Genomic DNA, 473789 nt, shown 5'->3' on the forward strand with positions numbered 1-473789 from the left:
AGTTGTTTCCAGTTTGACATAAAATAAATACTGGAACAAAAACAAACATAGTGCCTAAAGCATTTTCGTTCTTGTGTGTGCATTTATGCATTGTGTGTGTATTTTTGTCCGCGTAATTTTTCTGATAGAGAAAAGAATAACACTTATATATTAAGTTAACCCAAACATCAGTTCGGTATCAATAATCAAATGATAAAATGCAGAGGGGTTGCATCAGGAAGGGCATCCGGCGTAAAACTGTGCCAAACAAATATCCGTTCATCTGAGATGACATGCTCTGGCGACTCCTTACGGGACAAGCCGAAAGGAAAAGAACAACAATGTTAAAGATTGCTGCTTGGTGCGTAACATTTTAACGATAATCATACAACATTGTGTACAGTATTTTCATCCTATTCTGAAAGACAAAAGTACCACTTCTTGTAGCGGAAGGTGCTAACTAAGTGAGGCTAATATGCCTAATTTTAACTAATAAGCAAGTAAAACACGAATAATACATTGTGATGCTAAGGGTGTTGGTGTGTGCGGTGTGTTTCATTTCATTGCAAAATCAGACAACTTGGGGGGGGGGGGGGAAATAAAAATCCATCCACTATCCATCATCTACCGCTATTCCGTGTTGGGTCACAGGGGAAGCAGCTTCAGCAGGGATACCCAGATTTCCCTTTCCCCAGCGTCTTCCGGAGGGATCCCGAGGCGTTCCCAAGCCAGCCAAGAGGCATAGTCTCTCCAGCGTGTCCTGGGTTGTCCTCGGGGTCTCTTTCCGGTGGGACATGCCAGGAACACCTGACCAGGAAGGCGTCAGGGAGGCATCCGAATCAGACGCCCCAGCCACCTCATCTGGCTCCTCTCAATGCGGAGGAGCAGCGGCTCAACACTGAGCCCCTCCCTGATTAGCGAGCTTCTCACCCTATCTCTAAGGGAGAGCCCGGACACCCTGCGGAGGAAACTCATTTCGGCCGCTTGTATCTGGGATCTTGTTCTTTCGGTCACGACCCAGAGCTCATGCCCATAGGTGAGGGTAGGAACGTAGATCGACTGGTAAATTGAGAACTCCGCCTTTCGACTTAGCTCCCTCTTCTTTTCGCCAGTCAGTCAAAGGGTAGATAGACACCATCACTGAGCGGGAATCGATCTCACGGTCCCCGCACCAAAGGCAGGCGTGTGTACCATTACACCATCAGTGACTCGCATCCCAAAATAATCACTGTAAAATAACTTCTAAAAAAAAAAAAAAAAAACTGCACTCTCTTGAATTAATCCATCCATCCATTTTCTTTGCCGCCTATCCTCACGAGGGTCGCGGGGAGTGCTGGAACCTATCCCAGATGTCAATGGGCAGAAGGTGGGGTACACCCCGAACTGGTTGCCAGCCAATCGCAGGGCATAGAGACAAAAAGCCTTGAATTCAAATCACCCCTTAATGTTAAACTTTTGAAGGGAGAAACAAATTCAAACTCTACTTGCAAAGAGTTGATGAAAACTCTTGGGCGCAGCAGACATGCTTGTGGTACTTTTACATGATGATGTAAATAAGACGACGTGAGCCGCAATAAAATGCATACGCCGCATACCGGCCGGCCTCTGGACGAAAACCTTTTTTTTTTTAAAGGACTTTGGAGTTGTTTAATTTTACAGTCTTAGGAAATACAACAAACGGCACATGGTAGGCAGTCTGTTCGTAGGACTGGCTCCATTTCTCTCCAAATGTTGCTTGTCAGCTTTGGACTTGACCGTGTCAAATTATCCACTTCATAGAAATGACTTAGGGATCGAAAGAATTAATCCAAACACCAAGAAAGATTTATGACTTTTCTGCTTAGTTTGCACGGCCTCACTTTAGTTTAAATGAACTCTTTTAGGAGAACATTTATGACACTTTTACAAAGGTTAGTAGTAATTACTTAAACGGGTCATGCTTTCACAGCTGCCTCCGGTTGCCACGAACAACAGCATTCAACTGTGGTCCTAATGGCCCTCACATATCTTTGCGTGCGACAACACAAAAAATATGCCGAATTGTTTCACACTTATCCATCCGTCCAGTTTCTTTGCCGCTTATCCCCCACGAGGAGCAGTGGAGCCTATCCCAGCTGTCAATGTGCAGGAGGCGGGGTCCACCCTGAACTGGTTACCAGCCAACGTCGAGACAATCACAACTAGGGGCAATTTGGAGTGTCCAATTAATGTTGCATGTTTTTGGGATGTGGAAGGAAACCGGAGTGTCCGGAGCAAACCCACGCAGGCATGTGGAGAACGTGCAAACTCCACACAGGCGGGCCAGGATCAAACCGAGATCCTCAGAACTATGAGGCCAACGCTTTCGAGCTGATCTATCGTGAGTCACACTTAGTCAAGTGCTATTTAATTTGAAAGAAACTGACCTGCGTCTCGAAATATTGCCAATCCCCTCCGCTCCTCTCCAAATTCCCTTTTATCGCGCCGCATCTGAATGACCTGCGCCGAGGCCAGTTCCGCCTTTTCTTCTCTCCCGTCGGCCTGTGGGAAATCTCTGTTAATGTCGTCCCGTAATTAACGAAAACAACGCCGGTGTTCACAATTCATGACTCTCCTGATTAATATAAGAATCAGAGGACGCCAGACAGATTTCCATCAGAAACTGAAAACTAATTTAGATGAATCTGTGTCGATATGACTGTTTCAATGGCTGTCAAGGATGGAATTGGGAAGTTGAAGTAAAAAAAAAAAAAAAAAAAATGCCACATGGGAAAAAAAAAAAACTCATTTAGTTTATAGACTTTAAAGTCTTTTTCATTTATGATTCATCAAGGGTCTGCATGTAGAGCCTCAACTTTATAACACAAGTATGTGCCTAATCTAATCTTGAGTGGCCAGGATTTATAAATTAATTATTGAACTATTTACACTTGCACGACCTAAAGTTTTATAAGCCTTGCCATACACTCAAGGCTACTCTTTTGTTGCAATTCATCTGATGTAAATTTATTTTTTTTTTTTTAAATGTAATTTTACTGCTCAGATCACATGATTTTTGTACTTGGAGAGTTGATGTTCTGTAATTTGTTCCTTGAGCAAGGTTTAAGTCAGTTTCTTCCGCAATACTGTACTGTATTTCAAGGTGCATTGTCAAATGTCAGCAGCGCGGACGCAGACCCAAATGCAGGACTCCGAGGCAAGGGCATGATATTAAGAGTATTTATTCCATAAGGTGGAAGCACGAAAACGCTAGACAACAGGCAAGATCCAAAAATATGCACAAGGTTAGATGACTATGAGGCTAACTAAGAAACATGGACAAGATGTGGTCAAACTAAAGTGGCACAGGCTCGCTGCGACAAAGGATTGCGCTACACTAAATTTACGAAACTTAGGCACAGTCACGGAGTATCCCAGTAAAGCAAATGCAACGGACTGGCAAATACTGGTGAAACATTCACCACTGAAAGCCCCAGTGTCATCCATATAAACATTCTAAAATAGATATTGGAATGAAAAATACATGTAACATTATTCACTTCAATGTCTATACGAAAAAAATATGAGCGGAGAGCGCGTCATCCATGCGCAAACTTGCGGAAGTCTCATTCAACGTCCATGTGGTTGCCATATTGGCTGCATCTTCTGTCCGTGACGACACACTGCGACATTCGCACATGCTACGGGAGACGAACACGCCTCTTCTGACACGGAAGCTCTTTTTGAAGAAGAGAACATCTCACAACCGAATGAAGTGACCGGGGCAATATTACCCTATCGTTTCGAGCCATATTTAGATGATATGCAGATCACGGCCAAACCGCATGCGGCCAAGCAGTGATAAAAACAACGCCGCCCGTGAGCGGCGACACTGCCGTGGCCAAAGTGCCTCACTGTCCGTTTCTACTCCACGCGGCCGTGATAAAAACAACGCCGCCTGCAAGCGACAAAGATGCCGTGGCCAAACCGCCTCCCTGTCCTATCCACCACCGCGGCAGAGAAGAGCCACTGCGGCCCTGTGCTGCGACAAGTCACCCCGGCCGAAGCTGTGTTGACGAGGCCATGCGGCGATCCACAAGGCCTGCGGAGATGTCCTTCCGCGACTGCTCCGCGGAACCTGTCCGACGCGCACAGACACATTTAAGACCCCTGACTTATGTATGCAGATCTTTTGTTAAGTTGTGAGAGGATTACGCCCCCCCCAACTATTTTTTTTTCCCGTAGCTGTATACACAGCTACCTGTCATTTGGAACCCACGGAGCTCTCGTCCTTTGCACCTGTGCAATCCATATTTCATGACAAACCGGATCTTTTGGTAAAGTATGGAGAGCAAAACTATCCTCCCGCGTGTTCAAGCAATATCCAGGAATAAAACGAGCCGGCATTTTGGCTAATACGAAGTAACAACGAGCTACCTTCCCGGAGGTAAAACTAGTATAAAGAGACGAGACCGTTTGAGTGCGCTACTGTCCTGTACGTCACTTCCTGCTTCTTCTCGAAAACAAAATCCCTTGAGATGATTTTCATGGCGGGAGTTACAAAAAGCCATATGCGTCAAAATCATGTTTTGTGGTGGGGAAAAAAAAAGATGGGTGCATAGCGGCTGCTGTTTTTTCACTGATAACATACTAAAAAAAAACAAACAAACAAACAAACATGCATTTCATGACAGTGTCCCTTTAAATGCTTGGCCAATTAGTGTCGCAAATGTAACAGCGCTGCGACAGCTGTCAGAGGTGGTACCGCCCAGGGCAGTGGTTTGGCCCTGCCTCTAACAGGAAGCACCGCCCACGGCAGTGGCTCGCCAATGCCCCTGACAGTGCATGAAGATTTGCATCACAGATGTTGGAAAAGAGTCACAGTACTATTTGTTAATTCAGTACTACATTAACTGGTTTAATTTGTCTCATGAAAAATATTGTACCTCCAATTGCTCATGTAGTACATTAAATAACTGTAGATTGGAGGTGCTCAAGGCGACGATTGAGATCAGCCGGAGACAAATTCGGCATAAAGTTCAATGAATCTCTTATCAAATTGCTGAAAGAACCCGATAAAAGGATGGGTGAGTTAAACATGGGTCGGTCTACTTGCCACTTGCATTTAAGGGATGTTTTGGCTATTAAAAGTAGCAGGTAGGATCCTCACGAACGTGCACGCTCATCCTTAAACCAGCAAATCAAATCAACACGATGCTGTACGCTTTTTCATTGCTTTGAATATTTTAGCTGATCGCAAAATGAACAAAAGACGAGATCTGAATATTAGCTCTGTTGCATTAAATTGTCATGTTTGAATTTTGTATATGAAATAGAAACACGGGCTACATTACCAAATGTCTTAAACAGGCCACTGGCTGCATCCAAAGCCGATTTAAAACGCTTCCCACTCCCGTGTGCCATCTGTTGCCATAACATTTTGGCACCCGGCTTACAGTTGTAATGCGGTGATCAGAGGCTGAAATAATTGAAGAGACGCCGTCAGAATCTCGGTGACCTTAATAAGAATTTATGTATTTCTCCACCTGTGCTTTTGTGAGCCAGCTTTTGTTGAAGATAAGTGCATTGTCAGAGCCACTCATATTTTTTGTCCCCAGTCCAAACATGGTCAGAGATGTAAAAGTAAAAGCCCCCGCGCACCAATTAGTGTCAGAATTGCCGTTTGGACAGCTTCATTTGACAGTCAATCACTGCGGTTTCATCCTTGAATGGATGCACTATAGAATAATAATTTGTTTGTCTGTCAAACTGTAATGGCTGTTCTTGAGGGAAAAAAAAAATACACTCAACATGGGTAATTGTAGTCCCTATAAAGCATTATGAAGTGTCACAAAGTGCAATTTTTTTTTTATCATTCCCAGTTGCATGATTGAACATATAAGAACAAACGTGATCGATCAAAGTTTTCTTATCTGAATTTTTTTTTAAAGCAGGGATCCAAGAACAAGCCCTGAAATAAAATGCTTTGGTGCTGGTCCATGTCAAAAAGGAGGTTCTTCTTAAACATGGGAACTTTTATAGATATATAATAATGGTAAAACATTTTGATGAATAAAAAGTAAACTTTCATAAAGAATCATACGATAGAAAGCTTTGATCAGTCTTTTAAAAAAAAAAAAAAAAGGGGGCAAATGTCACAAACCTTCAGAGCGGGCATGGACCCAAATGCAGGATTCCAAGGCGAGGACATGATGATCAGTGGGTTTTATTCTCAACTGAAAAGATGCACAAATACACAGTCCAAGAAAGCAGGATCCAAAAACAAGAAACAGGGTTCAATGACTGTAAAGCCAAGTAGCAGAGTAAACCAGGATGCGGCGCCGCACACTCACAAACTCAGGTAACAACAAACACAATAAACTGGCAAATGCCAGTGACCAAAACTCCAACTTAAATACACCATCTAATTACAGTCCCAATGTGCAACAGCTGTGAGCAGTGACAAGGCATTGGCCATGCCCCTCTTGGCCGTGGTCCAGCCTGGCTCACGACAGGAAAAGACAAACTTTTCCTCATTCCCAGTTACACACCACAAACACCAAAAATGCCAGACAATGTAAATGCAAGACTGAGGTAATTCACATAAAAAAAAGAACTATGGAAATCCAAAATATACGGAGCCCCTAAAGGGACATTGGAAAAAAAAAAAAAAATCTTGTTTCTCATTGTAACGAGTAAGTTTCTCATTGTAATGAGAAACTAGTCCATTGCATGTGTGCATGTATAAAAGACCCTTATTCATTTCAGTGTGCATTTCTACGCAACAATGACAATGCAGGAATTAGTTCGGTTCTATTTTTATCTCGGACTTTATTATAAAGACATTGCTGCTTTACTAGCAAGTCATCACCATTATGTTGTGTCTGAGAGACATTTTAAAATAATTTGGAAGTCTTTAATGCCAATCGTTTTAGACTAGCAAGCGGAAAGGAAGCATATACTCCCATATTCGTGTCATAAATGTTTACAGTTATACTCGCCTTATCTTCTTTGAGTTGATCGAAAACTCCGTCAGGTATATTCCTTGTTTTGAGGAAAGAGACCAAGTCCTCTTCTGGTGCCTTTCTCTCAGCTGACATGCGCAGAGCAAGTTGTACTTTACGGCTACCTGAACGCAGGAAGCTACGAAGCAGGAAGCTACCGCTAGCTAGGAGGTAAATAAGCTACAACCCATAGGTAGACATTTCTCTACACTTACTCATTACAATGAAAAACTTACTCATTGCAATGAGAAATTTACTCATGACAATGAGAAACAAGTTATTTTTTTCTAAGTGTCCCTTTAGGGGCTTCGTAGAAATATTTTCTTTGCTCATAAATAAAGATGAACTTAATTCTCTTCAAAGATGACTTCTGGCAAGTACACAAGTGTGATTTAGTTTTTTACAAGACTACAATAACAATACTAAAATAAATAAATACAAAGTTTTCATTTTGCAATATATTTATGATTTTAGCTCGTAGCATTAGTAATAATGAAAAGTCATAATCAGAAAGGAGTTGCTGATGGTGAAGTGGTACACACAAATGCCTTTGTTGCAGGCAGCGTTGGATCGATTCCCACTCAGCAATGGTGTCGATATCTGCCCTGCGACTGACTGGCAACCAATTCAGGATGTAGTCCGCCTTTTGCCCGAAGCTAGCTGGAATAGGCTCCAGCTTTCCCGCAACCCTTGTGAGGATAAGCAACTTGGATAATGACATGACATAATCAGAGAAAACAGCTAGTTTTTTTTTTAACTTACTAAAGTAATTATAAGAAAAAAATTAGAATTTCTAATATAACGTAATAATGGAATATATAGTATGATAAATAACATATAGCAATGATAAAAGTATCAGAAAAAAGATACATCTGAATGTTGTATGACGAAAAAGTCAAATTATGCGGAAAACTTATACTTGGAACAATGCAATATTAAGGGCAGCAGCGCAGATATCAATTTTCATTAACTGAATTGGCAATTTGTTCCGAGGAGCATGCACTTTGTAACGTCCAAATGTCTCCCGAAACGGGCTCCGTTTCAAAGAGTCCGCCAACCTTCATTTCCAATGTGTCGCTTCTAATTTCCGGTCCCGTGTCACATGGCAGCCTGATATTTTGGAGAGCTTACAGAATTGAGCAAAGCTGATAAGTGGCGTCCGGAGCGCCAGACAAATGACGAGCAGTTAATACCAGAGAAAGACTAATGAGTTTGATCCTGTCCAATTAGAGAATGGACCCAAAGCTTATCATTACAATTCATATGTTCCAAATGCTGGAAAATCACAATTCTTGGTGAGAATTGCATAAATTAACCCATGTGATGTGTGATTTGAGCGGCAGACAAGCCAAACATTCAGGAATTTGGAGGTCATCGGTAAAGCGTCCCAACTGATTTTGGTCGAGAGGCGTTGCACCATCGTGCTGGCATGAGCAAAAGAGAAATGTTCAAATAGTTTCACGCTTCCGTCAGGTGTCAGTCGCCTACCGTAATTTCTGGACTATAATAATGATGCGGCTAATTTATGCATTTTTTCTAACGGCCGCCGGGGGGTGCTCGAGCATAAAAGGTAAGAGTGAGACAGGTGGAATATATGTGTCAAGGAAGAGGCAGTTTTAATATAACTTTGCACTTTGTGCATAAAATTAGCATGATCAGACCCTCACCATGGAAAATGCAAGAAGAAATGCATATAACGCAGTTTTCAAGTTAAAAGCAATCGATCTGGCCGATAAAGAAGGAAACAGAGCTGCTGCACGTAAACGTGGCATAAATGAATCGATGGTTAGACGCTGGAAACGGCAGCGGGTAGAACTGGAGCAATGTAAAAAGACGAAAAAAGCTTTCAAAGTTAATAAAAGCAGGTGGCCTGAACCGTGCAGTATCACAGCCGCGTCTCACTGACTTTTACCGGGATGTTTTATTTTTACCCAGCCCTGTTAGCGCTATATTACTACTGTATTGCTGCTGTTACTACTTCGTCACAGCCACCGTTTGGATAGAAAAGCTAAGGTGTATTATTTGTCAAGTCAACTAACAGGAAGAGCACCTGTCCCCCTCCAGACCTGCAAGGGGGAAGAAAAACCTCAGTCACACAACTCTTCAAACTTCCTGTCAGAGGCTAGGGGCGGCCATATTGCTCACAGACAGCATGTGAGCTTGTGCTAACTTCTGAATTAATCTCAATTATTGATGGAGACAACCTGGATGCTTTTGTTTGTCTTATTCGATCATTTATGGTGCTTATTTACTTTGTTACTTTTGAATACTTAAATGTATGTCATTAATTGACTTAAAATGTGATTAGTAAGGTTAAAGTAATGTTTTGATGGCCTATTTACTTAAACAAAAAATAATGCAATGTGTTCAATGTGCTTCTTTGGTCAAGGTTTTCAACGTAATCAACCTCTAATTACCCTCCAACCACACTCTAACCACCTAAACCAATAAACTGTGAAAAGAGGAAGATTTGAGTTGTTCTTGTGTTTGAAGACCAAGGCCCTTTTCACGTTGGGGCAAAGAACTGAGGGAGTTAAAGACAACTTGACATTATTAAAACTTTTAAATCTGTGTACCGTCTTTCTTTGTAAAAATCTCATGTTTCAATGTGGGCACATGCGGTTTATGTTTGTACAAAATAGTTTTTCCTTTAAAAATGTACTGCGTGCGGCTAATAATCAGGTGCGGCTTATAGTCCAGAAATGACACTTATTTCCCGTTAATTCCATTTTTTTGGCTCAGCGTAACTGGAAAAGGTGCGTTCTTACTCTCTCAACCTTAAAACTTCAATCCCGTTTGTAGATTAAAGATGAGATTTGGTGCGCCCGCGCCCCACCCTGAGGGGCGTTCATCTGGGTGGAGAGGCTCCTCAGAGAATTTGCTTAATCAAACCAATGCGTTAAGGTCCTGATTGGAAAAGCTTGTGGCTGAGACACTTTCACCCTGATTAAAAATAGGAGAAAAAAAAAAGACATTTTCTATTTGCTATACAGCTCTTCCTGGGGACGTGGGAGCAGCGGAAGACAGAAGTTGAGTAGATGGGGAAAAAAAGAGAGGGCGATTGATGTGTAACAGAAAGAAAAAGAGGGTTGTTATGTCCGTGGATGATCATTTGCTGCATTGATTCGAACCCCAACCACCAATGTATGATGTATGATTACTGAAGCAATAAAGGGCCCAAAACAAACATTTTGTGGTCAAGAATGTCGAGCAAAGGGCTAAAATGTCTCCAGATATAATACTTTATCTGACAAAAACTGTAAGTATTGCACAATTTTACAATAACACATGCAGACTACTATTTAGGATTACTTGGACTAGAAGTTGGTAGGTGCGGAACTCAACGATGCCGGCCCTAATTTGAGATTGATTTTTCACCAGTCACGTCTCTTGGCAACAACGCAGACGCCACGCTGATAACAACGGGCCGTGGGTTTGTGCACAAACAGCGGCGCCCCAAGCGTGCGGCGGTATTTTAATAAACATGAGACCAGCGGAGCAGTCACTTGCAAAATGTACAAGTCTGTCGTCGAATATAAGAAAAGCACGTGTGCTACGCGCACACATCAGAAAAGGCAAAAGTAATATTACAACAAATGAGTCACAACTGCAATGACAAGAATAAAGTTGTGAGTCTGTTGGTTAACAGTAGAACTGATTTTGTAACGGAGTGACACATGGTCCAATAAAGTAACCATGATATTTTATTGTAGATTGAATAAAGGTGTGGATAAAGAAATGCAATGAATCCAGGTCCATCGGGGCAGTGACCCATCAGATGTAATTGTAGTGACGTTACTGCCATCCACAGCACTGGAGTGGAACAGCATCACATAGAGCAAAAAAACATTTATCCTGGATCAGACTACAAGGCAAATCTCGGTCAGACAGTGGCAACGCTACACTCGATTCCGTATCACGCAACACCATATCTCCTCTTTTACGATCAGTGGCTTATTTTTTTCATCGTTTTAAAATGAAATGCTGACCAGAAAACCTCACCTTTCACAGCAGTGGGACTTGACCGTGACCATGGCAACGTCAAATTGTACTGAATGGATCACGATGGTAACGGGGGAAAAAAAGAACAGGAAGGCAGGAAACAGATGTGTACGGTGTGACTGGGTGCTCCGGAGATGTTTTGGACTACCCATTCAAGGATTGCTTGAGGTACGTTCAAGTACTTTTAATACAATGTGGATCGCAATCAGGCAACGAAATGTTGTGTAGCCGAGCCGCCTAGTGCTAGCACTAACATTTGTACATAAAAATGCGTTTCTTCTGTAGAATCATGCTCTAAACCAGGGGTGTCAAACTCATTTTTGTCGCAGGCCACATTGTACTTACGATTTCCTTCAGAGGGCCGTTATGGTGAAACCATAGAAATCCTGAATCGCCTCATCATATTCATACATGAAATTTATGAACTAGTTCTTGAATCAGAAATCAAGTGTAATGGGGTTTTCTATCATTCCTCATGTTTGGAAACAAAAATGATTTATCCATCCATTTTCTTTGCCGCTTATCCTCACGAGGGTCGCGGGGAGTACTGGAGGCTATCCCAGCTGTCAACGGGCAGGAGGCGGGGTACACCTTGAATTGGTTGCCAGCCAATCGGAGGCTACATAGAGACAAGGAGCCACACTCACAATCACACTTCGGGGCAAGTCAGAGTGTCCAATGAATGTTGCATGTTTTTGGGATGTGGGAGGAAACCGGAGTGCCCGGAGAAAACCCACACAGGCACGGGGAGAACATGAAGAGTTTGTTTTCAAAACGAGACATAGGCATTTTTTTCAGATTTACGAAACTCGCGCCAAAATTATCCATTCGGAGCTGGATAATTTTGGCGCGAGTTTTGGAAATCTGAAAAAAAAAAATGCCTATGTCTTGTTTTGAAAACAAACTCTTCACATGCAAACTCAACACATCCGGGATTGAAACCAGGACCTCAGAACTGTGAGGCCAACGCTTTACCAGCTGATCCACCTTGCCGCCCATTTATGATATATGACATTTGAAATGTTAGGACATATTTTCAAAAGAATCACAGATTTTGGCAAACTTTGTCCTTCATCCTAGCAGAGACTCTTCTGTCACATCGCACACCAGACACCTTCCGCCAACTGTTCCAACCTGCTTGGACCCGTTTCTTCACTTCACTCACCATTGCTCTGGATTCTTGACCCTAAGATATCCAAAACCTCAAAAATGCTAGACTTTTCTTTTTGGCTTTGTTGGGCTATGGTTGGATAAAATCATAGGTTGTGTATTGTCACACTTTAGAAAGTTTTGTAGTTCCCAACAAAATATGTTGGACCGGATGTGGGAACTCACTCACGATAGCTAATTGGACCAGTATCGAGGCTAAAATCCTAAAGTCCACTCCAACCAATAGGATTCTTTGGCCTTGGTGGAGTCAGTTGCTATCTTTGAAAAGGCGTATTATTATTTTTTTTTTCTTGTATTGTATCCACAACAAATGAGATATTGCTATCGCAAAAAGAGTCATTTCAAAATATCTCGCCAAGTCCAATAATAAAGGGGCGCCTCAGGAGTGAAATGAAATCAGACTGTGATGGTGAACTCCACTGTCACATTGCTAAGTGAAGCCACCCTGGAGACTTTTGTATTCACTGGCGTTGCCATTAGCAAAAGGTCAACACATTTTGTTTTGTGTGTCCTCAAGGAATCTTTCAACGCGTTGCTCTAAAGCTGTTTGAATCATTATTATGGAGATGATCTTTTTTTTTTAGTGCTTTTACTTCTAACATTCTTAAATGAGTTATACAGAATGTAAGTATTTGAACACCCTGCTATATTGCAAGTTCTCCCACTTAGAAATTATGTGGGGGGGGGGGGGAGGTCATCGTAGGTGCATGTCCACTGTGATAATCTTAAAAGAGATACCCAGAAATCACAATGTATGATTTTTTTAATTATTTATTTGTGTGGTACAGCTGCAAATGAGTATTTGAACACCTGAGAAAACCAATGTTAATATTTGGTACAGTAGCCTTTGTTTGCAATTACAGAGGTCAAACATTTCCTGTAGTTGTTCACCAGGTTTGGACACACTGCCGGAGGGATTTTGGCCCACTCCTCCACACAGATCTTCCCTAGATCAGACAGGTTTCTGGGCTGTCGCTGAGAAACACGAAGTTTCAGCTCCCCCCAAAGATTTTCTATTGGGTTTAGATCTGGAGACTGGCTCGGCCACGCCAGAACCTTGAAATGCTTCTTACGGAGCACTCCTTGGTTTTCCTGGCGGTGTCCTTCGGGTCATTGTCATGTTGAAAGACCCAGCCACGACCCATCTTCAATGCTCTGACCAAGGGAAAGAGGTTGTTCCCCAAAATAAATATCTTAGTTTTTAAATAAATATTTTTCTTCTTGTGTTGAATTTTGAAATTGCCCTGAGAATAAATTGTAATCTTAATGCCACTTCATAATCAGTTTACAAACGTGAAGACGTATGCCGAAAAACAAATCTTGCAAAAATATTCACCTTTTTGAAAATAGGGGTGATAATGTCACACCCAAAAGGTCATAATTTTGTGAAAATAGTCACATTTTCTCTTGTAAGTGTCTTTTGTTTCCCTCTTAAACTGACATCTCAATTTTTCTTTGCAGCAGACCACCCCACGTGTGACAAATAATGCTATTCCATTTATGTTCGATATTATCGCATTCTTCACTCAGTCTTGCAACTTCTCCTTTCATTTCAACGCAACCCAAACCCTCCTTGCTACTTCAGCACCTGAATTATACATTTCCGATTGAGCGAGCATCTGAAGCCTTTTATCTTGGCCGTTTGGTCACGCTGCAGACGCAAGCGTCTCCGATGAGTAAATATGTCAACATGTCAATAAGTGGGCATGAAGTCTAGTGATAAGGGCTTGTCTATTCAACCTTTGGCCCAGTTTTTCCCTTTCTATTGTCCCCGGTGACATATTTGGCCTTTGAGAGATGTCTCGTCTCCACATCAGATCTGAGTATTCCAGGCAGAAACACCTCAGGGAGCTTTGAGCTCTTGAGGGAGCAAAGAGGCTGCCTGGTACAGTATTTATCCTCCCTATCTCTTTGTAACATCTTTTAGCTGATCTTTTTGAATCCATAAATAAATCTATATCAACACTCACTAAAGATATGAATGGTATGAGATCGCAGTGAACTCAGATCGCTTCACAACAAGCAGCAGTCCGGCAGACAGTGGAAAACACTTCTTTATTGCTACGGCCTGTCGAACTGTACTCTGACACAGCGGGTAATGATTACCCAATCTTGCTAGCCGATCTGGTTCTACTGGGTAGCTAATCTGTCGGCCAATCACGTTTTAATAGCCAAAGTCAGCAACGCCTCCATATTGTTGATGAGCTAATTAGAACTATCTTCCGTGCGAGACACGAGAATGCTACCTCATGAATCCACTTGACTTCACGTCCACGACTGGAATTTCAAGTTTGTCTGTCCCTGTTGGCCATCTGCCCGGAACTTCTGATTTCAACCTACAACCGAGAATTCTGTTAGATTAAGGTTGCTTCTTTCTGTGGCTGCTCGAAGAGCCTTGCATTTACAATATGACCCCTACGGGTCTGTTTCCCGTTCCCGTTCTGCTCTCTGAATTGTCGATTAAGGCAACAATGAGATTTGAGCATTTTTTTTCTTTTCCTCAGGTCCTGTTCGTCTATGTCATGCAAAAATGAGGAGCGCTATCCCTTTTTTTTTTTTTTTTTTTTTTTTTTTACGCTTGCGTATTCTTTACTGTGTCACAGTACATTTATTAAGCTACCACTGTGGTCCTTTGTATTCTTTTTATTGAAAACAGAACAATGTTTTAAAGGGGGTGAAAGGGAAGAAAAGACAGAAAAGACAGGATATTAGGTGTAATAAAGATGAGGAAATTGGATTAGATGGATTCTTGTGATGTTTGGGGCAGTAGTGCCACAACCTGAGAATTAAGGACAGGACTGGACAGGAGGGGAAGTGTAAAGGACAGAAGTAGTGGAGCTGCCCGTACCAATGAATTCTGATGGAAGTGGCCATGTAGATTCCAAACATCTTTAGAAATAGAGTCCAAGTGAGGGAATACCTGGAAAATTTGCATAGTTCTGAGTTATTGTAATGATTCAGTATCACCAAACCAACCGAATAAGTCACAGTACACATGCACAATAACCTTCAGAAGGGACCTGTAATTACAGAGGAAACCAAGAGGCGAAGTCAGGTCCAGGAGCAGCCCAGTGGGCGGGACACTGCACACACTGTGGTTTAAGCATTCCTGACCTGCGATCTGTGGATTAAGAGGGCTTGCATCACTTTGGCCAGTCTTCAAAGCCTGATCCTCGCGACTGTGAAGTGTGAAGTTGACTTTCTTGCGCCAAGGCTTTGAAGTGATCTGTTACAGTTGATCTTCAATCGTTTATCGTAGTGGTCTTCAAACCTGTGCTGCATTTGGGTCCCGAGTCCCACTGGCCTCATGTCATTTTCAAACTTATTTGACCCGCCCACATAGCTTTGCCTTTGAAAGTATTTGTATCTTATTCCTAAACAATTCAGAGCACCATAATATCATCAGTGTTGTGGTGTTGTACCCCTCAAGCAACGTAGATGGATAATAAAACCTCACTCGCAAGCACATATTTTTTATCCTCTGCAAAGAATGACTAATATTACTGCTGAGTAGTTGTAATGTCTCACCCAGTTCCATTTTTAGCCATATGTGTGTCTGATAGTGCCAGAGGTCGCCATGATGTGCACACCTGAAGGAGCAGCACTATTTCCAATAAATTGAAGCAAAAAATGTGGCAAAAATCATTTTTTTCCATATATTGTATTTAATTGCCATTTGTTAGTTTTCATAAAGTACAACAAAGAAAGCCAATTCTCTCATAAAAATACATAGCATTTTAAAAATTATTTTTGAGGGAGGGCTGGAATGGGTTCATAAAATTTACATTCATTGCCATGGGAAAAGACGATTTGATATGAGTGTTTTGAGTTACATCCATGGTCACGAAACAACAGGAAAACTGTACATTGTTTTATTCTCTTTTTTTAATGTCAGTCTTCAGTAAATTTGAACAAGGAGAACTGTTAGAAAGTCTGAGAACAGGTCATAAGAAACATTCGTTTTTAATTAGTTTACAGTAGGTCAGTATACAAAAAAAAAAAAAAAACATTTCTAAAGTATTTCCTATCACAAAGTTTCCCGTAAAAGTCTGCGACGTGTCCCTCACAATAAACAGGGGTTCAGTGTAGATAACAAATTACCCAGTGAGATCAGACAGCTGGTATCGCTTATAATTCAAGAGGATGCAAGTTGACAACTAATTTCAGTTTCACATAAATTCAGTAACGCATATACAAAGAACAGGATGTGGGACAATGAAGAGAGGGCAAACAAGACTACGGCTATAGGATATTCATGACATGATTAAAACAAAACATACAAAAAAAAAAAAAAAAAAGCTCCATGAAAAGGATGGTGACAATTCAAAGGAATTGCAGCTTCTTTTACATGTCATCAGCGTTTGGGGGGAGTCTGGTGGAGTGTTTTGGATCCAATGTCACCGTGGCTATGTGGCCAGTGACCGGGTCCACGTGGAAATGCCCCCCGAGGCTTTCCCCGTGACTGCGGTTCGGAGACATTGCGTCCAGTTCTTGGTTCAGCTTCATGTTCCCCATCAGGGTGGTGATTTGCATTCCCGAATCTCCCGGGAAATGCCGGTGCAAAGGCTTCGGTTCGTCTTGGGTCTGCAACGGGGGATCGATGATGTGAAGCATGCGGGAGCCCTCCACGTCCTGCAGGGACCGTGACTGGACTGTAAGAAAATAAAATGAGCCAACATGAAACAGTTTTGCGGTTTATGGGTTGAGGTTATCTTAAGCAAGCATCCTTGCATAATTAATACACGCAGGATTAATAAACAAGTCCACAGGCAAGGATGAGCTGAGCCCATCCTGGGTGGTACTGAGCGAGAGGAGGGGTAGAACCTGATCTCGTCCCCAGCCAGTCACATGGCACATATTCCATGAAGAAACCATTTCCTCCACATTCATAAACAAATTTCAAGCTTAAATTAACCCAGTGGTTTTCAAACTGGGGTGCACATCCCCAAGGGGGGGAAGTGGTGTTATGACAGGGGGGGGGGGGGGTCTACCGTGAACACTTTTCATTAAGTTACACCCAGCAGATGGAGCTAGTTTTACAACCCAGCACACGAGCCCACACCAATCACTGACTGCAGGAATTCAAGATGTTAAAGTGCCACTGTCATGAATTGCACGATTTTTAGTACATTATTAATGAAAAAACGGCAGCCGGCATGGACCAGTGCATTTTTTTCCCACCACAAAACATAATTTTGGCGTATACAGCTTTTTGTAACTCCCGCCATGAAAATCCTCTCGAGGGATTTATTTTCGAGAAGAAGCAGGAAGTGATGTACGTGGCAGTGAGTGGACTCGTTTGTTTCTATTTGTTTTACCTCCGGAAGGTAGCTCGTTCCTTCGTGTTAGCCAAACTGCTGACTTGTTGCATTGCTGGACATTGCTTGAACACTCGGGAGGATGGAATTACCCTTCATAAGTTTGCAAGAGACCCGGTTCGTCGTGAAAAATGAATTGCACGGGTGCAAAGGACGAGAGCTTCGTGGGTTCCAAATGACAGGTAGGTGTGTATACAGCTATTTAAAAAAACAACAGTGTGTGTGTGGGGGGGGGGTGTCGTAATCCATATATCTGGGTTGCTAAATGTGTCGATGTGCGCATCAGGGGGATTCCATGCAGCAGCCGCTGAAGGACGGCCTCCGCAGGCCTTGTCGGCCGGGGTGACTCGTCACTGCGGTGGCTCATGTCCGCTGCGGAAGTGGGGCACAGGGGAGGTGGTTTGGCCGTGATCCTTATATCATCTTAATCTGGCTCGAAACGATAATGTAATATTGCCCTGGACACTTCACTCGATTGTGAGATGTTCTCTTCTTCAAAAAGAGCTTCCGTGTCAGAGAAGCCTGTTGTACTCCCATAGTAGGGGCCACAGCGTGTTTTCAATGGCGAATGTCCGAGGTGACGTCACGGACAGTAAATGCAGCCAATATGGCCACCACTTGGATGTTGAATGAGACTTCGGCAACTTTGCGCATGGATGACGTTGAAGTGAATAATCTTATCTGTATTTTTTGTTTCAATACCTATTTTAGAATGTTTATAGGTATGACACTGGACCTTTAAATTTTAGCAGAAAAATAAAGGTTGGATTTTTGTTTATTCTTGTTGGCTTGATAAAGTTGAGTGTAAATTTTCACCTGTAAAAGAGACCAGTGAAGTGATTATTGAGTATTGCAAGCTAAGCCCGTGCGTATTTGTATAAAAACTGTGTATTTAGCGTGGCTTGTCAGACCTGTTAGGGAATTTTACGCCTTTTTGATAGCTTGAACAAAAATCAGTCCAGTACTACATTTAAATTTAAGGCAATCAAACTAGATGCTATTGAATTGCTCTCCAGCAGACCACACATCCCCTTTACCGGTCAACTCAGGGAGATGTGGTGTTGGGTTTGTGGCTGTCAGTCACTCACAGGGGACTTGTCTGTCACGTTGGCGCTCATAGGGAGCTATTTACCACTCCAGGTTACTCACTTCTGACTGGGCTGTAGTCTCCTTGGCTGACTTTGGTGTCAGCGTAGGGCTTGAGGTTCGGTAAGAGGATTAGGGAGAAGGACAACAAGAGCACCTAAGGCGAGGATAAAAAAGTTAAAACCAGAGCACAAGGGGGACAGAGCGTTAAAGTACACTGCTTGCATATTTTTCACAGAATTCATTCTGAGTTAATGACTGGAAACACCCATCATCCATTTTCCAACAGGGCAACACCCTGAACTGGATGCCCCAATTTGTACCCCAGAGTCACCTTTGGCTGGAAAAACACAATTGTGTCGAAATGCTTTGCTATTGGAGAGGGGAGGAATGTTTCATATGAATCTGTGCCTGAACCCAATTATTGAATACTAGATATACTAAATCTGGTAAGATGGCATTTGTTTATTTCGGTAATCAGGTATTCTGTTGAGGTGTGCACGGTGGCTGACTGTTCTGAGCAGGGTGGGGTAGGACAATAAAGTCCGCTGACTAGTAATTTATGTACGGTATGTATTCCCCCGAGGCATGGATTTTACATTTATTCTGAACAACTGTAATTATTTTGGTGAGGCGTATGGAGTACAGTCGGGTTTATGATATGCAGTGTGTACAGTATATATAGTGTCACTTTTCTCACTTCATCGAGGCTGGTCTAAATAGACACAGAGAGGGCGGGGTTATCAACATTTTTACTCATGTATAACTACACTTCCTTAAATATATTTCATTTTAAACACATGGTTAGATGGTTGGTGTCTATCGTTCACTCTGCTACGCTATTTATGTCAATTGATTCATCAGTGATGGCAATTTCACAATTGAGTACTATGATAGAAATTGATATTTATGTAAAATGGCAATACTAATTGGTCTATTGCCATTTCTCAATGGAGTGCCATCGCAAGACCTATGTAGGGGGAGGCCTCCCAAAATGATTTGGTTGTGTGTGGTCAGGTACAATTTTTAGTGTCTTAGCCACACTAAACCAATGTTAAGCCACCATAAATGATATAGTAGTTCCCCAAAATTGCCCCCCTCCTACCCCCAAGTGAACAGAATGTACCAGCCACACAATATAATGCAAAGTTTGCTGGCCACACAATGCCATTTTTTCACAGCTGGAAAATATCAATCAGCGTACAGCACAGAAACATTACCCAGTGTTATTTTAGTTCATGAATACATTTTGTATGACATTCCATGAACTTTATATTTAATATAGTTTCGATTTAGTCATTTATTTATTTAATTGATAAAATAATGGATGACCCTCATAATCAACAGCAACCACCCTGTTATTTTGTGTACTCTTTTGACTCTTCCCCAGTTGATGTGATCATGAATTCAGCGACTGGGTTCTAACACACACTCATATTCATTAAAGCTCAAATTTCAAATATTCCTGCTGCCGCATAGCCTTGGGGCAGTGCACGCTGTGCTATGGCACTGATCAAAGGCCGAACATGGCTTCCATTCAAAAAAAGGATCTTTTATACTTGGAGGGGCTTTTTTTTTGGTATGTTTTGGTCTTTTGAGGTGTCTTGTCAAGATCGGCCTTTATATACTCATTCACATTTTAGCTTGTTGTCATGGTGTTTTTTTTTTTTTTTTTTTTTAAATGCAGCATCTTGGCACATAAATTCATACCAGCACGCATGTCCCAGTCTGGGCTGGCTTGTTGGATGTATTCATGACGAGAACTTGGAGCCGGCGCAACTGCTCTATTAGAGAACTGTAGAGACACATTCATGAAAAAATAATAAGAAAAGGGACAAGACTTAAAAAAAAAAAAAGGTTGAATGGAGCCTGGAGAGCAAGAGAGGAAAAAAAACCTCCTTTGGGGTTATTCCACAAGTGCTCACACAGGGATAGCGAGAGAGGAGTCATATTTAAAAATATCTTACATGTTACATTTCTCCAGCTGAGAAACTTTTCGCTGCAGCTCCTGGTTATGAGCGCTGCATGCAGCCATCCTGAAAACACACAGAAATGGTGGAAGTCTAAGCTTGGAGCACCCCCACGGTACATGTAGTGTGCAGAAAAAGCGGAGGCTATGGCATTTGACTATATATTCAGTAGACAATCAATACATGTTCCAGTTCAATTATAATTGGTGTTAAAATGGTCCACTTCCTCTAGTTGATCACATTTTGACATTATGAGACCAAGGTGACACCTAACAATTCATCAACAGTACCTCCCCAGGGTATCGACCGCATCACCAAACACAGAGGCAATCTGTAAAGATGAACTTTTTGAAGAACTCACTTGTTTCTTTGATCACTTTGAGGCTCGTAGGCCCACAACGGAATCATTACCAAGCAGCCCACATCTCTTCAACAAGGGATCATAGCCAGAAAAAAAAATTTGTGCGGTGGACAAATAACTGTGCCAAAAAAATATGAGCGTTCATCTGAGATGTCATGCTGTGGCGACCCCTAACGGGACAAGCGGAAATAAACTTACTTTTACAAAATCAATTGTTGAGTGCTATGGATGGTTAACTTTAGGAAATCGACTGGCCCAAAATGGAGTAGCTGGGGCTGACCAACTCACTGGTTTCTTAACGAGAATCGTCAACCTGTCCCTCTTGCGTGCCATCGTCCATCCACGTTCTCCATTGTATATCCCCATCACCAAAAAGAAAACAGTGGTCAGCTTCAAAGACTAAAGACCAATGGACCTTTCCGACTTGTCAATCACTCGTACAATAATAGCCAATCAGATAGCCGGATTGTCTTAACCCCTGGCTTGACACGCCCCTCTTGCCGTATTGTCCCACAAGCAATGCTGGTTGTCAGTAGCGTGTGCTTGGAAAAGTAACTGTTAAGAAGAAAATGGTCTTCAGATTCGCTTGGGGAACATGAAATTCTGATGAAAGATATCCTGCTAGCTTACAAGGGGCCCGCTTGATTCATTTTCCAAAGCCTAAAACACAGTCGACGAAGTGTCTACGATGGATTAAGGCCTGCAGAAGAGCGCACGTACAACTAAATGTGAACAATATCAACAAACACAAGGCTGTATGTTCGAACGTAAGTGAGGGAGAAGTATCTTCTCTGAGTTTGATTGAATTATTATCAGTGCTTTATACATTGCAGGAGAACAACTTTCACTTTGTTAGTGTATCACTGACCTGCTGAATTAAGTGTGTCATGTTTCACGCCGAAGAGTCGGGATAGTGACATGTAAATGCCCCATTTCATGCAAGGAAATGTCTACTTGCCCATTTGTATCACATCCGACTTTTAAGACAGACCACTGGGTTCGTTTACGAGTCAAGTCAAATAAATACACCCACTCACTTATAAAGACTACTGTGATATTACTCGTGATCTTTTCAAGTAAAAAGTACTCACCATGCTTTACATGCACAGTACGATTCCACTATTTGATCCTGTTGGATTTCAATATGAAGTTTGTGAGGAGTCAAACTTTTTGCATTGATCGCCAACGTTTCGCTGTAACTCTGACATTGCATCCTCCTCCCTCCAAAATCTTAATTCCGTGTACATATCCTTGCGTGAAACAGGTGAGACTTTTCTGTAGAACTCTCTTGGACAAATCTGACGCATTTGACAAAAAACATACCCCAATATTATCTGGAATACGCGACAGAGAATCGACTTCAAACATATTGTGTTCAATCGCCATTTTGGAAGCTTGTAGGACATGGCTAAGGGGGTGCGGCTTAAGATAACCATAGGAAAGGTCCATTACACAAACGTGGGGGGGCATGAAATACTTTCAGAGACAAGTCTCTCTCAAAAAAAAAAAAAAAAAAAAAAAGAAAAGAAAAGGGAAAAAAAAAACGCCGAGCTGCCACTAAATGAAGGACTTTTTGACAATCCACCCACAATTGATCAGACTTGGGCCCAATTTCTTCCCAGCTTTAACAGCACTGGCTTCCTACAAGATTGTGGACTGGACCCCCCGCTGATGACACCACGGTGGTCTGGACTCAACTCGAATGAAGATGAGTCATCGCAAAGAGATCAGATAAGGAGGCTTTAAAATAAACAACCTTACACTGAACACCACGAAAACAAGTTTATTTTGGACTTCAGGTAAAGTGGAGCGTTCCAATTGTTTTGTGTACCACAATGGCAAATATAAGCTATTTCTATTATTTTATTCTATTTTCCATCAATCCAGGTTAAAAAAAAAAAAAAGAAACTACGGAAATAAATGTTTTATAAAGAAATGCAACTGGACTGCTCAGATGCTCACGACCAACAACAGAAAACGTGACAAGTGCGGGAATGTTACCTGCTCTCCAATCCATCAATGTACTCTTTCTTCTTTTTACGGCTCTCCTGGGCTGACTGCTTATTGCGAATCTTTCTGCGTATTTTCTTCAGGATCCTTTCTTCATACTGATTACAAAATAGGATGAATGAGAGAGGGAGGCTCGCCAGTAGTTTGAATTGTTTACCCGTCATTACGAGCCTTGGTGAGCGGCAATTGGCTTGGCAGTGTCACACCCTCCTTGGCGAGTAGTTTCTTCTCATCTTCGTTGAGTATCAGTTCTTGAACGGACTGCAGGAATGGCTGCGGAGGCTGGCGGTGAGAGGGGAATGCAAATATGTGAATCAGCAGCGCCGCCGTTTGATTACATTTCTTTACTTTAACTCAGTCTCCAAAGGAGCAGACGCTCACAGAAGAGCTAAATTAGCAGGCAGCCCGCTGCCGTAGTCCTCATTTCACCGCTGACCCCGAAGAAATTTGATGGTGACAAGCGAGGCTAAATTCCACCGCGCCGTTTAATCAACTGGGCTGCAAAGCTCAGATCAATACTTGACGTTTTGCGACGATTCTTGCATCTGAATAATGAAGATAAAAGAACTGAAAGAATTCCAATATTTAAGCAAGAACGCTGGCTGGTATTGACAGATAAGCAGTACACTTGCTTGTCTATGACTTAATCTTACTCGAGGAAAACCGCATTGGAATGATGGGAAGAAGCCACATTTCGCTTTTAACCAACGTTTATGAAAATAGTTGGCGCTGTATCCTGTGTAGTTTAAACGTCTTGAGTCTGAGTCAATGTTGTGGTGCAAGCTGTAAATGACAAAGTTGATCCAACATGAAAGAATAATGCAAAACGACCATTTGGTAAGACTGATTGTGTCAAAAAGAAGTTAATGTTACACATAAACATTACACAAATGTTTTACAAAGCGCCATGGGGGTGTGGGGGTGGGGGTCATTGGCAAAAACAAGGCTCAGTTTCAGCCTTTGCCTCACTTGATCTGACAACATTGAATATTTATTCCGATAGCAAAACGTGACTGTTGTTGTTCAATCGTGGTTAAAGCATGCAAAACCAGAGTGCCATCCATCCATCCATTTTCGTTGCCGCTTATTCTCACGAGGGTCGCGGGGAGTGCTGGAGCCTATCCCAGCTGTCAACGGGCAGGAGGCGGGGTAAACCCTAAACTGGTTGATAGCCAATCGCAGGGCACATCGAGACAAACAGCCACACTCACAATCACACCTAGGGGCAATTTAGCATGTCCAATTATTGCTGCATGTTTTTGGGATGTGGGAGGAAACCGGAGTGTCTGGAGAAAACCCACACAGGCAGGGGGAGAACATGCAAAGTCCACGCAGGCGGGGCCAGGATCGAACCCGGGTCCTCAGAACTCTGAGGCCAACGCTTTACCAGCTGTGTACTCGAGTGCCAATGATTCTTTCATCTTTGCAGGGTACTTCCTGTTATGATGATCCAAGTGCTGTGATGTATCACATCCACCGCATATAAACTTGACACAGGCAATTATTGCATAAACAGTGACTAAGCAGCTGCTCGGCGATGATCTCCACTCTCAGATGGTTTTAAAATCCCATCTGGATTTTTTATGAAAAAGTAGACATGCACTAATTAAAGTTACGATATTTAGGATTAACGTGTAATTTGGCAAACGGCTACGAGAACTGAAAAGACAGGCAACGACATTTAAATTTCAAAATGTAGACTCACGCTAAAAAAACTGTATGATATTAATGATTAACATGTAACCTGGCCAATGGCACGATCAATGACAGAGAAGCCTCTTGGGGATTTCCTGCAGTCTCTCCTTGCTCGTACACAAAGAAAGTGGAGTGCTGAGTTTACACGTTCCGTAAACAAGAGCTGACAAAGTAGATTTCCATTTGTGCTGGGGTGCCGGAACCCATCTTGAAGCCGTGTGTGCTTGCTTTATTTGTCAACATGCTCAAATGTCAACTGGCTATGAGTCAGAGCAGCACATTATTGCCCATGACGCTCTCGTGTGATGCTATTCTGTCTGACTTACGGGTTCGGCCGTGCCGCTCAGCAGCAGATCCTTAACAGTCAGACTGGAGCCAGAACACAGCGGCGCTCTGTTTACATCCGAAGAATATTGAGGAAATCTTGTCCTGTCGGCGGGGAGCTCGACCTTCCAAACGTCTTTACAAACGCACACACAGGAGAGATAAAAAATATGATAATGCACACACAGACAGTGTAATACACTTAATACCACCGCCAAAACCAAGTAAAAACCACCAATTCTATCCAAATGAAATAAACATAACACAAACAACAATCCATTTTCTGAGCCGCTTATCTTCACGAGGGTTGTGCGAGTGCTGGAGCCTATCCCAGCTGTCAACGGGCAGTGGGCAGGGTTGACCCTGAACTGGTTGCCAGCCAATTGCAGGGTACAACAGTCGCACTCACAATCACACCTCGGGCCAATTTAGAGTGTCCAATTAATGTTGTGTCACGTCCAAGCGGTGCGGGGGCGGACCCAAATGCAGGACTCCCAGGCAAAGGCATAATGCTCAGTGGGTTTTATTCTTAACTAAAGATTACACCGTCCAAGAGAGCAGGTTCCAAAAAATGAGAAACAGAGTTCGATGACTATGAATCTAAGTAGCGGAGTACTTACTAACACAAAGCAACGAACTGGCAAATGCCAGTGACAAAACTCCAACTTTAATACTTGGTCTAATCACAGTTCCTCATGTGAAACAGCTGTGACGGGTGACAGGTGTGAGAGATGACAACGCCCAGAGCAGCGGCCCGGCCACACCCCTCGTGGTAGTACCCCAAGGCTTGCTCATGTTTGCTTGCATGTTTTGGGGATGTTGGAGGAAACCGGAGTGCCCGGAGAAAACCCACGCAGGCACAGGGAGAACATGCAAACTCCAATAATTGCCAATAGAAAAAAATAATCAGGGAATTGGGAATCAGGAAAGGGACTTACTGGGTTTCATGGGCACTTGGGCCTCCAACGCTGCCTTGCCCTGCGCCCTCAGAGGACAATGAAAATCGCAGGGAGGGCTCTCGGGTCGTTGGGGGCTATCCATCTGGTCCGAGGGCGGGTCCTCGCTGATACCGCTGTCGCTCGGCGCGGGGGACCAGAGAGGCGAGTCCGACGCTGATTCACCTCCACTCAGGAGAGCGTGGATGAAGTCGGCGTCGGCCTGTTCAGCCAGCTGGAGCATCTGCTGCGGTGCAAGTTGGTGTTATTTTATTTTATTTTTTTTTTTTTACACTCGACAACAAACGATGGTCCTTCTAGAAAGATAAGTGCTCTTTGCAGATGATTGACAGGCTTACTCACATTTGGTTCCTGATCGGGCCAGCGGTGATGCTGGTTGTCACAATGTCCCTCTTCCTCGTTCCGCAGGATTCCGTCGTTTTGATCAAACAGCCAATCGAGCAGCTCCATGCCGTCGTACGCCTGCTGTCGTTGTGACATTTACATATAATTTGTCTCCTTCGTGCTTATTACGACCCACACAAAGGCATTACATTAGGTCACCTTGCTTTACAAGTTATCGTGAGCCTCCCTGAACACAGTGTAGGGTACAATATGTTCCCTGCTCATGAGCAAGATCTGCTCGACATGAGAAAACACACCTTTGTTATTATTTTGATCCATTTAAAGATGCGCGATAGCAAGTAAGGATGAAGGAGGTGAAGACTTCCCACCTCTGCATATTCGCATGAAATGTTTTGCCAATGATACCAATGGTGTCATGACATCACAAGAATCGATTCAAGAGCTGGAGGATATATTTATTTTTATTTTAGAGAATGTTTATACATCCATCCATCCATTTTCTTTGACGCCTATCCTCACGTGGGTCCCGGGGAGTCCTTGATCCTATCCCAGTTGTCAACGGGCAGGAGGCGGGGTACACCCTGAACTGGTTGCCAGCCAATCGCAGAGCACATCGAGAGAAACAGCCCCACTCACAATCACACCTCGGGGCAATTTAGCGTGTCCAATTAATGTTGCATGTTTTGGAGATGTGGAATGAAACCGGGGTAGCCGGGGAAAACCCACGCACGCACGGGGAGAACATGCAAACTCCACACAGCCGGGGCCGGGATTGAACCCGGGTCCTCAGAACTGTGAGGCCAACGCTTTACCAGCTGATCCACCGTGCCGCCTAAAGAGAATGTTTATTGCAGGTAATTCATAATCTGCCAACGAATCCAAGAGTGCTATGATATCAGATGCTCCAATATAAGCGTTATGTAAAAAAAATTGTCTGATTTAAAACTGTCAAAGAGACATTCATGAGACAACTATATTTTTATCTTCCTGGTTTCCTCCCAAAAACATGCAACATTAATTGGACACTCTAAATTGGCCCAAGGTGTGATTGTGAGTGCGACTGTTGTCTGTCTCTATGTGCCCTGCGATTGGCTGGCAACCAGTTCAGGGTGTACCCCGCCTCCTGCCGGTTGACAGCTGGGATAGGCTCCAGCACTCCCCGCGACCCTCGTGAGGATAAGCGGCAAAGAAAATGGATGGATAGACACAATAGAACATAATCCAATAAAAATGCTTTACTTCAAATTCTTGCTTTACGTAGATAATAACGCACAGTTTTGATTGACACGCCCATGAAGAGATGTCATAAAAAATGTTTTTATTGCAACTGTGGCCATGTAGTTGTATTCGCACAGCAATATTACCTCACAATTTTGTCGACCGTACCAATTTCATAACGGTAGCCCAACATTTTGAGCTCTTTCAGCAATCGCATTATGAGAACCAGCACAAATCGTCTCGTGGACTAGAAATTCAGTTATTGATGCTCAAGTTTGACTGACGCTGTCAAAAGAGGTAATATTCCAACGAAATGTTTATCGTGCTTGCTTTTTAACTCATCGGGAAAATCATAATTGGTTATCATGACGTTTTGCCAACGGTACCATGAACATTATGCAATCAAAAGATCTACTCCAAGAGCTGTGCTGGAATTTCACATTGATCTGTTATCAGAGAGGTCATCATTCAATGTGACGCACTAGATTTTATTATGTTATTACAATGTTTTGCCCGTGAATCACAAAATTTACTGCAAAAGCTGTATTATATCAATTCAAATAATAATGTTCAGTCATCTACACTGTTAGATTCAAAGAAAAGTGTAACACATGATGTATTATTACTGCAATATTTTGATACCAGTCGAATCACAAAGTGAGACGATCAGGGAAAAAATTATGAAAAAAAAATATCTGTACATACGTAACACTCAAAAGTATATATTACACAACAGTAATCAGGTTCTAAGTAATTAATTTGAATCTATACCAAAAAACCTAATCCAATAATATTAGTTTTTCCACAAATTTCTGGTATTTACAAAGTAATAAACATGTCATTAGTTACTTTCAAATTTGATTGTCTACTTAAACCAAAGATCAAAATGGTAATCAATGTTCCACATTTTTTTTTTTATACCCTTTTGTATATTTTACGGTATACTTGTAGCACACAACAATAAATCATAATTTCGCTGTTTCATATCGTTCTCATCCCTATAAGTTAAGATATTTAAGATATAGACTTTGCTCTTTCTTACTCAACGATCTTAATCGTTGAAGAGAACCCAAAAAGTACCATTATATTAACTGTATCTTTTTTTGGTTGAATATATAATATATATTTACCTGATCCGGGTAGTGCTCCATAGCGTCCCTGCTCGGTTAACAAAACCAAGGAGGCCCCCCAACACGAGAAATCCCAGTCAAAATATCCCGTTTTTGGACAAGCCTTGTCACCGAAGACTTTCTATTGAATCACTCAGCTGCTCCTGTCGGGTCCAAAGTTGAAACTCCAACGCAGCGCACCCAGCTCGCCACACAGCTTGGCTCCCATTGGCTCAAGCTAGATGGGACCTGACTGCTAGCGTTAGCGCACAACTACACTATGATACATCTTGAGTGTCTCGCTACTTGAAGACGTATGGCACATCGCAGATGACAACGTTACTGTAACTTCTTCTATTTCGGTGTCTTATTTACATACAGTCTTTTGAATTTTGCCATATATTTTGAAGCAAAAAAAAAAAAAATAAATAATGCGATGGCTCTCGTAGGCAGTGAACAGCAGCACTTTTTAAAAGTAGAAGATATCAAATCGTTACAACTTGTGTTATTAGCGATTCATAAAGACACTCTGTGGGGATACCAGATTGTGATTGGAATTGTGCTTTGGTGAAGCTTGTGGGAACAGAACAAAGTGTCGTTTGATGGCGGTAATCAGTGTTGAGGGGGGGCTTACGAGCCAGCTAGAGTGCAAAGAAGTAGATAAACATAATCAATGTTTTCGGACTTTAGAAGAAGAAAAATGTTGCTTTGTCTTGTCGCAGCATTTTTTTTGAAAAAAAAAAAAAAAAAAAAAAAAAAAAAACCTAAACATTTGCTGGTTCTTTTACAGAGGACATGCAATATTTTCGTAGATCATGTTTTTCTAGTATTTGGGATGCAATATTGTCTTTTATGATGCTTCCGTGAGCATGTGAAATATGCATAAAATCGCACATAGGTTCCTGATTTTACAGATATGTCAGACGAATCGGTTGCATTTCTCAATCTTATTTACGTCACTAGGCCAGAACTCCGCCTTCCCTTCGCAGTCCCCATCCACCGGCGTCAACGTGAACGTGTGCTCTCACAAGTGTGTCAAGCAATCAGAGAAAAGTGGGCGGTCTTAGACAAATATGGACAAAGCAGATGCAGGGAGTCCTCGGGTTAAGACGGTCTCGACCGAAAAAGTTTCAACTTTACAACCCTCGTCCCTGTCCGCCATTTTGTCTGGCTAATGTTAGTCCATGTTTGTACGCCGGGAGTATCTTTGCATTTTTTGCCCTCCTTTTTAAACATTATCGCCCAAAAAATGAAAGCTGTGTCTTTTAGCAGTGCTTCTGAAGCCATATGAAAATTCATGACCATGGAAACAAAGCTCAAGATCATTAAAAGATTGGAGAAAGAACAGACAACAACACCAACGAGGCTTCAGTCGGTCGACTGTGGTGACAATCATTAAAGACAAAGCCCGTATTTTAGTGCATGTGATGAAGCGTTCCGTTCCTCTGTCGGATACAATGATCGCAAAACCAGGTTCTCTGATACTAGTCGAGATGGAGAGGATTGAGGACCGGGTTCCTTGGCAATAGCTAAGCACAGCCTCCCCTTCTTCTTCCCCATCCACCTCTCAGCAGTGATGCTAAGTACATCATCTTGTTTATTTCAATGTATTTGTTTTTTATACAAAGTATTTTGATGTAAATTCTGACTTTCATGGTGGAATCCGACATAAGTCTAAATTTGAGTTAAGTCGCTACTCTAGGAACGGATCTCAGTCGTAGACCAAGGACTCCCTGTACTTTACTGAGTCAAACAGAGTGGCATTTTATGGACACTCCTATGACAAAAGCAAGGTGATTTTTATTTATTTATTTTTTTAATGAAAACTTCGATTTTGTAGTCCACTTGAAGACTCGAAATTGCCTGTCGGTGTGTGTGGGAACGTATTGTGTGTGTGTTCAGTAATTACGCTTCATTTCCTACTTCAGCATCTCTGTCTAATTGTAAGAAAACCTAGGTCGGGGGGGGGGTGTTAACCATGTGCACAAAGTACAAAGTGGCTAACTACCTTTTTATTTGTAATCCTGCCAAATGACAAATGACGAGCAGATGAATCAACAGCCTGATAAAACAGTGGCGCGGGAAAAACAACCTCCTTTGCAGAGGTAAAATTTAGACAGCGCAAATGCGGGTTTCCACATTTAACTTGAGAGCGTTGCCAGAACGTGTGGGAGGAGGCGGCAGAAAAGTGTCACCAGATGATATGAACATGGAAGTCATAGAACAGGCCCGCAAATAGGTAAAAACACGGGAAAAAGCAGGAAGCGAGTATTCACGGTGTCATGCCATGACTAGTCGAGCCATAAAAAAAAAAAAACATTATGTAATTGCTTAATTATCTCCTAGACGAAGGTTCCAAAGGGCTTTGTAACAATTGCTTGAGCCAGAAACGAAAGCAGTACTTTGAAATAAAACCCCCAATTCAATCACACGTGCGCTTTCTAGCACTAAAACACGAAACGAAATTATTCTCCCAAAACATCGTAATGCTCAATCTTATGTTTTTGTGTTTCCTCTTTGAGGTCAGTGCACATGGAAGTAAATTAGTGCACCAGGATTTGAATTTGAAATGTGACGTGATCAGGGCGGCACGGTGGCTCAGCTGGTAAAGCGTTGGCCTCACAGTTCTGAGGTTCAATCCCGGAGCCGCCTGTGTGGAGTTTGCATGTTCTCCCCGTTGCCTGTGTGGGTTTCCTCCGGGTACTCCGGTTTCCTTCCACATCCCCAAAACATGCAACATTAATCGGACACTCGAAATTGCCCCTCGGTGTGATTGTGAGTGTGACTGTTTGTCTCGATGTGCCCTGCGATTGGCTGGCAACCAGTTAAGGGTGTACCCCACCACCTGCCTGTTGACAGCTAGGATAGGCTCCAGCACTCCCCGCGACCCTTGTGAGGATAAGCGGTGTTGAAAATGGATGGATGGATGGATGGGTGCCAAGTGATCACATTTTCAATAGTTGCTACAATTCGCTGTCTAAAATTCACCGTCTGTGCCACCAGGCAAGGTTACTTCAGGTCAGCAAATCGCAGTTCTGCTTTCTTAGTCACGAGACTAAAAAGGCGTAACTGGATTGGCTGGCTGTTTGGTTCTGACCTGAAGTAACCCTGCCCGGTGGCACAGACGCTAAATTTTAGACAGAGAATTGTAGCAGGTTGAATTTCAGACAGCGAATTGAAGCAACTATTGAAAATGTGATCACTTTACATTTCAAATTCAAATCCTCTTTTCTGTGGCATTTCAAATTCAAATCCTGATGGCACTAATTTACTTCCATAAGTGCATCGCTTTAGCTAAAACAGGGGTTTTCAAACTCGGGGTTGAGGTGGTGGTGGATTGTTTCAGTGCATTGGATTCTGCATTGGCTCAAGGAAAAGTTGGAAAAATGCTGTCTCGGATGACGAACAATTTAAACTTTGCTTCTTCTCTCCCCCCTCCCCAACTCAAATACCAAATACATTCCGTCATAAGTGTCAAACTCAAGGCCCGGGGGCCAGATCCGGCCCGCCACATGATTTTAGGTGGCCCGCGAAGGCAAATCATCAGTGTCGAAATCCGTGATTCTTGTGAAAATATATCCCAACATTTCAAATTGTCATATGTCATAAATGATAATGTTGAGATATTATAAGGCGTTTTTGTGTTACCAAACATGAACAATGGTTGGAAAAACCCATTCCGCTTGATTTCTCATTCCAAAACTAGTTCCTAAATTTCATGTGGATTTCTGTGGTTTCACCGTAACGGCCCTCTGAGGGAAATCGTAACTATAATGTGGCCTGTGACAAAAATGACTTTGACACCTATGCAATTAGGTGATTGTTTGGGCTTCCTAATCAAGCTCCAATCAGTGCAGCATTATCACGGACCGAGCGCGCGAGGCTGGTTTCCCGCACAGCATTTTGCAGCGCATCCTGCGTGCTTGAATGCCCACGAGACGGCTTTCCTTCCAAATGTGAGGTCAGGTGGTTGACCTCAAAACATGTGAAATATTCATTGAAAGATGTCTAGGAGGAAGCAGTCGAGCGGTTTTACTCGCTACGACATGATTTACTGTATGGGAGATGAGGGATTCCTGATGGTGGCTAAAGGACGAGGGGAAATCATGCATAATGACTCCATTGTTAGCTCGGCTGTGGCTGATGACTTGATGTGACATTTGACAGCGAGCTCCCAATTCGCCATCAGAGCATCACTCCCCGTGTCGTTTCATCGTAGATATGTAAAACGAAGGTCAAAACGGCGACAGCCTCCTAATTAGAAGTTGGGGTACAAATATGCTAACGAGCCTTTTGGAGCCTCTGGAAAACAACACCGCACCGAGATGTAGCGATGTCGGGACGCAAATGCCATTTATTACCCGAAATGCCAGTCTGACAACTCTGCCGTGCCAGTAAGACCTCTCAGGTACGTTACTTCGATGGGAGGGTTCCCAGACGGTCATTCGGAATTGCATCTGGATTTACTGCAGTACACGTTTTAATCAACTTTATGAACAATGTACAGTATGTACTATTGGCACATCTGAATCACCGTTAAATGTTCCTGGATACCAATCTCACCTCAGCTGTGTGGAGTTTGTATGTTGTTGAGGGTTTGGATCCGGGCTCCGGCTTCCTGCTTTGAGCTTGCATGTTCTCCCAATTTGCACGATTTTTTCAGTGTACTGCTGTGTCCTCCCACATCCCCCAAACTTGGAAAAGTTAATTGAAGACTTCTAATTGTCCAGTCTTCGGTTTCCTCCCACATCCCAAAAACATGCAGCAGTAAATTGGACACTAAGAATTGCCCCTAGGTATGATTGTGCTTGTCTCGGTATGCCCTGCGATTGCCTGGCAACCAGTTCAAGCGGTACCCCACCTCCTGCCAGTCGACAGCTGGGATAGGCTCCAGCACTCCCTGCGACGCTTGTGAGGATAAGTAGCTGAGAAAATGGATGGATGGATATATATATAGCCCTTATCACAAAAGAGTCTCAAATGACTTCATAAACCCACAATTACTTGCCCCAAAATTTAACACTATGCCACCTGGTTTAGACCTCCCATCTAATTAATGAAAAACTCATTTGGGGGCAGGGGAACCCTTGATGGTGGATGATCAGGATGCCAAGTGGGCAACATTTATCACATGATATGACGTTGTATAATGTTAATCTGAACAGCGTGAGTCCATCTGATGAAATGAAGTACTGCAGGGAAGTGGTCATCAGGACCAGTCAGGACCAGGTCAGTGGAGAATCCTCACAGCAACAGCCTCGATTTTACTCATTACCACATGGCACCTTTTCGGAAGTGAGGAAGGAAAAGAAACAGCAGTAAAACGGCTTGAAATCCGCATGTCAAGAGTTGAAGTAAAGTTCCGTAATTTCTGGCTATAAACCGCGACTTTTTTCACACGCTTTCATGCGGTGATGCGGCTAATTTGTGCATTTTTTTCCTAACAGCCGCAAGGGGGAACTCGAGAGGAAAAGGTAAGAGCGAGATCGAATATAGGTACCGAGGAAGTGACTTTTACCTGGTCCGGCCCTGTTAGCGCTGCGCTAGCGTGTTACTGCCGTGTCTGAGTGGTTTTTACCAGTATGTTTTTTTAAAACTGGCCCTGTTAGCGCGGTGTTAGCGTTAATGTCTGGGCATTAGTGCATGCGGCAGCGCTAGCGTTAGCACGCACGGCGGCGCTAGTGTTAAACTCTCTTTGTACCATATTTCTTTAATAGCTTGTGTTTCAATGTGGGTTTCAGTGTGGGCACTTGCGGCTTTTACACGGCTGCGGCCTATGTATGTACCAAATGGTATTTCCTTGACAAATTTACAGGGTGAGACTTATAACCAGGTGCGCTCTGTAGGCCGGGAATTACGGGAGTTATGAGTCAACTTGAATACAGTACAATTACATGACATGTCAAAAACAGTGTTTTATTATTTGAAATTATCTTGAAAATACAGATCTTTTCTCCCCAAAATTGCCTCACTTTTAACTAATGCACAGTACTTTCTGGATTTCTGCACATAAACACACCTTACATGCAATGAGGAAACATAAATAATGTCTAAAAACCATTATTCCATGTAAGATTGATTACCATTACATTTATCAACACCTTCCAATAATTCTTGTAAGCCCCATGGTTCTATTTCTGAAAAATTGTATTGCATCAATGTCGACCCAAAAAAAAACACACATACACACAAAATCTAAAAATCCCGTACGCCACCGCGACGGTGTAGCGGGAGGATCAGCGCAGCCGGTCGATGGGCTCATTTGCATCAAGTCTCTCATGTGAGTTGGCCTCAACTTCAAGGCTGAGCAAATTCTCTGATACGTGTGATGTCACATGCGGTAAGAGACTCCATGTTCCTGCTCAAAGCAGTCCTCCACTCGTACTGTCAGAAAGTCAAAAAGTTTCCGGAAAAAAATAAGTTACAGGGGTTCCTGAAGAGGTGGAACGGTGGATTTGAGTGGTGACTCACATTCCTGAGGTAGGGGGTTTGAATCTAGATTGAAGTAAATAGTGCTGTAAATGTTTACCTTACATCATTAAATTAAGGAAAATATGTTCACATTTATTATTAGATCAGCAAAAGTAATACCCTCTGCTGGTTATGTAGTGGCAAATCACACACAAAAAAGAAATGTTTTTATGAGACCATTTCACACTTATTATTTATGCCATTTCCTCCAAAACAGAACCTTATTCTGATAACGTACTGTACCGGTTCCCGAAAAGAACAAAAACTTTATTTTTGAAAAAAAAAAAAAAAAAATCCTGTATCAGCAAATAAAAATACAACTGTATTCTTGTAATATTTTGCAGTTTTCCCTAATTAATTTTTTTATTTTGATTATGATTTTCTTTCTCCAAAAAATTTTTTTTTCAGAAATACAACTTTATTTTTGTAACATATATATATTTGTTTCGTTTTATTGCCTGCACCCAAGTCAGGCGAGTGTAGCAGTACATAAAATAATTCAACTTGTTTTGTGTTGTTTGTAAATTTATGCCTTCTTGAAAAAAAAAAGACTTATTTCATTCATTCATGTGGTCATCTTCCATTCTGCTTATCCTCAATAGAGTCGTGCAAGGATCCTATCCAAGGTGCCGTCGGGTGACTGGCGGGATCCACCGTGAACAGGTCACCAGCCAATTGCAAGGAAAAATGACTAATTTACTTGAGGAAATACATCCATCCATTCAGCCATTATCCAACCCGCTTATCCTCACAAGGGTCACAAGTGAGGAAATACAATGGCCTCAAAATTAAGATTTATTTTCCGTCCAGAATCTTTTTTCCATCAATTTTTATCAGTTTTACTCTTGAATAAAAACTTAATTCAAATAGGAAAGTTATAACTTTATTCCAGTAATATATCAGTTATCCGGATGCATGCTCTGTTTCTAGCAATATCCCTCACTGCTGTTTCAGATTATTGATTTGTCTATAAAAACTTTCAAGCGGTGACCTCACGTGGTCACATTATCATAATGGTAACGCTAATATCGAACATAGTTGCGCAAATTTGCAACACACAAACGCAACGGGAGAGGCTTTGCTTTGCTTTTAAGACAAGACAAGCACATCCCTGCTGTGTATTGACCTGCTTTGCTGCATTGATTTGGGCCACAGCAGCCATGTTGTTGATGTCGCCCTCCTCCATTGACTGTCTCCTTTCATTCGGCAACGGTCTACAAAATAAATAAAACAATGCGATTGAAAAAAAAAAAGTTAATATATTTTCAGAACTATTCACAAATTTCCAGCATGGTCAAATTATGTCCACCAGTCCAAATTGTCACATCCCTCATTTGTGTTTGCACGTGCAACATTGTTAGCCATGAGAGTAACCTAGCAACCTAAGTCACATATTGTTATGCTTCTTTGTGTGTTTTTTTGTGGATAATTTGAGCTGGGTCATTGCTGTGCAAAAAAAAAAAAAAAGAAAAGAAAAAAAAGTGATTTTCTTTACGTTTTTTTACACAAAACGTCATCAGGAAACGTTTGGGAAACCATATCTCGTGTTTTCAATCACTTCAGGAAACTGCACCTCATGATTTGTCATATTTTTGGGGTGGGGGCAATAATTGTATTCACTTGGTGAGAACACATTTGTTGAAAAAGTAATGAAATCAACTCATTTTTAGTTTTCATCACAGTGCCACCCACCAGTTCAGGTGGGGCGCTGTACCTTTACTCCAATGTCGCTCCAAAAAGTTTTCTTTTAATATAAGCTATAGTAGTATTTCTATTCCACAACATTGCTGGAGCAAATACACACATTAAAAAATAGAACTTAAATATAAAATCCCGGTTTTCACTATCCCAGTGCTCCCTCTCATATCACCGTTCAGGTATTACAGATTTAAAAAACAAAAAACAAAAATCATATTCATATTGCTGATGATTCTACATTATTTTATAATTGTCTTGGCGAAATAAGAAAAACGAATTACAATGAATTGAAACAGATTACACGGAATAAAACAGATTTACAGTACATAAAACCTCAGGTATGATGAGTGCTGATAATTCCGAGTGTCTCTGAACCCATCGCTACTCGGTGCCCGTGGGCTAGTCAAAAGTTTGTGGGCCGTGCACGTTTCACGGTAACCGTATTTCGTCACGTTATCGATAAATATGAGGTAAATAGACCGACGTCTTGCTTTTTATCATTAGAAGACGTTACACTACTTCACGTTAAGCCCTAAAATGCCGTCCAAACAAGGCATCTGCTGGCTGGCAATTAGCCGCGGGCCAAGATGCTAGCAAGTAGCGGCTAACTTACAGTAAAGGTGGAAATTTTCGACCTGTTGAATAAAAGCCAGATCGGCACAAAGTTTTTAAATTAATAAAGAAGGACGAAAATGTGCAATGCGTTTGCCGCATTTACAATCACCATCAACTTTCATGGTGAGTACCTGTATTTCAAATATTGATAATGTTATGTATGTTTAAGAATATAAAATTGTTTAAGGGTAAAGGAAATGTTTATGACTACAGTAGGGTTTAATAAGTAATGGAAAGATTAATAAGTGCATTACTTGGGGGTATTCTTACAAATGAAAAAGTGTAAAAAAAAAAAAAGGCAGATGTAAAAGTGACCCTCCCACCCACCAAAAATTTCTTTTTTTTTGTTTTATTTTTAAAATGATGAGTACCCCTGTGTCCATTCCATACTATTTTGACACACACAACTGATGGATAGGTAGTAGTAGTCTTTCTAGCAATAGCATTTTTGTTAGTGTTCCCCTTTTCCAGTGTATCTGGGGGAAAAAAAAATACATGGTTTGCAGCACTTTTATTATGTCTTAGTGGTTCAGACAATACACGCATCAACATTAACAAAATGTTAAATTCCCAATAATCCTGTAAACTTTTTTGTGTCAGTACTTCCTATTGCACCTGGTTGCGCACTGCCCCAGTTTACCCACAAAATGTGCTTTAAAAAAACAAACAAACAGAAGAAACTGTTAGCCATCCTTCTGTTCAATATGATGCGATTTTGAAGTTTTTCGAGATGCAAGCTGTTCCTTGGACACTTTTGAAATTTTGACGTACAAGCAAAAAAAAAAAAAAATTTAGATAGGAAACCATCGTGTCTGCAACATTTGCGAAGCATAACATGCAGAACTCTCAGTCACAAGTTACCACGCAGGTTCTGGTTATGAGGAGGTATGCTGACGTGTCAATTGAAGCAACGGTAAGTAAGTAAATGTCAGAAACCTTAAAAATGTCATAGTCTTACAACACTAGTTTTTCGGACATTGGAGACCAGTGACTGTGATCTATACGTCACTTAAAAGTGGTGGATTTTCACCCACCTTAGCTGCCAATTAATGGGCAGGGAGGTTTATTGTGATGGTGGTAACTATGTCAACATATGAATTGAATTCCAAAGCATCCCTCCACAGACCCATTTTCAGATGAATAGGGGGGCATACAACAAAAGACTTCTCTGGTTGTGTTATTTCAGATGCACTCAAATTATGTTTAGAAGCAACCAAAAATGATTTTTTTTTTTTTTTCGTAATCAGTCCCCATTAAAACATGATTAATTTCAGACACAGCTTGCACGTTTATCTTTGTTCATCTGGAATGGCTGAATAAATGCCATTTTTTTTTTTTGTCAGCGTCCAAACCTATGGATCAGGTAGGGCACTGCCCCCAAATAACAGACAGATATTATGGCTTGTTGTCATTCACTTCTGGATAAATCTGAATATTCACTTAATACCCTCTCTCCACTGCATTTTTGTGGGCCCCATTTTTTTTTTTTCCCCCTAAAAAAATTTTCATGAATAGGACTGTTGCCAAGATATGCTTCCGCCATAGAGGAATAGCTTTATGGCCTGTAATTGGCTTCTGTCAGTCGAGCGCTTGTGCTGCGGCTCCACATCGCCGCATTTCAAAGGGAAGTCAACTTGATGACACTTTCATCTGCTGCACCCAATTTCCTTGCTCTACCAGTGAATTCCCGATCGACCTTTTTCCCCGCCGCTATCACAGTTGAGGAGGAACTTCTAAAGGTTGATACAGTGGCTGTGCATACAGTGGCGTTTCTTGCCTGCGCGAACCTCCCCCTGCACAATTATTTTTTGAGGTATGTGTTTCGGCTGAAGTTCATACATCTATTGTGTAACCGCAGTCAAGTTAACCATGAAATGAAAAGAAGAAAGATGAGAAGTGGAACAGAGGTATAGCATTCACTTGAATTGTAGTATATTTTGACTCTTGAAACTTCATTTCGATTAGTTCATCGGACTTTTGCCAATGTGTATAATCTTTATACTGTAATTTCCAGCCTATAAGGTGCGACTTTTTTCACATGCTTTCAACCCTGCGGTTTATTTGGTGATCCGGCGTATTTGCGCATTTTCTCTAACGGCCACAAGGGGGCACTCGAGCGGAAAAGGTAAGTGTGAGACCGGTGGAATATATGTGCTGAGGAAGTGACTTTTACCGGTTCGGGCATGTTAGTGCTGCGCTAACGTGTTACTGCAGTGTCTCAGTGATTTTTAACAGTATGTTTTTTTTTTTTTTTTTTTTTTTTAACTGGCCCTGTTAGCGCGGCGTGAGCGTTATGATTAGCGTTAAAGCAGCGATGCTAGCAATAGCATTAGCTTGGCAGTCCTAGCATTTTACTGCCGTGTCTCAGTGATTTTTACCAGTATCATTTTTTTTTTTTTTTTTTTTTACTGGGCGTTAACACGGTGCTAGCATTACCGTTAGCGCAGCGGTGCTCGTGTTAAAATCTCTGTTTACCCTCTTTCTTTGTAAATATCTCATGTTTCAATGTGGGCACCTGCGGCTTTTACACAGCTGTGACGTATGTACCAAATGGTATTTCCTTGACAAATGTACTGGGTGAGGCTTATAACCAGTTGCACTCTGTAGGCCAGGAATCACGATATATGTATATCTGTATATTTCTCAACTATATGTTTGATCTGTGTGTGTATATGTGTGTATCTATACTGTATCTATGTGCATAGATATGTATTCAATGCAAACTGCCACTGTTTACAATGGAAGTAAACAAAAACTGGAGAAAAAAAAAACATGATTCAAGAGTGAGTACACCCTTAAAGCAGAAGTTTGGAAATTTATGGACATTCTATGGTAGTATTTATGCCAGTAATGCCAAGTGTGTCCATTTAGTTTATTGGTACCGTGTCTAAGAGGCAAGTGACGCCGCCACCTACTGGCCTGGCATGCACATTGCAGTGCTTTTGCAAGTATTTGTTAGAGGGATCTTTTGAAATCTTTTACATTCCACATTTTTTTTCCTAGGTTGTGCTTCCTCCCACACATCTTTCTTCAACATCACTGGCGTACACGTACCCACGCACATATCGACACACGTTTTCACCAGCTCTATTTGCACCCGAATGCATGCATCGATACCCAAGTCCAAACACAATTAGACTAATTACACAAATGCCACAGACTATTTATCTTGATTTTCTTTCTTTTTTTTTTTAAGGGGGACTGTGACGTGAATGCATTAGCATTTAGCTGTTGGTAAAAGATTTAACAAACCCAGCGGGGCGCTTCTGGAATAAACACAATGACATCTCACGCTGTGACAAATCTCACCGAGTGAGTGACAACAGCACAACTGGGTGGATTACCGCCAGTGATGGCTGCCAAACAAAATCACTCGCTTTTCCAGTTTTGTGCCTGCTTGTTTGGTCTCTTTGATGCAGCTGGTCCTCCCCCACATGAACGTAATCCACTGGCAACTTGACGACAGGCTTGGACAAAACTGTTGCAAATAGTAGAATCACACAGGAACAGTTATTTCACTAATCTGTTTTTTTCCCCTCTTTAATTTACGGACATGTAACTATGATCTACCGGCATCCTTTCATTGGATCCCCCCCCCTCCCCCATGCATTGGACCCTGAACTGGTTGCCAGCCAATCCCAGAGCACATGGAAACAAACAACCATTTGCACTCACAACCACACCTAGGGGTAATTTAGAGTGTCCAATTAATGTTTCATGTTTTTGGGATGTGGGAGGAAACCGGAGTGCCCGGAGAAAACCCACGCAGGCACGGAGAGAACATACAAACTCCACACAGGCAGGGCCAGGATTTGAACCCCAGACTTCAGAATTGTGAGGCAGACACTGTAACCAGTTGCACCACCGTCCCGGCAAAATATACATTTTGATAAATAAAATAAAGACTGAGGCGACACGGTCGCTCGGCTGGAAAGCGTTGGCCTCAGAGTTCTGAGGTCCCTGGTTCAATCCCGGCCCCGTCTGTTGTCCCCGTGCCTGCATGGGTTTTCTCCAGGCACTCCGGTTTCCTCCCACATCCCAAAAACATGCAACATTAATTGGACACTGTAAATTGCCCCTAGGTGTGATTGTGAGTGCGGATGTTTGTTTCTGTGTGCCCTGAGATTGGCTGGCAACCAGTTCAGGGTGTACCCCGCCTCCTGCCCGTTGACAGCTGAGATAGGCTACAGCACTCCCTGCGATCCTCATGAGGATAAGCGGTGAAGAAAATGGATGGATGGAAAATAAAGACTGGCAGCCAGTTCAGGGTGTACGCTGCCTCCTGCCTAAAGTTACCTGGAATAGGCTCCAGTACTCCCATGACCATTGTGAGGATTAACGGCTCAGAAAATAGATGGATATATACACATAATTTGAAAAATCCCTTTTTTTTATATAACAGGTGAAAATAATAATTTTGTAAATCCTATAAAATTGTTCCCCATTGGCAACATTTTCATACTTGATAAAATATAGTATCCAAATCAATTCTCAAACTTCAATAAAACGAATAAATTAAAATCAACCAAATAAATTTGATATAATCCCTGTAATGGGTAAAATGCAAATTTTTGCTCAAAGCAATGAGAAACTACAAAATTACCAAGGAGATTTTTTTTAAATATGTTAATAACCAAAATGTCTTCACATGGGCAACCATTTAGCACTTAAATCAGAGAGATGATGAAACCGCTAATATATCAGAAATGATGTAACTCGAGTTGTGGACCCAGGATGAAGAAATGGTGCATTGCTGCTCTCTGGTGCTTTGAGACTGTAAGTAACCGCTGAAGTTTGAATATATAGGACAATTTTTGCTTCTCAATATTGGCAGAATACTGTACATTGTTAGATGAGACAAATCAGAAGAGAGAAAATAATGGTGAGATCTTACAATACAAACATTTACTTCACAACAGTACAACATTCTCCATATTAGTTTGCAGAATTATTTATGTGAGCATTGTATGGATGTTTCCTTATTTCAATTTTCCAGCAATGTACGTATAATTGACATCAGAAACAGAAAACAAGCATACATCTGCAGGTGTTCTCCCGGATTAAGCTCACGTAAATGTCACATGAACAGCAGCAGTCCAGTGTGACATTTGTGGGAAATTTTTTTTTGGGGGGGGAGACGACACAAACCTCAGAACAGTAACGTGGAGAAAATGACAACAATAAACCGCCCGCCGGAGGTTTATCTCAAGGATAACAAAGCAACAGTCACAGTTGGTGATAGGATTTGTTTTGAAGGATTTGGATGAGAAAATTAAGATCCCGGATGGCGAAATTGCTTTGCTAGATCTTGTTGCTCTGCCTATGTAAGCTACGCAGCATTTTTTAAAATGTGCAAGGTCATACCCAAAGTAGAGAGTGGTCCATCAGGATTAGATCGGCGCCCTTGGTTTTCATCTGTCTCGAGTGGTCTTCTTTGCCACCCGACTGAAAAAGTACAGAGGGAGGCAGCAGGAGCAAAGTCAGGTCGATGCGCAGCAGACCAAGGAAATTACTAGCAAAAAACAGTTGCATTAATGAGTTTATTTGTTTTGTCATCAAATTAATTACATTTAAAATGCTTACTAAAAAAAAAAGGTTGCGGTCTGCCGCATAATTCAGTGTGTTACGAGGCCAAGCAAACGCTTCCACCAATGTTCCCTCTGATTTATTTTTTACCTGTCTGAGCAAACACACTAAGGCCGTAAGCGCTCGTTTTGACCACTGTGAGCAACATCAGACGTACGCAGTGTGGTCAATCAGTGTCATCCATTGAAGTTACATGGCTCATTAAAAGGTTCAGATTGCATTCCCATTAGAACCTTTTTAAGAACAATTTTGTGTTTTTGCAAATTTACACTGAAAATGTCAACAAACAAACAAAACATTACAATACAAATTTATACCAAGCCAACTATTAACTATAAATTTGAAATGTTTTTTTTTTTTGTTTTAACCCACAATGATATGCCCGGCTTTTTTTCTTGGTGTAAAACCGAATTATTCCTTGCAGAATATTTTTCGCAATGCATTTTGAAAGCTGAATGATGCTGCCAAACAGTTTTAGGGTTAATTCTATATTGCCTCCTATATTTAAAATACAGAATGAGCTTTTTGGGCAATCTATCGTCTGTGCTTTCATCCTCAATCAGGCTGTGCCGAGGTGGAATTTTACCATTATACACCATCTCAACCTGTACTTTCTACTTCGGCTTCAGAACAGACTTTTTTTCTTTCAAAAAATAGAAAATCTGGTCCAGTTTCACTGCCTTTTTCTTCTGTTATTCACATACCCCAGTGTTTATAATTATGAGTGTACCCCTTTAAGAGCAGAGATGGGCGGTGTCAGGTAAGCCAAGAAGTAGAGTGTGTGGCCCGGTGTGGCCATGCTGCAGCTCTTTGTAAGAGGCAGTGTGCTGAAGATGTCAGGCTGTAGTTCACTGCGCTGCATTTGTTTTTATCTGCGCTGAGAGTGTGCGACTAGTGCGCAAATGTGCAGTTGGGCAGCATAGCGGGAACTTTGGGTTCCACTTTAGTTGAACACTATTAACTGAAACATTATGAAGCAAGCAAGCATCAACAATCCACATAAAGAACTGCTGACTCGTGCATGGTCACCTTTATATGCTTGCTTTTCGATTTGAATTCTTGTAATTCTGCTATCAAACCTGCAAAATCACAAAACGTGTTGGGAAAGTCCATTTTCTATACATATTCCATGGCCTGCCTTTGAAATTCAAAACAAATGAAGGAAAAATTGTAAATGGAATTAACTCGCTTCACCAAAATTAATCATTGGGGTGATGAGGCGGGCTTAACCCCGGACTGGTCGCAACTAAATGACAATTCAAACGTGGATAGTTTAGGAATTGCAATGTACGTTTTCTGTTTTTGGAACATGGGGGAAGTTGAAGTGACTGAAGAAAACCGATGCAAGCACGGGGAGAACATCTGCACAAGAGGGGGATGAGAGTCAAACCTAGAATTGTGAGGCAGATCGCTCTGAAAACAAATCACTGTTCTGCCAAAGTTCCAAGAAAGGTGGAAGCTTATTTTTATTAAGGCATTCAGGCATGTGTGGTTCATAGAAAACTGAATTACAGGAAAGGCGTCAGATCTGGCCAGACTTTTTTTTTTTTTATTTTTTTTTTTTTTGGGGTAGTCCACTAAAGCTGATACACAGTGCTTTTGCGAGAGATTTTTTTTTTTTTTCTGTTCGTTTTCGCAGAAAATTTCTTCTTAACATTCATTAAACGATAGATGTGGGCGCTCAAAGTGTTTTATAGATATTTGGTTGTCCCTCTCATCTATGACTTCTGAATTCAAATTGAACTCAAATACCAGGAGCAATTGTAAATCTTTCATAACGTCTTGTCGTTAAACATCTAAATTATTTTCACAGTCAAAACCAGAAGCAGGGGAACAATTTAGGGAAGGGGTCACTGTGCTCAAAAGGCATTTCCAACAAAGAAGGCAACCACACTCAAAAATTTAAATAAAACACAGGCTGTTGTACTTGGTGAGAAAATTAGACTATCCTCAAAAGATTTGTGTATAAAAGCTACATGTGCTGTATTCTACAGTAATTATTTAGACATCTTTTTTCCTTTTCTAAAATTGTCTTTTTTTTTTAAATGCAATTGTTCGTATTACTCTGATAGGCCACTACGTGTAATTATTCTAATGAGTGATGATGGAGCCGCGCCATCACAGCATAGTTGGTGGTACTCTTTGTAAATGGGTAGTTCTAAAAGAAGCTAAATATTGCTCTTTACTTAGATTCATTCCCGTTTTGCATGAGAAGTTAGTTAACTGTCGGGCAATGTTCATTTGTGTTTCATTGTACGAATCCCTGACTGCGGGGTGTGTGGTAAACGTTGAGCGTCTTGTCATGTTAGTTGTTGATGAGAATTATTTGGCACATTACTAGCTGTGTAAACTAGCATGCGTCTTCTACTTATCACTCATTAAAGCCTCTTTGTCGACCCAAAACAGCCTCCATTTTTCATGTGCGACACAACAGCGCCACGATATGTTCAGATAGGTGTTTCCCCAGTGGAAGAAATACGCTGTTGAAAACCTGTGAGCAAAGGGGTCCATCAAAGGGAGGTCAAAAAGTGGGGGGCATACTTATTTTGGTTATACCAGCCCTCTGAGGGAAACCATAACGGCAATTTGGCCCCCAGATGAATATGGTTTGACACCTCTTCTCTACATTGTCCATCGGTGTGAATACGAATAATTGTCTTCCCCAACAGGGCTGTGTATAGATGGACATTTGTCATATTGCAGCTCATTTCTCATCTACAGTTCATATATTTTCTTCTTCTTTTGACAACTGTTATGACATTTGCAAATGTCTATAAAGGGGAGTTCCTGGTATTGATTGTAATCTTGAATAATTTGACAAATGAGCCGCCCTGTGTAAGTGTGTCCATAACAACACATGGCCACACACACACATGCAGACAATGTAAAAAAAAAAAAAAAAAAAAAAATCCCCCCCCCCATCCCCAGGAAAGACTGCCTTCTCCCAACGGGGGTCTTGAAGACTTCCTGGACTTAAGAGATCGACCCAGGCTTTCTTCCACTGACCGTCCAAGCCGGTTAACAAGCAAGCGGAATAAAACAGCAGCTGCTGAAATTGTATGTAACTATTTTTTTTTTCGTTGGCTCGCTCTAATAGTGTGACCTTTATTGATTTCTTGTCTCCACCTCGGGCCCGACAAAGCACTAATGACATTGGTCAATAAAAACCATGAAGTGGAAGTTCTCTCCCAACCCGCGCCGCCGACCACCTCCCTAAAAATAGGCTGGGAGAGGGAGCGGCCAGTTGACGGCTCTCGGGGCTCTCATTCAACCGGGGGTGGGGGGGGGGGGGGCCTCAGCTCGCTCTCCACGCGTGCAAAGCGGGCCAACACGCTGAGCCGTCCGCTTAAGCGCATTTCACTTTCATCCCCCGACCCAGCCAGATTCCATTCAGAAAAGTGTCTGACACTTCCGCGCGAGTACCCTGCCTCTTTAAATCAATACGTTCGGAACACGGTGGACCGGGCGCCGAATAAAGCCAGCGAATTGTACGGCCTCTGCGTCGAGTGTGCCGCTCTCCGGAAATGTGCTGCTTTAAGGAATTCCCATTTAAACATACTTTACAATTAAACTGCCCTCCCACCCCAACTAAGACTACCACTGGTTTAATTGAATGTAGTCTCAATGGCCGCCTGCTGGTGTTTTTCTACAGCTATGCAGTCTATTCCAAGGAACTCAAAAACACGTTTCATTCATCAAACTTACTCCGGTTACTCTGGTTTCCACCCACATCCCCCCAAAAAACATCCAACATTAATTGGACACTCTAAATTGCCCCTAGGCGTGATTGTGAGTGGAACAGTTTGTATGTGCCCTGCGATTGGCTGGCGACTAGTTCAGGGTGTACCGCGCCTCCTGCCTGTTGGCAGCTGGGATGGGGTCAAGCACTCCACGTGACCCTCGTGAGGATAAGCGGCAAAGAAAATGGATGGATGGGTTACACGCTACAACTTAGGTGTCAAACTCAAGGCCCGTGGGCAAGATGTGGCCCACCACCTGATTTTTTTGTGGCCCGCAAAGCCAAATCTAGAGTGTCAATTTCCATGATTCTTGTAAAAATCTGTTCTAAAATTTCAAATTGTCATGTATCATAAGTGATAAAGTTGAGATATTACAAGCATTTTTGTGTTACCAAATGTGAATAGTTGAAAAACACATTACCCTTGATTTCTGATTCCAAAACTAGAATAAATTGATGTAAATATAATGAGATGATTAAATATTCTTGTTCCACTGTCATAACAGCCCTCTGAGGGAAACCGGAACAAAAATGTGGCCCGCGAGAAAAATGAATTTGACACCCCGGCACTACAAGATGTGTGCAGGACGATGTAAATGGAAAGACATTCGAGATCCAGTTCGAGGTCCGTGTAGTGGTGTGCTCAATTTCCTAACTAGTCCTCCTGTCTTCTACTCCTCCTGAGATGTGACCTCTGCCAAACACCCAACCCTCCCCCCAAAAAAGAGAGGAAAAAACACTCTTTTGGGGGATGAAATGATAAACGTTGTCTCTACTATACCTGATTAGTACTAAGTTGTAATAGGAACATCCGCCACTAGATGGCAGACAGTAAGGCTTTCACTGGGTCTTGTCCAGGAATATCGTCAAGAATCGGAAGCTGTTCAAATGCTCAATCCACTTAGACAAGGCTATGTACTTAGGGTGCTCACAAATGTCAAAACAGATTGTATGTACCAGTAAGAGAATACCCGCTTCTTACCTCACATGGTTACACTTTGCTCAGTTTATCTCGTCGTACAAAAGAATCGCCCAGGACAGGTGTGTCGTTGCTATATTGTACACAACACACAGTCAGGGTTTCATGTAAACAAACTACGACATTAATGTTATCGGACAGTTAATTAATATGCACATTCATCAAACTACGGGTAACTTAAACAAATTTGAACACTAATAATTGTCCTTTTTGCCACAAAAGTGCGATGAATGACACAATGCATGAAGTCAATGTGCATACACAACGGTGGTTTTTTTTTTTTTTTTTTTTTGACAGTGAAAGTGCATGGAGAAGTATTAAAATTTGACCTCCAAACAGGTGGACATATTTATTGCCATTAATAGTGTTGTAAATGTGACTTAAAAAGCAGAGTGAACTGCCCTATACTTGAATGACTTACATATACAAGTATATTCATGTGTTGTTGTTGTCCTACTGGTGAGGACAAATAGCGTACCAACAAGATAATTTAATGCACTACTAGAAAGCCCTGAACACGCAAATATAAAAGCTTGGGTGCTAGTCATATTTTCCCATGACTCCCTTTCACTAGTGCACACTATTCGGATAACTACATGTTATAAGCGAGTTGTTGACATCTGTGCACTACTAGTGACCACCGAGATGTTATCTATCTATCTATCTATCTATCTATCTATCTATCTATCTATCTATCTATCTATCTATCTATCTATCTATCTATCTATCTATCTATCTATCTATCTATATCTATCTATCTATCTATCTATCTATCTATCTATCTATCTATCTATCTATCTATCTATCTATCTATCTATCTATCTATATATATATATATATATATACATGGTCCAGTTTTCTAGTAAACTGCACTGTGGCGCAGCTGTCCTCACAGTTCTGAGGACTGGGGTTCAAATCCTGGGCACCCCTCCTCTGTGGAGTTCGCATGTTCTCCCTGTGCCTTTGTGGGTTTTCTCCGGGCGCTCCGGTTTCCTCCCACATCCCCAAAAACATGCAACATTAATTGGACACTCTAAATTTCCCCTAGGTGTGATTGTGAGTGTGATTGTCTCGATGTGCCCTGCGATTGGCTGGCAACCTGTTCAGGGTGTACCCTGCCTCCTGCCCGACGGTAGCTGAGATAGGCTCCAGCACTCCCCACGACGCTTGTGAGGATAAGAGGCTGAGAAAAAAAATAAATATTGCAACTGAAAGTGGAAATAAAAAGGACTGCACAGACAGATTTTTTGTATCTTCATGCAACAAAAACATTGACGTACAAAACATTGTGGCGTGACCACATCAGTCTCAAAACCAGATGTCGTTGTCATCTTTAATATTTTCTATGAAACTTGTAATATGCAGTAACACTTAAAGTCATCTGTGTTACTGCGCATTTTGGCGTGCGACCGTTGTCTGTCTCCATGTGCCCCCGCGATTGGCTGGCAACCAGTCCAGGGTGTACCCCGCCTCCTGCCCGATGACACCTGGGAGATAGACTCCAGCATTCCTGTAACCCTAATGAGGATGAGCATTCCAGAAAATGGATGGACAGATGCGCTTCCTCAGCTGTAGTAAACACAATGGCCACTGAGTGTCGCTCCAGAGCGTCTAATACCGTTGAAGCGCGTATCTCTTCCACTATTCCGCTTCGATCTGCCTACTTCCATGCCTGTGTGTGCACGCGCGTGCATCGGTGCGCGATAAGAAAGTCAGCCTGGTTTCCAGCTGAGTGCCTGCTCTCTCTCACAGTGCGTGCGCGCGTGTGCACGAGTCCCTGTGTGTGTGTGTGTGTGTGTGTGTGTGTGTGTTGTCATTATTATCCACTCTGCTCCCAGCTCGAGAATGGCCAGATTCACTCAGACTGAAACAAGAAGGCAGCATCCTCCTCCTCCTCCTCCTCCTCCTCCTCTTCCTCCTCCTCCTCCTCCTCCTCCTCCTCCTCCTCCTCCTCCTCCTCCTCCTCTCCTCCTCCTCCTGCTCCTCAGCAGCATCCCGCTCCGCACTCCTCCAGCCTGCTCCTCAGCGGACCGAGCCCGGCACCACCGCTCCTGATCCCGCACCGCCAGTTCCAGCACCAGCACCAGCAGCACGCCCAGATCCCGCTGCCCAAACCCATGAACGGCTCGGAACCCATTTCACTTCATCCGGAGAGCGGCGCCATGAAGGACCAGGATGCCATTAAGCTGTTTATTGGGCAGATTCCGCGCAACTTGGAGGAGAAGGACCTGAAGCCCCTCTTTGAACAGTTTGGGAAGATCCACGAACTGACAGTTCTCAAGGACCGCTACACGGGCATGCACAAAGGTACCGTGCGCATTTTGCCCTTTTAGTGTCTTTGTAAAAACCAAATTGTAATCACTTTTCCGCGAGATATCTCCGTTCCTTCACGTCACGCCGCTCGTTACGCACTCCGCTCGTGCAATTTTACGCACGCGCTCTTCCCGCTTCGGTGATGATTTCACATCTTTTGTATCCTTTTGAGAGCGGCGAGTGAGTGGCGTCACTTTATTGCCGCCCCCTTAACCCCGGTTCGAACGTGCTCTTAAGTGGGGCAGAGGCGCTCTGAAATGATTCATTTTTAAAGGGCTTGTGGTATCTTTTCATAATTTATTCATCCGTTTGCGTTCTTGAACATCATCGAGCCCACCATATAGCGACGGGGAGAGGTGCGAAAATCAGTTCAAAGGCGGTTTGACGGCTACGGGAGTCCGAGGTGGCCCCCGCCACCACCACCCTTCAAAGAATGACATGACTGATGTCTCTACAGAGAATGCCCCCAGCGTTGCCCCCCCCCCCCCCGCCTCCCATGTTGCTGATGCCGAAGTGGGAGGCTGCACGGGTGTAAATCCACGCGGCTCTGCACTGTACGCACTTGACAACTTCCACCTTCCGTAATGAAGTTGGTTACCAAGGGTAGGCCTCGGTGTGTAAATCACCAGACGGGACTTTGGGGGTGGGGTGAGGGTTTCTTTTTAAGGCTTCACCCCCATTTGTAGTCCATCACGGAATTGTGGCTGTCATTGCCATTGGGATCGTCAGTTTCAGTTAATGTGCAGAATATTCATAGCTGCAAATAATGTCTTTTCTTTGTATATCACAACTGGCGGTACGGTGGAGAAAACTGGTTAGAGCGTTGGTCTCACAGTTCTGAGGACTGGGGTTCAAATCCCAGCTCTGTCTGTATGGAGTTTGCATGTTCTCCCTGTGTGGGATTTCTTTGGGCACTCTACATCCCAAAAACATGCAACATTTGTTCCCGACTCTAAATTGCTCGTAGGTGTGTTTGTGAGTGAGATTGTTGTCTGTCTCCATGTGCCCTGCGATTGGCTGGCAACCAGTCCAGGGTGTACTCCACCTCCTGCTCCGACGATAGCTGGGATAGGTTCCGCAACCCTTGTGAGGATAAGCGCCCCAGAAAAAAAAAGAATATTACAATTGAAAGTGAAAATAAAAAGGACTGCACAGATATCAGTTGTGTAGCTTCATGGAACAAAAATATGGATGCACAAAACATTGTGGTGTGACTACATCAGACGCTCAAAACTAGATGTCGTTGTCATCTTTAATACTTTCTATGAAACTTACAGTATGCAGTAACATTTTGAATTATCTGTGCTATTGCACGTTTTTGTATGTGCTGCTGCTGCTGCTTTGGTTAGCAAATAAGCAGTTAATGTTCAAATCTCTGGGTCTGAAGCATCCGTGAAGTGATATTTTTTATTTTATTTTATTTTTTAATTTCTCGTTTCTTTTTTGGTAGGAGAGTTTATATTGGATTACTTGTCTTGAAGGTGCAGGTTGCCCCCCCCCAAAAAAAAAAATCCTTTTTTGTGATATTTATTAAGCCAGCCATTATGACTTGAGAGTAGTACATTCTAAATATGATCTTTTTATGGGGGAAAAAAAATCATCTTTCTCTGGCCATTTTATGTCTCTAATTTGATGTGCAGTACAAGAAACCACTGTGCCACAAGAAAAATAACCAATCAGAGACTTACAAGTTGTCAATTTCCCACAGCCTTGGAGGAAAAAAAACAACTTTATATTTATAACAGTGTTATAGAGAGAGGTGCTTTTCTGGGGGTAACAAAGAACAAGGACAGCACCAGGCTGCGAACGAGAGCGTGTCAGTGACTACACAACTGATTCACACCTCCCAAGTCACACTTTGTCTCTGATTGGCTGTTTTTTCTTCAGCCTAGGCACTTTCTTCCATATCAAATTAGACATACGAGGTATCCATCCATTTTATTTGCCGCTTATCCTCACGAGGGTCGCGGGGAGTGCTGGAGCCTAGCCCAGCTGTCAACGGGCAGGAGGCAGGGTACACCCTGAACTGGTTGCCAGCCAATCGCAGGGCACATGAAGACAGACAACAGTCGCACTAACCATCACACCTCGGGGCAGTTTAGAATGTCCAATTAATGTTGCGTGTTTTTTGGGATGTGAGAGGAAAGCGGAGTGCCCGTAGAAGATAAAGCCAGAAGTTATTTTTCTTCAAATTTGTAATATTAATCACATGCGACTGCCAAGTGTTGTTGACTCCTTACACAAATATTACAAAAATGATTTTCTTAAAAATGGCAAACCCCCCGATAACTCGTTATTGCAGTGAGATGGTGACGAGTTGAGGAAATCCAGAAAAAAAATGTGATTGTCTCGGTTTTCATAGCCAGCAGTATTAAACGTTGGGTCAGCAAGCGCTTGGGCTTCGGTTTGCTTCCTAATTGGCTCATCTTCTGTTTCACATCACGATAACAATCGTACGCTGTATATTGAAGATGTTTCACATTTTGGAAAGTTGGTGCTGACCATTTCCTGAGCAGAGATGGATGAAGGGGCGAAAAGAGGGAGGGGGGAGGGGGGGGGGAAATACTCCCAACTCCACGTCAGGAATCATTCAGAGATATCTGATAATGGAGCCTTTGTCGACTTTTATTTGAAAGAGAGGATAAACACTCAAACCAGACCACGTCGGTATGTGCCTACCCTGCTTAACCGCTTTAAAAGTGAGACCGCTTACTTTGCATAACTTGCCGTGTCTATTGTTCTTCTCTTCTCACGATCTCATTGAGACCGGGAGGGGAATAAAAGCCGCTATAATCCAAAGCAAAAGCAAAACGGGGCCTCGTATCTCGTGAAGTTCTTCGACGACGCGAGGCCCCCCCCCCCCCTTCGTTCCGCATTTGCTATTCTACGCACACGCGCTCTCGCACTTTTCATTTATTCATTCATCGGCGTGTGATTGCGCGCCGGCGTGTGTGCAAACACGTACAGAAGTGTCATTGCCCCGCGTTGCGTAATGATTGCACTATTTAGCTGTCGAGTGATTGTGGGGCCCCGTCGCCAGCGAACTTCAGCTCCTTAAGTGTGATTGGATGGAGAGGAAATTGAGCTTTGAAAGGCGAACCGCTACATTTTGGACAATATGTCTGATATAGCCATATTTTGTGTTGTTTACTACTTCTAACATCACATATCGTCACCATTATAATGATGTATTTATCTTTAGACTTGGTACCCTTAGTAGTTGAATTTGTATTTGGAAACAATTGTATGCTTGGGAGGCAGCACAGTTGCTCAGCTCGTAAAGTATTGGCCTCACAGTTCTGAGGACCTGGGTTCGATCCCCGGCCCCGCCTGTGTGGCGTTTGCATGTTCTCCCCGTGCCTGTGTGGGTTTTCTCCAGGCACTCCAGTTTCCTCCTACATCCCAAAAAACGTGCAACATTAATTGGACACACACTTCGTTGCGTTGTGTTAGTGACTATGCTTCACCGCGTCCCGGGTTACTCCGCTACTTTAGATTCATAGTCATCGAACCCTGTTTCTCGTTTTTGTTTGGATCCTGGTTTCTTGGACTGTGTAGTCGTGCATCTCTTTAGTTAAGAATAAAACCCACTGAACACTATGCCTTTGCCTGGGAGTCCTCCATTTGGGTCTGCCTCCGCACCGCTGGGATGTGACACAACATTAATTGGACATTCTAAATTGCCCCTGGGTGTGATTGTGAGGGCGGCTGTCTGTCTCGATGTGCCATCCGATTGGCTGACAACCAGTTCAGGGTGTACACTGCCTCCTACTCGTTGACAGCTGGGATAGGCTCCAGCACTCCCCGCGACCCTTGTGATGATAAGCGGCAAAGAAAATGCATGGATGGATGTATGCTTGGGATGATTTTTTTTTTTTTTTTTTTTTTTTTTTAAGAAGTGGGTAAGCAGCTGCTTTGTCGGTCAGGACATCTTTTATTTCCAATTCAATGTGTCTCCTCTCGGTATGATTCCTCTTCTCATCCAAGGTTGTTACAAGTAATTGTGAACAATTGCACATTTGTCATCACTTGGTATCCCAAATTCGAGTAGAATTGGGAGATCAGCTGCGTTCTTAACCAGAAGAACCTTGATACGGTCTTCCGTATTTGTCTGTTCTGTGCAATTTCTCTTGTTCCAAGGACAGGTGGGTAGTAGCCAGCGACATTTAGTCTTTCATGTTAACTTGAGTTACTATTTGGATAATTTGTACTTGTTAGATTATTGTTAATACAACTACTTTTTTGCTTAGACTTGAGTAATTTTGTGGAGAACAAATGCGACCTTTGCACCTTTACATTGAGCTTCATTCTGCTTACTTTAATGATTTGTCTATTTATATTTACTTGTACAATATACGTCAGGGGTGTCAAACTCATTTTTCTCGCAGGCCACATTTTTGTTCCGGTTTCCCTCAGAGGGCCGTTAAGACTGTGGAACAAAAATATTTAATTATCTCATCATATTTACATCATCAATTTATGAACTAGTTTTGGAACGAGAAATCAAGGGTAATGTATTCACGTTTAGTAACACAAAAATGCTTGCAATATCTCAACTTTATCATTTATGACATGACAATTTGAAATTTTGGAGGAGTTTTACAAGAATCATGGAAATTGACACTCTAGATTTGGCTTCGTGAGTCACATAAAATCATGTGGTGGGCCAGATCTTGCCCAGGGGCCTTGAGTTTGACACCTAAGCTCTACGTACTTGTTTTGGTTTGTCACACAGACTTCTTCTTTAGGAAAATTAATGTTGTATCTCCACCATTCAGTGCTATGTGGTTCTTAGAAACAAATCAGTGAATTCACATAAAGGTGATGTTTGCTGTTTTTAGGACCTGATAGCAGAATATTATTCAGACGATATTTTGAAAAATCCTTGCTCTCTAGCTTCTTGTTATGCGTTTAATTTAACATTGATTGTTCTTTTCTATCTTGGCCTGCCATGACAGGAGACAGAGGCTGTGACCTGATAGTGTGTCACTCATTTGCCGTGCAAGCAGCCTCACACAGAGTGCACCGCGCAGCCTCATACAGACTTATTTGGTTGGGTTCTTTACATCCAGTTAGAAAGCAACGAACTTGACAGCTCTCGGGACAAAACAAGGATAAACACTTGTACAATGCATCTTCACATAAGTGAGAGTTGCGGGTTTGGTCAGTGTGGGGGGAAGTGAGGCTATATTCCAATTTTGCTAACAGTTGAAAAACTGCAAACAGGGTCTTTAGGATTTTTTTTTTTTAGCCACCTGCAACTAACAGATGTGATCTACAGTCTGCTATCTACAGTCTATCAATCCACAGAGCAGTATCGCTGCTCCCGAGACACCATTTTCCTTCAAGTGATGTATACTCAGATCTCGCCTCCCAAAAGGCCATTAAGCGTGGATCTCAACTTTATCATAAAGCAATTGGAAAAAAAAAATAATTTGAGTTTTGAAACACCTTGTTATAGACTTGAGATGACTCGTAGCTTTTTGAAATTGTTTCCTTATGTTATTCTTTTTTTTTATGGTAGGCTATGTTCTGTTTGAATAGAATAATTGCCAGCACAATGGGTAATCGGTCCAATTGAAGTTAATCCCACTCAAAAAAGGTTCTTCTAAATGCAAATCAACGTGACTTTGTATTCTTTTACAGGCTAATTAGGTTTGTCTAAGCAACTTAGCGACTGACAATTCTTGACGTAATTAACGATACACAATCAATCTTTCACGTCGCTGTCCATCTCTGACATTGTGGTTTTTGTGCCGCAAATGACGGTATTACGCAAAATGGATTACACTGTATGGATACTGATGGAAATAATGGTTATGACTCTCAGAGCGCGCGTGCGCTTGGGCATCAGCAATTTGCAGCAGTTCTGCACTTGTGATTGCAATTTGGTCCAACTTGTCCTTTTGTCTGTGATTTCCCTGCATGTTTTTTTTTTTTTTTTTTTTTGCCCGCGGTAATCCGCAAGGGAGAACATGGAATTAGTTTGTAAAGCGCGATAATAATGCATGGCCATAATAAGTTGACTCGGGAGGATTAGCAAATGTGCATTGTCTGAAGCGGCGCTCCCTTGGGTGTTCAGCCGGTTGCCTCCCTAAACAGTGGCTGCCTCTGCCAATTAAATATTCCGTCTAGTCTGCCTCCTCCTCCTCCTCCTCCTCCGATGATTAATTCTGCCCACGACGTCCGTGGCCTGCCAATTATTGTTGCCCAATTGGTATTAATAGGTAAAGGGTTTCCTCATGTAGAATACATCACAGACAGGGGGGACCTCTCCCTTCGGCTCCAATTATAATTGGCAGAGTGTAGTGGATGTGCACATGCTAAATGCAGGAGATTAATTAGGATAAACATCCATATATACAAATCTTGGGAACATATAATACACATGTGCAGACAGGCAGGCAAGAGCGTGGGCCGACATCTACAGGAGGGATAGGCTTGCGTGAAGCACGTGGAGTTGGACGTATGCTGGCAGGCATGAAGATGGACAGAAAGGCAAACCGACAGGCAGGGAGGTAGTATGGGAGGCAGGACTATATATAGGCTGGCAGACAAGTAGAACGGCAGATAGACAGGCCCGCAGAGAAATAGATAAGCGGTAAGACAGACAGACAGGAATGAAGCCAGGCATGGAGCTAGATAGTGAGACCCAGAGACAGACAGGCGTTGAGAAAGACAGAAGAACCTGCTCGAAGATCGAAAGAGAGTTAGGCAGCCAGACAGCAAAAATAGGTTCGAGTTTGAGTTGGACAGACACACTGACAGATGTACGGATAAACAGTAAAGTGAAAAGAAGACTGGTAAAGGAACAGACACGTAGAAAGACGGGAATCAAGCGTCTATGTTTCTTTCAGTTTTAATTGTTTTTATCTCTGTAAAGCACTTTATGATGCACCCCCCCCCCCACCTTGACTTGCGAGCAAAAAGCAGTGAACTCAACGTGAATCATTCTAAAGCAAATAGCAGTTTAGCAGATTTATTTATTTTTTTTTCAGAAATGGACCAAGATGTTTATTGCCAATCCCAGTAGAAGTTTACAGACAAATAAAACAACCATAATTAGTAATTGTGTACTTAAAATACAGCTTTAACCCATTCACGGTCAGGGTGGCAATTTTTTGCCCTATTGAGATCAAAGTCTCCTAACAGGCCACAATCAAGGAAGTAACACTTCTTTTTTGTTTATGGTTAAATTATATGATAACTTTAGGAATGTATAATCTCGTCCCAAAAATGGGACGCTGCCCGCACGAGGTAATTGTTTTTTTTTTTTTTAAGTAGATAGTCTCAAAAACCAGAATCAGAATCCAGTTAAAACACTTAAATATTTTGATATACTGAAGGACATAATGCGTGAAAATCATGATGGCACTGCCCACGAATGGGAATAGGTCCGTTTAGCTTAATGCTAACAACAATGCAAAACACCTCAGCATTGAATTGGTGTCACTGTGCTGTAACACTTTAAGCAACAAACATTTGAACACCAACAGTATGGCAACACATGTAGAGATACTCACAGGAATAGCTTCTTCATCCTCTGCAAAAAAAATACTAATATTACTCCAGTTTACTGAAGAACTGGAACCGTCCATGTAAAGTACATATCTGTATGTGTGAATAACGTCCATTGAATTAATACCTGTACATGCTAATCATTACTGTACATTTTTGTATAAAACAGTTCTATAGCGTGCTCTATTCTTTGTTATGAAATAATTGTAACAGTTGTTTTTGTTTGATTGGTTGGCACGGATTAATGGCCTATTTATTAATTTCAATTGCAAAAGATGAGTTGGTATATAAGGGTTTTGTGTTACGAGCGTGGACAGGGACAAAGCCAAACATGCATCCCAAGGCACAACTCAATGGGAAAACGTCCGAAAAACAGCGAGTGAGGTAGATGACAGACAGACAGACAGTTAGACAGCACGGATGCAAAGGGCCAAGTGACAATGACGCGGTATAAGTTTAAGGATGCGTCGGCCGAGGCTGTTTTAATGCATTAGGAAACGTCAGCACGGCTATTGCCTTAGATTGCAGCCAAGATGGAGCATATAAAATCATAGAATAATCTCATAAAATATTTACTTGAGTTTTTATTTCATCCCCCTTCTGAGCCAGTCCGATGGATAGCAGCATCTCTGTGGGCTGCCACGCCCGATAAAAAAAAATAATAATAACAAAGGCGGAGATGAATGGGATTTTTGGAAATACTTTCGTGCATGCCTGTACTATCAATCATGTTGATGGTAAATTGAATTTCATGTGTAAAACCATCTCTGATATGGCAATGCAATAGTTGAGTCCATGCATATACACACAACCAATAGCGATCTTATATATTTATATCTTAGTCTTATCAATTATGTCACAGATGAGACCATACTATATCATTGAATGGAGGAGGTTGAGCCGGGATGAAAATTCAATATCGCTTATAAAATTAAAGTGACGATAATTATTTCCTTGACTTCCGTGCAGATCTCCAAGGTTAAATAATAATCCCAAACAGACAGACGCCAGCAAAAAGTTCCCCGTTCACTTTGGGAGAAGCTCACAGGTTTTCGTCATTGTTTTGCGTCGTCAGGCCATGCATAACACAGTACAAAGTCAAACAAGTAGCGACTGTGGGAAAACCGCCGCTTAGGATTTCAGTGCTTTTAATTATCATACATACAAAAATCTAATTTAGCAAAACTACAGTGGTACACTTCAACCCGACTTACGAAATTTTCAAGATATGATGTGACGCTCAACTGACCTTTTTTGCTTTGACTTGTGGGCAAAAACGAGATACCAGCGCTAGATGGTGACTGCGAGCTTCACAGCAAGCAGCATTTTGGCCTTCAGTAATCAATCCTTCAAAAGAGAGGACCAAGCACTCTTAATCTAGTTTTGTCTTCGAAAGCCAAGCAAAACACCACAGACAGGCTAACGAATAGCATTGATGTTAGTGTTGTAACCCTTTACGCAACACATAGTATTTAAACACAAACAATACTGCAACTCGTCGACATAAAAAAAAAGCATTTTGTATATGGACAAGCTGCACTTGATTAAAAGCCGCATGTGCTCACATTGAAACGTGAGATATTTGCAAAGAAAGACGGGACACAGAGAGAGTTTTCAAAGTTTTAATAATATACCTTAGCTTTTCTTTTCAAACAGTGCCTGTGACGCAGCAGTAACACAGCAGCAACACGCTAGCACAGCGCTAACAGGGCTGGTTAAAAAAAACATACCGGTAAAAATCACGGAGACACGGCAATAACACAGCAGCAACATGCTAGCACAGCGCTAACAGGGCTGGTTGAGGGGGAAAAAAAACATTCCGGTAAAAGTCACTTCTTCGGCACATATATTCCACTGGTCTCACGCTTACCTTTTCAGCTCGAGTGCCCCTTTGTGGCCGATAGAACAAATGCACAAATTAGCCGCGTCACAGCATAATCCGCAAATGTGAAAGCGTGTGGAAAAAAAGTTGCGACTTATAGTCCGGAAATTACAGTAATACTCCAGGCATTTTTTTTTAACCCTCTGCGTCAAACGACTAATTTTACTGCATCTTACAAGAACACTTTTGCGATCGTCTTCTTTGTGTGTTCGTTTGTCTACATATGTTGAAATGTAACTAATTGTATTGCTTATTTTGACTTCACGCGCCCACTCTTCCCTGTATTGCAGTAAATTCTATTTTTCTTTCTGTGCTCACGATTTGGTGACGTTACACGTGATCATGCTTTAAACCACTGATTTGCAACCTTTTTAGAGCCAAGGCACATATTTTACAATTGAAAAATACCACGGCGCACCAACAAAAGTAAACGTCACCAAAAATGATCGATTAATTCATGTACAGTATGTACTTCCTCCCATCTAATGAAGAGGATTTTTTTGTTCTGTCTCACTGGCATAAATAGATGAATAAAGATACATTATTTCTTGGAAATAAATGTTTTTTTTAGCAATTACATAAAATTGAATAACTTCCCACGGCACACCTAAAGAGCGCTCACGGCACACTAATTGTACCTCGGCACACTGTTTGGGAATCAGTGCTTTAAACTGATGTGGCATATTTTTCCAGTGCATTTTGTTTCATCTGCAAATTGTGGGGCGTGTGATATTGGGAAAATTAAAACGTAATCTTTTAACATTTGCAAACAACTTGCCAGTTGATATTTGGCAATGGCAATATGCTCAATAATTAATTTTCTGCGGCTCATTCATCACTCATGTCACTCGGACTCATCTATGCGGATGCACCCCACAGCCTACCCCCCCCCGTTTTTTTCTTTTTTAAATCAAGCCAGCTTGATGTATTTTTTAATGCAACAATCCCATACAAAACAGGAGAGTAGGCCTCCGAGCAGTTAGTCTGATTTCCCTACTCGTGCATTTTTGTCATTTGCAGTGCAGTAAGCAGCGCATGAAAAATAACCTTCTGCAACGTGTTCAGCGTGTCTTACTAAAGGACAGCAAATTAATTCTGCCATAGAGGATGCCGGGTTGTCTTATTTTTGGCGGTTCACTTATCTCAACCGAAGATGGACTTGGCAGAAGCGCGCTTGCATTCTCATTCACGCTCAAAGGTCACCGCTGTTTTCTTTCGTCGACACAGAAGGGAAGCCTGTCTGTTTTGCATGGTTGGCCAATCAGAGAGGCCCATTTCCTTCAGAGCGTGAGTCGGGGGTGGGGGGCTTTTCCCCTTAGAACAGCTTGAGCTCTTTAATGTCATGTTGGAGTCTGGCTTGATTCATTTCAGGAGATGAAGCAACAAGAGAGATTGGGGGATGCTTTTAAATGCAATGTTTGGTATCATAATTTTAAGTCATGAAAATTGCCTTCCCCTCTGAGGGTTCACTAACCCTCTTTTTTGGGGGAGTGGCCCGAACAAGAAAACCATCAATCTTGGAACTGGCGTATTGGAAGCATGGTGGATGGGTGCTTAACGTCTTCCTCAAAGTTTTGAGTTTTACCGTCCAATTTCCATCTCAGACCCTCCTTGTGTTGCGTTTCCATGTTCTCCTTGTTCTAAGGCAGGAGTGTCAAACTCATTTTTGTCACGGGCCACGTTGTCGTTACGATTTCCCTCAGAGGGCTGTTATGGTGAAACCATAGAAATCCTGAATTACCACATCATATTTACATATGAAATTTATGAACCAGTTTTGGAATTAGAAATCAAGCGTAATGCACCCAAAATACCTTATAATATCTCAACATTATCATTTATGACATGTGACAATTTGAAATGTTGGGATATATTTTCACAAAAATCACAGATTTTTGACACCAATGATTTGCCTTCGCGGGCCAACTAAAATCATGTGGCGGGCTGAATTTTGCCCCCGGGCCTTGAGTTTGACACCCCTGTTCTATGCTTTCATTTTGTCTTTTTTTCAGGTTCCTCCCATATTAAAAAAACATTTTTATTAGGTTAATTTAAGATTCTAAATTGTGTGAAGGTTCACTTATATATATGGGCCCTACAATTGGGTGGCAACCAGTCCAGGGTCAGCTAAAATAGACTTCAGGTCATTTGTTACCCCAATACCCCAAGTTCTTCATTGCCCAGTTAAGGTTTCTTGTCAAATAAACATAAAACAAAGACAATTACCACATAGATTTGATTTAAGAAATTCCAGTTATCCATCCATCCATTTTCTTTTGCCGCTTATCCTCATGAGGGGAGTGCTGGAGCCTATCCCAGCTGTCAACGGGCAGGAGGTTGGGTACACCCTGAAGTGGATGCCAGCCAATCGCAGGGCACATAGAAACAGCCACACTCATAATCACACCTAGGAGCAATTTAGAGTGTCCAATTAATGTTGCATGATTTTGGGATGTGGAAGGAAACCGGAGTGCCTGGAGAAAACCCACGGAGGCACGAGGAGAACATGCAAACTCCACAGGGCTTACAGTTATCTCGGTGCTAATACTGTAAATTGGAAACCATCATAGGCTAATGAAGAGCTTCAGGGTCTCTGTGTTATAATAATTAACAAAAAAAAGATATTTCAACACAAATGGTGAAGCAACATATGTAAACAGATAATTTAATACTCGCTGTAGTATTCTTTATTCCTTGTAAATAATGACGCATGTTAGCAGACAGTCAGTGGTGACACACTTTTTGTGTCTTATTATATATTAGACTGTGCCCAGGTGGTCAAGGTACACACCAGAAGGAGCAACGCTGGCAATTGAATTGAAGCAAAAAATGTCGCTTTACTTTTATTTTCAAATGGTTTTATTTTTGTAGTTGGAATGCTTTTAATCATATAAAGCACGTTGCGTTACCTTGTGTAAGAAATGCGTTATGAAAATAGATTTGCTCTTGCTTTATATTGTATTTAATTACCTCATTACTGTGCATGTACTGACCCCCCCCCCCCCGCGCCAATTACAGGCTGGGAATCTCAATGACCTTTCCATTTAATTGGGATATGAAAAAAACGGTATGCTGTTGTTACCAACCAAAACTCTAATAGAAGGCCCAGTTGCTATCAAAGGCGCCTAGCGAGCTTAGCTAGAGAAGCTAATAAGCTCTTGGTTTGCATACTTTTTACTTTTTTTTCAGTACTGTGGTGAGTTCCCAAAGTGGACCGGTAGACCTGTTTTGGTTTTTTTTGGTTTTGTTTTGATAAACCTTAAACAAACCTAGATAAATTTGGGAGTTGGAGAAAACCTTTGCTGTCGCCTGGCTTTTTGTGCTCCAAATTAAGCCTTGCACTTTTTTTTTAAAATCAGAAATAAATCAATAAAAATGACATAAAAAAGCGGCATCCTGGTGTTATCAACCAAAAATATTAACACGAGGGCACAGTTACTATCTGAAGCACATTTGAAGCTTAGCAGCTAAGCTAACAAGGTTAGCTACGTTTCCCTTATTGCTCTTGAATGAATGTAAATTGGCAGTAATGCTGACAGTGGAAGCCCCGTTTTGGTTCTTCATGTGGTAAAGACTTAGCAACAGTAAACTAGGCATTCACAATTTGGGATGAGCGTCAGCTCTCCGTGAAGCTTCATGCTACGCGGCACAGTTATAAATAGAAATTGTCCGGTATTTCCAAAAAATGGGTTAAGCTGCCGTCCCTGCACTGCTGGCGTGACATCACTGATTGGCTTCCAGCATTCCCCAAAACACTCTCTCTCTAACTCCATCCATCCATCCATCCATCCATGCAAGCTAGTAATTGGTGGATCTGTGTTTATTTTAAGATCTTTTTTTCGTTTGTTTAAATGTGAAATATACGTCAACGCAATTAACACCCTGAATTCTGCTTGTTGGAGCGAGCAATTGTGTTAATTAGTACCGCTCTCCAGTTCAATGATGACATGAGATATATATAGATATATATATATATAAAAGAATTTCTTTAAGCGATACAGTCAGGAGGATTAGTGGCTTTCCCCCTCCTCCTCATCACAAGTCTTATTACCCCCCCCCCCCCCAATGTCTAAGTAATCTTTGAAGCATTGTCTTTAAAAGGTGGCTTTCAATTTGGGGAATCAAAGCACCTGAGCGCCTGAGCCAATTGTTAGCAGACAGCTTGACGCCCGCCGGTCATCCGCAATCGCACCTCCTTTGCTCTGATCAATCGATCCTTCCCCGGAGGTTTAAACGGCTCAAAGGCAGCGGGCATCGACAGGAGCGTCACATCTAATAAACTTTACGTGGGACTGAATACACTGTTGGCTTACCGCTTATGTTCCACAGTTTGTTTTTCACCGTCTCTGCTGTGTTAATAATTTTACTTGTTTATAACTCATGAGGATTAGAAGAGATTTGAAAGAATAATTGCACTGATTGCAACGCGCGAGGTCTTCTAACTAATATGGCAGCTGCTGTCACATATTTTTGAAGCTGAATTGTCGGTGCAGTATAGAGCTCGTGCATGTGACGTCACCATTTTCACGGCGCCGTATTGCCGGTCAAAGATATCATTGTATGGAATACCAGCTGAAAAGACCAGAAAATATCGATGGATTTCGTCAATTAAACGTGATTGATGGTGCACAAACAAATACACACGCCACACGCCTGTGTAGAGATCACTTTATTTCATGTAGGAATTATTCTTCTCAATCTCAAATGATCAAGAAGTATTTATAATGCCAAGTTGGCTCATTTGAGAACGATGCGTATTAAAAACAGTCGCAGAGGTTTACGGAGGTTAAGTATGGCCACAATCGCTTCAGTGTACGTTCTGCGAAGACAATTCCATCCTCTTTTTTTTTTTTGTGTTCCCAATCATAGTTAATGAATGCGAGTTTGTGTAAAACCAGGGGTCATATATTTAAATATTGGTATTTGTGTTGAATACTAGCTGAAAAGATCGATGGATTCCGTCAAAGGTTAACGTGTGGCTGAACACGCTTCCTCGTTCACGAGCCGTCAAAAACGTCACTATGTGGGATTTATTCCTGATTGAGAACAGATTTAGCAACTAAGTATTTGTATGCGTCCAGACTTTTATATGCATTCAAACTTTTCCGTGTAAATCTCGACGACTTACTCGCCAGATATGTGTAGATCCAGTTGTCCAAGACAAGCGGAAGCGGGTAAGCAGTCCACTTTCTTATCGGCGAAAACATCGACTTCAGCATTAAAGACCCGTATTTATCGATGTCGAGTTTATCTAATTTTTCCACGTACCTTTGTTTATTTTCACCTTCTAAATGTCTAACGATATCAGACAATACTCTGGGTGTCATGCTACAAGACATATTTCCGTGTCGTCTCCAACCGACTTAGCATTGAACAATGCTTTGCTTGACTGGCAATATGGCCAGTCACATGATTTCGGTGAGATAGCTCCACGGGATCTCTATGGAACGCCACTTTGAGAGCGGCATCATCATTTTGACGAATATAAATCCAGTTGCAGATTATCGAGTGTACTGGTAATGTTTTTGTAATTTTATAAAGTATTCAGAATCCATCCATCCATCAATTATCTAACGCTGTTCCGGGTCGGGTCGCAGCGGAAGTAGCTTCAGCAGGGATACCCAGACTTTGCTTTCCCCAGCCACTTCTTCCAGCTCTTCCGGAGGGATCCCGAGGTGTTCCCAAGCCAGCCGAGAAACATAGTCTTCTCCAGCGTGTCCTGGGTTGTCCTCGGGGTCTCTTTCCGGTGGGACATGCCCGGAACACCTCAGCAGGGAGGCGTCTGGGAGGCATCCGAATCAGATGCCCCAGCCACCTCATCTAGCTCCTCTCAATGCGGAGGAGCAGAGGCTCTACACAGAGCTCCGCCTGGATGATCGAGCTTCTCACCCTAACTCCAAGGGAGAGCCTGGACGCCCAGCGGAGGAAACTTCGATCTTGTTCTTTCGGTCACGACAGTATTCAGAATCATTCTGGCTATTTCTGTTGTGAACAGACTGTGGATTGATTTGTGTCTGTTTACATCTTCTTGTTTTCCTTTCGGCATGTCCCGTTAGGGGTCGCCACGGCGTGTCATCTTTTTCCATCTAAACCTATCTTGTGCATCTTCCTCTCTAACACCCAAAGTCCTCATTTCCTCCCTCACCACATCCATCAACCTTTTCTTTGTGTGTTTATACATATTTATACTTTTTTTTTTTTTTTAAAAAAAAGCTTATTTGCAGGAAGGGAGTGTGACATCAGGGTTGTGGACTTGGCAGGTTTACTCTCTTTGAGCTCCCAGAAGTAAAACGCCAGGAGGCGCTAAGTGGCAACCTCCACATTATTTACAGCTCCGTGAAAGTCCATCCATTAACGGTGTCAATTAGCTTTCTCATCCGGGATGCGGGTGGCTGGATGTATTTATAGTTCCGGTGCTGCTTTTAATCGCAAAAGCAGAATAGAGCACCGGGAGAGTCTGAGGAAAAAGAAAAAGCACAGAATTCACGTTTCCAACTGGCGCGAAGGCCAACAAAGTCACCTATTGAAAGAATTCTGGCCCGCTTGGGGATGAATGCCCACTCGAATCTGTCATGTCGCCTCCCAAAGAGGCTCCAATCCCCCGGCAACTTTATTAGGAGCCTGTTGGAAATGGAATTCGGCTGTCCCATAATGTTGTTATCCCCGCAACGGAAAGTCTTAAGTATTGGGAGAATTACTCCCTGACTTGCTGTGTCAGTTCATCCCTCATTTTTTTTTTTTTTATGACTGCTCCTTTACCCCGATATTGATCCCCCTTGGAGTGGACGCAGAGCATCTCAAAAAGAATTTATTTCCTTTGTCAGCCTTATTAGGCTGCGCACGCTTCACCCGAACACGTGTATGGCGTGTAAGTACACGACACGGGCGCTCCTTCGGGATGCGCCGCCTATGGATCTGCTTGACTGTTCGTCAGATGCGAGTAGAGTCCATGAGAGCCAGTAGCAACAAATCAATGATCCGGATCTCCTACTCTGGGGGTCAGAGAGGATACCAGGGAGGGTCCGAGGTTCGAGGTCAGAAACGCAGTACAGAACAGATTTTATTTTCCTGCGGAGGTGCCTTTTAAAGGATGGCCTTTATTTTTACAAATGGGTTTTTAATCATGGTAAGACTATGGAAGAAACCCAATATTGCCCCTATGGGAAGATGGTTAATAAAATATTTCTTTGCCCTGTTCCTTCCGCTATTACCTTTCATTCATTCATCTTCTGCTCCGCACCTGTACAGTATATTCTAAAGATAGTCCTGCTATAGTGCTACATTATTGAACTTGATGTATGGCTCTTGCTTGGGTGGCGCCCTATTCATACACAGCACTTTTGGTCAAGATGAGCTTGTGAAAGTGACTTATGGGAGTCCGGCGTGGATCAAAGTAACCCACACGGCACACGCTATTATGCCAACTTTTTTTTCTTTTTTACAATCAAGTGTTCCCTGATTTTGTAATATCAAGGGTTCAAATTTGATGGTGGTTGGGTTAATTCCTGAGGTGGCGTTTGTTCAAGTATGATGACAATATTTGGTGCGTAATTTGGGTCCAAAGTCTAATAGGAAAACAGTAATTTTCAAGAAAGTATTCTACAGGATACGTCATGTTTGAGAGAAGAGCTTTGTATTTAAGTGAGCAGATAAGTTTAGCCTGGGTTGTTAGTAGTAAGTAAATTATGGACTCTTTACAGCATATACAGTATACTGTATGTACAAACTTCACTGAATCTCGTCATGATTGTCAAAAATCTACAAGTAATTCACACCCCCTGAAATATTCTCTAAATCTCACAAAATGGTATCAAAGAACCACTTTTGTCTAAATGAAACTCTTCAACCCACTTCAACAAATATGCGCCAAGATGGCGGCAAAGCCTTTTGTCTAAATGAAGTACGGTAATTTCCGGCCTATAGAGCTCACCTGGTTCTAAGCCTCACCCAGTACATTTGTAAAGGAAATACCATTTGGTACATACATAGGCTGCAGCCATGTAAAAATGTTCACATTGAAACCGACATTAAAACACGTGATATTTACAAAGATGGTACACAAAGAGTCTAAACCTAGCACCACCACGCTAACAGTAATGCTAGAGCCGCTGCACTAAACATAACGCTAGCGCTACCACGCTAACAGGGATGGTTAAAACATACTGGTAAACATCACTGAGACATGGCAGTAACATGCTAGCGCAGCGCTAACAGGGCCTGACCGGTAAAAGTCACTTCCTCGGCACATACTGTATATTCGGTCTCACTCTTACCTTTTCAACTCGAGTGCCCCCTTGTGGCTGTTAGGAAAAAATGCACGAATTAGCATCAACCGCAGGGTTGAAAACGTGCGAAAAAAGTCACGGCTTACAGACCGGAAATTACAGTACCTCAATTTACATCATCATGTTTAATTTTGAAACAAATTTGAAATGATGTTGAGGTGTTTTGAGATCATAGTTTCTGGATATCGTTTTTTTTTTTTGCACATCTTTTTGCGATGCGTTCGATGCTGCTTGGCTTTCACAGTTTCCCACTGCACTATTTGAAAGAGAGCTGTGAAGACGGTACTCTGCACTTGAAAAGTGACAAAAGTAACAGTCTGTTTTTTTTTTTTTTTTCCCCCTTCTTGGCATGTATTTTTGTCTATCCGAGCGCAAATCCAGTATTCCACTTTGAGCATCCCGTACCTGTCAACCCCCGCTACTCGCATTCCTGAATTCCGTCCGCGGCTCGAAATGAGGGGCGGAGAACGGAGAAATGGAGGAGGATTGTGTTGGTGACTGAGCAGCCCGGCTCCCATCCACCTCCGTTGGAGGTGGCTGTCTGACCTAATTAATGTTCCAGGTTACACTAGGCTACCGCTTATATTACGCCAGTCATTACAAAGCCATTAGGCCCCGGCGGAGAAAATATTGTTGTCAGAACAATGATGAGTCAAAGCATTTTATTACACCTCCTCCTTCTCCGAGCGTCTGAATGACGTTCTTGCAGAGCAGATTGGGAATCTTTTATTTTTTTCCAGCGTAAAGGGGTGCTTATAAGAGCTTCTCAGAGACCCCACTGATTCCACCCCTCATGGTCAATTTGTGCCTCAGTGCCCCCCCTGCAACCAATGATTCAGATCATAATCATGTTGTATCTGTGCTGATGTTGTCTGTTTCGGTTTCACCCCGCCCCTCCCCGCTCATATCCCTCTGGCCTCTATCCTCCCCAGGGCACCCTCCAAACCCCCACATGAAGAATGTCAGGGTGGGAGTAAATGAAGTAAGCAAGTAATCTAGCACCACTGATAGCGTTCAAAAATGATGTGTGAGGGTAACTTTTTCTCCTGCCTTTACACTTTCCCCAGCCAGGAAATGGTGTGAGCGAGCCAGTTCGCACTTTTTTCATTACTTGGTTGTCAGGAGGGGCGAAGTAAATGGAGAAGGAAACGGTCAAAGGACTGAGTGAAATCAGTTCAAAGAACTCAAGTGTGTCTAATTGGTGTCCCCGCCTTCATATTGATCCTCTGCGGTTGACGTTAACCACTAGTTGCCAAAAGTGGAAGGTTCAGAATAATCAATTTTTCATGCACATTCAATGAAAATAGCAGTAAAAGTAGAAGAGGAGAGTTGTTCGCAAATTCACATCCACTGTTGTAGCTCAACTGTGGGGTGACGGAATTTTCGTCACTCGGTTTATTTCGCCTTGCAATTCCCAGAAATGATCTAAGTGACAAATGCACTTTGGACCTCCACAGCTATTCCAACTGAACTGTTTGCATGCCACGTTTTCGTTTGTTTTGGGCTTTGAAATAGATTCTGATCCAAATACAAGGCTTCGTGTAAACCAGTCTAAAATTAATTTGACAAACCAGATACGTAAACATTCCATAAAAAAGGTCAAAATTACAATGATGAGCGTTTTCAAATGTCACAGTTTCTTTTTGCAACCAAGCGTGAGATTATTCCAAACCACCACAAAATGGTGCTTTTATCCATCCATCCAGCCATTTTCTTTGCTGCTTATCCTCACGAGGGTCGCGGGGAGTGCTGGATCCTAGCCCAGTTGTCAACAGGCAGGAGGCAGGATACGCCCTGGACTGGTCGCTACCCAATCGCAGGGCACATGGAGACAAACAGCTCACAATCACACCTAGGGGCAATTTAGAGTGTCCAATTAATGTTGCATGTTTTTGGAATGTGGGAGGAAACGGGAGTGCCCGGAGATAACCCAAGCAGGCACGGGGAGAACACGCAAACTCCACAGAGAAGGGGCCGGGATTTGAACCCCAGTCTTCAGAACTGTGAGGCCAACGCTTTTACCAACTGATCCACCCGTGCCGCTGGTGCTTTTATATAATTGGAAAAATATGTAATGCTTGAGAACCAATCACAAGTGTGCTTTAGGAGTAGAAAGTGAGCTTTTGTCGTCAGCAACTGGATTTTAATTGCGCATTTTTTTTCCAAGAATTCTAATGGATTACAATTACAGTCATTAAATTAAATCTTGTTCCATGTAGCTCTCTTGTTTCGTGATAAGAACACCGGGGCGAGCAATTTTTCACTTGTAGCGAGTTAGTGCAAGGGTCAGTCGGCCGTTGTGCGGGTTCGAGTCGCAGACTGCAATTTGTCTGCGATTGTCCAGTCTTGTTCTGCCTGCGTTGTTCGGTGCGCAGAGGGGATGAAAAGACACGCGACCTCAAATTGATGACAAACTCTATTCTTGTGCCTTTCCTCAAATATTGAAGGGCGAGGATATGGAATTTACGGAATATCCCGCACGAAGAGCGAGGTGACGCCAAGCCTGTGCGCCATCCTCAGCTGCTCCCTTCCGCCTCATTCGCTTATTCACTTTTTAATTACATGGCAATTCAACACAGTGGAGATGAAGAGACCAGGCCCTATTTCCCAGTGCACGCACGGCGCGCACTCGAAAATATATCATTAGGAAATGGGAGCCAGGACGGCTCGGAAAAAGAAGAGAACAAGATAGATTTGGCAGCCGCAGAGAGAAAGCAGAGGAGGTATTTCTTTCTCTTTGGAGGTGAAATCAATGTGGCAGATAAGGCTGCTTAAAGGTTGCTATCAGATGATGCACAGGATCATCTCCTCACAATAGGAAGGCCTCCCCCATTGCTTTGTCAGCAGGCTGCCGTTGCCGTGGCTTTTTTCTTCTTTTTCAGGGAGGAGGGGTTTCAAACTATTTCATCATTTTCCCCTTTCGCACAATTGGTATGCAGCGCAGCGCTGGCAATTTACGCCTGTTTGGGTTCTCAATTATGGAGTCGTTAAAGCACTTTCACCCGTGGCCCGCAAATTCTTATCGAGCCATTGGAAATCATTACATTAGGGTTGCAATGGCACGATGGAGGCCCTCTTTTATAAGCAGCCGCCTCTAAGGTTCTGACCCACAAATAATCGGGGGAGGGGGCCGCAGCCCTGAAGTCGTTTTGACTTGTGAATCTGATTTCACAAAAAAATATGAGCCCAAGGAAAATCAACCAATCAGAGACAGAAGTTGTAATTTAGGAGGTGTCAGTCACTTATTAGCAATGGCGCGTGCATTTATTGCGTGCACACCCCCATTCTCTTGCCAAAAGTAAAATTTCATTTACATTACATTACATTTACTGTAAGTTTCTGGTGTAAGAAACTACCAGATCAGTGCAAGGCTGGCACAGATCATATTAATCGTATTGAGTAGCACTGCCAAGTGATCTTCTTTTTCTTTGGCTTGTCCCGTTAGGGGTCGCCACGGCGTGTCATCTTTTTCCATCTAAGCTTATCTCGTGCATCTTCCTCTCTAACACTCACTGTCCTCATGTCCTCCCTCACAACATCCATCAACCTTTTCTTTGGTCTTCTTCTTGTTCTTTTGCCTCTAATGAGCTCATTTCTAATCCTATCCAACCTGCTCACTCCAAGCGAGAACCTCAAAATTTTCATTTCTGCTAGTTCCAGTTCTGCTTCCTGTTGTCTCTTCAGTGCCACCGTCTCTAATCCGTACATCTTGGCCGGCCTCACCACTGTTTTGTAAACTTTGCCCTTCATCCTAGCAGAGACTCTTCTGACACATAGAACACCAGACACCTTCCGCCAACTGTTCTGCCCCGCTTGGAGCCGTTTCTTCACTTCCTTACCACCCTCACCATTGCTCTGTATTGTTGACCCCAAGTATTTGAAGTCGTCCACCCTTGCTATCGCTTCTCCCTGTAGCCTCGCTCTTCCCCCACTGCCCCTCTCATTCACGCACATATATTCTGTTTTACTTCAGCTACTCTTCATTCCTCTCCTTTCTAGTGCGTACCTCCACCATTCTAATTGTTCCTCCGCCTGCTCCCTGCTTTCACTGCAGATCACAATATCATTTGCAAACATCACGGTCCAAGGGGATTCCAGTCTAACCTCATCTGTCAGCCTATCCATTCCTACCGCAAACAGGAAGGGGCTCAATGCGGAACTCTGATGCAGTCCCACCTCCACCTTAAATTCTTCTGACACACCTACGGCACATCTCACCGCCGTTCTGCTGCCCTCATACATGTCCTGTACTATTCTAGCATATTTTTCTGCCACACCAGACTTGCGCATGCAGTACCACAGTTCCTCTCTTCGTACTCTGTCTTAGGCTTTCTCTAGGTCTACAAAGACACAATGAATCTCCTTCTGACCTTCTCTGTACATTTCTACGAGCATCCTCAAGGCAAATAATCCATCCGTGGTACTCTTTCTAGGCATGAAACCATACTGTTACTCGCAGACACTGTCCTGAGTCTAGCCTCCACTACTCTTTCCCATAACTTCATTGTGTGGCTTATCATCTTTCTTCGTCTGTAGTTTCCACAGTTATGAACGTCGCTTTTGTTCTTAAAAATTGGGACTAGAACACTTTTCCTCCATTCTACTGCCAAGTGATAATGACTGTATTTGTTTTAACAACTAAACAGAAAGCATTTTTATCTTTAGATCCCAACTTTGGATCTGTGGGCTTTAAAGTGCTCCTTAAATACTTCTATGTTAGTGTCAACCAAATTTATCCATTATTATATTTCTAGGGATAGAAAGTTCACAGCGGTCCTTGTATTGCATCTCATTAGATTTAAAGCTGTGATGTGGTTTCCTGTCTCTTAATGGATCAATGCGTGACAACCTGGATCAGGTCACAGGGGTCAAAGTTGACAGGGCCACCGAGGTGACACACGAGCTGTCTAGTCTATTCCGTCCAAGTCTGAGATGGAATATGCAGTTACAATATTATCTGCGCAACAACACGACTCAACAATAAATCACTGGGCCGCTTTGAATAGATTTGGATGTTGAAATGAGATCTAAAATGCACTAAATCGCCGCTGGAGCGTCAGGAAATATGATGCAGCGTAACCCGTGTGAACCCCATTAATAGAACACAAGCAGATCTATTTATTCAGACAGTCGGGGGGGAAAATGATTGCCTCAATACTCCATCTGCTTTCTCTTCATCCCTCGTCTCTCTTCTGACAGATGTAGTGTGGATGTGCACGCCCTGCACCCGAGCGCGGCGGCCATTAGTGGATACACACACACACACATTTTTTTTTACATTGCCTATCTTGCCGTGTGCTCAATATGCTCTCTTTTTTTGATTGTTGATTTGATTGATTTTGTTTTCTGTCGTGTTCCTTCTGAGTCCATTCCTGTCTTGAACATTTCTATATTACTCTACTTAACACTGGGAAATAGCAAGAGTAGTCTTTTAGTCTTTTATACATACAGAAAGAGTAGATGTTGCACAAAAGGTACAAAAATGAATCTTCTGAACACCTGGCGAACATAAACATACAGTTGTTTACTTTGAACAGGACGTCCAAAGACATGACTATCTGATCACATATTGGAGTCTGTTCTGGTCATTTATTAACTGGAGACACAAATAATTCCAGATTCTACCAGAATAATCTTTAGCTAACACATGTATGTATTTCTTACCCATAGTGTAATGCAACATATTTCAACAAAACTGTGTCAAAGGGTCCAAGCTGTATGCCATCATCAGCTGCTCCCTCCTTTCTCATTCATCCATCCATTTTCTTTCCCACTTATCCTCACTAGGGTCGCGGGGAGTGCTGGAGGCTATCCCAGCTGTCAACGGGCAGGAGGCGGGGGACACCCTGAACTGGTTGCCAACCAATCGCAGGGCACATAGAGACAAAGTGCCGCACTCACGATCACACTTGGGGGCAATTTGGAGTGTCCAATTAATGTTGCAAGTTTTTGGGATGTGGGAGGAATTCACTTGTTATAAATTGTTAAATTATGATGCCGGTTAAACAGTATAAGTCAAGACTTTTGTTGACGAGAGACATGGAAAAAAAATGTTAGTATTCACTCTATTCTTCTCCAATTTTTAATGGAGATTACTGACAGTTGAAGTAACTTGTTAATGTCTGTTTTACTACTTTAATGTTCCCTTTGTCCAGAGAATAACATTTAAAAATAGAATTTCTTATCAAGCAAATCTTATTTCCTTATTTCACTGATGGTGTAGTGGAACACACCTGCTTATGGTGCGGGCAGCGTGGGATCTATTCCCACTGAGCGATGGTGCCGAAATCTCCCCTCCGACTGATTGGCAACGATTTCAGTATGTAGTCCGCCTTACACCTGAAGCTAGCTGGGATAGGCTCCAGCATTCCTGTGACCTTTGTGAGGATAAGCGTCTTGGATCATGGTTGGATGAATCATCTCAATTATTTGAGTTGATTAAAAAAACATTAACATTAGGTTGCCCAAGGAAAAAAATACCTTTTTCATTGAGACAATAAGCTTCTCCCCCCCCACCCTCAACCTCCCATGTACAACTTGATGGGACTGACAAATTCGCACTTACTGCACCCACCTCTGTGATTCATATGAGCAGGATTCATATATGCAAATTAAAAAATTTCATTCACCTAATAGTGGAACTTTTTATTATTTTTGTCAACAAGCAAAAGCTGCCTTGATGAGTGAATGACTGAAATTAATTAGAAAACAATTTCGCACCTGCACATTACGACTGCATCTGTAAGTGAAAAATCACGTCATCAATTATGCTATTAAGCTAACAATTTTCACAAAGGAGAAGTTTTGCTCGAATTTAGAGGCCATGCTTTAGTTGAATTCCGAATTGTGCAACTTTAGGGACATTCAGGCATTACTCCCACTATTTTTCACAAACCTTATGGCCTCGGTGTCTTTACTGAGAGCTCTTGTGTGAACCCTTGTTGGGTGTCGGCTTTTATTCCTAATGTTGTGTGCCTATTTTTATTTATTTTTTTTTTTTTTTTACAGGTTGTGCGTTCCTCACCTACTGCGCCCGAGAGTCTGCCATCAAAGCCCAGAACGCCCTCCACGAACAGAAAACACTGCCAGGGGTAAGTGCTGCAGTCTACGTGGCGTCTCGCTCCTCGTAAAAAAATATGTGGGATGATGGAAAAACACGGGAAAGCAATTCAATCAGTGGCTTCGCCCTCTGAAGGCTCAATTTTATTGTCTTGCTCACCACATTGATATTACATAGGGTGCTTTATACTTAGGCCCTATCAATATTTCTCACATTCGGCCATTGTTTTCAGACAAAAGGCGGCCCCACGCTGTGTTAAATGTACCCCGACAAAAGATAATTAAAAAAAAAAAATCACCTCCGCTGAGTTTGAATCTGAATTATTTTTTTCAAATGTTTGTTTTTTTTCATGGCGACGCAAACGCCCTAAAAACTCGCATTGCAAATTACAAGTGTGCTGCTCTGGCATATGAGCATGCTTGCGAGCTTTGTTTTGGTGTCAATCTGTGTAAAAATCTTTAAACGTGTCTGTCACATGGAGGAGGGAAAGCCTATTCATCTTAAAAAGTCAATTTCTATTACTGTGTGTCCACTGCATGTTGTTGTCCTTGAGCACAGGTGTGAAACTCAAGGCCCGGGGGCCAGATTTGGCCCGCCACATGATTTTAGGTGGCCCGTGAAGGCAAATCATCTGTGTCAAAATCTGTGATTCTTGTGAAAATATATCCCAACATTTCAAATTGTCATAAATGATAATGTTGAGATATTATAAGCCATTTTTGGTTTACCAAACATGAACAATGGTTGAAAAACCCGCTACAATTTCTGATTCCGAAACTAGTTCATAAATTTCACGTGTGTCAGGATTTCTGTGGTGAGGGAAATCGTACTTGCAATGTGGCCCGTAACAAAATGGAGTTTGACACCCCTGTTCTAGAGTGGAGGAATAGAATCTAGAGTGTGAGGCACCAAGATCGTCAAATGTTGTTGTGGGGGGAACTTTATTGGCAAGGGTCATGACCATTTTGGGGCCCCCTTCTACCCCTTTTTCCGCATAATCCCGGCACAGTTATTGGGCTAATTCTTAATTTATGTCTCGTTAGTGACTGGGATCTTCTAAAAGGTTTGAGTGATCACTTGCTTTCTAAATTGTGGTAAAAAGATCACTTTCAATATCCCATTACATGGGAAGCACAGTGTATGCTCTAATGAACAAACATAAAAATGAAAAAAAAAAAAAAGAAAACTTTTTTGTTGGAATGTATATGAAATACTCTCCGATCAATAAAAAGGTGAAATTATTTAAATTTCACTACATTTTTAGGAGTTGAAGCACTTGGTTGATTTAAAAAAAAAAGCACTATTTCCAACAAATCATATTTATGTATTTTTATTTATGGCTTATGTCAAGATTTGTTAAAAACTGTTCAATAAAACCAACTCAGATTTTACTGAGATTTATTTTATTTGACTGATTGATTTAATTAAGATTGTGACAAAATGTTTAAAATATGTTCTCTTAACTCAATATTTGCTGTAATATTTACATATTTACAGTATGTGACAGTTCTTCTTGGATTCTAACCTATTTATTAATTGAATTTGAATTGAATTGGTTGAGGATAAGTGGCTTGAAAAATGGATGGACTTTATACCATATGAGCAATTTCCTGTCATAGTGCAGAAAAATAGTCCACCCATTGTAATAAATTAGTTTTAATTTGTGTTCCTGTAAAAATTGATGTCGCGGTGGCTTATAACTCCAGTTATTTTTGGAATATTAAGATTTTTTTTCTTTCCCCCCTTCTTTTAAATAATGATTGCATTTAATTTGATCACTCTGTAATGCATTTGGTAAGTAGTGCACTGGAGAGTCCCCTGACAAACTCTCCTGCTGTTAATACATTTTTCATGGCGTGATATTTTATTCGTAACGTCACCGCGATGACATTTTTGGGTCGGCATGTTTTCAAACATATTGTCGCATGTTGCTTACACACCCGTCACTTCTGGCGGACGCAGCGCTCCTTCATGCAGTTTGAACGCGCGAACCACTTGAGTGAGTAATAAAACCGTTTTCTTGTACCCTTTCAATCCAGCTTCATCACCTCGCGCGCTGACTTCCCCTCAACCTCGGTCTCTCCCCTGACTCACCCCCCCCCCCCCAATTCACCAGCTCTTGCTGAGCTAGTGCGCGTCATAGAAATAGAACAAGCAGACGTTGATGGCTGTTGGCCTCAAGTACGAGGGTGGCGTTATGTCCCCTTCGGCTTCATTTGCGCGCGAGGTCCAGAGGTCCGAGGAGACGTGAGGCCATCTGGGTTTTCAGTGGTTCACTTGTATAAACACAAGGTCTAATTTCGAGGTCTTTAGAGTAGGTGAAGCAGCATGTGGCTCATTGCCCAAGGCTTTGTGTGTATGCCCTCTTCTCGTGTTAAACGGAAGACCTTGAATACTGCATTCTCTGTTTGCTCTATGGCATCCATCCATCCATCCATCCATCCATCCATCCATCCATCCATCCATTTTCTACCGCTTCTCCAGGTCTTTTTCTAACCAAGTGTAAGATTTACAAAACACACCACAAAATTGTGCTTTTATCCATCCATCCATCCATCCAAACATTTTCTACCACTTCTCTGGGTCTTTTTGTAACCAAGTGTAAGATTTAGAAAAACCACCACAAAAAGGTGCCTTAATCCATCCATCCATCCATCCATCCATCCATCCATCCATCCATCCATCATCCATCCATCCATCCATCCATCCATCCATCCATCCATGTTGTACCGCTTCTCCTGGTCTTTTTGTAAACAAGTGTAAGATTTACAAAAACCACCACAAAATGGTGCTTTTATCCATCCATCCATTCATCCATTTTCTTCGCCGCTTATCTTCATGAGGGTCTCGGGGAGTGCTGGAGCCTATCCCAGCTGTCGACGGGCAGGAGGCAGCTAGGCTACACCCCGAACTGGTTGCCAGCCAATCGTAGGACACATCGAGACAAACAGCCACAATAACAATCACACCTCGGGGCAATTTAGAGTGTCCAATTAATGTTGCATGTTTTTGGGATGTGGGAGGAAAGCGGAGTGCCCGGAGGAAACCCACGCAGGCTGGGATTGGACCCGGGTCCACAGAACTGTGAGGCCAACGCTTTCTAGTTCCCCCACCGTGCTGCCTGCTCTATCCCAGTAGTTGTCAATGTTTGGTACGAGCTACGCAAAATGTTACAATGGCATGAACCTTTTTTTTTTTTTTTTTTTTTTTAATTTAAATCCATTGCAGAACATTCATTAATGGCAACTCAGTTGTATGTAACATTTAATAGAAATATATTTTTGCATTTTGTCTTTAAGAGCTGTTTTCATTGATGCAATTTTGCAATTTTTATTTAACTTTCCTGTCGAATCATTTTACGTGAAACATGAAAAAGACAGTCAGTTTTTGCATTTTCCCGAATTGAAGCACAATTTTAATGTTGAAACTCTGCATCGCGTTAGTGGTTTACAATAATATGAAATCAACATTTCAGCATTGTTTGCTGTTGAACACGTGGGCCCGCTACACTACTGTATATTAATGTTGGTCATAATTGTTGTACTTGAGAATCAAGAATTTATTTTTAACGTGCGTAAAAAGTTTCCAAAGCACTGCTCTATGCAGTCTCTAAAAGGGGAAAGTAATCAAAAACATCATTCCGATTGGCAAAGTTTATGAGCATGCAGAGCGCACAAATGAAAGCCCAATAAACTGATGCATTTGTGTGTTTTCTTCTTATTAAAATAATATACATAAACAATGGCAAATGTGTAGTTTTGAAGGATACTCAAGTGGAGGCTTAAAAAAAATACACACACACACACACATATATATATATATATATATATAAATTGAATAGGCTTTAAACCTGAAAATGAGTAATAATAAAAAGAGAGACATTTCTGGATTAATATTACAGGTAGTCTATATATTAATAAGGCCTTGTTGACCTAAATATCCGGATTTATCATGGCTATGTGTAACGGTTATGGTTTGCGGTTTTCCTGAGAGCTGTTTTCCAGAACAAACAGAATGCAGCATGACTAACACAGTGGCTGCTGTCCCACATGCCTCGTGCATTCGAGTGTTAACAGCTATTTTAAACAGAGTGCAAAAATACCATTTCATAATGAGCCTCGTGCTGCTTTCAGACTGTCGAAAGAAACATGCATTATGTGATCACGTGTAGCGGGCTTTTGGTAAAAAAATGGCTCGCCTCCTGCGTGTCACGTAGAGCCGCGCTAGTATGAGCTAACAACGCCGGTGGTCACGTCTCGCACTCAGACTCGTTGTCGGATGGTGTATTTGCTGTATACCTGCTCGGTAGACTCCATATGGAAAACAGGAGGGACAGATGGTTTGATGGCTCGGTTCAAAACACGGCGAGGCCAACCGTGCTTTGCTGACAGGCGAGCGAGTACTCCGAATCCATGCTTGGACCCTGCTGGGAGTTCTTATTTATCTTACTTTAATCTCGTCGCGGATTGGCCGCCGACGGGAGCAGTGGACTGGAATGTAGCGGCGATGTCGTGCGGAACCTCAGGGATGCGAGACGCACCGTTTGGCCGCCAAAAGTGGCAGGCGCTGTCGTCCAGCCGGGTGTGTGCCAATTGTCGATAACTGGCAGCGGTTAACAAAAAATAAAAATAAAACAGAAACATGCACGTGGCTGCCGGTTGTGAGTCACACCTTCCATCGCTTGTGATGCGTTAAATAATTTATGATGAGACAGTTACAAGTCGGCGGCACGGTGGCTCAGCTGGTAAAGCGTTGGCCTCACAGTTCTGAGGGGTTCAATCCTGGCCCTGCCTGTGTGGAGTTTGAATATTCTCCCCGTGCCTGCGTGGGTTTTCTCCGGGCACTCGGGTTTCCTCACACATCCCAAAAAACATGCAACATTAATTGGACACTCTAAATTGCCCCTAGGTGTGATTGTCAGTGTGGCTGTTTGTCTCTATGTGCCCTGCGATTGGCTGGCAACCAGTTCAGGGTGTACCCCGCCTCCTCCCCCTTGACATCTGGGATATGCTCCAGCACCCCCCACGACCCTGGTGAGGATAAGCGGCAAAAGGAAATGGATGTATGGACAGTTACAAGTCATCAGATGTCTTTATCATTGGTGCAATGTCTTTAGTTAAAATATTTGTATATTTAATAAGCTAAATATGTTTGTTAGAAAGTTTAAAATGTTTATTTCATGATGCGATATGTCAAAATGTTTTAAAAGAGAAAGCGTCAGAGTGACACCTCTTGACTTGTGAGGATCATTCCTTTTCTATGCGAGTGCTCTGTACGCTAATAGAGGATCTTTGACGCAGCTCTGGTGAAAATATGAGCATGGGGAACATTAAGTCTGAGAACAACTCATAACTACGCTGAATGTGTTCTAAATGTTTGAACTTTGGGAAACTTTCGTCTTTGTAAGTGTTGTATGTTCACAGACATTGGTTGAGGTCACAATTATATTTTATTTGAAAGCTGATGTAAACGAGTGATCCTTGTTACAGCTACTGTTGTGTTTAGCATAAATAAGATAGCTACCTGTACTTTGCACAATGTACTGTATATTTTTCTGTCTTTCAGTTACATTTATTGATTCATTTACCACAAAAGCTAGAAAAGAACGCTTTGTGTACGTTTTCTTTATAAGTTCGCTGGCTGTCTAGCTTCACATAGTAACATGTCGTGAGGACAGCACAGTGTAACATATTGGTCAAGCGGCATCTGGCACATTAAAAAGTTATTTTCGGACACCATTGCAAGTAACTGTCAACAAGAAAATTTTTGCGATCAGAAGTTGACTCATCTTTAGTAGGGATTAGAAAAGTTGCATAGAGCAAAGTGTGGTATGAGTAGAACTACCTCTACGGTATATAAAAGAATCCCTGAAACTGATTCCCTGTCGTGAATCTTACTAAATTGAAAAGAGCTCATTAAACAGTTTGTCTGCAATTATTTGGGCTTATCTCATTGCTGTCAGGCAGAAAGCCCAAAATGTCCAAAAAATGGTCAATTTCATATCTTTCACGTACCGCAATTCCCGGCCCACAGAGCGCACCTGGTTACAAGCCTCACCGAGTACATTTGTAAAGGAAATACTATGTGGTACATACATATGCCGCAGCCGTGGAAAAGCCGCAAGTGCCCACATTGAAACACGAGATATTTACAAAGAGAGACCATACACAGAAAGAGTTCAACGCTAGCGCAGCGCTAATGCTAGTGCTAATGCTAGCGCCGCGCTAGCACTAACACTAACAGGGCAGGTTAAAATGAAACTTACCGGTAAATATCACTGAGACACACTAGTAACAGCAACAACACGCTAGCACAGCACTAACAGAGCCGGTAAAAGTCACTTCCTCGGCTCATATATTCCACTGGTCTCATTTTTTTATCTATTCCGCGCAAGTGTCCCCTTGCGGCCATTATAAAAAATGCACAAATAAGTCGCATCACCGCATAAACCGCAGGATTGAAAGGGTGTGAAAAAAGTGGCAGCTTGTAGGCCAGGAATTACGGTACTCATACCATTGGTCTCTCCTCATACCATCTGTTATTTTTACATATCATGAATCAAAACAAATCTATTACCTTTAAACACTGGAAGTGTCATCAAACTCTGCCTGTTCCTCGCTCCGTTGGAGCCATGTGGTGTTGTTTCGACTCAAGATTGAAAGTGTGAATTTTTTAGACCATGATGAGGGGAAAATGTGAGGCACTTTTGAGTAAGCCTATTTAAAAATAATAATAATAATAATTAGTATCTATAATACTTTGGTGCAGATAGAAACTTGATAGCCTCAAAGGTAAGTGCATAATGATTCATTTCCCCCTTTTTTGAACTTTTGAGTCAGATCAGTGTTTTATTTATTTCACTTAAGGCACTCAAGTCATGGTTCAAAGACCCTTGAAAATGAGTTTGTGAGGATGACATCACTGTCATTTGTTTTTGTGAGGTGCTAAAGGTTTTCTCTGGTCCAATATGGACAGCTAGAACTGGCGACATGTCCTTTTAATCAGTAACATTGCAATAAGATTATTTTTGTGTATTAAATTAGCAATTGAAAATGATTTTGGGGTGGTATTATGTTGCCGTTGGTGGGCAACAGTATATGTTAGCGTTATAAATGATAATCCCTACATAAATGATGCGGCGTTTGGTACTTCAAGCAAGATATTTTTGTTTTTTTTGGGGGTTTATTTTTGTTTTATTTCATATCGTGGTTTTACAGATGTGAGGATTCTGTCCAAACAGCAACTGTTTTAGGTACCATTGCAACAACCTCTGGCCTTGAGTTTTCCCGGTCCTGAGACACCAGTTCGACTCGTTTATTGGATTACACTACGCGGCAATGTTATTAGATCACCATATTTACATTTTGACATCACAAGGTGGAGCGCTTGTCAAAAATGAGGCTTATCTCACCCGCAGGTCCCCTACTTTCCCTCGCCGCCCCTCCCGCAAATCCTGGCAATCAAACACCGACGTAATCTCGCTGCGGCACGCCCGTGCCTCATTGCCGTGAGCATCGTGGTTAACGGTTTTGCTCTTTATATTTAGTATCACCCGGTCTGTACTTGACCTGGGGTGTGAGGGTGCAAGTGTGAGAGGGATGCAGTGATGTGGGAGGCAGGTTTATGGAACTAGGAAATAACAGCCACATTAAAATCCCAATGAGGGCAGCGAGGGGATTATGTTCCGAGACGCATTCACAGTCACACCCGTGGACTCCTGCAATGTCAACACTTGAAGCAGATCCCCTTCCTCTCAGTTGCCTTCTCAATTTCAGCCGTTCCCCATTCTTGTTTTTCTTGCTCGTGTGTGCACATTTTGGTGGTACTATGTGCGTAATAGTCAGAGTAGACACTCTTCAGGTACAAGATAGATACAAAAATACCACAGAAATAAAGTGCTGAATTAATTTGTTTTCTCAGTAAAAGTAAAAAGATACAGCTACATCAGTAAAAACAAAAAATCGATTTTGACTATAAATTATTCAGCAAATTTCCTCATATTGAAAGTTAGCCATTTCCATATTACTGTTCAGAGAAGGTGTTTGTAAATTGAATTCATTGATGCTGTTTTTTTTTCTTACTTGTGCTGTTTTTTCCCCCCTTAATGTAGATATATGTACAATTCAATTGTGCCTCGGGTCTCGAACACCATCTGTTGCAAACGGCCGGTTGAAAACCGAAACATTTGAAAACCAAAGCGGGTTTTCCCATTACAATGAATGGAAAATGAAATAATGTGTTCTGAGCCTAAAAATGTTTTTTTTAAAGTAGTTTTTTTTTTTTAGCTTTTCCTGATAATACACTGCATAGTAGAAATACATGTATAGTTTAAATACTTTATATAATTAAAACATTTAAGGAATATATTTCTTTTTTGCTTAAAATGTACGCTTTAGTAGTGGAGTACGCTAGGCATTGCCCTATCTGTAGCGACTCGGCCCCCCAGCCTTGTAAACTTTTTTTTTTTATTAATAAAAGTGCAGAATAACTTTAAACAAGCAATAATGACGGGGAAAAAAATGTTTTTTTATTTGCACAGAAAATACGTGACATGTACAAATTTTTTTTATTTTGCTTCTCACACCTGGTCCATACTCGCCCCGTAATGGGAGGTGGGAGGAGCAAATGAAGGCGAGTGAGGCCGGCCGACCTCGCGGACACTGATCTGCTACAAAAGGCTGAATAATTCAATGTTATTCAATGTGTGAAGGTTGGACAAGGTAGTACGTTTCGATTGTGTGTTTGTGTTGTGTTGAGTGGGGGTGGAAATAGAGTGGACTGGTCAGCGTGAAGCCAATTGGTGCTGGCAGGATGTCGAGGCCTTGTAGCTAGAGAGAGAACTGGTTAGAATTTAGCCTTTGGGAAGCCCGAGTGTGTGTGTTTTTTGTCTGTGCGGGTTCCTAATCAGTAAAATGATTGTGGAGAAGGGAAACCAGGCTTTTTCTTTGAAATATTTATCCTCTGAATAGCAGAGGTACATGTGTTTGGAATATAACATTGCTTTTTAAACCACAAAGCCCATTTTTAGTGCCTTAACATTTTCATTTTTCATAACCGCTACAGTGACGTCACTCGTTTCTTCATTTAAATATTTCATCCTTTTACAAGCAGCTTTTAAACTGAGGAATAGTTTTTTTTTGGGGGGGGGGGAGAAACATGAACTAAAATGCAATGACAAAAAAATAAAAAAATTGCGGGTGAGCTTGAGGCATATTTGTCTGTTTGTGTCTTGCAGCTGTCGACCAGTCTAGGGTTTATCTATCCTATCGCCCAAAGTCAGCTATGACAGGCCCCAAAAATACCCGCAACCCCAGTGAGGACAAGCAGCGTAGAAAATAGTTGTTTTCCTGTTTTAAAATGAGAATAACTTAGAAGTCAACCAGCACCGTGGAACGAATAGGGTTCCATTTTAGAGGTTGGGCTGTATTGCAAATAAAGTTCTGCTGCGTTGTTGTAACCTGACCTACATCCAACTTTCTTAGCCAGAGGGACACGATGTTAGGGAGGAATCTGTAAGTTATGAGGGGGGAGTGAGGGAGCCGCCGCTATATTTCCTCGGTTCTGTGTGATGCATGCGCCCTTTAGGCGGCTCTGCCGTTGCACTGTATGACAATGTGGCGACAGTGACAACGTGTAAACACGACTATTCTTCTCTTGTGTCCATGTTTGGCATGATGGGTTTTGCGGTGTGTTGATGTAATGTGCTGCTGCTGCACTTCTTGGAAAACTCGCTCTCGCTTCCTCTCACGAACCCCCCCAAGAGCAAAGAAACGGCTAGAAATAGACTATAACAGTTGTCTATATGTTGAATCGTTGGTGCCGTCACAAGGTTGCAATATTTTCTCTCTGGTTCGCCAAGACGCCTTCTGCTGCTTTATTGGTCCACACAAACACACTCGAGTACACACACAGCCATACATAGGAGAAAAGGCACGTATTTAGAGAAGCCCTCCCTTGAGGTGCTGGTGTTTTTTGAGGGGGGGAAAATGGCAACCATTTGTGCTCAATTTCTGCTTTTGGAGAATAAACCACCTAGTGTGATATTAGACTAATAATACATGAACCAGACATGATTGTCTTTCATTCCTTATAGCTATATATATATATATATATATATATATATATATATAGTCAAAATCAAGGCCCGTGGACAAGATCTGGCCCACCACATGATTTTATGTAGCCTGCGAAGCCAAATCTAGAGTGTGAATTTCCATGATTCTTGTAAAAATCTGTTCCAAAATTTCAAATTGTCATTTCATAAATGGTAAAGTTGAGCTATTACAAGCATTTTTGTGTTACCAAACTTGAATAGTTGAAAAACACATTACCCTTCATTTCTGATTCCAAAACTAGATCATAAATTGATTATGTGAATTTGACAAGATGATTTAAATATTTTCTTTTCACAGACATAACGGCAGTCTGAGGGGAACCGGAACAACGTGGCCCATGAGGAAAAACGAGTTTGACAGCCCTGCTTTATAGTAAAGCAAAGTGCATTGCATGGATCAATACAAATGTACCGTAATTCCCGGCCTACAGAGCGCACCTGGTTATAAGCCTCACCCAGTACATTTGGAAAGGAAATACAATTTGGTACATAGATACATACATACATATGTACCCACATTGAAAACCGAGATATTTACAAAGAAAGATGGGACACAGAGTTTAACGCTAGCGCCGCCGCGCTAACAGGGCTGGACCGGTAAAACTCACTTCCTTGGCACATATATTCCACCGGTCTCACTCTGAGCTTTTCTGCTCAAGTGCCCCCTTGCGCCCGTTAGGAAAAAAAATGCACAAATTAGCCGCATCACCACATAAACCGCAGGGTTGAAAGCGTGTGAAAAAAGTTGCGGCAAATGGGGTGGAAATTATGGTAACTCGAATAACAATTTGTAGGTTCTGCCAGGGCAAAACCATGTTAAACATAACCATCAGTGCCGCGGGTGGCATGTTACAAAGTACCCGTCGACTGTCACGCACGCGATACCCTGATCAGGTGGGTCACTGCCCTGTTTGGTTGCATTGTGAGAAGAGTGTATCATAGTGTGTGTGTGTGAGAGAGAGAGAGACTGAGACTCAGGTGGGGGCTCTTATTATGTAAATTACCTCCAATGCTTCTCACTGGCATATTTTTAGAAAACACAGTTCACAAAACTTTTACTTGCTTGTGTAATTTCACACTTGATGGGTGGGCAGTCACTCCAGAGACCTAATTATTTGTATAAAAGCAGTTGAAAAGTAAATTTTCCATACTAATTACCGTTTAAACTAAGATGCTCTACATTTGGAGAGAAACTTAGTTATCCTCCACACCCCCCCAAAAACTTATTCCCTCCACACCCTCCACGCGCATGAAGCCACTTCACAGCGAGAAGTGTGCTATTTTTTGCGAGGTACAGGTTAGCAAAAGGGCTGAATTATTAATGTTTTCTGGTATTTTTAGCCCATTTAACCTATTTCTGGTTGTGGCTGGAGACCGCTCGCCCATCTGTCTGCGAGATTCCATCATGTGACACCGCCCGCGATCTGGGTTAGAGAGTGGAACAGGCGCAGCGTGGGCTTTTTGGATGCGCACCTGGTACCTGTAGCGCCGCACAGTCCTGTGCAGGTCAGAGCGGCCGATGTGATCATGAGCGATGGACTTGTAGAGTCCAGTTTTTGTTGCAGGGCCCCGTTGCAGGCAGGTAGCTCCGTCAGCGGGTCCCTGCACGGGGCTTGCACAGGTGTGCCACAGCCCAGGGGCACAAAGAGAAAAAAACAAAAAAAAAAAAAAAGAGAATGATGAGGATTATGGACATACTTGATAAACTCTGGCCTTGAATGGCAGCTTGCGCAGGTCTCTCTCTTCGGCGGGCGTGTTTGTCCTTGTGTGCAGAAGGGAAGAGAAATGATTAGCCTACAAAACACACACACACACGCAAACAGACAAGCCAGCAGATTAGCTGGCAGGCAAGCATAACTGAGGAACAAGCAGCTTCACGCAATAATGAAGGAAAAACATGTGCACTTACAATCCAGTGTCACCGAATCCGACTAATCAGAACTGACATCTGACCTTGAGAGAGGGGGTGGGGGGGGGTAGGAGGAAGGGGCCGCGTGGTCATGTTGACAGCTTGGAGTCATATACCTTCAGCGCCAAAATAGCCGAGAGCCGCGAGCGCAGCGTGCGTCGTCTATCTGAGGTTGACTGAAATGGCACACTTACTGCGGAACCAGAGGGGGCTCATTTGTAAGGCAGATGCCGGCGCCTTTGGTGGGGGCGCCTGTCGAGGATTTGAGGCGTGTGCGTGCACGCGTGTGCACGCGCTTGCACAGCACGACAGCCAGTGATTGTCAGCAAAAATCAAGACTAATGAAATACGGTACACACGGCTCGGGGGCACGAAAGGAGTGTGACTGACAGGAGGCGTGAGTGGAAAGAGCCCGAGGAAAAGCTTCCAATCTTGAAGTTGCAGCCCTCCTTCCCAGTCCGGATAAGGGAAGCAGCATGAGGCATAGGGTGGAGGAGAGGGACAGTGTGTGTGTGTGTGTGTGAGGGTCCCCGGGGGATATGACACAGAATACAAGTGCATGGGGAGTGCTACTGATGGGCCTGTTCATGTGGAAGTGGATATTATCATTGCAGAGGAGGGCTGTCAGCAGCGTTCGCTCAGGGAGTCAGTGTCAGGGCCGTCGCTCGCGGTGAAGGCTTCTGTCGTCTGCCCCGCAGGAGACTGCGATGCGGGCTTTTGCTGCGCGTCATCCACATTCAACATTTCCTTCATTGGCACACAAAAACTTTTTTCCATTCCATATTTTCAGGAAACATATTTTTTCTTCCCTGTTCCTCATAACCCCTACCCTTTCAACTTTCCAAATATTTAAAAAGTACATTTTACCATTTTTTGCTAACTTTGCCATTCACAAAATCACATTCTGATTTTCAAAGAATGTATTAGCAAATTATTAAGTATTTGGTCAATAATGAATCTCAATTTGTTATATTTACTTTGTTGGTAATGATAGAGGTCAATCGTTTTCTGTAATTCTTCACAAAGTGTCACACAGACTGTTGCTGGTATTTTGGCGCATTCCTCCACAAAGATCTCCTCCAGAGCAGTGATGTTTTGGGGATGTCGTTGGGCGACACAGACTTTCAACTCGCTCCAAAGATTTTCCATGGGGTTGAGATCTGGAGACTGGCCAGGCCACTCCTGGACCTCCTACAAAGCCACTATTTTGTTGCCCGGGTGGTGTGTTTGGGATCATTATCATGCCAAAAGACCCAGCTATATTTCATCTTCACTGCCTTTGGTGATGAAAGGTGGTTTTCACTCACAATGTCACAAAACATGGCTCCATTTATTCTTTCCTATACACGGATCAGTCGTCTTGTTCCCTTTGCAGAAAAAACAGCCCTCAAGCATGTTTCCACCCCAAAACTTCACAGTAGGTACCCTGGTTTGTGGATGCAACTAAGGATTCTTTCTCCTCCAAACACAGCAAGTTTTTTTTTTTTCCAAACCAAAAGTTTCTATTTTGGTTTCATCTGACCAAATGACATTGTCCCATCCTCTTGTGGATCATCCAAATACTCTCTAGCAAACTACAGACAGGCCTGGACATGTACTGGGTTAAGCAGAGGGACACATCTGACACTGTAGGATCTGATTCCCTGGTGGGGTGGTGTGTTACTGATGCTAGCCTTTGTTACTTTGGTCCGATCTCTCTGCAGGTCATTCACTAGGTCCCCCTGTGTGGTTCTGGGATTTTTGCTCAGCATTCTTATGATCATTCGGTTCCACAGTGGGAGATCTTGCGTGGAGCCCCAGATCGAGGGAGATTATTCATGGTCTTTTACGTCTTGCATTTTCTAATAATTGCTCCCACAATTTATTTCTTCACACCAAGCTGCTTTCCTATTGCAGAGTTAGTCTTTCCAGTCTGGTGCAGGTCTGTAATTTTGTTTCTGGTGTTCTTTGATCGCTCTTTGTTCTTTCCCACTGTAGAGTTTGGAGTTTCCCAAGTTTGATCTTGTGGACATGTTTCTTTCATACTGATAACGATTTCAAGCAGTGCCATTAAAACAAGTAACGCGTAGAGGAAGAAGTTACATGTCTGTGAGAGCCAGAAATCCTGCTTGTTTGTGGTTGACCTAGTACTTATTTTCACCATCATTTTCTTATAAATTCTTTAAAATCAGAATGTGATTTTCCTGGATTTTTTTCCACTCATTTTGTCTCTCACAGGTGAGGTATGGCCATGATGAAAATTACAGAGCTCTGTCATCTTTATGAATGGAAGAACTTGCACAATTGGTGGCTGATGAAGTATTTTTTTATTTATTCCCCCCCCCCCCCCCACTGTAACAGGGTGTAACGCAACTTGGTGGCAGTCCCTAATTTGAAGCCCGCATATTTTTCTCCCAGCATCTCACATTTGGTTCATACAAATCTCCTAAAGTGAAGCCATCAATTTCATTTACCTATGCCCGGTGTTGCAAACTCTTCCTTTGTGTCTTTGCATGCACCAGAGCGAGCGCTGTGAGTGAGCAAGATTGTGTTTGCTCAGATTTTTGTTTGGCTAACAGGCTTCTTCTTATGTTTTAGTACAGATGATGTTTTAGTGAATTAAATCATCAAACAAAACTAATAATCAAGCATTTAATGAGCAGCATTATACATGTGGCCCCCAATGCTGACGCCAACTCTGGAGCCGTGCAGTCAGCTGGATTCAACTCTACAGGGCCAACAAACTCGCTCCACTGCTGCCTGGCGTCCATGTTTCATCCATGCTAAGCCTTGACAGAATCTGAGAAACCTGAGGGATCCCATCAGGAAATGGCATACAGGAGACAACAGTGGAATTTTGGTAAACTGAATGACCGTTGTTGAGGATAAGTGGCTTGGAAAATGGTAGGATGAATGAGCGCAGTAACATAGTGCGCCTTCAGGATTTAGCAGCCCCGTCCCAACACGACTCATCACGGGTTTTGTGATCGGCCGTAAGAGAACTAGCAAGACTTAAAGACAGAGAAAAATGGGCCAAAATCCCACAGCACATTACATTTTGGCCAAAGGGCTGTGTGCCCACTGGGAACATAGTAAATATGTACCATTAATGGCGCTTCATTGGCACTCAGGAAGCAATCCATTGCCTCTCCCAAAAACCAGCCTTAGAATTGTCATCACTTTCCCATCCCCAACTTCCACATAGCCTAATGGATCAAAATATGTTATGTACAATGGATGGTGTTCCTCCTGACTAGAATGGAAAATCAAGTCAAAGTGAATAGCACATTATGGTATATCATAGAAAGGAGTCAAGCCTGGAGGTCCGCAACATTATTTGGGTCAGTCACGTTAACCCCCCAGCAAAAAAAAGTCACCTTAACCATGAGGTTAAACACATCTGATATGGTTGAAAAGCTCACAATGTGTAGTTTTTTTTTGGAGCTTTCCAATAAGAGAGCAGGAAAACAAGACTTATGCCAACAGCTACAGCCTGGGGGCCTTCAAACAATTCTCGTCTGGGCTGCATTGAAAAGCCGCTGTCAATAATTCACTCTAAAACAACATTCTTGTAGGCATCAGTCTAACATTTGGGTAAAGCACAACACTGACAAACTATTGTGTTCTTGATGCTTATTGGCCTCGTGTGGATACAACGTCAGGGGACCAGCTCATACAGAATTTTACCTTTACAAGAATGATAATGCACGGTTTGTGAATGACGTCGCTCAGGAGGCATTAGCATGACAGTATAATTATTTAGAGGGTACGTATGTCTTGTCAGTTTTGAACACATAAAATTGATGGAAGTTCCATCCATCCATCCATCCATCCATCCATCCATCCATCCATCCATCCATCTATTATCTACCGGTTTTCCGGGTGGGGTCGCTGGGGAAGTAGCTTCAGCAGGGATACCCAGACGTCCCTTTTCCCAGCCACTTCTTCCAGCTCTTCCGGAGGGATCCCGAGACGTTCACAAGCCAGCTGAGAGACATAGTCTCTCCAGCATGTCCGAGGCCGTTCTCGGGTTCTCTTTCAGGTGGGACATGCCCGGAAAAACTCACCAGGGATGTGTCCGGGAGGCATCCGAATCAGATGCCCCAGCCGCCTCATCTGGCTCCTCTCAATGCGAAGGAGCAGCGGCTCGACACTGACCTCCCACTGGATGACGGAGCTTCTCACCCTATCTCTAAGGGAGAGCCTGGACACCCTATGGAAGAAACTCAGTTCGGCCGGTTTTATCCGGGATCATGTTCTTTCAGTCACGACCCAGAGCTCATGCTCATAGGTGAGGGTAGGAACGTAGATCGACTGGTAAATTGAGAGCTTCACCTTTCAACTTAGCTCCACAATGGACCGGTACAAAGACCACAACACTGCAGACGCTGCACCGATCCGTCTGTCGATCTCCCGCTCCATTCTACCCTCATTCGTGAACAAGACTCCAAAATACTTGAACTCCTCCACTTAGGGCAGGATCTCATCCCCGACTTGTAGATGGCACGCCACCCTTTTCTGACTGAGGACCATAGTCTCGGATTTGGAGGTGCCGATTCTTATCCCGGCCGCATCACACTCTGTTGCGATGCGATGCTGAGGCCACCAGATCAGACACCCTCTATGCTTCGGCTGCATCTGGAAATTCTGTCCATAAAAGTTATGAACAAAATCGGTGACAAAGGGCAGCCTTGGCGGAGTCCAATTCAATTCTTAAAAATCTTAAAAATTCCTTGAACTATTGTTCAACATGAATGATGAATGCGCCATGTACATTTTTCCAAAAATGACCTGCGCAGCTGTGGCACTCTTGTATATGTGCAGATTGGGTTTTGGGTCATGCCACCCTAGGTTTTTGTGCTACCTCAAACAGAATGTCAGATTGGATGAAGGGGCAACATGAAAACTAGGGAAGCTGTGGATTAGAGGAAGGGGGTAGGAGAAGAGATATGCGCAAGTAGATAGGAAATATATTTGAATCAGTGAGTTGTGAAGATTAAAAAATGCGATGGAGACAAAGGGAAATTGAGAGTGGGAAGTATTGATGGAGGGCCTCACCGCTCCATTGGGGCCGTTTTTTTTCCTCCTCATCTCAATCTCTTCAATATGAATCAAGAGGAAAGTAGCACAGCTGTGGCCTGTCTTTCGTAGAATCCCATGGTGAAGTCCAAAGGCATCCCAGAGGTAATCATTATGTTGACAGTGTGACGCTCACTAGCTGAATAGCATTTGTCGGAGGCAAGCTGGGAAAAAAAAAAGGATTAAAATCAAACGGGGAGAATCAAAAGGAACAAAAGATTTGAGAAGAAAAGCAATCATGGAGCTTTTATCTCTGCATGTCCCGGATAACACGTTTTTTTTCCTTCTTCCCCATAAAGAACCGCATCTGTTTTGTCAATATATTAATGCAAAGTTTTGACAAAAGACTCTGTAGTCTTTGAAAGAGTCAAAATAAAGCACATAATTCTTTACCTCTCTACATCTTTAACCCTGTGTATTTCTGTATAAGGCAACTCATGTGCCTATAACTATCGTACACGCTTAGTAACACACACACACACGTTACATAATACTATGTGTTGCCTTTTTGTGTCACTTTTGTATCTGTAATCCTTAATAGGTAGAAATTCAGTGATATTGTCAAGCAAGACCTCTTCTTTTTCTTTCGACTTGTCCCGTAACTATCATAGACTGACAGTCTCGTTCAGTGTTTGCAGGCAGACTGAATACAAAAACGGTGGAACAACACAAGTTGACATCCATACATATTTTTTATTCTCTCCAACAAAAGACGAATATTACCACAACTTATCTGTATGCCTCCATTTTGATGTTTTTGATGTTTCTAAATGTTCAAGGCGAGAAGGAGCGGCACAATCTCCATTAAATTGAAGGAAAAAAAAATGTCAAAAAATTATATATATATAATTTTTTCTTTTTCTATTTAGTTATGCCATTTTTATAAGTACAGTTTTATAGAGTGCTATTTTTATTGTTAAAAATATTTTTGGGGGGTGGGATGCTGGAGTCTAGTAACATAGAATGATGATTTGAGATAGAAGTGTCTTGAGTTATGAGCTTTGGTCTCGGAATAAATTCAGCTCTCATTGCAAGAGACTTCTTTCTCATGCTCGTGCGCTCTTTTGGGTTGATAAATTGTTTCATAGCCGAATTCTTATTGCAATTGCTACAGGTTCCACATTAATGCATATTCCCCACTGAAAACTATCAGGAGGAAATATGATATTTAATCTGTTGTTCCCCCCAACCTCCCTTGATGTATGATTAATACACCTATCAATCTGACAACATAAATCCTGTAGTTTATCTTGTCCTGTCAAATATCAACTTTCAAATGTATATCATATTAATTAGAGGGACTCCTCTTACACAGGCATGCTTTTATTGATATATTCCTGAAAGCGTACACTTCAGTGCCCCACCCCCCCCAACTCCGGTCTGTCCGGCCTCCTGCTCTAACAACCTCTCTTATCCTGCCAACTCCTTCCAAATTCTTCACCACTCTGACCATTTGACAGGCTTAAAGGTACCCTGCGGACATGCGGGTAACGAGTGGAGAGGTCTGTAAACCAAAATGGTCTGATCAGTGGACTCTATATTGCCTGGACGACGTGTTCTGACACTGCGCGCACTAAACCATGAGCGGTTGTGCTCAAAATAGGACACGGCGGTGGGGGAGAAGGTGCCGGTTCCGGTGTTGCAAAGTGCACATTTATTGGGCCGTAAGGATGCACAAAGCGTGTTTGCGGAAAAACGTTGTTTAAACAAAACCATGATTGTTGGCAGTTTCAAACCCTACCGGGAGCCATTAGCTGACTTTAGCAAAAGATGAATAGGAAGTCATCAGTGGGCCACTGGACGTCAGTCATGTCCTTTGACACATCTAAAAGCACTTGGGCTGAGTTTGCTGGACGACCGGAATCTAGTAATGTCAGATTTATGACGATGTCCGTGTGTAGCATGGAGGAGCCCCCGGGGGGTGCACGGCGCCCGGCTGCAGTATAGTTTCACTCCCTTCAGTTGATTTGATATGGGGCAAAAGAAGAGAAAATAAAAGCTCTTTTCTTTTGCTCTCTTGCCCTTTCCCTGACACCGCCGCTGTCTTTTGCAACCCAGCGTCTTCTCGAGCCCATTCATAATGAAGCGGCTATAGCTTGCAGAAATGGGACATGGTGTACCGTAAAGAAACAAAGGATAAGCATGGAAAACCCGAGACGACAGTACAGTGAAAACAGGCTCAGTTTTCCATGGACGTATACTGTAAAGTGAAGGATGCTGGGATATGCAATCGTTTTTCATCGGAAATAGAAAAACAACTTCCATACAACGGTAATCATTTGATGATGTCGTGGTAACTATGTGCCGTATTTTCCGCACTATAAGGCGCACCGCAATATAAGGCACACCTTCAATGCATGGCCCACATTAAAACTTTTTTCATAAATAAGGCGCACCGCGATATAAGGCGCATAGAATAGACGTGACGGTAGAGGCTGGGGTTACGTTATGCCTCCATTAGATGGAGCTGCACTAAAGGCTCAATATAGATCCACATATAAGGCGCACTGGATTATAAGGCATACCTTTGGCTTTTGAGAAAATGAAAGGCTTTTAGGTGCGCCTTATAGTGCGGGGAATACGGTACGTATGTGAAATATATTCCCAATTCACAAGTGGAGGAAAATGTGATGTCATGATTGGTCAAAAATATACTTGTAGGTGGGCAGGGCAGCGTTTTAAAGTGTCAGTGTGAGCATGATAAGATAAAAATGATGAAACTAATTTAAATGTTGGAGCTATAATAAAAATATGATTTAAGTCACGCATCTCACATTTTAGGATCCTCGTGTGTCACACAAATTTGAAAAGAAGTTAATTGCAGAATGTCAAAAATACTACAACCTCACATTTATTGTGGTAGAAAGTGGCAGTGCACTTTATCCTTACGTCACATATTTTCTAAGCTAGTCGTGTCTTTATGGGATGAATGTCTAAAAATCGAATGTCTAAAAGGCGGACACATAACGGAGGAAGTTGTTAAATATTTACTTTTGCATCTGCTTCTTCAATTTAATTATTATTATTATTGCTATTGAATTCATTGCATTACTCATTTCATACTGAGTAGCCATGGCTTTTTTTGTAGCAACAAGTCCATTTTACGTTCTTTGGTTGTCATAACACTTCCCTTCGCTGCAGAAAAGCAAAAGAGAAGCCATCTATCCATCCATTTTCTACCCTTTCTCCGAGTCGAGTCGCGGGGGAAGTAGCATGGATACCCTGACTTCCCTTTCCCCAGCCACTTCTTCCAGCTCTTCGGGAGGGATCCCGTGGCGTTCCCAAGTCAACCGAGAGACATAGTCTCTCCAGCGTGTCCTGGGTCGTCCCCCAGTTTTTTTTTCTGGTGGGACATGCCCTGAACACCTGCCCAGGGAGGCGTCCGGGATGCACCCGGATCAGATGGCCCAGCCACCTCATCTGGCTCCTCTCACCGCAGAGGAGCAGCGGCTCGACACTGAGCCCCTCCCTGATGACCGAGCTTCTCACCCTATCTCTAAGGGAGAACCCAGACACCCTGCGGAGGAAACTCATTTCGGCCGCTTGTATCTGGGATCTTGTTCTTATGTTCATGACCCACTACTCTTGCCCATAAGTGAGGGTAGGAACGTAGATGGTAAATTGAGAGCTTCGCCTTTCGATTTAGCTCCCTCTTCACCACAACGGACTGATACAAAGTCCGTAGAGAAGAAAAGCCATTGAAAAATAAAAGTGTTCTTGGAGAGATGTCTGACTCAAGGTCCGCGGGGGCCAGGTCCGGTCCATTGCATCATTTATTTGTGGCCTACTAAAGCGAATAAAGTATTTCTAACTGATTTCTAAATCACAGAAATGCGGAGGAAATTGTGTACATGTAATAACATGACGAGGTGAATATACATTTATATGATTTTCATAACCGGCCCTCTGAGGGGAAACGATAACTTGGGCGGCCTGAAATGGAAATAAGGTTTGACACCGCTGAGCCAAAGTCTCCCAACATTTGCTGATTTGATGCTTTGAACTGCGGCTGCGGTAGACTACATGCTGCTAAACAGGCAATAAACGGGGACAATGACATATTGCGTGGCGGTTGCGCGTTGATCTGTCAGGCCGATAGAGTGATATCTTGCCATGTCAGTTAAGACTCCGCACGCAGCAGGTCAGCACATTTCACAAGAAATCACTCGGAAGCAAGCCAGCTACTGCAGCACAACACGTCTTGAATAACATTCTTTTTCTAAACCCCCACCCGTCCCACACCCCCACACAGCTTTCGCATCCCAAACTCTTGGCCGTGTGATTTCAGTGGCAGCGCCCAGCGCTTGTAAGACAAATCCTTTCTAATAGGACGCCCGGAGGAGCGTCAGAGTGGTGTGGTCGATACGAAGGGCTTTTGAAGCTGGCCTATCTTTTTGTCTGAGTCCAACTAAAAAGACGAGCGAGGGGTCCCGCGGGGGACAAGCGTCGGGCTAAGTTTCTATTAACACTATCTACAAAGCACCTAACATATCCCTGCGTTTGATGTGACAGCATCCAGATTACGGGGAACAGCACAGCCCCCGGGGGCGTGCGGTCCGGCTCGCAGAGTCTTTGACTTTAAAAAAAAACATTCAACCACGCCAATTTAACGATTTGAATAGAACTATGTTTACGTGCTTTGTTCCAACTGTCAACAGCATTTTAGTCCTCGGTGGTTTCCCCCCCCCCCCCATTCTACTCGCATGTTATTCACTATGACCCATAGAGTAGATTGTTTGCACAATTTCCAAGACAGACAGGCGGCATTCTCCGACTCCATTTGAATCCATCACACTGTTGTGAAACAGATGATGTGCCGCATGTGTGCTTGACATCCTAAGTGCCGGCGTTTGGGTTCGACTAATGCATTTGCTCTGACAGCGCGTTTGATTGGATCGCTTAGTGTCACCATGTGAATTGCAAACGGAACAATGAACAAATGCACCCCCCCGCCCCCCTTGCCACCCCCCACCGGTCAAACCAGTGCCCTCAAAGTGAGTGCTTTTCTCTCCATAGTACGCTCAACGGTGGGCGGACATGCATAAATGCACGTTATTTTTTATTTGTATGCATTGAAATTATGTCTTAGCTTGACATGTTATCCCAATGATGCTCAAAACAAAAATGTTTTGGAGATGATTCCCAACAGAGAAATAATTTCTTAAATTAAGTCATTATATTTCTTCATAACACTTTGGTACAGCTATTAAAAGTTTTAAAACGTAGCCCAAAAATACACTAAAACAACAAAACAAAGCCATAACTCTGACAAGACTACATAAATCAAAATAAAGTGCATACAATCCACATCCAGGCATCTAATGGGACTGACCAATGGGAGAAATGTAAATAACAAGTGCCTAAATCTCTTAATGGCAACATGCTTCCAATTTAACCTTTTAAAGGGGAATTTACAGTTTTTTAATACTGTGAGCAAGATTAGCCTTTTTGAGATGTGGCATAGGTGTTTCAGAAGAATTTAAGGTGGAGGTGGGACTGCATCAGATCCGCGCTGAGCCCCTTCCTGTTTGCGGTAGTAATGGATAGGCTGACAGACGAGGTTGGACTGGAATCCCCTTGGACCATGATGTTCGCAGATGATATTGTGATGTGCAGTGCAAGCAGCGAGCAGGTGGAGGAATGATTAGAAAGATGGAGGAACGCACTGGAAATGAGAGGAATGAAGATTACCTGAAGTAAAACAGAATATATGTGCGTGAATGAGAGGGGTGAAGGAGGCGGAGTGAAGCTCCAGGGAGAAGAGATAGGGAGGGTGGACGACTTCAAATACTTGGGGTCAACAATAGAGAGCAATGGGGAGTGTGGTCAGGAAGTGAAGAAACGGGTCCAAGGAGGGTGAAACAGCTGGCGGAAGGTGTCTGGTGTTCTATGTGACAGAAGAGTCTCTGCTAGGATGAAGGGCAAAGTTTATAAAACAGTGGTGAGGCCGGCCATGATGTACGGATTGGAGATGGTGGCACTGAGGAAACAACAGGAAGCAGAACTGGAGGTAGCAGAAATTAACATGCTGCGGTTCTCGCTTGGAGTGAACAGGTAGGATAGGATTAGAAATGAGCTCATCAGAGGGATAGCCAAAGTTGAATGTTTTGGAGACAAGGTTTGAGAGAGCAGACTTTGATGGTTTGGACATGCCCAGAGGCAAGAGAGTGAGTATATTGGCAGAAGGGTGCTGAGGATGGAGCTGCCAGGCAAAAGAGCGAGAGGAAGACCAAAGAAAAGGTTGATGGATGTTGTGAGGAAGGACATGAGGACAGTGGGTGTTATTAGAGGAAGATGCAGGAGATGGGCTTAGATGGAAAAAGATGACGTGCTGTGGCGACACCGAACGGGACAAGCGGAAAGGAAAAAGAACCAAGATTAGCCTTTCTTCACTGCACTGCAAGCAAGCGGATGCTAGCTACTGTTCACTTTACCGATCAAGCTGAAAGGTTGCTAATTCCATATCTGTTCTGAATCCTCTCGGCCCTTCCACCCCTGAAAGGCTCCTCTTATGTTCACCCTCATTTTTGTCTCAGGATATGTTCACTTATTTTTAACTTTTGTTCCTAACCAAAGGTGAATAGTCTTTTAAAGTTTCAGTACAGCTCCTGAAGCCTAATGCAATAGGTAACAGTGTCTGTTTTACCCGTGTGTGCACGAGAGTGATCGACAATCGCCACTCATGCCTTATGTATCTGATTGGGAGTTTTTCCTCAGGCATGGTGGTTTCTTAAAAATGTAATTCCAGGTACAAAATAAGGTACAGAGAAGGCTGTTTTTTTAAAGGATAATTTTAAAAGTACTCGTGTTAGCTCAAACAGATGGTTTTAAGAAAAATAAAACTGATAGATTAAATCTTCACCTTTAAATAGTAAATATCCACATTTCAGCCTTAAAAATGCTGTCGAAAAAAATATTCATATTTTTGCCCACTTCAAATTTTTGTTGTCGGAAAGCAATGTGAAATGAAAACGATCCCATAAATTAAAAATACCAGCTACCTAAAACTTGCTGTAAAATGTTACAACTTAATATTTTTTCCACCTTCGAGTTTAAAACCACTTCAGCGTGAAATATTCAAATAAGACTCAAATGAAAATATCCACAATAAATATGATTTATCGTTTGGGTATGTGAACCCGGTACTATTGAGTGAGTATATCACACGCTTTTAAGAGAAAACTGGAGAGAAAACATGCATGCAGGGATCCACACATTCATTTTACAAATACTCACTTATCCAAGATTAATAGTGACACATTTATCATTTTAGGAGGAAACAGTGAAAGGTGTGACATTTTGCCGCATTCTTTGAAATCGGGGGTAAAAAGTAGTGCCAGTAATTACTTCTACTCATTCATTATTTTCTTGAAAGGTTTGACAGTGACATAAATGACCAATCTATAATATTGTCCTTGTCCAGCAACCGTGAACCGACGGAGCGGCAAAACTGGACCCCGCGTGTCCCGGGTCTCTCAACGCGGCAGAGTTGTCTCTCGGGGGGGGCCTTTTGTCCATCACGTGTGATCAAATTAAAGATCCCGGCCTCCGATGAAATGTCTTAGTTGGACCGCAGAACACAGTGGGAGCGTTATTTCCGATTTCCGTTACAAGACCAAGGCGGGTTGAGCCTCCTGTTGAGAGAGTGTAGAAATGGCTTTTTCCCCACGAGTGGAATCCAATGCCGTCGCCTCTCAGCTTTTGATGTTGACTATAAATATGAATGGAGCAGTGGCTGCAGTTATTATTTTATAGATTTTTTTTTTTTCTCCCTCTTTGTGGGAGGTGTTTTTGTCAGTGTTTATTGAGAGAAACACTAACGTTGGCGTAATGGATGTTAGACTCAAATTTCCTTTTGTTTTGCTTCCGCTAAGCCGTGTTTGTCACTGCGATTGGGAAGTTTGAGTTCCCGTTTTGTTTTCTCTACCCGTTGGTTCGATCGGACTCTCAGCTGGAGTCCGTATCGACCAGCATTTTGTGAACAAAGGACTTTGATTCGGATCCTCTGTGACTGTTGTCGTTCAGCTGAGTCCTGTGTGTTAGCACAGTGTGCTCAGATTGCTTGGTTAGCTTCTTACACTGACTGCAAACTAACTGTTAGTTGAGTCGTTTTTCATTTTTCAACATATTAGTAGGCGTCACAGTGGATCAGATGGAAAGCGTTGACCTCACAGATTCTGAGGACCTGGGTTCAATCCCGGACCCACCTGTGAATACCAATGGTTGATGGTTTTTACGTGCCCGCGATTGGGTGGTGACGAGTTCAGGGTGTACCCCACCTATTGCCCGAGAATACCTGGGATAGGCTCCAGCATGCCTGTGACCCTAGTGAGGATAAGCGTTACAGAAAATGGATGTTGAGAAGTCTTCTTTCAGTAATTTGAGTATTACTAATTGGCATTTTAGGTTCTATGGTAGGGTTTCAAAGTTATTTTTGCCACGGGCCACATTGTAGTTACAGAGGGCCATGATGACTGTGAATTCATAAAAAAGACTTTAATCACCTAATCATATTTACACACGAAATTTATGAACTAGTTTTGGAATCGGAAACCAAGGGAAATTAGTTTTTTATAAAATTATTCGTTTTTAGTCACACATAAATACTTGTAATAGCGCTACAGTTTCATGTATATGACAATGTGAAATTTTGTTACAGATTTTCACAAGACTCACAGAAGTTGACACACGATTTGCCTTCACGGGCTACATAAAATCATGTGGCGGGCCGGATTTGGCCCCCGGGCCTTGACTTTGAAAACTGTGTTCTATGGTTATCATCGTTTTTCTCTAAGCCTTTCGGTGGTGATATCATGAATACAAAACAAAAAAGCTAAACTCCCAGTTTTTGCATAACACTGTTAATGACCTTCAAATTGTACCCAAGGTGTTCCACTGTACTTTTTCCCATATGCAGTACAACTTCGGTTCTCGACCACAATCCATTCCAAAAGGCGGTTTGAGAACCGATTTGTTCGAAAACCGAATCGATATTTCCCACGTCTGCGTACAGAAGTACCCCGCCTCCTGCCCGTCGACAGCTGGGATAGGGTCCTGCACTCCCCGTGACCCTTGTGAGGATAGGCGGCCAAGAAATGGATGGATGAAAGTCATTAGTATTGCACTACTTGTCCCACTATGCCTTTAAATTGTGTAACATTTTGTTGCGTTTACCCCATTTTACTAGAGCCGATTAGGTAGTATGGCGTTCATTAACGCTGCATCTAGGACCAGAACCAGAAAAAGTAAAAAACAAACAAACCAAAAACTATTGAACGCTAGTGTAAATAGGAAACACAAGCAAGCTCATACAAAGACATCCTGGATTCTATTGTTCCTCTCCGGTGACCTTACTTGGTTACCCAGCCACTAAATGGTGGCACATGTGGGTCTGTGAAGTTCTGAGAAGATTCAAAATTGCTGAGTGTAATTTTTTCATGTTTGCCTATACGTGCCATACGATTTCCTGGCGACCCGTCCAGGGTGTCTCACGCTTCTCACCCAAAGTCATCTTGGGTAAGATCCAGCATACAACCCAAATGCGTCAAATTTAGGAGGCTTCCACTGTACTGTTTAGGATATGCTTTCACAAAGGTTTCATTAGGAATGTCTTGGTAGTCTTTTTGAAAATGAATGAAATCAATAATTTTCCTCGGATTCCTGGCAGTACACGAAGAGGTAGTAAAGCAGGCTACGTGTTGTGGGAATGTGCGAAGCAATCCAGGCGAGGGGTAACATGATGAGAGACGCGGCTGTCTTAGCACGGCGAAGCGGCGCGTCTTGAGCTTCTCAGCAGCCCACGCGCTCCCACGTCAAGGCCGTATATTTAGCAAGCTTTATTTCTTCTTCCGTGCGCCGCGGTGCGAGAGGTGCACGGGGGTTCTGAAATGTTTGTCTTTGTTCTCCTTGGCAGAGTGTTCTGTATGTGTGGGCGTTCACAGTTTCTAGGAGCACCTCGGGAATACATCTCGACAGATGGAGGCTTTAACTGGAGTTGCAAACACGGGCGTGTACGTGCTTTTGCGGCGTGCTATTTTAATTTGTTTGTTGGTTTGCTTAAGTTTGCAAATAAGATGTTGCTTTTTAAGCTTCTTGCTCAAATATCCGTGACATCCCTAACTCTGAAAATGTGATCGTTTGTGATTTTACGCCTCATTCACTCCAGTCTGGCGCTTTAACAAAACAAATTCCGCTCTCCGTGTTAGCCTTGCCGTCGCTGTCCACGGTGCTGAAACAGCCAGCAGCCATTTGTGTGACTGTCGGCGGTCCAATGACCGTCAAGTCGGGGCAAATATTTGGTGGAAAAAGGCCCCGAAATTGGCTAAAATTCCAGATTTGGAATTTGCCGTCTCACGACATCAGCAAATGGTTCAATGAGCATCATAGGATTATTCCAAAAGTCCAAACAACCTCAACAAAGTAAGGGAATGCGCAAATAGTAGAATATCCATACATCCATTTTCAGAGCCGATTATCCTCACGATGGTCGCGGGGAGTGCCGGAGCCTATCCCAGCGATCATAGTTTTCCAGTGGTAAACGGTACTTTCAATCTGATTGTGTTCACTGTACGAATTTGCCTTCTTATTTAGCAGCTGGCTTTGTGTCATAATGACAAGTGTGAGAAAGTGGACCTGTGCAACAGAAGAGCACTGGCCCCAGAATTTAGTACTTGCGACTCCGCGTGATGAAAAATGCACGCGAAAGAAATACGTTTTTATTTTTGCAAGGTAAAACAATTCACACCACCTCAGGGCCAATTCTGCCGCGTGTGATGACAACCATCCAGTCGCTCGCTTTTCCGTCTTTTGTCTCCAAACACATTTATTATGTGCTTTGACAGCCCCAGAAAAAGAGTAATTGCTTTTCTGACCTGTAATTTTAGCTCAGCAAAATGCATACCTTTTTGATTTATGCTTCGCCTTGCTTCAGATTACCTCACGGGTTTGGCTTTAACACGCTCTCGCGTGTCAACAGATGCGCTTTTAGGTGGCTTAATGAGTGTTATGATGATAAAACATCATGCAACCTCCCCATAGGACTGTAAAAGCAAAGGATAGGCTGTTGGCACTCTGAAGAAAGAGTCACATTTTCTCCCCAAACATTTCTCCTTTCTTCTTTTCTACATCCTCCCATCACTCCCCTTGTAAGCCATTTTTCCCCTCCGTCAGCAGCGGTGGCACTCCTCTCGGGACGATGGGTGCTCGAGCGCCGTTGGCTTCCCTGGAGCCAGAACGTAGCCTACAAACACTCGCTCTTCAACCGCACAGGACACCTTTGTATTAAGCCCGCTGAAAGAAAGTACAGCCGCGCGCGAGTGGGATTCGTAGTCCCTAGCTTGTTCTCAAATGATCTCTTCCTCATTTAAGGCTTTTTTTTTTTTTTTTAACCAGTTATGAACATCTCACACTTGATTTATAGCGGGCAATTTTAATACAGTGAATACTCGGTTCTCGAACGTCTCTGTTCTTGAACAAATTGGTTTTCGAATGAAAATGTCAAGATTTTTTTTTTTTTACAAAAATCGGTATTTGAACAGCTGCGACAAAACTCAGAAATAATATAATCAACGGGGCCCAAACCAGCCGACCCACGACGCGATTTGTTGTGAATTCACACGCCGCCGAAAAACCTGGAAATAACATAATGCGTGGCCCGACCAGCTGATCCCTGACACGTGTTGTTACTGTGTATAATGCAGGTTCTGTACGCAGATGTGGGAAATATCGATTCAGTTTTCGAACAAATCAGTTCTTGATCCGCCTTCTGGAACGGATTGTGGTTGAGAACCGAGGTTGTATTGCAGGGCTCAGTAACCTTTTTGAGGCTGAGGGCTACTTCGTGAGCACCGATCGTATGAAGGGCTACGTGACCCGTTTGCGGCAAATTTCAGACTCAGTTAATTACACGTACATTTTTTGTAGTAAATGACATGACAGGTATTTTAAAAGTTTAATTCACGAAAGGAAGTCAGATTCAGAATTTAAAGCACAAATAATAGTAACAATTTCTGGCCTATGGTAGTTTTAGAACATACCTCGCGAGTGCCTTATATGGTCCTTGCGGGCTCGGCGTTGATGACCCCTGTTGTACTGTATATGCGAAAAAGTACAGTGGGACCACCTGGAGTACAATTTGATGGTCATGTACATGGTTATGCAAGCTTGTTTAGCTTTTTTTTTTTGTATTTATGACATCACCATCGAAAGGCTTTTTACTTGCTTTTATGTGGCCCGTGAAGGCAAATCGTGTGTCAAGTTCCGGGAGTCTTGTGAAATCCTGTACCAAAATTTCACATTGTCATATAAATGAAACCATTGAGCTATTCCAAGTATTTTTGTGTTACCAAACATGAACAATTCTATAAAAAACAATTTCCCTTGATTTCTGATTCCAAAACTAGTTCATAAATTTCGTGTGTAAATATGATTAGGTGATTAACATTATTTTTTTATGGATTCCCAGTCTTAACGGGCCTCTGCGGAAATCTACAATGTGGCCCGCGGCAAAAAATGATTTGAACACCCCTACCATAGAACCTAAAATGCCAATTCGTAATACTCAAATTACTGAAAGGAGATTTCCCAACACCCATTTTCTGTAACACTTATCCTCACTCGGGTCACGAGCATGCTGGAACCTATTCCAGGTATCTCCGGGCAATAGGTGTAGCCACCCAATCGAGGGGAACATAGAAACCATCAACCATTTTGTATTCACGTTCATAGTCACGTGCAATTTCGAGTCTTCAGTCAACCTAGCACGCATGTTTTCGGGACGTGAGAGCAAAGCGGCGTAGCCAGAGAAAACCCATGCAGGCGGGGTTGGGATTTGAACACGTGTCCTCAGAACTGTGAAGCAGATGTGCTAACCACTTTACATATAAAAAGACATTCCCAGATGTCTGTGCAATGCTTTTGTCAAAATACCCTTTTTTTTTGCGTCACTAAAATTAGCCTGTTTAGATGGAGAGGTCCCGTCTCAGTCAAATGAGCCCCGCCCACTCCACTTAGGAACCATTCTCAAGTACAGCTTTTGTTAGTCGCCATGACAACTGGGGGGTGGGGGTTGCATGCTGAGCCAGGAATCTAACAAAGTGAGCGGGCTCGCTCAAAGACAACATGGATTGTATTTTCCCTCATGGTGGCAGCACTTTGTCACCATCATGCTGGATTATAACTGATAGAGGATTTTTGTCAAGATTTGTATGCGCCGCATGCAGCAGAGACGTCAATAAACTTAAATACCCCAATACCGTGTTGTACCACCACGGTTCAAAAAGGGGAAAAATACAACGGAGCCCAAAGACACCGGTGGCATTTCAGACGAAACAATTTTTAATCAAGCAATTAAAAAGTCAATAATGTTTTCCTTTGAATAAAGGTTGAAGTTTACACTTTCTACACAATTCTAGAGCGCGCGTTGGTGGAAATGTTTGTCCTTTCATCCAGAAAATTGCTGCTGCAGACTTAATATTCAGAGAGGGGGAACACAAATCAAGGAAAAGGTGTTTCCTGATGTTTTTGTCCGTTTGAAGCGCAGCTGTGCTCACGAGCCGAACAAATGGGTCACTGTTATGGTAATGTGCTAAAAATAGTTGCGTATGAGTAGATGTGTGTGTGCGTGTCAGTCAGCGATGTTGCGTCTAATTTTAGGCTCTCGAGAGAGTGCCTGGGTTCCTCCTGATTCTGCTTTAGCGTTTTTTTGCAATAACTTTTCAGTCGTGTAGCTGGGCCGTCCCAAGCATTCAATGGAAGGCTGGGTTTCAGCCTTTATTGGGCAGAAAATGGACAGTAAACGATGATCAAAATGTACACGGTAGCGTGCGCTTGAAGTATTTTCTGAAAAGAATGTATGCAGACAGGATGGATAATTTATTAATGCACTTTTGTTAACCCATTTTCCATCATCCCTGCGCATTATTTCGTGATGGGCTCATTAAAGCCGACATTTGCATAAATAGAACTGTTTGAAAAATAGACGCGTTTGGGATTTGAAATATTCGCCGTGGTTTCCAATGTGCCATATAACTATCCAAAATGGGTGCTTTATTTAATATTTGTCCAGTAGCATTTTTTTCTTTTTTTTACCCTCCCTGCTCGCACATGGAAGCCTCCCGTATTCTGGGCTACTGGGTTCTGATGCAGATAGACAGCGCTGTCCTTTTCAGTCCCGCCGTGGCGCTGACACACAGCCCCCCCCCCCCGCCCATCCCCCGTGCTCTACACAGCCAGTTGCTTTGCGCACAAACTTTACGCTCCATAAATGCCAGTTTTCCTTTAGCGAAGTCACGCCTTCTGTCAAAGATTAGACCGTGCTAGAAATGGGCTCGCTTTGATAACTTTTGTTGCCCAGAAAGTACTCTGAATGAATGTAGGTCAGAAAAGACGAGACAACTTTTGCTACTGTACGCGTTTGAAGGCCCAAGTAGCTCCTAAAAAAAGATCAAATAAAATGCTTTGTAGTTGATGAATGATTAACTTTTCTCGCAGTATATTCTGTATAGCTGTGATAAATAAAATACAAGGGGGAAAAAACAAGTGTCTTTTTCGTCGCTTTGTTGTTCTGCAAGGCAAAATACAATTCATAAAACCAGTTTTGTTGAGCATGCAATTGTTTAGCGCAGGGGTGCCCTTTTTTACCCTAAGATCTATTTTTCAATTAGCCAGCCTATCGGGGGTGGGAGGTGGTGTTGTGGGGGGGGGGGTTTTGATTGTTTTTTATATTTACTTATTTCTTTTTAGAATGACCAATGATGAAATAGAATGACCAAGTCACAAAGATTTAACCACTACAAAAATACAAAACACATTTATTTTCAAGTATATTGAGGATTCTTTATTTAAATGTATGTTTGTGTGCCTTGCATAACCGCATGAGCCAATGTTGCACAACATAATTAACTATAAACATTTTTTTCAACTATCTGAGTTCACGTTGAGGATCACTAAACACCATATGAGTGAAAATGCACGCCTGGGCTTTGTCACTCCAGTCAGCGTTTTCGTCCAATTGCAGTGAGAAACACTCACAATCTGAAATCTCCTTCCCCACATAAGCCATGGCTTCACAGCGCTTTTACAGCTGCAGAGATTTTATTGAAGATAATATTTCTGCCTTATTTTTAAAAGATCGAACGAGTTTTACCATACCTCCGTCTTGGAAGGACTTCTTGTTATTAACGATGATGTCACAAACCCGGAAACGATGCTTCGGTGGCAGCTTTCGCTGTTGAACTATATTGCGTGAAAAGTGACTGCTGTGCGGCCAATTGGGATTTTAGTTCGTTCACTTTTCTCATTCTCAGCTCGCTTTTCGACGAAATGTCGGTGTCGCATTTTCCATAAACGGTTCGAAAATGCCCGACACATTTCATTTCAAATAACTGCAAACAATTGTGTTTGTAATCACAAGGCTGCTTTTTATTACGATGCGGTTTCTCTGCTTTCCGCCACACTTTTGCTTCTGGAAAACTCTGCTAATAGTTGTGTGTAATTTCCGTTTGCCCATCTATGGCATTTCTCATTAGATGTTAGCAATAAACGGTGATTCATGAGTCAAAATGATATGATTTGGTGATAAATTAAGAGCGCAACTTGCCTACCTTTGGACAAATGTGCGATCAAGGGTAATTTGTCCGTTTAAAAGGTGTGGTAGAGATAAAACTATCAAGATAAAATTGTATATGGTCTCTTTATATCACAAATTTTGGCAGGCGGGCCTGGAACGTAATCCCTCACAATAAACGACTGTCTGGTCTTTCTGTCAGGAAATGGAAGAAATAAACCAAAAATAAAACTCTTGGTGTTTCCCCAGTATTTATTACATCGATATTGCCACAGTACAAATGTGCAAGAAGGTAAAACAGGCACAAATGATATTTTCCATTACTCAGTGCCCATCGACGTACAGTTGACTTTATTCCTCATCTTTAAGACAGCCTGCGTTGTCAGCATCAAACACTGCTTCAGCGCAAAACTCTGACCGAGCACGCATTAAGCTTCATCATCCTGTGGCGCTCGTTCATGTTTCTCCACAGACAACGTGAATAAAACCGCAAGGCTGCGCTCTTTGCCGGCAGAAGTCATTCCTCTCTTGACCCAGTGGGCAGATTTTTTTCTTTTCCCCAAATACCTGTTCAGCTACCTTGTTTTTGCTGAAGAAAAGAAGAACCGGACCATTTGTATTCTATCACATGCTGGTAATGCGGCCATTGCTGGAAGATGAAAAGGAAAAGTACATTACTGTCATCGTGACGGCTTTGAAAAGCAGCGGCGCTACTGAGACGAGGAAAATGGATAAGCAATGACGGGGGAGGAAGGTGGGCTTTATGAAAGGGAGCAGGGCCGGAAAAGCCAAAATGGAGATGCCAGACCGTCATAAATTCCACACAGAGTCCTGTCAAAAATGATACTATTACTCGGTCATGGTCTCCTCGAAGGTGCTATGGAGAACATCAATGCAGAGAAGACGTTTGTTGGTACAGGGGAGATGGTTGAAATTTGCGGAGCTACTTGAAAGCGGCACGGCCTTCCTAATCCAAACTCTTGTAAAAGTAAAAATAATTCCTTTCCATCATTACTTGGAAATTGGGCTGAAAATGAATCGATCATCCATAAGGAATCAAGAGATATTCTTAATTTGTAAATTAAATGGCTTGTATCATCACACACGCTACATTGTGGCCGTTTGACATTTATTTTTCCCTTTAGAAAATTGTAATAGAATAAACACATTTTAGCATTTGGCATTTTGCATTCTTTGTTAGCTTGGAGGGCGGCATGGTTGGCCTCACAGTTCTGAGGACCCGGGTTCAATCCCGGCTCCGCCTGTGTGGAGTTTGCATGTTTTAAAAACCCTGTGAGGGTTTTTTCCGGGGACTCCGGTTTCCTCCCACATCCCAAAAACTTGCAACATTAATTGGAGGCTCCAAATTGCCCCTAGGTGTGATTGTGAGTGTGGCTGTTTGTCTCGATGTGCCTTGCGATTGGCTGGCAACCAGTTCAGGGTGCTTGTTGACAGCTGGGATAGGCTCCAGCACTCCCCGCGACCCTAGTGAGGATAAGCGGCAAGAGAAAATGGATGGATGGATGTTAGCATGGAGCTATAGGGCAGCACTGTTTTTGTTTTGCTGTGAATGGCAATGAACAAGATCGTGAAGACTTTTTTTTTTTTTTAATGTTTTAAATTTATTTGTTGTTCACTATCTGCCAGACTGTTGCTTGTTGCGAGTTGATTTGAGTTTACTGCCAACTTTCGGCATTTCTATCTGCATTTTTTTTTCCCCCCTAAAAGCCAAAGCAGATCATTTGACCAACGACATTTCACAACTTCAAGAACATGAGTTGGATAAGGCGAATCTCAAGGCACCACATAAAAAAAAAAAAAAACTCTCTTGAAAAAATGGAAGTTCTAATGACTCACCCAGATTGATTGAAGTCACACATTTTGAAACGGGTCGGTTCCGGTTGGACTGTATTTTATGTTTGCATTTAATTATTGAGTTTTTTAAAAATGACTCCCACACCAGTCTCAGACATCTCCATCATCTATTGACAAGTGCGTTTTCCCATTATCCTTTGCTTAGACAATAAGCCTCTCGGCCTTCTCGCCGCTGATTGATTCTTATTAAGTCTCCTCTGATTGGCTTTTACCTCCATCCCCGCTCCTCTTTTTTAATTACCGGCAAAGGTGGCTTTAAATAATATACTCCTTCACTCTTCACGGTATGTCATCTCATTACACTGCATGTCGCCACAGCGTGCCAATGTACAGCAGGACATGTCGCTTTTAACGACCTTTGAGGGTTAATGCAGCCTTCGCGGCCCGGCGTGTCACCAGCGTGTTCTCACCTCTCCACACTTCTAAAATAGATCTCCGTGCTTCTCTTATTGTATCACGCGCGGCGATGATTTGTTGTGTGCGTTTACTTCCTCAGCGAAGTTGATGTCTTTTGATAATGCAGGCTGGCTGATGTGTATTTCAGAATTAACTGCAATTTTTATGAACAGACATGCTCTTCAAAGAGCTGCTTTGTTACAATGAATTAATGAATTATAGGAAGTTCTGAATGGTTTTATTCCTATTTTTATATACTTTACTCGGCTGTGCATGCAATTTTTAAGTTACATTTTAAGATTCTAAACTGTTGAGTTGAGAATGTCACATACATTCCTCCAAATTGTGAAAAAAAGAAAAAAAAAGAAGACAGTTAACAACTATTCAATGAAACTAAATGATCTTCTCCTTTTGATGTACAACACAGGTGAAACATTGAGATCACAGGTGTCAAACTCGAGGCCCGGGGGGCCAGATCCAGCCCGCCGCATGATGTTATGTGGCCCGCGGTGGCAAATCACGTATATCAACTTCCATGATTTTTGTTCAAATCTGTCCCAAAATTTCAAATTATGTTCATAAATAATGTTGAGCTATTATAAGCATTTTTTGTGTTACCAAACAACAATAGTTGGTAAAACCATTACCCTTGATTTCTAATTCCAAAACTAATTCATAAATTTTATCTTTAAATATGCTGAGGCAGTTAAAGATTTTTATGGTTTCACGGTCATAATGGCCCTTTGAGGGGAAACCCTAAGTAAAACGTGGCCCGTGACAAAAATGAGTTTGATATCCCTGATTTAGATGATTGAAAAAAAAATGCCAATAAAAACACATTTTTCAATAATAAAACTTGAAACAGTTTTTAGAGGAATAGTTTTTCTTTCCCCTTCAGTGGAGGTGCCAAACTCTAAAGTTTGGCATGCGGTGGAGTTTTAGCCGAGCCCAAAAAAACAGGGAAACTCAAATGGTGAAAAACAGTTCAATAAATCTTCACAGTTGAGCACGCTACAGTTTTCACTCTTTGCCCATTTTCAGCAATAATTCTCATCTTTCAGAGTACATAGAGCATGATCAGACAAAGACAAAAGTGAGTTTCTTCTCCTGTGCACTAACATGCCCCACGTGCATCCGAATGCAACATTTTCACAAAAACCCGCCCCTCCACCCTTCCGGCATGCCCCTACCCCATCGCATTCCCATCACTCCCTGCCTTCCATTCTCACTTTTGCCTGACTGGCAAAGTGAGCTTTATTTCCCCGGTGGAAATATTGGACTGCCACTCAGATCAATTGCCAGTGTCCAGGGCACTTCACGGTTCCTTTAATTATAAAGCCTGCCCGGCTGGCGTGGGCCCACGTAGCTGTGGGGCGGCCATTGTAATAGAGGCATCACTGGGAAAGAGTGGATCGAGTGAGGCGTGGGCCAAAGCCTCGCAGTCATTGCTTGCGTCGATGGAGAGGCTTTACTCCAGCAGTCGGAGCAGGGGCCAGGATGTCTTATCTGGCTTCTCCATGCGGCTCATTGTAAGCTCGGGGAGTGTATTACCATTTTCTCTGCCCCTGCTTTCCTCTTCCTCCGCACAACCGAGTGAGGAACCCAGTTATTCGGCCATGATTGCACAAGGAGACTGCTTGTGCCTTCTTCTGCTACTGCTTCATCAGAACAGCAAAATGCAATCTGACTTTTTCTTTTTTTTTTTTTTTTTTTTTACTACAAGGTGGCAAGCATGACTTACTTTAAGCCATTGTAATAAGTGTCCATTGGTTTTTCCAATGCTTATAATAATAATTTTAATAGCCAACCCCCCCAAAAGAAATCATGACCCCCGCCCCCAAAATGTGAAAATATTATAAACTTTGGAGAGAAGACTCAACATATTTAGTTTGAAGTCCGTCCATCCATTTTCCCAGACACTTGTCCTCACAAAGGTCACAGAAGTGCCGGGGCCACTTCCGGCTAAATTATCTGCAATGTTTCCTTAAGAAAAACAAGCAGGTGACTTACTGTAATTCCCGGCCTACATAGCGCACCTCACCGAGTACATTTCTAAAGGAAATACCATTTGGGGCATGCATACGCCGCAGCTGTGTAAAAGCCGCAAGTGCCTACAATGAAACCCACATTTAAACACTAGATATTTACATAGAAAGACAGTACACAGAAACAGTTTTACGCTAGCGCTGCGCTAATGCTAGCACCGTGCCAGTGCTAACGCTAACAGGGCCAGTTAAAATAAAACTTACTGGTAAATATCACTGAGACACCCAATAACACAGCAGCAACACGCTAGCACAGCACTAACACTGGCGCAGCGCTAACAGGGCCGGTAAAACTCACTTCCTCGGCACATATATTCCACCGGTCACATTCTTACCTATTCCGCTCGAGTGCCCCCTTGCGGCCGTTAGAAAAAAAATGCACAAATTAGCCGCGTCACAGCGTAAACCGCAGTGTTGAAAGCGTGTGAAAAAAGTCGCAGCTTGCAGGCCGGAAATTACGGTACTCTCCTTCTCAAAGCATGTCATGAGAAGAAAAAGATTAATGTAACTTTGCAAACCTGTCAGAAAAATGTTTTTAAGCAAACTATTCAGAATTCAGCCCTAGTGTAACACAGTAGAGCTACTTCTAATAAGACTTCAAATAATACCCCCTCACCTAACGTGACAGCTACCGGGGCAAATATTTGGTTTCTTCTTCTCTGTAACTGCCAGACCACACAGAAACCACAATTATTCAAAGGCAAAAGCAGAGCTGCCATTTTGCTTGGATGCCCAGCTTTGCGTTAGCCAACTGCATTATTAGACGCACATAGGAGACGTCGTCAGTGCTCCGTAGATTTGTTTGCTCATTATAGCAACAAAGCTCGAGGTAGGCTAAGACGTTATACACTTGCTTAACAATAATTTCTAATTGTTCAGTGTAAAATAGACATGGTGTGACTAGTTTAGTGTAAAACAAAGCTGACAAGCGCAGCACTCGCACTGATACATCGGTGGGAGGTGGTGCAACTAATATAACTTATAATAATATAAGGCACAGGTGTCAAACGCGAGGCCCGGGGGCCAGAACCAGGCCGCGACTTGATGTGATGTGGTCCACGAAGGCAAATCATCTGCCAACTAGCGTGATTCTTGTGAAAATCTGCACTACAATTTTTTAATTGTCATATATATATATATATATGGTAACATTGAAATATTTTGAGGATTTTTGCGTAACCAAACTTGAAAAATGGTTGAAAAACCCTTTACCCTTGATTTGTGATTCTAAAAGTAGTTCATAAATTTCATGTGTAACACGATGAGGCGATTAAAGATTTTTACGGTTTCGCAATCGTTGCGGCCCTTCGAGGGAAACCATAACTACAACGTGGCCCGCAGGGGAAAAAATGAGTTTGACACCCCCGATATAAGGCTTCAAAGTGGGTGATCCAGGGGTACTCTGTCAATGAAGGAGGAGTCTGTTATTACAAGCTATTTTAAAATACTGCAAGGGCTGCAAGAGCCACCTTGTTTAAAGATGCAAATTTGCCTCTGAGCAATTTGTATTTATTTTTTATAGTATTTATTTTGCCAAACAACAAATGAAAGCACCCCCCCCCTTCGCCCAGAAACGCATCAGTGCTCTAATAGTCTCAAACAATTGTGTAAGCAAACGCTTCACCACTTCCTGCAGCCGCCACCCGATACCCATCTTATAAATGCTGAAAGAGGTGTGAGATGGAGAGAATGCAAGGGGAAAGCCCGGGGAAAAAAAAGAGAGAGAACGTGTGACATGAAGGAGTAGAGATAAACAAGAGAAAACAAATACGAGACTGGAAATAAATGCACACATGTACGCGTGTGTGTTGAAGGCGTGAAAAGATGAGGTGAAAACAAAGAAAAAGACGCTGAAAGGAGAGAAAGAGGGAGCGCGGACCGACAAACAGGGACAAATGCGGCGTGGATACGTCACGTGGGAACAGCTGACACGGGGAGCTCTGAAAGGAAAACGGCAAACACAAAGGAATTGGGAATACCTGCAGCAAAGTAGCGGCCCGGCTACACAAACCGAGTTATTATGCAATCACATGTTGCTGCCAGGGAACTGCGGGGAGGCTCTCTGTCAACAGAAGGGAGCCAGCCGAGATGGGCTGAAGGAGGGAGGAGATGGATATGCTCAAAGAAGCAAGGAAGCAATTACAAGGAGGGGCGGGGGGGGGGGGTTACGTGTAACACTGGCGATATTTTAAAAGGGACATATCGAGGAAAATGGACTGACTTATTCCAAAAGCATATCGTTGACAACTTGTAACAGGCCATTTTTAGGAAGTTTCAAGAAATGATAATGAAATGTTCATCCTCGCAGCTGTGGTCAATATACAGGTACTGTATATCTAATCCTGCAATAAGATTTTGTGCTAAAAGTAACAGTAGATAACTTTGGTGGCTACAAATTTGAGCTAAATACTAACTAATAAGAAGAAATACTACTACTCCAGTTATTAAATGTCAATTTCAGTTAAAAAGTGTACACTGCAACCGTCACTGTGATTTGACGGGCACGTATGCGCCCGCGTGCCATCGCACTCGCAGATCTGCACAGTCGAGCACGAAAAATCACGCGTGTAAAATTTGTTATGAGTAGGAATACATAGAAAGACGTCACTTATTTTGTGTAGTCTCGACCAGTGTTCCCTCAATTGCGCACATGTCGCACACTTTCGGCACACATGAAAACCAATCCAGCGCAGTGAACCACAGCGTGACATCTTTATCTTTTATTTATTTTCAAAAACGTAAGCACACGGTCTCTAACAATGAGCTGCTGCTCAGCGTACTTCTACTTCCTAGTTTACCCGACACCGCCCCCCTCCGATCTTAAAGGGGTACACTCATAATTACAAAAAAAAGACAGCTTTTTCCCCCAGAGCCATCAACTCCTTGAATTCAAACCACTGAAATAACAGTACTGTAATGGAATATTATGCAACAGTACTTTGGTGCGTTTGTTTATTCATTTATTTATTTTAGCAATAACTGTGCCTTGTTTTATCAGTTTTTTACCCAAGATTTTCTTCGATTTTTATTCTATTTTATTGCACCTTGCGGAGAAGCACTCATCATTTCGTTGTGTGCACATCATATAATAATGACATTAAAGGCTTTTGATTGATTGAATTGACAAACACCCGCAACTTTATATCTGCGGGCAGGACTGACCACACGCGTACACTTTTCAAATGTGAGTGACTGCTGCAAAGTGGAAATATTTGCAATTTGGAGTGTTGAAATTGATAGCAAGTTCTGAACGTCACGGTTCTCACGTGTGGTTCTCTCCAGCGTGTCCAGGGTCGTTTGGAATATTTCGGGTTTGTGCAATCAATTTGAAATGAAAAAAAATAAATAGAAGGAACATACTCTCTTCTGTTTGTTAGTCTTATGTCCAGAAGGTGGCAAATGAGGGATGGGTTTTTGTTTTTTCCAGCAAAGGTATTGAACCCTAAAGTAACAAAGTCGTGAGGATGTGGGGGTGTGCCCGGCATATGTTTGACACCTTGTCAGTCATACCTTATTCCGCTCTCAGTTGGTTGTTTTATATCACGTAGCATACAAAATGTTTTTGCGTAATTCATTTTACTTTCCGGACTACTGTCAGTACTCATGCCTGAGTAGCATCTGCACCACTTGCACAATCGCCTGACAAGTGTCTGCAACATTTGACAAATCGACGTTGGCCTAGATTATCGCACAACTGGTCACTTTCAACTGCATTCATTTTTTGAAGTCTTGACACCCTTTGCACAATGGGCATTGCACTAGACCACGGGTGTCAAACTCCTTTCTCTCACGGGCCACGTTGTAGTTCGGGTTTCCCTCGGCAGGCCGTTTTGACTGTGCAACAATAAAAATGTTTAATCATCTCATCATGTTTACGTCATCAATTTATGAACCCGAATCCGTGTTTTTCAACTATTCACGTTTGGTAACACAAAAATGCTTGTAATGTCTCAACTTGATCATTTATGATATATGACAATTATAAACTTTGGTACAGATTTTCACAAGAATCATAGTAATGGAAACTCTAGATTTGGCTTCACGGGCCACATCAAATCATGTGGCGGGCCGGGTCTGGCCCCCGGGCCTTGAGTTTGAGACCTGTGCACTAGACTATCGTGCTAATGGGCTTGCTAACTGCTAGAAGACTCTGCATCCTTTGCATAAATGTGAGTTTAAAACAAGTGTTCTCCGTCAAGTCACTCTCTATCTGCTGTCGAATTCAACATGAATGTCATACTAAGGCGACTCCAACTACTGGAGACAAACTCTTTGTGTGTTGACATACTTGGCCAACAAAGATGATTCCGACTGACAGTTTTGCCAAACACAACAAAAAAGTAATCTTTTTGAAACTTTCTAACACCCCTTTATTTTCTGGGCGTGCGACTACACTGTGCATTGCCTTGTGGCACGCAGTATTGTTTATGTACACTTATGAATGTGTGTGTGTGTGTGTGTGTGTGTGTGTGTGTGCTTTGGCCGCGAACAAGCTGCTGTGGCTGCTGCTGCTGAGGGGAGGATTTAAGCTGCATGGTTTGACAAACCAAATAGACCATGAAAGGAGAAAAATAACAAAATCTGCCTCTCCACCCCCACCCCATCTTTACCCTAAGTCCCCTCTATCCGCCTACGCTGAAATTCCTTGTGGATCACATATAGCGGCACCCAGCTTTTACTTTGGATTTCAGACCGCCGTTTTGTTCTTTTATTCATTAGCGCCCGATTCGCTTCCATTCTCCTCCGACCTGCACTTCATCTTCTATCTAGCCTTTTTTTGTAGGTGTGTCACAGCTCACTCGCTCACCATCCTGACCGTTTACAGCATTCCTCAAAAACTGGGAATTGGAAATTTCAGCCAACCGATGAGGAGCAAGTGCATTGGAACAGTGCGCTCAGTTGGGAAAAATCGATGTACCACCCGGTTTTGTCAAGACGCTGCAGTCTGATGTAATAAAACAATGGTGGCGCGCACAGAAATGTGTTTTAAACTCTTTACCGACGACTTATACATAATCACAACTGAACACATCCAGTTCAGTCTATTGATGTGTAGAGAAATTGCCGTAGAAACTGGGTAAAATGTGAACGTATTCAAGTGCATTTTTCCCATTTGAAACCTGAGAAAGTAGTCTCAGCTCAGTTAGTTATGCCTTCTGATTCCTATAGTTATCTGCAATCTTCATTGATTAAAAATGAAATAAAGCTTGTCTGTGCAAAGCACAAGTGACAACAAAGAAAAAAAAAACATTGTCGTTTTTAACTATGACCAGTGTGAGCTTGAATCCTGTAAAAGATAGTTAGGGCCTTAATAATCCTAATAAATGGACATTTAAAATGAATTCACGCTAGTTTATTCCACCTGTATTTGTACAGTCAGTATACCGTAATTTCCGGCCTATAAGCCGTGACTTTTTTCACACATTTTCAACCCTGCGATTTATGCGGTGATCCAGCTAATTTGTGCATTTTTTTTTAACGGCCGCAAGAGGGCACTCGAGCAGTAAGAGTGAGACCGGTGGAATATATGTGCCGAGTAAGTGACTTTTACAGGTCCGCCCCTGTTAGAGCTGCACTAGCGCGTGACTGCTGTGTCTCAGTGATTTTTACCAATGTGTTTTTTTTTTTTAACTGGCCCTGTTAGCATGATGCTAGTGTTAGCGTTAGCACGGTGGTGCTAGCATTAGCGTTAGTGCGACAGCTCTACCGTTAAACTCTCTGTGTACCGTCTTTCTTTGTAAATATCTCATGTTTCCATGTGGGTTTCAATGTGGGCACTTGCGGCTTTAACACAGCTGCGGCGTATGGATGTACCAAATGGTATTTCCTTTACAAATGCACTGGGTGAGGGTTATAACCAGTTCTTCCTCTCTTATTGATGAAAACCTTACACAATAGAAATCAACACAGACTGGAACAAATCTGTAGTCTAAGAAAAAAATGCAGAGGCCCCACTGTCACACGGTCACATGCACGTCTGATGAACATGTCATGATTCATGGGATTGCTGCGCTTACTCCATATTCATGATAACTTCACAATAAAAATAACAAATAATCCAGGGAAAAAGTCCGTGACACACACTGCCACAAGCAGGAATGTGTACTTAGTCAATGTACTTTATTACTTAAATGATTTTTGTGATAGGTCTGCTCAACCTGTATTCTGATAGCCACCTTCTTGCACATTAGAAATAAACACAAAAAACACAAAAAATATGTTGGCAAAAAAAAAAAAAACAACAAAAAAAACAAACACAAAAAACCAAAACCAAATTAATGGTCACTGGACTGTCATACACGGTCACAGGCAAGTTTTCAATATTCATGACAAGGTTAATTTAATGTCTCCTCTTGTGGGTATTTTTTGATAACCACCACCTTGCACAATATAGGTAAAATAAATAAATATATATATAAAACTACTAGAAACAGCCCACAGTGGGAAAAAGTCCATGGCAGACTCAGTCACAGGCGCGCACATGTAGCGAATGTACTTGTGAGCTTAATGTGGTTGTTCCGCTCAGCAGTTTCTAATTGAAACGACCACCTAGCACAACACGAATAAACTTCACGAAAGTTAAAGCGATGCAGCGTTGTATAATGAAGTAAGAGTGCGCTTAAATGGGCCTAAAGCCTTTCGCTTTCCAGCGTGCAGTTCATCTGTTTAATGTGGAATCGTGGTCGCTGCGGCGGAGGGAAAGTGAAAAGTGTAAAGAACAGTCAAAAGTGCGAGATGGTAAAGCTGCCTATAGAAGCCTCAACCGTCGTTTCTCGCGGTGTGAGAGGCGTATAATCACTCAGCCTTAGCGCAGTAATGACACCATCTGGGCCCCGGGAAGACGGCGGCTTCAGCTGAAAAATGGATCGCATAGATCAGGGCGATTAGAGCATCCGCAGTACACTCAGTCTAGCCGCACTCCCAATGAATCTTTGTAGTTAATAACCGCAGAAAGTACTGGTTGGGAAACTTATTTCTATAAATAGATTTAGCCGATTGGATTTCCTGCACTATTCAATTTACCTTTTTGAATATGTACAAGCATAAGGTGGTTGTATGTCTTTACACTCTGTGGTGCGTTTGGATGTTGTTTGCCGTAATCTCTTTAAGCTTTGACGTTGTTAGGAAACGTGTCATCTTGTGTGCTTTGTGGTCTCTGTGTTTGTTTACCTCCGTTAAGGATCTTATAAAATAATTGCAATTTGTTTGTTAGCAACCAGGATTACACAAAGAAAATAAAACTTTGTGGCTGGCAAACTGCTGCGAATCTTGTTGTTTTTCCACCTTTGTTATGGAAATTTTGGTTGTTGTTTATCACAATAAATCAATTAATTCATCACAGTTTGTTAGCCATCAGAACTCTACCAAGACTACTTAATCTATTTGTACAAAACGTATTCGATTCTAACTTCGCATTGTTTACCTTCTTAGGGATTTTCACCATGTTCATCTGCAGAAAAATGACATCAAAGGAATGTATTGTAGATAATGTAATTTGCAAAGTGCAACCCACCCATCTCTTTCGAAAAAAGTGCCAATCAATGATCCGTTCTGAATTTTGGCAAACCAGTGCCGACAATTTACATAGAGTACTTCACCAAGGCACTATTTCCAGCTCTGACTCGGTTGCGCGGGAGGTTGAAGAACTGTCATTTTCAAACGATTGCAGAACTATGCAGAACCATTATCATGTCAAAAAAAAAAATGTTTGACCTAATAGCATTTTTGCATTATCTGATTAATTAGATTTGGTGAAAAGGAATGTAGACCTAGAGAACGCCTATGACAGATTACCAAGAGAGGAACTGTGGTACTGCATGCGCAAGTCTGGTGTGGCGGAGAAATATGTTAGAATAGTACAGGAAATGTATGAGGGCAGCAGAACAGCCGTGAGATGTGCTACTGGTGTGTCAGAAGAATTTAAGGTGGAGGTGGGACTGCATCAGGGTTCCGCCCTGAGCCCCTTCCTGTTTGCTGTAGTAATGGATAGGCAGACGAGGTTAGAGTGGATTCCCGTTGGACTATGATGTTTGCAGATAATATTGTGATCTGTAGTGAAAGCAGCGAGCGGGCGGAGGAACAGTTAGAAAGATGGAGGTACGCACTGGAAAGGAGAGGAATGAAGATGTGCCGAAGTAAAACAGAATATATGTGCATGAATGAGAGGGGCGGAGGAGGAAGAGTGAAGCTAGAGCGATAGCGAAGGTGGACAACTTCAAATACTTGGGGTCAACAATACAGAGCAATGGAGAATGTGGTAAGAAAGTGAAGAAACGGGTCCAAGCATGGTGGAACACTTGGCAGAAGGTGTCTGGTGTTCTATGTGAGAGAAGAGTATCTGTCAGGATGATGGGCAAAGTTTATAAAACAGTGGTGAGGCTGGCCATGATCTGCGAATTAGAGATGGTGGCACTGAAGAAACAACAGGAAGCAGAACTGGTGGTGGGAGAATTGAAGATGGTGAGCTTCTCGCTTGGAGTGAGCAGGTTGGATAGGATTAGAAATGAGCTCACTAGAGGGGCAGCCAAAGTTGTTGGATGTTTTGGAGACAAGGTTTGAGAGTGCAGAGTTCCATGGTTTGGACATGATCAGAGGTGAGAGAGTGAGTATATTGGTAGAAGGGTGCCAGGCAAAAAAGCGGAAGAGATGAAGACCAAAGAGAAGGTTGATGGATATTCTGAGGGAGGACATGAGGACACTGTTTGTTAGAGAAGAAGATGCATGAGATAGGCTTAGATAGAAAAAGATGACATGCTGTGGCAACCCCTAATTGGGACAAGCCGAAAGGAAAAGCAGATGAAGATAAATGGGGTAAACTGTGGTTAATTGGTGCTTACCACCCCGTCCAAACACTTAAAAAGACACTATTTTTCAGATTCCTAATGACAAAATTCTATCATATGGAGTTGAAAGTGTAAAATCCCCGAAAAGGATTGCTCCGCCTTGGACGAGACCTGCGTTCTACCGTTGGGAATTATTTTTTAGTGGCAAGCGCACGCTGGAGAATGATGATTGTCGATCTGCCGCTGTCATGGCAACCTATTGATCCAGACGACCTCCTTTAAATTCGTTCCCGCCTTTACTTTGCTTCAACTTTTCCGCCTCTATCAGTCTTTCATTTCGCCGCTCTCCCCTTCTCGAGCTTCTCTCCGTCTCCCATCAGTCTGCATGCGTTCCATGGTGGAGATTGATGCCTTGTGGGCCAACGCTAACCTTCACGTGCTTCTTGCACATATTCTCTCGCAATCTGTCGGGCCGACGCGGCGCCATACCTGCCTCATTCGCGCGCACATTTATTCAGAATTTAAATCCTCACCCCAGGCGATGATTCAGTAAATACTTTGAAGTGCAACTGCGCAGTGTGATTGCATTATTAAATGTTCTTGCGCCCAAATATAGTCCGACTGCAGGCCAAGAACAAAAATGAACTTCATGCTCATTTTGGAGCTCATTTGAATTTGCTCGGTAATCCGTGCAGTGCTTTGCCCCCTGACACATTGTTGATAACATGCTATGCACATTTTCTTTTTCTGTGCTCTTGCATCAAATTGCACACTCACTTTGAGAGCTATGAATAGCTTGGAGTGTTCGCAGCTATTCTCTGCGAACCCCATGGCAACAATAAAGTCAAACTTGAAGGTGAAACTGGTGTAACTTTACAGTCGACATTTTTTTTCTTGGTTTAGAAATAGCGCTGGCACAGTATGGTATTGTAACAGTTCTAAAATGAATAATTCAACCAAAAATTGGAAAAAAAAAACATGTACAAATGAAAACCTCTCCCAAAACAATGCTAAATGCATTTCTACTCAAGTTCTCAAGACAGTGAACGACTCAAGTTCACCTTAACCAGACAGCTATTGTTGGGCTAAAGCCAGTAACAACTGAACAAAAATGATCAGAATGTGACATTTAGCTTGCTAGCTCGGCTAGCAACCTTGCGGTCTCCCATCAAGCGCGGTGATGCATTCAAAACCACGCGGGAATGAATAACACTGCCAAGTGCAACAGAACACAACAATAAATACATGTAAGCAGTTTGTTACAATAGTTTTGAGAATAGTATAGTTTTACCTGCTACGTTACCAAACATCATCAATAGTTGAAAAACCCATCACCCTTGAATTCTGATTCCAAAAGTGTCAATATGATGAGGCAACAAACGATTTTTATGGTTTCACAGTCATAACGGCCCTTTGAGGGGAAACCCGAACTGCAACGCGGCCCGGGACAAAAATGAGTTTGACACCCCTGCTGTAGACTGATGAACATCAAGACTTTTCGGAATACATTTGTTACCTTTTTCCGGCATTATAGAAGTCAGCCATTGTTGATTGCAGATCATTTGCGAACTCTTTGCAACAAAGCATAGTACGCGTTTATATTTTTGATGTAATTTGAACAGTTTAACTTTTTCCTCAGAGTCCTTTGTTGCGAGCCGTTTGATATTATTCTCAAAATATGTGGCAGGTCAGACTTAAGGCAACGCTATTAGAGAATGTCCAGAACAGTATTTGCCCGTTATGGATGACTTCCGTGCCCATCTCCCCATCACAACTATCTGTTTTTTTTCCCTTTCTGTCGTGCCCTTTTCTCTTCTGACTTACCTTACCTGCTCCCCTTCCTGTGCACACCCCCTACCTTCAGTGTGACAGCCCACTAATGAAAGCAAGATAAGCATGCCGAGCAAACTGTTCATCTGAAATTAGAACGGGGGGGAGCTCAGCCACTAAAAAGAAGAAATACAAGCCACCCTGACCTAATCGTTGCTGTGTTTGTCACACCGCTGCCTTTCTCCTCACTCGCTGCGGCAAATTTGATTAGGTCCGGATAGCGGGAGAATGGCAACCGATAAGGGCCTCCAAAGTGTTGGCGAACAGGGCGTGATGTAGGAGAGGATAAGGGCACCCCCCACCCCCCCCCCCAAAAAACGCAATTATGCCGGCTGCATTCTCGTATCGCACCGGCGGTGTTAGGCCGCCAACACCTCCATCCGCTCCTTTCCTTGCTTCCTGTGATTGTCTAATCTCCGTGGTGACGGATCTCTCTCTTGCCGCCCGCTCAGGTCTTAACACCGCTGTTATCGCTCGCCTCCCTCCGCTCAGGTGGACCGATGCGGGCACCGCCAAAGAAACATTTTCTCCCCTCCCCGGCACTCCTGACAGCTCAGAGATCGTTACAGCTGTTTTCTGTTTTCATTCCTTAATGCGTTCCACACTTACTCCCAACATTTTTAGGCTCTAACGTGGTCGCGGCACTGGCACGCAATATTGAGTCCTTCTCCAAGCCTACCAAGTAAAATATAGCGTGTGATGCCATCTTCTATTTCCTTCTACATATTTACTATTTATTCCCTTTGCCGCACTCCCTGTCTCTCGTATTAGAAAAGGCTTTAAGGAAGCCATGGTAACCCTTTTATTCTTTCTGCCACATCGTCCCCGACACTTTCAGGGAGATAGTCACCGGGTCCTGGAACATTTTCTGCTAATGACACAGGGATGCTTCCCCTCCACAAAGCCCGCTGTCATGATAAATGGACTCTAATTACGATAAAAGGTGAAAGCCTGCCATTATCGCAAACATGCAAGATCCCGTCCTCACTGTTTCTATGTTCATAAAAGAAAGATGGTAACGACGTGGAACTGTTTTTACGCGGATGTATGGCGTGTGTAGGGATACAGCGGGGGCGGGCGAGATGGCCGACATGCTGAATTGCGCTGTTTCCTGTCCTCCAGCTGCGAGGGCCACGACAGGCGCAGTGCTATTAGGGGGTCCGGGTCACTGCCTGCTGAGTGCTCCATTGTCAGCTGCCCGCTTAACAGGCTCAGGGAGGCGGGGAGCTTGCCGACCTCTATAGTGGCGTCGCTGCCAAACAGCAAAGGAGATGGGGGGGGGGACATCCTATGACTGTATAATTGCATAGTGAATGCAGTCCCTTTCCTAAGCAGCATTTTTTTTGTCCTTTTCTCCCTCTGTATTCATTCTTTCTACCCCGCATTTATTTCTTTTTTTAACGCTAGAGTGTCTGCTAATTAAGCGCTTCCATTAGGCAGCCTGTAATTGGCTTGAAAAGTAATGACACGCAAGTTTATTTGCAAGGTAATTAAAGTAAAGGCGGGCATTGTGCTGATAATAATCATTAAAAAAGATGCAGAAAAGGAGTGAGCCGATAGGGAGCTATTGTTGCTTGACGGTCAGTGTTTTTTGTTTTGTTTGTTCACACAATCCACACACGGGCAGCGCCATCACTTTTAATCCTTTTGCCGTCTTGTTTAGTGTGAAAATGGAAGCTTTTCATAGTTGTGATTTCACAGAAATGAACGACATGTTGCTTATATATGTTCTGGCTTTTTGGCAACACAAACTAAATTCATTTCATCTAGGCACAATAAGCAATTAGCATGTCGTTTGGGGTTCAAATCCCATTTCCAGTCTGTTGTATGCATGTTTTCCACATGCTTGCAAGAGTTTTGTCCTTTTTTTTTTTCTGACTTCCTCCCACATTCCAAAAGCATGCGTGTTGTAACGGGTTCATTAAGGACTAAATTGTCCATAGGTGTGAATGTGACTGTGTATAACCTGCCACTCGCCTAAAGTCAGCTGGGATAGGCCCCAGCTCAAGATGAGACTCAAAGATGAGACCATGCCTCATTACATTGCTTTTTGTGTCCTCGTGCAGTTATTCCCAAACAGCGTGCCGGGGCACATTATTGTGCCGTGAGCGCTCTTCAGGTGTGCCGTGGGAAGTTATCCAATTTTATGTAATTGCTACAAAAAAAATCAACAACATTTATTTCCAAGAAATAATGTATCATTATTCATCTATTATTGCCAGTGAGGCACAATGACAGAACAAAAGAATCCTCTTCTATTAGATGGCTTGAAGTACATACAGTAATTAATCTATCCATTTTTGGTGACATTTACTTTTGTTGGTGTGCTGTGGGATTTTTTTCAATTCTAAAATATGCGCCTTGGCTCTATAAAGGTTGGAAATCACTCTCCTAGTGAACACATAAACATCTCCTCATATAGACTGAAAGCACCACAGGCAAACTGTACAGCTGAAGTTTACCGTGATCTTGCAAGATGAACTGCTTTCTGGTCAAAATCTGCCATGCGTGAATTCAGGTCAAAAGTTGATTTAATAATATTAATTCTAACATACCGCATTCCCTCACTTGCCTCCACCAAAGCTGACACTTTGCCTCATTAAAATGGCGGTTGTGTCGCACTGTTGAGCAAATAAATGTCTCACCTTAAATAGACAGGACAGGAAAAAAAAAAAAAACAAAACAGGTTGTGCCACCAGATGGTTGGAAATCCTTTTACCACGTTACCCTGCATGGGTAGTGATAGATGTCGTTACCACACCAGAAGTGGCATCTGTAAAGCTAAGGTTTCCAGTGCTATTTACAGAGGAAATACATGCATACCATTTAGGGAAGACAAAGAGAGTCAGTGAAGAATATGGCAGATTTTAGAGTGTATTCAAAATGTACTTTTGGACAAAGTCTGAGTTGGCGTACTACCTTTAAGGTTCAAGCATTGTGTTCCTGTAATGTGGTTTCAGCAGAGATGGGAAGCGACGGGAGGCGTGGCTTTCCGGCTTACCGTAGACATTTCTGCCCTTCACTTTCCAGGCAACAGATGGAAACGGTGTATTAAGGCACCCGGGGGCACGAGAGGGCAGCCTGGCATTGCCGAGGCACGGCCAGATTCAGAGGGAGCAGGTGGGCATCTGTTCCTTGCCCTTAATCGCTTGCCACACCAACCATCCCTACGGTGAACTTGGCTTTTGGGGTCTGTGTGTGTATGTGTGCAGAGGGGTATATTTATATCCAAGCAGTATGGGCTTCACTTGGTCACCCCGTTGCTGCCCCCTCCCTGTCAGAGGTGAGGGGCATTTACTGTGCTTGCAGGTTGCTTTTCACAAGCTGATGAGATGCTCTTCACACTCTCCAGACAAAAAAAAAAAAAAAAAAAAAAAATCATGATAAAAATTCACAATATTGTTCCTTTAGGGTCACAATGGGTCGACACTTTTATGGCGCTCTCAAAGTTACTTCTTTTGTACCCTTCACATAGCCTTCCACACACGGAACATTGCAGGCATGAAAAATATACTTACTTTAGACTCCAATTACTGGCTATATGGGGTAAATTACGCGTAAATTGTACCTTGACGGAAAATGGTTCCGGTTGGAGCTCAAGCATTGGTAGCCCGTGTATTCCAGATCGAAATCTCCAAGCAGAAAATGACATCATGTTTATACCATGTGGGGAAAATCAATGCATTTATAGAGACTTCATTTCATAAAAAGAACCATGTTTCAGATAAGGGTTTTGGTACACTGACAACTGATAACGAAGATCAGCTATCCCAAGGGTCCCTCCTACTGTGCACTCCGCTGATGCCGTCACGGCCTAATACCCGACTTCCGCCGAAAATGGGTCAGAACAGGGATCGACGGCACGGTAGACAGAATGCGAGCGCAATTGTAGCGACGTCCCTCTTTGTCTTACATCATCTCTCTTTCCCATGTCATACACTGATGCCTCTGTTTCAATCAATAAGCGTCATCTCAGTTCTGAACTTTGTCCTTGAACTCTGAGGAGTAAAAATTCTGCGACACGGTAGCCAGATCACATTAGTGATAACGTCACACGTCATCAAAGGCCTTAGGATGAAAACGATGCTTTTCATTGAGTGTCAGGAGGGATGGACCTCAGCCCCCTGGCAACCCTATTGAGGATATGTGGAATAGAAAATCGATGGATGGATTATTATCGATTACTTCTCCCCATTTGTACTGACCATTTTTCTGTGTCTTTTATTCTTTTAGTATTTCAATTGTTCAGAGTGCCCTTGGATTAGTTGTATTTTTTGTTCCAAATGCACAGAGTATCAGGGTGAAGTGTCATTTTTGGACTGCAATAAGTATTGCAGTGTTGACAAGTTTGGCTTTTACAGACAAGCAACACTCCTATAGAAAACATTCCCATCTTGCTCCAGTTGCTTTGGAGGCAAATTCATACAGATGGTTGTTGTGATAAAGTGAAGATTATCAGCTTCTGTAAAGAAAGTAGCCTTTAAATATATTGAGCGTGTCTCGAAAACACACATAAGGAGCTTGCCATGAATATGATTGGCAGCCAATTTTCAAAAGCAAGCTAATTCCATTAAGCTATTGATCGCTGCCTGAGCTTCGGTCCAGTATCAGCCATGAATACCTGTTTAGTTTGTGCTGGCCTTGGGCTCGAGAGTGCGCTTGCACACTGACCGCCTGCCCGTCTGAGCATCTCTCCGTCCATCCCGGATAGCAGGAGAATAACCAGAATAACGCGCTTGTGCAAAGCCGACAGACAAAGAGGAGCAACTTGCTCATAGCAGATGCACAACGCCAGAGCAATGAGATGCTGACTGTGCTTGTTTACGTAAAAGAGGAGGCTTGGGTCTCGGTGCAAATCGAATGTTCAATATCTGTTATTGTGTTATACATCGACTCATGGCACCGACTGTACACAACTGCTGTCACAGTGTTATGAGGTAGACATTTGATGGCTTAGGTTGCAATGGAGAGATAGCTCCTTCGTTGTCGTGGGACTTGGTGGAACAGCAGTGTCGAAATGAAGCCCATCTGCCAGAGTTGCAATGGTGTCTCAAAATGGACACTATCGATCTGATATTGCGTACTCATGTATTGTGGACCATAAGGTATGAGCGAGAGCAGCTGTCTGTCTCCAGCCCTTACAGATGAATGGCAAGCTGCATCCTTGACATCAACCCTACAGGCAGAAGAATTGGGACACATGTCAAATACTCCTATGGGACCCTTCCTGAAAGAACTCAAGGGTTTTCATGTCAATGGCAGGGGATACATGGAGCCCATGAATTGGGTGTTGTGAGGTGGGTCAGAAAGGTTCCAAAACTGGTGTCACAAAAAACACGGAAGTCCTTTTTGACGTAATCCCTCTGGAGTCAAACACTTTTGGAGCTTTCTCTGTCACTTCTTCATGCACTGTTGGAAGGATTCCTCTGGTATCCTCGCGACTCTGTCATTACAGCTGTTATTATGCCATCCATGTCGTCGAAGCAGGTTCCCTTGAGGGAAAGAGGGGGGGATAAAAATCCCAGGAAGCCAGGTTGGGTGACTCGTAGGGACGTTGCTCCAGCATACAGGTTGTCATGCTACAACTCTCGCCTCTTCCATTGTAATGAACTATGCAAATGCCGCAGAATCTCTTAGTTGGTTGACCATCCAACCCCAGTCACGAATACTCCACCGACAATGAGTAATAAGCACATATTGGAATATGAAAATCATTTTCTCTGTAGCCTGCTTGTGTACAGTACTAGTCTTGTCCAACCCTCCTTCTTTTTCCTTCGGCTTGTCCCGTTAGGGGTCGCCACAGCATGTTATCTTTTTCCATGTAAGCCTATCCTGTGCATCCTCTTCTCTAACACCCGCTGTCCTCATGTCCTCCCTCACAAAATCCATCAACCATTTCGTTGGTCTTCCTCTCGCTCTTTTGCCTGGCAGCTCCCTCCTCAGCACCCTTCTACCACTATACTCACTCTCTCCCCTCTGGACATGTCCAAACCATCGAAGTCTGCTCTCTCGAACCTTGTCTCCAAAACATCCAACTTTGGCTGTCCCACTAATGAGCTCATTTCTAATCTTATCCAACCTGCTCACTCTGAGCGAGAACCTCAACATCTTCATTTCTGCTCCCTCTAGTTCTGCTTCCTGTTGTTTCTTCAGACCCACCATCTCTAATCAGTCCATCATGGCCGGCCTCAGCACTGTTTTATAAACTTTGCCCTTCATCCTAGCGGCGACTCTCCTGTCACATAGAACACCAGACACCTTCCACCAACTGTTCCACCCCGCTAGGACCCGTTTCTTCACTTCCTTACCACACACACCACTCCTCTGTATTGTCGACCCCGAGTATTTGAAGTCATCCACCCTCGCCATCTCTTCTTCCTGTCTAGTCCAACCCTAAAATCATAAATTAACTGGCTTCACGATGTGTCCCAATACTTTTGTTAACATATGGAAACTGCACACAAGAAATGCTTTTTTCGCACACCCTCACTCATATACATGTACACACTGACAGAAGATGGAAAAAAATACACTGACGCCAGACACCAAGACTGCAACTATGAGGAGTAACGAAGCAAACAATGAGCTCCCCCAGTGCTCTGTAGTTCTACTGCATCCAGTCATCGGCACTTAAACGCTTGATGGATGGCGCAGAAGTGAGGATGATTGTGGGATATGCCAGCTCCGAATGACAAGCAATTACTCATTTGTGTGTGTGTGTGTGTGTGTGTGTATAATGAAAACCTTAACACCGATCCTGGAAGCTTTACACTTCATGTAATGCTACGCGTGGGCTCCACCCTCACCCACTCTCGCCCCTGCTGCCGTCCCTCGGGTGTCGTGGTAGACGTTTACGAAATAAACTAATTTGTAAAGGCTCAAGTGATTGCACAACAGGCCTGCAAAGTGGATGAGCACAAGTGTTTACTGGCTGACGTGCATGTGTATGTGTGTGTGTGTGTGTGTGTGTTTTCTTCAAAGATCTATGGCGGCGGCGTGCTGAGAGTCCTGGCTGCTCCAGTACAAGACATCCATGTCATTAGGTCTTCTGATTACCATTCTAAATGTTTGCCAAGCGCTCGCCTCACACCATTATCTGTCAGGGATGATGTTGCCGTTGCAACTATGGCTTAATTACGGTTTTTATGTGGTTGCGCGCTTCATCTTTAGCTTTTGTTTGTTGCAGGCAGGTCTCCCTCCTTTACGGCTCTGCGGCACGAGATAGCGGTATGAAAGCGCCGTCCGTACGCTTTGGTGTGCCAGAACTTCAATTACCCCCGCATCCTTTTTCCTGCACAAAAATCACTGTAATTATCTCCAGCCTACATGGGCACACTGGCTGGCAACAGGTGGCATGTGAATGCTAATTCCCGCCTCCCCGCTGGTCGAAATCTATTCTTCTGGCTGGCCTCTGACGTGCCAACTGTCGCAGGCAGACGGGAGGGATGCAGCCCGGACAATAATTAGCCCGTCCGCTTGGTCGAAGTTGCAGGATGTGTCAAGTGTTGTTAAAACGTAGAGATTTTGTGCCGAGGCACGTGCAGCGGAATGTATGCTTTGCAGTTGAAACCTCAAAAGTCCCTTTTAAGTTTTCACATCAGAAGTAATCCCTTGCTAGAGTCCCGCCATCATAAAACATTTATTAACTGTAGAGGGAATTTTTAAGTAACATTTCAAGCGTTTTAAGGCTTATACAAGTGTAACATTAAGGAAATCGCTCCTAAAGGTGGAGCGTCTAATCTGTTAGCTAGATTTGAATGTATCCCCTCTTTGAGTCTCCGACAAATCTCACGCCCCTCATTAATATCCACCGGCACAGTTATCACAAAAAGGCCAATCATTCTGTTTGTAAACCTCTATTTGTGAGAGCCACAGAGAGTGCATATTAAGCAACAAAATAGCACCTTTAGCAGACAGTAGCCACGTCTATTATGTTGGTAGCATCGTTTATCCATCATGGTGTGTTAACATAACACAAAATGTTGTCTGTTTGAAGTTTTATTTCTTTATGGACAATCCATTAAAAATAAAACTAATGATCGACTTACATGCTGAGCAGAAATGTTACTGATTTCACATCACTTGTAAAAACTATTAGCTAGCTGCCTGAGATTACTTGCTCTGCTTCTCTTTGCTAATCTGCGGTTGCCAAGCAACAAAAGAGGACTCTTTTATTTTCCTGAGGTGGATGTTCTATCACGGTTTCAGCAAAACTCTTGAAACCCAAATTCTATGCATGTCCCCAGAGGTGTGCACACGACTTCATCTGTGAATGGACTCCAAATGGTTGACAGTGTCACCTTCAGTCTTTAGTTGTTTTTCCTTAGACCTGGTGGTCTCTTAAAAATCTAATTAGATATACATAGCTAAATGCGGTCAGAGATTATTTAAATTGTAGATGTTTCAGAGCATACTAACAGTTTTATCAAGCTCAAGTCAAGATGTGAAAACGATCAAACTTTTGTTTCACCCATCACAGACCGGCTTGAGTTCCTGCAGAATATGCTATCTTTCATGATTTCATACACAACGCTGCTCCATCTTTTGGAACAGAACCCGTTTGAATCGTTTGATACTTGCAAACTGAAATTCTGTAAGATCTGATGAGTTTTTGCACAATACCCTGACATTTTCTGTGACATTATTCTCAAGGTTGAGCCATATTTTGGGTAAGGAGTCGCACACAAACTAAAGAATCAAAATAAATGTAACGTTAATCCTTTGCTTGCAGCTCAGCCAGAAAACGTCACGATATCATTCTTATTTGTGTGAAGTCAGGAGCTTTCGACTTTCGAGGTCGGCCTGCCGGTGTGAGTTATGGCATGACGACCCTCCCCTTATGGTAATTTGTGCACCTGAGCCTGCTTTGCATAGACAGAAGCACAAGCGTGCAGGACACACAGATTTGACATCAATCCATGGCATTAAATGAAGTGTGAAAAACAGGTCAGTGAGGACTTCCTGTCTTTATAAACAGCCTCCAACGCTCTCCAGATGTTCCATCCCTCTGCTGTCCCCAACAAAATCTGCCCACATCAGCGCTAAATGGAAAAATATAGCCTCTTTAAAGTGATATACGCCGGCTGGGGGGTGGGGGGTTTGGGGGGAGGGTGGTATAGTTGAGAGGGGTGCCTACCAGCTTGACTGCTGCACTTTGACTATGGTCTGGAGTAAAAATGTCAGCTTCGCGACCTGTATTTATAGTGCATTTCACTGTCTTTGCTTGAGTGCCATCCCAATGAAAATGAGCAATATTTCTTCATTTCTACCTTTGCCAGACCATCTGTGCCAGATATGACTTGCGCTTTTTACCCAGTAGCTCTGACGTGGTTCCACATGAGGACCCACCCCGGTCCATTTACTGTTGAGAAAATATGGACTGAGGAAGCGGTGCCTTAAGGGTTGGGAACACAAGGGCCAAGCACTGGTCGAAGTAGTGTTAGAAGACTTTAAAGGGGAAATCCAGTGTTTTGCCTGAACAATGTATCCAATAGGTCATGTATTATGTACCCTATTTTGACAATGTGATGTTAAATCCTCTCTCATTTAGTAGTGTTTTGAGAAGATTTTTATCGACAATTAAATTTTCAGGGGCGCTGCCATTTTTGCGAGTCACATGACTTACATATGCGGACGTGACATGTAAGGTGGAGCACCAAAGGCTCGATTACATTGTGCCCAGCGCTGATTTCTCGGATTTATCCTTATCTGATGATGAAATAGCAGTGTCGGTTGAGCGGGAAGACGGAGGAATATTTCCGTACAGATTTGAACCTGTGGCTGCAAATAATGATGAATATCCAGGTGGTTCTAAAGGCGGAATGACACCGGAGTCTAACTACGCGCAGGACGTAAGTGCGTAAACAAAGGCTCCGCTCCAAAGAAAGAATTTGATTTGATTTGATTTTGAAGAATTTAATTTCGCTCCGCTCAGCTCCGGGTCGGCAAATGGTTCTTCAGACGGGAATGAGCTTCGCCGTCCGGCGGGGGCTGTTAGCCGAAGCACAGATGCCGAAGCTCGGCGGTGGCCATTAACCGAGCTTCGGCGTCCGGCCGAGCTCCTCAGACAAAGCTTGGGCGCCGATGGTCGGCGGAGGCTGTTAGCCGAAGCTCGGGCGCAGAAGGTCAGCGGAGGCCGTTAGCCAAAGCTCGGACATCAAAGCTCGGCTAAAGGCCTCCGCCGGACGCCGAAGCACGGCTCGCGGCCCGCCACCGGAGCTCACTCGTCAGACTCTGGGTCATTCTCGTCCGAAGAACCAATCCCGTCTGCCGGCCTGGAGCTCCGGGGTCCTTACGTCCCGCGCATAGATCTCAGAAGTAGTCAGACTCCGGCGTCATTCCGCCCTAATAACCATCCAAATATTCAACATTTACAGCCACAGGTTCAAATGTATGGAAGTATTCCTCCATCTTCCCGATCAACCAATACTGCTAATTCTTCATCAGATGAGGATAAATCCAAGTAATCAGCGCTGCGCAAAATGTAATCGAGCCTTCGGTGCGGCACCTTACACGTCACGTCCCCCCACGTAAGTCATGTGACTCGCGAAAATGGCAGTGCCCCTGAAAAGTCGTACTTGTCCACAAAAATCTTCTCTAAACACGATTAAATGAGAGAGGATTTAACATCACATTGAAAAGCACTGGATTTCCCCTTTAAAGGAAGCAGTTTTGCCAACTCCTCAGTGAGGCAAGCAGCTACTGGCTGTCCTGAAAGTCGCTAGATGTCACTAGATGACGTCATCACCTCATTTGCATCACTGATTGCAATGGACATTGTAGGAGAGAGGAATAACATTGTGGGTGAGACTAGTGAGTTTAAAAGCAGTTACGTATGATTTAAAAACTCTTACGTATGATTACAAATTCAAATGCGTTTTTACATCACAATCAGAATCTGCTTTAATGGCCATGTACGTAACAACACATAAGGAATTTGTCTCCGCCAGTCTGCATGTTAGCGTATCAAAGACTAGAGGGTTGTGACATTCACGAACAAACCAAATCTGTCGACTTGCTCATTAACATGAACGATAGGATCGGGAGCCAGTCTCTGTAGTGAACCGTTTTTTTTTTTAATTTCATTTTATCGCTGTGTGTTTCACGCAGACGCAAACACAAGCTCATCCTTGAGAGAGTTGGCGAACACACAAGGGCAGCAGTGAGTGCTGCTGCTGTCGGTATTAGAACAGAATATTAACTACCGAGTGCTTTCGTGTTTCTGATGTATGTGGAAAAAGTCAACAGAATTGTCGCTTGTCGAGATCAAGAGAAAAAAGTCACCAGCACTTTCAAAAAACTCGCAATTTACGACATTGAAAGGGAATATATGATGACAGTTTGGTTTCATACTAATGTTTACTGTAATAATGATTTGCATGTCAGAAAAATGCTAAGTCTGACCCTACATCAACCTCACGGGAGGGCAAAAATAAATTATACCAAACAGAGTTTCTTTGCCCAAAACTTGGCAGCTCTGTGGTTAAAGAGCTGCCATTTTCTTTTCTTACAAGCAACCCCTCGGAAGCTAAAGTGAAAAGCGAAGCAGAGCTGCGATATCATTGGATGTACATATTAGCATCAGCTAACAGCAAGATCAGCATTGGGTTCTAATTAATGGCACATGAACACACTATGTACACTCTAGTAGTTACTAGCATAGCTACCACAGCTCGAAAAACAACTATCTACATTACCTCTTCCAGTATTTGTCGTGAATATTCTGTTAAATGTTACAATACATTTAATCTCACCCACCAAATTCTTTGAGAGCTCCTTCATTCAAGTTTCTTCCGCATTTCAAGCTCAGCAGAGATTGGTAACCCAAGTCAGGACACTGCAGTAGAGGGGGACGGGATGACCATGACTAGGGGTTCATTTTGCATGAGACGGGGGAGCCCCCCCCCCCCCCCCCCAAAACCATCTGCTCTTAATCGGCTTGTGTAGAAAATGGTATGATTTTTGATATTTTGATTATTTCGACAGACATTGCATTGACATTGTATTAAGACATTTGTTTTAATTTGTGGAAACATGTCAGAATATTTCTTCAATACATAGGTGTACTCATCGAATAAGCAGAAAAAACAACAACAGAGGTCACAAAGTGGCTGTTTTTTTTAAAAACATTTGTCCACACAAAGTTTTTCATAAAAGTTTACATATTGAATGAAAGCCGAAGAAAAATGTTTGTGTGGCCACGGCCTTAAAGTGTCTCTGAATTTTTTGCATATTCAGGCGAATCTCAAAGTCATTAAAAAAACAAACAAAAAAAAACAATCGATGGTGACCTATGAAATAAAGAATAAATAAATCATGGAGACTTTTACTCTGTCGGAACGCAAGCAAAACAAACCGGTTGGACATGGCGCTCTTCGGATCCGCCTCTAATGGTCGTCGGGCCCACGGGCCTGACCTTTTCCCATCCCTGCACAGCAGCGCAAATGGCGAGGACGATTGAGTTTTCACTTTCCTTTCTTCTGGCCCCCGCTCCCCTGTTAGCTCAGCCATTATTCTGCACATTATCTTTCTGACACGGGGGGCCACGTTCAATGTTTAATGCTGTTTGTTTTATATTCCTGCTTCATTTCCTTGTATCAAAATTTATGATGACATTCTCTACCATCCATAAAATATTCATAAATGTCATTACTAATAACTTTCATACATCATCTAAACTGATCCTTCTGTCCGCTTTTGGCATTGCTGCCCGGCATGGAGGCGCGTGGATTTTGCAGAAGGGCTCGCGTTTTTGCGTAGTGTAGAAAAAGACCTGATACGGCGGTTTTCTAAATCAGGTGATGCAAGCGCGTGTATAATTGATTATATAGTCAATTTCAGCCAATGTTTACCTTAACATCAAGTTATATTGCAGCCACAATCACAAAAATAATGGAGCACTCTATAAAAGAACAAAGTGTTGTTCATGCAGACCAGCGGTTCCCAGACTTTTTCACCCCAAGATCTACTTTTCAAGCAGCCAGCCTCTTACCAATGGGGGGATAATGATGCTCCCAAACCGTCTTAATGTTAATGTTATGTTCCCTCCTATATTTAAAATACAGAATGAGCTTTTTGTGCAGTGTATGTCTATGCTTTCATTCTGGATCAGGCTGGGCCAAAGTGGAATTTTAAAATGACACACCATCTCATCCTGGACTTTCTACGTTGGCATCAGACCAGAACTTTCCCACTCGGAAAAGAGAAAATCTCGTCCAGTTTATCCACTTTTTCTTGAATTATTCACATGCTCCGACAGTCATTGCATCTTAAAACAACAGCATTTCTTCTTTGACTTTCTCCATTAATATCGAAAGTAAACATATGAAGCATGTCTTGCTCGTCTTTGCTCTAAGTTGCCCAGAATGTGTTGCTAACTAAAGCAGCGGTGGTGGACGCTGTCATTACGAAACACACTGATGGGCTGCGTAACTACTGTAACATTTGTAATTTTGAGTATACGTCTTGAAGAGCGGTGGGGGTTGGTGGTGGGGGTGTGAGGTAAACTAGGAAAAAGAGAGTGTGGCGGAGCAGCGGTCGTTGGTAGAGAAAGTTCCATGTACTGCCTAAAAGAAACCAGTGGCTTCTTCTTTTCATTTTTTACAGTACGTATGTGAATTGTGCCATTGGATGTAAGAACCAGTCATCCCTCACTCATTGAATCACATTGCAAAATGCTACAAACTGAATAGCTGGATGTTATACATAAAAATTTGCATTTTTTTTTTTTTTTGTGCCCAATGCAGAATATCTGCGAAGTGCACAATTGCACACGCATTTAGAGGGAACATTGGTTGACTTTTTTTTTTTTGGCATGCCGTCCCGCGATCGACCAAGACTGCCTTGCAATCGACCCATTGAGCTCCCCTGATGTAGACCAAATATATACAACACAATAATAATAGTATTGGTAAACAGAATGTGTCAGATGACAGCTGCGATTGGCTCCAGCGTTCCCGTGACCCTCGTGAGGATAAGCAACTCAGAAAATGAATGATGTTGCCTAAATTATCACCATCATGCTATCTCAGGTTCTAATGTTGCACTATTCAGGTTATTAATTAAAATGAGCTTGCACCTTGTAGCGCGATAGAAAGGTGGGGGGGCAGACTTACCTGCTTCTTCGTAGCGGAATATGTTTTGCATATTGCATGATGTGAGCTGCCAACCCACACGTCACTTGTTCCGAGGTCATTAATCCTGGCCCACGTGAGCACCAGCTCTGCCACGAGGACAAATAACATAATAGAGACTGAAATGGAAGATTTTTTTTTTAATGATATTAAGTCAATATATGCGGGATACAGTCGTGATGACCGTATTTTATTCTTATACATTTATGTATATTCTCATTAAACTCGGCTACGTAACAGCGGGAGTTCCCATTCTCTTTTCAAGTCAAACTTCAGTGCAGATTTTTTTAGGGGGGGATCTGATTTAATGAATAATTAGCGTATTGGCAAATTCTTTATAGATGAGGAGGAAACAGTTTTATAGAGTCTGGAACGAATCCCCATCCTTGTGAACTTTAATAGAGTCCCTCTCAGTGCCTCAAGTTCCCAGTGAAATTTGATAAGTAGCTCATTTATTAACTCGGGTCACTTTCATTGACATGACGTATGCGTTAGCCGACATGCAAAACATATCGGGGTGATTTTTGTCCAAAGAGGACAGCAGTTGTGCCTCATACTTTTCATTCATTATTTTCATTATTGCAGAATGAGATGTCTTTTGCTTATCCAAGAAGGGTGCACATACTTCAAATCGAAGCCCTTTATTCAAATATACACCTGAATGTTGTCCACGTGGGTATTTACTGTAAATGCCATACCTCAAACAAAAGTCTCCTTTTCGTTCCCCGATCAGTGTCACGAGCCATCGGTGCGGGGGCGGACCCAAATGCAGGACTTCGAGGCAGAGGCATAATGTTCAATGTGGTTTATTCCGGAAACATACACGGTCTAGCAGTCCGACAAGGCAGAGGCACAGAAACGCTAGGCTAGGCGGGATCCAAAAGACGTTCGGCAAGGGTTTGATGACTCTGAAGCAAGCAAACTAACTAACTCAACAGGACAGGATCAAACAAAAGGGCACCAAATCACTCATAATTTATGCGTAGATGCAGAGACTCCCACAGGCAGTGAATGCAACTCACTAACTGAAGACAACGAACTGTCAAATGCCATTGACAAAAACTCCAACTTAAATGGCTGTCAAATTACAGTCCGATAGTGAAACAGCTTTGACCGGTGACAGGTGTCACCGCCCAGAGCTGCGTCTTGGCCACGCCCCTCTTGGGAGTGGCCAAGTCTTGCTCATGACAATCAGAAAAAAAATAAATCCCAGTGGTGTCCCTACCGGTGCTTATTATTATTACTCTTGCGTCAAAGTTTAGGACCCTCGGATGTATCAGAAGAAGCCACGAAAATAACATTTGCCACCTGCACAGTCGATATGACACCTGTAAAACTCAAATTTAATTTGCTACAAACGACAAACATAGGAGGGAGCTTGGTAAAGCAGCATGTGGCTCATTGCCCAAGGTAACTTCATATATGGTTTGTTCCAAGGAACCGTAACTGTTTGTCCTCATGGGGTGACCTGAATGTTGATCATAATTTTAATTGTGTGGCGCTGCTGTTCTGCCAGCACTCGCAAGGCGCCCCTAACCGATTTGGCCGTATCGGACGCAATAACATTACAATTTGAAACCAGCTGCAATGTAATCTAAATGCTATTGTTGCGAAGTAAAACAGGTGTCGGGACTATCACCTTGATGAAAGATGCCGAAAGGATTTAGGTCAGCCTTGTTTAAATGTCAACAATTAGTTGTATTGTTCTCTGTCCCTCCTTCCTGTGTATATGCTGCCTGTCCATTTCAATGAGAGCTTTGGCCATCAGCGTGCCCTTCCATCTTGAGTTGACCCCCCCCCCCCCCCGTCCCACCACCCTCCTAAGCAGAGATGAAAGATGAAATGGAGATTGTGACTGATGCAATTACGGTGGAGCTGATTGAAGGAGAGGCCAAATTATCACCGCCCTGATTGGGCTTTGTCTGGACTGCGAGCATGCCACGCTCTGATTAAAGTGTAGCACAAGGGGATGTGTTCCTGTGTGTGCGCGCGTGTGTGTGTGTGTGTGTGAGTAAAGAAGAATGGCTGTCGGATTGTAAAAGTGTGGCTGGGGGTGGGGGCAACACTGTCATCTATGACCTTCCCACCTCAGGGTTCATCTCCAGCAGAACCAATGCATCTTGTGCGTCCAATTGTTTGGAATCATGTTTTACATGCTTCTCTTATCTTCAGAAAGTGATACTTTGAAATTCAGCACTCCTGCCCCCCCCCCAACCCCCACCTCTCGTCTCATCTCCAGGTTTTAAACATTGCATGTGTGTGTGTGTGTGCGCACGAGTGTGTAGTATCATTATGGTGATGTATCTTTCTGCGACTGTTATTGTTCAACAATTAAGTGAAAGTGGATAATATTTGGTGACTCACCTGCTGATTTCTCACGTCGCACTAATGTGCTGCAGCGCAGCGGTTGTGCTGTTATACTCCGCTAAAACAGGTGATCTGGGGTCGCCATGGCAATGGCAGAAATGCTCTTCTTTTTGCAAGGAGTGAAATGATGACATTACACGCAGCTTATTAGTCATAAAACACCACGGTTGCAGCAACGAGTGTCCTCCAAATGTTAAGTGTGTTTGTTCCGTAACATTTGCATGACGTGTTTTCTTCAACACGCACCTTGTAGCACAGGAGGCCATTTCTTGTGTCCTTTTTATTTTTTTGGTTGTAGGAGCCTCTTGCCTCTCTTCTGTCATGGCTTCCTCTTTCTTTCTTCCCCTATAACCTTCCTCCACTCCCCCCCGCATCTCTCTCTCTCTCTCTCCTCTCTCTCTCTCTCTCTCTCTCTCTCTCTCTCTTTTTCTCATCTCCTGGATTCCTCTTCCATCAGTCCTTTTCAAACAGTGCATTCAGCCAAACAGCAACTTCAAACATACATTTAAAAACAACTGAAACTGGATCTCATGTGAAGTGGTGGGGGGTGGGGTGGGGAGGAAAATAAATAATTATTTAAAAAAAAAAAATACCCTGAGCGCTCTTTCCCTCCTGCTCTCCATTCAGACTTTCATGCGTCCCTCCCCATCCAAAAATGATGTTTGTTTATCATCATCGGAGCATTCTAGCTTCAGGTTGTTGCATCAGAATTAGCAGCCCGTGAGTGCGCGCGAGTGTTTGTGTGTGAGTTTGTGCGCCGCACTGGTTGCCGCCGCCGGTTGAGGGAGCTCCTTCATCCTCGTCGGTGTTCGCAGAAGCCAGCTGCTGGTCGTGGATGACTGCAGCCTTGCAGAAAACATGGGGGGGTCGCACACGGAGCTAGCTACTCGGGAGCTTCATCCATCCCCCCCATCCTCTGAACTATATCCATCCCTGCTCTCTCTGCTATGTAATACGGGGCCTTTTAAATAATTCGCTTTAACCCTTTCAAGATACGGCGCTTTGTGCCTTGTCGGTGACTGCTGGATAATGTATAGCTGCGATCATCTTCGGTGTGTATCTATGGCTGCTATGAGCCTAATGTAATCTGTGAGGTGGAAAAAAAATAGCCTGATAGCGGACTGAGCAGGGGAATAGGGGGAGTCACGATTGTCACAGGGACTTGAACATTTTGGTTTGTGTGTGTGTGTTGCTGCCAGCTTCTCTCAACCCCCCCTGCAATAATTACATGGAAGAAAATTTCTGTCATGACCAATTTTGGAAAAGCGGCCTCCATGAAAGTCCTATAAATGCTTCAGTCAGCCACTGTAATGTTATTTTTTCAGAGGATAAAGAATATATGCCAATAGGTATTGTCTTTCTACATTACCAATAGTACTACAGGACAAGCCCAACTCAGACTTTCTTTTATAAACATTTACAGAATCCAAAACAGTTACCACCCATTTTCTTCCTTTTAGGAAAGCGAGGATTTTTCAATCAATCAAAAGCCTTTAATGTATAACATGCATACAACAAAATGATGATAATTTGTTAACTTGAGAGGGGCTAATTCAGGCATTATGTCTTCTACAAAGATGAGTACCGTATTTTCCGCATTATAAGGCCCATCTAAAAACTTAAAATTTTCTCAAAAGCCGACGGTGCGCCTTATATGTGGACCAATATTGAGCCTTTCGTGCAGCTCTCTCTAATGGATGCATAACGTAACGCCAGCCTCTACTGTCGCGTCTATTCTATGCGCCTTATAATGCGGTGCCCCTTATATATGAAAAGGTTTTCATTCATTGAAGGTGCACCTTATACTGCGGTGGGCCTTATAGTGGGGAATATATGGTACTATACAAGGAATTACAGCGTACAATGTTATGCCATATCATTAATTGATATAAAATTAACCAGAAAATGTGGATTTATTCCATCAAACAAATTAAAAACACCATTTGGTAAGGAATTGTGTCCGATTTATTACCGATAAAATGAATCATATTACACAATCAGACTGCCAACCAAAAATCTGCGGCCATAGTTGAACATCCCTGCAGGTAAATAAACTCCAACGCGCAATGACAATGGGGAAAAAAAAATAAGTTTGCCTCCATTATTTGTCTTCTTTTTGTTGCCTACTCAAAGTATTTTGCCAGCGCTTAGCTACCACTCAAGGAGCAGCAGCTTGGTCAATAAAGATGTCTGAATTTGAACGCACGCTGTGCCCATTTTACTTACGTGGCACAGCGGGAACAGCTCCATTAATTATTGAAATCGGAGGCTCGCTCCGTAGTAACTGGAACTGATGTTCTGCACATGTTGTTTTTCTGCACACCAGTCTGGACAGTTGTAATATTCTTGAGTTTTTTGGGGGTTTTTTTCTGCATGAAATCATTGTGAGGATGCAGAAAGTTGAGCATTCACCATAAAATTTCATCAATCTTTCCCAATTGGTTTAAATCTTGTGAACATGTGCAGACCGTTTGAGGGTGCGAATTACGTCATCAAATCGCGGCAATGATGTCATACCATCAACACTAGTTAATAGCGCTAACTAAACTGAACTAAACGTATGCTTATGCATGCATATCAGAAATCATGTCCAATAACTACCTTCCATGCACCCCAAGATGTTATTCCGGATTATGTATGTCTACTGATTGTTATGACATGCATTGTATTGTTTATGTATTTTGTATGAAGAGTACTTCTGAACTGTTTTGTATTATTCTCCCATTGATTTTAGACCAAAGGCATGCAAGACAAGTTGTTAGCGCATCTGCCTCAAGGTTTAATATGTCCAGAGTTTAAAATTCAACTTCCTCCCACAATATCAAAATATTGACGTTAGTTACAGTGAAGAAAGTAAGCATTTGAACACCCTGCTATACTGCAAGTTCTCCCATTTAGAAATCATGAAGGGGTGTGAAACTTTCATCGTATGTGCATGTCCACTGTGGGGGAGATAATCTAAAAAGAAAAATCCTGAAATCACAATGTATGATTTCTTTTTTAAATGATTTATTTGTTTGATACAACTGCAAATAAGTATTTGAACACCTATCCAGCAGCTAGAATTCTGACCCTCAAAGACCTGTTAGTCCGCCTTTAAGCCAAGCCATTCTCCAGACCTAAACCCAATAGAAAATCTTTGGAGGGAGCTGAAACTCCGTGTTTCTCAGCGACAGCCTAGAAATCTGTCTGATCTAGAGAAGATCTGTGTGGAAGAGTGGGCCATAATCCCTCCTGCAGTGTGTGCAAACCTGCTGAACAATTACAGGAAACGTTTGACGTCTGTAATTGCAAACAAAGACTACTGTACCAAATATTAACATTGGTTTTCTCGGGTGTTCAAATACTTATTTGCAGCTGTATCACACAAATCATTAAAAAATCATACATTGTGATTTCTTGGTTTTTCTTTTAAGATGATCTCTCTCACAGTTGCACCTACGATGAAAATTTTAGACCCCTCCATGATTTCTAAGTGGGAGAACTTGCAATACAGCAGGGTGTTCAAATACTTATTTTCTTCACTGTAGGTTCATTGAAGACAAAAATGTTTTTATTGTTGAAAAACCTGCTGTCCAGTTTGCTCAAATTTCATCCGGCCTCACTATGACGGGACTTAGCCACAAATCAGCCAGTGTGCTTTTAAAAGCACCATGTTTCACAAATAAACCATAAAGATGAAACAGACTTACAAGCTTTTTTTTTTTTTTGTGCTTAAGGAGCTGCAAAACGCAAGCAAACCCCTTGAATGTGAAGTGTCGAAATGTGCATCTTGAACACGTCGCATAAAAGTAACGCACGCCCACCCAATCTCCAAATGAAGATCATGTGGAAAAAGCTTCTATACAGTACCGGGCTCTTCTTTCCCGCCATGTCGGCTGCCAAGTGTAGGTTGGGTTGCTCTTGCTCGGATTTGGCTCGGGCTGAACTCCCAATGATGTATACAAAAAAAGGAGGTCGCGGGGACGTCACTTGGCTCTCGGGGCTCGAAAGCCGCCAATGCAGATGGTTACTTTACATCCAGTACGGAGGGTATGCGCGGCGCCAACGAATATTAATGTGTTTAAAACGGACTCCGCTCCCACGCATTGACGAACGAGGCTCGGACTCCGAGCCTTAGCGAGTGTCGGGGGCTATTGGAGTGTGGCTTATAGGGATGAGGGTTCCTATTCAGCTGGCTTTATGGCTTAAAATGTCTTTGTCTTCATCACCGGAACTGGAGCATGATTAAACAGCGCGCATTTAATGTAGGCAGTCAACCTTTATTTTACTCATTTTTAAGGGGAATTTTAATCGAAATTTAGCAGAACAGGCTGCTGCATGTGATTAAATAATGTCTTTGTCTAAAGACAAAGTGCAGCGCCATGCGGCTCATTAGCCACAATTAATTGAACCGCAAATAAATGCAAACAATTGTAGAATGGACATAAAAACACTGCTGCTGCAAAAGGTCAGGTTTTTGCGAGGAAAGGAAAGCGAGACCAAGATAAATCCGATCAAAACTTCTCCCAATGGTAATGTGACCCACAACCTGTACAACTTTTTTTTTTCCAATTAATCTTTGCAAGTAAAAATAAACCACTGAGGTAATGTGGTTGTGCAAGTGTGTACGCGCTCTTATAGTAATTAGGATGTGGTTGTGTTAGGAATTCACATTTAAACGCGTGAAATTGGGGGTCAGCACATGATGAACCCCAGTTAGGGTGATTAAAATTTCAATACTCCAGTAGGCTTTTCCTGACATTTTTTTTCCTTTTGGTGTGCTTTCTCGCAGAAGTCTGAAGGTTTTGTGCTAACCCTGACTGCTGTTTGAAACCGTTTGTACAACAATTCTTACCTCTAGTCTACTCAACCCCGAGTGTGAATACTTTTAAGTCTTTTCTTTTCTTCCTTATGCTTAAAATTGAGAATTTGAAAGTTCATTTTAAAACTTTTTGTTGCACTCTATTTATTCATCTTGGCGTGTCTTTCATTTCTGTACTTTGTTGTTAAGTCTTTTGATTTTTATTAAGAAATGTTTTTGAATGAAATGCACTATATAAATAAATCTGCCCTACCTTGCCTTACCCTGTCTAAGGCCCCAATTGGTGATGAAATTAAAAAACAGCCCTAGAGCATGATGCCGTCACCACCATGTTTCACAGGAGGTGCAGTGTTCTTCTGGTGATGAGTTCTGTTGCGTTTGCGCCAAACAAACCTTTTGCAGTTGTGATGGGAAAAAGTTGAATCCTGGTTTCATTCAACCATAACAAATCTCACAATCTCTCAAAATGGAGGAACAGAGACATGACTACAAAATAATAATAAGAAGAAGAATGAAAAATGTTGTTGCACATGTTATAGGTCACCTTAATAGTGCAAAGACTTTTGACAGATACTTGGTCATATTTTATATTTTTTTTATCCATCCATCCAGCCAGTCAGCCATCCATTTTCTTAGCCGCTTATCCTCACAAGGGTCGCGGGAGTGCTGGAGCCTATCCCAGATGTCAACGACAGTAGGTTTGGTACACCCTGAACTGGTTGCCAGCCAATCGCAGGGCACATCCAGACAAACAGCCGCACTCACAATCTCACCTAGGGGCAATTTAGACTGTTCAATTAATGTTGTATGTTTTTGGGTTGTGGGAGGAAACCGGAGTGCCCGGAGAAAACCCACACAGGGGGGGGGGGGGGCATGCCAACTCCACACCTACAGGTCAGGGATTGAACCTGGGATTCAGACCCGTGAGCCCAACACTTTCCAGCTGAACCACCGTGGCGCCCGTATTTTATTATACCACAAAAAAAAAGGATTAATCAATTCCACATAATCAACGGCACAAGATGTGCAAACATGTCGTCGCCGTCGGTCCCTTTGACTAAAACCCCAGTCGTGTGGAGCGTTTACCTCCCGAGGTAAACTTGATATGCAAACGCTCAGCCGCCGTCGCCTGCGTCATTTTGCGCTCACGGTCAATGTTTTTCAATCACTTCGCCAATTAGGTGAAACCACAGAGAAAATGTTGAATTGATTTTAAGGGTGGCGTTTGCTGCACTTCGATTGCCGCCATGTAATGACACAGTGCGTCTCGCCTCGGTATTTCCCTACTGAGCACGTTGTGTGTACAGTACACTAATCAAATTCTCTCTCTGTCTCTCTCTCTTTCTCGCTCTCTTTCCCCCCCCCCCTCTCCGCATGCCACTGTCTGTGATGGATCTCCAACATCAGGTAAGAAATTGTTCTATCATCCCTCCAATCAATAGCAATATGGCCCGTAGCTAGCAGCACACTGACACCGTCTCCGTTCGATTTAGATGTGTGCAAATAGCAGCTGTGTTATTTCCCGCCCCGCGCCAACAATATTATCAGGGCCCCGCCAGAGCGTCGCACTAAATCCAGCTCTCGTGCTTTTTTTTTTTTTTTGGTTTGTTTGGCTCTTTCAATCAAAAGCGATACTTCCCGTGTAATGGAAGGCCGTCTGACGAGAGCAGATGCGGCCGAGCAGAACCTCCTCGTCTCTCCCACCCTCTTGCAGGTTATGACAAATAGCGGGGGGCGCAGGGCGGGGTAACGGGGGGAGGTCATGACCTTTGGTTAGTACGTAGACCAGGTCACATGGGCACAGGGCCGTACCTATACATCGCAGCGATCTCGACGCAATGGGCACGTATGATCATGTGGTTGTGAATCTCTGCTCGGATGCTCGCTGAGCTGAAGTCTTGCACGGTTGGGTCTCTCTTGAAGGGTGTCTTATTAATGAAAACAACAACTGCTTCAAGCAAAGCTCTAAGTTCCGAAAACTCTGTTCTAGCTGAATCTTGCAATCAATGGACTCAGCATAATCGCTCCTCTTTCCTTCTTTAGCTCAGTCCAACCCCCCCCCCCCCCCCCACACACACACACAATGCCTCACCACCATTGTTCTTTTTTCCCCTCCCCGTCACTGACACACACACTCGCTCTCCATCCTGCCTAAAGACTCTCCGAGGACCGCGGCCCAAACTGCTGGCCCTGTCTGTCTATTAATAAATGGCATTAACCACCTGGTCCGTCGGGTACGATTCATTTCTAAGATGAAGTGGCCAAAAGTACAACACAAAGCTGTCTTCCCTTTTTTTTTTTTTAAATGGCTTCCTCATTACTGCTCGGGGCAGCTAAAGACTCATCAGGCAGGCCCCCTTCACTGTCCCAGTGCCTTTAACCACTTCCCTCCCCACTCATCGGGAATGGACAAAAATTAATAGTAGCGCGAGACAAATGATTTCCGTCACAATGCGTGGAAAGTCACATTTTTTTTTTTAAAGATGACGTTTGTTCACGCGCCGTCATGTTGGTTGGCTTCCGAGAAGTCGTAATTTCATTAAAAATTGTGAATTAATTTGTTCCAGGCTGAAAGTGCTGCCATCGTAAAAACTTTGTCCTTAATCAATGCCAGTGACTTGACCTTTTTTTTTTTTTTTTTTTTTTCTCATTACTGTACAAACGGGGAAAGCACGAGTTGTTTTGTTTTTCCCCACTTTTTATTTATTGTACAACAACTGATTGCACTGAGATAGACAAAGGAAAAATGATAAATTCGAGTATGTGCATCTGAGTGTATGTATACAGTCCAAGAGTGGTCTTTAAAGTTGTATTTTTGCAAGAAAAGATTTAATAGGACGATACAAATAATCCTGCAAGGTGTTTTGAAAGACTGCATCAGCTTTCACGGGTTGTTATCATTAATATTAACAGTGACGACTTTATTAGAAGCAATCGTCCCTCCATCCATTATCTACCGCTTTTCCAGGTCAGTTGCGGGGGAAGTAGCTTCAGCAGGTATATCCAGACTTCCCCTTTCCCCCCACTTCTTCCAGCTCTTCCGGAGGGATCCCGAGGCGTTCTCAAGCCAGCCGAGAGACGTAGTCTCTTCAGCGTGGGTCGTCCTCGAGGTCTCTTTCCGGTGGGACATGCCCGGAACACCTCACCAGGGAGGCGTCCGAATCAGATGCCCCAGCCACCTCATCTGGCTCCTCCCAATGCGCAGGAGCAGCGTCTCGACACTGAGCCCCTCCTGGATGACCGAGGTTCTCACCCGTTCTCTAAGGGAGAGCCCGGTCACCCTGTGGAGGAAACTCATTTCGGCCGCTTCTATCCAGAATCTTGTTCTTTCGGTCACGACCCACAGCTCATTCTCATAGGTGATGGTAGGAACGTACAGTGACTGGTAAATTGAGAGCTTCGGTTTCGACTTAGCTCCCTCTTCACCGCAACGGACCAATACAAAGGAATAACTGTATTCGAAGCAAAGGATAGAAAAATAACCTTGGCCATGAGCCACATGCTGCTTCACCATGACTATTATTATCTAATCACATATAGAGCTCGTGCACATGACGTCACCATTTTCATGGCGCCATAATCCCGGTCCAAAAGAGCTGCTCGACAGTATGGGGGACATCGAACCGGAGCAGAATATACACATTGCCTGAGACTTGTTGTGCTGTTGGTTGTCACAACAGACGAGACAGATATTCAAAGAGGTTATTCTATAGAATACCATCTGAAAAGAGCAGAAAAGATTGATGGATTTTGGTAATTAAACGTGATGGATGTGCCCAACCAAAATACACACACGCCTATGTAACGATCACTTCATGTCAGGTAGGAATTATCCTTTATCAATCTCAAATTCCCAAGAAGAATTTATATTATATAACATTTTATATTATATAACATTTGTTTAATATGCATTGCTTTCAAATGAGTCCAATGCGTATTCAAAAAAAAAAGAAAATAAACCGTCGGTCACACAGAGGTTTACGTAGGTTAACGTGTGGCCGCAACACACTTCCGTGTACGGGGGCTGAAGCCTATCCCAGCGGTTTATTTTCTTTTTTTTGAATACGCATTGGACTCATTTGAGAACAATGCATATTTACAAAAAAAAAAAAAAAAGTCCGTCACAGAGAGGTTTACTGAAGTTCGTGTGGCCGCAACACCGACTTGCTGTCTTTTTTTTTTTTTTTTTGCCGATCATAGTTAATGAATGCGAGTTTTTGTAAAACTTGGGCTCGTTTATTTAAAGATTGTTTTTTGTATTGAAAAAATCTGAGTGGCTCCACCACTATGTGGGATTTATTCCTGATGAGAACAGATCCAGCAGCGAAGTATTTGTATGCTTGCAGACCTTTGTACGCTTTCAAAGTCTTCCGTGTAAAACTCAACGACTTACTCACCAGATCCATGTGTAGATCCAGTTGTCCAAGACAAGCGGAAGCGGGTTAGCAGCCCAATTTCTGATTGGTGAAAACATGGACTTTGACATTAAATATGGGTCCTCTATGCTAAGTGTCTCTCACTTTTCCATGTATCTTCGTTTATTATCACCGTCTAAATGTTTATTGTTATCGTAAAAAAACTGTGGTCGTCGTGCTATAAGAAGTATTTTTGCGTTGTGTCCAACCGACTTAGCATTGAAGAATGCTTTGTTTGACCGGCACTTCGGGCCAGTGACGTGATTTGATGACGTAGGTGCACGAGCTCTATCGGCTGTAGCAATCTGCTACATTTCACATTAGTTGGAAATTAGAAAAATCAATCTTGCAAAATGAACTTTTTTGATGCTCAGTGAGCTGAAGTTTCATAAGACTTAGCAAGATGTCAGACATGGCCACTTTCGACCCGTTGGCCTTCCTACTGTAGTCCCAGTACAGCGCTTTCAACAGACACTAATAGCTTTTGTGATACCGAGCGTTTGCTTTTTACATTAATCTAATCAGCGTCATCATTGAATGCAATGTGGTGTCGGGGGTGTTTTCAGATGAAGCAATTTAAGTCCCCCAACATGCTACATTGACTCTGGAGCTCCACAATAAGATGCCCACACCAATTTATTGTGATGCATGACAACGCTAAGTCGTTTAGAACATCACGTTTCGGGCCTGTGCTTGCTTTTAATGACTTTCACTGTAACTAACTTGAGAATCACACTTACTTACGCCACAGTGGGCAGGCAATAGAAGAATTTCCAAAACGGGGACAAAAGAATTAAACACTTGTGATTGATTTCTCATTTAGTCCAATTTTTTTGGTTGGATTTTCTCTTTTTGTGGGTGGTGGTGGTGGTGGTGGTGGTGGGGGGGGGGGGTAAGAGATGAATCAAATCGCTGGAGCTCGTCGCAGCCTGTGTCTGAATGTCAAAATATTTGTTCCGAATATGTTTTTCCAGGCCCCGGGAAATGGGTGATGGGGATGGTTTGAAGTTGGTAGAGAAAGCGCCTCATTATACTCACCCAGTCACACAGTTATTCCGTATGAAGTGCAGATAAAAGAGAGGGGGGGAGGGGGAGAAAAAAAAAGCTGAGAGCAAGATGGGGAAAAAAAGAACTCTAGAAAAAGAATTGTGGAAAAAGAACAAGAGGAGGCTTTTAAGACGGAGAAATGTGGAAACAAAAGGGTGTGGATCAAAAGGATATGGGCGTAGGAAGGAAAGCAGCATGTTTTTTCCCCCCCTGTCGTTTTTTTTTTTTTTTAAGAAGCAAAATACAGTGCAAAAGAGATGAAATTATTGCGAGATAGCAACGCCTCTGACTGGTTTATCAGCTGAGCTGAATGCTTTAAAGTCTCGCGCTCTCCTTCTGAAGACAATTTCAAATGACTCCACGCTGATATGGCTAATGCTAATTAAAAGCTCGCTGGTTTTTGCCCTTATTGTCTTCATATGTTGAAGCATCAGGATTTTTTTTCTGCCTCGCATCTACCGTAATTTCCAGCCTACATAGCGCACCGGATTATAAGGCTCACCCAGTACATTTATAAAGGAAATACATTTTGGTACATACATAAGCCGCACCTGTGTAAAAGCCGCAAGTGGCCACATTGAAACCCATATTGAAACACGAAATATTTACAAAGAAAGACGGTACACAGTTTTCAAAGTTTTAATAGCTTAGCTTAACATAGCAACAACACGGGGGCACAAACAGGGTTTTAAAAAAAAAAAAAAAACAGCTGTGGCAGCGACAACACAGCGCTAACAGAGCCGGATAAAAAAACATACCTAAATCATTGAGACGCAGCAATAACACGGCAGAAACACGCTAACGGGGTGCTAACTGTTGTGCAGTGCTAGCGGGGTGCTAACAGGGCTGGTTAACAAAATACATGCCAGTAAAAATCACTGAGACACGGCAGACACGGTAGCTCAGCGCTAAGAGGGCCTGTAAAAAAAATAATAAATAAATAAATAAAAACCTACCGGTAAAGGTCACTTCCTCAGCACATATATTCCATTGGTCTCAGTTTTACCTTTTCCGCTCGTGTGCCCCCTTGCAGCCGTTAGAAAAAATCCACAAATTAGCCCCAGGGTTGAAAGAGTGTGGAAAAAAAGTCGCGGTTTATAGGCCGGATATTACGGTATTCGTTCCATTCAATCCCACATGCAAATACTGTACTTTACTGCACGTGCAATTTGTGACTTCAATAACAAAAATAAAGTCGGGGTACTCCCCCTTTGAAGTCAGACGCATGACAGAGAGGGAATATAAGGATGTCTTGTACTACCGATTTGTATGAAACTGAAGGAATTACTAAGCGTTGTTAGTGTCTTGGTTATGCATTTCCATTGTATTTGTGTTAGCATCTGGGTCCAAGAAATCCATCCATCCATTTTCTTAGCCGCTTATCCTCACGAGGGTCGCGGATGGGGCTGGAGCCTATCCCAGCTGTCAACGGGCAGCAGGCCGGGTACAACCTGAATTGGTTGCCAGCCAATTGCAGGGCACATTGAGACAAACAGCCGAACTTACAGTCACACCGAGGGGCAATTTAGAGTGTCCAGTTTATGTTGCATGTTTTTGGGACGTGGGAGGAAACCGGAGTGCCCGAAGAAAACCCACGCAGGCACGGGGAGAACATGCAAACTCCAAATAGGCTGGGATTGAACCTAGGTCCTCAGAACTGTGAGGCCAAGGCCTTCCAGCTGCTCCACCGTGCCGCTGCTTGAAGAAATGTCTTCAAAATTGATATTGTATTGTTTTTTGTGCACAAGTAGCATAACTAATGCAAAAACTTCAACCCAACTTTTATGTAAAAAAGGAGACTGATTTACAAAATAACTTCCGTACAGTGCGTTTCTCTGTCCATGACATGAGCAGCTAGGCTGGGAAAAGGTCCAGAGCCACCTTCAACTAATGGCTAAACGACATCGTCTGAAAAACTATAATGCTAAACACCAAGACCCCTTGCTATCTATCGAATCAAACCCAAAATGTAAGTAAGGCTGCAATGAGTTTTGGTGGGTGTATGCAATATCGTTACCTTAGAATTAGCTTCTGGTTAGCAGCACGAACTTTACTGATCGATAACATTTTTGACATGTTGGAGAGTGGTATAAACTTCTACTTCCAGGAGTAAAAATGCTTTTATTGTCTTAATTTTTGTTCCCTTTTCGACTACACTGTGGGCTCTCGTCCCGCTAGTAGTCATGGCGACAAAATCCAGATTCATTGGACTATAATTAAATGGCGCTGGGTATAAAGGTACCTACCAGCATGTGCATATTAAATGTGCTGTAATTCTCAATCGTTGGGATATCTTGACAAAAATGTGAAAGATATATTAAGACATTTAAATTTTAAGAAAAACTGCCCACATTCCACTCCACGTCATGCATAATTCTATAACAAGTACTAAAACAGTAATGTGTCACCACACATTATAATGCGAGTGGTACTCCTTTGCATATCTGCGAATTTGTCACTCGCAATTCAGAGACGCGGAAACATACACGTTTCCGTCTCGTTAACCGTCAATGCCTTCAGTGCCCACGCCGTCACGCTTTTGTGCGTTGCTTGACGGACAAAGTTAACAAGCAAGGCACTCATGTACGCATACATGCATACAGGTAGAAGCCTTCAACTAAGCCAGGATTCATCATTTTTTCCAGAGGACAGATGCATATTTTCGTTTCTGTCGCGTCAATCGCGATCCCTTAATCAACCATCTGGTGTTGTGTTGGTAGACGCCAGTATCTATGAAGGCCGTGATTATATTAAGAAAATGACAAATGTTTGGGAGGATTCGCTTTGTCTTTTAAATGCAAATGCTGGGAAATTTGCCACATGATATGATTGAAGATCTGCTTCGCGACATCACAATATCTGTCTCAGTGAAGAAGGGAAAACTTGAGAAACATACAATAATCCATGTAAATACACATTTCTTACATACCTTGTGAGGATGAAGTGATTCAGAAATTGGATGGATCGATGTTTCATTAATGAAACAGCGAGGTCCCTAATCACATTTATTTTGGAGCAAAGAAAATTAGTTTGTGTTGACATGACAAATATGTGGCACCTCTAACAGAAAAATAGTCAATTGTAAATCATCTTGGCCTTTATATTTTACATTGAATTCACAGACAAAAATAACTTTCTTCCCAAAAAAAAGTGTTATATTTTACAATGAATTCAGGAACAAATGGGCTGTGTTTTACCATCCATCCATGATTTACCGCTTTTCCGGGTCGGGTCGTGGGGGAAGTAGCTTCAGCAGAGATACCCAGACTTCCCTTTCCCCAGCCACGTCTTCCAGCTATTCCGGAGGGATCCCAAAGCGTTCCCAAACCAGCCGAGAGACATAGTCACTCAAGCGTGTCCTGGGTCGTCCTTCAGGGTCTCTTTCCGGTGGGACATGCCCGGAACACCTCACCAGGGAGGTGTCCGGGAGGCCTCCGAATCAGATGCCCCAGCCACCTCATCTGGCTCCTCTAAATGTGGAGGAGGAGCGACTCGACACCGAGCCCCTCCTAGATGACCAAGGTTCTCACCCCATCTCTATGATAAAGCCCCTGCGGAGGAAACTCATTTCGGCCGCTTGTATCCGGGATCTTGTTCTTTTGGTCGCGACCCACAGCTCATGCCCATAAGTGAGGGTAGGAACATAGATTAACTGGTAAATTGAGAGCTTCGCCTTTCGACTTAGCTAAATCCAGCCAAATCTACAAACTTAAACCCTATAGAGCTTGCATTTTATCTTTCTATACTGCTTTCCCCCCGTTGGGGAAATGGGTGTGTTTGAACCTGTCCTAATTTACATTGGGTGGGAGGCAAGGTACATACTTGAGTTGTCGCCAACTAATCGCAGGGACTTGCCAAACAAGCATTCAAACTTGAGTTTACACTCGTGGGCAATTCCAAGTCTTCAAAGAACTTGAGACTTTTGGAATGTGGGAGGAAACCCATTCACGAGGGAACATGCAAACTCCACACAGGAAGGCCCTAAACAAGATTCAAATCCTGAACCTTAAACTTGTGAACCAGACATACTAACATAACACTGCGCAATATTCCCCTTCATTTACATCAATATTACGAAATATTGTAGATGTTTTCTTGGAAAATTACCCTTCGGATAACCTATTGTGAGTTACTCTGTGATTCGATTGCCACCTTAATTTAGAAGTCTGCCACCCCTTCCCCAACCGTTACCATATGTGTGTCGCCGCTCGTCAACCGCAGTTCCAAAACGTTCCACTCCGGATACATGTGACATCGCCAAAAAGCCGGCTGCGACACACAAAGCGGGGGGTGACTGCGTCTCCAATTGCCGCCTCACTTGCCATTCCATCATGTTTGCATCCACCCACTTTGAATATGCAATCGCATGCCCCCCCTCAGCAGATGAAATGGCATCCAGTTGACTCGCAGATCCCCGCGCAGTCAAGATGCGAGGCCCGCTCATATGTATGTATGTGTGATGAGCAACCCCCGGGATCCGCTCTGTGATGAAACATTCAAGAAGAGTTGCCAAAGGAGCGCGCTCGGCGGCCGGCTGTAAAATGAAGCTCCGCAGAAGCAATCTACACTCACAGAGACCTATTGCTTTCATTACTGGAAGCTCCGTGCATCAAAGGCTGTATTTTAAGATAAACGCTATGCCGGCGTTCTCGGACGGTGGGCGGGGTCTTAAGGCTCATTTGCATCCCCCGACGCTGGCACAAAAAGCGCCAGATGAAAATGTAATCTTTCAGTTTCACATTGAACCTCGCATAAACGCGTTCCCGGGGTGTTTGTTGTTTGCCCAACATGCATTACAGCGCGCGTCCCATAAGTACGTCGACGCAAAATGAAGATAAATAGATTACATTAATCGTACAGTATCTGAGTATGCAAAAGGTAACTGATTAATGCAATCGTTTGCTGATTCAGACCATGCAGTGATTTACGAGCACTTTTATAGCTGATTACAATTTCAGCACGCACATTGTTCATTCCGAGTGGGAGCGCGGAGCCGAGATTCATGAGAGAGAGTTTGTTGAGCTAATCAGGCAAACGAGGAAGAAACCCGGTACTGTACAGCCCAGGTACCGGCCGTATGACTCCCCCAACCTCCCCACCCTCCAGCGAATGGACCGACCGGTCCCACCCCTGTCCTGCACATAACATTTGAGCAATTAAACATTGAGTGATGTCCTGACTGATCAAGGATACTGGGCCAAGGTGAAGCCCAGTGAACGGTGTCACATTGCTTTATGGTTTCTTCCTATGGCGAACTCCGTCATGGAAGCTGACGCTGACGCTGCCCTGGACGGTAAGAATGTCAACAGTGAGCTTGCTTGGAGAACAGAAAACTTCTTGGGTTATGAATGCAAGTAAGAATGAGCTCAAATGTTGTCCAATCAGGGATGCAGGTTGACCTTTGATTGTGTTTGCATTCCGAATACAGGAAACAATCGGTACCCGTGGCAGTGAGCTCAATTCTCGAGTTGTCCACCTTCATGCAAAAGTCAGTTTGCATTTTATCTGCTCAAGAGATGATAGAAGAAAGATATACCCCGAAGCAAATATCAGTTTTCCCTTCTTCATTTTCTGATATGGTGAGGTATCATAGATAGATGATAAAATGTGAGCTATTATTGTTCATAATTGTTCTTCTTTTTCTTTCGGCTTGTCCCATTAGGGGTCGCCACCGCTTGTCATCTTTTTCCATCTAAGCCTATCTCGTGCATCCTCCTCTCTAACACCCACTGTCCTCCTGTCCTCCCTCACAACATCCATCAACCTTCTCGTTGGTCTTCCTCTCGCTCTTTTGCCTGGCAGCTCCATCCTCAGCACCCTTCTGCCAATATACTCACTCTCTCGTCTCTGAACATGTCCAAACCAATGATGTCAGCTCTCTCTAACGTCTACTCCAAAACATCCAACTTTGGCTGTCCCTCTCACGAGCTCATTTCTCATCCTATCCAACCTGTTCACACCAAGTGAGAACGTCAGCATCTTAATTTCTGCCACCTCCATTTCTGCTTCCTGTTGTTAGTTCAGTGCCACCGTCCGTCTCTAATCCGTACATCAGGGCCGGCCTCACCACTGTTTTATAAACTTTGCCCTTCATCCTAGCGGAGACTCTTCTGTCACATAGAACACCAGACACCTTCTGCCAACTGTTCCATCCCGCTTATTGTTCATAATAATTGTTAAAAACAGTATGGTTTCAGCAATTAATCCATATGCATCATAGAATTGCTTGTCACAAACTTTTATTCACAGAGGCACCTCATATTTACTTTTCCACAATATGAATTTTTTTTTTTTTGAACTGATATCAGCCTGTTCCACATTTGTTTGTGTCTGTCAGTAATCATTATAGCTGAAGTTGCATCTTTACACTATATTTAGTTTTATATTTAACAGCGGGGCGGCATGGTGGCTCAGCTGGTAAAGCGTTGGCCTCACAGTTCTGAGATCATGGATTCAATCCCGGACCCACCTTTGTGGACTTTGCATGTTCTCCCCGTGCCTGCCTGGGTTTCCTCCCACATCCCAAAAACATGCAACGTTAATTGGACACTCTAAATTGCCTTCAGGGTGTACCCCGTCTCCTGCCCGTTGACAGCCGGGATAGGCTCCAGCACTCCTCGCGACCGTCGTGTGGATAAGCGGCGAAGAAAACTGATAGCTGGATTTAACAGCGGTTGTCTTTTTAGCTCTCGATGACAATTATTAATGCGTAACAGTACTTTGGACTTATATAGCCATCAAAATCTAAATGCCCCGTTTGGGGGGGAAAAAAAATCCGATTCATTATCAATGAAATGTTTGGCTTGTAATTAAAATTCTTATTGTATTACAGGCATCACTTTGCAAGCACATGATGGCAAGCTGTAGATTTTTTTTAGTTATTGTTATTGACGTGAACCTAAACCCAAGTGACTTCTCATCTGGAGTCTTAAGCCAAAAGCACAAAGTGGATCCCAAAGGGGAGATGCACGTTAATCAGAAATGTTCATTTGAATTAGACGTGCTCGCCACCACCTAGCCGACTTCCTTTAGTCCGACTACGAACTGGCTCTCAGACACCAAGTTGCAAGACGGTAATAGCGATAACTGCGATGTAATGGACTTTTTTGGTGTCAAGGTTGCACGGTCACCTTGTGACATGGCTATTGATTCCTGATTGGGCCTGGACGCATCTGATGAGCGGTGAAACGCAAGCCTCAGGGCTAACGGGGCAAAGGGGGCAACGCTGTAGGGTACGGCCGGGCCGGGATGGAGTTCTCGTGGACCTGCGCCGTCCTTTAGTTAAATGACTCTTTTCATTAAAATGATTTAACGGAAAGCTCTTCCCGGGTTGCTGTCATTGCATGACTTTTTAACAGTCTCTCGCTATCGGCGAGCGACGCCGACGCAACCCCTCCTGCCCCTCACTCCATCAGAGGGAGGCCCGTAACTCAGGTCAGGTCCATAAAAGCGTCAGGACGACCGCGTGCGTGGACCTTGCATTATCGGGTCAGCCTGGACTTCATTACTGCAATTAGACCGAGGTGCCAGCGGACGGTTTAATGGGTGTCCGCGCAAACAATTTCCTACTCTGTTGTGTCTCTCTTTGACCCGCGGAGTGAACGCGAACCCGGCAAAATGCACCGCGGATCCATTAGACGGGATGTTCGTAAAGCACTCTGCGAGCGCTGCCAAAACTCCCAACCAAGGAATGATTGCGGGCCAGGGCGCAAGTGCCAAATTGGTGTGTGACACTGTGTTGGTTCCGGGGGAAAGCAAAAGCCGCAAATAACAGTCAATAGCTTATCCCGGTTCGAGAAAATCAAGTTGGCAAAAGTTTCGCAGACAATAGCTTGGACAAAATAAAAAACCTAAACCTAATCTAATATGTGAAAGCCTGTCAGAGGAATGGAGGGGTGGAGGGGCTCCGAGGGAAATATTGTGCATGTGAAAGGCCTTTGGAGGATTAGAGTGAAAGGCCAGACAGGGAGAGGGAGCCTAACATAATAAAGGCAGAGCAGCTGTTCAAAAGAGGACAAATGGGGGGATGAAATGAAAAGCGAGAGACGAAAAGTGTGAGGGAGAGATTTTGCGGAAAGAGGAGAGGGTGTATTTTTAGGAATTAAAGATTTATCGAGAGGCGAAAGAGCAGAAGTGATGGGAAAGAAAGTGGATGGCGGAGGGGAGGAGGAGGGACGAGCACCAATGTGGATATATATTGTACCTTTTGTTCTTTATAAAAAGGGGAAAAAAAATACCCCAAAAAGAATTCCGTCCTTGTCATGTTCACGTGGGCGTGGGCGACGTATTTCAATCAAGATGAGCGAAAGCGAAAGACGACGAAATGCATGAGCTCGGCGAGGCGATCTGACACCTGTGAACACAACGCGCGAGTCGGAGATGGACTTGGAAGGATCCTTCATTAATTCATAAGGCGGTTGACGTGGATGATTCCAGTACACTGAAGTCGGCCTTGCGGGGTGCCTGTCAAAAAAAAAAAAGAAAAAAAGATAAAAACCGTGCTAGGAGTGTGACGTAAAACAGGATGAAGCCACGTCCGCTATATGTTCTTCCCAATCGAAACTATAAGCAATTATATCTATGTATTTATTGTGAAATTGGAGTCATACATTATCAATATTGGCAATTTTATTGTTCGTGAGGGTTTCACCTGAGTTTGCTAAATGAACAGAAAGTCCCCCATTTTTTTTTAATGAACGCATTAATATGCAACAACAGTATTTCCCAAATCCTCTCAAGTGTTCACACCAAATCTGAATTTATTCAAATTTGCACAGCTGTAGTTCATGTATTATGCAGCAATAATTGCTGTTTCAATAGTCATTAATAAAGAGTTGGCTGTGAATCAGCGATGATGCGTGGCAGGGGGATGCTCAGGTGAGAGAGAGGATGTCCTTCAAAAATTATTTATTCACAGATTGTGTTCTGCCTTCGTAGGACTACGGGGATAATGGCGGACCTAATTATTGTGTATAATGTGTGGTAGCCGGAGGGAGTTTTTTTTTTTTTCTTTTTTACTTTTAAATGAGACTTATGCCATTTTGCCACAAATGAAAACATTTTCCCGGCGTTATTAGCTCAAAGTGTGAGTATTGTAACATCTATAAGGAGCTCCGTTGAGAGAAGCCAGCTATTTTTTTTTTTAATTCAGAATCATCTAAATCTTGTGATATACTCTCTCTCGCAAAAGAAGCACTGCCCCTTTAGAGTGTCTCGTTGTTGGCCACGAGTGCATGAACGTCACACAGAGAAATGTCAAAGGGCAACGTGTGTAAAAACTTATTACAGTTTGTTTTGTAATAGGATGGTAATAATCTGCATACTTTTCAACAGCACTAAATGTCTTTATTTGTAATCATGTAATCATTCCAATATTTATTTTAATATATCCATCCATCCATTTTCTTAGCTGCTAATTGATTAATGTTGCATGTTTTTGGGACGTGGGAGGAAACCGGAGTGCCTGGAGAAAAACCATGCAAGCACGGGGAAAACATGCAAACTCCGCACAGGCGGGTCTGGGATCGAACCCGGGACCTCAGAACTGTGGGGCCAACGCTTTCCAGCTGAGGCACCTTGCATATATTTATTTTAACGTATTTATTGCTTGTAACGGTGGATGCATTTGCATCCAAGTATCTTGCCCTACATGCTATTTTTCTCTTTCCTGTATCCACTATTGCCGCTGAAATTGTGCAAATTTCCCCATCGTGGAGCTAAAAAAATTGATCTTATAGTGTTATTAATGTCCTGTCAAACTTATAGGTCACTTTTCTCAATTGACATGCACTCTGTATCATTGTCTTTTCACACACTTCCAGTCTTAAAGGGGGTTCGAATGAGACATATGTAACAAGTGTACATTATGACCCCATCACTTGTTTATTTCTTTGATATAGATAGCTCACAAAAAATACATTTCTTGGTTGTGTAGTTACACATTTGGTGACAGGGCAAGCAACCTTGAGCCCCGAATAAGTGTAAACAAGCTATTAAAAAGTGACTTTTCCATAACGCTGTATGTCCATTTCTCAAAAGTTGTAAAGAAGCCCCTTGTGCCCTCTGCTGAGAGGCCTGTTGAAATATTTGTTTGCATCCCCCCGTGGCATTTAATCTCCTGTTGTTCATCAGTTTTTGCTTGATTTATTTCTTCACCTTCGCCTATTTATTGAATTTAATTACAGCTCAAATCCCAATGCAAACCTGCTGCTTTTAGAGGCGAGGCGGAGGTGGGAGGGATGGGGAAGAGGAATTGGGGTGGTGGGAGGGGGTAGGGGTGGGGGGGGGATATAAACAATGATTCAGACAAATAGCCCACTCCTTCCCAAAGACATACAGTATGTGCCCTCTTTTATTCACGCTCATAACGGGCCAAACGGAGGCCGGGGCGCGCGTGCGCGCACGGTTTTACAAATTAGCCGCGGAGGTCCGTAAATCAGGCCCAGGGAGCGCTCCGGTGCGACACACATCCTCCAGAATCCTGGCAAATGATGTGGAGTCCGTCTGCGGCCTCACTGACCACATAAAATATCGGCCAGTTAATTAGGCAGTAATTGTGCAATGTGCTCTTCTTTTAATGTGCCGCGCATCGGGCCATAAAGAGGCCGGAGCCAGAGCGGTGGAGGGAAGGGACGCTGGCGTAGATGCAGGAGCGTCAGCCCGTTTCAGGTCCACATTATGGCCAGAGGTCACATATAGTTCTTTTTTTTTTGTGTCTCTGAAAGAGGCAGCCACCTTTACCGACTGCGCGTGTTTTCCTCATTATCACTTTAAATAGCAGTTTAGGAGCTCCATTGTGTCTTTGTGGACCGAGACAAAGCCTAAGACAGAGTACCAAGAGAGGAACTGTGGTACTGCATGCGTAAGTCCGGTGTGGCGGAGAAATATGTTAGAATAGTACAAGACATGTATGAGGGAAGCAGAACAGCGGTGATGTGTGCCATAGGTGTGTCAGAAGAATTTAAGGTGCATCAGAGATCCGCGCTGAGCCCCTTCCTGTTTAAAGTGGTAATGGATAGGCTGACAGACGAGGTTAGACTGGAAATCCCCTTGGACCGTAATGTTCGCAGATGATATTGTGCTCTGCAGTGAAAGCAAGGAACAGGCGGAGGAACAGTTAGAAAGATGGAGGTACGCACTGGAAATGAGAGGAATGAAGATGAGCCGAAGTAAAACAGAAACAGGGGCAGAGGAGGAAGAGTAAAACTCCGGGGAGAAGAGATAGCGAGGGTGGATGACTTCAAATACTTGGGGTCAAGAATACAGAGCAATGGAGAGTATGGTAAGGAAGTGAAGAAATGGGTCCAAGTGGGGTGGAACAGTAGGCGGAAGGTGTCTGGTGTGTTATGTGACAGAAGAGTCTCCGCTAGGATGAAGGGCAAAGTTTATAAAACAGTGGTGACGCCGGCCATGATTTACAGATTAGAGATGGTGGGCCTGAAGAAACAACAGGAAGCAGAACTGGAGGTCGCAGAAATGAAGATGTTGAGGTTCTCGCTCGGAGTGAGCAGGTCGGATTAGAAATGAGCTCATTAGAGGCACAGCCAAAGTTGGATGTTTTGGAGGAAAGGTTACAGAGAGCAGACCGCCATGGTTTGGACATGTTCAGAGACGAGAGAGTGAGTATATTGGCAGAAGGGTGCTGAGGATGGAGCTGCCAGGCAAAAGAGGAAGGGGAGGAAGACCAAAGAAAAGGTTGATGGATGTCATGAGGGAGGACATGAGGACAGTGGGTGTTAGAGAGGAAGATGCACGAGATAGGCTTAGATGGAAAAAGATAACACGCTGTGGCGAACCCTAACGGGACAAGCCGAAAGGAAAAGAAGAATGAAGAAGACTTTAAATACCAGTTTAGTGCTTCAACGATAACATAAAATGTACGTTCCCTGCCATTTATTTGCCTTCTAAGCACTTTTTTTCAGTCAGCAGAGGATCATAGATGAACTCTATTTTGAGGCGCCGCTAACGTAAATGGTGCGGAAGAGATTTCGGTATCGTTACGTCCGATTCTAAACCTTTCGCTCGGCTCAGCTTTGCGCGTGGGGAAACACTAAACTTCTGGGAAAGATTCCTTGTGCATACTCGCTGAATGCAGGCTGAGACAATCGAGCCAAGAGCGCTTTAATTGCACCTTCTGTAGGAGTCATTGAACCAGTTCAGACAAGCGACCTTACAGATCGAACGCAATCTGTTCTGGGACGCTTGTCAACCTTTGAGGGGGGAAAATAAACAAGGGACATAAACCAGTCAATTCCTTATTTATATGTAATTGACAAAAGGTGAGATTAATGACCTAATATCATTTGTATAAAGTGTTTGCATGTATATTTGTTCACCCATGTGTGATGTAATGTCGCTAATTTCCCAATTAGGCTAGCTATGCTAGCTTATGCTATTGATGAGATTCATGTGAAGGCGGTTTATTTGCGTTGAATAATTTATCTGTCGCTCACTCCCGAACACTCTACGGATTATCGCAAATGTCATTAATTGTTTAGTGATGGAGTGTCGGTGTTTAAGAAAGTAGAAAATGGAGAGAATTTCATCTATTTGGATTTGGACTTCTTGCAAAATGTAGAGTTTTTACCCCACTTCCCAAGTACTTTCTGCTGTCTTTATTTTGACGGAATAACTGACTTCCTGTGCATGCTAAGCTAGCGCACATCTGGTGTGATAACATGATTGTTTTCTTTATGACTGGTGTCTTTGGACAAAAATTATACACATTATATATCATACATGTCAACACGAATTTAACTTAAAGTGTGAAACTGTTATTGTCATATGGTAGCTCTCCCGTGACATTTAGTGTTTGAAAAAAACATACATTGTAGATGTTTAAAATTCCAATGGGAAAGAGTCCATGTTGCCATTCACACGAGTGAGGATGTGATTTATTATTGTTATTATTATGATTTATTTTTTTAGCTGAATGTGGAAGTAGGTTGTACACGTACTGGATTAATGTGGAAAGAGTTGAGATCATTTCCAGTATTGTTTTAAATTAATTTATTCCTTGTTATTGGTGTATCATTTTACCCAAATTGTACTGAACAACCATGCAGGACAAATATCGAAATAGCCAAGAAAAGGCAAAAAAGACATGTTGTCTTTTTGATAATAGCTGAGCTGAAGTCTTCCAAGTTTTAGAGCAATGTGAACTATTTTTGTCCAGAATGTGGGTCAACAGCAAAAGGGGCCGACAAAAAAACTGGACTATTGTATTGGAGTCGATGTCGCTCCTTGTGTCCTTCCTTACATGGTTACAGCGTCCATACTGTATTTGAGACTTCTCTCACATGTGACTGCACCGTGTGTTCGTATATCCTCGGGTCAGAACGCGTCGAAATCCAGGGGCTTGTGCGTTTGCGTGCGTGCCTGTGTGTGTATGAATCATGGCTGCCACGCTGGAGGGTGTGCATCCACACGGCAGCGAGACAGAGATATGACAGTGATGGCTCCTTAGCCCGGGGCCGCAGCTGGGAGGCCCGCGACACACCCACGCCACTGACCTTCACTGTCACCACCGCAGCACACGCATTACACGTTACACGCGCGGCCCCATTTCCATCACGGGAGAGGACATTGCATTACAGCAGAGAGTTACTAGCATTCTTACATGAATATACGGGAGTAGAATTCTTACAATTTTAACAAATGTGCTAAAAAAAAAAAAAAAAAAAGCAAAAATGGTAAAATGTAGCATTTTATACAACTTAATTAAAAACTACATACTGTAATTTCTGGCCAATAAGTCGTTGCAGTTTATTTTTTAGTAATTATAATATTTGTAACAATACTTAATAATATAAAATATTATTAATTTTATTATTCATAATAAATAATAATTATTATTCAGTATTCTTTCACACGCTTTCAACCTTGCGGTTTATGGGGTGATGTGGCTAATTTGTGCATTTTTTTCTAACGGCCGGAAGGGGGCACTCGAGCAGAAAGGGTAAGAGTGAGACTGGTGGAATATATGTGCCGAGGAAGTGACTTTTACCGGTCCGGCCCTGGTAGCGCTGCGCTAGCGTGTTACTGCCGTGTTTCAGTGATTTTTAACAGTATGTTTTTTGTTTTTTTTTTAAATCCGGCCTGTTAGTGCGGCGGCGCTAGCGTTGGCGCAGGGGTCACCAAAGCGGTGCCCGCGGGCGAATGGTACCCCGCGAGGACCATATAAGGTGCCAGCGAGGTTTGTTCTAAAAATACCATAGTGGGTTAATTACCATGACCAAATAAATGAGTCATCAGTGTCATCAAAAATTACGAAAAAAGAGGTCATCAGTACAACAAACACACTTTGCATACTTGACAGTCTCATGTGAGAGGCTGTCAGTGATATATTTCAGGATAACCGCTTACGCACACTGTTGAAACACTCCCCCACACCACTGAAATGCTCTCATTTTTTATTGCTTAAACACACACACACACAATTGAAATCCCCTCACACACAACCGATATCCTATTACACACGATTGAAACACGTTTTCACTTTGTGACAGCGTTGTATCTATGCAAAATGTCAATATATTACATGAGAGGATTTGAGGGTGTGAGAACATTTCAGTATACAGTATTTACCATAGGACAGCATTTCATTATAATTCAGTCACTCACATTTTAAAAATGTATGGATGTGGTCAGTCATGCCCGCAGTTGTAAAGTTACGGGTTGTGGTCCACCAGTCATGCCCGCAGATATAAAGTTGAGGGTGTGTGTTCTCTTTGTAATTATGAGTGTACTCCTTTAAGAGCGGAGGGGGGCGGTGTCAGGTAAAGTAGGAAGTAGAAGTAGGCTGAGCAGCAGCTGTTGTTAGAGACACTGACCTAAAAAAAAAAAGACTGGATACCGCATACACGTCGATTGGTTGAAGCCAGTTGGGCGCCATCTTGGTCCTCCCAAAACATGTGGGCACGGTTTACAGGTTGGATTATGGTGGGGTTTTTCCTCAAAGTTCAGCATGTAGAATTAAAACTGGTCGTGTGAGCTTGACATTTTTTTTCCAGTTCTGGTAACATGAAGGATTGTTAATTCGACTTGGTAAGCCAAAAAAAGTTAAGTGCAAAGGAAAGACAGAACACCGTGACTATTAAGAAATATTGCGTATTACCTAGGGCCCGATTTTGGTAACATCTTAGTTTTTCCCAAAATACGCTGTGAAGCACTGTCATCATAACAGCAAAAAACGAAGCATTTTTTTGTCATAAAAACATTAAATTTCAAGTCAATCAGTTAGATATATTTTTGGAAATAAGGACACACAATGGAAAAATACATATTAAACGCATTGTTCATTTGTTGTCTCTGCCACATCCAATTTCAGACTGAAAATGTAAACTTGTTTCCTCGCATTTGAAAATGAAAATTCAATTAGCAGAGTTCTATATTATGAAATTCATCAAAAATTTGACAGAAAGTGTTTTCTTGCTTATCCACTGATGAAAATTGGGAAAATATTCACATCGCTTTTTCGCGAAAAAAACCTCGGACTATAAAGGAGAAGCAGAGAGTCAAAAGTCATAAAATTAAAAAAATAAACTTTACAAACAAATTTTAACAGTATCAAAGTAAATCTTTCGAACTTACCTGTGGAATGTTTTCTCACAGCCACAAAACTGGCGATTAACACAGTTAAATCGCTGTCGGTGCACAGGTTGGCACGGTTGTTTTGGGAGTAACAAGATGGCGGATGGAGGCTTCAGTTTTGGTGGCCAATGGGCCATCGTGAGCTGGTCTCGACTTGTTTCAGGAGGTACAGCCACGCACGCATTTACGCACGCCGTCTTCTCGCGTTGTTGTCCATTTCCCGTCTCAGGGAGTCAAATGTGATCAGGCGTTCCTCAGTGATTCACCAGCGTCGTGAGTCAATCGCTTTGCGGCTACAACGCCGGCACTTTCACTCCTATAATACAACTCCGTATATTCGGCCCCCCCCCCCACACCGTCGTCATTTAATGTTTCATCTCACACCCCCGCATGAAGCGCTTCTAGCGCGCTGCTGCTCATCAAACACGGAAGCCCCTTTTCATTCTTTTTGTGCGCGTTTTACATCTCTGCGAAATGATTCACGCTCCTGTCACTCGGTGACGGTGCACGCGTGATCGATTGGGATTGTCTGTCTTGAACGGCGACCAGTCCACTGTGTAGTCTGCCTTTTGCCTGAAGTCAGCCGGAGTAGGCTCCAGCTCCTTTTGACCCAGAAGTGTTTTTTTTTTTTTTTCAATTCTGTCTTTTTCAAATAACTGATGCGTTTTGCTATTTTGCTATAATGAACAATATTTCCGTGTTCAAAGCTCCCGCACAGAGGCCTGCTGCGCATAGTCGTGATGACCCTCCTCGGCCTCGCTGGCTCCCTGCTAAATATTTATGCCCGCTGAGGTTACAGTTTGTCAGGTTCTGTGCCGGGTTCTTTTGTCAAATCGCTTGACAGATTGAAGCATGATGCGCATAAGTATGCAGCGCGGCCCACGGCAGCGGGAGAAAATGATAAATTTAACTCGCGCCGCCACAGCCCACTTTTGAACCCAAAGCTTCATATTCTCGAGTCTCGGGGCTCGTGTCTCGGCTCCTTTTTAACATTTTATCTGGGCTGCTGTTAATGAAACACAGAGCGATCCTATCTGCCGCGGTTGTGTCTATTCTTCATTGGATCCGTACAGCCACCCTGCTGCAGGAGAGCTCACTAACTTTCAATTTTCACGCTATCCAAGCGGTTGATCAAATTCCCCCTTTTTAATTCTCTTCATACACTCATTGTACACAATATTCAATCCAATACAAGAGCAGTTTTATAAATATTACGTGACGTAATATGTGAGGTATGAATGTAATGATGTAATGGGGATTTTTAGCACCAGACTGAGTCGTGTCCTTTGATTTTGAATATTGTACTGAGTCCGATCCAGTTTTCACCCGTCACCAAGTGGCGCCCTTGGTGTATGGGACTCATGAAAGTGCGTAATAAAGTATTGTAATTTCCTGCCTACAGAGCGCACCTGGTTATAAGCCTCACCCAGTACATTTGTAAAGGAAATACCATTTGGTACATACATACACCGCAGCTATTTAAAAGCCGCAAGTGCCCACATTGAAACTGACATTGAAACACAAGATATTTACAAAGAAAGACAGTACACAGAAAGAGTTTAGCGCTAGTGCTAATGCTAGCGCCGTGCTAGCGGTAACGCCAACAGGGCCAGTTAAAATAAAACTTACTGGTAAATATCACAGAGATACACCAGTGACACAGCAGGAACACACTTGAACAGCGCTAACATGAGCACAGCTTTAACAAGGGCCGGTAAAAGTCACTTCCTCGGCGCAAGTATTCCACTGCTCTCATTCTTAGCTTTTCCGTTCAAGTGCCCCCTTGTGGCCGTTAGGGGAAAAAAGCACAAATTAGCCGCATCACCACATAAACCATAGGGTTGAAAGCGTGTGAAAAAAGTCGTGACTTGTAGGCCGCTAACGTGTTACTGCTTTTTACCAGTGTTTTTTTTTTTTTTTTTTTTTTTTAGCAGGCCCTGTTATCACTAGTGCTAATGCTAACTCCGTCGCGCTAACGCTAGTGCCACCGTGCTAACAGGGCCGGTTTAAAAAAAACATACAGGTAAAAATCACTGAGACATGGCAGTAACACGCTAGCACACCGCTAACGGGGCCGGACTGGTAAATGCCACTTCCTCGGCACATATATTCGGTCTCACTCTTACCTTTTCCGCTCGAGTGCCCCGTTGCAGCCATTAGAAAAAAAATGCACAAATTAGCCACATCACCAGATAAATTGCAGGGTTGAAAGTGTGTGAAAAAAGTCGAGGCTTAAAGGCCGGATATTACGGTAACTCTAAGGTAGTAGTAGTAATGTACAGCAAGATACTTGTTCAGCTGGCAATATTTGCATCTATAAGTTAATATTTTAGGAAAGCCAGATCTTGAAACAAACAAATGGAACAAAAGATTTGTTTACAGCGGTGGTGTCAAACTCATTTCTCTCGCGGCCCACTTTGTAGTTATGGTTTCCTTCGGAGGGCCATTTGGACTGTGGAACAATTAAAAATGTAATTGTCTCATCATGTTGACATAATTTATGAAATCAGAAATCAAGGGTAATGTGTTTTTCAACTATCCATGTTTGGTAACACAAAAATGCAAGTCATATCTCAACTTGATCATTTAGGATATATGAAAGTTTTACTTAGGGTTTCCCCTCAAAGGGCCATTTTGACTGTGAAACCATAAAAATCTTTAACTGCCTCATCATATTTAAACATAAAATTTATGAATTAGTTTTGGAATCAGAAATCAAGGGTAATGGTTTTTCCAACTATTGTTGTTTGGTAACACAAAAATGCTTGTAACAGCTCAACGTTATCATTTATGACATAACAATTTGAAAATTTGGGACAGACTTTTACAAGAATCATGGAAATGGAAACTAGATTTCAATTCGCAGGCCACAAAAAATCATGTGGCGGGCCGGATCTGGCCCTCGGGCCTTGAGCTTGACACCTGTGGTTTACAGCCAATACCACTAAAATGGAAGTAAAGTGGTCACAAATGAGTTTAGATGATGTGACTGGATTGAACTCCAATAATAATGATAAAAAATACAACACTATACAATGCATATACAATAGAGAGCAATGCAATGTATTTAAAAAAAAAAGGCATATTTACCCGAAATTAGCTGATAGGCTCCAACGCTTCCCGCCTTGAAAAATGGATGGAATGATGAATAGTCACACACATGACAAGTGAGTTATGAGTTTTGATCCACCCTTTACATCGGAGGTGCCTGTCATCATTCAATTTGATACTGAATCAATTTAGGGTTGTTCGACCTGGGTGGTTGCAAATTATTCACCGCCATTTTAGTTTCGGATTAAGATTAAAATAATAGAAGCAGCTCTGAGGATAATGCAGTGCCGTAGCACGCAACTGCATGCTACAAAAAGTAAACAGATGAGCGCCTTTCAAAATGGAGCATTTTAACGCAACTCTTACTGCAGCGATTATATCCCCCCCGAGTGGCTGTCTGTTGCCGGCTAACCTTCGCTGTGCTTGTTGGTGTGTGTCATAACCGTGGAGATATGACACACCGAGCAAGTGTTTTTTTTTTTTTTTTTTTTCAATGGCGGTTGTGTTATGCACTGCAGGGAACTCTCTTGAATGAAAGAATAGACGAGTATTAGCGGTAATAAGAGAGGTAAAAATGTTGTTCACCGCACATGAACACATCTTTTGTTATCTTTTGCTCGTTACAAAGCATTCCATTTCACTTTTGCGTCTTATTGTTTTTTATTTTTTTTCCTCTTCTTCCCACCCAGGCTGTGCTAATTAATGCGTTAGTGGATATTCTTGAATGAGATGGTAATCTTGGTCGCGCTGACCTTGCCGACTATATCTTACGGCTAATTACCGCGGAGCCTTGAAAAGGGTGCAACTGCAATAAAAATACAAACTAATCACCTTGGAGTTGATTTTTTTTTTTTTTTTTTAATACTCAGAGAATATTTATTTCTTTTTCATTTTTGCAGAGTGCATGAAGTAATAATGATGTCAACAACTTCCTGTGCTTGATGTGCATACAAACGCTGTGAAAAGGGCATTGTCTTTGTAGAGCCGAGCCGATTGGCTGGCCACCTCATGTACGTCATTAGCGCATACATGTAGCATTGTGTTGTACATCAGGTCCATGCGGCGCCATTGGATCATTTTGTGACTTGTGATTTACCAGGGCTAACGGCAATTTTCCCTCTAATTTTCGACGTGTTTGAGCAAACACACTAAGGCCGTGAGCGCCCCCTTTGACCACTGTGTGCAACATCAGATGTACGCACTGTGGTCAATCAGTGTCATCTCTTGAAGCGCATTAAAAGATTCAGATTACATTCCCATCAGAACATTTTTAAGAGTTTTGTGTTTTTGCAAACTTACACTGAAGATGTCAACAAACAAACAAACAAAAAAACCTTACAATACAAATACATACCAAGCCAACTATGAACTATAAATTGGAAATGTTGCTTCCAACCATGTTTCATCTTTTTTTTTTTTTTTTTAACCCACAATGATATCCCCGTCTGTTTTTCTTGGTATAAAACTGAATTATTGCTTGCAGAATATCTTTTGCAATGCATGTAGAAAGCTGAATGAGGTTCCCAAACAGGTTTAGGGTTAATGTAATGCTGCCTCCTGTATTTAAAATACAGAATTAGCTTCCTCATCCTCAATTACGCTGTGCCAAGGTGGAATTTTAACATTATAGACCATGTCATCCTGCACTTTGGCTTCAGACCAGATCTTTTTTTTATTCAAAAAAAGAGAAAATCTTGTCCCGTTTCATCACTTTTTCTTCATTCGTTCATGCACCCGTGTTTGTAATTTTGAGTGTACCCCTTTAAAATGGAGGGCGGCGGTGTCAGGTAAACTAGGAAGTACAGTCTGTGGCCTGGTGTGGGCGAGCAGCAACTCTTTGAGAGAGGCGGTGTGCTGCTGTGTTTAAAAAAAAAAAAAAAAAAAAAAAACAATAAAAACCAGACGTCAGCCTATAGTTCACTCGCTGAGAGTGTGCGACAAGTGCGCAAATGCGCAGTTGCGCATCTTAGAGGGAACATTGGCTGGCAGTGGCCCCGCGGAGCCATCTTTCTCTTCCGGGAATAACTTCCGCCTCCCTCTTAGGAAACAGAAACAGCATGGGGGGGGGGAAAAAGACTTGAGGGTGAAGGTGCTTGATGTGGAAAAAGTGCAGCTCTTGCAAAACTAATGATTTGCGCAGACACTAGCTGGAAAAACAACAAAAAAAAAGTTTTTTTTAACAAAACTGGAGAGAAGATGTAGGGGCACAGAGCGTTGGTCGTTGAGGACAGGGGTTCAAATCCTGGCCCTCCCTGTGTAGAGTTTGCATGTTCTTGCATGGGTTTTCTCCAGGCACTCGGGTTTCCTCCCACATCCCAAAAACATGCATTAATTGGAGATTCTAAATTGTCCTTAGGTGTAATTGTGAATGCAACTGTTGTCTGTCTCCATGTGCCCTGCGATTGGCTGGCATCCAGTTCAGGGCGTACCCTGCCTCCTGCCGAATGATTGCAGGGATTGGCTCCAGCAATCCCGCGGCCCTCGTGAGGATAAGCAGCTCAGAAAATGGATGGATGGAGAGAAGAGGCTGCGTTCAGGCATGATGTCCCGGGCCTCTCAAAGCCTGCCAGAGGGCATCAGGAACGCAGACTCTTGATGCTTTTAAAAGGAGGCTCAAGATTTACCTCCTTGATTTAGCTTGAAATGATTTCTTTCGCTTTTATGTAACTTTTAAGTCTTGCTGCACGATATTTTGTACGAGCATCGGCATCGTAATGTACTGTATGTGTGTGCAATAGTAGCATTGCAGGCAGTGATATTGTAGTGTACTTGTAATATTCACTGAAACAACAGGTTTCCTGTTTGGACACGCTCAAAAGATTAATAGATTGTAAACCTGTTCCATTTTCTATTTCATTCTTCAGTATGAAACTAGGCTGGCACGCGGAAGCAGCATGATGCGTTCAGGGAGACTGTGTAAATGGGAGCGAATTGGTTCTTTTGTAATACAGTACATAATTATGACAATGGATTGAGGAAAAATGTTTGTACCAGAATACTTAAGTTAAAGCACGGTACGCTCACACTGTGATAATATGGAATTTGTTTTGTAATATGGTAAAAGCTAAATGATTTTAATATAATCAACCAGCGCTGTTAGGAATGGAGTTTTCTGTCCTACCACCATCATTCCCACCATACTGTTATGTTTTTGTTGATGTTGCACATTAAGGACAAAAGACCATTGTTTGTTTTAATTCCACATTAAAAAAAAAAAAACAGGAAGTAATTGAATGAATTGATATATTTTTCCTCATTGTAGCGAGGTTGTAGGGTGAAAGCCGCACCTGGCTACTAGTGTCGACTGAACGGGTGGCAACAATTGGGAAATGAAATGCGACTATTTTGAAGTTACTAGCACATCAGGGAAATACCGGGGGGGGGGGGGGTGTAGTACACTGGTAAATCTTGTTCAAAATTTTGAGTTATGAACTGAACAACTTCATTTTTGGAACCATGAATTGAACTTTGAACTTATTAGCATAGAAAATAACCTTTCCTAACACTGATCCTGTATTATTTCATAATGGAGGGCAGTCTAGAGCTCAGGTTTAATAAATTAAATATTTAATTTTTTTTTCTATTGTGTAGCCCTGCTTTTAACTGACTCGATCGAGGTATGTGTCACGAACGTCTGGCACCGGGGCGGACTCAAATGCAGGACTTCGAGGCAGAGGCATAATGTTCAATGTAGTTTATTCCGGAAATTGGGTCATACATAGTGTAGCACTCCGACAAGGCAGAGGTACAGAAACGCTAGGCTAGGCGAGATCCAAAAGACATATAGCAAGGGTTCGATGACTGTGGGGCAAACCAACAACTCAACAGGACAGGATCAAACAAAAGGGCACAGAATCGCTGTGATTAGCGTTACTCCAACTAAGCTACTACGCTCGGCATCGGCCATTCATAGAGCTTTGAGCAATGGGTGTGAGTTTGTATGTGTATCCTTGCCGTCTGATGAATGTAGATAGAAGGAGGGGGAGTTCCAGGCTAATACCTGGGGGGTTGCGAGGGTGTCAGACAAACCTGCATATGTGTAATAACCACAGAGGTTAAAATGCTGCACCTTACTCGAGTTGGTTGCCAAATATTTTGACGTCCGCTCACTCTACCTCCTCCACACAGCTGCTGCTGAGGATGAGGAAGAGAGATGATTTATTGGGGCGTGAGAGACGGATTAATGCGAGCAAGGGAAGGGGGGGGGGGGTTGTTCCCGGAATATGAAGGTGCGGGCAAGGGAGGTGTTGACGCTCAGTTGTCGAGCAACCATTCGTCTTCTGTGCTTTCTGTCTCCCGGTGCTATTTGCTCCAAGGTTGCGCTAAATGTGACCGATGTTTACAGCCGACGTGCTGTTTGCTTTGTTTCACTCCGTCGCGGCTCGATGCGAAACCGGCACGCTCGTACGTGAGAAACGTGACGGGAGCAAACACGGCGCCAATGATACAGAAGGACCCTTCCAACTATAAAGGTTACGAACTCATAAGAGAAAACGCTTCATTTTTTTTGTTTTTTTTTTATCTGGAGTTTGCTTTGGAATGCTACTGCACAATCCATTTTAATTGAAGTGTATTTGTTTTTGTCGTTAATGAGTGTTACTGTGTGAACATTGGTAGTGTAGTGGTTCACATAGTTGACTTTCACAGCACTTTTATGATCCGTGAGCAAGAAACAAACTGCATAAATATCTCTCAATGTCATAATCAGATGAATGTTAAAAATGTTTTGGACAGTCGTGGTGTAGTGGTTCATATAGGTGACTTTGATGTTGAGAGCTGTGTTGCAATCTGTATTTAGTTTTTATTTTTAGTATAGCACTTTGCATAATAACCAATTTTCATGTAGCTGATATGATCTGTAAACCAGAAACTAAAACTGACTACCGTAATTTCCGGCCTACAAGCCGCGACTTTTTTCACACGCTTTCAACCCAGTGGCTGATGTGGATAATTTGTGCACTTTTTTCTAACGGCCGCAAGGGGGCACTCAAGCGGATAAGGTAAGAGTTAGACCGGTAGAATATATGTGCCGAGGAAGTGACCTTTACGGGTCCGGCCCTGTTAGCGCTGCTCTAGCGTTAGCTGTGCTAGGGTGTTGCTGCAGTGTTACTGCCGTGTCTCAGTGATTTTTACCAGTCTGTGTTTTTTTTTTTTTTTTTTTTTTTTTTTAACTGGCCCTGTTAGCGCCGCGCTAGCATGTTGCTGCTATGTTACTGCCGCGTCTTGGTAATTTAGGTATATATATATACACATATATATATATATATATATATTTTTTTTTTTACCAGCCCTGTTTGTGCTACCGTGTTGTTGCTATGTTAAGCTAAGCTAAGGTATTAAAACCGGCCCTGTTAGTGCTGTGCTACCGTATTGCTACCGTGTAGCTGCCGCAGCTGTTTTTTTTTTTTTTAACAGTATGTTTTTTTTTTTTTTAACAGCCCTGTTTGTACTACCGTGTTGTTGCTATGTTAAGCTAAGCTATGGTATTAAAACTTTTCAAACTCTTTCTGTGTACCATCTTCCTTTGTAAATATCTCGTGTTTCAATGTGGGTTTCAATCTGGACACTTGCGGCTTTTACACAGGCCAGAATGTACCAAATGTTATTTCCTTTACAAATGTACCGTGTGAGGCTTATCAGGTGCGCTCTTGTAGGCCAGAAATTACGGTAATACTTTCATTACCATAATCAGCACAATCAATTATATAATTTTACATTCCCGCATCGGTAGTGTTGTAGTTCACATCTCTGACTGTTTTCTAGCTGATGTGATCTGTAGGCAAGAAACAAAATCTTCAATGTCTTAATACCTTCCATCAAAAGTGTGATTTGCTTTAGGGTGTTTGGTAGTGTAATGGTTCACATTGCTCGCCATTTTCGGCGTAGTGGTTCACCTCGTTGAAATGTAATTGATGGTAGTTGTAAACCGCAATACTGCTTTCTTTCTCTCTCACTGTGTTCATTGAAAGAAAATGGTGTCTTATGTTTTAGTCTGTGATAGTGTCGTTGTTAATATACACATCTTGCATCGAACCCTTTCCATTATAATCATATATAGAGAAATATATATATATATATATATATATATATAAATTTTTTTCATTTTATTTATTTATTATTATTTTTTTTAAACGTGCATTTTGGACCGTGGTCATGGAGTGGTTCACAGAGCTTGTATTTATGTACTGTAACTGTCAACACGTAGCCCAATTTACTATGTAGTGCTTTTTTGTTTTTTTATCTGAACCCATTCGGTGCCACACTATCAGCCAGTTGCTTGGCTAGTTTCAACCATAAAAATTAAAAATATATACAGTATTAATAACCTGAACAGCTTTGCTTTGTCGGTAAATGATTCTGTGCAACATAGTATTTTTTTTTTATTTATTATTTTTTTTTTTTTTAGGGTGAGCATGAGTTACTGTGGTATTTGTTATCCATATAGCCCCCCCACGCCAACCCCCAGGGGCTTTGTATCTAGATTCTTCCATTTTCCTTTGATTCTAGTGCGTATGGATAAATAACTCCTGTTCCCTTTAGATTAGCTGTGACCTTTCCACCCCACCTATATGCACCTCAGATGTATCTCTCTCCCCCCCCCCCCATGAGCCCTTTCTTCCATGATTGCATTGTGAATCCTTCACAGTAACAAATGTCAACTTCATTGATTGGCCATCTTTGCCCAAAATAACAGACACCAGGAATGAAAGGGCTGCATGTGCGTGTGTGTGTGTGTGTGTGCGTGTGTGTGTGTGTGTGGTGTGTGTGTGTGTATGAGACCCACTGTGGGGTCCCCGGGTTGTTTGGTGAATAAAAGTGTACTCATTAAATCCACGGTTCTGAGATTTCACGGATTAATCAATGCTTACCTATTTTTCAAAGACACTTATCTTCCGCATGCAGAAATCTATGCATGTCCCCGGCCAGAAAGTCAATAACAGAAAATATATCACATTACTTACTTTTTATTTGATTATTGTTATTATTATTTTTTATTTCAAACCGGTGCTCCCTCTATCTTCCTTCTTTTACCTAAATGTCCTTGGGATTGAGGTGAGTGCAAAGGCGGAGGGGGCTGGCGCACTCGTATCACATAACTTATTGGTTCATTTTGCCCATCTTTCCAATAATGTGTAACATTACCACTGTTATTAGATAGGAGATTAATGGTGCTTGGCTCTGCTCCTCCTCTTGAGGATGGGTGGTGTGGGAAAGAGGGCCAATGACAAAAAACAGGGAAGGAGGGAGCGAGGCTAACTTTAACTCTGCATGGCTTAACAGGGACATCATCTGGACAAGACTTTTTAATTGCTTGTATTTGCATATTTGGGTCATTGAAGTCCTTGCTCGCTCATTAAGTGAGTATTCTACTTCTTCTTTTCCTTTCGGCTTGTCCCGATTAGGGGTCGCCACAGCGTGTCATCTTTTTCCATCCAAGCCTATCTTGTGGATCTTCCTCACTAACACCCAGTCTTCATGTCCTCCCTCACAACATCCATCAACCTTTTCTTTGGTCCCTCTAATGAGCTCATTTCTAATCCTTTCCAACCTGCTCACTCCAAGCGAGAACTTCAAAATCTTCATTTCTGCTACCTCCAGTTCTGCTTCTGTTACTTCAGGGCCACCGTCTCTAATCTGGAAATCATGGCCTCACCACTGCTTTATAAACTTTGCCCTTCATCCTAGCAGAGACCCTTCTGTCACATAGAACACCAGACACCTTCCAAAAACTGTTCTACCCCTGTTGGACCCGTTTCTTCACTTCCTTTCCACACTCACCATTGCTCTGTATTGTTGACCCCAAGAGTTTGAAGTCATCCACCCTCGCTATCTCTTTTCCCTGGAGATTCACTCTTCCCCCACCACCCCTCTCATTCATGCACATATATTCTGTTTTAAGGGTAATCTTCATTCCTCTCCTTTCCAGTGCGTGCCTCCATCTTTCTAATTGTTCCTCCACCTGCTCCGTGCTTTCACTGCCAATCACAATATCATCTGCGAACATCATGGTCCAAGGGGAATCCAGTCTAACCTCATCTGTCTGCCTATCCATGACTACCGCAAACAGGAATGGGCTCAGGACAGATCCCTGATACAGTCCCACCTCCACCTTAAATTCTGCTGTTACGCCTACGGCACATCTCACCGCTGTTCTGCTGTCCTCATACATGTCCTGTACTATTCTAACATATTTCTCCACCACAACGGACTTGCACATGCCATACCACAGTTTAAGTGAGTATTCTACAACTGTGTGAATTGTTTCTGAACTGCTTATGTTAGGAAATGTGACTGAAGCAAGAGGGTTTTGTTGATCCCTTGCCGATGAAATTACCAACACCGATCAACCCTCTGAGTACATAGTGCGTCTCCCTCAGGGACTGATTTACACTGTTCATGAAAATAGGGCCCTATTTGTTTCTCCCAGGATTCACAGTCAGTTGTCGCCGTGGTCTCCAAAAGTTTTATACGCGTTCGCTCAGCAGTGACTCATTTGCATGGGACAGGACAACCCCGGCAAGACTGTCTGCTGTAGTTCTTGATCCTTGGGGTATTTTAACTGAAGCATGTCACAGACATTTTATTTAAATGTGACATTTAATGGAATAATTTCTCATTAAATATCCAACCCGGCCTCGTCGTTTTGCAGGCCAGACAGATGAAGATGCAACCTTACCTCTTCCACGACCCCGCAGACCCCTCTGTCATCTGTCCATCGCCTTTGCTTTTCTCCCGGCCTCGCTATCGCTCCATCTTCGGCGCCACTCACAGCCTTTGATCCTCCTGTCTTGGCATCAATTAATACAGACAACAGAGAGAAGAGAAGGATGAGGCCTGTTCTAGTGCTTCGAGCGTCGTATAAAATACAAGTCTGCTGTTCTGTTAATCTAGGCCCTTATTGATCTATTAGGCATCCCTCTCATATATGCTCAACCCCTCTTTCAGTTGTTTTCTTTCATGGTGTCACATGTACAGTATTTCCGGGTGGCAATCGAGCTCGTGCACCTACGTCATGAAATTACGTCACTGGCCGGAAGTGCCGGTCGAAGTTGGTTGGAGACAACGTGAAAATACGTCTTATAGCACGACACCCAGAGTTTTGTCTGATACCGTTAAACATTTATAAGGTGATAAAAAACAAAGGTATGTGGAAAAATGAGAGACACTTGGCCTAGAGGACCCATATTTAATGCCGAAGTCGATGTCATCGCCGATAAGAAAGTGGACTGTTCACCCGCTTCGGCTTGTCTTGTACAACTGGATCTTTACATGGATCTGGTGAGTAAGTCGTCGAAATTTACACGGAAGGGTTTAAAAGCGTAGAAAAGTCTGGACGCATACAAATACTTCGTCGCTGGATCTGTTCTCAATCAAGACTAAATCCCACATAGTGATGGACCCACTCAGATTTTTTCAATACAAAAACCAATATTTAAATAAATGAGCCCTGGTTTTACACAAATTTGCATTCATTAACTATGATTCGGGGGAAAAAAGGACCGAAACGGCTCCTCCGTACACGAAGCGTGTTGTGGGTGCACATTAAACTTTGGTAAACCTCTCCACGGCAGACATTTTTTTTAAAAAATATGCATTGTTCTCAAATGAGTCCAATGTGTATTTAAAAAAAAAAAAAAAAGTCTGTCAGGGAGAGGTTTACCAAAGTTTAATGTGTGGCCGTGACACATTGTTCTCAAATGAGCCAACTTGGCATTATAAATACTTTTTGGGAATTTTAGATTGAGAAGAAAAATTCCTACCTGAAATGAAGTGATCGCTACACAGTCGTGTGTATTTGGTTGGGCACCATCTATCACTGCATTGGCACAACCAGTAAACAAACCCTTTGCCACTGGATCAAGGCAGAGCGATTGAGTAAACCTGCTAAATGGTTTCAATGATGATTTTAGCTTTCTTCACGGTTGCCGTAGTTTTGAGTGTGAAACGACGCCCCTAATTGACATTTTGACAAGGAATTTAATCAAAAAAATAGACGTGATGGAAATTCAGACATCATTGAGGGACTGTTTAATTAACTGATTATTCTGTTGCTTGGATTAAGCCCACAGGTGCGTTCCTTTGAGCAACCAAAGAATTTATTTATACATGTGAGAAAACGTTTTTCACAAACCCCAGTCCCAGTCTGTCCCTTTTCGAGTGGTTTTTGCACTACTAGGCAGTCTTGCAATCTTGCAATCACTCATTTTATCCTCCCCGTCCACAGGTGCAGTTTTAAGAAATAATAATAAAAAAAAAAAAAAAACAACAACTGGACATTCTGGAATGTATCGTATCTCGTACTGCAACACAAGAATTTTGTCAAGGAGTCATTTCCTTTTCTGCCACCCGTAGGTACCCTGACACCTGTTGTTTACAAACACGAAATGGTCTATTGGCAGAAATATGAAGGATGTGATTGCATAACTGTTAAAAAAAAAATTCTTCAAACTAAATGAATCTTGAGTCTCCCTCTCCTGCGCCCTTCCCACCCCCCCACTCGTCTCCTCCTTGCTCCTCCCATCCCCGCTCCCCTCTGTTGTAGGGAGTAATAACTTGCTCATTATTGGATGTAGGAAATATCTACTAAGAGATTATGCTAGATATAAAAAGCTCACAGGTGATGTGGAGCGTGAGCCTCTCCGCATCCCTAATGAGGCGTAGGGATTGCCAGACACGTTCCGCAGAGGCTCATCGAGTCCCCCTCGGAAACCCGATTTTGTACGAGGACGACGCGGCCCCGGTTCAGCTCGTCTCCGCTCGACCTCGGACTCTCTAATCAAGTATTTACTTCGAGCTTAAATGTTCTCATCTTGTCAGTCATTTGGACGCCTGGACGTTTTTGGCTCGCCTTCCTGCTGCGCCTCCACGCATTTCCTCTCGAGAACTATTTTGATTTTATTATTTTTTTTAATCGTCGCTGGGTGTGTTTGCACTCAAAATAGCACTCCCACAGATTCACCATCTGTACCAGTCAAAATCAATCAATTTGATGATTGATTGATTGATTGTCTTTGAAGAACAGCACTCTATTGCTTTTAAATGCTATCCGGCACAATATGGACCAGGTACTTATGCTCTCATGTTGGCTCGAATCACGTTGTTTTTCACTTCCTCTTTAAATTGTCCTTGATGGATGAGTGGGATGATTCAATATGCAATATGGATAACTGCTTTATGTTAAAATTACATTTCTAAAATGCATCTGGTACTAAAAAGACAGGTACACCCCTCATAATTCCAATTTTCTGTGTAACTAATCATCCATCCATTTTCTTAGCCGCTTATCCTCACAAGGGTCGCGGAGAGTTCTTGAGCTTATCCCAGCTGTCAACGGGCAAGAGGCGAGACGGGGTACACCGTGAACTGGTCGCCAGCGAATCGCAGGGCGCATCGAGACAAACGGCCGCATTCACAGTCACACCTAGAGGCAATTTAGAGCGTCCAATTCATGTTGCATGTTTTTGGGATTTGGGAGGAAACCAGAGTCCCCGGAGGAGCACGGGGAGAACATGCAAACTCCACACAGCCGGATCCGGGATTGAACCCGGGACCTCAGAAGTGTGAGGCCGACGCTTTATCTGCTGAGCCACCGTGCCACCCTATAACTAATCAGTTACTATACTATTACTAAAACCCAGTCCAACTGACTTATTGTCCTGAAATTTCCAAGTGAAAACCGTAATAGGATACAAGTGATGTAAGAAGACACCAAGGCTGAACAATTGTCCCATCGAGAGCAACATCAAATAACATCTTAATAGATGCTGACAATCTTGCATATGCCTCTTTTTGGGGCGGGGGGTTCTGCAAAGTCAAGTAAACCTGCAAAGTAAGGACCGAGCAGATTGAGGGATGGGGGAGATGAAGGATCTGACAAACCATCCAGACATTTCACAACCGACCAATGAACTGACAGAGTAACATACTAACCACTGCTATCCATAAATGTTTGATTGACTCTCACGAGGTCGATTTTGTTAACGGCAAACAGCCCGACCAAACTGAGCGACCCGCAACGAACGAGGAAAAGGACTGAATGGCTGGATGGACAGACGAACCGACCTACCACCTGACTTCAAGTTAGGTAACTGACAGAGTGACTAACTAAGCATCCAACTGCCACAGTTGTGTTGAGTAGTTTTCTCCAAATGATCAGTCTGACTGACTGAACGGCTAAAATCTGAAGTCAAACACTCAACCCACCAAATTAACTGATAAGTAGTTTTTTGTTATGGACCAGTCAACCGAACAATTGGGAGTTACTGTCACAATGTAAAATGTAAAATGACTCCGTGTTTATGTGTAAATGAACCATGATTAAAAACAAAATGCCAGCACAGTGGACTTGTAAGGTTGACCCTCTGCCTCACAGTCAATCGACCTCGATCTGAATCACCGTCGTCACATCTGCGCGTAGATTGTTGCGTGTCCTCCCCGTGTTTGTTAGGTTTCTCCCGCATTCCCAAAAATAATGCTGCTTAGATTTATTGAATAAAACATGCGCATAGGTGTGAATGTGAATTGTGGCGTACGATTGGCTGGAAAACCAGTCTCGAGTTTATCCCAGGAAGGATAGGCTGCAGTTACCTGTGACCTTGGTGAGAAGAAGTGCTAAGAAAATAGATGGATGGCTAAAAACAAATGGGAACAACTCTCCCATGAAAATGGACCAAGGAGATTGAGAGACGATGAGGACGGGCGTGGAAGGTTCCGCCGGAGCACCGGCAGACATGAAACATCTTTATGCTCACCACAGGAACAGTGAAGGGCAAATGTTTGAATCATTTAAAACTCCAGAGACGACGGATGTGTTACACTGGCCGACGGCATCTGGGTCTGTCTGCCGGGGGAGCGCGGCACGCCTTGGGCCATCACTCCTCTCTTCTGTCCCGCCGTAGCGCTCCCCTCCCCGTTGCTTACATTTAATTGGCGGGGAGCGGCGAAAGGACAGGTCGCAGTCAATGAATGCCCGGGCCCATAAGGGAGGGAAAAATGGCAATCGGAGCAATGGAAGCAAGTTTGAGGACAGAATGGGGGGGGGGAAGCGACTTTTGCACCGTTATTTCTACACGCAACAAATTTATCTCAATCACTTGCACGAAGAGAGAATTTTCTTTTTTTTTGTGTAGCCATCTGGCAGCTCATATTTGGTGTTTTGTTCAACTCGCTGACCTGTGGGGGAATATTAAATGTCACTTCTCTTTAAAAAATAGAGAAACGACTTCACCTGACTTTGTTATGCTGATAAAGGGCAGATGGAACATTTCCAAAACAGACACTGTTACATACTGATATACAAACAAAAAAAGTATTCAGGATTTTTTTTTTTTTTTTTTTTTTAGTATTAGATGAATGGTTTGGATATCCTGCCTGGACTTTTTTTTTTTTAAAAAGGCCTCAACATTTGGTCAGAAATTAGCACGCTGTTCGACATCCATGTTAACGCTACAGCTAATTACCACAATTACCATACAGTATCATACTTTAAAGTGATTATACAGTAATTATCTCATTTCCACTGCAGCATGGCATTTTGGTTGACGTCACGCAGAGATTTACTGTATTTTGTAGCAGCAGCCATGTGGCTCCCAGCACGCCTTTGCACCATGAAATATTGAGCCGTTTGCCCGATCAAGACATTAATGCGGAATATTCATGAACGATCAGGATAAATGTAACATGAATAATGTGTATTTATGTTACGTTTACGTTGTTTCATTTATTTTGGACTTTTTTCATGATACTCTGTAGGTTGTGAGTGATAAGAGGGACATCCCAGTCAGTTCATAATTTCACTGATATTGGTTCAGAACCGGCGGCACGGCGGTTCAGTTGGAAAGTGTTGGCCTCACAGTTTTGAGGTCCCGGATTCGATCCCGGCCCTCCCTGTGTGGAGTTTGCATGTTCTCCCCGTGCCTGCGTGGGTTTTCTCCGGGCACTCCGGTTTCCTCCCAAAAAAATGCAACATTAATTGGACACTCTAAATCGGGGCTGAGCAACGTTTTTGGGGCTGAGGGCTACTTCGTGAGCACCGATCGTATGAAGGGCTACGTGACCTGTTTTCGGCAAATTTCAGACTCAGTTCATTACACGTACATTATTTATGTTTTAATTTATTGTAGTAAATGATATTACAGGTATTTTATTTTTTTTATTCACGTAAGCAAGTCAGATTAAGAATTTAAAGCACAAATAATAGTAACAATTTGTGGCCTATGGTATTTTTAGAAGATACCTCGCAGGCGACCTATATGGTCCTCGTGGGCTACCACTCGCCCGCGGGCACCGCGTTGGTGATCCCTGCTCTAAATTGCCCCCAGGTGTGATTGTGGGTGTGGCTGTTTGTCTCTATGTGCCCTGCGATTGGCTGGCAACCAGTTCAGGGTGTACCCCGCCTCCTGCCCGTTGACAGAAGGAATAGGCTGCAGCACTCCTGCGACACTTGTGAGGATAAGCAGCAAAGATAACGGATGGATGAATGGATGGATGGATGGTTCAGAATCCAAAATGGTACTGTTCCGACATCTTGCGTTGTTTTTTATGAATGACGTCTGCTAGCATACAGACTAAAACAAAGTACAATTATTTACTTTCTACTTGGTGCCTTTCTGGTTTAAATCATATTTTCTTGTTCAACAAAAGTAGTTTAGGTACAGTTATTTTTTTTTTTAAAGGACACACTGTCATCCACCAATCAGGTCTTGCTCTAACGCTTCTAATCGTCAACAAGTGAAACGACTGTACCTGTACCCACAGACTTGGTTTAGTAAAAGCAGCCAATGTGTCGTGCTTCATTTGCAGGCTGTGCGATATGTATTTTTTACATCCCCCCCCCCCCCCCCAATCGCTGCACGGCTATTTATTTGAATCTGTTTGCTCGGCCCTGAAATCTTCATTAGGCAGTCACGGAGCCCGCAGAGACGCTCAGCAAGGTCGGCATCTCGCCGGCGAGATGAAGAAGCAGCCCTCAATTTAGCCGCTCTTTGGGGAGGACCGCACGGCCCGCTCCTTCGGTCCGCGTGTATTTACCGGTACACAATGTCAAGAGCAGAGATGCGGCAGATTACCTGGAATGGCCAGGAGGCAAAATTCATTGCACTCCTTAACGTTACAGACGTCTAATAGAGCCTTCTGACTCCTCTGTGCATGTACTGTGTATTCCGTTCCGGTTTCCAAGGCGCTTATGCACACAAAGGTCACAGGGGTACTGTATAGGCGCCCGTAATTGCAAATTTACAGAACATGTAGCATGTAGGGATTGCGCTGTTTTCTTATTTTGAAATTGGAAAGGATGTAAATAATAACAAAAGTATGGTGCAATGTTAGCGTTTTTGGGGGAGGAGACGAGAGCAGCCTCCTGAAAGATGCTCTTCTCGATTTGTCTTGACGACAGGCAACAGGTTTAACCACACACTGACACCTTGAGGATTTACGTGGAATACGATGACCCCTTACGCATTGGAGGCTTTTCAGTTGCTATATTTGAATTTTTATCGCAAGCAGTTTACGTGTACTGTTGAGTTACCCATTTGACATTAAGAAATCAATAATTATTTCATTTTTTTCAAAGAGGATAATCGCTTTCTGAATGTTATGAATGTGTTTCCGTGCTAATGTCACGCTGCACAGAGAAGTTGTTCCACGAAGTGCCATGTGGCGTGACATGATTTTGTTCCTATTTTTTTTTTTTTTTGAAATGGCAAACCTCTTCAGACTGGCTGGAGCCAAATTGTACACTCGTTTATTTTGATCAACTTTGTGCACCTTTAAAAATGATCGTCAAGGATCAACCAAAAGAAATTGGACCGTCATTTTTTTCATGAGCAGTTGTCCACTTCCCCTTGCTGGGTGGTCACCCTTGCAGTCTATAGTGGCCACCCTGGGCGCCCGTTGGCTCCGCCCCTTGAGCCTGAATAATTGTTTGGTTCCACGTGCCCCTGCGATTGACTGGCGACCAGTCTCGGGCCGTTTTGTACCTGAATGACTTAAATTAATCATGAACGAGCTCATTTTTTGTGCGAACCTGGACTGATTTTAGTTACCGTAATTCCCAGCCTACAAAGCGCACCTGGTTACAAGCCTCACCAAGTACATTTGTAAAGGAAATACCATTTGGTACATGCATTTGCCGCAGCTGTGTAAAAGCCGCAATTGCTCACATTGAAACCCATATTGGAACACGAGATATTTACAAAGAAAGAGAGTACACAGAAAGAGTTTAGCACTAGTGCTAAAACTAGTGCCGCGCTAACACTAACAGGGCCGGTTAAAATAAAACTTACTGGTAAATACCACCGAGATATGCCAGTACCACAGCAGCAACATCCTAGCAAAGCGTTTACGCTAGCGCAGCGCTAACAGGGCCAGTAAAAGTCACTTTCTCGGCACATATTCCATATTCTTACCTTTTCCGCTCGAGTGCCCCCCTTGCGGCTGATGGGAAAAAAAAGCACAAATTAGCCCCATCACCGCATAAACCGCAGGGTTGTGTGTGGAAAAAAGTCGCGACTTGCAGGCCGGAAATTGCATTGTACTTTCTGCATGATGAACGTAGTTGAGAACCCCCTCATTCTTTCGTCAATAAATGGTTCTCATTGAAGTCAGTGTTTCAATTATGAACTGAACTAATTCATTTTTGGAACAACAAACTATACCTTGAACTAGTTTGGGTTGAAAATGCCAGCTGTGACCCGAAAACAGAAAAAGTCTTCTACAAAATAGGGAAATGGACTTCTAGTCATAGTGTGGAGCTTAAAGCAGGAATTGATTCGGAACAAATGAGTTCTTCAATCTCCATGGCTTTACTCTGATACTGCACCGGTGGCCAAAGGATGATTTAATTTAAACAAAACAAACCCGATATCACATTCATTCAGGCTTATCATTAGAAGTTTTCATGCTTAGGAGTTCTTTGTGATCAAGCGATCCACCCGGACAAGCTTTGTCGAACTTTTGCGTTTTAGCCGATGTGTCGGCCTACAGGCTGTGTGCATGTACTGTACATTAGTATGCGCTGGCAGGCCGGCAACCGGTGTCGGTACATGCGTGCGTACGCTCGCACACCGGGCCCATTATCCACGCTTTGCAGCACCCATAGCGGGGATGCAGATTTGTTTTGGTCAAGGTTATTAAATGAAGAAATCAAGGTGAGATTGTCTCAATCCACACGTAAGGACATCGGCTGTGGGGGGTGGAATCAGACATCCAGCTGCTTCCCTCTGAAATTGTAATTAAAAACTGCTTGCTTTATTTCCCATCCCAAAGCCTGTCGAAGCGATAGCAGACAATCAGTGGAACTTCCTTTTAGGAAATGTGTCTGTACTGTGTTTTGTACTCAGGCGTGGGTATTTTTTGTTGTGAAGGGCACCAAAATACAGGACCTACCGTATTTTCCGCACCTAAAAGCCTTTAATTTTCTCAAAACCCGGCGGTGCGCCTTATATATGGATCAATACTGAGCCTTTAGTGCAGCGCCATCTAATGGATGCATAACATTAAACCCAGCCTCTACTGTCACATCTATTCTATGCGCCTTACAATGCGGTGCGCCTTATGTATGAAAAAAGTTTTAAAATAGGCCATTCATTGAAGGTGCGCCTTATAATGCGGTGCACCTTATAGTGCGGAAAATACGGTAGCTGCACTATTGTCTGACACCATTGCGTTGGCGTATTAGTCATTTGTGGAGTACCAAATGGCTGAATCTTTACTGCAGTCTGACAATTGGAAGAACCTGCAAATTGATTCGTGTCTTGGTGAAGCAGCATGTGGTCCATTTTGCCCCACTCCGACGAGAAGTATCATAGCGCTGAAAATTGTATTGTATTGCGAATTGAAAAATTGCTGTGGGAGGGCTGAAACACCCCACCCCACCCCCACTCCCAGTTTGAAAACCACTGTTTTAGTGTAAGGATTAAGGATGGATTACTGAAATAAACCCACCTTCGTGTACAGTAAGTAAGTGCACTACATACACTTTGTTGGCTGCACTAAGGCGCCAATGCACGAACTCATACTGTAAATACAGATATATTCTCAAGTCTATCTCCTGTTAACGACTCCAGTGGATGTACTAGGATGTAGCTGTTTTTTTTTTTTTTTTTTTAAATGGCTACAAAACCGCCGGTTTTAGATGTAACCCAGGTGTGTGTGTGTGTGTGTGTGTGCATGTGTGTGTGTGTCCAAACAAATCACATTTATGAGCCACAGCCCAAACGTGATGTGATTTTATTGCCACGGCACTTGGAAAGCACAGTAAATTTAGCTCAGTAGAAACAATGGAAATAGTAATGTTTGCGTGGGTGTGTCGTTGTGTGTGTGTCTGTGTGTTTGTGTTGGTGTCTTTCTATTACACTTTTATAAAACCAGCAACTGCACAGCGGCGCTTCATGCTATGATGCACCCCCCTTTTAGTAACCCGTTAAAACCCTTTTAACCCTTATTGATGACTTTACTATCTCTCTCTCTCTCTCTCACACCCCTAGCAGATGACTACATAACATATTGTAGATAAAAAAAGGCAATACCTACAGATTGTCAGTATTATGCCATTATTATATGAGATAAGATACCGGTTTACACTACAGGTAGAAGGTATTTGTTTTGGATACATCATACAAAGGGTTTCTAACCCAGTAAGGTTCAGACAGGACTAAGATATTACCTTGTATTTTGGTCATGTTGAATGGAAACGCAAAAGTTGCTGCATGTGATCTTGTAGTAATGTCCCTTCAGATATGAGTGACCTGGCTTACGACTTTTTCCAGATAAAAGCCGCTCTTCAGCCTATTTTTGCTTCGAGTTGTGAGGAAAAAAAATTGAGACATGCCCGCATTTTATTTTTACAGATTGGTCAGTCGTAAATTCATTTTGTCGCATAGTGAACAATTCTTCGACAAAGAGCCATTAAGCTGTTTGTTGCCATTTGCTGTTGATGTTTACTTTCGAAGTAAACATCAAAGAAGGATAATTACACATTGTGTATTTAAAACTACATAGCTTTAGTACACAGTCATTCCGTTGATTAATTTATGTTTTGTTTTGATTAATATAAATGTTTTTTTTCATTATTTCATATAAGTCATTAGTCTATGATTTATAAAGCACAACATTAGTGTGCTGAATTTCTTATTAAAATCAAATCACAACTTTTTTTAATAGCTGTAATGTATTTCTATTGATAATGATGTTTTTAATCACTGTTTTTGTATTTCTAAATAGTGAGTCACTTGCAAGATACTTTAAACATTTTTTTTGTGTGATCATGAGGCAGCTCTGTGTTTAGCAGGACAGCAGCCGTTTGCCATAAAAGTGTTCAAACATAAATGAATGAAATAATTAATTAGTTAGTGAGATCGGCATTGTTAAAGGCACAATGGCAAATTTTGACAAGCACCCAGTATTGTTATTTTGAATTTTGGGGTACACACATTGCTGTGGCAATATTTTTTACACCACCCAAAAGTTATTGATCACATGTTGGCAATTTCCATTACAGCACACTAACCTACAGATGTATTTATAAACATCAAACTCCAAATAGAAAATATAGCTTTTTTTTACTGAATAAAATTGCTGTACTTTGGATTCCTTCAGCAGCCAAAGCTTCCCTCAGATTGAGAGCTCGTCTTGTACGTTTACAGCCTTTGTTTATGTGGTTACGTTTGACCTGTACTTAAAGTATCAGTGACAAATAATGGGCTTCCCCCCCCCCCCCATTCATATGCTCTCCCTACAGCTCTGTAGCACATACACACGGACCACTGTAAATGGACGCAGGCATGAAGGTATAAGCAAAAGTAGAAGACTATTTTACACAGACCCTTAAAATCGCCTCATTGAAGTCTGAACAGTATTTTTTTTTCTTTTAAATAAATATATACTGTATGTATATGTACTGTGACAAACGCACAACATTGCGGCAAAAGTGTGTGCTTTCCCGCAGCAAGATACAGTAAACTTTTGTGTGTGTGTGTGTTCTCTAGAGAAGTAGCCCCTATTTTTTTTTCCTAGATTGCCTATATTAATAATTTAAACTATAAAACCTTTTGTTTGTGAGCTCAAAGTATTTAATAGCCTCGCAGCAGAGGAAAAATATACATGCAGCATAGACGTTCAAAACTTCAACCAACCATCCATTTCCTTAGCCGCTTATCCTCACAAGTGTCGCGGGAATGGTGGAGCCTATCCCAGCTTTCAACGGGCAGGAGGCGGAGTACACCCTGAACTGGCTGTCAACCAATCACAGGGCAGATTGAGGCAAACAGCCGCACTCACAATCACACCGAGGGGCAATTTAGATTTTCAAAGTAATGTTGCATGTTTTTGGGATGTGGGAGGAAACCGGAGTGCCCGGAGACAATCCATGCAGGAACGGGGAGAGCACGTAAATTCCACAAAGGCGGGTCCGGGATTAAACCTGGGACCTCAGAACTGTAAAGCCAATGCTTTACCAGCTGATCCAACGCACCGCCTGAATTGATTTATTAATGTTAATAAAACACTGCTCCTTCCTGACACAAGAAGATCTTGCTGTGTCATATGATATGTAATAAATAAGCAGATACCTGTGACATAAATTAATACTTTCCTACACCAGCCAGGGGTTTGGGACCATCTTGTAACATGTTTGACCATTTCGGAGCGCGCAATAAAAATACAGCAAGAGTCTCGAGAAAGAGTCTTTTCAACGAATAGCTGAGGAAATGACAGGTGCAATTGGGGGTGGGGGGGGGGGGGGGTTCACGAATGGCTAAATTTGCGAACAGTGAACCCGAAATAGACTGGGGCAACATTGTTGCCTGCAAATTGGACTTTGCTCTCCTGTTGTGTTTTAGTACCATTTATGCAGAGCAGCAAAACACATAAAAAGTGGAAAATGCAGTTTTTGAACCCGGGGTGTGTCAAAAGTTGTCCTTGCCGGTCCAATTATAAAATAACATGGGCAATCCAGGGTTACCATGGCAATGGTAAACAATGTACAGCAATCATCATTACCTATCTACATACTACCTATTGATACTGTATTTTTACGCTTTAATAGATCATAACAGCTTTTCATCCTAAACAGGTACTTATTTCATATTCCCTATGTATTTAAATGTACATACTTACACAATATACCTCCCATGTTTCCCTGCAGATTAATCTCATTAGCAAGGCCAAGTGGGAAGTGGGCAAGGCATGTTCCATTATTTATGGAAATGTAATTATCTATGGTGTCAACCAGCAGGCTGGAATTTACTGTACGGGTCGGTATCAGCAAAACGGCTCCGTAATGAAGTCACTCAACCTCCAGGCTGCTCTATTGTTTGGGTTTTGTTTTCCGCACATTTCCCCACATTGGTGGAAAGTTACAACTGCTGAGGGTGGCTGGTTTGGATTGTGTCTTCATAATAACAGTGACATAGCGCTCAATATTAATAGACAAAGTAAGAGAATTATGATTGATTGCGTGGAAGTGGTCCCCCGAAGTGCTGAGGTAATTAGCTGATTGAACAATTAGTTGATCAACAGCAATCTTGCATAAAAAATGTACAGTTGGCCTACTTGTGCAATAAATGTTTTCTGATTTTTGCCCCGTAATTTTTTTTCGTCTTTACACCTAAATAATATATTATATTTACGGCAGTTGTAATACATATTGAGAGGGCAAGATTTCTATTTATATTACACGAGTGGCATTATATCGGTAATTAAATAGGATTTTCAGTATGTTACATTATTAATCTAAACTACTACAAAAATAAACATCACAATACACACATTATTAAACAATGTTAAATCTATTAAAACTACATTTATAAAGTGGATTTTTTTTGGATGCAGCTTTTAAATTAGATCTCATTAGAAGTTTGGCAATAATTTGACTGTTTTGCTGGCAAATGCATGACTACTCGCCTTCCAAGGCGTCGTTATAAACAGGAATGAGAATTTTCCGCGGATTCGCGGAATTCAGAGTTTCTTCAGCTGAAATTGTCATTTTTGTGAAACGTGTGAATCCGGTGAAAAAAAATTGAGGGGGGGTTATGGCTTGACACGGGGCGAGGCTGTGATCGAGACCGGCCGCCAGCATCTATCTACTCTGATGTTAACATTTCTTCAAGAAGCCTTCTGTTTACTACGGCAGAGATATAATTTATAGACATACGTACGCATATGTTATCGAGCGGTCTGCACCTTTTCCAGTATGGCGAAAGTGTTGGAGCGAAACGAGGAAGATCGTGCCAGGGAAATTCATAAAAACCACGGGGTTAAAAAACTCTTTCAGATTTGCATGGCTTGAAAAAAGTGTAACCGTGCAGATAGCAACGAAAACGGTATCAACGTGTCAAACCAAACACATACAAAAAGTGGACATTCCCCGCTAAGTGCTGTGCACTTAGCCAGGAGGATATCCAAACCAGTAAACACAAAGGTAAGCTGGACGTACAAATCTCAAATATTATATCATTGATGCAATTAGGCTTATCTGCAGCACTGGCCCTGTAGATCACGCAGTTTATCGTTCACTTTTATATTTCATGATCTCTCTCTCTCTCCCTCTCTCTCTCTCAATTTCTCTCCCTGTCTCATACACATATATATAAACAAATTATTTGTGTACTTGTTACTGAAGTATAACTTGTAAGTGCAGTAGCCTATTTGATGCAAATTTCACTCTGTCTACATTTTTATGTTTGAAGTTTGGCAAAATTATTTTGGTTTGGACTCATATTTTAAGTTTTCAAAATATTATGGTTGCCCTGCATTTACACTGTTAAAAGTAACCAGAGGTCACCAATTAACAGTGTATTTAAAAAAAAAAAAAAATGTGCCCAAAGGAGGGCGCACCCCCTTTTGAAACCCCGACCACCACCCCATCTCCAATGCAGACATTTTCAGTGTTTTTACAAATTGTTTCTTCTCATCCCTGTATAAAAATCATGTGGTTTCGTTACTATTTACATAAGTATGTTTTGCAGTCAGAAACTACACACTAAAAAGAAAAACAACTTACCATCCAAGTGTTGCGATAGGGTAACCTTCCATTAAAGTGTTTGTCATATTCAAAAGGAGACCGAGGGTAGGGCTGGAGGAAAACACGTATAACCCGGCAAAGTCGACTTCAAAAATATAATTTCAGCCTCAAAGCTCTGATGGGACTTCCCCCATACCTCCAACAATAAAAAATAAAAAATAAAATGGTAATCGCTGACGCACTAATGCAAATCACAATTGCCAACCATGTGGCATTCCGCATTTTGCCAGCCATTTGGCATTCAGCATGTCTCAAATCCTTTATATCAAATTAATGCACGACACTCATTACCAACAACGAAGTTCATCCTTCATAACTGACAATAAAATACATGGTAGTATTGAGATTAATACAGAAAAAACATTACAAATTATTGTTTTTTTTTAACAGTGCGGGGTGGCGGGATGATTATTATTTGATTATCTGCCCGATAATAGATAGAAGCGATTCTAGAAAGATTTGATAGTGTCACCCGTAACTGAAGCCACGGTTAAAATGATGGCTGCAGGCAAGCGGAGTGTGTGCAGTACAATATTGCCACATCTTGAGCTAATGCAAGGCAACAGGGTACGATAGCATTAGCAGGTATGTTATTTAGGAGAATGAGGGCAGAATGAAAGTGTACTACTACAGGAAAGTGGAGACTATGGAGTTCAATACTGCAGAATCCAGCGACAGCGGGTAGGCTTGAATGTCTTTTTGAAGCTCTCCACAGGTGGTCCTTGGTTTTTGGATAACTCTTCTGATTATTCTTTGCACTCCTCTGTCAGAAATCTTCCAAGGAGTACCTGATCGAAGCTGAAGAATTTATGCTGGTGTGATTGGCTTTCGACTTGTGTAATATGGTCCCAACTGTGCTCACTGGAACATTCAGAAGTGGAGATATGCACCTGCTCTTGTGACAGCTCTCTGGGATTACCCATCATGAGATGTGTCTTGACTCACACCGAGGCAATGAAACATTTTTGTAGCCCATCAATTAGGACTGAACCGTTTGCACTGAGAAAGGATTTTTGGTGTTGTCTTGGTTTTCCATCCCTTTGATGTCAATTACATTTCCTCTGTCATTTCAATTTCTTACACACAACTTAATTTCTGACCTTATTTGTTGTACTTTCTTTGTTTTTTATTAGATTACTTGAGTGGTTCCGAACATACAGTAAACATTTCATGTAAATAGCACCTTTGGAAATATATTTTGTGAGAAAAAGGGGGACATTTTAAAAACGTATCAGTTGCTGAACATCATTGTATATTCAGGTTGAGGAAAAAGAAAGCCCAATGATACAAAAAAAAAAAAAAGGATCAAAGGATGGAAGCATGCGGACAGGTCGTTTCGCTGTCCCGGGCCGGGCGTGCACCCGACGAGCGAGTGGCTTTCTCCCTGGAGCTGCCGCAGCAGCAACGATGGGGTCATTTACATATAAATGAATGTTGCCGATCACACGCCACTGACCCCATTCATTCCAGGGGACAGACAGGCAACACAAAAATCGCAAGCGAGTAGCCGAATTACTCCAAATTACTGCATTTCCATCTTCACATCAGTCCTGTCAAGCAGTTTTGTTTTGTTTTTTTAACCCTTCAACCTCTCTCCCCCCCGCCCCAATCGTCTTCTTCCTCATCAAGTCTGGGTTGACTAATTGGCATGGGTGAAAAAGGGGCTTATCTGGCTGAGGGTGGCTCAGTCCAGGATGGGGGGGGGGGGGAAACATAGCTAACTTATACTGTTGCAGCATTTCACCGAAATTAAATACTGCCGATGTCAAAAAAGGAAATTTGTGTGCAGTACATCGGAAGGCTACCTAAGTAATGTTAAAGTGGAAATCCAGTGCTTGCATTAACAGTGTATCCAGTAGGTCATGTAATATGTACCCTATTTTGACAATGTGATGCTAAATCATTGTGTTTTGAGAAGATTTTTGTGGACTGTTTTTCATTATACTGCCCTGAGTCTCCTCTTGAGTAACGCACAAACGTTAACATACTCCGTTGCACTGCCTTAGCTCCACCTTGCTGCTCTTTTCCTTTTTCATGCGTCCGTTAGTCTACTCTTGTTTAATCCATTTTGCCTAATTCTTCTCACTTCATCTCAAACCCAAAAGTCCAATTTGAATTCAATTTGCTCCCCTCTCACATGCCATTTTCTAGACAATATGCCACTGGATTGTGAGAAAATCTAGCTTTGATTCCTGAGTATTATCCTTCACGGGCATCGCAACATGCATGTGCAACCACTCACACACAGACACACACACACACATATGGACATGATAGCTTTAAAGGTCAAGTGTCATCCCTATAAACATTCTAAAATAGATAGTGAAATGAAAAATACATGTAACATTATTCACTTCAATGTCCGTACAAAAAAATAAATATGAGCGGAGAGCGCGTCATCCATCCAAGTAGTCGCCATATTGGCTGTGACGTCACCCCGGACATTCGCTATTGAAAACACCCTGTGGCCCCTGCTATGGGACACGCCCCTTCTGACACGGAAGCTCTTTTCGAAGAAGAGAACATTACACAACAGAGTGAAGTTACCGAGGCAATATTACCCTATTGTTTCAAGCCATATTCAGATAATATGCGATCACAGCCAAACCGCCTCCCCGTCTGATCCACTTCCACGACGGCGATGAGCCATCGTGGCTTGGCGCCATGACAAGACACCCTGGCTGACAAGGCTGGCTCATTTTCACCGCCGAGGTGGCTTATCATGGCGCCGAGCCGGGCCGCTTTACGGCGTTGTTGTAGCACGCGGCTGAGTGCGCCATTCCCGGCAGCTGTTGTTCATAACCGCCGCCGTCAGCGAGCCCGACACGGCAGACATCGACATATTTAGCACCCCTGTCATACGTACGCGGATCTTTTGTTACATTATGAGAGACGGATTACGTGGTCTGCCCCAAGCTATTATTATTTTTTTTTTTTAGTAGCTATTTACACACCTACCTGTTATTTGGAACCCACGAAGCAGCCATGCAATCCATTTTTCACGACGAACTGTGTCTCTTGCAAACGTATGAAGCGTACATCCGTCCTCCAGAGTGTTCAAGAAATGTCCAGCAATGTAACGAGTCGGCATTTTCGGTAACATGAGGGAACAACGAGCTATCTCCCCTCAGGTAAAACTAATAGAAACAAACGAGTCTGCTTGACCACGCTACTGCCCTGTACGTCACTTCCTGCTTCATGTGAAAAACAAATCCCTTGAGAAGATTTTCATGGCGAGAGTTCCAAAAACCTGTAAACGCCAAAATCTTGTTTTGTGGTGAAAAAAACCCATGGGTCCATGTCAGCTGCTGTTTTTTCATCAATATCATACAAAAAATCATGCATTTCATGACAGTGGCCCTTTGAGTATCACACACAGTGTTTCCAGAGATTAATGCTACAGGGCTGATGTGTGATCCTAATCGCGACCTTTTTCCAAGATGCAACGTTCACACGCTTCGCATAGACAATACTATTATAATATATTAAACAACCCTCATTGGGCAGCTGGAATTGTGCTTACAGCAGCTTTATTTAGCGGGTAAAGCCAAGACATTTGTCTCGTCCTCGTTGCGACCAAGGAGGCCTTCCTCACGAGTTCATTAGGGGAAGTGTTAGCGCAGGATCAAAAGTCAAAACGTGTCTAATTACTGTAGATTGATGCATTCAGGAGACATCCCGGTGATCAGTGTTGCTTTTATTTGCTTAATGGCAGCGGGGGGAACGCGAGCAAGCTGACCCTCAGTGATCATTAAGAGAATGAATGTTGCACATATGCGTATAGTGCCAGTGTGGCGGACTTTCAATGATGATGTGTTTGTGTGTGTGCGTGTTGAATTTGTTTACATCACTTGGACCGACATAATCTGCTATGTACAAATCACTGTTTAGATACAAGGATGAACTGAGATGAGATCATACAGTTTGAACTAGATAGAACTGTTTTCTTATCAGGTTTATTTGACTTTTTGTATGTTGCATTCATGTTCTTTTTTTGTGCCTGTGGGCTTTTTACTCGAGATGCCCAAAAACAACACCACCCTTTGCACAATGGTCATTGCACTGGACTCTCGCTCTAATGGGCATTCAGATTACCCTAAATGCTAGATGACTCTACAGTCTTTGTACAACATTTTTATAAGAAAAAAAAAAGTTACCAATTGATCAGCTGACATCTGTTTTACATGAAACTACAATTTCTCGTGGTATTTTACACCGTGTGATTAACGTACCACGGATAAAGTGACACCTTTGTAGCAAGATGATCATTTCATGTTCTTATGGTTTTGATACCCACAAGAAATGTGAGGTTTAAACAGAAATCTCTTGATAGTTTTGTTTTAAATTACCGCTTTAGAAATGTTTGTGGTCAAGAAATTCCAATTTCCTTGACTACTCGATTACTAATTGCTAGACTTTTGTGCGGGAAAATGAATTGAAAGGAGTCGAGACTCCAAGACTAGGACTGGCTGGACTCGAGACTTGGCTGCATCAACTTGTGACTTGATGGTAAAGACTTGAGAATTATGACTTGGAAAGCAATGATAGTGTGTTTATGCGCTGGAATCAGAAGCGAAGGCTCATCTGTGCATCCAAAAACACTGTGGCTCAGGGGTGCCCAGACTTTTTTACCCCAAGATCTACTTTTCAAGCAGCCAGCCTCTGGCGAGCTACCAACAACTGGGGGGAGGGAGATGATGCTCCCAATGTTAATAATGTCAATGAGAGGGAGACCAAAGAAAAAATTGATGGACATGAGGGCAGTGGGTATTAGAGAGGAGGATGCACGAGATGGGCTTACATGGAAAAAGATGACACGCTGTGGCGACCCCTAACGGGACAAGCCGAAAGAAAAAGAAGAAAAAGAAACTGTGTATAAATACATAGATATATTTAAAATACAGAATTTGCTTTTGTGTACTGTATTGTCTGTGCTTTCATACTGGATCAGGCTTCGCCGAGGTGGGATTTTAAAATGACACACCATCTCATCCTGCACTTTCTACTTTGGCTTGAGACCAGACCTTTCCCACTCGGAAAAGAGAAAATCTCGTCCACAGTGGTTAACTTTTTCTTCGGTTATTCACGTACTCCGACAGTCATTGCATCTTAAAACAGCATTTCTTCTTTAGCTTTCTCCATTAATATCGAAAGTAAACATAAGCAGCATGTCTAGCTCGTCCTTGCTCTACGTTGCCCAGACTGTGTTGCGAACTAAAGCAGCGTTGGTGGATGCTGTCATTATAAAACACATTGATGGGCTGCATAAGTACTGTAACATTTGTAATTATGAGTGTCCGTCTTTAAGAGTGGGGATGGGGATTGTTGTTGGTCGTTGTTAGAGAAAGTTCCCTGTGCTGCCTAAAGGAAACCAGTGGCTTCTTTTCATTTTTTACAGTACGTATGTGAATTGTGCCATTGGATGTAACAAGCAGTCATCCTTCACTCATTGAATGACATTGAAAAATACCACAAACTGAAAAGCTGTGTATTATACTTTCAATTCACATGCTTTTTTTTGGCGTGCCGTCCCACAATCGACGCATTGAGCACCCCTGCTGTAGCTCCACTCAGCTTTTGCTTTGACATAAGAGCGTTTCCGAATAATCTGCCAGTCCCTTCAGGGAAAAGCAAGTGACAGATACTTGCTCAGGTAGCTGTCAAATTATTGGTGGAGAGGTTTGGGGCGAGCGTGGTATTATTTAGATTAGCCCACGTGTTAAGTTACATTAGGGCCAAAGACACGGACACATTTTCAGGCATACTGTGGGAACCTCACAAGCATGTTTCATGGCTGTGTAATTTCCCACTTGGTCAGGCAGACCCCTCCAGAGAACCAATTTTGTGTATAAAAACAATCAATTTGTCATTTTGTCAAATGTCCCTTTTAAGACAAAATCTCTAGTTACGTAAAGAAGGGCATTGGCAGACTGACAGGTGCAGGTGGCACTTTAACCCTTAAACATAAGATCCAATTCAGCCCAACAGACACTTGAGGAAAATTATTTCTGGAAAGAAGTGATTGAAATCACACACGCAGACAAGTCAAGTGAAGTGCTGTTTCGACCTGATGCTATGACTTGAATTTAATGAATCTCGAGTTTGCTGAAGGAATCTACTGCCCATGGATGCAAATGAAGCAAGCCGAACTCATAAAGTTAACAAAAACAATGATTCAGCTTGGAAGAGACAACTGAGATAAGGCAAACACTGGTTTTCCTGTCTAGACGATAGCTTTTGAAAAATCCTTATCCTTGCTTGAGTTTTATAAAAAAAAAAAAGTCTGCTTTCAATGACCTTAAATGCAGTTTGCTGAGGGGAATTTAAAATGTCTGTTTTTTTTTTTTTTTTTTGGTTTGTTTTTTTGACTTAGATACAGAAAGTAACCCCAAATGTGATGGATTCTATGATGGATCAGTTTCCACTGTTGCTGTGTTGACCTTAAATAGAGGTGCAATATACAATCTAAACAGGACTTTCAAAAAAACCAAAAAACACTTCAACACAAGGAGAACACTTTAACTAAAGTAGCAAAATAAATGCTGGTATTTGTAACATTCGCCAACAAGGTTATTTAATATTTTGAATTGGACTCTGACCTTCATGATCTTGGTAGCTGTGCCACAATATGACTGTGAAGCCTCGGGCCCTTTTTGATTTTGCTCCCCTTTCAGCATGGCCACGGGCATTTTTGGACACAAACTGCTTGCTTCTTCTTTTGCCCCATAAGGGTTTACACGAGCATCAATCTTTGTTATTGGTCCTTTTTTTTCCCCAAATTAAAGTTTACACAACGCACAGGTTGAGAAACATGAACAAAAATAGTCTCAGTACCACATTTTTTCCTCACATTGGTAATTGTAATTTTTAAAACTTAACATCATTTCTCATTGAGAGCAGAGGCTCGTTCCACTTCTTGAAATCAAAATGCCATCATTTATTTGCTTCATTTGATTGCAGGAGTCCAATAGCTCCTCTTTTGGAAACTAAGAATATTACATGAAACAACTCCCATCATAAAATATATAATGTTTGAAAACCTAAAAAAAAAACATTTCAAGTGTTGAGGAAGCTATTGAAAAGTAGTTTCCATTGGTTCTAATTGGTCAAATGTGAATCATGATAGAATCAAATATTATGCACTTACCCTGCTGAACTGGGCTGCTATTTTCTGACTACTAGTCCAGGGTGTACGCTGCTTCTCACCCAAAATCCGTTGGGATAGATTGCAGCTAACTCATGAGCCCGTAGTGAGACTAAGCAGTACACAAAACGGATGGATGGACTCCAATGTGGACACACGAACTGACAACGCCAGTGACAAAACTCCAAACTTAAACACTCTGTCTAATTACAGTGCCTATTGCGAAACACCTGAGGCCGGTGACAGGTGTCAGAGGTGACACCGCCCAGAGCAGTGGCCTGGCCACGCCCCTCTCGGCAGTGGCCTGGCCACGCCCCTCTCGGCAGTGGGCAAGCCTTGCTCATGACACTGACGTATGACGCACTTTATTGTGAATTCCGACGGCGCCGAAAAAAGAACAGAAATAACATAACCCGTGCGGCCCGACCAGCTGACTCACGACGCACTTTGTTATGGTGTATAACGCAGCCTCTGTACACAGACGTGTCCTGGTTGCTTTACTGACTTTTTTTTCTTCCTATTGAGGACTATTAACCCCCAATCATGGCTCCAAAAAGTGACACTAGATAAGTTCTTCGGGGAAAGATAAGAACTTCCAGGGGACGGGTCACCTCCACCGAAGAGATTTGATACAGTAGCTGATAATTTTGCATTGCTTTTTTTTTCTTCTGAACTTAAATAATCCTCTGTTCCATTAGCATTTCTGCATTTTTGTTTTGTTCCAAAGATTTCGTTAAATCGAGTTACGAGTTGATGTTTTTGTATGTTACCCCCTCATTATTGCTTGTTTAAAGTTATTCTGCAGTTTTGTTTATAAAAAAAAAAATAAGTTTTCAAGGGTGGGGGCCCAGTCGCTACAGATACGGCAATGCACTCCCAGCCTAGCCTACTCTACTACTAAAGGATACATTTTAAGCAAAAATTAAACATTTATTATATAATAATGTAATAATTATTTTATTATATAAAGTATTAAAACTTTACATGTATTTCTACTCAGCAGTTTATTATCAGGAAAAGCTAAAAAATGCTTTAAAAAATGTTTTAAGGCTGAGAACACATAATTTCTTTTTCCATTAATTGTAATGGGAAATATCATCTCGGTTTTTGGACAAATCATTTCTCGAACCGCCCTCTGGAACGGATTGTGGTCGAGAATCGAGGTTGGACTGTATGTCAAAACCACCCAAGGAATTAGCGTCTGATAGTTGGATCCACTTTAGTACGACAACAGACAACCATTAGACAAAACATTTTTGACAAAAACATAAAAACATAGCAGGGTCACTCACTGAGCAATGAAAGGTAATGGAAATGTTGCAGAGTCCTCTAGAAATTATGAGCAATTTAACATGTCTAATAAAGCAAAAAATTGGTACAGTGACTATTGTGCAAATGGCACAGAGACTTCAAGATGTTTGAGCAGTTTAAAGTGACGAGTAGCGTGGTAACCAGGAACACTGTCAATTGTCCAAATGGTGCCGAACAACGGATGGGATAAGCTAGTCAATGAATCCGGCGCGTGTTTACATTTTTAATACTCTTCTGCATGAATGTTGTTTGGGGTCAATGAGTTTGGGTGAAGTGAGGGAAGACCGTTAGCGTTCACAGCGTAGGTGGCAATTTTGTGGTAGTTAATAAACATCACTGAGCTTTCCTTTGGGGGCCAGCAAGTTATCTGGCCAGTAAATGTCATGACTTATTAATGCGGTCTTTTTTTTTTTTTTTCTCCGTTGCTGAGTTGGCGATCCTACATGTGGGGGGTCCATGTTTTCAGTTTTTATTGGTTGAAACTCCTTGGAGGGCCATACTAAACAAATGAAAAGATGATGCAACCGCTGAACAAATCCATCCATCTATCACATTCATTTTTTTGTACCGCTTTTTCTCACTACGGATCGCTTGAGTGGTGGAGCCGTATTCTTCTTTTCCTTTCGGCTTGTCCCGATTAGGGGTCGCCACACCGTGTCATCTTTTTCCGTCTAAGTCTATCTCGTGCATCTTCCTCTCTAACACCCACTGCCCTCATGTCCTCCCTCACAACATCCATCAAGCTTTTCTTTGGTCTTGCTCTTGCTCTTTTGCCTGGCAGCTCCATCCTCAGCACCCTTCTGCCAATATACTCACTCTCTCGCCTCTGGACATGTCCAAACCATCAAAGTCTGCTCTCCCTAACATTGTCTCCAAAACGTCCAACTTTGGCTGTCCCTCTAATGAGCTCATTTCTAATCCTTTCCAACCTGCTCATTCCGAGCGAGAACCGCAGCATCTTCATTTCTACTAGCTCCAGTTCTGCTTCCTGTTGTCTCTTCAGTGCCACCGTCTCTAATCCGGACATCATGGCCGGCCTCACCACTGTTTTATAAACTTTTCCCTTCATCCTTGCGGAGATTCTTCTGTCACATAACACACCAGACACCTTCCACCACAGCTGTTCTAACTTGCTTGGACCCGTTTCTTCACTTCTTTACCACACTCACCATTCCTCTGGATTGTTGAGCCCAAGTAGTTGAAGTCGTCCACCCTCGCTATCTTTTCTCCCTGGAACTTCACTCTTCCCCTTGCGCCCCGCTCATTCACGCACATATTTTACATTTTACTTCGGCTAATCTTCATTCCTCTCCTTTCCAGTGCATGTGTCCATCTTTCTAATTGTTCCTCTGCATGCTCCCTGCTTTCACTGCATATGACAATATCATCTGCGAACATCACGGTCCAAGGGGATTTCCAGTCTAACCTCGTCTGTCAGCCTATCCATGACTACCGCAAACGGGAAGGGGCTCAGGGGAGATCCCTGATTCAGTCCCACCTCCACCTTAAATTCTTGTGACACAGCTTCGGCACATCTCACCGCTGTTCTTCCCTCATACATGTCCTGTACTATTCTAACATATTTCTCCGCCACACCGAACTACCACATGCATATAGACTTTGCCCTTCATCCTAGCGGAGACTCACATAGAACTCCTACCGCCAACTGTTCCACCCCGCTTAGACCCGTTTCTTCACTTCCTTCTCTCCTATTCATAGCCTATTCCAGTTATCTTAGTACAGGAGGCGGCATACACCCTGAACTAGATGCCATCCAATCGCAGGACACGTATATACAAACAGCAATTGACACTCACATTTACACCTACGGGCAGTTTAGTCTTCAATCAACCTACCATACATGTTTTGGGGATGCGGGAGGAGAACCAGAGTACCCCCAGCAAACCCACGCAGGCACAGAAAGAATAGGCGAACTCCACACGGACTTGAACCCAGATCCTCAGAACTGTGAAGCATACCAGTCACTCACCATGGCATACTGTTGAACAAATGTTACATGTTATAATTATCTTCTGTGAGTTGCTATCTTTCTTTTAGACATGGTAATGTAGCATTTAGCTCACAGACTGCCCTGTTGCATAATGTTACTGTCCGTGACTCTTACAGTGAAGAAAATAAGTATTTGAACACCTTGCTACAGTATATTGCAAGTTCTCCCCCTTAGAAATCATGGAGGGGTCTGAAATTTTCATCGTAGGTGCATGTCCACTGTGAGAGAGATCATCTAAAAAGTAAAATCCAAAAATCACAATATATGTTTTTTTTTCATGATTTGTGTATAGTATAAGTGGGAGAATTTGCAATATAGCAGGGTGTTGAAATACTTTATACTTTATTTTCTTCACAATAAGTAGAAGAGCAGCTTCCCTGTTAGTTAGATGTATAGTGCACTCTGTTCATTTGCTCTGTTGTAATTTCTCTGGGATAAATATTTAGTCAGTTAAAAGTTATTAACTTTGAGGTTTCATTTGTTTAGAATTGCATTTAGATCAAATGCTTCTGTTGGCTGTAGAAGGTCCCACAGGCCCAAGGCTGCTTTAAATGGATCTTTGCAAGCACAAAAGTTTCCAAAAGTTTCATTTTTTTTTTCTTTTGCAAAAAGCAGTGAAAGACGAGAGTCGAAAACTATATGCTGGCTTTTGGGTGACACATACAGAAGAGTACAGAACACACAGGGAGTAATGTGGGAGTAAAATATGCAAAGGTCTAAATCCTCTCTTCGTCTTCATCAGGAGCTCTTAAGACTCTGAGAGACATGTTTCCTCTGGTGGCCCCGATTTTTCCCTGCACTCATCACTCACGCGTACATCCGGGTGTATGTACACCGGACTATTTATAGTGACTTAACAGCTGCGTTCTAAGTGGAATATATAAAATGATTTTTTTTTTTTTTTTGTCCCTCATTGCTACTCTGCGCCACGGTGAAAAGATTGCAATTTACTTTTTTTGAGTGGGAAGGGAAGACTTTAAAATGAAAAACGCAGGCGGGAAAGACTATTCATCATGTTTTAGACGGACGCGAAGATTTTTAATGGGGCAGAGGATCTACATGGAGAGAACATTAAAGGAGGGGCGCACGTTTTTGTGCACGTAGCATCATGCAATTACATTTATTTTGTGACTGATTCCACACACCGACACAATCTCAACGTTATAACTGCAACACTCTGTCTACTCTAATTTTGTCATTTAAATTCTCAACTAATTCACCACCAAATTACTATGAATACACAAATAAAATCGGGCTTGCTACTTTGAATGGATTCTGACCATTGTGGAAATGGACTCATTCTTGGTCCTTGTGTCACCCCTCCATAAATTGCCCACATTGAAACTGACATTGAAACACGAGATATTTACAAAGAAAGACTGTACACAGAGAGTTTAACGCTAGCGCCGCGCTAACGCCGCTGTGCTAATGCTAATGCTAGCACCGCCACACAAACGCAAGTGCAGCGCTAACAGGGCCAGACCGGTAAAGGTAACTTTCTCGGCATATATATTCGGTGTCAATCTTACCTTTTCCGGTCGAGTGCCCCCTTGCGGCTTTTAGGAAAAAATGCACAAATTAGCTGCATCCCTGCATAAACCGCAGGGTTGAAAGCATGTGAAAAAAGTTGCGGCTTATAGGCCGGCAATTACGGTACGTCTCTGATCGGATCGACATATTCTGATATCAAAAGAGATCATCTGATCAGCAAAAAAATGCCAGTTATCGACGATCCGATCAGGCGCATACAATCAGTGTGAAAGTTTGAAAATGACCGCGTAAATTGAATAACGAGCTTGGTTGTGAAGTGAATCAAACGTGAAACTCAAGGTACTTCTGCAGTGTGACGTTTAAGTTTGTCTTTGGACCGCGACAATGAAGAATTAGTTGTTGTATTTTTCTTTGGGCAGACAGCCCACACAGACTGCAGAACGGTATGAGAGCTTTCCCCTTCTTTTTTAACCGTACGTCCCATCGTCCTTTACCCCAGGCTCACCCCGAGCCGACCTGGCGATGTCGTGTCAGCAATGACATTGGGATTCTATTAGCAGGTTGCGCGAGGCCCTGGCCTCCCGCCCTGTGGTGAGACCTACCATTGATCCGTCATGGGAGATGGCTGCGCCACGCTCGCCCGCTCCCATAGGGCTCAATTTGAACCTTTCCAAAAAAGCAGGGCCGAAACCCTCGGCTTGAAATCTACCTGAGGGAGCAAAGAGAGGGAGCGCGGGGTAGGCCTGGGGAGGGGAGCCTGGGGGGGGGCTCAAGGTTAGACGTGTCACCGGTGTGCAGATAAAGACGGTTCACGGTGGGCGACACCGACGGTAATGGCCAGTGAAAAGTAAGGTTATTTGTTATCGATTCCCAATGAGGGAAATCAGCCAGTCTGTATAGTTCTGTTTATGTGTGTGTGTGTCAAATGGTCGCTGGGGCATAAAGTGAATTCTCTGAAGGACAGAAAAAGACGTGATGGTCCCCTTTCCCGCTGGCTTGCCTCTCTCTTTTCTGCTCCTTTGAATGATCTGTTTTCCCAGCCAGCCTCATTTGTATTTTTTACTGAATTACGCCAGATCGGCAACCTGAACCCACTTAGGCGTGTCACTTAGCGTTTGTTGAAGTTGGCCCAGACGGGAGCCCCGGTCAGGTTTCAGCGAGGCGGGCTGCGGCTAAGTGGCCAATTGTCATGTTTATTTATTTCATTTTTTTTTTTTTCCGGTCCCGATCGCCACGTGATCCCATTGTTTGCTGTCGGAGATGCTCAGGAAGACAAACTGGGGGGTGGTTTTGGGGGCGCTCAACTAAGGCTCAAGCACACATTTTGGTAAGCTCTTTGAATACGTGTTCAAAATCAATGTTGTTTTGGCGTAGTTACAATAATCAAACCTGGGTAACACAAAGATTTAGTTCAGTTCTTGCACGGGAGAGAAAAAAAACTATATAGATTCAGAATATAAGCAACTTCATGACTACAAACGGAATTGTTTACAGTGTACAAGAATAACTCTGAGTGATGAGCCACATGTTGCTTCACCGTGACCAAAGACAAAAATATCTGGTCGCGTGTAGCAGCCTGCTCTTGTAAATTTCCATTCCATATGTATTCTCATTATATGCAACTTGGCATTCTACGATTGATCTTTAAAAATAAAGTGAAGCCAAAGCAAAACTCTGCAGGTTCCACTATGCTGTACATGTAAATAGTTCTTTCCCCACTGATCTCAAATCTAAATACCGTAGTTTGCGACCTACAGAGCGCACCGGATTATAAACCTCACCCAGTACATTTGGAAAGGAAATACCATTTGGTACAGACATAACCCGCACATGTGTAAAAGCTACTAGTACCCACATTGAAACCCACATTGAAACACGAGATATTTACAAAGAAAGACTGTACACAGAAAGAGTTTTCCAAGTTTTAATACCTTAGCGTAGCTTAACATAGCAACAACACGGTAGTACAATCAGGGCTGTTAAAAAGAAAAAAAAGAAAACATACTGTTAAAAAAAAAACATCTGCGGCAGCTACACGGTAGCAATACGGTAGCACAGCACTAACAGGGCTGGTTAAAAAAAACATACCTAAATCACTGAGACGTGGGAGTAACACTACAATAACACGCTGGCGCGGTGCTAACACAAGTGTGGCGCTAACAGGACCGGTTAAAAAAAAACGTACCGGTAAAAATCACTGAGGCATGGCAGTAACACAGCAACAACACGCTAGGGCGAAGCTAACACTAGCGCATTGCTAACAGGGCCAGTTAAAAAAAAAACATACCAGTAAAAATCACTGATCCATGGCAGTAACACAGCAGCAACATGCTAGCACAGCGATAAAAGGGCAGTTTAATTAAAAAAAAAAAAACGGTAAAAATCACTGAGACACGGCAGTAACACAGCACCAACACGCTAGCACAGCGCTAACAGCCGGTAAAAGTCACTTCCTCGGCACATATATTCCACCGGACTCACTCTTTACCTTTTCCGCTCGAGTGCCCCCTTTGGTGCCATTACAAAAAATGCACAAATTAGACGCATCACCGCATAAGCCGCAGGGTTGAAAGCGTGTGAAAAAGTCGCGGCTTCTAGGCCGGAAATTACGGTAGAGACAGTTAGTATGAATAAAGTCTTGCAAAACCAACATTGTAGCTTTAATGGTAAACACTTGTCTGAGCCGCACTCATTTGGAACGTCATGAACAGGAATAACCTTGGCCACACTTTTGACCACATGCTGCTTCACCAAGTCGAAAGACATTAATAACAAATTGCATGTAGCATTACATTACATAAATGTATTCTCCCCCTATATGGCTGCTTCAAATATGGACGAGGAAAAAAAAGTTTTTCCGGAGGTATTTGAATAATGATGAATTAAAGGTGTTTACTCATACTTACACAGCCGTTTAGTCCTTTTTTCCCCCACGCACATAAAGCAACACCAAGTAGCGCTGTGGTATATGCGAATTAGTAGTTTGACAGTACAAACAGAACAGAATGATTAAAATTGCCGCCAGTGGCGATGCTCGGCTACGCGACGCTTCCTGGTGCTGCTCCATTTTTCCACGTATGTAAATGATCTCCCAGAACCGTGATATACATTAATGATGAGGGCTCCCATCCCACAGTCGCAGGAGCAGAATTTCTCTGCGAAACGGAGCCGCCCACCACCGCCGGCGCTACCGCCCACTCCTCTCTCTGTTCGCTTTCGCCCGCCACGGGCCCAACCATCGGAGCCTCGTCTCATCCTTTTCATCCCTTTCCAGCCTTTTGCTTTTTCATCACGCTGTCCGTTCAGACGGTTCAAACCTCGCAGCTTTACCTTCGGCGATTGTCACGAACCGCCTGTGCGGGGTCGGATCCAAATGCAGGACTCCGAGACGAGGACATGATGTTAGGCGTAGTTTTATTTAAGCTGAGGTGGCACAGAAACGCTGTGACGAGGATACCTCAACACGACACTATTTTCAGTGGTGGAGATTCCTACTGTCAGTGAATGCAACTCACAAACTCGGGGCACAACGAACTGGCAAATGGCAGTGACCAAAACTCCAGCTTAAATACACCATCAAATTACAGTCCCAACGTGAAACAGCTGCGAGGGGCGACAGGTGTCTTGGCCGTGGTCAAGCCTGGCTCATGACAACGATTTCTCCCGCTTATCACTAATGCGTGATAATGGTCCTCACGCGGTACATCAACCGTACCATGTGAGGACCACGTGACCGTGCGTTTGAGCCCTCCAACCCCTCCACGGTGACACCATCCGTTGATTTGTCTCCTCGGGTTGTGTATCGACTTAGTTTAAAGTGAGGGGGAAAAATACAAGAAGAATGGGTTGCCTGAAGCAACGTGAAATTAAAAAAAGAAAAAAGTATAGGAAGTTGTGATGCGGTGGGGGGAGGGCGTTACTACGAAACTTTACTTGGGAGTGCATCTCATTCTGTGTCACGCTGCACTTCCTGCCTTCAAACGATTCCCCCGCTTCGTTCAATTTGACTGGTGTGCAGCATAATCGACCCCCCCCCCCCTCCATTAATTCTACTTAGCCGAGCCTCACTGTACAAGCCCGGGCTCGGCTCGCCCGCCAAGGCCGGCGCTGCTGAATGGCTGACCTTTACGTGGCTCAGACTGCCATTGATTTTCAGCAGGACTTATTTCATGAAGTGGGCTTTGGGACAGGAACCCGAGATGAAGATGAACTATGAGGCAAAATCACCATCTTTGCCCCCTTTTTCTCCCTCATTTTTTTTTTTTTTTTTTTTTTTTTTTACAGGATAAACCAAACTCAACTACTCTTTTTACATTCTGAACTTCTTACGCGTTTCCATCATTAACTGTCATAGAAGTGTAAAAGGAAGTTAACCACCTATAAGACTCGAACAGCGGTTTTCAAAGTTCGTTCCAAATAGAATTGTAGCCTGCAGGCTCCATCTAGTGGTGCATGAAAGATTTACTGAATTAAATACAAATGGGATTTGCGACATTTAAAAAATAAAATACATTTAAACATATCAGGGTGTACCCCTCCTCCTGCCCAAAGACAGCTGGGATGGGCTCCAGAGGTTCAGATAATAGATAGATGGATGAATACATAATACATACATAATACAATGAAGAATACCGGACTTCACGTTTTTACTTTTCACTTTTTAAACATTTGTATTTAACTTGAATGCAGTGCAACACATTTGCATTTAATCTTTAGGCATGGTTTATATTTAAACATTTAACGAGGATTTTTATGAAATGATCACGTGCAATAATTTTTCATTGAATCATTAAGTAGTAATTTTTTTCTTTTCTTATATTTTACCCCAGTGTTCATGTTCAAACTGTGCATACTGTAGGACTGAGCTTATAGTAATAAATACAGGAATAAAAACTGCATTTTTGATGAACTCATGGGTCTACTATGATACTATGTTATACTGTATGTAATATTATTTTAATGATGATCATAGTAGTACATGCTAAAATATTGAGCAAAATATTTTTTTAGCTGGTATTTGGTGTAAAAACAGTGAAACTCACTGAGCTAGACGTTTTTTTTTTGTGATAAATTATACAGTTTGGGGCGGCACGGTGGATCAGCTGAAAAGTGTTGGCCTCACAGTTCTAACGTCCCGGGTTTAATCCCAGACCCGCCTGAGTGTGGAGTTTGCATGTTCTCCCCGTGCCTGCGTGGGATTTCTCTGGGCACTCTGGTTTCCTCTAACATCCCGAAAACATGCAACATTAATTGAACACTATAAATTGCCCCGAGGTGAGATTGTGAGTGCAGTTGTTTGTCTCGATGTGCCCTGCGATTGGCTGGCAACCAGTTCAGGTTATTCCCCGGCTCCTGCCCGTTTACAGTTGAGAAAGGCTCCAGCACTCGCAGCGGCCCTTGCGAGGATAAGCGGCTTAGAAAATGGATGGATGGGTGTTTTGTCAAATGGTTGTCTGTTGTCGTACTGAAGTGGATCCAACTATCAGGTTTTGACATACTGTACAACCTCGGTTCTTGACCACAATCAGTTCCAGAGAGCGTTTCGAGAAGTGATTTGTTCAAAAACTGAATCAATATTTCCCATTACAATTAATGGGAAAAGAAATAATGCGTTCCAAGCCTAAAAAAGATTGGCATTTTAAAGCATTTTTTTTGTTTTTCCTGATAAGAAACTGCATAGTAGAAATGCATGTGTAGTTTAAATATTTCATATAAAAAATTATTTAAGTTGACCAATGTTGTGCACGGATTTAGGGACCACGACAACTACGGGTGGAGCTTGGGTGGAGCTCACTTCGAGGCCCGACTTTAGCCAAAATCAAACTGAGAAGTACACACTGTCCTCTCCTCTAATTACTAATTTTCATCACAAATCTGACAAAAATCAATTTGAAAATCGTCTCCGCTTTTAACGGCCAATTGGACTGAAGCACCCACCCCAACCACTGGAAAAACTGGAATTGACTCCACTTCAGAGCGACTTTCAAATCGTCCCGAAGGCATACCAACGTCCAAATGACCCACTCGCCACGATTTCAAAGCAACTTTTACCGAGAGGCCGCGACCCCGCCGACCCACCACTCGGCCGGCCTTCGTATGCACGTGCGCCTTTTTGTGAGCTTCTCTTAAATCTCGAGATGTTGCTTTAGAGTGTCACTGAAATTCAGCTAATGCAGGCCAAGGGGAGGGAACGTAGACAAGTGACAGAAGAGAAGAAGGGAGTCTGGCTGAACTTTGCATGAACTGGAGCTAAATCACACTCGCAAGCTTCCTACACATCCGCCCCATCAGCCCCCCCGCCCCCCTATTCCGTTTTTCATGGCTCAGCTTTTATTATTTATTCATTTTAACGCCGCGCATCCGAACACATTCTTCTCACATTCACAACTTAAAGGCGACCTTAAAATCACACGCAGGGCATCTGAGGTTCACTCCCTTTTGTCGTGATGTAAATATTACAAGGTCGTGATTGTTTTTCTCAATTCTTTAGGTTTCCGAGGGCAGCACCCCGAGCGCCGGAAATAAATATGCAACAAAGTGAATTGATGAGGGGTTTCCAGATATGTAAATGTGTTCTCATTAAACCTTCAAATGGCGTCACCGTTTCAAAGTTTGGCCGGTAACCCATACATCCATTCATTTTCTTCGCCGGTTATCCTCGCAAGGGTCGCGGGGCGTGCCGGAGCCTATTCCAGCTTTCAACGGGCAGGAGGCGGGGTACGCGATGAACTAGTTGCCAGCCAATCGCTGGGCACATGGAGACAAACAGTCGCGCTCACAATCACACCGAGGGGCAATTTGGAGTGTCCAATTAATGTTTCATGTTTTTGGAATGTGGGAGGAAACCGGAGTGCCCGGAGGAAACCCACGCAGGCACGGGGAGAACACGCAAACTCCACACGGGTCGGTCCGGGATTGAACCCAGGATCTCAGAACTGTGAGGCCAACGCCTTTACCTGCTGCTCCACCGTGCCGCTGACCAATAACCGCGGATTATAAATCAATTTGCAACAAAGTAGTGAGAGTCAGACATCAAATTAAAGTTCATGAGAAGCGCATCACAAATATGCCATCGTATGATTAAGTAATTCCAACCACAAAGTACTAATAATTATATTTGAAATAAAACAGTCTTGGTCAGGGCTTTCCAGATATGTTGTCACTGTCTCCCCGTATGGTGACTTAATAATAATGTGACTAGTAAGAGGAAAGGATGTACAGCGGTGCCTCGGTTTTCGAACGTCTTGGTTTTTATACAAATTGGTTTTTGAATGAAAATTTTGATTTTTTTTTTTTTTGCTTTGGTTTTCGAACGTAAATCGGTATTCAAATGCCCCGACCAGCTGACCCACGACGATTTGTTATTGTGAATTCGAAAGCATCCCCCGAAAAAAAACGGAAACGACATAACACGTGCGACTGCGCGCGACGCAACCAGTTGACTCACACACTCCTCTGCAAGCGGACGTGTCCCCGTAGTGACTTTTTTCCCTCCAGTTGAGCAATATTAACCCCCAATCATGGCTCCAAAAAAGGCAAGTGGAACTGCTGGTGCTGAAAAAAGGAAAGTGGTGCGTAAAACTGTCGAGTTCAAGAAGGATTTGATAGCCGAGCACGAATTTGGTGTGCGTGTTTCCGAGTCATCGAAGAAGTATGGCATGGCGAAAACCCCGATCAGCACCTTTCTGAAACACAAGGATGCCCTTAAAGCAAGTGATGTTGCTAAAGGAGCAACCGTGTTGGCCAAGCAGAGGCCACAGATCTTGGAGGAAGTCGAAAAGTTGCTTCTTATTTTCACAAACGAGCAGGAGTTAGTCGGGGATAATGTCGGCGAGGAAGGGAGGAGATGTCGTCTCATGAGGCTGAAGGCAGGAAGGATGTCTCAAGTACCGATATTAAAGCTATCTGCGCAAAATGGAACAACATCCATAATTTTGTACAACTCCATCACCTGAATAAAGCTGAATGTACTGCAAAATTTCAATGTTGTTGTGAGCCACTTCAGAAAAGTGGCTAAAAGATGACAGAAACAAACGGATCCGTTCTTTGTGAAAAAAGCGCAAGTCACCCCCACCGAAGACATTTGAAACTGTAGTTTTGCATTGCTTTTTTCTTTTGTTCCTTTAACCCTACCTCTAGTTGCAAGGTTTTTTTTTTTTTGGGAACGTTACGTACTTTCTGTGGAAATAAAAAACAATTTGTCTGATTTTTTTCCCCCCCTCATTATTGCCTGTTTAAAGTTATTCTTTTGTTAATAAAAAAAAAAGTTTACAAGGCTCAGGGCCGAGTCGCTACAGATACGGCAATGCACTCCCATTCTAGCATACTCTCCTAGGCTAAAGCATACATTTTAAGCAAAAAATAAATATATTTCTTAAATGATTTAATTTTATAAAGTATTTAAACTATACATGTATTTCTACTATGCAGTTTATTATCAGTAAAAGCTAAAAAGAAATCGCTTAAAAAAACTATGTTTTAGGCTTGGAACACTTTATTTCATTTTCCATTCATTGTAATGGGAAAACGTGCTTTGGTTTTTGAACGTTTTGGTTTTCAACCAGCCTTCTGGAACGGATTGTGTTCGAGAACCAAGACACTACTGTACTTTGCTTTAGACCGGTGCTACTACTAGCAAATGTATACGCACACACACACACACAATTGATATTGATACATGTATTAAGTGCACAAGCTTATTAAAAGTAACGCGCATCGAAGATGTCTGTTTGCTATCTGATTATATGGGAAAATTGTGTTCTCCATCCATGATTATGTGGTCATGTAGACATAACACGGCATTAAAAATGATCCTCCCGAAATCGCATCCGCTCACACCTTCCAAATCCCTTCCCGATGAATTATACTAACCCAAAGCAAAGAGTGGCAGTTGACCCAGACACTTGCAATGCGCTTTCTGCTCTAGTGGCTCTACTTCTCACTTGGTCGCTGTGTTTGTGTGCGTGTTTATGGCAGTTGGGGGGTTGGGGGGGCTTGCGGTCAAGCCACACGTTCTGATTTTATTCGGCCCTCGGGTTCTAGGTTCAAGGTTGATGAGGTGAGAGTTTTTAGGCGAATTTCAGGCCAAAATAGCCTTGTCCTCTCCCATTTGTTTTTGTTACCCCCCCCCCACGTCTGGACGAAATATAAACAGCTAGTCGAGTGTGATGCAACCAGCTGAAGTCGCAGGTGTGTGTGTGTGTGGGGGGGGGGGGGGTATTGATATGCCGGGAATGGAGCGATGAGCAGATGGACAGAGCAGGCTGGCCCAGTGTCGATCCTGTGAGCTCTGGGCTCCCTCGTGCATTTCCCTCCTTTGATGGACACATGCATGCGCACACACAAAACACGCATTTTCCGGTATGATAACAAATGATGTACCATCTTATCATTACTAACCCGTTTGCCGTCGATCGGAGGTGACGGCAAATCAGAGACGTCAGCACCCAAAGGATCAACTCATGTGTTCTGCTTTTTATTTGGCTTTTTCAAGATGCCTTCTACAATTTTGCTCCCTCTTTAGTGTTTGTATCATTAGTATTTCTTTTATTACACTTTTATTGGTCTTGTATTACACCAGGGAAATCGTTTTTACCCCTAAATTAACCCATTCATGGGCAGGGTGGCAATTTTTTTGCCTTATTGAGATAAAAGTCTCCTCACGGGCCACAATCAAGAAAATAACACTTCTTTTTCGTTTATGGTTAAGCTAAGGGCAAAAAAGATGTACCCTCTCGCAGGCAGCGTCCCAAAACTGGGACGGGTATGTTATCAGTTCTGTGAAGTGGTACATACTAGAGATATGTGTATGAATTAATTCTTATTCTAGAACGACACTTACGCATTAATAATACTGATGAATTTGCATTTTGAAGACAATCTTGGTTGCATAACTGACCTTCCTTCTCTTGGAAAACGCTCCATGTGTACTTGTGGCAGCCATGTTGGGTCAGGAGGAAAGGGAAATAACTCCGTGCTTACTTTGACTGAGGAGTTATCCTCTCCTGATACCAAATTAGGCCTTCAGATTTAAACACTTCAATATTTTGATATACTGAAGGCTATAATGTGTGAAAATCATGATGTCCCAAAAATGGGACGCTGCCCACGAATGGGTTAAAAATTTTTTTGAAGCGCTCTAATCCCCTTTTTGCCAAACAATTTACTCCAAATATAACTAAAAAAAAAAAAAAACACCAGAGCTGTTCAAGTACCACTGTCATTCCCGAAGTTAAAATAAAATGGCATAATATATTTCATAATATTTTAATCCACAATTTGAATATTAACACTAAATAGGGTAGAGGAAAATTGGGGAAAAAAAATCTGTATTTGTATGTTTCAATTGAAATGTATTGCAGATGGAACGTTAACAGGAGTTGTACCTAAATGAAAGTTTAAAAACAAACATTGCTTAAAGATTAAATGCAAATATTTTGTACTTAAGCAGCAATTATTTACCATGAAAGATAGCCAAGGTTACACCCCCCAACTCCGACATCGGTACCTCCCGAGAGGCTGGGTGCTTGAAAAGTAGATCTTGGGGTAAAAGCAAGGACCTCAACAATTAATCTTTTATTGATGGGGAGGATTTGAAAGTTTTTATCAGCATATCCGCCTTGCAGTTCTGTGGTTCAGGGTTTGAATCTTGGCTCCAGCCTTTATGTGTGGCATTTGCATGTTCTCCCTGCGATTATGAAATCTCTGCTTCCTCCCAAATTCACTCACGCATGTCAGGTTAATTGATAACCCAAAATTGTCCATAGGTTTATACAATGTGAGTCTTAGTGCTCGTTTGTTTATATGTGGCCTGTGATTGGCTGTTCTAGAATGTACCCCACTTCTCCCCTGAGGTCAACTGGTGTGGGAAGCTCACCATAATACAGAAAATATAAAAAAAGATGGATGGCTTTTACAGGAAAAGTCGGAGGTGAACCACTCTGATCTAATGATGGATTTTGTTCAACTTTCGAGGGTTCATCGTTCATTCATTCTCCTCGGACAAAGAGGGAAGTGGACTCCGATTCACTTTTCAGTTTTTGTCAAATGCATTTTTGTTCTTTTGTCCGCGTCCCTCTCTCCCCGCCTACCCCTCAGAACTCCCCTCCAATGTGAATCCAATGTGCTTGGCTGCCTCCCGTCTCTGTCCTCCCCTCACTTCCCGGAGCGAGGCTGGGCTGTTAATGTGGTGAGGGTGACAGGCTTGGGGGGGGAGAAAAAAAAAAGTGCAAGTGTTGGCAAATTGCTTAGAGGCAATCATAGTGCATAAAACAAGGATGCCTAGTGGAGGTCTTGGGCCCGTTAACGAAATGTCAACGCGGCATAGGTATGCCAAGAATTATGAGTCAGTGAGCAGGCAACACTTTTTGGCTTCTATCGGTCAGGGCAGCCGGCCGTAATCTGTCACAATCCTGGACTTGCTGTGACAGCAGTGGGAGCATTCTGGGCTCAGCGCCTCAGACGGCAAAGGAAACACGCACGTGCACGTGCACGTGCGTGTATGGGTATCAGCGTGTTTTGTTGCATGAGTGCACATGCTGAATGGCGGTGCAAAACCAGGACGACGGCTGAAATCGGCACCCTGAAGTAAGGTTGGCGTGCTTGGATACTTTTCAGTTTTTCTTTCCTAGCTCAAATACATACAAATGCATCTTACGTAATTGACCTTCACAGTCTTTCTTTTTTTTCCTTTCGGCTTGTCGCCACACATATTTGTTTGGCACAGTTATACGCCGGATGCCCTATCTGACGCAACCCCTCTGCATCTAGCCGGGGAGAGAAGGTTAGAGCGCCTGGTATTCCCAGGCCGTCTCCCATCCAAGTACTAACCAGGGCAAAGTTTCCGAGATCTGACGAGATCGGGCGTTCTCAGGGTAGCGTGGCTGTAAGCACTTGACCTACAGTGTATTCGGAACAAATTTCATGTAGGAACTAATGGAAATACTGTAAGAAATAAATAAATAATAAATACAAAACTTTCCAGATCATGTTTTAAAGAACAGTTTAAAAAAAAAAAAAGAAAAACAGGGTAACCGATGTACACCACAAGGAGCAGCACAATGTCCATTGAATTGAAACAAAATCTGTGCCAACAATTGTTTCAATTTTTTTCTTTTTTACATTCTTTTTATTTTTTTTCATTACTGTATGTTGAGTACAAATTTATAGAGAGCTATTTTTCTCCAAACACATTCCAAACCCTTTTTTTTTCTGGTACAGATTAATGATATTTTCATTCAGTTCCATGGGGAAGATGACTTGAGATGTTTTGAAGTAAAATAAATGCGGAGTCATGGAAATAATTAGTCGTATATCAAGGCAATAGTTTATAAGTCAACCAAAAATGTTCGACGCAAGCATGAAGAACACAGGGTTGAGGGAGGTTAAATACAAGCCCCCGGTCATCGCCCCTTACTCAATTGATTACAAAGCCTTCTACCAGGTGTCTGAGGTGGGCTCTTTTCATCCTTAGTTGAGTCGTCACGATAAGGGCTCCAGATCCCAGCCAAATGCACTCGCGGTGTCGCGCTCACACGTGATATTGTACATCATTACAGCAGCTGCAACTCGCCGGCGGTCAGGCGCGGCCTAATCTTCAAAGCAAACATCAAGGAAAACGCGAGATGGAGGAAACATGTCGTCAGTACGCGGGGGCACCTTGAAGCGCTGAAGCCTCACGCAAGTCTACATCTGTAATTCTCTCACGGAACATATCCACCATTTCATTACGCCCCGCCCCGCGCTCTCGCCGGACCCCTCGCTTGTGGTGCATGCCGGGATTGGCATGACGTTTACCCCTCTGAAGCCCGTCGGGTCGGTCGCTCCCTTCTTATCTCCGGGACCGTTTCTGACAAATCAACCGATGAGCACATCAAACGGGCTAGGGAGTGTGTCAGTGTGTGTGTGGTGTGTGTGTGTGTGTGTGTGTGTTGGCGGGAGGGTGGGGTAGAGTCTTGAGCACACCAAAAGCTTAAGCCTCCAGTGTGCCGTGCAGATAAGATTCATTAGATAGTTCGGGAAATGCAAGGCGGGAGGCGACGCCGGGCAAACCGAGAGAGCGCGGGAAGGAAGGAAGGGAGGGAGGATGGAAGACTGAGCTCGCTGCTGCTACAGCATTTGTTGACACAGATTTACAATGAGTCCCCCCCACTGCTCCACGCAATACAGTAACACACCATGTCAATAGCTCTCTAGGCTGGCAGGGGGGGACAAGACAGTTGTGCCAAAAACTGCTTTTTTGGGAGCGATGCCCTAGCCCTGAAAGCCAAAAAAAAAATAAAAAAGTGTGCAGATGGAGGGCAGGACTGCCAACAAGGACATTGTGACAAGTCAGGCTTCTGTTGCTTACTTTGTACCAGTATGTCGTCGTAGTAGTCGTGCCAGTCAATGTATGCCAAAGTAATGCACACGTTTAGGGTACACCTGCCATAACATTACCGCTAATTTGACCATTTTGCATACCGCTTCCATACCTGGCCCACTTGGTAGTTGCATAATTAGAATTTTGGTTACATTTTAAAAATCATCTAAAAAGAGCTCAGATCTCTATTCCACCCACCCCCCTTGAAGATTCTCCATCTGGTCTTGTCATTCAGCGTTCATGTCAGAAATGACATTTTTCCAAACTTGACCTCGAAGTGCCTCGTTTGCCATAATTTTGTCTGAGAATTTGAAAAGGTTAAACTCAATGTCTAAATTGACTTTTGAACAGTTTCACATTTATCATTTGGGACTTTTTTTCAACATTCACTTGTTCGGGTTGCCAAAATCTTCCGCGTTTTGCAATAGGTGCTATCATACATGCTGTCATGGTTTCCCAAATGTACTTTGTATATGTACACGTATGTTTGGAAGACCAGTGGAAGGTGGTTATGCTGCACGTCTGCTAAACACCTACGGATACAAAACCTTGACAAGCTTGAAGCTGTTTGCATTTTAGAGGTTTATTCAGTCTTCAACTTGTTTTGAAGGACTACCGGATGTGGATGCTGTCTTTCTCCCGAGAGCTTTGCATGTGGACCGTCAAATATGCTTCAGCCGCAGAGCTATGTAGGTGATTGAAGTCGGCCGAAAATGCCGAGGTAGTGGTCTCCCGTAAACCCTGCGACATACACCTCCACATCTTTAACATCCATTTCCAGCTTCTTCTCCTCCATCTCTCCCTCTGCTGTTCTTTATCTCCCCCTCACTACAGGCTCAGTAGGACAGGATTTGGGCATTAGCTCAATCCCTCTATCTACCCTCCCACCACCACCACACACCCTCACTTTCCCCCTCGTGATTGCACACTGTTTCTGTCACCCACACAGCACGCTTGTCCACCGCACAAGTTATGTAGCGCTCTCGTCGGGCCCCTGCTCGAGAGCTTATACGCGGCAAGACACGAAGACATAATCAACCAGACAGCCGAGTGCGAAAGTGACGGAGCAGCGGGTTGGGGGTTGAATGCAGGGATGGAGAACCAGAAGCGTGATATACAGTGTGCGTGTGTGTATATATATTTTCATTATTATATCCAGTTAATCAAACGACACAGGAGTGGGGAAAGCGTTCCATGATGAGGACCTTTTCCCAGACCCGTGACACGCTACAGTGTGTGCTGAGTCACAGGGTGCCACCTTCATGAAATCTTGATGAGAGCTGAGGTCTGCTGTCGCTGTAATGAGGACGGCGGCCGTCACACAGCTGGCCTCTTCGCTGGGGTGAAACCAAGATAATAATAGAGAGGGCTGCAAAGGAGATGGACTTCAGCCTTCTTTCTTGGAAGAACTTTTCAGAGACACAAAAGCGGAGACAAAAAAAACCCCAAAAGTGCTGCATTTATGGTTAATTTTCTGTCTGGGAACTTCAAAACCCAAATAGTGTGGCACTAAACCAAAAAGTGAAGTATTTCAGAATCAGAATCAGATTTGATGGCCAAGTGTGTAAAAACACACAAGGAAATTTTTCTCCAGCACTCGGTGCTACCCTGGTACGACATACAGAACAAGGAACAACATGGCAACAAGAACAAAAATAATAATAATTTGCGTGTATAACCAGCAGGACATATTGTATGTGCTCAAATGCTCACAGCACCAAGCAAGGAGAGGACACCTTGAGTAAAAAAATGTTTCAAGAGTAGAAAAATTAAAAAGAGCAGAAAAGTATTTTCTGTTCCAGTTCTTGTACCATGGAACTAAGAACACAATTACTCCAGAACCTCAACAGTTAGGCAGCAGATTTTCTTATACAGTAGTTTGACTGAAAAGTCTAATTTCTATATTTTCTGGTTCAGCAATTGATTAGAAGGTGGACAGAAGGCTTCTGACTTGGAAGCTCCTTTTGAGTGGAGACAAAAAAAAAAAAAAAAAAATCAGGAACTTGGACGGCGTCCGACAACAGAAGGTCTAATGGTCTTAATCAGGGACGTGCGAGCGTTAATGGCGCTACAGAACGCACAAGAAGCCAATTTAGCGGTGGCCTTTTAATGCTAATCGGCGCATTACAACAGCCCATGTAACAGATGGATATCAACAGTTATGCTCCAAAAAGGACCGATTCAGCATTTGTAAATAGCAGCACCTACTCAAATAAAGTGACTGCATTTTTGTCATCAAAAGTCTTTTCCAGAGTCATCAGAAGTCTTTTCCTGAGCGTAATCGCTGCTTTGTTTTCACCCCAGAGGATAATGATTAATTTTAGGATTTTCTTTTTTCCACGGTGGCAACGGCGTTGTGAGCTCGGCGGCGAACATGGAACCCTGCAGGTGCCAGTCTAAGTCAGCAATTCAAGTTCTAAATCCTGTTTGTTCTGATACGAATCCCAAAGCTGATAGCGAGCCATGCCCTCTGCAGTGACTGCCGTCGCTTATCAGTAGCGCCACACTGCAAACGCCAGCACGTTTCTCTATCGTGGGGAAGATTTAATATCACATAGGGAGGGAAAACGCATGTATAGACCATATACAGTCCATGCTTGTATGGGTTCAAGATGTGTAACCGGTAATATGAGTGAATTCTCTACAAAAGAACGTAGCCCAGGAGGGGTTGATGAGAATGGAAAATGAATTCAAGAAAAGTCCATTACAAGCTCCTGTCTTTGAAGTTAGCAGATGTGACGCTTGTGTTCACAAGATGTACACTTTTCGCTATCACCATAAAAACAAAACCTTTTGTAAAACCACAGTTTTACACTCCAGTAAAGAACCCATGTTGAATAGGGTTGGGCTTCGAGAACCGATTAGAACCGGGAGTAATGTTCTGATTCTCCCGGAATCATTCAAATTTGTTCCTGCCTAGTCCGCCAGCCCTGGAGAATAAGTGGCAAAAACCAACAAAGAAGACGTCCTTCTGCCCAACGGTGGTGTCGACGTATAAAATTCTTTGAGTTCAAAATGTGTCGCCTCAGTGCACCACTTGGAATAAGGTTATATTGTGCAAAGGAGGCTTTCACGACGTGTAGCATCGCACACACGCCTGAGCCTCAGACTACACCACGCAGAGCTTCAGTGAAGTCAAGTCTTCGTCAATTCGGTGTGTGAAACTGTGGCAACGGTGAGACTGCTAACAAGATAAACGGCTTAATGCACTTTCACCCTTAGGGTTTTTAGCATGTATTTTAGTCTTCAATGTAACAGCTGATGACAGGAAAAAAAAATGCTTAAAATTGAGCTAAAATTTCACCGTAGCAATATTACATCACAATGAACCGGGACAAAAACACCAAACATTACCATTGCTTTTTGTGTCAAAATGGTGAGTTCAGGTGCGTACTCTTCTTAATGAGAGGTTACAAGCACAAAATGGGAAACTTGCACATATAAATCATTTGATGTGACAAAACAGCCCCAAATAACGATTTTAACAATGCTATGTTAAACTTTTAATAAAAAATATTAAGAAGAATTACCGTAATTTCCGGCCTACAAGCTGCGACTTTTTTCACACAATTTCAACCCTGCGGTTTATGCGGTGATGTGGCGCTAGCGTTAGTGCGGTGCTAGCGTTAGTGGGGCACTAGTGTTAGCGCGGCACTCGTGTTACCGCACCTGGTTATAAGCCTCGGTCTCTGCTAGGATGAAGGACAAAGTTTATAAAACAGTGGTGGGACCGACCATGATGTAGGGCGCTGAAGAGACAACAGGAAGCAGAACTGGAAGTGGCAGAAAGGAAGATGTTGACGTTCACGCTCGGAGTGACTACATTGGTAGAAGGGTGCTGAGGATGGAGCTTCCAGGCAAAAGAGCGAGAGCAAGACCAAAGAAAAGGTTGACGGATGTTGTGAGGGAGGACATGACGGCCGTGGGTGTTAGAGAGGAAGATGCACGAGATAGACTTAAATGGAAAAAGATGACACACTGTGGCGACCCCTATAGAGACAAGCCGAAAGGAAAAGAAGAAGATGTATTTAGGGATTAGTATTGTTGCACTCTCGACCTTTGAAACAAATCTCTGCACTTGAACTACCAAGAATTAGATGTGGGGAAAAAAACAAAGTGTATAATTTTACCATTACTAATATAATAACAAGGACCTTTGGAACTCAAATGGTTTAGCAGTAGAACTAATGACTTGAACTGACAGGTGAAGTATATATTTTATAGTACTATGGAGCGTGTGAGTGTCAATGATTTGGCAGTAGAAGAAGGTCTTTAGACGGTTTGGCTGTAGAACTACAGATCATTTGACAGTGAGGGCTGAGTTATAGTTCTTAAGTATTGGGTAAACCCTCAACATTCTTTTATTTTCTGTCATCTTTCTTTAAAAAAAAAAGTAAATCATCACTTCATGACTCCCTCGGGGCCCCTTTTTTCTGTCCTACTGTACGTGGCAGATTTACGAGCGGCCACTCACCCGTCAGCAGTAGCTGGGATCATTGATTGGATGTATTAATTCTATCAGCAGTGAGGGCCCGGTCAAAAGGGGGCTGTTTACTTCCACCCGTTACTGAGCATCGCACCAGCATCAGCTTTGATAGCCCACTAAATGCATTAATGATCCCAAGACAAGCATTATTCCGTATTAAACCTGAGTAAAAGCCAGCAGACATCATGCATATTGTATGGTTACTTTATTGCAAATACTGTCAGTGCGCGCCATCGACTTTTTACCACGAGTAGAGAAGTCGTGACTAAGGCAGAAACTTTTCCTCCTCCTTAATGACTTGTTGCAGGAGGGAGGCATTATTATTGTCGTCTTCTCAATTCAGATTGTCAAATTTCCTTTTTTTTTTTTGAACAAAGGCTACGATTGTGACAGGCTTTGATGGTGATTTCTTGTACTTGTCAGCCAATGTCTCGTTTCCTGTCTGATCAGTACTTCCAGCTGTCTCATACTTGTCAGTCCCATCGTGCTTAACCATGTCCAGTCCTGTTGAGTGCCGGTGCCACATCATTTCATTGCTATTGTTCACCTCCCTTCATTATATATATATGAAAAAGGTATTATTATGAGAATAAAATAGCTGAATGAGAAAAAAAGTTGCAATTTTCTCATTGCATGCCTTGACTTGTGAATGCATCGACTTGAGTTTTTCCTGTTGGCTAGTTAGGCATAGCAGCCGAGGTGTAGAGGGTGTCCGGTTTGGTGGCCTCAGCATCACATCTCTGCTCTTTGCAGAGGATGTGGTTCTGTTGGCTTCATCAAGCCGCGATCACCAGCTCCCACTGGAGCGATTCGCAGCCGAGTGTGAAGTGGCCGGGATGAGAATCAGCACCTCCAAATCCGAGACCATGGTCCTCAGTCGGAAAAGGGTGGCGTGCCATCTCCAGGTTGGGGATGAGATCCTGCCCCAAGTGGAGGAGTTCAAGTATCTTGGGGTCTTGTTCACGAGTGAGGGAAGAATGGTGCAGTAGATCGAGAGTCAGATCGGTGCAGCGTCTGCAGTGATGCGGACTTTGTATCGGTCCATTGTTGTAAAAAAGGAGCTAAATCGAAAGGCAAACCTCTCAATTTGCCAGTCGATCTACGTTCCTACCCTCACCTATGGACACGGGCTCTGGGTCGTGACCGAAAGAACAAGATCCCGGATACAAGCGGCCGAAATGAGTTTCCTCCGCAGGGTGTCCTGGCTCTCCCAGAGAGACAGGGTGAGAAGCTCGGTCACCCGGGAGGGGCTCAGCGTTGAGCCGCTACTCCTCCACATTGAGAGGAGTCAGATGAGGTGGCTGGGGCATCTGATTCGGTTGCCTCCCGGACGCCTCCCTGGTGAGATGTTCCAGGTATGTCCCACCGGAAAAAGACCCAGAGGATGACCCAGGACATGCTGGAGAGACTATGTCTCTCGGCTGGCTTGGGAACGCCTCGGGATCCCTCCGGAATACCTGGAAGACGTGGCTGGGGAAAGGGAAGTCTGAGTAGCCCTGCTGAAGCTACTTCCCCCGCTACCTGACCCGGAAAAGCGGTAGATAATGGATGGATAGTTAGGTATAGGACGTCCCTGAGGGGCAAAGTACAGTATACAATCTGCTCTGTTCTAATCGCTAGTATTACCAGTCTGTCTTTATTCTGTTGTATTAACAACTATTTTTTGGGAATTTCAAACACACAATTATCTGACCGTCCATCTTTAAACAAATAAATTGTGAGAAACCAACTGCAGGCGAGCATATACAGTATAGCAGGCATGTGCACACTACATTATGTACTGTTGGCCCAAGGGCTTCTATCTCACCCTTGATATAAAACAGCAGTGCGCTACCGCTAAGAGCTTTAATTCAACTGACTGGAGGCTTAACTGAGCAAATGAGGCAGCTCAATGAAGGCGTATGGAATTATAGATTTTCCGGAGGCTTGAGAGCCACGGTAGGACCTTGTGCGGCTAGAGTGTTTTAGCTCAAAAAGTTCCAACTTGACTAAGACCAGTAACTCATTTGAAAATGTTCCAAAAACCGTTATGAGTCATAACAGAGCTCATTAGCCTTGAAATGAAACACTCCACATTTACGTCAACATAGGTGTGACTTATCAAGTGCTTGTCATTATATTTTTAACTCGGATTACTTATTTTACCGTACTATTGTTAGCACCCAACCGCGCTGTACACGGCACTGCAGCATCTACTGACTGGATTCAAAATTTAAAAAAGAAACCTCTTATTTTTTTTAGAATATTCACGATTCACTAAATTCCACATTTAGGGAATATGATGCAATTCTCATTTTCGAATGCATTTTTTATAATATGAATGTCTGTAATGTCATTTTTTTCCCGAGATCACTGATACATTCGTTCTGATGAGGACAAGCAAGTTCCTCCAATTTTGTTGCTGTTTGTGTTTCGTGAAAGGTCAGGAAAAAAAGTGCACTTTCTTACAAAATGAGCCAGGCAGCCTCAATTTTTTGCTGATGCTCTCTTGCACCTCTAATGGCCGATCATTCCTTTGTATGATAAATGGCAATGATCGAGTCAGACCAAGAATATTTGTAGGTTTCTGGAGAATATGTTGTGTGTCTCCCATCACAAGAACCTGCGGAATTGAAATATTACCATAAAAGGCTGCTAAATTTCTTGGTTCTCACACATGGTTACTCTGCCCCAAGAAACTAAATAAATATACGGTTGTAGCACTGTATGTTTTTGTGTTTCTAAGTTGTTGCTGAAATTAAGTGTTGTGTGGTGTTGGGCATCATTGTGTTTAATCGTGAGCAAAAGTTAGCTAACACTCATGTGGGCAAATGGTGTAGAAAAGGATAGATTTCTGTGTGTAAAGAAAAGGCAGAAAATGCTGTTTCCAGATTGGAGTTCCATCCATCCATCCATCCACCGCTTTTCTGGGTCGGGTCGCCGGGGAAGTAGCTTCAGCAGGAATACCCAGACTTCCCTTTCCCAACCACTACTTCCAGCTCTTCCGGAGGGATCCCGAGGCATTCCCAAGCCACCCGAGAGACATAGTCTCTCCATCGTGTCCTGGGTCGTACCTTGTATTTTTATCCAGATCATTTTGTTTGGACTTTGGAAGTTCTTCCTGTTCTATGAGATTCTCAGCATGCTCAAACTCTCCTTCAAGTGAAACATCACGTATTAAATGTGTCGATGAAACAAGCTCAATTAAATTACACAGTTCACATCGTTAATAACATGACATCTCATTTCCGCGTGCGCGTGTAACACTGCCGTTTCTTGACAAGCCAGCACCAGCGCCGTTCAATCAGACAGCCGTGAATAAGCCCAATACTCCCCGCTTATCAGTGGCAGGCTTAATCAGCATTGTGTGCATTTGTTAGCAGCTCGGATATAACAGACGTTCATTTATTTTTGGAAGTCCCACATTCCGGCTTTGAGGGAGATGGAACAAACCAAACCCGTCGGTAATGGCTGTTAAGGACCATCATGCATTGCTCTCGGCCACATAAATAGGCCATTAAGCCGCTATGTCGGAGCGTGAGCAGTAACTAGCTTTAGAGCGCGCCGCCGCCAACACGCGGGCGCCCCACGGAGACGGCTGAGATCATAGCACGGCGACGGATTTGGCCTCCTCTGTCAAGCGCCTGAACAAAAAGTCAACCCTCTGCACCAAGCCATCTTTTGTCCGCGTGACATTTCGAAGGTGAATCCAACGATTTCCAGTGGCTGTGATTCGTGTCTTGAGGATGTTTTTTGTTCTGGTTCAGAGGTGCTTCTGTCAGGGTACAAGCGCGTTTGACACTGACGCGTTTGACTCTGAAATCTATCCGCGCATGCAGCCGGAGCAGAGTCTCCCCCGGTGGCTCAGCATTAGCAAACTCGAGTTACTTTGCGCTATGGTGGGAAGAAAGAACATGCGTACAGCTCGGGAGAGGCGCTCAAAACCGCAACCCTCACACGCATAACACCCTCGCTGTTTTTCTACAGAGACGTATCTGGCGCTAGTTATTATTTACGACGCGTACATTTATGGAATAATTTCAGCGAAGGAAGGTTACTCTCTTCCTCAAGGTGAAAATGGATACGTTTAGCACTTAATGAATAAGGCCCGGGCCTCTCCCCCATATATCAGCATGTTATTAAGACATTTTAAAATCCCATTATGGTGTTTCTCCTTGAACATGTCATGCTTTTATTGGACTGGCCTGTCTTTAAATCTGACCCTTTTTTTCCCAGGCCTTCTTGGTAACTTAACGGGATGACAATGCGACAAAATACACATGGAAGTAACTAACATTTGTCATATGCTTTTAACTGTGATTCTGATTCAAAATTAATATGTATAGATTGTAGCTGTGATGATGACAAAGCCTGGTAGTAGATACCTCGAGCATGGCAAATTTGTCGTTTTGCGGTCATCGCAATCATGTTTTAACATCCATCCGTCCATTTTCTTGCCGCTTATACTCACAAGGGTCGCGGGGAGTGCTGGACCCTATCCCAGCTGTCAACGGGCAGGAGGCAGGGTACACCCTGAACTGGTTGCCAGCCAATCGCAGGGCACATCGAGACAAACAGCCGCACCCACAATCACACTAACGGGCAATTTAGGGTGTCCAATTAATGTTGCATGTTTTTGGGATGTGGGAGGAAACCGGAGTGCCCGGAGGAAACCCACGCAGGCAAGGGGAGAACATGGAAACGCCACACAGGCGGGGGCGGGATAGAAACCCACGGCCTCAGAACTGTGAGGCCAACGCTTTACCAGCTGACCCACCATGCCACCAGGTTTTAACACGCTTTAGCCAATTTGCAATCATGCGCATATCAACAATACTCATAGTAATGACGAAGGACACTTAGAAGGTCTATATTGTTTCCCTCTGAGTGTAATGAGAGGTAGTGAGGGAAAATAATGGCACACAGCTCACAATGACGACAAAGCATTTGCACTGTTTTTCATGAAAATGTGCAAATGGCTAAATGAAAAATTTTCAATTGTTTGTAACCTTGAAATTGCTTATGTTGGGACAGGCTTTTGCGTCTTTTGTTACTCGCTTCACAATGTGAACTACATGGAATATATGGCTGGGTCGTTCATCAGGGCACTTAACCGCCATTGTTGCGAACAAGCAGTCAGCTCTCTGTTGTCATCATTCCAGATTTTTGTGGAAATCGCGGAAACAGAGACACTAGAAAGGGATTTTTCCGTACTCCAAAGATTAGATTGCGTGAAGGAGAAGATACAATGGAGTCATCGAAAAAAAACGGTCACAAAAGTCACTTGCAAATATACGACGTGCAGATGTGACTGAAGCTCGAGTACACGAGGCAAATGGTTATTTGAAAGTCTGTTACGATCATTTTGTACGCGGTAAGCATGTGGATTTCTATTGTCGGGATATTCTACTTCATTGAGGTCTTTCAGATCCTTTGAAAGTATGCAGTTGTGGAGTGTATACGGATCGATATCTTCACAGAGTTTGATCCTCCGTACATATCGAGCTGTGGCGACAACATCGAGTGAATTAAAGTAGGCGGAAAACAACCGCCGCTCGCCGCCTACACGTGGGTCTGTGGACGTTGCCGTGGTGATCTCGTCTGCAACGCCTCGCTTGTCTGTAGAAATGGCGGTGTTTATCACTTGATTGCAAACCAAGAATTCAAATCCATAAAAGTCGAGGAAATACATAACTTCGTTCTTATTAAGAGAAGCCAGGCTGAGTTGCGAAGTTCTCAAAATAATTGACAGTGAGTTTGTTTGATATTTGTACTAAATTTCAAATCATTTTAATTTTTAACCTATGTAGAGGACTTGTCAGTACTTTAAGAGTTCAAACACAAAAGCCGTTTTTTGTGACTTCGTCAAAATGATTTCGTTTTTACTCCTGTTTTTTTTTTTTTTTTTTTTTTTAGGGTATTCTAAGTTAACATTGAGTAAGCAATAAAGAGGTCAAAGTTGAGAAACTCAGGGGGAGGGGGAGTAATCACAAAAACCAGACAACTGCAAGAATTCCCACCTTTTCACTCAACTCTAAAATAACACTGAAATGGAAAGTATAATGTTCTGTTAATACAAGCTATTAACAGGTGCATGTGCTCGAACTAGAACTTAATGCTAACGCTTCAATCGCAGAGACAAGTCACATTGATTGCTGTCTTCTTTGTTGCCACCATTTTCAAGATCCTGTCGAATTGACCCAATTGATTGTGACCAACATGTGCGAAGGTTTCCTTGTTTTCCTTGGACCTGATCACTAACGTCCATTTCACCGAGTTTCCAGACATCATCTCTCTGGAATCGTTTCGTGCAAATGACCATCGGCAATAGAGTTGAAACCCATCGTATTTTATGCTCAAATTCAAGCACAATTGAAGCTATATTAACATATTTAATGAGTTAATGAGAAGTTACGAGCACAGAGATGTTTGGGGACGTGCGAACGACGAGTACGTGACGACGTAAATACTTTTGGGCTTTTATTTGGCTTTAAAGGGGATGACGGTAGCTGCAGCGGAACATGTAAGGTAGTTGTCAGTTTGGGGAAAATGAACCTTTATTTTTCAAAAGTTTTATATAGAAGCTGTTTGGTTTGCAGGGTTAGGAAATGCAAATTCAAACGACGCCTTAATTGGCAGTCTGCTAGTAGGCATGTCTCTATTTTCGTCTAAATGGCGCTTGTTGGCTTTGAACTCATCACTTCCACTTTTACCAGAGTCTTTCTTTACACGAGTGTCTTCGACTTTGTAGTGTCGGTACTTTTGCCACCTCTGGTAACAGTTGAAACTTTTACCTGTGCGGAAGTTGAACAAACAAACAAACGACGACGAAACACATGAGACGGGAGAACGTGCGAGAGGCTGACAGCGTGACTCAAAGGCAACGGCGACCGATGGAGGTTTCTAATCCCGCCAATGCCATTCTTATCAGGGTCTAGTGGATTAGAGTGAGCCTTCTCACCATAGAATCCTTCCCAGACAGACAGACACTCTCGGGCGGCCCAAAGGGCCCCCGATCGATAGCCCCCAGATTGATCTCCCTCTCACTCGTCCTGATGTGGGATTCACCTTTATTAGGGCTGCCTCTTCTCTTCCCCACTCAATCGCCCCTCCAACCTCTCACAAGACCGCCTAGCGGGCTCTTCAAGCGGCTTTGGCAGACAACAAATAGTCTCAGTGATACTTTGGCCTGCACTTCAAGAAAAAAAGTTATTAATATGGAGGACAGGATGTTAACGTCGATGGACTGAAAAAAAACAAAAAAAAAAAAAACCACAGCCCTAACCCTCGTTTTTCTTGTCTCCCCCTAACAGATGACTCGCCCCATCCAGGTGAAACCGGCTGACAGCGAGAGCCGTGGAGGTAACCGGCTATTTATTATTATTTTTTTTTTATATCAGCTAAGGATGTTGTCATTGCTTTTTGTTGGTTTGGTTGAGCAGAATTAGGGAACAAATGCATCGGGTCATGAATTAAAGTTCGTTTGACTGCATGCTGGAAACAAGTTCCCTGTGCAGCGTTCACAATGTGGCGATATTTGAAAATAGCAAGTAGCATTCCAGAAGATTCTGACAGGATCGCGCTACAATTTTGTCTGCATTTTCCAGGCAGCAAAACGACTTATTTGTTCTGCCTCGATTCTCGCCCTTTCTCAGAATTTTGTTACAGTAGTCCTTTTTATTTCATTTTAAAATCCCCTTCTACTTGGCGCAAACAGAAATATGGCAGCAGTATCATTGAATATTATTCCAAAATGTGTTTCTCTAAAATAAAGGCCGTAGCTGAGTGAATTAACGCCCCTGGATATGATTTGTGGAAATATGTTAATTTAAGGACGTGCCAGAGTGTTTGCGCTACAGTGCCAAATTAGAATTGTTCGGCCTTGGTGGAGATCTACTGTTTGACATTCAAGTCTGTGGCCCATTTTCCTCAACTGCAGCATCTGTGATGCGATAATTCCTTTCATGCTTCCCCTCTGATCTAGTCTACTCTCAACGTACTAATTTTGTATGTTTTTAATCTGATTTCAAATCTGTTTATTATACCTCAATCCCTATCCACCAAATTGAAGAGACAAAAAACACGCGTCAACATCCACATTTAACGCGAGCCAAAACAGAATCCGTGTCTTCTTTCTTTGGCAGCTCGTTACATGTATTCATAACAAAAAAAAAAATAAATGCACCCCTTTTTTGAAGGATTTGTAGCTCGTTAAAATCGACAGGGATTTACTCAATTTTCATCCGGTTCTTGTGCTGCAACGAGATCGTGAAAGAATTAAAGACTGTTATTGTGATGGGGTGTCCTGTTACCCAACCCTCTATCACTGTTCCTTATGCCAAGTGCATTATCATCGCAGCGTCGTGAATTAGATGGTGATTAAGCTCAACCGTGGCGTTATGGCCGTGCAAGTTGCCCAGTTTAAAACCTCGCACTGCTCAGGTTGCGTTTGTGCCTTCGAAACGTGAGCATAAACAGCGCAGAGGGAAGAGGACTTGGAGGGGGAGAGCGCGTGCAGCTTGGCAAACAATCAATAAATTTGCACTGCTCGCCAAGATCCTCATTACTTGGGCTTAATTCTGTCGCCTTTGAACGTTCCTTTTTCTTTCTTTTTCTTTTTTAGAGGAATGTATTTACTCCTCGGCGCGCATATGTTAATGGGATGAGAAGGCGTCCTTCAAGAGGTTGAGAAACATTGCTGTTTTTGTTTTTTCCTCCCCGCATGCATCTCTTGAACAGTGCAGTCTGCTTTTGTTGTTTAAAAAAAAAAAAAAAAAAAGGAACAGTGTTTTGCAGCTCTGAGAGAAAGCAGAGGAGAGGTTTGGATGTGAAAAAGAGGCGGGATAGAAATGCACAAGCGATGCCAAGTGTATACAGCTGCCTCGCCGGCACTTCTGAGGCTTTACCTCAAAACCTCTGCCGATTTGGTGCGAATTAGGATGGCCGGGCACTTGGCTGCCTTTCAAACAAGGCTTCAAAGGAAGAGAGTTTGTGGAAAGGCCAATGAAGCTCGCTGAGGAAATGCTTCCATTGGTTCCTGGCATCCATACCTTCACTCACCATTTAATAGGAGTGATTGTATAAGCCAATGATTGATGTCCCCTATAGCTCCATTGATTTAGCCATTGCGCTGCTGCATCTCCACATTAATGACGACACTCAGCTGCCTCTTTACTTGCTTGTGAGTGACCACTTTGAGAGTTCCCACGACGCGCTGGTCAGTCAACGCGTTGTCCACTTACTGTCCGGCCTGAAGTCACCGCCGATGACGGAACGAGCGCCGGGGGCAGACCTGAAGGTCGGACATCGTTTTAAATGAACTAGTCGGAGTGGTGCCGCAGGGAACATCGGCTCCACGTTATCATATTGCCAATGGGTTAGGGTTAAAATGGCCAAAATCTCGGCTTGGACACATCCCGATGTCGTACAGCAGGGCTGCTCACTACATCAATCGAGGCAGTCTTGGTTGATTGCGGGACGTTGTGCTAAGAAAAAAAAAAAAAAAAGACGTCAGCCAATGTTCCTTCTAAACTGAGCGTGTGCGCAATTGTGCACCACTGATACAGTCTCTTCACAGATATTCTGCGTTGTGCGCAACAGAAAAATAATAATCCAATGCATATTGCAAGTTTAACATACAGCTATTTAGTTTGTGGCATTTTGCAATGTGATTCAATGAGTGAGGGATGACTGGTTGTTACATCCAGTGGCACAATTCACATACATACTGTAAAAATGAAAAGAAGAAGCCACTGGTTTCTTTTAGGCAGCAGACGGAACTTTCTTTAACAACGGCCGCTGCTCCACCACACTTTCTTTTTCCTAGTTTATCTTACATCCGCCCGCCCATCCCTGCTCTTAAAGACGTACACTCATAATTACAAATGTTACAGTACATACGCAGCCAATCAATGTGTTTTATAATGACAGCGTCCACCAGCGCTGCTTTAGTTAGCAACGCAGTCTGGGCAACGTAGAGCAAAGACGAGCTAGACATGCTGCTTATGTTTACTTTCGATATTAATGGAGAAAGTTAAAGAAGAAATGCTGTTGTTTTAAGATGCAATGACTGTCGGGGTATGTGAATAATTAAAAAAAAGTGGTGAAACTGGACGAGATTATCTCTTTTCGAGAGGGAAAGGTCTGGTCTGAAGCCAAAGTAGAAAGTACAGGATGAGATGGTGTGTCATTTTAAAATTCCACTTTGGCCCAGCCTGATCCAGAATGAAAGCATAGACATACACTGCACAAAAAAGCTAATTCTGTATTTTATATATATATTATAATATATCACATAAAATTAATAACATAACATTGGGACCATCATTTCCCCCCGTCGTCGGCAGCTCGTGAGAGGCAGGCTGTTTGAAAACTAGATCTTGGAGTAAAAAAAAGTCTGGGCACCCTGTCGTAGAGGGTATAGTTGGGAAGTTCACCCCTAAAAATATGGGAGTGGAATTCGAAAGCTACTTTGTTTGGCCTTTCTTTCAGAAGTTATTTCAAACAGTAAACAGAAAAGCTGTGGACCTGGCTTGGAGACATACCAACATTGTAGGACAATGTGGGTGAAAGTCTTGGACAGCTCACGCCTACAAATGTGGGCGTGAAAATGAAAATGAAGACTTGCATGGAAGTTAATTTTTATTTTTGTCCAACAGTAAGGATCCATAGACTCATGTAATGGCAAAAACTAAATAAAAATCCCAATTACGACATTGGTGAACTGAAAATATGGACTTCCGTTTAAGTTATTTTCGACTATAAGCATTGGTGGAAATCTGCAACGTGCAAAGTCTCTGTTCTGATAGTTTTAAGCATTCTAGAAGGATTGTGGTTCGTAAAATTGGAACTCTCGCCCCCTTACAAATTTTGGACACAGTGGTAAAATGAATCTCTTTATGACTTTTTGTTCGAAAGGTCATCGAACAGTCAGCGTTGGTGGAGATCCAACATGAACAAATTCCTGGTTCTGATACTACTCATCTGTGTAGAAGGACATAGTTGGTACAGTTGGAGAGCTCATCTCTAAAAATGTTGGGGGGTATAATTAAGTATAATAAAGCCCACTATGAAATATGTTATTTTTAAAATCTGTCGACATTCGAAAAGGCATCGTAGAAACTGACATAGAAAGATGCAGATTGTGGAATGCTTTTGTTTTTAGTTTCGTTCTAGACCTTGATTCCCTTGCTAACACTGACTTAACAATGGACCTTTCCGATGGCGGCCTTAAGCTCCACCCCTTTAGCCATGTCCCACAAGCTTTCCAAATGGCGATTGAACATAACATGTTTGAAGTCGATTCTCTATCGCGTATTCCAGATAATATTGGGATATGTTTTTTGCCAAATGCGTCAGACTTGTCCAAGAGAGGTCTACAGAGAGGTCTCAACTATTTCACGCAAGGATGTGTACATGGAATTAAGAGCAGGACGCAATGTCAGAATTACAGCGAAATCTTGGCAATCAATGCAAAAAACTTTGACTCCTCACAAACTTCATATTGAAATCCAACAGGATAAAATAGTGGAATCGTACAGCGCATGTAAAGCAGGGTGAGTACTTTTTACTTGGAAAGATCATGAGTAATATCATTGTAGTCTTTTTAAGAGAGTGGGTGTATTCATTTGACTCGGCTTGTAATCGAATGCAGGACTCTGTCTTAAAAGTCTGACGTGATACAAATACGCAGCCTTGTGTTTGTTGATATTTTTCACCTTTAGTTGTACGTACGCTCTTTCGCGAACCTTAATCCATCGTAGACACTTCGTCAACTGTGTTTTAGGCTTTGGAAAATGAATCAAGCGGGCCCCTTGTAACCTAACAGGATATCTTTCATCAGAATTGCACGGTCACCAAGCGCATCTGAGGACCATTTTCTTCGTAACATAAACTTTTCCAAGCGCACGCTACTGACAACCAGCATTGCTTGTGGGACAATATGGCGAGAGGGGCGTGGCAAGCCAGGAGTCAAGACAATGCAGCTATCTGATTGGCTATTATTCTACGAGTGATTGACTGCTCGGAAAGGTCCATTCTGTCGAACAATCAACGCGCAGCAATGTGTCAATCCTATATACATAAATTTTATCGCTCTAGTACAAAAAAAGAAGTGTCGCGAAAGATCCACTGTGATGGAGTATGATTGTGATAGTTTGCCAATATATATCACATTAAATATAGATCACTTCCGGTCATTATATTTAATGACTTGGGGGTCTTAAAACATGTTATACGTGGCTTTCTTTAACCAGTTTTCCTGCAGTAACTCATGCTTAATGTTAAGACTGCTCATACTACTTATGGCCTACTTTTGGATGCCTTAGCTTTGGTACCTAAAAAGATGTAAATATGTTGGGTTTTTTTTCCTCATAAAGGGAGAGTTCTACAAAGGGGTCATAAGGCAAGAAATGACCTGTAGATTCCTCCATGGAGGGTTTTTTTTTTTTTGTCATTTGATCTTATTTGCTTTTCAATTGGCAGCATCTTCTAACGAAGAAAGTGGTGGAAGAATTAATTACTTCCTATGTGCACTTGAGGGCGATCCACCAGGGATAGACACCCGGTCTGGGTTGTTCTCTCAGGGCCGCTCTTCTGGTCCAATAGGGGCAAGCTACTCATCAGTGCATCACGTTATTGTAATTATTACCTTAATCTCATTAAAGGGAGGAAAGTTCAAATCACCTTCATTAGGGAAGACCTTTTCACAGTAGTTTTTATACCTGCTGGACCTCAGTTCCTCCAGGGTGTCTCGGCAGCCAAAGACCACGTGGGTCCCTATGTAGCAATGCGTTTAAAACTGAAATGGCCTGTCGTCGGGCATCAAACAGAACAAACTGTGTTCTTAGGATGAAAGCAAAACTCATCTAACAAAGTCCTCTTAATATTTCATCACCCAAAGACATTTCATTCAGTTGTTTTCGTTCAGGGGCTCTCCCTTAATCCGACACCAAAAAGACAAACCGGTGAACCGCATAGTGCGACACAGAAGACTCAGAGTCCACGGTCTCCTGCAAAATCAAAGGGGAAGCTGTACGCTAGAGTAAATTCATCCAAACACTCCGTCAGCTCCTGCTGCCGCTTAACAAATACACAGTGTGAAATTAATATTAATAGCCAATCACCAAGCTAATCTAGCAGAACAGCAGATGTTTCACGTGGTTTCGGATGCCTCCGTCACCGATGATGCGGACCGTCGAGGGGCGCTGTTGTGTGGGAGGAGTGGGGTGGGGTTGGGTGGGGGTGGTGCCGCACAGAGGCAACAGGGACCTGCCTCACCCGTTTTTTTCCTCAGAGAGACAGGAGTGAGATTGATTTTCCATCATACATGGGACTGACAACTGGCACTGACTGCTGCTGATATTTCAGTTTTGAAGGGCCGTTCAGATGGCTCTGCGTCGTCACACTGGAGAAATCAGCTTCAGCCACGTTGATTTCCCCCTCAACGTTTTGCTCTCTACCGTCACAATTCCTCTCCGTCCTTGCATCTAGTCCTTTTGATTAGATCTTGTTTCCAGCTAATCTCTCATACTACAAATGAAAATTAGATCACGGTTTGTAATCAGAATGTATAACCGACGAGACGGTGACCCTAGTCAGGAAAAAAATAAAAACCTCCGGCGCGGCTTGTTCCGCTTACTTTAAGTTGAACGGAGAGTAAAAGGGCACACTAAAATTTGTCATGCATTCGAAACAGTCCCACTTCCTGAAAGTTTGAAGGAGCAATCAAGATTTGTAAAAGGTAAAAAGCATACAAGTACCTTTGAGCATGGTTAGCTTGGCTATTGTGTGTTGAATATACTTCAGACATTAGTTCGGTTTCTTACTTTAACAGTGAAAATGTACTTAAAGATAGAGAAGATCAGAAAACGTGCCAGGAGGAATACAGGTCCAGGTGTTTATCATATTTACTTAGAGACATGGGTCTTCTACACTGAGGCAACCAACGGACCTGTCTAACTTGAACTGGATCCTCTATCGAGTATTCCACATAATATTGGGGTATGTTTTTTTTCCAAATGCGTCGGACTTGTCACAGAGAGGTCTCAGCTATTTCACACAAGGATATGCACACGGAATTAAGATTTTGGACGGAGCAGGACGCAATGTCAGAGTTACAGCCAAATGTTGTCGATCGAAGCAAAAACGTTTGACGCCTCACAAACTTCATATTGAAATTCAACAGGATAAAATTGTGGAATCGCACTACACATGTAAAGCAGGGTGAGTACTTTTTACTTGGAAAGATCACGAGTAATATCATTGTAGTCTGTATAAGTGAGTGGGTGTATTCATTTGACTTGGCTCGTAATGGAACCCGGTGCTCTGTCTTAAAAGTCCCATGTGATACAAATGGGCAAATAGACATTCCTCTTGCATGAGATGTCACATTTACCTATCATTAACCCGACTCTTCGGCATAAAACATGACACACTTCATTCAGCAGGTCAGTGATATACTAACAAAGTGAAAGTTGTTCTCCTGCAGTGTGTAAAGCACTGATAATAATTCAATCAAACTCAGAGAAGTTACTTCTCCCTCGCTTACCTTCGAACATTCAGTCTTGTGTTTGTTGATATTGTCCACATTTAGTTGTACGCGTGCTCTTCCACGAGCCCTTAATCCATCGTAGACACTTCCTCAACTGCTGTTTAGGCTTTGGAAAATGAATCAACCGGGCCCCTCGTAACCTAGCCGGATATCTTTCATCAGAATTGCACGTTCCCCAAGCGCATCTGAGGAGCATTTTCTTCGTAGCATTAACTTTTCCAACCGCATGTGACCGAAAACCAGCATTGCTTGTGGGACAACGTGGCGAGAGGGGCGTGTCAGGCCAGGAGTTAAGACAATGCAGCTATCTGATTGGCAATTATTATACGAGTGATTGACAGGTCGGAAAGGTCCATCAGGTCTTATCCAAAAATGGACAAACTGCCCTGCGACTGACTGACTTTCGCTGGGATGGGCGAAAGTGAGTCAGTGAGTTGGCTGGGATAGGCTGCTACATTCCCACCACCCTTGTGAGGATAAGCGGGTTGGAAAATGGACAGATACGTGGATACAAAAGCTCCTGTCAGAATGAACTTTCCTGGACACTCGTATGACAAAACCAAGTTTGTTTGTTTTTTTTTATTTAAATTGACATTTTTATAGAAAATCCATGTTAAAGACTCAATATGGAGGTGTGATAGTGTTGGAGAATTGTCACTGGGAGCACACTTTAAATAATTTGCAAGTACATTTTATTCTTCCTCAGCGCTATTGAGTAAAACTCCTTACTTTTCTTCATTTTGACAAAAAAATAGGGTTGAAGGTAATCAAATCTTTGTGCGGTCCAGACGAAAAAAAATTCAGTCTCTTGTAACCTGACATTGAACTTCAGCTACCTTTCCCTATTTTTCGCAGATGTTGGGTCATATGTTCTTGCGAATAGAACAGAACAAAAATTCTCGACAGTCTGGAGAAAAGCGTTAGAAATTTAGGACAAGTAGCACACTCCAAGAACTAAAGGTACTCTTTTTGATTGCTGAATTCAGCTTCGTTGGCTGTCTTTTGTGTGAAATTATGAAGTCTCTTTTTGAAGGCATGGAAAATGTAGCTTGTGACATGACTTTGAACCTCAGCCACCTTTTCCCACAGATGTTAGATCAGATTTCTTCGGGATTACTGTTTGAACATCTAATGATGGCCCTTGACAGTTTGGGGGTGGGGGTGGGGGTGCCACTACTAGTGTGCTGTCTGTAGTGCGGAGTTTGAAGGTGATCTGAGTTTATCTTCATCCCGGCAAGAAACATACCGAGTGAACTTCGGCTACCTCTCTCCTCCACCTTGCTCATATTTAATTCAAAACAATCACGATTTGAACCCGAGGATGGTTCAGTAAAGAGAGAAGGAACATGTTTCTCTGTCAGGCCAGGCTCAGTTGGTGGTGCAGGCTTGCTGAGCACAGCCGGCCGGAGCCGCGGCCCGCCGAGGTGGCCTGGATTGAAATAGGCGCTGGCGTTATTAAGGCAGGCTTTCCGCCCACTCAACTGCGCACACAGACAGGAGAAACAGGCAAAAATACTGCACAACTCGCATGCGCGTGCCCGGTGGTGGGAGTGCAGGGGGGTTCACATCCCAGGTTAATAGGAACCCGTGCGCTGTCGGACATGTATTTAAACAAAAATGCATCGTACATAATACAAACATGTCTCTTTTACATGCTATGCGCTAAGTAGCTCTGTTGTATTGTGTCGTGTTTGGATGTTTACTCCAACTGAAGGACATTTACATTTTTCTTCACCCCCGTCTCAAGCTCACTGAGATGTGACAGAAGAATGAGAGGGAGAATTGGAGCGAGGTCCAATAAGTTAAAATGTAGAGCGAGTTTTAGAGGGTAGGGAAGAAGGGGGGGGGGAAAGGGAGCATCTAGATTGAGAGCACGCGGGCTACATGCTCGACTGCTGTTCCGCGCTCCGTTTTTTGATGATGAATTTATCTGGCGTAAAAGACAACATAGTGGTTCCATGTATTAAACATCAGTGGTGTTCTCCTTTCTTAGAGAGACAAAGCTCAGTAATGAAGCAAGCAGGAAGGACTCTAAGCTTCACTGATCTCCCCACCGATGGAGAGGTGGTAGCTCGAAGAAGGGGGGGAAAAAGGCGGATTGATGAAAAAACACAAGATTGGGAAGAGTAGACGGGCAGAGGAGGAGAATTTGTTCGGAGACACTGAAGTTCGGAAAGATGGAGAGAAATATAAATCGGAGGAAAATATGGCTGCAACAACAACAACAACAACCGGGGAAGGGGAGGTGGGCGGGGGCAAAATGCTGAACTGTACTTCTGCTCCCTTTGGACGCAAGAAAACTATAGATTACCAGTCACAATCTGCTTGGCTGGGCACAAATGGGGAGATTCTAAATAACAGGGAGCATGTTCAGAGGTTGTCGGGATCACGGTAAACTAATCCTAATGCTAAGGCGGGCGGCGGGCCACTTTGTACAAATCCCCTCTGGCATACACAGAGAAAAAAAAAAAAAAAAAAAAAAACGTAGTCAAACAAGACCAGAACCGTCCATTTCCCACAAATAGGCTCAGAACCTTGAGGTGATTTAATCCCCTTTTCCACTACGCACGTTGTCATGGTCATACTTGTTTATTGATTCATTTGTATTGTCAAAATCAGGTACTATGGGATATTAGGCAATATAAATTATTCTGCCTGGGCCGGTTGGGATTCCAAGAGGGCTGTATGGGGTACGTAAACCACTGAGATTTGATGCTAAATGTACAGAAATTAGAAATTGAACACACTTGCTAAAGGTAGCTCACCCAACTCCAGCTCTGAATGCTGCATTGTTGTAATCCACAATCTTCTCTCAACTAAAATGACTTTTACTCTTTGCCATGTACTGTACTTTTTTATGTACAAGTTCACTGAACCCTAACCCTAACCACTGAATACCGTAATTCACGGCCCACGGAGCGCACCTGGTTATAAGCCTCACCCAGTATATTTGTAAAGGAAATACCATTTGGTAAATCCATACGCCGCAGCTATGTCCAAGCCGCAAGTGCCCACATTGAAATCCACATTCAACTACGAGATGTTTACAAAGAAAGATGGTACACAGAGAGTTTAACGCTAATGCTAGCGCTGCGCTAACAGGGCCAGTTAAAAAAAAATGTACTGGGAAAAATCACTGACACACAGCAGTAACACGCTAGCGCAGGGCTAACAGGGCCGGACCAGTAAAAGTCACTTCCTCGGCACATATATTCCACCGGTCTCTTACCTTTTCCGCACAAGTGTCCCCTTGTGGCCGTTAGAAAAAATGCACAAATTAACCGCATCACAGCATAAACCGCAGGGTTGAAAGCGTGTGAAAAAAGTCGCGGCTTATAGGCCGGAAATTACGGTACATAAACATTAACTGTTAACAATACACTTTTTACTTTTTTTTGTTTTTCATTTTAATCACGTCCTATTCATTGGCTTCCTAACTTATTCCGCTTGTAAACAAATGCACATTTACCATTTTACGTTCTTATTTACCACATTGGCTTGAAAGTAAATTGCACTTTACAACTGTAGCGGAAGCCCTGGAGGTAGTGAAAAACTTGAAGCTATAAGAGAAGCCATTTGAGTTAAAGTAAAGTTTCGAGTCTTTCATGTGTCTTTTTGGGGCGGGTGGGTCGGTGCGGTTGTTGCAGGTGAAGTACTGTAGATATAAAATCAGGAGAGCGGCAGCAGCAGCAGACAGAGCGGTTGGGATGATGAAATCATTTCTGCAGGGATGTGCGTTGCTCCCGAGGCTAAGATTGTGCTGAGGCTGTAAGAGTTATGCAGAGTCAGTGGAAGGAGTCGCGCACGATTCGCTAATACACCGGCGAGGTGGAGATCAATTAGCCTTATCTAACAAACGACTAATGATAATGCCAACGCCAAACTTGCTGACACGACCAAGAACAACAAGAGAAAGCAGACTGATGATGTGGTGAGTTTAGCAAGTGGTTATGTGCACTATTTTGTAATTTTCCCTTTGGTTTGTTGTTGTTTTTTTTTTCTTGAGCAAACTGAGAGAGACCCAAAGTGATGCTGGTTGACTTCCAAGTTGGTGGTCCTTAACGTGAAGTCACTTATAGGGAGTCCTCGGTCGACGACTGAGGTCCTTTTCTATAGTAGGGACTTAACTCAAATTTTGGTTTGAGTCGGATTCCACCATTAAATTCAGATTTTATATCAAAATACTTTGGATAAAAAAACAAATACATTGAAATAAACAAGATAATGTACTTAGCATTACTCCTGAAAAGATGGATGGAGAAGGAAAGGCTGTGCTTAGCTATTGCCAAGGAAACCTGGTCCTCAATCCTCTCCATCTCGACAAGTATCCAAGAAGCTTGCTTTGCGATCATTGTATCCGACATAGGAACAAGAACCCTTCACATGCACTAAAATACGGGCTTTGTCTTTAATAATTGTCACCACGGTCGACCGACTGAAGCCTTGGTGGTGTTGGTGTCTGTCTTTTATCCAATCTTTTAATGATCTTGAGCTTCGTTTCCATCCATCCATCCATCCATCCATCCATTATCTACCGCTTTTCCGGATCGGGTTGCGGGGGAAGTAGCTTCAGCAGGGATACCCAGAACTCCCTTTCCCCAGCCACTTCTTCCAGCTCTTCTGTAGGGATCCCGAGGGATTCCCAAGCCAGCCGAGAGACATAATCTCTCCAGTGTGTCCTGAGTCGTCCTTGCGGTCTCTTTCTTGTGGGACATGCCCGGAACACCTCACCAGGGAGGCGACCAGGAAGCATCTGAATCAGATGCCCCAGCCACCTCATCTGGCTCCTCTCAATGCGACGGAGTAGTGGCTCGACAATGAGCCCCTCCCGGATGACCGAGCTTCTCACCCTTTGTTTCCATGGTAATGGATTTTCTTTTAGCTGCAGAAGTATTGCTAAAAGACATAGCTTTCTTCTTTTGGGCGATAATCTTGAAAAAGGAGGGCGAAAAATGCAAAGATACTCCCGGCACGCAAACACGGACAAGCTTTAGCCAGACAAAATGGCGGATGGGGGACGGGCGTTGTAAAGTTGAAACATCTTAGGTGGAGACCGTCTTAACCCGAGGACTCCCTGTAAATTGTCCTAGGCTGCCATAATTACTTGTATAGTCAATCTTTTAAGCAATTATTTTATTATAGATTAAACCATAGAGTCACTTGTCTTTTTACGATTCAGTTTTTTTTTGCAGACTTTTGTGAACTCTGGTAATTTTTCATGTTATCTTGTCATCAGCCATTACGCTTCAGCACAAAATTTGCTGGAGTCTCAAATGATGTTGGTTTGAATTCCAAGATTTGATAACCTTTCTAAGCTTTTTTTTGCCCCCCTGAACTGAGCGGATATGCAAAAGCGAGGACCAAATGTTTAATCGCACCAAGACTAGATCATGTGAAAACGGAGGTTTCACTGTACTCTAAAGTGTACCACTTCAGGGGTATTTGATTTTAGTGGTCCCACCGCTTTAACGGTACACACATTCGGCGCACACAGACGCGGGCAGCAGAAGGCTTCACGTGATAAAACTCGTGAAAAAAAAATGGTTAAAGTTAACAACCGTTTTGACATTTTAAGGTTCATGACTTATTTTTTTTTTTTGCAAGATATGATTTCATGATACACAAATATTCACCGTTATCACTTTTCCTCTGTGTGCTTAGTTATGAACAGGAATGCATAAATAAATGTGGCGAAACACAAGTTTTTTTTTTTAAAAAGACACATTCATGGTGACAGTCTCCTGGTGGATCCGCAAAGGTTACCCTTGTACACAGAAAGGGAAAGGTCAGGAATCATGTTCAGTTTTCCTGCCGCTAGGAGGTAAAATCCATCTTGGAGACGGCATTCGAGGAAGAATACAAGCAAGGCGGCAAGAAAGCGGGCGGGCAGGGCGCGCGGGGCCAGCCGGGCCGGAGATGCCGCCGCCGCTGGAAGGAAGCGAGGCGAGGACGGGCGACAAGGTTATCCAGTCAGCCGCTGCCTCTCAGCACCTCCGCTGTCACCCTTAATAACACCCTCTCCCTTATCACCCCGACAATCACCTTGAGAAACAAACTCCTCCTTCAAAGAAGACGGCGGGAAGAGACGACGGGCCGCGCGGGCCCGCCTCGTCCCGTTGTTCTCATTACGGCCAGCCCAAGTCTTGGGGGACAAACAGACTGCGGATCAATTTGGGGCTCAATTTTGGTCACTTTATCATTCTTTTTTTCCCCCTCCTCACTCTCTTGTTCTCTCTGAACCCCTTAAGCACACCAAAAGAACTGAATTGATGTGCAGCAGTGGTGACAACAATGGATGCGGCTATTCTGCACCACGCAAAGCGGTGCGCTTTTTTTGTGAAATGGTTTCGAAAAACAGCCCATAATAGAAGAGCCCTACTTCTATTTGTCTGTCTGTCTGACTGACCGATAGCTAGATTGACACTTAGACAGATAACACATAAGACGTGACAAATTAAACTCATGGAGGTTACGTAAATATAAAGACAGATCTATGCATCTATCTCGTTTTAATCAGTGTAATAGTTGTTCAAGTAAAACAAAAAATAATCTGCATCAACCTTACTTTGAAGGCAGGTGAGAAATGTGTTGCCACTTTTGCTCAGCCGGGAAGATATCTCGTCTTTTGTATGTCTTCTTTTAGTATCGATTTACTGTTAAAAAAGCAGTCGAGACGAGACGTGTCCACCTTTTCTAGGTCGTAAAGTTCCATTTCCTTTTCTGTGGTTATGAATTTCCCTCCGTACCTTCACGATTAACATCACAAAATGCTCACCTGATGTACTTGTCGTGGAAATTTACCAGAACATATTGCTTCCTTTGTTCCGTTTCTGTATTGCTTATGCTCACTAGCGTCGCGGGCCATTGCTTGGTTTGGATCTTGTGCCCCGCGGAAGATCGATTTTCGGTTCGGTCCACCTCAGGGGTAGGGCAGGCACCAAGGATGACTATCGCAGTGATTCCCAAACAGTGTGCCGGGGTACATTAGTGTGCCGTGAGCGCTCTTCAAGTGTGCCGTGGGAAGTTATCCAATTTTATGTAATTGCTAAAAAAAAAAAAAAAAACATTTATTCCAAGAAATAATGTATCTTTATTCATCTATTTATGCCAGGGAGGCACAATGACAGACAGAACAAAAACATCCTCTTCTATTAGATGGCAGGAAGTACATACTGTAATGAATTGATCCATTTTTGGTGACATTTACTTTTGTTGGTGTGCTGTGGGATTTTTCAATTGTAAAATATGTGTCTTGGCTCTATAAAGGTTTGAAATTTATGGACTATCGGTTTGTAGCCGTTCGGTGGAGCCTATGTAGCGCGTCTCGGTAGGCTTGTTCGTCAAACACCGTGTCGGTGGGGACGTCTCCGTCGATGTCTCGACGGTGTTTACGGACTTCACGGCGAAGGAAGCGCGAATGACGCGGTTTGTTTGACAGCTGATGCCACGGGTACGCGGGTAGCTGGCAGCGTAGCAGGTACTGCCGGGCGAGCTTTTCGTTGTGATGCTTCACCGGTGGGACTTTGGTCTCACGGTGCAGGTGGTCCTCGTTAGCCATGGTCAGGCAGCCGGTGGTGACTCTGAGGGCGGCGTTCTGCGAAATGCGGGCAGGGCCCTCACGACACCCAGCACATCTTCAACCGCGCAACCTAACCCTACGCTGACCGGAATGGACTAGTGGAAACGCCCGAAGGAAGCAGCTGCCTTCCTGGAACTAGAAGTCGACTGAACAATGTGATTGCCTGGCTACAGCAACAACGGTTTTTCGGGCGTCTCGTGTATCTTTCGGGCAAGACTAGCAGTACCCCCTGAACTGATCACCAGCCAATCACAGGGCACATATAAATCAACCAACAATTCCCACTTAGATTCAATTTAGAGTCTTGAATTAAGTATGTTTTTGGGATGTGGGAAAAAACTGGAGTACCCGGAGAAAACCCTCACAGACACGGGGAGAACATGCAAACTCCACACAGGCAAGGCCCAATTTGAATCTGGGTCCTCAGAAGTGGGAGGCAGATGTGCCTGACCACTGTGATGCCTGATCAGCTTTTTCCGTCCATCCATCCATTTTCTTTGCCGCGTATCCTCACGAGGGTCACGGGGAGTGCTGGAGCCTATCCCAGCTGTCAACGGGCAGTAGGCGGAGATACACCCTGAACTGGTTGCCAGCCAATCTGTTCAGCTTTTTGTGATCAGAAAATAATCTTTGCACTTGGTGAACTAGCACATTTATTTTCGTCTTCTAGTTTCGGGTTGCGGATTGTTTCACACCCCCTCACTTAAAAATGTTCAAAACCCCCACACCGGTTTACTTTTATCACCCCCCACCACCAGTTTAAAACGGGAACCTTTGAGTTAAGGGAAACGTTTGTCTTCTCTGCAAAAAAAAAAAAAAAAGGGTTTGTAAAACAGTATTACAAAGAATGGTAAACTTGTAACTGTGATTGTGTGTGCATGCACGCGTGTCTATAAAGTGTATGCGTGTGTTCTCTTGGCTGATTGGAGCTGACCTGGAGGAGTTCAAACAAAGGTTCTGATTGGGCGATTTGGCCCAGGCAACCTCTGTCAAATCACCGCAATCACCCGTTTGTTCCCTCTTGCTGCTTAATGACTCCACTTCATAAGAAAGTAGAGTGATCATCAAGCAGCGCGGCGCGCGCACACACACACACTCCTGGTGAGGTCACGCTTGGAAGATCGGGCGGTGCACTGCAGGCCTCGGGTCCAGCAACAGATCGGAGGAGATTAAAGCACACACGGGCAGAAATATGACAAGCAATACATTTTAAACATTTGAGCATTGCTGTCAGATGATTACATGCACAGTCTCTTGCTTTGTTTTGCCCATTTTTATGCGCACCAGAAAAAAAATAGATCAATCTTTTCATTTCAGTCTTCTGGTCAAAACATCTCTCTTTTGACGCATGGTTTGTTATAGATTTCATAGTCCTCCACTGCATAATATGGGAGATATTTTTTCCCTCACATTTAGGTAATGTCTTTAAAATTCCAATTGTAGCTATCATAACATTAATTTTGCCGATTTCTGAAGATAAATTAAGTTGGATTGCAGTGTCTTCAGATACAAGTGACAAGAATATTATTATTATTATTATTTTTTTTTTTTTTTTTTGGTTTGACAGGTGAGACAAAAACTTGTTGGCAGTGAACTCTGCTCACTTCACAACAAGCATCAGTTTGGTCGATAGCGAACCATTCTTCCCAAAAGTCTTCAAGGGTTAATGCCAGTTTCAGTTGAAACATAAAACAGATGCGGTAATTTCCGGCCTATAAGCTGCAACTTTTTTTCAAATGCTTTCAACCCTGCCGCTTATCCGATCATGCGGTCAATTTGTGCATTTTTTTTTTGTAATGGCTGCAAGGGAGCACTCGAGCAGAAAAACTAAGTGTGAGACTGGTGAAAAATATGTGCCGAGGAAATGAGTTTTACCGGTATGTTTTTTTTTGTTTGTTTGTTTGTTTTACCGCCCCTGTTAGCACTGTGCTAGTGTGTTGCTGCTGTGTTACTGCCATGTCTCGGTGATTTTTAACAGTATGTTGTTTTTTTTAACTGGCCCCGTTAGCGCTGCGCTAGCGTTAGCATCGTGCTTATGTGTTGCTTCTGTGTTACTCCCGCGTCTCAGTGATTTAGATATGGTTTTTTTTTGTTTTTTTTTACCAGCCCTGTTCGTGCTACTGTGTTGTTGCTATGTTAAGCTTAGCTAAGGTATTTTAACTTTGAAAACTCTTTTAGTGCACTGTCTTTGGAAATAGCTCGTGTTTCAATGTGGGCACTTGCGGCTTTTACGCAAGTGCGTCTTATGTATGTACCAAATGTTATTTCCTTTACAAATTTACTGGGTGATGCTTATAATCAGGTGGGCTCTGTCAGATGGAAATTACTATAGTTTCACATTTTGTGTTTAATTTACGTAACCATGTAACTATGCCTCAGTCTGCTATCTTAATGCTAACGCATTATGGGAAACAGCATAGAGGGGTTAACTAATAGCAAGATATATTTCAGCAAAAACAGTGGCGCAACACATGCAGACAGACAATATGTCCATACTCATATTGTTTATACTCTTTGAAGAATGTCTATTGTTACTGTTCCATACTAAGAAGTTTTGACATAGTCACGGAATGAATTAATTTACCGTTTTTTCATTTCAAAATGCTGTCATTGGCTGTGTTGGGATTTACCATTTACAGAACATGCAGTTGAACTTTGTCAAAAAAATACAATTAATTTTAAACATATCGCGGCATTGGCTTTGTAACATGGAAATCTAAAAACTGGATGTTTTGTAACCACACCAGACAGATTTCGAGTGGCTGCAGCCTGTTAGGAGGGCGCCGTCGTAGCCGATTGTGTCAGATCCGCTCCGGGCGAAAATGCACTGGCCTAATTGCGAGACCTTTTGGCCGCTGCATTCGTTCCATGGGGAAAGAACCTGTCCCCTGCGTAAACGGAGGGTGGCCAAAGTGCATCAAGAGGGCTGTTTCCACTAAAACTGACAAGACGTGACAACAAAATACGCTTTATTCCCGACGCAGACTGCTTGTTTAAATGCAGAAAAATGATAAACTCTCAGCTGAATTGTTGTGTTGTGCAGGATGTTAGATCACACAAGAGACAAATAGTGTTTTGGTACATAGATAATGACAAAAAAAAACAAAACAACGAAAAAAAAAAAAAGCGGAGCTGCTTTCACCTCAGGGTGTGCACGGAAATAAATGTCTCCATCTCTTACCAGCGCCCAATGTATGCATGCACAGCCCGTCGCTATTTATTTTTCCAAAGCTGCACAATGCAATTTCACTCTCAAAATAGTGGCCTTGGCACTTTAGTGCGCGGGGGGAGGGGGAAAAAAATGGAATATCGCAATGTGACGTCTCTGGGTGGATGCAAATGCCAAAATATAAAATCCAAATTTTACCCTTTAGGGCCGTATGGATGGCAGAATAAGATTGCGGAATGCATTTATATGATGCGGCTATAAACTAGATGCATTACCAGCGTCTAGAACATGCTTGAATTGTATTTGAATAGCATTAACTGGGCGATCTTTCCTCTGTTTGTACCGACAACAAAAAGTGATTCAAGAGCAGAAATAAAAATAGCGCTATGAAACAGTTTAGGTGTCTGGGTAAAACCTAAGTGCTGCAGCCATTGAATTATTATGTTTATCTCCATTACATGAAATGGCAGTTGAAATTGCATTAAAGGGGGCATATTATGGAAATGTGACTTATATTGCTTTTACTTACTTTTTTTGGGGGGGGGGCTGCTTTACCCATCAAGTGTGAAAGTGCACAGCCCCCATTTTTTTTTGGTTTGTTTTGTTTTTGTGCGCTGTCTATGTAGAAAGATTGGCCCCACACTTACATGACAGTTGTGCAAATTGAAATAATACTGCCTTGCCTTTAGATTAGTGTGCTGTAGTTCAACTCACTTTAGCTCAACTCACTTGAAAACAGGAAGCGGCAGAGAGTGAACATCTTGTTTTTGGGAGGAAAAAAAAGAGATTTGAAGATGTTTATTGCCATTCCCAGATTAAAGTTTTACTATTAACTAAACATAAAACAAGGCAGCATGGTGGATCAGCCAGTAAAGCATTGGCCTCACGGTTCTGAGGACCTGGGTCCAATCCCGGACCCGCCAGCGTGGAGTTTGCATGTTCTCCCCGTGCCTGCGTGGGTTTCCTCCGGGCACGCCGGTTTCCTCCCACATCCCAAAAACATGCAACATTAATTGGAGACACTAAATTGCCCCTTGGTGTGATTGTTAGTGTGTCTGTTTGTCTCCATGTGCCCTGCGATTGGTTGGCAACCAGTTCAGGGTGTCCCCCCGCCTCCTGCTTGTTGAAATCCGGGATAGGCTCCAGCACTCTCCGCAACCCTTGTGAGGATAAGTGGCAAAAGTAAGATGGATAAACATAAAACAAGCCCAATTACAGCTGTATTTAAAACATCCACATAAATTAACCTTCAAGTCTGCTATTTTAATGCTAACACATAATGGCAACTGCCATAGAAAGACTAACACATAGCATCTATGTGGTGGTGTGATAACGCCTGAACCAAAAGATATTTGAACACAAATTCTGCGGCAACACAAGTAGACAGTACGACAATATCCAAGCATATTTTCTTTATCTTCTGTGGAAAATTACAAATATTATTGTGGCTTATTGAGTCACTTGCACTAGTACAACAATATTGCATACCTGTCAACTCGTACGGTTTAGCCGTAGTCCATACGGGTTTTGTGGTGAATCTTACATATACGGCCGTATATCACAAATCATACGGATTCAGAAAATTCAGCATTTAGAGTTGGTGAAAAAGGTTACACACGAATACCATTCTGAACACAGTAATGCCACTAAATATACTTTTGATAATTAGACATTAACTTAAGATATTATAATTATGGAGATCTACAATAAAAATCATTGGAAAAACTTTGTGCTTTTTCCTTCCGTTATTTTGAAATATAATTTGCTTCAGTATAAGGATTTTTTGCTCACTATAAGGATTTTTTTTTGGTAGTTTATAGAGGTTGGCGCTCCAAAAAGTGACAGGTATATATTATTTTTGTCTGCATGGGAGTTATACTGCCCCCCAGTGGCCAGGTTAGACTCACCAGAAGTAGCTGCAATCATGATACACAAATTTGAATTCTTTGTATTCTTTTTTTTTTTTTTTTTTTTCAAGAAAGTACAATATTTTAGAGTGGTATTTTCCCTGAGCAGAAAAACATACAAAAAGATTTGTTGGGTTTGTTGTGGCTGGAATGGATACACAACATTTTCCATTTGTTATATTTGGGAAAGATGATTTGTGAGAACAAAGTTTTTTGGTAATTATGCTGTAATCGTTTTTCGCCGGGCATTTTGAATGAAGCGTGTCACACGTTTTATCAAGGGAACGCTTTCAACGTGTCCTTTAAAACTTTTCTCAACCAGAGGAACATTTTCAGAATTTGTAGTTTGAGCAGGGCGGCAAGGTCATCTGCCGAAAATCAACTGTTGGTGTCATTTTTACTTGTCAAACCGCGCCAGCTGTCAGACAAGGCCGTAGTAGACGTGGTGAGACGTAGCGTAGGATGGCGTGTGATGTACCATTAGAGAGTGTGTGTGTGTGTGTGTTTGTGTGTGTGTGTGTGTGTGTGTGTGTGTGTGTTGGGGGATGTCAATGCCGCTTCAGTAGGCACCAAATAGAGGCTTTAAAATTAGGCCCGGTCACGTCTCACCTGCCGCCGGCGTCTCACCTGCGGGGACGACAAATAGCGGCGCACGCATGCTTACCCCTTCGCGATTACCCAGCCACCCTTTTGCCATTCTGTCATTTTTCCGCCCATCCGCCTGTCACACGAGTGCAGGGTTAATGGGGGGGAGAATTTGTCCTCAGTCGCTGAAGACAAATTAATTTGATCCTCGGAATGTGTGCAAAATGAAGGGCAAAAAGTTGTTTTCATATGTTTGCTAAAATGCAGGAAAGCTTGGATGTCACCATATCACAAGGAGAGTGTAGTACTGTACTTGGCATTTCCGTGGTAGCTTGGGATTGGCATTTTTTCCCCCTCATTCCATTTCTTTCTTGGGCAAATTGTTTGCATTCAAAATATTTTGCTAGCCAATACAGCGGCGCCAACACAGAATTTCTCAGATGATTACCGTAATTCCCGGCCTACAGAGCGCACCTGGTTATAAGCCTCACCCAGTACATTTGGAAAGGAAATACCATTTGGTACATGCATGTAAAAGCCGCAAGTGCCCACATTAAAACCCACATTGAAACACGAGGTATTTACAGAGAAAAACGGTACACAGAGAGTTTTATGCTAGTGCCGCAACGCTAACACTAGCATGCTAACGCTGGCGCCGCAATAACAGGGACGGTTTTAAAAAAAAAAAAACATACCGGTAAAAATCACTGAGACACGGCAGTAACCGCTAAAAGGGCCGGACAGGTAAAACTCACTTCCTCGGCACATATATTCCACCATTCCACATTCTTACCTTTTCTGCTCGAGTGCCCCCTTGTGCCTGTGAGAAAAAATGCACAATTTAGCTGCAGTGTTCAAAGCGTGTGAAAAAAGTCGCGGTTTATTGGCCGGAAATTACGGTAGTTTTCCAGTAGACTCCACAGTGTTGTGTGCATCCATATTTATGTTTCAGGGGACAATATGACTTTTTATGTTCTACCTAGTCTGAGTCACTCCTTGCAGTTTATTGAGTCATTTTAACCCATTCATGGGCAGGGTGGCAATTTTTTCCCTTATTGAGATAAGTCTCCTCACAGGCCATAATCAAGGAAATAACACTTCTTTTTCGTTTAACGCATAAAACAAAGGGTAAAAAAGATGCACCTTCTCGCGGGCAGCGTCCCAAAACTGAGACAGGTATGTTATCAGTTCTATTAGAGATATGTTTATTAATTAATTCTTATTCTAAAACGACACTTACGCATTAATAAATACTGATGGATTAGGATTTTGAAGACAAACTTGGTTTTATCCTGACCTTTCTCCCTTTCTTCTCGGAAAACGCTCCATGTGTCCTTGAGGCAGCCATGTTGGGTCAGGAAGGAAAGGAAAATAACTCCGTGCTATTTTTGACCCATGAGTTATCCTCTCCTGATACCAAATTATGGCTTCAGAATTAAACACTTCAATATTTTGATATACTGAAGGATATAATGCGTGAAAATCATGATGTCCCAAAAATGGGACGCTACCCACGAATGGGTTAATTTTGTTTTAAACTCCATTTTCACTTGACATACAATTGAGTGTAATGTGATAACGTTATTGTATAATTGTTTGAACAAAGTCCTTCTCCCCTTATACGAACCGACCTATAATATGCATTTGAGAAGATAAATGCTCTCGGCCACTATCAATAACGTACCCTGTTGTTTTATATGCAGAATATTTTTTTTCCCCCCGATCGGGACTCATATTCATCTAAAGTCAGGTCATAAGATGAACGTCTTCAGATCTTCCCAGTTTTCACAATTTTTCCTGGGCCACTTTCAAGAGCATCCTCGAGGATGATTGGCAATTCCGTCGCCGTGCGAAAGCGGACAATGACATGTCTACCTGCTTCCGGGTTGCCGGGAGATTCTGACTGCATACGTCCAAACATTGATTGCCACTTTAACATGAAGAGCGCTCCCCATGCTAAAAACACAAAGGTAGCCGAGGTTGCGTCGGGCAATAAAGCTTCAAACGACCTTCTGGCTGCTGGAACTCCGACCTGACACCAATTTCATAGAAGCTGAACTTCAAAGAGGCCTTTGATTGGGAGGATATTGGATGAGATCTGAGGGACTGAACTTGGCTCTGGCTTTTTGATTCGGAGTCTGTCCGCACGAACGCGACGATGATTAAAAAAATACATTTTTTTTTCCTTTGCGTTTTGGCCTTTCGTTCACATGTACACTGTTTAATTTAGATTTTGATAAAAAATTTGACCTGTGTGAGGAATTTCCAGTATTACATTTTTTTTATCATTCCATTTTTTTTTTTAGATTCATTTACATGTAATATTTCCTTTCCTGGAAATGACCTTCTTTAGGACTCTGACTGCGTGAAATTAAATCATCTAATCTTACAGTGACATCTGAGCACGATAATGACCAGCGTGCCATTCATAATATCCATAATCGAAAAGTCCACGGCATGCTTGGTCATGCATGGGCACATCCACGCGCGCAATGTATGTCATCTCGTTAACCTAATGGGATAATTTCCCTCATCATGTCCAAATGATTTTTGAAAATAAGATGGAAAAAATCTCAACGAACGAGAGGAGTCCAGTTGATTTGGGTTCAGGCTTTGTGAATTTAGGATGACCTGAATGACTCACAAGCTACATAGAAGAAGAAGAAGAAAAAATGCATTTTTAGCAAACATATTTGTGCTTCTAAAAATATTTGTTCAGTAATGCTGTTAAGCAGATGATATAATTCATGCCACTGGTCCTCTTAACCAGTTTTTCGTTCACTGTGTGCTGCTTCTTTTCCTTTCGGGTTGTCCCGTTAGCGGTCGCCACAGCGTGTCATCTTTTTCCATCTTAGCATATCTCCTGCATCTTGCTCTCTAACCCCAACTGTCCTCATGTCTTCCCTCACCACATCCATCCACCTTTTCCTTGGTCTTCCTCTCGCTCTTTTGCCTGGCAGCTCCATCCTCAGCACCTTTCCACCAATATACTCACTCTCTCGCCTCTGAACATGTCCAAACCATCGAAGCCTGCTCTCTCGAACCTTGTCTCCAAAACATCCAACTTTGGCTGTCCTTCTAATGAGCTCATTTCTAATCCTTTCCAACCTGCTCACTCCAAGCGAGAACCTCAGCATCTTCATTTCTGCTACCTCCAGTTCTGCTTCCTGTTGTTTCGTCAGTGCCACCGTCTCTCATCCGTACATCATGGCCGGCCTCACCACTGTTTTATAAACTTTGCCCTTCATCCTAGCAGAGATTCTTCTGTCACATAACACACCAGACACCTTTCGCCAGCTGTTCCAACCTGCTTGGACCCGTTTCTTCACTTCCTGACCACACTCTCCATTGCTCTGTATTGTTGACCCCAAGTATTTGAAGTCGTCCACCCTCGCTATCTCTTCTCCCTGTAGCCTCACTCTTCCCCCTCCACTTTTCTCATTCACGCACATATATTCTGTTTTACTTCGGCTAATCTTCATTCCTCTCCTTTCCAGTGCATGTCTCCATCTTTCCAATTGTTCCTCTGCCTGCTCCCTGCTTTCGCTGCATATAACAATATCATCTGCGAACATCATTGTCCAAGGGGAATCCAGTCTAACCTCATGTGTCAGCCTATCCAGTACCACAGCAAACAGGAAGGGGCTCAAAGCGGATCCCTGATGCAATGCCACTTTCCCTTTAAATTCTTCTGTTACCCCTATGGCACAGCTCACCGCTGTTCTGCTGCCCTCATACATGTCCTGTACTATTCTAACATTTCACCGCCACACCAGACTTGCACATGCAGTACCACAGTTCCTCTCTCGCTACTACTCTCTTATAGGCTTTCTCTAGATCCACATCGACACAATGTAGCTCCCTCTGACCTTCTCTGTACTTTTACTTTTCATTCACTGTGTGCATTGGAGATAAATGGAACTACTAGTCGTAATAATTGAGTCAAAAAGTTCAACAGTACACAGTTACGCATGGGCACATGTGTCTGTGCCCAATGTACTGTGGTATAATTAATATAGTGGTTCCTGTTGCCAGTTATTCATAATGATCACCACCCTCAACAATAGAAATACGTCAAAAAATTTTGAGATAATCTGAAGTGAAATAGTCCACAGCACACTTGGTCAGGCACGGGCACATGTAATATGTGTGCCATATTTTAATTTGATGGCTCTTCTTGCAAGTTATTCGTGATACCAGCCACCTTGGCCAATAGAAATAAATAGAACTAATAAAAATCCTTCACAGTCAAAAGGTCCACTGCACACTTTTTCGTCAGGTATGGGTAATGGTGGTATGCAATGCATGTCTCATATTATCCACGTGACTGCTCCTCTTTCCATTTATTCACAATAACCACCAAGCGTGCACAATAGGAAAAAAAATGGAACAAAATTCGTATTGGTAATAATCCACAGCACATGCAGTTATGTATGAGTACATGCATACGTGTCATGTACACATATAATTAACCCGATGGCTTTTCTTCCCAGTTATTTGGGATAACCTCCACCTTGCACAATCGAAATAAACGGACATTGGATGACAGTCTAATGATGTTGGCCTGAGACAAAAGGACAGTTAGTGCAAAGATCAAAACGTATAAAACATACAACCAAGCAGCAACCATAAAAGAATCCAATAAAATCTCCACGTTTGGAACATTTATTCTAGCATTACATGGGTTGTTCTGGATTCGAAAAAGGGGAGTCCCAAAAACCACAACCGCGATCGTTTTTCGCTTCAAACGCCAGAGGAGCCTCTGCAGGGCAATCGGTCTTCGGAATCTGATGAGAGCCGTCGACCCATCTTGGTCCGTGTTACCCCCGAAAATCAGTCATACACGAGGAAGAGAATGTAATGACATGTGGCACATGTTTATTCCTGGCCTTGTCAGGCAAAGGAGGCGGTTCGGCGGCCTCTTGTGGCTCCGTGGTGGGTGTAATGATGGCATGCAAGGCTACCCTTAAAAGAGACTCTCCCTCTGCCAGGTCAAAATGTTCTTATTATCCTTCTTAATGCTCAGTTCTTCCATTCTTAACACCGTGGGAAAAAAAAAAAAAATCACAATTTGTTCTGTGGATGTACCAGAGCAGGTTGTAATAAGGGCTTTGTCGTTGTCCGTCCTGTTCCAAGTAACTGTAAACAATTCTATGTTTGTGATCACAAAGCACGATGTGTGTAGAATGTGTTGCTGGCGTGCGCGATCAACATGTGCAGCCACGCGGACCCCCCCCCCCCTGCTCGCGCCCACCCCCAAGAAAATATTTGCTGCCTGAAATGCGTTTCTCTCGCATAACAGAATAGCCTGGTAAATGCCGCTCGGTGGTATGCGGGGAGTGTAGCTTTATCTCCTGCTGCAGCACTGCGACGTTTGTAAATACAGTAGTTTTATTTTGTGTTTATCGTTATTGTTTGTTTTTCCTCGCAGTGTAAGACAAGTTGTTGTAGACGTGTTCTGCTTACTTGTTGTGCATTAGTTTGTTGCAATGCGGGGAATATACTGAGGCAATCCATTCGTCCGTTGTCAACGACAATTATCCTGGTTAGGGTCAAAGGGCACTGGAGCCTATCCAGCTGACTTTGGGCAAAAGGTGGACTATACCCTGAACTGGTCGCTAGTCAGTCGCAGGGCAGGGCACACTTGTAAACACTGTTGCTTAGGGGGAACTAAACCAATGCTGCCTACGCCAAAGTCAGACGAGTGTCCCACTCCGCCATCAGTGACATACTAAGGCAATTTGTGACCTTAATTGCAATTATTCTTTGCTGTTGATGTATTCTAATTATAAGATCTGCTCCCGGACCTCAATGGACCTTTTATTGCAGGAGTTAAACTAAAAAGACAGTTTTTGGTGTTTCTAAGTGTCAATTCCAATATCAAAACAGAATGAAACAATTGCAATTGCAACAATTTTACTATAACCTAAAATGTTTTCGTAGCCTAGCCTAGTGTTTCACACATATGCCTGGCACTCCTGAGGTTCTTCATTCGAATCTCTGCTCTGTGTGGCAAATTCTCTTCACGTTTGCGTTGGTTTTCTGCGGGTGCTCAGGCTTCCTCCCACATTCCCAAAAGTTAGGTTCATTGAAGAAAGTAAATTACCGTAATTCCCGGCCGAGAGAGCACACCTGGTTATAAGCCTCACCCAGTAGATTTGTGAAGGAAATATCATTTGGTACATACATGGGCCGCAGCCGTGTAAAATCCGCAAGTGCCCACATTGAAACCCACATTGAAAGACTAGATATTTACAAAGAAAGACGGTACACCGAGAGTTTAACACTAGAGCCGCCGTGCTAATGCTAGTGCCTCTGTGCTAACGCTAGTGCTGCGCTAACAGGGCCGGTGTGACGGTCTAAGCGCTCCCCCGTGCTGAAAAGTCTCCTTGTGATGAATGCGCATGCGTTACGAACAGGCGAACTCTGGGTACTTAGCCGACGCTTACTGGAAAATCAGCCGCTCTCATTCCTCCTCCTCCTTCTTCTATATAGAGGGAGCTAACATACGTTATATCCTAACCCTAACCTAACCTTAAAACAAAAGTTGATAAAAAAGACATACATGCACGTAGTTTCGCTGTGTTCGTCTTTCTGAGACGTCCATAGTGTTTCGTGTGAATTTAGACAAAAGAATTTAGACTTTGTTCAAACCAGCAAAATGTGACACGACAGTTGTATTGCGTTTCTGACAATTTCATCTCACACACATCAACACAACACAAACACGATAAAATCGCTAACGCAAAATGGGCGTTCAAGAACATATTTGAGCCTAATAGTCACCAATGTTGAACGCGTGTTCCCAAACAAGCAAATGTTCATTTCAGCAGTTATTCCAAGTTAGCAAAAGTTCCAGCCGGTCCAAAAACAAAAGGCAGACGGCGTCCGTGTAGTTAGTTTTCCAAGGTGAGAAGAAGCCTCCTTGTCCGTCTTTCTCCTCCTTACATAGGCACTCCTCGAAACATTTCACACACATAACAAGAGCGAACGTGAACACTCGGCGACAAGTTGTCGAATGGCACACGTTTAAGGATGGATGGGGATCTTTTAGACTGGCCGGAAGTTTACAAAATATTACTACTTTTCAGCACCAGGAGCGCTCAAACCATCACACCGGACCGGTAAAAGTCACTTTCTCGGCACATATATTCCATCAGTCTCACTCTTACCTTTTCCACTCAAGTGTCCCCTTGCGGGCAGTAGAAAAATGCACAAATTAGCCACAAATACCGCATAAACCGCAGGGTTGAAAGCGTGTGAAGAACATCGCTGCTTATAGGCTGGAAATTACGTTAAGTTCAAAATGAGTGCGACCAGTTATTGCTGCGGGAGGTTCCCCGCCTCTCGCCGCATAGTGAGCTGGGCAGGTTCCAGCTCACCCGCAAACCTAATGAGGACTTTCTCTCCGGAAAATTGACGGTGGACGTCTTTGCTGAATCGTTGATCAATCTCATTTCCTCCATGTTAGTAGATACGATACGATGCCTTAGAAGTGCGACTCTGATTTCATTTGACATCTTCATCATCATTTTTTTTTTTTTTTTAACCGCATCCAAGTATCAAACGCAGAACAGCGGTTTGGTTTCAGGTTGATGTCGGCCACTTTTCATGCTTCACGCTGTGCACTTCTAACAGAAAACATGAATATGAATCCTCATGAAAGAGGGATTTCCAACAGATCTTCCCTTCCCCTTGCACTTTTTGTCACACGGCACATCAAAGTGCGCGCGATTGCACGGCACTAAAGCGTCCTTTGCCTAGTAACTTTCTTATTAATGTCTTCATAGCGCACAAGGAGAGCAAATTGCTTATTTCCCGCACGGCACGTGAGCCAAAGATAGTCGGAAAAGCCAATAAAAGCTTTATCTTGGTGACATTAACGACACGCACGCTAATCAAATATCAGTCTACCTTTTGAACGGGTTTTCGCCGGACTGGCTTCAGGCGGCAGATCTCCTCACTGCTCGCGTTTGACATTCCGATTTAGGATTGGACGCCGCGTTTCCAGCTCATTCCTTGACTAACCTTTACCCTTGCGCTCGTTCCGCTTTCGTAAAGGGTAAACATAGCTGAGGGGAAGTACCGCAAAGACCCGTTACGCGACCCGGACCTTGCAACGTCTCTCTCTCCTCTCCTTCCTTTTTCTTCCCCTGCTTTTTTTCATCTCTTCATCTGCGACCGACCCCCCCTGACCTCATCCTGGGGGAGCGATAGAAAGAAACCGCCGTGAACACAAAAAAAAAAAAGCCTCTCCGCCGAACACGGCACGGTTCAGAAGTTCACCTCCTTTCTGCAGAAAGATGCCAAAATATGAGGCTGTTTTCGTACGGACAAGATGAAGGACTACAGCGATTTCAACTGGAGTTAAATACCATGGAAGTTAACTTCAGTCGTGTGACATTTAGAAGTATTCAAAACAGAAAGCAATATAATGAACTGTAGAAAAAAAAGCTGACGTATTTCTTTTAATCATAAAAAAAATAACATTTACAGGATAGGAATTAGACCATGTAACGTTTGATGAACTAAATACATAAAAGAAAATGACCTGTTAAAAAAGGCAATTAAAATAATGCCACACCAAAGCACTACATCAGCTGAAAAGCGCCGTTTTGCAAGCTTTGCTGAGCCATGGCAAATATTTTACAACGTCCGGACACTATTAGACAAAAAATGTATGTACTGTAAGTATTGAATTAACCGGGATCTCCTCCCAATTTACTCTGAAATCCGAACATTTAAACTCGAACTGAAGCTTTTTTTTTTCCTGTCAGATGAATTTCAACAGGTGCATAGACAGGTTATTATACTTTCTCAAGTGTGGCGACTTAATTTCATTAGCAACCTAAAAGAGAGAAGAAATGTCTCAACTTTTTTTTCCCCGCCAATATTGTAGCTTTCCCTTTTTCCTCGTGATTTGTTTTGAGTTTTGTCAACTGTTTGAATGCGCACGACTGACACCGACAAAAACAAAGGCATTTCAATTCAATAGCTGAAACCCTTTGTTCACCAAAATGTGGTAGAATTAAATAATTTGCAAATCTTTTCATACAAAAGTTATATCTGAATAAAATAAGTTGAAACAAGACCACTTATGAATATTCTAATTAGACTTTTTAATATTGTTCCACCACTAATTTGTACAGTCTATTTTGTCATTTTCCTGTAAAAAGCATGTCTTTCCGTAATCCATATTTTGTATTTTTTTTTTATTATTTATTTTTTTTTATTTCCGGCCTACAAGCTGCGACTTTTTTCACACACTTTCAACTCTACGACTTATGCAGCGATGCGGCTAATTTGTGCATTTTTTTCTAACGGCCGTAAGGGAGCACCTAAGCATAAAAGGGAGAGACCGTTGGAACATCTGTGCCAAGGAAGTGACTTTACCGGTATGCTTTTTTTTTTTTTTTTTTAACCGGCCCTGTTAGCGCTGCGCTAGCATTAGTGCTGTGCTAGCGTGTTGCTTCTTTGTTACTGCCGTGTCTCAAAGATTTTTTACCGGTATGTTTTTTTTTTTTTTTAACTGTCCCTGTTAGTGCTACGCTAGCATTAGTGCGGCGCTAGCATGTTTCTGCTGTGTTACTGCCGCGTCTCAGCGATTTAGTTTTTTTTGTTTTGTTTTTTTAACCGGCTCTGTTAGTGTTGTGCTACCGTGTTACTACAGTGTAGCTGCTGAGGCTGTTTTTTTTTTTTTTTTTAATTTTTGCGGTATGTTGTTTTTTTTAACAGCCCTGTTCGTGCTACCGCGTTGTTGCTATGTTAAGCTAAACTAAGGTATGAAAACGTTGTAAGTATCTTGTGTTTCAATGTGGGTTTCAATGTGGGCACTTGCGGCTTTTACACAGGTGCGCCTTATGTTTGTACCAAATGGTATTTCCTTGACTAAATGTACTGGGTGAGGGTTATAATCCGGTCCGCTTTGTAGGCCAGAAATTACAATACTTTTTTGTTGTTTGAGATGTAGGAAAATAGTGAGTGTGTGTTTTTCAATGGACAGTGAAAGCACACCTAGTCTTATTCACAATTAGGGGTAGCCGTAAGATTTTATTGCTCCAGAGCTCTCGCTACAATTAAATTATAATAAGCTTTTACGCCAGTGTGGTAAATACCGATTGACAGTCGTAAACAAGCCTTTTATTTAATAGACGTACTATCTAACCTTACAATTTAGCAAGCCATCTGAGCATTTATTTGATATTGTACTACTGTGCTGAATTGTCCATGCACTAGTACACTATTTTCCTCACTTTTAAGACAATTCATTGCACAAGTAGAATGGCTACTGATAGCTGCGACCCAAAGTGCCAACACACAGCATCTACTTTTCATGAGTGGGGCCACTATTTTTTTGTTGTGCTTCAAAAATTGAAACATATAATTTCATTTGCACTGTGGACAAAAAAGTGAAGCATGTAGAGTCTCTGTCACCTATTGAATTGAATTGAATGCTATACAGTGCAGTATATGTGGAGCCTCAAACATTGTGGCATATATGTGTAAGGGTTAATCGCTGGGATCAACCCTTCAATCATCAATCATTATTATTATTATTATTTTGCTAATGTTGTTGTTTTCAGCCATCTCGCTAGTTGTTGCTCGATGTTTTTTTCCACTACTACATGACATTTCTGTGCACTATGCTTCGTTGGCAAGTGCATGTTACTAGTAATCATAAATACTACTAGTTCTCATTTTGTGCTTCACTAGGAGTACGGGGAGTGTGCAGATGTCAGCAGCTCCAGACTTTTGCCTTTCGACTAAAATGTCCCATAATTCCTGGCCGACAGAGCGCACCTGGTTATAAGCCTCACCCAGTACATTTGTAAAGGAAATACCATTTGGTACATGCATACGCTACAGCTGTGTAAAAGCCGCAAGTGCCCACATTGAAACACGAGATATTTACAAAGACTGTACACAGAAAGAGTTTAACCCTAGCGCGGCACTAACACAAGCGTGGTGTTATTGCTAGCGCGATGCTAACGCTAATGTGGTGCTAACGCTAGTGCAGTGCTAACACCAGCACACCGCGAACAGGGCCAGTTAAAAAAGAACTTACCGGTAAAAATCACTGAGACACGCCAGTAAGACAGCAGCGACATGCTACCACAGTGCTAACGCTAGCGCAGTACTAACACGACCGGTAAAAGTCACTTCCTCGGCAAATATATTCCAGTCTCACTCTTTTCCGCTCGAGTGCCCCCTTCCGGCTGTTCGAAAAACAATATAAAAATTAGCCGCATCACCGCATAAACCACATAAACCGCAGTGTTGAAAGCATGTGAAAACAGTCGTGGCTTGCAAGCCTGAAATTACGGTAGTTGTTCTCTCAGTATGCCCTGGTCATTTTACGGTACTAGGTCACCGCAGTCATTCACTAGTAAGCAGAAATGTCATATAGTAAAAGTAAAGTAAAAAACTTGATTATTAATCAGAAGGGGGGTAGTAATGAGCTACATTTCCTCTGTTAAAGTTACTTAAGTATCATTTTGAATACTTAATAGTAGGTAGTTCCTAAACACGCATAGTTAAACCCGTGTGTGTTTTCTTTCTTGTCATACTAGTTTGTTTGTTCCCGCTTTGAGAAGGTTAGCTGTGGTCAGCAGGTGTTTGTCACGCATGTTGCGGCGCGCGTGTGTTTTAACGGACGTCGGAATGGCCGGCGGCCCGCGTGTTGTGCGCGATGAGACCGATGCACAGCTTCTACCGTGGTGGGGGCGAGACCATGTGGTCTGCGCTGAGTGCTTTGGACGCAGAAAGCAGGACCCAGCTGGTTCCGAGAGAGAGAGGGAGCCGCTCTGTGGCCGGCCGGCCAAGATGCCCCCGCCGGACTGCCAAACACACACACACACACACACACAGACACACACACACACTCTGCTCAAGCTTGGAGAAAGATGAGCACAAAACCAATTCGCATTCTATACTTCCCCTCAGTGTGTTTTTGGTTGTAGCGCTTGAAAGGCCCCAACTGAGCTTTAAAACACTCACGAGCGTGTCCAAGCGTTTCCATATTTCCATACTTCCATACTTCTGTGTGGTCACCCACACACAACTTTACACTTGCGATTCCTTAAGCCAAAAATTTGGACAAAATGGCCATTGCGCTCCGACAGAATAGTCCAGTATCCTTGAATGCAACATGAGGGAAAGGAGGGGTGAGAGAATGATATATATATATATATATATATATATATAATTTAGTTGGCAGGCAGGTGCTGGCCCTGCAAATTATACATGGCCACAGGTCTTATTGATTCTCTCGTTTTTTTCTGTCTGGCAACACATTGTTAGTAAGAAGTCGGCACTGTAGACTCAAAAATGGTTTTGTAAAGTCAAAGAAAAAGAGATTTAGACAGTACAGAATTACTTTTTTTTTGTACTCTATTCAGGATTCTGTGTGAAGGAAATCTCAAGATTTTCTTTATCACAAAGTCTATGGACACTATTATACTACGATTATAACTGAACTCAAGAAAACAAGGAAGAATACTAGATTCTAACTTATTTTAGGTTCCCGGGTTTTAAAAACGACTAATTCATTTTAGGATTCATTTCTAATGGCCTTTAAAGCTCAGCCTTGTTGGCCGGGGTGACTCGTCGCCGGCGAGCCCGACGTCCGACGCGCACATCGACCACATTTAGCACACCTGTCATACGTACGCGGATCTTTTGCTACGTAACGAGAGATGGATTACGTGGTCTGGCCCAAAGTATTATTTTTTTTAGTAGCTGTATACACACCTACCAGTCATTTGGAACCCACGAAGCTCTCGTCCTCTGCACCCGTGCAATCCATTTTTCATGACAAACCGGGTCTCTTGCAAATTTATGAAGGGTAAATCCATCCTCCCGAGTGTTCAAGCAATGTCCAGCAATGCAACGAGCCGGCCTTTAGGCTAACACGAAGGAACAACGAGCTACCTTCCCGGATGGTAAAACTAATAGAAACAAACAAGTCTGCTTGACGGCGCTCCTGCCCTGCACGTCACTTCCTGCTTCTTCTCGAAAACAAATCCTTCGAGAGGATTTTCATGGCGGGAGTTACAAAAAGCCAAATACGTCAAAATCATGTTTTGTGGTGAAAAAACATATGGGACCATACCGGCTACTGTTTTTTCATTAAAAACATACTAAAAATCATGCATTTCATGACAGTGGCCCTTTAACAGCTCTTGACCCACCTGCATTTAGGACAAAACCCTATTTGAGCCTGTGACATCAGTGCCTGAAGCCAATCTGATGTACTCATACTAGTAATCATATTTGGTTGGCTCAAAAGCAAGGTTGGAGCATAGTCGTGGTTGATCTTTTTAGACAATAATGAGTCAAGATAGTTACGTTAGATAAATTTGCGTAGGCTTGTTTGGTTAAAATTGATCCCTATAATGGGTCCTTGTCGACAGCAGCTGCCTGAAGTAAGTGATTCACTTCCACCTATACTTGAGTTTTGTGAGCTGTTTGTAGGATTGAAAAACCGTTTTTAAAGATGACACAGTTCAGTGAGTTGCGTTTTTACATTTTTTGGTTTGTTTTAAAATGGTCTTTGTCGACTTTATTTGTGCCAGTGGTTTTTTTTATTCCTGGAATCTGAAGTGCATTTGTAAATGATGTCCAACACTCGCAGTACAAATGATCAGCCCTATAGCATATGTATGCTGCGGATGGAGGCGAGGCGCACAGCAAGCGGCTGCGCTGCTTATCTGAATGGACGCGACGTGGACGGAATGATGAGCTCAGCGGCCGCCGCCTCTCGCACAAACATTTGCGCTGCTTTCCCTGTAAAGCGCTTTCTCTCGCTTGCAAGTAGCCGAAAGGTTAAGCTCCACCGGTGGCCGGCAGGCAGTGGATGGAGGACAACAAGGATTCTGACAGGAATTTGTAATTTGCCTGGGAGTGAAATTGAGCTTTATCTCCAGAGTTTGTGAGATCTGTTCTGGAAGCGTCACCTGTAAACCGTGAGCCCACCTGACTGTTAGTCCCCCGGTCCCTCTATCAAAGCGGCAGCTTGGCATCCGAGGGATGGTAATTGGCTGGACGGGGCTTCGGTAGCCTGCTGGCACAACACGGCCGCCCGTCCCCAGTCCTCGTGAGGCAGGGGAGCGCAGCCAGGCTGCCTTCAAAGCCTGCCGACAAGCCCGGTACGGCAGCAACTGTTGTCCCGTGGGAGCCAAGGGGAAGGGGCTGGTCATTAGTGGGGAACTCGTGTGCTGGGACGAGGCTGGGTCTTAGACAGCTGGGAGACCCCCCCTCCCGTCAACTGTCATCCCTTCATTGTCGCATTCAGCCAAGAAGGATTGCGCCTTTCCAACTTCCTCGCCTCAGACCCGTGGGGGGGGCCTTTGCCAAGAACCAGGAAAGACAGTTTGGATTGTGTTGAGGGCAGAGTGCAGGATGTTGTGGGTGTGCTTCCTTTCCGTCGTGGGACTGAAGTGAGTCAGGGACTGAGCTTTAATTTCGTCCGTTAGATTTGAAAACCGCACTGGGCTGTAGTCTCTGATCCCGAATGCAAAGCATTGTGTGTGGATGTTTGTATAGTAGGTTTCTTTCGGCTTGTCCCTTTCGGGGTCACCACAGCGTGTCATCTCAGATGAACGCACGTATATGTTTGGCACAATTTTTATTTTTATTCTCAGGGAGTGGAGGCCCCAGTGGGATACGAACCCACAACCCCTGGTTTACCAAACCAGTGCTCTAACCACTGAGCTACAGGGCCTCTCTCTGTGGATTTTTGTATACCGCTACAAAAACAAACGAAAAAAAGTTTTATGAATTTTTTTTTTTAGACAGGGTTATGGTTAGTCTTACTTTTATCTCCTTTTTATAGGAATATTCTTTTTAAAAATACAGAAAAAGTATAGGAGTCCTGAGTAAGCCATAAAACCATACATATATTATGTTCTCCCTATTATTTAATATAACCCCATGTATCTGGAATACATAATTTATTGGCCACTTTAATATTTATGCATGTGGTTGGAAAGATGCTGGTTTTGAGCCCGCCGCATGCAGAGGAAGGACAACCCCAAATGGCCGTGGCAACTGAAACATGTTTTCGCATTCAGAATAACTTTGCACAAAAATGAGAGAACTACCCCCCAACACACACACACACACACACACCCTCCGCTCTGCATTTTCCTTTGGTGGCTTTGTAGGCGCCGTTAAGTGGGACTGATGGAAGCAGCGTGGCCATTACTCACCGCGTCATGCGGCTAATTTCTGTGTTCTTACAAGTACAAAGATGTCAAGCGGGAGCAGCAGCCTTACCTTAGCCCCCCCCCCCCTTACTCCCCGGGACCATTAATCCTTTCTGCTGGTGTCCTCCCTTTGCTGAAGCGCTGTGCTCTCCAGCAAAATGCTGCTCGCAGCCCTTTTTCTCCCCCCCCCATCCCCAGTTCTATTTATTTTGGTTCCGAGTCAGCACGCAGCCCCAACACCATTCGATTGCAATGGAAGAAAAACTCTGTAAATGTGTAAAATCGAGAATCCGATGCTCTTCGACAAACTTTTGGACAGAGTAGAAAGTGAAGAAAGTTTTTAAAAGACCTTCCTTCATCTGGTAATTGAGTGATTATTCGTGAGGTTTTTTTCTGCGATCACTGAAATCACAAGTGCAATTATACTAAATTGAATGATTGCCGCATGCAGGTCCAAATTGGGCGGCGCAATTAGCAATCAGCTTTGTATATTGCTAATTTTATTTTAACATAGGTATTGCACACCGCATGTTCATATGAGTGCAACACCCACGGCGTCTTTGTAGTTCATTTCTCAAAAGTTAGACCGTAGACACAGCAAGCACACAAAATGTACGCCAGGTGACCGACAAATTGCCCAAAGAACAATCTTGAGAGTGTGTATGGTATGAATGGTGGATCTTGTTGGTTTTCTGAGAATCTACTAGGAACTTATTTGACATTTAGTATTAAAAAATATATCGAAAATGTGGATTAATATGGTTCTTCACATTAGACTGCTATTATTTGGAGTAGTACCAGATATCTTTTCCTGCTTCACCTTCATCTGGACACAAATACTCAGAATGCACCGGTCACAAGTAATGATATAAAAACCTAGTTTACGCTGTTGGCACAATTATTATCCTCTTTTTCTGTCCAACTCTCAAATGGCATACGATGGGTAACACCGCTAGGGGTGTAGTTATTTAATTCAAACAATGATGTCATGGTGTTTGTAATTGAAACCCGTCTACTCTGAGCAGTAACAATGAATTTTGATCCTTGCCACGTTGCATTACATTTGTGGGCTGCGTAACACTGAATGAGCAGTAGAAGCTCACAAGCTAACGTTAGACTAGCTTGATTAAAATTAATTTACTCAGACAAGATGTACTGAACTAGCGTATACCGTAATTTCCAACCTATAAGCCACGATTTTTTTCACGCGCTTTCAACCCTGATGCGGTTAATTTGTGCATTTTTTTCTAACGGCCGCAAGGGGCACTTGAGCGGAAAAGGTAAGAGTGAGACTGGTGGAATATATGTGCCGCGGAAGTGACTTTAATGGTTCTATTAGCGCTGTACTAGCCTTAGTGCTGTGCTAGCCTGTTGCTGCTGTGTTACTGCCGTGTCTCGGTGATTTTTACTGGTATGTTTTTTTTTTTTTTTTAACCGGCCCTGTTAGTGTCATGCTAGCATTAGCATAGTGCTAGCGCAGGGGTCACCAAGGCGATGCCCACGGGCGAATGGTAGCCCGCGAGGTATGTTCTAAAAATTCCACAGGCCACAAATTGTTACTATTATTTGTGTTTTTAATTCTGAATCTGACTTGCTTACGTGAATTAACATTTTAAAATACCTGTAATGTCATTTACTACAATACATTAAAACAAAAATATTTTATGTACGTGTAATGAACTGAGTCTGAAATTTGCCGCAAACAGGTCACATAGCCATTCGTACGATCGGTGCTCACGAAGTAGCCCTCAGCCTTGGTTGCTGAGCCCTGTGCTAGCGTTAGCGCTGCCCTAGCATTAACACCAGGCTAGTGTGTTGCTGCTGTGTTACTGCCGCGTCTCAGTGATTTATGTATGTTTTTTTTTTTTAAACTGGTCCTGTTAGTGCTGTACTACCATTGCTACTGTGTCGCTCCTGCAGCTGTTTTTTTATCGGTATGTTTTTTTTTGGTTTGTTTTTTTACCAGCCCTGTTCGTGGCACCGTGTTGTTGCTATGTTAAGCTAAACTAAGGTATTAAACCTTTGAAGACTCTTTCCCTGTACCATCTTTCTTTGTAAATATCTGGTGTTTCAATGTGGGCACTTGCGGCTTTTACACAGGTGTGACTTATGTATGTACCAAATAGTATTTCCTTTACATATGTACTGAGTGACTCTTATAATCAGGTCCGCTCTGTAGGACGGAAATTACAGTATGTCCTTCACGATAGGACTTGACCTTAATCCAGCTTCACTATGTACTTAGTTTGCTACTAGATTAGCTCTACATAATGAAAGCACATTTTCTGCAGGTAAAATGCACCGTTCTGACCCCTTTATGGCTCCCGACTTCACCTCTGCGATCACAAATAATTGATTAGGTCATCAATGCATCTCTTTGAGTTTTCCACATAATACTGTGGTGTGGTTAGTGAGGGTATCTGCATGCTAATGCTTGCGGCTTCTCCCCTGAGTAGCATTAGAGTGTTTTTATGTAAACGCATGTCTGGAAAGGTGTGCGAGGATGTACTCTAACCCACCCGTGCGCACTCACACACACACACGCACACACGCACACACGCACACACACACACTGCACAGCCACCGAAGCGTCAGATACATTATTGATAAGCAACTAATTACGTGTGTTGCAATTTCAGCTGACCTTTCCCGGGAACATCCTGGATCATTATAAGTTGCATTCTTTCTTGCTCTCCCACTCATTTGCAAAGGTAATCTGCAGTTCACCTCCCTCGTTTCCAACACAACACAACAAGGCTTCCATGCTCAATTCACACGTTGACGGAGACGCGCTGTACTTTTCAGTTTAGGAAGAGAAAGACAGGGAGATGAAGAGGTAACGCACAGGTGAGGTTGGCTAATATCGGATTTGAGGGTGTGTTGGTTGGGCTTTTCGGCTTGACGGTCTATTATTAGATCGTTTTTGATGAAGTATTCCGGGGTTACGGCAGAGGTGGGAATCAGAGTAAGTTGCCGTGCAAACCAAGCACTTTTGCGAGTGGAGGGAGCGTGTGCGTGTCAGACAGGTAAGGAAAGTTCAAGGAAGCAAACTCAGCGTAAACAGTTGCAAAAACCGGGAAGGAAAATGTGTTAAAATCTCTTTACAGGCGTTAATATTAGCTCACGTTGTTTAGAACTGAAATATTTTGCTCCATATGCTCACATGTAAACCTTTTAGGTTTCTTTACTGTATTAGGTCTGTATTCCCAATGCAATTTCAATGTCAGCATCATGTCAACTTGTATTTTCACAGCCAGGAAGTTAAAAAAAAAAAAAAAAAAGCCCACTCATTCTTTTTGTCACACAATCTGTTTTAAAAGGTCCGACTTTGGCCACTTTGAGTCGAGTAACTCCCGCGGTGAGTGCGCACCGCTGTCACCCAAGCGTGGCAAGGACACTTTGACTCCAAATGATAACCCGCGTCTCTCAGAAAGTCACATACCCGAAAATGTCAGACAGGCCGCAAAGTGGGGGGGTGACGCGGGCGACGTTTGTGAAAGAGCAAAACGATCAGCCGACCCGAGATCTGGAAAAATGACTTTGATGGACAAATGAACTTCCTATTAGACCCAAAAGGTTACTTTGAGAAGAACTCGCTCTTCAACCAAACGCAAGGATGATTTCAGCAAAATAACAGCAGTCAGACACTCAAGAACGTTACCAGAATGTCTTGTCCAAAACCATAGAATAATTGCTAAATGGTTAACGGTGACATTTTTTATTTTATTTCACAAAACGATCCATACTGCATGTGTGTGCCAGATGCATCAGTCAAAATAAAGAAATTGCAGAACTGGGTTTTGTGGGCAGTCCTCTCCCTTACAATTGAGCCACTGTTATGGTTGTATAAAAAAATGTTATACAAATCCATCCATCTGTCCATTTTCGACCGCATATCCTATTCCGTATCAAGGCTGAGTCACAATCTTGCCCATATTATTTGAGGAGAGTGACAGAGTATAGCATGAGCTAGTAACCAGTTGATCACATACAGTGAAGAAAATAAGTATTTGAACACCTGAGAAAACCAATGTTATTATTTGGTACAGTAGTATTTGTTTGCAATTACTGAGGTCAAACGTTTCACATTTTGCACACGTCAGGGCCCGTCTTAAGTTTGCCAATGGCCATTTGGATGACACAGAGGAGTCATGGGAGAAGGTTTTGTGGTCAGATGAGACCAAAATGGAACTTTTTGTTCATAATCCCATTTACCGTGTTTGGAGGAAGATAAATGATGAGGCCATGTATTGTGAGATTTTGGGGACCAACCTCTTTCCCTCAGTCAGAGCATTGAAGATGGGTCGTGGCTGGGTCTTTCAACATGACAATGACCCGAAGCACATAGCCAGGAAAACCAAGGAGTGGCTCCGTAAGAAGCATATCAAGGTTCTGGCGTGGCCTAGCCAGTCTCCAGACCTTAACCCAATAGAAAATTTTTGGAGGGAGCTGAAACTCAGTTGTTCTCTACGATAGCCCTGCCTGATCTAGAGAAGATCTGTGTGGAGGGTTGGGCCAAAATCCCTCCTGCAGTGTGTGCAAACCTGTTGAACAACTACAGGAAACTTTTGACCTCTGTAATTGCAAACAAAGGCTACTGTACCAACTATTAACATTGGTTTTCTCAGGTGTTCAAATGCTTATTTGCAGCTGTATCACACAAATAAATCATTAAAAAAATCATACATTGTGATTTCTGGATTTCTTTTTTGGGGGGCAGGGATTATCTCTCTCACAGTGGACATGCACTTACGATGAAAATTTCGGACTCGTCCATGATTTCGAAGTGGGGAGAACTTGAAATATAGCAGGGTGTTCAAATACTTATTTTCTTCACTGTACGAGTAAGTGCACACTAGAATTCTTTGTGTTAAAAATGCATGCCAACAATCATTCCACCCAAGGGGAGTTCTACACTCTACTGAGTGCCTTTGCAGTTATCTTGGTAATAGCTGAAATGTTCGTCTTGTATTGACTCTTGCACAGAACTTATCTTGCCGTTCGCTTTTCTTTGATTTGTTCCAGCCTTAACCAAAAGGTATGCAGGACATTCGAGAGCTAATCAAAATGCCACAACTCTACTGTTACCTTCACAGCCATTGAAAGTTTGTCCCATTATGCTGCACAAACAGTCAACATCTGTTCATTTATCTGCATATTTTCCCGGTCTGCTTTCCAAATCGGAAACCTCAAGCTGAGAGTAAAAAAAAAAAAAAAACTACATTGCATAATTCATCAGCAATGTTCTTCGTCAAAGCATGGCGCGTTTATAAGGAAATCCAGATGTAAGTATATTATTTCCTGTTCTGTGTTGCTGCTCCACGTGATGTAAGGATGGCGGGTTCTTTTGACCTCTGCCTGTTGATAAGTTAGTGCAGGACACGCGAGCGGAGCAGGGCAAACGGCAAGCGAGCGCGATGAATGCATCGGGGTTGCCGGGCCAAGTGAGGTCCTCTCCCATCTGTCTCGGAGGCTGCCATCCCGTTTCGCGGGCGGCGGACGGGAGGTAATTGGGTTCATTGTTCTCACCGCAGGATCGCCCAGATTGAGAGCTTCATTATCTGGATAAGCACGAATGTAAATGAAGCACGCGGACTTAATGTTGACTAAATGGACAATACATCAACGCTCACAACAACCACAGCAGTAAGCACATTGCATCCATTATTCTATGTCCAGGATGATACAATCTTATAGGATAAGCTTGAAGATGATTGAATATTCTTGTAAAAAGGAACAATAATCATACAGCAAAAGCAGTTGACAAAGTAGTTCAAAAAGTACTTCTCTGAACTTCATTTTATATATATATATATATATATATATATATATATATATATATATACAGTGAAGATTGAACTTTATAAATCACACTCTGCTAACTTCACCAAAGAAGATCCTTGAACAACTACCGTCTGTCTTACTGCTGCTTTCTCTTATCTCTGTAAATATGGTTTTGTCCGGCCTTGTCATCCTCTGATCTGATCAAACAGGAACTTTACATATGCCCCCAACCGCAGTCACGCTCAACAGTTTATTCAATCTTAATTAAGTAAAGCTACATTTGCATCGCGTTCCTGGGTGCCATCACACCCCCACGTGTCTGAAAAATACAGCACTGTGGGGTTTTTGGCCGTTCTTTTCATTAACACTGGAGCCGCCGTCCTATTTGAATCAAACATTGTGTTAAATTACGCTAAACATACAATTGTTGACAGTGACTTGGAACGGGGCATTCAAAAACAACCCTGCCGACTGAGGTGCATACTTATTTCAATGTCAAGTGTCATCCCTATGAACATTCGACAATAGATATTGAAATGAGAAATACATATAATATTATTCACTTCAATGTTTATACGAAAAAATAAATATGAGCCGAGAGCGGGTCATCCGTGCGCAAAGTTGCGGAAGTGTCATTCGACATCCAAGTGGTCGCCATATTGGCTGCGTCTTCTGTCCGTGATGTCACCCCAGACATTCGCCATTGAAAACACGCTGTGGCCCTTTCTGTGGGAGACAAACACGCCCCTTCTGACACGGAAGCTCTTTTCGAAGAAGAGAAGATCTCACAACCAAGTGAAGTTACCAGAGTAATATTACCTTATTGTTTCGAGCCATATTTAGATGATATACGGATCACGGCCAAACCACCTCCCTGCGGCGTTGTTTTTATCACCGACATCTCGGCCAAACCTCCTCCCCGTCCGATCCACCCCGGCCAACAAGGCGGGCAGCCGGCTCGGCTTTGTCAACAAGGCCTGTGGAGGCCATCCTTTAGCGGCTACTACACGGAAGCCTTCCGATGCACACATCGACACATTTAGCACCCCTGATTTACGCCCCCTCACCCAACTATTGTTGTTTTTTTTAGTAGCTGTATACACACTTACCTGTCATTTGGAACGTACAATGCTCTCATTCTTTGCACCCATGCAATCCATTTTTCACGACGAACCGGGTGTCTTGGAAAATTATGAAGGGTAAATCCATCCTCCCGAGTGTTCAAGCAATATCCAGCAATGCAACGAGCCGGCTTTTTTGATAACACGAAGGAAGAACCAGCTACTTCCCCGCAGGTAAAAATAATAGAAACAAACGAGTCCGCTTGAGAGGGCTACTTCCTCCGACGTCACTTCCTGCTTCTTGTCAAAAACAAATCCCTCGAGAGGATTTTCATGTCGGGAGTTATAAAAAGCCATATACGTCAAAATCATGTTTTGTGGTGGAAAAAACGGATGGGTCCATACTGGCTGCCGTTTTTTTTTTTCATTAATAGCATACTAAAAATCATCCATTTCGTGACAGTGGCACTTTAACTAATTCTATTGTATTATCTGATGTGGGCAGCCTATGCTCGCAAACCTTCATTACAAGTTGGATATCATTTATTTCTTTTGAGTACTGCCCATGCTTTGTGTGTCATTTGATTTCGTCACACAGCAACATTTGTTTGAATTATTCAATCTTGGTATTCTAACAGCGAGCAACTGTGAGATTGGATCTCAGGAATAACTCTGTTGACACTTCTACTAACCATCATACGTCACGATGAAGTCCTCAGCGAGAGGAAAGGGTTAAAAGCATCTGTCGTCTGGTACAAACAAGCGCTCAGAGTGGAGTCCAAGCACTTGCCATTCCCCTGGCAAATCCATCAATTAGCTGCAGATGTGATCTGCATTTGAAATTACAGCAATTAAAGCATGTTGGGAAAATGGGCTAATCTGCTCTTCGATAGGCCTTACGGTTTTCAATTTGTTTTCCAACCTGGACCGAGGATTTGGAGCTTATCAAGAGACCAGCACTAGTATCCAAACATACATGCAGTTGTGATCAGAGGTTTAAATACACTTATCATGGGCATGAAAATCATATTCATTTCGGGCTTTAAAAGTTTTATTTGAACAATGTTTCCCCCAAGGGTGTAATAATTGTACAATATGCTGTTCATAAAAATAGGAATTAGGTCCAAGCTTTTACAGTGAAGAAAATAAGTATTTGAACACCCTGCTGTATTGCAAGTTCTCCCACTTAGAAATCATGGAGGGGTCTGAAATTTTCATTGTAGGTGCATGTCCACTGTGAGAGAGATAATCTAAAAAGAAAAACCCAGAAATCACAATGCATGATTGTTTTAAAAGATTTATTTGTGTGATACAGCTGCAAATAAGTATTTGAACACCTGTCTATCAGCTAGAATTCTGACCCTCAAAGACCTGTTAGTCCGTCTTTAAAAATCCACCTCCAATCCATGTATTATCCTGAATCAGATGCACCGGTGTGAGGTTATTAGCTGCATAAAGACACCTCTCCACCCCATACAATCAGTAAGACTCAAACTTGTAAGTTGGCCAAGACCAAAGAGCTGTCCAAAGACACCAGAGACAAAATTGTACAACTCCACATGGCATGTCAAGGCCCGTCTTAAGTTTGCCAATGACCATTTGGATGATACAGGGGAGACATGGGAGAAAGTATTGTGGTCAGATGAGACCAAAATTGAACTTTTGGTCATAATTCCACTAACTGTGTTTGGAGGAAGATGAATGATGAGTTCCATCCCAAGAACACCATCCCTACTGCGAAGCATGGGGGTGGTAGCATCATGCTTTGGGGGTGTTTTTTTTGCAAATGGGACAGGACGACTGCAGTGTGTTAAGGAGAGGATGACCACGGCCATGCATTGTGAGATTTTGCGGAACAACCTCTTTCCCTCAGTCAGAGCATTGAAGATGGGTCTTGGCTGGGTTTTTCAACATGACAGTGACCCGAAGCACACAGCCAGGAAAACCAAAGAGTGGCTCCGTAAGAAGCATATCAAGGTTCTGGTGTGGCCTTGCCAGTCTCCAGACCCAAACCCAATAGAAAAGCTTTGGAGGGATCTGAAACTCCGTATTTCTCAGAAACAGCCCAGAAACCTGTCTGATCTAGAGAAGATCTGTGCGGAGGAGTGAGCCAAAATCCCTCCTGCAGTGTGTGCAAACCTGATGAATGACTATAGGAAACGTTTGACCTCTGTAATTGCAAAGAATGGCTACTATACCTAATGTTAACATTGCTTTTCTCGGGTGTTCAAATACTTATTTGCAGCTGTATCACACAAATAAATCGTTAAAAAAAATCATACATTGTGATTTCTGGATTTTTCTTTTTAGATGATCTCTCTCACAGTGGACACGCACCTACGATGAAAATTTCAGACCCTCTTGTACACCCTCTTAACTTCACAGAACGACAATGAGCAGGATCATTTTGCAACACAGACATGATGGTTGGGGGCGGAGGGCGTCGTTTGCATTCTATAACTAGGCCTGATGTGTTGTGCATCTTTTTGTAAAAGCAAAACTTGGAGAAAAAGAACAGCACGGCATTGGTACAGACTTTACCACGCTGTACCTTTTGTGCTTGCTGCTGAGCCTTGTCAGATATTGTTTACTTTGCTGAAGGACGTTGCACCTCTGGAACTCTGCGAATGCACGGAAAACACATTCCTCCGATAGAGAGCCGTCAATCACTCGCCATTTATTCTGCTCTCTTCCTTCTCAGGTATACAACCGCATTCTTGCAGTTGGCTCAAATAAATGCAAAACTTTGTTGAAAAAAAAAAAGATTAAAATTTAAGAAATGATCTCTAAATAAAGGTTTGGGTATATTGTTTTGTAGCACTGTAATATTTTTTTTCTTGCTCATTACATAACTCGATTTGACAATCATGAGACAAGGAGTCTATCGAGCAAGGAAGCATATTTGACAACTTAAGTGGGTGTTTAAAATAGACAGTGTATGACTCGATATGAAATTTCTCACATTTTTCTTCAACTAATGGAGCGAAAATAATAGTGTAATAGTAAATGGTGTATGTATTCCAACAAGTGCAGACGTTCGCTTATAGAGAACACTTTGGAATCATGTCTGAGTGGATCAGAAATTTTGTAAAATTCTTGCTCCATGAACCGGATCCACGTTATGTTCTCTGAGTAGTGTGAAATGCTTTTTAGTCTTGGTTGTTGAGATTTCATAAATACCTGCAACCGGGACCCGGGGAATGTCAGGTGGACTTGAAATGTTCTTGTGTCTTCCTTCAGGGCTGATAATGGTAGGCCATTTTCTTCCTTCATAAATTTGTGAATTAAAATACGGGTAACTGTTTCACTATTGGAGCTGTGTTGTTTGATTCTATGTCACACGAACTACTGTATCTTATAAATATTTGAAAGATCCTTGGTAGAGCGAAACTAGTTGTCTACGCCCATGCTTTTTTTTCCTGGTCCCTTTCATTTATTGAACGGTATAAATAGCAAATGGATTTGATGGTTTCCTTGATGCACTATGGGGTTGATATCTGATCAAATAATTGATGGGTGAATGGATATTTTAATCAAATGCCAATTTTATTGTCTATGCCAATTTTATTGTCTGTGAATGTTCTGAACGCCTGTAAAATGGATGGAGCTCAACTTCCCATAGCTGACGTCCTGTTGTACTCGAGCCTGCTAACAAACTAAAACTGAATCAATCGTACCAAGAAGCTAAGAATCCAAGAGCTGCGCTCCTTTTTTTCTTTCACCAATAGAACTCATGCACGTGACGTCACCATTTCCACGGCGCCATATTACCGGTCAAAAAGAGCTGCTCGACAGTGTGTGCGATATTGAACTGGAGCAGAATATTCACAATGCCCGAGACCTGTTGTCACAACAGACGAGAAAGATATTCAAAGAGGTCATTCTATAGAACACCAGCTGAAAAGATGTGAAAAGATCAATGGATTTTGGCAATTAAACGTGATGGATGGTGCCCAACCGAATACACGCGACTGTCGCGATCACTTCATTTCAGGTAGGAATTATTCTTCTCAATCTCAAATTCCCAAGATGTATTTATAATGCCAAATTGGCTCATTTGAGAACAATGCATTGAAAAAAGAAAAAACGTCAGGGAGGTGTCTCCAATGTACACGGAAGCGTGTTGCGGCCACACGTTAAACTTCAGTAAACCTCTCCCTGCCAGACTTTTTTTTTTTTTAATATGCATTGTTTTCAAGTGAGTCCAATGCGGATGTAAAAAAAAAGAAAATAAACCATCGGTCACACAGAGGTTTACGTAGGTTAACGTGTGGCCGCAACCACTTCCGTGTCCGAGGGCTGAAGCCTATCACAGCGGTTTATTTCCTTTTTTAAAATACGAATTGGACTCATTTGAAAACAATGCATATTTAAAAAAAAAAAAGTCTGTCAGGGAGAGGTTTACCGAAGTGTAACGTGTGGCCGCAACATGCTTCGTGTACGGAGGAGCCGACTCCGTCTTATTTTTTTTTTTAACGCATTGTTCTCAAATGAGCCAACTTGGCATGGTGAATACTTCTTGGGAAACGCTATGGAGGAGCCGACTTGCTTGCCTTCTTTTTTTTTCCAATCATAGTTAATGAATGCGAGTTTATGTAAAACCAGGGGCCATTTATTTAAATATCGGTATTTGTATTGAATACTAGCTGAAAAGATCGATCGATTTCGGCAAAGGTTAACGTGTACCCGAACACGCTTCCGCGTTCACGAGCCGTCTCCCCATTGAGAACAGCTCCAGCAACAAAGCATTTGTATGTGTCCAGACATTTCTAAACTTCAAACTTTTCCGTGTAAATCTCGAAAACTTACTCACCAGATCCATGTGTAGATCCAGTTGTCCAAGACAAGCGGAAGCGGGTTGGCAGTCCAATTTCTTATCGGTGAAAACATCGACTTTGGCACTAAATATGGCACCTCTATGCCAAGTGTCTCTCCTTTTTCCGTATACCTTTGTTTATTATCACCTTCTAAATGTTTAACAGTATCGGACAAAACTCTGGGCGTGGTGCTGTAAGACGTATTTTTGTGTCATCTCCAACCGACTTCTCATCGAGCAATGGTTCGCTTGACCGGCAATATGGCCAGTCACGTGACTTCGGTGAAGTAGGTGCATGAGCTCTATGCCTTAGCTGTGCCCATCTTTTGTGTGTTTGTGTGGTCTTAATGTTATCATTTGCACACTGCAACGTGATAGAGAGCCAGTTAGGGTCGGTTCACGTGAAACGTGTCTTAGGCTGCGTGGTTCATGTCACGACTTCTGTCTGGCAGATGGCAGTAACAGTTAGGGACCTCATTAGATCAACCGAGCAGCTATGCCTTGTTGCAAAACCTTTCATTTAGAACTGAAGTAACACTCGCTCACACTGCCGGTCCTAAGTAAAGAGCGGCTTCAGCGAAAAAAAAAATGTTTGTGTGTTGGTACTAGCAAAGAAGAGAGGAAAACCGTGTGTCTTGGATATAGTCTATGGTGTTAGCTGAAGTCTGCATATCTCCATGCGTTTGTTCCTCAGCCCGTGCGCTAATGTGCCTGTGTGGGCGTGATGAGCGATGCGTCCTTGTTGGGCTTAGCAAACAGGATTGCAATGGTCACGGCGCACATTTTGTACAATTTGCCTCGTAATTAGCTGGAATTTGTTCAGCACAAATGCACTACAAGTGTGGGAATATGAAGAAAAAAAAAAAGGAATAATCTAGTGCTATGATGACAGTTGGCTGCTTACCCCCCCCTCCCCCAAAGTGCCTTCATGTTAACAGTTATTTTATTTGTATTATCTTTAATGACATGGAGGCTAAATGGAGCGTAGAGGGAACTGATTAGCAGAACCCCGCAGCCTGGCAGCCCCGAGTCAATATGGGTGTTTTATGGCTTTTTAAAGGGCATTTAAATTCATTTTTATATATGGTTTGAGGCATATGGCTGCTAATCACAGCCAGAACTTGTATGCTGAATGCCGCTGTGCATGCTGAGTGAGAGGAATGTCTTGCTTTAAATGCAAATTTTCAAAGAACCAGTGCGGATTTTGAACACTCTTTCTTAACTCCTATGATTATCCGCCGAAGCGCAGTGTTTTCGTCTTATTTGTGTGTGTGTGTGTGTGTGTGTGTGTGTGAGTTGTCCTCCCGCTTTCATCAGAGGAATATCGGATAAATGGGTCTCTGAATGTTCTAAAACTTCCAGCCCGTCAGTGGGTAACGCTATCAAACGCGTGACGAGAAGTTTGATCTTTCAAAGGCGGTGAGAGCGTACCCCGGGTGCCTTTGCCCTCGCAGTGTTGGATGGAGTTAAGTTGTTGTGAGCATTACTGATCAACACCTTAGGAAAGCAATCGACAGAACTATTATGCGGCGTGATTGAGCACGGCAGCCCGTGCCCCCAGCCCCTCTGCTAGATTGCACTTTGGCAACAGAAAAGCGTGCTATTTACAGGGGGGAATACAGCAAACCTCAGAAGTAGCTCCTGTAGCCCGAGGGTGCAAAATACTTGAATATAAGCTCCTGGTCTCTTTGATGTGAGCGCGCACCAAATCTAAAAAAGCATTTGAAGTGGTGCCGCATTTGAGCCAAGGACAAGTCAAGATTGTCTCTTCGAGTTGAAGGTGGGTGAGGTGCGGGAGGGAGGTTAAATACAAATCAACAAATATCTGGCTTTGTGAAGCTTTCGTTTGTCATAAGGTGCTCGTCACACGTTTGCTGACTGAAGTAATCCCTGCTGGATTCTTTTATTATATCTGGAGCAACACAGGTTTATTGTTTTTCTCCGGATGAGACAGACAGAAGTCTCAGAAAGGAACTTTCAAGAGTTTCCAAATTGTACACATCTTCAAAATTCACTATATCCGCATTTCCACAAGTTGGTATAATTTGGCTCGACACGCTGCACCGTGGACGTTGTCGTTTTAAATATATGATCAATGGGACTTATTCTATAATCAATCGGATTCCCAAATTGTCTCACAGCGGCAACGAAGTCAGCATTTTTAGACGGAGCCAAATTCGACTAGCACACATTAATATATGTAATAATCAGCATCTCTGAGATGGCTTATTTTATTTTTTATTTTAGCGTTTTGCAAAGGTTGTTAGACAAATATTGATTGCAAACTGATCCAAATGATGTACATGGCACAGTTGTGAGGTTTGAAATTTTTGTTTACTATCGATTGTTTCCATAATCGCAATGTTTCAGTGGTGGTTTTAAAGTGGATTAAGTCGGATAAATCCTTACTGATGGCCCGGGTACCAAAAGTATGGGCTGCCACTGCTTTCGCATAATAGAGTATTTCCTTTTTAAGGATGATTATGACGGGCTAATTTCTGTAAATCTGTATTGATTACGACCCAAAAGGTGGCAATAATCCACTTCCACGCAGTGGCACTGGTCCTATTACATTCAAATAGTCACGAGGGTGCTTGTTATGTGAGCATATGGCCGTACCGTAATTTCTCGAAAATAATGTGCAAATTTTTCCAAAAATATTTTTAAAAAGTTAATATAGCACATTATATTTAGGTATGGGTGAAAAATAAAAAAACCCAAAAATTTTATACAGGTACATAGCGTGGTGAAAAACGTATACATATACATTTCGATAAGATATTCGATGTCTTATGTTACACATTTATATATATTACAGTAATGTGCGCCCCAACCTGAGCTCTCAAAGCTCCTCCAGGAGCTTGCATTTTACGATTGTTAGTGTAGCATGCTTGTTGGTACTGCACTAAAGATCAGAAACGACTGCAACGATGGCTAGTTGCGCAGCTGCTTTGAAAAGAAATGTGTCATCAGTCGTGCCGATGATGCAACCCGGCAACCCGGAAGTTGTGCCGCAGTCCGAAACAATGATAGCTCCCCTCAATGGCTTCAGGTGGGGATCAAAACAACGTGATTTCAAACTATGGAATACGAGCGTCATGGGGACATGAAAAAAAAAAAAAAAAAAGCGGGAGAGTGCATTGAAATGCTCACTTTTTAAAAAAATGTGCTTATTACGCTCATTTCTACGTAGTTTAAGCTCACGTTGTTTTGATAGCCACCTGACGCCATAGTGAAAGATGCTACAGATTGGCGCCGAATGGAGGGGGAGAGGTTGCGCAACCCAAACTCTTGGGATTAAAAAAAATATTTCAAGTCGTCAATGATGACTTCCACAGCGATGCACCAAATAAAGCTACTATCGATCTTTTTCCGCTCTGGAATGAGTCATAATGCATCTTTTGAAGGCTTGGCCAAGGATGTGTAATGTAGCGGATAAACTGCACTATGCACAAACGTTTTATGCACAAATATTTAATGCAGTCTTTAATAAACAATGATAAAAAGTTTATATTTTTAAGACTGAAATATGTGTTAACAGTATTAATAAAATGTTAAGCATTTATTTTAGTTGGTTGAGGGATTCTGATCTGACAATTACAGGGACCCGGACAAGCGTGTCCTGTGGCCTGTCCCGAGATTATATTCCCGCTACATCAACACATGCACATTATTATTAATAATTGTTGTACGGACAGTTTGTTCAAAAACAATACAAGTACAAGCCTACCAAAATATAAATACAGCTCATTCCTAATATTCTGAGCATATGGATAGCGTAAAATTGGTAGTGCGCATTGTACATTGGTAGAAGGTTTTTCCTGTTTTTTTTTTTTTTTTTTTTTTTTTTTTTGGTCAACTTTATGGGTGCGCAATATACTTCAGGGCGCATTATACTTGAGAATTTACAGTATATATGAATGATGGAGAGCTGTATTATTTTAGCTAAAAAGCTAACATATCATTACCAAACACCTGGGTCACGTAAAGCCAACCAATTAAATATTTAAATTACTTATCTTGTGGTCAGTTTTTCCATTTTCTTATTTTTATCGTTGACCTCAGCCTAAAATTGAAATGAGAAATGTACATTGGTAGAAGGGTTTTCCTGATTTTGTTTTTTTTTAGGTCAACTTTGTGGGTCCAGATTATACTTCAGGGCGCATTATACTCGAGAAATGACGGTATTTTGTTGAGGGAAAAAGTACACATGCAACATTGTCAAGTGTGTGCTTAGGAAGGTCCAGACAATATCACAATATTATTGTTGACAGTCACCAGATGGTACTTTTTAGAGAAATGTGTTTTTATGAGTTACGGCAAGTAGTCTCCCAGCGTTCCCACCGATTCACGTATAGGGGAGACATAACAAGTGGGCCCTGTTTAACAGCCCTAATATGATGGAGGGAAACTGTTTTCGAGCACATTAAGTGAGCAGTTTATACTGCGTGTCTCACCGCCACTTCATTTCGTGGTGCCGCTGCATTAGGGGAAGGCAATCTGCTGTTTTTGTCGCAGCTCAACAGTTATTTGTCACTCCAGATAAGGCATCTAGCAGCGCAAACACTGATTACATGTCCCAGAGCTTGTAAATTACACAGCGAGGCAATATAGCATCCACAACGACAAGCGTTAAAGAAAGCTATTGTAACACACAGGACAGATAAAATCGTTACGCGTGAAGGAATAACCGCTTGTATACTGTATCAACACATGGGAAAATTTATGTTTTTTTTTTTCATGTATTCAAGATGGATGACGAAAGGAGAGGGTAAGAAGGGTTGGCGCGAGGGACTTTAAAGATGGATCAGATGTCAAGTGGGGGATGGCAAACTCTGGGAGATAAAGATGAACATGTGATAGAGAAGAGAAAAAATGCAATTTGATCCAGCCCGTGGGTACACTAAGACTCCCTGCAGGTGCGAGTGGCACAAAATATGTGAAAAGAGCTCAATTTTAAAATGGGGTTCTCGCTAAACTGCTATAACCGCAGCTTTTCAGCTTCCCTTGTGCCACAAAGAAGAGAGCTGGAAAAATAACGTTTCACCATCTGTGGCCCTTGAAAGGTTCCCTTTGCTGGGAGAGTAAAACGTTCAGACGTTCACGCTTGAACAGTTATTTTGCTGCTATTTTCTATTCCGCAGCCTGGGAGTTACCCTTCCCCGTTTTTCTCGGAGAAACACGCTTTCAGGAAAAGGTTAGCTTCGGAAGGGGTTGTACGTTTAAAGGCTTCTTCAGAGAGACGTATATTCCTGAAGAATATGGCCAAAAAAAAAAATCCATTATATATGCATTTGTTGAGACATAATGAGGAAAACAAAGAAAACAAAGAGAGTGGCAGAATTGATTTGGCATGGTGTCTAAAGTATCAAGGCTAACATTAGCTAAACCACTTTAAAAGTTGGGAAAATGGGGTGAAAATCTGTCTCACAGTTGAGATTCTCAGACTTTACATCTTGCATGGTTTTTGTGGGTTTTCTTTATCCTCCACATCCCCCTCCAAGACTCTGGTCCTCAGTCCGAAAAGGGTGGCGTGCCCTCTCCAGGTCGGGGACGAGATCCTTCCCCAAGTGGAGGAGTTCAAGTATCTTGGGGTCTTGTTCACGAGTGAGGGAAGAACGGAGCGGGAGATAGACAGACGGATCGGTGCAGCGTCTGCAGTGATGCGGACTTTGTATCGGTCCGTTGTGGTAAAGAAGGAGCTAAGTCGAAAGGCGAAGCTCTCAATTTACCAGTCAATTTACGTTCCTACCCTCACCTATGAGCATGAGCTTTGGGTCGTGACCAAAAGAAAAAGATCCCGGATACAAGTGGCCGAAATAAGTTTCCTCTGCAGGGTATCCGGGCTCTCTCTCAGGGATAGGCTGAGAAGCTCGGTCATCCGGGAGGGGCTCAGTGTCGAGCCGCTACTCCTCCGCACTGAGAGGAGCCAGATGAGGTGGCTGGGGCATCTGATTCGGATGCCTCCCAGACGCCTTCCTGGTGAGGCGATTCAGTGCAGGTCCCACCAGAAAGAGACCCCGAGGATGACCCAGGACATGCTGGAGAGATAATGTCTCTCGGCTGTTTTGGGAACCTCGGGATCCCTCCTGAAGAGCTGGAAGAAATGGCTGGGGAAAGGTAAGTCTAGGTATCCCTGCTGAAGGTACATCCCCTGCGACCCAACCCGGAAAAGCGGTAGATAATGAATGAATGAATGAATGAATCCACCCCCCCCCCTGTAAAAAAAAAAAAAAAAAAAAAAAAAACACAAAACTGCATGTCAGGCTAGTTGAGGACTAATTTACCCATAGTTGAAAATGTTCCGGCTTTGTTTATATGTGCCCTGGGACTGACTGGCGACCATTCCAGGGTATACCTCGCTTCTTGCCCAAAATCAAGTCTGATAGGATCCAATTCACCAGCGACCCTCAAGATAAGCAATTTCTAAAATGAGCATGAGCAAAGTAATTTAACAATAGCGAAAAACTACATCAACAAACGGTTGACTCAAAAGAGTGGATTGGACAAAGATGATCTCGTATACCACATTGTGTGTCTGCTCTATACAACCTGTCCGCTGTGTCTTTTGAGTCCTGAACAACTCTTGGTGGTTCCCACTGTTTACTACAGTAATATATAATTAATTACTATGTGAGCAAAGTAACAGCCAAGTGCTGATTTAGCCTCAGTTGCTTCAAGAAGCTATCAAATCAATCAAATATATAATGATCAATTATTTGATAACCATGCTTCCGCCTCAGACAAAAGGAAGTGTTGGTTAACGCTGTCAGCGACCAATAAACCTGTAAAGAGACTTAATAAATCGCACGTGCCTCAAACAGTAATCTGCTAAATGAAGAGAATTAAATTAAGTTGCACCCATTTGTTTCAATCCATCAAGCGACGTACGCTCACTGGCACGGTGCTTACTGAAGATTAGCAAACTATGTTAGCTCTAAATTACACGTTATCAGGTCGTGCGCTTCACTGGAGACGAGATTAGCGTTTGGATTAGAACGCGAGGCTGCGGAAAGGTGCGTCCGACTGTCGGCTCTTCGTTGAAGGTTATTATTAAAGACACTAATTGGGTTTACTGTTGACGGTTTATGCTAGTTTTGGAGGTTAAGAAAGAAAGAGTCAAGCTCTCCTGAAAATTTGAAATGTGTTGCTGTGGCTCTTATCTTGACCAGATGGGATAAATTCTATGGATAGTCCACCCCACCCCATCATCACTCGCTGCCACGGAGACAGTGCTCCTTCCTCCTACTCTTCCTCCTTCCACAGTTTTCTTTTTGTGACGCCTCCAGAGAGAAGTCTTAAATCTTGGCGAGGCCCACCCCCATTAATCCAACCCAACACCTCTGATCGAGGATTTAATTTAGAGCTAGAAAGTGTTTACTCACCGTGATTGTTGTGTTGACAAGATCGCTGATGGATTGATTTTTGCTGTTGGCACCTTGCTGCTAAAAACGCTGCGTGACGAAGGATGTTTTCATTCATCTTCGGCCAGCTATTAGGTCTCTCTTGTGTTTAACTAAGAGTTGACTTGTTCTCTATCCTCCAACTACTTAGTTTTTACTTAATGCCAAACACTTGAAATCTTGGTCGTGACTTGGTTGTGTTGGAGGACGCTTTTCTTCCTCCGCGTGTTCGTTTAATTTCGGGTAGTGAGAATTTTGGTTATCCAAATAAAGCCTGGAGATGATGAACAGTTTCTTCGAAGAATTTACTTACAGAATATTCCGGGCACTTACTATATGAGTTACGGACAATGACTGTAGAGAGCAGATCACAAGTGCGAAGGTACACAGAAAGCACACATCCTTTCAGAAGACACATCTTGTCAAAAGGGTGGACTATGGGTGGTATCAAACCTGTGGCGTGAGATCAGGGCTTTCCACTTTGACAAAGGGTTTCTGTCTCAACCGGTTCTAGCTGGCAATGGATTATTACAAAGTGTCCAGTATGCAGTTCATCAAGGTTAGCCTGCGTGCAGAGATGTGCTCAAGGACACATCTGGCTACAGAACAAAGCCCCACTGAGGACATGAGGAAATTATGGAGTCATGACTAAATATGGGCATAAGACATACTTCAGTTGCAACTATTTCCCAATCGCTCATGGTCTTGATCTCGATTCAGTCTCACATTCCTCTGGTCTTGGTTATGACATTGTTTTTACATAAAGTTTTGTCCCTAAACCCTTCCTCATCCAAGTTTTAACTTGGTCTCAACCCAGCAAACTCTTGTCTACGGCTTTGTTTCAACTCTTAAAGGTCTTCGTCTTGACTCAATCTCACATTGCACCAGTTTTCGCCTCCTTGATCTTAGTTTTATCTTGGTCACAAGCCCTCAAACTCTTGGTCTTGTTCATGGTCTCAACTATCAAAGTCTTGCCCGCATAACTTCATCTCAACCAAATCTCAACACTTCAAAGTCTTGATCTTTGCAATAGCTTTCTCTGCTCTGGGTCTTGACTTGGTCTGAACTCATCAAACGTTTGGTTTTAATTCGCATTGCTCTGGTCTTGGGTTTCACACGGTCTTGTTCTCAACCCCCCTCAATCTCACTCTTGATTTAGTCTCAACTACTCAAATTCTGGGTCTTATTCTTGACTTTGTCTTGACCCCTCAAAGTCTTGGTCTTACATTCTTGTGTCCAAGAAAACAGCCTCTTACTTGGTTTGTTTCTGTGATTCTATACCATAGGAAAGTAGTCGGGGAAACAGACCAAGTTAACACACACATCAGCTCATCTGGAAAACAGAAAGCAAGATTAGGACATAAAATCCCTGTTTACTTGTTAGTTGATTGAGGTTTGTATCATCAAGAATGTACCTGACAGATGGTGGAAACATGTACCCCGATTTGGTGGAAGCTATGAAATGGGAATGTAATTTCTATCAGGCACATGTAGAAGACGGTGCTATCCATCTTGGTTAATGCACACTTTTTCTGGACTGTAAAAGCAGTGATTTCACTCCTGACTGATTTATATACCTTGTTCAAAATAAAGATGTATTTTATGTTTTGCCTGCTAACTCCCATTGCTTGGTATAAGATGATTTCTTTGAACTGGAAATCGTATAATAGCATTTTATTTGGGGGTGAGTTTTCCCCCTCCCTCACCGAGAGCTGTTACTGTCAGTACACCTTGCTTCGGCAGTGACTCTTTACTAGAATGTAAAAGGTTACATTCACCCCTGTGGTTTCGAGAGAACATTGCATTCGTGAAGGAGCTTTCCTCGCAGGCTGCCCTCGTTTGGTCCCGTGAATGGGTCACATTTCGGCAGATATTACTTGAGGGGAAGCTGAGGTGGGAGTGTGTATGTGGCGTTATATTCGAATATAGTCGGGGTCAGCGTGACACTGTATTCAATGTTTTATGATTTCACACTTTGATAACTAACTAGTCTCCTGTCATCCCATCTACTTGTGGACTGTTTTTGCATAATGTTCTGCAACTTAAAAACAACTGAATATTTTATACAACATTGGTTATGTAAACATCCATCATCCATCAGTTTAACATGCTTATCGTTATAAAGGACGTAGCTAAGCTGGTGCCAGGGGTCGTCCTCGTCACCACAACTGTACCCTTGGCCCTCACAACGGAGCCACTTCAGGGAAAAATAACTGTTTATTACATGAGTTAGATTGCGATCTAAAGAGCTCGCCGGTATGGCGTTGACTCGTCTAATTAGTCGTTGCCTCACTTGGTTTTGTATTGTGTGTACGTCCGCATAAGAGCGACAGGGGAAAATAATTGTTTAATAGAGTGAACACCAGTCAGGTTGTGGCTGCGTGAGCCGTACATAGCGACAGACAGATTCTTGATTGACAGCTGAAGGTTCCAGGATCCGTCCCCGCACAGTCCTGCTGCTGGAGAGAGTCTGTTTTTCATGTTTTGGGAGGCGATATGATATACTTGGGGATGTTTTTACCCTCATTCAAATTTGAAAGACGTGTTAACAACCCTCTTCTCTGTGGTGTTGAATTCACAATAGTTTTTGGTTACGTTACTGGGTCTTTCAGTTTGTTCAGATTTCCAAACATTTCTAGTGGTGAGCATGTTTGCCTTATAGTTCTAAGGTTTGAGTCAGAATCTGATGTAACGTTGGTGTTCTCTAGGTACGTCTTCCGACATTCCAAATTCTTGTCCATAGGTGGGAATGTGAGTGTGAACGGTTGTTTGTATTTGCCGGCTGCAACCATGACAGCGTCTAACCCTCCTCTCGCCCAAAGTCACCTTGGATCAGCACCAACTCACCTGTGGCACTAATTAGGACAAGTGCAATTGAAGGGTTGTTTGTTGTTGGCTGATTGGAGTTTTGATGTGGTATATGGCTTCATGATCCAGTATGTTGACATCATCCCGACAATTTTAGATGGTTTTTTTCCTTAAAGGGAAAGTCTGGTTGTTTGGATTAACAATGTATCCAATAGGTCATTTCAAATGTACTGTACCTTGAAAATCTGAGGTTAATCCAATATCATTTAATGGTGTTTTGAGAAGATTTTTATCGGCAATTGTGAATTTTCATGGGCGCTGCCATTTTGGCGTGTCACATGACCAACATGCGCAGATGTGACGAATTGCATGAACCAACAAAGGCTCGCTCACGTTGTGATACAATTATGGCCAGCGCTGATTTCTCGGATGTATCCTTATCTGGCCTAAGCGCACTCCAAAATCGATAGGAGGGGTGAATGCTGATTCCCGCGCTTCGTCCTCCAGTTCAAATCTGTATGTATTCCCGATCAACCGATACTGCCATTTCTTCATCAGATGAGGTTAAATCCGAGAAATCAGCGCTGGGCATAAATGGTGTCCCTTGTAATCGAGCCTTTTTTGGGTCACGTAATACGTCGCATACACGCACATAGGTCATGTGACTCGCCAAAATGGTGGTGCCCGTGAAAATTCGTAATTGCCAATAAAAAATTTCTCAAACACCATTAAATGATATTGGATTAACCTCAAATTTTGACGGCACAGTACATGTGAGTGGCAACAAATGAGTACTGATGTTAAAGTGTACCTTGTTTAATAGTACATGTAGACTTTAATGCAGGCCAAGGTATGTAAAACTTTTCACTTGTTTGGTTTAAAAGTGTTAAGTTTAAACTCAATTAAGCTCCATCTCCACATTCGTTGTCCTTCTGTGACGCAAAAATTCCATATTTTCTTTAGCAGCCAGAGGTGCCTCTACAGCCTAAAGAAAAACCCTCTGCGGGAGAGGAAGTAGAACTTTGCTGCCCCAACAGAATTTCATTTTTTTCTCCTTCTAAAAACTTGATTGGTGCTGTCTTCTCAATACAATTAACTTTATTTAACGAACTGATTGGATTTAAAGTCCCAAGGACCCAAATAAGTAACTACAGTCCGGGGTGGGGTGGGGGGCTGCAGTATAACTTCCTTCTCTTTCAGAGACTACATGGGGTACTTTAAATAAAAGAGCTATTAACCCTGAGCCCAATATATGCAAATTGGGGCCAAAGTCACACTCCATATTCTCAGTTTGCCTGATTCCAATATTTTCATCACATAAAGATGGATTGCTTATCCGCAGATTTAGTTTCAGTTGCCTTTACAACGAAGAATAAAAGACGCAAACCAGTGACAAATGTCATTTAAATTCATTTTAACGGCCTATTAAATTGGCCTTGAAGTATTCTTTTCCGAAGGTATCCAAAGATACTTACGTCCACCCCCCACTAAATCATACTGCGGACCACAATGTTACATTTTACATTTTATTCCAATTATTCAAGTTGTTGATCCTTCCATTTAGTTTTAAACTAAACTTTTAGAATTTTTTTTTTTGACTGTCCTCCTAAACAATGTTGACAATCCCAGATGAATTTCCCCAAAAACAGTCGAATCCAAAGGGGAACGCAGCGCATATTTTCCCTTCCCACTAAGAGGGTGTTTACAATGAATCCTCCATTAGAATTGGCACATTATCTTCCCCCGTTCCCAATGGACAACTGAATTAAACAGAGCCACTGTATGAATTAAATATGGAGGGAGGAGGAAATGCTTGTTCAGTGCTGAGTAAGTTTTGTTCAATTTTTTTTCTTTTTTTTTTTTTGGGCAACGATGTCTGCCTCTTATAAACAAAACAAGTGTAGGATAAGTATCCCCTTGGTGAATTTTGAAAGCATATTGATCATTAATAAATCAAGTCTGATATTTTCCTCAAAACTTTAACATTTTCTACTCTGGTGACACCTCGGGAATGAAATATGTATGCGTAGAAAATTCTAAAACTTGAGTTAAGCAATTCCGGGGCCAAAACATGTATTCACAAATAGATTTTCTTCAACAGCATAGAAAGTAACCTTAAAGTTCTATCAGGAAGTGACTTTCATATTTTTTTTTTTTGGGGGGGGGATGCAGTAATGGATCCAAACAAATATACATCCCGAAAACATGCAACATTAATTGGACACTCGAAATTGCTGGGATAGGCTCCAGCACTCCCAACGACCCATGTGAGGATAAGCAGCAAAGAAAATGCATGGATGGACGGATATTTCACAGTTGCCTGTGATTGTCTCATGACCAGTGATGTCTGTCTGTCTGTCTGTCTGTCTGTCTATCTATCTATCTATCTATCTATCTATCTATCTATCTATCTATCTATATCTATCTATCTATCTATCTATCTATCTATCTATCTATCTATATCTATCTATCTATCTATCTATCTATCTATCTATCTATCTATCTATCTCCACCCACCCATCCATCCATCCATCCATCCATCCATCCATCCATGTATGCCTTATCGTACTGAGCAGCCAGGACAGATACGTTTGAACCACTCTTCCTACTTTGCCCTCCATTTCCTGTTTTATTGAATATCATTTGGGACGTACGATATCACTTTTTTTCAGGCCAAGTACCAGTGAGTTTGAGGACTCGCCAATACCAAGTCCCGATAATTGGGAGATGATTCCGTTAGTTCTTGCGATTATCATGAAATTGACAGTAGTTATTGCAGCATGCACGGGAAGTCCTCTCCAGTCCACAGCAGAGGGCGATATTGCCCAACATGGCTGCCCCGTGGGATTGGTGAAAACTGATGAATTTCTGTTTAATTCTTATTTCACAGTATACAGTTATTTATTTAAATTAGTGGTGGCACATACATTTTCTTGCTCCAAAAATATTTGTGTTTCTTTCTCCCATCATTTTAGGCCCTCTAAATAATAACTCTAACCCTAATAATAAAACATACATTTAATTTACATGCACCTTTTCAACAGTTGTGATTTTACTTTTAGAATCCATATTCAGTACATAAATTAGTTATCATTTTCCGATTTTCCAAGAAGTAAATTGTCAATAGTCTAAAAGTTGGGCTTCATTTTTTTTTTTTACAGTAAATTTTCAATTCAGAGGTTATTTAGAGGCTTATATTGTTTAAAAAAAAATGCAACTGCCTTCATAAAAGGCATAAATCTCTTTTGCATTTGGTGCATTGAGGGAAGTGAAGATGGCTATTTTGACTTTCAAATACTTTTCCACAGATTTCATGATTTGGGCCAGATAGACAACCGTGTCAGAGCCTTCAACTCTAACCCATGCATATTTCATTTTTTTTTAACCCCCTATTTAGCAAAACGTCCATGTTGTTTGTGCTCACTCTGCATTTTTCTATCTCGCAAACAAAGTCTCTCTAATAATCGGTGACAATTGTCCGTTTTGCAAGCCGTTTGTGTTACATTCAGAGGTAGTCACGTCACGACGATCCCATCAGTGAGAAAGCGACTTTCACGTAGAGGCCACTTCTTACAAATTAGCTGCTACCCCCCCCCCCCCCCCCTTCTTTTTTCCTTCATCATATGAAGCTTCTTTATTATTCCGGGCTGAAATTGAAATTTCATTTTGTTTTGGCCCAAAGCGACTGGCAGAAGTGTCTGGATGAGATGAGTAAAGGTCAGCGGGAATTAAAATGCCTACTGTAAGGTTTGTCAGAGGGTGATAGAGGGCCAAAAGAAAAGGCCATCTGCTCGAGAGTTGTTTGCTAACTTTTTCCCAGCAGAAAATTTTCAGCTTTCTGAGAAGATTTAAATCACCTATCTCAGATTTGAGTGTATCGTTGTGTTGTGCTAATAATTTGATACGTATTACTGTATTACAGGACAGTTGTGCTTTGAGATGAAAGTGATTTGAGTTTTTAGAGATAAGATTGATTTTATTTTATTTTCTTTCTCAAGGCAACACTGTATATTTCTATAATTAAAAATCGGGACATGCCAAGAATTGTTTTATTCTTGCAAAAGATGTACAGAGAAATGTCACCAATCATTAAAGGGCTGCTGTCATGAAATGGAGGATTTTTAGTATGTTATTAATGAAAAAACGGCAGCCGGTATGGTCGCATGCCTTTTTTCACCACAAAATATGATTTTGACGTAAATGCCTTTTTATAACTCCCGCCATTGAAATCCTCTCAAGGTATTTGTTTTAGAGAAGAAGCAGGAAGTGACGTACGGAGCAGGAGCGCCCTCAAGTGGACTCCTTTGTTTCTATTAATTTTCTCTCCGGGAAGGTAGCTCGTTGTTCCTTTGTGTTAGCCAAAATGCCGGCTTGTTGCATTGCTGGACATCGGGAGGAGGGATTCGCTCTTTATACTTTTCCAAAAGATCCGGTTTATCATGAAAAATGCATTGCACGGGTGCAAAGGACGAGAGCTTCGTGGGTTACAAATGACAGGTAGGTGTGTATACAGCTACTAAAAAAAAACAATAGGTGGGGGGCAGGGGCATAATCCGCAAATGTTTCGACGTGCGCATCGGAAGACTTCCATGCAGCAGCCGCTGAAGGACGGCCTCTGCAGGCCTTATGGATCCCTACCGACCTTGTCGACAAGGCCGAGCCAGCCGCTGACCTTGTTCGGGGTGGCTCATCGCGGTGGCTCATCTCCGCCGCGGAAGTGGATCGGACAGGGAGGCGCTTCGGCCGTTATCCGCATTTCATCTAAATATGGCTCGAAACCATAGGGTAATATTTCCCCGGTAACTTCACTCGGTTGTGAGATGTTCTCTCTTCCATGACAGAAGGGGAGTGTTTGTCTCCCACATTAGGGGCCACGGACTGTTTTCAAATGCGAATGTCAGGGGTGACGTCACGGGCAGAAGATGCAGCCAATATGCCGACCACTTGGATGTCGTCGGATGACACTTCCGCAACTTTGCGCATGGATGACGCGCTCTCCGCTCATATTTATTTTTTCGTATCGACATTGAAGTGAATAATGTTATATGTATTTTTCATTAAAATATGTATTTTAAAATGTTTATAGTGATGACACATGACCTTTAATACACAATAATTACTGCTATTTTGGAAGAGAGTGCAAAAATAAGGATGGGTAGTGGGCTACATGCTGCTTCACCAAATCTAATGACAAATCCTTTATTATCAGAACCCATGCGGCAGTCTGCTGTGGTAAATTCTCATTACACAGATGACAATCTATTGATTGTCGGAACGATCCAGCCTACTGTACAGTCGTACCTCGATAAAACGAACCTCAATATAACGCCTATCAGATAAAAAGGACTGTCTGGAGTGAAGAATGTGTCCAAAAACAGTTTCCATTTGTCACTTAAAATGCTGTTGACAAAGTTTGCTCGTTCCAGAATTGGCTGCTGTTGTTTACTGGCCGTGTGGTGCAACGGATGCAGGGAATGGGACTGACATATTTCCAGTTTACAGAGATGCAATATGGCTAGATCCAATTCCAAAGGACGTGCCCTCTATGCCTACGTGCCGGCCATGTTGAGTGTGGGGCATACTCATAACTATGAGATGATCCTGCTGGTTCTCATCTATCGTCTATTTTGCTTAGCGTGACAGAGAGAAGCATCGCTCAGAGGAATACAAAACACATCTCAATGGCGTCTGGAACATGCTGTTTTTGGATCTGTAATTTTTTTTTTTTGTTGTTTTTTGTCAAACCGTCCATCTTTGGCAACGGATTTGGAAATTGGAGGCACACTTAATTCCTTGCATCTTAGCAAAATGGCCATGATGAGTTCTGTTTGTCAACAATGTTACCGTGTCCAACCACACTGCCATGCTCAGTTTGGATAAAATGTGTAACTTTCAAACACATTCTAGCGTTTTAAAAATATTTAGTTATTGTGCAGTAACTTTGCATTGGGTGTTGCAGGGCACAAATAAAATCTACAAAACAATTTGGTGGTATATAGTGCAAACAACCCTTGATGTAACAATAGTTTTATCCGTTGATCTTCCAATTTTATTCCATTTGTTTCCATTTTATTTTCTTTCACAATTTGGGGCAACCAACACTGAAAGTTTTTAGGTGGTTTATGCATGTTATCCAACATTTTGTTTTGTATTTAAAAAATAAAATAAAATTCTAATCATGTGAATTTCGTAATTTCAACGCAATCATAATGGGTATCAATTATCCACAGAATTTTGCTATGCACAGTTCAGCCCAGTCCAGATCCTCCACAAACAGTACGATCAACTTTATTATTAAAATAAACATTTTGTAAAAGATCAAGTCAGGCTGTCAACTGTTTAAAATTTCCATTGAAGCAGTACGATAAGGACTGTTATGCACTCCTTTCTATGAACTAAAAAATGAATATCCAAACCAACAAAAACACCTATTAACAATGTAGAATTCCCACTGGGCTTGTTTCATGTCAAATACTTTTTGGTACCAGGTCAGTGTGTCTGCATATTTGGACACCTTTTCATATTCATCCATTCAATTCTTGCGGTCCGAAATCAAGTACGCTTCATCATGGATACCAGGATGCCTCGTGACAGATACAATAATCTCATTCATGAGGTGTCCTGCTAAGAGATGAACTAATACGCCAAGATAATTATGAATTCATCACCTACCCCCTGCATGATTTGATTGATTTCATTCGATATAGGGCAAAATAATGAAAAAAAAACACTGAGTTTTTAAGAATAACATGCTTGGTAGAGGCAACCTTAACTAGCGCCGATTTCATATTTTTTGTGTACAAAGTACCTTCCGAATGATTTCCAAGCTGCTAAAGTTTTTTTTTTTTAAATAATTTCATGACACTGTTATTTAATGAGGCATAAGAAATACAGGGTTATGTATAGGTTTTGTTATTATGGTCTCTACCTGAGGGAAGGGCTGTCAGAATGAATTCGACATAACGACGCGTCACAGCAATTTTTGTCCTTTCGGTGACCCCCCCCTCTCCCACGCCCCCTAGCCACGTCCCTGCTGTGTGTAACCATGTCATCTGATTCCTGTTGCACTTTTGCACTCGAACATAATGCGAAATGCTGATTCTTTGGGTATTTTTAGGAGCGAGTAACAAGCGTTCTATCCACCCATCTATCCATCCATTTATCTCGTCTATCCGAGGTGTGACAATAAAGACACAAGACTGTATTAGCCACGCTCAATGACTCAATTCCAGTTGGGACGTCGCTTATGAAACTGTGGCGCCACTCTTCCGTTATATTTTTCACTTCCCCTCAGCCCAGAGCTTTTGTCCGGTACAATGCCGTCACACTTTGTCACACAACTGGAGGTGGCGCAAACGTAGAGGACAGAATCAATTTTGAATTTCAACTCGGGTTGGGGAAGGACTCAGCTGGGCGTCTTCAAAGCTGCGCACCAGCTGGTTTTATTTTGTCAATGTTCTCAGAGGACTTCATCGCGGTGGAAGGCTTTTCTGATTTAAGGCCATTTGCCACCTCTTTGGTGACGCTCTTACGCTCCTTGCTTCCGCTTGAAGATGCCCGTGACATTGTGTCTTCTCCAAAAACCCTGTTGAATTTGAGATGCTCGGTTTGGCCCTTACCCGTCATCTCGAATGGATTCTTTGCTTCATGTTTAGGCCACATCCAGTAGCGTGACAAAGCAGTGTATTGTGCAAAAGGAGTGTGAAGACGTGGTCTACACAGTCTGGCTGAAAGCAGAATAGGACCAGGGAGTATTATTATAGCACAATTGTGGCAAGATGTCACGCATCCACTGTGACATCAGCACTTAGCCAGTTTTCACATAGTCATTAGCTTAGCTGCCATAGTCTCATTTCTCTATCGTGACACCTTGTACATACTACAATGGACCAAAACTGTGGCTGTGAATATTGTTAATTTGAACACAGTCGACACCAGGATACCGCTTGAGCTTCAAATTTGTTCAGAAATAAATCCCATGTGAAATAATTGGGACTCGGTCGAACTGCTACCAGAATAAAACCTGCATATATTTGTAGGAATTCTAAGATAAATAAACCGTAATTTCCGGCCTACAGAGAGCACCGGATTATAAATCTCAGCAAGTACAATGCAATCTTGTATTGGCGCAAATCAAACGACCTAACAAGGAGTGAGTCATCCGGCAGAGCCTTAAATAGGTGGGTATGACGGACTGGTGGGGGTGGGCGCCACTGACTGAAAAGGTGGACGTGCGCTGGAAAAGCACGTCAGTGACTCATGCCACCAAACTTCTACAATAGTCTCGTGAATGGGAATTGCTTTGAATAAAAAAAAAAAAAATACAAAATGTATTCATTCAGAGCATCCTCAGTTTACAACAGTCCCAACATATGAAATTTGATCTTTATAAATGGTACTCACTCAACTCGTTGGTGCAGAAGCATAAGAATATGTCGCTGAGTTACTGCCATGTTGTGTTTTTCCTCTACACGTTTTTCAGACAAATATTTACTGCGATAATAACTTTATGCCTGCTTTAGCTTAGGTTAGGGATCCACCATGGCACCTTCCAATTTACATATTAATTCAGGTTATGACGCCACCATAGGAACACAACTTTGTCGTAAACTGAAGACCCTTTGTACCGTAATTCCTGGCCTACAGAGCGCACCTGGTTATAAGCCTCACCTAGTACATTTGGAAAGAAAATACTATTTGCTACATACATACGCCACACCTGTGTAAAAGCCGCAGCTGTCCACATTGAAACACGAGATATTTACAAAGAAAGACAGTACACAGAAAGAGTTTTCAAAGTTTTAATACCTTAGCTTAGCTTAACATAGCAACAACATGGTAGCACAAACAGGGCTGGTTAAAAAGATAAACATACCGGTTAAAAAAAAAAAAAAAAAAACAGCCGCAGCAACACGGTAGCACAGCAATCACAGAGTCGTTTTAAAAAAAAAAAAAACTAAATCACTGAGACACGGCAGTAACACTGCAGAAACATCTTAGCGCGGCACTAACAGCGCCAGTTAAAAAAAAAAAAAAAAGCATACCGGTAAAAATCACCGAGACACGGCAGTAACACAGCAGCAACACGCTAGCACGGCGCTAGCTCAGCGCTAACAGGGCCGGTAAAAAAAAAACATACCAGTAAAAGGCATTTCCTTGGCACATATAGTCCACTGGTCACAGGCTTACCTTTTCCACTCAAGTCCCCCCTTTCGGCCATGAAAAAACAAATTAGCTCCATCGCCGCATAAACCGCAGGGTTGAAAGCGTGCGAAAAAATTTGCGGCTCATAGGCCGGAAATTATGGTAGTTATGGAAACAAAAATAAACTTCATGCAGTGTAGGTGTACAGTGAAAGTAAGTAAATTGCAAAATAGTAAAGAAATAGTTTTGTGTGAGTGAGCAGGAAGTCCAAAGAGAAAGGATAGAATTTTGTTTTTTCAGGCAAGCGTTAGCAGCAGGAGCAAAGGAAGGAGCTAGCTTCCATAGCAACACGGCTTAGCGATCCAAGAAGCGTTAAGTGCCCTGTGCGAACTGTTTACATGTAGCCCACCGAGGATGGGGTTGGGATGGACACTAGGCAGAATAGATCAGATATGTAGGTAGAGATGTATGATATGATAACGGATTGATATGCCAGTGCCCGCGAGACAGCCATGATTCTCGGTGAGCAGGAGAAATTCTGTTGCGTATAAATTTAGAATATTAGACATGTCTGAATGAACTTTTTCCACAACCCATAGGCACTGATATACGTTTATACAATGTAACAAAATACTTTAATTTTCCATGTACCTAAAGTATGTCTTATATAGGCCCTGTAATGTTTTTGACCAAAATCAGTGTTACTCGGGAAATTATGGAAGCTTTTGTGTCATTTCCACCGTTTAATTTTATAGCTCCTTCTCCATCTTTTTCACCAGTCTATTACCGTATTTTCCGCACTATAAGGCGCACTGCATTATAAGGGGCACCTTCAATAAATGGCTTATTTTAAAACATTTTTCGTATATAAGGTGCACCACATTATAAGGCGAATAGAGCAAACGCAACAGTAGAGGCTGGGGTTACATTATGCCACCAGTAGATGGAGCTGCACTAAAGGCTCAATATTGATCCATATATAAGGCGCACCCGAGTATAAGGTGCACCCTCAACTTTTGAGAAAATTAAAGGCTTTTAGCTGTGCCTTATAGTGCAGAAAATACGGTAGTTAACATGCAGATTAGCGCCGGTTCTATTTAGGGTTATAAAAAAAAAAAAAAGATTGTAATCTTACTAAATTGTTACAAACAGCATGCACAATCTGTTAAATGGAACACGCAAGTCCACTCTTTGGTTACTTAGTAAATCAGACTCACAGTATTCGGTCACATCGTCTTCTTTTTGTTAGGTCATCCAGTTCTTCTTTTCAGCATCCATGTGCAAGTTTCAACGTGATGTGAAATTTCTACTTGTTCACATCCGAATGTGCTAAAGGCTGCCGGGTGCACTCTAACAGCGGCGGAGCTTTTTGGAAATGACTCGTGAAAGCAGCGACAAAAGGGCCACGACGCCATTTTATAATGCGAGTTGAAAAGAAAACATTTTCGCCATTCAGTCAAATGATACACAACATTGGCCTCTGAGTGCTAAGTTTTCCGCGGTGTCACCGAAGTAGCAATTACGGGCGCAAAAAACAAATAGTCTGATGCACCTGTGAGGGACAACTCAAGGAAGCCCATTTGGTGTTTGAGTGGACGGCTTCTTTAAACATTGTCCTGAACCAAATAGCAAAGCACTTATCGCAGTCAGGCAGACAACTTTAAAAAATAATAATAATAAAAAAAAACTCCCAAAGGCAACATTATTTCTGCCAGCAGCTTATTATGTTTGCTGCTAACACATCTCATGTTCCACCCCAAATAAATGATGGCGGCCATGCATTTCCACCTTTTTTTTTTTTTTTACATGGAGAATAAAGGGCACATCTCAGGAGCTCCATGTTTTTTTTTTTTTTGGTTTTGTTTTTTGGGGGAGTTTGTTTAGTTTTTACACTCCATTGAAGCTCAGCTTGGCTTTCATGTGGATTAGGTACACCCACACACTCTATTGAGGATCCAAGAGCAAGAGCGCCATCAATGATTCTCCCTTTCCAAAGTTCATAATGCTCACTTTTTATTGGCACTGTCAGAAAGGTATTTCTATCATGTTTTGATGATATTTATAGGTTGCGGTGAGTAGTTCCACAGTGCATCATCATAAATATACTTTAGTATCCAATTTTTAATATCACACCTTAACCCTTAGGTCTGTCTTCATTCCCGCTTACATATTCTTATCTTATGCACTAAAAATGCAGATTTCCCCCCCCCCCTTTTGGTTCATAGTTGGATGCTGCAGTTTCTTCAAAATCAAATTATAGCTGCATGATGGAGCCAGAGAGGGATACATTTTTTTTTCCCCACAAATCATTCTGCTAATGTACTGGTGTCAGATTTAACAAATTTGATAAAAAGTGTTTATCTGTTTTTACTTCAGACCCCTTCCTTTAAGTAAAACTACTTCCACTTTGAAAACACCTGACAAAGTTTTAAATGCAAAAGCAGTACTCTTGCCTAGTGGTGATTTAAAGAGTGGAATATCTGAAAATTACGGAAGCGTATTACTGCCACACCCAAAAATACAAAAGGTCGCGTTTCACATTATAACGTGAATCATTTCACGTTATAATGTAAATTAGTTTCACATAATAACGTAGATTTCTTTCACATAGTAATGTAGATTCATTTCACATAATAACGTAGAAAATAATAAATACATTTTCACCCCTCTATACACGCCCCCACCCCCCCCAAAAAAAGACAATTACTTCTGGTTCGGGTAAGCAATCGCCTCTTGCATGAAGATTGCCTCTATTGCATGGAGGAAGAATATGTAAGTTTATTCTTAGCATCCTATAGTTTTGTCCTCTTTTATGCTAGCTAGCAAACACGTTAGCACAGGTTAGCCCAGCGAAACTCCTGTGAGAAATTGTTTGCAGTATGTTTGCAAATTGTTTGCCTTCGGAAGCGTATTACTGCCACACTAAAAAAAAAGGTTGCGCTTCATATTATAATGTGAATCGTTCCACGTTATAATGTAGATTTGTTTCACATAATAATGCAGATTTGTTTCACACAATAACGTGGATTTGTTTCACATAAAAATAGAGATATAGTAGAAAATAAAAAATAAATAAATTTCACCCCTCTTTACCTCCCCCCAAAAGACAATTACTTCCAGTATGGGTGGGCGGTAGCAATACGCTTCCATGGTACAGAAAAAAAGGTTGTGTTTCACATTATAATGTGAATTGTTTCACGTTACAACGTAGATCCGTTTCACATTATAATGTCAATCGTTTCACATTATCATGTGAATCGTTTCACATTATAGTAAAGATGAAGAAGTGTTATTGAAGATCTGGGCAGATATACAGAAATGTATATGTTTGATATATAACTCTAAAAGGTCTCCAGCCACCCGAACTGGAAGTTATTTATTTGTTTTCCTTGTTATTATGTAAAACAAATCTACATTATGTGAGTCAAATCAACGTTATGTGAAATGAATCTATGTTATAACGTGAAACGATTCACATTATAATAAAGACGAACGAGTGTTATTGAAGATCTGGGGAGATATACAGGAATGTATATGTTTGATACAAAACTCTAAAAGGTCTCCACCCACCCGAACCGGAAGTAATTGTGTGTTTTTTTTGGGGGGGGTGGTAAAGAGGGGTGACATTTATTTATTATTTTCTATGTTGTGATGTGAAACGAATCTACGTTATAATGTGAAATGATTCACATGAAACGTGAAACGCGACCTTTTTTTTTTTGGAAAATAAACACACAGAAGCCCAACAGAACACGGAGAGTTAATCTCTGTCAGAACATTATGACTTGAGAAGCCTTTCATCACATAAATTAGATAATGACTCCATACATGCATGAATGGATGGGCGGTTCGACTAGTATTGGATTTTCCAATTTTCTGTTTTTATGCAGTTTTTTTTTTTCCCAGCGTGAAAGAAAACTGTGCAAATATACTCAGAAAGATGTGCGGTGTAATATGGAAATGCATGCAACGACATGCTCGATGGCCTACATAGCTATCTATTTATTGGCCCGCTTATCTCGTGTGGCATTTCCCCATCTCATTACTGTTAGCGCTGCTTTTTTTTTTCTTTTTTAAACTGGGACTGGAGCATATTGAAAACGCTCACTGTAGGAGGAGGAGGAGGAGGAGGAGGAAGGATGGAGTTAAATCTGAATCTTTCTTTACCAAGGTGTCCAGGTCCTGGGAGATGGCTGGCCGCTCCCAAGTCGGCAAGGCCAAGCTGACACGAAGGGCGTACTTCAAGCTTCTTTTTTTTCCACGTGTGGCAAAGTCATCTGGCAGCTCAGTTGCCGTCGCGGACAAAGCCCGAGCGAGATATCCTGTAGTCGGCAACATCCTCACTCTCCCTCCTGCTACGACAGGGAACCTTTGCTGTATCTACTATAACCTTTTCTGTATCTTGGGCATGCTTCCCGTCATGCAACTTTGCTCATGGTAAAGTGTTTAGATTTTTACACAGCGGGGTTATAATTAGGGTTGGTGATGGTTAAGATGTTAGGGGTAAGTGTTTAAGGCAGAGATGCTCAATGCGTCAATCGCGAGGCAGTCTTGGTCGATCGTGCGACAGCGTACCCGGAAAAAAAAAAAAAAGACATCAGCCAATGTTCCCTCTAATCTACGCAATTGTTCACCGCTGATGCAGTCTCTTCCCAGATATTCTGCGTTGTGCCCCAAAAAAATAATCCAATGCAAATTGAAAGTATAACATACAGCGATTCTGTTTGTGGCATTTTCCAATTTGATTCAGTGAGTGAGGGATGACTGGTTGTTACATCCAGTGGCACAATTCACATTCGTACCGTAAAAAATGAAAAGAAGAAGCCACTGGTTTCTTTTAGGCAACACACAGAACTTTCTCTAACAACGACCGCTGCTCCGCCAAACTCTCTTTTCCTAGTTTACCTTGCACACACAACCCCCCCCCCACCCCTTTAAAGAAGTACACTCATAATTACAAATGTTATGCTTCCACCACCTCTGCTTTAGTTAGCAACACAGTCTGGGCAACCTAGACCAAAGACCATCTAGACATGCTGCTTATGTTTACTTTCGATATTAATGGAGAAAGTTAAAGAAGAAAGGCTGTTTTTTTTTGGATGCAATACCTGTCAGAGTATCTGAATAATCGAAGAAAAAGTGGTTAAACTGGACGAGATTTTATCTTTTCCGAGTGGGAAAGGTCTGGTCTGAAGCCAAAGTAGAAAGTGCAGGATCAGATGGTGTGTCATTTTAATAATTCCACCTTGGCACAGCCTGATCCAGGATGAAAGAACAGACAATACAGTGCACAAAAAGCTAATTCTGTATTTTAAATATAGGAGGCAACATAACATTAACCTTAAAGCAATTTAGGAGCATCATCACCCCAATACCCCACCCCACTGTTCTCGGTAGTTCGTGAGAGACTGGCTGCGTGAAAAGTGGATCGTGGGGTAAAAAAAAGTCTGGCCACCCCTGGTTTAAGACCATTGTTCGGAGGTTACTGGTAAATTTCAAGATTAGGGGTTGAGTGTAGGGAGTTGTGTTTTGGGATCATCATTTTGGTTTGGTTCTTAAAGGTTTTTGAGGCTAAGGGCTAAGACGAAGGAGAAGGGGCAGAACAGGTATCGGACCTTAGTGTTTAGGGGCAAGATGGGTTAACGGTATGGGTTGTGGTTAGAGTTAGTTGTGAGACTTTAATTTGTGGTTTGTGGTGTGGTTAGGCATTAAATGGATTTGGCACATGGATTCAGATTTGGTATCTAGTCTAGTTTATGGCTCACGCTTTGTACAGTTCCCTGCTTCATTCGATTGAGCACAAAATGAATATACAAATGATTATATGAATGTCATCATGGAAGCGGGATGAATGTGAGGGCACGGTGCCAAGCGTGGACTCACGGAGGGCAAAAAAAGTGCATTTTCAAGATGGGTACCGTGGGGGCCTTGTTGGGAGGGTGTGTCTAGCAGGAGCCTCATGAATCAGTGTCAGCAGAGCGATGAGAAAATAATTAAGAAACAGGCCGGCAGTGTGTTAAACGCCGCCAAAGGTGGAGAGGCCTTCTACTGTATCTGGTTGGAGGGAAAAAAAGGCAATAATGGTGTGTAGAAAATCTATATCATAACAGATGCCAAAATGCCCTTCAGGTGGCATTATGAAGGGAGACAATATAAATAGGACTGCCATATTGTAAATGTTTGTATACAGTAGCGAGCTACACGTACACAGCACTTTTCGGGATTTATGAGCGTGGCCGTATTATACGTCGACAGTAATATTTCACTTTTGTTATCATATTGGGTGTAAATCTGCTGAGATGTATTTGCTGCAGATAGAATAATTTAGGCAATTTCTCCCTCGATTTTTCCTCCTTTCAGCTGATGGAGGAAGGAAAGAGTGGGTGTGTGTGTGTGTGTGTGTGTGTGTGTGGTGTGTGTGTGTGTGTGGTGTGTGAGGGAGGGGGGGGGAATATAAACACACATGCACATCAACGCAACACTTCCACATGTCTGAGTTTTTTACATGAAAAGATAGAAGTGAGCGTGGAGGAGGCCAGACGTGTGCAATTGAGTTGGAATCCCCCAAAAACCGGTAGCAAGAAACACAGCGGCCATTAGACTTCACTGAAGCATCAAATGCTGGGAGTGTGATGGAGGATATTTGAGTGACAGCAGCCCCCTGGGGCTGTTACAAGCACGCACGGGGGTACGTTTGAACGCCGCGCGCGTTACAGCTATTTGGGTGCCATTTTCGGATACCCGGCGCGCTCCTAAAAAGCCCGCGTCCCGGATCCGCTCCCCGCCGAGATCGTGGCTCGTATGCTCGGAATGCAGAAGCGCTCGTCCTGTGGGGCTCGTGTTCGCTAACGCGCTACGGTTTGATCTTGAGCTTTGTGGCCTGCCAAACACGCTATACGGCCCGTGCGCAGCCGTTAGCAACCACAGCCTCCCACGCGCTCCGTGCGAGAGGCTCGCTGCTCTTGTAAGTTTGTAAATGCCCCCAATGAATCATAATAACGATGAACTGAATGAATGTGCTTACTAAGGCCTGCAGATCAAGCTTACATTAATATTTTTTTGGGGTCCAGAACAATGACATTGTGACAGCTGAGGCTTGTTTTTTTTTACAGGACTTGGAACAGTTCCACTGAGCCAATAAATTGTTGCATAATTAATGAAGTGATGGCCTTTCAAGTGACTTTTTGGAGTGAACATTTACTTTCTTGTTTCGTAGCCATCGAATCTTTCACTTTTAGCACTGATACCTAGCTATTGTGTCGCGGCACATTAGCGATAGCCAGGTGTGCTGGAATAAAGAATCAATTTCTCTTAAATGTTGGAAAATTTAGCACTACAAAGAATGAATCTTTGTTCATCTATCTAGAGCCAGAGACATATAGTGACAAGCTATATAATTAATTAGACTTCCACTAGATGACAGCAGGTTTAATTAACGTGTATCCACCTGATTCCATTCGTACAACACAATCATAACTTTATGGTTAAATAAACAGGACCAACATTTCAAACTAAAGAAGTACATTTGTGAGCAAATTGTCATCAACACACACACACACACACACACAGGTGCCCAGACTTATGTTATTATATATATATATATATATATATATATATATATATATATATATATATATATATATATATATATATTTATAAAGTACACAATTAGCTTTTTGTGGACTGTATTGTCTGTGCTTTCATCCTGGATCAGGCTGTGCCAAGGTGGAATTTTAAAATGACACACCATCTCATCCTGCGCTTTCTACTTTGGTTTCAGACCAGACCTTTCCCACTCAGAAAAGAGAGAATCTCATCCAGTTTAACCACTTTTTGTTCGATTATTCACATACTCCGACAGGTATTGCATCTTAAAACAACAGCATTTCTTCTTTAACTTTCTCCATTAATATCGAAAGTAAACATAAGCAGCATATCTAGATGGTCTTTGGTCTAGGTTGCCCAGACTGTGTTGCTAACTAAAGCAGTGGTGGTGGACGCATAATATTTGTAATTATGAGTGTACTTCTTTAAGGGGGGGTGCAAGGTAAACTAGGAAAAATGAGTTTGGCGGAGCAGCAGTAGTTGTTGGAAAAAGTTCCATGGGTTGCCTAAAAGAAACCAGTGGCTTCTTTTGATTTATTACAGTACATATGTGAATTGTGCCATTGGATGTAACAACCAGTCATCTCACACTCATTGAATCACATTGCAAAATGCCACAAACTGAAAAGCTGTATGTTATACTTTCAGTTTGCATTGTATATTTTCTTTTGCGCGCAATGCAGAATATCTGTGAAGAGACCGCATCAGCGGTGCACAATTGCGCACGCCTGCAGTTTTTGATTAGACCAGGTTTTCGTAACATGCCAGAAACATACAAGCCAACACATTTAAAAGACGTCTGTCTACGCCGTGCCAGTAAACATAGCAGACTTCATTCGCCGCCAAATGAAAAGACTCCTCTCATTCCCTTTAAATGTGGCACAATGAGTTTTGCACGGAGACATCTGTGTGGAAGAGGTCGATACATTGTCGCAGCAATCCGTGCGTGACGAGAGCATTGTCGCTGCTCTTGGCAGGTGTGACAGCAGACAATGTGAGCGGGTAACCTTATTAAATAGAGGATTAGGTGGTAATAACCGTTGATGACTTAAATATACTGTATCCACGGACCTCGTATCGAGCCTCACCCCAGTTGTTTGTGTGCCCCCATAGCTGTCCTGAACATGTCGGATTATAAATTTAAAAATATACTGTAATTTCTCGAGTATAATGCATCCTGAAGAATAATGCGCACCCCCAAATTTGACCTAAAAAAAAAAATCTGGAAAACCCTTCTACCAACGTACAATGCGCACCACCAATGTGTTGCTACCCCGATACTCAAAATATTGGGAATTATCTGTATTTATACTTTGTTAGGTTTTACTTGTATTGTTTTTGCATTTTAATTGTGTGCGCGCTCCCATTTTTTTTTTCTTTTAATGTGCCCATGACGCTCCTATTATGTAGTTTGAGCTCAAGTATTTTTGATAGCCATTTGAAGCCATTGAGGTGAGCTATCATTGTTTCGGACTGTCGCGCTACTTCCGGGTTGGCAGCGTCATCGGCACGAGTGATGACACATTTCTTTTAAAAGCAGCTGCACAACTAGCCATTGTAGTTGACATTTTTATTGTGTCTTAGTTTAAGTTTAAACAAACTCATGGGCAGTCGTTTCTGATCTTTGGTGCAGGAGCAACAAACATGCTACGCTAACGATTGTAAAACGCAACCTCCCTGAGGGGGTCATAGAGTTCAGGTTGGGGGCGCACATTACCGTAATCAATGTAAATGTGTAACATAAGACATCAAACATCATATGGAAATGTATATGTATACCTTTTTTTTAACCACTCTTTGTACCTGTATACAACTTTATTTTTCATCCATACCTAAATATAATGCGCTCCATTAACTTTTTGAAAAAATGTGTGCGTTATTTTTGAGAAATTACGGTACATATGCATGTCGTGCTAATGCCTTTCGGTTATCATGATAACGTGAATTTGGGAAAAAGATGGCTGCCGGAGAAAGTACATTACAGTCGTCTGAACCGGAGTCGGACGTATTGAAAGCTGAATCCTTACTTATGAACTTTTTTTTTTTGTATTTTGGCACAAAAAATGTTTTTCTGGCTATGGGGGCTCTATTTGTAATTGATAATGTGAGTGTATATGTGCTCGTTATTACAAGATAATGCTCATAATCCTCTATATAGCCAATAACACTGCCACTCTGTTCAGTTTTTGGCTGTGTTATAGTGATATTGAGCAGTCCTCGTGACTTGTAGGGGGTGGGGGCAGCTGATCTTCACAGATTTAACTTCCAAATCAAGAATGCGTGGACTGTTTTATTTAAATTGACCTGACTGTGATCGCACCATGGAGCCTAAATCTTAACGGCTTACTAAAAGACTTTTTTTTTTTTTTTTGACACAGGCAGCTCACAAAAGAAAATATGGACTCGCTTGTATAATTTCATACTGGATGGTTGGTCAGGCACTCCGGAGACCCAAATATGTCGATACAAGCAATTGCAAACTTACATTTCATACTATATGCCCTTTAAAAATAGAGCGGAATCGCTCATTTATGCTTCTCGGAGCATGCAAACTTGCTTCACTCGCTATACTTCGGCTGCTATGCATGCAGGGCGCATATGCAGTATCTGTATTCCAGCCGGGTTACACAGAGACTTATTACTGTATCCTCTGTGATAGCGCCGCAGCCTGCTAAGGATTCTGGACAGTAGAATGAGAACTCTGTGAATAGCAATGTGGCGCCGGCAAGAAGAAGAAAAGAGAAGGTGGCGAGAATAAAAAGCAGGAGGCGAGGAGGATGCTGCCCTACTGTATTTTTTGCAGCACACACACATGCGCACACAGCCCTGCAGTCCTCGATAAGCCGGGATGGATGAAAAGGAGTCGGCTTGAAGAGAAATGCGAGAGGGTTCTGGGAGGACCTTTTGGGTTGTACGGTGAGGAAGCCGGGAGAGATGGCGGCGACACACTTCTCAGGAGGATGCGCGCCCGCCGGTCGCCGTGATTATGACTTACACAGTGGGGCTGTCAATCTTTTTTATTTATTTTTTTTTTAAATCGGAGGAGTTAGCGAGGAAAAGGAAAGAGCGGCGCGGGGGGGGGGGGGGGGGCCGCAGCGTAAATGTGACTGTCGGCGTCGGAGATAAGGGCAAATTATGACCAATATTAGCTCGGCTGATAAAAGGAACAATAACGAAGGGATAAATAATATGACGTTAGATAGCATCCAAAGCTTGGAGAAGGGAAGGCATCCCGTTTTTTTTTTTAACCCCCCCTTCTCATTTCAAGGAAGATAAGAGCTGAGGAAGGATCCAGCATATTAATGCCAGCTACTGTAGTGCGTAGGAATCGCATCCTTTTGTGGCCAGAATACCAAATACCCCCCCTCCGTCCCACCCGCCCTACTCAAGACTATTACACCCCCCCCCCACCAAATAAGCAGGATGCTACACAATAACAGTGTCAGCATGTGTTCAAGCATTAAAAACACAGACAGAATGAAATTAATTAACCCGAAGAGATCACAGTGCTTAGCCAGTGGAATTTAATCCAATTTATTACATATATCGCGATCTAACTGGCTTGTGTTTGCATTAATGAGAGTATGTGGACGAGTGTGTGTGTCCTGACAGCAACACTGAATACTAACCACGGTCGGGATCACCGGCAGGAGCAGCCAATGAGATGTGGCGTCCGAGGGTTGGTGGCACCTCGGGGTGCCCAACACCCTGGCAAATTAAACGCCGAATAATGAGGCTTTTATCTCATCAACGAGAAGCCGACTTATTTTTTTTTGTCGTCAGGTCGCGTCATCTTCTTTTTGTGCACGAGCTCACCTTCACGGGAGCAAGAGAAAGAGAGCGTAGTTTGTTTACCGGTTTCTAGACTAAATTAGCATTGTAGCGTTTGAAGCAGGCGCCTTAACCCACTGAGTTGACAGCGCCGACTGTAAGGCAAAGCGACGCGCTCCGTTGCCTTAATGAGGTGCCTTATTAGTGCCGTTTCTCCTCACGACTTCTCACATGTAACCGAGAAAGCAGTGCGCGCTTCTCACCTCACAGTCGTTAAAACGCAACGTTGCGATGTCTCCCGCGCCCAAAACCAAACAACGTGGACTTCCGTTGGAGCGTTTTTGAGGGGATATTTTCTATTCCATATTGCTGTATTAGAAGCAGCAATGGTTGTCTTTGTCTTCTGACTGCTTGCACACCTCATGATTTCAAGCGTGTATTTGCTTACAGTTAATATGTACAGTATGGATGTCAGTGTTAATGGTACACGTTTGGTATGTTCAATGCAGGTTCTAACGTGTGAGATTGTGTTTAAATGTCAAATGTCATCCCTATAAACATTCTAAAATAGATATTGTAATGAAAAATACATCTAACATTATTCACTTCAATGTGTATACGAAAAAATAAATATGAGCGGCAAGTCTGTCATCCATGCGCAAAGTTGCGAAATTCTCATTTGACATCCAAGTGGTAGCCATATTGCCTGCAACGTCTGTTCATTACGTCACACCGGGACATTTGCCATTGAAAACGCGCTGTGCTGCGTACTATGGGACACGGAAGCTCTTTTCAAAGAAGAGAACGTCTCACAATCGAGTGAAGTGACCAGGGCAATATTACCCTTTTGTTTCATTTCGAGACTTCTATCACTTCTAACTAACAACAAACTCCAAGACAGTATGTATGAGCCGGCCCAGCCGAAGCAGTCCGCCACGGGCGAGGCACTGCCGAAGCCGTTCGCCACGGACATAATCGAGTGAAGTGACCGGGGCAATATTCCCCTATCGTTTCGTTTCGAGGTATATTTAGATGATATGCGCATCAATTCTAACTAACAACAGACTCCCAGACAGTATGTACGAGCCACCCAGGGATGAACAACCCCGGCCGAAGCCGCGGCGCGGACTGGTACATCGACACATTTAGCACCCCTGACTTACGTACGCGGATCTTTTGTTACATTCTGAGAGAATTATGTCCCCACCCCACACTATTGTTTTTTTTAGTAGCTGTATACACAGCTACCTGTCATTTGGAACCCACGAAGCTCTCGTCTTTTGCATCCGTGCAATCCATTTTTCACAACAAACCGGGTCTCTTGCAAACTTATGAAGGGTAAATCCATCCTCCCGAGTGTTCAAGCAATGTCCAGCAATGCAACGAGCCGGCATTTTGGCTAACACAAAGGAACAACAAGCTACCTTCTTGGAGGTAAAACTAATATAAACAAACGAGTCCACTTAGGGCGGTCCTGCCATGTATGTCACTTCCTGCTTTTTCTCGAAAACAAAATCCCTCCAGATGAAAAAGCCATATATGTCAAAATCATGTTTTGTGGTGAAAAAAACAGATGGGTGCATAGCGGCTGCTGTTTTTTCATTAATAACATACTAAAATCATGCATTTCATGACAGTGGACCTTTAAAGTACTGGTCAGATTTTCAGACTACGCTTTCAAAATGAGTTTAAGGCTTTGTCTGTTTTGAATATGATTTTAGACCCAAGTTAGGGTTTCAGATCAAGTTATGATTTCAGTTTATGGTTTTAAATCTTGGTTATTGTTTCAAATTATGGTTTCGAGCATATCTTTCAGTTTCAGAACATATTTTAAAATTTGGGTTTGAGATTTAAACCTGGACTGGGATTTTAAGGTAGGTCTTGGGTTTGAAAATTGGATTTTATGTCTGGGTTCTGGTATCCAAATTGGGTTTCAAGCCTGGGTTAGGGTTCAAGTCAGAATTAAAATGTAAAATTTGGATTTCAAAACTGGAGTAGATTTTCAAATTAAAATGTAACGATCTAATATTTTTTTCCTGATTATTAGTAATATTATTTTTTCCAAATCTGTGATAGTGTTTAAAGTCTGTCTCTGCGTTTTCAATTAGAGTTTCAAGTCTATTTTAGTTTCCAATTGGAGTTTACCGCCTGGGCGGGGATTTCAAACTAGGTCACGGTTTAGAAATAAGGTTAGGATTAGGGTTTCAGATTAAGGTGTCAAGCCTGGTTTTGTGATTAACAGTATTGTGTCACGTTGTTTATATATATATATATAAGACCTTTAGTATTGGAACAGCAACATTTTCTTGTTGTATACTGAAGGTGAAGGTGAATATGAGACAAAAGTTCAGAATTCCTTCATTTATTTCTCAGTACTTCTATCTGGATGTGTGAACCACTCAGGCCAGAGCAGCTTTTTGTTTAAAGCCACCCACGTGTTTGCTTTGAGGCAGAGGTAGCGGGCTCGGTACACTTTGGAGCAGGTTCAAATGTGTTCCTCAAGACGTGTGAAGTTGCGCATCTGATATAAAGTCTGTCAGACCTCCATCATATTCTCATGAAGGGGCAACATTATTGTGTGCACGGCGTTCCTTCTACATCAACTAACCTCAAAATTGATATTTTCCCTCCAGCGAAGGAGGCAGGACCGTCTCTGTTTTTCATTTTCCAGTTGAAGATTTTCTTTCCTTTCTTTTTTTTTTTTTTTTTTGGTGCAGATAAATGCTCTCCTATCTACCCTGACATATGTCACGTTGCATCACGTCCGCGGTGAGACGTAGCCTCTGATCCTGCCACTTGCAATAAGCAGGCAGCACCAGGGACGCCCCCTCCCTCGATAACACTCTGACACACTTGATTATTTTAAAGGTGCATCATTGGTGTGGCAACAGTGCTGTGAAACCGTTGCTGGGCATCACTGTCGTAATAACTTCAAGTCAGAAAAATTACGTGAAATGCTTTAATGGACGCAGGGGTGGGGGGATAAGATTGAGGAGTTGGTCGCATGGAATTGGATTTGTTTGCGATCATTGATGATTTTGTCATGCCTTCGCTAATTAAAGGGGCACTGTCATGAAATGAAAAACTTGGAATGAAGGTTTGCGAGCATAGGCTGCCCACATTAGATAATACAATAGAATTAGTGAAAGTGCCACTGTCATGAAATGGATGATTTTTAGTATGTTATTAATGAAAAAATGTCAGCCGGTATGGACCCATCCGTTTTTTCCACCACAAAACATGATTTTGACGTTTACAGCTTTTTGTAACTCCCGCCATGAAAATCCTCTCGAGGGATTTGTTTTTGACAAGAAGCAGGAAGTGACGTACATGGCTGGACTGCCCTCAAGTGGACTCGTTTGTTTCTATTAGTTTTACCTCCGGGAAGGTAGCTCGTTGTTCCTTCGTGTTAGCCAAAATGCCGGCTCGTTGCATTGCTGGACATTGCTTGAACACTCGGGAGGATGGATTTACCCTTCATAAATTTGCAAGAGACCTGGTCTGTCATGAAAAATGGATTGCACGGGTGCAAAGGACGAGAGCTTCGTGGGTGCCAAATGACAGGTAGGTGTGTATACAGCTACTAAAAAAAAATAGTTTGGGGCGGACCACGTAATCGGTCTCTCATAATGTAACAAAAGATCCGCGTATGTATGACAGGCGTGCTAAATATGTCGATGTGCGCGTCAGACAGCTTCCGCGTCGTCGGGCTCCCCCACAAAGGCTGCCGCATCGTGCCTCGCGAACGAGCACGGCTTCGGCCAGGCTGGCTCATACATACTCTCTGGGAGTTTGTCGCCGCCACGGCTTCGGCTGGGGTGGCTCATCTTTGGCGCCGAGGCGGCTTATCACGGAGCTGAGTCGGGCCGCTTTACGGTGTTGTCATCGCACGTGGCTGAATGCGCCATTGCTGACAGGGTTGTTCATAGCCTCCACTATCGTCCGTGATGAACAACACCGCCGATGGCAGCAGCGATGTACAATTATTTATGATGCACTCAGCCGCGAGCGATGACGTAAAGCGGCGCGTCTCGACACTGTGATAAGCCACCTCGGCGGCGAAAATGAGCCGCCCCGGCCAACAAGGCCGGCAGCCGGCTCGGCCTTGTCGACAAGGCCAGGAAGGCTGAGCCGGGCCACGATGGCTCATCTCCACCGGGGAAGTGTATCGGACGGTGAGGCGGTTTGGCCGTGATCGCATATCATCTGAATATGGCTCAAAACGATAGGATAATATTGCCCCGGACACTGGACTCGATTGTGAGACGTTCTCTTCTTTGAAAAGAGCTTCCGTGTCTGAAGGGGCGTGTCCTACAGGAGGGGCCACAGCGTGTTTTCAATGGCGAATGTCTGGGGTGACGTCACGTATGACAGGGCATGCAGCCAATATGGCGACCACCTGGATGTCGAATGACACTTCCGCAACTTTGCACATGGATGACGCGCTCTGCGTTCATATTTAGTTTTTCGTATAGACATTGAAGTGAATAATGTTATATTTGTTTTTCATTACAATATCTATTTTAGAATGTTTGTAGGGATGACACTTGACCTTTAAGGGAGGCATGGTAACAGTACTTGGGAGAAACCAGCAGTGTGCAATACGTGCCCAACAATTTTGCAATCTAAATGAATTGTTTGGACCATTTTCTGAACCGCTTATCCTCACTTGGTTCACGAGTAGAAGCCGGGGTTCACCCAACCTTAACACTGCGCTTCAAATAGGGGGAAACCAAACTGTCCTTAATATTTCACTTAAAATGCACCACATGAGAATGTTAAGCAAAAATTGCATCTTAATACATGTTCAAAAACAGACTTCTTAAAGGTTAAATACCCCTGATTTAAGTCGGGTGTCCATTAGAGCAGAAGTACAGTACAGTGCCTTAAAGTTGATAGAAAGTGAATGGAGGGAGGTTTCCCAGATTGGGGAGTTTGGCCCATCTCCATGCGTCAATAAACATCTTTTGACTGAATGTCCCTTGGCTGCTTTCACATGAGGAGATGCTCATTTGGCAGCAAAATTTAGCAGGCTGGAGACACTTTATTTACAGTCAGGCCTGAAATGCGTTAGCTCAGAGCCTCGGGCTTCGATGAGGCTCTGTCCTAGATTTCCGTTCCCTCTGTATTATTTGTTTTTTTAAAGGGAATTTGTTTCGAGGAAAATGATGCAGTAATTGATTTTATTTCATTAGGACTTTATACTTTCCAGAATTAAGAAATTTGTCAATAATAAAGTTGGTCTTGGTGAAAAATGGATCATTCATTCTTTCCATTTCCAATTGGCAATCGAAAACAACCAAAAATTTAAACAGTGCCCGTTTTTTTCTCGTTTCAATTTTAGGCTCAGGTCAACAATAAAAATAAGAAAATGGAAAAACTGGCCACAGGACAGAGTAATTTTAATATTTATAAAAAATCAGGAAACCCCTTCTACAAATGTACAATGCGCACCACCAATTTGCCGCCACCAGTATGCTCAGAATATTAGGAATGATCTGTATTTATATTTTCAGAAACAAGCGCAATATGCATTTTTTTTTAAAAAGCAAGCATTTCAATTTATTTTTTTTTAATGTCCCCATGACGCTCGTGTTACGTAGTTTGAGCTCACATTGTTTCGATACACACCTGAAGCCAGTGAGGCAAGCTACTGTTGTTTCGGACTGCGGCGCAACTTCCGGGTTGCCGGCATCATCGGCACAAATGATGACACATTTCTTTTAAAAGCAGCTGCACAACTAGCCGCTGTAGTCGACATTTTTTTGGTCTTAGTTTTAGTTTAAAGAAACTCATGGGCAGTCGTTTCTGACCTTTGGTGTACTAGCAACAAGCATGCTACGCTAACAATCATAAAATGCAAGCTCCCGGAGGAGCTCTGAGAGCTCAAGTTGGGGGCACACATGACTGTAATATATATAAATGTGTAACATAAGACATCGAATATCATATCGAAATGTATATGTGTATGTTTTTTTTTTTTTTTTTACCACGATATGTATCTGCATATGACTATATAATGTGATTGTATTTTTTATTTTTCATCCATACCTAAATATAATGTGCTCTATTAACTTTTGGAAAATATTTTTGGAAAAATCTGCACATTATTTTTGAGAAATTATGGTAAATGACAGCTAATGTATGCGTTGTTTTGAGGAAGAAGACCTGTGACTCTTCACGAGAAAGACAAACGAAAATGTTTATAAACGGGGTCTGACAGCAGAAAACCATATCTTTCGTGTCACATGTTAAATATTTCCAGCTCCCAAAGGAAAGCAAAGAATAAATGATACACAGATTTCAAAACAAAGGCTTCTACTCCAAGTTTTCAGAGATTCTTCTGCCAGCCTGCAGAGAGCAGCGGCACTGTCACATCAGAGGACATTAGTAAACACAGCGTGTCAGGTCAAGGTAAAGATCACATCCCCCCTTCGTTCGACAGAAGTTGTGTCCTATTCAAAAGTCAGCGTTATTCACCTCGTGTCTCGGCAGCCGCGGCTGCCAGGCGGAGACGAGAGCATTGTTCAGCTGAACGGCGCGCTGAAATATTTCTCTGGCGACACGAAAAAGTACTGGATCAGCAGCAATTAGTTGAGGAGTAAGAGAGCGAGAGATAAAGAGTGGACGGTCGTCGGGAAAAAAAAAAAAAGGAATGAGTGTATGTGGAAAATGTGGAATCAGCGTGGAGGAATGAGAAAGGAGATGAATAGCAGTGGGTGGAGGGATGTGGGGGGTGGGGGGGCAGTACTGTAAGTGTTGCGTGGGAGGCTGGCGTTCCGGGGAGCCATGTTTCCACCAAGCGGTACAGATCGGTTTGGAACGCCCGGGGTGAGGTGGGTGGATCGAAACAGCCGCAAAGTCGAGGTACATACCCCTCTTCATACAGTCAAGTGATAGCTTGGTCGCAATAAATCAGCAATCACAATTTTGCCATGAACTGACAGATGGTAGGTTCCAGCAATTAACCAGTGGCGGTGCCTCAAACGTGGAAATATTGTACTGAAAATGTGAACGCAGTTCATCACGAGCAAGCGGGTGGAAATCTATCCTTACGTACTGTATGATAAATGCGCATCCCTCTGAAAAAGTAGTGACTGTACATACTGTAGAGAGTAGAAAACATGCAGTTGTGTTAAGTGAATCCATGTTTTCCAATTAATATCTGTGAAGCAAATTGTTTTGATGAAGCAGTTTATGAATGTTTTTCGATTATCAAGTCGGGGCCTGCGAGGAGAGTGATTGAAGAAGCCAATTCGGAGGAGTGCACAGAGGCTGCAACTGAAAATAATATCAATGTTATTACTCAACTAATCGTGCACCCAAACGTAGACAACAACAAAAAATCTCCCCTACTTCACACTAAACACCTGTTCTGTGTGTAAGGCAGATGAGGTCCTTGGTTTACGATGGAGTTCCATTCCTATGGAGGCCAAGTCAGCTGAATCTGTATGGAAGTCGCAACATGTCAGAGTCCATCATGAACTCAGGGAGGGGACTCGAATACCTGGTTAAGTCAACGTAAAAATGGGTTGATACAAAAATTTATGCCTTGAAGCTCCATCTGGACCTAAAAAATAAAATTCAATTTTTTGGAGGTTTGGAACCAACCAGTGTTGGGCCACTGAAAAGACGGCCATAATGACGCTGGCACATCTGTAAGTGATTTTTAAAGACACTATTAGTTGTATAATGTACATGTATGAAGGAGCTGAATGATAATTAGCACTTTCTGACCTACATTAGTAATCGCTAGCATTCTAATGCTACTCGCGATCGCTAACCGTTTGGCTCAAATTCTGAACAGCAAATTAATACCACACACTCAGTACCAACATATATGCAATTTAAGGAATGAAGTCCATCCCTCATTAATGACATTAAAATGCATTTTAGAAATACAAAATATACTGTATATATTTGTTTTAATAGTGTGTGTGGGGTTATTATTTGATTCTTTTGATTAATAATCAAGAGGATATGTTCTAGAAAGATTTGATTGTGACAGCCCTAAACCTATGCTAACATCTTCTTTTCCTTTCGGCTTGTCCCGATTAGGGGTCGCCACAGCGTGTCATCTTTTTCCATCGAAGCCTATCTCGGGTATCTTCTTTTCTAACACCCACTGTCCTCGTGTCCTCCCTCACAACATCCATCAACCTTTTCTTTGGTCTTCCTCTCGCTCTTTTGCCTAGAAGCTCCATCCTCATCACCTTTCTCCCAAGATACTCACTCACTCGCTTCTGGATGTGCCCAAACCATCTAAGTCTGCTCTCTCGAACCTTGTCTCCAAAACATCCAACTTCGGCTGTCTCTCTAATGAGCTCATTTCTAATCCTATCCAACCTGCTCACACCAAGCGAGAAAAATCAGCATCTTCATTTCTGCCACCTCCAGTTCTGCTTCCTGCTTTCTTCAGTGCCACCATCTCAAATCCGTACGTCATGGCCGGCCTCACCACTCTTTTTATAAAATTTGCCCTTCATCCTAGCGGAGACTCTTCTGTCACATAGAACACCAGACACCTTCCGCCAACGGTTCCATCCCGCTTGGACCCAATACCTATGCTCTGTAAAACTATGCTAACATAGCAAGTAGTAAACTGAGAATTGAAGGTTGTATTGTATTGTATTGTATGATTTGTAGGTCATTAATACAACACAATCAAATGAAAACCAGTAAGTACTCCTGTACCGAAAACTGCTTGAGGCTTAAAATCATCAGTACATTATGATGAACTTTACGTCATCTATAGTGTTTGTCCTCATTAGGGTCATGGGTGAGCTGGAGGTTATCCGATCTGATTTTTGGCAAGAGGCAAGGTATACTCTGGACTAGAGACCAGTCAGTCACAGGGCACAAACTGCAAACCATATTCACTTTCAAACCTATGGAGCATTTCGAGTCATCACTGAACCTGATGTGAATGTTTTTGAAATGTGGGAAGAAGCCAAACAAAACGACCAAAAAAGTTTAAAAATAACATTTACTGTGCTTTAACATTACTTTATTATGAGACTTGAAAGGGTTTTTGTGTACAGAATGTGCGCATGTATTGATATTCAGCATGTGCCAAGCCGCCTCATAATTGTCATAATTGCCCCTGACCACTCGTGCCCCCACTAGCTGCAGTATTCATTTGGGAGGAAGCTGACTGATGCGATCAAATTAAAATGATCTGTCATGGAGAGAAAAAAAAACAAAACAAAAAAAAAAGATAATACACCGTGATCCGGGCTAATTAATTCCACAAACATGGATGTTTATTTCAAGATATCCCCCAGCAGCTTGATAATTGAGGTCAGGGTTCTAACGTTGAACCCTTTGTTTGTTTGCTTCCAGAAGACAGGAAGTTGTTTGTGGGGATGCTGAACAAACAACAGACCGAGGAGGACGTTTACCGCCTATTCGAGTCCTACGGAGTCATCGAGGAGTGCACGGTCCTAAGAGGTCCTGACGGCAACAGCAAAGGTAGGCGCCGTGACACACTTGTCAGCGCTATTTAGGTCACTGACGGAAGAGTGAATGTGTGGGTTGTACGTAGAATACGCGTCGGATATACTTAGGGTCAAATCGGATTTTCACTTTATATTACGTTGAGCTGTTTGATGTGCTAGACAGCTGTAGGGATTAATGGGGGGAAAAAAGTGGAAAGTGAACACAAGCGCTGTTAAGTATTTTTTTTTAAACATGTAAATTAACAATTTTCACCACAAAATCTGCCAATTCAAACAAAACATACAATTAAATAATAAGCAAATATGCTTAGTATAATAAGTAATCATTTAGTCCAAATCTGTCGGATTTCAAGAAGTTCTCCTGTTTACAACCTCACAGACATTGCAACTAGCGAGGGCCATTCCAAAGCTTCCAAAATGTCCATTTTGGTGATGCCATTCTTTTATGGCTTTAATGGATCTTTCCGACTGACATTCTTAAGCTCCGCCCCCCTTAGCTTCATTTGCCATGTCCCACAGGCTTCCAAAATGGCGACTGAACAGAACAGGTTTGAAGTCGGTTCTCTATCGCGTATTACAGATTATTTTGCTGTATGTTTTTTGCCAAATACGTCAGACTTGTCCAAGGGAGTTCTACAGAGAGGTCTCAACTATTTCACGCAAGGATATCTACACAGAATTAAGATTTTGGACGGAGCAGGACGCAATGTCAGAGTCACAGTGAAATGTCGACGATCGATGATAAAATAAAGTTTGACGCCTCACAAACTTCATATTGAAATCCAACAGGATCAAATAGTGGAATCGTACTGTGCATATAAAGCAGGGTGAGTATTTTTTACTTGGAAATATCACGAGTAATATCATAGTAGTCTTCATAAGTGAGTGGGTGTATTCATTTGACTTGGCTCGTAATTGAACCCCGTGCTCCGTCTTAAAAGTCGGATGTGATACAAATCGGCATTTCTCTTGCATGACATGTCGCATTTATGTATCATTCGGCATAAAAGATGAAACACTTCATTCAGCAGGTCAATGAAACACTAACAAAGTGTAAGTTGTTCTCCTGCAATAAATAATAATAAATAACAATAATAAAGCACTGTCAGTAATTCAATCAAACTCAGGGAAGATACTTCTCCCTCACTTACCTTCAAACATACAACCTTGTCTTTCTTTGATATTGTTCACATTTAGTTGTACGTGCGGTCTTCCGCAAGCCTTACTCCATCGTCAACTTCGTCAACTGTTTTTTAGGCTTTGGAAAATGAATCAAGCGGGCCCCTTGTAACGTAGCAGGATACCTTTCATCAGAATTGCACGTTCCCCAAGCGCATCTGAGGACCATTTTCTTCGTAACATGAACTTTTCCAAGCGCACGCTACTGACAACCAGCATTCCTTGTGGGACCATCCGGCGACAGGGGCGTGTCAAGCCAGGGGTTAAGACAATGCGCCGATCTGATTGGCTATTATTGTACGAGTGATTGACACGTCGGAAAGGTCCATTGTATCCCACTTCTGACACCGGGTGTGACGTCAGTCCATCCATAGGGTCACACCTGCTGTTGACAAAAATAAATTGCATCTAGTTTTTCTTGGATAGATGCTAGCCCACTTCTAGGTGACCATATAGTCACTTGTCAAATCCCTCGTGTATTTGAGTGAACCCCACTTCTGACACCAAGGAGAGAAACATCTCAGTCCATAAGGATTTGGAGTTTGCAGCTGACTAGCACGATTACGAAATGTTGCTGCCGGTGAAGCCATTAGTTTGTGGCCTTTTCTGTATCACACTTCTCACGCCAAGGATGGCAGTACATGCAAAAGGACTTTGCTGGGGGACTGCAGGGTCACAGTCTCCATTTGCTGCAGACGAAAATAAGTTGCTCTTGCAGATATCCTAGTTTGCTTAAAGTCGATTGTCAGAGTGCTATGTGCAAGTTTCAGAGATCCCCCCCCCCCCCCCCCAGTCTCAGTAAACGGGGCAGAATATTAACTTGGACCTCACTTCTACAGTATCTTCTTTTTGCATGCCCCACTGCATGTAATCACATTTTAATCGGTTTAAAAAAAAAAAGATATACATACAGTAGATACCGTGTTTAAAACCGTATTGGTGCATAGCTGAACAGAAGAGAACCCTTTATCAGTAATTGTAATCACATACTGTAACGGTGCATGTCATTTCAAAACGCTGACTTTGCTATTATCGAGTCTCTCTCAGCATATAGAGGTATATCATATCAAGAGGAAAAAACAACTTATGCATTGCAAAACCAAGATTTCATTCCCGCGCTGTCCTTGTTTTATCCAGATTGTTCACTTGAAGTATTTTCATTTCCAGCGGACGGGAGTGAAAAGGCAGAGAAAGATATAAAACGTTTTTGGAATTCAGAATGAAATACTGTATGAAGACTTGATTTGCTAACATCCCGAATAGTGCGCGTTCAGTCACGTGTTCACTGTAACGGACTGTGTTTGCTGTTGGTGGGTGAGTTCGGCGCGATATCTTTCAATAAGATCCCAGATAACAAGCGACATGTTACATGTTTCCTTGCACACTCTTGGCAACAGGTATAAAAATGGCAGCAACAGCTATATTTAAAAGACGTTTTTGTGCTTTCGGTTTCATTTCTGGTTCTCACCATGAAAAATTTGGGAGAACTCAGCAAGTGCAAAGAAACTTTCAACTGATGGAATTGGAAGTGTTAGTGGAAGACAAACATATTACTTAATTATAGAACTGAAATATGTCACTGATATTTTTACAGAAGCCAGCAACCACATAAAAAGCTAAATGCATAGAAGTGCAGAGTACTGTTATTAATGACATGGGATGACTCCTTGTGACTGGCTCTCAGTTATCACTTGGATAATTCAGCAGTATAATATTACTGAAAAAAACTATGTGTAACTTGTTTTTGCTTCTGGCATTTCAAAATCGTTATGCGAGCGGAAAAATCGCTTCCTCTAATTTTGCCCGTGTTACACTGCCACCTCCGCACATGCCAGGTTGTGCCTACTTGTCAGGTGCAGTATTTAAAAACACAAAATTAGCGGTAAAATTTCTTCTCTACTTTGATAAATCCCATTTCATGTGCTAATTTCTTATTTTTTTTACCTAGTCAACCAGGTTGGTCTCATTGAGGTTAAAAAAATCTGGCCAAGACAGGCCAAGGGTTAGTATACACTCCACCCAGCATGCACAAAATGAACTTCATTTTTTTTCCCCATTTGCCAGGTACAACCTCATCATAAGTAATCATACCTTCAGTAAATCAGGCCCTTTGAATTCATCACAGCCCACAGCGTAAGGTGCCCGAAACTGGGACACTCAAAGATGGATGCCCCATTTCCAGTGGAGCATAAAGAAATGGCGTATCCTGATTTTTATGCAAGCGCAATAATTGCATTGTTTCCCAATTCGACAGGTTTGTGACAAGCTTGGCATTTTGGGGCAGCGAGGATGTTTCCTCGGACATGCGCCTGGTGCAGTGACAATTTGGTGGCACAACGTCGATCTAAACCTTCATCTGCTGAGACCATGCCTAAGTCCAACACTAGCTAGATCACTGGTCTAGCGAGATTTTGGTGAATTTGATCAGGGCATAGGCAGATAAATCTCTATGTTTTGTAGATATTTGTAATGGATGTCAGACATATTCCATTAATAAATATGTAATCAGTAGGCATTGAATCTCTGAGTCATTGCAGAAATCAATTCATAGTTAGTTTTTTTCTTTAAATCACGTATCGGGACACACAAACAATCGGGAATGGACATACGGTATTTAAGTCGCCAGCTGTTATCTCCAGCTCATTTTGTGTTTAATTAGGGTACACACTCACATTGTCTGTTGCCACACCAGCCAAGATCAGTGACAATGTACAGATCACTCCGATTACGAATCATTCTCTTCCGCACAAAGATGTTTCGTGCGAGACTTTCATTGTGTCGTATTTAAAGAGAATGAGATGAGCCGGACATGAGATCGACTGTGTCGTGTTTAAATATGATGTCTTGCATTCGTCTTTTTACACCGGTCACGAAAATAGGGCCTCAGGAGTTAGGTGTATTTTATTCCTTGCAGGAAAGAGGGAGAGATTGTAGAGAGCCACCATGCGGCTTGAAGTATCCAAGCTCTTTTCACGAACTCAGAAGCCGCTCTCACGCTCACTCTGAACGTAAGCCGCCTTGTCATCACAAACATATCATTGTTTACGGTTGCTTGGGCGAGGGCGTGCGAGAATAACCTTGGGCAATGAGCCACGCGCAGCTTCACCCATTCTAAAGACGAAGGCATTATTATCTGATCAAATGTAGCAGCCTTGATTATGACATTCATCATCTTGTGATCTCGCGGACCCTGATTGTATCCCCGGTGATGTGTCCACCTCAGTGCGCAATTGGATCAAGAGTGGCTTCCCGCTGATCCTAAATCAAAATGGTCTGCACCGCTAAATATCAAACCAACCGTGTAAAATAAAAATAATGCAATAGTAGAAGGGGCTTGGTATATGGACATCGCTGAAGTTCCTAAATTCACATAAGAGCGTTAGCACAGAGCGACGGGAATTTTTTTTTTTTTTTTTTCCTCCTGACATGTCTCTGCCGCTTATTCCCCAGCTAGCGCTTATGGAAATCGTTGTGGAATTATATCTAAAAGGACTGGAAGCCGGAGCATTGTGGCTCTGCAGTAGTTTGGAGGAAGAGGAGGAGGGGAAAGATGGATGTCAAAACAATTCATATGTCCCCGCTGTGAGGGTGCGCAGGGCCGGCCCAAGGAAGCTTTATTTCTCTTTGTGTGGCTCAGCCGTGTGCTCTGCATCAAGGAGCGCTACAAAACTGTACGTGTTCAATTAAAACAGTGGGAAATCACTTTGTTGTATGTTATTTTTAGTATGTGATTTTTAATCATCTCTCAGTGATTACGTTGGATTAAAAGGCGCTGATACTTCTCTGCTCCACAATCTTTCACTGGCTGCAGAAGTCATTCGATATTATTACTACTTACTTGGACAGACTTTCTCACTGCAATGGTGTAGCTTTTCAAGTAATAAGCAATCTTTTGGCTATTTTTTTTTTCCCATTTGACTTGCGAGCAAAATTTTTACTAGCACAGTGAACAATTACTGTAATTTCACAAGTACTGTAATTCTGCTGTGAACTTGTATTTCACAAGTCCTGTAACAGTTTGGCAGCGAGAACACGGTTCTTTAAAAAATAGGTTTTAACGAAGTCAAAACAAGGAGAAACACACGTCTATTTAAAACGATGACACAACTTTACCTTACAAAAGTCTGCTTAGCTAAATTCCAAACAATAGAAAACGACATAGGCTAACCTAGACTCTCTGTGTAGCAGTGTTATAACACTCATCAGTGCTCATCTGCGCTTTTATCTCAAGTAGACTTGACTACTGTAATGGTCTTCTGACTGGACTCCCAAAAGTATTAAATGCAGCTCGCGTTCTGACCAAACCAAAGCGGCGAGAGCATGTAACTCCAATCCTAAATTCGTTGCACTGGCTTCCAGTCATCTTTAGAGTAGATTTTAGAGTTCTTCTACTGGTCTATAAATCACTAAACGATTTAGGTGCTGAATACATGAAAGAAATGCTTACAGAACACAAACCCAGTAGAGCTCTGAGATGGACTGACTTAGGTCAAATAGTGGAGCGCAGAGTCCAAAGCAAACACGGTGAAGCAGCATTTAGCTATTATGCTGCACACAAATGGAATAAGTTGCCAACAGAGGTGAGGTCAGCCCAAAGTGTGAATGTTTTTAAATCCAGGTTGAAAACTCTTCTTTTTTTTTTTTTCTCATGCTTTTTAGAATATATCCACTTTTTGATCATATTACTTGCACTGTATGCGGTTTTGTCTCTTTTTTTTAATATTTCGTCATTTTTATTATTTTTATTACATTTTAAATGTTTTATCTCTTTGTTTTCAAATGCCTTGAATCATGTATAGCACATTGAGTTACCTCGTGTATGAAATGCGCTATACAAATAAATTTGCTTTGCTTTAATCAATAGCTACTTATATTGCAAATATTGCATCACCACAAACAAATAACAATAATCATTATTCAAAAACAATGTTAGTCCAGTTTACTCAACGCTTGCATTAATGAAACTCTTTTTGTGTCCATCTGCAAAACATTTATACTGCCCCCGAGTGGCCGGTTTGGGCACATTAGAAATCCCTCCGAATGCTCATCAAGATCCACAAACTGTTTTATCCATCCATTTTCTGTACCGCTCATTCTAATTAGGGTCATGGCCGTGTTGGAGCCTATCAGAGTTGTCTGGGCGAGAGGTGCGTGCCAGCCATATCCAGGGCACATAAAAACAAACAACCATTCGCACTCAGATTCAGAGCTACGGACAATCTAGAGCAGGGGTGTCAAACTCATTTTTGTCGTGGGCCAGATTTTAGTTACGGTTTCTGTCAGAGGGCCATTATGACTGAAACCGTGAAAATCGGGAATTGACCAATCATATTACATTCATCCATTTTCTTAGCCGCTTATCCTCACAAAGGTCGTGGGAGTACTGAAGTCTATCCCAGCTGTCAACGGGCAGGAGGTGGGGTACACCCTGAACTGGTTGCCAGCCAATCACAGGGCACCTTGAGACAAACAGCCGCACTCGCAATCATACCTAGAGGCAATGTAGAGTCTCCAATTAATGTTGCATGTTTTTGGGATGTGGAAGGAAACCAGAGTGCCTGGACAAAACCCACGCAGGCATGGGGAGAACATGCAAACTCCACACAGGCGGGACCGGGCTTGAATCCGGGTCCTCAGAACTGTGAGGCCAATGCTTTACCAGCTGATCCATCGTGCCGCCTACGAATCATATTTACACATTAAAATTTATCAACTAGTTTTGGAATCAGAAATCAAGGGTAGTGGGTTTTTCAACTATTGTTGATGTTTGGTAGCACAAAATTTATGGAAGCTGATACACATGATTTGCCTTCAGGGGCCACATAAAATCATGTGGTGGGCCACATCTGGCCCCCGGGCCATGAGTTTGACACCATGATCGAGAGAATAGGGAAAGCGACTTCAATCTCAAGGCACTGCTGGCACCAAATAGATACTACAAAGTACAATAGTTTTTCTTGTACTTTGTTGGGTATATTTGACAAGAAATGACAACAAAAAATAAAGACGCTACGCCACAGTCTCCACTAAGATTTCCCTCGTTCTGAGTCTCGTCTGGAACAAAATGTGTCCGACCATGTGTATTTTTAACAATAAGACGGCTCAGACAATATATATATATATATATATATATATATATATATATATATATATAATACTTTTTTTGTATCGGAGTCATCCATTTTCTATTTTAGTGACTGAATATTTAATGATCAACATGTAGAAAGATGCTAGTGAGACGCTTCCTATGTTTTTTAACCACAATATTGGAGAAGGACATGTACAAGGACAAGTATCGATCCACATCTTGTCGCGGGCCAGCGTGACTCCGAGTCTGGCCCGTGTTTAAAATGCACAGACGGGCTTGCAGTGCTAAATAGCACACTTTTCTACTTCATCTGTGCAGTCTTTTGCCCGTAGCTTCCGCCCGCTTGTCACGGCCGCCCACTGTGCAGGGAACGCGCGGTCCTTTCTTTTTGTGATGTCTGATCCACTTCCACATTCTTTATTTACATCGTCTTTCTTTTTCACCTCGCTTGACTGATTGCGCATTCATGCCGGTTGTGTGTGTCTGTCTGTGTGTGTGTTTTTCTCCAGGTTGCGCTTTTGTCAAGTTCTCCACACACACCGAAGCTCAGTCAGCAATTGGTGCCCTCCACGGAAGTCAGACAATGCCAGTGAGTACTTTTTCTTTTTCCTCGCACTAACACTCTACAGAGCTCGTGCTCCTACGTCAGCGAAGTCACGTGACTGGCCATACTGCCGGTCAAGCAAAGCATTGCTCAATCCTAAATCGGTTGGAGATGACACGGAAATACGTCTTATAGCACGATGCCCAGAGTTTTGTCCTTTACTGTTAAACATTTAGAAATTTATAATAAACAAAGGTACGTGGAAAAATGAGACACTTGGGATAGAGGACCCGTATTTCATGCCAAAGTCGATGTTTTCGCCGATAAGAAAGTGGACTCTTAACCCGCTTCCACTTGTCTTGGACAACTGGATCTACACATGGATCTGGTGAGTAAGTCGGCGAGATTTACACGGAAGAGTTTGAAAGCGTAGAAAAATCTGGACGCATATGAATATTTAGTTGCTGGATATGTTCTCAATCTAGAATAAATCCCACATAGTGAAGAAGCGTCTGCGGCCACACGTTACACTTCGATAAACCTCTCCGTGACAGACTTTTTTTTAAAATATGGATTGTTCTGAAATGAGTTCAATGCGTATTTAAAAAAAAACAAAACGCTGGGATAGGCTTCAGCCCCCGTACACGGAAGCGTGTTGCGGCCACACGTTAACCTATGTAAACATCTGTGTGACCGAAGGTTTATTTTCTTTTTTAAATTTTTTTTTCAATGCATATTTAAAAAGAAAAAAAAACATCTGTAGCGGAGAGATTTACTGAAGATTAACTTGTGGCTACTCCCTGTCTTTTTTTTTTTTTTAACGCATTGTTCTCAAATGAGCCAATTTTGGGTTGTAAATAGTTCTTGGGAATTTGAGATTGAGAAGATTGGTTTATTTTCTTTTTTAAAATTCGCATTGGATTCATTAGAGAACAATGCATGTTAAAAAAAAAAAGCAAAAAACATCTGTCGGGAGAGGTTCACTGAAGTTTAACATGTGGCCGCAACACGCTTTCCTGTACGGAGGAGCCGACTCCCTGTCGTTTTTTTTTTTAAATCACATTGTTCTCAAACGAGCCAACTTGGCACTATAAATACTTCTTGGGAATTTGAGATTGAGAAGAATAATTCCTACCTTAAGTGAAGTGATCGCTACACAGTCGTGTGTATTTGGTTGGGCACCATCTTTCACGTTTAATTGCCGAAATCCATCGATCTTTTCTGGTCTTTTCAGCAGGTATTCTATAGAAAGATCTCTTTGAATATCTGTCTCGTCTGTTGTGACAACCAACAGCATAACAAGTCTCAGGCAGTGTGTATATTCTGCTCCGGTTCAATGTCCCCCATACTGTCGAGCAGTTCTTTTTGACCAGCAATATGGCGCCGTGAACATGGTGACGTCACGTGCACAAGATCTATACACTACTTGATTGTAGTAGTCCCCTCAACCAAATACCATTTCCAACATGAAAATCATCACAGCCAAGAGAGATTTTGATTTTTGTGGCTGAGATGGACAGTGCACCACCAGATGTAAGGCATAATGGATCTGATTATATTAGAATGAAATAGATGCACATCCAGAAAGATTGAGCGTAGTAATTGCTTGCAGCTAGCAGAGGCGCTGTGATTTGAGTCTCACCGAGTTCGTGGTGAAAAGAACTGAGGTTTATTGTTTAATTAAAAAGGTAGTTTGTGTTTATAATTATGAATCTAAATGAGCTACATTTTAAATAATTTATCTGATTAAATGACTTTTTCTTCAATAGGAATATGACCAAAGATATCTTTTAATTTTTGCTGTACTCTATATCATATATGAATATAAGTATTGTTTGATGAAGTGGTAGTTTTTCCTCCATGATCATTCAAACATGTACAGAATAGTGATTCTATCACAAAATTTGTATACATAGAGCAGACATTTAAAACTATTGTTGGTAGCAAGAAATAAACAACAAGAGGTAATAACACTGACGCCCAAAAAATAGATTTTTCAAAATTCGATATTAAAGAAGGCCCTGCATTCAAATTTGTACGTACCGTAATTTCCGGCCTATAAGCCGCTACTTCATTCACATACTTTCAACCCTGCAGTTTATGTGGTTATTCGGCCAATTTGTGCATTTTTTCTAATGGTGTCAAGGGGGCACTCGAGCGGAAAAGGTAAGCATGAGACCGGTGGAATATATGTGCCGAGGAAGTGACTTTTACCGATCCAGCCCTGTTAGCGCTGCGTTAGTGTGTTACTGCTATGTCTCAGTGATTTCTACCAGTATGTTTTTGTTTTTAACTGGCCCTGGTAGCACAGCGCTAGCATTAGTGTGGCGCTAGTGTTAGTGTTAGCGCGGCGCTAGCGTTAAACTCTCTGTATACTGTCTTTGTAAATATCTCGTTTCAATGTGGGATTCAATGTGGCCACTTGCAGCTTTTACACAGCTGCGGCGTATGTATGTACCCAATGGTATTTCCTTTACAAATGTACTGGGTGAGGTTGAAAACTAGGTGCGCTCTGTAGGCCGGTAATAACGGTAAGCTATCTAAGTTTCTGACCAATGAAAAACATTTAATGTGACTTCAAAACAGATGACATTTTACTTTTATACCTCAAATGTTTCTTGTGTTACGGCTAAAAAAAAAAATAAAAAAATGGAGAAACATGCTCTTTATCGGACAGCAACAATATTTAGTGTTATTAGCATATTTCTTGAAGTCGCGCCACTGGGGTTCGCCGTGGTCATCTATGGTCGTACATTTCTATTATTGTTGGAACCTTAGTGGTGCATGTTTGAAAATAAATGGGCAAAGTGAAAGGGTGATGATTGAATATCTGGAGAGTCGTCAATCAGCAGTGTTCCAGTTACGTACATAATTACTGTCTATAACTGTGGCACAAGGTTACAAGCGCGCCATGTGTCCTATGAATTCCGGATTCGCCGCTCAAGAAGCTAATTTTATGCTTACGTCTGAGGCCCACTCGGAGTAAAAGAAACAGAGTCTGCTTAGAGTCGGCGTAGTTGGCAGGGGGACATCTCTTATTACCACAAAAGACCGCAAGTGTGCGGCGCTTTCATCTGCATTTTTTGTTTGTTGGAAGCAAGTGGACCCTGAACTCGCTCCCTCCCCCGTCTCTTTCTCGCTATCTATCTTCCTACCTCTCTTCACAGCGCTCGTGTTTGTCCTTTTATGATTCCATTATTAATGGTCGCCAAATGTGTTGCGGCGAGAGAGCCACTAGAAAGCCAGCTGTGCCGTTTGAGCGAAACCCTGCGAGTCAATCTAAGTGCAAATGACTGTAGGTCGCCGGGAAAGACTCTTGATGTCCATTCTCCATAGATACTGTCCTTCCCCATCGCTCCAGCCCCGCTACCCGCGCTAGCTCTTTGGCCCGTGCTCGTCTCTCTTTGCCGTCCTCTGGGGATATTTGGCTATAGACTTGTTTACTCCACCTTTCGCCACATTGGCTGCTGAATTATTCATCCGACTATAAGCAAGAGGCCGAAGGGAGGGGTGGGGGGTGGGGTGAGGGGGGTGTAGAGAGGGAGAGGAGTGAATGGACGGGATTTATACCTCCTGCTCTGCTAAATTGATTATAGAAATATGATCAGCATCTCATATCCTGAGGCGGACGGCGCTAACCCTCAGCGGGCCGTGACCGTCCGTTTCAATACGTGGACTGCGCTATGTAGTCGTACCCGCGTGTGTCCCTAAGCAGGTCACCCATACGTTGATTGCAAAAAGGAATCGAGAAAGCAATAATGCACTAATCAGCATTGACAAACCAATATATGATACTCCATAGCCACACACTATTTATGCGTCTATCTCCACTACCTAATGATTTAGAATTTATAACATAATGCTATGTACTTTTATCGCAATTTACATGTGATCACATAATATATTTTTCCTTATCAGCTGATACTGATATTAGGGGCTAAAAATAAAGCCACTATTAGCTGCCATCTGATATATTGCAATATAGCTAAAATACGAAATGAGCTTTAAAGTCCACAATCCTAATGCTAACACAAAATTGGTAATGCCATAGACAGCTTTACAAGTAGCATCTACTGTATGTGGAAGCGTCTTAACGCTTTAAGCAATGGGTTTTTGAACATGATCATCAGATTTAGAAGAAACATAGTACTCACAGGCACATATTCTTTATCCTCTGTGAAGAACGACTAATGTTACTGCATCATTTTGAAGAGCTGAAATGGATTATTGCAATTTTCATTCACTTAATTAGCAAAGGATAATTTGAGATGTGATTGTTTTGCAAGCAAATTAAACTTGCATCTCAAGGTGCCAGCAATTAGCAGCCACTGTGATTTGACGGGCGCGTATGCGCCCACGCGCCATCGCACTCGCAAATCTGCACAGTCGAGCACGAAAAATCACGCGTGCGAAATTTGTTACGAGTAGAAATACATGGATATCGAAAGATGTCGCTTGTTTTGTGTAGTCTTGACCAATGTTCCCTCGAAGCTGCGCAATTGCGCACTTGTCGCACACTCTCAGCGCACATGGAAAACAATCCAGCGCAGTGAACCACAGCCTGACGTCTTTTTTTTTTTTTTTAACACGGAAGCACACGGTCTTCAACCTCCTGCACAGGCGACTTCTACTTCCTAGTTTACCCGACACCGCCCCCCCTCTGCTCTTAAAGGGGTACACTCATAATTACAAACAGAACACACACCTATAACTTTATATCTGTGGGCATGACTGACCACACCCGTAACCTTATAACTGCGGGCATGACTGACCACACCCGTACATTTTTCAAATGTGAGTGACTGAATTAGTCAGACTTGTACTCTGACTGCATTCCCCGTGATTGCTCTATGCAGTCTCTCCTCCTTTAAAATAGTTAAAATTACCCCATGTTCTTGACTTTGCAGTGAAGGATATTCGAGACTCATGATAGCATGTCTACCAAATTTCATGTTCCTATTTTTTTTTTCTTTTTAATTGTGAGGTTTACACCTCAGAGCCCTACCAGTCAGACATTTTCATCAGGGTTAACAAATTTGGTGGACTTTTGAAATCCTCACTATTTCTCCAGGAAGGTTTCCCATCCTCACAACTGTGAACATGACTTGTTGGTGTGTGTGCGTGCGCACGCATGTCTGCATGTGCATACATAGAACAGAGAGTACATTGAGGCCTGCAACTTATGCACGAGCACACACTTTCTATATCAGGCTGCCTGTTTTTCACTCTCACAAACCACGAGAAAGGGTCAAAGTTCTCCCTGACTGATCTTATTTTCCTGTTGCAGAAGTTGAGACGAATACATTGGTGTTATTCAGGGGCCACTGGACATTTTGTATGGATAACATGTGTGAGTCAGGTAGAATGAGAGCGTTTGTGCCACAGACACTATGTGGAGTTTGCAAATAAGTGTCACTCCATGCATATATATGGCTTATTTATTTTCCGGCCCTCTATATGTCTACAAATGTATCTGTGATGGGCATCCGTTTCCAAATAACTGTAAACAACTACGTGTTTGTGATCTCGGGGGGCTGGGGGGGGGGGGGGGCTTTTGTTTAAGTGTGATAGCAGCTGCTGCCTGAGTCAGAAAACCTTGAATACTACTATGTTTGTTTGTCGCTTTACAAGCTCCCCTCATTTTTAGGGATCAGACAACCTAAAAACACAACTACCGTAATTCCCGGCCTACAGAGCGCACCTGGTTATAAGCCTCACCGAGTACATTTGTAAAGGAAATACCATTTGGTACATACATACGCCGCAGCTGTGTAAAAGCCGCAAGTGCCACATTGAAGCACGAGATATTTACAAAGAAAGACGGTACAAAGAAAGAGTTTAACGCTAGTGCGGATGCTAACAGGGCCGGCTAAAATAAAACCTACCGGTAAATATCACTGAGACACGCCAGTAACCCAGCAGCAACACGCCAGCAGTGCAGCGCTAACGCTACCAGTGCAGTGCTAACAGGGCTTGGAAAAGTCACTTCCTCGGCACATGTATTCCAACGGTCTCATTCTTACCTTACCTTTTCCGCTCGAATGAGAACGAAAAAAAATAAAGAAAATGCACAAATTAGCAGCATCACCGCATAAACCGCAGGGTTGAAAGCATGTGAAAAAGTCACGGCTTGTAGGCCGCAAATTACGGTATTTAGGAAGTTCTTAAGTGGCGCGAAGTAATAGAAAGTAAACATTAAGCAAATAAGTATAAACTATATTGTAATTTTATTTTTTTTTTATTGAAGGGGTGCTAATGTGTACATTTCTCTCATTGGACAAGTGCAACAGCAGCTGCCATGTTAGTCAGACCTTGGATACTGCGTTTCATGTCTGCTCTATGTAGTACTGTATCAATTCTTACAAGAAAATGATAAGAACAGCTGTGTATTTCCCAATATTGTCACAATAATAAAATAGATCAGGAGGCTTTGATCAATTCTGATGAGCAATCGCTGATGTTAGGAAGCAGAGTACAGTATTTAGTCATGTCACGTGGTCGTAATTGCAAAGTAAAAGTTAAAGTGCATTGCAATGGTCCTATTTTGTAGTAAAATAAAGTGCAAGTGCTGCTATATTTCATTTGCCCCGATGAATAATAAAGTGCTTCTGCAAGCTACTGGTGTGTTGTAATCCAGATTGAAAGTGCTGTTTGATTGCTCTATTAAATTACTTTATGGAGTCTAAGGGTACCCCCCTTAGACTAGAATTCCCCATCATTGATGAACATTGATGGAGAGCGCATTGTTTACCTCGCTGTTCACGCAAAGCAGGTTAAAATGTAACGAGATTTTTGCTTAAAAGTTCACATGCCTATAGCGAAGCCTTCGACACATTACAATCTAAAATTGTATTAACTGGTAGCCTGGCGACGTATTTATTGACATGCAAAGGGGAAAATGTATTATCAAAAAGAAAAAAATGTCCGTGTCTGTTAAATATATACATTTCACCTGTAGAATTAAAAGAGAACAGTTGACAAAGAAATGTATGTACAGTAAATATAGATATGTAATAGCCTTCTTCTTCGTCGTCTTTGAAAAATGTACCTTGACACATGTAATTAAAATTACCAGAAGGGGCTGCTACATGTGGTTAGATAACCTAATACTGTCTTTGTCTCTATACGAGGTGCAAGCAGCATGTGGTTCATTACCCAAGGTTATTTCCAATTTGTGTTTCAAGTAGCCGACTACAAATGTAAGATATGCGCTTATGTTTCCAACGAGGAGCGGCTCGAATCGTTGACTTCTCTGTATTCCGGAGCGCCGCCGCCCTTTTCCCGAACGCTGCCACTGTTAAACCTCTCGATAATGTTACTGACAAAAACACTAAAACAAGCCGGACAGACAAAACGGATAAACCGTGGCAGTGTACAAGGGTGTCAAAATTAACCTTGGTATTGGCTGAGAGTGCTCATAATGTGTTGTGTTGCAGACACAAATAGTTGTGACAGTGATGTTTATTACCGCCTCTTCCTCAGTTATATTTTGTCACGACCCATCGGAACGGAGGTAGGACCCAAATGCAGGAGTACACGGGAGACACAGAGGTAATTCGGGAAAAACGTTTATTGTTCCAGGGTCGGGGATCGGGCAGGCAGTCAGGTGCAGCAGCGGTAGTCAGGACGTCGGGCGGAGAGAGCAGGTCAGCGGGCAGGCATGAGTCGGTACACGGGAGATCGATCAAAGCAGGCAGGAGCATCAAAGGAGTCAGTCTTACGGGGTTGGTCGGAGGACAGGCGGAGGTCGGTACACACGGGAATACGATCAGAGATACGGGAGTGCTGGAACGGGGCATGAATCGCAACGATCTGGCCCGGACCAGTCGTCCCCATGGTCCTATATACACCGGAGCCAATCAGCCAGCATGAGGCGCAGGTGTGTGCCTCCCAAACACCGCGACCGCGCGGGCAACCGCGCAGCCAGGGCTGGCTTTACCGGCAGGATCATGACATATTTATCACCACTTTGTAGTAGCAGCAGATATTCAAATAGTCCTGAATGATGCTAAATGTTTTAGAAAAATAATAATAATTAAACGGAGAAATAATGTGATTACGGTTTGGAATGAGCTGTAAGTCAGTCTTCGTTTCTGTTTTGGCTTGTAAAGACTACATTTATTGTAGTTAGAGGTGTAACCAACATGAAAACCTGAGAGCTGGTTATGGGAAAGAAAAAAGAAACTATAAACAGTCGGAAAAATACAAAGAAAGAAAAATACTGTAATTTTACCTTGTGTGAAATAGCAACAGAATAATTTAGAAACAGGAAAGAAGGGGCAGGATACCAAGAGGACATACATCCTGGCAATACATCGGGGTCTCCAATCTTAGCAGCACATAATAGTTTTTGTCCCAGTCTTGTTGCCGTATGATGTCCCGCTCCATAGTTGTTTGAACCTTGTACAGAAATTTTTGCGACGTGCGGGTCAATTTCATACTTTTATCAAGACAACACTTTGCTTCCATTTAAATCATCCATACACGTATTTCACACACAAATCTGCACAAGCACTTATAGTGAAAGCTCAACTTTAAAATATATATATATGCCGTACATAATAGTATAATAATAGATACCTTAATAATATAATAATAGATACTTTATGTACTATTTAAAGAATTTGCTTATGAGTAGACTCGTACTTACTGCCGCTTTTCATGCTAGTTTCATGATCAACTGGCAATGACTCTTCACTGTGCTTTATTCTTATGTATTTGAAACAATTTTCCAATGATCCCAACCTTTTTGAGAAATTGGGATCAAGATTATAAAAGTTTTGGGACCATCTCTCAGACCTTCAAAGCTCTTCGCCGATCTGATTTTTGATACGTCAAACTGATGACCTTTTCTAGGCAAATAGGGGCGTGGCTTATGAGGACGGCAAATGGCGGGCACCGACAAAGTTCTCATTCACTAACGTGGTGGTGAGAAGAAAGTGGTGACAACGCCATCGTAAAACTGCGGACGACTGCTTTTATCGTTCCCAAAAAATAAAATTAAAGTTCCTTATCCGGTGAACATCACCCCTCATTCGCCACTGTGATTGACGCTATTGACAAGCTTGCCCCAATTTCAGAGGGGTGGGATGGGGGGGGGGGGGGCACCTAATTGTGAGTGACACACAACCTTTCACACCGTCGGATCAGAGTAATATCTCGGCCTTTTATGTGCATCGATTGGGCACAATAGGGGCGCGGCGCACCGGAGAGGCGGTGCGCGCAAAAAGGTCAACTGTAGCGCTAAATCATTTGAGGATTCTTAATGAAGGGTGTGTGGCCGGCCCACCTGCTGGGTCTGTTATTTCGCGCTGCTGAATGGCGACGGCGGCGACAAAGTGCCAGAGGAGCAAATGAAAGCAATTGCACCACTTTTTCCTTTACGCGCCGGTCAATGGTCGCTTGCTGATGGCGCGTCCATTTATAGTTTCAAAATGAGTGGGAATGTTTTCCCCCCCTTTAACCGAGAATCCAGGTTACTGACAATACTTGTATTTCGGGGATAAAGCTAGAGGATGTGTTATTACAGTATTATAATTGGGGGACAATGATCCTTATATAGCATTTCATATTCCTTTGATATATATATATATATATATATATATTATAGATATATATATTATTTTTTATATTCCTTTACATTTGGCAAAAACATCAAAAGATGTATGTGAGGGAACAGATCAAAAGCACATACATTTCAGACAGAAAAACTAAGTAAAGAAGACATGAATGCGGAATCGTGATTTCAGGAATATACATCCATCCATTTTCTTAGCTGCTTATCCTCACAAGGGTCACGGGGAGTGCTGGAGCCCATCCCAGCTGCCAATGGGCAGGAGGCGGGGTTCACCCTGAACTGGTTGCCAGCCAATCGCAGGGCACATAGAGACAAACTATCACGAACCTCTGGTGCGGCGGCGGACTCAAATGCAGGGCTTCGAGGCAGAGGCATAATGTTCAATATAGTTTATTCCGGAAACTGGGTCATATACAGTGTAGCAGTCCGACAAGGCAGAGGTACAGAAACGCTAGGCTAGTCGTAAAACCAAAAGACATACAGCAAGCTCCGATGAGTCTGGGGCAAAGTAACAAACTCAACAGGACAGTATCAAAGTAAAGGGCACAGAATGTCTGTGTCTAGGGTTACTGTAACTTACGCATAGAAGCAGAGAGTCCCATAGGCAGTGAATGCAACTCACTAACGCAAGGCAACGAACTGGCAAATGCCAGTGACTAAAACTCCATCTTAAATGGCAGTCTAATTACAGTCCAAATGTGAAACAGCTGTGACCGGTGGCCCAGCCTTGCTTATGACACAAACAGCCGCTATCACAATCACACCTTGGGGCAATTTAGAGTTTCTGATTAATGTTGCATGTTTTTGGGATGTGGGAGGAAACCGGAGTGGCCGGAGAAAAACCACGCAGGCACGGGGAGAACGTGCAAACTCCACACAGGCGGCTCTGGGATTTTACCTGGGACCTCCGAACTGTGAGGCCAACGCTTTCCAGCTGATCCACAGTGCCGCGATTTCATGACTCGGGACAAGATCAGGGTTACGTTTCAAAGGCTGAGCAAGATGATATGATATAGATTTTAGAGATATGTTATATGATATGTTATGGACCTCTAAAGAATCTTGGAAAAGTGTCAGGAAGACTTTACATATTGTTGATGTACAGTACTTGCATGAACAGGCAGGAAAGGAAGATCGTTATCGTTTGATAAGATTATTCAGTTTTTCTTTAAAAAAAAAAGAGGTGTAGATGGTTAATTTCTTACAGACTCAGAAGTTCTTCTTAAAAATCTCTTCTAGATTACCTGTCGTCTACTCTGATGCTATATGACGATCATTCCTGAATGAAAAAATAATTAATAATAATAAGACTTCTGAAACGGCATGTACTCATCCAAACCTACCGCAGTACCTCAGTCATTTCAGTCCTGAAAAGTCAACTTAGGTATGCCCGGTTGAGTACCGATGTACCGACGTGACCTTTAACCTTGACCCGCTCTTCTCGCCGCCATCCGTTCAGGGCGCCTCCTCCAGCCTGGTGGTGAAGTTCGCCGACACAGACAAGGAGCGCACCATCAGACGCATGCAGCAGATGGTCGGCCAGTTTGGCATCTTCAACCCCGCCATCGCCCTTCCCTTCAGCACCTACAGCTCTTACGCACATGCGGTGAGTCGGAAAAAGAGGCGCGCGCTCGCTCTGCGTTCCTCATAACACACACGCTTTTGGCATCAAGTAGTTGGCGGGTATACAAAGGAAAGTGCAAATGGCATAAGATCAATATGTTAATGTACTGATAATTATTTAGCGATTCCAGTGGATGTGAATGTGTGGACCTGCAAGTACCAAAATTTCCAGCCTATAAGCCGCGACTTAATTTGTGCATTTTTTCTAACGGCCGCAATGGGGAACTCGAGCGCAAAAGGTAAGAGTGAGACTGGTGGAATGTAAGTGCCGAGGAAGTGACTTTTACCGGTTTGGTCCTGTTCGTGCTGCACTAGCATGTTACTGCCGTGCTTCAGTGGTTTTTACCTGTATGATTTTTTTTTTTTTTAACCGGCCCTGTTAGTGCGGCGCCAGCATTAGCGTTAGCGCGGTTGTGCTAGCGTTAGCATTAGCACGGCGGCGCTAGCGTTAAACTCTCTCTCTACCGTCTTTCTTTGTAAATACCTCGTGTTTCAATGTGAGTTTCACATTGGGCACTTGTGGCTTTTACACGGGTGCTTCTTATGTATGTATCAAATGGTATTTCCTTTCCAAATGTACTGGCTGAGGCTTATAACCAGGTGTGCTCTGAAGGCCGGGAATTACGCTACATACAAGATTTGGTTTGGTTCTTGAACGTTTCGCACCAAAACAAACCATTCTAAAACTCTAAATTCACATTTATTGTGTATGAATTAACTGTACTGCATTGTATTAAAAAAAAAAAGTTTAACCACTGTAACTTTAGGCATTGTTTGAATATTTAATTTACTGATTATTTAGTATGTATCATGGGTGGCGTGCCTACTACACTTAAACAATCACTGAGATAAATATCATAATATGGTTTGGATTAAAAAGTAAGTTCCTCTCGGCTTGTCCTGTTGGGGGTCGCCAGAGCGTGACATCTCAGATGAACACTCATATTTGTATGGCACAGTTTTTATGGCGAATGCCCTTCCTGACGTGACCCCTCTCGGGAAGTGGAGGCCCCAGTGGGATACGAACTCACAACCCCTGGTTTACCAAATTAATGCTCTAACCACTGAGCTGTGGCTCCTCTCATAATATAATTTGAATGGATGTCAAAAAAAAAAGAAAAAAGTAAAGTTTAATGTTAGTAATTTATCAATCTGTGAATTAGTCGACCACAGAGCAGTACAAAAGTCCTTTTGAAATTGCATCTCTGGCGTTATTAGTTTTAGGACAAATTTCCCGTACTCCCAGAGTTAACCCCCTGACATATTTTTCAAAATTTTCTCCCAAAGGCAACCACACCATTTAGTCAAGAGGTTGATTATTCCGGGCCTCCTCCTGCCCGCCATAAAAGTCTCAAAGACCAATGCACACAAACAAACCCGGGAGTTATAACTTCTTCTTAATTTAAAGCAGCTGGTTTTTGTTTTTGTGTTTTTTGTCTTCCTGGAAATTTTAGCCATTTCCAGCAGTCCATTAAAGACAAATCCATTTGTCCAATTATACTATGCAGACGGGCAATGCAAAAACGCCAAAAAATGGAGAGTCCATCAAAACTATTAAATTAACTACTACCGGCTATTAAACTCACTCCTGGGAGGTCGGAACTGGAGCAAATCGAAACCAACGCCTACTCGTGGCAAAAATGCACAGACGCCTGACAATCTGCACTTGTTTTCCACATTAAAAGGTCAATATCATATTACATTCTCCTTAATAATTATTATCATGATAGATTTGTATTTATACATAATATACAGTACACAATTGCTGATGGATGACATTGTTGCATTTGAATTGGTAACGCTGATTCATAAATGATTTTTATCCATTTTAATGAGGCCTTATTTCACGACGTGGTTGTCCAATTTCATGCATTTTTTAATTTTCATTTTTATAGTTCTATCCGAATACAGCCACTTGGGAAGGGGGGGGGGCATTTTTTTCCACTCGCAATCCCTAAAATCCAGCCACACATTATCAGTCAGGCCGACGAGCTGGTGAATAAATACGTGGAAGCGTTTAGCAGCTACACACTGACATTTCCCCCCGGGAATGTTGAAGTGCAAACGCCAACTAAAATGGAAAAGGGAATACTTGGCTTCATTTATCAGGGCGGCCTGAAAGACAACTCGTAAGGAATGCTAATGTCTGCCTGCCCCTTTACGTGTTTGCTCCGCAACTTGAAAGTTGGCTCTTTTTACAGAATGATGAGTTAATGAAGCGGATCACAACTTGTTTTCGCAACGAGGTCCGAGGTGAAATGCAGTTTTTTTCCCCCTCTCGTGTCATGATTGAAGCCAATGTTTGCTTGTTTTTTTTTTGTGTGTGCAAGCCAACTCTTTACCATAATTACCTAAACACGGGAGGTTCCATTTTCAATGATTGTTTTCCTATCAGTTGTGAGAGGTGTTGCTTAGTTTTGGTTTTTTTTTTTTGGATGGGTGTGTCACTCCATTTAATTGCAGGAACATTCCTCCTAGAAAATGTGAAATGGTTTTCTATTGGCATCATAATATGGAAATCAATGTTGGTTTTCTTTCGGGGGGATTTGCACCCCCTCGTCTTCAGGGGTCGTGCTGATAAATGGAAACATTATCGACGTCAAGGAAGTGGACCTCCACGATTCGCGAAGGATGGGGATTTGATCCGACCAAATGACAACTGACACCCGTATAAAAAAAAAATCTTGAATAAGATGAGTTATACCTAGGTGATATACAGGGAGTCCTCGGTCTACGACTGAGATCCGTTCCTACAGTAGCGACTTAACTCGAATTTTGACGTCAGACATTAACGTCAGAATTTGCATCAAAATACTTTGTATAAAAAAACAAATACATTGAAATAAACAAGATGATGTACTTAGCATTATTGCTGAGAGGTAGCTGGAGGAGAAGAAGGGGAGGCTGTGCTTAGCTGTTGCGAAGGAACCTGGTCCTCAATCCTCTCCATCTCGACAAGTTCAAAGAACCTTGTTTTGTGATCATTGTGTCCGACACAGGAATAGAACCCTTCACATGCGCTAAAATACGAGCTTTGTCTTCAATATTTGTCACAACAGTTGCCTGACTGAAGCCTTGGTGGTGTTGCTGTCTCTCCTTTCTCCAATCTTTTTATGATCTTGAGTCTTCGTTAAACAAAAGGCAAAAAAGATGTACCCTCTCGCTTGGGACGGGTATGTTATCAGTTCTGTGAAGTGGTACATACTAGAGATACGTTTATTAATGAATTCTTATTCTAGAATGACACTTATGCATTAATAATACTGATGGATTAGCATTTTGAAGACAAACTTGGTTGCATACTGACCTTTCTCCCTTTCTTCTCTCGGAAAACGCTCCACGTGTACTTGAGGCAGCCATGTTGGGTCAGGAAGGAAAGGAAAAGAACTCCGTGCTAACTTTTACCGATGAGTTATCCTCTCCTGATACCAATTTATGGCTTCAGATTAAAACACTTCAATATTTTTGATAAACTGAAGGATGTAATGCGTGAAAATCATGATGTCCCAAAAATGGGATGCTCCCCACAAATGTGAAACAGTGTTAAGTACAGCATTAACAGCAATGTTTACTTATCATGAAAAAAAATCCCATTTTCCATGTTGAGCCTTCAAAAAAACGTTTTTAGACATTCTATATTCAAACAAAAGGTATGTCACCTGATTTAAAAAAAAAAAAAAAAAAAAAAACAATTTCAATAACCCACTTTGAGCCAAATTTCACATTTACCGCACAAACAACTGAAAACATCTATCTATCCATCCATTTTCTTCACCGTTTATCCTCACGAGGGTCACGGGGAGTGCTGGAGCCTATCCCAGCTGTCAAGGGGCAGGAGGCGGGGTACACCCTGAACTGGTTACCAGCCGATCTCAGGGCACACAGATACAGACAACAGTCACAATCACTCCTAGACGCAATTTAGACTCTCCAATTAATGTTTATGAGTTGTGGGATGAAACCAGAGTGCCCGGAGAAAACCCAGGTAAACATGGGGAGAACATGCAAACTCCACACAGGTGCGTCCGGGATTGAACCCGGTACCTCAGAACTGTGAGTCCAACGCTTTACCAGCTGAGCCCACCATGCCGCCCCAACAGAAAACAATGAGCATCAAAACTTTCCAGGCGTGTTGTGGTACCACTGACGAAACTGTTCTTAATATTCCTTGCAAATTCATACAATAAAGTCGCCAGTGTTGTTTTACATCTCTCATCCAATGAAGCATCTGCAGTGACAGAAAACTCAACGACGCAGGAAGTCGGGACTTAAAAGGATATTACTGTGAACAAATATTAGACATCACTCAAAACGCATTAAAACACATTTTACTGACATTGTGATAGCTATAATATGACCACTTTCTTATGATGAGTAATATCTTTCATTATTGCGTCACTTACAGAAATTGCTCCTCTCCATCGAATGTCACGACAACAATTCCGGCCTCATCTCTGCCGCGCTTTATAAAAAGCCCATCGATGAATGACGACGAGAGTTATATATATATATATATATATATATATATATATATATATATATAGCCATCCTTATGGAACCGAGTGCACAACTTGTTTGGCTATAAAGGAAATGTAAACTATATGTGAGGTCTTAAGGGTGCTATCCGTTGCCCTCATTTCATTTCATCCTAGCACCGCAGGGGGGTGGGGGGGGGGGGCGGTGCACGATGTGCGAATGGACCATTGGGGAGTCATCGAGAGGCTGTGTCTTTTCTACAGTAAAACTCTCACCTTCATTGCCATTCATGAAATGCACTTCTTTTTTTTTTTAACCTAGGAAATGTAACAACGTGCAAATGGTTAAAGGAGGACGGGGGGGGGGGGGGGGGGTCTCAGATTGGGCCAGGACCCTGCAACAAAGTTCCATTATAATTAAATCCGTTTGACCTTGATTTGTCCTCCCCCACACACCCCCAAAAAAGATGAGCAATCCTAATTTAGATCGGTACCTATTTGTAAACCCAACTCTTGTCAAAAATTTGGGTCACTATAGCCCGTCCATTATTCAGTGAAAATTTAAGGAAAGCGGTGGATCGACACATTAATGTGTCCATCCATCTGTTCATTTTCTGAGCTGCTTATCCTCACAAGGGTCGCGGGAGTGCGAGAGCCTATCCCAGGTATCTTCGGGCAGGAGGCAGGGTACACCTTAAACTGGTTGTCAGCACATGAAGACAGACAACAGTAACACTCACCATCACACCTAGGGGCAGTTTTGAGTCTCCAATGGATGCATGTTTTTGAGATGTGGGGGCAACCGGAGTGCCCGGAGAAAACCCACGCAGGCACAAGGAGAACATGCAAACTCCACACAGGCGGGGCCGGGATCTGAACAGAACTGTGAGGCCAATGCCCTGACCAGTACTGCCTCACATGAATTCAATTTTGCATAAACGTGCCCATTTTCCACCATTCCACAAAGTTATATAGAAATTGGTTCAACAGCTTTTGTATAATCCTGCTAATCAACCAAAAATTGGAAAAAAGGTTACTGGCTTTCCCGTGCATCATACATTAACGAGCATGACGACAGTTTGATGACAAAAGTATTTTCAGCCAAATGTGCTTAAAATTTGGTTTTCTTTGTGGCAGCAAAGGTGGTCTTCGAACACCAGTTATATGTACGCATATTATTGTTCTGAATGCTCAAAAGGATGTTTTGTCACTTAAATATTGAAAAATGTACCTAAATAATTAAATAAAAAACTAAATAATTAAATAAAGACTTGAAAATCTAATACAAATGTATTGTACTTTTAATGGCGGCACGGTGGTTCAGTTGGTAAAGCATTGGCCTCACAGTTCTGAGGACCCGGGTTCATATCCCGGTCCCGCCTGTGTAGAGTTTGCATGTTCTCTCCCGTGCCTGTGTGAGTTTTCTCCAGGCACTCCAGTTTCCTCCTACGTCCCAAAAAACATTCAACATTAATTGGACACCCTGAATTTCCCCTCGGTGTGATTCTGAGTGCGACTGTTTGTCTCTATGTGCCCTGTGATTGGCCGGCGACCAGTTCAGCGTGTACTCTGCCTCCTGCATGATGATAGCTGGGATAGGCTCCAGCACTCCCCGCGGCCCTTGTGAGGATAAGCGGCTAAGGAAATGGATGGATGGATGGATGTACTTTAAAGTTAAATACTGCAAAATTCTACCTGGGTAGTGGATCTTTCGCCTCCCACTAGAGGGAGCCCTCACTTTAATCACACTTTGGGAAGTACTTCATTCCCCCCCCCCCCCCCTGTTTGTGGCAGGGCCTTGCATCATGCTACTTTTGAATTTTGTAACGTCATTAAATTTAGCGTAGGAGTCCAGCTTCCACTATGTAGCAATGATCGGCGGCTGGATGCCGATTCCCCTCACCGCCAGTGCCAAAGTGATACGACGGATGTGTCTTTCCGGGCCAGATAAAGCGTACTCACTCCCCGAAAACGGGAGCTCTGACGCCGAAAGGTCTTCTTTATCTACAAAGGCACACTACGTGTTCGCCCAGCTCGCCATACATCCTGGCTGAAAAAAAAATTGGGGGGGTGGCCTCACACGGACTGCACCGATTTGGGGGGGCTGGTGGATATAGCTGTAACCAGAAAGTACAGAACAGTGCTACCCCGCCACTACAACTGTGGATGGGATTATAGAGTTGACTTGACAGTCAGTAAATTGGATTTTAGTCAAACCAGGAGGAGGCGGCCTGGCATTGGGAGGAGGTTTTTGTGTGTATGTGGTGGAGGAGGGTGCGGGGGTGGGGGTGGCGGAGACGACAGGTGTGCAACACTGACCAAAATGAGAAATGTTGTGATGGACGCAGACGCTGGCAATTTATGACAGGAGACATTCCATTTGCGAAAAGGTGATTTCATAAAACACGAGCAGGAAAAAGGGTGGTGAGGAAGAACCGACCGTGCTTCCGTGCGACGTTTGGATTGAGCCGTAATGGTTTGACCGCATTGTGGCAATATATTCTGGATTACTGTAATAAACAATGCGAAATACCAACAGCTGTCTTTCTTGTTTATTCCTTGCAAGGAAGAGAGGAGGTTCAACCGAGTAGAAGGAAGCCGTATAAAAGGAGAATATCTGACTAACATGACAGCTGCCGTCAAACTTGACAGGAATCTATCTATTTTTTATACCGCTTGGACTCTAAATTGCCCATAGGTATAAATGTGACCGCTCGTTTGTCTACCTGTGCCCTGTCGTTGAGTGACAGCCAGTCTAGGCAGTGGGATCGGCTCAGGCTCACCTCCAACGCCAATGAAATTAGGAATTAAAACTATAAAAAACAAACTTAGTGTTTTTCACTGTTCATTACATTGATTGGCACACACGATAATGACACGTCCGTAGTGGCATTTTATAGAGTTTTGTGGCATTAGTACAGTGGAACCAGCTAATCTTGGATTTTTAGGCAATTGCTTTTTTTGCAGTCTCCAGGTCAGCACAAATTTAGAGTTGTGTGCTTTCCACTACAGTTAAGAGCAAGAAGAAGAGACAGTGGTACCAGAGTACTTCTTATCCTTTCGGCTTGTCCCGTTAGGGGTCGCCTATCTCCTGCATCTTCCTCTCTAACACCGGCTGCCCTCATATCCTCCCACACAACATCCATCAACCCTTTCTTTGGTCTTCCTCTCGCTCTTTTGCCTGGCAGCTCCATCCTCATCACCCTTCTCCCAATATACTCTCTCTCCTCTGGACGTGTTCAAACCGTCGAAGTCTGCTCTCTCATGCTTTGTCTCGAAACCATCTTAATTTGGCTGTCCCTCTAATGAGCTCATTTCTAATCCTCTTCAACCTGCTCGCTCCTAGAGAGAACCTTGACATCTTCATTTCCGCCACCTCCAGCTCTGCTTCCTGTTGTCTCTTCAGTGCCACCGTCTCTAATCCGTACATCATGGCTGGCGTCGCCACTGTCTTGTAAATTTTGCCTTTCGTCTTAGCAGAGACTCTTCTGTCACATAACAAAATAGAAACTTTCCGGAAGCCTTTGCAACCTTCTTGGACCCGTTTCTTCACTATTGCTCTGTATTGTTGACCCCAAGTATTTGAAGTAGTCTACCCTCGCTATGTCTTCTCCCTGGAGCTTCACTCTTCCCCCACCGCCCCTCTCATTCATACACATATATTCTGTTTTACTTCGGCTAATCTTCATTCCTCTCCTTTCCGGTGCATGCCTCCATCTTTCTAATTGTTCCTCCGCCTTCTCCCTGCTTTCCCTGCATATCACAATGTCATCTGCGGACATAATGGTCCAAGGTGATTCCAGTCTAACCTCATTTGTCAGCCTATCCAGTACCACAGCAAACAGGAAGGGGCTCAAAGCGGATCCCTGATGCACTGCCACCTCCACCTTAAATTCTTCTGACACACCTACGGCATATCTCACGGCTGTTCTGCTGCCCTCATACATGTCCTGTACTATTCTAACATACTTCTCTGGCACACCAGACTTCCGCATGCAGTACCACAGTTCCTCTCTTTGTACTTTCTCTAGATCCACAAAGATACACTGTAGCTCCTTCTGACCTTTGTATTTTTCCATTAACATCCTCAGGGCAAATAATGCATCTGTGGTACTCTTTCCAGGCATAAAACCATACTGTTGGCTTACAAATAACCACTTCTGCTCTGAGTCTAGCCTCCACTACTCTTTCTCATAACTTCATTGTGTGGCTCATCAACTTTATTCCCCTATAGTTCCCACAGCTCTGCAAATCACCTTTATTCTAAAAAATGGGCACTAGCGCACACTTCCACCATTCCCCAGGCTCCTCGAATTCTGTTGAACAAGTTGGTCAAAAACTCCACAGCAACCTCTCCATAATGCTCCCATCCCTCCACCGGAGTGCCATCAGGGCCAACTGCCTTTCCATTTTTCATCCTCATTAATGCCTTTTTAACTTCCCCCTTACTAATCATTGCCACTTTCCGGTCCATCACTCTTTGCCTCTTCTCCTCTTCCTTTTCCCTTTTTTGTCTTCATTTATCAACTCCTCAAAATATTTTTCCATCTATCTAGCACACTGCTGGCACCAGTCAACACATTTCCATCTTTATCTTTTGTCACCCTACCCTGCTGCACCCCCTGTGGATCCTTTTCTCCTTCTTTAGTATCCAACCCGGCGTACATGTCCTCATATGCCTCTTGTTTCATCTTTGCCGCCCCTACCTTTGTCCTACGTTGCATCTCAATGGAATCCTTTTTGCCTCTCCTCAGTTCTGTGTCCCACTTCTTCTTTGGTAACCTCTTTCCTTGTATGACTTCCTGTATTTTGGGGTTCCACGACGAAGTCTCCTTCTCCCCTTACGTACCAGAAGACACAACAAGTATTCTGCTGCCTCTGTCTCTGATCACCTTAGGGACTGCCTTGAACAGAGGTCCCCAACTAGTAAGTTTCTTTTGGCTTGTCCCGTTGGGGGTCGCCACGGTGTGACATCTCAGATAAACGCTCATATTTGTTTGGCACAGTTTTTACGCCGGATGCCCTTCCTGATGCAACCCCTCTTGGGGAATCGAGGCCCCAGTGAGATACGAACTCACAACCCCTGGTTTACCAAACCAATGCTCTAACCACTGAGAACTCCTCAGACAGAGGTCCCCAACTAAACTCCAATACTCATCATTCCCACAGAGCATAGAGAATTTGTTCTAGTGACTATAGATATATTTAAGTATAAAACACACATACAGTATACAGAGTTGAATTTTCTTTTGTCAGTTTTGTGGTAAACCTGAACTGAGAATGACAATGCTGGACCTCTTTGCAGGCTGTGCGAACGTCGGAGTGAGAACTGACGCCAAGAAATACTCCTTAAGTGCATTTTAATAAGTTTCCGTTCATGGGACTTGGGAGATATTGCGGATTTTTGTGGGTGGGAGAAAGGGGAGTTCGCTGTCAAGCCTTTTCTGTTTGTCTGTGTCCTGCAATTGACTGGCGACCAGTCCAGGGTGTACTTCACCTCTCCCCCAAAGTCACCTCCAGCTCACCCCTCAAATGTGAAAATGTATGGGTGGATGTTCATTCTTTGGTAGGCAGATTAGGAACACTTTTATGAATGCTTCAACTGTACCTACTATTTAAATAACACTCTCCCCACCATTATTGGCCTTCATTTTTTTTTTTTTTTTTTTTTTTTTTGCATTATCTTCAAACCATATCCTCCAAATTGGCGTTGCGGCATGACTTGCCTTTTTTTTCCCCTACGGTGTGCGGGCGCATGTGATTTTGCGATTCAAAGGCAAGCGGGTTTCAGTCAGAGCCCGAGCGAGATAAACGAGAGGAGAGGAGACGCTTTAACTGGCTGCTAATAGTGACAGCGCGTGGGCGGACTAGGAGGACGACGGGCGACTGTAAACTGCCATTAGGCAACATCTCCCCCTGTTGGATGTTCCAGCAATGAAGATGCAGTCACATATGCTTGTGCGTGCGACCTGATTTAGGTGTCCCTAAGCACTCTGAGCCATTTGAGCATTTATTCGACATCCTTGATATCCATTTTTAAGGTCCGTATTCTAGTACGCTCGGCTCTTTGACCTCACTAGTAAAACAATTCGGCCCAGTAAGCAGAACGCCTGTTTTACTGGTCCAGACATGCCTTCCTTCATTGCATTTGTTCAGGTTATAATCCGAAGCCTAGTAAGAGTACTTTGGCATACAAGAAGGACCGTGACTGTACATGTTACTAGTATTGACAATGAGCATACCGGCATCTACTTACTCGTACACTCTTTGTCCTCCCTAGTAAGACAATGCAATGCACGAGTCGAATGACTGAACTACTGGTAGGATTTTTACCCCTCTCCTACCTTCTGTTACTGGAATGGCATTTCTGTACTTTAGTAGAACTACATGAGGCAAAATTGCATGAGTTGGCATCCGCGCAGGACTAGTATGGAAAAGCGCTTGAGCATATATTCAATATCCCGGTAAAGCATTGGCCTCACAGTCCTGAGGACCCGGTTTTGATCTCAGCCCTGCCTGTGTGGAGTTTGCATGTTCTCCCCGTGCCTGCATGGGTTTCCTCCGGGCGCTCCGGTTTCCTCCCACATCCCAAAAACAAGCAACATTCTTTAGACACTAAATCAGGTGTGATTGTGTCTCTACGTGCCCTGTGATTGGCTGGCAACCAGTTCAGGGTGTGCCCCGCCTCCTGCTCGTTGACAGCTGGGATAGGCTCCAGCACTCCGCAATGAACCCTCATAAGGATAAGCGGCAAAGAAAGTGGATGGATGGATGATATCCAGGGCACTTTAAGTGGCAGGATTTTTTTTTTCCCTAGTAAGACAGTCGCTTTACCATTCTGGTGAAATGTCTTGCAAGTGAGGACAAAGAGTGTTTACTAGTACATGGATGTTATTTGGATCTCAAGGCTAATATGTGCTCAAACGCCGTTTGTTACACCAAGCTTGTGCACACATTGTACACGAGAAATGGAAAAAGCTATTAAAAATATTCCTAGTACTAGATTATCAGATGGGCCCCTTGAGTTGCCACAGTCTTTTCGTTCACCTCATTGACCCACGGACCCCAACCCCCTCTCTCTTGTTTCACCACCCTTTATCACTTTTGCCTCCCTTTGTCTTCTCGCCCCCCAAAAACCCCCCCTTCCCCCACCCCACCCCTCACCGGCCGGTTCAGAGCGCGCCGGGGTTCACGTGTGACGGTGCTGCGAGTCACGGAGCGGCACTATTGTGAGATAATTGCCATGTGATAAAGAGGTGATTGCCTGCTGGCACTGCGGGAGGAGCGGTGCCATAAGGTTGCAATAAAAAAAAAAAAAAGCAGTGCCTGGCAGTAAATGAATGCCGCTGGAAGCCGGACAACTTTCTTCGCCTCCCTTTTGTTCCCCCTTGTTCGGCTTATGTTCCCTTCTTTTTACCTCCTGTCAGAGAAAATAGCCTTGGCTTTTGAATGTTATGGAGTGCATAGCAGTGGTTCCAAAGCACAGTAGTGTGCCAAGAAGAAAATTATTCACTTTAACTTCATCGGTTGTAAAGGTATTACTCATTTATTACAAATGGTGTATATTTGTTCATCTATCTATGCCAGCTACTTGTAGAGACAGACAAAACCATTAAATGTTCTGTTTCCCCACCTGCTGCCATTTGTACAACAGAATGATTATGATTATTGTTAATTAAGCAACACCACACGAGCGAACGGTGATATCGAGCCCGTGCTCTTCCGTCACCGAAGTCACGTGACTGGCCATATTGCCAGTCAAACAAAGCATTGTTCAATGCTAAATCCGTTGAAATGAAGCAAAAATACGTCTTATAGCACGACGCCCAGAGTTTTGTCCGATACCGTTAAACATTTAGTAGGTGATAATAAACGAAGGTACGTGGAAAAATGAGAGACACTTGGCCTAGAGGACCCATATTTAATGCCAAAGTCGATGTTTTCGCCGATAAGAAACTGGACTCTCAACCCGCTTCCACTTGTCATGGACAACTGGATCTACACATGGATCTGGTGAGTAAGTCATCGAAATTTACACGGAAGAGTTTGAAAGCTCAGAAAAGTCTGAACGCATACAAATACTTAGTTGATGGATCTGTTCTCAATCAAGAATAAATCCCACATAGTGGTGGAGCCACTCAGTTTTTCAATCGAAATACCAATAGTTAAATAAATGGCCCCCGGTTTTACACAAACTCGCATTCATTAACTATGATTGAGGGAAAAAAAAAAAAGACAGCGAGTCGGCTCCTCCGTACACAAAGCGTGTTGCGGCTACACATTACACTTCGGTAAACCTCTCCTTGACAGACGTTGTTTTTTTTTTTGAATATGCATTGTTCTCAAATGAGTCCAATGCGTATTTAAAAAAAAGAAAATAAACTGCTGGGAAAGGCTTCAGCCCCCGTACACGGAAGCGTGTTGCGGCCACACAACCTACGTAAACCTCTCTGCGACAGACGTTTTTTTTTTTTTTTAAATATGCATTGGAGCCATTTGAGAACAATGCTTATTTAAAAAAAACGTCTGTCAAGGAGAGGTTTACCAAAGTTTAACATGTGGCCACAACACGCTTCCGTGTACGTTGGAGATGAAACGCATTGTTCTCTAATGAGCTAACTTGGCATTATAAATACTTCTTGGTTATTTGAGATTGAGAAGAATGATTCCTACCTGAAATGAAGTGATCGCTACACAGTCACGTTTAATTGCCGAAATCCATCGATCTTTTCTGGTCTTTTCAGCTGATATTCCAAAGAATGATCCCTTTGAATATCTGTCTTGTCTGTTGTAACAACCAACAGCCCAACAAGTCTCAGGCATTGTGAATATTCTGCTCTGGTTCAATGTCAATATGGCGCCGTGCAAACTCTGATGTTACATGTACGAGCTCTATAGGAATCTATTTTCAAGTCTCCCATAAATCCAGTGCTGCATCTGACTCAAATCTGCAAGGATGTGTGGTAGGAACAGGTTTGTTAATTTTGTGGAGCGGTGTAAGGAAGCACACTTAAAAGTGGAAAGTGTGCGCAGGTGTGGGCATGTTGAGAACCGACTTCAGTCTTGTTCATTCGATGCGGCTCCTCCCATTCCCTTTAAATGTGGCGTACTGGTAGTCTTTAACATGGTGGAAGAAAAAACTGAATTTGCTGGATGGAGTACAGGAGATATAACTGAGCAAAGTACATTTATAAAGAACTGTAAAAAGACTTCCTTTAAATTATTATATGGCTCTGCCAACACAAATCGTTAAGAAAACAGTATTGTGACCATGACATGCTCACTATCAAAACGCCAGTGTCAAAATTGAGGAGAAAAAAAAGAAACAAATGAAGGTCTTTTTTTCAAATTTGCTTTCACTGAGACAGTTGAATGATCAGTCCACTTTGTGGTGATCACAGAAATACAATTTACAGCTGCTGAGAACACAGAGTACAAAAATGACGCTGAGCCACATGCCGCGTCACTAAGTCTCAAGAAAAAGATTAAAATATTATCTGATCACAAGCCTTTTCTGCTAAATTTTTATGTGCCCCATTCTCAAAAATATTGCCCTGTGTTGTATTGTCAATAAGCTTAATAATGGCTTTGTAACCTCGACAGCATTTAATGTGTGTTAAACTATCATAATGGAATCCGAGTCATCCTCAAAGAGGTCGGGGGAGGGGGGGCAGTCACACCATGCACCACTTTGTTTCAAAGCCGACTCAATTGTTCCCTTTTTTTTTGTGTTCCCTTGTTGCCTTTTTTCTAGCGTAACCCCCTTTTAAAGGCTCAAGTCATCTTATTGCAAAAAGAAACAGATGATCCCCATTTGCCACCCTGATAAAATTATGCAAATGACAAAAAGGCATTAATAGATAACGGGCACGGGGCTAATGGATGAGACGGCGGTGCGGGGGATTCTGCAGCGGGACAGCCGCTTTCGCGTTACCTGACAGCAGCGCTGAGAGGAAAATAATTGGCTTTTCACCCCTCAACCCACCCCACTCACACACACCACATCACTGCGACTATAACACGCGACACGGCAACCGGTCACTCTGTTCCTCCTCTCCTCTCGCAATATCGTTATTAGCATTTGCGCCATTGGCGAGGGACTTTCATTTCTCCTTAGACAAGTCAGTTCTGGACCATCCCATGCAGCCCCAAATGGTTCAGTGCGTCACAAATTGTTCATTTACCCATCGCAACCCAAAAACTAATTTAATCTTAAGTAATTACCGTAATTTCCAGCCTGTAAGACACGACTTTTTTCACACGCTTTCTACCCTGCGGCTAATGCGATGATGTGGCTGATTTGTGCGTTTTTTCTAACGGCCGCAAGGGCGCGCTCGAGCGGAAAAGGTAAGAGTGTGACCGGTAGAATATATTTGCAGAGGAAGTGATTTTTGCCAGTATGTTTTTTTTTTTTTTTAATGGCCCTGTTCGCCCTGTGCTAGCAATTAGCCGGAATAGCCCTGTTTGTGCTACCCCGTTGGTGCTATGTTAAGCTAAGCTAAGGTATTAAAACTTTGAAAACACTTTCTGTTTACCATCTTTCTTTGTAAATATCGCGTGTTTCATTGTGGGTTTCAATCTGGGCTTCAATGTGGGCACTTGCAGCTTTTACACAGGGGCGGCTTATGTATGTACCAAATGATATTTCCTTTACAAATGTACTGGGTGAGGCTTATAACCAGCTGCGCTCTATAGGCCGGAAAGGAAATTACGGCAATCTTAAACGTCCAGCCCATTATGTAAAGTTCTGACTGTACAAGGTGTATCTTTTTCTTTGCATTCATTCATAATGACTGCTGTGAAGTTGCCTAAAATATCAAAAATGGGTCTGCAAATTCAAAATTTTCTCCGAGATGTTTGTCTAGCGAGTCCAGAGCATCTTGTTCCTCTTGAGCTGTGCCTGAATCCAGGCTCCAATCAATAAAAGTGTATTTTTAAGCAGGGATAACTAGCAACTCACAGTCCAGAGCATGTTAATAATTTAGTTGGATGTGTCACAAAAACTGCAGTCAATTTCCACCCGCCGGACAACGCGCACACACACCCCCACCCCCCTTCTTGGACACGACAGTCAATAGGCCTTCCTTCACTCTGCATTTCTGTTTCGCATGAGATGAACGCGGCTTCCATCAAAATGTAGCCCACAGTGTTTATTCATATGCTTGCACGCACCGCTGCCCTGCATGGTAATAATCCGGCGCCACCCACCCCTTTAATGCATTAGCACGCAGGCTATACAGTCACCATGCAAAGCACCTGCTGAAGGCCTAACTCCACAGCTGCAACCCGAAGCTCGACGATTATGGAGATGAACAAGTCTCAGTTCCACTGGAAACAATTTAAATCAATGACATGTCGCTCTTGCGCCGTCGTCATTTTCCATCCCCCTCCCGAGATGACAGCTTCACATTTCCGCAATCCTCGGACTAGTTACAAACTCAACTAACGTTCCCCGAATGTTGCCTATCTCCTAACTTGTGTTAAATTCATGGTCTAATCCAGAGGAAATGTATTTTGTCTATCATACAAATGTAGCTAAAACTTTATAAAGAAAAAAAATTCTCAACACAACAGAAATGAAATAAATTAGCGTCAAAGTCCATCCCGAGATTTTGTCGGTAATGTCACCTAAATTCGGCAAGTTCCGTAACTCCCCGTGTGTGACGTCCCGTCAAGGCAAAATTAAGCTAGAGAGTGAAAAAACTAGCAAAGATGGTGAGGAAGTGTGTTGTACACGGCTGTTCTGCGTCAAAGGCTAACAGAGTTAGCTTACATGAATGGCCGAAACATGAACGGATAAGCAGGTTATGGACCAGGTTTGTGAAGACAAAGCGGGCGCAATGGACTTACAAATCAAAGTGGACAGTAATATGTTCCAAACATTTCACGGAGGACTGCTTTGAAAACCCGCTACAGCGTTCACTTGGCTTTGCTAGCTCGTAAGTACGTACGTGTTCAATTGTTTAGTATTGACAAGTATCTACCTCGTTTTAAATGTGAATACAATATTGAATCAGATGTGAGCTAATATCTGTATAAATGTGATGTTTAGGAGGTGACGAAATTTGGACACTGTATAAAGTTAGTGTACTGTTGACGCTGAGGTCTTCCTGAAATTCGACTACGGCGGTGTGTCACTGGCCTTTGCCAATTTGTTGCCTTGTGTTATTGATTTGCATTCACACCCTGTGGGACTCTCCGCATCTCCGCGTAAGTTAGAGTAACCCTAATCACAGCGATTCTGTGCACTTTAGTTTGATCCTGTCCTGTTGAGTTTATTTATTATATTTAGCCCCATAGTTATCGAACCCTTGCTGTATGTCTTTTGGTTCACGGCTAGCCTAGCGTTTCTGTACCTCTGCCTTGTCGGACTGCTACACTGTATATGACCCAGTTTCCGGAATAAACTATATTGAACATTATGCCTCTGCCTCGAAGTCCTGCATTTGGGTCCGCCTCCGCACCGTTGGTCCATGACATTCCCGAGACGATGACGCGGTGGTCGTGTGCGCTAAAAACAACACAACTGCGGAACACCGTCTCAGATGCTCGTGTCCTTTGCAGTGATAAAAACGTTTGTTCCAAAGCAATCTTTCCACCTCATCATCCATGAAAATGTCTCCTTCCTTCCATGTCGCTGATTTCCGCCTATTGCTGTATGTTTATTTCTCGGTAGCTTCTTGTAAAAATCGCGAAACAAAAAAAATCTGCTCTCGTTTTGGGTTCACATTTCAACAAATGGGCCGAAAAAGTTTGAACTTGGAATTGCGCTCAAGTCATTTACATATTTTGTTTTATATACTGACTGAAATGTGTGCTTTTCACTTAGTTTTTTTGGGTGTGGGGGCTAAAACTAGACCAGTGACACCAGAAGGCTGAGGCATCTCCTTTCTGGCCCTCCCTCACTGTACAATTTCTGAGAGCCATCTTTGGCTATTCCCAGAATTTTGAGTAACATGTTTCATAATTGCTTGGCGCCTTTACATCAGCGCCAAGTCGTGCAATTATCCATTAAGCCCTGCCTGCAACATGAAAAATGAATCTTGCCTGAAGTGTTTAGCGTTATTTGGGCAAGCGCCTCCGCCGTGGTGAGTCGTCGCTCGCTCGGCGAGCCGACGGCAAATTGGACGGCTCCACTGCGAAAAGCCCGGCTACCGGCGGCTAGGCTAGTATTTATTAGCTACGGCGGATCGGCCAATACTCCGGGGCCTTGGCGTAGATCCAAACAACGTGGATGCTTCACGGAAATTCAACCACTACGTTTAGTGGTCCGCAAGCTGCGGAGCTCACTCGACTGCGGCGGGTGTCAAATCCGTCGGCACTTCATTCAGTCATCGTCATGTGTGGGTTTTAGATGATTTCATAGCCTTATTTAACATTCTTTTTTTTTTTAATCATTCATTCCAATTTGGAATGCTTTTTAAATACTCTTCTCTGTGCTGTGTCAAATTATCAAGACATTTTCTGGCCTCTTTGGTGCATCTTTAAATAAACGAGCTTTTTGGCGGGAATCCGAGCAATTGTGTGGATTTTTTTTTTTTTTTTTTTTTTTTGGTCATCATATTCACGGCACCACACAAACCCTGCAATTTAAGAGGATTTGAAATTTTCCAGACAATAGTTATCACCTGAAAACACATGATCTGTTCCGGGACAGCACAACCTGCTCGGGGTACTCCCAAGCCTTGTTTCCATTCAATAGTGGGGGCAGAGAAATTATTTAGGGGGAGGAGTTTCCCCCAGCAATCTGCAAATGTCAAACCGCGAATATGCAAGGATTCACGCTACTGTAGACCGTTTTCGACCACGTGACTACATCCGGGGCACCCGGCCATGTTGGATGGGTTCACTCTACTGATGCGCCGTTCACTCTAATGCTTTTGGAGTTACACAAACGTCCATACGACTGTTAAAAGTGACGCATGATGGCTAAAAAAGACTTTGGAAAGTTATCGGTGCTCATTAGATCTTGTTTCAAGAAAGAAGTGCGCTTTGATCGACAATATTCACCCATATGCCTCGGAGAAACACAAATGGAGCACACAAATGTGGGCGTCGGTAACCTATGCAGACATCGTCAACTATCACCTCTTCTCGACAAGCGCTTAGACCGAGGACCAAGTAAAGAATTACAAAGATTTGGAGGCCTAAAACCGATTCACCAATGGCTGAGTTCATCATGCCCTACATTTTGAACTCAACTCACGAAACAGCTAGCGGAGCGGTTTTTGCAAACTTATTAAAAATAAAACGGAAAATACAGATTTTGGAGAAATGCATTGCATTCACACACGAGTATTGTGCTTGGCTGCTAGATCGGCTCTGCTCGTACGAGATAGCAACAGTCGTCGCCGTTTGGTTGTTAACTGCTCCGTTTTCTCGCGCTGGTTCTTGATCGCAGCTGGCAGTCGAAAGAAAGACGCTTTACGACCAATAACATGGTAGTGCGCCCCCGTTCACACGCCTTTCAGAAATGATTCCTGCTTGTGTTTACGTGACTTCACCAAACCAAGATGGCGGCCGCTTTCTAAATCGGAAGGTGTCTATACAGTGTTGCGGTGAAGTTTTTCGGGAGCACCCGTCGCAACAAGTTTCCAAGGAGAAGCACACTTCCAACTCCTGTGCAAACTTTGCCTGTTCCCTGAGCGCACAGATAATGTGCACGTGTCAACGTCTTGATTTGTATGAGCGCGAGAGCAGCTGGTGACGGGCTTCCTGCTGCCAGCCCAGACAGATGCACTAAACATAGGCTGACAGGCTTCTCTTTTCTTCCTTCTTCCCTTTCTTCCACTCTGCTCCACTTTCCCGTTCCCCTCCGCTCTCCATCCATCAAACTCAACACACGCATCCCTCCCACCATCCCTCCCGTCCTTCCCCCGCATACTATATTTTCCCTATTACCATCTGTCCTCCTCTCACCTGGGCACCCTGACCCCCACCCCCGGTCTTCCGCGGCCCTCTCCTTCAGCTCATGCAGCAGCAGGCGGCCATCATGGCGGCGAGCCACGGCGGTTACCTGACGCCGAGCGTGGCCGCCTTCCCGGCCACACAGATCCACCAGATGGGGGCGCTCAACATCAACAGCCTGCCACCCACCCCCATGACCCCGGTGTCGGGTGAGTTTCATCAAGCCTTGGGTGAGCACTCCGTTTTATTCCCTCTCGTTGGGTCCCCGTGTTTGTGCGTGTTTGTGTTCTTGCGCAATATTTCTCAGTGCAACACCGACTTTGGAATCCCATCATTACTGGAAGGACTTTTTTTTTTTTTTTTTTTTTTTTGCAGGAACATTTTGGCTGGTAAAATAAGGACCTGCTTAGTTTGTGTGTTTGCTTGAGTACTTGTAAAATAAGATGACAGTAGAATTGGGTGTCATGACAAACTCAAAGAGGCGACTTCATGTCTCAAATTGTATAGTAAATTGACATAATAATTGATGTAATCCCTGAAAAAGGGGGGTGTGGTTTTGGTTGGTGACGCCGCAAAATGGCGGTAGCGCATTTAAACTGAGAGATGATGTCTCCGGTAATTTTAGAGCAGTCGCACATGGTATATTGTTTGATTCATCTGCTGTTAAATGTAACAAGAATGATCAGTACTGTACCAAATTTCATTCAGTAGTTTGCTTAACATAAACCTTCACCTGAAGCTCATCCGTAGTATTACGTACAATGGTTCTCAAAAACATTAAACCGATTACCGGGCGAGCTCCGGGGGCCTTTGTTTACACACTTATGTCCCGCGCGGAGGTCTCCGCGTAGTCAGACTCGGCGTCATTCCCGCCCGAAGAACCATCCGAATATTCAACATTATTGACACCCACAGGTTCAAATCTGTATGGACGTATTCCTCCGTCTTCAAGATCAACCGATACTTTTATTTCTTCATCAGATGAGGATAAGTCCGAGAAATCAGCGCTGACAATAACTGTGTAGGAACATAACCAAGCGCGTGACGCATGTAGTCCGCCTTTCACCCGAAGCTAAGCCAGATAGGCTCCAGCTTTCCCGCAACTCTTGTGAGGATAAGCGGCTTGGATAATGACATGACATATGGTGGCTCAGCTTGTAAAGCATTGGCCTCACAGTTCTGAGGTCGCGGGTTCAATCCGGGCCCCGCCTGTGTGGAATTTGCATGTTCTCCTCGTGCCTGCGTGGATTTCTTCGGGCACTCCAGTTTCCTCCCACATCCCAAAAACATGCAACATTAATTGGATACTCTAAATTGCCCGTAGGTGTGATCGTGAGTGCGGCTGTTTTGTCTCGATGTGCCCTGCGATTGGCTATCAACCAGTTCAGGGGGTACCCTGCCTCCTGCCCGTTGACAGCTGGGATCGGCTCCACTACTCCCCGCGACCCTTGTGAGGATAAGCGGCTAAGAAAATGGATGGATGGATGGATGAAACAATATGCACAGTCTATTCATTAAAACTGCCCTACAGTATCGGACAATAAAAAGCTACTTACATAATGACTGTAAAAATGTATTGCACATAAGTTCCAAATTTGACCTAAATAAATTTCTTGCGGAATAAATGCAAATGTACCAGTACTTAAAACTAAAATAAAACAGAAGTGTACTCACCATATGTAGCATATTGTCTTGAATTAAAAAAAATTTTAAGAGACTCTGTTATCCCCATTTTAGAGATAATTTAGTGATTCTTTCACATACGGTAACACTCGTGGTACTCGTACCACAATATTGAGACAAAAACGAGGTAGAATACAAGTCCATATAACATGCTAGCAAATATTTACATGACATCACTTATAGAAATCTACGTAAGTCATGAAAGTCACCTTGTGGCATTTACCGAATCCAGTATAATGAACATAAATGAGGAAAAAGTGCCACATTGTAAGACCAAATTAAACTCCGTTGGGTACTGCTCGCTAGTTTTACCAAAACACAAGCAAAAAATGAAGTTTACGTTTGACTTTTTCCACGAAGCACAACTCAACAGGACATCTCAAACACAATAAAATTAAATAATCTGTTGTTGTTGTTGTACTTTGGAGCTGCATATCTCTTTAGTAATATTTGTCCTTTTCGTGGCGACAAGACTGAACAGTTCTGATTGTATTTGCTCACTTGGGCACGTTTCTGACTTTGGCCAGAAGTAGATTACGCAGGCTTGATCCTTGCTCCGTGGACAAGTGCCTCGGCCACCTACGCTCGATCGTTACGCTTTTAAGTTTTGGAATCTTTGCAAAAGTCTTCTCGCAAGAAAAGCCGATATTTCGCCCGTCTTCGACTTGGTGTTGCGCGGTGTGAGAGGACGTCTTGACTTGGAAATCATTTCATTCAGGATTACTGCCGTGGGCACCTAAATCAGGTTTTTTTTTTTGTTTTCAGGTGATTTGTCTTGAGATGCATCCTTTTCAGTAAATTCTTTGTCATCTGTCACTTCCTTGAAATCCTATTTTTACTCAGAATAAGGAAATGTAACATTTGATATTAAGTATACATCTGAGTTCAAATGTCATTTATTTTAAATATAAAATGACAAGATGAATCATTTGAAAACCTTTTCCACCTTTGTGACCTAAACTTCTACAAATTGTTTTAAAGGCAGAAATTGAAAGATACAACCTCATTGCAAAAATGTGCACACCCCTCATTGGGTCCCCGGGACAAAACTTCCTTCCTCAAGTCACAAGCAGTCACTGACATGCTTAACTTGTAACACAAATGTTTTATTCACAATATTAGTCCTTTTTATCATGTATATCTCATTCAAAAGACTTCCGGATGAATCAGTCCCAAAAAAAACCAAAACATTTCTCGTTTGAACAGTAGTTAAATATAATCTGACGAGAAACGCAACCAAACTCCAATTTTTCTGATTTTCCTTACAAACAGAAAGAGGAGAAAATGATCAAACAAAATGCCAGTTAACCCTTACTTGATAGTGCGAGCACATGATTTATTTATTCATTGCTTATTATTAATTGTCATCGCGTGGTGGCCGGAAGAAGCGAGATGGGCTTTTTTTCCCCTTCTCTCTCGCTGTATTTACAGGTCTTCTCTTAAAAGGTCCGCAATTAGGGGACCTGATCTCTGTCCAATCGACCCGAATCAAAAAAAAAAAAAAAGAAACAAGAAACACGTCTGCACGAACCCGAAAGCCAGACACTGGTTCCGCACCTTATCTCGCCACCCTTCCCCATAGTCCAGACATGTGAAGAAGACGGGAAATTGTGGTCACGTGTACTGAACAGCCAGTACTCGCCAGAAACTCCTGCAGCTCCTTCAGCGTCGCCGTCGGCCTCTTAACGGCCTCCCTGACCAATTCTCTTCTTGTCTTTTCGTCAATTTTGGAAGGACGTCCAGTTCTTGGCAACGGGACCGTCGTGCCGTTTTTCCTCCACTTGACGATGACGCTCTTCACCGTGTTCCACGGGATATTCAATCCCTTGGAAATTCTTTTGTAGCCCTCTCCCGACTGGTACCTTTCAACAATGAGATCCCTCTGATGCTGCGGCAGCTCTCTGCTGTGGAAGCTCTCTGCAGACCGCGGCTTGTGCTGCACAAAGACGTCAGGAAAGGTCGACTAGAACATCTGAACTTTAGAAACACTTTTAAAGCAAGAGCAATGGTGAGTGTGGTAAGGAAGTAAAGAAACTGGTCCAAACAGGCTGGAACAGATGGCGGAAGGTGTCTGGTGTTCAATGTGACAGAAGAGTCTCCTCTAGGATGAAGGGCAAAGTTTATAAAACAGTGGTGAGGCCGGCCATGATGTACGGGTTAGAGATGTCGGCACCGAAGAGACATCAGGAAGCAGAACTGGAGGTGGCAGAAATGAAGATGTTGAGGTTCTCGCTCGGAGTGAGCAGGTTGGACGGGATTAGAAATGAGCTCATTAGAGGGACGGCCAAAGTTGGCTGTTTTGGAGACTAGGTGAGAGAGGGCAGACTTCGATGGTTTGGACATGTCCAGAGGCGAGAGAGTGAGTATAGTGGTAGGAGGGTGCTGAGGATGGAGCTGCAAAGCAAAGGAGCGAGAGGAAGACCAAAGAAAAGGTTGACGGATGTGGTGAGGGAAGACATGAGGGCAGTTGGGGTTAGAGAAGAGGATGCACGAGATAGGCCTAGATGGAAAATGATGACATGCTGTGGGATACACCGAAAGAAGAAGAAGAAGAAGAAGAGACACTTTCAAATGGTGGCAAGTGGGTGCTGACTCCTATTTAAGTGTTTGAATATGATTGGTCATTTCTGAACCAGTTGTAAGAGGATGTGAACACTTGTGTAACAACGCTATCTCACTTTATTTTTACTTCCTCTCTTAAAAGTAGTTCTTACCCTGGCCTCATTTTTTTTTTTTTTAATTTTACAAAAATCTGGCACTTAAAGGGAATATATAATAAGAGGACTAGGGAATAAATGTGAAGACTATATTCACAGTACACTTTTGTAAACCAAGCACTGCCCCCCCCCCATACTTATGACTTTTTCACTATGTAATGCAGGGGTCGGGAACCTACGGCTCACGAGCCATACCAGGCTCTTTTGGTGGTTGCATAAAGCTCGCGTAGCCCTCATAACGACATACTGTACATGTGATTTCTGTCGTGCAGAGGTTTGTCCTAGTGGGGTTGCCGTAGTTAGGTGTGGGAGCCAACGCAAATGACGTAGAGACAGTTTGGCCTGGTGGGTACCATAGTTTTTGTGCGGTAGTCTGTGTCCAGAGGTGCAGAAGGGTCTAACGCTGATCGTGTCGGAACAACTAATTATGGAAACGCTTTTGACAAAGGTTGCTCAAAGAAAGAAATATGAGTATTACCGAAGTTTTCAACAAGAATAGACGGCCTTTGTGGAGATGAAGGGTTCTGGTGTGTGTTTAAATTCACAGAGGGGGGGTGTGCCAAAGCATTCGTACTCGACGTTGCCAATCAACATTTTGCCAACTTCCCATCAAGACGAGATAATCAAACGAATAACAGACACACCGTTATCGGCGAGAACTGTTCACCATAATCAAATTGAATTACGTTCATGATGAACGGATGGAAGTCTCAACGCCTGCGTGAAGCTTAATCTGACGATGTGTGAACTCCGAAGCCATCAGCAAAACCGAGCAGCACTAGCTGTCGCATTAACGGTGAAAAGTACTTTTTGTCATCATTGGTGAGCAACAGCGTAACAATGTGATTTAGTAAAACTCTAAAAGTGTTGGTCTTACATAAATGCGCAAATACACCTGTACTTAGTTTTTTAAAATACCGTATGGCACTTTTGAAATTACATTTTTAAATATTTGGCCTTTATGGGCTCTCTGTCGAAAAGCTTCCCGACCCCTGATGTAATGAAATACATAATTACCATTTGACACATAAAAGCCTCTTCCGTGTAAGAAAAGGAATCTTCTGCTTGATGTTTTTCTGCATCCAACATTTCCAGGGACAGAGAACTCTGGTGCTCTGTGTTCTGAAACAAAAACAAACAAAAAAAAAAGTTAATTACATCATAATTTGGAAATAGTTCACTCATACCCAAAAGATTTTAGTAAAATTATTTAGCCTCTTGCAACACCTGATTGTGTAATCAAACGGCTACAGTGGATAAATAAATGTCCCCTGGGGAAAGATTGAGTTTATTTTGAGGACATCCCCCAGGAGCACCAACATCAGATTTTCCTTTGTCTCCATTTTGTGCCCCTTGGCGCACATCAAAGTTGTGAAGGCGGCCATGTTTTCTGGCCCGGTGTTTTTGAAAAGATTTGATGTCACAAAAATGGTGGAAAAAAGTTTTTAAAATGAATAATTTTGGTCTCATTTTTTCAAATCACAAATTTTAAAAAATGGCATTCGAGCAGCAGTGTGAATTTTTTTTATATTCAGTGTATACTTAAGTAGAACATTGTTTTCGGGAACCCCCCCACCACCCCATGCTTCTAATATGCCTTTTTCACTGTCCCTGATACATTGAATGAAATTCATAATTACCGTTTCACACGCAAAATTCTCTTCAGTGTAGGAGAAGGAATCTGCTTCTTCCTCATGTCGTTGTTCTTTATCTAATATTTCACGGGCAAGACAAACGGGCTGCTCGGTGTTCTGAAAGAAAAGTCATTTGCACATAATAGGAGTTAATTCATACCCACAAATTATTGTATGCACGTGTCTCCACCTGTGATTATGTAATTAAACACCGGCTTACAATTTCACACACAGATGATGATTCTTTAGGGGAGGTGGATGGATCCATCGGGTCGCTACCAGTACTTTCCGAGATTTCTATGAAATGTTCTGTGTCAGTTTGGTCCTGCAACAAAAAAAAAAAAAATTACCATAATTTCCGGCCTATAACCTGCGACTTTTTTTCACACTCTTTTAACCGTGCAGTTTATGCGCTGATGCGGGTAATTTGTGCATTTTTTTCTAACGACCGCAAGGGGGGGCTCGAGCAGAAAAAGAAAGCGTGAGACCAGTGAAATATATGTGGCGAGGAAGTGACTTTTACCGGTCCGGCCCTGTTAGCGCTGCGTTAGCGCGTTATTGCCATGTCCCAGTGATTTTTAACAGGATGTTTTTTTTCTCACCGGCCCTGTTAGCGCAGCGCTAGCGTGGAACTAGCATTAGCGTGGCGGCGCTAGCATTAGCGTAAACTCTCTGTGTACCGTCTTTCTTTGTAAATATCTCGTGTTTCAATGTGGGCACTTGCAGATTATACACAACTGCGGCGTATGTATGTACCGAAATGGTATTTCCTTTACAAATGTACAGGGTGAGGCATATAACCAGGTGCGCTCTGTAGGCTGGAAATTATGGTAACTTTCCACAAATCCACACATCTGGTGGCTTCTTGGTATCCTCCCCCTTCATTCCTGTTTCTAAATTATACTGTTGCTATTTCAGACCAGGTAAAAATAAAATAAAATGCATGAGTCACACATCATACTGCGGTTGTACTTTCAAGGATAGAACACAGTTTGTTGAACATCTCTTACATATCTGCTCAGACGTAGATAAATATCGAGAGCGGCCTTTTATCTTACCTAACACGACGTGAAAAACAGAAGTGCTTACTTTATTTCCACATCCCGTGCCGACCTTGTTTGTGGTTCCAGTGTAATCAGACTTTTTTCCAAAACCTGTGAACATAGATTAAAGCTTTATCATTTCCACAGGATAGATTTATGACCAGCAATATTCCACTCCACAGCATATAAGGCCTGTTCAAACTTTTTTTTTCTATTCTCTTTCCTCCACTTTTAATATACACCAATCTGTGCTGATCTATGGATTATATCACTCGACACTTTGCATCTGTGCTAGTACTTCCCTGTAATGTGTGAAATAAACGCCCTACATTATATTTTTTGGCTGCTGAAGATATTTTCTTGGAGGAGCCGAGCCCAGACAACTGTTTACCACTTTGCAGAATCTTTCACCACAAATTAAATGTGAAACTTTCTTCTCTGCACCGCGTGTTCCCAAATGTGAAACTTTTACCACAAACTGAGCAGGCAAAAGATATCACATCATGTGTCGCAGTAGACGCGATTACCGCAACACAGCGAGGCTTTGTCACGCTGACAGTGTGACATGTCAGATCACCTTTAGAGTCTTCATCAGTGTCAAAAGAGTGCGCTGTGATGTCGTCACGTTCTGATCGCGCCGCCGAGGGGCGTCCTGTCCGTGTTTCATTTGTAATGTCGGGGGGTTCCTCCTCCACTTCCACTTTAATGCAAGGGCACTCGGAGGCCTGCCGCTCATGAAAAATATTTTTATTGACGTCTGTGGGGCACAAGAAAATAAAACTGGTCAAAGTCAAGTTGTGGCTGTTTTGTGCGTTATTGTTGATACATGTTTTGGCAATGGGCTATTCATTAATTGGAAGAGAAGAAAAAAAATGTGATATTTTCATGATGACATTTCATTCCTTGTACCACCACAATAACCACATAGTACAGGTTGACTGATCTTTATTCAATTAAATGTAAATGGGGTTATTTGTGTAAATTGTGTCAGTGCCATTTATTAAAAACATAAAGAGAACATGAACCGCTGGCAATGTATTTCACAGGCAGGCATCGGAGGTGTCTCAGGAAGTTTGGAATATAAGTGTCATATGGCACCAAATACAAAGGTGACTATTTTTTATTTACTGATCTGCCCAACCTAAGGATTTGTCCCTCATTCATGCACTACTGAGGACTGCCTTTCACATCCCCATTGCAGATATCTAATCTAGTATGCAATGCACTTAGATAATGAACTCGTTTTATTATCAGGATCATTATTATTATTATTATTAGAAGTTGAAAGACTGGCATTTTAAACAGTTGATGCAATCAGTATGAAACAAGACATGGAATGAATGGTATTTTAGTTTGTATTCAACACTTGTGCATTGATTTTTTTATTTCATATGGGGTTTGAAGGTTTATTTAAAGAAATTCCTGCTTATCATTCTTATTTTTACATTAAATGTACTTTGGCATTGCAGAGGGATTTGTGCACTATTTCCTACGAACTCAGACGCTGTCACAAAGTAATAACAACTCTAGACCTGGCTTTGAAATGAATGTTTAATTAAAAAAAATAAATACACAAATTGTAAAAATAAAAAAAAAGGGGGGGGGGGGGGAAGCCAACCTGCTCTGTGAGACCCAAGTCGAGCCGTCTTAATACCAGCGTCCAACAGCAGACGTTGACCCCCGTTCTCCTCTTTTAATCGACAAAGCTGTTCTTCGTACTCCTTCTTGACACTGGTGGCACACATTGCCACACTTCACCCACCGCAACACTTGCTCTCTGCTTACACCGAAGTGTCAATAACAAACGCGTCTCCTCGTTTGCAGCTACAAGCTAAGCTAACCCACCTCGAGAGGCTTAAACGCGCCCGACTCGAGTTTATAAGGACACGAGGATTACATCAATGATGTTTTAGTCTTGTAAATCAGCGTTTGGAGCCACTGTGTCCAGGCTCCATGACCCGCAATATTAATTTTAGAAGAATTATTCAGCGAAGCGCTAACCAAAACGTACACGGAAGTAGCTCTGCAAATGGAGTTATACGGCAAAACCAGTCGGACAAAATAGTTATTCGGACACGAAACGCTATTCAGAATAAATCAAAATGTGAAGCCCTTTCTGTTAGATTGTAAATTCTGGCTGCAATACTTCTCTTTCTTTCGTAGTGTGATCGTAAATTTGCTGTTCCGGTTTTATATTTAGGGCATTTTTATATATTAGTTTAGTACCACCATTGGCACCGCATGTTTTTTGTGGTGACATGTTTATATGTGTGGACCATATATATATTTTTTTTAATTAGTGTTTATATTTTTCAGTAGCACTTTTGTCAACAACAGGTGCAGGAACATCATCAACAACAATAATCATAATAATTAGATTTTTGATTATAAATATTACTGCTCTGAGGACTTTTGTCTTTGTGTTTGGTCGTATGTGTGTGGTTGCTTCAAGTCCCAAAAAGAGCCCCTGCTTTACTGTAAATCAAAAATTATTCACAGACCCAAAGAGAGAGCGATTGTAAATTGAGTGTCTGGTACACAAAGGTTTGGAAAGGAAGTGATTATGAATTACTTAGCATCCGGTGCATCAGTTTCGCTTATTCAGCTTCTTTTTCTTGAGAGAGAAAGGGAAGAGTGGAAGGAACTTGGAGATTTTTTTTTTATCCCCTCTTCCTAAACAAGAAGCGAAATAAATAATAGAGCATCCAGGTCTTTCTTGTGCTCTGCTCACCTACTTTGTCAACACCGCGGCACGGAGAAATTTGTAAGACTTTGCTAACTTTTACCCAATCACTGTCAGCCAGAGGAGCTATCACAAGCATCCAGGTTCTTGGCTCAAGCTGACTGAACTTCATCAACTTATTTCCTTTTATTTTTCTTTTTTCTTTTTATCAGTCTCCTAATTTGAAATTCCACTTGCCTCCCCGTGAGAAAGCCAGTAGTTTGTCTTTTATTCGCCGCATGCCGCGGCAGTCCTGCCTTATTTAATTCAGTACAGTCGGTGAATTTGAATTTACAGAAGACACAATCAATGCAACATGACCCCAATTAACCCTCTTTTTTTAATCTAACATGGCTTCGCCTGATGTCAAAAAGTCACATATCTAGAAAATGAAACAGAAAACTTCATAAACAGAGATGCTGCTGTTTACAGTGAAGAAAATGAGTATTTGAACACCCTGCTATATTGCAAGTTGTCCCACTTGGAAATCATGGAGAGGTCTGAAATTTTGAAAAATGTCCACTGTGAGAGAGATCATCGAAAAAGAAAATTCCAGAAATCACAATGTATGATTTTTTTTAACGATTTATTTGAGTGATACAGCTGCAAATAAGTATTTGAACACCTGAGAAAACTAATGTTAATATTTGGTACAGTAGCCTTTTTTTGCAATGACAGGTGAAACGTTTCCTGTTGTTGTTCACCAGGTGTGCACGCACTGCAGGAGGGATTTTGGCCCACTCCTCCACACAGATCTTCTTGAGATCAGACATGTTTCTGGGCTGTCCCTAAGAAACACAGAGTTTCAGCTCCCTCCAAAGATTTTCTATTGGGTTTAGGTCTGGAGACTGGCTAGGCCACACCAGAACCTTAATATGCTCCTTATGGAGCCACTCCTTGGTTTTCCTGGCTGTGTGTTTCGGGTCATTGTCATGTTGAAAGACCCAGCCATGACCCATCTTCAATGCTCTATTTGAGGGAAAGAGGTTGGTCCCCAAAATCTCACAATACATCCCCACGGTCATCCTTTCCTTAATACAGTGCAGTCGTCGTGTACCATGTGGAGAAAAACACCCCGAAAGCATGATGCCACGCCCATGCTTCACAGTAGGGATGGTGTTCTCAAGACGGAACTCATCATTTGTCTTCGTCCAAACACGGTTAGTGGAATTATGACCAAAAAGTTCCATTTTGGTCTTATCTGAAAACAACACTCTCTCCCATGACTCCTCTGTATCATCCAAATGCAAGCAGGGGAAATCTTCCGTGCCACGCATGATTTCAAACCATGACGTCTGAGTGTGTATTACCAACAGTCACCTTGGAAACGGTGGTCCCAGCACTTTACAGGTCTTTGTCCAAGTCCTGTCGTGTAGTCCTGGGTGATTCCTCACCTTTCTAAGGATCAGTGAGACCCCACGAGGTGATATCTTGCATGGGGCTCCACTCCGATTGAGATTGACCGTCATGTTTAGCTTCTTCCATTTTCTAATGATTGCTCCAACAGTGGACCTTTTTTCACCAAGCTGCTTGGCAATTTCTCCATAACTCTTTCCAGCCGTGTGGAGTTGTACAATTTTGTCTCTGGTGTCTTTGGACAGCTCTTTGGTCTTGGCCATGTTACAAGTTTGAGTCTTACTGATTGTACGGTGTGGACAGACGTCTTTATGCAGCTAACAACCTCAGACAGGTGCATCTGATTCAGGATAATACATGGACTGGAGGTGGACTAACAGGTCTTTGAGGGCCAGAAGTGTAGCTGATAGACAGGTGTTCAAATACTTATTTGCAGCTGTATCACAAATCGTTAAAAACAAATCATACATTGTGATTTGTGGATTTTTCTTTTTATATTATCTTTCTCACAGTGGACATTATGGAATAACAGAAGTGACGTCTGCCCCAAGTGGGAATGTTTGCTATACAGTTAGCATTCGCGATTAGCAATAGCACCAAAGCAATTAGCATTTTAGATATTTAAAAACAAACAAACAAAAAAATACCCTTCACATTACACATCTAATAGTGTCTTTTAAATACTTATAGATGCTCCTATGATTGTGTGAAATGTTATATCCGGTCCAGGTGGAACATTTTTCCTATTTTTTTAAGTCAACTTAGCCCCCCACCACCTGCCCTGGCAACAATATGGGACTGGAATAGATAAAGATGACACTTCCTATAAACATCTCACCCTTTCCCCTTCAGAAACCCCTGAAAAAGACAAGTGGTTCCAATATAGGTAGTAATTAACTTTAATATGACATCAGATACCGTCATTTGTCACCGGCGACGTCATTACAGCGACGCACTGCCAGATGTGGCAACTGTAAAGCTGTAAAGTTTACGGCGCGGGGAGAAAGCGCCACACCCTATGCTGCGGAGCATTTGGGAGCTACTAAACATTTTAACGTCTCAAGAATTTGGGAGTGGAAAAGAACAAGAACCGATGTCCGCGAAGAAGAAAAACAACGCAAGACGGACGAAACAGTTAGCGAGGGGTTGTAGCGATTCCATGTGGAGCTCATACAACAGAGTAGTGTAAAAAATAAATGCCAAAATCTCTCATAAAAGTTTGAGTTTTTTTTTTTTTTTTTTTTTAGAATCAGTGGCACGGTGAATCAGCTGGTAAAGCATTGGCCTCACAGTTCTGAGGACCCAGGTTCGATCCCGGCCCCGGCTGTGTGGAGTTTGCGTGTTCTCCCCATGCGTGGGTTTCCTCCGGGCACTCCGGTTTCCTCCCATATCCCAAAAACATGCAATGTTAATTGGACACTCTAAATTGCCCCTAAGTGTGATTGTGAGTGCGGCTGTGTCTCTATGTGCCCTGCGATTGGTTGGCGACCACCTCAGGGAGTACCCCGCCTCCCTCCTGCCCGTTGACAGCTGGGATAGGCTCCAGCACTCCCCGCTACCCTTGTGAGGATAAGCAGCAAAGAAAATAGATGGATGGATGGATGTTTTAGAATCAAAGGACTGTTGCACAAATACAACATTATTCTGGCTAATTGAGGATGTCGAGATTTACAGCTGATTACTGAATATTCCTTTTACTGCATCTGCTCTTGCATAAGCGGCGTTTGCATGTTCACCCTGTGCCTGCGTGGGTTTTCTCCGGGCACTCCGTTTTCCTCCCGCATCCCAAAAACATGCATCAATTGAAGACTCTAAATTGCCCATAGGTGTGAATGTGAGTCAGAATGATGGTTTGTTCCTATGTGCCCTGTGATTGGCTTGCAACCAGTTCAGGGTGTACCCCCTCCCTCCTGCCCAATGACAGCTGGGATAGGCTCCAGCACTCCCTGTGACCCTCGTGAGGATAAGCAGCGAAGAAAAAAGATGGATATTTACAAACAAATATGTGACGACCCCTAACCGGACAACCCGAAAGAAAGTAAGTTAGTTAGTTACAAAGTTGGTACGTTTGTCCACCACTTTAGATCAGAATTATACATTTGGGTCAGCACTTTTACATTAGTTGACATTATAAGTACATGTGTGCCTCATGTTATGGCCAAAAGTATATATTTGCACTGCAGTGAGGAGAGATTGTGACAAAGTACGCTTGAATCCGATGTAATTGAAGTAGCAGCATTCATATCCCTACAAGATAAGTGTGTGTGTGTCTGTGTGTACGCCACCACTTCCTGATTACCTTTTATTATTCAACATTGTGTACCATAAATCCTTCACAGACAGACAGGCATTTGTGTAGGATTTTAAGGACCATCATAAATATGAAATGTTTTATTTCCCTCTTTGTTTGTTAATATGAGTCATGCTGACCCGTTGACAGCTGGGATAGGCTCCAACACTCCCGCGGCCCTTGTGAGGATAAGCGGCAAAGAAATTGGATGGATGGATTTTAGCAACAACCGTAAAGGTACATACAGGCCACTTAAAATGATATAATGGGCCAGAACTTGCTCGTGGCTCTTCAGTTTGACACCTGCGTATTACATAAATACCCCAGCATTTGGTTATCATTTTTATAGCTACTTTTCAAAAGAAATGAAGCTTTTGCGGGCAACAAAATGAGGCGGAGGCTCAGATCTTGTTCGCAGGGCTCGAGTTTGAAAACTGTGCAAAATGGGAATATTTTTAAGGCCTCTCTGTCTTGACACGGGTCTAATTGAGGCACGGAGTCGCGATGATGTAGAATGAGTGACTGCAAATTACGCGCAACACTGCGCATTAACATAAAGCTTAGATCATTGATTAACAGAGGCGCGATCCGAGCTCGACGCGTGACATTGCTTGATTGAAACGATCCATGTAACCTTTGCGGAATTAGGGAAGGAAAAAAAAAAAGCAAGTACATTTGCGAGTCCAAAGACATTCGGAGGTTAAGGGTGTTACTCAGAAAACAATGAGGCGTCCGTCCCCTCAACAGATGCTGCGCATTTAAACTCGACGGTGCACGAGCCGTTTGCCAGATGGTTGCGCTGATTAGTACGTGTATCCTCGCAGTGATGCATGATGATGCTTTTCAAAATAATGTCAACCCACCCACCCGCCCCCCGCCCCCATCCGACACTGCTTGGCAAAATAAATACAAAACAGCTGAGCGAGTGGCAGGATCAAGCTGTGAAAAGGAAGCTTTGTTACCATGTTGGAAGTGGGTAATCTGGTGTTTCTGCACGGACACAAAACAAAAAATGCAAACACAAATGTCTTTGTCTTAAGACTTAGTGAAGCAGCATGTGGCTCTTTATGCAAGATTATTTTTGAGCGCTATCTTCAAAGGAAGTGTACACAACTTGGTGTTTGAGAGCTCAAGGCGGCTCACTGTGTAGCAGAACTGGGACAGCAACTGCAATGTGACTCAAAAAAAAAAAACATCAACTGCTTTCCATCGATTTACTGTCTACAATTTCTAATTTTTTGAGTTCAAAATACAAGCAAAATGTTTTTTTTTGTGCTATCATAGCAAATACAGTGAAGGAAATAAGTATTTGAACACCCTGCTATATTGGGAGTTCTCCCACTTAGAAATCATGGAGGGGGCTGAAATTTTCATCGTAGGTGCATGTCCACTGTGAGAGAGATCATCTAGAAAAAAAGAAAAATCCAGAAATCACAATGTTTGATTTTTTTGTTTTTGTGTGTGTGTGTGTGTGTGTGTGTGATACAGCTGCAAATAAGTATTTGAAAACCTGAGACAACTAATGTTAATATTTGGTACAGTAGCCTTTGTTTGCAAATACAGAGGTCAAACATTTGCTGTAGTCGTTCACCAGGTTTGCACACACTGCAGGAGGGATTTTGGCCCACTTCTCCCCACATATCTTCTCTAAATCAGACAGGTTTCTGGGCTAGCGCTGAGAAACACGGAATTTCAACTCCCTCCAAAGATTTTCTATTGGGTTTAGGTCTGGAGACTGGCTAGGCCACGCCAGAACCTTGATATGCTTCTTACGGTTTTCCTGGCTGTGCGCTTCGGATCATTGTCGTGTTGAAAGACCCAGCCACGACCCATCTTCAATGCTCTGACTGAGGGAAAGAGGTTGTTCCCCAAAATCTCACAATACATGGCTGCGGTCATCCTCTCCTTAATACAGTGCAGTCGTCCTGTCCCATGTGAAGAAAAACACCCCCAAAGCATGATGCTACCACCCCCATGGTTCGCAGTAGGGATGGTGTTCTTGGGATGGAACTCATCATTCATCTTCCTCCAAACACGGTTAGTGGAAGTATGACCAAAAAGTTCCATTTTGGTCATTCCTCTACTCACACCTTTATCTGAATCTGCATTAAAATGTAATTGGGAAAAAAAAAATCACAAATGAGCAAAAAAACCTTTTTTGCCTTTTAACCGATTTGCTCAACATCATAACGAAATGTGTCACCGAGAGAGAAACACATCAAACTGGGTAACGCTCGTAGCGATCAGTGTTCCAATACAAATAGTTTTCTCGGTGTGTCAGCTTGTCGAAGAAAGCCACTTTATTATTCATTTCTAGTCATTTTCCCTTTGGTTGGGAAAAAAAAAAAACACCGTGCTTGACAATTTAAATCAGTTAGATGAAAGCATCTGTTTTGAGTGCTTATTACTTGCTCGAGCAGCAGACAGTCTTCGTGGCTGTAATGACTCTCAGACTCTCCCTTCCTGCTTGATTTGAATGTATAATTAGCATAATAAATACTTCTGCTGCACGCCTAGGCTCCTTTTTGCCAGGCAATCACGGGAAAGAGCAGATCAAGAGTCCCCCCCCCATGCCCCCACCCCCCCCCGCATTTTGCAAGAATGGAAATGTAAATTTGCTGACATAAAATGAAGCACATGTATACAACGTACCACTGAAGACTGCCTTTGAAGCAAGCTTTCAGTCTTTCATTGTTTGTTTGTTTTATCTCAGGATCCCTTTATGGCACAGGTGTCAAACTCAAGGCCCGGGGGCCAGATCTGGCCCGCCACGTTGTTTTATGTGCCCCGCGGAGGCTAATCACGTGTATCAACATCCATGATTCTTTTGTTCAGATCTGTACCAAAATTTAAAAGTCATATCATAAATGATAACGTCGAGCTATTACAAGCATTTTTGTGTTACCAAACAATAATAGTTGGAAAAACCCATTACCCTTGATTTCTGATTCCAAAACGAGTTCATAAATTTATTGTGTAAACATGATGAGGGGGTTAAAGATTTTTTTTTATGGTTTCACAGCCACAATGGCCATCTGAGGGAAACCGCAAGTAGAATGTGGCCCGCGACAAAAATGAGTTTGACACCCCTGCTTTGTGGTTTTGAACTGTACATCACATTGAAGTTAATATAATTTACAGTCCGTGACAATTTACAACAAAAGTTACCTCACGACTCTTGACATCAGGAGCGAGTCGAGAACTGGGCTCTTCACATTTGTAACAGAGGGACGGAAGAAACCTCGAAAAGCCCTCAGAGCGGGGCGGCCATCTGCCTCGAGCAATTTTGTTGAAGATGGAGTGATAGTGGAGAGAGAGAGAGAGAGAGAGAGAGAGAGAGAAAGAGAGAGAGACAGAGAGAGAGAGAGAGAGAGAGATTTCAGCTGTGATAAGGAAGCGTTATGACACGATTTACTGTATTAACAATAAGAATGCTATGATGCTTAGTGGTGTTAATAATTACCACGTAGTACTGTGAACCTCTGCATATTTGTGGTTCAACATTTACAAATTTGGGAGAGTCACTGATGGTGTAGTGATACACACGGCTGCCTTTTGTGTGGGGAGCGTGGGGTCGATTCCTGCTCAGTGATGGTGTCGATATCTCCCCTGCGACTGACTGGCGACCAGTTCAGGGTGTCATCTGCCTTTCGCCCGAAGCTAGCTGGGATAGGCTCCGGCTTTCCCGCAACCGATGTGAGGATAAGCGGCTTGGATTATGACATTTACAAATTTGGCTATTTGCACATTTATGGGGTTGAGTTTATCCTCGATTTGCTGAAAACTCACATACAAGCTGTTGTTGGCCAAACCCATATCTAATATAAAATATGTGTCAGAGTGTGAAAGGGTGAGGTGCGGTTTGTTTCGTGGTATTTATAGGTAATTGACGAACTGCTTGTGTGGGGGTCAATTGCGGAGAAACACTGTACTGTTTAGTACTACTTTATTACAAATGAATTGTTTGGATGGATAGGATTAGAAATGAGGTCATTAGAGGGACAGCCAAAGTTGGATGTTTTGGAGACAAGGTTAGAGAGAGCAGACTTCGATGGTTTGGTCATGTCCAGAGGCAAAGACCAAGAGAGGAACTGTGGTACTGCATGTGCAAGTTTGGTGTGGTGGAGAAATATGTTAGAATAGTACAAGACATGTATGAGGGCTGCAGAACAGCGGCGAGATGTGCCGTAGGTGTGTCAGAAGAATTTAAGTTAGAGAAGGGACTGCATTAGGGATCCGCGCTGAGCCCCTTCCTGTTTGCACTAGTAATGGATAGTAATGGATTCCCCTTGGACCGTGATGTTCGCAGATGATATTGTGATCTGCAGTGAAAGCAGGGAGCAGGCGGAGGAACAATTACAATGGTGGAGGTACGCACTAGAAAGGAGAGGAATGAAGATTAGCTGAAGTAAAACGTAATATATGTGCATGAATGAGAGGGGTGGAGGAGGAAGAGTGAGAGATAGCGAGGGTGGGTGACTTCAAATACTTGGGGTCAACAATACAGAGCAATGGAGAGTGTGGTAAGGAAGTGAAGAAACCAGTCCAAGCGGGATGGAACACTTGGCGAAAGGTGTCTGGTGTTCTATGTGACAGAAGAGTCTCTGCTAGGATGAAGGGCAAAGTCGATAAAGCAGTTGTGAGGCCGGCCATGATGTACGAATTAGAGACGGTGGCACCGAAGAAACAACAGGAAGCAGAACTGGAGCTAGTAGAAATGAAGATGGTGCGGTTCTCGCTCGGAGTGAGCAGGTTGGATAGGATTTGAAATGAGCTCATGAGAGGGACAGCCAAGTTGGATGTTTTGGAGACAAGGTTCGAGAGGGCAGACTTCGATGGTTTGGAGAGAGTGAGTATATTGGCAGAAGCGTGCTGAGGAAGGAGCTGCCAGGCAAAAGACCGAGAGGACGACCAAAGAAAAGGTTGATGGATGTTGTGAGGGAGGACATGAGGACAGTTGGGGCTAGAGAGGAAGATGCAGGAGATGGGCTAAGATGGAAAAAAAATGACACGCTGTGGCGACCCCTAACGGGACAAGCCGAAAGGAAAAGAAGAAGAAGATCCACCAGTGGTCGTGCAACGTGACAGAAGTAAAGCTCGGCATTGAGATTATGTTCCAACTGACCATCACCATCATCGGGCCACATTATTTTAAGGCGGCATTACGATACAGCCCACACTTTTTTGCAAAGATTTGATCTTCTCATGGAACAACACCAAAGAATTGTCAAGAAATGTCCAGGCAGCTGGCAACAAAAGTGACAACACCGCTTTGTGAAAACACCCAAATTCTGCCCAAAGTGTCAGTATAAACTTTACAGCTGAAAAAAATAATCATGTATTTTCTCATTTTCGCCACTCTAGTCTAATGCTGTGATATTTCCAACACGATAAAGCCAGTGGAACATCCCCCGTTTGTCATGAACACCCTTTTGGAGCCACGTCACGCCCTAGCACTTATGTAATTGCACTTTAAAGGGCAGATCTCACCCCACCCCCCTGGTCCCCCCTCTACCCCACCCCAAGTATCCAAGTATGTTCTCTCCACCATAGCATGACCTGATTTGCTCAGCCCCCTGAAAACCGAAAATACCTGATGATGGAGCGGCTGCATTACAAGGTGGTAGGGCTGGAGTGCGGGTGGCCTTTTCCGTGTCAGCGTAGCCGTTACGGGCTCAGAACGGGTGCGGTGCTCTCGAGGGTCTTGGCGGTAGAAAGGACAGAAGCACCAGACTAATTCATCACCGTCCCGCAGGAAGCAAGCAATTGTGGGGAGGTTTTAGGACTAAGACAATGATCCTGGTCTGCACATTTGTCGATGGGACTCTATATGGTGGATCATTTTTTATTTTGTTTTGTTTGAAGCCTCAAACACACAAACCTTTGTATCTATTGTGTACAAAAGTGACCAGAAATACAAGTTATCTTGGAGTACACTAAAAAATGTGCCAAAAAAAGAGCATTTTTTTATGGAGCTCATTTGGTTTAAGGGCACAATTTATGGCGCCCCACAAATCTTGCCTGGTAAATAATTCAATGCGTGTTGATGCATCACTAAAAATGTTTGTCGAAGTTGTAAAAATTGACATTTGAATACATTTACTGGGAATATGCTTCATCTAATATGAGTAAGATTTTTTTTTTTTATGGATGGAAGAATCTCACAGTAAATGTTTTGGAGTCTTGTATTGTCCCATAAAAATGGATGTTCTTCTTCTTCAGGCCGCACTGTAGTTGATTTTGAACCATCAGCGCCTCTTCTGGTTTCAGGCAAATACTGCACTCTGCTTTGTCATTGATCAAAGACTCCATTTATTATTTCCACAAAATTGACCAAGCTCTTTGATTGATTATTACACATATCCATGATCCGTCCAATTCTAAACCCAAATATATGCAGAATAAATATGTGTATTTAAAAGAATAGTAAATTGTGATGATCTGGTGGGGACTGCATCAGGGATCCGCGCTGAGCCCCTTCCTGTTTGCGGTAGTAATGGATAGGCTGACAGATGAGGTTAGACAGGAAACCCCTTGGACCATGATGTTCGCAGATGATATTGTGATCTGCAGTTGAAAGCAGAGAGCGGGCGGAGGAACAATTAGAAAGATGGAGGCACGCACTGGAAAGGAGATGAATGAAGATTAGAAGGGTGGACGACTTCAAATACTTGGGGTCAACAATACAGAGCAATGGTAAGGAAGTGAAGAAACAAGTCCAAGCGGGGTGGAACACTTGGCGAAAGGTGTCTGGTGTTCTATGTGACAGAAGAGTCTCCGCTCGGATGAAAGACAAAGTTCATAAAACAGTGGTGAGGCCGGCCATGACAAGCCGAAAGGAAAAGAAGAAAGTAAAGCTCTACAAAGACATATCTAACTAGTTTTCTGGTATAGAAAGTTCTCCTATTTTACATAATCTGACGTAGGCATGTGTAGGACTCAAACGCAGTACACTGACAACAGGAGTAGTTGGAATGGGTTTTAATAACAACTGCTGGGACTAGTCCAGAGAGAAATGGGTGAGTGGCAACATAGTTTTGCTACCAGCTCTTGTAATCCTCCATAATTTACAGATAGCTGGACGATGAAACTCACACTTCCTAGTGGTTGTCGCAGTAGTTGGATGAGAGAAGAAGATAAGGGGCAGACACGGTCAGCAGATGAAAAGGGCTGGTGCAATCTTGTATTGGCGCAAATCAAACAACCTAACAAGGAGTGAGTCATCTGCAGAGCCTTAAATAGGTGGGCATGACAGACTGGTGGGGGTGGGCTGATTGAAATTGTGGACATATGCTGAGAAAGCATGTCGGTGACTCACGCCACCAAACTTCTACAATATCCTCGTGAATCGGAATTGCTTTGAATACGGAAAAAAAATGCAAAATCTATTTATTTTGGGCATCCTCAGTTTACAAGAGTCCCAACGTATGAACTTTGATCTTTATAAATGGTACTCACTCAACTAGTTGGTGCAGAAGCATAAGAATATGTCGCTGAGTTACTGCCATGTTGTGTTTTTCCTCTACACGTTTTTCAGACAAATATTTACTGCGATAATAACTTTATGCCTGCTTTAGCTTAAGTTAGGGATCCACCATGGCACCTTCCAATTTACATATTAATTCAGGTTATGACGCCACCATAGGAACACAACTTTGTCGTAAACTGAGGACCCCTTGTACTGTAATTTCCGGCCTACAGAGCGCACCTGATTATAAGCCTCACTCAGTACATTTGTAAAGGAAATACCATTTGGTACATACATAAGCCGCAGTTGTGTAAAATTGAAACACGAGATATTTGCAAAGAAAGACGGTACACAGAAAGAGTTTTCAAAGTTTGAATACCTTAACTTAACTTAACTTAACATAGCAACAACCTGGTAGCATGAACAGGGCTGGTAAAAAAACAAACAAAAAAAAAAACAACATACCGGTTAAAAAAAAAACCAAAAAACTGCCGCAGCAGGTACAGAGTAGGAACACGGTGGCACAACACTAACAGGGCCGGTTAAAAAGTGAACATACGTAGATCACTGAGGTGCGTCAATAACACAGGAGCAACATGCTAGCGTGGCGCTAACATGGCTGGTAAACAAAAAAGATACCGGTAAAAATCACAGAGACACTGCAGCAACACGCTAGCACAGCACTAACGCTAACAGGGCCATACCAGTAAAAGTCACTTCCTCGGCACATATATTCCACCCGTCTCACTCTTACCTTTTCCGCTCGAGTGGCCCCTTGCGGCCGTTAGAAAAAAAAAGCACAAATTAGCCACATCGCCCCATAAACCGCAGGGTCGAAAGCATGTGGAAAAAAGTCACGGCTTATAGGCCGGAAATTACGGTAGTTATGTATTTGTTGTGTATTTTGACTTCAATATAAATGACCATACAAACTTCTTGTGACTATATGATGAACGGAGCTTGGTTGTTAAGGTAGCAAAACATTTGCATATGGCAATCTGGCATTCGGATATAGCTCTGTTCATGTGACCTGAGTGTGATCGTTTAGCCTATGTGGACCACATCATTTACGAGGTACTCCGCCGAGGTGCACCAGTTTACGGGAATACGACATGCTGTTTGGTTTCCGAACGGCACCAACACCCCCCCCCCCCACACACACACACACACTCACACACACACACTCCTAACCTCCCTCATTCCCGTCCAATCAGGGCTAAGGTTTCCAGATTGAAAGGTGGTTCTCAGGGGAGCAGTACTTCAGCAGGCGCGGATGCCTCGCCACGGAGGCAGCCCCTTTTTAGAGAGGCCATCATGCCGTGAGATTCCGCTCAAAATGGGTACTTTGGCGTTGCCGGCATAATTGGAAACACTTTGCAAAGGAGGGCCCTTTTAAAATGCATTGCATGAGAGAGACGGGGGGGACGACAAGCAACCAATTTCGATTCCGCTCATGGACCATCTTGTCGCTGCCTCTCAGGCGTGCGCCATATATGTTATGACCGGCGCATTTGTCAAACTGCCAACTGTTGTTATGTCTTTTTTTTTTTTTTTTCTCCACCCCCTCAGAGTACGGCGACATCTTTTTTTTTTTTTTTTTTTTTTTCGTTACTTGCTTCCCCGGGCACTCTCTAATCGTTTCCATCAAGTTTCTGTTTTCCCCTTCGGAAGTTGCGTGGTCGTTTCATCATGTCGAGCGGTGGGGGTTCGCGCAAACGTGGCGGACAGCCTCATTTTTCACAGGTTCACTTTCGCAGCGATCCCTGATGTGTCGTGAACAATAGGCAATATGTGGCAGGCGTGTTGTCGCACCCGTGTCGTTGTATTAGCCTGCAAACTTGTGTGTGTTTGTATGTGTGTTGTGTATCTGACCCTACTAATAAAAGACCATCATTGTACATTTATGATGACATACATGGGGGTACAGTAAGGGTCTCAACACGGCTTTCAAGGTACAATCCACCAAAGGTGATTGGAAATTCAGTGCAACTCAGGTAGTGCATACCACATTTTAAAAAGGCTCCAGACTATCGAGCGGCACTATTCAGACCCACCGCCTCGCGTTTCTGACATTGGGATTCAAATCCAGCCTCCAACCTTCCTGAGTAGAATTTTCATGTTCTTCCTCCCACATTCTGAAAAACACGTCCATGAGTGTCAATGCTGACACAAATCACGGGACCCCAAAAAACTATGCAAGAAACATATTTCATCACCTATAAGGGCAGATAACATTTTCATCAGAGTAAATTTTCCACTCTTGCATATTATTATTGAGTGTAGATTGTACCTTAATGGCAAAAAATGGACCTTCTCACAGTGAAGAAAATAAGTATTTGAACACCCTGCTATACTGCAAGTTCTCCCAGTGAGAAATCATAGAGGGGTCTGAAATTTTCATCGTAGATGCATGTCCACTGTGAGAAACATCCAGAAATCACAAAGTATGATTTTTTTAACGATTTATTTGTGGGATACAGCTGCAAATAAGCATTTGCACACCTGAGAAAACCAATGTTAATATTTGGTACAGTAGCCTTTGTTTGCAATTACAGAGGTCAAACATTTCCTGTAGTTGTTCACCAGGTTTGCACACACTGCAGGAGGGATTTTGATCTTCTCTATATCAGAAAGGTTTCTGGGCTCTCGCTGAGAAACATGGAGTTTTAGCTCCCTCCAAAGATTTTCTAAAAGTCTAGCTGATAGACAGGTGTTCAAATTCTTATTTGGAGCTGAAAAATCATCATCATCAAACCTTTGTGATTTCTGGATTTTTCTTTTTAGATTATCTCTCGCACATTGGACGTGCACCTGCGATAAAAATTTCAGACCCCTCCATGATTTCTTGATTTCTAAGTGGGAGACCTTTCAAAATAGCAGGGTGTTCAAATACTTATTTTCTTCACTGTACCTTCCACATACTAAGCAAGTTTGAAGTTTTCTCTCCATTGAATCTTAATTAGCCTGATTTTCATCCTTTCAGGCCTAAGTTCCCCACCAGCCAATATCACCACCTCTGCCGTGCCCAGCATCGTCACGCCTATCGTCAACGGGTTCACCGGCATCCCTCATCAGGCCAACGGACACCCCGCTGTGGAGACGGTCTACACCAACGGCCTGCCGCCTTACTCCACCCAGAGTCCCACCGCCGCTGACACCCTGCAGCAAGCCTTCACTGGAGTACAGCAATACACGGGTGAGGGTTTGCGTAGATTGTACATAAGTCGGTATGGTAAATGACTACCATATTTTTCGGACTATGAGTCGCAGTTTTTTTTTCATAGTTTGGCCGGGGGTGCGGCTTATTCTCCAGAGAGACTTGTATGTGAAATTATTAACACATTATTACATCCATCCATCCATCCATCCATTTTTTGAGTCGGTTATCTGTTATTTTCACACTGACAACCATAAGAGGGTGCTCTAGGCCCGTTCATCTGATGACGGATGGAGAGCACGGCTTCCGGGTGAGTCAGGCATGCAACTTTCCGGGAAGTCATTGGTTGCCTCGACAAAATATGGGTTTCCATGACAATCAAAACCATCTTGTCAAGAGTCAGAAAGGCTGGAATAGGCTAGTTGTGACTGACGTAAGGGACCTAGAACAGGAAGCGGCATGTCGTCTATCTCTGGAGTTTGTGGACTTGTTTTGAAGTGACACAGAGGATGAAGATTTCATTGGATTTTAGTTCCCGGGTATTTGGAGTGACACGGATGGTTTTGGTCAACTTCTAAGTATGTTATTTATGCTATATATATCGGAATAACTCTTAATTTGTTATGTAAACATACCAGGCATGTTCTTAGTTGTCATGTAACGTAAGCATACTATTCAGCCTGTTGTTGCCTCTATTCTGTTTTTATTTTAAATTGTTTGTAATTTAAATTTTAAATGGCGTCTGTTCTCGGTGTTAGATTTTATCAAATAAATTTCCCCAAAATTCGATTCATACTCCAGTCGTCTTATACGTTTCTATCTTTGTTTTTTTTTTTTTTTTTTTTGGGTGTTGCGACTTGTACTCCAGGGTGACTTGTAGTCCGGAAAATATGGTAATTGCCTGTGGAACAACAACCTTTTTTCATTGCAAAAATCAGTACTCTTGGTGTGATGTCAGAGGCAGAACTGTTGAGCAAATTCGCTGCATAGCCGGTGTGGTCTACTCTTTGGAGCTTTAACTCTTGTGGGAACGCTTTCAAAAAGGTGCAGGAGTGAGTTTTGGGGAATCCGGACGTTGGACGGAAAGGCCTTGGCTCATGGCTCACTCTCCACTCGAAATCAACCCAAAGGTGTTCTGTCAGGCTGAGGGCCAGACTTAGTTTATGTTTCATAGTCATAGTCAAGTCCTAGTTCATAGTTTGCCTCCGAGTCATCAGACCTCGCTGCATGTCTTTTGGATCCTACCTAGCCGAGCATTTCTGTACCTCTGCCTTCTCGGACTGACCTCAGCTTTGAATAAAACTACGCCTAACATCATGCCCTCGTCTTGGAGTCCTCCATTTGGGTCCAGCCCCGCACCGGAGGTTCGTGACATGAACACACTCCTAAATCTTGTGGAAAGCCTTTCCAGTGGAGTTTAAGATGTTATAAGTGTGTGTGTGGGGGGGACGACTAGTATTATATTAAACCCTAAGATTTAAGAGTGGGATGTCACTTAAATTCATATCAGAGTCAAGACAGGTGAGATAATACTTTTGCCAGTTTAGTGTAGCTGCTCTGCGACATTTTTGTTCCTGCAAAGGTTTGACGTTTTTAATTTCTCCTCTTTGTTGCAAGGAGTGAACTCGAAAAACTGTTGATCACATTGATCACAATAACATACACAAAAGTCACCTAAACTGCAACCCACCTCCCGTGGCTGTAATCAGTTGAGATGGTACCTCGTGATAGCCCAAGAGAGCATCATGCTCACATGTTAAAAGTTGTGTTTATAGACCTTAGGCCTCCTCAACGCCATCCACATTTTCACGCCGCACCTCCCCCCTCCTCTCTTAGCGATCTACCCGGCCACCACGCTGACTCCCATTGGCCAGACGCTGCCCCAGGCGCCCCAGGTCATCCAGCAACCGCAGCAGCAGCAGAGAGAAGGTGAGGGTGAGAAAACATTATTACTTTTTACACATCTGCGATAGATTTATAAACCGCCGATGAGCATGAGAGAGCAATATTGCTTTGGCACTGTACACATCTCATTCGCACATATTACGAGAGAGGAATATTACCCTCTCATTCTCTCCGTGTGTAATAGATAAATAAAGTGGCCGCATGCCGTATACTGTTCACAGCTCATCTCGGGAAATGGATCCAGCACATCGAAAAGATGAGGGTGATAAAACACTGGTAACGTTCTAATACTGGCTGGTTGGAGAATACATATAACTATACATATATATAGTGTAGAGCTCTACTATTTCTGTCCCCACAGTAGTACCGTAATTTCCGGCCTACGGAGCGCACCTGTTTATAAGTGTCACCCATTATATTTGTAAAGGAAATACCATTTGGTACATAGGCCGCGCCTGTGTAAAAGCTGCAACTGCTCACATTGAAACACGAGATATTTACAAATAAAGACATTACACAGAAAGAGTTTTAAAAGTTTTAATACCTTAGCTTAGCTTAACATAGCAACCACACAGCAGCACGAACAAGGCTGGTTTGAAAAAAAAAAACATACTGGTAAAAAAAAAAAAACAGCCATGACAGCGACACAGTAGCAACATGGTAGCACAGCACTAACAGGGCCAGATAATAAAAAACGTCCCTAAATCACTGAGACGCGGCAGTAACATAGCAGCAACATGCTAGCGCAGCGCTAATGCTAGCGTAGTGCTAACAGGGCCGGTTTAAAAAAACACCAGTAAAAATCACTGAGACACGGCAGCAACACGGTAGCGCGGCGCTAACAGGGCCGGTTGAAAAAAAAAACACCAGTAAAAATCACAGACACGGCAGCAACATGTTATCACAAAGCTAACGCTAGCACAACGCTAACAGGGCCGGTTAAAAAAAACATACCAGTAAAAGTCACTTCCTTGGCACATATATTCCACCGGTCTCACTCTTACATTTTCTGCTCGAGTGCCCCCTTGCGGCAGAAAAAAATGCACAAATTAGCTGCATTACCGTATAAACCGCAGGTTTGAAAGCATGTGAAAAAAGTCGCCGTTTATAGGCATGAAATTACGGGAATTGGATTACATGGATATTTTGCTTAAGTCTGCAATGTTTAACATCCATGTGAATGATCAGCAATGTGTCAACGCTACCCTATTGATTTAGAATTTTAATAACCACAAAGTGGTCTTGGTTGCTGAGGTTAAATCTTTTTTTTTTTTGTACATGATGCATCCATCTATCCGTTGTCCCTGCCACTTATCTTCACTCCGGTCGAGGGCAAGCTGGCGCCTATCTCTGCTGATTCTGGGCGAGAAGCGGGGTCCACCCTGAACTGATCGCCAGCCAATGACAGGGCTCGTATAAAGAAACAACCATTGATGATTTGATCAGTCTGACCTGTATTTCATAAAATTCACCCATAGAAAATTATGTTAAACCCTTTTCAAACACTTTTTATGTGCAATCATCAAAGTTACTTTTGATTAATTGCCAAATTTTGAACATCCTCCTTGTCAATACATTACTGGACAGAATTGCTTATAATCCAATTCCAACTTTTGGCATCTTTGCATCATTGAATATATCCGATTGATTTTGGATGCAATTTTACACAGGTTATAGATGAGGCCAAAAATAAAACATTTGTCTTTCCCTACGTTTAAACTCACTGGGGCTATTGATGTCCGCCGGTGCTGGAACGCTATTGATTTTGATCTGCAATATTTGAGATATGGTATGTCGGGTAAAATGCCATAATTGTTCAGGTTTTATGTGAGTTGCTGCCGTCGGCAATATTTATTTTTTTATTCAACTAAATTCCCTCTTTGCTAATGAGTGTTATGCCGAGGCTGCACTTTTTGTAGTTGTACAATCGCTTACAACAGAAATAATATTGACTGGTTTCCACACATCAATAATGTAGTGAGTCGTCCTCACGATGTCTCAGCCCAGGATCAAGACTCATCTTAATGGATCTGACCAACAGTCAATCTGATGTCTTTATGCAGGTCCGGAGGGCTGTAACCTGTTCATCTACCACCTGCCGCAGGAGTTCGGAGACAACGAACTCATGCAGATGTTTCTGCCCTTCGGCACCGTCATCTCATCCAAGGTCTTCATGGACCGGGCGACCAACCAGAGCAAGTGTTTTGGTGAGTTGGTCGGCAGCGCTCAATCGTTCGCTCACGAGGCAAGAGTCAATTCATAAGATGGCAAAATACAAATTACAGGCCTGTAACTAGGACCCCCCCCCCTCCCCCATGCCCGTCGCTCACTCACCACATTTCTCGAGCAGAATCTCAATGGCTTTTTTTACGTGTCGTTCATTATTGACTGAATCAAATGTGTAATTTTTTTCTCACAAACAAGACACCGATCATCAGACAGACAACTGTGTGTTTTTGTACCGAGCCAGCAACCCCAAGATAGCCGGGATTGGCTCCAGCACTCCCTTGTGAGGATAAGCGGCTCGGATAATGGATGGCTGGCTAAATATGATGTATCTGTAAATAATACTGTTTATATACAGTGGATCTGCATGAGCCGTGATGTCGTCGATCATATTTATGTCTGTGTTTTTGTGAGGTTGCTGTATGACCTCAACACCCTGCTGCTGCTGCATCAGCAGCACTGTTTGTTCACCCCGATATCTGTCAATACTCTTACTACCGAGGCTGATTCACACAAAGGCCCCCCCCCCCGCCCCCACCTCAATTGGCTCTATCAACCCACCACATGGACCAACCTGCCCCGTGGCTTATACAAACTTTAAGAAGCCACGCTGGGTCTTTGTGTGTGTGTGTGAGTGAGTTGGGGAGGGGGGGGCAAAGGACAATTATATTGTAGATCAGCATTTGTTTTCACTTCATGGCCCAAATTGATTGGCAACCCCGCCTCCCCAGTGGGACTTAACATATAGATTCATCAAAGAAGACCTATTTGTAATATTTTTCTATACACCATGCATTGATAACAAAATGTTAGGCCTGGCAAAAGAGCAGGAGTGTTGGTGTAGTTAATCTGGAAAGTGACGAAAAGATGGAAGGAATGGACCCTTCCGATGGCGATCTTAAGTTCCGCCCCTTAGGTACAATTGCCATGTCCCACAAGCTTCCAAAATGGCGATTGAACAGAACATGTTTGAAGTCGATTCTCTATCGTGTATATTCCAGATAATATTGGGGTATGTTTTTTTGCCAAATGCGTCAGACTTGTCCAAGAGAGTTCTACACAGAGGTCTCAGCTATTTCACACAAGGATATGTACATGGAATTAAGATTTTGGAAAGGAGCAGGACGCAATCTCAGAGTTACAGCGAAATTTTGACAATCGATGCAAAAAAGTTCGATGCCTCACAAACATCAAACTATGACAGTGGAATCGTACTGCGCATGTAAAGCAGGGTGAGTACTTTTTACTTGGAAAGATCACGAGTAATATCATTGTAGTCTTTAAGTGAGTGGGTGTATTCATTTAATTTGGCTCGTAATCGAACCCAGTGCTATGTCTTTAAAAAGTCCGATGTGATACAAATAGGCAAATGGACATTTCTCTTGCACGACATCACGCATTTAGTATCACTAACCCGACTCTTCGACATAAAACATGACACACTTCATTCAGCAGGTCAGTGATATACTAACAAAGTGAAAGTTGTTCTCCTGCAGTGTGTAAAGCATTGATAATAATTCAATCAAACTCAGAGGAGATACTTTTCCCTCACATACGCTCGAACATACAGCCTTGTGTTTGTTGATATTGTCCGCACTTAGTTGTACGTACGCGCTTTCGCGAACCTTAATCCATCATAGACACTTCGTCAACTGTGTTTTAGGCTTTGGAAAATGAATCATCTGGGCCCCTTGTAACCTAGCAGGATATCTTTCATCAGAATCGCACGTTCCCGAAGCTTATCTGAGGACTATTTTCTTCGTGAACTTTTCCAAGCGCTACTGACAACCAGCATTGCTTGTGGGACAATGTGGTGAGAGGGGCATGTCAGGTCAGGGGTTAAGACAATGCGGCAATCTGATTGGCTATTACTGTACGAGTGATTGACAGGTCGGAAAGGTCCATTGGATTGATGTTGAAGAAAAAGACAGGAGTCGCTTTTACACTGTGTTTTGTGTGAAACCAGCTGACTTGGAATGTGGGACGCTGCCAATGGTGCGGTGGAGAGGTGCAGTAAAACGGGCCAAAACAACAAATAGTGTGTGTGCGCAGGAAACTATCACTGGTGCCTCAAGTATTTGGAAATAACTGGAAATGAAAACATAGAAATGACTTCATTGATTAGTCGACATTAACTCGACTACAATCACATTAGCACCGACTACAAAAAAGTTGTTCAACCTCAGGAGAAATGAAAGAAGACACAGTTGTAGCAGTATCCTACCTTCGCTGGGTACTGTGTGAAAGGGACTGGCGGTGAATTCTCGATCTACTTCGAGGCAAGAGCAGGCCAGGAAGTGGCTGTCCTTTCCCCGTTCCTCCCGCCCACGTCCCTTTCCTCCGCAGTATATCCGCGCATCCTCACCACCCATCTTTCGGCCTAATGGGTCGAGCGGGAGGCGAGCGGGCCGAGCAGACTGGTCTCCCAGGTGGCCTGGGGGACGAGGAAAATCTCCTGCTGTTTTTCACGGTTCACCGAGTGTTCCTAATGACACCCCAGACGCGGGGGAGCGTATCAAGCGGAGACACACTCCACTGCAGTTTCTGGTCACTGACTTCTCAAGGCTTGATTTTTTTCGCATGATGGAAACACGATGTTTAGTGGAGGTTAGTATGCGGGGGCTGGGGCGGGGGGGGCTTCTTCATGGGGGTTGTGTCTCAGGCAAAGTTATATTGATACGCACTCACCAATGTTAATGTGGTACACTTGCACAATTGAAACAAAACATTTAAATATGACTTTATGGAGCGTGTATAATCTGCGTATCATTTTTTATTTCCATTTTTAATTCATTAATTCAGTTTTAGGCTCGTATGGAAAATCCAAAATGGCAAAATAAACGGTTGTTACGGAAACGATTTGTCCCAAGTTTACGAGTCATCGTGTGGTGTTCCATCCAGACGCAAAATAAATAAGTAGAAAATACAAGCAAGTGGACAGACAACAAGCGGCTAAAGCGTTCAGTATTTTCTGTGCAAGATGTAATGCAAGCAGCCGATTACAATAACTATTCAAGTACATTTGTCCTTGGACCACTTGATGGATCGTGGTCACAATCTGGACTGATTGTGGCAGCTAACAAGTTAGCACATGTTCACCAGCGCTTGCTAGCAAACTGATCCAGAAATGATTTTTGTTATAATTCAATTATGGGCTAAAATAAAAAATATGCCTCATGACTGAGCTTGATTTTAATATTTAATTGGTTGGGTTTGTGTGATCCAGATGTTTGGTAACGAGCTTTAGTAAAGATTGGTTTGTTTGTTTGCTAGCCGCAATTAGCCCGGACCGCGTTAATAAATTTTCAGGCAGATTATACCATGGACACGTATTTTGGAATTGTTTAGAGAAACAAAGAGCAAATCACTTCAATAACACAGTTGTGTTCGTTATTCTTTCAACCATCATTCAATGAGATACGAGGAACCTTTTGTGCATATAGAGCTCGTGCACGTGATGTCACTATTTTCACCGTGCCATATTGCCGGTCAAAAAGAGCTGCTCGACATTGCGGGAGACATTGAACCGGAGCAGAATATTTACAATGCCCGAGACTTGTTGTCCTGTTGGTTGTTACAACAGACGAGACAGATATTCAAAGAGATCATTCTATAGAATACCTGCTGAAAAGATCAATGGATTTCGGCAATTAAACGTGAAAGATGGTGCCCAACCAAATACACACGACCGTGTAGCGATCACTTCACTTAAGGTAGGAATTATTCTTCTCAATCTCAAATTCCCAAGAAGTATTTATAGTGCCAAGTTGGCTCGTTTGAGAACAATGTGATTTAAAAAAAAAAAAAAAAAACGACAGGGAGTCGGCTCCTCCGTACAGGAAAGCGTGTTGCGGCCACATGTTAAACTTCAGTGAACCTCTCCCGACAGATGTTTTTTGCTTTTTTTTTTTTAACATGTATTGTTCTCTAATGAATCCAATGCGAATTTTAAAAAAGAAAATAAACCATCGGTCACATAGAGGTTTACGTAGGTTAACGTGTGGCTGCAACACTCTTCCGTGTACAGGAGCTGAAGCCTATCCCAGCCATTTATTTTCTTTTTTTAAATATGCAATGGACTCATTTTAGAACGATGCATATTAAAAAAAAATACATCTGTCACGGAGAGATTTACCAAACTTTGACGTGTAGCCGCAACACACTCCCGTGTATGGAGGACTTGCTGTCTTTTTTCCCCCGCAAATCATAGTTACTGTATGCGAGTGTATGTGTGTAAAACAGGGGTCATTTATTTAAATATTGGTATTTGTATTGAAAAAAATCTAAGTGGCTCCATACCTATGTGGGATTTAGTCTTGATTGAGAACAGATCCAGCAACGAAGTATTTGTACGCGTCCAGACTTCTGTGTAAATTTCGCGACTTATTCACCAGATCCATGTGTAGATCCAGTTGTCCAAAACCAGCACAAGCGGGGTAATAGTCCAATTTCTTATCAGCAAAAACGTTGACTTCGGCATTAAATATGGGTCCTCTATGCCAAGTCTCTCTCATTTTTCCACGTAACTTCGTTTATTATCACCTTCTAAATGTTTAACGGTTTCGGGCAAAACTCTGAGCGTCGTATTTTCTTGTCATCTCCAACTGACTTAGCATTGAGCAATGTTGTGCTTGACCGGCAGTATGGCCAGTCACGTGACTTCGGTGACGTAGGCGCACGAGCTCTATATGTTGACTGATGGTGGCAGCTGATTACCTAACGTACGTATCGCTACTAATTTTTTCTAGCCACCAAACAGCAAGATCACAATAACATTACGAATTACATAATTAATCAAAGTTAGTCCTGCGGCATGTTTTTCAATTGAATATTTTTGTGATCCAAGCCTAAAATTGAATTGTTAAAAATTTGTAATTAAAACAATAACAAAACAGTGAGTAACAGATCACAGAGTACAGATTACGGTATTGATCAATTCCCTTATTTAACCAGTTTTTATTTTTTTGACAGGCTTCGTGAGCTTCGACAACCCCGCCAGCGCGCAGGCAGCTATCCAGGCCATGAACGGCTTTCAGATTGGCATGAAGAGGTTGAAAGTCCAGCTAAAGAGACCGAAGGACGCCAGCCGCCCTTACTGACACCGCCTACCTTTAGTATTCACCGCAGCAGCACAGGTACGCCACACCTGCACAAAGAAAGAGCCAGATATTCAGACTTAAAGGTCAAGTGTCATCCCTATAAACATTCTAAAATAGATATTGAAATGAAAAATACATCTAACATTATTCACGTCAATGTCTATACGAAAAAATAAATATGAACGGAGAGCGCGTCATCTATGCGCAAATTTGCGGAAGTGTCATTCAACATCCAAGTGGTCGCCATATTGGCTGCATCTTCTGTCCGTGATGTCACCCCAGACATTCGCCATTGAAAACACGCTGTGGCCCCTAATATGGAAGACGAAAACACCCCTTCTAACCCAGAAGAGAGAACATCTCACAACCGAGTGAAGTTACCGGGGCAATATTACCCTATTTATCTCAGATGACATGCTGTGGCGACCCCTAACGAGGCAAGCTGAAAGAAACAACGTTTCGAGCCATATTTAGATGATATGCGGATCATGGCCAAACCACCTGCCCGCCCGATCCACCTCCGCGTGGCGGTGATAAAAACAACGCCACCCCCGAGTGACTAAGACGCCGGAGCCAAACCGCCTCCCCGTCTGATCCACTTCCACGGCGGATAATGCGCCACCGGGGCCCGGGACCACGACGAGCCACCCCGACCGACAAGACCTGTAGAAGACATGGCCGACGGCCGGCCCAGGCATATCATCAAGGCCGGTGGCGATTCACAAGCCCTGCGGAGGCCGTCCTCCAGCAGCTGCTGCATGGAAGCCTTCCAACACGAACATCGACACATTTAGCACCCCTGATTTACGGATGACACCCCCCCAACTATTGTTTTTTTTTTTTTTTTTTTTTAGTAGCTCTATATAGACCTACCTGTCATTTGGAACCCATGAAGCTCTCGTCCTTTGCACCTGTGCAATCCATTTTTCGCGACGGATCGGGTCTTTTTGAAAAGTATGAAGAATGAATCCATCCTCCCGAGTGTTCGAACAATATCCAGCAATACAAGCCGGCATTTTGGCTAACACGAAGGAACAACGAGCTACCTTCCCAAAGATAAAACTAATACAAACAAACGAGTCCACTTGATGGCGGTCCTGCCACGTACGTCACTTCCTGCTTCTTGTCGAAAACAAATCCCTCGAGAGATTTTCCTGGCGGTAGTTACATAAAGCCGTATATGTCAAAATCATGTTTTGTGGTGAAAAAACGGTTGGGTCCATGTCGGCTGCTGTTTTTTTCATTAATAACATACAAAAAATCATCCATTTCATGACACTTGACCTTTAAAATAATGCAGAATCTGACGTTTAGGTGCAGTATTTTGCATGCAGAGCAGCCAGCCGGCATTTTAATTTTGAGAAACTCTGCCAAACGTCATGATTGACAAAGATCAATTGCTATTCCGGCTCGGGATTCCAATCTGAAAGATCATTAGGGCGACGTAATAAATCCATATTAAAGCCTTCAACGCCGAAGAAATTGACAAGCAATCCAGTCTGAAAGCTTCTCTATTTTCCAGGTTTTAGACGACACGTGAAGATATTTCGGAGGGGCTTATCTCTTCTTTTTTTTCCCCCCTCGGAAAGCAACATATGTTTAAAAAAAAAAAAAATCAACACGTAAGGATTTTTTTTTTCTTTGGGAAGACATATCAGCATTTACTTATGAAGATGTAAGTGGCGGAACGAGACGAGGAAGCACGTCGCCAAGGGACGCTAACAGATGGCACAGTGTGAGAACGGAAAGAAAAGCGAAAAATGGAAACGAAAAAAAAAAGACTCGATCAACAGAACTTTTTTTTTTTCTTGTTGAGACTTGAATTGTTAACGAAGCAACAAACTAACAAAAAAAAAGCAGCAATCACAAATAGATTTCTATATACATATTCTATACACATATATATAAATGAGAGACGCGCTTGTGGCTTTTACTGCTTCTTGGACAAATGAGGGTTCACAAAAAGGCGAAGACGGGAGGCGGGGAAGGGCCGTCTTTCTTCTTCTCCCTCTTTTTCCCCCGTGTCGTCTCGCAGCAAGCGCAGCGCCACCGGCCCCGGAGGAGGTCACTGAGGTTTGCCGTTAGCGACGGTACAACTGAGAATCTTTCAGCCCGGAAAAAAAGGGGACCAAAGGACCAAACACATTTGTATTGTTCAGAAACAGTAACGCATAATATTCATCCATGAGATTGCAGTACTACTAATGATATTCAAGTTTAAAAAAAAAAAAAAAAAGGAAGCGTAAGGCTTAAAGGAGGACAAAAAAAAGTGTTTTTTTTTTTTTTTTTTTTTACCACTAATGGGTTGGAAAACATGAAAAAAAATTTGCTATCCGGTTTTAGGGGCGTAGAATATGTGGGATAGATATTGTAATGGGCATGAGTTCATCAACATTTATTTCATTTTCATTGATTGTGAAAATAAAATCACAAAAAAAGCCGCCATATTGGTATTGTGGGAAACCATTTTAAAGATGCCAAAAAAGCTGCTTTGTAATTAATATTACAACAAACTAACTTAAGCAGTGGATCTGAAATGATTTACAGCAAGTACAACCATTGATTCAAAATAAAATACAGCAGATCTGTGGGCCCTACATGTTTATCAACAACAAGTCCGATTTTTTATTTCTAAGATGTATAATTAATATTATTGTAAGGCACTGAAACATTATGCAGTTTTAACATTTTTACTGTGCTTCAATAAAGGATATTTTTTTTAAATTGCACAAAATTACCAAAGTGTATTGAACATAAACATTAGATTTAAAAATGTACATAAACATTTTAAAAATATTCTTTTGAAAACAAACAGTTCTCAAATGCAAATATAGTGAAGTTAAATGTAAAATACAACTGAATTGTACTTAAGGAGCAATTCTTTGTTTGCCGCTAGGGGGACTCTGTGTAACAAAAGAATCACAAAAGATTCAAGAATCGATTTTTTTTTTTAAGATACCGAATGATCATTTTTGCAAAAAACGGTCCCATCTTTATGCAAAACTGTCACTCGCCAAACACAAACACTGCCTTCGAATCTCCTTATGAGGATTACCCGCCCGTACTTGTGGTGGTGAACTCACAACATTGTCAACCACTAAATCAGATAATCCGACGTGTGTGTTGTCAACTGCGGCGGTTGACAAAAGTATTAGTATTAGAGTACTATTTTGAGTATTTAAGGAGAAGAAAATACAGATAGCTGTTTTGCAATGTAAGGAATTGACCTAAAAAGTTGTCGATACCTGAAAAATCGACTTCCATATTTGTACTTTGTTACTTTCCAAGAGCAATATGGCGGCTCCGCTTCACATCATCACCATGCTTTTTTCCCTTCTTTCCATCCTTCCTTGCTTGCTTGCTCGCTTGCTTTCGTTGCATCATTAAAGCCTCGATATTCCAGATAATCTGACCGTAAAGCAACGTGCTAAAAGTGCCACCCGGCTGAGCCGCACGTGCGCCGCCATAAAACAGTGCAGCGTCGGTAACGGCTTCATAAAAATATACAAATGAAGCCGACAGCGGTTGTAAACATCGCCGGCAGCGTGGAGCTGAGGCAGCGCCGCCACGGGTCGCGCCCTCTCCTGCTGCCAAGCCTCTCCAGCTGCTCGCAGCGGGGAGAGCGCGTCCTCCCCTGTCGCCTCGCCTCCGGTTGCCAGCATAGCTCACGCTCTTAATAGGAGCCATCAGTTCCCAGGGATGCATAATGACGATGATGCTAATATTGATCAGATGGGGAGGGGAGTATGTGCAATTAAATATAGATTTGTGCTTGATGGGGTTCACTTTTGGCTCACGGTTGGTGGATGCAGTTGTTTCCGTCGTTTGTTGCAACACAAATGTCTCCAAATCAAGAAACTGGAAAAGTACTTTTTTCACTCGGTACCCCGTAAACCCGTCTTCCGTATACTGTATCTATCACCATATAAAAATGTCACAAAAATTATATTGACTGACGTTGAGCGAGTCACAGTTTGCTCACAAATGTACTTAGTTCACCACAGAGTTAAGATTCTGTTCATGAATGACATCATGTTGCCATCTAGTGGAAGAACATTTCATTGTTCTGCCTGTCACAATACATCGCTGGCATCGAAAGAACAACAAAGACACATTATTTGTAGGAAATAAGAACTGTAATTTCCGGCCTACAGATGCCTGATTATAAGGCTCACCGAGTACATTTGTAAAGGAAATACCATTTGGTACATACATAGGCCGCACCTGTGTAAAAGCCGGAAGTGCCCGCATTGAAACATGAGATATTTACAAAGAAAGACGGTACACAGAAAGAGTTTTCAAAGTTTTAATACATTAGCTTAGCTTAACATAGCAACGACACGGTAGCACGAACAGGGCTAGTAAAAAATAAATAAAAAACAACCGTGGCAGCTACATATTAGCAACACGGTAGCACAGCACTAACACGGTCGGTTAAAGAAAAAAAAACATACCGGTAAAAATCACTGAGACGCGGCAGTAACACAGCAGCAACACGCTAGAGCGGTGCTAACAGGCTCGGTTGAAAAAAAACATCCTGGTAAAAATCACTGAGACACGGCAGTAACACAACAGCAACATGCTATCACAGCGCTAAAGCTAGCCCAGCGCTAACTGCGCCGCTTAAAAGGAAAAACATACCGGTAAAAGTCACTTCCTCGGCACATATATTCCACCGGTCTCACTCTTCTCTTTTTTGCTCGAGTGGCCTCTTCCGGCGGTTAGAAAAAAAATGCACAAATTATCCGCATCATCGCGTAAGCCGCAGGGATGAAAGCGTGTCAAAAAAGTCGCGGCATATAGGCCAGAAATAACGGCAGTCATTTTCAGACCAACAGCTTTCATTTGTACCTCAGGACACATCACAAAGAACAACCGACTGTATTCAGACTGTGGAACCACTTGGACGGGATGCTTGTCGACCCGAATTTTTCCGTATAGGAGATCATCGAAACCCAAATATGTCCGGCGGTGCCTTGCGATACAAGTTTAATTTGTTCCGTGGCCATGCTTGTATTTCAAAACACTCATATCTCAAATCAACGTTGCCTATTGAAATGAATGTAAATGCCATTTATCTGTTCCAGCCTTCCCCAGACAAAAAGCACAATTTAATAAGTAAAACTATGACTATATAATATTCTACTTTATACAACTATTGCCTGACTATTAAAATAATTCATCTATTCTTATGTATGGCGTCAAAAAAATGTAAATTCCATATTATCAGAGATTGATCTTAACTAAAGCATTCTGATTGTGGTCTCTCTGCTGGTTACTTTTAATTTTAAAGTTGACTGACTGCATATTACAGTACACCAACATTGCAGCAGATGTGACTGTTGAGCACACATGCATTGTTCAAGCAAAATATTGTGCAGTTTTACAGTAAACCTTAACTGAGTGTAGCAATAAACACCTTGAAGCTTGATGAATTGTTCACTATTTACTAAACATTATTGTGAAGTGAATTGAGTTGGATTCCACCGTACTGCACTTTTATCTTAAATTTACGCTTGCAGGTCAAAGCAAAAACACTTCAGCATGATGTTTTGTATCTCAGTCAGGTAACCCATATTTCAAGACACCACTTTCATGTATTTTTCAGTGAGGACAGCTCGGAAAACTGGTGGTTACCTTGTTCTAGGTAGTTCCAGTTCTAGGGAATGGTGTTGGAAATTCAGCTTTGATATTCCAGTGATTAGTTAGCATGTTCTTTTACAAAATTCAGAATTTATCCCATGTTATAAAACATGCATGTTCGAGTCACTGGACTCTAAATTGTCCATAGGTGTGTAGCTGTGATTGGTTTGTGAGCCGTCCAGAGTTTCCGCTTTGTTTCCGATAGTGGAAAACCGTGTGCAATACTAGCTTTGTCCTCATTTGCTCATAAAGCTACCATCGTAAAACTGCTTACATCAAGAATTGTGACGAGTCAAATCCTGTCCCTCACAATCGCAGGTGTCAAACTGGTGTCCTAAGAGCTGGATCCAGCCCGCCACATAAGTTTATGTGGCCCGCGAAAGCAATTTTCCAATTTTGACCCATCCATCAATTATCTACTGCTTTTCCGGGTCGGGTCACGGGGGAAGTAGCTTCAGCAGGGATACCCAGACTTCTCTTTTCCCCAGCCACTTCTTCCAGCTCTTCCGGAGGGATCCCGAGGCGTTCCCAAGCCAGCCGAGAGACACAGTCTCTCCAGCGTGTCCTGGGTCTTCCCCCGAGGTCTCTTTCCGGTGGGACAGGCCCGGAACACCTCACCAGGGAAGTGTCCGGAAGGCATCCGAATCGGATGCCCCACCCACCTCATCTGGCTCCTCTCAATGCGGGGGTAATAAGCGGCTCGACACTGAGCCCCTCCTGGATGACCGAGGTTTTCACCCAATCTCTAAGGGAGAGCCCGGACACCCTGCGGACCAAACACATTTCGGCCGCTTGTATCCGGGATCTTGTTCTTTCGGTCACGACACACGGCTTGTGCCAATAGGTGAGGTTAGGAACGTAGATCGACTGGTAAATTAGCTCCCACTTTACCACAATGGACCGGTACAAAGTCCGCATCACTGCAGACGCTGCACCGATCGGTCTCTCGATCTCCCGTTCCGTTCTTCCCTCACTCGTGAACAACACCCCAAGACACTTCAACTCCTCCACTTGGGGAAGGATCTCATCCCCGACCCGGAGAGGGCACGCCTCCCCCTTTTCCGACTGAAGACCGTTTGCTAATTTTGTTCCGGTGTAATCCCAATGAGATATGTTTTTGTAGGCTTCTGATTTCAAAACTAGTAATTGTGTTGTGTATACTGTACGGAATCACAGTATATGAGGTAGTCGTACGTTTGTATGGGTTCACGGTCGTAGTGGCCCTCCGAGAGACGTCATCACTATGACGTGACCTACGACAAGACTGAGTTTGACACCCCTGCAATTATGAAAATGACACGTGTTTTTTTTCAAGTCACAAAAAGCATTCAAATGTGAGGAAGCGTACATTGAGAAAATACAACGTTAATGGGTCCAATTATAGAGTCTCTTATGGTACATTCTTGCATAGTTAGATCATAGCGTGTTATAAAAGAGTCAACTACATTTGAGTTTTTCTTTCGCGAAGAGCAGCTGCATTCGCTCCGGAGGGGTATAATTGTTCCGTGAGAGCTCGTACACAGCCGGGCATTAGCAGCCTTAGGAGGTCAAATTAAGAGCAAAATGATCCATCAATTAGACAGTGGCAGGCCTGGAGGTGAATACGCCAGCAGCTGCCGCAGACAAAACGAGCGCTTACCATTAATTGCCGGTCACGCATGGCCGCCATATATCTAAACTAGCGTCAGCTCGTCGCCAAGATCCGCCAAAGATGTAACTTCCAAAATGAAACGGGCTTTTAATTGGCCGTTTGCATTTCCGCCGGTCGCTGTGTGTGTTTTTAATCCTTTTCTGTTTGCATAAAGCCGACTCCTTTCTCTGTTGTTCTTTTATTTACCGGATTAGCTCTCTTATTTTGAGTGCTAAATTATAAAAAGTTTTTATTAACGATCTCTTGAAACCTGAAATAAATAACATCAATACATACAATATTTGGCAATATAGTAGTCTCCTCCCCTAAATGGGTAATTAATCGGTGAAAATAAAAAATTGCTAATTGTAATTTGCTGATAGACACGATTTTTCATATTGCTAATTGCAAATCAGAAATGCAGCACCTAATATGTCTTTGAGATTATGTAAGCAGTCGCTCCGATTAATTGTGTGGAGACTTGTTATAATAAAGTTCCCAGCCCCAGCATAGTATTAAACATTGTATGGAGAACATTAATAGCTAAAGTAAGTTTATTTATATTTATATATATACATTGTCTAATAGGACGGGACAGTCTCTGAATGTTCTGAGCTTCTGTTTCCAAGCATTTAGCACGTGCAGTCACTGATCTAAAAAAAAAAAAAAAAGACTGGATAGCGCATACACATCCAGCGGGATGTCGATTGGTGGAAGCCAGTTGGCCGCCATCTTGGTATTACAAAACGTGTTTACAGGTTGGATTATGGTGGGGTTTTCCTCAAAGTTTGGAATGTAGAATTAACATTTTTTTCAGTTCTGGTAATGTGAAGAATTTTTAGTTCGACTTGGTAAGTCAAAAAAGGCTAAGTGCAAAAGAAAGACAAGAAACTTTGCATATTACCTAGGGCCCAATTTCCGTGACATGTCAACTTTTCCCAAAATATGCTGTGAAGCACTATCATTATAACATCGCAAAAAAACTCAGCATTTTTTGTCATAAAAAACATTACATTTTCAGTCAATCATTTAGCTATATTTTTGGAAATAAGGACTCACAATGGGAAAATACACGCTAAACGCCTCGTTTGTTTGTTGTCTCTGCGACGTCCTATTTCAGACAGAAAAATTAAACTTGTTTCCTCGCATTTGAAAATCAAATTGAATTTGCAGATTTCTGTATTATAAAATTCATCGAAAGTTTCACAGAAAATGTGTTTTCTTCCTTATCTCCTGATGAAGTTTAGGGAAATATTTCCATCGCTTTTCGCGAAAAACTGTCAGCCTATAAAGGTGAAGCAGAGAGTGAACAGTGAACAACAACACCCGTAAACAAAACTTTGTTCAAGTGAATTAAGCTCATCTGAAAATTTTAAAAAACCCTTTACAAACAAACTTTAACAGTGTCAAAGTAAATCTTTCGAACTTAGCCGTGGAATGTTTTCTCACAGCCACGGAATTGGCGATTAACGCAGTTAATAACAAGATGTATCAAGATGGCGGATGGTGACTTCAGTTTTGGTGGCCAATGAGCCATCCAGTGTTATTTTTTTTTTTAGATCAGTGTGTGCAGTAGCTCTGCTAATGTCACGTTGGTCTCCTTTACACAACCGACCAGTTGTTATAGCGCCTCTGCTGGTTGCTGCCATTTATTGCGCTCCAGTTTGCCTTAACTGCTTCATGACGGTGAATCAAAGATGAATTAATCCATAGTAATGCCCGACTAAACGTCTTCATATTAATGGACACATTTCAGGAAATAAACATATGGGAAAACAAGTTATTTTTTGTAACATAGTATAACATTATGGGAAGTGGGTAGTGTAGATTTCCGACTCCCCGGTGAGTTCCAGTTACTGTTAATGTCAAGTGAAGCTGTGATAGATGTCCTCCTTTTTTCCCCCGGCCATACGAGGCATTATAAATCCTAGGCAAAATATATATATATATATATATATATATATATATATATATATATAATTTTTTTTTTTTTTTTTTGCTTATGGGATTTTCTGCCATAGAGTGGTGTGAATTATTAAAATCAAATTAAATTTGGCCTTCACAACAGCTCGGCTAATGCAAATTAAAGACGCCAGCTGCGTGTGGCTGAAATGTAATGAGTTTGGGGGGGGCGGGAGGTTTGGCGGGCGGGCTGGCAGACGAAATTTGATGGAAACACAAATGACCGCAGACGAGTGGAGAAGCGTCGTCGCTCGTGTATGTTGTCGCAGCAAAATGTTGAAAAATGGTGGCAGTGAACCCAACTTAACAACACATGAAGCAGCCGTTTGGCAGATAGTGAACAATTCTTGAAAAAAAAAATGAATCTGCATTCTGTTTTGGCCATCTCAGTTGAAGTCTGCTTAACTTAATGCTAACAAACGATGCAAAAAAAAAAAAAATGCTAGCCAAACATGCTAACAAATAGCATCAGTGTTGTGAACACTGATACTGAACACCTAACAGTGCAGCAACACATTTAGACAAACAATATGACTCACGGGCACATTTTCTTGATCTTCTGCAAGCAAACGACTAATACTGCTGCAGTTTAGTGAGCGTGGTTGTGACTGTGCAGGGGTGTCAAACTCATTTTTGTCGCAGGCCACGTTTTTCCCTCAAAAGGCCGTTATGGCTGTGAAACAATAAAAATCTTTAACCGCCTCATCATATTTACACATGAAATTTATGAACTCGTTTTAGTCGTCATAGTTTTTCCAACAATTGTTGTTTGGTAATACAAAAATGCTTTTAATAGCTTAACGTTATCATTTATGATGGGACAATTTGAAATTTTGAAATCATGGAAGTTGATACACATGATTTGCCTCCGCCGGTCGCATAAAACCATGCAGCGGGCCAGATCTGCCCCCCTGGGCCTTGAGTTTGACACCTGTGGTCTCGCGTGTGTATATCGCCATGTGGGTAGTTTATTTCTGCCCCCTGGTGGCCAACGTACTCAAAGCAGAAGGAATTGTTCATGAGGCCCAAAATGTTTCAGTCTTTGCATTGTATTTAATTACCATATTTTCCGCGCACCGCATTATAAGGCCCACCTTCAATGAATGGCCCATTTTAAAACTTTTTTCATATATAAGGCGCACCGCATTATAAAGCGCACAGAAGAGATGCTACAGTAGAGGTTGGGGTTACGTTATGCATCCATTAGATGGAGCTGCCCTAAAGGCTCATATCCATATATAAGGCGCACCTGATTATAAGGCGCAAGATCGTTTTTTGAGAAAATGAAAGGCTTTTGGGTGCACCTCATAGTGCGCAAAATGCAGTATATAATCACCGTTTTTTTTTTTTTTTATTATTATTATTATTAAAGCACAACACGACCGAGTGCTACTCTCCCGATTCCGGAACCAAACTATTTTTGTTGTTTTGAGTTATTATGAATTAAACTTGTACCTCAAGGCACTATTGTATTCATGGAGGATGGCAGCACAGTTTGATGGTTCAACTCCCATATTTCTCTTCCACAAGGTCAGATCTTAAGCAAACATCTCGTCGTGCAAGATTCAAAAGCGTCCAATTCTTAATTTGGAATTTATGCACGCAATAACTCGGCTCCTGATGCTCCGATTTGCCTTCCGGTTCTGCAAAATGCTCATCCTGTCCTCCATCTAGCACACCTCCCAATTTGCTGGGGGCCCATTCATGATTTGGTTTTGTTTTCCCACCGCTTCATTCTTCCGCATTTCGTGCCCTCGCAATCTCTGAGCATGCTCGACAGGGGCTGGGTGGGGGGTTTTAAGATTATGAATCACGGTACGACTTCCTAAACAGTCTGGTTGAAATGCAAAGGATAGTAGTCTTATTCTAAATATGAAAATCTGTATATTATGGAAAATCAGCACAGGACCTTTCTTTGTGGGGGGGGGGTTACGTATGGGTGAGGGTTTGTAACGGGGAAGGGGCGGGTGGGGGACGCTTTTGCTCTCTACATACAGATATTCTGGTTTGTCAGCACAAAAGCAAACAAAGGAGTTAAGATTGAGTCTGTGGAGTACACTTCACTGACCTACAGGGGGCAATAGAGGCAACTCAATACCAATATGGAAACGTGGAAGAGCAAACGCTGTTTACAGGTTGTACGTTTTTTTTTTTTGTTTGTTTTTTTTAAGTAATTAATTGCCACCTCTTTTTGTGGCGGCGTCAGTACAGCATGGATCAACTGACAGGGAAAAGCAGTATCTTTTTTTATATATATACTATTACAAGGAGTAAAAAAAAAAAAAAAATCTGTATTATTATTATTATTACTATGATTATTAGCCTGAGATACCAAACAAACATTCCCCCCTCGCCCTCGCTGAAATTTCTTAAGACTTGCTGCTTAGATGACTTCATATTCATGACTGATGATTAATTAATTTATAATTAATTGTCAATCAAGTATGTAACATTTTATTTATTTATTTATTTATTTATCTGCATATTCATTTATTGATTTGAAAGTGATTTAATTTGCAGTCCAAGGTATGATAATGCTGTGTATAAAAGAAAAAAAAACGGAAATGTTTATTGGGGCTTTTTCTCTCTTTCTCTCCTTTTTTTCCAATTTTACAATAAATTAAAAAAAAATCAAAGTGGATGTTTTTTGGTTTTTTTTTTAAGTAATTAATTGCCACCTCTTTTTGTGGCGGCGTCAGTACAGCATGGATCAACTGACAGGGAAAAGCAGTATCTTTTTTTATATATATACTATTACAAGGAGTAAAAAAAAAAAAAAAATCTGTATTATTATTATTATTACTATGATTATTAGCCTGAGATACCAAACAAACATTCCCCCCTCGCCCTCGCTGAAATTTCTTAAGACTTGCTGCTTAGATGACTTCATATTCATGACTGATGATTAATTAATTTATAATTAATTGTCAATCAAGTATGTAACATTTTATTTATTTATTTATTTATTTATCTGCATATTCATTTATTGATTTGAAAGTGATTTAATTTGCAGTCCAAGGTATGATAATGCTGTGTATAAAAGAAAAAAAAACGGAAATGTTTATTGGGGCTTTTTCTCTCTTTCTCTCCTTTTTTTCCAATTTTACAATAAATTAAAAAAAAATCAAAGTGGATGTTTTTTGGTTTTTTTTAGTTTTGTTTCGTTCTTTGAGTCACTCTGCGTGTCAGTTGCACATCGGTCACCACACTGAACAGCTACTGAAAGGATTTTTTTTTTCATTATTATAATAATGAGTCTTGGCGGCACGGTGTATAAGCTGGTAAAGCGTCAGCCTCACAGTTCTGAGGTCCCGGGTCCGATCCCGGCCCCCCCTGTGTCGAGTTTGCATGTTCTCTTCGTTCCTGTGTGGGTTTCCTCCGGGGACTCCGGTTTCCTCCCACAACCCAAAAAGATGCAGTGATTGCGAGTGTGGCTGTTTGTCTCTATGTGCCCAGCGATTGGCCGGCGACCAGTTCACGGTGTACCCCGCCTCCTGCCCGTTGACAGCTGGGATAGCCTCCAGTACTCCCCGCGACCCTCGTGAGGATAAGTGGCAAAGAAAATGGATGGATAATGAGTTTTACTGTGAAAGTCGTACATCAGTAACTACAGTAAACATTTTTTTTGTGTCATTGCGTACACTGCCATCCAGTGGTCAGTCTTTGTATGTGAAGGGAAAAAAAAAGTTTTCAAAACAGAGATGCCGTTCGTCCGTCGTCTTCTCCTAAAATGGAAAACTCCTAAAAACTCACTTTAAAAACAAGTCCTTTTAAAGCTGTTGAGAAGAAATTTAGCGTTCTAAATACACTCCCCCCCCCCCCCCCCCCGTCCCCACCTCCCCTTTGATTGAACACTGATGATGTCATTGATTAATAATCAGGTTATAGCTGATTGGGAGGCCAAAAAAAAAAAAAAAACACGGCGTCAAGGCGGTGGCTCCTGAAATAAATTGTCCCAATTACAACAAAGTGTGGCTCTTGGTCAGCATGCAGCAGGCAGTTCATCTTTATTACAATCACTTAATGAAAATCAATCCCCTCCTGATAAACTCTTATCTTCACGGCCTTTGCGCAGGCCCCTCGTCTTGGGATATCATAAATTAGGGTATAATGTTGCCATTGTTGAAGGAGCGAATTACAAATTGTCGTAACTTAGCCGGATTTATTATGCAGCTGCTTAATTTCCGAGCGCTTCCAGGGGGGGAAGGGGGTTGTTAAAAGTTTTGCGACTATGTAAATACAAATAAAAACACTGATAGGGCCAGATGTTTATCTCGCGGAAAGGAGGTTTGTTAGCATTACGTGAAAAGCGCTAACCGAGGAAAACGCTGGGGCAGGTCAAGATATCACCGTGGATGCATGTTTTTTATTTACAGTCTGTGTATATTTATAAACAATAGTATTAATTTAACACGTGGAATTGAATTTAAATATTCAGAAATATGCCGACACTTTTTTATCGACCAGATGTGTTTTAAGGTGTGAATCCTCAATGTTATTTCATTTTTTATGTCATACATTAATTACTGTATTTTTTTAAGTGTTTACTTAAAAAAACTGCATATGCAGTAGGTGTGGGTGTGCATGTGTGTGTGTGTGTGTGTATTGGCTGCCAACCTGTTCAGGATGCACCCCGCCTCCTGCCCGATGATAGCTGGGACAGGCGACCCTTGTGAGGATAAGTGGCTCATAAAATGCATGGATGATAAAAACTGCATGAATTATAATAACAATATTAAGACAGATCCAGTTACATCGCACAAAGTTGCAAGATGTCAAAGGCCGATACAGTGATGCCTCGGTTCTCGACCATAATCCATTTCAGAAAACGGTTCGAGAAGTGATTTGTTTGAAAACCGAATCGGTGTTTCCCATTACAATGAATGGAAAAAGAAATAATGCGTTCCAAGCCTAAAGAAAAATGGGCTTTTTAAAGCAATTTTTTTTGCTTTCCTGATAATAAACTGCATAGTAGAAATACGTGTATAGTTTAAATACTTTATATAATAAAATAATTTAAGAAATATCTATATTTTTTGCTTAAAATGTGTGCTTTAGTAGTTTGTTTGGAGCCATGATTAGCGATTAGTACTATATAACATAGTCCTCCATAAGAAGAAAAACAACAGTCACTACAGGGACATGTCTGTGTACAGAGGCTGCGTTATGCAGAATAACAAAAGTGCGCTGGTTGCGCTGCACAAGTTATGTCATTTAAGGGTTTTTTTTTTTTCGGGGGGTGTTCAGATAGACAATAACAAAACTCATCGTGGGTGGGCCAGCTGCTTGCGCCACATGCATTATGTTATTTCCGGGTTTTTTCTGCGGCGTGGGAATTCACAAGAAAGCGCGTCGTGGGTCAGCTGGTCTGGCCAGCCGCAAAATATGTTATTTACGGGTTTTGTCTGGGGGGTTCGAGTCACAGTTTTCGTTCGAAAACAGAAGCAAAAAAAAAAAATCTCAAAATTTTCGTCCAAGAACCGAGGCTTTACTATATACGCAAAACAGTGACTACAGTACAAACTACTGTAGTGTGTGATCTCATAGATTGCCACCTATTGGTCAGCAGTTATTTTTTCCACACGTGCTTCAAAAGCGAAAGACGCCACCGTCGCATCGTTTCAGGTGACACACGTCATCGTTAAGAGCAAGATGTCCTTCCAATCGTCGAAGTGGCTGACACCTTGTTCCGGGACTTTAAAAATAAGGCACAAGTATTATCTTCCCTCAAAGCCTTCGAGCTACACGGCGCTGTGAAGCCATGGCTGAAGATTCGACCCAGCTAATGGGGAAGGACACCAGAAATTGCGAGTGTTCGACGATTACTCACAGAGTTAAAGCACCCCAACACGAGGTAATGCGGTACCTTTTTTTTTTTTTTTACAGCTATTTGACTCCGCCTTTCCCCACATGAAGATCATTAAGATCATCTCGCTGATGAACATTTGGAAGTCTGCTTGAGTGTGGTTGTCGGCAGCTACTTTCTGGACTTGGCGTCCCTGGCTGGTTCACTTCATTGCACGTCATTGGAGTTAACTCAACTAACGACAAAATATTTTCATTGCTAATTATGTTGTGTTGTGCAAGATTGGTTGACTCGTTGATGCAAGTTATGTCAACATACATTGGTGATCAGGCTAATTGGTTGCTGTACATAAGTGTAGTTGCAAAATTCAAGCACGGGAGTGGGTAGGCCGTGAAATGGATCCAAATACAGGTTTCTTCTCGTACAGGGGTCTCAAACTCAATTTAACTTGGGGCCGCTGGAGGCGGAGTCTGGCTGAGCCTCAGCCCACATGGATTTATGTGGAATTAAAATTAGAAATGAAGAACAATCCTATCTTCTCAAACATCTTTTTTTTTTTAACACAAAATAAGATGAAGGACACTGGTGTTTACAACTTGTGTGTAAAACTTATATATATATATATATATATATATATATATATATATATACAACTCCTTGGCACTACTACAGTAAATTTCTCATTGAAAATTGTTTCTCTGCTTGCATCAAGCCCAGTCAATGTCATACACCCGATAACCATCGACCCCGCCGTGATTGGTATGCTCCGCACACAACACTGTAAAAGTGCCATCCATATAAAACTTGAGGGCTATACTACTACTATACTTTCATATTAAGCTAGGGGCCCCAAAATATCACCTCGCGGGTCGCAAATGGCCCATGGGCCGCACGTTTGAAACCTCTGCTCGAGTAGCTAATTGTATTTTTTTAATTTGTAAAAATCGACCCTATTTTAAAAATTTAAAAAACAATGCATACATCGTCATCAAAATTAAACTCTAACCATGGTAAATAATATTGAATTTGTTTTAAAGTAAGGATTCCGTGTTTGTTTGTTAATGTTGCTGGTCCAGAATTTTTTCTTCATTTTTTTTTTTTTATTTTTATTTTACCAAAATATGATCAAAGCACAGACGGTAAAGCGTTGTCCTCACAGTTCTGAGGTCCCGGGATCAATCCCGGCCCCGCCTGTGAGGAGTTTGCGTGTTCACCCCCCGTGCCTGCGTGGGTTTTCTCTGGACACTCCGGTTTTCTCCCACATCCCAAAAACATGCAACATTAATTGGACACTCTAAATTGCCCCTCTGTGTGATTCTGAATGCGCCTCTTTGTCTTTACGTGCCCTGCGATTGGCTGGCAGCCAGTTCAGGGTGTACCCCACCTCCTGCTCGTTGACAGCTGGGATAGGCTCCAGCACTCCCCGTGACCCTTGTGAGGATCAGCGGCAAAGATAATGAATGGATGAATGGATGATCAAAGCACACAATTTGACGCTGATACAAATTCGGTCTGTTTAGCTTCGGCGGGACTCCAACTCTTAAATGCCGTCGTTCATCTTGCGATTGTACAAGGTACCTGTACCTGCACGTGTGGTTCAACTTAATGACAATTAAAAGTTTGAACACCGGCTGCGCTACGTGTTTATTAATATAGAAGGAGCGATCATCATTGATCGCAACCTAAAGCGTCACAGTTGCCGCGGTTCGCTTGATGTGATATGTAGGTCAGCGGGCACATTGCGGTGAGGCGCTGTGTGCCCACTTACTCGCTGTCACTTTGATCATCGGGCAGACACACGGAGTTGGTCAGGTATGAGGGAGCCCCCCGCGGTACAAGACAGCCGGATCTGGATCTGCCCGCACGGGCGCGCGAGCCAGAAAGGCCTTGAAAAATGAGGACGTTCCCCACTCGGTTCTGCGGGGGTGACTCAGGTAACAAGGCACATAAGTTAAACGTCGTGTGCCAAGTGCAACAATCAGTGCATCATTAGGCAGGATGTTTGGGGGGGTTATGGAGGTGTTATGGCCGTTATCAGGAACTGCACGAGCGACAGGAGGTGATCATTTACTTGGGGGGGGGGGGGGGGGGGGATAATCGCACGTGAACAGCCAAATGAGTTTACAAGTGCCACTGACCAACATCCCATGCGCCATTTAGCCTGCAGGCTTCAGCAAATTTTTAATGACGTACCTGTGCTGATACCGTTACTAAAGGTCCAGCACAATATTTTCAACTGTAAAAACAAAATAATTAAAATTGAATGCATCTTTACAGCAGTCCCAACTGCCAGAATTATTTTTTTTTTCTTGTGCTGGTCAATTTTGAGTTGGAAATTAAGATATAAAATAAAAAATTAATTGCCTTAAGTATTAAGATACAATAACAGCAAAAAACTTAAACCTTTTCATGCATCTTGCTCACACGAGTGGGCACCTATTCAAAAGTTGTTTTTGCTTATGTGCACAAGTCTTAATTTCAAAGTACAGTACAACCTCGGTTCTCGACCACAATCCTTTACGGAAGGCGGTTCGAGAAGTGATTTGTTGGAAAACCAAATCGGTATTTCCCATTACAATTGATGGAAAAATAAATGATGCGTTCCAAGCCTAAAAAATTTGGCTTTTTAAAGCTTTTTGTTTGTTTTGTTTTTCCTGATCATAAATTGCGTAGTAGAAATACATGTATAGTTATAGTTGTAGTTATCATTAGTGTATGTTTTTATAAATTACAATATTACCGAGAGCTATTATTAGCTACTTACAACATGCTACCTGAGATTTTCATTATTCTGCTACATTTTCCTGATGACATACCAAATGCGCTCGTGTATTCCAGTAGTGCTTCGGTTCTTGACCACAATCCATTCCAGAAGGCTAGTCGAGAAGTGAAATGTTCGAAATCCGGAGTGCATTTTCCCATTACAATTAATGGAAAATGAAATAATGCGTTCCAAGCCTAAAATTTTTTTTTAAAGTGTTTTTTTTTTTTTTTTTTTTTTTTTAGCTTTTCCTGATAATAAACTGCGTAGTAAAAATACATGTATAGTTTAAATACTTTATGTGATAAAATAATTTAGGAAATATATTTATGTTTTGCTTAAAATGTATGCTTTATTAGTAGAGTAGGCTAGGCTCGGAGTGTAATGCTGTTTTGGTAGCTACTCGGCCCCCAGCCTTGTAAACTTTGTGAAGTGCAGAATAACTTTAAACAAGCAATAATGAGGGGGAAAAGCAAAGAAAAATTGTTTAATTTGACCAAAAGTAAACATTAACTCGTAACTCGAGTTAACGAAATCTTTGAAACAAAACAAAAATGCAGAAAAGCTAATGGAACAGAGCATTATTAAAGTTAACGAGAAAAAAGCGATGCAAAACAATCAACTATCAAAACTCTTCGGTGGGGGTGACTCGCCCCCCTGGAAGTTCTTTTCTTTTCCCAAAGAACTTATCTAGTGTCACTTCTTTGGAGCCATGATTGGGGTGAATAGTCTTCAATCGGAAGAAAAAACAGTCAGTAAATGTAGCTACCAGGACACATCTGTGTACAGAGGCTGTGTAAAACACAATAACAATGTGCGTCATGGGTCAGCTGGTCGGCCCGTGCGGGTTGTGTTATTTCCGGGTTTTTTCGGGGGTGTTTGAGTACAGATTTTTGTTTGAAAACAGAAGCAAAAAAATCTCAACATTTTTATTCAAAAACTGAAGCAAAAAAAAAAAAAAAAAAAAAAATCTCAAAATGTTCATTCGAAAACCGATTTGTTCGGGAATGGGGACCTTCGAGTATTCACTGTACAAGAAACTGTCAAAATGTTTTATTTATGAAATTATTTTCCTTGTGTACTTTTTGAATTTGAACTAAACATGTACGTGTTTTTGTCTTGTCCGATCTCAAAACGGCTGAAAAAAAGCAACGTTTGAGGCTGCAATTTTCCAGCCTCACACTAGGGGGAACCACTCTGAAGCGGGCTTGGCGAGTCAACTAAAGGCAAAGCCATAGAATAAGTTAGCGAGTCAAGTGAAATGCATTTTTCTAGTTTAAATTCCGAACTTCACGTCCAACGCTCCTTAGTGTTGTGAAACTGCTGTCCGTATGAGCTAACGTGAGTCCATAGATTTAAAAACGAAACTCAATTTCCGTAAATACTTCTTCCACCACAGAGCGCCTCGCATTACGGCAGCCATCAATCTATCCACAATCAATCAAGAAGACTCGCACACCATTATCTATTTATCTTGCCGAGTGCTCTATTAATAAATTAATTCCCCTATTGAGAATATCAATCACTCACGGCGCATTTTTCCCTTCTCACCTCATTAGTGCGGTAATTGTCCTTGTTTGTGGAGGAAAGTCAAGGAAGGTAGATGAGCGCTCGTGTATATGGAAGTTCTTCGTAGTTTTGTTTCTACCAAGCAGCGCATTTTAAAGAGGGTCTGCCAAAATTGTCAAAGAGAACAATTGATTGTGTTATTGCTCACGAAGTGCTGACACAGTGGTACAGTAGCTGCAGGTGTCAAAACAAATCAAGACTGAGGCAATTCACTTGTCTGTGGGTTAATACAGTGGTACCTCGGTTTTCATACAAATTGGTCTTCGAACGAAAATTTCACAGGTTTTTTTTGCTTCCGTTTTCGAACGAAAATCGGTACTCGAACGCCCCGACAAGCTGACCCACGACAATTTGTTATTGTGAATTCGAACATACCCCCGAATAAAAACCGGAAGAGACGTAAAACAGTTGACCCACACACAAAGCGCTTTCTGTATGACGCAGCCTCTGCACACGGGCGAGTCCTGGTAGTGACTTTTTTTCATCCAATTGAGCAACATTAAACCCCGATCATGGCTCCAAAGAAGGCAAGTGGAACTGCTGGTGCTGAAAAAAAGGAAAGTGGTGCGTAAAACTGTCGACTTCAAAGAAGGATTTGATAGCCGAGCACGAAACGATGTGCGTGTTTCCGAGCTATCGAGGGAGTACGATATGGCGAAATCGACGATCGGCACTGTTCTGAAACACAAAGATGCCCTCAAAGCAGGCGATGTTGGCAAAGGAGCAACCGTGTAGAGCAGGGGTCACCAACGCGGTGCCCGCGGGCGAATGGTAGCCCGCGAGGACCATATAAGGCGCCCGCGAGGTATGTTCTAAAAATACCATAGGCCACAAATTACTATTATTTCTGTTTTAAATTCTGAATTTGACTTGCTTACCTGAATTAAAATTTCAAAATACCTGTAATGTCATTTACTACAATAAATTAAAACGAAAATATTTTATGTACGCATAATAAGCTAAGTCTGAAATTTGCCACAAACAGGTCATGTAGCCCTTCATGCGGTGCTCACGAAGTAGCCCTCAGCCTCAAAAAGGTTGCTGAGCCCTGGTGTGGAGCAAGCAGAAGCCACATATCTTGGGGGAAGTCAAAAAGTTGCTTCTTATTTTCTGTGCAAATAAAAAAACTATTTCTTTTTGGTTTTATTCCCCCTCATTATTGCTTGTTAAAAGGTATTCTGCACTTTTGTTAATAATAAAAGGTTTACAAGGCTGGGGGCCGAGTCGCTACAGATATGACAATGCACTCGCAGCCTAGCATACTCTTCCACTAAGGCATACATTTTAAGCAAAAAACTAAATATATTTCTTAAATGATTTAATTATATAAAGTATTCAAACTATACATGTATTTCAACTATGCAGTCCCAAAAAAATGCTTTAAAAAGCCCCATTTTTTAATCTTGGAACGCATTATTTCTTTTTTCCATTCATCGTAATACGGAAACATCGATTTGGTTTTTGAACATATCCCTTTTCGAGCCATTTTCTGGAACGGATTGTGGTCGAGAACAGAGGCATCACTGTATTTGTTTTCATATTTTAAAAGTACAGATGTATAGTACTTTGGTCCACTCTGCTTTGAATGTTTTCTCCATAAATGAGGCTGTGCTTCCCTCTGACTGCCCTGCAACCGCACAGTTTTGCCTGAAGCAGGACATCATCGTATGCAATTGAAACGTGGTTGGTACCTCTGGCTCACAGTTGAACGAATCTGGGTTTGAATCCCATCACAGGCCTTTCTGAGTTCAAGTGTTTTTCTACCACATTTAAAATGTAAACTGAAGACGACATTTTTCGTTGTTGCTTTTTGTCTTCTTGTTCGTTGTGATAGAAAAGGTAAAACAAAACACTTTTGAAAAAACAAACTATTTTTTTAGGCTTGGAACGCATTATTTCATTTTCCATTCATTGTAATGGGAAAACGCGCTTCGGATTTCGAACATTTCACTTCTCAACCGGCCTTCTGGAACGGATTGTGATCGAGAACCGCGGCACTACTGTATTACACAAATGCTTTTGGCATGTCCTCACAAAAATGTAGCAGAATAATGAAAATCTAAGGTAGCATCTTGTAAGTAGGTAATAATAGCTCTCTGTAATATTGTACTTTATAAAAACATACTCAAATGATGAAGAAAAAAAAACTTGGCCAGTGATCCACCCCAACTATATGCGGGAAAGAGAGAGAAAGAGCGGCTCTCTCGCGGGTTTCTGGTGGTATTGTAGTAGCGCCGCCTGTCACGTCAATACATGACACGAATCAAAACGAGGCCTGCGGCGTTTTTAAAAATAGCGTCTGCCTCCCTGTCCCCATCCCCACCACCCCCTTCCATCGCCGTCACTTCGCCGTGACACCCATGGCAGAAAACCAGAATTTAAGAGCCAGGCGAGGACGTGCATCCATCCAGTCACCTGCTGCATCCTCTTCAGAACCGCATCTGCGAGGCCCTTTAATGAAGTGCACTGACACGTCAGCGGCGTCGCGTTCCAAATCCTTCGCTTCGTAACACTTAAGCAGGACGTGAGGGGGATTAAGTACGACGGTGTGTGTCGCAAATCGTGTTGCTCTCAGATGACAGTTTCAATACACACCGTTCGCGTCTTGCGTTTGGCTTTCATTTGGACCGAAATTTGAGAATGCGGGGACTGCGGGTGCTGCTTCATTTTTGTTCACGACTGCGCTGACAAGTTTGTCTTCCTTAATCAAGTCCGCATGCGTGCAGTAAGAAAATGGGCAAGTACATTGCGTGAGAAGTGAAGGGAATGCAGTCAAAACGATCATGATAGATTTCCCATTTTAATTAAGATTAAAACAATATTTTCAGGCAGTTACTTTCCTTCCCCCTAATAGTAAGTCCGCTTCAACATTTGAGGCCTATTACTGTCTGCCTTACATTTTATCTGCCATTTTATGCTGTTTATTGGTGCTATAACTACGCAGTACAGTAAAGTCTCGGTTCTTGAACGTCCCCGTTTTCAAACAAATCGATTTTCTTATGAAAATTTTGAGATTTTTTTTTTTTTTTTTTGCTTCTGTTTTCGAACAAAAATCGGTACTCGAACGCCCCAGACAAAACCCGGAAATAACATACTGCGCGCAACCGGGCCAGCTGACCCACGACACGCTTTGTTGTGAATTCCCACACCGCTGAAAAAAAACACAAATAACATAATGCGCGCGGCGCAAGCAGCTGACGACGCGTTTTGTTATTGTCAATTCGAACGACCCCCGAAAAAAAATCCAGAAATGACAAAACGTGCGTGGCGCAACTAGCAATTTTGTTATTCTGTATAACGCAGCCTCTGTACACAGACTTGTCCCGGTAGTGACTGTTATTTTTCTTCTTATCAAGGACTACCATATTAATCCCCCAATTGTGACTCCAAAGAAGGGAAGTTGCTTGTTTAAAGTTATTCTGCACTTTTGCTCATAAAAAAAGTTTGCAAGGCCGGGCGCCAAGTCACTACAGATACGGCAATGCACTCCCAGCCTAGCGTGCTCTATTACTAAAGCATACATTTTAAGCAAAAAATAAATATATTTCTTAAAGTATTTTATTATATAAATAATTATATTTAAACTATACATGTATTTCTATTATGCAGTTTATTATCAGGAAAAGCTACAAAAAATTTTGAAAACAGCTATTTTTTTTAAGGCTTGAAACGCATTATTTCTTTTTCCATTCATTGTAATGGGAAACATCGATTCGGTTTTTGAACAAATCACTTCTCGAACCGTTTTCTGGAACGGATTGCGGTCGAGAACCGAGACATCACTGTATCACCCTTTGGCATCATACAAACTTGTGCGACGTGCAACTTTGACTGAATCTGTCTGAATATTGAAATTACAATTTGTGTACTTTTTCTTCATCCATCCATTTTCTGAGCCGCTTATCCTTACAAGGGTCGTCTGTCCCAGCTATCATCGGGCACAAGGCAGGGTACATCCCGAACAGGTTGCCAGCCAAAACACACACACACACACACACACACACACACACACACACACACACCGACTGCATATCCATTTAAAAAATAATAATAATAAATACTTAATGACTTAAGTTAATGAATGACATAAAAAATTAAATAACATTCACACTTTTATATTATATTATATAAATTATTTAAACTATACATGTATTTCTACTATGCTGTTTTTTATCAGAAAAAGCTAAAAAAAAAAAGATACTTTAAAAAGCCCATTTTTTTAGTCTTGGAACACATTATTTCTTTTTCCATTCACTGTAGTGGGAAACATCAATTCGGTTCGGTTCGAGAACCGAGGCATCACTGTATTTGTTTTCATATTTTAAAAGTACAGATGTCTCGCACTTTGGTCCACTCTGCTTTGAATGTTTTCTCCATTAATGAGGCTCTGCCTCCCCTTGACTGCCCTTCAACCGCACGGTTTTCCCTGAAGCAGGACATCATCGTATGCAATTGAAACGTGATTGGTACCTCTGGCTCACAGTTGAACGAATCTGAGTTGGAATCCCATCTCGGGCCTTTCTGAATTCACGTGTGCTTTTCTACCACATTGAAAATGTTTACTGAAGACGACATTTTTTCGTAGTTGGGTTTTGTCTTCGTGTTCGTTGTGATTGACGCGACGCCTCTCATCCAGTCAGTCTCCGGCTCACCCGTGCATCTGAACCGGACATCGTAAGTGTTACAGTATTTTCAGATATTTCCTTTTGACTATTCATATGATCATAATTGTCTGTGATATCACGACTAAAACACTTTCACACATATCCTTTGCAATAGAAATCAGATATATTTCTGTTAATGTTGCCAACAGTGATTCAGTCATATTTTTATGACTTTATAGTACCCTTGCAATGTTACACAAGGCTTATACAATCATTTTTAAATATGACAGTGCTTAACAAAAGTCCTTTTTTTTTTATCTTTCACCACTTAGGGACTGATGCCCCCATCAGGACTGAATAAGAACTACAGTTCTTGTAAACTTTGATTTTCCATGTTTTACATATTAAATGGTGATTACAAGGTCTTGACCCAAACACTGCAAAAGTTTTTATTTTATTTTCTAATCTCAAAGCAGAAAATGCCAGGTCATGACCCCACCCCAGGAAGGAACGATCGGATGGAAGAGGACCACCTACTCGGTGCGTAACTGATTCAAATCTTCTTCTTTCACTAACCTATAAAAGTAAAAATTATATATATATATATATATATATAAGAATAAAATACAAAATAAATCCAGGAAACTGTAGGAGTGTCCAACACTTTAATATGGAAAATTACATGGGGAACGACAGTTTATTTACTAAAATAGCCTTGAAAACACGACAAAAGTAAAACGCATTACCGTTTAAAACAACTATACATCAGCAAATGTACACAATATAAAACACATATACACTCTTTGAATATATTATTATATAACGTTCATTTTCCTTTACCTTTTAATACCGGCAGCCAGACAGCTTTAAGAGGGAGTGTTTAACAGAATGCTGTACGGCGGGCAGGTAGTTTTTACATACAGTTGTTGGAGCTTGTGTATTCGTCACGCCCACGCTGTGAAATTACAATGAAATACACAAAACGTGCCTGTTGATAATGTGGTAAGTGCTGCTGCGATGACCAGAGACCATGCATGGCGTAGCGCGCGTGGTACGGGAAAGATGGAGTGAAATTTCGTATGTACAAAAATAAAAATCTTTTGCCAATCCATTCTGACAGATTGCAATCCCACAAAAGCTATAACGAAAGGGTTCTCATTTTTGTCGCGGGCCACATTGTCGTTACGGTTTCCCTCGGAGGGCCGTTATGAATGTGAAAACCGTGAAAATCTATCACCTCATAATATTTACAGATGAAATTTATGAGCTAGTTTTCTAATCCCAAATCAAGGGTAATGGGTTTTTGAAGTATTCCTGTTGTTTAAGTGACAATTTAAAACTTTAGTACAATTTTTTTTTTTTTTAAATCATGGAAGTTGATACTCATAATTTACCTTCGTGGGCCACATAAAATCATGCGGCAGGCCAGATATGGCCCCCGGGCCTTGAGTTTGACGCCTGGGCTTTAACGGTTGCAAATCAAGATATTACGATGGCGTTCTTGTCAAGCTTTCCTCGAGCTGGTGATGCATCCACCAGTCTTTTTCCCAAATAATGGATGTTTTTATTTTATTTTTATTTATTTATTTTTTTTTTTTTTTACAAAAGCAGCACAATGAGGAGCAGCACTGTGACAACAAAAGCCGGGCCGTTGACTGCTCCGGTCTGTGACGCTCTTCCGTTGTAAAGACGCGGACTCCTCGGGGAGTTCTGCTTGAGTTTGCTGGGCGGCAGCGCCCTTAAATCCTCCAAGGCGCCGTAGGCCGCCATGGAGAACTCGGGGTCCCCCGTGGTCAGCAGGTCGAACACGCAGGACTGGAAGTAAACGTCCTCCACCTGCAGAGTCTCTCGACATTTGGCCGTGGCTCGCTCCACCGTGTAGACCTGGTGAGGGGGCCGTAGCGGACCCGGCTCGGTGGCGGCGCCCGGCGGCCGGTGCTGCTGGCTCTGGCGGCCGAGCGTGTGTTCCTTGATGAGCTCGTTGCGCGGGCAGCCGTGCAGGCACAGCTGCAGGCCGCCGCCGTCCTCGGAAAAGTCCAGCATGTCCTCGGGCATGCGGATGGCAAAGGTAAGGTAGCTGCCCACGCGCCGCACGATAATGGAGGTGCCCATGTAACGCGCTTGGATCTTCACCTGGCGGCCCGCTCCGGACCCGCTGCGCTCGGCGACGGTCAGGCTGCCGCTATCGCCGCCGCTGCGGGTGCCGTCCTGAAAGGCCAATGGCAGGTCATCCGCGGTGGCCTGGTACACTTTCTGGTCCGTGCAGCCGCGATAAGACTTGAAGATGACTGTGATCTGGAAACAGAAGGAAAAAAAAAAAAAACATTAACATCTAGTGCTGCAATGTCTCGAAGCTTTGCTGGAATAATTTTTTTTTTCCCCATTTTTTTTTTTACTGCGGCGGCACGGTGAAGCAGCTGGTAAAACGTTGGCCTCACAGTTCTGAGGTCCCGGGTTCAATCCCAGACCCGGCTGTGTGGAGTTTGCATGTTCTCCCCGTGGCTGAGTGGGTATCCTCCTGGCATTCCGGTTTCCTCCCACATTTCAAAAACATGCAACATTAACTGGACACTCTAAATTGCCCATAAGTGTGATTAAGAGTGCGGCTGCTTGTCTCAATGCGCCCTGCGATTGGCTGCCAACCAGTTCAGGGTGTATCCTGCCTTCTGCCCGTTGACAGCTGGGATTGGCTCCACCACTCCCTGCGACCCTCGTGAGGATAAGAAGCTAAGAAAATGGATGGATGGATGTTTTTACTGGAGATAGAAATAATTTGGCACCATAAAGTTTGGGATGATTACATACTTACATATAAGGTCAAAGTGCAATGTGTTCGACAACAGCACATCCAGAGTTGCCAACGCTATGTGATGTGATTATGTAATAGTGATGTTAGCTCGTTATATAGCCTAGCATTGCTGGTTAGAAGTTAACGTGATGCCCCACAGGTGGTCGATGATTTGCCTGCGACATGCAGGCTGGCTAACGGATAAGACGGTTAATAGCCAGCACAGTCTACGTTGTCGTTTGCTGGTGCCGACCTCGCTCACCGGGCTTGGCCTTGGCTTTTAAAGCCCCCAAAACTCAAAGTCACAGCGACTACAATGGGAGGTAAAAATGGCGACCGCAGGTTGACAGAATAATACCTGCACCTCTCAACCAGATTATTGTGTTTAATGATCCAAAATCCATTTTTATGCAATCATCCAACAGCAATCGCTGGTATAATCAGTCGAATATATCAATAAGGTTGCAGCACTATTAACAAATGATACTAATCGCCCATTTAGTTGAGAGTATCTGGACCACTTGGCAGTATAAAATATTTCAATATAGTTCAAAATAAACCCCAAATCTTCCACAGTCGGTGATGACTGACAAAAACTGGTCTTAAAAAAACTGAAATTAGGAATGTTATTTCATTGAAACAAATTGAACTGCCAAAAGATAATACATTTTTGACTTGCAAGATTTCCTCAAACCGGAACCACAAGTACCAGAGCAAGCCAAAACCGCCTCTACAATGTCTTCAAAACAAATGCGTTTATACTTCTTACAGCTTCTGAATTAACATTTTCTTATTGAGATGAACTCGCTCCTAACCACTGACAAAATCTCAATAACAAGGAATATTTTTTGTTTGGGGGGGTGTTAAAGCAAGTGAAATGCCCTTTAAAAAAAGAAGAAAAAATATGTTTTAAGAAGAAAGAATTTATCAGACAAACAAATAGATTTTTGTCTTAATTTGAGTTATTTAATCTTAGGTTTTAATTTTTTCATTATACCTGCTTGTAATGATATTGGATACACTGGTGGCAGGTACTCATATTTTCTGCCTTTTGTGGGGGGGTGGGGGGGACGCTATTAGAGACGTTTGTTTTTGTACAATTTCATCAGAATATCCATCCATTATCCACACCGCTTATCCTCACAAGGGTCACGGGAAAGGCAGACTACACCCTTGAACTGGTCGCCAGTCAGTCGCAGGGCAGATATCGACACCATCACTGAGCGGGAATCGATCCCATGCTGCCTGCGTGTGTATCACCAGAATATGTTTGTGAGTTTACAGCATCCCAAAGGCCCACAAAATCTGATTTAGTTGTCAGAATAAATTATTTTCTAAACATCTGTGCAGTTCATCTCCAAATAAAACCTCAGAAGAGTTTTGAAAAAGGCCCCCCAAAACACTCAATTTAAATGTTTGTGTGTTCGTGCATCATTTTTTTTCATAAATGTATTTCAGCCTTATATGGAAAAATAAATACCCCCCCCACCCCCCCATAAGGAAAAACAAGGTTGCCCACTCTTGTCTTCAATCAATTAAAAGCAGCACCGTAACCACAGGGTGGCAGCAGAGAACCAAATATTTAAATCCCCATTTGTTTCTTTGTCTGGGGGAAATCATCTATGGCCGACCCTTCATCCATTTGATTCCAATGGTAAAAAAAAAAAACAACAACAATGATCAGCATGTCAGTATATTTTCCTGCCCCCCCTCACCAGTCAGACCAGCGTTTGCACGAGCGCCGACGGTGATTTGTATTCCAGCTCACCTCCCAAAAAACGAAAAAAAACAAAGCTGCAGTTTCTTTGAAAGTACCTGACAAAGTTTACACTTGCGCGAAAAGGATACTGTACGATGATGGATGATTTCCTGTCTCAAAGTCTGGCAAGTTGAAACTGACTCTGAGGGCGTGATGGGGGAAATGCGGGCGCTTGTAGAGATATATAGTACACCCCCACTCACTTTCGGGTTCGTGCAAGGCTATTTAAAAAAAAAAAAAACAGAACACTACTTTGATCTGAGGGAGTTGTGTATGTTTAATGTATTATAGCAAAATACCGACCTTTTGTTTTTGAGTAGTGTACTGGAACTGTCTAAAAATGTAATTACCTAATGTAAGCTGGTTAATTTTCATTAAATTCATCAACTGTCACGAGTAAAACTGCTATATTGATCTACAAGTTACAACCAATGATTTTATTGTGATGAAACGACGCGCTGTTATTGCAGTGCTTGCTATAGTTTACAAGCTTTTGGTTCATCTGAAAAGTTTTGGGATACTCTTGTGCGCCAATCAAGTGCCGCTACTTCCAGTAATTAATTACTCCTTTCCAACGATTCTTATATTTTTCCACATCATTCCATATTTATGCAAAAAAAAAAAAAAAAAAAAGCACCAGGCTAATTACTTGGCCAGAGGGGTGACAAAAACATTCCAGATTGCGGCAGCGGAGGAGAATGTTTGAGGGAGCGTTAATCGCTACCATATGACCACCCGTGTGTTAAAGGTAGAGCGCTCAAGCGTGTCAGTGATTCAACACCGGGTGAAGGACTCTCCTTATTCATCCTTTTTACTGACCCCCCTCCCCATTTTTTTTTCTTTCTTTCTTTTGCTCTCAGCAGGAATGCCGTGGAGGCTCGAGAAGCACCGTGGAATGACGATTAACTTCGTGTTTTAGCGCTTTACGGCCAGGTTTGAGACGTGAGCTAGCACGCTAACGTTACAAAACTCCGTGATTGTTTGCTGTAGTTCTGGGTCAAGCTACCTGCGCGGAGGTTGACTGGATTTCCTTTATTGACTATTGGGATGTTTTGTTTTTTTTTATTATACTTTTAATTGGATGGGGGACTCTCTCTTCTGAAGATTCGTACTGGGATTGCTGTGCGAGGTCTTTGTGGATGTAGCCTTTTGAATACTGTCCTTGAGACGGCATATTAGTTGAGAATGAACAGTATTTCACCCTCCAAAAAGTGTCCTGCCACATATTTGCACTTCACAACTCGGGGATTCACTTTTTTTTTTAAACCTTTCCTACATTATCGGCTGTTTTTGTAGTTAGGTCAAAGCATTTTCTAATCCAAACACATTGCTTTGGTACCATCTAATGGGATCTTGGTGTCAAGAAGCTACCGTAATTCCCGGCCTACAGAGCGCACCTGGTTACAAGCCTCACCGAGTACATGTGTAATGGAAATACCATTTGGTACATACATATGCCGTGTGTAAAAGCCAAAAGTGCCTGCATTGAAACACGAGGTATTTACAAAGAAAGATGGTACAAAGAAAGAGTTTAACATTAACACAAACGCTAACGCTAGCGCTAACACTAACAGGGCCGGTTAAAATAAAACTTACCGGTAAATATCACTGAGACACGCCAGCACAGCGCTAAAGCTAGCACAGCGCTAAGAGGGCCGGTAAAAGTCACTTCCTCGGCACATATATTCCGCCAGTCGCATTCTTATCTTTTCCACTCGAGTGCCCCCTTGCGGCCGTTAGAAATAATGCACAAATTAGCCCCGTCACCACATAAACCGTAGTTGTTGAAAGCGTGTGAAAAAAATGGTGTCTTTTAAGACGGAAATTACGGCATGTTGAAGTAAGTTGAGGAGCTTTCTGTCATTCTTTACCACTATTGTGGCACGTTGAAGTCATTTGTGCTTCCTATAATGTTTTGCCACTGTTTTGTGGTATCTGTAGAAAATTGTAAACCTTTTGCAGGGGTACGTCAACTAAAGATTTTTGTTGTTAGTGCGGAGAACACTGCAGTCCTTTTCACCTTATTTGCCTCACTATGATTACCGTAATTTCCGGCCTATGAGCCGCGACTTTTTTCACACACTTTCAAGCCTGCGTCTTATGCGGTGATGTGGCTAATTTGTGCATTTTCTCTTACGGCCGCAAGGGAGCACACGAATGTTAAAGGTAAGATTGAGTGCAATATATGTGCCGAAGAAGTGCCTTTTACTGGTATATTTTTTTTAAACCGGCCACGTAAGCGCCGCGCTAGCGTTAGCACTGTGCTAGCGTGTTGCTGCTGTGTTACTGCCGTGTCTCAGTGACTTTTACCGGTATGTTATTTTTTTAACTGGCCCTGTTAGTGCCGCGCTTGCGTTAGCACCACGGTAGAGTTAGCGCTGTACTTGCGTTAGCATTAGCGTGTAGCTGCTGTGTTATTGCCACGTCTCAGTGATTTAGGTATGTTTTTTTTAACCGGCCCTGTTAGTGCTGTTGCTACTGTGTAGCTCCCGTGGCTGGTTTTTTTTTTTTTTTTTTACCGGTATGTTTTTTTTTTCTTTAACAGCACTGTTCATGATACCGTGTTGTTGCTATGTTAAGCTAAGCTAAAGTATTAAAACTTTGAAAACTCTTTCTGTGTACCGTCTTTCTTTGTAAATATCCCGTGTTTCAATGTGGGCACTTGTGGCTTTTACACTCGTGCGGCTTTTGTATGTACCAAATGGTATTTCCTTTACAAATGTACTTGGTGAGGCTTACAATTAGGTGCACTCTGTAGGCCGGAAATTACGGCACTCGACAAACATTTCAACTGATTGTTTCTGCCCATTTGTAGTTCTAATCACAGCACACAGGCAATTTTTACCTTGCTGGTTGCGGTGGCGCTGGAACCAAGGACGACAGGCACGTTGGTCACCTGCACGGACAGGAATTGGTTGTCGATCAGAGGCCATGCCCCTTCCACCTTGCAGGTCTGGAACTCGTCCCGGAAAGTTCGAAGGTGCGGGTCTCCGAATAATCCACAGTGGGCGTACTTCTTCTGCTGGCCACCCGAACCGGCGCCGAGCACTCGGTTCTCGTAGTTGCACAGTTCCGACACGGCTGGCCGGGACGTGCTGGGGACCTTGGCGGAGGACGTCGGTCCGTCGCTGGAGCAGTTGTGCTGAGAAAATAACTCCTTGATGCGGAAGACAGCCGAGTGGTAGACCAGGTCGCCGCGGCAGCTGCGGGCCTGCCGACGGGTGCACAGGGCGTAGGCCCGCAGGGCAATGCAGTAGTCCACGTCGAGCGTCGTGTCCTCCTGCAGGCCGTTCGAGGGTGAGGTAGACGCCACGTACTCAGCATTGCAGCGTTGGATGCGACACTGCTGACAAGAGGCTGGAAAACACAACCGGAGCAATGAGCATCAGTGGGATAACCAAGATATCCATAATCGATAAACAATCATAAAAGGGGCTGTGCACCAGAAAAATTCTGTCATTTGGCAACATATGGTAAAATAAAATACTGATTATTCCTTTCAAAGGGATGGCTGAATCTCCGAACATTATGAACTGCAGAATTATATATTGGTAGATCTAATATCATTCCACAAAATTGACAGAATTTATGGATTGTTATGCCCATCTAATCACTTCAGTACACCTGGCACCCACAGTGAAAAGTCTCCACTATCACCAAGCGAGTCATTAAAACCTGAGCCGACGGATTTCCAATGGTCCCTCTTCAAAAGAGCCCTCCCAGAAATTGCAACCCACCTCCACGGTCAGAGGAAAACCAACCTGTCGGTTCGCCTCGGGGTGTTGAACGTGATTTGGCTGCTGCAGAGGTATCGGAGGTCCATTAAACTACATGGCACACCAGGGCTCGGCGTACGATGCGCCGATAACACGAAGGCTATCACTCAAGGCCATGCTGTTTGGAAACTTGCAGTCTTAAATCTGGAGTCTTATGGATAAATAATCTGTTTAACGGGAGTGGCCGCAAAAAAGAAAATGATACGTGCAAAAAAGCCACGGATGGAGGGTTTATTTGACTACTCGGGTGTCAATGAGTGCTAACCTCCACCAGGGTTCAACAAACTTCATTGGCTGCCACCTCCTGCTTATACCTACGAAAGCTAATTTGTTGTTTGTTGGTATCACCAAAAAAAGCGCATTTCATTGATATTCAGGCAAATGTCATTGAAAAGCGCTGAAAAAATGTCAGACAACGATGCTTAATGGCAATTCATGGTCATTGGGTGCCACCTAGTGACCAGATGATCGGAGAAGGAGCTGAAAATGACAATATGTCACACAGAGTTGTATAGTAAGGATGATTTGACCAAATAAACAAATCCTTGTGAAAAATTAACAATTGATCTTCTTCTTTTCCTATCAGCTTGTCCCATTAGGGTTCGCCACAGTGTGTCATCTTTTTCCACCTTAGCCTATCTCCTGCATCCTACTCTCTAACCCCAAGTGCCCTCATGTCTCTTTTAAAAAAAATTAACAACTGATGAAGACATTTTTAGGACGAATCCCAAATGCTCCTCAGAGCTCTGTACCTCAATATTTGTGTAGGTGATGTCAGTTTTTTTTAACTAAACCAGGATGAAAGAGAAACAATAGCACCTCTGCTGGTGGCAGCCTAGTAATGCACTCAATTTTCTTTGTTTAAACAAGATGAATTAACACTTTTCTACGTAATCGAGCAATTTTTTTTAATCAATTAGTCGATTATGTGCCCGTTCCTCATCCGTGCATTATTCATCATGAAATAAATCTCACGTTTACACAATAGATTATTCCTTGGCCTCTGCACTTCCACTCAATCTTATAAAAAAAATGGGAAAATGTAAAAAGCATTGTGCAGGTATTGTACAATTCATATGCTAAAAGATATTTTATGAGCATTGAGGAGGTATGTCATTTCTTGACAAAACCTTTGGATTCTTCTTTTTATCTCCATTGTTTTCATCTTGAAAAAAAAGTTTGGGAAACTTTGACAGGTAATCAAGGACAACATACTGTATCGTCCGTTTCCACCAAAGCTCACAACTTGGACAGGCGCTATCGACGCTATCCGTGGGAATATTTCGCGCCGCCCTCTCTTTCCTTTCACAGAGGTGTGTGTGTCTGTGCGAGTCAAGAGCGGGGGTGACATGATTAATGCACGTCACTGCCGCGGCACTTCAACACCGGCCCTGATAAAGCGGAGATGCGGTAAAGGAGGTCAAGCTGGAGGCATTCAACATCCCTCCTCGGAATTCCAACCGGCCTCGGCTGCCTCGTATCGGGGGTCAGCGGAGTCTGCCCTGATTGACACCCTCTGACAATCACCGCCATGAGAAAACAGTCAGACCTCTGGTCGTCTCCAGGAATGACCATACAAGTAAAAAGTACAAGTATGACGACCAGAAAGCGTCTGTTTGCATTCATTTGTATAAGATGGAGATAACCTTTTTTAAAGTACATATTTAGCACCCAATACTATAATTCCTGTGACCACGATAAATGTGGAATACCCACAAAGAGATGAGTGTGATCATCCATGAATCAGTCATTCTAATTTCCTCAATTTGTTATAATTGATGGCTAATTAATTGCACGTTGAAGCCATTCATGCAAAAATAATGTGATCCACCTAGCTGTAAACATCAGAAGCTGTTAATTCAGCCTTAACCTGTTTGCTGTCTTAAGAAAAAGACATTCGCTGCAGACCTCCGCTGGAGCACAATTCCCATGATCAAATATATTGTGTGTCAAAATACCATATACAAGTATATCCATTCATTTCCTATTTTGGGCTTTTGTTTTTTCCTTCAAGGTTGTAAGTGAGCTGGACCCTTTCCCAGTTGATTTCTCAATCTCAAATAAAGACAGACAACCATTCACGTGAACCCAAGTCAGGCAAGTGTTCTACTATTATCAAGTGATATGTACAAATCGATAAAAAGTAACAATGAATCCTTAATTGCCAAATTTCTTGATCGAAGAAACTTTGAACAAATACACATTCAGAATTGAGTCAACTTTTCCACCAACATTATTACTAAGACGTTTGTGTGACACATCCAGCAAAATCTTGCAACACATTTCTATTTCTGTTTAATTCTAACACTTTTTGACACAATATTTTGCATTAACTCTTAAACCCTATGGGTCCAAATATCAATAGAATAGATGTTTTGAGTCACATGTATTTATTTATTTTATTTATTGATTTGTCTCAAGTCTTTCGTTAACTACTGTATGTACATTTTCAAAAAAAAAAAAAAGTAAGAAGGAAAAGTACAACTTGAAGACAAAAAAAAAAGGAGAAATAACATCTCCATCGAAAGACGACTTTGTGGTTAGCTAGCGGTTTGGTTTCTCGTGTCGTGCCAAATGGCTCAACAGTGGACACCCCCCACCACCGCCTCCATTCATGGTGGCTAATAAAGTTCCTAACTCGAGCAGCAACACAACGTCAGTGCGAATTGCTTCGGAGACGAGGTGGGAATACATCCTAAATCCCAATTAACCTCATTTGTTACGCTTAAAACACCAAAATGTGTTTTTTTTTTCAATGCTTGCTAGTGAGCGACGCTAGCTAGCAGCTAACCATAAACCGCCCACCCCCCAGTTAAAAAAAAATAAATACCAAAATTGTGTTCGAAGTTAAACAGCGATATTTATCCTAACGAGAGCAAGGTGAGTGATCAAGATGTTTTTGGTTGTTTTGGGGTTTTTTTTTTTTTAGTTTGTTTGCTTTTTGCGAATTTCGGATCGTTCAACTAAAAGTTGAGTTAACTCACGCTGCTGCCCACCGAAGTTACGGGCAGGGGTACTTTGTCTCGCGGTGGTCGCAACAAAAACTTTTACTAACAACAAATGTCGCCAATTATTTTAGTAGTTGCACATTAGGGGAACGCGAGTTAGTTCAAGTTGCTGAAACTAACGCTCGGAAAGATTTTCAAAACTTTTTGTTCCTTCTCCTGGCGAGGATGAAAAACAGCAGAGCCGGGCTGGGAGTGGAGCCGCACGGATTTGGCCTCACGCTCTCACGCACCACTTACCTGGTGGACAGAGGAGCGAAATAACAACCATCGTCAGCGTTACACAGTCCCAAAGCTGCAGCTTAGCCGTGATCTGAGGTCCGCTTCTCCCCATGCCAATCCATTCAGTTAGAATGGAGTTCCTCGACTGCTTCTCGTCGACGCTGCGGCTGCGGGGGGAAATCAGAGCGAAATTCGTCTTGCTCCCCAAGCGCTGTCATTCAAAAGGCTCGCCTGTCTTCAGGGCGGTTCTACGGGGAGGGGTTTCGGGCCGTAGACTGGGGGGCCCCGGAGGCGACGGCTGGCCAATAGAGGACTTCTTTAACCAACCACTTGATATTTACATGCAGTGGCAATTTACTTGGGAGGGGGGTGAGGACATTGCAAAATGTGCTTCACGGTGTGAGGTTGTAATTGGAGAATTAGTTTTGTTAAGCAGAGGTGAGCAGAATTACCAGAAACATGTAAACTAGTAAGATGACTTTAGAATAATGTCACTCAAGGGGGAAAAAAAAACCCTAAACAATTAGTGTATTTCAGTTAGATGATGTATTTAGCGAAAAAATGCTCAATTACTGAGTAACTACAGACCAACAGAGGTGTATCAGCTGGTAAAGCGTTGGCCTCACAGTTCTGAGGTCCCGGGTTCAATCCCGGACCCGCCTGTGTGAAGTTCGCATGTTCTCCCCGTGCCTGCGTGGGTTTCCTCCGGGCACGCCGGTTTCCTCCCACATTCCAAAAAACATGCAACATTAATTTGACACTCTAAATTGCCCCTAAGTGTGTTTGTGAGTGCTGTATGTCTCTATGTGCCCTGCGATTGGCTGGCAACCAGTTCAGGGTGCACCCGAGCTGCCTCCTGCCCATTAACAGATGGGATGGGCTCCAGGACTCCCCGTAACCCTCGTGAGGATAAACGGCAAAGAGAATGGATGGATGGATCCAGACCAACACGAACCAAACGAAATGCACCCACAAGGAATGGTGTTTAATTATTATTATTTTAATTGTTATAATTGATTTACACATGAAACATATGACAAGTTGAAATTGGAGTTCTTGTAGGCTGCAATGTTTTTTTTGTTTTCTAGTCAGATACAGATGACCACATGTGACATTGCTGTTCTTTTTTGTCATCCAAGGTTAACTTCGTGTTGATTGAACGTGAGGTCATGATAGTTGCCTCTTTTGACTGCGAGTCACTTGTCAATGTTTGATCTGTTGTTTCGAGCTTGGTCATTGAAGCACTTTGAGAACTTTGTATCTTTGTGAAGCCTCAACCTGCTGGTTTAAGTTGCCTATTTGGCCTGTTTTAGGTCATAAGTGTAGCTAGCTTGGAAGCCTGAGAACACCTTCCCAACTATGAAATACCAGGGTGGCAACAACATGCTGTGGGGCTGGTTTGATACAGGAGGGACTGGTGCACTTCACAAAATAAATGCCAACATGAAAAAAGAAAATCACATTTAATTACCAACGGAACATCTCAAGACATCAGCCTGGACGTTAAAGTATGGACGCAATTGAGTCTTCCAATCGGTTAATTACACAAAGTGTACTGCCGAGCTGGTTACTTTAGTGCGGGCAGCGTGGGATTGATTTCCACTCAGTGATGGTGTCGATATCTGCCCTGCGACTGACTGGCGACCAGTTCAAGGTGTAGTCTGCCTTTCGCCCAAAGCTAGCTGGGATAGGCTACAACTTTCCCGCAACCCTTGTGAGGATAAGCGGCTTGGATAATGACATGACATTTTTTTCAACAATTAGTTGGATTAATTAATACAAATGAATAAATAATGGTTATTTTTGGCCTTAATCCTAATTGACCTAAAATGGGAAAGGTTTTGTCTAATTTCATGTCAGACAGTGAAGAAAAAAGCTTTGTAAAAAAAAAACCGTCTTTTTTCAACTTTATATCCTTGTAACAAACAGTAAAACTTTTCCCTCCAAGTAGGAATTGCTTCTCGCCACATTTGGGATTTTTCATATCGTAAATCTTAGACATTCCCTTGACTTCCCCATTTCTTTTTTTCATATCAGCATATAATAGATGTACAAAATTTAGTGACAAAAACGCGTATTATCAGATAGAAGCGGAACAGACAATGGAGCTTGAGGACGTTACGCTTCAGACTTGACGTGCGAAGCGTTTAGCGCATCTCTTTGGCACCTCGTGTTGACAAATGTCGGTGTGTTTTCAGCTTTAGGCCAGGAGGCTGTCACCTGTTTTCGCAGTCCCGGGGGGTGCTTCGGTGACAGATATAGACGCAAACTAACACGTTATAGCCACCTCTGTTTCCGTAAAACATTTTATGATGTTGCAAATTTGACTTGCTTAACGGCCAGCGTGATAAGTGTTGAGGTGAAGATATACACGAAGGTTGTCCTCTGCGCTATTTTATCAAAATTGCTTTAATTTTCTTCGTGGGTTTATCACCGCGTGGTGTTGTTTTATCGATCAAACATTTGTTTTCAGATGTTACTTCGGCCGAGGGGTAAAATATTCAAGTCCGGGATTTTCTTTTCTTCGCTGCAAATCTCCGAGCCCCGTGAATTTTTCCATGACTTTTTTTCAGCGAGTGACTTGTGTGTTGCTCTTTGCCGTCCGCGGCCAACTTTCCACCTCTCTGTGTCTCGCTCCTTCAACGACACTTCGTCTTTCATTTGCACAGCTGCCGCGAGGCCGGACCATCTGCGAAAGACGCGGCCGCTCAAGCCTTCGGCCCTCGCCTGGGACGCGCAAGCCGAGAATTTGAATGCGCTCGGGCATTGCCTTATAAAATGTTGGGGGTTATGAAAAACCAGACAGTTGCCTAATTGTTTTCTCAAATTGGATTAAAAGTGAATGTGTTGTTTTGGTGCAGCTGGGGCATTTGGGCCTGCAGACTTTATAAGCGAGAGGAGAAGTGAACCCAGACAGTTGCTGGATCACTGCGTCTTCTGTACACGTCGGGCCCCTCCGGCCGCACAATTGTGTGATTCAGGTGGCCTGTCAGCCTTGTGAAAGGTCTTTACGGGGCCATGTTGATGTGGGGCTAAAATATGGAGTGGAGGGGGGGACGAAGACAGCTCAACCCAAGTGGAACTTTCGGATTGTTCTGAGCTACAAGGATCCCTGTCACAGTGGACCCAGTGTGCCAAGTTGAATTCCCTGGAGAGCTCGGCTTTACTCTGTTTGTTCAGCTAATTTCGGGGCCTTAGCTTAGTTGATGGTCTGAATGCTGACGTTTTAAAGCCGACCGAGGGTACGTTTACGTCAGAACAACCGGGTAAAAATGGCTGTTTTCTTTTGAAAAGTTACATTCACGAAGGCGGCACAGTGGAGCAGCTGGTTAGAGCGTTGGCCTCACAGTTATGAGGACTGGGGTTCAAATCCCGGCCCTGCCTGTGCGGAGTTTGCATATTCTCCTTGTGCTTGCATGGGTTTTCTCCGGGGACACACCTCAAAAACATGGAACATTAATTGGACACTCGAGTGCGACTGTTGTTCTTTCTTTATGTGTCAGTTCAGGGTGTACCCTGGCTCCTGCCCGGTGACAGCTGGGACCCCTGTGAGGATAAGCGCCTCAGAAAATGGATGGATGGATGGATACATTCACAGACCTGCACAAATGACCGAAAGTGCTATAATATCTATGTCAGGCCAGTAGTTGGTGATGTCACTATGATTTGCATGCAGACCAGCTACCCACACATCCATTTTCTTTGCCGCTTATCCTCACAACCGTCACGGGGAGTGCTGGAGGCTATCCCAGCTGTCAACGGGCAGGAGGCGGAATACACCCTGAACTGGTTGCCAGCCAAACACAGGGCACATCGAGACAAACAGCCGCACTCACAATCACACCTAGGGACAATTTAGAGTGTCCAATTAATGTTGCATGTTTTTGGGATGGGGGAGGAAACCAGAGTGCCCAGAGAAAACCCACGCAGGCACGGGGAGAACATGCAAACTCCATCAGGCAGGGTCGGAATCGAACCCGGGTCCTAAGATGTGTGAGGCCAATGCTTTGCCAGCTGATCCACCGTGCCACCTCAGCTACTCATTACTTATCCAAACATGGTTTTCTTTTTCTTTTAATTTTTATTCAAATAGGCTATATTCAATAGCTACTGTGACATTCAGCAAAAATGGTGAAAGAGCTTCTTTCCGCCACACGTAAATGGTGACACCCTAAAGTAGGTGACGAGGACAAAGTATCCTTAAGAACTTTAAATATTTAAATTGACTTGTTTGACATAAGACGTCACCACTGAGCTGTCTGCATTGACTATAACCGTTGTCTAGGCTTCATTTGTGTTTACATATATCATATTTGTATAAATAAAGGCTAGAGAGTGCATGTCCTGAATTTAATTTTGGTTCGAAGATACCAGCCAATAAGAGAGCACCATTGTACCAAGAGTTATTGTTAGATCAAACCATCATGTCATCAAGCCATAGTTATCCCGGGTGTTGCAGCATACACAGAAAGCCCGTTAAGCTGTTTTCTGGGTTTGGTCATATCACGTTTCGCATAGATTTAAGTCATATTACATCATCGGATACATATCAAGGGACATTGGACATATTGATGGTGAAGAATATGGGGCAACATTGCTAATTTATTTGAACAATTAACACTAAACACGTACTTGTATGTTTCTTTTTCAATTTTTATGAGAACATTGTTGGTGTAAAAAAACATTTGTCAAAAATGTAAATACCCAACATTACATAGTTTGTTGAGTTCCATTTTCATCTTAAAAAACATCTCGTTGCAGTTTAGTTTGATCCCAATTTAATGGCGAAACATCTCAAACTATATAACCAATGATAGACCTCGAAATCACTTGGAAACATTAGTGGAATGAGGAAAAATATAAAAAGCATAAAAAACATTTTTACCATTTGTTTCACGTGTACATTGAATTGTGTCCAACTTCTGTTCTATTTATTGCCAAATTAGGGATGCTGTTGTACTGTAGCTGATGTAAGTATCCTAATCTTGAGAATGACAGAATCACAGCACAGTTAACCAAACGACTGATGGAAATGCTGATTTAGTTCTCCCTTTGACAGGTTAGATGGGGGCTTTTTTGGAGGGGTTTTTTTTTTCAGGTGGGGGGCAGTGTTAATGTAGATTAGAGTATCCTCAAATGGTACTCCCCTCACCTGCTATGCTCCTCATCCTCCCGGCCAGTTGATGACATTTCCTAAAAGGACAAATGATTGTTTGATTTCAGATTAAAAGAGCAGCATAATCCATGTCACCATAAAGTGCTTTTGAAAATTCCTCCTCGCACCCTAATAATTTTAATTGTCATCTTCCATTGAACCTCATATTCATTGTATTAAGTATAGTAGATGTTATGCTTTAAAAAATGCTCATTTGTAAAGTTTCCACTTTTTTTTTTTTTTAAATTAAGCAAGCATGTAATGGTCACATCAACAGTAAAAATACTCTATGTGAGTTGATTAATTATTTCACTATGGATATGTTAAATAGGGCAACATCCAACTGCACACATAACATAGTGAAAATTGCAAAACTTGAGTGTAAATACTGTACAGTACTCTCTGTGTGTGTGTGTGTGTGTGTTGTGTGTGTGTGTGTGTGTGTGGTGTGTGTGTGTGTGTGTGTGTGGACTGTATTTACTCCAAATCTATCCACTGTTCCAGCCACCATTGAGTACATACACAACGTTGGTTTAATATCGCTGAAACTTTCTTAAAGGCCCAGTTACCCAAGAATGACAGGGTTGACATAGATTAGGTAAACATGCAAAGTTTTCAATATGAGTATGATTATAGATTATATGTGATGAAAATGACTTGTTTTATCAAATGACTTCAGCATATTATTGTTCTTGTTGTTGTTTTGTTTAAGCACTTATTACATTATTATTATTGCTTAACAGAGCAGCTTGTGCGTAGACATGCCAAAATAAAGTGCATCCCCTGAAGAAATGCTATGAAATGAAGGGAAAGCATAATCATTTGTTTTCAAACGTTTGTCCACTTACAATAAGACATCAGAGTTTCATTATTCATTCAGCTATAGAAATCAAACACATTTTTGTCGCAGGTCACATAATATTTATGGTTTCCCTCAGAGGGCAATTATAACTGTAAATCCCTATAAGTATCTAAATTGCCTCATATTACAAATGCACAACAAGTTGATAAATGTTTGTCATCAGAAGCTAAGGAAAACTTGAAGTTTATTTATTTACTATCCATTGATTTTCTTCGCTGCTTATCCTCACAAGGGTCGCAGGGAGTGCTGGAGCATATCCCAGCTGTCAACGGAGACAACCCGAGTGCGGGGAACTGGTCGCCAGCCAATCGCAGGGCACATAGAGACAAACAGCCCCGCTCACAATCACACCTAGGGGCAATTTGGAGTGTCCAATTAATGTTGCACGTTTTTGGGATGTGGGAGGAAACCCACGCAGGCATGAGGAGAACATGCCAACTCCACACAAGTGGGTCCGGGATGGAACCTGGGACCTCAGAACAGTGAGGCCAACGCTTTACCAGCTGCCCCAGCGTGCTGCTATTTATTCACTAGTTGGACTGATGAAAAAAAAAAAAGCCTTGAAACTCTCAATTTTATCAAAGGTTAAGACCATTTCTAATTTTGGTATTCCAGCTGGAAGCATGAAGTCGACAAAAATCATTTGCTTTCGTAGGCCAAACTAACTCAAGTGGCGGGCTTGATCCGGCCCCCGGGCCTCGAGTTTGACTCCTACAATTTCAGAATGACTGAGTGATTCAGATGAGGACACAAAAGGGACTTGATAATGATATTCATCTGGATGTAAAAAAAAAAAAAAAAAAGGTATGGTCAGGAAAGAGCAACGAAATTAAATTTGTAGAGCAGATCATCCACAGCCTGGAGCGCTACTAATGAATGTGAGCCCGATGATCAGTGAAGCAAACAGCTCATTGATCCAGGTGCACAGTAAGGATGACTTCAACACATGAAAGGAAGTCCTGGACCGGCTGTCAGGCTTGATGTAAGGAGAAAGACTTCTTTCTTTCACCAAGTTTCCTCATGACTCCAGGACTAAGAAAGTTACCAAACTGAAAGATTTTTTTTTTTGTCATGCTCCGTATCATTTCTCGAGACGTACATTATAAGTTCCACAAATGTTTGATCCTCCAGTGAAGGTTCCAAAACTAAAGCAACGTGAGCAAGCGAGAATGTCGAGCTGAAGCGAGAAGGAATGGGGGATGGGTGAAGGAATGGGTGGGTGGGGTGTAGAAGTGGGGGAAGGGTGGGGTCGAAGGATTGGGTTTCCTCTGACTGTGTGTCTAGGCAGCGCCACATGTTCCTCATTAGGGTCCTCACACTGTGGGACCAGCTCCACACCGGGATGCTTGTTTTTGTTATTAGGCCCAGTGTGTTGTGGTCTGGCGGACAGCGCCTGAAAAACAGCGTTGGCTCGGGACCACCACAACGTGCGACTGTTCTGACGTTACCCACAGTATCTGCACCAGTGCCCTCGATGTGTTTATACCCCATTTAAACACGTACTGGCTGGTGCGTTTATTTACTCAACTGCAAATGTGAGTAAGGGGTCAGGGGGGGCTTTGTTTGTACACATGTAAGGAATAATAATAAACAATAATGTCAGTATTTTCCAAGTCATGCCAAGTGAAAGTGGAGTTTAAATAAAATGTGCCAGAACACAAACATGGGCGTATACAATATCTTCGAGCAGGGGTCACCAACGTGGTGCCCGTGGGCGAATGGTAGCCCGCGAGGACCATGTAAGGCGCCCGCGAGGTATGTTCTAAGAACACCATAGGCCACAAATTGTTACTATTATTTGTACTTTAAATTCGGAATCTGACTTGCTTACGTGAATTAAAATTTTAAAATACCTGGAATGTCATTTATTCCAATAAATTAAAACAAAAATATTTTATGGACGTGTAATGAACTGAGTCGGTGCTCACAAAGTAGCCCTCAGCCTGAAAAACGTTGCTGCGCCCTGTCTTAGAGTAACCACACATTGCTGACTTTTAACGGAATATTTTTTAAAACACCCACATTTCAGGCCAAATCCACACATCCGAGCAACGATTCTGTACATGCCCCGTGATTGGCTAGCAAGCAGTTTGGTATCTAAGCAAAAAATCAGCTGAAAAAATGAGCTACAGCTCATCTGCGACCTTCAGAAGCTCTAAATAAAATGGAAAGTGGACGTAGTGAGTGATTTAGTCGTCTTTACTGGACGACGCATCAAGTGACAAATTGGGACACGTCGCCCGTGCGATGGAGCGATACGAGCTGAGGAAATCTTTTTTCAAACAATTTTTATGATAAGATTTATGCTCAGTTGGGTGTTCGCTCTAACTTTGTGTTTCCACGGACGGTTAGCCCTTCAAGAACATTGTTTGCCAGAAAATACTTTGTTTACAAAGTGATAAAAAAAAAAATGGAAACGTTCTCAGGGAAATTTTTTGATCTGTCATGTTGCACACTCGCTCGGAGCCGTCGTCTAAGAGGCGTGTCACGGTTCTGGCGCGGGCCGAGATCAGCGATCGCAATCGCGTCCGAGCATGCACGCGCCCCTTTGCCGCCTCAGCTACGAGAGGACGCGCTTATTGAATTTTAAACAGGAAGCCGAAAAAATTGGGGCTGTTTTGTTTTGTTTCGAAAAACCTATCTCTGAAATGAAAAGTCCTAGTAACACTTACGGAGACCAGGGAACGAGATAGCAGATTCCGAAAGTGAGTGTGTGTGTCAGCCCGGTTCGGGCCTCTCGCCTGTCGAGGAGATGTGTTATCTCACTTGAGATAAAGGCAACCGCGGTGTGAATGCATATGGGCCGACGGTGATACCATCTCCATTCAAGCATCCCACTTACAGAACCCTGAATGATAGCTGACAGCACTTCGAAGGAAAAGGGGTCACATTGGTCTGCAGAGTTTTTATAGGTACCCCTCAACACCCTCGTTTGTTTGACTAAACAAATATTTTCGTATGTAAACCATCTCATGAATTGATTTCATTTCTATTGTATCGTCTATGTTTTTCTTGCAAGTGACTCACTTCCTGTTCCTTTCTGCAGAGCGACCGTCGACGCCGCGTCAAGCTCCGTGCTCGTGAATGGACAGTCGAGTGACGAGGTAACTCTAGCTCCGGGGTGATGGGGTCACGCGGGCCTGATGAGGAATGATGGGGGGAAATAAATGGAGAGCAGCACACAGTCAGACCTGTGATGTTCTTCGTGGACGGGGTGAGAGGGGAGTTCAGACCCGTTTGAACTTTGACCCCCAAAGGGCTGTCTTTGTGTTTGTGTGCATGTGTTTTGATGGCTAAGCTCCCCTCGATCTTGAATCCTGAAATCTCCATCGCTTTGAAAAATTGTAATGTTTGCAAACTGTACAAATCTCATTATTGGGGTTATGCAGTGGAACCTCCAATGTGGAATAATATCAATTATGGGTCATTTTTTCCATATAGAAAATGATAAAAATGTTTAATCAGAATCCAACTCCATCTTTTTCTATTACACAAGTTTAAAACTAATATGCTAAGTCACCCTTTGGTGAGTGTTTGTAAAACATTGTGTACATTTTTGTAAAAGTTATCATGTAATTAACTACATTGCTATGTGTTGAAACTCGTCTACTTATGAATACTATAACTAACTGTGTCATGTTGCCAAACATTGCCGAGGGAGATTCTCGTCTGAATCCGTGAGGTAAATAAGTCTGTTCACGCTAAGGCTAAACCCAGCGGACTCTGTTGTGTTCACTCGTTTCTTTCGTCGTCGATGTCAACTTATTTAGTTTTTTAGCCATATTGTACAGACCACCCAGGTATGAGCCACGTGCGGTTCTGCTTTCCTACGTTGCAATTAGTTTGATTTCAGCAGTGGTTATTTTCACTCATTTTAGTGCAATGTGAATTTTAACAATGTGAGTAAAGTGAATGTCGTCCCAGTCTGTTCTCAGTGCTCAACACTGGCTATTATTTCTGCCCGGGCCCACCCTGATAACTTGCCTCCACCGGGAATAACTGTGCAATATATATATAGCTGCTAGAGGGGAAATTAACCGAGGGGAAATTAACCGGGTATTGCTGGGAAATGTTTTTATCAGGATAGAAAATATAAGAGATTTCTTTATTTGAAAATAAATATCAAAATGTACAGTTAATTCGTGCCATTCAGCTCATGCACAGAAAGTTGTCACTACAGATTACTTTACCGTCGCTGTCAGCCACCCTTGAAAAAGCTCATTTGTTTGTGATTTGTGATTGTTCTCCAGAGCATTTAGTGACGATTTTCATTGAAAATAGCATTCTAAGTCAGTCATTAGCAACTGATTGAGATCAGTTTTGTTTTTCTCAGCTATAATGCATAAAAATAAGACAATAGTTCATCTTACCTTTTAGTGTGCTTATTCGTATAAGATGGAATACGTGAATCGAAGCGGCCCTCTCGGACAGCAGTCGGTGGACGCCGTCAGCCCCCTGTCGTTCCCCAACAATCTCAGCTGGTCAACTAAGTAGTCGGAGCAGGCACGGGGACAGATAGCCATTGGAATCAAGGCACATGACAGCAGCTGTCTGTTTCAAGAATCGGCACTTTGATTAGAGTAGGATGGTAGTGAGCGATGAGGCCTAATTCCGACATATCTGGGCTGGGCGCTTCGCACCGAATGGAAAAGAGATTGAAGCACATTAATCATATCGGTGCATTAACCCCCCACCCCCCACCCCCAAAACCCCCACCCACCACCACTACATACAGTATGTGCTTCTTGGGGTTTATAGATTATTGGAAGGCTTGAAAGCAAATGTCACTTTTGGAAAGCGTCCTGTGTTCTCGACAAATTCCTTCAGAGAAACAGAAGAGCGGAATCGCTGGCTGGCCCCAACGTAAGCCGAGTATGTTTGTAACTTGAATGAGAGCGAGGTCTGTCTGTTGATCCACATCATACCCCGCGGCCCCACCTCCATTTGTCTCTCCGGTTTTATAGCTTAATGTTTCTATTAATTTGCCACTTCGATTACGTGTACAGTCCCCTCAAACGACAAGGTCAATTCCTTTGTTTTTGTTTTATACTGAAGACATTTGGGTTTCAGATTAAGAGATGAACATGAGACAAAATTTCACAATTCAAGCTTTTATTTCATAGTATTTTCATCTTGATGTGTGATACGACTCAGGACAGAACAGTTTTGATTTGGAGCCACCCACTTTTCAAGCAGACGTGACTTTTCCATTTATAGGTGGAATTCCGTCCTTTTAAATTGCATCGATAAAAAATATACATATATTCTCCATTTTTCTGCAATATTCTGACCGTAACCCGTGCCAGAATCCACACTCATTCCTCTTCCGGTGCAACTTTTGCAAGCGAGGTGGAATATTAGATACACGTCTGTTGATTGGTCGAATGTGTTCCTCCTGACCAATGAAAACGCTTGTTGTATGCGAGGAAGATCATGGGGCCATTTTCAAGTGAACACGATGGCGGTGCTCAATAGGAAAGACACCTCTCGAGTGAAAGAAATTGATAGATATGTCAAAAATAAGTTCCGATGGGATCGGATGGAACGAGAACTCATTGATACAGTTGGAAAGAAGGAAATTATCACTCCGTTAAGCGACTTCATTTGCAAAATTGATCGACCACCACCACCAGGTGAGAGTTCAGAAGCAATTACTTGTAAAAATGTCTGTATTATTAACTGATAACGACACATGACGTTAATAATTGTTGTCAAATTCATGTGTTTCAATCATTTAGAAAAACAAGAAATTAAAACGTTTTTTAATGGATATGATATACACGATATGAAAGCACGCTTGCATGCCATGATGCAAATCTGAATTTTACTTAGTTACTTAGTTTACTTAGTTGAATTTATATTTGAATTTGTAATTTTTGGGAGTAAAGATATGCACCTAAATAATGAACGACCATATTGTGTACATTTTGAAAACACAATAGCATTTATTTACTAGACGATACTAGATATATTTCATTCATAATGCAATTTATAAAACTTAAAATTGGTGATCATGCTTTGATCATTCTTTGATCATGCGTGCAGCCCCCAGACCCCTGGCCTGTCTTTTTTCATTCAGTCAGATCACGTCTGTCAAGTGAGCAAAATTATTGGAACAGGTGACTGATGGGTCTTTTTAGTTTCTCATGTGTGTCCTTTTAGATTGATTCCTTAATTATGAGATAGTACCTGTACTTGTTTTGTGCTTTGGGTTTCCCCTGTGATAACTGTATTTGTTGTTAAGCAAACATGACGGCCACAGAGTTGTCTATGGGTGAAAAGTAAGCCGTTTTGAAGCCGAGAGAAGAGAGACAATTGATGAGATCTATTGCACAAACATTGGGCAAACCCAATACAATCATTTGCAATGTCTTGAAAAAGAAAAACAACTAGAGCACTCAGCAACAGTCATCAAACGGGTCGGCCAAGGGTATCACAGCAGCAGTTGATGACCGAAACGTTGTGAGACCTCTGAGGAAACAACCAAAGACAACAGTCACTGACATCACTGCCAAACCTCCCCAGGGCAGGGATGAAAGTATCACAATTCACAGGCCATACAGCAAAAAAAAAGCCTGGAAAAGCATTTTAAATGAAGAATGCAACGGTCTGAAGTCACAGGGTCGCAGGCGTGATGCAGATATTACAAGTAAAGGTTATTCCACCAAGTATTGAATGTTCTTCACTTTCAGTTAATTGAATTTATATTTTCTGTTCCAGTATCGACTCTGATATTCAATAAATATCTCTTATAATACTAAGAACCCCCACCTGCAGCAGAATAGAACAGCAAAACTGTTCTAGCATTGATACAGAGCTTCATCTTTCCTTCACTTAACGGCTGAACTGGACAAAAAAAAAAAAAATGATGTCTGTATGTAGGCGCCAAAGTGGTTCAGCTGGAAAGCGTTGGCCTCACAGTTTTGAGGCCCCGGGTTCGATCCCGACCCCACCTGTGTGGAGTTTGCGTGTTCTCCCAGTGCCTGCGTGAGTTTTCTACGGGCACTTCAGTTTCCTCCCACATCCCAAAAACATGCAACATTAATTGGACCCTATAAATTGCCCCAAGATGTGATTGTAAGTGCGGCTGTTTGTCTCTGCAATTGGCTGGAAACCAGTTCAGGATGTACCCCGCCTCCTGCCCATTGACCCTTGTGAGGATAAGCAGCTAAGAAAATGTATGTATGACCTTTTAATTGTACAAACAATATTTGATTTGAAGGTTGGGGTTTTTTTTAACAATAGAAGTCAAGAAGTCACCTGGTCTTATGATAATAAATTTGTAATGATTAAACGCTCTTTTAACTTAACTAACTGATGACAAATGAGGAGGGGATATGAAAATTAATACTCTACCGATTAAACACAAGTGTCAAGCGTATGGCAGATAGGCAGTAGGCAGCTATCGCAAGTGGCTCACGTACCAGTCCACATCTTCCATCAGTGTATCTTTTTTCCCTACATCACAAACAGATGTGTCTAAAATGCCAGACACACCATCCTAACTTTGAAATACAGGCGTGGCAGCTTCATGTTGTGGTATTGTTTTGGGACATGAGGGCAACATGATTGCAACATCCGGAAAGAATATTATGTGGAAATACGAAAGCAACGTTTCAAGACATCAGCCAGGATGTTAACGTATTGACGCAGAAGAGTTTTCAAAATGGACAATGACCCGAAGCGCACTCACAAACTGGTTACAAAGCCACTTTAAAAAAAGACGTCTACAGCTATCAGGAAAGTGAAACACTTGTTCAAGCTGGACAAAAGTACTTTGACTTGACAAGATTCTTATCTGCAAGCTCATTCACTTTATGGTAACTTCAAGTGGATATTTTTCCTCACCACTGTCCCTCTTTCAGAAAAAGTTTCACAGAAAGCCAAAAGAGAAACCACAACAGATACAGTTCATCCTTTGATGCAGAGCGCGATGAGATTAAATGAGATGGCTTCGTGCAATGTTATGGATTGTCACTATTCTACTACATTCCTTTTCCCAAAATGATTATCTTCTTTTCAATTTCATGGGCATTATGGTGTCCGGCTTTTGTCCCGTCGTGTGTTTGGTTGGTTCTGCTAAGATGAAGGGAAAAGTTTATGAAACAGTGGTGAGGCCAGCCATGCTGTACTGATTAGAGATGGTGGCACTGAAGAGACAAACAGGAAGCAGAACTGGAGGTGGCAGAAATGGAGATGTTGAGGTTCTCGCTCGGAGTGAGCAGGTTGGATAGGATTAGAAATGATCTCATTAGAGGGACAGCCAAAATTGGATGTTTTGGAGACAACGTTAGGGAGAGCAGACTTTGATGGTTTGGACATGTCCAGAGGCGAGAGAGTGAGTATATTGGTAGAAGGGTGCTGAGGATTGAGCTGCCAGGCAAAAGAGCGAGAGGAAGACCAAAGAAAAGGTTGATGGATGTTGTGAGGAAAGACATGAGGACAGTGGGTGTTAAAGAGGAAGATGCACCAGTTAGGCTTAGATGGAAAAAGATGACACGCTGTGGCGACCCCTAACGGGACAAGCCGAAAGGAAAAGAAGATGTTTGGTAGGTCACAAACTCAACTTGGAGATGTGAAACGCAATTCACTTTGGGAGATCAACTAGGCACACTGGCTGCTTGATACATGACTGCATTTCTGGTGATTTATGGATGCAGAGAAGTCAGCCATAAGCCTCAGGGCAAGAGAGGGGTGTGGGGTGGAATGGGGGGCCCAAACAACACTGCTTAATTCAAGCCTGAAAAATGTGCTGGATATCCAAACAAATTGCATTATAGGACCTTTACTGACCCCCTGCTTCTTCCTACAGAGATAAATTCAACTTGGAAACTCACAAATTCTAAACTGAAAGAGTTTGGGTGGGGGGGGGGGAGACATTGTAGCATTTCACTTTATGTATGATTTCATTTTGTTGCATGCATAATGCGTCTTTGCAAGCGCCCAGGGAAATGGAACAGATGTGAGCGTCAAACACAAAATGACCCCCCCCCCCTCCTTGAACGTGTTGTAAAACTGGAAAAAAAACAAAAAATCACCGTCTGTATATGATTCATGCAGCATTGTTCTTTCCAGCCCACTCCCAGAGAGTGTTCCATCCAAACATTTTAGGCAAGCAGCTGTTCACACAGACAGCTGCAGGGGCCATTCATCGCAGGCGAGAGGCAATTAAAAAAAATCAAGCCAATGTTGTGTTTCGCTTGATCCGTCGCTATCCCTACATGTAATCCCCTCTCCCATGCCTTGACTATCTTTTACCAAGACACAAACATGTGTAGGAATTTTAAAGGCACGCACGCACGTCCCATCAACAAGTGGGCACAGAGATTCATTTCTTCCTCGGAGATAAAAGGCCCAAATTGCACCACTGGATTTGGGGGGCATTACCGAGGCCAGAGCTGAGAGGAGCCACGTAATCTCTAAGATTTGCCGGGCCGCAGATTTTTTCCATATCTTCTTCTTGGTGGTATGCGGCCACACAAAGTCTGGCTGGCGTCGCACTGGCATTCGGGGGAAGGTTAAATTGAGCGACGGCCGTGCGCCACGTGCACCGGCGCATTCTTGGATGTCCGTGCTCACACGGCATTTTGCGCTCGAGCTCGCGCCCGGTTCTGCTAACCTCACAAGCACTGCGAGCAGTTGTTGCCACCTCTCACAGCACAAAGAAGGTGCCGAGCAGTTTTTTGTTGTTGTTGAGCTCAGACAGGTGGGGGTGGGGGGTGGTCTGATCTACAATGTTAAGTGCAGTTTTTCTTTTGTTTCAAATGAGCGTGCTCTTATGGGATTGGTTCGGGATGAAAAACTTGAATGAAAATAGGTTGCTGGCAAATTGTGATTTCGAATTCCAGCTGTCAGCGGTGGTTTAGTGCGACAGATAACTGACGTTTGTGCTCCCAATTTGGAATCAAAAGGTGGTTTGTCTTTTTGTGGCCTATGATTGACTGGTCAGCAATCCAAGGTAGACAGTTGGGCACGTCCCCAGTTTCATCCGTGACCCTGAACACAAGACTTGAGATAAACTGTACGGCTGCACAATAGCATTCAGTGCATGTATTCATGGCATTTCGGTATATGCCACGCTGTCACAAGTAGCAATACATTTATACAGTGAACACCTGAAGTCGTAAACATCCTGGAAAACGTCTGTGGAAAAAACAAAACTTTGGGAAGAACACAGTAAACTTGCTCAAATGTGTTTTTTTTTCATCTGTTTATTTGTTTTTTTTTTGAGGAGGCTATGTTCCTAAACAGTGTTGGCTTTGGACATGTGTTCCACCAGATTCAAAGGATATGTTTTGTCATGTTAACGGTCAAATTTGCTGTCTAAAGAAAACTTTTTATGCTACACTGTATGTTAAAATCTGTGGCTTACGGCCATGCTACCCTGAGAACGCCCGATCTTGTCAGATCTCGGAAGTTAAGCAGTGCTTAGATGGGAGATCGCCCAGGAATACCAGGTGCTGTAAGCTTCCCTCTGCGGCTAAAATGCAGAGGGGTTACGTCAGGAAGGGCATCTGGCGTAAAACTGTGCTAAACAAAAATGCATTCATCTGAGATGACACGCTGTGGTGACCCCTAACGGGACAAACCGAAAGGAAAAGAGGACTGTATGTTGAAATCTGTATGACCTGTTTGTAGAATGTTGTGAAAATTGTCTTTTGAAAAAAATTATCAGGTGGCACGGTGAATGAAAGGTTGGAGTGCCGGCCTCAAAGTTCTAAGGACTGGGGTTTAAATCCCACCCCCACCTCTGTGGAGTTTCCAGGTTCTCCCTGTGTCTGCGTAGGTTCTGTTGTTGCTGTAGTCAGGCAATCACATTGTTCATTCGACTTATAGTTCCGGGAAGGCAGCCACTTCCTTCGGGCGTTTCCACAGGTACAACACATTCTTGGGTTCTCTCCGGAGACTCTGGTGTCCTCCCACATCCCCCCAAAAAATATGCTTTAATTGGAGACGCTAAATTGCCCTAAATTGGTGTGATTGTGAGTGTGAATGGTCGTTTGTTCAGGGTGCAACCCGCCTCCCGCACTATGATAGCTGGGATAGGCTCTGGCACTCTTGCTACCCTTGTGAATAAAGGGGCTAATAATGGAGGGATGGAGGGAAAAAAAACAAATCATTCTTCTCGCCCCTATCTATTGCCTCAAATTGAATTTTAATTACGTTTTTACAACTGGTGCGACAGGAAAAGCCCATCAGAGAGTGTCGAGACAGAAGACATGAACGAATAGTCTGTCAATCATTTGCACATGCACACACACACACACACACACACACAGGCACATGCTACAATCTCGCTGTCTAAACACCCAGAGGCCTCACCCAGATCTTTTTTTATTTAGCCGGAATGTTTACCCCTGGTTAACAACAAAAGTTAAGAAGAAAAAAATGGACAGATCCAGAGACAAAACAAGAGTAGACATATGTTACGTGCATGATCACGTTGTTGAGGGTTGTGACTTTCGTCAGAGACGCAAGGGCGTGGGGAAGGAGCAATGAAGTCAGACCACATTCAAATATTGATAGTGGTTTCATTACTGCATAGTCTATCTTTAAGAGTGGTTATGTAATATGCATGTTTTCAGATTTTACGTGTTATGGCGTAGTGCATTTGTGACTCTAAATATTATTATTTCTTTGGAAATCCAAATAATCCCGAGGTGTACCAGTATTCTGGAGTAGGCTGTTTTCAACTTTAAAGATTGCACATTAGTCCATTATGTCCTGTCCATGCTAAGTAAACCAGTGATTGGATTGCAAATATCCTTTCAGGTACAGGAAGGTTGCCTCGCTGTAAAATTCAAGGGTGACAAAAGTAGTAACTTTGAGGGCATGAGTCTTCCAAAAGTCCTTTTTTTTTTATAGTATTGTACTTTCATATGAATGGCATTGACACGAAATGAAGTGACAACAAAGTTGACCCGGCATCTTTTTGCCTTGGGAGGCTGTATCAAAGCCAGAACAGAGCCAGGACTGTGCTTGTGTGTTAGGGAATTCAGCAATGCTGGGACAAGGGTGTGACGTTTAACACCATACACTCACTTTTCCCGGCCTGTTGCTTTTAAAGCAATTGGCGCTGTTCAACAAGTATTTTGTGTCAGTCCAGTCGGTGGCTCTTAACCTCATCACGCATCTAATTAGCAGATTGTGGGACACTGTGTCTCTCTGCGATCTCCAGTTACGGGTCTGATTCGCCAGTTGTGTGTATAAAAGAAGGATTAAGGATGCAGTCGGTAAATGGATCAGATTCCAGAGCGATTAATTGTCCAAGGATTGTAATATCCATCCATCCATTTCCTTTGCCGCTTATCCTCACAAGGCTCGCAGGAGTGCTGACGCCTATCCTAGCTGTCAACGGGCAGGAGGCGGGGCACACCCTGAACTGGTTGCCAGCCAACTGCAGGGCACATAGAGACAAACAGCCGCACTCACAATCACACCTAGGGGCAATTTAGACTATCCAATTAATGTTGCATGTTTTTGGGATGTGGGAGGAAACCGGAGTGCCCGGAGAAAACCCACGCAGGCACGGGGAGAACATGCAAACTCATTGAGGGCTGGGATTGAACCCGAGTTCTCAGAACTGTGAGGCTTTCCAGCTGCCCCACCATGCCGCCCATATTGTAGTATATCTTACAGAAAAGTGCAACAGTGGAATTCTCTGAAATAATCGCATCACCCCGATAAGGTGCCAGGCTCGGATATCAGTGGCCAGCTGCAGTCAGAAACGGTCGCGGCGTCGCCGCTTTCAATAGCCGGGTTTACAAACCACATGCACTTCTGAGCGTCCGCAGCGTAATCAGCGTGATGAGCTGACTCATTGTGAGAAGATTATTCTCCACAGAAGTCTTCCACTGAGGACTGGCCAAGTTGCTGTCATGGTTTGAATGCAGGAGTTAACATTAATCCATGGCAAATTTGAAAGATATTCCATGTAATGGGATAGGGTGTTCCTGTACTGTAACTCCTTCGAAGAAATGCACTGCCAGTAAGTTAAAAAGCAAAAACAAACCAAAAAAAAAACAACATAAAACGTGCTGCACCTCCAAGTAATTGGTTGTGCGACATGAAGCTCAAATGTAATTTTCCGTTGTTTGGAGTAAAATGTGGTACGATTATACGCCATCCCTATACTGTTGCTTACGTAAGAAGCCCTAAAATTATATAAAAATGGAACAAACAAGTGCAGCGTAATTTAGTGTACATGTGTACTGTATATACTTTAAGTATTGGCTTTACTGTGCTAGCTTCCCCACAGCTGACACAGCATCGGGCGTGACGCCTTCAGTGCCACTTCCCGAAAAGAGGCGATTTGTTTTTTCAACACAATAGGGGGGAAGAAGTAAGCGTTAGTGTAAAAATTCTCACTTCTTTCCGATCTTAGCATTCACTTATAAACAGATTCTGTTCCGCCTTTGTTACGGTTTTCAGTCGATCTCTGAAAGTGGAAAATTCAATTTTGCCTTCCCCCTCTTTCATGTCAGCCTCATTTGTACAATCCACAGACACACTTAAAAATACAGAAAGCGTCAGTTTAAAACAACCATTTTTAAACATCACACCCTTCGCCCCAGCATCAGTTGACTCTGGCCTGAAAAATGAGTTTTGTCCCTAATTCACATTCGGCCTGCCTCATCGTTTTATGTGGCCCGCTAAGGCAAATCATTCTTCCTAACACCTGCACCAAAAATTCAAATCATCATATATAATAAATAATGACATTGTTGTTACTGCTGTTGCTGCTGGATTTTGGTTTATTGCATCTCTCTCTGTGCTTCTTAGCATTAATGTAATTAAATTTTCTTGCCTTCAAATTCATTAGATAGTCATATATGATACATATTCTCACATTCATTTCCTTCAACCTCCTCATTTTCAGTCTAATCCCGGCTGGAGTATTTTAGAATAATCGCATTCAGCTAGGAGCACTTTCATAATTGCTCGGGCCCTCATATCGTGGAAAGCCAGGGCAGGGGCCATCGCCATCAAAGCCCGAGTGATCATTCCTCAGCCTCGCTTTACTGATGGGGGACGGGGGGAAAGGAGGGGGGAAGAAAGACAAATACAAATGGACAAACAAAGCGGGGGATGTCAAAACTAAAGCAGATGTGGTGATACCAGTCAATAGAAAGACGGACAGGAACAGAAGAACCAGTTCTTGAGTAAACACCAACTGGTGCACCGGTTGGGATGACAGGGCAACCAAGGACCACCTTTAAGCATGATGTAGAGGTGATATCATAGATAATTAAGGTGGGGGATGGTCTAATAAGGCCTGCTTGGTTAGGGACAGGAAACCGACGCAAATGCAACTTGAGAAGCTGAGACCTCAGTGTGCAGCTGTGCACCTCGTTTTTCCTCTTCCCAACTCTACAGCTGCGAGACTGACAATGCTGCAAGTATTTATCCACGGCCTCACCTCTTCTTTACATTCCACCAGATGTTGATTCTTTCGAACATGCAAAGTGCACAGATTCATCTTAGAAAGATGGTTGTGTGCTGTGTATTACAAACTATCAATACAGGTCAGGCTTTTTTTTTTCTTTTCAAGAACCAGAATCCTTCCCCAGACACGTTGAAGCAAGTGCAGCAGGTTTTACTGATTAATGTCATGTGTTTTTTGCTCAAGACATTATAAAACAGGCAGTGCTGACCAAGAAACCATGAAATCATCTGAGCAGATGTTGTCCAGAGAATGCGCATTAGTCAAAACTCCAGCGAAAAACAATGAGGTGAGAATTTTTAAGAGGCTGAATTATGCCTCTTTGCGCACGTACCTTCAAAGAATTTATGTGGGCCAGACATTCAAGGTTGCAAAGTATTTGTAAGGGTTTTGATAGGTTTGCGGGAGGATAGTTTTGACCCTTAATTCTCTGCTGCATGCTTTAATATTTGTGAGCCCTGGAAACTGGATTCTGAATAAAGAACTTGAAGTCAATGTCGTTAATTGCTTCATTAGTATTATTCGTTGTGGTCACTGTTGTAGTCATGTCTGATCGTGGCTCTGGACAAGGTTTTAGTCATAGTTTTCTGTGTCATAGTTTAAATTATGGGTAAAGGTCGATTTTAGCTGTGATTGTATGGGTTCGGTATGGTGTTGTTTTAAGCGTTTAGGTATCACAGTTGTCATGGTAATAATGTTCACTACATTCATTATGAGTCAGGGTTTTGGGTCTAGTAGTCATGCACAGTTCTCTTGTGGCTATTTTCCCAATTGGAAGATTGCACATTTGATTCCTGGTTCTTATTCAGTCCTGTTACAGAATCCTTAAGCAAAATACCAAACTTCCTGGCTGTATCATCTGTTGAAATATGATTCATCATATTGATTGATGATGAGATCCCATAAAATTGGCATAATATAAGACCCAGAGATGTGTGCAGAGGGATTGTGCTGTTACACACGGGCACATCCCAACAGCAAAACAACACTTGTTTGAGTTGTCAGCCCACAGCGCCAGTGTAAAATTTATGAATTTATCACACCCCATTCACAACATTAACTGCAGATGATTGGCTATCTTTGCATTAAATACATATATTTATAATAAGCCTTCAGGGAAAGCTTTCTGTCAATGATTCGGTGTGCTAATACATGTTCTTGCATGTGGATCCATTTAATATTTTGGGGGTTGTCGGAAGTTGTCACATTGGCAGGTCGCAACAGCCACCCCTTGAGAGTATTCCGCTCGCCGTGTCACAGCCCGGAATCCATATTTGCAGACACCTCAATTTCAAGCCACTGATACCCCTAAACTTGGGAGAGGAGCTCAGGAATGCCGCGGTGCAATGACTGCCAGGCATCGCACCCCGCCAGGAAAGAGGAGGTAGATGGTGTATGTGGGTGGGTGGGGGCGGTGGGGAGTTTCAGTCCATTTGCAAACAAAACCAGGAGGAGAAAGAGTGGAGAATATGTGGCACCACTCTGAGAGTCCAGCCCTCTGCCACAGCACCTTTGTTGCCAGATCACAACCAGATGTGCCAAGTGTGTCCAAACAGGAATGACAGTGGGAAGGCAATTTTCAGCAATTTGTCAGATTTTTGAGTCAGCCCTCCCTCCACCTCACGCTGCCGCCAACTTCTTATAAGAGACAAACGCTTGTTAGAGGAGCACCGAGATCATCTCAAACGTGAATGCTTTCTGTTCTGTTTGCCTCCAGCACAGTCAAGTGATGAGCGATGTACAGTAAAAAGTCTGAAGGCAAGCGGCAAGACGAGGCTTGCAGTATTGACAAATAACCACCCACCTAACATTCGTGCATCAGCATTACCAGAACGAATTACTGACTTACATACTGATCCAAATGCGGGGCGCGTTTATTTGCCCTGGTTATTTGCTCCCACTTTCAAGCACACATTAAATCCGTCGTCTTTGTTCATGGCGGACAAAAAGGACTATAACAAAGATGTGGATGAAAGTTACCACTAAATGTCTTTCTTGAGGCAGCTCATAAATTATAGATTTACTTTAAATGGTATGAAACAGGCTTTATTCTTTCACTTCTCTTGTGTAATAAAGCAGTTTTAACGGAAAGGGTATATGGAATTATGTTTACCTTTCACTGTAAATCAAATGGGATAGGCTTGTCTTAAATGTGTCGAATAATTGAATTGGTTAGATTGTCTACAGCTTTTCAGAATACCGTGTTAGCATTAAGGCAGTAGACCTTTGTTGTTTGATTCTCTTTGTTTTATGTCAGTTTTACTGCAAACTACAACTTGAAGCACAAACATTTTTCCACTTATTTGGAAAATGTTTTGCTCTGTCATACTGCACACAGCTACTACAAATCCTTTTTGAAGGCGAGGTATCACAATCTAGGCAATACACTCCCAGCCTAGCGTACTCTACTCATAAAGCATACATTTTAAGCAAAAAATATATTTCTTAAATTATTTTATTTTATAAAGTATTTAAACTATACATGTATTTCTACGATGCAGATTATTATCAGTAAAAGCTAAAAAAATTGCTTTAAAAAGCCCAATTTTTTCATCTTGGAACACATTATTTCTTTTTCCATTCATTGTAATGGGATATATAGATTCGGTTTTCAAACAAATCACTTCTCGAACCACCTTCTGGAACAGAATGTGGTCGATAACCGAGGCTGTACTGTACTATATCCGTATCGGTACATTGTGCAACTTTATCAGCCATTCTTAAAATTAGATGAGAACACGTTGCACGCTGTGTGGCTATTTGCACACACCTACATTATGATGACAATGCGGCAATATATAGATATATATAATGAGTATATAATGTAAATGTATACTATATTGTACAATTCACACGGCACTGGTACTACCTCCGCTGGTAGAAAGTTATCAGGGACCAAGCCTCATGTATATTCAAGTTGTATACAGTTGTTTTCCATCCCTGCATTTTCGGAGGGAGACGACCCAAAAAGACGGCCCTGTTGCAAACACTCAAGCAAACCAGGGACATCAGGCAAGCTCTGATTTAGATTAGCACAGTAAAGAGACACATGACACTCTCGGATGCTAATAAGAAAAACATGCGGAGGTGGTTGGAGTCTGCAATCCAGCGTCTTCACTGTTGTGTCTTGTCTTGACGTGTTGTGTTGTTCAGAGATGCTCGCTGGCTGAATGATTCCCACCCACCGAGATCCACTTTTTCTAGTGCTTCCAGCAAGAATTTCGTTAGGTATCAAATTGTAGCCTTTGTGAGCTTTCAAATTAAGGACACTTGCGTGTAGTCATCACAGTCCGCGTTCAGCCGATCTCAGCTATAAATGATTTAACCCTCGTCTGATAACCGCAAGCTGCATAACTGGGAATCTACACAGAAGTTTGAATCCTGCAATCCTATAAAAGAGACACTTGTCAGGGTTTGCCGAACTGTCAGTCATGTGTCATGTTCCTCCGAAAGGGAGCTGAAATTCACCGCTAATGCATGTTTTAATTTGCTGCCTCACTGCTCTGAAATTCTGAATAAATTGCTGTCATTGTTAATCTCAGCATTTTCTGTAGTTTGTCGATTTGGCTTACGTAACCTAGGGAAATAGTGGTTGAGCAAGGAAAAAGTCAAATGCTATGCATGTAAAAGAAAAAACATTTATGTATGGAAGTGAAACAGCACAAAGATGACATCAAATTGGCAATGAAAGTGCTATGTTGGTTGTCAAATCAACAAAGTGCTGCGTACAGAACCAGAGTAAAATCGGCAGTGGTCCTCATGTTGCGGTTTTGAGAATTCTAACCCCAGACAACATTGTCTAAATACCAATGGCTTGTTTTCATGCGACGCCACCCGTTGGGCTGCCTCGAATGGCGGCCATTTTCGATCCCTGAACTCCCTTACTCATACATAGACAAGGTGGACGACATGTTTCTAACTGCATTTATTCAAGACTAGGCCGACAGCACATCAAGCCCAGACTGACTATTAGGCCACCTGGCATACGCACATCATGGGACTCTGGACTGTGTCACAAAGGCGCAGTATTGTGCCCTTCATCTTTTACACTATGTGACAGAAATCATGAAATTACCTGTATGCTAACACGGAAAACGAAAGGCGGTGGAATATTTTTTTTAATATCAAGGCAAACTCCATTTATTCCATTTTATTTCAAAAGTAAAACCTGTATATTACTTCACCACAAGCAAAGCGAAATGTTTATTATTTGTTTAAAATTTGATGACAATGGCAGAAAGACAAAAGAATAAACAAATGCAGTATTTCACAAAATTCTGGAATCTTTCAAGTGATGAACAAAAAACAATCTTAACTGTAATGTTGGCCTTCTAAAAAGAGTATCGATTAAGCTTGTTAGCTTAGCTCGGCGACACATCAGCACGATGGAGGTTGAAACCGGGGAGCGGGATAGCAGCGTCAGGCAATTGTCCCCAAAGCCAAGTCTCCGTGAAGCACAGAGCCGTAGAACGTCCAAAGTCTTTCGTCAGAAGCGTTAGACGATGTCCCCGGTTTCGCACCAGGACTTGTGTACCGGATCGCGAGGTTTTGAAGAGCGCGCCGACTAGCAACTCTGGAAAAAGCTTCAGCGAATTGGCGAGAATTGTTGAGAAAAAGTCAGAAGAAAAGTCGGAAGAAAAGTCAGAAGAAGGATCTCTGATGGTTAGCAAGTCCTCTCTTGTGTACTTGAGACGCCCGTCAAACACAAAAACACAAGTAACCGAGACCATTCCGTAGACTTCCACACTAGTACACGTTAGGTAGAGAGGTTAAATGGCGGCGCGCAGTGGTGTGTGGGTAAAAATGTGACGTCAGTGAAAACAACCCATATGGACAAACATATTCTTTTGAATGTGAGGCCAGCGTTTTGGGATGGCCCTAAGTAAAGAAACATCCATTCCCTGAGCATACAGCAACGTGTTTTGCTGTCATTTTCTACCATTTTTTTTCTTTTAAAGCGTCCACTTTGAGACCCATTTTCAAAACATTTGCACTTTTTTAGACTCCAAAATACAACGTCATGTTAACCAGTGAACAAAATGTTTAAAAAATATTCTTTTTATTAAAACGGTTTCAAGCATCGGGAGACAGGAAGAAGCCCATTTTTATTTTCCTATTTGAGCTAGCATGTGTCAAACCGTAGGTGTGATATTTGACTTGGTGTGCATGTTAAGACCATTGTGGAATGGGGGAAAGAAAAAAAAAAAGCTGTCTCCGTTTGCTTGTGAGCGACAGGCACTCTTTGTGCTCACGTGTGCACACCAGATGTGCGGGGAAATCTGGAAAACTGTCGTAGGAGTGTTGTGTACATTAAGAGTTTGGAAGGGGATACACAAGTATGTTTGGGTGTGTCTAAACTTGCGTGCGCTTTATGTATCTCACTCTATCATATGCATTTACATACTTGCATGTTGTTTTTGATCCTCCATTCTTACTTTGATGTTGGCATTTAAATGTATTGACTGTAAACATATATATATACATGTAATGTAGTTCAATGGCATGTGGACGGCAATGCTCAGAAAATGTACACCAGTCGCAGGCTGTGCGTGTTTGTATGTACAGAGCCTTGCCGGTTGCTGTGCACCACCTGCGTCCAAGCCCTCCCCCGAGCCTTCTGTGGCTCCATGTAGTCCCCCCGTGGCCTCGCAGGGATTAAAGCTGTTAATGTCAGGGATATTCGGGGACAGGCAGATGGAGCAGACATGCACTAGAGAGTTATTAAAGTGACGCCCATATACAGTGTCGCACGCTCATTGTCAGGTCCCCGTGTTTGTTTTATATTTGGCCGGCTGACAGACGTCAATCAGCTCCGATGTTAAAAGTCGCCCAACCCGACGTTGTTCTACAGCCTGACAACCCTGGACTATGAAACAACTTAATTTGTGCAGAGCTCTCGATCCTGCCTCACTGGAATCGATAAATTCGAAAGGCCAGTGGTGCCTTGAGAGAGAATGAACTGACTTTTTTTTTTCTTTTTTTGCTGCCGCGTTTTTTTTTCTTCTTAGATTTGGGAACACAAACTTGATACAAGTACTGTGTGGTGGCAGTGAACTCAACTCAATTTTGCTTTTTTGCAACTAGCAGTTTGGCAGAACAATTCCACAAAATAGAGGCTTCAGGCTATTTACTGGCAACTCCCGTTGAAGTTTACACATTCATACAGCACAGAAATACCGTAATTCCTAGCCTATAAGACGCAACTTTTTTCACACGCTTTCAACCCTGCGGTTTATGCAGTTATGCGGCTAATTTGTGCATTTTTTTCTCACGGCCGCAGGGGGCCCTCGAGCGGAAAAGGTAAGAGTGAGACCGGTGGAATAAATGTGCCGAGGAAGTGATTTTTACCGGTCCGGCCCTGTTACCGCTGCGGTAGCGTGTTACTGCCGTGTCTCAGTGATTTTTACCGATATGTTTTTTTTTTAACCGGCCCTCTTAGCGTACCGTTACCGTTTGCGTGAGCACTAGTGTTAGTGTTAGCAGGCCGTTAGAGTTAGCGCGGCTTCGCTAGGGTTAAACTCTCTGTGTACCACCTTTCTTTGGAAATATCTAATTTTTCAATGTGAGTTTCAATCCGGCCACTTGCTGCTTTTACACAGCTGCGACGTATGTATATACCAAATGGTATTTCCTTTACAAATGAAAGTGTCTGAAAAAAGTCGCGGCTTACAGGCCAGAAATTACGGTAATAATGTCAGTCCTGACCCGTTTCTGTCACTATTATCGATACATAGCCACTTTTAACACATCTCAAACTCGGATAGTCTTATAAATTAGTTTTATAAAACATAAAAGCGGTGTGGCGTTTGACCTGCTTGGTCGAGAAGGGGCCAAGTCAGAATCAGAATCAGCTTTTATGGCCAAGAATGTAACAACACATGAGGAATTTGTCTCCGGCAGTGGGTGCCGCCCTATCGTAACAAAAACAGGCCTATTTTCTGTATGCGGGTACCACACCTTACTGTGGAGTGACAGTTTCCATGTACAGGTACTGTATACCCGTGCCTCTGTATTATATTGCCTGCAGGTATTTCAGAGAGTCAAGGCCCCCCTGCCAAAACCTGCACTGCACATTACTGTTTATGGCCCTTGAAAGTTTGCCACAATTTTTGTACTACTTATTAAAAGGGTAACAATGAAATTCACGGGCAAATGTGGGATATGATAGGATTACTGTTGGGGTTTCCACACTGACAAGAAGTGCGTCTACCTCTAATGAGCCCGCATGATTCATTCCGTATCTGTTGCCCTCATCTGCATCTTACATCCATCCATTTTCTTTAGCCGCTTATCCTCACGAGGGTCGCGGGGAGTGCTGGAGCCTATCCTGGCTGTCAACGGGCAGGAGGCGGGTTACACCCTGAACTGGTTGCAAGCCAATCGTAGGGCACATCGAGACAAAGAGCCACACTCACAATCACACCTAGGGGCAATTTAGAGTGTCCAATTAATATTGGATTTTTTTGGGGATGTGGGAGGAAACCGGAGTGCCCAGAGGAAACCCACGCAGGCACGGGGAGAAGATCCAAACTCCACACAAGCGGGGCTGGGATCGAACCCTCAGAATCCTCAGAACTGTGAGGCCAACGCATTACCAGTTGATCCACCGTTCCGCCTGTCTGCATCTTAGTTTTATAAAATGAAAATCAATGTTGGCAGCACGGTGGATCAGTTGGAAAGTGTTGGCCTCACCGTTCTGAGGTTCCAAGTTCAATCCTGTATGGATTTTGCATGTTCTCCCCGTGCCTGCGTGCGTTTTCCGCCCACATTCCAAAAACACACATTGATTGGACATTCTAAATTGCCCGTAGGTGTGACTGTGAGTGCGGCTGTTTTGTCTCAATGTGCCCTGTGACTGTGATTGGCTGGAAACCAGTTCATGGTGTACCCCGCCTCCTGCTCGTTGACAGCTGAAATAGGCTCCAGCACTCCCGCGACCCTCGTGAGGATGAGCGGCTAAGAAAATGGATGGATGAAAATCAATGATAGTTCTCGAAAAAGGAAAGTTTCAAGTTGTTGACGTTTCATTTCAAATGATAATGAATACGTTAGTTTACACAAAAGACAAGCAGTTCATGCTCGGTCTTATTCCCATTTTGAACCGAATTGAGAAAAATAAAACGAAACCGTTTTTTAATTTTTTTTCTTTTGTGCGTGCGCCGTTATAATCCCAGTGATTATAGATTTATTTGGTTTCACCGTTACAACCAGACCCCTGAGGGCAACCATAATGACCATGTGGCCTGCAAAGAAAAACAGATTTTGACACCCCTCTCAAGTGAAAAGTTGAATGGGAAAGACCTCAGACCACATCAGGCACTCTTGGTCACATCTTAGTTTGATTTTTTTCTAAAAAAAAAACAAAAAAACAAAAAAAAAACATGCTCTTCCTAGTTAGAAAAGAAAAATATACTGTAATTACTAAAAGGAAAACATTTTGAGTCCTGTACTTACATTGTTACAAATATGAGTTATTGCCATACGAAAGCTCACAAACAGACACGATCGAGCGCCACAAGAGAAGGCACAACGTGACAAAATCGTACCGACGCCACAGCTGCTTTTCGGAATGTTAAAATGAACTCCCAAGCATTTGCTGCCTCCCCGACAGAACAATCGGCATCTTCTCATTGTTTACTGTGACAATTGCAGTCTGGGTTTAGCAAACAGATAAGAAGCGATTTCGCTAAGTCAATCCGGGACATTGTTTTCTCCCCGCAACCACACTTTGAAAGGGGGGGGGGTTCATCGTTTATCTTCGGAGATCAACGCCCAATTTTAAATATGAGCATTCAAAACTCATTTTGCAATTGTGCTCCTCCCAAAATATATCTTCATTTTTGAACACTTGTCATTTTCCCTCACTTTGCAAACAGGTTTTGAAAGTGTATGTGTTAGTAATTTTGGCAACACGTCGGTAGGGGTGACCGGTGTCACATCCCACAATGCAACGTGGAATTCCTTTAACATGTGGTGAGTCAGGAAAGGGGTGGTTGACCTCTGACTTCTCACGAGCCCCTCGGGAGGAGCAGCTTCTCTCCGTTGCTGGAGAAATTTGGGATCACTGCACAAACTGCTGCTGGTTGTGACTGGAATTGTAATCACCTTATTCTCCAAACTGAAAACTCACTCTTCCGTTCTGTTTCCTCCCCGCAACCCCTTCCCCTCCCCTTTTCTTTTTTTCAGCAGTGTCCAATTTCTTGTCTCTTTTCTCTCTTTCTTGTCTGTTTTTGTCATCCTGCTATTCATTGCAAACTCAGCATGTGTTGTGCTAAGAAAATGAAGGCAGACTCTATTTGAATTGGATTTATAAAGCAGCAAAAGTGCCCAATTCACGTTCACAAAAAAAAAAAATTGGAAGTTGTGTACACCTCACTGCAAAATAATGCACCCACGGGCACATTTGTTAGAAATCATTGACATATACCCATAAAATGCAGCATATGTTAATATCTGCGGCTGCACATGTTGCTGTTTCTGGAGGAAAAGAAATTGTGACGTGATACGGTTTTCTATTGGTACCATGACCCAAATTATTGGCCCTGTTTAGAAGACGTGAGAGTAGGTGGTGGATGGAGGTAGGGGCACCAAACGGTGGTCTTGCACAGAAGGCTGCTGCCATGCAGTGTTTACCGAAATTTCCAGCCTACAAGCCGTGACTTTTTTTCACACGCTTTCAACCTGAGGTTTATGCGGTGATGCGGCTAATTTGTGCATTATTTCCAACGGCCGCAAGGGGGGCATTCCAGCGGAATAGGTAAGAATGAGACCGGTGGAATATATGTGCCGACGAAGTGACTTTTACCGGCCCTGTTAGCGCAGTGCTAGCGTGTTGCTGCCGTGTTACTGGCGTGTTTCAGCGATATGTACTGGTAAGTTTTATTTTAACTGGCCCTGTTAGCGTTAGCCCTAGCGCGCCGCTCACGTTAGCGCAGGGCTCAGCAACCTTTTTGAGGCTGAGGGCTACTTCGTGAGCACCGATCGTATGAAGGGCTACGTGACCTGTTTGAGGCAAATGTCAGACTCAGTTTATTACACGTACATAAATTATTTATGTATGTACCAAATGATATTTCCTTTACAAACGTACTCGGTGAGGCTTGTAACCAGGTGTTTAGGGTTTAGGGCCACTCTGTAAGCCGGGAATTATGGTACATCACATTTCATGATCTACTGTATGGTTTTACTTTAGTTTTGATTTCAAATTATTTTTTCAGTTTGTTATGAGGTTTTATGTAGATAAATAGGATAGAAAAATATACAATTTTTGTAGCCCATGTTGAAAATTCACAAAAATGTGAACATGAACCAAATAAGTCTGTGCTTTCAACAAAAGTGATTGCTTAAACTGTCCCGACATTGCGGAATTGTCTCTAATTGTCACAGTCACCTTTGGACCCTTTTTAGGGCCCTGATACAACCTTCAAACGGTGAAAATTGCCAGTTCGACTCATATTTATATTCCATGATGATGTCTGTCATACAAAACTGGCAAAAAGATGGAAAGGCTTGAGCTTTAAAACGGCAAAACTTATTGGAGTGTACCAGTGGAAGCAATCTGATTAAAAACACTTTCAGCCTTGTAAAAATGGAAACTGCTGTTATTTTAGAATGGACCAAAATCAGCACCCAGTTAACTGTTCTCGATTGAATCACAGTTCTGGTTTTATTGTATTATTTTAAAACCCTGCCCACGTACATCCGTGTGCGAATTCGAAAAGCGTCTCGCTACAGGTGTTGAAGGGAAGCTGGTGGATCCCTAATTGGTGAAAGAGCGTATATATCACAGAGAGAACTCATGAACAGATACAAAGGTCGCATAGATGTCAACGAGGCCTCGGGGTGTATGGAGGCTCTAGGTCAGGGTCATGAGAGGCATGCGTCCCAATGTCTTTATTGTGGCAGTGAAAGGGGGCCGTGTGTTGCGGGCGACGGGGAACGCCCGGGGTGAGCCTCACTGGCGGTTGTCGGCCGAGGATCGGCAAGTGGGGTGCGGAGATGGGAGAATGGGAAGCAGACAGCTGCACAGGGGTGAATAGGAGCTCCCTTTGTGTCCAGCCGACAAAAAAATCTGTGACCAATTACTGTATCTGTCTCTTGAGGGGGATTTCTTAAATGCTTTAGGTGGGTGCACAGAGAGGATGCAGTTGTGGGAAAGAAGCTTGGTGGGAAGTGTTGTTTGTGTCGGAACAACTTTTAAAACCACACGCGGGGTGCACGTTTCTTGGCGGAAAAACAGCACAGCCGATTTAGTACGTGCACATTTTTTTTGTATTTATTTTGCGTTTCACGTGTGTCTATTTTGAGTGCAGGAAAATAGCAATTTGTTTCCTCCATCGCTGAGTTCGACTTTCCCCCCACTCACCCCACTGAGCGGGCTTTCTATTTGTGTGGTTAGATTTCCAGCAATGTGAAAAGTGTGTCCGACCGAACGAGGGGGGGGCAAATTTGTTGGAAGAAGGGAAGTCGGGCTCATGAATGGGTCGGGAGCCATGTGTTTGGCATTAAAGCCCTAATTACACTTTTAAAAGCGGCGTGTTTACCACAGAGAACAGTCTTGTTAGGTGTATTTTACTGTCTCCTCTGAAATTGGTCATCATTGACAAGCGCAATTGACATTATCATAAATGAGAAAGTGGTTGCCTCTTAATCGGCCCCACCGCTATTCCACCCATTATAAGTGTCTGAGACGGAAGTTACTAATGGCCGACTGCTCCTCGCGCTGCATTCATCAGAAAAGCAGATGCAGGAAACTGGACACTTATCTTCTCATAACGGCACCCATAAAAAGAACATTAACTCTTATCATCATTTGTCCCTCATGGCGTAGTGTTATAGTAACATTCTATTACGCGTACCGTAATTTCTGGCCTATAAGCCGCAACTTTTTTCACACGCTTTCAACCCTGAGGCTTATGCGTGATGCGGCTTATTTGTGGTTTTAAGTGTCGTTTTTTTTCATTTATTTTGTTTGTCATTTGTATTGTTTTTATCCCGTTGTAAATGTTTTATCGCTTTGCTTTCAAATGCCTGAAATCAGGGAAAACACATTGAGTTATCTCGTGTATGAAATGCGCAGTACAAATAAATTTGTTCGCTTGCTTGTGCATTTTTTTTCTAACGGCAGCAAGGGGGCACTCGAGCGGAAAAGGTAAGAATGAGACCGGTGGAATATATGTGCCAAGGAACTAACTTTCCTGGTCCGGCCCTGTTAGCGCTGCGCTAGCGTGTTTCTGCTGTTTCTCAGTGATTTTTACCAGTATGTTTTTGTTGGGGTTTTTTTGCAGCGCTAGCGTTAGTGATAGTGCGGCGACACTAGCGTTAAACTCTCTTTATACTTTTTTTTTTTTTTTATACTTTCTTTGTAAATATCTTGTGTTTCGATGTCGGTTTCATTGTGGGTACTTGCGGCTTTTACACGGCTGCGGCCTATGTATGTACCAAATGGTATTTCCTTTACAAATGTTCTGGGTGAGGGTTATAACCAGGTGCGCTCTGTAGGCCGGGAATTACGGTAAATCGTGGCTGATCAAAGTCAATTTGATGGGAATCAAGTGTTTGATTGCAATACTCATGAAGTTGATTGGATTAAATTGATTATGCCTGGTACTCTCTGCAAATGAGTCAAAAGTTAGTACTGTCAAAATAAGTAATTACACTGTATGTAACCCTAAACAAATGAGTTAAATGGCCTCGTACAACGAGAAAACTTTACACACTGTGGTATTACTGTATATGTAAATGCATTTTGAAAAGAAAAAGACTCCAATACGTCACCCAAATTTAATATTTTTAGTTATTTTAGTTTAAGTCTGCATCTAAAACAGCGGTGGAATCGCCCGTTTTGAATTCTGTATGCGGCATTGCTGAGGTAATCGAACACGTAACCACTGCTGCTGACCCCACAGCCACCTCTCTTCCAATTCCGCACGGTTGCCAATAGCGACGACTGTGGTTGATTTTCTCTTGTCAAAGCAAAAAGGCAGTCTAAAGAGTTGCAGATGAAGGAGCGTGAACTAGAGGAAAGTAAGACAGGAAAAGTCACAACTAATAAAACAATGTCAAAAGGTAATATTTTTAAAAATCATGCTGTTTACATTCAGGCAGTTTTATTTTTCCGCGGATCAATAACACATTTTGTGCATCTGTAAAAACTCTTTTAACCTGCAGGTCTGCCGTTATTCTTCAGGGAATTTAAGAATGAAAAGGGAAATCACAACAATTCCCAATCACTCAATCAATCTGCATGCAGCAGGAGGTTTGGCATTGTTTTGCAGTTCTTGAGTTTCTTTCTTCCTGAGATTTTTCTTCTCTTGACAGGAGGTGCGAAGAGCACACCAGCAGTTGAAAGAGGAGCCACAATGATTTCCATAAAGACACCTTTTTGTAAGCAACGATTCAAAAGGGGAGCGCACGGTCAGTGCGAGATTACACAAATCATCATCTTATTGGCCATTAGGGCATAAAAATTGGTATTACACGATCAAGAGATCCGTGTAAGAAGTCACTTGCTTCAATTGGTTACATTATGTGGTCGAGTTCTGTCGTCGTCATGTTTGCTCATATTAGCATGTGGCTCTTTTTTATAGGCTTTTTGCAGTACCCATGTCATGTGGTTTCTGGAATGAATGTACATTTAAAATGTTCCGAGGAGGAGGAATTCTCATAACTCGAGCTTGTCCGACTTAATGGAGAAGCCTCTGTGGCTAAAGCCTCTCATTTCCTCGTGAAGTTCTTGAAACTTTTGTCCTCTACTGTATACTTGTTAGGTTAAAATAACCCGAAAGGAAGCACTCAGAGTTACAAGACATCACACACATAGCATAGATTTTTAATAACACCGATGCACTGCACCTGCGCCAAGTGAATTATTAACTTTCTTATTTATTCCTTCTTGTATACCAATGGTTCCTGGACAAGAGAACCTCACCAAAAGTGAATAAGTCGAATTTAATGAACCTGAATAGGTAAAAAAACAACAACATTCTTTTCTTGAGCGTCCTTCCCCCTATCTGGATCTTCTTTTGACCCTAATAATTGACCCTGGAAATATATTGGTTCCTATAGTCCAATCACTTGCTCTGGGGTAAAGGTCCTGTGGTCAAACTGTACCTTAAGAGTCAAACAAAGTCTTCAGTTTAGCTTGACTGCACTTCCAAGTCCCCACCTATGTAACATACAACCGAGCGTTCACCTCCCTGCACCCATCTTACTCGAATTAAGACAGATTTGGCACCGTGTCATATCCGTGGGAGCTCTATTTGTCTTGTATCGGGGTTAAGAAAATAGCCTGATGTCTGTACCTCAGTCTGTGTCGAGTTCAGGAGTGGGCGGGGGCAGGGAGTCATTGTTACAGTAGGAAGCAGCATGGAGATCTTCACAATAGAGCTTTGGGTTTAACAGATTCTCTCTGACAGTGTGGGATGTGCAAATCAGTCTCTTTATACCAAACCGTTAGGGTTGATTGTGGAAATGGAGACTACCTGTTGCATGAAAGAGTTCAAGCATTTCACATGCTGCTGGTCTGCCACCCTCAGGGTAAGGAAAGTGCAAGCTGCTGGTGGAGCCTTGGCGTCGGAGCCAAGCACATCTGGTAAATGTTGCCGGGACCTCTTTCAGATGATCTAGATTTACCTTGTTAAAAATATCTACAATTAAAAAAATAAAGTTTTCAGTTTGACCAAAATAACTGAGTTTATTCCTTCTGGTTTGGTTCCCAAACTGTTCCCAGATACAGAGAACCTAACCAGACATGAACATGGACACAGAACACTCTAAATTTTGAAGAACAAAAAAAACTGCAGAGGTAAAAGAACAACATTTGGCTTGTCCGGTTGTTCTCGACAAAGGTTATATAACCAGCTCCAAACAGGTGATGTATGTGTAGGTAGGAACTCTAAACTGTGGCCGAGCTCTTGTTAATGTTGGCAGCGGTCCTCAGGAAAGGTCTGCACAAGAGACGTGAGTATGCGCAGTCCCAACACCGTTACTCCTGTTCGGTTTCCCGAGTTTTTCCACAAGCAAGTTTCCCGGTCTTCCTCGATACCTTTCTGATATAGACACATCACACTTGAAATGTGAGTAAATACTACAAAGAAGTTGGATTTCTAAAGCCCATTGTGCGAAGGACCAACAAACGTTCCTCTGCATTCGCCTCTGAGCACTTGGACCTTTTTTTGGCAGGGCTCAGTGTTGACTCACCAGCATCCACCGTGCCAGCTATTCATACCTTCCTCCCACTCTCGATTTTATTTCTCCAGCAAATCGGCCTTTGAGCCAACTAACCACACCGAGTCCACTCAACTGCGAAAATGAACCTGAACAAGGACTAAAGAGATTAGATATTCAGGGTTAACAGTCTGCTCTTTGTTTTGATGGTGAAAGACAAATTTAAGGAGAAAGATGCGCTTTTGTCTGGATTCAGGTTGGCAAGCTGGGTCCAGGTCCTGGTTAAAGGGCCACGGACATAACTGTAAACATTCTAAAATAGATATTGGAATAAAAAATACATATAAAATTATTCACTTCAATGTCTATCCAATAAAATAAAGATGAACGGAGAGCATCTCATCCATGCACAAAGCTGCGGAAGTCTCACTAGACATTGGAGTGGTCGCCATATTGCCTGCAACATCATCAGCAGACGTCACACTGGGACATTCGCCATTGAAAACGCAAAGTGGCACCTGCTATGTGAGAGGAACAATAGAGATTTTCGGATTTTTCCGACGCCCCTTCTGACACGGAATCTCTTTTCGAAGAAGATAAGATCTCACAATTGAGTGACGTGACCGGGGCAATATTACCTTATTGTTTCGTGCCATATTTAGATGATATGCGGATCAATTCTCACTAACAACAGATTTCCTGACAGTATGTAGCGTACTCAGACGACAACGACAACCCCGTGAAGTGGTCCGGCTCGGTGCCACGATGAGCTACCCCGGCCGAAGCTGTGATCGGTGGACGTTTTGGCCGGGGGGGGGGGCTCATCGTGGCACCGACCTGGGGTGGCTCATCGCGGCTCCAAGCCAAAATGAAGAGTAAATCCATCCTCCCGAGTGTCCAAACAATATCCAGCAATACAACGAGTTGGCATTTTGGCTAACACGAAGGAACAAAGAGCTACCTTCCCGCAGGTAAAACTGGAATACACGAGGCCGCCTGAGTGTGCTCCTGCTGATAACGGCACTTCATGCTTCTTCTCCAAAACAAATCCCTCGAGAGGATTTTCAGGGGAGGAGTTACAAAAAGCCATATATGTCAAAATTATGTGTGGTGAAAAAACGGATGAGTCCATTCTGGCTGCTTTTTTTTTTTTTTTTTTTTACTATTAAAAACATACTAAAAATCGTGCTTTTCCTGTCAGTGTCCCTTTAAGAAAGGTTTACACAAGATTCCAGTTTACAACACGCCGTCACTTAAATTGAACAGTGTGAGATCGAAGAGCGAAGACTTCCAACTTTTTCTATATTGAGGAAGCGCCATGTAGCCTCTCAATGGCAATGAAGCTGGAGCTCCATCTGGTCCTTTAACACCGGCATTAGCAGAACTCTTATTACCATTCCTGCTGGCAGCAAAATGTACTGGAACCTCTAAAGTCCTAACACAATGCTCATTCAACTGAAGTCAAAAATGTTTTACTGGCATCATATAATAATGGTTTGGAATACAAGTTTGGTTGAACTTTTGAGGCTTATTTTTACAGGAAATCTTGGGTTGAACTCCACTTTCTACATTTTTGAACTTTGGATGTTTTCACCATACACTATTTTAGAACGGGCGGCACGGCGGATCAGCTGGAAAGCGTTGGCCTCACAGTTCTGCAGTCCCGGGTTCAATCCCAACCCCACCTGTGTGGAGTTTGCATGTTCTTCCCGTGCCTGTGTGGGTTTTCTCCAGGCACTCCAGTTTCCTCCCAGTTTACAGCCATGCTACCCTGAGAACCCCCGATCTCGTCAGATCTCGGAAGCTAAGGAGGTTTGGCCCTCACCTCAGTACTTAGTACTTGGATGGGAGACCGCCTGGGAATACCAGGTGCTATAAGCTTCTCTCCCCGGCTGAAATGCAGAGAGGGGTTGCGTCAGGAAGGGCATCCGGCGTAAAACTGTGCCAAACAAATGTGCGTTCATCTGAGATGACACGCTGTGGTGACCCCTAACGGGACAAGCCGAAAGGAAAAGAAGAAGACTCCGGTTTCCTTCCACATCCCAAAAACATGCAACATTAATTGGAAACTCTAAATTGCTCCTTGGTGTAATTGTGAGTGCGCCTGTTTGTCTCAATGTGCCCTGTAATTGGCTGGGAACCAGTTCAGGGTGTACACCGACTCCTGCTCGTTGACCGCTGTGATAAGCTCCAGCACTCCCGCGACTCTCGTGAGGATAAGCGGCTAAGAAAATGGATGCATGGACTATTTTAGAACGATTCTGCTGACACATGGCAGTACTGTAGTACTGGCAGTTTAATGGGTGTGTCCTAGGCTAATGGGAGTTGAAACAGTTGTAAACAGAGGATTAGTTCATCTGGTTCATATGCAAGTGTAAACAAATAAGATCACAACTGAAACAAGTGACGTAGTGTATGCACAATGTTTAATTTAATGCAGCAAGTCATGCATTCATCATTTTATTGTTGATTTTTTTTTTCATTTCCCTTCCATCTCTATGTTTGGATATCTTCAGGTACTCTTTTATAAACCACATGCACCGATAACTATAACAGTCACAGTGTCAAGCTGAAGCAGACGTGCCATGCAGTTGAAGAGTAGCTTTACCACCAACACGATGCTTTCAAGTCAGTAATGAAGATTACTGTAAAGCAGACACGAGATTTTCTCTTGCGTCCGTCCCCCCTCCCATAGGAGGATATTGGAGGAATAAAGACTCCCTCGCCCGCCACATTGCAGGACCAATGCTGCTGTTTGGAATGCAATCTGCCCACCATCTGCAGGCCTCCGCGGCTCTGTTTGATATTCAAACAAACACCTGTCAAAAGACCGTGTCTCATCCCTCGCAGGAGTTGGAAATTGGCAAAAATCTGAATTTCTTCCTCTCGGCAACAAAAGACTTGAATGTGGGTTTTTATTTCAACCACCTGTGCGAGAGTTAAATATAGACTTTATTGGGAGACTCAAAGGATTAATTCTACTTTCCGCTAAATGTTGGAGAACAATAAGCCGTTCACTGTTTGATTCAACGTTTTTCTTTTTAACTATGTAGGATCAGCTGGTTCTGTTGATTGAACTATGCATGTGCAGTCACGCTGTAAAGTTGCCAAGAGATTGAGAGGATGTTCTTAGCCTATACATAAAAGGGTCTATCGCTGTCCCCCTTTTCCATACGCTCACTCCCTGCCGTTATCCTCACCACCCTCCCCTGGCTCTCGTCCTCGTACTGAGATGAAGGCGCTTCTCTGGGATGGCGGGGTGCTGTCTGGCAGCCATCCAGACCTCACATCTGCCTGGCTGCTGCTGCTCTCGTTCTGTTTCCCCAACATCCCCCCCTTAGTTGTTATACCACTTCAGGGTCCGTCTGTAGCTCTTAAGATGTGCTGGCGTGAGCGGCAATGGTGGACTCTCGCAGAGATGTCCAGTGTGAGTGACAAATGGCACGCAGAGATCTCTGAAGGCACTGAGGAACGGTTTTGTCTCACATCATTTGTAAGCCAGTCTGTCCCTGCCAATATTGAGGCATGATGGAAAGTCCGCGAGCGAATTTCATTGGAACCAGCTGTGTTGCCGGAGAATCTGCAGCAGACAGTTGGGGAAAGGTTTAGGCATTGTTTCAGGGTTAAGTTGAGGGATTGAGACAAAAATGCTAATTCAAGTTTGTACGAAAAGGAGTCAAAGACGAGAAAACAGCCCATTTAAACCCACCTGGTTTTTCCATGACGGCGCTTATGGCCCAGACAAACATCTGGGAAAGACATCTATATCACTTCAGGTTCCCCCCCGTCTTTTTTGCTTGAAAGGTTTTCACGGCATATTTCTTCCATCTGCTGTCAGAGAGAAGCAGTGGTGCTCCTTTAGAAAGCGCCCCTTTACGAGTTATTCCTCTACATTTGTCTCTTGCACATTATAAAACAGATATGGTTATGTTCTCTGTGGAAAAACACGTTACCGTACAGTGTACATTCCAAATAAAAAGCATTTTGTGCTTTTGTGCTGAGCATTTGGCCCAATGGGACATTGGCGATTGTGCTGTTATATTTCCTTTGTGTATATTGCTCTTGGAATATATCTGATTTGTACAGTATGTACTGTATGTTCAGATCTATTCAAATTAGTATGATGAAATTAAATTGTCGGCACGGCAGATCAGCTGTCAAGCGTTGGCCTCACAGTTCTGAGGTCCCTGGTTCGATCCCGGACCCGCCTGTGTGGAGTTTGCATGTTCTCCCCGTGCCTGCGTAGGTTTTCTCCGGGCACTCCGGGTTTCCTCCCACATCCCAAAAACATGCAACATTAATTGGACACTCTAAATTGCCCCTCGGTGTGATTGTGAGTGTGGCTGTTTATCTCTATGTGCGGTGTGATTGGCTGGCAACCAGTTCAGTGTGTACTCTACCTCCTGCCCGTTGACAGCTGGTATAGGCTCCAGAACGACCCGTGACCCTTGTGAGGATAAGTGGCTAAGAAAATGGATGGATGGATGGATGGATGGATGGATGGAAATTAAAATCTTATCATAGGCCTATTTCTCTAACCTAAGTCAGGAGACACGTTTTATTTCCGAAAAGGCCAATAGCTGACAAAATTGGTTGGAACGGCCACGGTACGCTAACATTAGCATGTTTAATGAGATGTTTCTCACAATCTACCTTAAAAGCTTCATGCTATACTTGTAAAAAACAAACTAAGTTACAAAGTACGTGGATGAATGTGGTAAGCCAATGAGAAAAGTAAGACAAAGCCGAGATGAATCGAGTTCACAATGAGTGACTAGCAGCAGTTTACGCCATCCATATTGTATCGCTGCCACCTGCTTGGAACCTCAACTGACAAGCTACTCTAAGTCATACCTCATAGTGTCTTACAGTACGTGATTTTGGCAATAGAAGCAAATCCTCGGTCAGGACTTGGACTTTGGAGCCAGAGGCTCGCAGATCGAGTCCAGGTGCAGACATATGAGACATATGTAAAGAATGGCAACAATTTGATACAGAGATGCTAGTATGCTTCCTGGCTATTGACGAGATGCCCATGAGCGCACTGTGCTCAGTCCACATCTTCATCTTAAGACGTCTTTGCTTGTTTTTTTTTGGTACCTGGTTATGAAAAATGTATTTCTCCTGAGTTGTACTGATTAGGGAAGATATACCTGAATGATGACCTTAGTTTTTGTGTGAGAAACTCAAGTATAATGAGCCACAAAGCAACACAGCTGAGTGCAGTTTTAGAATAACAAAACCAAGTGCAAAGTTGTATTGAATCATTTAAAAACTCTGAGATGGGGACAGGTAGACAATGGGAGAGAAAAGTAATAGGGACAAGAAACTGACAATTAGGGACAACTAATCACCAAGTGTTTAGCCAAATGCCCCCTCCCCCGCCAACCCCCAACCACGCTCAATCACACACACTGGTGCCAGTACTTGCACTGAGCTTGAACCAGTGCTGAATGCCAACGGCAGATAATTATAAACCCACGGGGCAGGGCCTCCTCTGTGCACGGGGGAGGTTTGAAGGCTCAACCAAGCCTGAACTCCTGACCTTCTTCACACACCGAACGTCTGTTGTGGGTTTCGGGAGGTGCAAGATGGGTCACAGCAAGCGAGAGCGGGAGAAAGGCAGGGGGGCGGCGGAGAGTCACAAGGGCAAGCGGACGCGGGGGCAGGAGAAAGAGGCGGGGGGATGGGTGAGGGCCCCAGAGGTGGGGAATAGAAAGAGGAGGTAGACACTAGAGAGTCATTTTTTTTTTTGTTTTTTTTTGTAGGTTATTTTGCACGAGTTCTCCCAGTCAAACATAGGAGGGGAGTGGGTTGGGGTGAAGCCACCTCACACATACAAATCAGAGTAAAATCTTTAGCGAGAGAAACCCCTTTTGTCATGCCTTGGTGGTTATCTCTTCTCACTCAGCATTCAACAGGCGCGGAAATGTAGTCTGTTCAGTTCTTTTGGTATACAATGACCAGCCTTTGTTTGAGCCTGATCAGCTTTTCAAGTTCTCCCAACTTATCATCGTTGTCAAACATTAGCCATCATTCATTACTCTTAGCACTGATTCTTAGTAGCTTTAAAGTCATGACCAACACTATCATTGACCTATTAAGCAGCCCTTAACACATAATGATCAGCATGTGTAAAATCATAAAGATTTAGACATATACGTTGACATATGACTCATTTGTACATCCATGAAATTGTTGTCTTTCATCAACTGACAAACAAATCAGAACAAGGGAACAGGAAATTGTTTGACCAATGATATTTTGTCACTTAGTGGCAACTTGTGCTTTCTAGTGCCTTTAGTAAGTATTGATATTTAATTACGTCCATTGCTTCATTTGACTGAGCAGGCAGATATGATCAATTTACTGTTTTACGCTTATGATCACACACCTTCTGTTATGTGTCACAAAACACTAGGGTTCCATTAATCCTTTAAGTCAGCAACCACCTACCAACCTACCCATCAACCAATACCAGTCCATGGACCTCCTGGGATGCAGAGAGACTGAACAAAATAATTTTATTGGTCCATCCGTCCTCTACTGCTTTTCCGGGTTAGGTCGCGGGGGGAGTAGCTTTAGCAGGTATGCTCAGACTTCCCTTTCCCAAACCACTTCATCCAGCTCTCCTGGGGGTATCCCGAGGCATTCCCAGGGCTGCCAAGATGTGTACTCTCTCCAGCATGTCCTGGATCGTCCCTGGGGTCTCTTTCAGGTGGGATGTACCTGGAACACCTCATCAGGGAGTTGTAAGGTCAGGATCAAAATCAGATGCCCCAGCCACCTCATCTGGCTCCACTCAAGCAGCGGCTCGACACTGAACCCCTCACAGAGCTTCTCACCCTATCTCAAAGTAAGAGCCCGGGCTCCCTGCGGAGGAAACTCATTTTGGCCGCTTGTATCCGGAATCTTGTTCTTTCGGTCATGACCCACAGCTCTTGACCATAGGTCAGGGTAGGAACACAGATCGACTGGTAAATTGAGAACTCCGCCTTTCGACTTAGCTCCCTCTTTACTACAACGGACCAATACAAAGTCCATTAGGTATACCCACACCTGCTCAGTGCCTCTCACCGTGGGCAACGGTGAGAAGCAGAAGATGGTTGATGATGATGGTTTAAATTCCAAGCCTTGAGACAGAACGTTTTGGTTGAACTCAAAATGTTATCACTTTTGATGCATTCCACTTTTGCACTCTCATTACAGGTACGAGGATTGACAGGAGTATACTTGATGCTTGATGTCAGACATTATAGTGATTTCAAAAAATGTTCTTGAAGAAAATGGTAATTTTTCTTCACATCTCCACACGCTACGCCGGAAAGGTCAGCGAGGACCACCTTGGCTCATGTGGCCTCATGCTCTCATGCTGGAGTTTCCTCTCTCTCCCTCGCTTTGCCAAATTGCCCATGATTGAACGTAATTGGGACCAGATAACACTTGCTCAGCATGCTTTGATCACTTGTGGACTCGCTCATGCTGCACTTTGACACGCAGGCGTCCATTTGTTGGGTGGCTTGTGATGGCTGCTCAGACAGCAGACGAGATATATCGACAGAATCTGACAAAAGTACCGCGAGGGGTGTCACGGTTCTTCAGGATTGCGGGATTTTGTGCGACGAGGCATGTTGTGGCAATATTTTCTATATTGCAGTTAATCCTCACAAGGAAGCGGAGAAATTGACCTTTCCGATGGCGACCTTAAGCTCTGCCCCCTTAGCCATGTCCCATAAACTTTCAAAATGGCGATTAAACAGAACATGTTTGAAGTCAATTCTCTATCGCGTATTCCCGATAATATTGGGGTATGTTTTTTGCCAAATGCGTCAGACTTGTCTAAGAGAGTTCGACAGAGAGGTCTCAACTATTTCACGCAAGGATATGTACACGGAATTAAGATTTTGGACAGAGCGGGATGCAATGTCAGAGTTACAGTGAAACGTTGGTGATCGATGCAAAAAAGTTTGACGCCTCACAAACTTCATATTGAAATCCAACGGGATAAAATAGTGAAATCGAACTGCGCATGTTAAGCGGGGTAAGTACTTTTCACTTGGAAAGATCACGAGTAATATCATTGGAGTTTATATAAGTGAGTGGGTGTATTCGTTTGATTTATTGTTGTTGTTGTTGTACATGCGGTCTTCCGCAAGCCTTAATCCATCGTTGACACTTCGTCAACTGTGTTTTAGGCTTTGGAAAATGAATCATCTGGGCCCCTTGTAACCTAGCAGGATATCTTTCATCAGAATTGCACGTTCCCCAAGCGCATCTAAGGACCATTTTCTTCGTAACATTAACATTTCCAAGTGCACACTACTGACAACCAGCATTGCTTGTGGGACAAGAGGAGCATGTCAAGACGGGTTAAGACAATGCGGCGATCTGATAGGCTCTTATTGTACGAGTGATTGACAGGTCGGAAAGGTCCATTGCATGGGGCAGAGATTATTTGGAAATGAGTGTTCAAAGATAATCCTGGATGAGTCACATGTTGCTTCACCAAGTCTAAAGAAAATCCATTACCTGACCACACGTAGCAGTCTACTCTGTTAAATTTCCATCACAAACAATAAACAGATTCAGAACATTAGTGTTATACAATATATGTAGGATTGTTTATTCCATAGAGCACGCATGTATATGATGTTCACTCATTCATTTTATGAGTGATTATCTTTAGGGAATGAAACAAGATGTGCACTGTTTTGTTTTTTGTTTTTTTTTCCAGATCAGGAGATTTGTAAATCTCGCGCAAATTAGTGCTGCAGCTCTCCCCGTCTCCCCCTCTTTGAACGTCGTCTTGCAGGCCAATGGCTGCCAGATGGAGAATATTACATGTAATCACTTCCATTCACCGCCGCTTATACTCTCACTGCGAGGTGACGCGCCGCCTCGCTCTGACGTCTCCTCACAATGGACAATTACCGTGCACTCATCAATCATTCCCGGCGCAGAACTTTGACACCTCCAATCTGGTACAAATCATCTCGTTTGATAACCCTTTGACTACGCCGGGTATTGTATCCTCCCACTGCTGCTGCTCGTCTCTGCAGCTTTTTTGCAAAGTGCCGCCGATGATTTTCATTAGCCGATGACTTTTACAGTTGGCTGCGTACATGATAGACGTCGTGCTTTTGAAACGCCGTCTGATACAAATTCTGTGCTGAGGGTGCTGGCTGAGCTTTAAAGGTAGCTGCGTTCATCCAGCTGCGTGTCTCAGTCGAGCATATGAAAATGTCAAAAAAATTCAGACGGTGGTGACTGAAGTGCAAAATTGGATGCAACCATGTACCTTCATATTCCTCTTGTCTTTATCCACTGAGAAACCAGAAGCCTCTCATACACATTTCCACAGAATTGGTGTATCAGAGACCATGGATCCAGGATGAAATCAGTCTGTGCTTTTCGCACAGAAACACAGCAAAGCAGGACATTGTACCAACAAAGTCTAAATTGGTTTCTTAAGACACAAGTGGCATGAACTCAACTCACTTCACAACAAGCAGCGGTTTGGCAGATAGTGACCACTTCTTCAAAAAGAAAGAGGCATAGCTTAGATGGAAAAAGATGACACGCTGTGGCGACACCAAGAAGCCGAAAGGAAAAGAAGAAGATTAATTCCACCCTCAGTTGAAGTTTACGCTCTAAAATAAAGAGCATTACAAATTGTGTCTTTAAACAACCACATTTAGCCTAATGCTAACAAACAACGTAAAACGCCATAGACCGGCTTTGAAATAGCATTGGCGATTCAGTGTTGCAACACTTTAAGCAATGAATATTTGAGCACAAACACATGCACACAGCAATATTAATATGTATACAAAATGCCATGTTATAATAATATGATAACATGTATGATCAAATGTGACAGTAATAACGTAGAGTATAACAATGCTCACAAGGATATTTTTCATCCTTTTTGAAAAATTACAAAATCTCGGATTTAAAGATCTTTGTGTTTGTATTTATTGTCCATATTGGACTGCCTCAAGGTGTCGAAGGCGCACTCACCAGAATAAGCAACAATATACTGTAATTTACGACTTATAAGGTGCGACTTTTTTCACACGCTTTCAACCCTGTGGTTTATGCGGTAATCCAGCTAATTTGTGCATTTTTTCTAACGGCCACAAGGGAGCACTTGAGCGGAAAATGTAAGAATGAGACCGGTGGAATAAATGTGGCGAGGAAGTGACCTTTACCGGCCCTGTTAGCGCTGTGCTAGCGTGTTGCTGCTGTATTAGTGGCGTGTCTGATATTATTATATTATATTATTAAAATATTATTTTAACCGACCCTTTTAGCATTAGCGCAGCATGCTAGTGTTCTTTGTAATATATGTGCTGAGTAAGTGACTTTTACCGGTCCGGCCCTGTTAGCGTGTTACTGCCGTTTCTTCGTGATTTTTACCAGTGTGTTTTTTTTAACCAGCCCTGTTAGCGTGACACTAGCGTTAGCATTGCGGCACTAGCCTTAGCGTTAGCATGGCGGCACTAGCGTTAAACTCTGTGTACCATCTTTTTTTATAAATAGCTCTTGTTTCAATGTAGGTTTAAATGTGGGCACTTGCGGCTTTCACAGAGCTGTGGCGTATGCATGTACCAAATGGTATTTCCTTCACAAAAATGTTGGGTGGGGCTTATAACCAGGTGCGCTCTGTAGGCTGGGAATTTGCAGAAATTGTTGCAAAACATGTTTGGTTCTCTACATACTCTTTCTAGAATTGCTGTATCTTTTTGTAGAGCACAATATTACATAGTGCTATTATTTCTTACTAACAAACAAATGTTTTTGGGGGGAGTTTAAAATGAATTATTGGTATTTCCAGTCATTTCAACAGGGAAATTGGAATTTGGTACAAGTGTTATGAGTTAAGTGTGGTCATGCAACAAATTCAACTCATATCTCAGGGCACCACTTTACTTTTGACACACAAACATAATTCCCCGCATTATGTGTGTAGCAACGACATATGCATATTTGCAAGATTTAACATTTAAAATATATAATAATTGCAGTATGACAGGGAAGCAAAACCTAGCTTTCTGTTATGGTTCTTTGCAGTTTGACTACATTACACTTTGGTAGCATCCACACAGAACAGTCATACAGAGACAAAAACGGCATTAGCATCCAGTGTGAAAGGGGCAATAAACCTCTTTTATCATCTGAATGATGTCAGACCCTACATCCATCCTTCCGATCCTTTTCATTCATCTCTTTCTCTTGCCCACTCTTCTGTCCATCCCTCATTCTTTGACACGGACAATACAAGGTTTTTTTTTTCCACGGCTGACCCCCAATTCACCCCTGCATCCAAACCGTCTCAAATAGCAGTCGGGGGGCTGAGTTACAGTCACAGCTCCAAATTTGGTACACAGCACTCCAAAACTCCGCTACCCGGATTCAGATTTATTCAGGTCCACTGTGTTGTGCTCGGCATTCGCAGGTATCACACTGGTAAATTCCACTGCGTTTGAGAGGAATTAAGGAAAATAAGTGGAGCAGTGAAGAACAATGAAAATTGTACCACATGAATGGTTTAAAAAAAGACGACAAGGTTTACTTTGCAAAAGAAAAAAATCAACATAATCACATAAATTGCAAAGATCAATAAAGACTGCCATTTAGGTGTCTGTGGCTTGTATATAAAATTGACTTTTAGTACCTCTGACATGAAACTAAGTGTGATAATGTGTAATAATGATAATAATTATTACACATAATAAATATTATTACAGTATGTGTTCAATGAACTGATTTGGCATGTTTGGATCAATGGTAAAGCGTTGGCCTCACAGTTCTGAGGACCCACCTGTGTGGAGTTTGCATGTTCTCCCTGTGCATGCGTGGGTTTTCTCCAGGCACTTTGGTTTCCTCCCACATCCCAAAAACATGCCACATTAATTGGACACTAAATTGTCCCTAGGTGAGATTGTGAGTGTTTGTCTTTAGGTGCCCTGCGATTGGCTGGCAACCAGTTCAGGGTGTCCGCCGCCTCCTGCCCGTTGACAGCTGGGATGGGCTCCATGACACTCGTGAGGATAAGCAGCGAAGAAAATAGATGGATGGATGAATTGATTTCTACAATGATTCAGAGGATTTGATGCCAACGGTTCACATACCGCTACTTGTAAATATAATTATAATACATCTGGCATCCCCCACACAGAATCTGGGCTCTGATCAAATTCACCAAAACTGCATTGGACCGGTAGTTCAGAGTGCACTAAAAAGTTTGACCTGGTCTGAGCAGGCGGAAGTTTATACTGACTTTCTGCCACCAAATGGTCACTGGGGCTGGCGCACGTTAATGGGCACACCCTCTTTGCGCCGGAACACCCAAATTTTCACGGGCCGGTCTGCCTGATTGGCAAACATATGTGGCCAGCGTTGCTCTTGCTTGAAAATCAAGATGGACTAGTTTTTACGCTCTGCCCCAGATGCACCATCTCTGAAAAAATATATATTTCCACAATTCAGTACCAGATAGCAATTTGGTTCAAACATGTATTGTGTATTCAGAAACACATGTCTGAATTCACTCTAAAGCATCTTAACAAACACTTCAGCTATCATTTGGTTAAAATGGTACTAGTAGACTACATAATTCAACAGACAGCTTCTTCTTCTTTTTCGTTCGGCTTGTCCCGTTAGTGGTTACCACAGCGTGTCATCTTTTTCCATCTAAGCCCATCTCGTGCATCTTCCTCTCATAACACCCACTGTCCTCATGTCCTCCCTCACAACATCCATCAAGCTTTTCTTTGGTCTTCCTCTCGCTCTTTTGCCTGGCAGTTCCATCCTCACCACCCTTCGACCAATATACTCACTCTCTCGCCTCTGGACATGTCCAAAGCATCGAAGTCTGCTCTCTCGAACCTTGTCCCCAAAACATCCAACTTTGGCTGTCCCTCTAATGGGCTCATTTCTAATCCTATCCAACCTCAGCATCTTCATTTCTGCTACCTCAAGTTCTGCTTCCTGTTGTTTCTTCAGAGCTAGAGCTCTAATCCATACATCAGCAGACAGCATTTTTTTTTTTGTTTGTTTTTTTTTTGTGTATGGAAACTCGAGGTTTGAGAATATTCATATAATACAGTATTTCAGTCTCCAATACAGTACTGGGTTGTGACTTCATTTATACGCTTTTTACTGTGCAGCCAGTATGAAAGCAAAAATGAGTCCTAAAATGCAAAAGTGCTTTGGACAGACCCACAAGTCTTCCCACAGCCTATAACAAACTTCAGAACTACACTCGTTTTATTCTAATTTTCTCATGACCCTTTTTTGACATTGCCCCATCACTGACCTTGAGTTGAGCTTTGTTGAGAACTTATTGTCGGAGTGGCTCAGATTTATATAGAAAAGTGCAGCTTTTCTCCCTCCTCGGTCCACAAGTGGGGTTTGGAGCACCTGTTTCTGTATAAATCTTCAGATAAACTGCACATATAGTGTAACTTGATCAAGTGTCAGGCATTCTCGAGATTGGATTCCTTGCCCGCTCTGGTTTGAATCCTCCATCTCATGACCTCAAGGTATAAGTTGCCATTTTGTGCTCCACTTATCTTAAGTCAATCCCGGAGCTGTGGATTTAAAGCAAAGGCCGCCGTCACATGTCTGTGCAGCCACCTTCATCTGTGAAACGCCGCAGATTGTTTTGACCCCCGAGGTCTCGAGGTTGAGGCTGGTGGCCCGGGCCGGCCGGGCTTTACTGGTGGAACCATGAACCGTGTCAGGTCATGTCAGCTCTCCTCGCTTGAATGTAAATAAAGCCAGTCTGGCTTGATGCCACAGCGCCAGTAGTGTTCCAGCTCTTTTGTTGAAGCCAATAAAGGGCGGCCAAATAGGAGAGGCTTTCTTTAATGGACGGGTGTGGGATGTTTTTCCCATCAGGGCCGTTTCAGTCATCTCGCTGGGCCATCATACTTTTTTGAAAAATGCTTCAAATGAAATATAGCATATCCATAGAAATGTATCGAATATTTGCTGTTACACAGTATTTGAATTTGTGGGCTTTCCCTTGGTGTTCTGAGCTTTTGTTTGTTTTTCGAAATGTGTTGGCACTCCAGCTCAAATGCTACGACACGTTGGAGGTGGTTGGATTGTATGCTTGCAAAAATGTTGTTCTTCACAAATCGTTAAAAAAAAAATGGTAGCAAAGTAACATAAGGTTTACATTAAGTTATTGAAGCATTCCATCAATACCTTGAAATCATCAGAGTTCATATTTAAATGCCTAATTTAGCCACCCAATTATCACCTATGTTCAGTGATCTATTCGAAACATTGCTGTACATATATTTGGTTCATTAAAACCAAGAAATACGCAGTTGTGTACGTGTAACACTGAGATTTGTAGTGTAAAGACGGGAACGTTTTAAAGAACTGACTTTTTAGGATCAACTCGCTCAATAAAAAATCTGCTGTTTCTGCGTGTCTCTGATGCTAACGGTTAGCAAAAGCTAAATGAAAGTGCCTGTACCCCCTAAAGTTAAATTACACTATTCAATAGAAGTTATGTTTCGTACTAGTGTATTTCTGTGTCATACTACAGTGCAGCGAGCATCAGTTTCTTCAATCAAAAGTCTCGGGTGACCGACAGTTACTTTCGATTAGCATTTGGCCAAGAAATGACATGATTTGATATTCACCTCATTTGACTTTTATGCTGGTAGGTCTTGATAGTAAAGGGAAAAAATGCTGTAAAAGGGCTGGTTACATAATTTTGTCTGTATTATTACTAAAATGACGGTCTATTTCAAGCCCCAATGCTAAGCTAAGCTAACCAAACCAACAATAGCTTTTAGCTCTTGAATTCTGAACTTCCCCTTGAAATAGCAGTTCTCCATCCGTTATCCTATCATATTCTATCCATGCTGGATTGATGGATCCCTCAGAATAACCGAATTTAACGTGGCAACTCATCGCCGAGCAAAGAAAGACAAGAGTCTAGACCTGGTCCTGAGACGGCCATAAATTGCAGAGGCGAGTCCAGATTGGGCAGGGAATTGAGCAGCAGCAGAAGCTCCTAAAAAAAAAAAAGTCCAGCAGGCTGTGTTTCTCTCCAGTTTAACCCTCTCACCTAATCTCATTGGCCGCCCTTTCATTCGGGAGGGGAGGGCTGATTTATTGGCGGAAGAAAAACAAGCAGAGCCGAGCCATCAGCCTCGCATGTGATAAACGGCCCGAGCTACTATCTTCATCCGGGATTGGACCATCCAGTAGCCGGGACCGCATGTGAACATGTGACTTGGATATGCATGAGAACGCTCGTGAAGGAGACAAAAGAAAAAGAAGAAGAAAGGGGGGACATATATTATTATGAACAGATATCAGTGAATGAATGTATGATAAAGTTCTTTGCTATTTTTCCCTCATTGCGGTGCCTCCCTATCCCGCTTTTTTTTTAATTTTTGGCCAGTGTTGCCCCTTGTTGCCCCGATGCTGCACAGCCCCTCTTATCCCCAAATGAAATTCTTTGGAAAGTCATTTTATATCACCCTTTGACTGTTCATTGAACTGTAAAACCACCCCATTGGAAAGCAAATAAAAGGATAGGAGAGGAGAGGGGAGAGGAGAGGAGAGGAGGGGGATGGGGCAAGGAGGAGAATTATAATTCTTTGCAGGCCTTTAGTATTAACCCAAACAC

The 473789-nt window shown here is 42.7% G+C and overlaps 4 protein-coding genes across 7 annotated transcripts; 1 reads left to right on the forward strand and 3 right to left on the reverse strand.

The window, feature by feature from the left end:
• Nucleotides 1–15881: 15881 nt before the first annotated feature.
• Nucleotides 15882–28663, reverse strand: creb3l3a (cAMP responsive element binding protein 3-like 3a). Of its 4 annotated transcripts, none has more exons than XM_061825279.1 (10): nt 28527–28663; nt 26176–26298; nt 25816–26056; nt 24880–25013; nt 23030–23140; nt 22850–22956; nt 20485–20553; nt 20228–20312; nt 18581–18674; nt 15882–16765 (listed from the first exon to the last, which is right to left on the reverse strand). In XM_061825279.1, the coding sequence occupies exons 1-10, from the start codon at nt 28545–28547 to the stop codon at nt 16458–16460; spliced, it is 1293 nt and encodes a 430-aa protein (XP_061681263.1). In that variant the 5' UTR covers nt 28548–28663; the 3' UTR covers nt 15882–16457. The 4 variants fall into 4 exon arrangements, with proteins under 4 accessions (XP_061681263.1, XP_061681262.1, XP_061681265.1 ...); XM_061825278.1 differs by having other exon boundaries at nt 25816–26059; XM_061825281.1 differs by having other exon boundaries at nt 26176–26295; nt 28527–28619.
• Nucleotides 28664–49568: 20905 nt separating this feature from the next.
• On the forward strand, nt 49569–388832 carry celf5a (cugbp, Elav-like family member 5a). Its single transcript, XM_061824403.1, has 12 exons — nt 49569–49900; nt 74600–74682; nt 227749–227797; nt 315167–315295; nt 323059–323138; nt 334130–334276; nt 353737–353905; nt 377572–377784; nt 379582–379680; nt 381714–381857; nt 386848–387011; nt 388498–388832. The coding sequence occupies exons 1-11, from the start codon at nt 49711–49713 to the stop codon at nt 386973–386975; spliced, it is 1431 nt and encodes a 476-aa protein (XP_061680387.1). The 5' UTR covers nt 49569–49710; the 3' UTR covers nt 386976–387011; nt 388498–388832.
• On the reverse strand, nt 356239–362821 carry LOC133503149 (uncharacterized). The gene is made up of 7 exons (XM_061824404.1): nt 362371–362821; nt 361330–361509; nt 360799–360863; nt 359930–360034; nt 359716–359826; nt 359093–359197; nt 356239–357294 (listed from the first exon to the last, which is right to left on the reverse strand). The coding sequence occupies exons 1-7, from the start codon at nt 362495–362497 to the stop codon at nt 356917–356919; spliced, it is 1071 nt and encodes a 356-aa protein (XP_061680388.1). The 5' UTR covers nt 362498–362821; the 3' UTR covers nt 356239–356916.
• A 22779-nt stretch (nt 388833–411611) lies between the features above and the next one.
• On the reverse strand, nt 411612–422733 carry rgmd (RGM domain family, member D). Its single transcript, XM_061824043.1, is given in 4 exon segments — nt 411612–413245; nt 418343–418854; nt 422519–422675; nt 422677–422733. Coding segments are annotated over 4 exon segments (1407 nt in total). The 5' UTR covers nt 422719–422733; the 3' UTR covers nt 411612–412549.
• Between the last annotated feature and the right edge of the window lie 51056 nt (nt 422734–473789).

This window comes from Syngnathoides biaculeatus, chromosome 7 (assembly GCF_019802595.1).
Source record: "Syngnathoides biaculeatus isolate LvHL_M chromosome 7, ASM1980259v1, whole genome shotgun sequence".
Lineage (NCBI taxonomy): Eukaryota > Metazoa > Chordata > Actinopteri > Syngnathiformes > Syngnathidae > Syngnathoides > Syngnathoides biaculeatus.

Excerpts from the sequence above, each read along its gene's own strand:
- creb3l3a (XM_061825278.1), bottom strand. The coding sequence starts at position 28,547 with ATGGAGCACTACCCGGATCAG. Across the intron at positions 26,060-26,175 it reads GGCCCGATCAGGAACCAAAT|CAGATGCTCCAGCTGGCTGA; the intron begins GTGAGTAAGCCT and ends CTTGCACCGCAG. Across the intron at positions 20,313-20,484 it reads CAGCTGGAGAAATGTAACAT|TTCTCTAATAGAGCAGTTGC; the intron begins GTAAGATATTTT and ends GTGTCTCTACAG.
- LOC133503149 (XM_061824404.1), bottom strand. The coding sequence starts at position 362,497 with ATGTGTGCCACCAGTGTCAAGAAGGAGTACGAAGAACAGCTTTGTCGA. Across the intron at positions 360,864-361,329 it reads CACTGATGAAGACTCTAAAG|GTTTTGGAAAAAAGTCTGAT; the intron begins GTGATCTGACAT and ends CTATGTTCACAG. Across the intron at positions 359,198-359,715 it reads AGAATTTTGCGTGTGAAACG|AACACAGAGCACCAGAGTTC; the intron begins GTAATTATGAAT and ends TTTTTGTTTCAG.
- celf5a (XM_061824403.1), top strand. The coding sequence starts at position 49,711 with ATGAACGGCTCGGAACCCATTTCACTTCATCCGGAGAGCGGCGCCATG. Across the intron at positions 227,798-315,166 it reads TGACAGCGAGAGCCGTGGAG|AAGACAGGAAGTTGTTTGTG; the intron begins GTAACCGGCTAT and ends GTTTGCTTCCAG. Across the intron at positions 315,296-323,058 it reads TCCTGACGGCAACAGCAAAG|GTTGCGCTTTTGTCAAGTTC; the intron begins GTAGGCGCCGTG and ends GTTTTTCTCCAG.